This window comes from Myotis myotis, unplaced genomic scaffold, assembly GCF_014108235.1.
Source record: "Myotis myotis isolate mMyoMyo1 unplaced genomic scaffold, mMyoMyo1.p scaffold_m19_p_3, whole genome shotgun sequence".
Taxonomy (NCBI): Eukaryota; Metazoa; Chordata; class Mammalia; order Chiroptera; family Vespertilionidae; genus Myotis; species Myotis myotis.
Window position 1 is genome coordinate 25,199,622 of NW_023416335.1, and position 480,580 is coordinate 25,680,201.

A 480,580-nucleotide genomic window follows, 5' to 3' on the forward strand; every position below is an offset into this window, starting at 1 on the left:
GGGGGCGTTTCCCAGTGCTGGCAACCTCGCGCGGGCAGGTTTCGGGAGCGGGAGCTGGAGCGGGCGCGCGGAGCTGGGCACCCCCAGGTGGCGGGCGGTCTCTGGGTGGCCCGCGCCTCTCGGTTCCCGGGACCAGGCTGGGAGGTTGTTTGAGAGGAAGAAGCAGAGGGCGGCCCGGACCGCGGGAAGGATCCCCGTGGTCCCGGCCGGGTTGAGGGCCCGGCCTCTGGGGCACTGCCCGGGAGTAGATGTAGGAGTAAAGTCCGGGGCCCAGGTACGGGGCTCGGTACAGCGGGGAGTGTGATGCCTCACGTTTGGTCTGGTGCCTTTTATCTTTTCTGAGTGCGTCTGTATTTTATTTATTTATTTGTTTTTTAAAAATATATTTTATTGACTTTTTACAGGGAGGAAGGGAGAGGGATAGAGAGTTAGAAACATCGATCAGCTGCCTCCTGCACACCTCCTACTGGGGATGTGCCTGCAACCCAGGTACATATCCTTGACCGGAATCGAACCTGGGACCCTTCAGTCTGCAGGCCGTCGCTCCATCCACTGAGCCAAACCGGTTAGGGCTGTATTTTATTGCTGCGCCTTTATTCGCTGGTTTTCCCAACAGACATTTATTTACTGAGCAGTTGCAGTAATTGGTCCTTAGAAAGTGCTTTGCAGTACGTCCTGAGGGAGCTACGAAGGTGATTGTCCCTGTCCCAGCAAGGGATTTTTTTTTTTAACTGTAGTGTCAAGACTTAGTTGGAACTAAGTCCTATTTTCATATATATATATATATATATATATATTTTTTTTTTTTTTTATTGATTTTTTACAGGGAGGAAGGGAGAGGGACAGAGAGTTAGAAACATCGATCAGCTGCCTCCTGCACACCTCCAACTGGGGATGTGCCGGCAACCAAGGTACATGCCCTTGACCGGAATGGAACCTGGGACCTTTCAGCTCACAGGCCGATGCTCTATCCACTGAGCCAAACCCGTTAGGGCTCCAGCAAGGGATTTACATTGTTATGGAGGTGTGACCTACAGAAAAATGTTGTTTTAAGTATCTTCTCCAACTAGAATTAATGTCATTTTTACAAAAACTTAAGATTTGTTTAGCATTGGAGGGAAGGAGAACAAAATAATTTCTGTTCTCTTGGAAAGGAGGCCGCACTTAAGGCCAGAGGAAGCAATATTTGCCCAATAGGAAGAATGTACCAAAATGTGGGTTCTGATTAATCATTCGATTTTTCAATCTAAGTTGTGTAGAAAAAAATTTTAGCAAATTCTATTACCACTGATAACTTCCATTTAAAACCAAGGGATTAAGGATTCAAAATTGACTTGTGTGTGTTTTTTTAAAGAAGTTACTGTGTACTTATATAAACATAAAAATAGTAAATATTCTAAATAAATATAAATAAATACCATTACTATTTATGGTTATACGTAAAGTATAATATATACTTACTAATTATAATGCTTTATAAATAAACAATCTTAAAAATTAGTGGTGGCGCCCTGGCTGGTTTGGCTCACTGGATAGAGCGTCGGCCTGGGGGCTGAAGGGTCCCAGGTTCGATTCCGGTAAAGGGCATGTACCTTGGTTGCGGGCACATCCCCAGTAGGGGCTGTGCAGGAGGCAGCTAATCGATGCTTCTCTATCATCGATGTTTCTAACTCTCTGCCCCTCTCCCTCCTCTCTGTAAAAAATCAATAAAATATATTTTTAAAAAAATTAGTGGTGGGTTATTTATTTATGTTTGTGTGCTAGTTTTGGAGATAAGTGACAAATAGGGCAGGCACAAAGGAACGCAACGTGAAGTGCCAATGCTATCACATCATTAATGTCTGAGCTCTTTCATTAGTTTATTTTGCTTATTACCCCATTCCAAAAATGGCAATGTTAAGTATCTTCCCCTTTCCTCAAAACTTTTTAAAATTTGATTTTGTTTAATTGGTACCCTCAATGGTATCTCCTGGTAGGACTCACTGCATTTACCTCAGTCATTCTGTGATGTAGCGAGGAAGCATTATGGTCCCAAAGGTGCTATTTAATGTCTTCTGATTATGCACAGGAACAGCCTAATTTTTCGATTCTTTTGTAGGCGAGGAAGCTGTGATAAAAATGTTTTGGCTTTGTAGGAAAGAAGGCAGACAACTGAACAGATCAGAATAACTTTTACCTGATAAAGGGTAGGTCATAAAAACAGATTGCTGTCTTAAATATTTTTCATTATTAGCCTGGCTGGCATGGCTCAGTGGTTGAGTGTCAACCTATGACCCAGGAGGTCACGGTTCCATTCCCTGTCAGGGCTCTTTTATTAAAACATATTTTTATTGATTTCAGAGCAGAAGGGAGAGGGAGAGAAACATCAATGATGAGTGAGAATCATTGATCGGCTGCCTCCTGCACACCCCCCACTAGGGATCACAGCTGCATCTCAGGCATGTGCCCTGACCAGGAACTGAACCGTGATCTCTTGGTTCATAGGTCAACACTCAACTACTGAGCAATACTGGCTGGGCATTTTTATTGATTTTAATGTACAAAGTTTGTGTAGAGACTTTCAAATGGCAAAACGGTCATTAATCTTTAAGTTTGGAATTACCAAAACAAAAAACAAAACTGTACACTTGTTCCTGAATCTTTAGTTCTCTAGTGTTCTATTAGATAACAATTAGAAATTAAACTTAATTATAGGGGATAAATAAGGGAACTCTGGATGTATTTTAGATGCCAATCAATTGAAATTGCCTCCTTTTGCCAGAATACAACATAAGATTTGTGGCTATTTTCTATCCAACTTTGTTTTTTCAAGTCAGCATCAGTTTTATTTTTAATAAATATATTTGATTGATTTTAGAGAGGAAGGGAGAGGGAGATACAAATAAAAACAATGATGAGAGAGAATCATTGATTGGCTGCCTCCTGCGTGTCTCACACCAGGGATGGGGGATCGAGCCCTCAACCCAGGTATGTGCCCTGACCCAGAATGAAACTGTGACCTCCTGGTTCATAGGTGGACGCTCAACCACTGAGCCACACCAGCTGCATCAGTTTTTATTTGCCATTTCTTTCCAGCAGAGAAGGCTGCTGTAGATATACCAAAGCACTCCTGCCTCCAGGAGTGGTCATATAAACATGAATTTGTCAGTACAACTTCTTCCTCAAGGCCTTTGATACTGTGAAGAAGTTGGCTCTTGTCTCTGACTTAGAAGTTGTCATCTGGAGAACATGAGCCAGGTGCTCAGATTCTCAGTGAAGATTCAAAATCACGGCAAGGAGGCCAAGAGATGTACATGCACTTGGCCTAGTACCTTCCTTGTGTACTTGAGATGCCTGCAAGACACTCTCAAGGAGAAACGTTTAGCTGGGGACCTTTCCTCAATCTGGCGCATGTTCTCCACGACAACTTCTAAGTCATGTAAGATGCTCAGCATCCAGCCTCAAGTTCCTTGAACTCAGTTCAGTGATTTGTATTAAACACTATGTTGCTTTGTATCTTCAGCTGCAAAATACTAAAACCCACAAGTACAACCTCTGAACTTGCACTGACACAGCCTCTTTCCTGCCCTCAACTCCCTGTTTAGCTCTTTTTAATGGTTTCTTCATTTCTCTTCTCCCTGACTTTGGCTTCGCAGACCTCTATTCCCTTGACATCTACAGTTTTCTCCTAATGTATCTGCCTTCCCCTGGGCTTACTCTGCTTCCTGCTCACACTAAAAAGCCTGGGCTGGGACACTCAGCATGTTCAGTGTCTTTGCCTCTTTATCCCATCACTGTATCTGCTCTTCAAATGACCAACCCTGTGTCCCATCCTATGGTGCATCTTCCTGGATGTGTGCCTGGCTTGAAATAGGTGCGATGAATGAATATCCAGGAGGCTGAGTTCTGCTGTGCAGATTGATGCTACAGCTAATTCCAGGTTTTAGTATCAGTCTGGGCTCTTGACCACTCCACGTCCCATTCTTTCACCAACTTACAGTTAACTCTTAAACAGTTGAAAAATTAGCCTATAACTTTTTAAAAAATTGATTTTAGAGAGGGAGAGGGAGAGATAGAAACATCGATGAGAAACATAGATTGACTGCCTCCTGCACGTCCCCTACTGGGGATTGAGCCCTCAACCCAGGCATGTGCCCTGACCGGGAATTGAACCAGTGACCTCTTGGTGCACTGGTCAATGCTCAATGACTGGGCCACACTGGCCAGGCATCAGCATATAACTTTTGACTCCTCCAAAACTTAACTACAGTTAGCCCATTGCATCCACAGATTCAACCAACTGCAGATGGAAAACAGTATCTTTGATCTGTGGTTGGGAATGTGAAAATACTGCTTTTAATTTGTACTTGGTTGAATCTGCAGATGCAAAGAGCTGACTGTATTTATTGGGGAAAAAATTCGCCTATAAGTGGACCCAGGCAGTTCAAACTCATGTTGTTCAAGAGTCAACTGTATTTCAAGCCTTTGTCATTTTTCTCAAGTGCTTATCTTTACTGTGAGCAGATGACTTTAGCTTTTACTTAGAAGACTGCAGCCATCAAGCCTTAAACTCCTTCAGTTTGGGGCATCATGGCCCTATTTACATTTCAAGATCAAACACCTGATCATGTAAGTATTCTTAAAACCCTTTTATGGTTTCCAATTGTGCTGATGTCGGATGTGTAGCTACTGCTCTGCCTTTGCAACCACCCCTGACCCAGAACTTCTTTCAGTTCTTCCATGTGGTACATTGTCATCTCCACACATTCTCGTGTACTGTCACTTTTGCTTTGCTTAGAACAGTCACCATGGCCAATGTCCAGGGGGTAATTCTTTGCTTGTTAGATAACACTTCCTCAGGGAAACTCCCTGGCTTCACCCCCTCCTCTGTTCCATGGTCCCTATACTGTTGTATATCTGATGAATTACCTGACATTAAGCTCTTGTATACTGTCTTTTAAAATATTACTTTCCCAGCCACTAAGATATGCTAGACATCTATATATATAAAACCCTAATATGCAAATAGACTGACCAGCAGAAAAACTGAACAACTGGTCGCAATGACACGTGCTGACCACCAGTGGGCGCGTGTGCAGAACATGGTGGGCGTTGGCCACCATGGGATGGTTGAGCAGGTGAGCTGGGGCGCCAGACCAAGGCGAGGCGCCGGTCACTGTCATTGGGGTGAGCCTCTGGTGGTTACTGAAAATTCTTTGCTCCTGTGTGCCGCAGTCCCGCCCGGCGCTTACACCTGCTGCCTGCGCCAGCCCTGCTCGCCCCTCAGGGCTTCTCCATCCCCCCAGCTCCTGAGACGGGGCTGGCAGCCATGTCTTGCACCTGCTGCTGGCGCCGGAGCTGCCGCTTGCACCCGTTGCTGGTGCCTGGCACTGGTCCCAATTGCTCGGCACCATCAGCAGGTGTCGGCGGCTGCCGGGCCTGATCACCCCTGAGGGCTTCTCCACCTCCCCCTGCTCCCGAGGGGCAATCGGGGCAGCAGCTGCTGCTCGCACCCAGTGCTGGTGCCAGTCCCAATCGCTCCACGCTGTCAGCGGGTGCGAGTGGGGCCGGCGCTGTCAGCATGTGGCAGCACGTGGGAGCGGTGGCAATGGAGTGGGGCTGCCAGCAGACTGGGGATTGGGAGCCGCAGGGGAGGGGCCGGGCGGGGGCGTGGAGGATGGGCCGAGACCCGCCCCTGTGCCCACCGCAGCCTCACGGCCCACAGTTCCTTTCAAGGTGCACGAATTTGTGCGCTGGGCCCCTAGTGTATTAATAATAGGCTATCAATAAAATGTAGGTGAATTTTTAATTTCTTCACCCTTTGCTTACAAATTTTCATAAAACCTCTAATTTTACACAAATTTCATTCCCTCTAGTTTCAGAGGATAAAGGGTCTCATTTGTTCAAGGCCAAATCTTCATCTGTGCTGAGAATCCCATAGCCTTGGCTTCCTCAGAGAATTTGTCTTATCAGTTATCCCCATATTTATAGTTTCAATCTGTTTCTACTGGTTCCCTCCAGAAGAGGACATGTTCCTATTGGGTTGCTATAGTCTCCCATAGATTCTAATAGCTGCTGTGTGCCCTGTGCAAATTCCCTCTACCAGGCATCATGCCTGTCCCCTACTGCTGTGAGTACTGGTGGCTAACCCTTCACAGCTGCCGCCTCCTCTAGAAAAATGCCTTCAGCTTCATTGAGAAGTTAACAACTCCCAAAGGAGTGATTAGGTACAAAAAGTTAGTGCCCTTGTCTCAAGGGGCCAAATCTATGGCATAATTTATGTGCTAAAGCAGATTTGGCTGAGACCACATCCGTGCTCAGCCCTGTTCCTTCCTTATCCTGTTTCCTTCCCTCATGGGGTTTTCTTGAAGGCTCCTCCCTCAGTAAAGCATGTGCCTCAGGCACTACTGGGTAACTCAACCCAAGACAATAATTACTACTGGAATGGGAGTAATAAGAGGTGCCTCATGAGTTCTCTGGATTTCGTAGTCTCTCTGTACCATTTGCGTAGCAGTGACTATTTTCCCTCGGTAATTAGGATCAGTCATTGGCTCATAAAGTAACCCCCTTTCTTTTTTGCCTATTGGGTCAGTAGTATAAGGAGTCCCAATCTTGCTTTCAATTCAATGGGAACATGAGTATGTTCCCTGGTGGAAGCCCGTTTCCCTTGGGAACAGGCACTTTCAAATTCTCAGAGCACAAGATTGAGGGGACAGTTATGAAGAATTCCATTAGTGGATTATTCAGCATAATTTGAGGGGTGACTCACTCCTCCCACCCTTGGTTGGTTTAAAGCATATAATGTGTCTATAGGATAATATCCATCTCAACCTCATAGGATGTGGTTTAGCTGAACCCCAAGCCTCCAGTAGATTATATTCCACCGTTCTGTCAGGCCACTTACTTCTGGGTGATGAGAACAGGGTAGACCCAGTGAATACCTTGGGCCTGTTCACTACCATAAAATGAGTTCTTGGGTCTGAAGTGATATTGTGTGGGATACAATGGTAATGAATAAAATGTTTTGTAAGTGTATCAGGAAGATCTGAATCTATAATAGTATGAATTCCCATGCGGACAAATCAGTCCCTTCTCCGTGATAGGAAAAGATCCCATGTAACCTACTTTCCACCAGGTAGCTGACTGGTTCCCCTGGAGAGTGGTGCACATTTGGGGACTTGTTTTGGCTTCTGCCATTAGTCCTCTGGGCACTCAGTGGTAGCTCTAGTCACATCCTTGGTGAGGACAAGTTCCTGTTGAATCCACACAAAGCATCCCTCGTGCCATGGATCCAGTGAGCAAACACCAGATGGTTGGGGAAAGAGACTGACATCCGCAGAGTGAGTCCTCTTATTTCCGGCAGGTTAGTGAGAGTCTTCTTCGCTGTGGATGTCCTCTGGGGAGCATTTACATAGAACACAACTGCCTTGACACTTTGCACCCATTCTGAGAGTCCACCTACTTCTTTCTTAGACCTCTTTGTCACCTATCTTCCAATTGTGTTCTTTCCAAGTCCCTGACCTGTCAGACAGTCTATTGGTAGAGATTCACACCTTAGGCTGTCTTTCCAGAGTGGGCCATCAGATGAACTGCCCTAAGTTCTACCTACTGGAGAGATTTTCCTCATTGTGTTTTAGGGCTACTCCCGAGTACAGCTGTCATTTGGTGGTCACCCAATTCCCTGTGCCAACATACCATGCACACCCTTCTGTATACGCTCTGTATTCCCATGAGGCCACAGGTGTGAGTTCAGGGAGGGGTGGTGAGGCAGTAGGTGTAGCTCCTTGGGACTCTAAGCCATGCTCTTGAAAACTCCTCGTGCCTTTCAGACCTGCTCAAGCTCTCTCTTATCTATTTCATTTCCGTTAAATGGTAGAATGCTTGTATACACTCCCAACTTCATTAGGGGAATAAAATAGCCATCGTTTCTTTAAATCCCATGAAAGTTGCTTCCTTGGAGGAGCATGAAATGATGGTGGGGAAAGTTGCAACAATGATTGGCTGCTCTGTGTCTGCACCTCCATGATTAGAAGCAGTGATTTGTGATCAGAGCAAGATCCCTGGTATTTGGAGGACAACGTCCTTACTGCTTGCCATTCTGGCTCCTGCAAACACTCTAGGAACACTGGTACAGCTGCCTTCCATGGGGGTGGTAGTGGGGAGGATGAGTAGCCACTACTGCAGGAGGCTGAAGTTGATAAAAATTAACCACAATTTACCAGACACTTCTTCCCCTGGAAGCTACAAGCCTTTGCATACATAGGCTATAGAATTCTAAAATAATTACATTAGGACAAATTTTGCTAATATGTTGTCCAGACGAAGAGACAAACTCCTGGCCCTTCCTACATTGCCATCTTTACTGACATACAGGCTTATTTAGTTTTACACCCTGGAGTAGTTCATTTTAAATTCTCAGTGTCAAAATTCTAATTTAACTGTTATAAAAACTGACTAAAGAGTGCTGAGTGGAACTTAGAATTATTGAGAGTGATAGCTGGAAATTAAAGTTTTAGTAACATTTCAAGGCCTTCTCTAAGATATTTCAGATTATGCAAGGTCATCCCTGGTACTTTGGCCAAAAGAAAGCACATTTTTGTGTCTGCGTAAGATGTAGAGTATAGCAAAACAGTAAAGAAAGGATTGGGATCCTGGGGAGTCACAGCTTAGAGACCATCTTAAAACTATTTGATCTGCCACTATGGTAACAATAAGAGGGTAGCATCCATTTAGATAAAAAGTTTTATATTGTTGTGTGATAGCATCTACTGTGGGACACAGTTCTCAGTCCCAATAACGAGAAAAGAATAGTTACCCAAGGTTTATGTTCCTCTAGTATTAGGCAGTCTCTTAAGGCTTCATCCTACGTTATAAAATCTGTTTTCCTTGACTCCCTACATAATTTATACATTATTATGCATTTTCCTTAAGCGCTCACTTCATTTCTCCAATTATATGGCATTTGAGGTCAAGCATCATGTTGTAATTCTTTTTTATCCTACACAGTTGTTATTCAATTAATATTTGATAATTAAAATTTCAGAGTATGAGAAATTTAAGACCTTTTAACTTATGACTTGACAGGATGCAAATACTTTACAAGCTGCTATAGCAGTGATGGCGAACCTATGACACGTGTGTCAGAGGTGACACGCGAACTCATTTTTTTGGTTGATTTTTCTTTGTTAAATGGCATTTAAATATATAAAATAAATATCAAAAATATAAGTCTTTGTTTTACTATGGTTGCAAATATAAAAAAATTTCTATATGTGACACGGCACCAGAGTTAAGTTAGGGTTTTTCAAAATGCTGGCACGCTGAGCTCAAAAGGTTCGCCATCACTGTGCTATATTAATAGGAATTCTGATGGGAGTGAAAGAAGAAAGTCTTCATAAGATAGGAATATGTTGTCCTAATTATGGCCCAAACTTCTTCCATAACTTTTATTCTGCTGGATCCTATTTGGCATATTAATAATTCATTGTTGTGTATATAGTTTGATAACTTGATGTATTAAATCTGGTTGTAAGACATTAAACAAAATAAATGAAACCATTGCAAAGTGGAAAAGGGTACTATTATTCAATTTTAGCTATAAAACACCTTTGAATAGTTTGAGAATGATTACCATAAATCATCTAAACATCTCATAAATTTAACAGTTAAGCATTCAAACTTTATTCCCTAGATAGTATCTTTTGCAAAAAAAAACAACCCATTTTTTTTATTCATTAAAATTGTGCAATACTTAATGTCCTGAAAATAATACATAATCATTATAAGAAATTAGAAAAGTGCAGAAAAGCATAAGGAAGAAAATATAAATCACACATAATTCCATCACTCAGAAATAACTATTATTACCATGATGGAATATCTATGCAGTCATTTTTTAAAAATTTCTTTTCTACTTCTAGAAAGAGATAATTCAATAGGAAAAAAACAGGCAAGAGATTAGAACAGCCATTTAATTAAAGACTATGTCTAAGAGGCCAATAAAACCATTAGAAATAAGGAAAATGCAAATTAAAATTACAAGATAATGCTCATATGGTTATTAAAATGTAGGAAGACTGACAACCAGTATTGTTAAGGAAGTATAACCATGGAAACTTTCACACTGATGATGAAAATGTCAACTGGTTACAGCCAATTTAGAAAACCCACATTATCTACTAGACTGAAGATCCACATGTCATTTCACTAAGCAATCTCACTCCTAAATGTTTACTCTACAAAATGTGTGTTCCTATGCAAAAAAAAAAGGACATATAGAAGAATGTTCAGAGTAACCTTATTCATAATAGCCCCAAATGTCCTCTCAGGGCAGAATCTATATATATAAAAGGCTAACATGCAAAGTGTCCCCTTGGGAGTTCGACCAGGAGACCAGGAGTTCGACTGCTTGCTATGACGTGCGCTGACCACCAGGGGTTGGCCCAGAACATGGTAGTTGACCAGAGGTGGCAGGGCACTGAGGGAATTGCACAGTGGTGGCCCGGGAGTGGGGGGAGATGGGGAGGCGGGGAACCTGATCGGTCCTGATGGCAGGCCAGGCCTAGGGATATAGTCATACAGCTATTTAGAAAGGCATTCCCTATTCCAATGTACAAAAATGAGAAATGACTACTATGTGAAACATCAGGGGGTGGAAGAGGCCAGAACCAAAGTGCACATACCATATAATCCCATTTACATAAAGTTTAAAAATAGACAAAACCAAGCTATAGTATTTACTGATATAAACACAAAGTGGTGAAACTAGAGAGAAAAGTGAGGAAATGATTATAATCGTCTGGAGTGTGGCTTATTTGGGGAAAAGAAAGGAAGCAAAGCTTGGGAGGTTGCAGGAGGACACTTCAGGGAATGGTTCTATCTCTGGACCTGGATGGGGGTTACAAGATACTCACTTTGTGCTGAATCAGTGATACCTGTTTGTTTTGTATACTACTATTTATGTACGTTATATTAAACAACAAAAAATGTTAGCATGACCAGTTTGGCTCAGTGGATGGAGCGTCGGCCTGCGGATTCAAGGGTCCCAGGTTCGATTCCGGTCAAAGGCATGTACCTTGGTTGTGGGCACATCCCCAGTAGGGAGTGTGCAGGAGGCAGCTGATCGATGTTTCTCTCTCGATGTTTCTAACTCTCTATCCCTCTCCTTCCTCTCTGTGAAAAATCAATGAAATATATTTAGAAAAAACATTAAAAAGGAAACAAAAGTATTGTACTAGACAGCGCTTTTAAAGTTGCTTTTTGCAAAACTACATCTTGGAAACATTTTCATTGTGTTCTACCTCTTATGGCCTCATTATAGTTCCTTGAATTGATTATTTAACATATTCATTTTATTGGAGAGTTGCTTCTAGATTTTTTTAAATATAAATAATGGTTTGCTAAACATCTTTGTAAATATATCTTTTCAAATGTTCATGATAGTTTCTTTTGGCAAAATCATAGAAGTGAAGCTATTTAAATAAAGTGTATACATTTTAAAGATTTTTTTTAAAGGTCAAATGTTGCCAAATTGTTTTCCAAAAACATGATGACAAACTATATTCTCATCAGCATTGTAGGAGAATGCTGATATTCTCCATCCTCAGTGTTAGGTATTGTTATTTTGTTAACCTTTTCCAATGTGATCAATCTCCCATCACCTCTGCTTCCTCACCCCCTTGCAGATGCCCTTCTCACCCTGCCCAGACTCCAACTCCCTGGGAGGGGCCTCTGTGCATCACCAGGCTGTCATTCATGCTGCCGCCCTCCTCACCCACTTGGCTTCTGACATTTAACATGGGACTGCCAATGTCGCTCCCCATGCCCCCATCTCCTCCTCACCCTGTCAGACTGATATCCTGTATGCTGGGTGGACCTACTCCAACCCCACCCCTCACAGTCGCCCACACTCAGACCTGCCTTGCTCAGCCCAACTTCATGATCTAATGATCCATAGACCAAATTGTTCACTAGGGAAAGGAGAAGGAGAAAAATGCAAAGAGATATTTTGTACATTTTAAGTGAAAAAACTTTATAAATAATATGCTTCAGGGGAATTTGTATATGCGCAGAAAAGCATTTGGACATGCAATGCCAAGATGGTCCACAGTGGCTGTTGCTGGGAGATTGGACCTTTTGTTCCTTTTCTTGCTTGTCTCAATTTTGGGTTGTTTTTTTTGCCCTCTTCCTCTTCCTCCATGTCTTCTTCCTCCTCTTTAGGAGGGGAGGCCAATGAGCATAATTTACTTTGGTAATGAGAAAAATTACTGGAAACTTTATTTTTAAATATAAAAAAGGCCTATAAGTAAGCTCCAAGTTTTTTCTTCCGGGTAGAGGGTAACTAAAAAAGTATATTCTGCCCGGCCGGTGTGGCTCAGTGGTTGAGTGTCAACCCATGAACCAGGAGGTCAGGGGACATGCCCGGGTTGTGGGCTTGATCCCCAGTTAGGGGATGCAGGAGTCAGTCAATCAATGATCCTCTCTCATTGATATTTCTCTCCCTCTATCCTTCTCCTTTCCTCTCTCTGAAATCAATTCAAAAACCTAAAAATCAAACAAACAAAAAGACCATATAGAACAAAAGGTCTGGTTTTTAGGATGACCTGATTTATTTTTATTTTTTTTTTTACTTAAAACAATTTCTTTCAAGCTAGTAACAAGAGAACAAATTTGAGATACCCTAAGTTAAATTACAGTGATCCGGAGAATGGGAGAGAGACGGGGAGATTAATCAGTTAACACAGAAAACCAACAAAAAGATTGCTCTCATTCTTAAATTATGTTGACACCCTGAATTAACGTCCAGGGAGCTAGTTCAGCCCTTATCTAGAAGAATAGCCATCACCAGGTGCAACAGCATCCTTCTTACACTGAACTTTCGGGCCTATTTGCCCACAACCAATGCAGAAGCAGTAAACACTCCTTCCTGAAGGACTATGCACCTATCCCAGAACTTTCTCTGCTTCACCTCCTCCTGCCCCTTTATCTAGAGCCAATGTAAATTCATTCAAATCAACTTACATCTTTCTTCTCCAAACTCATGGTATAAGAGAGCCTGTCAATCCTGAGCCAGTGGCCATGTTTGCCTTCTGCGTCGAGCCCTGCTGCTGCTGCTGCTGCTGGGCGAGACTGCACGCCCCACGACCTGGTCCTTTTTCTGGCCAGCATATGGCTCAATACACCCTCTCTTTCAGGAAAAAAAAACACAAAAAAAACATTTGGCCTGGGAGATTTTTGTTGAACACTAGTAGCATATGCAGATAATAATGCTGCTCATTTCATCTGTTAATTGCTTGAATCTGAGGATAACTGACCTCTGACATTTTCCCAGCTGGTGTATTGATTCACTAAGAGAGAAATCATTCCTCTGTGCTGGGCAGTGTGGAGAGGGAAAGAAAAGTAAGGAACACATTTCCTGATCTTATTTTACACTCTCAGGTGAGTGAAAAGTTGCTAACATTTTCAGCTGCTTCAGGTTCCACTGACTTGAAACTAGCCCCAAATTGAACCCAGCTAAGAGCAATCTATCTCTGTTTACATTTGCACTTGGACGCTGGCGGGATCTGTGTGGTTGATGGTAACTGACCTGTTGTAGGAATCTACACACGTGTAAGGGCTTTGTGATGTGTCCTTGTACCACTGCAGCTCTGTCATGTTAGTTGCATACAGAGGTTTTTCTTGACCCAGTTACTTCTGGTAGTATTAATTTCTCATTTTGCACATGGCTGTTGAAAACAGACTCCATTTATACGGATTTATCCCATGAAGTCATACTTTTTCCTCTTTGAAGCCTTTACCAGTGGAAGTTTTATTTCGTTGTATTAGTGATTTTGGCCCCAGGAAGCTTTTTCCCACTCTGACTGGTTTCTGAGTAAGCCTGCTTGGGCCTCCTTGGAGTACAGCTGTGGAGATTATTGGCCGGTCGCAAAATTTTTCTTATTACTGTATAAAGGGAACCAAATGTGTAACCCTCTTCGGCTTTCGGCTCATATTTGTTCTAGTTCTTTTGTTTGGTTTCATTTTTATCCTTATGTCCACTGACATTATTTTAATGGGCCATTTTCAGGGAGATTAATTATACCCTTGGCACATCTGCTTTCCCATTTGAAAATTTCTTCTGTGACAGGATTGGAAAATAATAGAAAATAGTTCAGCCAGCTGCCTTAGTTACCAGGACAACAAAGTGAAGAAATAACTGGCTACTTGGCTTTTCTCTCTTTCTCTGCCTACCTTCCAAATACAGTAATCGCCATCCTAAAATTTATCATCTGTTTGAGATCACTAGTTGAGTAGTTACTGAATTTTTTAGCAAGAGTATTATGTGCTCTCATTATAATCTGAGAACAAAGAGATGTTTGTTTTCAAGTTTTCCTTTATTTTAAAAAGTACACAGGCAATAATATATTTATACATGTTCAGTATAAGAACGTAAAATGTTACAGAAATATATAGTGTAAGAAGTGTTTCTCTTTCCAGAACACTTATCTTGACCAATATCAACATATTGTAGTGAATATGATTCAGTAAATTGGCTCAGAGTGAATTTAAGGACAGCAATGTATTCAGATAGTAAAACTCACACGTTAAAAATATGCGTTAAAAATTTTTAAAAACTTAAACCCCTTATATGAGCAATATGTGTTTCTTGTATGAAATTCAGTAAAAAACAAACAAGCAAAAATGAATACATAAATTACCCACAATTCCACATTCACCACCACTAATACTTAGTTTAATTTTAAGAGCAATAATAATCGCTAGCCTTTATTTAACACTCCTTTTGTGCCAGCCCTATGGTAAGAGCTTACATGCTTGAGCACACAACCATTTTTTGGGTAACATTTGGAATATTCATTTCTGATGCTTTCTTTCCTCCTGTGTATAGACATTTAGAAAAAATATGTAGTTATAATTGTAGTATATAATTATTTAGGAATTCAGAATTTAAAAAAATTGTTTTTATTGATTTCAAAGAGGAAGGGAGAGGGAGAAAGGGATAGAAACATCAATGATGAGAGAGAATCATTGATCGGTTGTCTTTTGCATGCCCTCTACTGGGGATCAAGCTCATGACCCTGACATGTGCCCTGACAGGGAATCAAACTGTGACCTCCTGGTTCATAGGTTGCCGCTCAACCACTGAGCCACGCCTGCTGGGCAAAAATTTTTCTGTGATGCTATATATTATTTAATGTCTTTAAAAAGTATCCTCCTACTGGTTGTCTAATATTTCATTGAATGCATGCATGTATATAATTCATTTAGCCATATCCATATTATTGCACTTTTATCACTTCTACTTTTTCCTATTAAGTTTTTTATGTATTATTTTTTAGTTGGATTATTTCTTAGAATGGATCTATCAGAAATGAAATTATTGGCTCAGGATAATGAATAATTTTAGAGCTCTGGAGTATATTTTCAAATTGCTTTACCAAAGAGTTGTGCCAATTCCTATTGCTATAAATCATTATATAATAACACTGGGAATTATGTTTCCTACTGTCTTATAATTTGATAGAAGCAGAGTGATAGTGTATATTTAACTTGTTTCTCTTTAATAATGACAGGGTTTAATAATTTACTTCTGTTTAGTATTATTTCCTTTTTAAGTAAATTGTTTATCTGTTGTGATGCATTTTATCTTAAAAATGTATGTTTTTAAAATTAAGGATAACATATGCTTATTATAAAATTAAAACTGTTCAATTCACATAAAAATAGAATCTTCTCTCTTTTACTATAGCTCCTTAATATCATTCCCCAAGGACTGGTTTAGTATGTACATCTCCAGACCTTCCTGTAAAATTTAGGAGTTAAGCTTTCTTTCTTTTTTTTTTTTGTGTGTGTGGAAATGAGTTTGATAGGAGTTCTTTATGAAGCAAAGATATTCACTTTGTCTTTTGTACTGTTTGTTAGCTTTTAACTGTGCTTTTGTTGCTGTTGCAGTCACATTTGCTGATCTTTTCCTTTATGCTTAAACAAATTATGTTCATTTTTAAAAGGCTACTTTATTTAAAAGGCTCAATAAATGCTAAGTTCTTTTTTTCTGCTGGTTTTCAGTATGGTTTTTATTTTGGTATATATTGTAAAGTGTTTGTACTTTGCCAGTACCCCACTCTTTTGATTGCTGAAATTTTGTAATAAATTTTTAAAATATGTTTTATTGATTTTTAGATAGAGAGTAAGGTAAAGGGATAGAGAGATGATGGAAACATCGATGGGAGAGAAACATCATCAATCGGCGGCCTGTTACACACCTCCTACTGGTGACTGAGCCTACAACCTGGGCATGTGCCCTGACCAGGAATTGAACCGGTGACCTCTGGGTTCCTGGGTTGACACTCAATCACTGAGCAACACTGGCTGGAGTGTAGTAAGTTTTGAAATGAAGTGTGAGAACTTCCAACTTTGTTCTTTTCCTAAAGAGTAATTTGGTTATTTGGGGTCCCTTGAGATTCCATATGAATTTTAAGTTGGATTTTTCTATTCCTGCAAAAAACATCATTGAGATTTTGATAGGGATTACATTGAATCATAGATCATTTTGGATAGTATTGTCATCTTAACCTTAACAATATTAAAATTTCCATTCCTGTAATACAAGATGTCTTTCTGTTTATTTATTATGTTTTCTTTAATTTCTTTCAGGACTGATTTATAATTTGGTGCACAAGTCTTTTGCCTCCTTGGTTAAATTTATTTCAAAGTGTTTATTCTGTTTGATGCTATTGTAAATGGAATTATTTTCTTAATTTCCTTTTTAGATTGTCCATTGATCATGTATAAAAATTGAACTGATTTTTGTGTGTTGATTTTATATTCTGAAACTTTGTTCTAACAGGTTTTTGTGTGGATGGACTCTTTCAAGTTTTCTACATAGAAGATCATGTCATCTTCAAAAAGGTAATTTTATTTCTTCTTTTCCAATGTGGATGCTTTTCCCCTGCCTAACTGCTCTGAGAGAATTTCCAGTACTATGTTGAATAGAAGTGGCAAGAGTGGGCATGCTTGTCTTGTTCCTGATTTGGGGGTAAACTTTCAACCTTTCATTATTGAGTGTGACGTTATCTGTCAGTTTTATGTATATTGCCTTTATCGTGTTGAAGAAATTTTCTTCTGGAAATTGGAAAGCATTCCAAAGAATTGAGAAAGCCAATATCTTCAAGGTGGTTGGAAAAAGTCTTATTGTTTTAGTAGCGTTATCTACTAAGTGGTATTATTTCAAACCAGAGATGGTGCTGGTATGAACTGGTACAACCCTTTGGTAAAGGCAGTACATTCAAGAGCTCTAAAACTATTCATAAGCTTGAGCCAATAATTTCATTTCTGGTAAATCCATTTTAGGAAATGGATTTATTGTAAATATACAAGGAGCTTTATGTAAAAGAGTAGAAAGAAAAGATTCTGCATGTATTTTACAGTCTCATGCCATAATTGGAAAAATTTAAGTACTAGTAAAAGCATGGCTTTGTCTGTAACTGTAGAAAATTAAAGTTTAAGCTTTGTTACCAGGACAACACAGAGAAACTCAGGTGATTTTCTTCACTCTACATCCACACCCGTTTGTGAAGTAAAACATTAAAAAAATCAAATTCAGTTATTACAAGTGTTTGAATGTGATACTGTGGTCAGCATTGTTTTGGTAGCTCACTAAGGTTCTATATTAAGGAGCAAAACGGATTTATTTGGCAAGAAATGAAAGTGAAGTAGATATGAAAAAAATTAATTCCAGTGTGGGGTATCTAAGTGTTATTCGCATCAGGAATGCTCTGGAACAGTGGTTCTAAAATAGGGTGGTTTCTGTCCCTAGGGACATTTGACAATGCCTGGAGACATTTTTTTATTGTCATGCCTGGGGGTTGGGGTAGGGGTGTGCTACTGACATCTAGTGGTAGAGGCCAGCAATGCTGCTAAACATCCTGCACTGGCACAGGACAGTTTTCCATTGCAAAGAATTATGTGCCCAAATTGTCAATAGTGCTGAGGCTGAGAAACCAGCTCTAAAAAAAGTAATCAGTATATGTAATTATACTATCACAATCATTAACTTACAAGGATGAGGAGATGAAAAGAAATAGATTCTGACTATGCTATCACTATGCATGGGATAAAGTCACAAATGTATTAAATTTGAACTGCACAAAAAGAGAAGAGTCTGATATGTGGATAATCTTGTAGCAGAGACACATTCTATTATCTACAAAGAGTTCTTATAATTCTACACCCTCCACTAAATTATTCTAAGAATATAACAAAAAAACTAGGACTACTGCAAAATAATAAAAATGAATTAGCATCCATTTCCAAATAGATTTGCATGAAATATGTTATCATAAGAGGGGTTTTTAATACCTAATGTTATTAGATAATATTTGATAAATACTAAATAATATATAAAAATAATTATATACATTCATATTTTATATATATGAATATTATGAATATGATGATAGAAGTATATATAAGTAATGATTTATTAAATGCTCACCACCCAATTTATGAATTAGAACATGATCAATACTGTGGGCTATTCCTGAATTCCATTCCTCTGCTTCTCTCCAAGAAGAATTCAAAAATTAACTATATTGAATTTTATACTATTTATCATTCCTTTGTCTTTTTTAAAAAATATATATTTTATTGATTTTTTACAGAGAGAAAGGGAGAGGGACAGAGAGTCAGAAACATCGATGAGAGAGAAACATCGATCAGCTGCCTCCTGCACACCCCCCACTGGGGATGTGCCCACAACCAAGGCACATGCCCCCAACCAGACCCGAACCTGGGACCTTTCAGTCCACAGGCCGATGCTCTATCCACTGACCCAAACCAGTTAGGGCTCCTTTGTCTTTTAAAAATAGTGATAACATGTGTACACATCCCTAAATTATATCCTTTTAGTTTTGTTATTTTCTTATGTAAGAACTAGAGGCCAGGAGCACAAAAATTTGTGCACTCAGGGGGATGAGGGGGTCCCTCAGCCCAGCCTGTGCCCTCTCGCAGTCTGGGACCCCTCGGGAGATAACGACCTGCTGGTTTAGGCCTGCTCCTGGGTGGCAGAGGGCAGGCCCAATCCCTAGGTGCAGCCCCTGGTGGGGCTCAGAGCAGGGCCGATTGGGGAGTTGGGGCGCCGCCCCCTGTCATGCACAGAGCAGGGCGATCGGGGAGGTTGTGATGCCACCCTCAGTCATGCTCAGGGTAGGGCCGATTGGGGGGTTAGGGCACCGTCCCCTGTCACACTCAAGGCAGGGTCGATGAGGGGGTTGAGGCGCCACCTCCTGTCACGCACAGAGCAGGGCCAATCAGGGCGTTGGGGCACTGCCCCCTGTCACTCACAGAGCAGGGCCCATCAGGGGGGTTGGGGCTCTGTACCTTGTCACGCAAGGAGCAGGGCCAATCAGGGGGTTGGGGCGTGGCCACTCTCACACTCAGGGCAGGGCCGATGGGGAGGTTATGGCTCTATCCCGTCACACACAGAGCAGGGCCCGTGGGGGGGGGGGGCGGGTTGGGGCGCCACACCCTGTCACACACAGAGCAGGACCGATCAGGGGGTTGGGGAGCTCCCCCCTATCAGGCACAGAGCAGGGCTGATCAGGGGGTTGGGGCGCCTTCCCCTGTCACGAACAGAGCAGGACAGATAGGGAGGTTGTGGCCCCGCCCCCTGTCACACACAGAGCCGCAGGGCGATCAGAGGGTTTGGGCGCTGGCCCCTGTCACGCTGATCCTGGTGCTGGGAGGCCTCGCGTCTCCGCTGATCCCGGTGCTGGGAGGCATATTACCCTTTTACTATATAGGGTAGAGGCCTGGTGCACGGGTGGGTGCCGGCTGGTTTGCCCTGAAGGGTGTCCTGGATCAGGGTGGGGGTCCCCACTGGGGTGCCTGGCCAGCCTGGGTGAGGGGATGATGGCTGTTTGCAGCTGGTCACACACTCTTCAGGGTGGGGGTCCCCACTGGGGTGCCTGGCCAGTCTGGGTGAGGGGCTGAGGGCTGTTTTCAGGCTGGGGGTGACTGAAGCTCCCAACCGCTCCTTTTTTTCTTTTTTTTAATTCTGGGCCAGTTTTAGCTTTGAGGCTTGGCTCTAGCTCTTAGGCCTCTGCTGCTGAAAGTAGGTTTCTGGCCTTTGCTTACAATGTTGCGATCCTGCTGGCTGAAGCCCGGTGGACTAAAGCAGGTTTCTGGGGTTTTGTTTAGCTTCTATATTTGTTACATAGTTGGTTAGAGTTGCAGCTCAGAGGCCTGCAGCGGCAGGCGGGGAACGTTGGAGTCCTCAGTTACTGAAGCAAGCAAGCCTCATGTTAGTTTCAAGCTGCCTGGCTGCCGGCCGCTATCTTGGCTGGCAGTTAATTTGCATATTGCCCTGATTAGCCAATGGGAAGGGTAGCGGTCCTATGCCAATTACCATGTTTCTCTTTTATTAAATAGGATGGTATAATGAAATTAGTCTTTTATGACTTGCCTTTTCCAATCAACATTATCCATCTTATCACATGTAGTTGTTATCATTCGTGTTACTGCTGTGTAATATTTCTTTGAGTAATTATTCCAAACTTCATCTTTCTTTTCTTTTCTTTTTTTGTAGGGGAGAGTGCGAACGCAGTCCCCCACTACCACAAATTATGCAGTTGAGTTTCCCACATTTGGGGAAATCGCAGGGGTCAGCACATCCGAAGTTCAATGGATAAGCCTCGTCCTGGGAAAACCACCTTCGTGATCATGGTGTCTCCCCTGCCAGGTAAGTATTCCAAACTGTATTCTGCAATTGCTATACATTTGGGTTTGATATGGTTGAATTGTATTCTCCCAGATTCGTAGTTGAAGTCCTAACCGCCAGCACCTTGGAATGTGACCAGATTTGGAGACATAATCTTTTTTTAAATATCACAAATAGGGTTTTTTATTTGTCACCACTGGAAGTCTGAATTTTGAACAGATTCTTGGATTGGGGGCTCATATCTATCCACTGGTTCTACTTTAACGCTGTCTTCCAGTAGCTTTTCCAGAATTGTGACCATCCTTCACCATGAAGCTCCATGAGTTCTCCCATTTCAAACTTGGGCTTCTTCAGCATTTTGACTTTTCTAACAAAGACAAAAAGAGCAGATACTAGATTGGGAAGCCTTTTCTATGTCTCTTCCAATGCGACCTGGAATCAATGTATTGACCACTTCTTTCAAGTCATTTGTCTACACCTCTTGGGTCATGATTTCCATCATGGCACATTCTTTATTTCCTTGTCTCTCTGCAGCAACCTGTGCTGTCTGTTCTAACCTATCCGTAAGTTTGCCAATTCTCTTTGCAGCTACATCTGTTCTGCCATTTTACCCATCCATTGAAGCTTTTCAGTTAATGATTATATGTTAAAGATCTAATTGATTATTTTAAAAAGATTATTGGCTCATTTCTATGCTTTGTTGTGCTCTCATTGCTCATTTTGTACTTCAGTTTTCCCTCTTCATACAAATTAATTTAGTATTCTGTGTCTGATAATTCCAGTACTAAAGTTCTTGGAGTTCTAAGTTTATTGTTTTTGAGCTTTTGTTCATGGTGCCTAATTTCCCTATGTGTTTGGTGATCTTGCACTGTGAGCTCAGATTTATTTTATTTTATTTATTTATTTACTTATTTATTTATAGAGAATGGAAGGAAGTGGGAGAGACACACAAAGAGAAACATCAATGTGAAAGAGACACTTCGATTAGTTGCTTCCTGCATGCGCCCCGAACAGGGCCAGGGCTTGAGTCTCTGCAACCGAGGTACGTGCCCTTGGCTGGAATTAAGCCCGGGACCCTTCAGTCTACTGGATGGCACTCTATCCACTGAGCCAAACTGGCTGGGGTAGATTTTGTTGATTTTAATCACTTGGAATTTTGAGGGCCTAAATAAAGGATGCTTTCTTAAGAAAGAATTTTCACCTTCTGTTGTGTATCAGAAGGTGCTACTAAAGGGAGACGACTTTAGCTCCCTTCTGAAGACCCAGCTTTATGTGAGACGCCGAGATTTAGCTGCCAGACCGTGTGAGCTTAAGGATTGTGGAATTTTCTATTTCACCTTTCAGTTCTATCAGTTTTTTTTACTTCATGTATTTTAAACCTCTGTTATACAGTGCATACATGTAGGATTGTTTTGTCTTCTTGGCAACTGACCCCTTTATCATTATGTAATGCCCCTCTGTATCCTGGGCAATACTCCTTGTTCTGAAGTCTACTTTGATATTAATATAGCCACTCCTACTATCTTTCCGTTAGAGTTTGCATAGTGCATTTTCAAGTTGTTTTTTATAATTAGCATATAATTGGGTCTTGCTTCCTTTTTTATTATTCTAATCTAATAATTTGTCTTTTAATAGATGCTTCTAGAGTTAATTTTATTGTATGGGATTTATACAAGAGGGACCTAAAATTCCTAAACTATAAATTTTCAGTAGCCTTATTAATATAATAATTTTTTAATAATTAGAATGAATCAAAAATTACTAAATTAATCCACAATGTAAAAGTTCTAAATGTTGCGTAGAATTATTTAGCTCCAATGGCTGCATGGGTTTCGGACTCTGGTGGCTCAGCCATTGATTTGCTCTGTGACTTCCAAGCAGATTAGATTCCTAAGCATTAAATCCCTAGTAGATGCTAATTTCTGACCCCAACCCCTGTCACATTAAACAATTTAGAAACCCAAGAATGATGTGAAACATTAAAATTTTTTTTTGCTTTCTTAGTTTACTACTAGATCAACAAATGCAATTTTCACACATTTACTATCAGAGTCATGTATTTTTAAATCCTTCTACATCCTTCAAATATTGGGCCTTTGCAATTTGGATACTCTAGAAAATAAAATAGAAAGTTAACAAAAATGTCTCAGTATTCCCAATTTGCATACATATTATTTAATTGATGTGAAACATATTTTTAAAGATAGAAAATTATTAGTGACTTTCCAAGACATTTTTTTTTTCTACAGGGATCTCTCGCTCTCTCTCTCTCTCTCTCTCTCTCTCTCTGTTTTAATAAGTCATCCCTGCATCTTTTCCTTGGATGACGTTTAAGAGAGTCAGGGCCTCGCTCGTACAAGAGTTAGTGGCAGCTTTGAATCACTTTCCAAAATGCCTTTTAAAAATTAAATATTTTATTCAAACATTACATGTATTTAAAAAGTGAACCTATCAAATGTATAGCTCATTTTTTTGTATAAACTGGACACACATATAACCAACACTCAGGTAAAGACACCAAATGTTACTAGCCCCCCTGGAAGTGAATATTACATGGACTCTGTCCTAATATGTTAGTTTTTATACTCTGGTTTCTCTTCAGATCGCATAAATCTTTCGCCTTTTACTAATATGTTAGTTTTGCCTGTTTTAGAACTTTATATAGATGACTGAATTGTATAGTATTTACTATTTTGTGTTGGAAGTTTTTCATCTTTTTACTTTCATTCTGTGTGTGTCTTTTATTCTAGGCAGGTCAGTTGTAGACAGCATATATATAGGTCTTGTTTTCTTTCTTTTTTTTTTATTGAAGACATTTTTATTATAGAAAATTTTAAACATACTCGAGTAGAGAGAATAGTGTAATAAATCCTCATGTTCTCATCACAAAGACAGTTTGCCAATCTTATTTTATCTATCTCTTACAGTTTTTTTCTTTCTTTATTTCCTGAAGCATTTTAAAGCAAATCATAGATAGCAGATCATTAAACTCATAAATCCTTCAGTATGTAAGTAAATCTTTTAAAAATTACATCTAATAATCCTTTCTTAGTCCCATTCCCTCCTTATTAGATTAGGAAACTAAGAGGGTTAGTGATTTGCCCAAGGCCATATAATTAGTGGCATAACTGGAGTGAGAACCCTAGTGCTCTAATGCCTAATCCTGTACTCTTTCCCTGTAACATGTTGCCTCTGAAGATTACCTACTTATTAGCTAAATAGAAAAAAAAATATTAGATTTTTTTGCTGGCATCTTACATCAGACCATCTTGGGAGATATTAAATGTGCAAATTCCTGGGTCCCCGTCTCAGAGGATCTAATTTCTTAGTGCTGAGGTGGCGCCAGTGGTTTTCTGGAGCCACCTTATACTGGCTCTTGAGAGCCAACTATTAAATTTTAAGAAATTTTATGAACCAATTACTAAAAGTCATTAAAAATTAAATTATAAAGCTTACCATTAAATAAATTATATTCAAAACAAAGGTAAAAATACTCCAAACTCATTACTTCCTTTGGACTTTACTACACTTTATTATTATCTATGTTCTTAAGGTCATGTTCATTGTATTTGTGTGGTAGAAATCCCACATAATAGTGTGCTACTGTGCATCTTGTCCCTCATTGAAAAATGTTCATTGTATTTGTGTGGTAGAAATCCCACATAATAGTGTGCTACTGTGCATCTTGTCCCCCATTGAAAAAATTGGCTATGTGGTATAAAAAGCATTTACACCATGGAAATTGGCAAATACAAACCAGGTTTGATTTATTTTTTATTTATTGTCCAGACTTAAGAAAGTGATAGAGAAAACCTTAATAATGCAGATGTACAGTGTCACATCTTCACACATAGTGAGTAGTACAAAATGAGGAAAGGTTCTTCCAATATTCAAAAGCTATTATACAATGTAGCAAAGAAATCTCTCACGTCATTAATAAATGAGGGTTCACTTTTGTTTTACTCATTAATGTCAATGAAAAAATCCAACCAACAGTCATGTTGAAACTATACTTCATCACCTGAAATCATAGGTTGGCTATAGATAGAGTTTGGCAAAAATACCAAAGCATTCTCTAAGAGTGAATTAACTTTATGAAATTTACAAAAACAAATAAAAAACATATTGAATGTTGTAAATTTCTCAGCAAAAAATAATATATTTATGTATATATGGAATAAGGCATTTTTTGGTCCTTTTTTTCACCCCTGGGTGAAACACAGGAATCTAGATTCAAATGAGCCTCTCAGGCAGGGGTCCTCAAACTTTTTAAACAGGGGGCCAGTTCACTGTCCCTCAGACCGTTGGAGGGCCGGACTATAAAAAAAACTATGAACAAATTCCTATGCACACTGCACATATCTTATTTTGAAGTAAAAAAAACAAAACGGGAACAAATACACTATTTGTATTTGCATGTGGCCCGCAGGCCGTAGTTTGAGGACCCCTGCTCTCAGGTATTCTGTCCCCACTAATTTTGGAGAACCAATGTTTTAGCCATTGAACAAAAAGATCAGGATCATTTAGTTAGTCTCCAAAGGTTCTTCCTGATTCTTACTGGAAACAAGAAGCAGAATGTGTTCTTTCAAGTGCAGAGGCCTATTTTTTTAATTTTAAAGTTAATTTAAAAATAGTTTTAGAAAGGTATAGTTAATATACAATAAATAGCACATATTTGGAATGTATAATTGGCTAAGTTTTGACAAAACTATGTTTTGACAAGCCCATCATGACAATCAAGAATGTGAACACATATCCAGCACCCTAAAAAATGTTCTTATGTCCTTTTAAAAAAATCTCTGTATATAGAAGCCTAAGCGACTGAACAACCGAATGACTGGTCGACTGGTTGCTATGACGCACACTGACCACCAGAGGGAAGATGGTCAATGCAGGAGCTCCCCTGGTGATCAGTGTGCTCCCACAGCCAACCTCCCGCAGCCCCTCCCCCTGGCTGGCCAACCTCCTACAACCCCTCCCCCAGGCCAACCTCCCATGGGCCCTCCCTCTGGCCAACCTCCCACAGCCCTGATTGGCCTTGATTGCCAGCCATGCCGAGGACCCCACCTGTGCACAAATTCATGCACCAGGCCTCTAGTGTGTATCTTACCTAATAATAGACAAACATGTAAATTGACTGTACCTTCGCTACACTAACTAGCCAACCAGGAGAGTATGCAAATTAACCTAACAAAGAAGGTGGTTAATTTGCATACGTAGGCTTCAAGTGGTGGAGCGAAGCCTGACGGCCCGGGGGCGGGCAGAGCAGCAAAAGCCTCACGGCCCTGGGGCCGGCTCCAGCCAGAGCCTGGCCAGAGCAAAGGCCTGGGTGCCAGGTGCTGGAGGAAAATCGGTGCCAGCAGCCAGGGGAAAGGAAGGCCTATTGCATGAATCTCTTCGTGCAACAGGCCTCTAGTATGTATATATATATATTATTGATTTCAGAGAGGAAGGGAGATGGGTAGAGAGATAGAAACATCAATGATGAGAGAGAATCATTGATTAGCTGCCTCCTGCATACCCCACACTGGGGGTCCAGCCCACAATCCAGGCATGTGCCTTGACCAGGAATTGAACCTTGACCTCCTGGTTCATAGGTCAACGCTCAACCACTGAGCCATGCCAGCTGGGCTCTCATGCCCTTTTGTAAGTCCTCCTTTCTACCCCTTCCTACCCACCCCATACCCAAGCAATCACTGATCTTTCTGTCCCTATGGGTTAATTTGCATTTTCTAGAATTTTATGTAAGCGAAAGCATACAATATGTAGTGTTTTGGTTTGGCTTCTTTCATTCAGCATGATTGCTCTGCTCTTCATCCATGTTGTTAAGTGTCTAAATAGTTCAATCTTTCTTATTCTGAGTAGTATTTCAATGTATGGATAGACCACAAGTTCTTTATTCATTAAACTGTTGATGGACATATGGGTTGTTTCCAGCTTTTCCCCATTACAGGTCACACTGCTGTGAACATTTGTGTACAGATATTTTCTTGGCATATATTTCCTTCTCCTTAGGGTAAGCATCTAGGAGCGAAATGGCTGGATCATGTGGTTGTTATGTGTGTAACTTTAAAAGAAACTGCCAAACTGTTTTCCATTTTTTTTTCTGTCTTTCTTTTTTGGTAGTGAAAAAGTATAAGTGGTTCTGACATTGGCTTAAGATGTTCATATGTGCAGTCCAAGCAAGCTAGTAATGCAACACCACTCAAATTACATTCTTCAAATCATCACATAGCCTTTATTTAGTGGGAGTGGGAAGAAACTAATTTATAGTAATGAACATGGGATGGAGTTAGAACCACTTATTTAACTTCATTTGCTGATGATAAATTTGTTTAAATTTACTTTCCATTTTTCTGCAATTCTTTTTTGCATTTCCATTTCCTTTTTTAATTTTCTGAAACTGACAACATTTTAGGAGGTATGCGAGAAGGTTTAAAATGTCATTCGCATCAGTAAACATTATGCCACACATTATTTCAGAATTTCTGCTAAAGGCAACTAATTACTATTTGGCACTTATACACTAACAAAATACTCAACAGAAGTAGGTGTGTGTGTGTGTGTGTGTGTGTGTGTGTGTGTGTGTGTGTGTATGTGTGTGTGTGTGTGTGTATGTGTGTGGTGTTGGTTTTCCCACTCCAGAATGTCATCTATTTCAAGAGTAGTGAGGCCAGTTACATTTTACTCAGGCTAACTGGGGCTATGATTCTGATTTATTTTAGTGAAATGTTAGTCTCTTCTTATAGACTGTTACTCTAAGAAGCTGCCTGCCTGGCCTTTCAATTTCTCTGGCTCTGAGTGGTCCCTCTGAAGGAAGATATCTAAAAACAAAGATTAGGTAGGCTTTTATTATCATATAAATAGACTTTGCAACCCCCAGCCCCAAACTAAAAGGGTAGAGCCATAGTTAATCTCCAGTTAATTGTACCTCAAAATTCAGAGCTGCACCAGGGCTTCTGCAAGAAGACGAGCAGAGACGCCCTGGCTAGGACACGTCTTCCTGTGCCAGTGTGACAGCTTCTTAATCACTTCCAAATGTGATGTTATTTCCCCGTTTTTCTCAGAGTGGGTTGCTTGGTGGCAGGATTGGAAGAGGGGATGAGCCTGCCCTAGCCAATGCTGACACTGGTTGAATTTTCTGGAGACTTCCTAGGAAGCATGGGCCCCAGCAGCCTCTTCCTTCCCTGGGGAAAGGGGCAACATGTACAAATTACCCAGAAGTTTAAGGATGAATGCCCAAATCCCTTTTGGTGAAATTCAACTGCAATGTGGTATTGTGAAGTTATTTATCTCTAATCAGCATAATACTCTAAAAAAACAAAAAAAGAACTGTACACTATTCCCTTCTCCCCCCACCCCGTTTTCTGGGCATTATTCTCTAGCGCATAACAGACATTATGTAATAAGTCTTCAAAAGGCTCTTTATCAGCGAGGGAGTCATCTACCTTTCCCTGCCCAACAATATAAAAGCTCTATCTGGAGGGAAGTTCTGTTTATAGGTCCGGGGACTGGTAGTCTTCCAAGATGCTGGTTAAAAAAAAATTAGGAACAAGAAGTATCTGTTCTGTGTGAAGAAAAAGAAACAAAAAAAGCTTTGCTATTTGGTTAGGTAAACACAGTATGATTCTAGTTGTTGGCTTAATAAATGGAGAATGCATAACTGATGTTGATTATCACCTCAGTTAGAGTACAAAACATAATGTCATGTGACTAAAGAAAAAAGGAGATGATGATGCAGATGCATTAACATCTAGTTTAGCGTTCCATTCTAATACTTTGCTGCACTTCCTGAAAACAATTGTATTTAGACGGTTAGAAGAACACATGGCACAGGAGAGGAGCACTGATTTGTGAGTCAGGTGAGCTAGAGCAGAATTCTGGATTTTTATTATTTTTGCCCTGTGGACATCATTTTTTGAAAGATTTCATTAGTTATCTGAACTCCTTTATCTCAGGCAAAGACATAGGAACCCTAGGGGTGTGTCTAAAGCAGTGGTTCTCAACCTTCCTAATGCTTCAACCCTTTAATACAGTTCCTCATGTTGTGGTGACCCCAATTTCATTGTTACAAATTGAACATAATTAAAGCATAGTGATTAATCACAAAAACAATATGTAATTATATATGTGTTTTCCGATGGTCTTAGGCGACCCCTGTGAAAGGGTGGTTCGACCCCCAAAGGGGTCGCGACCCACAGGTTGAGAACCGCTGGTCTAAAGGGAAAGAAAGCTGGTCTCAGTGTTAATCCTGGCCCCATGGCCTACTAGCTATAAGACCTTGGGAAAGTTATATAACTAACCTCTCTAAGCCCCATTTAGCAGTGCCTAGAACATAGCAGAAGCCAAAATCTTAATAATAATAATAAGTAATAATAATAATAATAATAAGCATTATCATTATTTGAACTAACCAGATGGAAGAGTTGGCCCTTCTGAGAGCTGACTGGCAGCCCCTCCCCCCGCACACTTCCCAGAGGGATACAACCAACTTTGGTCGGAGTTGTTGTTGTACCTTTAAGGGAGTGTGGGAGTGGGCAACAGGAATTTGAGTGCGAAGACAGTACTATTTTTCAGGTGCAGAGATCTAAGCTAAGTTTGCTTGTGTTGTCAAGGTCGGAGCAGGATTCAGTTAGAGAGAAGTATGGCAGGTGGAGGAACTGGAACTGGGAAACAAAACAAGAGGAGATCAGGGCTCAGGTCAGAAACACAGGCTTCAAAGCAGAGGCTGTTCGTTCTCAGAGGAAGGCTTGTTTCTCCAGAAAACCAAGCCTCATCCTTAAAACTGCCTGAAAAAGCAGATGCTAAGGGGAGAAGGTGTAGCTGCTGGCAGGCAGATGCTCTTTAGTGGATACAGATTGAGGGCAGCAGGACCAATGGCACCCCCTGGACTGTGGATCAGATCAGATGACCATATTTGTTTAGGACAAACTCAGGGCTCAAACACAGCTGGGTCTGCAATTTAAAGGTCTTGAGGTCCTATAACGAAAATGACTGGGGGTGAGGGGGGGAAGGAGTGAAGAGAAAGGGGATAGTTTCTGGGGGAAAAAGTGAACATCTATTATACTTTCAACAATACAGATAAAAAACAAAAACGACTGTTTCCATTTGTAGTTACATTATTTTTCTAATTCATCTCTGATTCGACTCGCCATTATCAAAGGGACATAATGCATTTACCTTATTGCTTGAATTTCTGACATGGTTGTGATGCTAAGAAACAGTCAGGATTAGTGAATATACAGACCCTGGGCCCAGTTCACAGCTCCTGGCTGCTTCATTCTGGCTGTTGTCTTCTAGGCCAAGATCGATGACGTGCTGAATATTCTATGCATAGTGACAGAGTCACCATTCACATCCTAGAAAGTCCTATGATATCGTCAACAGCAAATCAGCATGGACCCGTTGTGAAATGTCAGTGTAACCAATTTTATATGATTCCAGTAAAAACCAGCGAAACTTTTTATATTTAGTTAGCAGATGCAGTGTCATTGTGAATAAATATGCCTTTTCTGTTCGGTTTCTGAAATGTTGATAATGGCTTATCTTTAGCTAAAGTAACTTCTTGACAAAACGCATGGGTGCTACAGGATTTTATATTTGTAACCATGACCCACCTCTTGAAGCTCTCTGGCTCCTAAGACACATCTCTGGTTTTCCTGTCTTTCTTTTTTTTTTTTTTTTTTAATATATTTTTTATTGATTAAGATATTACATATGTGTCCTTGTCCCCACGTTACCCTCTACCCCCCCCCCCCCCCGCTCATGCCCTCACCCCCCCGTTGTCCATGTCCATTGATTAGGCCTATATGCTTGCATATAAGTCCTTTGGTTGATCTTTCCCCCTTACCCCCACCCTCCCCTACCTTCCCTCCAAGTCCCGACAGTCATCAGCTTATGTTGTTCATTATATTCCACAAATGAGTGAGATCATGTGGTATTTATCCGCTCTCCAGTTCCATCCATGCTGTGGCAAATGGTCAGAGTTCCTTTTTCTTCTTCCTCTTCTTAAAGAATACCTTTCAGCATTTCATATAATGCTGGTTTGGTGGTGATGAACTCCTTTAGCTTTTTCTTATCCGTGAAGCTCTTTATCTGACCTTCTATTCTGAATGATAGCTTTGCTGGATAAAGTAATCTTGGTTGCAGGTTCTTGCTATTCATCACTTTGAATATTTCTTGCCATTCTCTTCTGGCCTGCATGGTTTCTGTTGAGAAATCAGCTGACAGTCGTATGGGTACGCCCTTGTAGGTAACTGACTGTCTTTCTCTTGCTGCTTTTAAGATTCTCTCTTTATCTTTTGCTCTTGGCATTTTAATTATGATGTGTCTTGGTGTGGTCCTCTTTGGATTCCTTTTGTTTGGGGTTCTCTGCGCTTCCTGGACTTGTAAGTTCATTTCTTTCACCAGGTATGGGAAGTTTTCTGTCATTATTTCTTCAAAAAGGTTTTCAATATCTTGCCCTCTCTCTCCTTCTGGTACCCCTATAATTCTGATGTTGGTACGCTTGAAGTTGTCCCAGAGGTTCCTTACACTATCTTCATATTTTTGGAATCTCTTTTCTTTTTTCTTTTTCGGTTGGGTATTTTTTGTTTCTTTGAATTTCAAATCTTTGACTTGATTCTTGGGATCCTCTTGTCTGCTGCTGGATCTCTGTAAATTATTCTTTATTTCAGTCAGTGTATGCTTAATTTCTAGTTGGTCCTTTTTCATGTCCTCCATGGTCTCACTATACTTATTGAGGGATTCATTAAATTTATCGGCGGTTTCCATAAAATTCTTGAAAAACCTTATAAACGTGGCCTTGAACTCTATATCCAATCGTTTGCTTTCCTCCATTTCTGCCATTTGTGACCTGTTTCTTTGTCTCCGCATTTTGGCAGCTTCCCTGTGTTGATAGAGTGGCCCTGCGCGCCAGGTGTCCTGTAGGGCCCAGTAGCTCAGCCTCCCCAGTTACCTGGGGTGGACACTCTTGGTGCACTCTTGGTGCCTTGGTTGTTGTAGAATCACTGGGAGGAATTGACCTCCAGGCCAATTGGCTGTGAGAATCAGCTGTGTCTAAAGTGGGAGAACTTCTGTGCTGAAGACACCCTTCTGGGGCAAGACTTGCTTCAGTGGGGCTTTGGTGCTCACTGAGTCTGCTCCCTGAGTGTGTCCCTTATGGATCTGAGGAGTTGCAATCTGGATGGTCCAGTGGCTCATGGATCTAAGGAGGTGCTAATTCCGCCTCTGCCTGAGGCCACACAGCAGGAGCCACGCAGAGGCTCAGCTGTGAAGCAATGCAAGCCGCTGCGGGGCCTTGGGCCTTCTCTTGGAAGTTCCGGTCTGCCTGGCTGGGCTGCAGTTAGGTACATTCACATGCAAAAGCCTCTGCCGCAGCCTGGGTGGGGCGGGGTCTCAGGGAATCAAAGGGCGGATCAGGGAGCTATGGCCGATTCTCCGCCCGGAGTCGCGGGTCTCAGTGTCCCGGTAACGGCTGCAAGCACCTCTGAGAGAAAGCCGCCTTCAAGTTCGCCCGCTGCCGGACAGACCAGCTTCTCCCCGTATGAGACCTGGGTCCCCGGAGACTTCCCGGAACCGGAGTTCAGAGCAGTCGGGAGTTTGTGATTCAAAAAGACAGCCGCGTCCTCAGGCGCCACCCCCTTTCCTTGCGCGCGCGAGCCGCCGTACCTCTGCACTTCACCTCCGCAGCGCCTCTGGCTCTCAGCGTGCTTCTCTTTCCTTCTAGTTGTAGAATTTACACTCAGCCAGCCTTTCTGTTGTTCTGGATGATGTTTGCTCAGTCCTTTGCGGTAATTTTCAATTGTTGTGGGAGGCGACAATTTCCCGGTGTTTACCTATGCCGCCATCTTAGTTTCTCCCTCTTTCCTGTCTTTCTTACTATTTCTTCCCAATTTCCTTTGTAGAATTCACTTTTCTGTCTTGTTAATTTTAATGTTCCCTAAATTGTGCTCTCAGCCACCTTCTTTCACATGAGATATTTTCACTAGTTGATCTTTTCATTATTTAAGTGATTACATTTTTTTCATTTGGGGGACTCCCCATTCTCTCTATATCTCTGGCTGTGACTTATCTAGATCTCTATTTCTAATTGATTCCAGACCTCTCTAAAGTAGCCCATAGATGTGATAGCTCAGCCATTTTTCACATTGATTTTCATGTTGGCTTAAACCAGGGGTTGGGAACCTTTTTTCTGTCAAGGGCCATTTGGTTATTTATGATATCACTAGAGGCCTGGTGCATGAATTCGTGCATGGGTGGGGTCCCTCAGCCTGGCCAGCGATCTCAGGACAGATCAGAGCTGGCTGGGGGGAGGGACCGCAGGAGGTTGGCTGTGGGAGCGCACTGACCACCAGGGGCAGCTCCTGCATTGAGCGTCTGCCCCCTGGTGGTCAGTGCGCATCATAGCTACCATCCGGTTGTCAGGTCATCTGGTCGTAGCAGTCGCTTAGGCTTTTATATATATAGATTCTCAGGCCATACAAAGTTATCAACTTAAAAATTAGCCTGCTATATTTGGTCAAACATTTAATTAACTCACCTCTAATACCTTGGCAGGGCCAGACCAAATGATTTTGCCGGCCCTATATGGCCCTCGGGCTGGACATTCTCCACCCCTGGCTTAAATCAACCATGATTCATCCCCACATCCTACCCAGAGTGGGGGCTAGTTTACTGCCCTTTCAGGGCCTTATGGAGGACCTCTCAGAGACGGGTTCTTCAGCAAGCAAGATAAGCTGTTGATTGGACAGCTCACATACACACATTCCCACCTGCTAAAATTAATAGAACAAGTTCCTTATCTGGCATTCAAAGTCCCTCATAATCTAGGCTCAGGCTACTTTTTAGATGCTTACTTTTCTCCCTAAACGTCCCCTATGTTCTGGCCACTGTGGGTCACCATTTTCAGGACATGCCCAGCACTTACCCATCTCAGTTTCACTGGTCAGGCCTTTGTTCTTGGGTACCACCCTCCTATTTTCTCTGCCCATCAAAATCCCACTCATTTTTCAAGATCTCTCTGAAAAGCCACTTCTAACATGAAGCCATCCATGCACACCCAGGGATCTCTCTTTTTATTTTTCCCTTTGAATTTGTGTAATATTGTGTTTGGCTTTTCCTACTAGATGTTAGGTTCCTTGAGTTAAAGACTGTGCAGTTATTTTTATAGTTCCCACCGTGCCTGGCACACACTCACTGCCTAGCTTACTGTTGTTGGATGAATAATAACTTGACTCAAACATCTCCTGGTTATTTACAAAAAGCCACATCTGTCTCAGCAAGGGAAGCAATACTGGCATCATCTGCTTGGAAGACAGAGTCCCCCTCAGATGCACATGTGTGTGGTTATACACAATGACCCCCTTGCCTGCACAGGCTTTAGGTACTTAGGGAAAAAGGAAAGGAAATACCCTTCCTTGAAATCGGTAAAGTTTGTTTTCCTTATCAGCATCATCTTTGCCTTTCTATGTCTATTTTTTTCAGTGGGTATCTCACTTGTTGCGTCTCCTTTAGGCATTTCTTATGTTTGGATCTATTGATTTTTAACTATACTTTCCCTTCCTATCCCCAGGCCATTTTCCCTGTTCAGTGTTAATATTTTATACAGTAGCACTCCTGTTCTAATACCCTTGAGTACACCTTCAACCATCCCATTTCTACTGCTGGCAATGAAGATTCTTACAATAATGTGTGCTGTTGAAGCATGTTCTCTTATTAATGGAGATCTTATCATAGTGTATATTTATAGCAGTGGCAGGACACTGAGTGGGGCCTGAATGTGGAGAGGACTTTGCAGATATCGTCTTAAATGATAAATCAGCTATTTTTTAAAATAAAGATGCTATTGCTTGGAAAGAAACAATGATAATCATTTAAAATAGTCTATCCATCAGAGTTAAAAATAATTAAAGCTGACGTGAAAGTTAGAGGACCTTTTCTCTGTAAACCAAAGAGACCTGAGTATCCAAGGGAAAGGTTTGAGAACCAGTATTCCTGGTTTGCAGAATGAAAGGCCGTGTGAGCTACGGCACAGATGGGGCAATGAGTGCAACGACTATAGAAGTAAAAGACAGCGTTTTAAGCTGATCTGTATGGAGCTCTCTGGAATTTATCTCGGGCAGATCCAGGCCACATGTGGATTAGTCTCTTGTGCTTCCCGGCACTTATTTTTTTGTAGTTCCCACTGAAACCCTTTTGTTTTCTTCTTTAAACAAGGGGGTGGCGAAGTTCAGTGCACAGAAGTAGAATGGAAAGGCGAGCTGTGAAGCACCTGGTGTACCTGGTGGCTTTGATGCGAAACCTCAGTTTCACTGTTGACAGCATAGAGCTGCTCCAGTCTCCTGGCATGCCCTCCTCCTGGACTGACCTGGAGAGGAGCAGCATGAATAATGCAGAGCGTCAGATCGAAAACATTATGAACCAACTCATTGATTTAATGTGCATCCTTAAAGATGTCAATGTACAACATTCAAGTTAAAAGCATCCCTTATTCGGTCAACACATATTAATTAAACCTGACTATGTTTGAGTTACAGTGCTTATGGAATGAGGTCTTGAACCCATTTGATTTTTTTTTCCCCCTAGAAAAACAAAGTTGCCTTTTTGGGTCTAACATTATTTATTTTACTCATTTTAAATGAAAACCTATTTGGGACTACATTGCACATTTCCAAGATTTCTGAAGGAGATTATATGGAACATAATTAGATCCTATCTCAATGACTCACCACTCATCACTCACAGTAGTGCCGCCTGGCAAGTCTCCATGCGTTAGTACAACAGACCTCTCCCATCTAATGAGCTACCTCTGACTACACAGCACATTTGCTGTGATCCAAAAACCCAGATAACACCGATTATCAAAGCTATGTAAAGAGTCAACACAACTCGTGCTGAGTGCCTCTCTTAGAAAGTAGAGTAGTTGTGTTTTAATGACTGAGCTTCCCAGCTGCTCTTTCAGCTCCTGGATCTCTGGCTCAAGGTTCTCCAGGATCCTGGTGAGGCTGAGAAGTCTGACTTGGAACGCTGTGAAATATTTCTGTACTTAAAGTTTAACGCCTATGCAGTATAATTTAAAAGAAGTTATTAAACAAATTACATCTTATAATGTACATATTTTGCATTTTATGAGTGTAAAAGTTTGATACCGTATGTACTGTTTTACAGTATATTTTTATATGGGCTAACTTTCCTGCCTCAAGGGGATAAAATCATTGGCATTAGAATCTTACCTATTTCCAGAACTTTCTATTTCTTCTTCTTTTTTTTCAATCCTCACCCAAGGATATTTTCCCATTGATTTTTAGAGAGAGTGGGAGGGGGAGAGACAGAAAGAAACATCGATGTGAGAGAGATAGAGAGACACATTGATTGGTTGCCTCCTGCAGGCGCCCGCCATGTGCCCTTGACCAGAATTGAATCCGGGACCTTTCAGTCCGCAGGCTGATGCTCTATCTGCTGAGCCAAACTAGTGTCTAAGGCTCTATTTACTCTTTACTGTTACCACATTACCAGCCCTATATAATGTGCTTGAAAATTCAAATAACATATTCTGATTCCTAAATCATTATGGTTATGAAAAATGTTTAACTACATAATGACACTATCTAAAAGCTAAAATTTATGTAGAAAACTTTTTTTATTGTAAGCCTTGAAAATTGTTGTTGTTTTTTTTTAATGTCTGGATTTGGTATTCAACCCAGTTTCTCTAATCCTTTGGTCTTTGAAGTGTAAAGGAACCCTATCTTTTACAGGTTTCACTGTCACTATTCTGCTAGGCATTGTTTTGGAAGGGGACCTGCAGAGTTAAGCTGGTTGGTCTTGTCCCCTCACACGTTGCTGTTTCTGTTAATGATGTAACCTAAGGGTGGCTGACACTGCTTCATAATGAGGGCCCCAGAAGATAATCCAAATAATATCTACTGTGTTCATAGTTTTATCATCTTTTCAACTGCCTTATTTTTTCATGTAATATTTATTGTTAAGATGTACCTAGAGCTGTGGTTCTCAACCTTCTGGCCCTTTAAATACAGTTCCTCATGTTGTGACCCAACCATAAAATTATTTTCGTTGCTTCTTCATAACTGTAATGTTGCTACTGTTATGAATCGTAATGTAAATATCTGATGCAGCATGGTCTTGGCGACCCCTGTGAAAGGGTCATTTGACCGCCAAAGGGGTCGCGACCCACAGGTTGAGAACCAGTGACTTAGAGGCACCAAGCCCTTTAGCTAGCACTGGCTTTAGGACTCGATATATATTGTTGTATACTGATATGCCACATATTGATATTGCTGTGCTGATATATTAGTATCCTAACTGAAAAGTTTGTTACAAGCCCCTAAAGGAAATATTAATTAACCTTGAGATGATCTCCCTTCCTTTTTCTTCTAGATGACAGCAATGGAGACACTGCAACCTCCTTCACCTTCCCACATGAACCTAGAATCTGAGTTTACCTATGTGCCCCTGCTCAAGTCCCTGGCCTGCCTTTCATACCAGATTCCCCGCTAAAACCCTATTATGTAGAAATTATGGAGACATCACTGAACAGTGATGGGAGATACCTCAGGAGAGGAAAGAAAACCAATGCTTTACCAATCCACCTATCCATACATGGAGGAGTGGGAATGTTTGGTGACAGGTGGAAATAGTTGAAGGGGTTACTTGTGTACCCAGAGAGTGCTCGATTGTGTAGGCTTGAACCTTTACACAGCTCATCACTAACCCCAACCTCCATGTGGCTCTTCCAACTGCACAATAGGGATTGTTACATGATTTGCCCCACCCGGCTGCTGTCAGATAATGCATGGAGGAAGCGTGGCCAATGACTTGTTCTTACATACATGTGGATGCTGGATTAATTATTTATTTATGACCCCCACTACCATGAAACATTTTGGGGGTAGTAACAGAACAGATGTATTTTTCATTCACTTGGTAAACACCAGCTTCTTCCCTCTTCCCCAAAATTCCAATTGAGTTGCTGTGAGGATTTCATGGCACAAGACTGGTTAACTAACTCATCCAGGTGTGTGGGGTGGGGATAGGGCCACCGGAGGTCCCAGGGCAGCCTGGTTTGGAAGGGGGGTGAGCCCAGGTGGGCTGGGGAGTTGGTAGGAAGCAAGGATTTCCCGCAGGTAAGTAACGGCTTACTGGCTGCTTCAGGACTGCCTATTGCAGTGGTTCTCAACCTGTGGATCGCGACCCCTTTGGGGTCGAACGACCCTTTCACAGGGGTCGCCTAAGACCATCGGAAAAACACATATATAATTACATACTGTGTTTGTGATTGATCACTATGCTTTAATTATGTTCAATTTGTAACAATGAAAATACGTCCTGCATATCAGATATTTACATTATGATTCATAACAGTAGCAAAATGACAGTGATGAAGTAGCAACAAAAATAATTTTATGGTTGGGGGTCACCACAACATGAGGAACTGTATTAAAGGGTCGCGGCATTAGGAAGGTTGAGAACCACTGGCCTATTGCCTCAGGACTCCTACCACGTGCCCGCCTCAAGTCTGGTGCCAGACGGGGACTTGGAGCACTTCGGTGGCCAGGCAGTAGAAGGAGTCCTGCACCAGGCATCACAGGACTGGTTTCCATCTCTGGTTCTGCTACGGCTCCGCCCAGGAGCCTCTGCCAGTTGCTTCTGCAGAGGCGGAGAGCTGACCTCTTCCATCTGACACTGATTCCTCCAGGGTCCCCTTCATGATACTGAGAATCCGGGATGGTGACACTTCCAAACTCCCTCAGAGGGGTGCTGGAGGACTTACAGATAAAGGCCCTGGAGGCCCCGCGGGTCTGTGCCTGAGCCTGAGCCTGAGCCTGTGCCTGAGCCTGTGCCTGAGCCTGAGCCTGAGCCTGAGCCTGTGCCTGAGCCTGAGCCTGAGCCTGTGCCTGTTCCTGTGCCTGTGCCTGTGCCTGAGCCTGAGCCTGCGCCTGCGCCTGAGCCTGACTGAGCCTGTGCCTGTGCCTGTGCCTGTGCCTGTGCCTGAGCCTGTGCCTGTGCCTGTGCCTGTGCCTGAGCCTGACTGAGCCTGTGCCTGAGCCTGACTGAGCCTGTGCCTGTGCCTGAGCCTGAGCCTGAGCCTGTGCCTGTTCCTGTGCCTGTGCCTGAGCCTGAGCCTGTGCCTGTGCCTGTGCCTGCGCCTGCGCCTGTGCCTGAGCCTGACTGAGCCTGTGCCTGTGCCTGTGCCTGTGCCTGCACCTGCGCCTGTGCCTGAGCCTGACTGAGCCTGTGCCTGTGCCTGTGCCTGAGCCTGAGCCTGTGCCTGTGCCTGAGCCTGAGCCTGTGCCTGTGCCTGTGCCTGTGCCTGTGCCTGAGCCTGACTGAGCCTGTGCCTGAGCCTGACTGAGCCTGTGCCTGTGCCTGAGCCTGTGCCTGTGCCTGAGCCTGAGCCTGTACCTGTGCCTGAGCCTGAGCCTGTGCCTGTGGGTGGCTTTTATTACTCAACACCCCACTTGCTAGTTTTCCATCCTTCCCCCGTTTCCTCTCCTGGGCCTCCCAGTGGCCGTCCAGGATCCCTGCAGACATCACTTCCCCACGGCGATGGGTCTTAGGGCGACGGGTTCTGACCTTCCCTGTAAATAAAAGCTCTGCAGGGAAGGCGTTGTGACTGACTACAGAATCCGTTCTCCAAGGTACAATGTGCAAAGTTTCCGTGAGTAAGTGGGTCCGTGGAGGCGAGGGCAGGGCAGCCCAGTGCGGTTTAGGAAACGGGCTGGAGAGGGGAGGGGGGCGGGGAGCCGGGGGAACTCGGTCCCGAAAGAGGAAGGACCACCTACTAGTGGAATAGACCCTGGGCCCCCTCTCCTGGGCCGATGGCCGCGCACCGGTGTCTTAGCCGCGTCCCCAACTTTTCGGGATCTCAGTAAGCAGTCACGTGCAAAGCCGCCCACCTGCAGGGGACCCCGGGCTCCGCGCCGCCGTCAGAGGGCGGACAGACTCCGCCGGGCGCCCCGCTCCGACCGGGCAGAGGGACGCACCGCAGCCGGGCGCTGGGGGAGCGGGTGGGCGCAGCCCCGTGGCCTCTCCCGGCGCGAGCGCTGGGGCTCGGCCGCGGTTCAGCCCGCCCGCCGCCGCCGCTCCCCGCCCCCCGGGTCCCCGGAGGCTCCGCGGCAGCCGGAGCGGGAGGTGGAGCCGAGCCCGCGGCGGCGGCGCAGGAGGGAAAGTTGGCGGCGCGGGAGCAGCAGGAGCGGCGGGGCAGCGCGGGGAGCCTCGGTGAGTGGGGTCCGCTCCCCGGCCGGCCGGGTGTGGCACGCGTGGGGGCGGTGGGGCGGCGGCCTGGCGCTCTCCGCCCGCGACCTCGGGGAGGCTGTGCAGCCCGGAGGGTGGCGCGGCGCCCGGCCTCCCGCCGTCCTGCCCGCCGGGCTGCGGGCTCAGGCCGGCGGAGGGGACTCGGCGCCCCGGGCTCGGGCGGCTCGCCGGGGAGGGCGCTACGCCTTCGGGGCCGGGCGGCGATGCGCGAGGGAGGCTCCCGGGGCGGGGCCGGGCTGTGGCCCGCCGAGGGTCACTTGGCGTCACCAGCCTTGCTGGTGGCCTTTCGCTGCTTGATGACTCTCTCCTCCACCCACGAAAAAGTAGCCTTGGCACGTGCCCGCGGGGCTGCTCGGCGGGCATGGGGTGCTGTTTCTGCTGCGATGGAGAGGGTGGAGGGGGCGTGCGGGTGGCGGGTGGGCAGCGCGCGCTGGCCCAGGACCCGGACCCAGTCTCCGCGACCGAGGGTGCCCCGAGGAAGTGTTGCTGTGAGGTCAGCCGCTGGAAGCTGTTGCAGGGCGTGGGTTGGGGGTACCCGGGTTTGCAGGGCGGGAAGGAGGAGGGAAGCTGTGCAAACAGAAGGCAAAGTTGTTGTTTCCACGACACTTCCTGCACCTGCACCACCGTCAGTGATTTCGAAGTTATCTTTTCATCGATGAGCAAGGGAAGAGTGATGGGAGAGGAAAAGATCTTAACAGGACTGTGCATGCTCGAGCAGTGAACACTAATAAGCGAGAGAACGGTTATTTCGCAAACTCCACGTTTGTTCTGATTTCAGAGCCTCAGAGTATTTTTACGTAAATGTCATTGGATGGGTCTAGATGATAAAAATAACCTCTTTTTTACTAGACATTTAAGTGTAATTCTACCAGACTTCTTGGATTTTGCTAACAGTGTTCGTACAAGAAAGTCATCATTATCAATCCTGTTACTTGTAGCAACGAACCTTAGTAAGTCCTGTGCAGTGTTGTCATGTTGCTAATTGGAAGGAGAAAAGTCTCCCAATTGGAATTAGAAGCATAAAGCAAACATGAAAGCCTTCCTCACAACAAGGGACCCGAAAGCGAATCAGTGCAGACTAGGCAATGGGATTGTGGGTTGTGCACCCGCAGAACGGCAGTCCCTGGAAAGTAAGGGAAGGGCCATCCTGGTTGTAGGAGCCCAGGGCCTATTTCATACTTTCTCTGTATTGAACTACCATGCGATATGTGCCCCAAATCACGCAGTATTGTTCATCCCTGCGTCCAAATCTCACACGTCTGCTTGCAAACTGGATTGCTGGGGTTCAAAGCAAAGTGCCAGACATTTGGATGCACTGAAGCGAGCGTTTGCCTTGCCATCCCAGATCCCTGAGTGCAAGTGGCCGCTGCCATCTATTAGCTGCATGACCAAGGGCGAGTCACTTACCCTCTCCCAGCCTTGTTTCCTCCGTGGTGAAGTGCCAGCACTATTCCTCCCCGTATGGAGATCTGTGCAGAATGAAAGAACACTAGGAACTTAGCCCAGTGTGCGGAGCACAGTAAGAGCTACGTCAATGCCGCCTCTTGCCTTTTGTCTTCCTCTACTTTTCCGAAGCCCCAATTCTGGCCTATTTCAACTTTTTTTTTTTTTAATTAAAAATTCCTTTTTCTTTGCAATCTTACTTTTCATTCATCCATTCAATTTCCATTTGTTGGAAAACCTCAGATGCTGCCCTCTATAGGTGTTTGACAATGAGGAGCTGACACTCTGAGGTTGGTGTGGGGGATCCTTCAGGTTTTTACTGCTGGTGAGACTCCGTCACGGGGTCATAGGATGAGGAATCGGACTTCCCAGGCTTCATATTGTCCTCGCTCTGTCCCTAATGTGATGTTATTACACCGAAACAGAAATACTAGGACGCTCTGTGAGGGTGCTCCTCGCTCCTGTTTACCCCATCTCCTTGCCCAGCTCAGTGCCTGGCAGGGCGGCAGGGCTTAATAAATATTTGTTGACTTGAAATATAGAATGTAATGGAGTTATTCTGCAGGTCACAGCTTTTTATTTTTTTTATTTTTATTTTTATTCTGGATGAAAGGACCTTGGGATTCTAAATGATAGCCCTACTATATTTTAGGGCTAATAGAGGTTATTAGAGAAGCAAAGCTCAGGTAGACTTTATTACCTATTGATTTTGCCCTGTGATGAAGCAGTCTTGTAAAACGGATAAGGCCAGGCTGCAGCGGTGGCTTCACCACTAGGGGCCTCCTCTGCCTCGTGTATCACCCCAGGCTGGCAGTTATGGCCATTATTCTGTTCTGTGAGGTAGCAAAGGACTTTAACTTCTTGGCTTCTTGACATGGAATACTTTATTAGAAAAGAGCAACCTTGTGTGAAAAGCATTACCAAAGGCCTAAAACGAAATGAAAGCAGTCTTAAATGACAGATTCGGTGCCCTTTGGAATAACTTTAGATGTAAAGGCTTAAAGGAGATTGGAGAATTGGGCTTTTTACTTTGCACACCCTTATATTCAAATACATGATTTAAAAATACTTTCTAAAAATCAAATATAGGATTTTGATATAATATTTTCAAGGTTTTTTTTTTGGGGGGGGGGTGGGAATGTCTTTGGTGGAGCTTATTTTAATCTTTTAAAATGGCTTTATTTCCTAGCAACAACAATAATAGAGCTTCGTTGTAGGTAAAAAGGAATCTTATCTGGTCAGTGGAAGTTCCTGGAGCATTTTATTTTTTATGAGGGGACCACATTAAACTCTACCTTTAAAAAAGATGTTTTATTATATTCCAAGATGCGTCATTGAGAAGCATGTTTCTTCTGTGAGTTTTTGAAATAAAACCTCTTATTTCTAAAGTCTGAGTTGAATGAAGTTAAGCTTGAGACCATGGAACAGCTTTAAGGTGTGTTGGTGCTTTTATTTATCAGCTACAACTGGCTATTTGGTAGGAAAAGTACTAACAGTGTAGGCAAGCGAACATTACTACCGAAAATACTGCCGTATTGTTTGCCAGTGAGTAAGGGAATACTCTATTTTCAGTGAAATTTAGTTACAGCGGCAAACTGAGCACCATTCATCTCTAACGTAAACTTAACAGTCCGAGAAGAGTTCAGCACGTGGCAGGCCCAGACTCTTATCAAGAGGTTTCTTCTCTTAGCCGAACGCCTCTGAGTTCAGAGGGTTATCAGGCTTCCAGTTCTGATTTTCACATGATAGGTTCTTGTAAAACAAGGCGATCTGATTTTTGCTGTTTTTCCATCCCGGTCCAGACCAGTATGCTTTAGGGAACCAGGTAAGAGAAATAACGTGTGTGTGAAGGTCCCAGATCATTTTTATTATCACTTCCCTCTGATTAAGCTAATGTTTTTGGATTATTTTCAGGATTCTGAGCATATTAAAAGTGACACAGATCCCGTTTGCACAAAGTAATGCTTCTGTAGAACGGGAAGAATATTGCTTTCACCCTCAAACCTCTGGCTAGTGAAGGCAATGGCGCCTCCCTGCTTCTCTCTTCTTCCCAGAATGAAGCTGAGTCTAAGCCAAAATGTATAAAGCTGTATGCAGAACAAGGCGTTTCAGTTTGGACAAGAGCCCTTGAGCTGACCAAGATTATGGATGTGCTAGGTGGTTGGAAATGAACGAGTCTTTATACACGGGAGTCATTTTTAGGAACCTGTACTTGGGAGGTGCCTCTTGGACGGGTGTTCACTAGAATTTGCAATGAAATGTTGAACTTCTCACTTAGTGAAATACGACGTTGCCTCACAGGTAATTTTTGTTGTTGTTTTTAGATAATGCGAAACATAACCTCTGGTTATCCGGGGTCATGTCTGGTACTTTGTTTCATTTTTGCACACAGGGACCTTTGAGTTAATGGAGGAAAAGGGAAGCAGGAAGCAGGGTAGACGGGAATTGCCTATTTATACTGAACACTGGGTTCCCTGCCTATTTTTGGGGTCCCAAGACACTTAGGTATACACTGTAGTAGCTTAGTAATAGGTGGTGTTCACTGGTGATTTGGGGGTATACTCATCCACTCTGTTAATGAAATTACAGTCACGTGACACATAGCAATGTTTTGATCAACAACAGACCAAATATATGATGGTGGTCTCATCCTATATAATAAGAGAGAAATATGCAAATTAGGCCAGGACATCACGACCAGCTCAGAGCAACCCCCAGCCTCAGCGGACACGCACCACACACCAGGGCTGGGGGTGGGCTCCAAATGGCCACGGTGCAGCTCAGAGCCCGCCCCCAGCCCCAGTGCTGCCCACCTCCGAGGCCACTCCCTCCGGGGGTTCGGGGGCAGGCACGCTGCGCCACCTGCCTGGGAGCAAGGCCCCCAGCGGACCCATGGACCCGCCCAGGGGGGCGTGCTCTGAGCCACCACAGCCAGACTATGGCTTAGGCCCGCTCCCGGTAGTAGTAGGCGATCCACCTAGGTTTGTGTGATGTTTGCAGGACAAACATCTCCCAATGAAAACTTCTCAGACCGTCTCCCCGTTGTTAAGGGGCGCGTGACTCTACTAAAACGATGTTCTTCCACTTAGGTCCTGGGTTCTCTCAAAAGTGACTTTCTACTTCTGTCTCCCATTGGTTAGAAACTTGCTAAAGTTAATGCAGCAGGTAACACGCAGACAAGGCTGCTGCTAGCCCACACATTGCCCCTGGTGGTGGACTGTCTGGGTCAGGACGTATGGTGTGGTGAGCAGAGAGTGGCCTGGACTTAAGCCCCGCTCCCCTCCCGCTGGGCACTCTTGTGTGGCACCAGACATCTGCACAACTTGCCTGTGAAAGTGGTTAGGAAAGTGCTTGGCACAGAGTCAATGAGAAATATGTTACTGCTGGTTATTGTCATTGTTATTGGTGGCATTGCTTTCAGGGTAGATCTTTCTAATAATCACAGTAATCTAGAACAGAGGATCTAGGTGAACTTAGTGCTTATAGTAACGTTTGCAAAAGCAAGCGATTCATTTCGGGTTTCTCCTTGCACTTGCATCCCGGTTCTCTTCACGTGATAAAAATGGCTAACACCTACGGAGCACTTAACACCACGCAGCGGGCCCGCTGAGCGGGGGCCGGAGCTATTCATTTAATCCGCAGTCAGTTTAAGAAGCGGCACTGCTATTATCTGCACGTCCCAGAGGAGGGAACCAAGGTTTAGAGAGGTAAGTTGCTTGCCAAGGTCAGCTCCTACGTGGTGGACCTGGGCTTTGAGTCCCTGTCTGCCTGGATCCAGGACCTCTGTGCTGTTTTTCAGCACAAATACTCATTGAATTGGCAGCCTAGAGCAGGGGTCCTCAAACTTTTTAAAGACGGGGCCAGTTCACTGTCCCTCAGACCGTTGGAGGGCCGGACTATAGTTTAAAAAAAAACTATGAACAAATTCCTATGCACACTGCACATATCTTATTTTGAAGTAAAAAAACAAAATGGGAACAAATGCAATATTTGTATTTGCATGTGGCCCGCGGGTCGTAGTTTGAGGACCCCTGGCCTAGAGTCTGCTGTAGAGTTGAGGGTTAACAAAAACGTGAAAACATCGATTTTCCTTAGAATATTATATTTGTATCCATTTCTGGACATGATGGTGCAAGATGACAAATGGATTTTCATCAGTGGGTCTGCTTCAGCACTTTTTATTTATAGATTTTTATATGTAGCTTTTTCTAGTAGCTCAAAATACCATACAACGTAGTACAACTTATTTCCATACAACATTTAACTTCTTATCAAGGCACATTGCAGGCATGTTATAAGCAGAATATATGAGTAAAATCAGGTGTGTGGGTTTCAGAATATTAAGGTATGAAGGCTGGAATCAACCATTCATGCATTCATTTAACAAATACAGAATGGGGCAAAAGAAGGTTTACAGTTGTTTGTATGGAAAATAATCCTATATAATAAAAGCAAATTGTCCCCTCAACTGGGAGTTCTTCCGGGAGTTCGACCAGGGGTCGGGGCCAGCGAAGGAAAGGAGGGAAGCCCTGTTGGCAGGTGGCTGGGGGAAGGGAGGGAGGCCCTGGCTGGTGGCCGGCAGCCTCTAGGGACCCTACCAGTGCCCAAATTTTGTGCACTGGGCCTCTAGTACAATAATAATGTAAGAACATACTCTGTATTTGGGGTACTCACAACTGGAAATGTGCTTTTGCCCCACCCTGTATTTATTTTTCACTCCATATTTTAAGGCACTCTGCTAGGCTCTCCAGACATTGCAGACATGTGCAAGACTGCAGTAGATAGGCCAGCATTTGTGCCTTTGGAGCTGGGCAATCCTGGGGTTAAATCCCAACTCTACCACTTACTGACTGAGAGTCCTGGCCCCATCATTGAACATCTTGAGGCTTAGTTTCCTTGTGCACACAGTGGGGATAGTAATACCTTACGGCTGTTGTAAGAACAGAATGAGGTGTATAGGGAACTCAGCTTAATCCCTACCCACTCATTTCTCTGAGGTCACCTCCTCCTGCAGGAAGCATGCTCATGGAGGGGGAACCAGGAAAAGGAGAGTACTTCCCACCTGAAATCTTTCAGAGAGCCTCTCGCTGCACTTCACCCAGAATCTGCCACTTGTCCCCATTCAGGGGGAGTCATACACATGACTGTCCTGTTCTGAGCAGCCCCAGGTGCAAGGCATGGGATACAAGACAGTTCTTAGTGGCCACAACTGAGAGAAGTTTGTTTCCTTTTCTGATCTGCAAAGAAGTTCTTGGCTGGAGGGGGAGAGAATGAGTGCAGAGGCGGGGCAGAGGTGGAGGTGGTGGTGGTGGGGGGTCTTTGGAGGGGACTGAGGCCTGAGGGGAGAGTGAGGGGGGCAGCAAATGCAAGGCCAGAAGCTGGATTGGAGAGGCAGGTTCTTCCACAGTTGCAACCAAGGCCTCTGCCCCATCTCCGTTCACTTTCTAGTGTGGAAATAAAATATCAGTGATGTAAAGCCCCAGGACTTCCCCCACCTCCCTGGGATCTGCTTCAGGGAGAGGCTTTTTGTCCAAAGGTGAAGCTACGTATTTGCTGATGACACGGCTGGCCAGCAGCTCTGGAACCCCCTTCCCTCTAACTGGCAGCAGCTGGACCCTGAGTGTCAGGTGAGCCTCAGGTGTGCAGAGAAGACTGGGCTTGTCCTCCATTCACAGCTGACACAGGCTTCATGCCCCTGCGCACCAGCGAGCTGCTGATTGGGGGCACTTTAGTTTCCAGCTGCCAAGAGGGGGCCCAGCACCTTCCTCTGTTGCCCTCTGCTGGGCTGCCTGACCCCTACACCCCACCCAACGGCAGACCTTTTTTCCCTCCTCAAACTTTTAAAATTTATCGAGACTTGTTTTATGTTCTAACATGTGGTCTATCCTAGAAAATGTTCCGTGTGCACTTGAAAAGAATGTATATTCTCCTGCTTTGGGGTGGAATGCTCTGTAGATATCAATTAAGTCCATCTGATCTAGTGCGTTATTTAAGGCTGCTGGTTCCTTGTTGAGTTTATGTCTGGAAGTTCTATCCACTGATGGCAATGGGGTGTTAAAATCTCCTGCTATGACTCCAAACCACAGACTTTGCCCGGCTGCCCTCCACGTCTCCCAGCCTCCAGAATGGCCACTGGGCACGCCTGGGCCCCACGCATCGAACTTGACCCGCATGGCCTGTGAGCTGGGACAGGACCCCTAGACTCCAGGCACTGGGGGCGCCTCTGAGGCCTGAGGTGAGGTCTGGGCCTTTTCTGCAACACCCCGTTGTGCGCTTCAGCAGATCAGGACGTTCCCCCCTACCCCCACCCAGTGTTGGCATATGCACGGGTCAGAGCTGGGCCAGAAGAGGGGACTCCGGAGGGGGCGGGGGTCACGTGTGTAGCGAACCCAGGGGAAGCAGGAGGCCAGACTGAGCGGGCAGCGTTCAGTGCCATATTGAGAGGTGAGCGGTTGGGTTCCGGCCCTGTTCTTCCTTATCTGTCTTTTCTCACCTGTTCCCCAACCTCTCCCCTCCCCACCCCTCTCACACTTATGGGGGTGATAGAGCTAAAGATATATAAAATCCAAGGTAGACTGTGATGAATTCATTGAAAACATTACTTTCTAATTCTCCCTCTTGGGGCTGTGATAGACCTGGTGCTGGGTGACATGTGAGCTCGCGCCAGTGTGATGGGTCCCCAGGCTGGCACCCAGGCTGGCCAGGAGCAGAGGAATTCCAGGAGGCCATGGCATCTGGCAGCCCAGGACAGGTGCCTGCGGTGAAGAATAAGGTTTGGGTCTAAAGGGTGAAGGTGAGGCTTTTTTGGGGGAGTAGCCAAGAACTCAGGTCTCATGGAAATTGGAATGAGCCAGGAACAAAGGTTAAGGTGGGTGAAATGGAAAGGGTTTGGGATCTAGGTGGAGAGCAAGGTGAGACTATCAGCAGCTTGTTCTTGAAGGGCATGGGGTGAGGTCAGGTGGCTCAGATGTGCAGCCTGAGGCAGAGTGGGCTTTGCTGAAAGTTAGGAAGAGGTCTGCAGCACCCCCCCCCCCCCCCACCCCGCAGCCCCTTTTGGTGCCTGCTTTGTGCTTCTAGCTCCTGGTCTCCTGTGGCGGGGTGTTCCCCAAAGCAGTGCATCCTCAGCAAGGAGCCAAGTCACAATGATCATTGGTTGTTGCCAGTTCTGACTCTGGGTCTTCAAGGCTTAACCCGTATCAGGAAAATAGGCCTTTTTAACTTCTTTTCAGTTGGAGATTTGGTTAAATACACCCAGATCTGTTTCACAGTAAGGCAGAGAGCCAGGTTCAAGGGGCCCCCTGCATGGGGCCCTGCTGGCATTTCTGTAGAGTGGGCTGGGTTGTGAGATCAGAGAATGTTTTTAGAGAGATGTTCCTAGTGGTTTTATGATAATGAGCCACCTTGTTTGGTGTCCAGGGTAGATGCTGTGGGTGGTAGGGAGGGAATGCGGGTTTTACAGAACCATTACAGTTCAGGACTGTCTCCCTCAGCCGGGGAGCAGGAGACCTTGACTCATTGTTTATTATGCCTCAGCACATAGGCACAAACCAGCCCTTCTGTGAGTAAGCAAACAGAACCTGCCCAGGTGCAAGAGAAGCTTGATTCAGGGTTTTTTAAAAAAAAAATGTAAAAAATTTAAAAACAGCCTTGAATCAGGAACAGTTTAAAGCAAGTTACTGTAATTTTCAACAGCTCATTTTATAGGCTTAATAGAGTGTATTAAAAAGAAACGAGCAAGCAAACAACACAAGGATAGCTTTGTAGGAAGAGGACTAGCCCTTGAAATGAAGTTCAGGTTAGTTGATATGGAGATGAGCAGAATGAATGTATGCTGAGCCCGCTGAGTGGGAAAACAGGGGACACGAGGAATCGGGTGGGGAAGCAGTGCCTGGTGAGTGGGCGTGGGAGTTCGCGTCAGTTCACCAGCTTCACAACTTCAATCTTTAACTGTGATCTCGGGCAAGTTACCTCGTTGTTGAGATCCCAGTTTTCTCATCTGTAAAATGAGGGTAATAGGACCTATCGTATTGGGTGGCTTGCAGATGGATTTAGATAATGTACATAAACTGCTTAGCACTGGTCAGTACTCGATACATGCCAGCTGGTGTTGTGACGGAGGCGCCCAGGAAGGAAGCCTGGAAGAGGACCCAGCGTGTTGGGAAAACTAGGAGGAGCAGCCCGTGTTTGCTCTGGACCTTGAGTCTTCTCATTCTACCCCTGGATAGCTTTCTAATGTCTTAAATTCCAGATGCTTATAATCAGATGGGTCTTAACACCCACTGTGTACATGCCACTCTGATAAGGCCCTTCAGTGTAGAAACGAATCCCAGAAAACCACTCCTGGTACCTTCTGTAGCTGACTGCCTTAGACTGAGGGGAGTGAGATAGTGAGTGGATTTGATATTAAAGAATGAATTCCTGATGTGCCTGGCTGCTCTAATTAGCTATCCCAAGGATAGTAGCTCTTTTTTCTTTTCTTTTTTTTTTTTTTAATTTCTCATCCACTCTGTATACAGATGGAGAGGAAATAAGTATTTCTTCTTGGGCTTCCATAGACATAAGTAACTCAAAATACCCAAGATTCTCTTGGATATCTTATTTGTATAGAAGTAGGATTTACTTAAGTACGTTTGTGGCTACATAATGGGGACCAAGGGAGGAGACCTGTCTTTTAGGCGGATGTTGCTTTGGATGTACCTATGACTTGCAAGCTCTGGCTGCTATTGAAATGATGTTCTCTAAACTCATGGCCCTTAGATTTCTGGGTCCCATAGATTTCTGGGCCCGAATAACAGGAGAGAGCTGAGTGTGAGGATTTTAAAATTTTAATCTCTCCTCCAGATGGAGGTATAGACAAATTGCTATAGAGGGAGACTAGGTGGGTAGAGAGGGGATTCCAAAGCTGACTCACTCTGTGGCCTTAAGCAAGTTCTTCATCCTCAAAGTAGGAATTTAATCATTTAGACTCAAGGGCCATTCGAATGCAAAGAAATGAAATTTATGGACTGCGAATAGATTCATCAGTCCAAATGGTGGCTGAAGCGAGATTCTGAGCATAAAACTCGTTACTTTGTTGGATCTGACACATCTTGGGTTGTCTCAAAAATGGTTTTTCTTTATAGAGAGTGTTTTATTCACTTAAGTAATTAAAAATCCTGAGGACTTTTTTCCATGAATACTCTTGGATACTCAAGAGAATCTATCCAGCTTTACTGGAATTACCTTTTTGTCTTCCTCGGAGAATGAGCCTGGACCAGAATGCATCGGGACTGTTATTAGTGTGGATAACAGAGACCATGAGAACACCTCCTGAGACCCTTTATGCAGAAAGGGTGACTTCATGTTCATGTTCTGATGGAAATGAGATAGGAGGAGATGCAGGAATTATAGCCTCTTCCATTCAAGACAGTGGCCTCAGAAACCAACTGTAGAAAAGATCTGCTCAATGATGACCGGACTGCAATTTCTTTCCCGTCCTCACAAAATGGTGAATTTTATTGGTGACCACCACATGACCAGAAGGTGTTAGAACTTTTCACCAGGGAGGGGCAGGTGGGAGGTGGGAGTCGGTCCTTTGCCTGAAAGCCTGGGGAGGTGCTTATTCTGCTTGTGATGGTCCAGCCTGAGGTGAAGGCGCCAGGGGGGCACCAGCTCCTTTAACCCCCTTTCCAGGTCTCCACAAGTGACTGTTTGATGATTTGAGGGGAAGGGGCAAATGTCATGCAGGTGTGAAATAGACAAGCATTACTGCTGCTGTTAATCTCTGAGGAATGAGGGTCAGAGAATGAATGGAGAAGCTTTGAATAAAGCTGGCCAGGTTCGCTTATTTTACCTACATAAATTAGAAATCTTTGAAATGGCAAAATTGTGCATTTGACAGGGACACGTCGGTTCTGTAGGATTTGTAGGCCTTATTTAATAGTCTTGACAGTGACTTGTTGAAGTAATGGGAGGACCATTGGTCAGCAAGATTACATCAACAGAGATAATATCTTTGAGATCATTTGGTCTAGCATTAGTCTTTTGCAGAAATAAGAGCATGTTTGAGATCACTTCAGTTATCTTCATATTTTGCAAATGAACGGAAAGAACCCCAGAGAGGTGAAGTGACTTAAGAAAGATGACCCAGCTACTTAGTGCAATGCCATTGTTAGGAACAGAACCCCAGTCCCTTTTGTTTCATGCTGCTCTTGATGGGCCACGCAACATCCTTAGGTACCATAGCCCCTGGAAGGCTATTTCAGGTTCCCCTGCAATGATGCCACCTATGCAACTGTCTGCTCTCAGAATCCGTTGAGAATGTGCTTACGAAGCTCCTACCATGTGCCTAGCATTTTGCTCAGGGCTAGAGGTACATAGATGGGAAGATGGAGTTTCTGATCTCAAGGAGCTCACAGAAGAATGAAGTACAAAGTAGGGAATATATTATCAAGTTATGTCTTAATGACATGTGGAACTTCTTCCCTGGGGATGGAAGCTTTCGGTACCTACTTCAAAGCCACGGGGGGATTGGTTTTTATTTCCTGTTGATTTTATAACATCAGAGTGGAAACGATGGCGATAAGCTTCATGAATCAAATCGACTCTGAACGATCTCAGTTTCATCTGTAAACATCCAGCTAGTAAATGAAAACGTGAAATCCTTTGTTCTCTGCACTTCAGATCCACGATCTTTCTGGGAACACTTGGTAAGAATAGTTCTGGAGGAGTTTGGTTAGGGACACAAGTCACAGATGGGATTGTTTGTGCCGAAGGAGAGGTAAGATCTACATCTTATCTGGGTATCATTATCTGGATATGGTTATCATTGCAGCCGTGTCAGTGGTTGAATAGGTAGTTTTTCAATGAAAATGAGGCTCATTTTTCTCCTGGGAATACAGAAATGGCAGAAAGTTAGGAAGAAATCTGCCATGTGCTATGCACTAATTGAAGCACTTTACTTGTGGAATATTTTTTAAAAACCCATACACAAACAATGTGAAGAAGTGACATTCAGATAGACGGAGTGCCTTCACTATGGCAGGTAGAGCCAGCATTTCAAAATAGGTCTGTTTGCCATTAAAGCTTCTACTCCCAAGACTGCCTGGTACCTCCATGGGCACCAGATGTAACCAAGCCTTACATGGCGATGGACATTGTAGTTGCTTTTATGTCATGCTTGGACAAGACTGTGGACTCCTGTAGCATAGGGACCTTAGTTTACAATTTTTTTTGATGCATTCCACGGAGTAGAGCACAGTGCGTAGGCACAGTAGGTTCTCAAAAGCTATGTGTGGAGTGAATGAATGCAGCAACTTAATAATCAACAGGGTCAGTAAGAAGCTGTTCACGAATATGCAGATTGCCTTCCAGGATCCTTGCATTTGAGTGTCATTCTGACTTTGGAGAACTGAAGAGATAACCCACCCTTAGAAATCTCTTGTGCTATAAATTTTAGGTCAGAAGCATGCCTGTTTATAACTATATTCATGAATACTGTCTTCTTACTTTGTGTTTTCTTAAGAGCTACCTGTAAACAAATTATGTATTCATAATCTTGTGGCAGGCCGTTGGATTTAATAGACTCAGGAAGGCTTCCAACACGTTAAGTGCTCTTGAAGGGCAATAAACAGGAGGACTAATTATCTAACTGAAATGATTACAAGAGATGTTGGACATCTTGACTCTCTGGGATTTTGACAGCAGTCAAAGTGGTTAGGAAAAGACAGCTTTGAGAAACAGCAAAGTTGATCTATGGGAACCCAGTTATTTTGTTAAGTCTATGGTGTGGGTGTATCTATAGCCTGCTGAGCAGGAGGACGGGACTAAATCATGCATGGAGTGTCTGGTTGGAGAGGCAATTTGAAAGTACGTGGCTGGTGTTCACAGTTGGAGCCTGTGAGATTTCACATTTAATGACTATACCTTTCCTGTAGCCATCTGTCTCTCTCTTTAATAAGCAGTATTCCTTATCAGGCCTGATTTGTGTACATTTATTATACCATTATACTTATTAAATATTAAAGCATTTCTCCCCCTTGTGTGAAGTCTAATTAGGCAAAGTGTGCCATGCAAGCCTGGCATGATCATTCAGAGTAATAGCCTGGTCATTACCTATAACATACCTCAGCCTCCTGGATCATTTGTCTCCCCCCCGCCCCCCCATAAGGGTCCATTGTACCAAATACAGTGCATGAAAGTTTGATGAAGGGTTCAGCACTGTTGGGCCATTAAGAAGGGTCAGGTCTCAAAGATGATGAAACCTTTTAAAAATGAGGGTAAACATTTGTTATTTATAGTTTGCATTTTTTCATGAATCAGGTTTCTGAGTAGATATAGCTGCTGAAGTTAATTTTACTAAATTAAAGAATCTCAAAATGGCTTTAAAGGATAAAACTGCAAGTTGCAATGATGCTTGGGAAGAAGTGCAAACCAGTCAGTAAGTAGTGGCATTTTATACCTGCTCCTGGTAGAAAGAATGATTTTAGATATCAAACCTTTATCACTGAAAAGTCCATGTGGTGGTTCATTCTCACCTTTTCCACTTGGTCTGTGCAGTCTAATTCAAAAATATATCTGCATCAATGACTTAACAGCATAATTTTGTTTGCACAGGGCCAAAAAATGAGATCATGAATCACTCTAGTATCTTTGAGAAGTTATCTAGCATCACTGTGAGACAACCACTGTAATGAATGTTGTCCTTTTTTTTGGAGTGTTCACAGTACTTTCTCATTTATTATTTACATTTCTAAAAAAGTCTGTAGTCTGCCATGAGCGTACACAGACCCACAGGCATGCGCTTGCTCACATATTGATTGGCATGAGTCAGATTAGGAATAGGCCCAGTTTATTGTGTGCTATTCTCAGGGAGAAAAGCTTTTAAGTCATACGTTTCATGTAACATATGATTATCAGGCCAATAGGATTTTTCCTCTTGGTGGTCCCAGCAGCTCACGTTGGGGTTTTTGAAAGAGCCTTTGTCCCTTCACAACTGCAAATAGCAACAGCATTGCTTTCCATGTGTGCACTGCAGACAGCAGTGCATCTCCTTGGCGTGAGCATTTACTCGGAGTTGTTTTTGAATATGGGCAAATCAAAATGAGAGTTGGCTTTGAATTAAAACATGGATATAAAAATCAAAGAATGGGAGAGAACTTACAGATCATCCCGTCTAATTTTTCTGCTCCTCGAGCAGGAAAGCTGAAGCTCAGAGAGCCCAGTGGCTCAGCCAGTCCACAGGGTGTTAGTTAGCAGGAGAAATGGCGCTGAGGCTCCGCTCCTCCTGCACGTTTTCTTCAGGATGGTGGGCCCTTCGTAGAGGGTGATGTTTGGATCAACTTTCCCGGGCCCTTCACAGGTGGAGTGGCATTTAGCTGAAGACAGTGGATGTAATCCGAATCTATCTGGGTTACAGAAGAATTCATGTTTTATATTTGCTAATTGGCCTATTGCTAGAAAATGAGAACTCAGAGGCAGGGGCCTGTCTTGAGAATCTCCGAGTTCAGGCAGGATAGCAGACCTCTGTCCTGGGATTACTCAAGGTAAGGTTGGTTGTCGCCGGGCCAGAGCAGGACTCAGCTGGGGAGAGTCGGGTCTCTGTGTTGAAGGCCCAGAGTCTGGCCTGCAATGGCCACCATCAGGCCTTGAATAAGCCATTGAATCGACATGCCCTGAGGCAGTGATGGCGAACCTTTGGACCTCAGCCTGTCAGCATTTTGAAAAACCCTAACTTAACTCTGGTGCCGTGTCACATATAGAAATTTTTTGATATTTGCAACCATAGTAAAACAAAGATTTATATTTTTGATATTTATTTTATATATTTAAATGCCATTTAACAAAGAAAAATCAACCAAAAAAATGAGTTCGCGTGTCACCTCTGACACGCTTGTCATAGGTTCGCCATCACTGCCCTAAGGCCAAGGAGGACCCACAGGGCACAGGTGTTAACTTACCCTGACAAGTAACTGTCAAGGTGATTAATAATAGCACAGTGGTTAAGCACATGGGGTTTTGAAGCCTAACATACTTGGGTTAGACTAGCTTTCATGTACTCGCTATGGAATTTAGTCAGGTTACTTTAATGCTCTGAATAAAATGGGAATAATAGCAAACATTTATCTTGTACTCACCACGTGACAGCTGCTGCCTCAGTGCTTTAGGAATAGTAACTCATTTAATCTTCACCACAACCCTATGCGGTAGGTATAACCATTCTTCCATCTTCCTGCTGGGGAAACTGAGGCCCAAAGCCTGCGTAATGCATTGCTCAAGGCTATACAGCTATTGAGGGTTCGAGCCAGGGTCAGAATCCCGGCAGTCTGTGGCTCTTTATCACTTTCCCATGCAGGCTTTCAGTAGGATTAAGAATGTTGTGAGGATCAAGTGGGGGAAGCACAAAGGAAATATGAGCTGTCATTGTTCATGATAATAAAGCTAACATTGCCTTTGTAACAACAATACAACCTACACAATCAGCAGCTTCTTTCCCGCCGACAAGCTCCAAGGACCCAGAGCATACTCAGAAAGCTGGCTTGGCAATTGCAGAAGTAACGCCGAGAGAATTCAGAAAACTTTATAAATAATGTCCCTACTGCTCAGACGGCCTTGGAGAGCCACGGTGGAGTTGGCAGCAGGGTCAGCTCCTTGGAGGTTTGGGCCAAGACTCCTTTTCAGCGCTGAGCATTTGCAGACCTTTTTCTACCGCAGACGGTTCTGAGGTGCCAGTGGTCTTCTCTGCAGTGTTTCCCCCTAATCTGTCATCCAGACGATGAAGCAGATTAGAGGTGCTGAGGGCCTTGTCTCTGCCACAGAACTGACCACCACACACACGTCCCTAAGAGCAGCACCCATCTTTTGAGGAAACCCTTCAGCCACTTGTAAAAAAGTCATTTTTCTTGACCAGTCCCTCCATTTTTTTAAAAAAATATATTTTTATTGATTTTTTACAGAGAGGAAGGGAGAGGGATAGAGAGTTAGAAACACCGACCAGCTGCCTCCTGCACACCTCCCACTGGGGATGTGCCCACAACCAAGGTATATGCCCTTGACTGGAATCGAACCTGCAACCCTTGAGTCCACAGGCCGACACTCTATCCACCAAGCCAAACTGGTTTTGGCAACCAGTCTCTCCATTTTGCATTGAGTTCATAGGCTGATTCTCAGATTGCAGTCTTATTTCCAAATTGTTTTGCTCTGGAGTTTAGATGTTATCTTCCGACTCTTCTTTTGTTTACATTTAAATTCATAAGTTATGAATAAATATACGTTTATGAAACGTGTGTACATTTTACCATTATAATAATAAATAATAAAGTGAATAACTATCCAGATAAGCATCTAGAACATTCCCTTTGAAGCCCCTCTCATGTGCTTACTGGTCATATTTCCTTCCTTCCTCCCACCCCCACCCCCACCCCAGGGTAGCTGCTTTTCCAAATATTATGTTAATGGTTTCCTTGCTTTGCTTTATAGTTTTACCACGAATGTGCATTCCCACATAATTTGTTATTTTTGTGGCAGGCTGTTGAATTGGAAAATTTGACTAACACCTCAAGATACACTTGATAGCAGCTACTAAAATAAGTTGTGAGAAAGACCGAAATGGGGATTTTCAAAGGAAATCGCTGAACACCAGGTTCACAGCTCTTGACATCCTCCTCACTCTGAGGGTGTAAGAAGCATTGACACAGGATTTGTAAGGGGATTTATCTGGAGAAGCCTCTGCTGGGAGCCTGCATCAGACCCTCTTCCTGGAGGAAATGTGAGGTGGGGGTGCGGCCCCCTCACCCCAAGCCCAGAGAGAGGCTGCCTGGAGCACATGCTCTGTGTCCCCTCATGCTGGGAGCGTGGTGGGCTGGCTGGGACTCAGGTGAGACGTTTTGGTGGCCTGGCCGAGTGGGAGCAGCTGTAAGTTTGCTGGAGCGATTGTGCGTGCTCCCCGGGACCGGATGTGCCTGTGCAGGGATGGAGAGCCAGCCTGGGACTGGGTGACCTCTGCCCAAGAGGCATAGCAGCAGAACTCGTCGGGGGAATTTGAGGCATTGGGTGGTGGTGGGAGTGACAAACAGAGGACTTGAATGCATCACCCATATCGGGAGAACCCACAGAAGTGCCCATGAGAGACGGAGAGTTGGGTTTAAGTATCAGCTGGTCCAGAGAATGTGAAATTATCTGTACTGGGGAGGGGTGAGTTTGCCTGCACATGAACGAAAGAACAATGGTAACACAAAATAGAAGTTTATTTCTTTCTTACATAGAATAACTCAGGAAGTGGGCAATACAGGGGTGAGATGGTGGCTCTACACAGTTATCAGGCACAAGCCTCCAAGGTCACCCCCACGGCCCATGAATGTGGTCTCCATGCTCATGGTTAGAGAGAGCTGCTGAAACTCCAGGCAGCAGGAGGACAGGGAGGGCAGAGGAAGGGTCTGCTCCCTCCTTTTAAAGGGTACTTTCTGGATACTGCACCCAATAGTTTAATTAACTAGAGTTCGGTCATAGAGTCACACCCAGCTCTAAGAGAGGCTAGGAAATGGAACCTTGTTGCCAGATAGCAAGGGGCCCAGCTTACAATTGGGAATCCTATATAATAAAAGCGTAGTATGCAAATTGTCCCCTCAAGGGGGCGGTCATCTGGGAGTTTGACCAGGGGGCGCGGGCCAGCAGGGGGAAGGGAGGGAGTACCTGGCCAGCAACCGTTAGGGACCCTACCAGTGCACAAATTTCATGGACTGGGCCTCTAGTTCTAAAATAACACCCACGAAACTTACCTTCGCAGGGTGCAGTAATGCAAGGTAATGTAGATAGCAATTCATATAGCAAGGTGGTGTATTTGGAAATGGCATAATTTATAAAGATCCACATATGTAACTCTTTGCAACTTGATCTATTGCCCAAAGTAAGGTCTATATCTGACTACTTCTTACTTTTGGTATATGTTGTAAACCCTTGAACCGTGATATTTTCCTTGTTTATTCTCGCATATGTTCACTGACCCCCTGCTCCCTGCCATGTGCCTGGCCATTGTGCTGGTGCCCGGGAGAAGTCCCATGAAGATACAGCTGCTTCTTACTCTAATTTCATGATTGAGGAAATTTAATATCTAAGTGAAAGGTCAAGTGCTGTGAGTCAGAATTTGTTTTCATGTTCTGGTTTTCAAGAGCTTGTCCTTGAGTACAGCAACTAATTCTGGTACATGTTTTATGGCAGCTGATAAATAGAGTTAACCACAATCGATATTTATTGATCTGAAATTGGTGTATCTTGTGGTAGAAATACAGTTAAAAACTCTTTAACTTTTGCATTTCAGGAAATTAAAAATAGTATTTTTGAGTGCAGATTTCTCATGTTAGTTAATATCCATCAAAAACAGTGGGAGGAATCCAATTTTGTTAATTTACTTGAAAACATGCCATTTTTTGCACTCTAATTTCTAGAAAAAGGGGAGATGTGATTAAAGCCAGATTGATCCAGATTGCAGTATTACCTAATTCTATTAACATGACAGATTTAGAATTGGTGGCAAGAAAGGCTTTGGCAAATGACACTTCTTAAAGAAACGGTCTTGTTTTCTGTATGCTACCAATGCATATGGACATCAAAACCAAAGATAGAATTGCGGTATGGCCTGACAACTTGGTTGTCATCTGATTCAAATTTCTCAGTCTGTAGGTTGTAAGATCATGTGTCACAAACCACCCATCTTGCGAGGGCTCCTCATTTCCTTTATTATGGGAGTCCTACTTTCCCACACTCCCAATGGGGACCCCTGTCAAGGTTAGTACTCCGTGATGCTTTGATGAGTTCCCCCACCCTTTTACTAGGGACATCTGTTCAAAGACCTTGGTGGCATAAAGAATGCAGTTGTCCTGAGCTCGGTGCATGAGATCTGGTTTCAGGCGGCCTGGGAACCACGCTTCTGGGTTAGTGAGGAAGTTCTGGCCAGTGGCGGTTGGAGTCTCGTTTGCAAGATTGTTAGAATGATGGGACACAAGAATCATTTCAGTGTTAGTGACAAGCGCCAGTGACCTAAAGGACACACTACTCTGGGAATACAGTCAGGGGGATGAGCAGGGATCATTTGAACGGTCTGTGACCTCTGGGCTGTCGTTCCTACTCTGGAGCCCCAGCTCCACTAGCCACTCCATGGAGCTGGGAGGGACAGCTGCCAGGTGGACCCAGGTCCTCAGCTCTGCACACAAGGACAGACAGTAATCAGCTCAGAGCAGTGACCTACTTATTCCCTCCTGTGGGTTCACTGTATGGATTTTACTTTTTGCTCTCTCTCTCCCCTCTCTTTATTTGGACGAAGTCCACCCAGAATAGCAGTCTACTCAAGCATTGTCATTCCGACTTCAGCATGCACGTAGCACGGGTTTAACTAGGCAGAGCATTTTTAGTCAGCTAGCATAATCAGTTTCTCTGTTTCATTGGAAGTCCTCCACTATGCAAATTCTCTTAGTGACTGCATTTAAACCTCCCCACAGCCAGCCCAGCTGGGAGCTGTGCCCGGAGCCCACGTGCCACATTTCCCAGAGCTTGTTCCATCTCTGCCTTCATACGCCTTTGGTGGGAGCATTGGGACATGGGAGTGGTGCTATTGAGAGTCTCAAGAAGGGAGTGTGATGACTTTTAATGCGATTTTGGCTTTGCACTTCTCAAGGAATGAGCTTTCTCCTTTTTTATGCCCCAAGCAGAAGAGAGTTGTGATGGTAGATTGAGGGTCACTAAATATTCCATGAGAGCCATCAGAATGATTTTTAAAAATTATTATTATTTTTTTCAGCTTTATTTTATTTTATTTTTTAATATATTTTTTATTGATTAAGATATTACATATGTGTCCTTGTCCCCACGATACCCTCTACCCCCCACCCCATGCCCTCACCCCCCCGTTGTCCGTGTCCATTGGTTAGGCCTATATGCTTGCATATAAGTCCTTTGGTTGATCTTTCCCCCTTACCCCTCCCCTCCCCTACCTTCCCTCCAAGGCCCGACAGTCCAATCAATGCCTCTCCATCTCTGGATCAGTCCTTGTTCATCAGTTTATGTTGTTCATTATATTCCACAAATGAGTGAGATCCTGTGGTATTTATCTGCTCTCCAGTTCCATCCATGCTGTGGCAAATGGTAAGAGTTCCTTTTTCTTCTTCCTCTTCTTAAAGAATACCTTTCAGCATTTCATATAATGCTGGTTTGGTGGTGATGAACTCCTTTAGCTTTTTCTTATCCGTGAAGCTCTTTATCTGACCTTCTATTCTGAATGATAGCTTTGCTGGATAAAGTAATCTTGGTTGCAGGTTCTTGCTATTCATCACTTTGAATATTTCTTGCCACTCTCTTCTGGCCTGCATGGTTTCTGTTGAGAAATCAGCTGACAGTCGTATGGGGACTCCCTTGTAGGTAACTGACTGTCTTTCTCTTGCTGCTTTTAAGATTCTCTCTTTATCTTTTGCTCTTGGCATTTTAATTATGATGTATCTTGGTGTGGTCCTCTTTGGATTCCTTTTGTTTGGGGTTCTCTGCGCTTCCTGGACTTGTAAGTCCATTTCTTTCACCAGGTAGGGGAAGTTTTCTGTCATTATTTCTTCAAAAAGGTTTTCAATATCTTGCCCTCTCTCTCCTTCTGGTACCCCTATAATTCTGATGTTGGTACGCTTGAAGTTGTCCCAGAGGTTCCTTACACTATCTTCATATTTTTGGAATCTCTTTTCTTTTTTCTTTTTCGTTTGGGTATTTTTTGTTTCTTTGTATTTCAAATCTTTGACTTGATTCTTGGGATCCTCTTGTCTGCTGCTGGATCTCTGTAAATTATTCTTTATTTCAGTCAGTGTATGCTTAATTTCTAGTTGGTCCTTTTTCATGTCCTCCATGGTCTCACTATACTTATTGAGGGATTCATTAAATTTATCGGCGGTTTCCATAAAATTCTTGAAAAACCTTATAAACGTGGCCTTGAACTCTATATCCAGTCATTTGCTTTCCTCCATTTCTGCCATTTGTGACCTGTTTCTTTGTCTCCGCATTTTGGCTGCTTCCCTGTGTTGATAGAGTGGCCCTGCGCGCCAGGTGTCCTGTAGGGCCCAGTGGCTCAGCCTCCCCAGTTACCTGCGGTGGACACTCTTGGTGCACTCTTGGTGCCTTGGTTGTTGTAGGATCACTGGGAGGAATTGACCTCCAGGCCAATTGGCTGTGAGAATCAGCTGTGTCTGAAGTGGGAGAACTTCTGTGCTGAAGACACCCTTCTGGGGCAAGACTTGCTTCAGTGGGGCTTTGGTGCTCACTGAGTCTGCTCCCTGAGTGTGTCCCTTATGGATCTGAGGAGTTGCAATCTGGATGGTCCCCCTCTGACCACTGGGTACAGTGGCTCCTGGATCTAAGGAGGTGCTAATTCCGCCTCTGCCTGAGGCCACACAGCAGGAGCCATGAAGAGGCTCAGCTGTGAAGCAATGCAAGCCGCTGCGGGGCCTTGGGCCTTCTCTTGGAAGTTCCGGTCTGCCTGGCTCGGCTGCAGTTAGGTACATTCACATGCAAAAGCCTCTGCCGCAGCCTGGGTGGGGCGGGGTCTTAGGGAGTCAAAGGGCGGAGAAAGCAGCTATGGCTGATTCTCCTAAGGAGTCGCGCGTCTCAGTGACCCGATAATTGCTGCAAGCACCTCTGAGGGAAAGCCGCCCTCAAGCTCGCCCGCTGCCCGACAGTCCAGCCTCTCCCCGCATGAGTCCTGGGTCCCCAGAGACTTCCCAGAACCAGAGTTCAGAGCAGTCGGGAGCTTGTGATTCAAAAAAAACAGCCGCGTCCTCAGGTGCCACCCCCTTTCTGTGCGCGCACGAGCCGCCGTACCTCTGCACTTCACCTCCGCAGCTCCTCTGGCTCTCAGTGTGCTTTTCTTTCCTTCTAGTTGTAGAATTTACACTCAGCCAGCTTTCCTGTTGTTCTGGGTGATGTCCACTCTGTCCTTTGCGGTATTTTTCAATTGTTGTGGGAGCGGCAATTTCCCGGTGTTTATCTATGCCGCCATCTTAGTTTCTCCTTAAAAATTATTTTATTTTTCTATTACACTTTGCAGTCAACACTATTTCGTATTAGTTTCAGGTGTCCAGCACAGTGGATAGACACTCATATAGGTTACTAAGTGTTCCCTCCAATAATTCAAGTACCTACCTGGCATCATTGATGATTATTACAATACTAGAGGCCCGGTGCACAGAAATTTGTGCACTCGGGGGGGAGGGAGGTCCCTCAGCCCGGCCTGTGCCCTCTCGCAGTCTGGGACCCCTCGGGAGATAACAACCTGCTGGCTTAGGCCTGCTCCCGGGTGGCAGAGGGCAGGCCCAATCCCTAGGTGCAGCCCCTGGTCGGGCTCAGAGCAGGGCCGATTGGGGAGTTGGGGCGCCGCCCCCTGTCATGCACAGAGCAGGGCGATCGGGAGGTTGTGATGCCACCCTCAGTCACGCTTAGGGTAGGGCCGATTGGGGGGTTGGGGCACCGTCCCCTGTCACACTCAAGGCAGGGTCGATGGGGAGGTTGCAGCGCCACCCCCTGTCACGCACAGAGCAGGGCCAATCAGGGGGTTGGGGCACTGCTCCCTGTCACTCACAGAGCAGGGCCCATCAGGGGGGTTGGGGCTCTGTACCCTGTCATGCACAAGCAGGGCCGATCAGGGGGTTGGGGCGCTGCCACTCTCACACTCAGGGCAGGGCCAATGGGGAGGTTATGGCTCTACCCCGTCACACACAGAGCAGGGCCCATGGGGGGCGGGGGGGGGGGCGCCGCACCCTGTCACACACAGAGCCGCAGGGCGATCATGGGGTTGGGGAGCTCCCCCCTATCAGGCACAGAGCAGGGCTGATCAGGGGGTTGGGGCGCCTTCCCCTGTCATGAACAGAGCAGGGTGGATAGGGAGGTTGTGGCCCTGCCCCCTGTCACACACAGAGCCGCAGGGCGATCAGGGGGTTTGGGTGTTGCCCCCTGTCACGCTGATCCCGGTGCCGGGAGGCCTCTCGGCTCCGCTGATCCCGGTGCTGGGAGGCCTCGGGGCTCCGCTGATCCCGGTGCTGGGAGGCATATTACCCCTTTACTATATAGGGTAGAGGCCTGGTGCATGGGTGCGGCTGGCTGGTTTACCCTGAAGGGTGTCCTGGATCAGGGTGGGGGTCCCCACTGGGGTGCCTGGCCAGCCTGGGTGAGGGGATGATGGCTGTTTGCAGCTGGTCACACATCCTTCAGGGTGGGGGTCCCACTGGGGTGCCTGGCCAGCCTGGGTGAGGGGATGATGGCTGTTTGCAGCTGGTCACACACCCTTCAGGGTGGGGGTCCCCACTGGGGTGCCTGGCCAGTCTGGGTGAGGGGCTGAGGGCTGTTTTCAGGCTGGGGGTGACTGAAGCTCCCAACCACTCCTTTTTTTTCTTTTTTTTTTTTTTTATTCTGGGCCAGCTTTAGCTTTGAGGCTTGGCTCCAGCTCTTAGGCCTCTGCTGCTGAAAGTAGGTTTCTGGCCTTTGCTTACAATGTTGGCTGAAGCCCGGCGGACTAAAGCAGGTTTCTGGGGTTTTGTTTAGCTTCTATATTTGTTACATAGTTGCTTAGAGTTGCAGCTCAGAGGCCTGCAGCGGCAGGCGGGGAACATTGGAGTCCTCCGTCACTGAAGTAAGCAAGCCTCATGTTAGTTTCAAGCTGCCTGGCTGCCGGCTGCCATCTTGACTGGCAGTTAATTTGCATATCACCCTGATTAGCCAATGGGAAGGGTAGCAGTCGTACGCCAATTACCATGTTTCTCTTTTATTAGATAGGATTGTTGACTATCTTCCCTATGTTTTATTTTATACCCCATGACTATTTTGTAACTACCCATTAGTATTTCTTTTTAAAAATATATATATATTTTATTGATTTTTTTACAGAGAGGAAGGGAAAGGGATAGAGAATTAGAAACATCGATCAGCTGCCTCCTGCACACCCCCAACTGAGGATGTGCCTGCAACCAAGGTACATGCCCTTGACCGGAATCAAACCCAGGACCTTTTAGTCCGTAGGCCGATGCTCTATCCACTGAGCCAAACCAGTTAGGGCCCATAAGTACTTCTCAATCCCATCATTCTTCAGAAAGATTTGGAGGGATTTACCTTGGAGATCTCCAGTCTGGGGGCTCCCCTGGCACCCCCAGTTTGAGGTTTCCCCCTCTGCACACAGTGGATGGCAGGTGACAGCAGCCCTGTGGCCTGATTTCGCCTCCTAAGAGCTTGCTGAGCTCCCTCCAGAGCTGAAGGTGTTAGGAGATGAAAAATGATGTGTGCCTTAATTTTCAAAGGATGTTACTTTCCTTCCTTGCCACAGTGATGCATTTCAATGCACACGTAGTCGAATCTGGCAAGTCTCTGGTTTATACTGTTATGGGAATATCCACGGGATATTTCAGGGGAAGAAATAAGAGGAAATTTGTGTTAAAATGGTCTTGGGAAAATATATTCAGCTTGAAAGAGTTAAAAGTCTTCCCTCAGTAAACTCGTTTAGTGACATCACATTTGTAGCCCATACACTGCTCCTTAGAAAGCTGGCTGCTTGCCTGAAGAACAATTTTACTTTAATTCTTTATTTCATCTTCTCGAAAGTTTCAGGCTTCATGTTAGTTAAATCTCCTGGAAAGGGTTAACTTTTTTTCCACAGTGCAGTAACACACACCTAAAACCATCCCAGAATTTGGGGGAGAAATTGTAAGAAAGTATTAAAACTGGAGAAATGAATTAACAAGCTACCTTTTTATGAGGCAGCAACATGCCTCTTCATTGAATGAATAGCACTTTATTCCACAACGGCATAAATCGGGGGGCTGAAATGAGGGAGCATGTGGCCTCTAAGTCAGAGTGTGTGTGTGTGTGTGTGCGCGCGCGTGCTCAGATTAGAACAAGTGTGTGCAAACAAGATTAAAAGCCTGACCTAAACTCACAGAAGTCTGAAACAGAGGAATTTAGAATAAAAGTCTATCTTCAGCTCACACCCATGAGTTTAAGGTTTCTCAAACAGTTCATTCTTAGTACAGCATTACTGATTCCTGCTGCAGAAGCAAAGAATGCTCAGCATGACATTTAGCCTTCACCCCTGCTCACTCTTTACTTTTAGGGCTGACGTCTAGATGTTAATTTTTTTCCAGGTCAAATAGCTGAAAGATGACTGTAACATTGTGAAGACCTTTCTTAAAATAATGTAGAAATTATAGTAGTGATTCCTTTGTGCAAGTCACTTGTACGTTTTACATAGACTGATTCCCTTACTCTTCACAACAACCCTATGAGACAGGTACTGTCATTAGCTCCATTTTACAGATGAGGAAACTGAGGCACAGAATGGCTACATACCTTGCCCAGGCTATGTCTCTAGTAAGTGTCGAAGCCCAGGTTTAAGCCCTGGCATCTGCTTCTGAGTGTGGATTTCTAACCCACCACTTGACACAGCTGCTCAGTGCATACATAGCTCAAAACTACTGTCACCCTTGTAATGTCTTCTTGCTTCTGTTGTATTAATTAGGGTAAGGCCAGATGGTTGCAATAGTTTCAACAATAGTTTTAGTGGCTTAAGGAAATACAGGTTTTGGGCACATTCCTGAAGCTGTACCTGGAAGCCTTGAGCCTTAGACTCACTTACTTACAAGCTTGGCTTCCCAACTTTCAATGCCCTGAGCTCCCAGTATTGTAATAAAACCTCTTTTGTTCAAGTTACTCAGAATTGGTCCCTGTTCTTTGCAACTAAATATCACCAACGGATGCACTTGCTATCCAGAGGAAATTTTTGCCAACACTTGATGTATTTTCCTTCTATTGTCTCTTAATATATTTTCACATAGTTGGTATTATATTCTCACAATTTTATACCCATTCTAAAAATAAGTGCTTTTTTCTGTTTCACAAAAGTAGTGGTATAATATTAGATTGGATGGATGTTTCATATTTATTAAGGTACCTAACAATTTTTTGTGTCTCAAATAAACATCTTTTAAAAAAATTATGCACCATTTTAGGACCATAGGGCTATTTCATTTATTAAAGGCCCTAAATATTGTTGTATTAAAATTTAGTTTTCACTTATCTTAAAGTTTGTAACTTTTTACAATACCTTTAAAATATAAAGATGTGGAGCTTATGTGGTTTCTAATATAAAGGCAGTTCGGCCTGAATTACCTGTATTTTGTTAGGAAATTCGAGGCCCCACGACTTTCTCTAGGTAATGTGGCCACAGAGTTTTTGCAGAAGTTCAGGGTTCTCATTGCATTATCTTGGGCTGTAGCTTATTTATTGAGCTGCCTTCTAGAGCCACGCTGGATACTCCCCAGTGTTTGGGCAGCCGGCAGGTAATGATTCTGATAGCCGCGCATTCCAGAACTCTCCCAGCTCTTTAGTTAGTATGGAGGGTAGGCCACACTCTCAAGATGCTTGCTGAAGATTAGAATTCTCCACCCATCTGAAAGTGGCCAGTTACACTTGCAGAGGAAGATTCTGCTTATTTCTGATCTGATGTAGCTTACTGGGTAAAGATGAAACCAGGGCCAAGGTAAACAGCAGCCGTCATGGGTAGATGGAGGCCTGGGCAGAAGCAAAGTTGGAGCCTGCCAGACCACCACTGTGGAGCCCCATCAGAGGCAGCAGGGGTCAGGACAGGCTCCGCACACTCGGGCCTGGAGAGCTTTACATCGCCAGCTGAAGAAGGGAATGTGGGGGCACCAAGTGCACGTGGTGCCCTCTCCCTCCCACCTGACCCCCCTCCCATGCCAGCCCTCTCACCTCCCTGAGAGGTCATGACACAAGGGCATGACATACAGAGCACGTACCATGTCTACATGTGCAGCCCTTAAGGCCCTGGAACCTTGTATATCCAAGCAGAATACTTCCATTTGTGCCTTTTAAAAATAATGTATATTTTTATTGATTCAGAGAGGAAGGGAGAGGGAGAGAGATAGAAACATCAATGATGAGAGAGAATCATTGATCGGCTGCCTCCTGCACGCCCCACACTGGGGATCGAGCCTGCAACCTGGGCATGACTGAGAATTGAACTGTGACCTCCTGGTTCATAGGTCGATGCTCAGCCACTGAGCCACGCTGGGTGGGCTTGTGCCTTGTTTTGAACTCTCTGCAGCTTCACTGCTTTTTGTCGATCCTTATTTATTAGTCGAGAATGTGTGGTAGACCAAACAATGGCCTCCCAAAGATGGCCACATCCGAATCTCTGCAATCTGTGAGTTTGGAAAGAGGGCTTTGCAGATGTGGTTAGCATTAATGCCTGAGATGGGGAGATTTTTCTGGATTATCTGGGTGGGTCAATGTAATCGCAAATCTTAAAGGAGTCAAGAAGGAGATGTGATGAAGGAAACGGAGGACCAGACTGATGCATGTGAGCACACTTCAGCCAGCCACTGCTGGCCCCGAAGATGGAGGAAGGCGTCACCACCAAAGGAAGAAGGCGACTTCTGGGAACTGGGAAAGGTGAAGAAGTGGATCCCGCTGAAGATTCTCCCCTGCTCTCCTGAAGGAACGCCTTCCTGCTCACACCTTGATTTAATCCGGCGAGAACCACTTTGGCCTTCAGACCTCCATAACTGTAAGAGAATGCTAGCAAACGTGTGGTGGGGATTGTCACGGCAGCCGCAGGAATGAATGCGAGCATGCTGCTGGATGGGTCTTGCTTCCCCGGCTAAGCCTTGCTCAGGTGATTGGAAATGGGGAAGCCGGTAGGGAGGTTTTATGCAGAAACCCCACTTTATGAGGGGAATTTATGGGCACAAATATACCCAAGAGCCAGAAAATTCTATGGTTTTAGAAATGGGATATTTGAAGCCCCCTTCCTAAAAATAAATGGTAACATATTACTGCTCCCACTGATAGAAAAAGCCTCCGACCCTTTACAGATAGACTCTTAGGGTAGAAGGAGAAGGATAGGTGAGAGCTCTATTTCAAGCCAGCTGTTTTTATTTTCATTTGGATTTGGGACTAGGACTGTTTATAGACCATAATGTAGCCACTTGAATTTTCCAAAGTGTTTATAGAATTTTCTCAAGTACAGTACCAGTAAGTGGTGGAGGTATATCATTAAGCTTAATTACGAGCTTCTCAAAGGAGGCACTTTTTCCAAAAAGAAAGTCACACAGTGTGGGAGGAGCTAACCGTGGTCTCTGTGCCCTTGAACTAGAAAATAAACCTGTTGACTTACCTTCCTCTCCCTGCTGTGATCTTCTCTTTTTATCCCAGCAACATCTACTTGCTAGTGATTAGTTTTAGAAATTCCATTTCCTTTTTTTTTCTTTTTTAACTCTTGGTAACCTGAGAACTAACAAAGTCATCAACCCTTGAGGTTTGATATAAACATTTATTCTTTTTTTCAGAATAGTGCCTAGTATTTGGAAAGCATGAAAACAATGTGATATTTTCACTGTTACTAGTATAATGCTAATATATATATATAGTGCTAGCATACAATGCTAATATGTAATCCTAATGGTCAGATTTTGTTGTTATTGGCACACTTGTCTTTTATTAGCATGTTAAAATATTAAACTCACAACATGTGTAAGTCCTCCCAAATATAAGACCTTGAAAGTAAGGGAAGTAGGAATTGCCCTTAAATTTTGATATTAATTTGTTGGGTCTGTAGGTCAGCAGGTCTTGTCTCTAAAGAAGTGAAGGAAGAGTTCCCAGGACTTCAGCCTGACTGTACCTGACTGAGTGAATTAGCATATGTAAACAGAGGAGGCAGAGACATTGAACATGGGAAATCTTGCAACAGACATTGGAATTGCCTCTACATTTTGTTCCCAGAACAGAGATTGGTGGCAGGTAGTGATGGCCAATGAAACCCAAATAGTTACTCTGAAAAGACTTGTGAAATGGTGCACCCACCCTTGTGCTGGGTTCCCCAGCTGCATTCTGATGACTGCTGGGTTTCCCCTGTCCCGGATCTTGCTACTCCTAGAGAAATGCTGGTCCCTGTGATGTTATTTTCCATCACAGAGGAGTTGGTGCTCCAATCACGTCCAGCACTGTGCGCTTGGTTAATCTGAGTCCGTTAGAGTGATGACTGCATTTGCTGGTTAAATCAAGTTTCTGGATGTGCAAGACCAGTGGTCCACCACCACTCAGGACTGAGGTCAATCTCCAGGGCTGTGAGGAGTCCTGCAGGGTGTCTGACCAGGTTGTGTCTGGTGGTCACATGCTCCTATCTGCACACTTTCCGGTAACCACCCATGAGCCCTGGGACAGAGAAATGGTGTGCAGGAGGTGGTGGGAGTTTTGTGAGTAACCTCAAGGCCTGATTCCTTTTGTTTAATGTTAATCCTTACCAGAGGACATTGTTTCCATTGATTTTTTTAAGGGAGGGAGGGAGAGAGAGAGAGAAACATCAATGTGAGAAAGACATGCCGATTGGCCGGGTATCGAACCTGCAACCCAGGTACGTATCCTTGGCTGGAAATAGAACATGCAACCCTTTGGCCCGAGGGCCACTGCTCTAACCACTGGGGACACCGATCAGGGTTTTATTCTATTCCTTTTGCTGCCTTGTTGGTTTTTATGCTTTTTTCCCTCATATAATTAGAAAATAAATAAATAAAAAGCCAAATAAGTATATATACTTATTTCACACTATTTGAAATGTAGCATTTCAGGATAACATGCGGTAAAACACACTGCCTATCAGAGAGCATGTGCTAAGTGCAGAAAGAAAGGTGAACATGCATGGCTCTGGAGCAGGGAGGGAGGGGAGCTGACTTATGGAGAGAAGTGAGGAGTGCTTTTGCTGCATTTGTAATATCTGAGGTGGACTTTGGTATTTGGAGTTAAGCAGGAAAGTCATTCTTGGTGGAGGGAATAGGATGAAAATGCAAAGAGGCATTTCAGTTTCTGGTTGGAAATGCAGGAAGATAGGAAGACCTGGGATCGCTTCACTCTCAACCTGACAAGGAGTAAAAGCTGGACAAACAGCTAGTTAACAACTGTTCTCGAACCATGGGAGTGCTGAGGGTACAAGGCCAGAACGTAAGCAGAGACAGGCCTCTGCAGAGAGAGGCACAAGCAGGAACTTACCTGGGGGAGAAGCTGCTGGACACTGGTAAGAAGAGTTCAGCGGGGGGTAGGGGGGCGGGAGCATTGGCGGGGGCTGGTGGAGAGTGTACTTGTGAAAATGAGTGAGCCCCTGGGGGATGCAAAAAATGGGAAGGAGATCTTCACCTGCTTGCAAGTTTTTTTCTCCATGAATCCCATCAGTAGTCACTCATAGACAAGATTGGTAAGGTCTACCTTGATGGGTAGAAGTGGGGGAGAAACCAGAAGCTGCTGTGGAAAGGGCAAGAGAATTTGCCTGAACTCTTCTTCCTTGTCTCCCCTACAGAACTGAAGCTTTACTTTGGGAGAGGCGTTACAAACACTGTCCTCTCTAGGGTGCTGGGGAAAGCTCACTGTAGCTGGGAGAGAAAACAGGAAAGACAATCTCAACCTCTGGGAGAGGGGCAAGCTGATTCAGGACTAGGGGTTCACGAAAGGACGGGATCACTGAATAGGCCATCTCTCCCAGGGCCAGCTTAAAGGAAGGGGCATGCGTGAGAGAGCCTTTGGATGCAGAGAGGAGGATGCTGAGTAAGCTCATTCTAAGTAAAGTGAGTCCAGGAGGGCACAGATCTGCAAGTTAGAAGAAGGCATTTCTGAACATGTTCTGTGGTTTCCTTTCATCACATCTTATTTTCCCTCTTTCTTCTAATCCCCCACTGTATTAGTTTTTTATGGCTGCCATTACAAAGTACCACGCACTGGGTGGCTTAACAAAAACAAATGTATTTTCTCAGTTCTGGAGACTAGAAGTTCAAAATCAAGGCGTGGACAGCGCCGTGCTCCCTCTGAGACCTGTAGGGGAGAATCCTTCCTTACCTCTTCCCAGTCTCTGGTGGTTTGCCAGCACCCCTTGGTGTCCCTCAGTTTATAGTGATAGCCATTCAATCTCTGACTGTTGTCAGATGGCATTCTCCCAGTGTGTGTGTGTCTTCACATGGTTGTCGTCTTATAAGGGCACCATTCATATTGAACCGAGGGCCCACCCTACTCTAGGATGACCTCATTTTAACTAATTTCTTCTGCAAAGATGCTTTTCCCAAATACGAATACCTTCTGAGGTTCTGTGGGTTAGGGCTTCAATAAGTCTTTTCTTGAGTTCAACTCATAGCCATACTAAATCTTTGTCCTTCTTTACAAAATTTTATTCTGGGGAAATTTAACTCAGTATCTAGGGCTCACCGAAATGTTACCTCTTACTTGGAGCCTTTCATGAACTTCCTTCCCTGCTGCTCTCCTTTTCGTGCTCCCCAGATAAATTATATCTCTTATGTGGCTCATTATCCATTTCTGTTCAGTGTGGCTCACCTTCCTGAGAGCAGAAATCACCCAACTGCTCTCTGTACTGACACATAGTCCAGGGTCACTTCTTCGTGAAATAGCTTAGGATCGCATAAGCCAGCACAAATCATTTTTGGGGAACCTATATATATAAAAGCCTAAGTGACTGTCTGACTGGTACCTATGATGCACACTGACCACCAGGGGGCAAACGCATAATGCAGGAGCTGCCGAGCTGCGGTGACTTGGCAGCTGCAGTTCTTGGGTGATGCACCTGGAACCAGAGAGGAGGGAGCCTGATTCTGGGGTTTGTCACCAGAGAACTGCCCTCTTGCAATCTGGGACCCCGTGGGGGATGTCGGAGATCCAGTTTTGGCCAGCTCCCTACAGGCCAGGCCTAGGGACCTCACCAGTGCATGAATCCATGCACTGGGCCTCTAGTTTAGTGATAAAGGAGACTTTAGGAATTCAGGATAAAGGAGCTACAGAGTGGATGGAAACCAATCAGGTGAGCTTTCCTGAAAGAGGTGGAATGGTGCGTTGGGAGATTGTAAGAAAAGAGAAGATTCCAGGCTGTAAGACAGAGGCAGGGTTTGGTCAGAGCAGTGAATCACAGAGTCATCCTCCTTGGTGAATGTGGAGACTGTCTTATTAATCCTTCTTTCTGCAGTATTTTTAGGAAAAGTGTCAGAGAGATGCTTAAGGCAGTGATTCATTCAGTTGAATAAAAGAGGAGAATGCGAAATAGACAATCTACAAAGTATTTGATAGCACTCTCCTTAGCCCTCATGTATAAATATAGCAGAAGCACACATGCTAATGATGAGTTCAGGAGCATTGCCTCTGAAGCTGGCAAACAGTAATGGTGAGAAATAATTACAGGGTTTCAGCCCAATTTAACACATTATGCACGACGTGTTAAATGAAGAATTTTTACTCTTCAAACACACTCGCCTTTTTTTCCCCCCCACACAGAAAAGTGCAGAGAGGAAATAAGCAGCACTCATGGGTCACTCCCTAGAATTAATAAATATTAACATTGTGCCATGTTTGCTTCTGATTTTTTAAAAATGAGAGAAAGAAAATATTTCTGATAAATGCACTCTGTTCTCCTTTCTCATGATGGCAAACTTGGTGTGATTCCGGTCACCAGGCATGTAATTGTTAAGGCGATCGACTTCTTTTGCAGGAACCATCCTTGTTGCAGATGATTTTACCGCTTCCTGGTATGTGCCCTAAAATAAAGGAGGAGAGCACAGCACCCCGCCAATGGACTCTCAGCTGGTCATTATGTCATTATAAACCAGACTCACTCCTCATATATAGCCAGGCTGTATTAATTTTTTATTTTGCATTTTATGGAATGACAGACACAATTACAATTAACTTATGCCTTTTTTTGATGGGTATTTTTTAACACTTTAAGTCAGAAGTTGCAGGTCATTTCCAGGAATGTGGATTAAGCTGATTTAGTTGCAAAGCTTTCTTAGAAGTATTCTTTGAGGAGGACAGATCTGGCCTCCAGGGAGTAAATATCTCACACACGGTCTTGCCTCCTTCCAGGCTGTGAGGTGGAAATAGTAAGTCTTCATTTATACCTACTGTGGACATGCCCTCTGATCTGGCCTCACTCCAGGCTTGGTGTAGGTGCTAACCAGAGGGAAAGTTCTGAGCCCAAGTTCTTAAAAGAGGAAGGCCTCAGTTTCCGAGGGCCCAGGGCTCTGTCCTGAGCCTGCTCACGTGTTGTGGTCCTCAACTTGGGCAGTGCTTCAGAGACACCTGGGGAACCTGGTGGATGCCCTGTGCCCAGGCTCACCCAGATAATCACATGGGAACTGGGGAGGGGGGCGGATTCCCTTGTCAGTGGCCTCCAAGGCTCTCTTGGGGATTCCATCACTTCCCTGCTGAGAAGCATTTGGCCAACTGGGCCTTCTTCTAGGCTCTTGAACTTGCCATGAGTTTCCTAGTCCCAGGAGCACTTGCTGGTCCCTCTATCAGAACTCTTCTCTTAGTTCAAATTGTACCTCTTCAGGCTGGCTTTCCTTGACCAGGCTATCGAACACAGTCCCCCTACCCCTCACCAGCCGGACTGAAGTCTTGCACACTGTTTATTTCCTTCCTAGCACCAGAGTCATCTGAAATTATCTTTTAGTTTGTCACCTGCCTGGTGTCTCCCCTCTTCCCACTAGAATATCAGCCCCTCGAAGGCAGCATCTTGCTTTCTTGTTTATCACTGGTGTCCAGCACAGTGCCTGGCATAATACATACATAGAAAATAATTGTCAAGAGAGAATGAATTCTAACATCAAAATGCATTGAAAGGCCACTTAGCATATGTCTAAGTCTTTTTTTCTACTCTGAAGAAGGGTTCACTTCTCTCCTGAAGAGAGATCTCTGCCTCTTTGTAAGTATTTCATCAGAATGTAGGGCAACATTTCCTTGAACCCATCCCTGGCCCTGTCTCCTGACATGGCCCTCAGCATCTCCTAATAAATCATAATATTGAAAACACAAATACAGACACACACATGTACACAATAATATCAGATTTAAGGAGCATTCACATACTTTCTCTGCTTTGTTCCTTTCCGTGGGGTACGTATGATCATGCACGGACGATGGAGCAGGCTGTGAGCAGTTAAACAATGTGTCCAAGACCACTGTGTGGTGAGCATTGACCTGGACCCCAGGAGATGGAGGAGAGAGGGCGTCAGGCTTCTCCAGGATTAGGGGGCGCTCACTGCCCCTCCATTCAGTGCTGACCTCTACTCTCTTGACCCCTGACCTTCTGTGTTCACTTAGTTTAAATACTCGCAGGGAGTGGACAGGAGGGTGAGTGGAAATGGAGAAAGGGTGGAGAGGTGAGGAGGGGAAGTCGCTGTCTCCTCTCCCCTTTCATGTGGCACCTGCCTTTGGATGCAGCGCTGAATCTCTGCTGAGTTCCTTTAATGCAGCGATTTTCAACCTTTTTCATCTCATGGCACACAAGCAAATTACTAAAATCCTGTGGCACACCAACAAATGTATTTTTTGCCAATCTGACAAAAACATAAGCATAATTCTGATTCATTCACACCGGACCGCTGTTGTTGTGTTGGCTGCTGTCATTTTTTAATTTGACAATCTAAGGGAAGAGAGGTCAGTGCTCCTGACCAAATAGTCAGGCATTGCATGTTTTAAAAAACACCAGTTGAAAATTGCTGCTTTAAAGGAATGGTTCATGCACACCTTGCGGATGTGACCATCCTAACTAGCTGTGAGCGCTGGGCAGCAGGACTTTTTAGACGAGGAGCTGGAACCACGTGGCTTCCTTCCACTGGGTTGGCTTGTGAGGGCAGCCGTCCCTCCTCAGTGCACTGCTGGGCGTGCCGTAATCACGGTAGACCGGGAGTTTCAGGAGAATATCCTAAAATCTGGAGTTGTTAACCAGTGGATCGGTTTCAAAGTGCCTGACTACTAGAGATTAAAATACAGGCTTTCCATGTGACGGGATGGGATGGGTGCTGCTGAGTTCTTAGATGCATGGTGGGCTTATTGATGCTGAATTTACTAGTATGCTTCATAGCTTAGATGTGTGCACTGATGCATTCCTTTGCATGTAGGAAATAGTGCATCGCTCAACCATCTATATATGTAAAAGCCTAAGCAACCGAACAACCAGTTGCTATGATGCACACTGACCACCGGGGGCAGACACTCAACACAGGAGCTGCCCCCTGGTGGTCAGTGCGCTCCCACAGCCAACCTCTTGTGGCCAGCCAACCTCCCGTGGTCCCTCCCCCCAGCCAGCCCCAATGGGCCCCGATCTCGCCGGCCAGGCCAAGGGACCCCACCTGTGCACAAATTCGTGCACCAAGCCTCTAGTTAAAGCATAAGAACTAAAACAGGATCATGTGATTGGTTACGTTGACCTCAGGATGAAAATAACTGCTTCCCTCCGGTTCCACCTCCCTCCCCTTCCTCAGTACTTACCTCTGTTCCTGCCTCTGCTTAGCAATCTATCTTTTCTCAGCATGGATCTCTAGTGGATTTTTGTTGTTTATATTTAATATAGTTTTAAGGGTATATTGGGGTGGATTTTAAAATCCTGTTAAACATTATTGATTTATTTACGTGCTCTCCGTTATTGATTGATTTTCATGTGGCCCCTGAGCAGGGTGACTTTACACCCTGGTGCCTTTGAAGGTCCCCAGTTGTGTCTGTTGTCCAGTGCAATTACTAATAGGGACACCTTTGCTATTAGGAGTGTTATGGTTTGAATGATAAACTACAGAGGTCACCTATTCCAGCATGATCTTTCCCCACTGATCCTCTATGTTCTCTTAGTTTAAATACTCGCAGGGAGTGGATAAATTTGGGATCAATGACACTCTATGGTCCCCATCTTTGATACTGTATTACTTATATGCAGGCTTATAGGGGTATCATTCTTGGGACCGCTGACCAATCCCACACGATGCCATTATCTTACATTAAGCAGCTTTAAAGGAAATAATCCATAAATTGGTGACTGTTGTGTTATTCGGTCCCTTAGTTCACAGAGCTGTTAATTGGGATTTAAACCTTGTCATGGGCCAGGCTTAATTATACAGTGCTTTTGGGCACAGAAATCCTCGATCTGTCAACAAACCTAGAATTTCCTGGCTTCCGTACCAGTATTTCCGTCCACGCTGTTGCTGTTCTCAGATCCTGTTTTACCTCATGGTGCTTTCCTCTTGAGCTCCTGTCTGGATTTTTCTGCCTTGGGTGATTTTGGTCAGTAGATCAGAGAGACATTGGCTTCCCCTTGGCTGGACCCTTCGTGCTGGTAAGAGCTTCCATAGGTCTCCCTTTTCTTCATTCTCACACATCCTTACGTTTCTTTGTTGTGAAGTATTTTAACTTGAGGACTGTTCGTGTTGTTGATTTCACTCAGATAAGATGTGGAGGGAAGAGAAGGCCCACTACGCAAGGCCTGTGCTTGGCATCACACTCAGAGGCAGAGAGGCGGGGAGGAGGGGGGACCCGGACCCTGACCTCTGGATGCCCTGGGTTGCAGCTGCTGCAGAGATTTATTATCGCTTTTTATTCTTCACCCATTAAAAGTATTCCTCTTCTTCCCTTGTGGTAGGAGGCTGAGATCTGGGTGTTTTGTGGACACGAGGCTAGGAATAGGCACTCCTCTGAACCTGATTCAGTGCATTCCAGCATCTGATTTTCGTTCTTGCATTTTTCACGTTCTTGGTGGCCTGTGTCACAGCGGCTGGTTGGCTCACAGAGGTGACGATCAGCCTCCCTGGCAGTTTTCCTTTTAGGAAGTAACATTTCCTTAGAGGATGTGGAGGAAATTCTGTTCCCGACAACACAGATGCGGATTGAGCTGGGCTTTGGTTCACACACCACAGGGACAATGACCTTCTGCCCTCCTGTGAACCTTTAGAGCTGGGGAAAGAATTATCCCAACTTAAATGAATTAAATATTAAATTGGGGGTGGATGGGCTCACTGACAGACAAAAAAAGAGGGGTATACATAGGTCTCCTCCATGCTGTGGTTTACTTTATAAGGGCTGTGTATGATGGGGGAGGGGGGGTGTTGGGGAGAAATTAGAAATCTATTTTTATTTTATTTTATTTATTTATTTTAAAAATCTTTATTATTGAGGGTATTACAGTTGTCCCCTTTTCCCCCCCCATTGCCTCCTCCCTCCAACCAGTTCCCACCCCGCCCCAGGACTTTACTATTTTGAGTCTGTGTCCATACGTAATGCATCTAGGCGTATAAGTGCTTTGGTTAATCTCTTCCCGTTCCCCCCTCCCCGCTTCCCTCTGAGATTTGTCAGTCTGTTCCATGTTTCCATGCCTCTGGTTCTATTTTATTCATCAGTTTATTTTGTTCATTAGATTCCTTGTTCATTTATTTTGATTTTTAGATTCAATTGTTGATAGATATGTATTTATCGCCATTTTATTGTTCATATTTTTTATTTTTTTCTCCTCTTCCTCCTCTTCCTCCTCCTAACTGACTTTCTCTTGCTGCTTTTAAGAATATTTCTTTGTCTTTAACCCTTGGCATGTTAATTATGATGTGTTTTGGTATGGGCCTTTTTGGGTTCCTGTTGTTTGGGACTCTCTGGGCTTCCTGGATGTATAAGTCTATTTCTTTCACCAGGTAGGGGAAGTTTCCTGTCATTATGTCTTCAAATAGGTTTTCAATATCTTGCTCTCTCTTCTCCTTCTGGCACCCCCATAATGTGAATGTTGGTACACTTAAAATTGTCCCAGAGGCTCCTTATACTTTCTTCATATTTTTGGCTTCTTTTTTCTTTTCTGATTGGGTGTTTTTTGCTACCTCATATTCCAAATAGTTGATTTGATTTTCAGAATCCTCTACTTTACTGTTGAATCCCTGTAAATGATTCTTTATTTTAGTTATTGTATGCTTAATTTCTGACTTATCTTTTTTCAGGTCTTTGATTTGCTTACTAAGGTTATTGAAATTCTCACTGAGATCCTTGAAAGTCTCATTAAGAACCTTGAAGCTCTCATTAAAATCCTTGAGCAACCTTATAACCATTGTTTTGAACTCTATAGCTAGTAGTTTACTTGCTTCCATTTCATTTAGTTCTTTTTCTGGAGATTTCTTCTGTTCTTTCATTTGTGACATGTTTCTGTGTCTCTGCATTTTGGCTGCTTCCCTGTGTTTGAGAAATCTATTTTTAAATTAAAAAACACAAAACGGTCTTAGTGGTGCTTTGGAAAAATTCACTTAACCCCCAGTTAAACAGGGGTCCAGAAGGGTGTGTGACTCAAATATCCTGGTACTTTTCTTTTCTCCTCTTTGGAAGCACATTCATTTATGCTTTGTTTTCTCAGGGGTTGGAGGGGGTGAGAGGAGAGGAAAGAGGGAGAGAACAGAGGGAGAATGACCAACTGACTTGCCCAATTAACCAATAAAGTTGGAGTATCCTTGTGCTTCCATTCATCCAAAATTTTAAATAACTCTGTCACGTGCAGCATCACGTGTTAGTCTTACTGGCGGCTAGAAGAACATATCAGAATCTATAATAATAAAAGTATAATATGCGAATTAGACCAGACATCCTTCCAGACGTCCTTCCAGACGATCTTCTGACAAAGCCGGGGCTGCAAGGGAAGCTCGGGTCCTGGGTGCCTGCTGGTGGCTGGAGGGAAGCTGGTGCTGGTAGCCGGGGGAAGGAAGGCCTACTCTTGCATGAATTTCGTGCATGGGGCCTCTAGTAAGCAAATAAAAAAAGAGCAAATCAAAATAATCATCAACTGATAGCTGGGGAGATGGAATGGCCAGATATCCACACACTGTATCTGAGGCTTCTGACTGTGAGGTGAGGTAAGAAAAGCAAGTCTCATCCTGTAAATGGGCATTTTCCTAGTGAATACAGTTCACTGTAATTCATCTTGAGGAGAACAGGCATTAGTCATACCTAAGAGTTCCACGTGTGGACATTGTGCATGACGTGGTTTAGAACATGTTGTTTTAAGTAAATGAATCTGATAACTTTGTAGGAATCAGTGAGACTCACAAAACCACAAGAGGACTCTGTATTATTTAGTTAAACTTTTTCCCCCTGTGCACAAGGTTGTGTGGTCCAAAGTAGTCAGTTCTCAGTTACCTGAGGGTCTTAGGAGAAGCAAGCCCCTTCTTATGACCTAACAACCTTGAGTGAGCTACTTCGTGGATTTCCCTGCCTTTCATGATTTTGGTTATAGATTAGAAAGGTCTCATGTTGGCTGGACCCCTCAGTACTGGGGAGAGCTTTCCATGGCCTCCTTCTTTCTACTTTCTCACACATCCTTAGGGCTACAAGTTTCTCTCTTGTGAAGTATTTTTAGCTTGAAGATTGTCCATGGTGTTGATTTTGTTCAGGTAAAATATGGAGGAGGTGCACCAGGAGGGAGGCTGAGGAAGTGAGTAGCGGAGGAGAGGGATCCAGTGCTTGGCCCTGGTCTAAGTGGGAAATGCTGCATGGCTGGGTAGCACTTACCCTCTGTAGGGGAGATCCTGAAACTTAGGGCTTTTCCTCCTAAAGTAGATCCAGGGCAGCTCAGCCCTGTCTGGGAGGAGCTGCTGGTGTGGCACATGAGGCATTTGACTTAGGTTTTGAGGATGGGGGTCTGGTGCAGACACATGGAGTTGGGGAAGGGATGGGAGGGGATGTGCATCCTGATAGACTGGGCAGTATGAACCAAGGTCCGAGATAGAAAATTCCAGTTGAATATATGCCACATCAGTGGCTTCGTTTGGCTGGCGGGTTTGGAGGTGAAGGGGAGTGGTAGGAAGGTGGGAAAGAGGTTGGAGAAGATGCAGGCTAAAGAGTTCAGACTTTATCCAGGCAACAGGGATCCACTGAAGACTTCCGTGAAGGACTAATACGTGGTCAAAGCTCCATTTTCAGGAGATTTATCTTGCATTGGCGGATAGTGGGAAGGAAGAACTTCTATTAAGAGACTGCGGTAATGGTCCAAGCAGTATTTAATGTAACATGCAGAGCAATTATGAAACCAGTCAAATGCGTTGCCAGACCTACACTAAATAGTTTCTCAAACAGAAGAGCAATTTAGGGCTACCATGTAACAAGAATTTCCTTTACTGAATCAATGGAACTTTTTTTAAGATTAGCATATCTGCGGAGATTAGCTTGTGCAGTGTTTATTAGTTTGTTGTGTTTGATATTATTGTCTTATAGTTAAAAGCATGGAGTCTGGAGCCAGACTGCCTGGATTCAAAGCCCAGCCTCACCACTTACCAGCCATGAGACCTTCGGTAAATTACTTAACCTTTCTGTGCCTCAGTGCCTGCCGCTTAGGACGTGTTAACGTCATTGTCATAATCATCATCATCCAGTAACACTTCATTATAGCAAATTAAGTGTCTTACTTCACAGATATACCGGATCTTTTCAGTATTCTAAGTATACACACTTGGGAAATGCATTTGGCTGACAGTAACAGATGTTGCCCCCACTCCACCCCAATGCATGGTCTTAAACTCCTACGGGTTTATTTCCTTAACAGAACAAGAAGACTGGAGGTGGATACTTGCTGGCATAGCTTTGGTGTCTTAAGGATGTGAGGGTAACTGAGATTCTTTTACTTGATCTCTTTCCTTCATGGGCTCAAGATGGCTGCTGCAGATCCAGCCATCATGCCTGGCTCATTGAAAAGAATGAAGGGATGGGAGGTCAGAAGGGTACCTGCGAGTTGATGGATAAACTCCCTTTAAAATTCCCTCCTAGAAGCTCTACCTAAGGACTTCTGGTATCTATTGACCATCTCTATCTTCCAGGGATATTGGGAAAGGTAATTTTCTCTGGGCATTTTTCCCGCCTCAAAAATACAGATGATCCTTTAATTGGGTTGTTTGTCTTCTTGGTGTTGAGTTGTCTAAGTTCTTTATGTAGTTTGAAAATTAACCCCTTAGCAGATGTATCACGGGCGAATATATTCTCCCATGCAGTGATTTGCCTTTTCATTTTGTCGATGGTTTGTTTCGCTGTGCAAAAAGCTTTTTAGTTGGATGAAGTCCCATTTGTTTATTTTTTTCTTTGTTTTCCTTGCCCAAGGAAATATATCGGCAAAAATATTGCTAGCGGAGATGTCTAAGATTTTACTTATCTATGTTTTCTTCTAGGATTTTTTATGATTTCACGACTTACTTGTAAGTCTTTTATCCATTTTGAATTTATTCTTGTGAATGGACCTGGAAATGATTATGCTAAGTGAAACAAGCTAGTCAGAAGAAAGACAAATACCATATGATCTCCCTTATATGTGGAATCTAATCAACAAAATAATTTAACAAACAAAATAAAAGCAGAAGCATAGATACATAGAACAGGCTGATAGCTTTCAGAGGGAGAAGGTTTGGGGGGATGGGTGAAAGAGGTGAAGGGATTAAGCAAAAAATATGTATATGATACATAGACACAGACAACAGTATAGTGGTAGCCAGAGGGAAAGGGGGTGGGGGAGGTGGAAATGGTAAAGAGGGTTTAAATGGGGATGGAAAGAGACTTGACTTCAGGTGGTGAGTGTATGATGCAGTGTGCAGATGATGTTTTATTGAGTTGTACACTTGAAACCTGTATGGTTTTATTAACCAACTAGAGGCCCAGTGCATGAAATTCTTGCACTTGTGTGTGTGTGTATGGGGGGTGTGTCCTCAGCCTGGCCTGCACCCTCTCGCAGTCCGGAAGCCCTCGGTGATGTTTGACTGATGGCTTAGGCCCGCTCCCCATGGAGAGCGGGCCTAAGCCAGCAGTTGGACATCCTTAGCGCTGCTGCAGAGGTGGGAGAGGCTCCTGCCACTGCCGCTGTGCACGCCAGCCATGGGCAGGGTCAGGGCTTCTGGCTGAGTGGTGTCCCCCCTGTGGGAGTGCACTGACCACCAGAGGGCAGTTCCTGTGATGAGCGTCTGCCTCCTAGTGGTCAGTGCATGCCATAGCAACTGGTTGTTCTGCCATTCAGTCGATTTGCATATTAGCCTTTTATTATACAGGGTATCACCCCAATAAATTCAATAAAAATACAGATAACCTGTTATTTAGAAAAAAGGGAAAGATGGTTTTTTGGTTTTTTTTTTATTATTAGTTAAGGTATTACAAATGTGTCCTCATCCCCCCCCATTAACCCCCAACCTCCCCCCCCCCCCACACAAACTCATGCTCCCATCCCCCTGTTGTCCATGTCCATTGGTTTGGCTTATATACATGTATACAAGTCCTTCGGTTGATCTCTTCCCCTTACCCCCGCCCTCCCCTACGGAAAGATGGGTTTTATATGGGCAGCTAGCAGTCTCTGCCACAGTGGGACCTCACTTCAAGAAAGCCACCTCAAGGGCTTCAAGGAATTTTTGTCTGTTTCCAAGTTAGCAATTGATTGCCTTCTCCAGACTGACAGCTTCTAATAGTCCAATCATTGATGCTTTTTATCATATATTAAGTTTTTGCCTTTAAGAAGTTTGTTCAAGAAAGAAAAGACAATTGCCTGGCTGGTGTGACTCAGTGGTTGAGCATCAACCTATGAACCAGGAGGTCAGGGCACATACATGGGTTTTGGCTCGATCCCCAGAGTGGGGTGTGCAGGAGGCAACTGAGCAATGATTGTCTCTCATCATTGATATTTCTATTGTTCCCTTCCTCTCTGAAATCAGTAAAAATATATTAAAAACAAACAAACAAACAAACAAACAAACAAAGAAAAGACAATTGCAGGAAGAGATGGGAACATAGGATGTTTTAAGCTTACCTAATTGTTAGTATAGGTATAGGAGGGGTCCTTAGTTCATGGTTAAAGGTACACTATGTGCGTCACGTAATAGGTGCTCCCTGATTAATGGCAAGGAAAGCTTTGTCGTATGGTCCAAATCCTGTCTATTACATTTCCGGGCACGGACAGGTTGGCAGTAATATAAAAACCACTATCGATATCATCATGAACGGTAGAGACGGAAGGAAATTAGCCTGATTCTGTAGATAAGAACGATTTTCAGGCAAGGTTTATACATAAGGAAGAACCATGGCAACAAGTTATGAAGACTTGTTTAGCCCCAACTTACGAGTCAAAGTTGAAAGCAAACCCATGAGCACTATCTAATAGATCAGACACTTCTGCCCGGCCCTGCGATTTTGTGTCTTGTTATCTTGCAGGGGGTATGGCCAGACGTTCCCAGTGCTAATCCGGCTCACTGTTCTGTCTGGACCTGCTCCGTGTTCATTACTGTTCCTCTGGATTCCCATCATGGAGATCAGTCCACCATTCATCTTTTGCCAAGGCCAGAGATCTGGGTGTCATTCCCGACTCCTCCTCATTTCTTTTCCCTGTGACCCACAGCTAAGGGTCTCTATGACTGTGAAACTGCTTCTGCCTGGCTTCCAAGTCCTCATCTCCTCTGCATCTTCACCTTTTTTTTAAGAGGCTGTGGTCATCTCTTCTTAGAGCCCTTATCTAGTCTTTTGTGTCCTCATCTTTGCCTCCTCCTTGCCATCCTTCCCTGTGTTGCTAGATCATATGATGCTGATGCTCTCAGCTGCTTAACACTTGGGAGTCCCCTTGTTCATGGTATCAAGGAGCAATTCCTATGAATGGCATACATGAGCCCTCTGCGATCTGTTATCATCTTTATCTCCTCCCCTTCACTTTCGAGCTGCACCAGACCAATCAGGGTTGCTTTTCATGCCTATAATCATTTGCATGTGCTGGTTTCTGCCTGGAAGGTTCCTTTTCCAACTACAGTGGGGCCTTGACTTAGGAGTGTCCTGACTAACGAGTTTTTTGAGATACCAGCTGTCTCTTGGCTGATTTTTTGCATTGAGTTGACAGAGTAATTTGAGTTAACAGGCTCATTAACAAGCTCGGTCTCAGAACGAATTAAACTCGTAAGTCAAGGCCCCACTGTATTTTCCTTGGAAATTCCCACTCACCATTGAAGAGTCACTTTGGTCAGAACGCTCTCTGTCACAGTGAGAGCAGCTGACACCTGCACATGCTTCCTGTGCGCCAGTCACTGTTCCAGTGCTGCACACGAATTCATTTGCTGAGTGCTCACAACCCTCTTGTGGTACCTGTAGGGTAGGCACCATTACTATCACTCTCATTTTACAGTTGGGAATCGGAGGCACAGAGAGGTGAAATGTCTTGCTCAGTAGTCACACAGCTGGCAAGTGGCACATGGGCTGTGTCAGACACAGGTGGCCACTTCCTCCTTGTGCTGCCCGCCCTCACCTGAGTCATATCCATCTCGCTCACAGCATTTAGTGGACGTGCTTCCAAGTACACAGCCCCTTGGGGGCAGGGCTGTCTGTAGTCATACTGTATCCCTTGTGCAGGGACCTGGCTTGGCCCTTTCTGTATCCCCATAGTCTAGTGAAGTGCCTGGCACACGGTTCATACTCATCAAATGTTTTTTTGAAAAAAATAACTGAAAGTATATTATCAATATTATTAGTTGGAGAAATGATTAGTGAAAACATTTTGTAAGGTGTCAAGCAGAGGTCAGCCAGCTTTGGCCGATGTACCCGGTTGCCCGTTTTCGCACTGCCCGCGAGGTAAGAACGGTTTCTACAGATGGGTGTTTGCAGCCCGTCTGATGATAGGGAACACTGACACTAAACCCCGATGAAGTGAAATGTTACCGCTCCCCAGAGAATTCGCTTCTTCCTCATTAGTTGACCTGTGTTATATTCAGTTATGTCACTAACTTTTGATTTTTGTCCATAACAAATTTGAGGAAATTTGTGTGTTCTCTGGTTAAAGACATACTTTCATAATATCCACAATTTTTTCTCTTGTCCTGAAAACCATAAAATATTTACTCTTTGGCCTCTTATTAGAAAGGTTTGCTGCTCACCCCCTTTCCCCCCCCTCAAAGTGTTATTTAAATAATAGTGTTACTTTAGTTTTGATTGTTATATTATTTTTATGTCTAAAGTATTCAATAAAACATTAAAAATAATTTAATCCTAAAACAACTGTTATTGTTATCATGTATTATAATGGGGGGATATTGGAAACTGTAAAATGTTTAGGGCATATTAGTTTGATTAAATAGGATAAAGTTTGTGAAGCATTGGGCAGCAAGAACTACACAGGTGTTATTTTTTTCTCTTTCCTGTTCCTAGATCTAATTTAGGGTAATGCATAATTGGTTGTCTTGAGGGTAGGTGACAAAAAATACGGCACACAACACCTTGCTTCACTGGTTATACTGGGGGTTAGTAGTGTTTAGGACAGATTGTATAAAATTGAAGTCAGAGACAGGATCTTTTCCACATTGTTATGATTCCTGATGACAGTGACCTGGGCTGCAGGATGTCTGATTACTCACGACGCCTTGGAAACAGGCAAAACTCAGCAGGAGCCAGAAGCAATACTTTGTACACATTTGAAAGAAGAGTATTTATAGGCTTATGTATTCATATATAAATTTTTTTGCTACTGGTCTTGGGTCTTTAAAAATTTATAGTCGGAGTGTTTTTCTGATCATTTTTTATTTTATTAAGAAGAAACTATAAATAAAACTGAACAATGCCATCATTTTTCATTAGCTGTAATGGCTTTGTGACGGGATGAAAGCTCATGTAGTGTAATGTTTGATTTTTTTCTTCTTCAAATGCTGTTGAGCTAGATCATTTAGAAATATTACAAAATCTTCTGTACTGAAGGAAAAACGTTTTGACTCCAAGTTTTTTTTTTTTTTTTTTTTTTTTTTTTAAGTCTGTGATCATGATTTATTATTTTTTTTTTTTAATTTTAATTAAATCTTTATTGTTCAGATTATCCCATTTGTTCCTCTTTTTTCCCCCCATAAGTCCCCTCCTCCCGGTTCCCACCCCACTCTCCGCCCTCACTCCCCACCCACTGTCCTCATCCATAGGTGCACGATTTTTGTCCAGTCTCTTCCCGCATCTCCCACACCCCTTTCCCCCCCCAAGAATAGTCTGTCCATTCCCTTTCTATGTCCCTGATTCTATTATGATCACCAGTTCATTCTGTTCATCAGATTATTTATTCACTTGATTCTTAGATTCACTTGTTGATAGATGCATATTTGTTGTTCATAATTTGTATCTTTACCTTTTTCTTCCTCTTCCTCTTCTTAAAGGGTACCTTTCAGCATTTCATATAATCCTGGTTTGGTGGTGATGAACTCCTTTAGCTTTTCCTTATCTGTGAAGCTCTTTATCTGACCTTCAATTCTGAATGATAGCTTTGCTGGATAAAGTAATCTTGGTTGTAGGTTCTTGGTATTCATCACTTTGAATATTTCTTGCCATTCCCTTCTGGCCTGCAAAGTTTCTGTTGAGAAATCAGCTGACAGTCGTATGGGTATTCCCTTGTAGGTAACTGAGTTTCTTTCTCTTGCTGTTTTTAAGAGTCTCTCTTTATCTTTTGCTCTTGGCATTTTAATTATGATGTGTCTTGGTGTGGTCCTCTTTGGATTCCTTTTGTTTGGGGTTCTCCGCGCTTCTTGGACCTGTAAGTCCATTTCTTTCACCAGGTGGGGGAAGTTTTCTGTCATTATTTCTTCAAATAGGTTTCCAATATCTTGCTCTCTCTCATCTTCTGGCACCCCTATAATTCTGATGTTGGTACGCTTGAAGCTGTCCCAGAGGCTCCTTACACTATCCTTGCATTTTTGGATTCTTTTTTCATTTTGCTTTTCCGGTTGGGTGTTTTTTGCTTCCTCGCATTTCAAATCATTGACTTGATTCTTGCGCTCCTCTGGTCTGCTGTCGGGAGTCTGTATAATATTCTTTATTTCAGTCAGTGTATGCTTAATTTCTAGTTGGTTCTTTATCACAACATCGAGGGTCTCATTAGATTTCTTGAGGATCTCACTACATTTATCGGCGGCTTCTAGACAGTTCTTGAGAGACCTTAAAAGTGTGGTTCTGAACTCAATATCCTCCATTGACAGTTTTGTCCTGTTTCTTTGTCTCCGCATTTTGTTATGCTTCCTTGGTGCACCCCCTAGTGGTCTTTGTGCGAAGTCTTATAGTTAAACCTTGTTGTAGCTAATACCAGGGAGGGTTTGACCTCCAGGCCAATTGGCTATGAGAATCAGCTGTGTCAGCAGTGAGAGAACTTCTGTCCTCTAGGGAGGTGCTAATCTAGCCTTTGCCTGAGGCTATCCGGCAAATGCCTGTGTGCAGGGCTTGGGCGGGGCGGGTCGCACAGGATCAACAGGGTGGGCCGGAGAGAGCAGTTATGGCGGCTCTCAGTCCTGTCCCCAGGGGCTCTGCCTCTCTGAGTCCCAGCACCCGCTGCAAAGCTCGGAGAGAAAGCTGCACTCGCTCTGACCGAAGCCAGACAGTCCCGCTTCTCCTGTTTGAGTCAGGGTCCCTAGAGACTCGCCCGTATCTGGAGCTCAGAGTCTGCGACTCCCTCCCGATTGAAAACGCCAACCGCGCCCTCCGCCGCCAGCCCGCTCTGCGCACTCCGCACCTCAGAATTTGACTTCAGCACTGCGCCTCCTCTGAGTGTCCGTATGCGTTTCTCTTTCCTCCTAGTTGTGGGACTTCCACTCAGCCAGCGTTCCTGTGGTTCTTGGTGATGTCCGTTCTGTCTTTTAGTTTCACTTTTGAAGTAGTTGTTCAAAGCAGCAAACTCCGGCGTTAACCTATGCCGCCATCTTGGTTCTCCTCCCAAGTTTTTTTTTAAAAAAAGCACATGCATTATATTATCTGAACCCTAGTATCATTTGGAAGCTATTCTAAATCTTTGTCTTTACATTGTTGTTTCTCTTATATTCACAATCTCTGCCCAAGCTGGAATGTGGCTTCCAAAATAATTTTATCCGGCTTCATATTTACCTTGAATTAAAATCTCATGTTTTAGGTTATTATTCTGGAGCCAATTGTACAGTCATTTAATTTATTTTTGGTGTTTTTATTGAGGTAGCATTGGTTTATAATATTATGTTTCACGTGTGGAACATTAGAATTTGACATCTGTGTCTACGTCAGCGTGTGCACCACCAAAGATCTAGCTTCCATTTGTCATCACACAACTGACACCTTTTACCCTTCTCCTCTGGTAACCATTGACCTGTTGTCTGCCTCTGTGAGTTCTTTTTTGTTTTTTTATATTCTACATATGAGTGAATTTGTATTATGGTATTCTTTTTTGTCCTGACTTATTTTACTTAGCACAGTACCCTCAAGGTTCATCTATATTGTTACAGATGGAAGGATTTCACTTTTTTATTTAGTAGTATTCCTTTGTGTGTGTGTGTGTATGTGTGTGTGTGTACATATATATACATATATCTATACTAATAAAAGGGTAATATGCTAATTAGACCAGGAGACCTTCCTGGAGACCTTCTGGATGTCCTTCCGGACAAAGCCATGGTTGTGGGGCCGAGGCAGAGGCGGTTAGGGACGATCAGGCCAGGAGGGGAGGGCAGTTGGGGGTGATCAGGTTGGCAGGGGGGGAAGTTGGGGGTGATCAGGCCGGCGGGGGGGGGCAGTTGGGGGCGATCAGGCTGGCAAGGGGAGTCAGTTGGGGGCGAGAAGGCCAGGGATCGGGCTTAAACTGGCAGTCGGACATCCCTTTTGCAATCCGGAATCGCTGGCTCCTAACCGCTCACCTGCCTGCCTGCCTGATCACCCCTAACTGCCCTCCCCTGCCAACTTGATCGCCCCAGAGCACCTCTGCCTCAGCCCTGCCACTGTGGCTTTGTCCAGAAGGAAGGCAGGACGACTGGAAGATGCCCGGTTGACCCAGTCTAATTAGCATATTACCCTTTTATTAGTATGTGTGTGTGTGTGTGTATATATATATATATATATATATATATATATATATATACTTCACATCTTCTTTACCCATTCATCCATTGACAGACACTTTGTTTCCATATCTCGGCTATTGTAAATAATGCTGCAATGAACATAGGCATGCATATCTTTTCGAAGTAATAGAACAATCATTTTAATTGGAACATTTTAGGTCTGAAATGGGCCAACCACCTGTTTACAAGGAAGAAAGTGAGTCCAGGAGAGAGATTATGAAATACACTCATGGTCATGCAACAAGATAGTGGCAGAGCAAAGATGAGAACCAGGTGAAACCCCTATACTAACATTTCCTAGTTGAAATTTTTTCCCTTTTGCAAATTTTCAGGTATGAAATCATCCAGAAACTTCAGTGGAAAAAAATAATAGAAGTTCAAATTCTTATTTTTGAAATTAAGTTATTATGATTTAAATTGTTTACAACTCTGTAGAAACTTGAAATGAAGTCGGTGGTTTTAGGAAAAAAGTAACAATATACTTTGAAAATGCAATGAATCAATGTTTCTATAGAGAGATTTTCTTGAGACCTTATGCCATTGTCCACGGTGTTAGGTGATGTTAAAATACTAGACTCTAGGACAGCCGTGGGCAAACTACGGCCCGCGGGCCGGATCCGGCCCGTTTGAAATGAATAAAACTAAAAAAAAAAAGACCGTACCCTTTTATGTAATGATGTTTACTTTGAATTTATATTAGTTCACACAAACACTCCATCCATGCTTTTGTTCCGGCCCTCTGGTCCAGTTTAAGAACCCATTGTGGCCCTCGAGTCAAAAAGTTTGCCCACCCCTGCTCTAGGACTTGGTGTGTGGTCTCCGGGGCTTGTCAAAAGGGAGGGGCTTTGGCTGTTTGCAGACCTGTGCCTCTGCGTGCCATCTTTGCTGCACAGACATCATGGCACAGACTCTTGGGGACGTTGTGGGTTTGTGCAATGGATCATTTTAGAATCTGACCTGAAAATCTGTGCCTGTTTCTTTTCTTTATTCTTTTTTATTAATGTGCTTTTAAAAAGACTGTTGCCTGCATTTGCTTTAGAGCAAACTGGGAATAGCTGACTAACTGCAGAAGGGCTCAGAAGTGTGAATTAAGGTAGTGATCACTTCTAGCAGTTTATTTAACATTTAAGGAAACTCATCCTCTTTTGCATTTTCTTTTGTTATTATTTTTTAATTCTTTTTTTTTTTTTTTCAGAGAGGAAGGGAGAGTAAGATAGAGAGATAGAAACATCCATGATGAGAGAGAATCATGGATTGGCTGCCTTCTGCACACCCCCTACTGGGGATCGAGCCCAGGACCCAGACATGTGCCCTGACCGAGAATCGAACCGTGACCTTCAGCTTCACAGGTTGATGCTCAACCACTGAGCCTTGCTGGCTGGGCCCTTTGTGCATTGCAATAAGTCTCATGGACACTGTTTCCGAAAGCTGTGGTTCAGTATGCAACATCCTATGTAATAAAAGCCTGGGTGGCATCACGCATCGTGCAACATCATCACAAGATGGCCATGCACACAGCGGAGGCAGGCCCAATGGCCACTCTGCATGGTGAGGCCTGGGGGTCCCACAGCTCTGCGCGGCACAGAGGAGGCCGGTCCCAGCATCTCCGCCACCTAACGCGGAGGAGGCGGGTCATGGCAAGGGAGGGCAGTTGTGGGCAATTAGGCCGGCAGGGGAGGGCAGTTGGGGCCCATCAGACCAGCAGGGGAGCGGTTAGGCGTCAATTAGGCCAGCAGGGGAGTGGTTAGGGGGTGATCAGGCTAGCAGGCAGGAGTGTTTAGGAACCAGTGGTCCCAGATTGTGAGAGGGATGTTCGGCTGCCCCCGAGGGGTCCCAGATTGGAGAGGGTGCAGGCTGGGTTGAGGGCCCCCCCCCCCCTGCACAAATTTCGTGCACCAGGCCTCTAGTGTATAAATATAGTGCTTGTCTGCCCAGGAAAGTCACTGTGTTTGCCAGTCCTGGCTCCCATCCCAAGTCATCAGCACCACATCTTTGTTACAGGCAGTTATCTCTATTTTGGCTTTTTAACCTTTTGAAAAATTAAGGGAGTTCAACTTTCTATGGTTGGTCATTAAAGATAATTCAGTGATTTCTTTTGGAAATCAAGACTTGAAATGGGGCAGCTCTCTTTGCAAAACAAGAAGCATCAAACAAGGATAGTCATTAATACTGTATTTACTGCACTTATGTGGGTAGTTGCCAAGAGCATCATCATTTTTCTGGAACACTGTGTTCTGACTCTAGTTTGTTCATTTGTTGTATCTTTCTAGCCAAAAGGAAGTGGAATGTTGTGAGAGTGTCAGGTGAATTTGGGGCCAGTTAGATAGTTATATCAAATCACACAATTAGCCCTGCTGGTTTGGCTCAGTGGATAGAGATTTAGCTTATAGACTGAAGGGTCTCGGGTTTAATCTCAGTCAAGGGCACATACCTCAGCTGCAGGCTTGATCTCTGGCTCAGGTAGGGGCCCATGAGAGAGGCAACCAGTTGATGTGTCTCTCTCTCACATCGATGTTTCTCTCTCTCTGTCTCTCTCCCTCCTTTCCACTGTCTAAAAATCACTGGAAACATATCCTAGGTTGAGGATGAACAAACAACAACAAAAAACTACAAATCACAAATTTACTTTTGCTTGATTCACTTACTCATAATGGTGTGTGGTTGCTCCTGGAAAAAGTTTACAGTGTAAAATATTTATTGAAACCTCAATGTGCTTGTTAACTTAGTTGCTGATTTCAAGGAGGGACAGGTGGCAAATGCCAATAGAGACTGGCCAGTCCTCAATAGAGCTGGAGTTAGATGGGTACCAAGTCTGGGTGATCAGGGCTGGGCTGGCCTCAAGGGCACAGTTGCATGGGCTCATATCAAAACTGGTGATCACAGACAGGTAAGCACTGAAGACCTAGAAGATAGAAGAAGATAGCCCCAAGGAAAGTGCTGGGTACAGAACTGAGTCAGTTGGGCAAGCATCAGGTAAGGCATGATCAAGGCTGAAGATGTGAGAGGGGGCTGCCTTAGTCATGGAGTCATGGCCCACACAGTCAATAAAAACCCTTTCATGCGAAGATGTAGTTACAAAAGTCTTTGGAAGATCTGAAAGCCAAATAGGATGATGAGGTCACCCAGAGATTAATAATAGCAGGAAACCACTAACACCTCTGAGGCTGGTGGAAAAAAGAGAAGGGAGGGGCCTCTACTAGAGGCCGAGAACTGGACCTACATGGAAGCTCCCAGAAGCAGCTGGGACCATGGAGGGAAGGCCTGTCTGGGGGAATGGAGCCATGTTGGAGACAGAGCCACTACTGGAGATACCTTCCAACGCAGAGCGAGCAAAGGGAAGAGGTACTCTGGCTTCTTTCTCCCTTCTCTCCTTCAGTCTTCCGCCTAAACCTAGCTGGAGCCAGCTGGCAAGAGAGTCTGGAAAGGTAGTTTGCAGGGGGAGGGTGGAGCCAGGGAATGGATCAAATTACAAGTAGGCAACCCACCCACACACAGGCAGGGGTCTGGGGCAGGGGTTGGAGGGAGACTAAGGGGCAGGCTTTCTGACAGGAAGCCAAAGCCTAATGGATTCTACTGGAGCAGCAGAGCAAGACTTGCACGGAGGGTTACAGAGCCTGGAACGTTGGACTAAGCTGATTTTCCAAAGCTTGTGCCCGGGAGCCCTTCTTGTGTCAGGTGATTGTTCTCTGGCCTGCTGGAAACTCGGCCACATTTTGGGGGCAGTTTAGATTCTTTGTTAGATTCCTACCCCTGTGAAGGCTCAGCAGCTGGCCTTTGACCAGGACTCCCAGAAGCCTCCCTGTAAGTCAGGGGTGGGGAATGTCCGGCCCTCGGGCCATATAAGGCACACAAAATCGTTTGGTCTGGCCGTGCCAACACATTAGGGGTGAGTTAATCAACTGTTTGACCAAATATAGCAGGCTAATTTTTAAATAAGTTTGAATGGCCCGAGAATGATATTATAAATATCCAAATGGTCTTTGGCAGAAAAAAGGTTCCCCACCCGTGCAGTGGTTGAAACTCTGGGTGAATGATGAAGAATTCCATGACAGTGAGCACTAAAATAAAGGAAAGTTCTGTATAGAAAGGGTCCTTTCTTGCCTTTATGTCCTGAGTGGCTACAGAAGCAACACTTTTCTGACTTAGCCATATAAATTCTCAGCCATGAATTAGAGCATCTTCTGGTCTCTGTCCCCTTCCATACAGTCACTCTCTGTAGAACAATTGCCATTTTAATCATCCCTATCATCTTCATGACCATCTCCATTGTCATCATCACAGACATTGAATAATTATCTGCCTTGCGGAGAAGGGGGCAGGTAAGCTGAGTTCAGCTATTTACATCCAAGATAACGATCATTCCTGGAACCACTAACATATACCAGACTCTGCGCTCTAAGAATAGCCATGCAGTGGTTCTCAAACCTTGGTGTGACTCAGAGTCACCTATGGGGCTTCTAAAATGCAGATAGCTTCTCCCACGTGTGGCCTCCCACTCTGTTTCTGATTCAGCAGGTCTGAGGCGGGGGCCGATCATTGGCATTTCTCACTAGTTTCCAGCTTGTGCTGGTGCTGCTGGTCCCGGGACACCCTCTGGGAACCTCTGCATCAGTGCCTTGGCTCTTCCCAAAGGCAGGTGCTGTTGTCTCCACCCTCCAGCAGAGGAACGGAGGCTCAGAGAGCTCACAGAACTAGTGACAGGCACATGGCTGAGAAGTGGTAATGGGAGGTCCCTGGGTCAGAGGTTGGTGTCCCCACCCTCCAGGGCTTTGCTCTGGCAGGACCAGTGGCTGCCGTCTCCGTGGGCCAAGCGATTGGCCGCCTGTGGACTTCGTCGTTTGCTCTTACAGCCCTAGTGAATTTCTTTCTTACATTTTATTCGGTGCCGAAAGTAAATCGGTGGGTTACATTAAAAAAAAAAAATTGGGTCCTGTTTGGACTGGTTAATGGACTCTCACTTTTTGGTACAAATGCCCCTGGTGGCGAAGGCTGGTGGCTTGTCTGAGGCAGTGAGACCTGGCAGCCCTACTCTGCGCTGAGGGAGGGACCCTCTGCAGGAGCAGCTGGCCTCTGTGCTGGGGTTTTAGTGCGACACCTGGGGCCCAGCACCTGCCACCATGCTCAGACCTCTCTCCTACCTCCGCGTGTGTGGCCTGTTGCCTGGCATTTTGTTTCACAATTAACCAAGGATATTTTAAATAAAACCAGTCTCCCAAGTTGATACCCACTGCAGCCTTCCCCAGTGACCTTTACAGGGCCATGAATTCCCCGGCCCTACGCTCAGACCCCTCACCAACAAACTCCGCCTGATTCCCAAATCACTGATTGCACACAGCAGCCCATGGGAAGACTCAGGGCTTGCAGGATAAATAGGGCGAGATAGTATGCATAACACATCACTCCTTCCCTACTGGATTTCAATCACATATTAATTATTAATTCAGAGTATCTTTATTTTTCCATCTGCAAGCTGCAAATGTGAACTCCGGCCATGTATTTTTAAACAGCTCCATTATGATCAAGCAAATTTGAATATCTCATGTAGTTTATGACATGTGGGCTTTGCTTATAAAGGAAAAAGCTGTTGTATAGATGGTTTCTATTTTTTCAGTTTGGTAAACTGCAGCCAAAATCTGAGGAGAAATGTGAGCTACTTGCCATTGAATCGTTCTATAGATCACACTTGCAGTAGCTTCCATTATGTTCCTTTGCAGAAATAGCGAGGACCCAAAGTAGAGAAATCGATGTCCTGGAACCTGGGTTAGATTAGAAAAATTGATGAATTGATAATGATATAGGTAATCTGGATAATTAAGATTTAAAAACAGCTTTACTTGGCTATAAATGCAGTCAATGCTGCCATCTGGAAAGAAAAAAAATGCAAAATTAAATTTTCTGGTACTTTAGAAATGGATTCCAAAGAGTATTCATGTATTAATTACCCAATCGATATTAGGAAATCTGTTAGAAAATAACTGCTTGTAACTTTTATTTTTGAAACTCAGTTTTTGGATTCTGGTAAATTTATACCTGTAGTTTTCCAGTTAACTTTAAAATGTAGTTTTGTATTTTATATAATGGGTTTAATACAAAGAAAATTCTCACCATATATCTTCTAGAATTCTTACATAGAAGCCAGAGTCTTCTGTAGTCTTGTTTATCAGTTGTTTATTGCTGCATAGCAAACCTTCCCCAAACACAATGGCACAAAACAACAGTCATTTATTGAATTCACAAATGGGAAATTTGGGCAGAGGTTGGCATGGGAGACTTGCACATTGTGCACATCAACTGGGGTGGTTCAACAGAAGGAGGGAGGGCCAGGGGCTGGGAGGGCAGGGGGAGGAGGAGATAGAGAATCCTCTTCCCAGAAGGCCACTCACACGGCTGCTGAGTTGGCTGGGAACTCAACTGGGGCCTTGGTTCCTCTTCATGGAGGACACTCCATGAGGTGTCTGGGCTTTCTTATACCACGGTAGCTAGTCTCTAGAGTGCTCATCCCAAGAGAGCCAGGTTGCAAGCTGTGATGTGGTCTTCACGACAGTCTTGGAGTCTCATGGCATTATTTTTGCTGTGCTTCATTGGCGGGCCAGTGTTGAAGGGCTGGTGACTGTAGACACTACCTGTTGATGAGAGAAGTATCAAGGAATTTGACCACATGTTTTAGAACTGCTGAACCCTATTAGGAGCCTCTGATGAACATTGAACTGTGGCTTCTTCTAAATGAAAGACTCAATCACTTGTTTGATCAGGTGAGGCTGCACTGCTATCCCTAAATTACATGGCCCATTGGAATCTGTCTTGGCCCATTCATTAGGTACACACTGAATTGAACAGTGTTCTTCAGGTCTGCACTGGGCCCAGGTGAGCTGGGCGAGGGCAGTCTTGTTGGAGGGCTAGGGATGGAATCCGACTGCAGGGCTACCAGGAAAAATTTGATGATGTTGATGAGGTGGAGGCAATAGGTATGGACAGTGCTTTCAAAATGCTTAGCTGAGGCATGAAGAGAGAAAGGGCAATAACAAGAGGGTGGTGATACCCAGCCAGATAGCGTTCATTTTCTTTTATTTTTTTTTCTATTTTTTTTTCAAACGTGGGAGAATTTGTAGGGTGAAGAAAAGGAGCCAATATAAAATGTAAGGTGGTATTTTCTTCATTCACTGATGTGACTTAATGTTTCTTCTAGAAGTTCTTAAGTGCATGGTTCATGGCCCAGTTCTGTACACAGTGGGCATGATAAACATTTGCAGCAGAACAAAGGAATTCCACCTGTAGAAAAAGGTTGTATGGGATTGCTCACCTCCTGTGGTAGCCTGTTTCCTTCCCCTTCAGGGTGTGGTCTTTGCCTGTCATTTTGCTTCACAATAAACCACCATGAAGATTTTAAATAAAAATCCATCTCCCCCATTGAGGGATGCTGCGGCCAATTCCCAGTGACCTTCACTGGAATTCCAATGAGTTCTTCTCTTCCCTGACCTCAAACCCTCACCAACAAACTCTATTTTTCCAAGTCACTCATTGAAGTACAACAACCCATAGGAAGACCCAGGGCTGGTGTGGCTCAGTAGTTGAGCGTAGACCTATGAACCAGGAGGTCAGAGTTTGATCCTGAGTCAGGGCTCATGCTCGGGTTGTGGGCTCAGTCCCTAGTGTGGGGCGTGCAGGAGGCAGCCAATCAGTGATTGTCATCATTGAAGTTTCTGTCTCTTTTTCTCCCTCCCTTTCTCTCTGAAATCAATAAAAATATGTTAAAACAAAAGAAGCTCCAGGGACCAAATACTGATCTAGTCAGAGAATCATTTTCTCTCTGAGTGTCAACTGGCCCTCTGTGAAATGGAGTACGAACACCTGCTTCAGAGGGGTGTTGTGAGGGAGGTGAGAATGTGGCTCACAATGGTATAAGCGCTTTTTAAACTAAGAATTGTAAACGGCAGAGTCTATTCAAATGTAAGGAACTGATTATTTGTATTCCCGTAGGCCAGTGTGGGTGTTCGCATTTTATTAGAAACCTGACTTCTCCTCCGAGGGTCATATATAGTATCTGCTTCAGTCACTTTTCTCTTTTTTGACTTATAAAAGAAATTGGCCTAGAAATGCCAGCAATTGAGAAATGGCAGTGGTTTTTTGCTTCATGATCTACAGTTGTAATAGACACAGCAATAACAGTATTCTCTATGTGTAGTCTCTTTCTTTTTTTCTAAGGAGTAAAAACCACTGGCTGGAGTAAGTAATGGGAGAGTGGAGTTTCATCTGTGGCACCGCATGTCTTTGGAAGCCAAATTTTCTCTGACACATGAGAAATGGTTGAAGACATTTCAGAAATTATTCCTATTGGTAATGGTCCGAGGCACACACTGTGTAGGGAGTAATATAATCCAGTTTGTAATTTGTGCTAATTAACTGCTAGATGAAAAGAATTTCAGCTTTATTAATTTCATTTTTCAATAATTTGCACATCTGGACAGCACTGTACATTTGGATTGTGATGTGAAAATATATAATATTTTCAGTACGGCATCTCTTTCAGGTCAACTACACTCTAAACCAAAACTTCTAATGGGGACAGAGGATGAGACACGAGTCGTGCATTTATATCCTAAGTTTTCCTGCTCAGCACAGGAAGCATGTGGGTTGAAACGGTCATACACAGAGATTGATGCGGAAATCTTTGGCTCAGGACTTTGTTGTTTCTGATGCCAACTAGTGGAAAGCATATTGGTGGATTGAGGCCTTCGTGATGCCTCCTTCATTCTGGTAGGGTGACAGTCACAAAAAGTCACACTGTGCACATTGCCTCTACTTCATTCTGCTAGAGTGACAGTCACAAATACAGTCATATTTCTTTACTTCATTCTGGCAGAGTGGCAGTTACAAATACAGTCATACTGTGTACGTTTCTACCTCATTCTGCTAGAGTGACAGTCACAAATACACTCATGCTGTGCACATCTCTACTTCATTCTGATAGAGTGACGTCACAAATACGGCCATACTGTGCACATTTCTACTTCATTCTGATAGAGTGACAGTCACAAATACACTCATGCTGTGCACATTTTTGCAGTTCTTAATGCAAACAGAGACCCTGAGTCCAAGAATATATCTAAACCGCTTAGTAAACACTTAAATAGCAGAGAGGGCATTTGAAAAACCTATCTTTGGTGTTTGCATTTTCTAGTGTGAGTGCTTCTGTGTTCCACAGGGTTTTGTCCCTGACAGAAATTTCTGTGCCAAGCGTGAGAGGTAGAGACATGTGACTGAGCTGGAAGTGGAGTCAGAGAAGGGAGGGACGTGACTGACCACGGACCCCATGTCTCGTCCCGCAATCACCATGACTCCCGGGTCGACACTGTCCCTCTTGGGCACTGCTGCCTTCCCGAAGGTTCTTGCCCTGGCCAGCTTGCCCTCTTCTGTACTAACAGGGGGAGGAGGGGTTGTGAACAAGCCCAGGCTGGGGAGGAGTTCTGTGTGGCCCATGTTTCCACGTGAACCGAAGGTGGCATTCAGACCAGAGTGCACATTTGTTTGGGCTTTTGCTGTCTTTTCCATTTCTGGGACGTCCCTTCTGGGTGTAGTCTTGGTGGGAAGCAGGCATCGCCCTGGGTGCTCACAGGCACACCTCCTAGCACAGCTAACTGGACGCTCCTCCCTGAACTTTGAATCTTGAGTGAGGAGAAGACCCACAAGAATGCCCCCAAAAAGGAAGGCCAAAAAGAGAGAGTGGAAGTCCTGAGCCAAACATTTCAGCACCTTCAGAGAGGAAGGATGGTTGGATCTGTCTGTGGCCGTGGTGGCAGCACTCCTGTGAGCACCTTCTGTGGACAAAGCCAGAGTGAGCTCTTGCTCGCCTTCTGATGCTTTCCCCAAACTGGCAAGTGTTAGTTTCAGCCCTGCTATCCAGAGTCCAGACTGACATAGAGACCCCCTCCCACACGGGTGGCCCCAAGTTGCCATTGGTTCCACACTCTCTTTTCGGCCTTCCATTTTGGGGGCATTCTTGTGGGTCTTCTGCCGCAGGTGGAGCATGGAACAGAATGCTGACCTTTCCACCCTCCATTAGCCAAGGTCGGTTTACTTGAGGGAAAGAACCAGTGTCCTCTTGCCTTGTGTATGGCTAACGGGTGTCATCATGTTGTTTGTACCACCGTGGGACACCTCACCGTTCACGAGAGCACGTATGTACCTGATCCTTTGGATGTCTGAGTATAGACACTACTGTCTAAGTTGTACAGGTGAGCAAGCAGCTTCAGTGAAGGTGACTCTCCCGAGGTCATAGGGCTTTTAACTGGCAGAAATAGGACGTGAACTCAGGCCTCCTGACTCCCAAACCACCCTTTCTTGCTCATTCTGACACATCAAAGTTAGCCTTGTAATGAAATATCCTTCATTGAAAGACCACTCCTACCAGATTCAGAAGTCTCAGCGACTGAGAATTGAGGATGAGGAGCATTTGAGTAAGAACAGTTCCCAGCTGGTGTGGTCACCTCAAGCAGTCTTGTTCTGAGTTCCCTGGGGCCATGTGGCTCATGTTAGGTTGTTAGGTCCCATTACCTGGCAAGATCAGGGGCCGGTAGACTGATCACCCTCTGTCTCCCTTCTCTATTTGAGACACTATGTGGCTCTGCAATGGTGATGGTCAAACACCGCCTACACCTGGGTCCTCCCCTCTAGTCCCAACCCGTCAGCAGCTTGTTCAGCCCACAGGACAGCACGGCAGGCCAGCTCCCAAGTCTGGGTGGTTTACTTTGAAACTGCTCTTTTTTACCGAGCTATTTAACACGAAGAACTGGTTAATACTGATTAGGATCATCCCCAAACAACATTTTTTCCTCTCAAATAGTATGTGCTCATTGCCGATAGATTAGGACATACAAATAAGCAAAAAGAAGTAAAGAAAAATTAGGAAATACACATGAACAAAAGGAAATCAGGAAAAACTCTCATCTTGCCACCCAGAAATAGCCACTTTAAACATACAGTTTTCCAGACCTTCTTGCTGTTAAATTTTTATTCCCCTGTATTAGGTACTACTATAAGCATTTTTACATACCTTATCTCACCAAGTCTCCCCAACTTGCAAGATGTTATTATCCACATCTTATAGAAAAGGGAACTGTGGCTTAAAGGGGTCTGCCTAATTTCAAAGGTTGTACTCTTAACCATAATTATAAATATACATGTTATAACTGTATAGGTATTAAATGGATACTTATTGAGCACCTCCCCCAAAGTCCGTTCATGTTGCAGCAAGGTAGGTTGTGTAAAATGTGTGAGTGGTTGGCTGCAGCAGAAAGTATGTGAGCAGGGATGGGTCCAGGTTTTGCGGGGCCTGATGCTTATGCAATTTTGGTTTTCATTTTAAGAGAAAAATATAAAATTTTGAATACAGAATTAGATACAAAGTGAATATCCTATATAATAAAAGCCCAGTGACCGAAATGGTGGCATGACCAGAACAACCAGAGACCAGGACGAAGAGGCAGGCAGGCGAGTGGTTAGGGGTGATGAGGCAGGCAGGCGAGCAGTTAGGAGCCAGTGGTCCCAGATTGCAAGAGGGATGTCCGACTGCCGGTTTAGGCCCGATCCATGGGATTGGGCCTAAACCGGCAGTCAGATATCCCCCCAAAAGGTCCTAGATTGCAAGAGCGTGCAGGCCAGGCTGAGGGCCCCCTCCCCCATGCATAAATTTCATGCACTGGGCCTCTAGTTTACTTATAACGAGAAAAGGAATCACAAGAAACCCCTGAAGCTTTGGAGCTTCAAGTTCCCTTTTTCTTTCTGCCCTCTCCTTAGGCAGTTGACCAGAAAAGCTTCCACAGTAAGTGTGGACGAAAAGGGCCACATGTAACCTGCGTGGCGGCCTTGCAAACCCAGAGACCTAAAGTAATCACAAAGGGTGGTTTGAAGTTAAGACGTTTTAAACTAAAGAGCTCTTTATGGTGGGTAGTCATGTCCCAGGCTGGCATCTTCCTTGACAAAGGTCAATCTTTACCTTGACTGAGCTTATTGTCTTTTTGCATCGATGATAACTTATCGTAGGAATGTCAAAGCAATTTTCCTTTCCCTGGAAGCCTCAAAGCACAGGCACCGCTCTGCAGAGACCACAAATCCCCTCGTTGTTATTGAGTTAATTTGTGACTGTTAACTATCCTGCACCCACCTAAGTAAGAGACGTGTCTATCCTTTTACGCTTTATCCAATCCCAGAGGTTTCCCTGCTTTGCTTTCTCCCACCTTCCTAATCTATCACCAGTGGATTTCATGTAACCCACTTACGTCTCCTCTCTTGATTGTAACGTATAAAACAAGATGCAAAACTGCCATTCTCCAGAGCATTATCTCAATCTGTTGAGATTCTGTTTCCCAGCAATTGTAGACACTTTGGCTCAAATAAACTCACAGAAATTCTTCACAGGTTTGAATGTTTCTTATGTTGACAGTAAGGCTTCCTGATGGGAATCTGGCTTTTCCTCCTGCCCAGAAAGCTCCACCCTCCCAGGGCTGGTGTCAGGCAGGGGCCTGCTGCTTAAGCTTCTCTGTGTTTCCAGGCTTAGTGGGGGGCAGTGTGCAGGGGAGACTCTGGGTCCCAGGGGGGTGGCGAGGGGAGGAGGCACCGCTTCGGAGCCGAGAGCTGTGGGGTTGGGAGCGGCATTCCCGCAAGAGTGACACAGAATTCTTTTCCCATTTCAAGATGCTGTAAATATTGGCTGGCATCTTCTTCTCCTATAGTTTTATGGTTTCATGTTTTGTCTTTGTTAGATCTAGAGTTTCATTTGGTGGATGTTTTGGAGTAGGAACCTAATTTATTATTATTTTCCCCAAAATCTTAACCAGTTGCTTCAATACCATTTATTGGCAAAATTGTAAATGTTCAGTTCTAGGCAGTTATTTTTATTTTTGTTATGAAAGAGATCTTATATCCTCACCCCTAATTTTTCTAACGGGCTGTTGTTGGTATGTAGAAAGATTAAAAAAAAAAGAATTTGACCCATTAGCAAATTCTTAGTAATTCTGATAGTTTTCCCATTGTCAGGCCTTTTTTTATCTTGTTTCTACTTTTTGAAACCTATTTTTGGAGTGGTGTCTGATTAATAAAATGCTAGGATGACTGGCCCATAGGCTGTGGGAAGTGGCCAGGGCATGGTGACCTGATCATTGTGACCTGACCAGGCAGGATTACTGATCATAATAATTATGATTGAACAAAGTAGGGTAAAGGTCAGGATACCAAGAACTTGGGGAATTTATCGCAAATCATAGGAAGTCTGACCCAGTGTGAATCACACCACAGATCAGATCACATATCCTGACCTGACATTTAACTTGGCCACAGCCCTGCCCTGGTACCCGGCTGTCTGTTACCCCGCCCGCTCTGCCTGACATGGCAAATTGCTTACCCAGGGTTGTTTAAAGGGATGTTGTGCCCAGGGTGAACTTGTTCTGCCTGCACTTCCCTGAATAAGGGACTGAACTCGCCAGAGATCAGCACAGCTTTTAGGGATTTCCCGAACGTTTGCGTGTGCTGCAGCACCCTGCCTTCAGATGCACAGCAGGTCTGAGTTGTCCCGGTCTGTGCCCGCCAGAAAGGCTGCGTAGACCCAGATCTCCAGCGTGGGCAGGCAGGCCTGGCCCAGAGCGGCAGTTTGCTCAGGCTGTGCAGTGCCATGGTCCTGGCTCGCGCAGAGGTGAGTAACCTGAGACCTGCATCTGTGACTTACGTGTGGTTTAGACCCATTTTTCTTGAACATTGTTTCACACTGAAGCAACATACTTTGTGGGCTTTACACCCTGTGCGCACTCGTGAGTGCTCCCTTTCCCAGGAACTAGAAGGGGGAAGACCGCAAGGGTCATGGCAGTGATCTTACAGGTGCAGGTGTGTGGCAGAGGGAAGTGTCCCCAGTGGGAGGGAAATTTGGGGAACCTTCTATTCGGGCGGCGGGGGGTGGGGGGGGTGCTGGGAGCCATTGTATTTCTAATGAAAAAGAGCCCCTAGGAAGGGAAGTAAGTTAGCTTGCCAGCTCATTAGCAAACTTTCTGATCTGTTCCAGGCCCAAAGAAGGGAGAGGAGAGACAGCCTCCTCTAGCAGCTGCTGGGCCCGGGGCAAGGAGACCAATGGAGGCTTCCATTCCATGTTTCTAAATAAATATTTCATTAAAATTTTGTTTCAATTACAGTTAACTTTCAGTATTATCCCGTATTAGTTCCAGATGTACAGCATTATGGTTAGACAGTCATGTACTTCACAGAGTAGTCCCCCTGATATTATAAGTACCCACCTGGCCCCATACTTAGTTATTACAATACTAGAGGCCCAGTGCACAAAAATTTGTGCACTCGGGGGGGAGGGGGGGTCCCTCAGCCCGGCCTGTGCCCTCTTGCAGTCTGGGACCCCTCAGGGGATGACCACCTGCTGGCTTAGGCCTGCTCCCCAGGGGGATTGGGCCTAAGATGGCAATCAGACATTCCTCTGGCAGCCCGGGAGCCCTCAGGGGATGTCCACTTGCCAGCGGGGAGCAGGCCTAAACTGCAGTCGGACATCCTTAGCACTGCTGAGGAGGCAGGAGAGGCTCCCACCACCACCGCTGTACTGGCAGCCGTCAGCCTGGCTTGTGGCTGAGCAGAGCTCCTCCCATGTGAGAGCACCCTGACCACCAGAGGACAGCTCCTGCATTGAACATCTGCCCCCTGGTGGTCAGTGTGTGTCATAGTGACCAGTCATTCCCAGTCATTCTGCTGTTAGTCAGTTTGCATATTACCCTTTTACTATATAGGACAGAGGCCTGGTGCACAGGTGGGGGCCGGCTGGTTTGCCCTGAAGGGTGATCCGGATCAGGGTGGGGTCCCTCTTGGGTGCCTGGCCAACCTGGATGACGGGCTGATGGCTCTTTGCAGCAGGTCACACCCCCTTCAGGGTGGGGGTCCCCACTGGGGTGCCTGGCCAGCCTGGGTGAGGGGCTGAGGGCCGTTTTCAGGCTGTCGGGCAACTGAAGCTCCCAGCCTCTCCTTTTTTTTTTTATTTTTTATTATTATTCTCCTGGGATTTATTTACCTTCTATAGCTGTCACTGGAGCTGAGAGCCGGCTCCAGCTCTGAGGCCCGGCTCCAGCTCTGAGGCTGCGACTGGCTGAAAGGAGCTATCTGGGTTTGTTTACCTTCTATAATTGAAACACTGTTGCCATCACTGCTGCTCTAAGATCTAAGGCCAAAGCTGGCTGAAAGCAGGTTTCTGGAGCTTGTTTAGCTTCTATAATTGCAACATTGTTACTTAGAGTGGAGCTGAGAGGCCGGCAGCAGCAGGCGGGGAACGTTGGCTTCCTCCATCACTGGAGCAAGCAAGCCTCCTGTTCGCTTCAGTTGCCTGTCTGCCGGCCGCCATCTTGGTTGGCAGTTAATTTGCATATCGCCCTGACTAGCCAATGGGAAGGGTAGCGAAGTTATGGTTAATTACCATGTTTGTCTATTATTAGATAGGATTATTGACTATGCTCCATATGCTGGACTTTACAACCTCATGACTATTCTGAAACTACCAACTTGTACTTCTTAATCCCTTTACCCTTTCACCCAACCCCCCATCCTTCTCCTCTCTGTCAGCTATCAGTCTGTTCTCTGTATCTATGAGTCTGTTATTATTTTGTTTGTTAGTTTATATTTTTCTTTAGATTCCACGTATAAATGAAATCATATGGTATTGTCTTTCTCTGTCTGGCTAATTTCAACAAAATGAAATAAATATCTCAAAGTTACCTTTTGCATAAATCCAGTTCTATCCTCCTCTCTTGATAAATATACCTTCATAGCATCCTGGGCAGCCAGATTCAGATTTAGAATTCTCAGACTCAAGTTCCTTGTCCAGAATCTCCCTGCGGTACATGTTGACATCCCTGGCCACAGGTCCCAAGTCTGTCTGCACCCTCTGCTAACAGCCTCCCTTGTACAAAATGAAGGAAGGGTACCACCTTTGAGAGCTTGGACCAGACAGGTACTGAAGCAGGTCCCAGGGACCTGTGGTATGGTCTAGAACAGTGGTCGGCAAACTGCACCTTGCGAGCCACATGCGGCTCTTTGGCCCCTTGAGTGTGGCCACGAAGTTTCAATCGCACTGTACGTGCGCGCCCGCACGTGGTATTTTGTGGAAAAGCCACACTCAAGGGGCCACAGTTTGCCGACCACTGGTCTAGAAGATGGGGCGGGGTCTGGGTAGGCACATCCCTGGGGCTCTGTGAGCTCCTGGCTCCATGGACATGGCATGGCTGGAAGAAGTGTGAGCAGGACCCTCTAAGCATGGTGTCCAGGGCATAGGTTCAACCTCTTGCCCAGCCTAAGATAGATAGGGTTGGGAATGAACATGGGAGGAGTGGATGGAGCACATGGGAGCTTCGAACCCCATCCTGAGCAGGTGAGGTGCTGAAAGGGGTGAGATCAGGCACCCCAGGCACAAGGGCCCTGGGAAGAGCCAGATTGTATTATTAGAAATGCCCTTTCCCCTTCTGGATTGTGGGTAATTCATGTTCAGAATTACCCCTCATCTGACGTAGACCTAGTGCACGTGTCCTGCCCCTGTTGCAGACCCCTCTCCTTTCCAACGCCTGGGTCTTCCTCATGATATGGCTTTGGCATTGGTGGAAATGGGTCTGATGCGATGAAAGGAGCCAGTAGTGGGGTTGGAGGCGAATAGAGGACAAATGGCTTCTCTCTCTGCTGCCCGCCCCTCACTCTGCTCTCACAGATCTGCTGGGCTGGTCCTCATTCTTTGCCCCAACTCTCCACACCCACCCAATACCTGTCTTTCCATTTCATTTCTTTCCTCATTTTCTGTTTCTCTTTTTTGCCTGAGAATTTCTTTGTTCCTGATGGTCGGTGGGGTGGGGGTGGGGGGGCGTTGGCAGGGACAGTGGGGGCTGCACAGGAGGTGGGAGACATGCCCCTTGCAGCCCAGTGAGCTGTGATATCACTGTTGTAGAACTACATATATTCAGGCATGTTACAAGTTAAACAGGCTTTTGTGGGTTGACATGGAAACCCAACCATCTCTAATAACATTATTTCTGGGGAGAAGCACCTTCCCAGTTTCAAAGAACTGATGTGCAAATGAACTTCCAGAACAAAACGTGCTTGTCATTGTGGCTGTTATTTTTAGAAGTTTGGATCTGAAAGGGGCTCTGTGTACATCAGTAAATGAATTGAATTAAATTCCTTCCAGTTCCAAAGTGTCTTCGATTTTTGTCCACCTCCCTCATTTTAATAGGCCAGGAAACTGCTCTCAGAGACTGTGAATTGATTTATGCAAAACGAAACACAAAGCTGTGAGTGGGACCAGGCCTGGGATCCCCCTTGCTTCCATCTTCTGTTACTATCAGGACGCAGGGGTGCCATTCTGGTCATCGGAGGACCAAGCCCCAGCATCCGTTTGGGGGTAGGTGGCTCAGGAGGACATGCAGGGGAGCATGGTGGCCTTGAACCCCGGTGGATGCTGTCGGCATCCACCTGTGTGCTCAGGAACCGCAGTACCAGTTGCACATGTTAGATTTCATACTCGTGACCATGTTAACATGAGACCGTATTTGAAGAGAAGGAGCAAGAATCATAGCTTTTTAGAGTTTAAAAGTGGCCACAGACGTTATTTGCTCAACATTCTCAAACAGTGTCCTCCTCTGCGTTAAAATGAGATGGATCTGTATGTGGAATAAATTATTGGATTTTTTTATGGCTTTGTAGCATTCTTGAATTTCCTTACCTTTAAGAGTTCTAGTGCAAAGAATAGTAACTACTGTGTTTTAGAACCTGACGGCATTTATATTCTATGGTACCGACTGCATAGCACCCACGAGGCTGTTTGCCACCTGTGATACAGGCATCGCGGCACATCAGGGTGATGGAAATGGAAGCACCCGGCCAGGGCCTGCCTGAACCAATTGTACTAACTGTGTGGTTTCCGTTCTTGCTGTCGCTGTTGTCGCTGTAGACAGGGATTCTCTGTCAGACGGCAGTCTCTTCCTATCTGGTTTCCCGTGCTTCCTGGTGCCTCCTCCTTGATTTGGGGTGTTTTCTGTCCTCCAGAGGAATCTGTTTCCTGTTCTGAAGAGCTCTTTCATGGGGTCAAGAGGTGCAGAATTCCTTCTTTTTGTAAATGTTTTTAAGATTTTTGGTTTGGTACATTCCAGGAATCACTTTTCATTCCTCTCTGTACCTTGGAGTCCTTTCAGTTATGGCTTCCCCACCTTCATCCCCTCCCCCCACCCCCACCCCCCCGCGCCTTTTCCTGTACACCATTAGTCTTGGGTTTCCTTTCTTAATAAGCTGGCGACATAGGAGTATCCCTTAAGCTTATTTACCTTCTCTGTTGGGAGCCTGATTTGCATTTATGTTAGGTATCATTAGTGATTGCTCAGCTATGAGGACAACATAAGACAAGACCTTGTCAGGCTGAGCTGCCCTGTTCCCCGGGCTTCTCTGGGAACAGTCTGTGTTCTGTCGCTGGTTATCTGAAGAGTGACCGGTCTGGAGTCTCCCTCTCCCTCTCCTGACCTTTGTCTGTTGGCTAGGTTTCAGTGTTTCACACTAATTCTCACCGTCCGATCTCCTTTAGGCCACTAAGCGAATACAGAGGCCTCTGTCTGCTTCCTGTCCATGCCCCCGAGTGCTGGGTGTGAAGATTAAAGCGATTGTCTAATATTTGGGATTAGTCCCTGAGGAAATGACTTAGGAAATGTGTGTATGATGCAGCTGAGCAGTGGGGTATAATGTTTTTCAGACAATTTGAAAATGTCAGTCATCTGTGACTGAACATTTCCCACAGAGGAATTCTCCCTACCTACCTGCTGACTTCTGTACCCCATTTCCCCCATCCACATACTCTCTCTTCAAAGCGACTTTTCACACCTGTTCTTTTCTCCTCAGTCCTCCAGCATCTCCTCATCCTTCCTTAATATCACCTGGTGACCTTGTTTCTCATTTCACTGATGAAGTAAGAACACTTTGAAGATAGCGACTCTGCCCTTTCGGTGCTAACACTGCAGACCCATCCCACCGTCCTTCTCGATTTCAGACTTATTTCCTCCTAAACCAACAGACTCACCCCTGTCCAAGGCCTGCCCTTCTTGCTCTGGATTCCATCTATTCTCACTTACTTAAGGGTATTCCTCTAAAGTGGATCTTTTCTTCCCTGCATCATTAATTCTTCCTCTTTCCTGGGTCAGCCCCATCAGCACGGGCTGATAGAAATATCTTCTCTCTTAAAAAATGTGCTCTTGGACATATGAAAACATGCTCAAAGTCACTAATCATCCGAGAGATGCAAATCAAAACAACAATGAGGTACCATCTCACACCTGTCAGACTGGCTATCATCAACAAATCAACAAACGACAAGTGCTGGAGAGGATGTGGAGAAAAAGGAACACTTGTGCACTGCTGGTGGGAATGCAGACTGGTGCAGCCACTATGGAAGACAGTATGGAGTTTCCTTAAAAAACTGAAAATGGAACTCCCATTTGACCCTGTGATCCCACTTCTAGGAATATATCCCAAGAAACCAGAAACACCAATCAGAAAGGATATATGCACCCCTATGTTCATAGCAGCACAATTCACCATAGCTAAGATCTGGAAACAGCCTAAGTGCCCATCAGTAGATGAATGGATTAGAAAACTGTGGTACATCTACACGATGGAATACTATGCTGCTCTAAAAAGGAAGGAACTCTTACCATTTGCAACGTCATGGATGGAACTGGAGAGCATTATGCTAAGTGAAATAAGCCAGTCAATGAAGGAAAAATACCACATGATCTCACTCATTCATGGATAATAGAGACCATTATAAACTTTTGAACAATAATAGATACAGAGGCAGAGCTGCCTCAAACAGATTGTCAAACTGCAGCAGGAAGGCTGGGGAGGGTTGCGGGGCAGGAGGTAGGGGGGTAAGAGATCAACTAAAGGACTTGTATGCATGCATATAAGCATAACCAGTGGACATAAGACATTGGGGGGTAGGGGAGGCTAGGGGACTGTCTAGGGCGGGGGGATAAAATGGACACATATGTAATACCCTTTGTAATACTTTAAGCAATAAAAAAAAAAAATAAAAATAAAAATAAAAAAAAAAATAAAATAAAATTTGTACTTATTAAATCTATATGATACTGTAAAAAAAAAAATGTGCTCTTGAACTCACTTGTGTCTGTAGCTACCACTCTTTTCTCCTCCCTTTTATTGTAGATCTTTCAAAAGAATAATTCCCTTCCTCCCTCCCTCCCTCCGTTCCTCCCTCCCTCCCTTCCTTATTTGTTCCAGCTTTTGTCCCCACCACTTTACCAAACAGGTCTTAACCAGGTCACTAATAACTCTTACGTTGTCAGATCTAATGGTCAGTTCTCAGTCCTTATCATACTTGGTTCATCCTCAGCATTTGGCACTATCCTTTTCTCCTTAATTCTTGATTTTCTTCCCCGATTTCAGTACCCAGCCTCTCAGTTCTCATCCTGTCTGTTGATGGTTTCTCTTCCTCTTGCCAATGTCTCAACACTGGACATCCCTGGCTCAGTTGCTGAGTCCTTCTTTTCTCTTTTCACTTACTTTACAAATGTTCTTACCTAGTTCCATCCTTCTGTGTCTTCAAATATATACTTTTGGTCTTAATTTCATTACCTGCTCCTTTTTATACAACAACGCTACCTATTAGATTTTTCCTATTGTTCCACAGTTTCTTGAGGATGTAATTTTTATTATTTTTTATAATGTTCTCTCTGTTCTTCAGATTGGGTAATTTCTATTGATCTTCAACTTTTCTGGCTTTTCCTCTTTAATCTCCATTCTGCTTTTGAAATGATCCTATGAGTTTTTGATGATAGATATTCTGGTTTTCAGTTCTATAATTTTCATTTGGTTCTTATTTATAGTTTCTGTTTCTCTGCTGGGAACACCTAGTTGTCCATTGATTTTGAGAGCATTTACCTCATGGAACATAACTATAATAGCTGCTTTAAAGCCTTTGCTTGAAAATTCTATCATCTTGGTCATATTGAGTTGGCATCTATTGATTATTCTTTCCCTTGGGAACTGGTCACATTTCCCTGGTTCTTTCTGCATCGAGTAATTTTACATTGTCCTGAATGTTGTGAATATTATGTTGTATAAACTCTGGGTCTTTTTGTATTCCTCGAGAATGTTGGTGTTTTTTGTTTTGTTTGCTTTTTATTTTGATGTAGGCCGCTCTCTCTCACCCTCTTTGAATGGAGGTTCCAACATAGCTGAATTTTCCAAAGGCTCTGCTTTCTGTTCCAGGTCTGTCCTGACATGTGCCCCTCAAGGTTGACCTTGAGACTTGGGTGGGTCCAAGTACAGAAGTGGAGAATCCCCTTCCCTAGCTCTCTCCTCTCTGGTTCACTCACACTTTTTGGCTCATAGGAGAGAGAGAGATGGGTTTTCTGTCTGAGATCTATCTGACTGTGGACCTCTGTGAATGGGGCTCACCCTTGGGGCAGAGCCAAGGGAGAAGGAGAAGAGAGGGAGAGGAGAGGGAGAAAGGAATTAACCATTTGCAGGTTACTTTCCCAACTTTGCCCCCTTTCTACACTCTGCTTTTTTCCCCCAATGTTTTTTTTATTGCTGTAAAATACGCATAACATAAAATTTACCAACTTAACCATTTTAAGAATGTAATTCAGTAGTATTAAACACATTAATAATGTTCTGCAGCCATCACCACCATCCATCTCCATAGCTCTCTTCATCTTGCAAAACTAGACTCTTTTTATCTTATAAAACTAGAACCCTATACCATTAGACAATGACTCTGCATTTCCTCTTCTTCCCCCAGGCCCTGGAAACCACCATTCTGCTTTCTGGTTCTATGATTTTAACTATTCTAAGTATCTCATATAAGTGGAATCATACAGTAGTTGTCTTTTTTAGTGACTGGCTTATTTCACTTAGGATAATGTTTTCAAGGTTCATCCACATGTCAGAATAGCCTTCCTTTAAAGGCTAAGTAATATTTTATTATATGTATAGGCCACATTTTGTATAACGATTCATCTATCGGTGGACACTTGTGTTGCTTCTACATTTTGGGTACTCTGAATAATGCTTCTATGAATATGGGTGTACAAATACCTCTTTGAGACCCTGATTTCGATTTTTATGTATACATTAATAAATGCTGGATCATATGGTAATGCTAATTTTGTATTTTTAACTTTCTGAGGAACCAACATACTCTTCTTTTTTTTTAAATCCTCACCCAAAGATATTGATTTTTAAAGAGAGAGGAAGGCAGAGGTAGAGAGAGAGAGAGAGAGAGAGTGAGAGAGAGAGAGAGACATAAACATTAATTGATTGCCTCTTATACACACCCCAATTGGGTAATGAACCTGAAACCTGGGTATGTGCCCTGACCAGGAATTGAACCAGCAACCTTCCAGTGTTCGGGACGATGCTCCAGCCAGCTGAGCCACACCGGCTAGGCCAACATACTCTTTTCCAGCTGTACCATTTTATGTTCCTCTAACAGTACATAAGGGTTCCAATTTCTCCACATCCTCACCAACACTTATTATTTTCTGTTTCTTTATTTTTTTTTTGATAGGAGCCATCCTAATGGATGTGAGGTGGTATCTCATTATAGTTTTGATTTATATTTCGCTAATGATCAGTAATATTGAGCATCTTTTCATGAGCTTATTGGCCATTTGTACATCTTCTTTAGAGAAACATTTGTTCAAGCCCTTTGCCTATTTTTGGATCAGATTTTGTTGTTGCATTTTCAGAGTTTTCTATATATTCTAATTATTAATTCCTTATCAGATATATGATTTGCAAGTACTTTCTCCCGTTCAGTAGGTGCCCTTTACTTCTGTTGATATTGTTTTTGGTGCACAAAATTTTAGTTTTTTATGAAGTCCAATTTGTCTATATTTTCTTTCATTGCCTCTGCCTTTGGTGTCATATCCAAAAAAATCATTGCCATATCTAATGTCATGAAGCTTTTGTCCTGTGTTTTCTAAGAGTTTTATAGTTTTAGGTCTTTGATCCATTTTTTGAGTTAATTTTTGTATATGGTGTTAGGTAAGGGTACAACTTCATTCTTCTGTATGTGACTCTCCAGTTTTCCCTGCACCATTCATTGAAAACACGGCCTTTTTCCTCATTGAATGGTTTTGGCATCCTTGTCAAAAATCATTAGACCGTACCTGTGAGGGTTTATTTCCGGGCCCTTGATTTTATTCCGTTGGTTTATATATCTGTCCTTACACAGCTTTCATACTGTTTTAACTACTGTAGGCACCATCTGCCTGCTTTTGTTTCCTTTTCAGAGTTCTCAGCTTTTTGTAGTTTTTCCAGAGTTTCTAGTTGTAGTCAGAGGGAGGATGATTGTCACAGGCATTCACCAGTAAGATAGTTCTATGATTTGAAATGCCTTATTGGCAGCACCCAGATTCATATCTCTTGCCTGAACTCAACTTCTTTTCAACAGTTATTGGCTGCAGCCAGCATCCTCACCTTCTCTATTTCCAGCATCTCTGAAGCATAGCCAGGTTGGTTGTGAAGATCCAGGAATTATGTGGCTCAAATACTTAAACTCAGAAACCCAGTGAAGACTCTGAATTCCATTTCACCCTTGTTCTTTGCGTCCACGTCTGTAGTGCCGTGAATGCGTGGCCATGTGCATTATTCACAGAAAGGGCAGTTGTCATCGCAGGGTGTGTGTCCTCACTGCTAGTAGACGTGTTTTCTGCATGGTCTCTGTGCGCTACTGGCATTGTCTTTAGGTAGTTCCTAGGAGTCTTTAGCTGTCCAGGTCTTAGGGCCGTTTCCAGCATCCTAAAGGCATAAGGGGAACACTTACAGCCTGTTGGGAAGATGCTGACTGTATCTGAGATATGACTCAGCAGGAAGAAGAATGTTTGCTGCTTGTTCTTTCTAAGGCTACATTGTAAATTAGGAAATCTTTTGAGATGGCCTCTGGATTTACTTCTCACTTCTGATTTTTGAGGATGTTATTCTAACAGTTAAATACAGTGCTGACAACCCAGTCTCCCACTGCCCCAGAGGAAAACTGTTATTGCTCAGTGGCATCGTCCCATAATGAACCAGCTTAAGTGGTAAATAGCTGATGTAGCCTGTTCTCTTTTTGCTTTTCTGAGTGCAGTAGTTTCTTGTCAAGTTTTATATGTGTTAAGGCTTTTTCCTTCTTCTTTATGTGACAGTGTGTTTTTATTTTATTTTTATGAGAGTAGTAATTTAATACCGCGTGCTTGGAATTTAGGATGAATAGTGGATTATGAACTATTAAGAGATATACTTTTATGTTTTGGACGTAAGCAATCATGTAATTGTCACCTTTAAGTAACTAGAAAGAGGGAAAATTGTAGAAGTATTTTCTTCATAGTCTCTTTGCGCTAGCTGGCATTTTCTTTAGGCAGTTCCTAGGAGTCTTTGGCTGTCCAGGTCATAGGGCCGTTTCCAGCATCCTAAAGGCATAAGGGGAACACTTGGCAGCTGTGTTGGGACGAGGCCGACTGTGTCTGAGATATGACTCAGAAGGAGGAAGGATATGATTCTCTTGGTGGAAGGAAGCCTCGGGGAGGGGTGATTTTTAAGCATCGCTGCAGCTGTAGGAAAGCCAGAGTGTCTTCTGAGTACTCACATTCACTTTTTGGTTCATTTATTAATCCAGTGTTTATTGCATGTCCTGCTCTATACAGGTCACTGTGCTAGGTGGGCATCTAGGAAAGAGTTCCTCTCTGACATACAGAGTTGCTGCTGGTGGGGAGATGGGGAAGCCAGAGCACCTCTGTGAGTCTGATGAAAAGACGGTCAGGTGTGGGTGGCAGGAACCTTGACAGGAAGAGAGGAAGAAGAGTGTGAGTATGCAGCTTTAAGATACTGCTGTCCTGTGCAGTTAGAGTGTACACCATGAACCTTAACACTGTTTATATTCAATTCTTTGCATTTCTTTTGAGGAAATAGAAGCAATATTTATAATAGTTTAAGAAGGGAGAAAGTCTAATTGCCCCACAGATCAGAATGATGAAATTAATCATGGTACCTTCTTGAGATAGGGTTCTCTGCAGTCATTGAAGATCATATTGCAGCCCGACTGGCATGGCTCAGTGGTGGAGCATTGACCTATGAACCAGGAGGTCATGGTTCAATTCCTGGTCAGGGCACATGCCTGCGATCCCTAGTGGTGGGTGTGCAGGAGGCAGCCAATCAATGATTCTCATCATTGATATTTCTCTTTCTCTCTTCCTCTCTGAAATCAATAAAAATATGTTAAACAATCATATTGCATAACAATATTTAATGGGAAATGCCATCTAATGAGTGTGTGTGGGGGGAAGCCTATAAAGCAGTATGATTTCAATTTGGTAATGCTACGTTCTCCATCCAGACCAGCGGGGCTGCCCTCCTGAAATTGTAGCCATTCCTACCCCCGACCCACAGGCACTTCCAATGGCCTTACCCTGCTCCGCCACTTACCGCTCCATACTTACCACTTTCTAACACACTATACAATTTACTTGTTCATGTTATTGCTTATTGTTTTTCTTTCCTGATAGAATATAAGTTTCAGGAGGCCAGGCTTTTTTTGGTTTTTTTTTTTTTTTTTTTTTTTTTTTTTTTAAACCCGAAATGCTCTCTTGTATCCATTTTAAGAGTAGGATTGGTGCTTTCCGCTATTACCTGAGGCCTGATCTATCACCCCAGGGAGAGCTTGCCAATCCTGAACTTTCCCGGGGTGGAAAGGCTGCAGTGGGGTTAAGGATAAGGCTCCTTGGGCCTACCTCCTCCCATGCCTTTACATTTACCTTTCCTTCCTCAGAAAAGCATGGACATACTTCTTATATAAAACGTTCGGTCTGACTGGGAGTAACCTTAATTCCTCTGCTAGCAAGCATATGTGTTAAAAGATCAATATAGAGTCTTATTTCTTTAGACTCAGTATGGCACATCTTCTTAATCTAAAGATCAATACAGAGTCTTCTTTGGACTCTGTATTGCACATCTTCTCAATCTAAGTTCTGTACTATCCACCTTCTTACCCTACTTCTTCTTTTTTTTTTAAATTAAATCTTTATTGTTCAGATTATTACATTTGTTCCTCTTTTTTTTCCCCCCATAACTCCCCTCCTCCCAGTTCCCGCCCCACCCTCCGCCCTCACTCCCCACCCACTGTCCTCATCCATAGGTGCACGATTTTTGTCCAGTCTCTTCCCGTATCTCCCACACCCCTTTCCCCCCCAGGAATAGTCAGTCCATTCCCTTTCTATGTCCCTGATTCTATTATAATCAAGAGTTCATTCTGCTCATCAGATTATTTATTCACTTGATTCTTAGATTCACTTGTTGATAGATGCATATTTGTTGTTCATAATTAGTATCTTTACCTTTTTCTTCCTCTTCCTCTTCCTCTTCCTCTTCTTAAAGGATACCTTTCAGCATTTCATATAATCCTGGTTTGGTGGTGATGAACTCCTTTAGCTTTTCCTTATCTGTGAAGCTCTTTATCTGACCTTCAATTCTGAATGATAGCTTTGCTGGATAAAGTAATCTTGGTTGCAAGTTCTTGGCATTCATCACTTTGAATATTTCTTGCCACTCCCTTCTGGCCTGCAAAGTTTCTGTTGAGAAATCAGCTGACAGTCGTATGGGTATTCCCTTGTAGGTAACTGAGTTTCTTTCTCTTGCTGTTTTTAAGATTCTCTCTTTATCTTTTGCTCTTGGCATTTTAATTATGATGTGTCTTGGTGTGGTCCTCTTTGGATTCCTTTTGTTTGGGGTTCTCCGCGCTTCCTGGACCTGTAAGTCCATTTCTTTCACCAGGTGGGGGAAGTTTTCTGTCATTATTTCTTCAAATAGGTTTTCAATATCTTGCTCTCTCTCATCTTCTGGCACCCCTATAATTCTGATGTTGGTTTTCTTGAAGCTGTCCCAGAGGCTCCTTACACTATCCTCGCATTTTTGGATTCTTTTTTCATTCCGCCCCTCCGGTTGGGTGTTTTTTGCTTCCTTGCATTTCAAATCATTGACTTGATTCTTGCGCTCCTCTGGTCTGCTGTCGGGAGTCTGTATAATATTCGTTATTTCAGTCGGTGTATGCTTAATTTCTAGTTGGTTCCCCAATATAAGATCGAGGGTCTCATTAGTTTTCTTATAGATCTCATTAAGTTTATCGGCGGCTTCTAAACAGTTCTTGAGAGACCTTAAAAGTGTGGTTCTGAACTCTATATCTTCCATTGACAATTTTGTCCTGTTTCTTTGTCTCCGCATTTTGTTATGCTTCCTTGGTGCACCCCCTAGTGGTCTTTGTTCGCAGTCTTATAGTTAAATCTTGATTGTTGTAGCTAATTCCAGGGAGGGTTTGATCTCCAGGCCAAGTGGCTATGAGAATCAGCTGTGTCAGCAGTGAGAGAACTTCTGTCCTCTAGGGAGGTGCTAATCTAGCCTTTGCCTGAGGCTATCCGGCAAATGCCTGTGTGCAGGGCTTGGGCGGGGCAGGTCGCACAGGATCAACAGGGTGGGCCGGAGAGAGCAGTTATGGCAGCTCTCAGTCCTGTCCCCAGGGGCTCTGCCTCTCTGAGTCCCAGCACCCGCTGCAAAGCTCAGAGAGAAAGCTGCATTCGCTCTGACCGAAGCCAGACAGTCCCGATTCTCCCGTTTGAGTCTGGGCCCCTAAAGACTCGCCTGGATCTGGAGCTCAGATTCTGCGACTCCCTCCCGATTGAAAACGCCAACCGCGCCCTCCGCCGCCAGCCCGCTCCGCGCACTCCGCACCTCAGAATTTGACTTCAGCACTGCGCCTCCTCTGAGTGTCCGTATGCGTTTCTCTTTCCTCCTAGTTGTAGGACTTCCACTCAGCCAGCGTTCCTGTGGTTCTGGGTGATGTCCCTTCCGTTTTTTGGTTTCACTTTTGAAGTAGTTGTTCAAAGCAGCAAACTCTGGCGTTAACCTATGCCGCCATCTTGGTTCTCCCGCTACTTATTCTTTATAGGGGGGTCTGTAGCACCCTGGTGGAGTCCTATCCATCCCGAATGTGGGGGTTCTCAATGGGGGGGGCTTACCTATGGGAATCCTGTTCCAGGGGTTCCCAAAGGTGTGGGCAGAGTCGGTGAAGACTATCCACCCTCTTCCTACAGTGGAGTCCTATCCGTTCCGAGAGTGGGGCTTACCTAGGGGTCCCTGTTCGGGCGCCAGATGCCAGGATCCAACCCCAGCAGGTCCAGGGGTCCCCAAAGTTGTGGACGGCGTCGGCGAAGAAGGAAGGACACGGAGACAGTCTTCAGTTGATCAGCAGCCTAGCCAGGATCTCCAGCCAGGATCTCCAGCCAAGTTCTGGTCTGGATCTCCAGAGAAGTTCTGGTTAGGATCTCCAGCCAGATTCTGTAGCCAAGTTCCCTCGCTAGGTTCTCCAAGTTCTGGTCTGGATCTCCAGCGAAGTTCTGCTCTGGTTTTTTTTTTTTTGTCTATTTTTCTCACCGATGTATCCAGAAAGCCTAGAAAAGTACCTGGTCTGGCACATGGTAGATCCTAATTAATACTGCAATTGTTGAATAAATGTTGAAGGAAATGTGGTTGGATTATAATATAGGTGGTTGTTAATTTTTTTTCTTTTTCCTTTTCTGAATTTTAAGTATTTTTTAAATAGTAAACACAGATTGCCTCTATAATGAGAGGGGAAAAAATCTTTAAAAAGATATTGTTACATAGACTGATGAAAAGGGACAGACCCAAAGACTGAGAAACAGCAATCAGGCTATCAATCCCCAGAAGGAAAGTAGGGGAGGGCGGGGGTAAGGGGAAGAGATCAACCGAAGGACTTGTATACATGTATATAAGCCAAACCAATGGACATGGACAACAGGGGGATGGGAGCATGAGTGTGCGGGGTGGGGGGGGGGGAGGTTGGGGTTAATGGGGGGGGATGAGGACACATTTGTAATACCTTAACTAATAATAATAATAATAAAAAAGAAATATACTTAAAAACTAAAAAAAAAAAAAAAGATATTGTTACATATGAATTCCTCTAATAGCCCTGACTAGTTTACCTGGGGAAATGGCTGAAGGGACGATTGGAGGGGGCAGAACCAAAGATTCCCGTTGTGTGCAGAGAATGTGTCCAGCAGATCTGGGACCTGGGTTCTGCTCTGCCCGGGGCTGTCCGCTGGGCTTTGTGCCATTTCTCCTGCTGCGCCCCATGCTCGTGGCCACCTGCGTGTCTTGCTCCTGCATCCTCCTTCCTGTTTTTCCACTATTTCCCGTTTTGTGTTTTCTTCCACTGCCAGCTTGAGTCATGCTTTGTTTCTGTGGCCTCTGTGACTCCTCTGGCCACATTGTCCTTGGGGTGCCCACTTACAGGTAGAGTGTGCCCCACACACCGGGCTCCAGGAGGCCCCACCTGGCATTGCTAGTTCCAGCTCTCACAGCGGGCCTCAGGGGAGCCACGTTTGCAATGGACATTACCCAAAGGGGCTAAAGCTACCTTTGCTGGGAGCCAAGTGGAATCTATTTTAAGACAGAAACCATAGAAATACTTGAAGCACATATGCTCCACTTGCCTCACGTGTTATCTTTTCTCTGCAAGTCAATGACAAGCTGCTTGAGAATAAGGCTTCTCTTTTCCCCTTTTCCCGTCTTCAGCAGCACATAAACACTTCTGGTCTCCAAGTTGATGTCATGTACTTGATGGTTGGCCCTTGGTTTCCCATATATGAGATAAATGTTTCTGATGGCGTAGAATAATACAGGGGCAGGGATTCGAGCATCTTAGAAGGCATTATCTATGTATGCACGTAAATATTTAATGACATTTTGGTATTAATAATTTAAAAAGCTAATAAACTAAAGTGAAATATTCAGGATATAACTTGGCAACAGTAACCTTTCGCTGTCCAAATTGTACAATTTCTATTCAGGGACTACAGATTGAATTTTTGGAAGCAATTAGACAACAGATTATTCGATTAGGTAAATGTTGATTGCGATTCTGCTACTTACAAGGTACTGCAGTAGGCACTGAAGGGACTGGGGAGGTCAGGGAGAGATTACATGTGATCTGGGGCAGGTGGACGTGCATGTGTGGGGCACACTGTGATGAGCCCAGAATGATGAATTTTGTCAGCTGGGAGGTTGTAGACATGGGGAAATAAAGGATTCCAGGGGGAGGTAACAAAATCAAAGGGGTAGGGGGAGAATATTTGGAAGAGTAGCCAGTAATTCCTGGGCAGGACCATGGGGAATATGCAGGTGAGGGGCGTGGGAGAGGAAGGCAGCAGGTGGATTTGGGCAGCGTGGAAACCTTCGTGCTGCAGTGAGAAGCTCTGTTATCAGCCCCAAGCCTTTGGTTATTTTACACTAGAAATGGGTTTTGAGAGAAAAGACTTACAGTTTTTACATGGTTTGATAAACAGAAGAGTGACCATATGGTATGATGGTGCCTTTCATCTCATACTGAAATTAATTAAGCGAGGACACATAAAATCAAAGAGAAAATTGTTTGCTTCCAGAAACAGGTTTTTTTTTTTGTTCTCTTTTTCCTCCTCTCTGTGGTTGCATAGCTACTGGATTGGACTAGAGCTTACATTGGCAAATTGATTCAAACTACTGTTGGGGAAATGGAGGTAAATTTCACATACTTAAATTATTTTCTCAAAGCCATGTAGCAAATTATTGAAATACTTTTGAATCGGATCCATGTGTCTGGGCTCTAAGAAGCCTGCTAAGAAACCTTGTGATTTCCAGGATGTTATCAGTGGGACTGATGCCGTGTACATGCAGGGAGCGCTCTGACACAGTGCTGGCTCTGTCTTCCGCTTTGTGCAGAATGTGTTTCAGTCAGTAGTTATCTAGAGCACATTTTAAAAAATGTGTTTTGGGGAGGACTCCAAACCAAGATTGCTGGAAATTCATAAATTATTTTTCAGAGAATTTCAAAAGGTCTCACAAGTACGTTTTCCTAATCCTATGTGATTTATACCATTTTCTTATTTAAAATAGATGAGCAGTTTAGAAGTATATAACTGAAAATCTTTAGGCTTAAGTTTACTCACAAAGTAATTGATCAGTGACTTAATTTATTTTATGACTAAAAAATTCAACTTGTTTCTTGTTTAGTTTTTAAATTCTGAAATATATTCAAAGAAAGCCAGCTCACTCAGAAGTGGAAAGTTTGTCTATTTTTGTAAAATGTTGTGTGTATATGTATGTATATGTGTGAGTATATGTGTGTATGTGTGTGGTGTGTGTATATATATGTGTGTGTATGGTGTGTGTACATGATGTGTGTGTGTGTGAGAGTGTATTGTGTATGTGTGTATATGGTGTGTGTATGTAAATGTATGTGTGAGTGTATTTGTGTATGAATGTATGAATATGTGTGTATGCATATGTATCTGTTTGTATCGAAGCGTATGCGTGTTTTTATGTAAATGTATGTGTGAATGTGTATGTGTGTGTATGTTGTGTATATGTAAATGTGTGTGTATAAGTGTATGTGTGATTGTATGTGTGTATGCATTTATGGATGTGTGAATGTATATGTGTGTATGGTGTGTGTGTACTAATATGTGTGTATTGTGTGTATGTGTGTATGTATGTATAAATGTATGTGTGAGTGAATGTGTGTATGTGTGTGTGAATGCATGTGTGTGTAAGCATGTGTGAGTATATGTGTGTATGTGTGTAAGTGTGTGTGTATGCATGTGTGTGTGAGAGAGAGAGAGAGAGAGAGAGAGGGAAAGAGAAAGAGAGAGGGCTGGGACGCTGTTAGTGGAGAAACAAGCTGAGGAGCATCTGTTCCTACACTGTGTCCCTGAGTGGCTGCCAGGATGAGGTGGGATTACAGGAATGGAGGAAGGGACAGTCATGATTACTTTACATAATTTAAGAAGAAATGGTGAGAGGCTGTGCGATTTTACCTTTCCATTTTGCATTTTTGAAAGCAAAGTAGAAAACATACTTATCAAAACTATTTTTCATAATGTAGATTCTTACTATGTTTTTCTTTTTGGAGCCAATTTTTCTTTGCCCCCCAGGGAGTTAAAGGCCACACTATGTGCTGCTGGTTTTCACTTTCTTAATTCATTTCCAGCTTCTCTTAATATCTGAATTTTTACAGTTTTGTTCAACTTTACTATCATCATTTTCAGAGGAGTTATAACCTGTACTTCAATTATGTTTCCTTTTAAAATATTAAAGTTCAAGAAAATTCCAAGATCATTCATGGCATGTAATACTTTTTTCATATGCTTTATCAAATTTTTGAATTCTTACCAATATTTACTACTTTTATAATGAAAATGTATGGATGGTATAATCTTACACTCCAGTCTCTGTGGTGTAATTTATAGTGATTTATGGCCTACGATTTTCACATTCTCCCTCACAGAGCAGCAAATGACCTTGGCGTTTTTGAAAGTGCCCCTCATTTGAGGGAGAGATGTTAGGTTTTGAATTGCAAATACCGTTTCCTCACTGTCATTGTGTGGTCATGTTTGGTTTATGATCTTGACCTGTCCATATGCCAGTTGTGCTTTGTTCAAAGGGGGTGCCATGGTACGGACCCATCTCTTTCATTGTTATATGGAGTAATACTTAAGTCACTTCACACTAAGTGCTCATGCAGAGTAGAAATTATGTCTTTTAAGAAAAAAAATAGAAATTATGTCTTTTGAGGAGAAGATGTTAATAAACGACGTGAAGTAGAATAGAAAGAAGTAAGAGATGGGGTTTTCTTCATAGGGTCTGGGGCCAGCTACTGGGTTTCTCTGGGCCTCCGTTCACTCAGCTGTAAAGTGAGGGCAGCGGACTGGATGCTTTTCACTTCCCTACGTCACTGGCACTTTGTGTCTGACTGCAGAAGGCCAGGACGTGGGCTTTGGCGCCACGGGAAGAACACTGGTGGAATATCTGTTCCTTTTTCTCCAGCACGTGAATCGAGGCTCTGAGCGTTAGCGGAGCGTACAGCACCCCCCTTTTACTTAACATTTCACACACTGAAAGGGAAGGGTCTTGAAAGTTACCTGGACTCAATCTCAACAGGCAATTGGGAATGATTTCAAAAGGATGGAAATGACCTAAACCTGAACTGCCAAGTGAAGGTTGTCATGAAGAAAATGTAAAAAATGAGGACAGTCTGACTGGAAAGATGAAAGATGAAGCTAAATCTGGAACATAATCAATGCTGGTGAGAGGAATGGGGGCCCTTGACTCCATCCCGGGAGATGAGACCAAGAGGTTACCTCTTGGCAGTTGAAATCATTTTAAGTGAGTAGAGGATATACTCTTTTTTTTTATATGTAATATATGAAGTTTTAATTTAACATTTTAGGAATCTTGATATGTTTATGAGAAATATAATATCTAATACATTCTTCAGTTGGTTAGTTGAACATATATATTTCCATTTAATATAAGATATAGTACATAAATGCTTAGTTCACATTTGTTTTTTATCACATCTCACATCCCATGCTTTACTAAACCTCTCTCTTTTTTAAAAAATTTGTTTTATTGCTTAAAGTATTACAAAGAGTATTACATATGTCTCTTTTTTCCCCCCTTGACCTTCCCTTGCCCCCCTACCCCCCAGTGTCTTGTGTCCATTGGTTATGCTTCTATGCATGCATACAAGTCCTTTGGTTGATCTCTTAACCCCCCCCCCCCAACCCCCGCCCTCAACCCTCCCAGCCTTCCTGCTGTAGTTTGACAGTCTGTTTGATGCTGCTCTGCCTCTGTATCTATTTTTGTTCATCAGTTTATAATGGTCTTTATTATCCATAAATGAGTGAGATCATGTAGTATTTTTCTTTCATTGACTGGTTTATTTCACTTAGCATAATGCTGAGGATATACTCTTTTATCAAGAGGATAATACATTTTTAGTTATTCATTATCCCAAATGTAACTAACCCCCACCCTTGCATAGTGTGTGAAGTATGGGGGAAGCTGATGTCCTTTGGGAGGTGAACAGGAGAGAGGACCACGCTGTCCGATGCTGCCAGTCCACTTTGGTTCTGATGGCAGAACCAAACCCTGTGCTTGGTGGACTGTGGCTCTGCTCCGTGGTTGCGGTTGCGTCAGCGATGGCGGTGGTGAGGCCCATGGCATCCCAGGCTGGATGTCGGGAAGAGGTGTGGTGAGTCATCACCATGCAGGGAGATTTCAACACAGGCTGTGAATGAGAGCATTTATTCCATCAAAAGTCCACTCACAGCCAGAGTGGCTTTGAGACAGCTGCCTTTTTCTTGATCCTTCCTTCTGAGTTCTGGCTCCTAGGTCTTATCTTAGGAGGCCAGCTAACGAATTTGAAACGATTTTAAACACGACGTTCACAGCCTGCAAGAACCATGGTATTTAACACAGTTCGGTAGCGAATACTTTCACAAACAAGTTTGTATTTTATATTCAGAAATGCCAAATGTATCAGTGAGGGTAGTTTGGAGCTGGGTAGAAAGGCCATTTCTTTACCCAGCCATCCGATGAAACCAGTAATGATGTCATTCTTCTCCTAGATTTACAGCTTTGAAAATGTTGTCAGCACAAATCTGAGGAGCGTTGGGAAGGATATCTCAGTACGGAGAGGTAATGAGGGCAAACCTGCTTTATTCCCAGGGGCCTATCCTGAGCCATTGCCGGGGCACCTCCGAGGCGATGGGAGGGGCCTGGGTGTGGGCATGCTCTCCCCAGCCGGGAGTCCCTTTGCTGGTAATTGGAAGTCTTTGCTATGATGGGAGTGTCATTTTGGTTTTGTATAGAAAGTGACATTTGTCTATTGTTTTGAAATTGCCAGAGTCTCATCAAAGCCAGATCTGAAAGCAATTTCAGGGTCATACCAAACCCCAAGGAGAGAGAACTGTAGCCCTCTGTTGGGGGGGGGGGGGGTGGCGGGGGGGGGGGGAGGGGGTGGCGGGGCGGGGGAGGGCTGGGTTATCTCCTTGGCTCTTCTCAGCTGTCATTCCTAAGATTCCTTCCAGTATCACCCCTCCTGCACTTTGGGGCTACCGCTAAGTAACATAAGCAGGACTTGAACACCAGCACTGTGATAACACGACAGTGGATCTGATCACCTAGGCGGCTACCGAGTCACCAGTGGGTGGGGAGCATACACAGTGTGGACTTGGTGGACAAAGGGATGATGATGTCCCAGGACAGAGCGAGCACTGGTCATGCTACTCAGAAAGGCATGCCATTTAAAAGTTATGACTTGTCCGTTTCTGGAGTTTCTCACTTAACATGTTCAGACTGCAGTTGACTATGGGTACCTGAAACTGTAGGAAGTAAAACCTCGGCTAACGGGATCTACCGTCCACCAGTTCTTCCAGGTCTGTAACACTGGCTGTTCCCATTCTCCCTTTGTTGTTGCAGATGTGCCTGGCACTGTAGGCAGGGAATGCCCAGGTTTCGACCTTTCCGCTTGTCCCCGGGGCGGAGAGCTGGAGGCAGAGGCATGCTCTGTCGGGAGAGGCTGAGGGCGCAGGGCGGCTGGCTGCGCAGGCAGCCTCCTGAGTGGGGGGAGAGGGCAATGCTGCTCATGCTGCAGCAGATGGTCCTGCCGTCTCCCATCACTCACAGGGGGCGGTAGTGACGGACCCAGTGAAGTGTCCACCAGCATTGGCCGCTGTGACCAGCGGGGTGACGCCCAGCACATGTCTCTTTCCGATGTGCCTCCTGCACACAGGCGTGCGTGGGGCCAGCTGCTGTGTTTTGCTTCAGGACAGAAAGGTTTCCGACGGGGAAAGAGGAAATGATCGAATAATAGGAGGCTTTTCCACGGAGAGGAAATACCGTTTCCTAGCAAATACACAGAGGTTCACTATTTAGATTGCATACAATTATTGGGTGAGAGAAACCTTTTTAACCAAAACATCACCTTAGCGTGTTTTTCCCCCTGAATTGAAAATGTTTTATTTTGTTTTATGTACAAAGAGCTAGCATTGTTTCTGTGATAAGGTAGATGTCTTGAATGACCCATTCATGGAAGCTCACTTACTCCAACGTAATGACGCCTGTGTCCTTTGTGTACTGATGGAAACAGTTGGCCGCACATATTGAGGTCATATTTCCGGACCAGACCAAGCCGATTGAGCAGATGTGGCAAGCACAAGAACCCTGGCCGAATTTCCTCCCCGTCTCCAGGGGAGCTGCTGGTGGCCCATCTTCCTTGCTTGGGTGCAACGAGGCAAAAGATTTAGGAAACAAGTCCATATTCCATTTTAACGTTGATTTTTAAAAAAATCAGCCCAGCCAGTATGGCTCAGTGGTTAAGTGTTGACCTCTGGAGCAGGAGGTCACAGTTCGATTCCCAGTCAGGGCACATGCCCGGATTGTGGGCTCGATCCCCAGTGTGGGGCGTGTAGGAGGCCGCGGATCAATGATTCTCTCTCATCACTGATGCTTCTCTCTCCTTCTCCCTTCCTCTCGAAATCAATAAAAATATATTTTGAAAACATCAGAGTGTCGGGAGCACCAATGTATGTTGTACTTGCTTTAGTTACCGAGTTTCAATAAAGAGCGGGAGAAAGTGCAGAGAGGGACAACTTTATATGATAGGCGGGAGAGGAGCTGCTGCCGGAAGGGAGAACTTAAAACTATCCTCTTTATCAGAGAAAAGTGAAAATTAGGAAGGGAAATAGTGGGTGTGGAATATAGGCTTGTTTACGAAATCTTGAAATATTGGTATGCAAGGGCGCTCTTTGGTCAAAGTAAGTTTAAGAGGAGACACTGTTCTGAGAAGAAATGGACTACTGAGGAGCTGGCGAGGCAGGACATACCCACGGCCTGACGTGCTGGTGGTGGCTCCACGAGGACGTCTATTAGGAGTAGAGTTGGACCCGAACTTCAAGGCCCCCGCAGAGGGATGACCACATCCTCCCACAACAACAGAACATTCTGGGCGTCGGTCGCATTTATTTTTATAGGGGACGTAACCCAGAGGATCGTTAAATAGATCAGGAATGAAGGTCCTTATGATAATCCAGACTACATGTTACCTGTGTTACTTTAAAAAAATCTGTAGTGCCATAGTGGTTAGATTATTAAATGAATTACCGCCTAGAAAGCTCTTAGAACACAGTCGAGCATACAATCAGCATTCAATAAGTGTGAGCCATTATTATTTTGGCCATAATTGGCTGCCATCTCTTCAGGCACGAGAAAAGGTGGGCACCTGTGCAGGTGCCTTGCTGGAGGGTTATGTGCTCTGGTGGTCAGGGTCTGGGCTGACAGCGCTGTAGCAACAGATGAGGCAAAATTGGATGATCTGCTAGTCTTCAGCAGCAACCCAGGCGGCGATGAGCAGGGTGTGTGTTCTGTACTCATATTACAGGACGTTTGAAAAGTCTCAAAGAATTAGCTGTGATGCCAGATCCCTCACACAGACACTGCTGGTTTGGTGCATTCCTTAGATTCTAGGGAGTTTTTTCACTTCAAATGTTTTACCTTCATTTTATAAACAACGGTACGTGGTATTGCCGCGTGACTGCAGCATTCCACCGGGGCCGCGTGCTGGGTGATGATCGTATGAGGTACTTTCTGCTACGTGACTCATCTTCACATGCTCTGACCGGAGCCTTTGCCGTTTCCAGGAATGAGGCCTGAGGCTCCCAGCACCCTGCAGCTCTGGGGTGGGAGGATCGGAAGGCCTCTCCTGTTAGGATGAGGCCGCTCCAGGAGGTTTCGGGGATGCACATCCTCCTTAAGAATGTGGTGTTTGGCTCTGCGTGAGAGGGAGTGTGTTCTGAGCAGAGCAGGCACTGGCTCCTGGTGCCGGCGTTCTCATCTTCGATGCTCTCGCCTTTGATGCAGGGGATGGGATGGGGGTGGCTCTGAGAACACTCCTTGTGCCAGTGGAGCTGTTGGTGAGGAAGCGGGTGGCCTTCTTTGTTATCCGGTATGTCTTGTGTGATGGCACTCAGAACCCCAGACTTTTTCGACGTAATGGGGCAGGAGGTTCTGGTTGGAGGTACAGTTGCCTCCAAGCCAGCTGGCAGCAGGGAAGCGCTGGGATTTCCCACTATTTTGCAAGATTATAATCTTCTGGAGGATGTGGCACCATCGTGTTATGGAAAGATTATGGGGTTGAATCTGACTTCTGCCACTCATCAGCAGCGATAGAAGGTGTAATTATCCCCAATTTACAGATGAGGAAATTGAGGCTTAGGGAGATTAAGTAATTTGCCTGAGGTTGCATAGTTAAGTTAAAAGAGCCGGGATGATCGCTCAGGCCTGTCTGGCTCCCGGACTGCACTCTTAAATCTCTCATCTCTCTCTCTCTTTTTCTTTCTTTCTTGTTTTAAAATTGTGGAGCAGACATTTTTATCCTCTTTGGTCCCATGGCTAGGACAGTACGGTAGCCCCTTTATAGTCACATGTATGAAATCGTAATGAAGAATGTGAACTTCAGAGCCCCACAGATGGACCTGGTTTAAATCAGGGCCTGGCTACATCCTAGCTGTGAGACTGGGCAAGTCACTTCACTTCTCTGGGCCTCAGTTTCCTCATCCATAGGCCAAGGACAACGACAGTACCTGCCTTGTGGTTATTAGAATATTCAATGAATTACTGCCTAGAAACCACTTAGAACAGAGTCTAGCATACGATCAGCATTCAATAAGTGTGAGTCATAATTGGCTGCCATCTCTTCAGGCACGAGATAAGGTGGGCACCTTGTGGTGAGCAGGAAGCACAGCTGTGTCCCCTGTGCAGGTGCCTTGCTGGAGGGTTATGCGCTCTGATGGTCAGGGTCTGGGCTGACAGCGTTGTAGGTTACAGATGAAGCAAAATTGGATGATCTGCTAGCTTTCAGCCAACAAGCTAGGCAGCGACGAATAGGGGGTGTTCTGTGCTCTTAGGATGAAAAAAAAAAGAAAATAAGAATTTAAGCTGGTATCCAATTTTGGGGAAAAACACTTTTATGGTAATTTATGAGATCTGGGCAGATTCAGTTTGAATACTTTTAGAGCCAGTACCGAGAGGCACATTCTGAGGGATGCCTATGACGAATTGTCTACTCCTGAGAAACGTTTTGTTTTGTGGGAAACACACAATTACTTGCAGAAGGCTTTGTGGAAGTGTTTGAATTGGTGATGAAAATTAATGTTTTGGGTTGAAGCCGAATATGGAGGGCATCTAGGACTAGGAGAAGAGCCCTAGTAAAGGATTGTGATATAGTTGAGGCAAAGAAAGGGTTGCTTAGAGTTGAGAGTGATAGATGGGAAATGATGGAAGACATAGGCAAATTGGGACTGGATGATAGTATTCTGTTTTTCGGTATAAATTTAACACAATGAGCAGAGAAATATCGTACATCCTTCTTCTGGGAGAAACCTTGATAAACTTGCCCAGAATGTATATTCCCATAAAGGAGAATTGGACATTGAAATGACAAAGCCATCCTGCAGAAAATGTTCATGGTAAAGAGAGGTAAAAAAATAACCTTTGCGCTATCAGTGAGAATTGAACAAGTGATTCCATTACCTAGATTAATAGAAAAACCATTTATGAAGCTAGTTACTCACAGCTTCCCATCAAATGTAACTAGCCATCAGATATTGGCTTTTGTGCATCACACCTCAAGGACCTATTTAACACACGGTTTGTAGATGAGAAGGTAAATACTATGTATTACTTTTTAGCCCCCCAATTGCCTTAGAGGAGTTGAAGCCAGCTAAAATACCATGGCTGATAAAACTCTGGTGGCGTGTGGGGTGGGTACAGTGTTTTGGCCAGGTTCAAGCCTCGGACTAATGAACGGACAGGGTCCTCTCATTGCCACGTGCAAGTCCCAGCTGGAAGGGCAGGGCCCTCCCAGCACAATCATAGCCAACGGCTGTGGTTGTGAGCTTGAACCTATGGTCGAACACGTAGCCCCACGTGCCTTGTGATAGAGTTCGGGTGCATGTAGTTAAGTGAGGTTGAAACTCATGAGACTGCTGTAAACAACTTGATCACACCCCTACTTTGCCTCGTGGCATCTGCTATAAAATAAAGACATGGCTTTTGGGCGCTGGCGCTGTCTCCTCATCAGGGAGCAGCATCCCACCGAGACCCAGCTTTCATTCTCTTGTCTGTCTTTTCTCAATCCTTTCACCCCCCCACTCAGGGTCACTGAACCAGGCTGAGATGGCATGGCACATAAGGCGCCCTGGGGCTGAGTATGCCATGGCCGTGCCGGCTCCCCACAGTGGAGCATAGAACTTGCTTGGATTTTGGAATTCCTCATGACTTTTCTTGGTGGTTACTATCTTGATATATACCTTAATAAAGTATGGTTGGTTGAATAATAATTAGCCTTCATTTTTCTATCATTGTTTTGCCTGAGTGAGCTCTCAAGGTTGAAACCAAAGAACTTATATACTTACTAGAGGCCCGATGCATGAAATTCATGCAAGAGTAGGCCTTCCTTCCCCCAGCTGCTGGCACCGGTTTCCCTCTGGCACCGGGACCCGGGCTTCCCTTGCAGCCCCGGCTTCGTCCAGAAGGTTGTCTGGAAGGATGTCTGGTCTAATTAGCATATTGTGCTTTTATTATTATAGATATGCATAGCTCATGGACAAGGGCAATAGGGTAGTGAAGACCTGGTGCGGGGGTAGGGACAGGGAGCGGGGAGATAAGGGGAGAAAATGAGAGATATTGCAATACTATCAACAACAAAAAATATATTAAAAAAAAGAAGAAAAGTGTCTTAAAGACAGCTTGTATCTGAAGACTATAAAGCTGATGCCTGAGACTTCTCCACCTCAGGTGTCTAACTGATGATGTCTAGACACTCAGCACCATGGGGCTCAGCCAGTGTGCCTTATTGGACCCTCCTCTGACCTCCACTGTGGAGAAGTTCAGGTTCTTAAAATTGGCTTTAAAGGCCCATGTAGTCTGCCCCATGGTACTCCTCTGCCCTCGTCCCCTGGCTCTCCTCACTGACTCTGCCTCTGTCATGCAGTCCTTTCCCAAACATCCCAAGCATGGGCTCATCTCCAGATATTTGTACTTTCTGTTCCCCTGTCTAAAACACTCTTTCCATGATTGCCGGGAGCCGGTCCATCCTTGCTGTTTCAAGGTACCTGGCATATATGGCATACTGTTCTTAATATGTTTGCTCACCTTCTTGGCACTATGTGTTTTAACCAAGGTCTCCTCTCTGAGAAAGGTTGTTTCCCCAGGTAGGGATTTTCCCCTGAAGTTAGGGAGGGAATAAAATCCCTCAACTAAGTGCCAGGCGGTAATTAATCACTTTAACTACGAACAATCATGCTTAAGCTACATAATCTTTACTCCCTGGAATGGAGATAAGAAACGCCCTAACCTTTGTAATAGAGATTGATAGGATTGAATCAACTGGTATAAATACAGATGTAACAAGACAGCAGGAGACAGAACTTAGAAGACAGAATCTACACAGAACCTAGAGACAGAAGAACTTCGCTGGAGAGAACATGGCAAAAGATCCTGGACTGAACCTGACTATAGAACATGGCAAGAGAACCTGACTAGAACCTGGTGACTGAACCTGGCTGGAGAACCTGGACAGAACCTGGCTGGAGATCCTAACCAGAACTTCGCAGGAGATCCAGACCAGAACTTGGCTGGAGATCCTGGCTAGAGATCCTGGCTAGGCTGCTGATCAACTGAACGCTATCTCCGTGTCATTCCTTCTTCGCCAACTCCGTCCACACCTTTGGGGACCCCTGGACCTGCTGGGGTTGGACCCCAGCACATGATGTATTTGTTACTCCCTTGTTATTTTTTTCTTAAGTTTTTATTTATTGGAGAGAGAGAGAGAGAGAGAAACATCAAGTTGTTGTTCCACTTATTTATGCATTCATAGATTGCTTCTCGTATGTGCCCTCATCAGAAATTGACCCCACAACCTTAGTGTATTGGGATGATGCTCTAACCAACTGAGCTACTAGGCCAGGGCTGCCCTTGTTATTGCTTCCCTAGCCTGTATTAATGCTAGATTGACCTTTATTTTTCTCTCATCACATGAAAAGTATTATGTCACTATTTTTTGATTTTCATTGTAGCTCTTGAGAAATCAGCTCCTTGTTGCTCCTTTGAAGGTAATCTGTCTTTTCATTCTGGCTGCTTTTAAGATCCCTTTGTCTTTGGTGTTCTGTATTAGGTGTGGAGGTCTTTTAATGAATCTGTTCTGGAATTATTGGCTCTTCTGGGTCTCTGGATAGGTGTTTTTTTCAGTTCTAGAAAACACCCAGCTATTTATTTCTTCATATGTTGCCTCTGATACATTATCTTTCTTTTCTCATGGAAATCTAACTGGATCTGATAGACACCGCCAACATTCTCCTGTCTTTTAACTCTCACTTAATATGCCAGTTATGTCCTTCTCTGCTTTATTCTCAATAATTTAATTCAGCTTTATCTTAAGGCTCACACAGTGTCTCTTCCTCCGTGTCTAGTCGGAAACATATCCTTTGTGTTTTATTTTTATTTATTTATTTTTTATCTTTAATTTCTTTATTGGTTAGGGTATTACAAATGTGTCCCCAACCTCCCCACCCCCCCACTCATGCTCTCATCCCCCTGTTGTCCGTGTCCATTGGTTTGGCTTATATGCATGCATACACGTCCTTTAGTTGATCTCTCCTCCTTACCCCCACCCCATATCCTTTGTGTTTTAAATGTCACTGATCTTACATGCTTTTATTGCTAAAAGTTTCATTCAGTTATTTTAAAAATCAGCTTATTTTAATTGTGTCTTGCTTCATACTCAATTATCAATTGCTACTTTCACTACTTTAAACATAATTGTTTTATGTTTTGTATTTGATAATTCCAATATCTGAAATCTTTGCTGATTTTTGGGGGTGGGTGTTGCAGCTCATCCTTGCTCCTGTATATTTGTGACTTTTACGTGTAAGTTCAGTTTTTTTAAAAAAAACATAAGATGTCCTTTTTAAAAAAAATATATTTTATTGATTTTTTACAGAGAGGAAGGGAGAGAGTTAGAAACATCAATGAGAGAGGAGCATTCATCAGCTGCCTCCTGCACACATTCTACTGGGGATGTGCCCGCAACCAAGGTACGTGCCCTTGACTGGAATCGAACCTGGGACCTTTCAGTCTGGTGGCCGATGCTCTATCCACTGAGCCAAACCAGTTAGGGCAAGTTCAGTTTTTTTTGTGTGTATATTTATCTGTGGGGCTTCTTGGAGGTCTAGACTGAAGGTGGGTTCCTCTAGAAATTTATGTTTGTTGCTGCCAGATTTATTGGGTTTCTACCAACCAGGGACCACCTTACAACAAATTTTTGGCTTGAGGTTTTCCAGGCCACCCAGGCACTATGAATTTGGACTGGAGGTCCTATGTGAGGGCTAGTGTTTGATGACAGATTTTTAGGGGAGTTTTATTTTCTTCTTCATATATTTATAGGGTTTGAGATAGTCAAATTTTCTTGCAGTCCTTGGGAGGCAGCCATAATAATTGTTGATATCATGACATAAATTAGAAAAAGCCACTGGTTCATAGGTCAACGTTCAACCACTAAGCCAAACCGGCCAGGGCAAGTTGCCCTCACTGCTGCTTGAAATGTACCACCACCCCATTCTGCCCAAGTCCTGCATAATCTTCAATGCCTTACTCAAATCTTCCATTCCCTGAACAAAGATCCCTAATGTCCCCTCTCTCATCCGAATGGCATCTTCTCTTCTGAATGACCAGAGTAGCATGGGTGCATTTATCATAAACTTACTAATTTTTGTCGCTTACTCTTTTTCAATCTTATCTCCATTTCCAGACTGCGAGCTGCATGTTTTATGCGTCTTTCTGAGTTCCAGAGTACTCAGTGGAAAGCCTTAAACAGATAGTTAGAATATTTTTGTTCAATAATTAAAGGAAAGAATTTAATTAAATAACAGGATGCAAACCTGCTAAACAAAGGATTACAAACGGCTAGCAATTTGGATGGCGCATAAAGATTCTTGAAATCTCACATGCATAGTTCAGAAAGGCTGTCAGAGTGGGCGAAAGTCTTCTCAGGAATGGCATCCATGTGATAAAGAGCTTAGACTTTTTTTTTTGCATTGTCTCAATGTTTGAGGTTTAGAGTGGTTTGGCAAAACTTCTGTCTGCTCATAATGGAGCAGAGGTCTGTCACAGGAAAAATCTAGGTTCTCTTTCAGGGAAAAGGAAAATGATTTTTGCCAGTCATTGTTTTTTGTTGTTGTTGTTTTGTTTTGTTTTGTTTTTTCGAAGAGAGATTAGGCCACATTGTTCTACAAAAATTACTGCCCTAAAATTTATTTGATTATTACTCCATTTGTTAAGTGAGTGAAGGCATGTCTCAATTTCTCTTCCTTTTCAATGATTTTCCATTATGAGGTGATTTTTGAACTTTTAAGAAATTACATTTTAGTGGTAATGGAAAATGCTTTCTTTTAAATCTTGAGTTTGCTTTATCTCGGCGATTTTCAATGGGTGTGCTGCAAGAATCTTTAAAACATGCCATTCCTGACTATTTAGTCAGGGGCACTGACTTCTTTTCTCTTAGACTGTCAAATTTTAAGAAGTGACAACAGCTAATACAACAATGTGAATGACTAAAAATTATGCCCTTTTTGGGGGGGTTAGATCACTGTAAAGTATACCATACTTTCAGGTGTGCTGCAGAATTTTAGTAATTAGTTTATGTGTGCCATGAGATGAAAAAGGTTGAAAATCGTTACTTTATCTGATACTTCTGGAAAATATACTTTGTACTGGGCATTTTTTATAAATGACCTGATCTAAATCTTTAAAGATTCCCACAAGATTTTCATTTTAAAGATGGGGAAACTGAGTCAAAAATAACGTGTTCTGATGATGCAATCATAGGGCGTGGGGCTGTTACGATTTGGGCCCAGGTTCCCCCGACTACAGGCTCTGCTCCTCCAGTATGTCACACAGTCACAGAATTAGCTTCGCAGCGTGATTCGTTCAGATTTTAAATGTTAAACATTGAACGTGTTTAAAGCTCATTATGATATTAACAGGATATGACCTGGTAGGAAAGTGATTGAGTATTTCTAGTTCTTGTTTATTTCGTATTTGGAGGAACAGCTGGAAAATATTATGTTCCACGGCTGTGACTGCCTCGATGACTCATGTTTGCACCCTCATGTGGAGGTTCCCAGGCGCTCTAAATGTAGTCAGTAGGTGTGTTTTCAGTGACTGTGGAACAAGGCACTTCTGTGCACCGGGCCTGCGGAGAGGGTGCAGGGCTCTGACTGGGCCCTGCTTTTGGTGGCACACCACCTAGGATGGCTTCCTCACAAGGAAGATGAGTTCCATTACAGAGGAGAGCGGGAGGGGTGTGTGGAGGCGTGCCGGGCAGTCAGAAACCTACAGCCACCGTGCACTTTAGGATAACTAAGCAGATGTGTGGGTGAGTAGCTGGGTGTAGGGGCCCGATTGATGCTCAGGAGAAACGTACGGTTAAAGATTCGGGTTGAGCACCAGAGGCATGCAGATAGATGGGGCTTAAAGCCCTGGGGTTGGACTAGGGGGAGGGTCCTGAGGCAGACAGCAGGCCATGAAAAGGAGCCTCCGATGGTAGTGATAGCCAGTGCCCGAGAAGCGGGAGTGGGAGACCTCTGCAGTCAGAGAGGCAGGGTTGCCATCTGTCGGAGCATCAACAGGGTCACCACTGCCCAGAGCTAAGCTCCTAGTCACATGGAGAAGTCTTCATGGGAGTCACTTGGCAACATGTGAGAACTGTGAGAAATTAAAACTGACAGAAGATGACCACCAGTTGGAAATGTGGGTTGAAGAAGCAGAGAAACAGAAATGTTGTGAGTTGGGTAACTAGGAGGATGTTGGCCAGTGAACCTGGGAGGGTGGAGCAGGTCTGAAGAGAGGGGTTAAGATTCAGTTTTCATCCGTTCAGAATTCACTTCTAAGGCTTTAATTAAAATAACGAATTTATGACTCTCAAACCTATATTCCATAAATTATTACATAGACAGAGAGGAGTTCAAAGCAGGGACCAGGTGAATGGAAACACTTGAAGGAGGAGGAGGAGTAGCATGTGAAGAAGGCTGAAAGCCAGAGAGGCCACCAGCAACAGAAGCTGGTGTCGTCTCTTAAGCCAAGGTGGGACTGTGGTGGGGGGAGAGTTTGAAGGAAGGGGTGACTGTCAGTAGTTTCCATTGCTAGAAAGGGATCAAGTGAGTTAACGACTGAGAAGTGCCCATTGATTTTGGGGAAGTCTCTTACAGAAAAAGTAGTGGGGTCAAAATCCCATTCGTACAGGGATTTTAAGTGGATATGCTGAGAAGTGGGGAAAGCCGGTACAGTTTGCTGTTTCCTGAGGTTGGCTGTGAACGGAGTGGCAGATATAAACGGACACAGTTAAAGAAGTGGGGGTTATTATTTTGGGGAGCGGAATACATTTGTGCTGTTTGTATACTGATGGAGAGAGGCAATAGAGAGAGGAAGGTTGAAGGTTCTAGACAGGAGAAATTTAAGGAGTGAGGCCCCAGAGGAGGAAGGTGGAGAGGAGACGCTTCCCCCCGTGAATTAGGAGGGATGGAGGTAACGATGACAGGGAGCAAATGCATCTGGATGTACATAGACGTTATAGTCAATGAATATTTGAATCGATGTCAGTGTCACTCATCAGTTATATCAACTTCCCCTCCTGATCTTGATCCAGAAATACTTAATATTAGGAAAGTTATTATCTTCCCCATTTTACAATTCAGGGCATTAGAAAATCCATCTTACCTGCTGCCCATTCTGTAAAATAAAGTTTTATTGCAACATGGCCATGTTCCTAGTCACTCATTTACATATCGCCTAGGGCTGTTTTGGCATGCAACAGCAAAGTCTAAAATTAATTTACTGCCTGGCCCTTTTTAGGAAAGTTTGCTGACCTCTGTACAGTTGACAAAACCGAGGCCCAGAGAGAATGATGACTTTGAGGACTGGTCCCTCCTGTCCGACGGCTTTTTCTTCTTTGTTACCCGGTTTTCTCTGGACGCTTTGTACTTGTAGAATTATCTGGTGACTCCGGAGTCAGGGACTTTCCAGTTACCATTGTAAATGAGGTCAAATTGAAACCTCTCCTGGCCTCACCCTGGGAACACAACGTTGTCTCGGCTCTTCATACAGGGGTCTGTGCTAGACAGGGGTGCGCCCCTGGCTCTGCCTGGGCCCCGTTCTGACTGTGACCTGGGTGTGCTGCTCTCTTCTGCTTTCCTTGGGTTGCCTTCCTTCACCTTGTCTAAGAGGCTGACTCACTTCCTCCCTCAAATCATCACCAAAACCCACTCCATATGTTTTCCTTACCCCAGGGGTTTTGTTTCTTTGCTTTGAATGTCTTCAGCAATTAGGTGTATTGTTTGCACCCCTCCCACACATTTTCTATAGCACCTGTCTCCTGTGAGGGACCCTCCTGTGATTCGGGCAGCTGTTCTGTTTCCCTATGTAATCTGCTGGGGGACAGGGACCATATTGCTCTTGTCATCAGCACCTGAGAGTTATTGGTGCTCATATGATGAATTGTCATTAAGCTGAAAACATGTAAGTGCTTGGAAATTGCCCACTTATGTAAACAAGGGTGTGCTAATTACCAGCCCTTCTCAACCACTCCTGGAGCCAGATCCTCTCCTGATTCTTTTGAAATCCACTTTGAATTGCTGACCAAATTTGAAAGCAGCATATTTGCAGGTACATCTTCCCTCTTCATGGCACACTGCTCAGTTTTCAAGAGGAAATACAAATCTATTCAAATCTATTTCTTGGCTGAATTTTCAAAAGCTTCAGAAGGGGCTGAGATTTTAATAGCTGCAATTTAGTTCTAAAACTTAATCTATCAAATTATAGTTGTTTTACACATATTGTCTAGCACCTTGCTACTCAAAATACAGTGTGCCCACCACAGTACAGGCATTGTTTGGGAGCTCATTAGGAATGTGGAGTTTTGGGTCCAACCCCAGACTCTCTAAACCAGCATCTGCATATCACAAGGCCTCTGTGATATGTACCCACATTCAGGTTTGAGGAGCACTGCTCTGGGTATTGACCTTATAGTTCAGATAAACACACAAAACACAGGGTCCTACCTCACATTTTATACCTTTTATATGTTACTAGTGACCCAGTGCACGAAATTCATGCATGAGGGGGGTGTCCTTCTGTTTGGCCTGCACCCTCTCCAATCTGGGACCTCTCAGGGGATGTCCAACTGTGGGATCAGGCCTAAACCGGCAGTTGGACATCCCTCTCGCAATCCAGGACCGCTGGCTCCTAACCGTTCACCTGCCTGCCTGCCTGATTGCCCCTAACCACTCGCCTGCTCACCCCTAACTGCCCCCCCCCCCCCACCGGCCTGCTCACCCTCTACTGCCCCCCAACCCCCGCCAGCCTGCTTGGCCCCAACTGACCACCCCTGCTGGCCTGCTCACCTGCAACTGCTCCCCATTGCCAGCCTGCTTGCCCCCAATTGCCACCCCCTGCCTGCTTGCTCCTAACCATCTCTGCCTCAGCCCTGCCACCATAGCTTTGTATGCAAGGACATCTGGAAGGTCTCCTGGTCTAATTAGCATATTACCCTTTTATTAGTATAGACGATGGTATGGTTTCATATTTTATGATGAATGTTTTCTCTGTCAGAAAAAAATGGCTGTGTTTCTCTGTTATTGTTAGAGCAAGGTCATAATTAAGAGATAGATCAAGTATGCGTTTGTTCTTTTCTGCTACCTGGAATGCATTTAATTGGTCTCTTTATGTAGAAATAACAAAGTCTAAAAACTTATGTCTTTGATGCGCGTCTGGGATAATCTGTTGTAAGTGAAGAGCCTCAGACCTCACCTGTAGCAATAGACTTCATGCTATTTTTTGGTATGCGTATTTTATTATTCCCCTTTATTATCTTAAAAATTGTTTATATACATAATTGTGAATTCTGTACTGGGTGAAGTTTTATTACCATTTTTTTAAGTCCTTAAAAACAAGTAAATATATGAATAAAACTATATTTATTCAAAAATATATATTTTGTTCATAACAATAATTCATATTGTCCTTGCCAATTAATTCAAGCAGGTAGAATAAAAATTTTTTACACATGTTTATTTATTTTTGGAAAGGTCACACACATGTACAGAGTTCAGAAGGTTCAGTGAAAAGTTAACCTCCTTCCCATCTCCAACCTCTAGCCAGGCAGTTCCCTTCTTGGGGACTATTCTTCATACCAGTTTTTTAAAAAAACATAAGTATTTTTTTATTTCAGAGAGGGAGGGAGAGGGAGAGAGAGAGATGGAAATATCAATGATGAAAGAGAATCATTGATTGGCTGCCTCCTGCACCACCCCTCTCCCTCCCCAACTGGGGATTGAGCCAGCAACCCAGGCTTGTGCCCTCCTGGTTCATAGGTCGATGCTCAACCACTGAGCCACCTCAGCTGGCCCTTACCAGGTTTTTTATGAACACTTTCAGAGATAATATATGAACAAGAAAGTGCAAATAGTTGTGACTAAGGGGGTGAGCTCTGGGGCCAGACAGAGTTTGAACCTTGGCCACTAACTTCGTGACCTTAACTGCACTGTGCCATAGCTTTCTCATCTGTGAAATGGGTATATTAATAGTATATCTCTCAAAAAATAGTATATCTCAGAGTTGCTGAGAAGAACTAATGAGATAATTCATATAAAACACTAAGAGCAATTTTTGGCATGCAGAATACCTTCAATAAATATTAACTGCTAATATTATATGTGAGCATTTCTTTGTCTTTATCATTTCTATACACATAAACAGTAGCATATTCTATATACTTCCACACCTTGCTGTAAAAAAACACACAAAAAAACCCCTTAACAATGTGAGATTTCCATGTGGTTATTGGTTCAGTTTATTATGTATACAACTGCCTTATTCTTTTTGGTGACTCTACATTATTCTGTTTTATGGATATAATTGATTTATCCAGTTCCCAGTTGGTGGGCATTTAGGTTTTTCCATTCTTACAGTACTGTAAGAAGCTTTGGTGAAATAGCATGTGTACATGTGATAGTGTGTCTGCAGGGTAAATTTATAGAAATGGAATCTAGAAATGGTCAAAGTATAGGTTTTAGTCTTGCTACGTTGCCCTCCAATAAGTGATACATTCCTGCCAACAAAGTATTCTCATACTTGTTTTCACAGTCAGATTTTAACTTTAATTTTTAAAAATACAATTTTATTCATGAATATGTTAAGAACCCATACATATTTGGACATTTGATTAAGATTGCTTGATGCTTTGCAACAGGCTCCTGGGTAGGAGAAGGAAGAGAGTACTTTGTTCTTATATTGTGGAATAATGAGCTGTTTTCAAAGAGGAACTGTGTAATATGCAACAAGCTGTCATTATATTCACTTACTTCTAAAGTATTTTTGAGATACTGAAACAAAACAAAGCGTTTGGCAAACCCCTGAAAAACATGTATTTCTTTTTTTTTTTAAATATATTTTTATTGATTAAGATATTACATATGTGTCCTTGTCCCCACGTTACCCTCTACCCCCCCACCCCCCGCTCATGCCCTCACCCCCCCCCCCCCCATTGTCCGTGTCCATTGGTTAGGCCTATATGCCTGCATGTAAGTCCTTTGGTTGATCTTTCCCCCATACCCCCACCCTCCCCTACCCTCCCTCCAAAGCCCGACAGTCCAATCAATGCCTCTCCGTCTCTGGATCAGTCCTTGTTCATCAGTTTATGTTGTTCATTATATTCCACAAATGAGTGAGATCCTGTGGTATTTATCCGCTCTCCAGTTCCATCCATGCTGTGGCAAATGGTAAGAGTTCCTTTTTCTTCTTCCTCTTCTTAAAGAATACCTTTCAGCATTTCATATAATGCTGGTTTGGTGGTGATGAACTCCTTTAGCTTTTTCTTATCCGTGAAGCTCTTTCTCTGACCTTCTATTCTGAATGATAGTTTTGCTGGATCAAGTAATCTTGGTTGCAGGTTCATGCTATTCATCACTTTGAATATTTCTTGCCACTCCCTTCTGGCCTGCATGGTTTCTGTTGAGAAATCAGCTGACAGTCGTATGGGTACTCCCTTGTAGGTAACTGACTGTCTTTCTCTTGCTGCTTTTAAGATTCTCTCTTTGTCTTTTGCTCTTGGCATTTTAATGATGATGTGTCTTGGTGTGGTCCTCTTTGGATTCCTTTTGTTTGGGGTTCTCTGCGCTTCCTGGACCTGGAAGTCTATTTCTTTCACCAGGTGGGGGAAATTTTCTGTCATTATTTCTTCAAAAAGGTTTTCAATATCTTGCCCTCTCTCTTCTTCTGGTACCCCTATAATTCTGATGTTGGTACGCTTGAAGTTGTCCCAGAGGCTCCTTACACTATCTTCATATTTTTGGAATCTCTTTTCTTTTTTCTTTTTCGTTTGGGTATTTTTTGTTTCTTTGTATTTCAAATCTTTGACTTGATTTTTGGGATCCTCTTGTATGCTGTTGGATCTCCGTAGATTATTCTTTATTTCAGTCAGTGTATGCTTAATTTCTAGTTGGTCCTTTTTCATGTCCTCCATGGTCTCACTATACTTATTGAGGGACTTATTAAATTTATCGGCGGTTTCCATAAAATTCTTGAAAAACCTTATAAACGTGGCCTTGAACTCTATATCCAGTCATTTGCTTTCCTCCATTTCTGCCATTTGTGACCTGTTTCTTTGTCTCCGCATTTTGGCTGCTTCCCTGTGTTGATAGAGTGGCCCTGCGCGCCAGGTGTCCTGTAGGGCCCAGTAGCTCAGCCTCCCCAGTTACCTGGGGTGGACACTCTTGGTGCACTCTTGGTGCCTCGGTTGTTGTAGGATCACTGGGAGGAATTGACCTCCAGGGCAATTGGCAGCGAGAATCAGCTGTGTCTGCAGTGGGAGAACTTCTGTGCTGGAGACACCCTTCTGGGGCAAGACTTGCTTCAGTGGGGCTTTGGTGCTCACTGAGACTGCACCCTGAGTGTGTCCCTTATGGATCTGAGGAGTTGCAATCTGGATGGTCCCCCTCTGACCACTGGGTACAGTGGCTCTTGGATCTAAGGAGGTGCTAATTTAGCCTCTGCCTGAGGTTACACAGCAGGAACTACGAAGAGAACTGCAGATTCCCCTTCCTTTTTTTTGGAGTTTGGAAGTGCCCTGATGATGCTCAGCTGTGTAGCAATGCAAGCCGCTGTGGGGCCTTGGGCCTTCTCTTGGAAGCTCTGGGTCTATCTGGCCCAGCTGCGGTTAGGTAATTACAGGTTGCAAATGGCCGGGGCATTCATATGCAAAAGCCTCTGCTGCAGCCTGGGCGGGGCGGGGTCTCAAGGAATCAAAGGGCAGAGAAAGCAGCTATGGCGGAGCCTCAGCCCCGCCCTAAGGAGTCGCGAGTCCCAGTGTCCCGGCAACGGCTGCAAGCACCTCTGAGGGAAAGCCGCTCTCATGCTCGCCCGCTGCCAGACAGTCCAGTTTCTCCCTGTATGAGTCCTGGGTCCCCAGAGACTTCCCGGAACTGGATTTCAGAGCCGTCGGGAGCTTGTGTCTCCCTCCGGATTCAAAAAGACAGCCGCGTCCTCAGGTGCCAGACCCTTTCCGCGCGCGAGCCCCTGTACCTCTGCACTCCACCTCTGCAGCTCCTCCTGCTCGCAGTGTGCTTTTCTTTCCTTCTAGTTGTAGAATTTACACTCAGCCAGCCCTCCTGTAGTTCTGGATGATGTCCACCTTGTGTTTTTGATGCATTTATCGATTGTTGTGGGAAGCAGCAATTTCCCGGTGTTTATCTATGCCGCCATCTTAGTTTCTCCGAAAAACATGTATTTCATGTTTCAGTTTGCATCGGTGCCTGGCCTCTCGAAGGCTCCTTGAAGTGTCTGGGCTGAGCAGCGCTGTCTATTGCGTTTGTTTTCCGAGATGGGCACAACATAGAGAGCCTCTTTCTTTTACTCAACCGTCTCATTATACAAATTCTTGCTGCCCACCGAGCTGACCATACAGTTTTTATTTAGGGTGTAGGCAAAACAGTTTCTCCTAAAGGCTTTTAAATATTAATATACTTTCTAAAGTAAATTGGACCAGATTCTAGTATCCTATAACATGTGACCTTCACTTAGTAATTTCGAGCAATCCAAAATATTTGCAGTCCTCTTCTCTGTTTTACATTTGGCAAACAATCCAGCCATTGACTTTTACAGAGTGCATAATCTGCTCTCCTGAAACACAGCTCGAGACTGTGGTGAGAATTATGATTAGCGCTGAGATACACATTTTTAATTCATTTAGCAGACGATCACTAGGTTCTCTTTCTAAATATTCAGATGAGCTGGGGAAATGAAAGAGAAGCAAACATAACTTTATATCCCAAGAGGCACATGGCCATTTTTAGTCACTGGCGTTGATCAGAAAATACTCGTTTCTTATCGAGTGCGTTGAACGTGGCGCCGGGCCAAGGTGATACACGGCAAGAGGCCACTCAGCTGACCCCTCCCAACCTGGTAGGAATGTCCTTGTTGCTGTGGGATTCCTGGAAATGACCTTCAGGGTGGCCTGTAATGCCCAAGGTTGGCTGCTGTGCGTCTGTGAGGCCTACTGTGGGGGATGCTATGGGGGCCACAGAAGGTTGGCTCTTATTTTGGGGATAGTAGACAGGTTCCCGGATGCTGAGTGGTGGGCTCAGTCACTGAGCCATGTAGTTCTAACCTTGTTGCTAGGACAGAGGAGGTAAGGCATGTATTCTCTGAGGAGCTGAGCACCAGACACCAGACTGTTTATCAATGTGGCTGTCATTCTTTCCTCTTAGCAACTTGACAAGGTCTTGACATTGGGGAAGTGTGTCTTTTCCCTCCTCCTTAAAACATAGCTCCACGCAATAGATGTTCTTCATCTTCACAATAGGTACCGTTTATATGGCTCTTACTGTATGCTAGGTCTTCCTGTCAAGTATTTGTGACACACCAATGAGACAGATGAGAAATTCAGGCTTAGAGCGTTTAACTAACATGTGCAAACTAGTAAGGGGACAGAACTGAGATTCGCAACCAGGTCTTTCTCACACAGGATGGTGCTTCTTTATCCATTATGGTGGTTCCCAACCTTGGCTGCACATTAGAATCACCTGGGAATCTTTTTAAAATCCTGATTTCTGGGCCTCATCCTCCGGAAATTCTGTTTCTTTGTTACTAATGTTGCGGCCCCACCCCATAACAAAGAAACAGAATTTCCAGAGGATGAGGCCCAGAAATCAGGATTTTATTTTATTTTTTTATTTTTTTTATTTTTTTTTTTATTGCTTAAAGTATTACAAAGGGTATTACATATGTGTCCATTTTATCCCCCCGCCCTAGACAGTCCCCTAGCCTCCCCTATCCCCCAATGTCTTATGTCCACTGGTTATGCTTATATGCATGCATACAAGTCCTTTAGTTGATCTCTTACCCCCCTACCTCCTGCCCCGCAACCCTCCCCGGCCTTCCTGCTGCAGTTTGACAATCTGTTTGAGGCAGCTCTGCCTCTGTATCTATTATTGTTCAAAAGTTTATAATGGTCTCTATTATCCATGAATGAGTGAGATCATGTGGTATTTTTCCTTCATTGACTGGCTTATTTCACTTAAAAAGATTCCCAAGTGATTCTAATGTGCAGCCAAGGTTGAGAACCACTGCATTATGCTCTCCTGCCAGCTAAAAAGGAAAGTGCCTGTAACAAAGTAAGGAGCTGTCACATCTGTCTGACATAATTGTTTTTATTTTCTAAATAAGGGCTCATTATTACATTATTTCACTAGCCATAATGTAATTACAGTCCATTTTAATGTTGCTAATGATTTTCAGTATCTCCTTAAATTATATTACTTCTCTGAAAACTGAGGCCTTAATCCATTGACAAGTTGTTAGAATTGCCCTTTAACTTTTCAATTATCAGCCATTCCACCTGGGATCTTTCATCAGCTTCTGGTGATGGCTGGAGCTTTGCAAGTGCCCCCCCTCCCCCGCCCCCCGCCCCAAGGTCATTGTCTAATTCTCTTAGGGTCCTGATTGTACTCCAGGCAGCATTCTTATATTACCCATGCTTACTGTGTATTTCTAGTATTTTTCTCTTGGCTTTCTACTGAGTTATATTGATTTTTGTCTTCATTAATTCCTCCCATCACTGCCAATTTTCATCCTTTGTTCAACATCTTTTTGAAAGTGTTATTCAATAGGCTTATTCTAGAGTTGTTGGTTTCTCATTCCTAATTTACTTCTTGTTATTTTTTTTCTTGTAATTATAAGGCTTATTGTATTTTCTCTAATTTTCATCTTCCCTCCCTCACCTTCTGTAGTTATTTTGTTCCTTCTCTGAGGATTATTTTTCTGTTTTTTTCCATCTCGTTGTCCTCAGTTCTGTCCCAGGCTGTTAGGGATCTGGGTTGAGGTACGGTGGAGCAGAGCCCGGGCCAGCTGCCCGGGGAACCCACAGAGCCTGGGTTTATATAATTACTCAGGGTTACTGCCGATTTATTCTCTTCCTACCTGTCTCAGCCCCCCTGCCAGCTCCAAGCAAGGCTTTTCCCCAGTGCCTGCAAGTCGGCCAGGAAAGGGACAAGCAGTGTCCACAGCATCAGGGATGCATGGTTGGCCTCCGTGGCCCCTGGTTTCATAAAAGAGTAATGGGCTCCATTCATTGTTAGACATACTGGGCCTTTAACCAGGCATCCAGTAGTTATTGCCTCGGACCTTACACCCACCCTGCAAGGTGAATGATGATTTATGTTTGATGGCCGACGAGGAAACTGATGCTCCGAGAGATTAGGAGTCGGGCTAAAGAGCACACAGTTTGTATGTGGGTGCGGTGGGGATTTCACCCCCTGTGAGTGTGGCTGCACAATCTGTAGTTTCTACCCCAGCATTTCCTCTCTGCCAAAATGAACTTGATACTTGAGCATTTGGATTAGATCCTTCCTGTCCTCATTAGAGGGTGTCTTAGGTACTGTTGCATCATGCTCCCCAGTGTTACTCATTTCTCCCTATTTGATTCATTAATAATCCCACAACATTGTTTCCTTTGTTCATTGTATTCGAATCAAGTAACTGGCGAGTCTTGTTCCCAGCTGCCTGTCACAGTGAGAGCAGGCCTACATGAAGGTGTTACTCTGATCTAATATAAAATCAAGGTTATTGATTATTTTCCTTGTAATGAATTCAGCTTTGCTGCTTACAGGGTTTTTACATGGATCCTTTCCTTTTATTGATACTGGTGTTTTTATTCTTAGACCTGTGTCTTGCCTATACGGAGTGTTCTGTTATTAATATAGGGCTGGTTGCAGGTTGGAATGAGACCTTGATAGATTTAGGATATGTCTTAGTTTTATAAAATAGTCATAATGGTTTTTAATCTGCAATACAAGCTCTTAGATTAGATGCCTGAGGTTGTTTTACTTGTGTAATTATAGTTTAGGATAAGTTTTGGCTTTATGAGTATCAGAGGGGTTGTGGCCTGTCTTCAAGGTATATTTTTTCTGACTATGAAATGAAAATATATTAATTGTGGAAAATGTAGAAATATACAAAGAATAAAATAACAACCTGTAATCCCAATTTCTAGTGATGAATGCTGTTGGCCATTTTGGCATTTTTTTTTAAAAATATATTTTATTGATTTTTTTACAGAGAGGAAGGGAGAGAGATAGAGAGTTAGAAACATCGATCAGCTGCCTCCTGCACATCTCCCACTGGGATATGCCCGCAACCAAGGTACATGCCCTTGACCGGAACCGAACCCGGGACCCTTCAGTCCGCAGGCCGACGCTCTATCCACTGAGCCAAACCGGTTTCGGCTTGGCATTTTTTTTTTTTTTATTAGTGTATGTGTGTGTCTGTTTGTATGTGCATGTTATCATACCTTACATCCCAACACATACAGTTTTGTATTCTCCTTTCTCATTTAATGTAGATCATAATAAATTCTCCATCATGAAAAAGTTTTCATGAGCCTAATTTTAAAGGCAATACAATATTTCATAGTATGTGCATGCTATAACTTACTAATCATTCCCCAGTGTTAGGACTTTAAATTGTCTCCAGCTTTATGTGTATATCTTTTAAAAATATATATTTTTTGCCGAAACCGGTTTGGCTCAGTGGATAGAGCGTTGGCCTGCGGACTGAAAGGTCCCAGGTTCGATTCCGGTCAAGGGCATGTGCCTGGGTTGCGGACACTTCCCCAGTGGGGGGTGTGCAGGAGGCAGCTGATCGATGTTTCTCTCTCATCGATGTTTCTAACTCTCTATCTCTCTCCCTTCCTCTCTGTAAAAAAATCAATAAAATATATTTAAAAATATATATATATATATATTTTAATTGATTTCAGAGAGGAAGGGAGAGGGAGAGAGTGATAGAAACATCAATGATGAGAGAGAATCATTGATCAGCTTCCTCCTGCATGGCCCCAACTGGGGATCCAACACTCAACCTGGGCATGTTCCCTGACCGGGAATCGAACCGTGACCTCCTGGTTCATAGGTCGATGGTCAACCATTGCGCCACACAGACTGGGTAATAATTACTCTTCATAAACAGGAAGCAGCTAAGTCTGGCACATAGGAAACAAGTATTTGCAAAGTGAAGTTTCATAGGTCAGCGCTCAACCACCTGAGCCTTGCTGGCTAGACTATGTGGGTATCTTAGTGCATCCATCTTTGTCCAGATTTATGATTATTTCATTTAGACTGATCCTCTAAGTGAAATTAATAGGTTAAAAAGTTTGGCCACTTTAAAGATACATGATACATAATGCTTGCCAAATTATTTACCAGAGTGAATTTCCATTCCAGCCAGCTGTAGGTGGGAAGCTGGGACTCATTACTCCCAACTGGCATTGTGTGTTTGCGTGGCTAATTTGATAACCAAAAACTAATGATGCTGTTTCAATTTGCATTTCTTTTATTACCAGTGAGGTTGAAAATTTAAAATCTGTATATTAATATTTTTACTCCTTAAAAAGCCCTTCTTCTTTTCATCGATTAAAGTCTAGTATATTTTTTACAGTTTATAAGGGCTCTTTGTATGTTAAGGATATTGATGCTTTCTCCAATATATTTGTTGAAAATGTTTTCCTAATTAGTAGTTGGCTTTTATTTTTTAATAAATTTTTGATGTTTACATGTGTTTAATTTACTAAATTTATTTGTCATTTTAATTTACTAAATAACATATTATAATATACAATTTATTATGTAAAAATAAATTTATTAATTTAATATACTGCTTTTAATTGTTAAGTTTTTCATTATATCTTTCGTGTGTGTGCATGATTTCTGCCATAGGTTGAGAACGTCTTTCTCCATAAAGAAAGAAGAGAAATATATTTAACTGCATATTTTTCTAACTCCTCTAATATAATTTTAAAATTTTACCTTTGTGATTTATTTGGAATTTATTTTAGAGTATATTTTGAGATTAAAAATATCTAATTTGATTTCCCCCTCTAGATAATCAGTTGACTCAGCAATAGTTTTGTTGAATAAGCCACCATAAACTTTTGTCATTACTTCATCATGTATTCATGTTTTATATATCTTAGAGTCTGTCATAGGTTATTTTTTGAGAGGTTGTATTTCTTCTTACAGGTATTATCTAGAACAGGGGTGGGCAAACTTTTTGACTCGAGGGCCACATGGATTCTTAAACTGGACCGGAGGGCCGGAACAAAAGCATGGATGGAGTGTTTGTGTGAACTAATATAAATTCAAAGTAAACATCATTACATAAAAGGGTATGGTCTTTTTTTTCCATAGTTTTATTCATTTCAAACGGGCCGGATGCGGCCCGCGGGCCATAGTTTGCCGACGGCTGGCCTAGAACTTACCTAATTTAGCCTTTTAATTTTTAAAGTATAAATTATGGAATCATTTTGCCAAATTCTTTTTCCTCTATCTCTCCTAAGCTCTGCCCTCCTTCCCTAAAGCAAAACCAACAAAACAAAAACCCAAAAGGAAGCACAGACAGCTCTGATAGAGCGATTGGAATTGTGTGAAACCAATAAAATGGTTTAGGCAGAACTGTACTCTTTTAGCACCTTTTTTAAAAAAGCACTTTCCTTTTAAGCAAAAGCTTCTTAATGTTCTGTATTTGCTTAATCAGTAATTTTGTCTGTTCAGAGGTGGTTGCCATGCATCGACGTTTAAGCATCAAAGATGTTCCAAGGCAGACTGTGTGATGATAGCCTGCAAATGGCCAATGTGGCCAAATGCTGCTCTATAATGGCTCTCGAGCTAGAATGTTTTTTTACGCCTTTAAAGGGTTGTAAAATAAACCCAATAAGAATATGTGATGGAAACCTATGTGACCCACAAAGCTTAAAATATTTACTATCTGGTTCTTTACAGATAAAGTTTTCTGGGGGCACCACACAGCAAAACACTGGCAAGCAAACAGGAGACACGCAGACTTCACATGGTAATTGTGAGTCATAGCTTTCACTCATGTACCACCTCTTCAGCACATTGACTGGGGAAGGGTTGTTTTTTTGTTTGTTTGTTTTGTTTTTAATGCATTTAAGATAACCTTATGTGAGAATATGAGTGAATGCTTATAGGTATTGTTTCTTTCTTCCCTTGTTTTTGCCTTATATTTTTTAAATTTATCTTTATTGTTGAAAGTATTACAGATGTTCACCCTTTTGTTTTCCCATTGGCCCCCTCCACACCACCCCTGCTCCTCCCAGGCCTTCACTACAATATTGTCTGTGTCCATGGGCTCTGCATTTATGCATATAAGTTCCCCGGTTAATCTCTCCCAACCCCACCCACCCTCGCCTTCCCTGAGATTCTTCAGTCTATTCCATGCTTCTATGTCTCTGGATCTATTTTGTTTATCAGTTTATTTTGTTCATTAGGTTCCACATATGAGTGAGATTATGTGATACTTACTTTCTCTGACTGGCTTATTTCACTTAGCATAATGCTCTCCAGTCCCTCCATACTGCCTCAAAGGGTATGAGATTCTTCGTTTTTACAGTTGCATAGTAAGTGGTGAAAGAGGACATCCCTGTCTTGTTCCTATTCCTAGGGGATTTTAGTTTTTGCCCATTGAGTATGATGTTGGCCTTTATTATGTTGAGGTATGATTCTTCTATTCCCACTTTGCTGGCTTTTTATAAAAAAATGGGTATTGGGTTTTGTCAAAGGTTTTTTCTCTGTCAATTGATAGGATCATGCGATTTTTGTTTTCCAATTTGTTGATTTTCGGATATTGTACCTGCCTTGCATCCCTGGAATAAATCCCACTTGGTCATGGTGTATGATCTTTTTAATGTATTGCTGGCTCTGATTTGCTAATATTTTGCTGAGGATTTTAGCATCTATGTTCATCAGGGATATTGGCCTGTAATTCCCTTTCTTTGTAGTGTCTTTATCTGGTTTTGGAATTAGGCTAATGCTGGCCTCATAAAAAGAGCTTGGAGGTGTTCCTTCCTCTTGGATTTTTTGGAATAGTTTGAGGAGTATGGGTGTTAGTTCTTCTTTGAATGTTTGGTAAAACTCTCCTGTGAAGCCAGCTGGGCTTTTGTTTACTGGGAGTTTTTTTAATTGCTACTTCAGTTTCATCAGTTGTTATCTGCCTATTCAGGTTTTCTTATTCTTCCTGATTTAGTTTTGGAAGGTTGTATTTTTCTAGGAATATGTCCATTTTGTCCAGGTTGCCCAGCTTGTTGGAATATAGTTGTTCATAGTATTTTTTTCTGATTCGTTGTGTTTCTGTGGGGTCAGTTGTTACCTCACCTCTTTTGTTTCTGATTTTGTTAATTTAGGCCCTCTCTCTTTGTTTTTAATGAGTCTGGCTAAAGGTTCATTAATCTTATTTGTCTTTTCAAAGAACCAGCTCTTGGTTTCATTTATGATATATATATATATATATATATATATATATATATATATATATATATATATATTAATCTCTATGTCATTTATTTTCTCTCTAATGTTTCTTATTTCCTTCCTGCTACTTTGGGCTTTTCTTGTTGCTGTCTTTCTAGTTCTTTTAGTTGTAGAGTTAGATAGTTTATTCAAAGTTTTTCTTGTTTTTTGAGGCCTATAATGCTATGAATGTCCCTCTCAGGACTGCTTTCACTGTGTTCCACTGATTTTGGGTTGTTGTGTGTTCATTTTCATTTGTTTCCAGGAAGTTTTTTTATTTCTTCCTTGATCTCTTTGGTAATCTATTCATTATTTAGTAACATGCTATTTAGCGTCCATGTGTTTGGATGTGTTTGAGTGTTTTTACTGTAGTTGATCTCTAATTTCATGCCCTCGGCTGGGCAGAGATCCTTGTGTGCAGTCCAATGGGATCAGCTGGGAAGCTGGAGTTTCTATCAGCTCTCCCATGTGGGGAAAGCCCCAGTCAGGTTCCTGGGATAGTGGGAGGGATGGCTCCATCCCCATTCCAGTCACTGTCACTTCCTGAAACTGTTCTAACCCATAGGCTTGGGCTCTGCTGATGTCTCCTCTGATGAGGTCAAATACAGGGTGTGGCAGGCAGGCTCCTGAGGGTGGGGCAGGCTGTATCACCCAGGGCGGGTTTTTTTCCTTTTCTCTGAGCTGTGGCTTCTGGGAGTGGTGACCTCCTCTCAGAAAAAATGGCCATTTTGGTTTGGGAGGATACCATCAAATGTAGGACTCCTGACTGTTGCTTTTCCATGTCTCCCCGCAATGCTTCCCATTCAGCCTCTCCTTAGGCACCTCAAGTCTGCATCGCCCTCCCTGCACCAAAGCCTCAGGTGAGTAGCTGCAAATTAAACTCCTGTGCCCTGGGTTACACACACACACACACACACACACACACACTCTCTCTCTCTCTCTCTCTCTCTCTCTCTCTCTCTCTCTCTCTCTTTCACACACACACTCTCTCTCTCTCTCTCTCTCTCTCTCTCTCTCTCTCTCTCTCTCTTTCACACACACACACACACACACACACACACACACACACACACAGGCGTGTGCGCGCGCGCTCCCACTCTCACACACAAACTGAGGCTTTCTCTCTGACCAGTTCCAGTCTATTGGTGCCAGACTCCCTAGTGGCCAGCTGCCACCTTTGGCAGCTGGATGTTACGTGGTCTGCGGGCCTTGGGACTCGTTCCGGACCTCAGCCTGGGTTCCAGACCTCGACCTTCTAAGGGAACAGTCACTCCTGTAGCTGAGAGATCCCTCCTCACTCTCCACCTGCCACCCCTGGAAGCTGGGTCAGCTCCTCTCGAGACCTCGCCCTGCCTATCGGTCTCCAGTTTTTTTCTTCCTTCCTCGCTATGTCTCCAGCTCAGCTGAGCCTCAGTTGATAATTCTGGGTGTATGTTCCCCACTTCAGTTTTATTCCCAGTCTAGGTCTGGGAGAGGGTGCAAGAAAGATCTGCCTATTTGGCTGCCATTTTCTCCCATCGTCTATTTATACATTTTAAAAAATGCCTTGAGCATGTGTTGTGAAACTAAAAACAAACAGACCATGTACTTATTTTTGAAAGGTCTGCTTGTGGGAACATCTCATTTTAATGGCCTATCCCCTGAGGTGGGGCTGGTGTGGACAGAACTGTCCATGCAGGAATACTTGAAGGACTCCAAGTGGAGTCCCAGGCTGGCCCCAGTGCTCCAAACCTTAGCAGCCGTACTGTTTTGTAGACATCTTCTTAACAGATTAAGGCATTTTGTTAATCTGCAGTGGTTGGGTTTACTATCTGATTAACTCCTGTTAACCTAAAAATAAAAAGCCAAAATCAGAGGCAATAAGTACTTACCTGATAAAAATAAATTGCAGTTCTGGAAACACCGATTCAGACCGAAACCCAAATGGTGTCCTGAATACAGGGTGAAGGCAAGGAGTTTATGAGAACAGGAAGGGAAATGATGACACGAGTAGAAGAAATTTCTGTTGGTGCTAACAAGTTGAATTATTCTGTAGCTAAACATGGCTGATGACTGACTCTGTCTTCAGAAAGAATCCATAATCATCAGTCCTTGTGGTCAGAATATCTGCTTTCCTGTTAGCTTTGCAAACAGCTGTTTAAAGACAGTGTTGCTTTGGTCCAGGCCAAAGGTTTTTTGCCCAGTTAAAACATTCCAAAGGTTCAAGGAATTCCTCTGGAATGGCTGCTCTGGTTCCATTTAAAAATGGCTCCACTTATGTCATTCTTCACACTCCCATCTACTATCACTGGCGAAACCCCAGACTCCCCTGGGGTGGGTCATGGAGTGTGTCTAGCAGGCTGACTTCAGGAAGCAGCACGGCGGGGGCATTTGGGTTTTCTGAAGGAGCTTGAAGACATTTGCAAGGTCTTGGGAGGAGATGTGAGGAAGGGAATAATGGTTGGAAAAAGAGCCGTGCAGGACCTACAGGTCACTGTTACTGGTGAGCCAGGTAAATTCTGAAAGGAGACAGGAAAACCTTGAGGAAGGAGAGACTTCAGATAGATGAGCCAGAAAAATGACACTGATTCTGCCTCTGTTCCAGATGTTCCCATCGTTGCTGAAGAAAGGGCAGGAGAGGATCAGGCGGGAGACCTGGTGTCATATTTACGCAGACTGAGTCTGTCAGGGTGGGTGCAAGCTTAATGGGTTTCATTAGGGTTTCTTTCTTATTTCTTGGAAAATATAATTGTTTAAGCATTGAATCCAGCTTTTTGGATAATCTGAAGGGGTACACAACCAAAGTTTAAGTCTTAAACTTATAAGTTTACTTTCTGAAATAACTAAGGTGTTTGCTAGAGTTTTCCTATCTTCCCCTCCCACCCCTAAGTGTAGAATTATTCAAGAATAGCATAAGGCCCTGCAGAGTTCGGTTAATAGAATTTACAGCAGGCAAGTCAGACAAAGACCAAATTTCATGGAAAAACTTCTGAAGCAAAGTTGTTGGAAATTTAAATTAGATTTGAGTGTGACAGATCGACTACTGAGCAATGCTATATAGTGCCTCACTGTTAAATCCTACAGGAATTGGTCTAGAATTTATAGTGTTGTTTTTTTCTGTTGCAGTGGGGTACTGATTTTGCGTTTTGAGTCCAAGTATATACATCTTCCAGATGTAATCATTTTACCCAAGTAAATGAAAATATGGCTGTATCAAGGACTCAAAGCTATTACATTGAGAACATGTCTAGCAGCAGTTTGGTGTTCTGTCAAGAATATTCTAGCAGCTGTATTCTAGGAGTCTTTGGAGAAACTCCTGCTTCAGAAAAGGATAGTTTTAAGAATCAAGGAGAAAGCACTAAGATTAAAATATTGGGAGATTGCCCTAGCTGGTTTGGCTCAGTGGATAGGGAAGGGTCCCGGGTTCCATTCTGGTCAAGGGCATGTACCTCAGTTGCAGGCTTGATCCCTGGCCCTGCTTGGGGCCCATGTGGGAGGCAATCAATCAATGTGCCTCTCTCACATCGATGTTTCTGTCTCTCCCCCTTTCTTCCACTCACTCTAAAAATAAAAAAAATCAGTAGAAAAATATCCTCAGGTGAGAATTAGCAAAAAAATAATCATAACAAAATATTAGGAGATTTAGATGTGTATTTATATTTATAAATACAAATACAGTATATATATATATATATATATATATATATATATATATATACATATATATTTCATAAAGTGAGCTGGATATACAAATATTTTTTATTACAGTGATGCCATGCCTGGCATGTGTTATAGGATGTGATGTGAGATGTTAATGCTAATAAGATACAGGGTGGGGCAAAAGTAGGTTTACAGGTGTTTGTATGGAAAATAATACCATAATTAATAAATCTATATATATAAAAGGCTAAGCGACCAGCCAGTAGATGTGATGCACACTGACCACCAAGGGGCAGACACTCAATGCAGGAACTGCAGAGTGACAGCAACTTTGCAGAGTGCCCTCTGGCACTCCAGGACCCCTTGGGGGATGTCAGACTGCAGGTTTCGGCCCAATCCCCACAGGCCAGGTGAGGGACCCCACCTGCTAGAAGGACCCCATTCACTCCACAGATGCCCTTCGAGCCCCAGCACCACCCCAGGTGCAGGCGTCTGGAGAGGGACCATGAGAGGTTGGTTCCAGGGGGTGTCCGGCCCTTCTTGCCCAGTCCCACCCAGCCACCACCTTCTAATTATTTCACTTTCAATGTGCACGAATCTGTGCACCAGGCCTCTAGTAATAATATAAGAACAAATTCTGTGTTTTGTGTATTCACTACTGTAGACCTACTTTGCCCCACCCTGTATTTGTTCACTATATGATCTCTGATGGGAATCAGAAATCTTTCACTGGGTATCTGTCATTTCCACCAGCTGCATTGGACATTTAGAGCTCTCATCAGCAGCCAGGATGGTTAGTGAGTCCTGTGTGCAGGCCAAGTTGAGGCCTTGGGAGCTTCTTAAATGGGTGCTATTGTACATCAGATCCTTGCCAGGGCAGGCCTTCAGTCCTTTCCAAGTCACTGGGATATACCCATACATATTTATGGAGAATTGGATAACCTCCCTCAGAAAGGGGGCTCTAGATAATGTTTAAAGACTTATTGTTTCCTTGGGGCTGTATGAACTACAGTGTCTTTCTTGTTCAACACTATATATTCACCTCTGTCCATAATGCCTTGCCCATTGTAGATACTCAGTAAATATTTGGTGAGGGAATAAATGGACTACAAATTAGGCATCTTGAGATTACGGTTCTGGTTCTCACATTTTGCCACTGTACAATTTTAACAATGGAGTTGACTTTTATTAATTGGTGATTGTACAGGCACTGTATCAAGAACTTCCTCTAAATTTCATTTGATCTTCCCCACAAACTATAAAGAATGCATTAATAGCCATATGTTAGGTAATTCTGTGGTCACAACCCCACAGTTTTAGTGGTTTCAGTCAACAGGCTTCAGCACTCTATGAGGTGACTCAGTGATCCAGGCTGCTTTAATCTCAGTATGACTCTGCCATCTCAGCCTAAGGCCGGGCAAGAGAAAGGCTGCAGCATCATTCATTGTTCAAACCTGGAGGTGACATGCCATCCATCTGTTCACATTTCATTAGTCAGAACTAGTCACATGGCACCATCTACCTGCAGGGGGGTGAGAACTGCAGAGTATGCTGGGAAGGGAAGGAAAACCAGAAATTCATGTATAATGATAATGGCTATTGTAGGTCCATTATACAGTTATCCCCGTGTTCCAGGTGATAAAACTGAGGCCAGAGTGGATAAATTACTTGTCTAAAGTTAACAGCTGATCCGTGGCAGAACAAGGCCTGGAACTTAGATTTGTTAGTTTTCCTAGCCTATACTCCACCACCATGCAATACTACCTTTATTAAGGAAATTAATTTTTGCCCTTAATGAGGGAGAGAATAATAAAAACGTCAGATTTAGGGTTTAGGAACCTGGTTTTATGGGATGGATTCCATCACTGACTCTCTTTTACAGGTAGCTAAGCCACTTCCCTGGGCTGATTTCTTCACACGGAATAATGATTACTTTAACAATAATATAAAGTAATGCATAAAACAGCACCTGGAGAGGCATAACGTGCTGTATAAAGGTATGATGGTGTTTCTACGGGCACCTGCTTTCTTTATGCATTGGTCTTATGCAGGTTTTTCCACATGTAACAAACTACAAGATTCTTACAAGAAAACAAATCCTTTATATAATCTTGGTATATTTAGTTGGTTTCCTTACACAAGAATATACTCTATGTTACAATATAAAGCTTAACTTCATTGGCCTAATTTTGTCAGCATTTGATGAGACTGAAGTGATGTTCAGTTTAAATTGATTAAAATTCTACCTTCTAATCACCCTCCCCCCCATCTTTTTATTGTATGTTTTCTAAAAACTATTCTTTTAAAAGTGAGTATTTCCAAAGAACATTTCTAGATAAGGTAAATGGATATGTCACTGTAAATTCAGGAACTCTTTTGATACTTTGCCATCTGTTTATGGCGACGTGGAGCGGGTAAGAGCAGTTACACTTTGTCTGTGGCCTAATTGAGAAAAGCAGCTCTGCCCTGGCCGGGTATTTCAGTTGGTTAGTGTCCTGCTGCACCAAGGTTGCAGGCTCCACCCCTGGTCAGGGCACACAGATGGAACAACCAGTGAATGCATAAATAAGTGGAACAACACATTGATGTTTCCCTCCCTCTCTTTCGCTTTCCCTGCTTCACTTTCTCTCTCCCTCCCTTCTACTCTCTCTAAATCAATGAAGAAAAAACAAAAGCAGCGCAGATGGTGTGACTCAGTGGTTGAGTGTCAACCCATGAACCTGAAGGTTGCTGGTTTGGTTCCTGGTCAGGGCACATGCCCAGGTTGTCAATCGATCCCTGGTAGGGGGCATGTAGGAGGCAGCAGATCAATGATGTTTCTCTCTCATCGATGTTTCTATCTCTCTGTCCATCCCCCTTCCTCTCTCTCTAAAAATCAATAAATACATATTAAAAACCAAAAGCAGCCCTCTTCCTTTGCAGGTGTGGGAAGAGAGGGAAACTTTTTTGTCAAAATGTGTTAAATTACTTGACCCGGTTTCCTGTCTCCCAAAACTTGGGGTAATGTTGTAGTTCTCAGTATTGCCTCCTGTTGTGAGTAGCTCCCAAGCTTGGTGTTTTCTGTTTTTTTTTATGCATCTCTCCTGGCATGGCCAACTATGCCAGGCCATGTAGGCACTGGGGAGACCCTGATTTTACGTCGGGCCTGCCCCACATTGCTTCAGATGGGATTAATAGGGTTTTGCAGCTCTTTGACTTCTTCCTGGCAGTGGTTCATAGTGCAGTGAGTAATCAGATTAGAAAAGAAAAAGGTTTCTGTGGAAATTTGGGGGCAAAATTTCCATTAATTAAAAAGAAAAAATAGCCAGCATATTTTTCTCAGACCCCATCTTATGGCCATGTTTATCCCTCATTGTTTAAATATAACCCTTCTTAACCTAGGGGCAAGCATGCTATGCCTTTCTCCTCCTCTCCCGTCTGGACATAAAGCCTGTTATTGTTGACTGTTCTGCAGTTGGATCACTTGGAAATGAGATTTCATTTGAGTAGAATGTTTTCCTTTCAGGATAACGGGCCTCTTTAATTTTGTACTCGTAGAGGGCCTAGCAAAACATTTACATTTACTCCTGATTTTCCCTCTTCAGAGTCCTTAAGAGACAGGGAGGATTCATTAGCAAATAGATCATCGTGACACATCCAGTTATTGGTGAGCCATAAACGATCAGAAAAAGAACACAGAAGGTAGACGTTTAGAGCATTAAAAGCCTTTGGCAAATGATATATGTGGTGGTTTTAACCGACCTTGGAAGTTATGTAAGCCTTGGTGTGTGCTTTTATATCAGAATGTGGTCTATGAAAACGACGATCATCTGTTGAATTTACAAAATATCTCCGTAGAGGCCGAGTTCAGCTGGTCCAAGGTGGTGAGCAGTGAATTGAGGCTGGATTTCTTAGCTTTGGGAAGTGACCGCTCAGTGGCCTGCCTTCCTATTCCTGTTCTTTCAGCCCTTTTACATAATTACTTCTTGCAAAAACCTCCTGAAAGTGTTTAAAATTCCAGGTGAGTCAGTCTTTTGTGTATCTCGGTTTCATTCAATTATAATACATTTCAAGTACCTCTTTCCCCTTTCTCCTTTGTTTTTCCTATTGTTCCCTTTCCAGTTCCTCCAGTTTCTTTTACTTTGGGACAACCTTTTTGATGCTGCTGAGAACCTACTTAATTAGACAGAGCCCAGTGAGATTAAAAGTCTTACAGGGCAGAAAGAAGAAGGGTGGTCCAGGGTTAGGTTGAGCCCAAAGACCAGTAGGCATTGACAGGGTGTGGCTCTCACTCCAGGCAGTTTCGTGTCCACTTCTTCCCTGAAGGTTGTCCTTGCCTGTTCCTCATGGTCTGCACTGCCTTCTGTGGCAGCAAACACAGTTGGGGCAGGGGCTGGTCAAACTCGGCCTCTCTTAGGAGCTGTCATTGGAGCTGAGACCTGAAAGGCAGAAAGGGAATTGCAGGCCTGGCGCATGTTCCAGCGTATGCTAGGGGCTGGGACACCGGAGATAAATCTTACTTAGTGCTTGGTCTCAGGGAACTGACAGTTTGGTTGTCAAGCCACTAAGCTTGATCCACTGCCAACTTCCTGCCCCCCCTGAAACTGACAGTTCCTGTAACCCATCCTCTGACTTCAGTTAAGGGAGTTATCTCTCTCAACCTGCAAGTTGGCTCCAGATAACCTCACAGGGAGCTGTTTCACCAATTCCTGCAGCCAGTTTCCGCGACTGTCTTTAAGAGGCACCTGTTCTCGTTTGTTAAAAAGTACCAACAAAAAACTGGTCAGGTGAATTTGGAGTAAACTCTCACAACATGGGTCTAATGCTTAGGCTGCAGTTTTCTCTGTCAGATGAAAACGACACTCAGAAGTCAGTTCTACAACAGCAGTGACACACTGCTTCCCGGTTATGTGCCCTCCCTGTCTTTATTACCTTTTAAAAACTCCTTAGTTTTACAATCGGATCAGCCCCGAAGGGAAGCTGCTTCCTACATGTGCTGCATGGGACTTAATTTGCATGGAATAATATTACCAGTATCTGTAGGCTTATTTTCCCATAAATGCATGTGACCACAAAATCGTTCCGCTAACATTAAGTTTTAAATGCTTTCATTTTAAAAATCAGCCTTTGGGGGGAATAATCAAGACCTAACAGAAGGTAAAATTAGGCTTATGACATTATCATACCAAAAAAATAAAATAAAAAAAGCAGCATATTACTCTAAAGCAGAAAGAAAAACAGTAAAATAAAAATCCTACCAACTGCATATGGTAAATAAAAAAGAATGATTGCTGCTATTAAGTCTAAATACGAAAATCCCAACTCTAACTTGAGAAAACAAAGGTTTTTCTTGGAAAAGAACAGGGTGGTTTGGTTGCATATCAACTAGGAGAGAGAGAGCCTTTAAAGGCAGAACAATTTTCTTAAGACATTTAAATGAAAATAGATGACACAACGTAAGTCATTGCTTTCTTGACTGAATGATGCATTTGAAACCATTGTCCCAAGGATTCTGATTGCCTTAGGAAAGCATCCATATTCAAATGGTATAAAATGATGCATTACATAATTAGTTTTAAAAACTTTATAAAACCTATGAGGAGAGAGACATGTGCTATTTATGTTGGATAGAAAATTCTAGAAGGATGTTATGACGATCACTCTAAAGTTGTGTAAAGCACTACTGGTTGAGTATGTGGCCCCTGTGAACCTTGATGGCTGTGAATGCTGATTTTGGCCAGATGAGTTGTGTTGTTCAGGTGCATAAAACACACACACACACACACACACACACACACACACACACGCACACACACACAAAAGCCAGTTGTTTCTCTAGGGGACATATCCATACTTTTCCGAGACAAACATAGACGATAAACAAAAGTCAGCCCTTCTCTATGAAGGAACCCCAACTCTGCAAAAGTGGTGCTGATTTCAGAAGTATTTTTTTTTCTGGGATTCTGGCTTCTCTTATATACCGTTTCCAGGAACACTACCATGAAATTGGAGAAATTGTGTGAGAAGCTTTCTAAAAGGCTTGAAAGGCTGAGCAGGAAGGTGAAGAGATGAAGAGGAAAGTGGGAAGCCTTCCTAAATGCCCCACTCTGGATGCCTCTCATCTGTCCCCTTCTTCCCATCCCTTCATGAATGACCCCAGCCAACCCAGGGTGTAGAGTGAGAGATGCGCGGGGGCGGTGCTGGGAGGAGCCGGAGACAGGGGGATGCTATAGACAAGGAGTAAGCATCAGGGAGGCTGGGCTGCGCAGCAGCTTGGATTTGCCCAGGCCCTTGGCTCGAACATGCATGGCCTTGCGCAGTCCTCGCTGACCGTGGCAGGTGGCCAGCCGCAGGCCAGGCATTTTTAAACACTGTGTGCTCAGGAGAGTCCTCTTCTCCCTCTCCCTCCTTCCAGCAGCCAACCTCAGGGCACAGGGCAGTGCTGTGCAACATGAAATAAAACATATCTTATTTCCTATTGAACACAAAGGAATGCAGAAACTTAAACACAATCATGTAGACATTTCTGGTACTTAAAGTGCCTGTAATGTCCAAAGAAGGGGTTCTTACCCCGTTGCTATCTGATGACCACTACTGAGTGTCCGAGGTGTTTTCATCATTTTGTTAAATTGTGTTCTCACTTACATGACAACTGTCTTAGTCAACACATGCTACCGGAACAAATACCGTAGACTGGGAGGCTTAAACCACAGAGCAAAAACTGATTGCTTTGGCTGGGACGTCGTACTATGGTGAACAGAAGTGGTGAGAGGGGGCACCCTTTTCGTGTTCCTGATCTTGAAGGAAAAGCTTTCTACCTTCCACCATTGAGTATGGTGTTGGTTGTGTGTTTCTCATATATGACCTTTATTATGTTGAGGTATATTCCTTCTATACCCAATCTGTTGGGCATTTTTATCGTGAAAATATGTTGTATTTTGTCAAATGTTTTTTCTGCACCTTTTGAGATGAGCATGTGGTTTTCGTCTTTCATTGTATTAGTGTGGTGTATCACCTCGATTGTTTTGTGTATGTTGAACGACCCTTGCATCTCAGGGACAAAACCCACTTGGTCATGGTGTGTATTAGTTTCCCAAGGCTGCTACAACAAATGACCACAAACTGAGTGACTTAAAACCACAGTAATGTATTGTCTCACAAACCTGGAGGTTAGAAATCTGAAATCTGTAAGCCTGAAAGGTGTCAGCAGGGCAGTGCTCCCTCTGACACCTGTAGAGGGAAGCTCTTCCTTCCCCCTCCCAGATGCTGGTGGTGGCTGTTGAATCTTGGCCGTTCTTGGCTTGTAGCTGTGTCTCCCAATCTCTGTCTCTGTATGCACGTTCTCTCCCTGGGTCTTCATGTCATCTATATATATAAAAGCCCAGTGGCCAGAACAGCGGAACGACTAGAACAACTGGAACGACGGGTGGCTATGATGTGCACTGCGGCAGCCAACCAGCCTGATCCGGGCCCCGATTAGTCCCCCCTCCCCTGACTGGTCCGGCCCCTGATCGGCCCCCAACACCCTGATTGGGGGCAGGACTGGCCGGCCAACCACTCGTGGCCCCTCCCCCCCTGGACTGGCCCGATGGGCTTCCATTGGGGCGGGCCAGCGAGACCCCACTCCTGCACGAATTTGTGCACTGGGCCTCTAGCCTTCTTATAAGGACTCCAGCCATATTGGATTAGAGACCCACCTTACTCCAGTGTGACCTCATTGCATCTTCAAAATTACTATTTCCAGATAAGATCAGATACTTAGGTCCTGGGGGTTTGGACTTCAACATACCTTTTAGGGGGTGGGGAGAACACATTTCTACCCATGAAAGTATACTAGAGAAATTTCCATCTTTGGTGTGGATGGGAGTGGTATGTTTATCAAGCTGTAGGGTGAAAAAGGAAAGAAATGGATTACAAAAACCTTCCAGCTATTTGTACTGTATTAAACATCTACAACTCTCCTGTCTGGGAGACTTCACAACGCAATTAGTAGGGATATATAGCTGACCTGGTGAAGGTACCTTCAGTTCAGCAATGAAAATCAAATATTCTCTGGGCCAGAAGTGCCGCACTGGAAATTTTTAAGAAGTTATGCTGTTTTATTTTTACTGGCCCCAAAACTACCTTGAAAAAAGCTCTCAGCAGAATGCCGAGTCACTCTGCTCAGGTTGACAGCAAAATAATGGGGAGACTTCTTAGCTCTACTGAAGTGTGGGTGTTTGAGCTTTTTATTTGAAGTTTTGTAGCCTAGAGGATGTTGCCATATAAGATATGGGGACTCCTAGCACCAATTCTTTATGTAGCCAGTGGTTAAGAACAGAAGTATTTGAATGTACCCTCTAAAATGCAGCGATAAGAACACAAAGAAACGGTATTACAAATGTTATGCTTATTCCTGGCAAATGCTTTTTTTTGGATGCTTCTCTTAAATGCTTGGCCATTTGGTTTGCAGACGTTTTCAGGCATCTTTGCCACCTAATTATGGCCTATTTCCAAGGCTTTTGAAAGCTTCCATAAACAGCAGGTCCATGGTTAGGAGAAAGCACCTGTTTTATCTGGTTATAGCGTGCCTGTCAGGAATGGGACCATAAAACAGGCCGTTTCAACCTTTAAGATGCTTGCCAATAATTTTCAAGGGAGATGTGTTATATGACTTTTGATTATGTTAAGTTTCATAATCATAAAGTCATAACGATGCCAAGTTCACTTGTTCACAATAAATATGAAATGGAATGATTTCTCTTTGTTCAAGAGGTTTTTTTTGCACTTCGTTACCTGACTCTTTGTGGAGATAATGAGCATGCGGGAGTGAAATGCTGCTTTGAAAGAAATATAGTAAGAAAATAACTTCCACTATCTGAAAATTCAGGCCATAACAGGTGTGGTAATATACAGCAAAAACTTTCCTGCCATTCTTCTGTTGCTCCAGTTTCCATAAAAAGTATGAGAGAACATCTGGATAAGCTATAGAAGAAGGAAAAACCTCTCTCCCTTAACCTCTCCACCACCTTTAGTGTCAGAAATAGTACAAAGCAATTTAGGAGTGCACAGTGTTTGTTTAAATCTGAGAAGAAATTTGTTAAACAAAGCCAAATCCAGTAATATAAAAGAAAATGGCTTATATGGCTAGTGATCAACAGAAGACAATTTTTTCTCTTTATACTTTAGGTGTCCTCATGCCTTTGAAAGTTTATTCTGGTATATTAGTGATGAAGGGACAGTTTTTGCTTTGGCATTTTTCAGCTCGGTATATTTCAGGTGCCAAGTAATAGCAGCCCTGTCTTCAGCAATAGGAATTATTTGAAAGATTTTTTTTTCTCTCAAAAAAGCCTTCTTGTTGGTTGGAATTTCTGAGAATCACAATTATGGGCTGAATTCTGGCAGTTTATTATGCAGTTTATGCTGACTTGCTTTTTCATTTTAGAGAACTGAGCAGTGTGCTTTAAAAAGTATACACCTGGGTTGAAACAACGAGATACCACTGCACACCTGTTAGAATGGCTGAAATCTAAAACACGGACAACACCAAATGTTGGCAGGGATGTGGAGCAGCAGGAACGCTGATGCATCGCTGGTGGCAATGCAAAATGGTGCAGCCACTTCGAGAGACTTTACAGTTTCTTACAAAACTAAACATATTCTCACCATATGACCCAGCAGTGTGCTCCTAGGTGTTTAGTTAAATGAATTGTAAGCTATTTTTACACAAAAACATGTGCTAAGTATTTATGGCATTTTTATTCATAATTGCCCCAAATTGGAAACAATCAAAGTATTCTTCCGTAGTTAATAGATAAATAAACTATGGTACATCCAAATTATGAAATATTACTCAGTGCTAAAATGAAATGAGCTAATGATGGGTACCTGTCATTATGTATCTGTGAAAACTCAGTGAACCCTAATGTTAATGTGTGAACTTTAGTTAACAATAATATATCAATATTGGTTCAATTGTATAACAAATGTGTCACACCAATACAGGCTGTAAAGATTAGGGGAAACTGTATATGTGTGAGAGGCAGTTTGTGGGAACTCTATGTACTTTCTGATTCATTTGTCAATAAACCTAATACTGGTCTAGAAAAAAAGTTTCTATCAAGCCACAAAAAGACATGGAGGAACTTCAGTGCATATTGCTAAGTGAAAGAAGCCAGTCTGAAAAGGCTACATACTCTACGATTCCACATATGACATTCTGGAGAAAGTAAAACTACGGAGACAGTAAAAAGACCAGTGTTGCCAGGGGTGGGGAGGGCTGAGCAGGCAAAACATACCGATTTTTAGGTATTTTTAAAAGAATAATGAAATTATTCTGTATGATACTGTAATGGTGGGTCCATGTCATTATGCATTTGGCAGAACCCATAAAACTGTCTTTAGTTCTTAACAGCGATTTTCAAATGGTGTGCTGCAAGAATTTTTAAAACATGCAATACCTGACTACTTAGTCAGTGGCACTGACCTCATTTCCCTTAGGCTATCAAATAAAAAACTGACGACAGCCAACATAATAGCTATCAGGTATGAATGAATCAAAATTATACCTATTTCTTTGTTGTTGGCAAAAAATATATTTTTTTTGGTGTGCTACAGAATTTTAGTAATTAGTTTATGTGTGTCATGAGATGAAAAAGGTTGAAAATTGCTGGTGTATAATAATATATGCATATTGGTTTCAGCACTTGTAATGAATGAACGACTCTAATGTAAGATGTTAATAATAGGGGAAGTTGAGGAGGGTGGTTGGGAATATATGGGAACTCTGCACTTTTCAATTTTTTCGTAAACTAAAACTTTTCTGAAACATAGTCTTTAATTTTTAAAAAGTTAGCAAAAAATTATAGGGAATTCAAATTTCAGTCTCCATAAATAAAGTTTTATTAGAACACACACACATAGACACACACACACGGGCAACTTTGGTGGCATACATTTTTTGACAACCATGGCCAGTGTCATTGACTGCCCCGGGCCCCTGTTGGCTGGATGAGACGAGTCCTTGCAGCTGGGCCTTTGCTCTGGGGTGGCTTCTATTTTGAAATCTTCAGGAGATTGTACTCCCCAGCCCCCAAGTCTCCTTCCATCCGTACACAATTTTGATTCTATGCCTGACTCACTGGGCAGCTCAGTTTCTTGTCTGTAAAACAGGAGTCATTGTGCTTACTCTTTCTCTTTAGTTTCTCCTAATTCAATTTGTCATGCCGCACGGGGATGTGGTGAGGAGAATGCTAATTAGAAACATAGGTTAACTTACCGGACAAAACTGAGTTCCCAGAAGAGGAGCTGGATAGAGATGGAGCTGATGGGAAATCAGGCTAGTCGCATTTTGAGGGATAGATAATTTTGCAGCTGGAAGGGACCATCACTGATTATTTGATTCAGTTTTATGCTAGCAGCCAGGGGCTCCCCAAGTCCTTAAGTCTCCAAGCTTGCAGTGTGTGTGGACAGGTCTGGGCTATGAAGGCAAAGAAACCGGGGTTGAACCTCACATGTTCCTCCCTGGACAGCTGGAGGGCCTCTCTGAAGCTCAGTTTCCTTATCTATAAAGTGGGAATGAATGGCCACACCTACTTTATAATCAGCGGATTAAAACAGGTCATTAGTATGATGTGCCCTCTATGGGGCCTGCACCAGGCAGCCTGCACCGTCCATGCAGGTTTAATTTTCTGTAGAATGAACTGTCAGTTTCATTTTTCTCCTTGAAGGTCCCAGAAAAGTCAACTGCCCTCTTATCTGTTTTAGCGTTATCCCTCCTCAGATGGTCAGGAAAAGATTTTTTTAATGTCAAACTAACCCCCCCCCCCCTTTTTTTCCCCTTCCAATTTAAGTCTCCTTCCATTTGCCCTGTATCCTCTGGACACTCTCAGAAGCCTTTGTAATTGGTCATTCAGCCACTTCTTGATTTCCTCTAGATTGAATAACCCCAGTGGCTCTGACCTATTCTAATTTCCTTTGAAAATGCTCCTTGCCTTCTGCAGCTTCTCCTCGGTCTTTTAGAAATCCACTGACCAACACGGACGGTGCGCTTTCGTAAGGATCACTCCGGGCCTTTGCATGCCCTGTGCGTTTTACTGTGTGTTTTGTGTTCTTGTTCTTATTACTTTTCAACCAGGTCCTTGCCCAAATTCCTTAACTTTTCTGAAACTGTTTCCTCATCTGTAAAATATGATGAATGCAGTATCTACCGCAAAGATTTAAGCATTTAATAGGCTGTGATATACATATATAGTTCTCATAACAACATGGCTACATAGAGAGTCCTCAACAAATAGTAGCTATTTTTTACTTTTTATTTAGAAATCATTTAGATTCACAGGAAGTTGAAAACGTAGTGCAGAAAGTTCCCATTGCCCTTCTGCCAGCTGCCTCCAATGAAAACATCTTCCATCATTAAAATACTTTTTCAAAAACAGGAAATTAATGTTGGTACTACACTATTAGCTGGACTATAGAGCTTGTCCAGATCTCACCAGTTTGTTATGCTTGACTATAGAGCTTGTCCAGATCTCACCAGTTTGTTATGCTTTCTTTTGTATGTTCATGTGTATGTGTGTCTAGTTCTATAAATTTTATTACATGCCCGGATCTGTGTAACCACCGCCACCACAGTTAGGATACAGAATTGGTCCATTTTTACAGAGACTGTTCCTTTATAGTTGCACCCTCCCTCCATCCCTAGCAACCACGGGTCTGTTCATCACATTTTGAGAATGTCCCACCATTGGAATCACACCTTTTTAGATTGGTCTTTTTCACTCAGTGCAGTGACCTTGAGATCCATCCATCCTGTTCATGCATCAGTAGTTTTTTTCTTTTTTTTATTACTGGTTACTATTCCATTGTATGGGTTTAACCACAGCTTCTTAATCCACTTACTCCCTGAAAGACCTCTGGGTTGCTGTCAGTTTTTTGGACCTTACAAATAAACTGCTCTGAAAATTCATGGGCATTTTGTGTGAGCATGTTTTTACTTCTCAAGTGTAAATACATAAAAATTGTGATTGCTGAGTCGTATGTTAAAGTGTATACTTAACTTTTTAAAGAACTATCAAACTGTTTTTCTCTGGTGGCTGTACCACTTTACATTTCCACCAGGAACGGATGAGAGAGCGCTTTCTCTACATCCTTGCCAGAATTTGGTGTTATCACTGTCCTAATAGATGTGAAGTGGCCCCCTATTCTACTGTGGCTTTAATTTGTATTTCCCTGATGGCTAGTGATATTGCACATCTCTTCATGTTCTTACTGGCAATCCATATATTCTCTTTGGTGAAGGTCTGTTAGCGCCTTTTGCCCATGTTAAAAATTGGATTCTTTGTGTTCTTACAGTTGAGTTGAGAATGTTCTGTACATGTTCAGAATACAAGTCCTTTGTCAGATATGTCATTTGCACATATTTTCTCCCTTCTTGCGGCTTTGTCTTTTCATCTTTTTCACATGATCTTTTGCAGAGGAAAGAATTTTAATTTATTTTTTCTCTTATTGATCATGATTTTGGTGTTACGTTTCCTGTTTTTCCCTAAAAGATTTATATTTTAGCATTTTAAATTGAGATGTACAAATGGGTCCATTTTGACTTAGTATTTGTTTAAGGTGTAGGGTTGAGATTAATTTCTTTTTGCATAAAGAAAGCATATAGATAATTCCAACACCATTTGTTAGAAACCCTATCCTTCCATTCAGCTGTTTTTGTAATTTTCTGCTAGCCATATTTATGTAGAGCTGTTTCTGGGGTCTTAAATATGTTCTGTTGAGCTGTGTGTCTATTCCTCTGCCAATAGCACATGGTCTTGATTACTATAGTTATACAGTAAGTCTTAAAATTGTGTATTGTGATTCCTCTAATTGTATTCTTCTTTCTCAAAATTGTTTCAGCTACTTTAGGTCTTTTGCCTTTCCACATATGTTTTAGAAGAAGCTTGTCTATACCTGCAAAAACCTTGTTGGGATTAGCTATTATTTTAAACCAGAGTCCTGGTGCACGAATTCGTGCACCTGTGGGGTCCCTCAGCTTGGCCTGTGGAGATCAGGCCAAAATCGGCTCTCTGACATCCCCTGAGGGATCCCAGGTTGCAAGAGGGTGCAGGCCAGGCCAAGGAACCCCACCGGTGCACAATCAGGGTCAGGGAGGGATCACGGGAGGGATCCAGGGCATATCCGGCCCATCTCACCCAGTCCCGGTCAGCCGGACCCCAGCAGCAAGCTAACCTACTGGTCGGAGCCTCTGCCCCCTGGTGGTCAGTGCGTGTCATAGTGACTGGTCGAACAGTCAGGTACTTAGCATATTAGGCTTTTATTAGATAGGATGTTACCATTGCTTCTTCCTTCATTCTATATTTGTTTTATTACTTCTCTTTACAAGTCTCACCTTATCTAGAGCCGAAGGGGATTTAGAGATCATTTCACCTGATGCTAACATCTTCCAGTGGAAAAAATGTCATCTTCCTGTGAAACAGATTCAGGGAGGGTCAGCGACGCCCTGAGGTCACGAGGAGGTTAATGACCTAGGACCAATGTCCACACCTTCTAACTCCTTGGTCTGAGGATTTTCAGTCTGCCACAAGGACCCTCTCTTAAATAGACTGAATCTATCTGTTTTTCATACATTTTTTTCTTCTTTCTCGAAAGGAATAATTTAGAATTTCACTGGCATAGTCCAGAGAGAGCAGGATCAAGTATAGTAGAAAATCCCCTAGGAAAATCCCCTTTTAGTGGCTACCTTAGAAAGTGTACAACACTCATGTTTGACTTCTTAATGACTAATACAAATTGGTACTTTTATCATTCCCTGGACAATACAAGGACTTTAGAATACTTCAGTCCTTTTTACACCCTTCCCACACTTGTATATGCTGCTGTTTTCATGTATTTAGAATAACTTCAAGAACATAGATAATAGTAAATAAAAGACAGTAAATTCAAGAGGAAGTGATGAATCTTGAATATTTAATATTTTTGTTTTCCACTTTTAAATATAACTTAATTATACCATTATATAATTTACTTTTAACACCCAGGGTTTCTATGCCCTGGACATTCTTATTCAGTACGTGTGGTGTGGGAGCCACGGTTTGAAGAGGCAGTTCGAGCGGGCTATTGGCCACGCTCGGAGCAAGCTGAGACAGTTACGAAAAGAAACGCAGGCCTTGGAGTCAGATGAACCTGGGTTCAACTCCTTAGGTACTGGTTTAATGATTCTATGCTTCAGTTTCTTCATTTGCAAAATGGGGATCATGGCATCTGGTTCTTAAGTTTTCTTTCTGTTTAAACAGTGTGTGCTAAGTTCTTAGCATTGAGCTTGGTATCCCAAATCAGTGAATGCTGCTTCCTTTCCTTCCTCCTTAACAGACTATGAGGTTTGATCTCTTTTTGAGGTGGAGACAGTGTTATGTGTTAAACAAACCATTTCACTTTCCTCCTGATCACTGGGAAGATCATACTTGTCAGACCCTTTGCAGGTAGGTAGGGTCACATGACTGGTTCTGGCCAATGAAATGTGAGCATAACAGATGTGTGTCACTTCCAGGCTGAGAGGTTAAGGATCTGCTCTGACTTCCCTGTGTGCTCCTCTTCTGTTGCTAGCCAGGTGATACCAGATGGCACTGAAGCAAGAAAGTGGTAGTTGCCTGGTTCCCTGAGTCACTGTTTGGAGGAGAGTACCCCCCATTAACCATATTAGATGGTGATTCAAAAGAGAACTCAACCTTTGTTGAGATTTGGGGGGATGCCCTATAGCCTTTAGTGTTAATTACTCCAATTAATATACTGTTGGATGTTTAAAAACTTTAAATTGTGTTTTGAATATTATATTTGTTATAATATTCTAAACACTTTATGATTTATATGGGCTACAGGAAATACATTATAAAGCATGCAAGGAATTCAGTAGGAAACTATAGCATGAGGAGATATTCATTTGTAGCGAATAAGAAATTTTTTTTCAAGCCAGAATATTTCGGTGGCTTTTGTGCATTTGTGTTTTTTATGTATGATTTGGGTGTAGGTGTAATTCCCAACATCACAAGGCAGATCCCTTTTCAAGATAACAGTTCCTGCAGCGGTTCTCAACCTGTGGGTCGTGACCCCTTTGGCGGTCGAACGACCCTTTCACAGGGGTCGCCTAAGACCATCCTGCATATCAGATATTTACATTACGATTCATAACGGTAGCAACATTACAGTTATGAAGTAGCAACGAAAATAATTTTATGGTTGGGTCACAACATGAGGAACTGTATTTAAAGGGCCAGAAGGTTGAGAACCCTGCTTTAGGGTAAGGGTCATAGGAACCAGAGTGGCATCTACAGAACATCAATACTGTTGAGTGGGTGGTTCAAATAGTCTAGATGGGGGTGGCCAATCTACCAATGGGAGAGTAATGCTAGGCACTGGAAGGAAGGATGAGGGGTCTTCAGCACATAATTAGCTACATCATCTCTCACTGTAAAATAGAAGGTTCTGTGTTCCATGGGGGTGGCTGTACAGGGTCCAGATGCAAGGTATTTATCTATTTGCCTCAAATGACCTCTTAGATCTAGGATGGGGTGGAGGCCCCTTTTTAGGCATAGGCTCAATATATGTACACTAGAGGCCCAGTGCACGAAATTCATGCACGGGTAGGCTCCCTAGGCCTGGTCGGCAATCAGGGTCGATCGGCCTTCCTTCCCCTGGCTGCTGGCTGCTGGCCGGGGCCTTCCTTCCTTCCTTCGTTCCACACCACCCCCTGGTGGTCGCCACACATCATACTGAGCGGTCAAACTCCTGGTCAATCAAACTCCTGGTCAGTTGAACTCTCAAAGGGGACAATTTGCATATTAGCCTTTTATTATGTAGGATTAGTAAAAATGGCAGATACCTCTGGCCAGCATAGCCTTGAAGGGGAGCAGATACCCATCACTTTCAGTGGATGGATCAAAAGACCCTTCTTGCCTTAGAGGTTTTCCCCTGGAAGGATTTATATTTTCATTATCATTTAGTTCTAAGTAGAGTTTTTTATTCATGAATTATTTAAAAGTTTATTGGTTCATATCCAAACACCTGGGGATTTTCCAGTTCTTTCTGTTACTGATTTCTGGTTACTGTGATTAGTGAATCCACTCAATGTAATTTCAATCTTTATAGGTTTGTTGAGACATGCTTTCTGGCACAGCATGTAGTAGTCAATTGCTATAAACAGTCTATTTACTCCAGAAAATGACGCATATTCTACAGTTGTTGGGGATAGTGTTTAAGAGTGTTAATAGTGGTGTTCAATTAAAAAATGTGTCACACCAACATTATGCTGTTTATAATGGACTAAATTAAGGCTATAAAGAGGTTAAAATTAAAAGGATAGGAAAATGATTTTTTTCTTCTGTTTATTCTATTAACTCCCAAGAGAAGTATGTTAAAATCTCATTATGATTATGGATTTTTGCTTATGGTTATTTCTCTCTTTCATTCCTTCACTTTTTGATTTATAGATTTTGAGGCTATTTTATTATATTAGTTGGTGAAATAGTTTTTCTCTTAAAGTCTACTTTGATTAACATAGCTCTTACAGCTGTTAGTTTTTGCACAGTATATCTTTTTTTAAAAAAAATCCCATTAGTGTCAACATTCTGTATCCTTGTATTTAAATTACGTCTCTTAGGAGCAGGCAGTATAGTTACATTTTAATGTGTATTTACTTTGTCAGTCTTTGGCTTTTAATTGGATCATTTAGTGTGTTTGCCTTTAATGAAATCTATTTGGGTTTCAATCTACCATCTTACTGTTTGATTTCTCTTTGTCCCACCTGTTCTTGTACATTTTTCTCTCCTTTCTTGCCTTATTTTTAATTAAGTATTTTAAAACTTTCCTTTTTTTTTTCTATTGCATTCTTTAATTACACATTCTTTTAGTGGCTACCTTAGAAAGCGTACAACACTCTTGTTTGACTTCTTACAGACTAATACAAATTGATACTTTTATCATTCCCTGGACAATACAAGGACTTTAGAATACTTCAGTTCTTTTTACATCCCTCCCACACTGATATATGCTACTAATTTCATGTATTTAGAATAACTTCAAAAACATAGGTAATCTATAATAATAAAAGCACAATATACTAATTAGACCGGACGTCCTTCTAGATGACCTTCTGAACGAAGCCGTGGAGGTGGGGGCCAAGCCCCTTGCACGAATTTCATGCATTGGACCTCTAGTAGTAAATAAAGGACAGTAAAATCAAGAGGAAGTGATGAATCTTGAATATTTAATATTTTTGTTTTTCACTTTTAAATATAATTTAATTATACCATTATATAATTTACTTTTAGCATCCAGCTTGCAAACTTCCTAAACATTTAATAATTATCTCTTGTGAGTCAATAGGAGCTGGCTCAAGTACACCACTGAGTGAGGTCATGTCTTAGAATGGTAGCCAAGTATAATAAAGATAATCCTTGGAATTCCAAACATCTCAGCATGGATATATGTGATTCCCAAATAGTAAAACAACCATCATGTTTTATGAAGTCCACCAAAAAGGGGCACATTTTTACTAATGACCTGGATGAAGAAATTGAGAAAGCGTTAGTGCATGTGCAACAATGAGGTACAATGGTAGAAGTACTAGATGACAGTGTTACAGTATGCTACTGCGTATTTCTTCAGTGGTCGTCATGTTGTAGCTTGAAATTGGGCACGTTGGGACTATGTACTTCATGGGAGTATTGACTATATGTCAGGATATGATTTATTGTTTTGTTTTCTAGATCTAAGAAAATGAAGACAGTTGCCGATTGAATTTAGTGGTGTCCTGTCTGTAGCATTACAACATGAATAGCACAAAAAGCTGTGGAGATATTCTTCTAATATTCAAAAACAATTATCTGACTCAGTAAAAAAAAAATTCACTGCTGCCATTGATAAGCGAGTGATGTGTTGTCTTACTCTTAATGTAAAATAAAACATCAAGCATTTGTGTTGGAACTACACTCATTGGTCAACCATAGGTTTTCTACAGATGCAAGAATTTGGCAAAAATTAATGAATGAATCATCAGCTATATTGAAGTTAGAATAAAGAACAGTGTGTATTTTATTTTTATTTTAAAAGTTGTGTAGTAATATTTTATATTAATAAAACTTACAAGGAACTGTGCACAAGATATAGATAGATATACATGCAATGTTTTCCTGGGAGAGCTAGTTGTTAAACATTTGCCAAAATACCACTGGCCTCCTTCTTCCAAAACTGCAGTAAAAAGTGTTATTATTGTTCCTACTGACTTCCCTAGGAAATCCTAGGATGAAAGTTACACATGTTACTGGCTTAACTAAAGCAATGGCTTCTTTATACATTTCTTTATACTACCAGGGTTTTCCTAGAATCTGGACTAGTTGTCCCCTTATCACCTCTGTCAAAAGTACCAAGGCCTCAAGGTTTTCAGAATATTTTTACAACTTTTTTTTCCCATAGTATTGAGTTTCTCTGCTTATCAATTCAAAATATAGAATAGATAATTCCTCTCCTTTTACCTAAAAGATTTTTGTTACTGTGTCATCGTCATTTAAGCTCTAATTCCCAGACTTCTTCTGATAGATTTTGGATGTGGGGGCATCTCACAGCCCCCAGGTGAGGACCTCTGCTCCTTCTGATGACCCTGCTTGAAACTGTTATAAAGACAGTGAGCCCCAGAACCGGGGGTCCTGGTAAAGGAGCCAGACTGCAAGGCAAATATCTTTACTTCTGCAGAAAGGTGCACAGCCAACAAAAGGTCTGGTAAGCAAGCACACTGAAATGGAAGTCCATTTGGATTTTATCTCTGAAGCTGTCTGCCCCTCACTCTGATTTGATTGGTCAGAGCTTGGGTTCATATTCTAGCGTAATTGGTTAATTCATAGGATGGGGAGGGATTGACATTTGAGGTTTGGCAAAATGAAACCTCAGCTTCTAGAAAACCGAAACTTAAGATAGTGGTCTCCTGGGGAACTGCAAGTCATGCAAGTCAAAATGGCAGGACTTAAGATAAGAAACTCCTTTCTTTGACTGAAAAGGTTACTTGTTGATTCTCACAAAACTGAGAAGGAGCATCTGACAATAGCTTTAGAACAACTGCTACCTACCAGGGTGTTGAGGCTCTCTTTTTCCCAATACCTAGAACCTGGGATATCTTAACAATAAAAGCTAATATTTTAAATTAAAAGCTTATTATTTTCAAAGCCATAAGAACTCCTCTGTCTATATAATACTAGAGGCCTGATGCACAAAATTCATGCAGGGGCGGGGGGTGGTTCCCTCCGCCTGGCCTGCACCCTCTCCAATTCAGGACTTCTCAGGGGGTGTCCAACTGCAGGTTTGGACATCCCTCTCGCAATCCAGGACTGCTAGCTCCTAAACACTCACCTGCCTGCCTGCCTAATCGCCCCTAACCCCTCTGCCTGCCTGCCTGATGCTCCTAACTGCTCCCCTGCTGGCCTAATTGCCCCTAACCGCTCTCCCCTGCCTGCCTGATCTTCCCTAACTGCCTCTGCCTCGGCCCCGCCACTGTGGCTTTGTCCGGTCTATTCAGTCTAATTAGCATATTACCCTTTTATTAGTATAGATCAGTGATGGCGAACCTATGACACTCGTGTCAGGTGACACGCGAACTCATTGTTTTGGTTGATTTTTCCTTCTTAAATGGCATTTAAATATATAAAATAAATATCAAACATATAAATCTTTGTTTTACTATAGTTGCAAAGATAAAAAAATTTCTATATGTGACACGGCACCAGAGTTAATTAGGGTTTTTCAAAATGCTGACACGCCCAGCTCAAAAGGTTTGCCATCACTGGTATAGATGATAATTTAATGAGTGCTCATTGTATTAGGTGCTGCATTTTGCACTTTCAATTTCCTGATTCACCTCCTTAGGTAGGTCTCATCATTATCCTCATTTTAGAAATGAGGAAACTGAGATTTATAAAGGATAACTTGTCAGGGTTTCAAGTGGCCAGGCTGAGATTTGAACCCAAGTTCATCTGGCCTCATAACTACTGTATTATTCTGTGACTTGTCAACAGGTCTGTTCTGTTCTTCTTAGTTTCTCATGCAACTCATTGCCTCCGCTTCCCTTTTCATTGTCAGAATTTAGTATTTCTTGAAATTTAAAGTCTGAGGACAGGGCCATTTTGTTATTGTGACATGAGTGTGTAACTGATTCAAAATGTTTTTTGAAAAAGAAGAAACTTGAAACTTTGAATAGATTCCTCCCCTTCCCTCACCCCATGTGGAAATGATCACCAAGTCTGGATTCCATGTCTAGATATTTCTTAAAGCTGTCCCTCGTCTAGCACCAGCCCCCAGTTCTCAGCTGGGGAACTTCTGGAGCCTTCTGGTTTGTTCCACATCTGGGTTTTCACCTTTCCCCCCCAACAATGAGCAATTAAATCAGAAATATGATCATTTTAGTTTCTCGCCGAAATTCCTTTAGTGGTTTTGTTGCCGTTAGGACATGATTCTTTCACTCAGTGGAGGTCCCCAGCCTTCTCCAGCACCTTCCACTTTCCCATGGCATCTGGAATCCAGCCATGGTTGAGCTCCTTGCAGGTCCCAAACTTTGTCATACTTTCACATGTCTGTGCTTTTTCCCTCCTAGAATGCTACTTTCCTATCTCCCATTTATTCCCTCATCTGCATGCCTACCTGTATTTCCGGTGTGAGTCTGATTAGCCTAATCTGATTAGATGCTTTTTCCCTCTGTGCTCACAGAACTCTGCACATGCCTCCTCATAACCCATAGCTGTCCAAATTGTGGATGGTTGGGGAACAGGTAATCTGTGAGCTCCCTGAGGGCAGGGATTGTAGCCCCATCATAGAACTCGACACTTTGGAGGCACGCAGGCTGTTTCTGTTAGATGAATGAGAGTTGAAAGGGTTTCCTGTTCCATCATCTGTCCTCCACTCCATTAGAAATCTCTCTTTCTTTTCTCCTTTGAGGTAAAAAGTTCATTGTGGAAGAAAATGGATGGTGGTGAAAACGACATTATGTAGATCCAGCAGGAAGGCAAAATTCAGAAGAGACCAGAGATGCAGCTGTGCTAGGAAAAAGTGCTAGTTAAAAACTTGGGCCAATCACTTCCCTTCTTTGTATTGTGGCTTCTAGGAGGATGGGAAATTGGACATCATGATTGCTGAGGTTCTTTTAGGTCTATGAATACTAACCTACTCACACCTGTTATCTCTTTGTATTATAGCTTTTGGGGTATATATTGTGCAAGGATAGCGAACTTCCCAAAAGATCTAGGACCTATAATTTCCTAATCATGATAGCTAGTACAAATCTCATTTTAAGTATGTAGGATTATCATGTCTTTTGAGACTCTCTTTTAAAAGCTTATCTATTCTTTCTTCAAATTGTTAAACAAATGACATGTTAACATAAGTAGTAGAACTTTAAGATACCCTACCATGTCAAACTATATACATCAAAATGGATGCAAACTAATTCAATGAAGATACTTTGGGAGGCTATTTCCATGAGACTGCCTTTGCTTATAATATGTTTGGAACTTGTTCAGAATTATCCTCGAGCACTTGCACATTCATTTCTTTAACATTGGTAAATCTGTGTCTTCATAGGACAGATTTGTGAACAAAGAGGGTGATTGAACTGTTACTGTTTTATTTATTTATTAGTTTACTTACTCTGCTTAAGAAAGTAGTATATGTTCATTTAGATGTGGGAGCATAGACTAAAAATGAAAGTTCACGGTAGCCCAGTGAAACATTAGTCAGTCCTTGGAAGAAAACACTAAAAATCATGGGGTTTTAGAGCTTGAAGGTGATAAGAGGTTCAGAATTCTCATCCAATACAAAAATGTTTTTTCTCACTCCCTTGCCAGTGCCCTGGGATGGAGTTTATATGTCAGGAAGTGTGATGTCTGAGTTCATTTAAGTAAACAAAGCCCCCTCATGCTATCTTTTCATTTATCTTGGAAGTAACTAAAGAGCTCCCCTTATTTCACTGGAGTGTTACTTTGGTATATTTTTTCTAATTTTAAAAATATCTCACATGTATATCATACGTAAGATTGAGGTCCTACTGTATATGCCTTGCATGTAGCCTTTTTTACTTAGTATTGTATGATGAGTACATTGCCATTCATTAAGTATATTTTAAAACATGATTTATTTTTATTTTTTAAATATATTTTTATTGTTTTCAGAGAGAGAGAGAGAGAGAGAGAGAGAGAGAGAGAGAGAGAGAGAGAGAGAAACATCCATTTGTTGTTCCACTTATTTATGCATTCATTGGTTGATTTTGGTTGACTCTTGTAGGTGCCCTGACTGGGGATGGAACCCGCAACCTTGGTGTATTAGAATGATACTCTAACCAACTGAGCTACCCAACCAGGGCTCTATTGTCTTCTTAACAGTAGTGTCTGTTTGTGACTATTTTGATATATGTTTAATGATGAAAATATAATTAAAACATATTTGTCAGTTTGATAAGTTAAACTGTTCTTTCATTGTGGAATTTTTAGTGAGGTTGAAAATTTTCACATATTCTTCACCTTAAATGTTGTTCTTTTGCCTCAGATTCTGCTTTGTTTGATATAAATATTGCCATCCAAAATTTCTTTTCCTTTATGTTTTCTAGGTACGTCTTATCCTTCCTTTAATTTAGATTTCTGAGTCATTTGGTTTTAGATCTGTCCTTTTTATTTTTTAATAAATATATTTTTATTGATTTCAGAGAGGAAGGGAGAGGGAGAGAGAGATAGAAATATCAATGATCTGAGAAAAACATTGATCGGTTGCCTCCTGCACGCCCCACACTGGGGATCAAGCCTGCAACTTGGGCATAAGCCCTGACCGGGAATCGAACCATGACCTCCTGGTTCATAGGTCAAAGTTCAACCTCTAAGCCACACAGGCCGGGGTAGGCCTGTCTTGTAAACAGCATATATTCGAATGTTGAGAATCTTTGTCTTTGTTGTGGAGGTTTCACCCATTCACATTTATTGCCATATTTGATAGGTTCTGTAAATCGAAATCACATTCTCTATGATATTGTTATATGGATAGCTATTGTTTTTTTCCCTAGTGATTTAAAAGGCACACATAGTTGTTTTTTTTTAATTAAATCTTTATTGTTCAGATTATTACATTTGTTCCTCTTTTTTCACCCCATAACTCCTCTCCTCCCAGTTCCCACCCCACCCTCCGCCCTCACTCCCCACCCACTGTCCTCATCCATAGGTGCACGAGTTTTGTCCAGTCTCTTCCCGCATCTCCCACACCCCTTCCCCCCCCCCAAGAATTGTCAGTCCATTCCCTTTCTATGTCCCTGATTCTATTATAATCACCAGTTCATTCTGTTCATCAGATTATTTATTCACTTGTTGATAGATGCATATTTGTTGTTCATAATTTGTATCTTTACCTTTCTCTTCTTCTTCCTCTTCTTAAAGGATACCCTTCAGCATTTCATATAATACTGGTTTGGTGGTGATGAACTCCTTTAGCTTTTCCTTATCTGTGAAGCTCTTTATCTGACCTTCAATTCTGAATAATAGCTTTGCTGGATAAAGTAATCTTGGTTGTAGGTTCTTGGTATTCATCACTTTGACTATTTCTTGCCACTCCCTTCTGGCCTGCAAAGTTTCTGTTGAGAAAGCAGCTGACAGTCGTATGGGTACTCCCTTGTAGGTAACTGAGTTTCTTTCTCTTGCTGCTTTTAAGATTCTCTCTTTGTCTTTTGCTCTTGGCATTTTAATGATGATGTGTCTTGGTGTGGTCCTCTTTGGATTCCTTTTGTTTGGGGTTCTCTGTGCTTCTTGGACCTGTAAGTCTATTTCTTTCACCAGGTGGGGGAAGTTTTCTGTCATTATTTCTTCAAATAGGTTTTCAATGTCTTGCTCTCTCTCATCTTCTGGCACCCCTATAATTCTGATGTTGGTAAGCTTGAAGCTGTCCTAGAGGCTCCTTACACTATCTTCATATTTTCTTCGGATTCTTTTTTCATTTTGCTTTTCCAGTTGGGTGTTTTTTGCTTCTTCGCATTTCAAATCTTTGACTTGATTCTTGCGCTCCTCTGGTCTGCTGTTGGGAGTCTGTATAATATTCTTTATTTCAGTCAGTGTATGCTTAATTTCTAGTTGGTTCTTTATCACAACATTGAGGGTCTCATTAGATTTCTTGAGGATCTCACTACATTTATCGGCAGTTTTTAGAAAATTATTGAAAGACCTTAAAAGTGTGGTTTTGAGGTCTATATCTTCCATTTCTGACATTTGCGTCCTGTTTCTTTGTCTCTGCATTTTTTATGCTTTCTTGGTGCACCCCCTAGTGGTCTTTGTGCGCAGTCTTGTTGTAGTTAAGCCTTGATTGTTGTAGGTAATACTAGAGGGGATTTGACCTCCAGGCCAAGTGGCTGTGAGAATCAGCTGTGTCTGCAGTGAGAGAACTTCTGTCCTCTCGGGAGGTGCTAATCTAGCCTTTGCCTGAGGCTATCCGGCAAATGGCTCTGTGCAGGGCTTGGGTGTGTGTCCCAGGGGATCAACAGGGCGGGCTGAGCGAGCAGTTATGGCTGCTCTCAGTCCCGTCCCCAGAGGCTCTGCCTCTCAGTGTCCCAACAACCGCTGCAAACCTCGGAGAGAAAGCTGCCCTCGAGTTCCGACTGAAGCCAGACAGTCCCGCTTCTCCCGTTTGAGTCTGGGTCCCTAGAGACTCACCCGGATCTGGAGCTCAGAATCTGAGACTCCCTCCCGATTGAAACAGACAACCGCGCCCTCAGCTGCCAGCCCACTCTGCGCACCTCTGCACCTTTGTATTTTCCGCAATGCGCCTCCTCTGAGTCTCGGTATGTTATTTTCTTTCCTCCTAGTTGTAGAACTTCCACTCAGCCAGCCTTCCTGTGGTTCTGGATGATGTCCGTTCTGTCTTTTAGTTGTATTTTTGAAGTGGTTGCTCGAGGCAGCAAACTCCGGCATGAACCTATGCCGCCATCTTGGTTCTCCCTGCACACATAGTTTTTATTCTGTTGTTGCTAATTTTGTAGTTTATGAAAGTAAAATTGGTTTATTTGTTTCATTCAAATTAGCTCTGAAAGTTTATTTAAAAGGAGACATTCCAAAGGAGTCACAAGCAATGGTGCATCATTGGAATAAGTGTCCCGCTCATAAGTAGACTATACTGAAGGACAAACTTATTTTATTGCAAGTGTGATACTTCTAGGTTAAAAAATAGTGTTTTATAGTCAGGTCAGTTTAAAGAGCCTCTCTCCATCAGTCTGACCTTTTGGGTACTTCAAGACTAATTTAAAATAAAGATAACGATAACAATTTAAAAATCTTCATCTAAGCCCTCTTTCTCTGCTGCGTACCTGCCTTCTTTGTCACCACTCACTGTGTCTTTACTGTAAGGAGTGGAGAGCAACCAGCCATTGGAAGTGAGAGCAGTATGGTTTGGCAGAAAAAGCTCTGAATTGTTAGAACCTGGATAGGTCACTTTCCTTCTGGCTTCAGTTTCCACATCTGGAGGAAGTTTAAGAGGTGGGAACACATAATATCTGAGGTCACTTCTAATTTTGACCTTCAACAATTAAACATAGTTTATTAAGGACCTACTTGCGTAGCTTCAGTACTAGGTTCTATATAGAATGAGAAGCACAAAGCCAATCTATGTATTAAAAGAAAAGGAAAAAAGAAAAGATCCTAAGCTGATAAAAGATTCTGTACCTTGATCTGTGTGGTGCTTACATTGTTAATAGTATGTAAAAATTCACTGGGCTGTATGTGCCTTTAAGATACGGGTACTTTACTCACTTTAGTGTATTTTATACTTCAATAAATAGGAAAACTAAACAAAAAGAAAAGAAAAAGGAAGGAAGGAAGGGAGGAAGGAAGGAAGGAAGGAAAGGCAAACTATTAAGATGTTTAAGAAGAAAAGAAAAACTAGCCAGATGTTTAAAGGTTGTGATTTTGAGGCAGGATGATGTAATGGAGACCCGCAGGAAGTAGATAGTGAGGTTGAACCCTGACAGCATCAAATAGTAGCCTTGAAATCTTGTGCGCATTATTTAACCTTTTGAGACTCAGTTTCCTTAGTAAAAATAACATTTGTAGTTTCTACTTTATGAGACAGCCAGGGATAGTGAATGAATTATATAAGGCACATTAAGCACCTGGCAGGTAGCAGGTGATCAATACATATTTTTCAAAAGATGTAGTAAGAGGGTATTAAACAAACATATGACAGATTCAAAGAACTATAGGATTTTACATCATTCTTTTGAAATTACCCCCAAATAAATAGAATCCAGAAAGCCCGGTGTTAACTATGAAGAAAAGCTAGGCTCATATTTTTTCTGGTGACATTACAAATTTGTAATCTCGCCCTTGGAGACCCACCTGGCAATTTATAATAAAAATCACCTAGCTGAATATGGTCTTTAAAATGTTAATCCCATTTTTCAGATCATAACCTAAGAAAATAGCTCAAAAAGGAAAACCAAAATTTATGTATTTAAAAATGCTTTGTGACAGCATGGATGGACCTGGAGAGCATTATATTAAGTGAAATAAGCCAGTCAGAGAAAGACAAATACCATATGATTTCACTCATATGTGGAATCTAATGAACAAAATAAGCTAACAAACAAAATAAAAACAGACTCATAGATAGAGAACAGACTGGCAGCTGTCGGAAGGAGTGGTGCAGGGCTGGGTGAAAAGGTAAAGGGATTAAGCAACAATATACAATTCATGGGCACAGACAACAGTATGGTGAGTATCAGAGGGAAAGAGGAGTGGGGAAGGTAGAAGAGGGTATGGGGGATAAATGGTGACTGAAGAAAAAAAAATGGTGATGGAAGGAGACTTGATTGGGGTAGTGGACACATAATACAATATACAGATGCGGTATTATAGAATTGTACACCTGAAACCTATATAATTTTATTAACCAGTGTCACCTCAATAAATTCAATAAAAAAGAGAGAAAATGCTTGACTAGGTTATAATGCGTGGAAACAGCTATCTGCAAGATGACTAGTTAAACCATTTAGCAAAACAGTGGAATATTGCTGCATTTAAAAGGACAGGTATATGGATTAAGTAGATATATGGAGAATTCGAGCGAAAAATTAGAAAATTGTGCTCATAGTGAACACAAACACATAAAACCTATGTCTGTGCAATGACAAAGGTTGGAATGAGTTTAGAAAATCTCTGGCTATACGTGGGTGATCTATATGTTAATTTTTGGTTTATTATATAGTCCGTCCCTCCTTATTCACAGGAAATACTTTCCAAGACCCCCAGTGGATGCCTAAAACCATGAGTAATACAGAACCCTATATATGCTATGTTTTTCCTATACATACATACCTATGAAAAAGTTGAATTTATAAGTTAGGCGCAGTAAGAGATTAACAACAATAGCAACATTCATGATAAAAATAGAGCTCTTATGACAGTATACTGTAATAAAAGTTATGTGGGCCAAAACCGGTTTGGCTCAGTGGATAGAGCGTCGGCCTGCGGACTGAAGGGTCCCAGGTTCGATTCCGGTCAAGGGCATGTATCTGGGTTGCGGGCACATCCCCAGTAGGAGATGTGCAGGAGGCAGCTGATCGATGTTTCTCTCATCATCGATGTTTCTGACTCTCTATCTCTCTCCCTTCCTCTCTGTAAAAAATCAATAAAATATATTTAAAAAAAAAAAAGTTATGTGAATGGCTTTGGAGCCATTATGTAGTAAGAAAAGGGATCCTTGAACCTAAGCCTGCAATACCACAGCTGTCAATCTGATAACCAAGATGGCTTTATTTCTTGGACATATTTTTGGAAGTTTGCCTCCCCAATGCATTTTGGAAAGTAGTTTTTTAAAAAATGTATCTTTATTGTTGAAAGTATTACAGATGTCTCCTATTATTCCCCATTGACCCCCACCCCCCACCCCACCCTGCACCTCATCAGGCCTTCACCACACTATTGTCTGTGTCCATGGGTTATGCATAGATGCATATAAGTTTTTTGGTTAAGCTCTCCCTTCCCACTCCCCCACTCTCGCCTTCTGTCGTACTTGAGAAATGCTTATCCCAGAAATAATTGTCAGCTAAAACCAGAAATAATTGTCAGCTAAATACGGAGACAAAAATCCATGAGAGAAATTATTCTTTTTTTTAATTAAAAAATTATTTATTGAATGTATTGGGGTGACATTGGTTAATAAGGTTATATAGGTTACAGGTGTACAATTCTATAATACATCACCTGTATATTATATTGTGTGCTCTCTGCCCGAAGGCAGTCTCCTTCTATCACCATTTACCCTCTTCTGCCCCGCCCCCTCCCTCCTTTCCCTTTGGTAAACACAATACTGTTGTCTGTGTCTGAGATTTTTTTTTTTTTTTGCAAAAAGTGAAGGGGAGAAGTTGTTCTTAAAGTTTTCAAGTCCCCTGTTGGCTCCATTTCTTCCTCTCCCCCCCTCCCCCCAAGCTGGCATTGTTTCTTTTGTGATAAAGAAGGTTTTATGGATTTTGAAATGGTTTACAATTGCCTTATTTAGTTGCTCTTATTTCTTATGTCTCCCCAGAGGGTCACAAAATCTATCATTTAAAAGGAGGCAATGATGTGTTTTTAGTGCAAGGAGAGAATAGCCACTTTAGAGAGCTAACAGGGATGGAATGAATGGAGTCTGGCACCTATAGCCATGACATCCTAAGTCCTTTGGATCATCTCAGATGTCAGAAGCTTCACAGGGAAAATAGAATGAGCTGCTGCGCGGTGGGGTGCCTCCTTTTCACCACCTGAAAGTCCAAATCAACTCTTCAGTGGTGCTGAAGTGAGAAGACTGTCCGAGTGCACGGGAGAACATGGCGGCCCTGGCTGAGAAACCTTCCTCCTCTCCTTGGCCTTCCCTTCGGGCTGGCTCTTGGGAAGAGAATATCTTAGGGAAACAATGAAGGAATTTGCTAGGTGTGGAGGGGGCATCCAGGTGTTTGAGGGGTTGTAGGAAGCTTTGTGTCTGATGTATGTTTGTTGTCAAGGAAAAAATGTTTTAAAAATTATATTTTATTGATCTCAGAGGGAAAAGGAGAGGGAAAGAGCAATAGAAACATCAGTGATGAAGGAGAATCATTAATTGGCTGCCTCCTGCATGCCCCCCTCTGGGGATCAAACCCACAACCAGGGCATGTGCCCTGACCAGAAATCCAACTGGGACCTCCTGGTTCCTAGCTCAACACTCAACTGCTGAGCCACACTGGCTGGGATATCATGGAAAATTTTTGATCCCAGTTACAAAATATAAGGAGTGCTCCCCAAAAGTGGCCTGGCAGAATCACAGAGTTGGAAGGAGTCTTAGAATTTGACTAGTCCAAACCCTTAATTTTACCAAAGAGGAAACAGATTTAAGGAGAAATGGCTTGCCCAAGTTTACAGTCACGGGCAAAATCAAGTCTGTTGATGTGTGGCCATTTCTGTTCTTGCTCTACCTGGCTGTAATCCCCCACCTTCCACCATCACTTCATTAACGACCTTCTCTGCTGCTTCCAAGCAAAAGATCAGCCTTCAGACTAGTAAATGCAGTTGTTTGATGCAGAGTTTTTTTAAAGTCATCAGAGGTCTGAGTCAGCAAATAATGATCTATAGCATCAATCCCATCATCCCCTGTGTCTAGCAGAGGGAGAGAAGTTTACTTTCAAGAGCTCAAACTAGGTTTATATCCTAGGCCCACCCCTGAGATGGTGGATGACACTAAGCAAGTATTTAACCTCTTTGAACTTCAATATCATCGTTTTAAAAATGGAGGATCATAATCGTACCCATCTCTTGGGTTCCTTAGGTGAAGATTGAATCAGCTAGTCAGTTAGATTGGGGTCTGGTGTATAGTAAGTCCTCAATAAATGCTAGCTATTGTTATTACTACTATGAGGGTAGTTAGAACTATTTCTGTCAAAAATTGTAAGGAAATAAGAAAAATATTTTTTAAGGGAGAGATTGGTGCTCAGAAACACTTTCCTGGGATTGGAAAACCTGAACTTCCAGCAATCAGAAATCTTTTATGGGACTATTGTAGCTTTTTTCCCTGTAGCTTTACATCCAATGGCTATCTTAATTACCCCCAAATTTCAACTGTTGCTTATTTAAAAATTTTTTTCCTGATTTTAGTCTCTCTACTCAGTAATTTTTATAGCTTTGTTGAGGTATAATTGATATACAATAAACTCAGTATACAAAACAATTTGATTAGTTTTGATATACACATGAAACCATCACCAAAATCAAGACAATGAACACATGTATCACCAGGAAAATTTCATGTCCCTTTTGGGAATCTTGCCATCCTACCCCTTCTGGTCCCTCCTGGTCCCTCCCAACCCTCCACTCCTATTCATAGGCAAAACTGATTTGCTAGAATTTATATAAATGAAGTCATACAGTATGCTTGCTATTTGTCTGTCTTCTTTCACTTAGCATAATTACCATCCATGTTGACCAGTGTACAAATAGTTCATTTCTTTTTATTGCTCAGTACTCCCAAACTGGCCATAGTATGGAGTGAAAATAATTTTTAAATAATTAAAAATATTTATTGATTAAATATCTGTTTCCTGTTCTTCCCCCTCCCCCTATTTCATTGTTAATCCATATACATAGTAAAGAATATACAGCAATTGTAGGTCCCCTGAGAATAACACCCACTTATATTTCATATGCATATTTTTAAAATGGTGTCTATAAGCAATATTACTATTTATTTGAATGTCGAGATTAAATTTTTTCTGTCTTGTTGGCTCTCAGTATAAAGAAAGCATCCTTCCATTGGCCTCATCCAATGAATTGACTCAAATTCAATTGCATAAATATTTATACATAGTTTTCATTTTCATGGTGAAATATTTATTCTGCTCAGTCCTTTTTTGAAATTGTAGACAGTGTGTTCCCAATTCCCTCTCAGCTGGAGCATAACATGAAATAAACTAAAAAATTGATACAGCAAAAGTAATACATTTGCAAGATAATGAGAGATCATTTGGGAGGCAAGTCCATTTTTGTAATGATTTTTTTGCCAACATCATAGTATCTTTCAACTATTGACATTCCTGCATCTGGGAAGAAAGAGGATAAAAGTTCCCATTCAAAATGCCTGTTCAAGTTTGGTGTAAGATTTAATTTCTTCATCTATCACCATGTCACCAGCCCTATGAATACTATAGATCATGCCTCAGTGCCAGAAGTACGGAGACTTGGCAGTGTAGAGGGTAGCATTTAGCCAGAGGGAATCATAAAGAAGACCGAGAAAACAAACATTACCCATTCTGCATCTCAAACTTGTGTCCTGGGCAATTGTCCTGAGTGCACTCTACCCAAGAAGCCTGGGAGTGCAGGAGTTGAAAAATAGCCCGTAATGGAGATGTATATACTGACCTTAAAGATGCTGCAAGGATTCTAGTGGCAATAGATTTTATGGAGAACAATAAAAAGTAAGTGCAGTTTCTGTATTGGAAGATAACTTGGAGATTATTTGGTCCACACTTTTATGTTGCAGGTGACTTGCCCAAGGTCAAACAATAACTCACTGGCAGTACTGGGACTCGATCTGGTATTTATGAACCACACACTTGTGCCCTTCCTTGTTGCTACTTCTGTTCTGTTGGGGCTTGGCTGTTGGTGTGTAGGGTGTTGGAATACATGATTTGTTCTTGTTGGGCACCCCATGTAAAGGCCCCTTTTGCCTGGGACATTGTATCCTTGATGAGCTGTTCTTGAGATTATGTCTTCTTTGGGGTGAGTTTACTTTGCTGAATGGAAAGTTGTGCATGCTTGATTCTACCAGCCAGCTATGTGTCAGAAAGACCATGACAAGATGTAACACTTGTTTAATGGAGAAACTCATGGTTTTGATTGTCAAATGATTCCTATCATCAAGCAGTCTGGTAAAATCTTTCTACTTAGAAAAGACATAATTTTAATTCTTATAAGAGCTTGTACTATTTTTAAGCTCCCCTTTCCAAGTCTTAACGTCTAAGTCTAAATGCTGTAACATAGCCCATCTGTAACATATCTTCTCACACACAGGGATTCTCAGTGGGGGTGGGAAGACAACGGATAAAGATATCTTCTTTTACTGAAATCACTGATTTAGTCCAACGCCTTTATTTTTCAGATCTGGAAGTGGAAACGCAGAAGTTATAGACTTGTCTAAAGTCTTATAGTAAAGCATTTACGATGATGTCTTAGTCAGTTTGGGCTGCTATAACAAAACACCATAAACTGGGTAGTAGCACAAATTTATTTCTCACAGTTCTGGAGACTGGAAATCCAAGATGATGGTGTGAGCATGGCCGGGTTCTGGTGAGAGCCCTCTTCTGGGTTGCAGACAGCTGACATGTCTTTGTATCCTCACATGGAGAAAAAAGAATTAGCTAGCCCTCTGGCCTCTTCTTCTAAGGACACTAATTCCAGTCATGGGGCCTCCATCCTCATGACAGAATTAGATCCCAAAGACCCTACCCTCCAAATATCATCACATTGGGTCTAGAATTTCAACATATGAGTTTGGAGGGGACACAGTCAGTCCACAACAGATGAACACCCAATATCTTGTTCTGCACAGGATTATCTGTAGCAAATCTCTCTGAAACACTGTTCATGCCTCATTAGCATCTGTGATGATACCTAGCATGTGTCAAGCAGCTGCAATATCTAATAGGAGCAGGGCTGGCCAGAAGAATTTATTGGGAGAGGGTATCTCATAAACTGAACAATTGCATGTGAGTGTAACTGTGACACTGCAGACTGTACTGGGAAACAGCTTTCTTTTATGGAGGTGCATCAATTGTCTGTATCTTAACTGGTTTAGGAGAACAATTGGGTTATTGGTCTCACGACCAATGGCAAACAGAGCAATTTAGTTTCTCTTCAAGAGACTATTGCTTTGTTCCTCTCCAATCCAAATCAGACTGTCTTTCTTTATGCTCTAACAGCATGTAATTTGTATCTCTATTTAGCAGGTGAGTCATTTCCTCCTTCATCATGTTAGTGGTTCCCATGTTGATAATGTGGAGATGATTCAAAGAGGAAACTCACAGGAACACCCCCCCCCCCCCCAATGCCTAGCTTGGGAGGCACTGGATAAATCTTTGGAGTATAAGGGAAAATTATTTGATACCCTTAAAGGTAATAAACCCATACATTTTAAAAGAGACCTCATATAATTTAGTAGTAAGATAATTTTGTTCATAGTCTTGATAGTTCTGCTAATAGTATCTGAGATTATCCCCATTGACCAGAGTAAGAAATTGAAGGGAAGAAGTATTAATAGTTACCTGCACTGGAAGGATTAGGAATGAGAAACAGATATCTTCTCGTTTGGTCTGCTTCTGTTCACATGAGACCAGGACACAGAGACCCTGTTTTTCATTTCACAGAATAACAGAGAACAACATTTTGGGGGAAGAACGCATGGCTTTTAAAGTTAGTTGTGCCCTAAAACCTACTATTTTCAGTAACATTATTTAATGTGGAAGGAACGTGGTCAAGAATATAGTAACGTGTGATTTGTAATGTGTAGCATCGGAGAGCACTTTCTTTTCGGAAACATATTCTTGAGAAAGATAATTTTGGAAGTTGGCTACACATTTTCTGACCCCAATCCTGCTCTGTCTTCCAGTGCCATAACAAAGAGGACGCCATTGATTTATACAAATAAAAAAACATTACTATCAAGATTTAAAAGCACACATGTTATTATCTACATGTGCACAAAGAAAATCTCACGAGGCAGCTTCAGTTGGCAGACACTTATCTAGTCTCTTAGTGCTTTTCATTTATTCTTTGAGGCACACCGATGATGAAAGGCTTTTTAGTCTTCCCTCCTTATTTTTCACATTTCAGGAATCAGTGTGTCTCACATATGGTTTAGATTAAGCCTTGGAACTTACAAGGCACCTGGATGGGTATTGTCGCACCATTGGGCCAATTGAGTTTTTGAAGTTCCTTGGAGATGAAAATGCTGGGAACCTTCCCTTATTAATTGCACATTGAGTAGAACCGGTTCCTAGACTGTTCAACTGTTCTTGATCTCAGTGTCCTCATTTTCAGCTGCTCTTTTCAATAGTTGACTTTGGTAGTCCTCTTTTAGCATGATGACAGCTGACTTATTCATGGAGTGCTGCTAATAGATGTATGACAAACTCTGTTACTGTGGGGTGGATGCCGCAGACTTCCTGACCTTTAGAATCCCAACTGGAACTTTTCCAAAACCCAAGTATGTGATTTTCCATGGACATTCTCCAAGTCACTCTCATGCACATCTTGCTTTCTCTCGCCACTATAACTCGTAGTTTTACTATAACTAAAACTCAGAAGGTCCTCTATCATCCGCACTCTCTGTGCCAGTCTCTCGAGAACACATTGGGCATCAGATGACAGGAGAGGGGACCTCAGACCTGGATACAAGTATTTAGACTGAGGGAATGTTACTGAGAACTATTTTTTTTGAATTGGACAAAGCAAGGTACTATATCTACTCTGTGTACCATCCGTTGCTTTGCTGGATTTAGTTTGCATTTTTAGCACATTCTTATTGTCTATTTCTTTGATACTCAGGAAGACTTGACCAAGAGTGTGCTTTTGTCACTGTGATTTCTTTTCTTTTTTTTTTTTTAATATATTTTATTGATTTTTTACAGAGAGGAAGGGAGAGAGATAGAGAGCCAGAAACATCGATGAGAGAGAAACATCGATCAGCTGCCTCCTGCACACCTCCTACTGGAGATGTGCCCGCAACCCAGGCACATGCCCTTGACCGGAATCGAACCTGGGACCTTTCAGTCTGCAGGCCGACGCTCCATCCACCGAGCCAAACCGGTTTCGGTGTCACTGTGATTTCTTATGAAGAATGAGGGATTCAGGAGATTGGGGAGGGTCTGTGTTCCCACGGCCTCAGTGGCAGTCTCTGCCAAGTTACCACGTTAATGAAGCGAGCACCTACCTCTGTTAGGGAATCACTCATGAGGACTAGCACCTGTAGATAAGGCAGTGTTGCATAATAGAGAAAGTAAAGGCTTGTTTTCCTTTTTCTTTTTAGAGTTTAGGTTTATGTATTTACTAGAGGCCTGGTGCATGGATTTGTGCACTGGTGGGGTCCCTCAGCCTGGCCTGTGCCCTCTCACAATCTAGGACTCCTCAGGGGATGTTAGACTGCCAGTTTTGGCCCAATCCCCAGAGGCCTGCAGGAATCAGCCAAAACCCGCAGTCTGACATCCCCTGAGGGATGTAGTAGTGGGCCAAGCAGCAGGCAGCCAGGGGGGAGCCCAAGCCCTGGAACTGCACTGCTCCTGCTCATCCCGCCCCCCTGCGCCTCCTGCCACCACTGGATCAAACTTTTAATAAGTTCTTTAGTAGGAAAAGAGGGAGGAGCTGAGCCATCCTGTGGCTCTTCACCTGCAGTTCGGCATTCCTAGGACCAGACTCTTGGAGGCTGGATGAATGTAAACGACAGTGTGTAGATGAAAAACTAAACCTTTCTCTTCAAGTTTTTGGTGTGAGAAGAACAAATTAGATTATTAATAATCATGTGGAGGTATGAGCTGAAAGTCTACTTAGCTTCATTATTAAAACAAGAGTGGTTTGGACAAGCAGCTTTTTGGCTTCTTCTCGAATCTCTGTCTGGTTCATCCTTCTCGCCTCCACTCCAGCCTCCACCAGGTCCACAAGGGCGACCCAGAAGACCTACAAGGTGTCCACCTCTGGACCCCGGGCCTTCAGCAGCCGCTCATACTCCAGTGCACCGGGCACTCGCATCAGCTCCTCGTCCGTCCTTTTCCCTTGTGGGCAGTAGCTACTGAGGTGGCCTGGGCACCAGCATGAGTCTGGCCGGGGGTTACAGTGGGGCTGGGGGTATGGGGAGCATCACAGCTGTCCAAGTGAACCAGAGCCTGCTAAGCCCCCTGAAGCTGGAGGTGGACCCCAACATCCAGGCCATGCACAACCAGGAGAAGGAGCAGATCGAGACCATCAACAACAAGTTTGCTTCCTTCATCGATAAGGTGCAGAGCCTGGAGCAGCAGAATAAGATTCTGGAGACCAAATGGAACCTCCTGCAGCAGCAGAGGACGACTCTCAGTAACATGGACAACATGTTTGAGAGCTACATCAACAACCTTCGGCGGCAGCTGGACACGCTGGGTCAGGAGAAACTGAGGCTGGAAGCAGAATTTGGCAACATGCAGGGACTGGTGGAGGACTTGGAGAATAAGTACGAGGAGGAGATCAGCAAGCGCGCAGAGATGGAGAATGAATTTGTCCTCATCAAGAAGGATGTGGATGAAGCTTACATGAACAAGGTAGACCTGGAGTCCCGCCTGGAAGGGCTGACTAATGAGATCAACTTCTACAGGCAGCTGTATGGAGAGGAGATTCGTGAACTGCAGTCCCAGATCTCCGACACATCTCTGGTTCTGTCCATGGACAACAACCACTCTCTGGACCTCAATGGCATCATCGCTGAGGTCAAGGACCAGTACGAGGACATCGTCAACCGCAGCCAGGCTGAGGCTGAGACCATGTACCAGATCAAGTATGAGGAGCTGCAGACGTTGGCTGGAAAGCACAGGGATGACCTGCATCGCACGAAGACTGAGATTTCTGAGATGAACTGGAACATAAGCCAACTCCAGGCTGAGATCGAGGGCCTCAAAGGCGAGAGGGCTTCCCTGGAGGCTGCCATCGCTGATGCCAAGCAGCGTGGGGAGCTGGCCATCAAGGATGCTCAGTCCAAGGTGGCTGAGCTGGAGGCCGCTCTGAGAAACGCCAAGCGGTACATGGCCCGGCAGCTGCGCGAGTACCAGGAGCTCATGAATGTCAAGCTACCTACCGCAAGCTGCTGGAGGGCAAGGAGAACCCGCTGGAATCAGGGATGCAGAACGTGAGTCTCCACACCAGGACCACCAGCGGTTACTCGGGGGGGCTGAGGACCCCATCTATGGGAACCTCAACTATGGCCTGGGCTTCCAGGCCAACTTGGGCTCTGGCGGGAGCTCTGGCTGCTTCAGCTGCACCAGCTCCTCCAAGACGGTGGTTGTGAAGAAGATTGAGACCCGCGATGGGAAGCTGGTGCCTGAGTCATCTGATGTCCTTCCCAAGTGAATGATGACTGCGGGCCCTCCTGTCCTCCAAGCCTTGGGAAAGGAGCTGTGCCCGGAAGCTGCGGGCCCAGGAAGCCCGCCTGAGGCTCAGCCCCAGTCCTCGGCTCACCCTTGGGGTGGGGGAGTTTACCGCCTGGGGGACTGCCTCTTTCCCGTGCCCCCAGCTAAGAGCCAAATGAAGTGTTGTTTATTTCTCCCCAAAATAAAGTCTCAAATGGCTCTGCCAACTCTAGAAAGAAAGAAAGAAAGAAAGGAAAAATGAAAGAAAGAAAGAAAGAAAGAAAGAACAAACAAAAAACAAGAGTGGTTTGGAATAATGGGGATTTCACCCCGCTTTTATTTAGACGGCAAAGAAAATTTATTAAGGATGTCAAGGAAGACCATGCTGGCGATTTAGCCTCCAAAGCTACCCCCTGCATGCTAAAAGACGGACAAGAAAATTTAAGTGGCTGAGCATAAGACGAGGAGATGGAAAGCCAAGTTATAAACTCATTTCAACCCGTGGCCTGCAGGCTCTGGGGTAACATTTGTTGTCAAGGATGGAAAACAACTCAGATGCAGGTCCATGTGATTATTCTACTTTGGCATTGCTGCCTTTCTGCCAACTACAATTCCATTTAGACATAGATTAATTAGCCAGGCGGGAGGGAAGTGCGCTCTGGGAGATCAAAGCCAGAAGGGGCAGGGCTGCAGCTGCAGCCTGTAGAGGGCGCTGCCAGGGGGCTGGAGAGAACCCACTGGGCCGACCCACTGGAACAGGAAACCCACAGGATCCTGGGGGCAGTGTGTGGATACCCGTGGACTCCAAACCTCTATAGCGATGCACCTCATTCTCCTGCTGACCTTGTTAATGGCAGTGCCTCAGAGAAAACCTCCAAACTGAGGTGAAGGAAGACACAAAAATGTGACAGGTCAGCTTCAGCCTCCAGGAGGTTGTCCCCATGAAGAAAGGGCTAGTGGCTGCAGGCCTGAGTGGGTTCAGTCTCTCCCTTTGGCCGTGTGTCAACATGCTGCACCTTTTTAAATTCTTGCAGTAAAACGGGCACAGTAGTTCTTTTTTTTCGCTATTACTCGAAGTAGAAAGACAGGTGAGATTAAAATCTGAAAACTCTTGGGAAAGACGGGCTCTGCGGTAATTAACTGAAGATAGCATGATTAACACATTGAACAGGAGGGCGCAATCCCTTTTCCAGGATATTTCCCTTGCTGTTGCTTCCAGAGTGCCTCGCTTGTTATCTCTTTTCCATCTGTTTTTTATCTTCCTTGACACATCTATGTCCTCCAGTGGAATTCCTTCGAGGCCGGGCTGCTGTGGGGGCACGTGGTGTGGCCGAATCTCTCCTGCCTCATTCTGCTGGGAAGACAGGAGGGCGTTGGGCCCGGGGCGGGCGGGCGGGGTTGGGGCTGCTGTCCGCTGCCCCGCGGGCCGGCGTGCACGCCCACCCAGCCCGGAGCCGAGCGGAGCGGAGCTGAGCTGAGCTCCGCAGCAGCAGCGGCGGGGCAGCGGTGGCTGCGCGGGGCCGGGGCGGAGCGGCCGCGCTGCGGGCTGGTCCTGGGAATCTGGCTCTCCTGTCCGCCTCCGGATTCTTTCGGGACGTGCGCTCCCTTTCCTTCCCCCGTGGAAAACTTCCAGGAGGGCTTGCTGTTTTTTTAAATCATTGCATAGAACCATCAGACGAAACCCTGGTGCGCCGAGCGCGGTCCTTTCAGAGGGGGCAGCACTTCAGCTCCTGCCCCACCTGGCAGCCGGGGCCCCAGTGCCGCTCCAGCCGCGGAGCCCAGCGGCCGGAGTTGGGTAGGACGCAGCGCGCGGGCGGCGGGCACGATTCTTTCTTGCGAGGTTTGCTCTTTCCCTCTCCTATTTTTTTTTTTAATATTCTTTATCAAGTAAATATGAGTCCTCCGCTTTGCTTTTACACACACTTCTTCATGGCTTTCACTATTTATTAAACCTTGATTCTGTGAGTTTTTCTTTCTTTCTTTCTTTCTTTCTTTTTTTTTTTAAACAAGTGCTTTTTATTTTACCCGTTAAGATAGGGAAGGGAGAAATACCACTCTAATTTTGGGGCAATACTTTATGCGTTGTATTTTAAATCCTAAGTGATTTAAAATGTTACCACCTACATTTAAGACATGGAAATTCACAGGGGCTACCTCCCATTTCTTTTCTTTATTTTATTTTGTATTTTTTTGTATTTTAGAGTCCTTTCCATTTCAAGCAGAGAAGCCGAAGTATTTTTACCCAGTAGAGGAATGATGTAGTTCCACCCATAACCTTCTTTTCTTATATGCTTCCAGGTAAGTGAGTCTGTTAATCATACATTACTTAAGAAATGAGCTTTGCATGGTTTGATTGAACTCAGTATTCTGGCTATGTTTGAAATATGTTAATTTCATTTCTCTCTCAATAGTTTGATGAATAGCAAATTATTTTAAGATATGAGTACTTTTTCAAAGTAATGAAATTACTTGGCTGCTTTGAATCCTTTTATTCATTTTGTAAAGCCATGTAATCTACATTTGACTTTACCAACTTCTTCAGAATTTCTCTCTTCCCAAAGTGGCAAATGACTTAAACCAGTCATGTACTTAGAAGAACAACATGATTCTTTAAAAAATCTGTTCACTTGAATAGGAACATTTGTTCTCCTTTTGGAAGTTGTGACAGAATATTAAGTTTTCTCAAATATTTAGCCCATCATTTTTGACCATGCCACACAATAATAATTTAAATAAAATGGCTTAGGAAATTGAAGAATGATCATCCTTTCTAATATAACATCAGAGGGGTATACTTTCTAGAACTCTGGGAGACTCGTCCCCTAATGGATTACATGGTTGGTTTTAGTGTGGGGACCAGTGTGAATCTCTGGAACGTTGCTTTAGTTCTGCTCTTGTAACCAGTAATTTTGTGTTTCTCTGCAATAAGATATTTTATTACATTTGGCAAAACTAAACTTTTAAAAAAAGGAACCTTGGGGACATCATAGATGTTGAAATGCAGCAGCATGAATTGGGAAGTTATAAATATGGTTCTTATTTTCAGCAGAGCAAACCTTTCTTGGTTTTCTTCAGAAATTAGTCAGTAGACATCATAATGAAAATAGGTAAGCTGTGCTCAGCATATGCTTATCACCAAGAAAACTCCCTTCGCTCTTCCTCTTCATTTAACAAGCTTCAGTGGAGGTTTTGTTCATGATTTTGTATTTCTTGTTTTCACTTGTTACACTGGTTATGATTAAAACATGGAAGTCAAAACATTTGATTTTGTATTAATGAAGTGCTTTGTACTAAAACAATAGAGTATGAGGAGTTTAAAAGGGCTTGCGTCTGAGTTGCTAATAATAGAAAAATAAAAACAACCTTGGCCAGAGGTTAATAATACACGCAAAAATAACCAAAGAATAATTTTTCACAAATTCTTTTCTGAGTAGAAGGTCAGGAGGTTAAGAAGACTGAGTGATGCAGGGCCAACCTGTGGGGCATATGGAAGTGCTCTAATTTTAGGTTTTGTGATCTTTAATGTTTTTATAAATGACTTGGATGATGTAGAAGAGAACAATGTCATTAGAATACAATGTAGACTATAATTATTAAAACCTTGAGATAACTGTATGAAAGAACCAAAGTAAACTATTGAGGTCTACTTCGGCCAATGCAACGTTAAAGGATGTTTGTGCTCTAATATGAAGCTATTAGAGTAGCAAGACAGGAAACGCTTGTGGGGGCCGGGTGGGAAGTAAAAGGGCAGGGCTGGACATCACAAGGTGGGTTTTAGTGATGGTCACAGTGCTGTGGATCCCCTGGCGGAGACACAGGATGTTACAGACAGAGAGCCGAGTCTCCACCAGGGCAGTGTTAGCTTGGGAAAGTCCGTTTTCCAGGAGTTGCTCCTATTGACTGAGTCTTTTATAGACTCAGAGTGTGGACCTTCAGCAGACCTGCAAGCAATAAACGATAAATTGGGAAAAGTGTCAGGCTTGTTTCTCCCTCTGGTGGGCAGAAAATCCATACCAGTGTATGGTGGTCATGGAATGCAATCAAGGACAGGTTTGATTGTGAAATGGAATTTTTGGACTGGAACCTGGTTTCTGTGTCTGCCGGAATCGAAGAATGAGTCCACGGACAGAAAGTGGTATACAAAGGTGGAGATTTATTGAAGGACAAGTACAGACTCCCACATGGGGAGAGGGAAAGAGTCCCACAGAACGGACTCCCACGTGAGGAGGGGAAAGGGTCTCACTGAGTTCCTTTTTCCTATGGCTTATAAAGGCTGCAGATCGTGGTCCCTGGATATTCCCTCTGATTGGTCACTATTCCCTTAGACTGGTTACTATAGTAACTCCTGGGCTCAAAGGTCAAACCTCACATGTCCCATGTGAGGTTCTCTCTGCCTCCTTCCTTATGGTTTTCCTATTCCCTTTGGGCTTTCTTCTTCTCCTTCTGGATGAAGGGCTTCCTTGTCTTTATTTTGTAAATATAGACCTTTTGCTGTTCCCAGCTCCCTCATTCTATGGAAATGTACTTGTTGCAGCTTTTCAGCTTTCCTTTCTATGGAAATATACCTTCTGCTGCTCTGCAGCCCTGTGCTTCCTCCATGGTCCCCTTAATTTCCGAAATTTCTAAAACTGCCCCATTTTACCCCTAAAATTCCTGTTTCAATTGTTTGATCCAAATATTTAATAACAGGCCATAAAAGGTTTGCAATACGTACAGCAAGCATGTCAAACTTGCAGCCCAAAACGAATATTTTTGTGGCCCAGCCAATATAACAGTATGTAAGAAACTTTTGAATAAAAATTTCGTAACTTATTTTTTACAATATCCTGTTATACATAATTATTAATAACGAACTACAATAATCATGTTGCATTCATTTCCCTTACGCACCTTAATGTGCAGGCGCACCATTTCTCTCCACTAATACTAGCAGCGAATATTTTAGCAGCGATTGCCACGTCATTAGTTTTGGACTGACTTGTTTGGTGTGGACAACAGGAAATATTTCACTTTTGGAGAATAAGAAAAATAGGTTTATTTGTGTTACGCTATTAATTTGTGCAATTATTCAGTGTCTGGTAAGTTAATGTTCAAGAAAAAAATATTATTTTTTATTAAAATGTCCTATTCTATGTTAACGATTATTCATTTATCTCAGCCCTTTATATTCAGCATGTCTCTATCAAAATAAACTTACGTTTCTATGAAAATTGAAGCTTTTGTTTTCTTGCGGCCCACATAAACTTAAACCTTGTTTATTTGACCCGTGTTAGCCTTTGATTTTGACATGCTTGACGTACATCCTTGTGTCCTGCACACGTCCTTCACAGAGACTGTTCAACCATGGTTTCTTCTCAGTGAATTGCTACTCATCATGTTTTTACCCCATCTTGTTGGTATTTCTTTTTTTTTTTTAAAGTATATTTTTATTGATTTTAGAGAGGAAGAGAAAGAGACAGAGAGATAGAAACATCAATGGTGAGAGAGAATCATTAATTGGCTGCCTCCTACACACCCCCTACCAGGGATCGAGCATGCAACTTGGGCATGGAACCGTGACCTCCTTGTTCATAGGTCGACGCTCACCATTGAGCCACACCGGTGGGGCATGTTGGCGTTTTGTTTCTCTCTATCCCAGTGGTTCTCAACCTTCCTAATGCCGCGACCCTTTAATACAGTTCCTCATGTTGTGGTGACCCCCAATTTCATTTTTACAAATTGAACATAATTAAAGCATAGTAATCAATCACAAAAACAGTATGTAATTATATATATGTTTTCCAATGGTCTTAGGTGACCCCTATGAAAGGGTCGTTTGACCCCCAAAGGGGCCGTGACCCACAGGTTGAGAACCACTGCTCTATCCTAAAATGCATCCACATTTCCACACATCCTTAATCCTGGTCCTCTTGTCAAGGGAAAGGTATACTGTTGTGTTGCAACCTGTGCTCCTGGTCACACCCTGTCAAGTCTCCCACCTTCCATCTCTCTCTCTCTTGCCTGTCCCTCCCCCACTCATTGTGACTGCTAGAAGCTGTGTTGGTCGCCAAACTCTTTTTTTCTACCTGGAATACTTTCTTCCTTCCCATCCTCCCACCCCCAACCCAAGGAACTTTTACTCATCCTTCAGCAGCCATCTGTGGAGCATTCCTGTACAGGTATCTCAACACATAGAACAGCGGTCGCCAACTGGTGGTCCTCGGACCACTGGTGGTCCGTGAGGTCCGAAAGGTTGGCGACCACTGACTTAGAAAAAGCTCCTGGCGCCTATGAGACACTGAAGAAAGGAATGAATGGGTGACAGGGTGAGTGAGTGAGTGGAAAAGTGAACAAAGGTATGTCCTGGACCTGAACGTGCCTCTTTTTATTCCCTTAACCCCTTCCATACTCTTCTATACTGGCACGTGTCATTGCATTATCATTACTGTTTGCACGATGGTCTCTCGGACTCAGACTTGAGCAGGGCACAGATCTCGGTCTTCTCATTTTCATGGTCTGGTTAGTTCCTGTGTAGTTCCTGGGGAATAGAAACTCTGCAGACAGTAACCTTATAGGTCTTTGCAGTTCTGTGAGCCCCTGTGATAGACTACCAGATAAAATAAAACAGTAGTAGATTCAATATTTTTTGGAAAGAAGCAGGTATTGTAAGTAAATACTAATACAAAACTATAATGTAGTAACTTGGCAAGTTGCTCATATTTGAAAAAGCAGAGACTTGAGTAGATCACTGTTTGATAAATGGCCTTCTTTTGGTTGTGCTGTAGGCTTTGAAAGTATTTCCATATAATGGAATGAGGTGTGACATCAGGTCTGTGGGCTTTTAATGAGTTTCAGCATTTGCTGCTAGGCTTTTAGTGCGTACCTCAGCCATAATTTGCTTTTAGCTACTCCGGCCAAGGGCCAGGAGATTCATATTGGCACCAGAATGGGTATCCAGTGATGCCTGACTTCCGGTGGGTTTTCATTTCTTCTTTTGATTGACACTTAATTAGGACTTGTGTTATTTTCTTTTCTGTTCCTTTGAGGCTCTGCATATTGAGATTCCCTCTTCATCGAGTTGGTATCTCGCCTCTGAGGCTGTGCTTCACCCTCTCATGTCCACGTCTCGTTCTGCTGTCCCCTCTTGGCAGTGCCTCTCCTTCCTCTGTGTCCTCCTGACTGTTCCTTCTCTAGGACTCAGCTCTGAGAAGCCTTTCTAGAGCAGGGGTGGGCAAACTTTTTGACTCGAGGGCCACAATGGGTTCCCACAAAGGGTTCTTAAACTGGACTGGAGGGCTGGAACAAAAGCGTGGATGGAGTGTTTGTGTGAACTAATGTAAATTCAAAGTAAACATCATTACATAAAAGGGTACGGGTCTTTTTTTTCAATAGTTTTATTCATTTCAAAGGGCCGGATCCCGGCGTAGTTTGCCCATGGCTGTTCTAGAGCCTTGGCCTCAGGTGGGGCTGGGCCATTGTGTCCCTCTCGCGCCTTATTTTCCCTGTTGCTTACAGTTGTTTACCTGTTAGATATCTGTCCTTTGGCCACCGTCACCCTCCAAGGAGGCACTATCTCTGCATGGTCAGCATGTAGCATACGTTTATTCATATTCATACTGGAAAACAAATGTTTGAATGAACTTCCGGTATCTGAAAACCCTCATCAGAGCCTTGCAGTGTCAGTATTTTAACTTGCTGAGTGCTTCACAGTGTACCCATCTTTCCTCTACTTTCTTTTTTTTTTATTTTATTTTAGTAAATCTTTATTGTTCAGATTATTACATTTGTTCCTCTTTTTTTCCCCCCATAGCTCCCCTCCACTTAGTTCCCACCCCACCCTCTGCCCTTACCCCCCCCCCCCCCCCACTGTCCTCATCCCTAGGTGCACAATTTTTGTCCAGTCTCCTCCCGCATCTCCCACATCCCTTTCCCCACCAAGAATAGTGAGTCCATTCCCTTTCTATGTCCCTGATTCTATTATAATCACCAGTTCATTCTGTTCATCAGATTATTTATTCACTTGATTCTTAGATTCACTTGTTGATAGATGCATATTTGTTGTTCATAATTTGTATCTTTACCTTTTTCTTCTTCTTCCTCTTCTTAAAGGATACCTTTCAGCATTTCATATAATACTGGTTTGGTGGTGATGAACTCCTTTAGCTTTTCCTTATCTGTGAAGCTCTTTATCTGACCTTCAATTCTGAACGATAGCTTTGCTGGATAAAGTAATCTTGGTTGTAGGTTCTTGGTATTCATCACTTTGAATATTTCTTGCCACTCCCTTCTGGCCTGCAAAGTTTCTGTTGAGAAAGCAGCTGACAGTCGTATGGGTACTCCCTTGTAGGTAATTGAGTTTCTTTCTCTTGCTGCTTTTAAGATTCTCTCTTTGTCTTTTGCTCTTGGCATTTTAATGATGATGTGTCTTGGTGTGGTCCTCTTTGGATTCCTTTTGTTTGGGATTCTCTGCGCTTCCTGGACTTGTAAGTCTATTTCTTTCACCAGGTGGGGGAAGTTTTCTGTCATTATTTCTTCAAATAGGTTTTTAATATCTTGGTCTCTCTCATCTTCTGGCACCCCTATAATTCTGATGTTGGTACGTTTGAAGCTGTCCCCGAGGCTCCTTACACTATCTTCGTATTTTCGGATTCTTTTTTCATTTTGCTTTTCCGGTTGGGTGTTTTTTGCTTCTTCGCATTTCAAATCTTTGCCTTGATTCTTGTGCTCCTCTGGTCTGCTGTTGGGAGTCTGTATAATATTCGTTATTTCAGTCCGTGTATGCTTAATTTCTAGTTGGTTCTTTATCATAACATCGAGGGTCTCATTAGATTTCTTGAGGATCTCAGTAACTTTATCGGCGGCTTCTAGACAGTTCTTGAGAGACCTTAAAAGTGTTGTTCTGAACTGAATATCCTCCATTGACAGTTTTGTCCTGTTTCTTTGTCTCCGCATTTTTTATGCTTTCTTGGTGCACCCCCTAGTGGTCTTTGTGCGCAGTCTTGTTGTAGTTAAGCCTTGATTGTTGTAGTTAATACTGGGGGGATTTGACCTCCAGGCCAACTGGCTGTGAGAGTCAGCTGTGTCTGCAGTGGGAAAACTTCTGTCCTCTAGGGAGGTGCTAATCTAGCCTTTGCCTGAGGCTATCCGGCAAATGGCTCTGCGCAGGGCTTGGACGGGGCGGGTCGCCCGGGATCAAACAGGGCAGGCGGGCGGAGGGAGCAGTTATGGCTGCTCTCAGTCCCATCCCCAGAGGCTCTGCCTCTCAGAGTCCCAGCAACCGCTACAAACCTTGGAGAGAAAGCTGCCCTTGCGTTCCGACCAATGCTAGACAGCCCCGCTTCTCCCGTTTGAGTCTGGGTCCCTAGAGACTTGCCCAGAACTGGAGCTCAGAATCTGAGACTCCCTCCCGATTGAAACAGACAACCGCGCCCTCACTTACCAGCCTGCTCCGTGCGTACCTCCGCACCTTTGTATTTTCCGCACTGCGCCTCCTCTGAGTCTCGTATGCTGTTCTCTTTCCTTCTAGTTGAAGAATTTCCCCTCAGCCAGCTTTCCCGTGGTTCTGGGTGATGTCCGTTCCGTCTTTTACTTGTATTTGTGAAGTGGTTGTTCGAGGCAGCTAACTCCGGTGTTTACCTATGCCGCCATCTTGGTTTTCTCTCTCTCTACTTTTTTCTTTTTAACATTTGTATTTTCTGTGCTACCATGGGGGGGAGGGAGTTGAACCCAGGTGGTCTGGCTCCAGCCCCAGTGCCTGCTTAGTTAAATAAGTTGTTTAAAAAGTAAGTCAAAGAAGGTTGGAAGCAAACCAAATTTCCATCGATAAATGAGTGGATAACGAAATGTGGTGTGTGCGTACAATGAAATAGTATTCCACCTTAAACAGAAAGGGTATTCTGACACATGCCACAACAGAGATGAATCTTGAGGACATTATGCCAAGTGAAAGAAGCCAGCCACAAAAGGACTTGATTCCACTTATATGAGGTGGTAGTCAGATTCTTAAGGACAGAGTAGAATGGTGGTTGCCAGAGGCTGAGGGGAGGATGGAGTGTTATTTAGTTGGCAAAGGGTTTCAGTTTTGCAAGATGAAAACTTCTGGAGATTGGTGGCACAACAGTGTGAATGTACTTAACACTATTGAACTGTATATTTAAAAATTGTTGAGATGGTAAATCTTACGTTGTGTGTCTTTTACCATAGTTAAAAATAACAAAAAGTAAGTTAAAGACATTACTTTAAAAAAAATATAATGAATCTTTTTGTCAGCTAATGATTATTGGAGTCAATTCACCACCAGCAGGTATCCCCAATTGGGGATGCAGTGAAGAAGAAAACTTTATTTGGTGCAAACAGCTCAATTGTGATACAGCTTGGCTGTGAGGCAGCCCTGGGGCTAGGCGGCCAGGGCCAGGCCCCTCTCTGGTTAAATTGCTCTTCTCTGTGCTAGTCTGCTCTGGTCTGCTCTGCTGAGACAGTCCCCAGTTTTTTTAGCTCAGCCAGGGAGACAAAGTCTTCAGTCTTAGGTGGGAAGGGAAAGTGTGCTCTCAGAGCCAGAAGGGAACTGGCTTATATGGACAGAAGTCCTTATCCCTGGTCCCTTATTGGTCTGTCCTCATGCAAACAAGGACTCCAAATCCCCACAACTTGATTGGTCCAAAAGGCACTGTCCTGATTGTTCATAATAGATTTGTTCTGGTTGGTCGAGCTGAGCAGTTCTGATTGGATGCGAAAAGTGTCAGTCCTATTGGTTGACATATGATCCCAGGAACTCCTTTATATGTTTGAAATAGGATCCTAGGAACAGTGTGGGCAGGCAGTTAAGTGCAGAGGCAGGTAGGTCAGTGCAGCCTTCTCCATGAAGTGCAGTCTGCATGAGAGGCCCCTGTGTAGAAATGGCTATGGGGCTCTTTAAAAAAAAAAAAAAAATTTGAGCCTAAGTAGCCACCAGGAGCCCTTCTATGTAGGTGTCTTTTTTCCCAAGGTTCACACTTAAAATAAATAAATTAAAAAAAAAATCAAAAGGGATTTATTTTATTTGGAGACTTTTCTTTCCCTGAGCTTTATTTGTCATTTGCTCAAATTTTTAAATCACTTTTTATTTTAAAGTATATTATGTAATAAAACAAACTGTATTTACGTTGATAAGATCTTTGAAATTTAATTTTAGACCTTGTTATTTCTTTTCTTAATTTGCTTATATTTGCAGTTAAAATCAGCTTCAAAATTACCCACTTCCTCACTTGTTTTTCTTCAACAAATAGGATCTTATTGCTCATCCAGAAATGCTTGTAGGACACTTAAAAATTTATTTTTATGACTAAGAGCAGAAATGTTTGGTCTGACACAGCTAGAGGGCATGACAAACTCCAGGCTTTGATTTGACTGTTCTAAAGAGCCAGCTACTTGTCTTTTTTTTTTTTTTTTCATCACACTAATGGACCTTTCATGTGGAAAATCATGACTCTAAAACTGTAAATTAAACTGGGGTGCCTGAAAGAGCACCATTTCAAAATGTTTAGCTGACACTTAGGAAGCAGTTGTCTCTTCACTCAGAGGCCCTGACCCGCTATGTAATAGCTTTCCTGAAGAAGTGAAAGCGAACCTTGAATCCGGTCAGCCTAGGTTTATGGAGAAGGGAAGGCAAGGAGCTGATGGGGCTGTGTGTGAGGGTTGGGGGGCACATAGGGATGAAAATCAGAGATGGAGGGTGGACAAACGAAATAATTTTAACCTTTTGGAAACTTGCAGCCCAATTGTGACTTAGATTTTTATAGCATTACAAACATGATCATATGGTCAAGGTCACCAGAAGAAATAAAGTTCAATCCAAGTTGATGTTTTAATTTTTTCCTGAAGTTCTTTAAAAATATATGTTAAAGGTAAGTATTTTAGTAAAGAGCTGCATATTTTCACCCGTCTGGAGTGGCTCTGTTGGCTGTGTATTGTCAGGTGCACCAAAAGGTTGCAGGTTTGATTCCAGTCAGGGCACATACCTAGGTTACAGGTTTGATCCCCATTCAGGGTGCGAATGGAAGGCAACCAATTGATATTTCTCTCTCACATCTCTCCCTCTTCTCTCTTTTCCTCTCTCTAAGCATGTCCTTGGGTGAGGATTTAAAATGAAAAAAGAGTTGCATATTTTCAATTCAAGAAACATATATTGAGACTTACTACGCGTTAGGGTTTGAATGCACTTTGTGGTTACCGCGTGCATTGGAATTGGATTGGAATCCAGTCTCTGGTGAAGGTGTCAGTCATCTGCAGAGAAAGGAGAAAAATACAGTGACGTTTTCAAGGAGGTAATATTCACTTTAAAGGAATAACCTTTACTTTGAAGTTCTGGTCTTTTTTCTTATGTATTAAAATTTGAAATATCTATTTTTGAAAGAATATAATGGTATTTAATATTTAAAGTTCTATTTGTTGGAAAATTAAAGTGTTGGATATAATTTAATAGGATTCTTGGTTCTAAGAAACAGAAATCAACTAGACTAACTTAAACAGGAAGGCAATCTATTGGGAGAATTTCCCAGAGAATTGATAGGAGAACCAGAATCTCATACACAGTATAAGAAACACTGGCAGCCAGGGCCGCTTGTACCTTTAAATATGTTTTCTAAGTTTATAATATGTGCCAAAACCCCCCTTGTCCCAAGCCTGTGAGACATATGCCAAGAAATGGAGGTCTTGATAAGGGGAGAAAAGGGATTAAATGAAATTAGATTAAGGACCATCGCACAATTTATTACATGTGACTTTTATGATAATTTATTGCAACAAAGCGAAATAAAACACTTACCTATACCTTGTCCTTTCTGACCTAAAGTTGGAGTGAGAACTGTACTTGGGTGTAGATTAGCTGATTACGTATGGGCTGGTTGAATGGAACCTCCTGATGTTTTGATAAGGAAGGTGATAAAATGGCAAAGGATTTAAGTCTTCAGTTCCTTTCAAACAGTATTTTCCTTCTAACCTCTTTTCTTAGTCTATACCTTCCCCCTCAAGGAAGGTCTCTAAATTTTCCCTGAGTAAAATCAGGGAGAAAGTTGAGACAAAAAAGTAGATGAATGAAAGAAGATAACTAAATTTTTTTAAAAATATGTTTCTATTGTTTTCAGAGAGGAAGGGAGAGTGATAGAGAGATAGAAACATCAGTGATGAGAGAGAATCATTGATTGGCTGCCTCCTACATGCTCCCTACTTGTGGGGGAGGTGGGGTGGAGAATCGAACCCACAACACAGGCATGTGCCCTTGGTCGGAATCAAACCTGGGGCTCTTTAGTCCATAGGCTGACACTCTATCCACTGAGCCAAACCGGCTAGGGGCAAGAAGATAACTAAATTTGAGGAAGAGTCAAAAGTGCATCAGAGAAGTAGCTTCTTGGTTACCCTATTTGCTACACTTCTAATTTCCAGTTATCTACTGACTCATTTCGGTTTGGGGAACAAAAGTGCGTAGCCATCAACGTGATACTTGTATTCAACGTGGTAGGTGTATTCAGGTAGTCTTCTTCCCTTTGAAGCAGAATGAAGGTGGTATCTAGACATTCCCTTTCTACTGAATTTCTTCTTTAAGTTGGGGGTGCACATGGCTGTTGAGCAGCGTGGTGTTGGCGTCATTCTCGAGTGTTTCTGGAGGAGAGGCAGTGTAGCGTCACAGGGCTCTAGACTCGGGATTGGAACCTCAGTGCTACTCCTCATTAGCAGCCTGAGTCAGTACAAATTACTGGTCCCCTCTGCCCTTCACTTTCTGCATCTGGAAAATGCAATGAATGGCATTTTTAGAGTTGTTTTAAGGATTGAGATGAATGTTTGTGAAGTACGTGGCACATAGTAGGTATGAAATAAATTCTTATCAACATTAACATTCTATACATTTTTACATTCTGAAAGGGAAAAACATCTCTGTTCATTGGTCCCTCCCTTTTCCTTTCCCTGCTTACATAATTGAGATAATTCAGTTTGTTGGTTCATTGATTAGTTAATTGGATATCAACCGTGAGTCAGCCATTGCAAGTTGGTGCGGGAGATTCCGGGAGGAGCGGGACATCCTTGCCCTCACGGAGCCCATAGTGTGGTCCATGAGCCGCTGCAGCTGAGTGTTCTGGGATGCAGATCCCTCCGTATTTGAACCTCCAGAAAGGTGGCAGCGACCAACACGACGTGGGGAGCTGGGACCTGGTGGTCCTGGCCCTTCCACAGGGCCACGGTGGTTGCTGCTGCCACTGTGACTGCTCAGAGAGGTGGCCCAGGAGCTGATCTCTTTTCCCAAATAGCTGCTCTTTGAAAAAGAAACTTCCCTATTTCCACCATATTTTGGAGCTTGACCAAAATGTTTAGGTCAGAGGTTTAACTTTCTCAGTTCATGATGCCATTAGTGTCTCATTAATTTTTCCAACGCCCTTGACTAAAAGAAATGGCTAACCATGGTTTTTGTTTTTTTTTATTAGTTAGGTTCACTAGTTTATGCGTGTGTCCTAACAACTTATAGCTGTTTGGAAAAAAAATACAATAAATTGAAAGAAAAATAGTTTGATCTCATTCCTAAGCCCAGTTACTTAATAATGGAATGTGTGCATCTCTTGGGCACTGCACAGCTTCTAAACGTTGGAATCAGATTACAAACTGCCACTTCATTTTGTGCAGCAGTTGTTTTTTATCACAGTAACTGCTGAAATGTAGTTTCGCAAAGCGGTGATATCATCAGAAGGAATGTAGCTCAATCTAATGTTGAAATGTGAACTACCTTGAGCTAGGAGTTTGCATGATGTCCAACAGGTGTCTAGTAACACAGTGCTTTGCTTGGAAACTTACAATATTCTGAAACACAGTGTGAACTCTCTTTGGTGCCCTGGGGTGCCTCAGTGCACAGTTTGAGAACCATCAATTTAGGAACCAGGATCTGTCTGGGGATGTTTTGTAATCCTTCTGTAGCCATCAGCCTCCCAAATAGATGCATTAAGGGCAGGTTAGAGGTTAAATAACTGTAAGGAGCCAGGTTTTAATTTCACCACACGGACAGGAGGCAGAGGTGACATTTCAACCTAATTGGCAAAAAATGAAAATTCCTCCTTTCATTTATGATACGTAGCAGGGAAAGGTCTGATTTTTACCTCGCAGCCAGTCAGCATTGCACCCTCTTTCCAGAGAATCAAAAGATTAGCTGTTTAACTACATTGCTTATTTGATAAGATGTTTTTACTTAAGGTTTTTGCTTGGCTCACTTATTATTCTCCCACAGCGGCTTATATTCCATGGAGTGAGAATTTGCTTGTAAATTATTTTAGCATTATCCCTTTCAGGCTTTGGGAGAGAACCAGGGTTATAATAAGGCTTATATCTTTGTGTAACAAGATACAATAGCCGTGCAAATTAGCTAGATCCTAGTAGAGATTAGATCTAGGTGACACAATAATTTTAATTTTTATGAGCTTCAGCTATGAAAAGACTTTCCTGATAGAAATTAGGAGATGTTTTAAAAATTGAGGCAGTTTTGGAACAATAACTAGAGGTGACCTGCTCTACCCAGTCTGAGGATTTCAGAGTAGAGGATCTTGGCAGACAGCTTTCCCATCAAAGGCACCTTCACTGTCTTACCTGCCCTATTTTCAAATGAATGGAAATCAGGGAGCAAGTCACTCTAGATCAGCGGTTCTCAACCTGTGGGTCGCGACCCCTTTGACGGTCGAACGACCCTTTCATAGGGATCTTCTAAGACCATCCTGCATTTCAGATATTTACATTATGATTCATAACAATAGCAACATTACAGTTATGAAGTAGCAATGAAAATAATTTTATGGTTGGGTCACAACATGAGGAACTGTATTTAAAGGGCCAGAAGGTTCCTGACCGGTTTGGCTCAGGGGATAGAGCGTCAGCCTGCGGACTCAAGGGTCCCAGGTTCGATTCCGGTCAAGGGCATGTACCTTGGTTGCGGGCACATCCCCAGTAGGGAGTGTGCAGGAGGCAGCTGATCGATGTTTCTCTCTCATCGATGTTTCTAACTCTCTAGCCCTCTCCCTTCCTCTCTGTAAAAAATCAATAAAATATATATATATATATATATTTGTAAAAAAATAAAGGGCCAGAAGGTTGAGAACCACTGCTCTAGATAATCCTTAAAAGGATGGACTGGCATGGTGCCCTGAAAAGGGCCCCAAACTGGGTGTAGCAGATTGTGGTCTTGCTCCCAGCTCAGCTCTCACAAGCCCGGTGACCTGGGCAAGGCTTGTCCTGTGACGTGCAGGATGCTCAGCATTCCTGGGCCTACTCAGCCATCACGTCAGCCAGAAAGTTGGGCCCCCCACCCCCAATATATTTCCAAACACCCTAGCCCAGTGATGGTGAACCTTTTGAGCTCGGCATGTCAGCATTTTGAAAAACCCTAACTTAACTCTGGTGCTGTGTCACGTATAGAAATTTTTTGATATTTGCAACCATAGTAAAACAAAGACTATATTTTTGATATTTATTTTATATATTTAAATGCCATTTAACAAAGAAAAATCAACCAAAAAAATGAGTTCGCGTGTTACCTCTGACACGCGTGTCATAGGTTCGCCATCACTGCCCTGGACTACTGTGCTTGAGTTAGACTTGATTCCAGTCCTTATTTAACAAATGAAGGAAGTAAGGCTCAGATTAGTAAAGGGACCATCTACGGTCAGACATACAAGCACAGCTAGGATCCAGGTCCCCTGCCTGCCTGGAACTCATGCCATGCACAGAGCTGCTGAAGACATTTCTTTCAGTTCTAACAATTCAGAATTTGGGGGAATCAAAGGGAGATTGGAGTTACAATCATGAATAAACCTTGAAAGAAAATGGAAATGACAAAAATCCAGTTAACTTGCTAAAAATTTAGATTCCTAGATCTAGAATAAAAGCTGCACGATGGCAGCTTTTTAATCTCTTGTTCACTGCTGTCTCCAACTCCTAGAATACTGCCAGATGCAGAGGAGACACTCAGCAAATTTGTTGATTGCCTGGGTGCACTCTAATTTATGGGTAATATTTACACTTAGGGGATCAGTATTCTGGAAGGATATAAGTTACTGGATTCTTCTGAAGTTTGCTTAGCTGAACTTCATTTCATGTTGCTCAGAACCAAATAACGATCTACAGAAAAAATAGTGTCTGTGATGAATTCTCACTGGCTAGAATATGATATTGGGGGTGGTATTACGATATTAAATATCTTTGTCATCACCCTGCATGTGGCTTTTTTGTTGTTGTTATGCATTTGAAATGCTGATCACAAAAGAGACTATGTAATTGAGCATAGCCGGACGTCTACATTTCTGATTCCCAAGGTGGGGAAATCAGAAGAAAGCCATGCCTTGGATAACTGCGGCCTTACCTTATCCGAAGTGGGAAGGCATCTCTCTCTTAAGGATCCCTCAGGCAGTGCAGAGGCATGTGTGCCCTTAGCACCAGCTCCTGTGATCACAGCATATGGGGCTTCTATTGCATCATCTTTACAGAAGGAGGTTTACTGAAAGGTGAATGCACTTGGCAACTTTATTCCAAGAAATTGGGTGATGTGTACACAGTCTCCTTTTCACTCACAACTTTGTAGATTTTATTTTTCCTGGTGTTCACACCAAGCTAGAGAAGGATTGAGTTGTTCAGAGTAGCATCCCAGGTGGGGAGAAGTGGGAAACAGGAACCTCACCACCCGATTCCAAACTCATCTCCAAGGGGAGTCAGTTTTCAACCATTGCACCTCCTTGCACTCCAGCCCTGAGGGTGGGAAGGCAAACGTGGTTTGAAATGAATATTTTCAATACATTGTCCTTTCAGGAAACCTCTAGAGACGGTTAATGGAGAACAAGTGCTTCCGACAAGTGGTCCCCAAAGTGTTTTCCAGAAATGATGAGTGCTATGGATGCTTTTCAAAGGGAGGTTTTGGCGATCAGACACATTTGCAAAAGGTACTCTACCTTGTAGGGTCCAAGGCACCTTGGCCTTAGTAAAGGTCTGGAAGTTCTAAAGTAAAGACACATTCTGGTTTAACCTCCCAGCGCCCAGCTTTCTTCCTCGAAGGCTCCTTTTCCAGCGTGCCATGTCTTAGCCCCTTTAAGAGCAGCGTGCCACCAACCGGCCTTTGAAAATACTTCCCAGAATTTAAAACCTGATTCCGAGTTTGCTTTGCACCTGCCCGTGGTCCTAGGCTAAGCCAGCGTTTCTCAACCCTTGATTTGGAGCTTTCAGAAAGTGCACATTCCCCAGCCCAGCCCCAGAGTGTCTGATGCTGTGTGTCTGGGCTGGTGCCAAGTTGTCTACATTTTTGAGGAGCCCTGTAAGTGGTCTTTCTGTTTCTAGAGGTTGAAAACCACTCTCCTTGGAAAAGGTTTCGAAGTTCCACTTCTTTTCTCTGAGGCTGCAGGAGGTGTGTCCACTTCATAATTCTTTTTGACGTTGAGCATGCTTCCTAAAGGGACTCGGTTTCACAGTGAAGGAGCACTGATGTGATGTGATGGCTCAGCCTCTGGGCCTCTCCCGCGGGGCATGCCTGGGCCGGGCACCGCTCCTTGGCAGGTGTGGTCCCGGTCGTGGCCTGAAGGGCGTAAATGGTAAGGAGGAGGACCGCTGTCAGGGTCCTGTTCCTGCGCGCCCCGCGTGGGTGCTGCTGACGGGGAACCCTGCTCGGTCAGTAAGTGAGGATGTGGTAATGTGGCATTGACCTGGTGTTCCCTTGGAGAAATGCTCTCTGTTACGGTTCTTCCCGTCTTGTATCTCATGGCCTAACGTCTTCTGGAATCTCTGCTCCTCCCCATCACACCGTGAGAAACCAGGCAGGAAATAGCTGAGTAAGATTAGTGGTTTTAGAGTAACCACTCGGGGAATTAACACGGGGGTAGGGAGGCGGCGTGGTGCGGCCACAGGCTGGCTGCTCGGCTGGATTTCCCTAAGAAAGGGCCCAGGTGAGCCCGGAGGGCACTGAAAGTAAGTCAGAGTCCACCCGATGTACCTACGCCGCCAAGGCTGTGTGACAGCTGGTGGGAAGGGCCCCAGTGGCTGCATGTTTCATCAGAAGCAGGAAAATCAAGCTTGTCTGCATGTGGTTGATGAGGTGCCTTGATGAGGATCATTTTTGCTTTTCCTTCTTCATTTATGTGTGGTCGTTAGTCTTGCCGCAAAAATTGCACCACTGGTTACTCTAAAGGAAGGCAGCCCCTTCCTGTTCATTTAGGGTTGGAGGAGCGACCAGTGACTGGCCTGCATTCTCTCTGGGGTGCTCTGAGTGATTCGCCTAAGTGTGGGCCAGAGGAAAACAACTGGGAACCAATTTCTGCAGAGTGTTCCAAGCACAGTATAATTTATTTTACATAAATAATTCCTTTATTTATTTCCTAGAACAGCCTCTGGAACTATTCATTATTAGTTTTTTATTTATTTTTTAAAATATATTTTATTGATTTCTTTTACAGAGAGGAAGGGAGAGGGATAGAGTTAGAAACATTGATGAGAGAGAAACATTGCTCAGCTGCCTCCTGCACATCTCCTACTGGGGATGTGCCCACAACCAAGGTACATGCCCTTGGCCGGAATTGAACCTGGGACCCTTCAGTCCGCGGACCGACCCTCTATCCACTGAGCCAAACCGGTTAGGGCTCATTATTAGTTTTTTAAATAAAGATGAGACATGGCGGCTCGGAGTGAGAAGGTGTACACAGATAGAGAGTGATGGGGCCGGAATTCAAATTTAAATCCATTCAAGTCTGAAGTCCACTCTGATGTTCCCCCGGCCCATCGTGCTGTCTGTTGCTGGCACACATGGCAGTGGTGCCATCACTCTTGCATCTGAGTATCATCTTTGCAGTTGAGCAGGATAACAAGCTCCTAATAAAAAATAAAGAGATGGCTTACAATGCTTTATTGCTTACTCTCTAGTGCTACAGTCATGAACCGAAAATGCTTTCTGTTACCAGTCATTCTGGGACAGACTCTGAAAGAAAAGAATATGGTTGCAGAGGATCGATTCATTTTTCTCTGTTGAGTCTAGTTAGGTTACATGTCGTTGGATTTTATAAATAAGCATTTGGTTTTTGAATAAGCAGTTAATCGCGTTCACTAGCAGTGGGTCTCACGTCTAGAATTTAGTGGCATTAGCTAGAACTTTATAATGGCATAAACATTTTCCTGGAGGAAATAGAATATCACCATGTGATATAAAGCTAACATTAGGAAAATAAACATTAATCCGAGGTTGACTGTTAGCTTAAGCTTTCTCTTAATTCAAAATCCACGCTAAGCCTTACTCTGTAAAAAAAAAAAAACCCACTCCCAAAACTCTATTACCACTCATTTTGAAATTCTAATGGGAAAATCACCATAGACTCGCAAAAATGCAGTATGAGTAATATTAACTGTCTCCATAATTTAATTACAGAATTCCAAATACTATTGCCCGGGAGGCACATGACTGTAAGCTTCCAGGTTGAAGGGCCACAGATTTCTCACATATTAGCTCTGGCTGGTGATCATTTAGTTTGACTCTTATGTTCTACAGGTGATTAAAGGATAGAGGTCGAGTGACCTTTCCAAAGCCCCCAGGCCGGTCTCGCCATAGATAGTGTTGCCTTTAACTGGAGTATTTTTAAGAAACGCTTCAGCCAAGGCTATTAATGTAGCAGACTATTAGGCTTGGCCCACTTTGTGCTTCTAATGTGTCATTTAATCATAACCGAGCCACATGAACACATCCCAAAGCTGCAGACTGCGTAGAGTGACAGTTGTCAGTGTTCAGGCTCATTGAGTTGTGTCTGTCAAACCCAGAGTAAAAGCAGGTGGCCAACAGAATTTGTAAACCTTTGGAATTTTATTCCAGTTGCTCAGTTACTGCAGAGCCATCACTGGGTTTTTGTTGGCAGCTTCCACCTAAATATGGAGGCTGAGTGGCTTGTCTAGTGCAAGGTAGCGGGAAGGGGACCGGAGAATGTAAATAAGCTGAAACCGAAAGCCTGCAATGAGCGCACTCCAAAGCAAGGCCTATAATTGAAGTAATTGGATTTGTAATGGTTGACAATTTTAATGGAAATTGAATGTAGTTCTCTGCTGTTATGTTGTACTGAATACTTGCTTCTTACTTAACAGAATGGACTGAGACGTTCTTAGCCTGGTAAGTTTTGAGAAAAGGTCACTTAGGATGAGATCAAATGACCTTACGTTTATTGTAATGTTAGAGGCTGGTTTGATATTATATATACTTCATAGGTTTGCATTGGGGTCAGTGCAGCTTAGAATGTTTTTTTCTCTCCAAAGTATGTGTGTCCTTGTCAGTGTCTGCCCTCTGTGGTCTAATTTGGCTATTGGGCCACTCCATTCACCAAGACTTCCAGCTGAAAAGCTTTGGAGGCATCTCACCACGGTACCTGTTAAAATGTCTGTCTTTCTTCAGAGTTAGGATGTTAGTAAAAACTATTTCTGCTACAAGATATAAACAACCCAGTTCATAATGGCTCAAGCAAAAAAGGGAATATATTGGTTCAAAAAAACATCCAGGGGTGCAACTGGATTCTGGGATTCCTTGGTTCAGGGACTCAGAGCTTTTGGCTCTACTCTTTATGTTGGCTTCATTTTAGGTAATAGCAAAAGTTACAGCATCTCTAGATCTAAGTATAGCTGAAGGGTGAGCATGCTTCTTAACGTTTGAGCAGATCCCAAGAATGACTCTCATTGGCTTTGATTGGGTTATGTTTCCATCTCTAAGCCAATCACTAGGCCTTGGGCGGGGGTAGAAGGGGAGTACTCAGTTGGCCAGGTCTTGGTCAGGTATATCACTCTTGAAGCTGGATGACTTCCTTCAACGTGAGCTAGAGAAAATGTTGGTTTTAGTAGATGCTCTCAAGATCTTTAAATTAAAATATCAGGACTTTAAGGGGAAATGTATAACAGGGTTTCTTTTCCTCAGCCTGCACACTATGGTGTCATTAATGTGCATTATAGGTTTTGAATGGTCTAAGGAGTCATATTCTTCTATTTTGCTCTCATTTACCAGGACAATCTCTAAAAATCTCAGTCACTGGGGACACATAGTCAGCTGTAGTGCCTAGTAGCAGTGATGGGCTTCTTGAGGAAGGGCTAAGTGACAGGACACGTGTGTTTTCAAGCCTCATTATTTTGTCCCAGCATTTCCAGGACTCATTTGGGTAAGTTACATCACTCATACAGAATCTGGGCTGGCATATTATTATCATAAAATTGTCTTGAAGCTTTTGCATCTGATTTTTCCTGTTAACTAAGATGAATAATTTTCCAAGTTGTTGGAAAATCAGAATAAATTTCTGAATCTTCTGAAATTATGATGAGCTTGCCACTCTTAAATATCAACAATAGCAGCTCTCTGTCTACATGTTAAAAGATCAATCTCACCACACCAGAATAATAACTCATTTTTATTCTCTACTTAATGGGCCTTGATTTTCTAGAAAGTCAAATTATGAGAATATATTGGTATACTGATGATACTCAGTAGTTGATGTATTTTTATATTCACTTGAGGACTTAGAGAAGCATCAGACTTCAAATCTTTTTATCTTTATAAAGTATACTAGAGGCCCAGTGCATGAAATTCATGCATGGGTAGGGTCCCTAGGCCTGGCCGGCAATTAGGGCCGATCTGTAGGGTGACTGGCGGGGCGATCAGGGGGCCCCTGCTGGCACCCACCTTGGCTGGCCTGGGGCCTGATAGCTCCTGTGTTGAGTGTCTTCCCCCTGGTGGTCAGTGCACATCATAGCGACCAGTCGTTCCACTGATCATTCTGTCGTTCGGTCGATTTGCATATTAGGCTTTTATTATATAGGATGACAGGTTTTAAAACTAAAAAACAGCTTGCCAGTGTGGTTTAGTTGGCTAGGCATCATCCCATGCACCAAAAGGTTGCTGGTTCCATTCCCTGTCAGGGCACTTGCCCAGGTTGTGGGCTTGGTCCCCAATGGGGAATTGGGGGGGGGGGGGGTGTAGGGCTGCAAGAGGCAGCTAATCAATGTTCCGCTCACATCAATGTTTCTCTCTCTTTCTCCCTCTCTCCTTCCCTTTCTCTTGCTCTAAAAAATCAATTTAAAAAAATCTTTAAAAAAAACTAAAAAGACAGAAATAAAATAATTTATATGCTATAGTTGATATCTTACAGAATTTTGCTAACTAATAAAAAAAGTTAACATTGAGATTTTAAGAGGGCATGATCTGACCTTTTATCCTTAGTTTCACTTAAGGGGAAGTGAGTGAAAGGGGTTATCAACAGTTCATAATTGAGCATGAAACGATGAGCAGGCCTAAATATGCTTTTTTTTGTCTGCTATTCCTACCTCTCCACACTCCCCCCAATCCTGGATGCTTCTACGACTTTCTGTTTGTAATTGGCTTTTAGAAGTTTTGCTGTGATGGGCTTTCAGTGTGTTTTCTTTACATTTCCCTTAATTGTAGTTCAGGGAGCTTTTTGTACCTGTGGCTCAGTATCTTTAATCAGTTTTGGAAAACTCTTGGTGATTGTTTCTACAGCTATTGCTTTTTTCTCCTTTCGCCTTTTGAGATTCCACTTATATGTATGTTAGTTCTTTGATCCATATCTCATGTGCTACTTGAACCGTTTCTGTATTTTGAATTTTTTTCTTTCTGTGCTTCTGTTTAGATGTTTTCTGCTGATATACCTTTTCCACTTTAGAAAACCCCTCTGGACTATTTCTAATCTGCTGTTAAACTCAACTATTGGATTTTTATTTCAATTATTATATTTCTGTTTGATTCTTTCTCATAGATTCCAGATATCTAATAAAATTCTCCATCTATAATCTATTTTCTTAAACATATTTCTATTAAAATGCTTTTTGTAATTGCAATGTCTAGATTACCTAGATATTACATCTGGAGTCTGTATATTATCCATTTTTTCTCCTCTTAGTTTTTGACATTGTTTTTCTTTCTTGTCATGCTTTGTAATTTTTTTTTAAGTACTTGACATTGTATAGAAAAATTTGCAGTATCTCTGAATGCTGTTATCTTTCTCTGTAGAAAATTTAATGTTTCTGGTGGGTAGCAGAATACAGCTATTTGTTTAGATACGGTCAACACATAGAGATTCAAGTGGAGTTTCAAGCTGGTGTATTTTTGTTAACCTGACTGCTAAGGCATTGGACAGTCAAGGCGTTGGAAGTGAAATTGGTGGTGACTTCAGGAAGAATAGCTTGAGTGGAATGGTGGAGGTAGAAGCCAGACTGAGGAACTGAGAGATGAGAAAATGGAGACAACTAGGGCTGACACTGTTTTGAGAACTTGGCTGTGCCGGGCTAGAGGAGGATGTGTAACACAGTTTTAAGTCAATATCTCTCGCTGTCTAAAGCTCTCTCTCTTCCTCTCTCTCTCTCTCTCTCTCTCTCTCTCTCTCTCTCAAAGTTTATAAGTAATACAGAGGTAATATGGTCTGCAGTTCTGTAGAACTGAAAGTCTTCATTTTGCTTATGTCTTAGAGTATGGGCTAAGCTACCCCCAAATACAGTGACTTAAATAAAAGCTAATTTGTTTTTACTTAAAGTCCAGCCGTGGGCAAACTACGGCCCGCGGGCCGGATCCGGCCCATTTGAAATGAATAAAACCAGAAAAAAAGAGACCGTACCCTTTTATGTGATGATGTTTACTTTGAATTTATATTAGTTTACACAAACACTCCATCCATGCTTTTGTTCCGGCCCTCCGGTCCAGTTTAAGAACCCATTGTGGCCCTCGAGTCAAAAAGTTTGCCCACCCCTGCTTAAAGTCGGAGGTAATGTTTCACCCTAAATGCAAGAGAGGCTGAGAAAATAAATGCCTTCTTCTTTGGTGCAAGAGGTTCATAGGCAATTGATTCCTAAGTACAGGAAGGGTGCGCACAAAGTCTCAGAGCATGACAAATGCCCACTGCAATAGCTTATCCCAAAGGCCTTTCAGCTGGTTGTGTGCTGGCCTAGCGTACATAAACGGCTTGGCTTTTGAGAGAGATAATGTTAGAAATTATGATAAATAATTATTCTAAATACCATGGCAGAGTGACTAGCTGGAGGAATAGAATTTAAGGTCAGTATCTGCAGTCTGCATGCTTATGCCTCAGGGATGGCCAGTGCACACCACCTGCTCCTGAACCAGGAGCTGTGGCTGATGTGGACCTGCGCCAGCTGGTCATGGAATAATTTTGTCTACTGCTCCATTCAGTGCACAACAGGACCCACTTACCTTGCAGGGCAGCTAGCTCTTTATTTCACTGTCAAATGAACCATGCTAGAAGTTGGGACTCATGTTGTCAGTAGTTTTGTTCATCGTTAGTTGAGAGTACTCCAGGATCTGGGAGTCATCTCAGCCACCTCTCATTTTCTGGTTACAGATACAAAGTCTTAACCTAACAGCAGCTCCAGTTTCTTAAGTCAGACATCTGAGAAGTGGCAGGTTCTGTATCCAAATTCCTTCAAGGAGTTTGCATGAACTTAAATATATTTTTAATAATATATTTAAGTTCTGTATCCAAATTCCTTCAAGGCCAGTGGAAATGTGTCTTCTTTGCCTTCATATTTTCATTGCCTGGCATAGTAACCTGATACCTAATAGATGCAGCAGAGGAGTGGGAGGTGCTACTTGAGATCTTTTATGCCACTTCCCCCAGCCCCAACAGTAGAGCTCGTATCCTGTTGAGAACAAAATTATAAGTTCTTCAAGGCCCGATACAACCCCCAATCCAATTATAAGTGCAAGGGGCACTAACTTGTAGAACTTACACTGTACAGTAATAAGCGGAGATGTAGGATAGAGAGGGAGGGGTGTTTCTGAGTACAACCTTTGTGAATAACAGTCACCCCTCTCTCATTCCCAAAGGAGGGCAGAGAGGCTAAGGGGATTTGGAAGTTACCATGCTTCTGAGCTGAGGTGGAGGAGGGGGCAAGAGGATTGCTCAAAAAATTCTTGGGGTCTCCAAGAAGTGAAGACTGTGTGTTCTCTTATTGGTTCTCACAGGACTTGCAGACCTGCCCCAGTGCTAATAGAGTGTGGTGAGTGTTGGTGAAAGAAGGTGTGATGGTATAACCAGTTGCAGAAGAAGCAAGACAACCTCCTCAAACGTATGGTCTCAGAGATGTGCAAGTAGGATTCCGCTCATGAGCAGGCCCAAGTATTGGCCTTAGCCTGCAGAGGGAAGACTGCCTTGAGCTATCACAGGTGGCGTAAAAAGGATCTCATATCAGTGCAAGGTGGCATGAGGCTGCCAGCTGGGGGTCAGCTGGAGGATGCAATCAGATCTGACAAGGGACCGTCAGTGCCCAGAGTTGCTGTTCAGAATTGAAATCCCTGCCAGCAGGGTTTTTGGGTCCTCCATCTCTCCATCTCTGTCAAGCCGCAATAGGTGTCAGTCATGTAAAAGAGTAGGGTTCCAACAAAGGAAATGACAGCTGATTGCTGAGATAGAGGTCTCCCCAGTGTTGGTGAGAGAAGGTGTGATGGTATTCCCAGTTTCTCTGTTTTGTTGTCAGGTGAGTGAGCACAGGGAAGAGAGAGGTGCAGAGCAGACAGCACCCCTACCTTTGCCTCTACCCACCTACCTCTTCTCTTCTGAGCCAGTAGAACCACCAGCGTGGCCTGCTCTGCAGAGAGGAGGGGGTCGTAGCATTGAACATGAGTTTGAAATGTTGCATGAACTTAAATATATTTTTAATAATGAAAATCTTCAAATATACACAAAAGTAGACTATAATGAATTCCCATGCACTCATCACCCAGCCTCAACAATGATCAATAATTTGCCAGTCTTATTTCATCTATCCTTCTCCAACTTTTATTTTATTAAACTTTTTATGGGAACACTTTAAAGCAAATCCTAACCATTATGCCATTTTACATGTAAAATGACAGATAAGGACTTTCATTTTTTTTTGTAAAAACCAGTATGCCATTATTGTTTCGGAAAAAATTCATATTAATTAATATCATTATAGCACCTAATTCACATTCAGATTCCCCTACTTGTTTCAAAGGTATCTTTTTACAGTTTCTTTTTAAATTTGTATGTAATCCAAGCACACATTGTGCATTTGGTTACTATGTTCTGTCTCTTTTATTATGTAGTTGTTGCCTATTTCACTCACTTTTTTTCTTCATGACATTGATTTGGTGGAGAAGCATCCATTTGTCCTAAAGGAAGTTTCACCCCTTACTGGTTGCTTCTTACTGGTGACATTTAACTTGTTTCACTGTTCCTGGTCTTATCTGTAAGGTAGATTTAGAAACTTGATTAGGTTCAGATTCAATTATTTTTAGACAACAATACTTCATAGTTAATGCTGTATATACTAGACTATTTTAATAACCAAAAGTGCCTAAAACGTTTTGGGATGGACTGAGAGTACAAACCACTCAACTTTCCAAGGGGAAAGGCAACACACAGTATGCAGCTAATGGTAGCAGTTATTGGAAAAAATAAAACCACTGGCTTTATTACTCAATACGTTGAGCCTCTTTGGCCACTCTGATTATAATGGAGACGTGTAATGGAATTTTAAAATTGCATTTTTCACTAGGGATCCAAATTCAATAGACGCGTGAGTTGGCAGGCAAGGCAGTTTTGAAAACCAGCCTCACAGCTCTAAACGGTCAGACTGTGGAGAGGAGAGAGGATTTTAGCTACAGCCTGGCCTTGTACTCCCACCTTGTGGGAGGGGGCAGGGCTCCTTGGAGCAGCAGTTCTGTGGCCCGACAGCTGGCAGGTACTATGCCGTGGGGCTCCTAAACCTCAGGTGCCAGGAATGGGCTGGCTGTGACTTTGGCCTTTGGCATTTCGACCGCCTGCCACAGCAGCCCAGCAGCATTACTGGAGCCAAGAGAAGCTAATTGATTGTTGTCTGTGGACCAGAGGTAAGACAGACACACACACACACACACACACACACACACACACACACACACACAAGCGGTGTGACTGCTTGGGTTCTCTCTGATAAGGTGGGTCATGAAGAGGGCCCCCAGGAGCAAGAGGCTGGAAATACATGCTATATTCCAAGGCTTGTGGAGGTGGACAGCCCTGAGATATGCTTGTCCGGGTCAGGGGACCTGGAGGAGAGAGGTTTCTGGCAATGACATACCTTAAGGACCCACTCAAGCAGCCACAGGGAAGGATGCGCTTTTGGGATTTGACAGGCCCAGAGAATGGGATGCCAGCTTATGATGGAATCAGGCCTGTGAGAACTTTCTTATTTCTTTGCCCTTCTCTGTCCTTTTGTCCCTGGTCCTGAGGGGGTCTGTAAGGAGGAAAGCCTGTAAGCTGTAAGGAGGAAAGCCTGACCCACCTTCTCCCTGAGACTATGGGTCTGAAACCAGCCTGGTCCTGGAAGGGAGGCTGGAACTCAAAAACAGATCTGAAGTGTTGATTATGAAAAGGGACTGGGAAGTTATCTCCAAATTAAGATTGTTTTATGACTTTAAGTGACTCTCGGCTACCTAAGAGTGAACGGAAAGGACCTGGCACCTGCCCAAGTTTTCATCTGGAGCCAGGGAAGGCCACCTCCCACTGACAGATTTGTGAAAGGGCAGAGGGAGATTGTGTTTTGATCATATTCTCTAGTTGTGTTTGTTCAACATGCTGATTGCTCAGTCAGTGTTTGAGTGAAGGAATGGTGGGTACGGGGTAACTTGCTGGGTGTGGCTAGGTGAGGAGAGGATGAACCAAACTGACTTCATTTTTTTTTTTAATGTTCTGAAATAAAAGTTAAACCTCGGATTGCTACAGCTGTGGGGGTGTATCCTTTTAAATTATTTTTTGGTGGGAGATGCAAACCCACTCTTTATTCATTCCATCCTTTGTCCTCTGTGTATTTCTCATTTAGTGTCATTTCCACGTGTTGTAACAAGTACAGTTTTGAAACTAAATCCCTTGTATTGCCTTCTTGCTTTCTAAATATGATTTTTCGGATCATGGTAGTTTTCTAGAGAAAGTACCCAGCAATTATATCTCATTCCAGGTTATTTATCTTAACTGGGACAGAATGAAAAATAATATCTTTTGTCTTTTATGGACTAGCATGAAAAACTTGAGTATGGATTGTCATAAGTGGCCCCAAATAATAAAACATTAAGTTTTATAAACATTTAATAGTCCTTATAAAATGCCATTTTTAGAATTGCTATACAGTTTCATCCCTTTTGCACAGGATGTATGCCTTGCAACATTATCCACCAAAGGGTAAAATTATTTGTAGTTGATAAATAGAATTAGCTTGAACTACTAGAATGTTTTAGTATATTGCTGAATTAAAACTTTTTCTTTGTGAGTGATATATACTCATAGAGGACTTTGTCCATTTATTGGTATTCGGGCCTTTATATCAGTAAGGCTAGCTTCCCAGAAGGGACTCTTTTTTCTTTTCCAATATTATTTTATATTAGTTTCAGGTGTACAGCACAGTGGTTAGACAATTATATAATTTACAAAGTGATTCTCCCCACCCTAGAGGGACTCTTGAATCCTGTTGCTTTTTGCTCTCTTGACTGTGTTAACCTGTTCTAAAAATTACTGTGATTTTTCTCATAGAGTTAGTGTTAACCCTGAGATACTACTATTCTTTTGCTGCATCATAGTCATAAAGAATGACCAGGAAGGGGGAAAATTAATGGCGTGAATTTGAAAGTTTTCATCCCCTTTATCAGAGGAGATGAATTTTATTTTTTATGTTTATTTATTTTTTAATATATTTTTATTGGTTTCAGAGAGTAAGGGAAAGGGAGGAAGAGATAGAAACATCAATGATGAGAAAAAAATCATTGATTGGCTGCCTCCTGCACACCCCCCACTGGGGATTGAGCCCGAAACCTGGGCATGTGCCCTGACCGAGAATTGAGCCGTGACCTCCTGGTTCAACCATTGAGCCACACCATCTGAGCCAGAGGAGATGAGTTTTATATATAAACATTTACGTCTTCTGGGGAAATGGCTCCTCGATGCTATGGGGATGGGGAGATGGAGCTCTAAAATTAAAAGAACATGGAAACAATTGTTATTTTAAGGGGAAATGTTCACATTTCTTTGTTGTTGCTGAGGTTTTTCTAGTTGACTGGCAGATATTACTATATTTTTTTGTTTTTTTTTAATCCTCACCTGAGGATATTTTCCCAATGATTTTTAGAGACAGTGGAAGGAAGAGGGAGAGACAGAGAGAGAAACATCGATGTAAGAGAGACACATCACACGCTGAAGATCCAGCCTGCAACTGAGGTATCGAACCCAGGATCCTTCAGTCTGAGGGCTGACGCTCTATCCACTGAGCAAAACCGGCTAGGGCACAGTTTTCAACCTGAGAACAACACTTGTTGGTGGATGGTTTTATCTAGTCATTTAAAATACAAAACTGTTATGTGACCTGTGATGAGTTTCATTCACGTGGGAAGTCAGCTACAGGGGAAAATAATATAATCACTTGTTTGTTGGTGAAAATGAGACACACAGGTTGAATTGAAAGATTTTCAGCTAAATCTAACCTATCTAAGCCCCACAGAAAATGTACAGTACTTTCTTCTAAGAATTTCACTGTCTGGTAGCAAAAAGGGCAAAAGGTTTCTGTTCCCATCTTGCTGATGGACTGTAGGTTGCTTTAAAGTTCTCTGAAAAGCCAGTGGCTGAAATGGCTGACGCTGTTTTCCATGAGCTTTGGCTGTGAGAGCTGAAGTTAATGCCCTGCTCTGTGGCTTTTCAATAGAATTGTTTCAAATATTGGTAATTTTCACCTGGAGTTAATTTCAAAAATCTCTTCTCTGTCTTAAGCATTAAGTTAAAATACGGTTAGCGTCTTTTTAGTGCAAATGCCATATTGGCCATATTAGTCAGCAGGGAAGGAGGTGGCAACTCTTTCCCTGGCTGTGATTTCTGTCTGTTTCCAGTTGCCTTTTGTACTTCCAGACTATGTCAGTAATAATTTGCGGGTGCCTCCTGCTCTAGGTTTCTATGACTTCCTGACTGACAGGTCTCTAGCTAGGGAAGGGCTCATATAGGAGAGAGGGTTTAGCGGATGGGTGTTTCATGCGTGTCAGATGGAGAGCTTCCAGAATCAGAGACATCTCTGGACCTGTCTTACTAAGTTAGTAGGACCCTCAGGGACAGCATGAGCTGCTTCCTGCCTTTAGCCCTGTGGGGGCCCTTCGATCATGAAGCTGAGGGACTGCTCATTTCTGTGCCGTCCTCATTACCTCTTACTCTCTGTTTATGTCTGGATTTTGATTAGGGCTGTTTTTTATGTTCATGAAGAGAAAACTATTGAGACTGAACAGCTTATATATCTGCGTAGGCAAGAAAGTACTATTCTTTATTTCATTGGCTAAAAGGTCCTATCCAGTGTTCAGACACTCAAATTGTAGCCTACAGCAAAAATAGATTTTAAAAAATTGGCTTCTCAGAATTAAGGTGATTAAAACATATGTTACACATTGGAAAATAGCAAACATTTTTTCTTATTTACCTTTTTAATGAGGGGTAATTTATGTAAAGCACACAAATCTTAAATGTACAGCTCAGTGAAGTTTTACAGATGAATATACCTGTGTGATCTCCACAGACATCAAGTTCTACAACGTATCTAGCCACAGAAAAGGCTCTCGGGTCCATGCTTTCGCTTTCAGTCTGTGTAAGTCCTTTGTTCTGAGGTGGGTCTCTTGTAGACAGCATATATATCTGGGCCATGTTTTCTTATCCATTCAGCTACCCTATGTCTTTTGATTGGAGCATTTAATCCATTTACATTTAAGGTTATTATTGATAGGGACTTGTTTTATGCCTGTGTTCCTTCTCCCCTTTCTATTTCTTCTTTTTACAGCAGTCCCTTTAGCATTTCTTGCATTGCTTGGTGGTAATATATTCCCTTAGCCTAGGAATATATCCCTGGAAATCAGAAACACCAATCAGAGAGAATACATGCACCCCTATGTTCATAGCAGCACAATTTACAATAGCTAAGATATGAAACAGCCTAAGTGCCCATGAGCAGATGAGTGGATTAAAAAACTGTGGTACATCTACACAATGGAATACTATGCTGCTATAAAAAAGAAAGGATGCTTATCATCCGCAACATCGTGGATGGACCTAGAGAGCATTATGCTAAGCGAAATAAGCCAGTTGGAGAAAGTGAGATCACATGATCTCACTCATTTGTGGAATATAATGAACAACATAAACTGATGAACAAAAATAGATCCAGAGACATAGAAGTATCGGACAGACCATCAAACCTCAGAGGGAAGGCAGGGGAGGGTGTGTTTGGGGGGGCGGGGAGGTAAGAGAGCAACCAAAAGACTTGTATGCATGCTTATAAGCATAACCAATGGACACAGACAGTCGGGGGGTGAGCACCTGTGCTGAGAGGTAGGAGCGGCCTGGGAGAGGTCAATGGGGGAAAAGGAGACATTTGTAATATTTTCAACAATAAAGAATTTTAAAAAAAGGTTCTCTATTCACCCCCTCTCACACTTAATATTCCCTCTCCCAAAGATAACCATTATTCTGACCTCTGATCTAACACATCTCAGATTGGTTTTGCCTATTTTTGAACTTCATGTAAATGGCATCGTATGATATGTATTCCTTGGTGTCTGGCTTCTTTCGCTGTGTGTGAGGGATTGATCGATGTTGCTGCATATAGCAGTAGTTTTTTCTTTTTGTTGCTGTGTAATATTCCATTGTGTGAATATTCTAAAATGTATATATCCATTCTATTGCTGATGGACAATTTGTGTTTTCTGGTTTTTGGCTATTACACATAAAGCTGCTCTGAATATTCTTGTACATGTTTTCTGGTGGACATATGTGTTCTTGATTTTCTGGGTCACAGAGTAGATCTATGTTTATCTTTAGAACACACTAATAAACAATTTACAAATTGATTGTGTCAATTTAGACTTCTACCAGCAATGGTTGAAGGTTCCAGTTGTTCCACCTCTTTGTCAACACTTGTCAACAACCAGCCTTTTAACGTTAAAGAAAAATGTTAGCTCTAATTAAAAAATACACATTTTATATCACCAGAACTTATTTTTAAATGAATTTTTAATCCATCAAGTAGAATTATTGAGTAGGTACTGGGTTCAAAGTGCTTTATTGTGCTGTGGCATCTATAAAAGAATAAAGCAACCCTTGCTTCATGGTTTTACCATGTTCCACTAGGGTGCTATAGAGAATAGGCCATCAGCAGTGCCAGTCAGGATATGATTAAGTGCCATAATCAAAAATCTCTCAAACACATCTTGACAGCAGGACTGCTTCCTCAGCTGAACTGTCAAGTGCATTATGCTTGTCTCTAGCCTCTTTCCACTTTTCCGTTAGCACTGTAATGTCATTAACTTGGTGCTTTCCAGGATACCTCCCTGTGCCAACCCGTCTGCCTAATGCTAGCACCAGGTACTCCAGATCTGACCCTAAAAGTGCTCTGCTTTTTTTTTTCTACACTGTCAGAGTTGATTCCCCAGAATTTTGCTTCTGAGTTGGGTAAATTAAATTTGGTATTAAAATTGGATAGTGACTCATTACTGTTACCTCCTCCAAGGAGTATTTTTCTTTTAAAAATGGATTTCAGGCGCCATGGCGTCTTAGCTCAAAGGAATTAGCCATTGATGCTTGGATGTCTGATGTTTTTAGGCTAATGGATAATTTTGAGAAGGTTATTTTATAAATATCACATTAAGGGAAGCTGTTCATCCCACCTATATTTGAAGGTGGTCTCAACAGGGAAATGACTAAAACATAAGGCAGAAATTTCAAGTATTTCCCATGCAAGGATGAATTGACCCAAATGTATATCCATTGTTTAAGGCCACTTATTCTAAGTAGATTCACCGAGTAGAATCTCAGATGTGTTAAAGTTTAATATATATCCACAAAATTCCCCTTTAGATATTCTATTCCAACAAACTTAAAAAAACACATTATAAAATTAAAGGACTTAAAGTCTTTTTGTTTTTTTACAATTAATATAATACCTAATGTGGAAACTCAAATACTTTTTCAATGTTTAGTTAAAATATAGAATAATAATAAGAATTCTGGTCTACCATAGAACATACATTGCGCCTGTCTGATCAGAATTCTTATAAAACACATCAAGAAACCTTTAGGTTTCAAAAACCAATGTTTGAATGAGAAGCTATGATGATAGTTACATTAAATTTATTTTTTTTTCATTTGTTGTCACTAAAACCTATGCACACACCTAAGTTGCTTTAAGGGAACTCAGTAAAGTTGTACAATTTTCCTAGTATAGGTTTTGCAAATCTTTTGTTAAATTCATTTGTAGGTACTTTATATTTTTAATGATATAGTTGGTGGTATCTTTTAAAAATATTTCCTAACTCTGTGTGCTGATATATTGAAATACAGTTGATATCATATAGCATTTGTTTATTTCTGTCTGGCATATTTCACTCAGCACAACAGCCTCTAGGCCAGCGTTTCTCAACCTGTGGGTCGCGACCCCTTTGGGGGTCGAACGACCCTTTCACAGGGGTCGCCTAAATATATCCTGCATATCAGATATTTACATTACGATTCATCACAGTAGCAAAATTACAGTTATGAAGTAGCAACGAAAAAAATTTTATGGTTGGGGGGTCACCACAACATGAAGAACTGTATTAAAGGGTCATGGCATTAGGAAGGTTGAGAACCACTGTTTTGGTCCATCCATGTTGTTGTCGATTTTATTCTTTTTCATGGCTGAGTTATATTCCATTGTATATGTGTACCACTTCTTTATTCATTCACCTATTGATGGACACTTCGGTGGCGTCCGTATCTTGGCTATTGTAAATAATGCCGCAATAAACATATGGATGCATATGTCTTTTGAAGGGAAAACTTTTAACATTTCATCAATAAGTATGATGCCTGTTGTGGGGTTTGTGTAAATATTCTTCATCAGATTAAGAAAGTTGCCTCCTAGTCCCAGTTATTAAAAATTTTTACCCTGATTAGATGATAAACTTTATCACACGCTTTGCCTTTATGTATCACACTGGCTCTTTAATGGGAAGATGGCAATATTGACCCTTATTCCCTAAGATGTGGTCTTTTAGATGGTTTGTTATTACCTGAGATGGGTTCCACACAGATCAGTTCACTCATTCTTGGCTGATTGATGCTTCTTTTGCTCTTGGCATTTTAATTATGATGTGTCTTGGTGTGGTCCTCTTTGGATTCCTTTTGTTTGGGGTTCTCTGCGCTTCCTGGACTTGTAAGTCCATTTCTTTCACCAGATAGGGGAAGTTTTCTGTCATTATTTCTTCAAAAAGGTTTTCAATATCTTGCCCTCTCTCTCCTTCTGGTACCCCTATAATTCTGATGTTGGTACGCTTGAAGTTGTCCCAGAGGTTCCTTACACTATCTTCATATTTTTGGAATCTCTTTTCTTTTTTCTTTTTCGGTTGAGTATTTTTTGTTTCTTTGTATTTCAAATCTTTGACTTGATTCTTGGGATCCTCTTGTCTGCTGCTGGATCTCTGTAAATTATTCTTTATTTCAGTCAGTGTATGCTTAATTTCTAGTTGGTCCTTTTTCATGTCCTCCATGGTCTCACTATACTTATTGAGGGATTCATTAAATTTATCGGCGGTTTCCATAAAATTCTTGAAAAACCTTATAAACGTGGCCTTGAACTCTATATCCAATTGTTTGCTTTCCTCCATTTCTGCCATTTGTGACCTGTTTCTTTGTCTCCGCATTTTGGCAGCCTCCCTGTGTTGATAGAGTGGCCCTGCGCGCCAGGTGTCCTGTAGGGCCCAGTAGCTCAGCCTCCCCAGTTACCTGGGGTGGACACTCTTGGTGCACTCTTGGTGCCTTGGTTGTTGTAGAATCACTGGGAGGAATTGACCTCCAGGCCAATTGGCTGTGAGAATCAGCTGTGTCTAAAGTGGGAGAACTTCTGTGCTGAAGACACCCTTCTGGGGCAAGACTTGCTTCAGTGGGGCTTTGGTGCTCACTGAGTCTGCTCCCTGAGTGTGTCCCTTATGGATCTGAGGAGTTGCAGTCTGGATGGTCCCCCTCTGACCACTGGGTACAGTGGCTCCTGGATCTAAGGAGGTGCTAATTCAGCCTCTGCCTGAGGCCACACAGCAGGAGCCACGAAGAGGCTCAGCTGTGAAGCAATGCAAGCCGCTGCGGGGCCTTGGGCCTTCTCTTGGAAGTTCCGGGTCTGCCTGGCTCGGCTGCAGTTAGGTACATTCACATGCAAAAGCCTCTGCCGCAGCCTGGGTGGGGCGGGGTCTCAGGGAATCAAAGGGCGGATCAAGGAGCTATGGCTGATTCTCCACCCGGAGTCGCAGGTCTCAGTGACCCGCTAATTGCTGCAAGCACCTCTGAGGGAAAGCCGCCTTCAAGTTCGCCCGCTGCCGGACAGACCAGCTTCTCCCCGTATGAGTCCTGGGTCCCCAGAGACTTCCCGGAACCGGAGTTCAGAGCAGTTGGGAGCTTGTGATTCAAAAAGACAGCCACGTCCTCAGGTGCCACCCCCTTTCCTCGCGCGCGCGAGCCGGCCGTACCTCTGCACTTGTACCTCTGCACTTCACCTCTGCAGCTCCTCTGGCTCTCAGCGTGCTTTTCTTTCCTTCTAGTTGTAGAATTTACACTCAGCCAGCCTTTCTGTTGTTCTGGATGATGTTTGCTCTGTCCTTTGCGGTAATTTTCAATTGTTGTGTGAGGCGACAATTTCCCGGTGTTTTTCTATGCCGCCATCTTAGTTTCTCCTGGAAGAATTGGTATTTACAGTTGCCTAAGGCTTCCTTTTTGGGCTGCTGGAATTTGGTTCTGAGCAAGGACCGGCTCATTATCATCGCAGTACATTTTAGGGTTTGGTTTTGTCATTTTTGTCTTCTATCAAACCTAGGCTTGCGTCTTTTCAGTTGAAACAATCTGTATCCCAACCCCACATGTTGCCATTATCCCTAAAGGTGACCAGGTATTTGCATGGAATCAGAGAAAACTCACCCCTGTTACTGGAGGAAGAAAGCAGAGTGTGGTTGAGTTGGGACTATCATCCTCATGCTTCCAGAGGCAGCACATTGCTGTGCAAAGGGCTCTGAGCCGGAATCCAGATACCTGGCGTCTCGCTGACTCTCTCATGGCAAAGACCTCACCCTTGTGAGCCTTTGTGTTCCTTTCCCTAGAATGAGGATTAGCGTTCAATACTCTTCAAGGGATATTTTAGCTCCAAGACTCCGTGATTCTTTGAGGGGTAGCCGTTATCATCCTTTTCCACATTATCCCTACAACCCTGAGGGAGTCAAGGATTTTAATCTTATGTTTTCAGAAGGGACATTACCTTACAGAGACTCCAAGTGTGTGGCTTCAAATCATAAAGCGAACAGAGCACTATATTCTAGATCTGTCCTTTGAAATGGAAATTGAAAATGTTTAATTTGTACTTATTTAAAATGTAAAAGTTAAGGAAATGTATTTACTTTGGAACAAAACCTTTCTTTATACCTGTCTGATTTCTTGTATCATGCTTTTCATAATGTCTAGTACATATTAATGATCAAGTAAGTATGTACTAGTTTCCTATGGTGGTAGTAACACATGACCACAAACTGGGAGACTTAAAACAAAATAAATGTATTCTCTCCCCGTCCTGGAGGCTAGAGTCTAAAACAGCCGTGGGCAAACTACGGCCCGTGGGCCGAATCCGGCCCATTTGAAATGAATAAAACTATTGAAAAAAAAGACCCTACCCTTTTATGTAATGATGTTTACCTTGAATTTATATTAGTTCGCACAAACACTCCATCCATGCTTTTGTTCCGGCCCTCCGGTCCAGTTTAAGAACCCATTGTGGCCCTCGAGTCAAAAAGTTTGCCCACCCCTGGTCTAAAATCAAGGAGTTGGCAGGGCTGTGTTCCCTCAAGGCTCTAGGGGAGGATCCCTTTGTTGCATGTTGTAGCATCAGGAAATGCCAGGCATTTGTTGGCTCTGAGCCACATGGCTTCGGTCTCTGCTTCCATGATCACATTGCCTTCTCCTCTGTGTCAGAACCTCTGTGCCCCTCTCTTCTAAGGATACATGGGTTGCTTTTGGGCCCCCGCGGATAATCCTCCTCCCAAGAATATTAAGTAATCACATCTTTTGCCATATAATGTAACAATCACTCTTTTGCCCTATGAAAGAATATCCACAGGTTTTAGGGATCAGGATGTAGATGGATCTTTTTGAAGACCACCATTCAGCCCACTAAAAAGTAGAAGCTATTTTTTGATTGGAAACTCAAAATGATGTTGATTTTCTCAATGTATCTAGAAATGGGCACTTAAAAACTAGATCAGCCATGAATTTTTTTTACTTATGAACAGAGGTGCCTCTGCTTTTGGTACCCAGCTAGAGAATGTAATATTTGAATCTCTCTCTCATTTAACCATGAACTTCCTGTTTTATTTTCACTAAAATTGATTATTAGAGGACCTTGAGTTTGAAAGATCCTAACAATCTGATTATATATATGAATGAATGTTGTAAATATAGGTTGAAAGATTTAATTGAAAAGATTTACATGATGTTGAAGAATGTAGTACAGCCTGGTGAGTAAGCAGCCATGCTCACTGCCTAGAGAGGTGACAGTCATGCCAGGGGAAGTGGGAGAGGTACTTTACATTTGATCACTCTGGGAGTCAGATAGACTGTAATTTTCTGTATGAAGTTTATTAATTTTAGAACTTTTCTGAAAGTTGAATTTTAGTCTTTATTTTTATATTTTTAAATATTTTTTTCAATTACAGTTTATAGTCAATATTATTTTGTATTAGTTTCAAGTGTAAGCATAATGGTTAGGCAATCATATGCTTGGATTTTAGTGTTTAAAGTAACGCTGAATTATATTCTCTATACAGGATAGAAAAGGATATTTTTCAGCAAAGATGACAGTAACCTTTAACATTTGGTCAAATTTATAACATAATGGTTATTTTCAGTTTCTGAAATGGAATGCACTCTGAGGCCCTTCTATGTGCAAGGCATGTTGTGGCAATAGAGGTGACCTGGATTGTTCACTTATCACTCATTTATCCAACTAATGTTTACGAGATCCCTGCTGTGTTCCAGGCACTGTTCTAGCAGCTGGGAAAGCTACGACAAACAACACAGATACCGGCTTTGCTTTCATGGGAGTTTGTGTTCTAGTGGGGAGAACAGACAATAAGCAAAGAAGAAAAATATTAAGGAATAAGTGCTATGTAGGAAATTAAAACAAGGTAAGCTGCAGAGTCACTGCGGCTTCTTTTGATTGGTAATCCACGAAGTCCCCTTGAAGTGCATGATGGGCAGGTAGATAAAGTACAGAACATATAAGGCAAGGAGAGCAACTCTTGCAAAAGCCCTGAGGCCAGAATGAGCTTGACCTTTTTGAGGAACCCACAAAGGATAGTGGGTGAGGGGTCCGTGGGGGTTAATGAGGCTGGAGAGGGTGTTAGGGCCAGTCACCTGGTTCTGTGGTTCTCAGCCTAGGGTTCACATTAGAAACATCTGCAGGAACTTAAAAAACTTACCTGGATCTTACCCCAGACAAATTACATTTAATCTCTGAGGCGTCCATTTTTGATACTGCTGTTTACATATTTTATTTATTTATATATTTGAGTGTATTATAGATGCCCCTCCATTTGCCTCACCCCACATTGCCCTCCTTCACCTGCATTGGCTCTACCCTAGGCCTTCACCACACTATTGCCTGTGTCCATGGGTTCTGCATATATGCATATAAGTTCTTCGGTTAAGCTCTTCCTGCTCCCCTCCCACCTTCCCTCTGATATTTGTGAGTCTGGTATTTTCTACCTCTGTGATATATCACATATCATTATGAGTCTAAGTCTCTTTCTGAGCATTCAGTTTGTTCTATTGGTCTATTCTATGCCTAGACCACACTGGTTTAATTATTAAATAAGTCGATATCTGAGAAGGCATTTTTTAAAAAGTATATATATGTGTATGTTTGATTCCCTGTCAGGGCGCGCACGTGTGTGTGTGTGTGTGTGTGTGTGTGTGTGTGTGTGTGTGTGTAGTTGATTTCAGAAAGAAGAGAGGGATAGAGAGATAGAAACATCTATGAGAGAGAAACATCATCGATTGGTTGCTTCCTGAACACTCCCTACTGGGGATTGAGCCCACAACCTGGGCATGTGTCCTGACAGAGAATCAAACTGTAACCTCCTTGTTCATAGGTTGACACTCAACCATTGAGCCACACCAGCTGGGCTGAGAAGGCATTCTTGCTCTTAAAGAGAGTCTTGACTTGTCTTGGCCCCTAACATTTCCATATACAATTTCAGAATCAAATTGTTTAAGTTCTACACCCCTCATAAAGTTTTGGGATTTAGAGTAGGATTTCATTGCATCTATGAATTAATTTGAGGAAAACTGATATCTTTACAATATTGAGTCTTCCTCTATTTGTCTTTTGAAATGGTTTAATATATTCTTCCCTCAGAAGTCTTACATATCTTTTGTTAGATTTATTGTTAGGCACTTCATATTTTGTAGGATTTAATTTTCTGTTTGCTGTTATATAGAAATTGAATGGGCTTTTCTACATTGCTAATTGATTTTCTACATTGCTAACCTCTCTTATTCTATCAGCTTATCTGTAAGTACCTTTGAATATTCTACAAATATAATCATTTGTGAATAATGATAGCTTTGTTTCTTCTTTTCTAGTCTTTACACCATGTACTTATGCCTACTAAACTGGTTCGGCCCCCAGTTCACTGTTGTCTATACGATCTGTTGGTGGGCTTCCTTTTCCTCCAGAAATTTTCTGCATTTAAGCATCAAGTATCTGTTTGCTATAGCTTTTTGGGTTTTTTTGAGAGAGAGAGAGAGAGAGAGAGAGAGAGAGAGAGAGGACAATTTAATAAAGAAGATGTGACCTTCTATTCCTACCTTTTTAAGGGGTTTTAAATAATGAATTTTGCATTTTATTAGATATATTTTCTGCATTTATTGAGATTATATAATTTTTCTGCTTTAGACTGTTAATGTGAGAAATTATATTCATGATTTCAACACATTAAACCAACTTAGTACCTGGGATAAAATCAGCTTGATATTTTATATATTACTGGATTCAGTTTGCTAAAATTTTGAGTGGGGTGTTTTGGATCTATGTTCATGAGAGATACTAGTTTTCCTTTCTTGTACCATCTTTATTGTTAAAATAAGACATTGAACTATTTCATTTCACTCTGAAGTTCCCTGAGGAATAAGAGTTAAGTTTTTTGATGTGAAAGGCACGGTTTCATTGAAATAGAACTATTTATCCAAGCATGTAGTTCAGGGAATATCAAATATTTGGAAACCGGTCTCCCTTCACATCGTGCTCAGAATGTTTCACTTTGGCTGATGATGAGAAAATTCCTTCATACACATTGTTTCATGGATTTATCCTTTGAGAAAACATTTTTTAAAAAGACAATTAGATTTAAAATTTGTTCATTATTCCATTTCAGTTTCTAAATTGTCAGTGAGGAAAGAATTTTTTTTTTATTTTGGATAACTCATGACACTAATGATTTGAGTATTGAGTCAACACTTGAGTAGTGTATATTCTAAAACTAGTTTTCATTTCTGGAAGCAAAAGACAAGTGTTGTAAGTTTAAAACGTAAAATCTAGACAAAAGCATTATGATGTAAAATATATGACATAGTTTTGATTGATGTTAATTAACTTTCCAGATCATCTATATTTATTTTTCTGTATTAACATATTATTTTTCAAGCATATTCACAAATTACCTGAAAATCCTGATGGTATAATGTGGTCAGGTATAGGGACCCTGGGATTCCCAATTATTAAAAAAATAATAATTCTGAGATTGTGTTGGGAAGAACAAAGAGCCAAGTTGCCAGTAGTCTGAGGGAAGGGTCCCTATCTCACAGAAGTGGCTCTGGAGTTGTGTGTGTGTGTGTGTACGCAATATATATAAAGACACTACTGACAGTAGAAACATTGGATCTGTTAAAGAACCATGAAACCATAAAAAAGTTAAGTGTGCTAAGAGGTAGTTTTAATGAACACTTGAGTTATTAATATTTACAGCAGCCCTAGTTGGTTTGGCTCAATGGATGGAATGTCAGCCTGTGGACTCAGGGGTCCTAGGTTTGATTCCAGTCAAGAGCACATGCCCAGGTTTCAGGCTCAATCCCCAGTAGGGGGTGTGCAGGAGGCAGCTGATCAATGATTCTCTTTCATTGATGTTTCTATCTCTCTCTTCTTCCTTCCTCTCTCTGAAAACAATAAAAATATTAAAATATTTACAGCAAACCTGATATATAATTATCAAATGGTAACTTCCACTGTTTTGTGGGGGTGATAAACTGATTAAGGAAATTTGGGAGTTTTAGAACACACATTAGACATTAGCACCCATGCAGTCTAATTTCCTTATCCCAGAGATAAGACCAGTGATTTGCCTAAAATCAGAAAGGTATTTCTTATTATAGTTGGGACTAAATTTGTTTCTTTCTTCATTCCTCTACTCAGCACAAATTTATCGAGAACTATTATTGTGAGAAATTATTCTATATACCGAGGATATATGGTGAACAAGCAAAGTTTTATTTCCCTCATGGGGTTTATATTCCAAAATAGGAGACTCATGGTAAACAAAGAGCTAGGTAATAAAATGATGGGCATTGAGAAGCGGCAAGAGGGGAACAAAGCCAGGGAGGGAAACAGGTGGCAGGGAATACTGTTTTGGGTGGGATGTTCTCTCAGAAAGTCTCACTGAGGAGATGACCTTCGAGGAAAACCTGGATGATAATCTTGGGGAAGAATGTTCTAGGCCAGTGGTTGGCAAACTCATTAGTCAACAGAGCCAAATATCAACAGTACAACGATTGAAAATTCTTTTGAGAGTCAAATTTTTTAAACTTAAACTATATAGGTAGGTACATTGTTATTAACTTAATTAGAGTACCCCTATGGCTTAGGAAGAGCCACACTCAAGGGTCCAAAGAGCCGCATGTGGCTCTCGAGCCGCAGTTTGCCTACCAAGGTTATAGGCAAAGAGAACAGAAAGTGCAAATGCTTAGTGTGTTTCTAGAACATCAAGGAGATCAGTGTGTGTTGGGGAGCACACAAGACTTGGTTGGAAAGTTGTAAGAAGGACATTCTGAGAAAAGGGAAGTGTGTGGAAGGCCGCCTGCCCTGTTTATCGGAATTCTGACTTAGGGGAGACAGGGGAGTGCCTAAGGCGGTGCCCCTAATTATTCCTTGACCTTTCAAACAAGTCTGTGCATGTGCAGACCCCAGTGTTTACTGGAATCCTTTATCTTAATCTTTGGGTGTCCTTGCTTAAAGGACATTACAAACACATGTGTCCTCCCAAGATTACTTCCCTTATTAATTGTATCTTGAAGATAAACTTTATCAAACTGCTATTACAATAAAAGGCTAACAGGCAGACAATTGAGGCTACCTGGTCCCTTTGGCCAGGCCGTCCCTTAGCCTTTCTTTCACAGCAAACGTTGTGTCAGAGTAATCCATTCATCTGTCACTCAGGGGCTGCTGGTCAGTGGGCTCAAGCAGGTCAGCAAGTGGGGTGCGAGTGGTGGGCCATGCGCTGGGAGATGAGGCTTGGCGGTCATGGTAAGTACAGTCAACCTTTAACAACACAGTTTGAACTGAGTGGATCCAGTCATATGTAGATCTTTTCAATAAATACATATAGTATTGTAAATGTATTTTCTCTTCTTTATGGTTTTTAAATAATATTTTCCTTTCCTTTAAATAATATTCTTACTTTATTATAAGAATACAGAACATAATACATATGTTATGTAAAAACATTCAAACCTATAAAGAATTTTTGTGTGTTTATTTGATCCAAACTGTCGACAATTGCCAGGAAGCAGAATCTCAACAGATTGGGATAATGTTCCAGACAATGGCAGTTTTTCACCTATTTTTATACATTAGAATCAAAGGAGGAGATGTTGGTTGGTTACATGAAATCCACTGGTGATAGATTAGAGAGGTGGGAGAAAGCAAAGGGGTGGGGGACCTCTAGGATTGGAGAAAGAGTGAAATGACAGACACATACTTCTTTTACTTAGGTGGGTACAGAACAGTCAACAACTAACATGATGGTAATAACAATGAAGGAATGTGTGGTATCTGTCTTGGCGCCCAGGGCATTCGGTTGTGCCCTGAGGGGTCGGAAAAAAGGGAAGTTACAAGTTACTGTGACATTTCAATGATATGTTATCATAGATGCAAAAAGACAATAAGCTCAGTTAAGGTAAAGGTTGACCTTGTCAGGGAAGATACCAGCCTAGGAGGTGACTACCCACCATAACTGCTTTTAGTTAAAGTTTAATTTCAGACCATCCTTTGTGGTTACCTTAGGTCTTTGCGTTAGCAAGACCGCCATGCAGGCCTTCCTCGAGCTTGTCAGGTTAGCATGTGGCCCCTTTCGTTCACACATAGAGCAAACAAAATATGTGTTGTTTGACTTTTATGTCATTGGTAAGACTTCCGGTCAACAGTAAGCTATTAGTAGTTTGGGGGAGTCAAAAATTATACGCTATTTTTCAACTGCTTGGCGGCCGGCTCCCCAACCCCCATGCTGTTTAAGAGTCAAGTGTACTTTGGGATTTATTGTAAGTGTGCAGGGCAGACATTGGAGAGTTTGGGTGGGGAAATCACAGTCTGACTTCAGTTTTGAAAGGGACACTCTGGCTTCTGTAGAACAGTCTGCAGAGAGACAAGGAGGGAAGCGACATGGAGGTGAGCAGGCTACTGCAGCTTTATGGTGAGAGGCCAAGAAGATGGGAATTGGGAGCAGGGAGTGAGATAGTGACAGCTTGGTGACTTCTTGTTATATTTTAAAGGGAGAGCAACAAGCTGTGCAGAAGAATTGAATGTGGGATATAAAGGATATCCAGGCTCCTCAACTGTTTTGCCTGTTCCCTTCCACCTGACTAGGCCTTATTACAATGCTTTTCCAGGATTTAATTTTGCTCTTCTTTTCTGAAGGATGTTCAGGTCAAGGCTTAAGACTGTTTGCCGGGTGGATGACCCTTCACATCTGCAGGGGTATAAGATTTGTTTGCAGCACATCTGCCTACAGGTGCCAGTGACTTTGTATCTGATTTACATGGTTGTCTTCACCTGGTTCAATTTTTAGTTTACATTTGGAAACCCCATAATATTCTACTTTAATTTCTGCACTGACCTAAAAATTGCTAAGACTTGTGGTGAGATTTGCTTCAAGATAGATAGAGCATTAATATGATCACTGTAGCTCTGCGTATTGGCACTAAAGAAATTACCCTGGGGGAAAAAGAGAATCTATTAGTTTCTGCCTGTTTGCAGCAGATACAAGCTTGCATACAGAACAGCCCCAAAACGCAGAGTTCCGATGGTGCCAGCTCATTAGCTGGACTAGAGAGCAGCACTGCTGGGGAGCAGGCTCCTTTGCTGCGGTGCAGGGACAGGACCTTGACGCTGAATTGATGCCAGAGGCAGATCATTGGATTGGTGAATACTGATCGCCGTCTGTATTTTCTCCCTTCCAGAACAAAAGGAACACAGGTTATATCAGGCTTTCATCCGCTAATAAAATACTTTTCATGTAGTGTGTTAATGCGAATGTTGCACGTGTTTGTCATCACAACGTTCGGGGTTATTGTTCTTTTCTTTGAGGGAAAAATACACACACTCCAGATGGATTTCATATGCTTTACAGTGGGGCTCCGGAGGCAAAATGAAGATGAGCATTTTACTTCTTCCGTGTCTGTGACTCTCCCCCATGGCTGAGTTACCAAGGGGAGGAGTGTGTGCCGTGGGTGTGTTTCCCCAAAGTTGCATTGTCAGTAGTTTACACAGCAGGTTGAATATTTCCCACAAAGCAGATACACCATAATTTTAGGCAGAGGTTATAAGGGTGACAGTAAATTCCATTTCTTAAGGAAATATGAGTGGAAATGGGTCTCTTTATTCCCCTGGAACCTAACCATCTGGAACACGCCAAGTGAAGTCGACAAGTGTGTAGTTTGGAGCACCACACAGCGCCTTAACTATGGAGATGCGTTTGAACGCTTGCAGATGTTTCCAGTTGAGCCAGTGTCAGGTCTTGCTTTAGTTCCTTATTAGTTGTGTGGGAATTGTGCTTCAGTCCATTGGACAGACTTCAAATACTTAGGTCAGAGAGGACCAATGGGAAGCATATGAAATCTTGAAAAGTTTGGGAGTTATGGCTCTCTAAAGTGGACCTCTCTATTGCATCTGATAGTTCGTTACTTTTCTTCTTCCAGCTCCAGCCCTTTGGCTTCCATATACCAAACATTCCTGGTTCTCTTTTGCGGGCTTCTCCCTCCATGTGACATTGATGTTCTCTAGGGCTTCACCCTTGGCCCACTCCATGAATCCCACCACACGTTCTTCCTGGATAGGCTCACTCACACTCTTGACTTTCACTAGCCTGTAGACAGGCTACTGTCAAACTGTCATCTCCAGCTGAAACCTCTCCCTGAGCCTTTGATCTGCACATCCAAGTCTAGTTAGTCATTTCTTTCTGGGTGTGCCAGAGGCACCTCAACTATAGCTTCTCAACCAGACTCTTCATTTTGCCCCATAGTCTCGCCTTCTGTCCGAGCGCTGTCTTTGTTGGTGGCCCCACCATCTATTCCTTAGTCACTCACAGCTTCCCTTGCAACATCAGATCGATAACCGAGTTACAAATATGTCTTCTACTAATGCTTCATTTGAATTTTTTATCAAAGTAACTCATGCCCGTGGTTAAAAAGTCAAATAGTGCAGAATGGCTTAGAATAAAAAAACAATGGTTTCTTTGCCTCACTTCCTTCCCACCCCCATTTCTTCTTGCCAAAAGGGACCACTTTTAACTCCTGTGACTGCTTTTTATGATAGTTATTGTTATATATCTAAGTACTGCGCTTACACGGTTATTTCCTCATTTGTCAATTTAGACAGTGTCTACTGGTTTCTTGCCACACTGTTCTATCTCACCTCCCTCCTTTACCCAGCAGAGTGGTATCACAGTTTTTAGTTCCTCTATTTAAGTAATTTCAGTAATATTTTCTATCTTGCTCATCACCTTTAGAGGGGATCACTTGGTCCCTGACTTATCTGGTGAGGATCTTGCACCTCCACCCGTCCCTTTAGCTCCTCTCTTTCCTATTTCCCATCCCCTCCTTTCATGGGCACTGACTTTCCGGTTATCAAAATTGATACTGTGTATTTGATAAATTAATAAATGGATTTTCTGAGAGCTTCGAGATATTGCTCCCTTTTGATATCCAATGTTGCTGATAAGTCTTAGACCAATCTGATTGCAAGTGATCTATGCTTTCTCTTTGGAAAAATTTAGGATATTTTCTTTTACTTTGGGTTTCTGAAATTTATCCATTTGTGTTCCATTCAGTTTCTAATTTTCTCTTACTAGTTTTCTCCCGCTTTTTCTGTTCACGTTTTCTAGGATTCCTATTAGATGATGCACAATTGGACAAACTGGAAATTATTTTTTAGATGCCTATACTTCCTTCTTTTGCTGTATTCTGAAAAGTTTTCTCTGATTTTCTGTATCATCCTGCACTTATTTTATGAATGCAATATTTTATCAGCTCTTTGAGAATAATAATTATACTTTTAAAACTTCTTTTAAAGGTTCAGACATTTCCCAGATACCCTCTGTTGCCACACATGCATAGCCTCCTCCATTATCAACATTCCCTATCCAAGTATACGGTATAATGGATGAACCTACATTGGCACATCATCATCACCCAAAGTCCATAGTTTATATTAGGATTCACTCTTTGTGCTGTACAGTCTATGGGTTTGGGCATATGCATAATGACATGTGTCCATTTTTATAGTATCGTCTATTCTAGAGTATTTTCACATGGGACAGTTCTCCATTTAATTTATTTCTTCTATGATTTTGTTAATTTGAGTTTTGTAATTTTCCTCATATAGATATTTTACATATTTTTTTAAGTTTATACCCAAGAATGTCATGTTTTGTGGCACTAAAGTAAGTGGTATTGTGTTTTTGATTTCAAGTTCTATTTATTTATAGGAAAGTGATTGACTTTTGTATACTAACTTCCTCTCCTGAGACCTTGCTATAATTGTCTATAAGTTCTAAGAGTCTCAGTGAAATTTTGATTGCCTCTTATGAGAAGGAGGTATAGTGACATCTCCCTGTAAACCTCCTGCAGTGAAATAGGTGTTGCATTATTCCATTTTGGATTTCTCAGTAGTTTTTTTAGTTATAAAAAAAGCATGCAGGCACATCTGGAAGGATACACACCAAATGGTTAACAGTAGTTACTTTGTTAGTATGAGGTAAGGAGCCAGAGTACAGTAGGTCCTCAGGTTACATCGGAGATCTGTTCCTATGGCGCAATTTTCGCTGTAAGTCGGTACCCACCTACATAAGCACCTACATCACTCACATGGAGCACATACACAGCAGTAATTAAGTGCAACAGTAAAAAAATTTAAAAGAAAGATAACAATTCCTGACCTTTACTTGTGGTAAATAAATAATAAAAAACATAAATAGAAATGACGGAACTTTTTTTTATATAAATAAATGGGAGATGGCTGCGTAACCACGAAACGACATGCGTTGCCTAAGACCATCGGAAAACACATATATAATTACATATTGTTTTTGTGATTAATCACTATGCTTTAATTATGTTCAATTTGTAACAATGAAAATACATCCTGCCCTACCCCCCAGTGTCTTATGTCCATTAGTTATGCTTATATGCATGCATACAAGTCCTGGGGGGTAGGGGAGGCCAGGGGATTGTCAAGGGCGGGAAAAAAAGGAGACATATGTAATACTCTTTGTAATACTTTAAGCAATAAAACAATTAAAAAAACAAACAAAAAATAAAAAAGAAAATACATCCTGCATATCAGATATTTACATTACGATTCATAACAGTACCAAAATTACAGTTATGAAGTAGCAACAAAAATAATTTTATGGTTGGGGGTCACCACAACATGAGGAACTGTATTAAAGGATCGCGGCATTAGGAAGGTTGAAAACCACTGCTTTAGGGTATCTGTTAATAAACAGTTTTTTAATTTTATTGTGGTCCAATTGATCAGTATTTGTGGTTAGTACTTTTTGTCTCTTACTTAAGAAATCTTTTCCTAATCAGAGGTCACAAAGGCAGTAATTGGATATTTTTTCCCCTTAAAGCTTTGTTTTGTCTCTCTGTATTGTCTCTCACAGTTAGGTCTTCAGCCTACCTGGAATAGATTTTTGAGTGGCATGAGGCCCGGCCCAGAGTTCTGTACTAAAAGCAAATAGACACAAACCTATGTTTCTTTAACAGCAACATAAACATCAAGCATGTGATAGAGGCTGGGCTTCATGTGGTTGGGCCTTTGTGTGTCCTCAAGATATGCCTTCCATCCATCTATCCTAAGTACATCTTCTGCTGCCCCTGTGCCTCCTGGTGACCCCTTAGTAGCCATTGTCCTGCTCTTGGTCAGTGCATTCTTAAAGGCGAATGGGAAGGAGAAATACTTTACCTTCTGATCTTGTAAGCATTCTATTTAACTGTACTTTGAATTTATTTTCATTACTCGTTTTACACAGGAAACTAATATTTTTTTAAAAGTGCAACTTATTGCAAAGCAAAATCTAAAACTTGAACGATAATGCTCAGCCGGCATGGCCCAGTGATTGAGCGTCTACCTATGAACCAGGAGGTCAGGGTTCGACTCCTGGTCAGGGCACATGCCTGAGTTGTGGACTCGATCCCCAGTGTGGGGAATGTAGGAGGCAGCCCATCAATGCTTCTCTCTCATCATTGATGTTTCTATCTCTCTATCACTCTCCCTTCCTCTCTGAAATTGTATATATATATATATATATATATATATATATATATATATATATATATATCAATATATATCAAGTATATGTATAAATACTTGAGCGATGCTAATTTTTGTCTCAATATTGAAATGCTACCCACATTTTGAGTGTAGTCATGTTTTTAACATGTAGATCTTTACTTTTGCTAAAAATTATTGGAACTTGGCAGTGTGAATCTTAAAATCGAACTGAACTTGCTTTAGAAATAATCTTTCTTATTCTCATAAAGGAGTGTTTCTATTAGAGAAAAAAGAAGCTTGGACTAGCAGTGATTATTTTCTACACACAGGTCTATTGGAAAGAAAGGAAACATACAGCTGGAAGGAATTTAAATGTCATCTAGTGCAGGGTTTTACCTTGAAGGAGTGGACTCTTCTCGCTTTTAATATAATCCAGAAAAGAAAATTCCACTCTCTCTCCTGCTAATATTTAATATATTTTCACTGTCAGATAATTTTCCTTACACTATGTCTTAAGTCTGTTTTCTTAATTCTGTTTTAAATGGAAACAGAGAAATGGGGCCAACCATCTGTGTCTATAACAATTCTTCATCTACTTGATGGTCATTACTAAATCCATCAGCTTCCTCTGTATAGCATAATCTAATGTTTGTTTAGCTCTTTCTTTTAAGCCAGTTTCGGAATCATCTATTTAATGTTTTTGTTCCATCCGAATTCTTCCCATGTCATCTATAAATCATGATTTATTGAATCAAAAATTGAACACAGTACTTTTGCCAATGTATGGCCAAATGCTAGTAAACCAATAGGGATGATATTCTTTTTAGAGAGTCTTCTAAGACTTCTAACCTGAATTTTCTTTTTATGACAAAAAGATTTTTGGACTTATGGCTGTACATGGCCGTTTGAACATACTTATTTATCTCTGCTTCCTGAGACTACCCAAAATGATTGGTAACAAATAAAAAAGGCATAAATCCACATGAACAAAGAAAATGGGAGGTGAGGCTTGGTGGATAAGGGATGCCAACACATTTTTGGCAGAGAGAAAACAAATGGATAAATGGGAATTGAATTAGCAGAGGGTAGAAAATTAAAAGCCAGTTGTCACCAAGAGGGAAGTCAATTGGAAGGGATGGGTTTGTGGTAAGGACACGAAAATCTCCGCACTTGGAACCACAGGCTCTGCTAGAAAGACAGGTTTGAAGGGTGAAGTTGATGTTAGTTAGACCCCTTCCTATTCCAGGTGGCTGGACAGATACCCCTGGTAAGTATATTTTCTAGAGAAATTAGGCTTTGGACTTGGAAACAAGATACAGATGAGACACCTTTTGGGCACCCAAAACTCTGACAACCAGGCTTATATTTCTCTATCCCTGGATTAGAGAATGAGAAGATCCTTGTCTGGGAAACTGACCAATTGCATAAAAAAGATATTTGGAGGTCTCCCATAAAATAGCTGGGCCCCCCACCCAATCATACCACAGAAGTTCAACTTTTTAGGTCTCACAGTGCACTGCCAAAGATCATCACATATTTAAGGATCATGAATGAATGTGATCAAAACAATCAGGAAAGGAGGCTCAGAGGAAACAGGGCAAATCAGGGAGGAAAACCCTCCAAAAATTATAATTGCTATTCTTTGAGAGATTAGAGAAGATATTGCACTCATGAAACAGGGTTTGGAAATTAAAATGTAATAACAGAAATTAAAAATTCAGCAAAGAGTGGGAATGTGGATGGCACTGTCCAGAAATTGAATGAAAAGGCAGAGAGGCAAATATGAGAGAAAAGAGGAAATAAGAAGCTCCATTTAGGGAGTTCAAAATCTGATTAATAATAGAGTTTTAGAAAGGAAATAAATGCAGGGGAAAAAGTGATAGATGAATTATATAGAATACTTTTCCAAAATCGAAGGACATTCATTTTCATATGGAAAGGGTACATTGTGTTCCAAGAACAACACATTTTTTTAAAAAGCCAATTCTAAGACACATCTGATAAAGTCTGTGAATAAGATAAATTTTTCCTAAAAGTTTTAACAGAGAAAAAAAGTAGGTTACATACAAAGACTCAGGAAGCAGGCTGGTGTCTGACTTTTCAACTGCAATGGTGAAATCTTGAAGAAATAGAGCTATGCCTTCCAAATCAGAGGGAAAATAATTTCCAACTTGGGATCTTGTATCTGGCCAAACTGTCAACCAAATGCAAGGGCACAGGAAGGCTGTTTCCAGACAGACATGAAAGGTTTCAAAAATTAGCCTCCCATGCACTCTTTCTTGGGTAGTTCTTAGAGGAAGTGCTCTACCAACATGAGCGAATAAGTCAAAAATTTTGCAGCAAGTAGGGCAAAGTGAAGGAAGATCATTGATGGGAAGTGAAGGGAAGGTCCAGGTGACACGAGGGTATCTTCACCTGTGTCAGGGCTGGAGAACAGCCCTTCCAGATCAGATCAGAGGCTAGAGAGGCCAGGGAATAAGGAAACAAACAAATCAGAAAGGTCACCTAATATGTTTATCTTTGGTGAGACGAATCTTCTAGTTCTCTGCTAGAGTATGTGGAAAATTAACATTCAATACAGAAGAAAATAAAGCAAATGGAAAATTGAGGTAACTGTTCACATTAGGCAAAACAAAAGATTGTACAAGAAAAGAAATATAATCATAGTATACTATAGGGCTCAGTTATGAACAGTATTTAAACAGACATAATAATGTAATGCAAGTACTAAATATTACTGTAACCAAAATTGTGATATAGTTACATTGGGAGGATTTTGGTGAGGTGCAGGGAAGTATGTGTACAAGATAAGAGAGCTAAATTTTCATCTGCCACAGCAGGAAGCCAATAAACATTAAAAATGAATAAGAAATAACAGTTGAAGAAGATTTGTTAAAATATGCATGTACATTCTAAAAGAAACAGCTAAAAAAGCTGAAAGTGATTGTCTTTGGTCCCTGGGTCTCAAGAATATACAAATTGGGTGAAAATACTAGTTACCTTACTGAATTTATGTACAGACATCTATTTGTGTAATTGAATTAAATATGTAAAACATATTGAACCTTTCCTTGTAAAAATTATTTTTCCCTGGTGATAAAAAATGAAAAGTACTATAGTCATTTGATTCAATACTATGGCAACCACACATGTCCTGAATTTTTCTGGGTTATTTGGATTTCAAACTTGATCATACCTAAAACTACAGTTGCAATTTACAAACTATGTGCTTTGTTTATTTGTTTATTTCGGTGTTATGTTTGGTAGTTTTAGAAAAACGGGCTTGCCGTAGCGGTTCCTCATGAGCTCCCCTCAGAATCTTCCATCTTTGGCTGCCTGGAGACTTTGGGAGGAAAAGCATATTGTGGTTTTGCCTGATACTTTAACTCATTTACTTCTTCAAAGTTTTTTCTTTCCTATTTTTTTTAACTACCTATGTCTTTAATATCCTAATTCCATTCATCCAGAAACATTTATTGACTGCCTATTATGTTTGAAACCCTGCTCGAGGCAGTAGGAAGGAGTAACACAAGGCAGAGTCCTTGCTGTCAGCAAACCCGCCATCCACCAATTCATCTGACAAAATCAATGATGGCATTTCATATTTTCCCAGCATTAGTTATTAATTAAAAAAAAAGTCAGAGGCAAAAGGATGCTTTTCCAGGATAAGTCTGTGAGAAAACTCTCAAAATCTTGTTCTTCATGAAAGTCTTATGTATGAATTCAAACCTTCAATTAAATGTTACTTGTTCTGTAGAAAAATCTTTTTTCTTCTAAATATATTTTTATTGATTTCAAAGAGGAAGGGAGAAGGAGAGAGAGGTAGATACATCAGTGATGAGAGAGAATCATTGATTGTCTGCCTCCTGCCTCCTGCCTCTTTCCCCCTACTGGGGATCAAGTCCACAACCTGGGCATGTGCCCTGAAATTGAACTGTCATCTCCTAGTTCATAGGTCGATGCTCAACCACTGAATCACACTGGCCGGCTAGAGAAAAATCTTTATTGGAGAATTTAATTTGTTTCACCTCTGCTCAACCAAGAGGCTATCCTACATCCTGTGACACAGAGGAAATGCCAAACATGGCAGCTGTTTCACTGCTGTGAACGGGCCTTCCTCACAGGTGAGATTTGGCCTTTAGTCCGTCAAGTCCAGAAATAGGACTTCAGTAGGTTCATTGGAGAGCAGTGTATTTCTAGCCTGAGGAATGAGATGGGGATGGCCTTGCTGTGTTTCAGTCCAACGCCCGAGAATCTCTGGGCACCTGTGGTTTTACCCGAGTCCTAGGAGCTGAGTTTTTGAAAATGGAAAGTGTCTGAAAGAATGGGCTGGCTTCTTTCACGGTTTTCACTCTTTGTCTCTTAAAAGCTCCTCTTTTTAAAAGGAACGAGGCCTAACGTCTTTTCTGTAAACTATAGTTTGTTTATTGTCTCCTCAGAGGCCTTTTCTTGTTTCTTAGATGAGAGTACAAGGTTATGTGTCCATAGTTTTCCAGCAGGACGGCTGAAGATCAACCCTACTCTATAGTCAAAACTCTGTGCAAGAATTGTTTCAGCTTTTAGCCGACAGAGTTTGTTAATCTACCCCTGGCCGTCTCCCTGCCTAGCTATGGGGCCATATTCCATATTTCTCTGGAAATATAATGAGATAGTTGGGTAAACCAGTTTTAGAATCTCTCTAGGATTTTTAACATCAGAGTATTTTTTAAAAAAAGATCATTCAAACCGGTGTATATTTATTTGCGGTCAGCGTTGGTTCACTTTTGTGTATTTCTAAAGGAGTGAAAACCAGATTTTCCTTCTTTCAGAGTGATCAGGAAGCTCTCTACCTAGTTTCTTTCTTCACCACTGCAGAAAAAATGTGAAGTCGCGTGTTCTTATTTTAAACATCTGCGTTTCATGTTTATCATGTTCACTATTTCAGTAATAAGAGTTACTCAGAGATGATTTGTAACCAATAGCTCTTTAACTGTGTATTTAAAGGGTAGTGGAGAGGAGTCCTATTAAAATAGAATTTTCGTGAGATTGAATTAGAGGCATAAAGCCCGAGTCTGCATGGTGGTAGCACATATTCCAGCCATCCGCCCTGCTTTACATGTTGCCTCTGGCAAGGAGCAGGTTTATTATTGGGGCTCTGGCTAACTCTAGAGTTTGACAGTCATGCATGTCCTTGCGGTCAATAAACTGCTCTTTTCCTGTAAACTAAATAGCAGCAAACAACCTATGAAAAGTTAAGTCATGTCTCCATAGTAGAAACCTGTTACATTAGCAGCATGAGGTTGTAATGTAGGCCGGATTTAATGATGGCATCATTTTCCCCATTAGAAAAATTAACAAACACACAGTATTTACACAGGAAAAGCTAATGTTTTGTTTTAAGCCATGTTTTTGAGGGCCCTCCAAACCATCCACACACTTGGTGATTTTCTAGAAGGACTCACAGGGTCAGCATGTAGCCAGACTGTGGTTCGGATGGATTACAATGACGCAGCAAGGATGCACAGCCAGGTGTAAGGGGAAAGACACAGGGGCATCTGGAGGAATCCACGTGCAGTCTTCCCCTGCGTGCTGTGTGAAAGGTCCCACAGAGTGCACGCTCCCCAGGAGTGAAGATGCAGCTCACGGTTTCTGCTCAGAGAAGCCCATTTGAGACTGAGTTTAGTGCTGTTATCGGGGTTACATAGGCATTTTCTTCCTAGCAACCCCGACTAGAATTCCATGCTCTCAGAATGAAAGCAGGTGTTGACCATAAATTACTTTGTTTATACCAACAGCCGAGGCACAGCAAACCACCTTATCAGTTAGGGAACTCTCTGTATTGGCATAGGGAACTTTCTACAAGCAGAGTTCTCTGACTCCAGTCAGGGGCCAACCTTGTAGGCAGGCCTTTCCAGGGACAGCAGCCGCGGGCCTGCGGTGTTTACAAAAATACTCTGAATTAGGTGATAGTGATGGCGAAAGGCAATGTGTTTGTTTCTCTGAACTGTCATCAGGATCAGACTTTGCCTTTGATAAGCGTATCTGGAGCCAAAGATGAGAAAATGTGAGGATTCTTTGTATAATATACTTCTATTTTTAGAATTCTTATGAGCCTAATATTTTATTTCTTGTTGGTTTGAGAGAGAAAGGCAGAGAGAGAGAGAGAGAGAGAGAGAGAGAGAGAGAGAGAGACATCAATTTGTTGTTCCACTTATTTATGTATTTATTAGTTGATTCTTGTATGTGCCCTGACCTGACATGAAACCCACAACCTTGGCGTATCGGGATGATGCTCCAACCAAGTGAGCTACCTGGCCAGGCCAAGCCTAATATTTTAAAATGACAATTCAGTCATAATCTGGGTTATAATTTGCATGTGCAGGTGATGTCTTCTCAAACTCTTGGACTTGGACGTCAGTTTAAATTGTATTTCGTGCCGGTAGCTTTGTTTAGACCACACTCTCTGCCACTGAACAATGACACCAGTGGGTGAATAGTCTAGGAAGAGCTCTCACCTCTTTGGTATTTCATTATTGATGTATGAAAACTAAATCGCATTTGTCAGGAAACAGAATTGGAATCTAGGGAAGGGCTTCGTAAGGTCTTAAAATGTTATTTTTATAAAATGCACCCAATAGTTTTAGTAACATTTAGGCAATTAAAACAACTAAGAAATTGTCTTCTTTTTTGATTTTGTTTTGAATAGCAACTATCCTAAAGAAAAAAAATGATTGGAGAGGCTTTGAGGTAGGCAAATAAATGTAGATGATGGGGTGGCGAAGAAACGGCTGGCAGCAGAGGCTGCCTGTGTGTCTTTATGCTGAAGCCGGGAAGGTGTTTTGCTCCTCCACCCACACAGATTCTTCAAACTCCCCCATACAAATTAATCATCATCTCTTGTCTCTGTAACTCCATTAGGATTTCACCAGGTGTCATTCAGAACCTGAGGAGGTTGGTAAGTGGGAGGGCAGAAAGCACTTGTGGAGGAAAGGAGAAAAATAAGTTGAGAGATCTGGGACTTGGGAGACTGTCGTAAGGAACCATACCATTGAACCTGCTGTTTAAAATATTTAACGATCCCTTTGCCACTAACACAGTTTCAATCTTCTGTGAAGTGAGCATTCTTCCCTTCTTGTTATGACTTACATGACACAGCTCTGGTTTGACTGACAGTGTTTTCTTTATGGGGAATTGAAATGGCTTTCCTTTGGGCTTGACTAATAGACTTCAGTGAGTAATGAGAGAGAGAGAGAGAGAGAGAGAGAGAGAGAGAGAGCGAGAGAGAGAGAGAGGCTGGCTCCCTGCTCTTTCACTGTTCTTTCTTGGGTACATTTAGAGAATGATTCCTTTTCATTTAAATACTTTTATCTCCATGAAACACTAGATAATCTCCTTGGACTGGAAATATTTTCCATAATAAAATCTACCCATGCCTGAGTTTCCTCTTCTTTTTTTCTAAACATGTCTTGTCTCCATTCCAGTATTTGTTGATAACCGAAGACCTTTTCTGTCAAATGCTATGAGATTCAAATGAGAACTGCCAAGAGCAATGTTTGACATGAGCCGAAAGGGACTTCATTTAAAAGTGGCCCTTCATTCTGCCACTTCAGAAACTCATTTCAAGGAATGGGAAAATGGAAACACTCAAGAATTATATTTATTTTCTACCTACAAAACACATTTTTATGAAAATAAATATTGAGAACCTATAAGGACCAAACCAACAACAGTAAAAATTCTTTATTGCCCTACTACCCAGAGAAAATAGCTATGATTGCTTCATAGATACTGATATAAGCATGACTTACAGTGGAAGCACCAGTGAAGAAGTCACGGGGATGGGTGGGTGGAGAGGGCTGAGTGAACAGGCAACTACAGCACAATGTGAGGTGTGCTGTTTTAGGTGAGCGCATGGGGTCATGAGAGGCTTTCTGGATGCTGAAGGGTGCGTGGGGATCATTCAGGCAAAGGTGGTGGAGGGAGAGGAAGACTTCCCAGGTAAAGGGAACAAGAAGAAACAAAGCTCTACAAGTGAGGAGAAAGTGTGGCACATTGAGCAATCTGTGGCATCAGTCTGTGTGGCTGAAGCATGGAGTCTATGAAGTGAGGGCTGAGAGTTGGGACTGGCTCACAAAGAACCTGGCTCACCATGTGTAAGAAGTTTGGAAATGATCATTTTGGTGTTTTTCCTTCCAGTCTCTTATGCATAACAGTGTTTCTCTAGTTATAATCACAATGCAAACATTTATTCATTTACAGAGATTTCTAAGCATTTACTATGTGCCAGAAACTTGAACTCAAATTTAGTCACTTTTGTATCGCCACTGTGGTGTGAAGCCAGGGGGGACAGGGGTGAGAGGAAGATCTACTTTATATTCCTGACACAGGTGACACGATAGCATCACTATTTTCTCTCAGCCCTTTTAACAATCATTTAAAGCATCCATATAATAATCCAGCAGATGGAAGGACCATAATTAATTGGATAGGACATGATTTTCTGGCTGCATATGTAGGTTGTTAAACTATATTGGTAGCAAGGAACAAACTCCTAAATAATGCATGAAACTAAGAAATTGTCAAGAAACACACGAGGGAGATAGGAATCTCATGGAAACCAGGAATGTTCATTTTTTTCAGAACCTGGGACCATTGTAGAGATGTTGTCTTACCGTTTAGTATCAGGAATTTATGACCTTTAATCTAGTGTTTTGTGGCTCTGCTACTCTTCCTGTGACTCTAACTTCCACCAACCAGTTGACCAATTCTGTCCATATTTCTTCATTTCAGAGGAAGGGGTCTAATGGGCCCAGCTACTCACCACCAGTTTGAGTCAGACCTTTCTTCCAGTTGACCTCATACCCCCTTCTCTCCCTCCTCCTAAGGCAGGGGTGGGCAAACTTTTTGACTCGAGGGCCACAATGGGTTCTTAAACTGGACCGGAGGGCCGGAACAAAAGCATGGATGGAGTGTTTGTGTGAACTAATATAAATTCAAAGTAAACATCATTACATAAAAGGGTACGGTCTTTTTTTTTTTTAGTTTTATTCATTTCAAACGGGCCGGATCCGGCCCGCGGGCCGTAGTTTGCCCACGGCTGTCCTAAGGTCATCTCACTGGCCACCTGGGTTCAGTAGCCTAAGACCATCCTCAGTAGGGGGTGCAGGAGGTGCATCATGTTTATAGAATGGGTCAGGGAGAAGCACAGTCACCATGACTAATATTTTCAGTATCAGTCATGCTGATTTTCTTTTCTCAAGGGCAATATTGCTGTGTTGTCCCTCACTATGCATATTCCCCATATGGTCTGGTTAGTTCAGTATTTAGTGGGACAACTACCTCCTTTGATCTGGAAAGCACGTATTTATCAGACAGTCTTGTTTGTAATATATTGCTTGGCACTTTTTAAGAGACGATTTTTCTACTTAACAGTCCTTCTGATATATAAGATTTATAGAAAACTCGGTCTAAATTCCCTCCCTTCCTCACTTTCAGTCAAAAAGTGCTTATTCGGTGCCTTCTATAGCCACGTCCTCTTGTAGACACTAAGATTATGGCAGAGAATAAGACACCAAAGATCCCTAGTCTAATGGGCTTAAATTTCTTGGGGAGAAGGCAAACAATAAGTAAGAAAATTAATAATGATATAATTTCTGCCATGGCCAGTTAGCTCAGTTGATTAGAGCATCGTCCCGATACGCCAAGATTTTGGGTTCGATCCCTGGTCAGGGCAGGTCATATACAAGAATCAACCAATGAATGCCTAAATAAATGGAACAAGAAATTGATGTCTCTCTCTCTCTCTCTCTCAAATTAAAAAATAAAAAAAATGATAATGACAATTTGATAGCTGCTTCTGTGAAGAAAATTAAACAAAATGTGATAGAGAGTGATTGGAAATCAAGCACTACTTTCTGGTATATGATCAGCCTGGGGCCTTCAGGAAAAAATCTCTCAGCTGAGACCTGACAGACGAGAAGGAGCCCTTAGGCAAAGGTCTCCGGAAGAATGTTCCAGGCAGAGAGGAGATGTTTATGAGCACAGGGGCAAGTGTGAGCTTGGTGGGTTCAGAGAAGAGACAGCAAATCATTGTGGGGCATTGTAAGAGCAGTTGGAGAGGGTCGAAGACCTACTTTATAACCTAAACCCAGAGTACAGAGAGAACGATATCAAACCTGCCATTTCCACGCTTCTCATAGTCATCTTCAACTTGCCTTGCTCAAAGCACAACTGGTTGTTTTTTTCTCCTAGCCTGAACCGTTTCTAGTCTCCTTTACTTCAGGAAATGAAACCCTCCAAAGGCTCATGTTATCCATAACACCTCCCTTTTCTCATTTTCCAATCCAAATTTGCCAGTCCTTCAATTCTACATCCAATAGAGAGCTCAAGTTCTTTCACTTCTGCTCATGTCCATTGCTCTTATCCTCATTCAAACCGTTGTTATCTTTTGCTAGGATCATTGCCTTAGCCTCCTGGCTTATTTCCACCATTGCAAAATGTCTGTTTATGCCATTTTGCCCTTTTTGTAATTGGATTATTTGTGTTTTTCACTGTTGAATTTTGAGAATTCTTTATATATTCTAGATACTAGTCCTTTCTTAAATCTGTATTTAGCAAATATTTCCTCCCAATCTGTAGCTTGTCTTTTCATTCTTTCAACAAAGCTTTTTTCCAGAGCAAATGTTTTTAATTTTGATGAAGTCCAATTGACCAGTTTTTCCTTTTACTCATTACTAGAGGCCCGATGCATGAAATTTGTGCAAGGGTAGGCCTTCACAGCCCCAGCCGCCTCGGCAGCTGCCTTGCAGCCCTGGCCACCTCGGCTGCCTCTTAGCCCTCACAGCCCTGGCTTCATCCAGAAGGTCGTCCAGAAGGTTGTCCGGATGGTCATTTTGCTGTTCAGCCGTTTGGTCGATTTACATATTACGCTTTTATTATTATAGATACTTTTGGTGCTAAATCAAAGAACATCTTTATCTAGCCTTAAGTCCCAACGATTTTGTCCCATGCGGCTTTTTTTTCCTTTTCTGAAAGCTCCATAGTTTAACATCATATGTTTGAATCTGTGATCCATTTTGAGTTAATTTTTGTGTAAGGTGTGATATCTGGGTTCAGGTTGTTTTGGTGAGGTAGGGGGCTATAGATGGTTAATTTGATTTGTTGAAAAGGCTATTCGTCCTCCATTGAATTACTTTTGCACTTGTACAGAAAATTAGTTGGGCACATCACTTGGGTCTATTTCAGTTTTTCTATTTCCTTTCATTGGTCTGTGTGTCTGTCCCTCTGACAGTATCACATACTTAATCACTGTAGCTATATAATCATTCTTGAAATGGGTGGACTAATTACTCTAATTTTATTCTCCTTTTTAAAATTGTTTTAGCTATTCTATTCCTTTACCTTCTCATATAAATTTTAGAATAATCTTATCTGTATGTATACTAGTAAATTGATTTTGCTGAGCTTTTTATCAGGGTTGCATTAAATTTGTATGCCAATTTGGGGAGAATTTGTATCTTTCCTACATTGAATCTTCCAATCCATGAATATGTTTTTTGATCCCTGAATTCATTTATTTAGACCTTTGAATTCTTATCACTGTTTTGTAGTTTTCGGGACTTAGATCATATACGTTTTCTTAGATTTATACCTAAGTATTCTAATTTTTTGAGTGATTGTAAACATTATTTTTTAATTCTAGTGTCTGCATGTTCGTTGATAGTATGTGGAAATACAATTGACTTTTGTATTTACTGCATAGATAATCATGTCATTTGCAATTAAGGGCATTTTACTTCTCCACATCCAATCTATATGCCTTTTATTTTCTTGACTCTTGCACAAGCTAGAAATCTCAGTACTATATCTAATAAAAGTTGTGAGAGGACTTCCTTGCTTTGTTCCAAAATCAGTATTTTACCAGTAAGTATAATTTTAATTATAGGCATTTTTGTTGTCGTTGTTTTTTGGTAGATACATTTGATCAAGTTAAGGAAGTTCCCTCTAGTCTTAGTTGTCTGAGAGTTTTTATTATGAATGGATGTTGAATTTTGTCAAGTGCTTTTTGTACCAACTTGATAAGATCATGCGATTTTTCTCCTACACTATGTTAATATTGTGTATTACATTAGCTTAAGTGCATGGTTCAAGCCACCGTCTTGCAATTGGAATCATGTTTGGTTTTTAAATTTTCAGAAATTGAATTGGAGCATGATGTTCAGCTCAGTTATAAGAAACAAAATCTTAATTTTCAGTTGTTAATCTGGGGCTATTAGTCATTGTTTAATGATTGTACATGTTTAAAATGTTATTGCTGTTATTATTAATGGACGTTTAATTGAACTGGTGATTTTGAGATTGAGTATATTTTTTCCCCTAAACCTTTTAATCAGGAGAGTTCAGTTGATGAATCACCCATTACAAGGGGATCTATTTTACATAGCAATCATCTTTATCTCTCTCTCTCTCTCTTCTTTTTTTTTTTTTTTTTTTTACCACTGTCATTGGAACAGAAGTTGTAAATTACGAAGTTATCTTAGACCATCAGTTTAGAGAGCAGCTTAGACGATGAATTCTTTAAGGGATGATGAACTCTTAAAATTTTTAACAGGCCTGTAGAGAGCTGTAAAGCTTCACTAATTATTCCATAAAATTAAACGTGAGAGACTGTTTCTTATTTATTGTGTGATGTCAGCTATTTTCGGATAATAGTCACGGGGTTTATAATTTGGAAATAGGTTTAACGTTTTAAAATCTATTAGAAACCCATCTCTTGGTACAGTCTTTCCCTTGTCACGGATGGTTTTAAGACTTCACTGTTCTTTGCAAACACTCTTCTGGTCCCCACGGCTACCTTTGTACCCTTACCCACTTTAACCAGCGGCAACGTTGGCTGTGTCAGTCACCATGGCTATGTGGGCAGCTTTCTGGGGTTTGAAGCTTCTCCTGGAAGGAACTATGGTGAAGTACAATGGATATACACAACGTATCCTCTATAATAAAGAGCTACTATTCAAATGGTCCTCACGCCCTCACGCCCTTGCACTGGGGCCTGGCAACTGGAGGCCAGGCTGGGGGACCTGAGGCCGTGCCCCCTCCTTGCGGGGCTTGATGGGGGTGGGGCTGGCCAGGTCTGGGTCTCTCAAGATTTTGAGGTGCGTGTGGGTGGGTGGGGACTTGACTCTGGGTCCCACGGTGCGCCCCAGACTCTGACAGGAGGGAGATTTTCATATACATTTTACTAATTTTCTTTCATCTCTGACACTTCCATTATAGAGAAAGGGAAAATAGCAATATTAAAATATTTCCTCTAATTAATTATTCCCTTTTAATGTGCACGAATTTTGTACACCGGGCTACTAGTATTGTTAAAATCAGCACAACAGTGTGGATTTCAGTCATCACTTGACTTGAAAAGGAAAAAAATCTTGTCACATGCAAGGTTAGTTCTAATAAAATGTCTGTTAGTATTATTTGATTTCTTCCAGGCAGTTTTTATGCCTCTTTAAACTGTCATTCCCTGTGCATTTTAAATACACCTGAGTGAGTTTGGGTCACTTGGGGCTTTTCCACTTCTGATTCAGTTTTCTAGTCCTTTTGCCTTTAGTTCTGCCAAGAAATAGTTCTTGGTGGATTTCATTTCATCTTTTCTGGCCCCTGGCTTAATGGCTTCTTCAGGGTGGTGATCGGTGTTCTGTCCTGTTTACATACCACCATCCCCAGCAGAGCGAGGGATGGGCATTTGATTTCCCTGCAGTGTTCTTCTTCATTATATAACCACTCTTATGCAGCTGAATATTATATCCAGATATGAGATTTCTAGTATCAAGTGGGTTTTTTCCTAACTTTATTCTATTTTTCACATATCACTGGACAGGATATCATTTCCTTATTATACTTATTTTAAATTTGGACCTTTAGGAAAGAAGACCAAATGTTGGATCTTAATACCCCAAAACAATTGATCTGGTGTTGGAAGAGGGCAAGGGAGACTTGCCAGAAAGATTTACCTAATACTAAAAATTCTTTTTTGCCTGCCCTGGTGGTTTTAGGCATCTTATTATGCTGGCATCCTTAAGAAGTTCTATTTAAGCTTGTTTTTCATATCTCTAATTTTTTGCTCCTCAATTAGACTGCACATTCTTGAAGAAAGGAATCTTTACAAATTTATCCTATATTCCCACAGCAAGAGGCATTAAAAATATATATGTCCCATGAATTGAAACAGTATGTTATTCTATGCTCTCTATACTGTTGGTTTATAAAATGGGTTTAGTCTTTGTTTTCAGAGAGCTTAAATCTGTTAGGAGGATGTGAGGTATAAAAATATATTATCAGAGACAGATTATGATATGAGCCACAAGAAATATGCGATCAAAATGTTTGAATCAAGCCGGATAGACTATATAACAGTTGTCAACTGATGGTCATTGGCACCAATTTGACACCAATAGGAATTTTCAATTTGGAGTGCAGTGAAGAAGGAAACTTTATTCACTGAAAAACAGCTCAATTGTGGTACAGCACTTCTGTGAAACAGCCCTGGGCAGGTGGCCCTCGGGCGAGATACCTCTCTGGCTAGACAGCTCTGCTCCTCAGTGCTCTGTGCTGGTGTGCTTTGTGCTGCCCTCATGTGCTCTGCTCTGCTGTGCTGAGACTTCCGTGTGTCAGCTCGGCTAGGGAGACATAGTCTTCAGTCTTTGGTGGAAAGGGAAAGTGCGCTCTCAGAGTCAGAGGGGAGCTGGTTTATATAAACAAAGTCTCTGGCCCCTTATCCCTGATTGGTCTGTCCCCATGCAGATGAGGACTCCAAGTCCTCACAGTTTGATTGGTCCAAAAGGCATTGTCCTGATTGGCCAGAATAGAGCTTCTCTGGTTGGTTGGTGCTGCATAACTCTGATTGGATGGGGAAAGCCTCAGTCCTATTGGTTGAAATAGGACTCCAGAAACTCCTTTATAAGGCCTGGCTCAGATGGCAGAATCACAGTGCAGGCAGGCAGTTCAGTGCAGAGGCAGGTGGCTCAGTGCAGCCTTCCCTGTGAAGTGCAGTTTGCATGAGAGGCCCCTGTGTAGAAATGGCTGCTTAGGCTCTGTTTATTTATTGAGAGAGAGAGAGAGAGAGAACACTCCTTGGCTTATTGGAACAATGCTCTAACCAACTGAGCTTTCCAGCCAGGCTAGAGTCTATTTTTCCTCAGGGTTTATGCAGTAAAGAAAAGCTTCATGAACAATTAGGCTTTTAAGGATATACTCAAAGAAGGAGTATGATTTGGAAAGGGGTAAATTAAAAGTAGGAAATGAAAAAGAGAAGACTGTTACAAAGATGAAAATGAACGAAGGTATGACAGTGGGAAAGTACTGAGTATGATTGACAAGCAGCTTGTTTTCTGTAGTACAGAGAGATGGGGGTATGTGCAAACATTGTTCTCAGGGCTAGATGGTTCCCAAACTAGGCATGTCAGCCGATACCCAGCTCTCTATGCCATCTCTGCCAAGGGGATGATCAGCCTGAACACGCACTTCCATGGAGCTGGGGAGCTCACTACCTCTTCAAGCACCATCGATCATCTGAGCACTCGTACCATTAGGTTATGGTAGAAGGCAGGGCTGGAAATTGGGAGGCAGTTCAAATGAGAGGGACTTGGAAGATCAGTTATTTATTTTTTAAAATCATGATTGAAGTTGTGAGTTTAGGAAAACTCTTATGGCAGCTGTGGAGGATGTGCAGTGGGAAGATGGTTAGGGAGCTCCTTTGTAGTGTTCAGGACCTAACGTAGAGAGAGGTTTCAGGGAATCAAAAAGAGAAGACATATACAAAAGGCTTTGTAACATGGGTAATGGTTTTGAAAACACCAAGCCAACCTGCTCTTGTTCCCAGGAATCCCTAATTATTCCTCATTGCCCTGCAGCTTTCCTTCCGCTGAAATTAGGGTCTTCATTGTTTCTGGAGGAGGTGGATGCCGCCTGGATAAAGGAGCCATGGCTGGGCTTCCAGGATCCAAAGGAGAGTTTGTTCTAAGGTCCATGGTGAGACAATAATCTGAAAGCAAGCAGTTTCTGTTCCCAAAAGCTAGGCTTTGTTGGGAGAGAGAAAGAAGGAAACAATGCAACAACCAAAAAGGATCTGTGCTTTCTGTAAGTCAAAGCTGACAGTCTAAGCGTAGAATTTACAGTAACCATAGATTGATGCAGGATATGACATCAAGACTGTTTTTCTTGAGAAAGGAAAAGAAAAACTCAGGCAGCCGGCAGGAGGTCGAGAGAGTCCAAGGGGACAGGCTCTCCCACTCCCTCCCAGGAGCCTGTGCATCCAGGGAAAAGGCAGCAGAAGCCTGGGCTCTATCTCCTGGAAAGTGGTTGAGCTTCGGACTGATGCGGTAACACTTGAATCCAACAGGAAGGAATCCCTGCATTGCAGTGAGTACACCAAAACGGGGTAGCAGAGGCAGTCTGCTCAGTGCCGTGTAGGGATGTGAAGCAAAGTCGAATTCAGTTGTAGAAAATAAAGTTCTTTTCTTCCACAGAAGTCATAGTTGACATAAAATTTTACCCTGGCTACCCTCTGAGGAACTGAGACATTCAGATCTGCTGCTTAGAGATGGGTAAATTTCTACCTCCCTTTTATACTTGAGAAGCTTGGACCCAGAGGAGGTCAGTGATTGGCCAAGGTTATTTGGTTGGTAAGAGGTAGAGAGATGCCATTGAATCATACCTTTTTGATTGGGAGCCAAAGGGACATCAGAACTGATCTAGTCCAACTCTAGAATGTTCCTCAAATAAGGGAACTTCAGTAAATGAAGTGATTCACTCAAAGTCGTATATTGAGTTAGGGCTGAGTTGGGCATTCTGGAGTTTCTTCACCAGTCCAGTATGCGTCTGATTAACATGGCAAAATTAGTATCTATTTTATTTGACCTCCATTTTCTTTCTTAATTATGTGTAGATATGAATGAACATTCAGGCAGGATGATTAATTATTTTACATTCATCTAGGAAGATGGTGCTTTTGGGATGTAAGTTTTTCCATGTTTTAAAAAAAGATAGATACATGATCCCTCAGTAGCATGTCATGAGGATTTAGGACATCATCTTTTTATTTTTTTATTTTATTGATTTTTCACAGAGAGGAAGGGAGAGTGATAGAGAGTTAGAAACATCAATGAGAAACATCGATCAGCTGCCTTCTGCACACCCCCTACTGGGGATGTGCCTGCAACCAAGGTACATGCCCTTGACTGGAATCGAACCCAGGACCCTTCAATCCACAGGCCGCCGCTGTATCCACTGAGCCAAACTGGTTAGGGCTAGGACATCCTCTTATCTATGAAGAGGTTCCAGCCCCCTGGAATCAATCTGGAGTTTTTAATTTATCATCATCATGTTTGCATTTCCTAGGAAATGGCAGCTTTACCAAGTAACCACTGACTCTCGGGTTCTTAGAACCCAGGGCACAGCTAAAGTTCCAGGCTTGAACTTGAGCCCAGCCAGCCTCAGTTGGGCGAAGCGAGCTGCTGTGGAGAGTGGCAGGGCTGTGGCTGCAGCCTCAGTCCAGCTGTGCTGGGAGGTGCCACATTGCAGGGAAATGTTCGCGTTGAAAGTAACCGCACCCATAGCTCATTTGTGTGACTTCTTCTCACCAATCCCTTTCTCATTAGAATATCTATGAGGTGAGATGGTGAGTCTCGCAAACTTTGTGGACAATCACCTTTTTCTGCTTCACTGTTTCCCCAGTTTTTTGGAAGCCGAGTATAGTAGCTGGATTATAGTAAAGTTTACATATTGCGATGATTATAATTTGTAAAAATAGAGACTAAACTCTAAATGCAAAGTCTATTACTTATGTGTGTTCATTAAGGAAAGAGTTGCAGATGTTATGAGTTTGGGTCTGGGTTTGTAGTACACAAGTACCATTTTCCTTTACCATCTTTCCACTGGTTCCTATTCTTGATACTTGGTAGTCAGTGATGGGGAAGGGCGGTTGCAGTGGTGATCAGTTAAATGTTACTCAGAGCCCAGATCCCAAGGTCAAATGCAACAGCAGGATACAGGGTCCTCTTCTTGATTTATCTCCCAGCCACTTGTCACCTGTCTAGAGCTGAAGCCCATACGTCTCACCACTTCTGAGGAGGTCATGGGCTTCTCTCCTATTGCGTACCTTTCCAACTAGTACTCTCTCACTCTTCTCCTTGCAACTAAACTTTTTGAAATACGTTTTCTGTTGTCTCAGTACCCCCCTCTCCCACACTTTAATCCACTCTAGTCTGCCATTTACACCCATCAATCCACTAAGAGTTATTCTCTAAGTTACCAATGACCTCCATGTTCAACTCAGTGGTGTTTTCTCAGTTCTTAGCTAAGTTGATTTCTCAGCGGCATCTGCTGTTATTGTTTATTTTGCATCCTTCTTCTTAAAGGTATATTGTTAAAAAAATTTCAGACTTAACCATTTTATTAAAAATGTGACAACCCCATATGTTGGAGAAACAACATCTTAACAATGTTATCACCTATTTCCTTAGAGTTTCCAAAAACTCTGTACCCCTCCCATCACACTCAACTTCTCCCCTCTAACAAACAGGTAACTACCATCCTGACCTTGATGTTTGTGGGGCTGCAGGGGTTCAATATATTTATCTTCTACAGCTGAGTTCTGTCACTTCCCTCTAACCAGAAGCCACCAGGAGCACAGTATTTGGACATGCTGGGTTTATTCCTCATTGCTGTGAGGCAGAACACACACCGTGGCGAATCACGGGTGTCCCAGTGAGGATGTTAGAGAGAACCTGTTATTCGGATTTGGGTTTTAGTTGGATGATATGCAGGAGGGTCTTAGGAAGGGGAGATTTGCTCTAGATCAGATGCTGTCAGAAAGCAGGGTCAATTCTCTGACTAGGTTGTCAGTATATCTTATGTATGGGGGAGGGCTAGAATGAGGATAACGTTATAACTGGGAAAGAGGTAACAGTCATTCGTTTTGGCCAAGAAAGGAGGTGTTTGTTATTTTGGGGGTGACACACTGATGTTGTTTTTGTGTTGATTAAATAAAATTATGACATGCCCTTACTTTTTCCCTTTTTAGCGTGGTCTCAGAATAACCTTGTTGGAGGTTGGTATTCTTTCAGATAGTTATAATGTCTAATAGAATGTATGTCTTTGCTGTGATGTCACAGCAGCTTCTGAATGTCAAGGGGTTGCCTTCTTTTTTTCTTTCTTTATAGTTCTGAACAAGATTGAGGAACTGTATTCAGGCAGAGGAGACCAAAATATCAGCTTTGTGACCAGATTAGTTTGGAGAATACAGTTTGGGTACCTACTCAGTCTTGGATAGTGCTGGGAGTGCTTACGTTGAAACCACTGAGGGTCTTTGTCTCCAAGTTCATAACAGTATAGTGAATTTGGAACTCTGAAAGTTCCTTCTCCGCCTCCTTTGCAGGCTCATCTCCATTTCCTGGCCATTCAGTGCTGGGAGTTCCTACAGATGCAGAACCAGAATTTCTTCTCTCTTTATACTCTCCCTCAGTTGTCATATTCTGTCCAGTGGTGTGATTACCATCGATAGGCTGATGACCTTGAATTTTTATTTCTAGGCTGGACTTCCTCTCTGAATGCTTGTTCACCACCTCCACCTGAATGTTTCAGAGGCACTTCATCTTGATGCATGTCCAAGGTCAGCATTCCTAATCTGCCCCCTAAATTCCACGTCCCAGGTTCTCCGCAGTCTAATGCTCCAGCCACCACGTCTGCCTGCACGGTGCGGCTGCGCGCTTCTAAGCCCTCCCATTTGGTGATTCCTTTCTCTCCCTTTCCAAACGCCTTCAAGACCTAACTCAGGTGTCACCTCCTGCTGAAACCCTTTTCTGAACCCTTGAGGTTGGGTTGAATGCCCTCCCTCTGTGTCAGCCTCTTGTTACCTTTTGCTCCTCCGTCATAGCAATTGACTCATTGATTTCTCTATTTATGTGTCTGTCTCCTTCACAATGCTTTGAATTCCTTGACGGCAGGAGTTCTAATGCATCTTTACATCTTGGGGTATAGCTAGGTCTATATATCTATACTTAGTCTATACTTCTATCTATATGTATATCTAAGTATGGTCATACAGATATAAATCCATATCTACACCCAGATAGATACAGATATCTAATACCTCGAGTAGACTTGGCACTTCATGACTATTCAGTAGATGTCTGTTGAACTGCTTGTCGTCTAAAGACTGCTAGCATTTTGTCTAGTCCTAGAGTGACCACTAAGCTTTGATCATTTTAATGTGGAAAAGAGTAATCCAAGTATTTTTAAAATCTGGTTATATTTTACTTTACTCAAGATATACTTCAGACAAGTAGTATCTAGATGGAAGTTTATAAAGTACAGTCTTTTTTTCCCTATTAAATTCCAAGATATTTTCAGAAATGGTTTTTATTTCTGATCGACTGCCACTGAGTTTAAGTACTATCCATCAAATAAGTATATTTTGCTTTTTCTATAATTTTAATCTATATATCTCAAATTATCTGCAAGCTTAAAGTTAAGAGTCCTTAAATAATGGCTGTCCTACCTCCCAGTTAAGGGATACAAGACTCTGGGAGGAACCGGGCTGCTGCCTCCCAGGGCCCTGTTGGGAACCCATTGGATTTGGGGGCCAGAAGATGGGTGGGAGGTGGGATTGGACAGTGAGCAGCACTGGTGGGCCCTGACGGGAGCCCCTCCAGGGGCGGGGGAGAGGAGACGCTCTGGCCTCACCCGTCTGGCCTGACAGGCGCTCAGGCTGTGGACCTGTGGCTCTGGGCCGTCCTGTGACTCAGCCGCTCCCAGGGCTGGCCCCGCCCCCACTTGGCATCTTCCCCCTGGGCCAGTCACTGCACCTTCGTGAGCGAGGCTTAGAGGGGCCTCTGCTCACCTGTGGGCCCGACCACACACACACTGAGCAGCCTCTGCCAGCTGCCTGCCCTGGCTCTGAGGGAAGGCTGAGTACTGCTGCCTGGGCAGGGCTCTAGGGGAAGGCCTCAGAACACACCTGGCGTCAGGTAGGGATGGGCAGTGTGTGTGTGGGGGCGTGGGGGGGGGGGAGGTTAGGGGGGGAGGGGGAGGAGGCGCTGCCATGAGGGAGCCAGCAGGAGAAAGCTGGAAGGGAGAGGCAGGTGTCCATGGTCTGAGACCAGCTTCAGGCTTGAACTGCAATTCCTTTGTAAACAAGGATTTATTTTTCTTGATTCTCACTTCCTAATTTGGTTACCTCAAGTGATATCCCTTGGAAATGTCTGCAGGTTCTTCATGCCAGTGGTAATGAAGATAAAAGCAGTGATAATACCGCCCCCTCCGGCGACCCCCTCCTCCTCCCCATTGTGAATGTTGTAGTTTTTACTCTGCAAAGCATTTATTTTCACACTTGTTTAAAGAAAATTGACGTAACTTTTTGGTCAGCTCTGCAACTGAGACTGTGTGCCCTGGAAGGAGACCTTGGCCTGGCAAGGAAGTGAGGCAAACAGCATAAACGGAAGGGCCTTGCCTGCTTTTCTGACTTCCTAGAGCAGTGGTTCTCAACCTTCCTAATGCCGCGACCCTTTAATACAGTTCCTCATGTTGTGGTGACCCCAGCCATAAAGTTATTTTCGTTGCTACTTCATAACTGTAATGTTGCTACTGTTATGAATCGTAATGTAAATATCTGATATGCAGGATGTATTTTCATTGTTACAAATTGAACATAATTAAAGCATAGTGATTAACCACAAAAACAATATGTAATTATATATGTGTTTTCCGATGGTCTTAGGCGACCCCTGTGAAAGGGTCGTTCGACCCACAGGTTGAGAACCGCTGTGCTAGAGAAAAAGAGGCAATGAGGCACTACATTACACGCGATGCTGAGGCCCGAAGGTGCGGTCCCTTTGTGTTTCCCACGGTTTCTAGATTCCCTTGGTCACTTCTCAGCCGGTGTGCTGGTTTATAAGTGACTGCGGTGGAAATGGACTCCTTTTTTTCTTTTCAGCATCGTTGGTCTGATTCTTCAGCTGAGATTGTGGAATGCTTGACAAAGGTATTATCCTTTGCGCTGTTTTGTTATGTTTTTGCTTATGTCAGTCCTATCACTGAGCCAGAAAGTTGGCAGTAAACATCTGCTAAGGGTTGGCAAGCAACAGTATCAGCCCTCTGTAGCGAAGGCAACTCCTTAAAAATCTTATCTCATTATAGGCTTTTAATAGAGATAAAGCAAAGCTCATTACAGGCTGAGCCCCCCTTAGATGCGCTACTCTAAGGATAATTGCATTTACATCAATTTTGAGACCATTAGCTTGATTTCAAGAAAAAAAAAAACCCACACAAAACTCCAACTCTTCTTTCTAGCGTATAGAGGGAGCTAATATTAAAATAATTAATAAGGACTGTGACAAGGTCTGTTGCATCTTCACCCTGCCCTGGGACATGAGAAAGAGGTTTGCATACTAACCGACACAGACCAGAAACATATTTAGAGAAAGAAAGTAGACACTGTCAATACAATAGTGAATTTTTAGAGTTCTCTATTTCCCCCCCTTTTTTAGTTAGACAATATGCATCCTTCGTAGTGGAATTGGAGTTGGAGTGGAAAACCTTAATGAGATCTGTTGCATATTTTATATCCATTATCACTTAGGGCTTCGTCTAAGTGTCCCCATCTCTACCTAATAAAGAAGACCCACCTTGAAAGGTTCACCTGAAACTCCTGGAGTCCTTCCAACCGGAACACTCATTTTCTCCTCTGAACTACAGTAGCATTTTGTTTATATTCCTAACTAGAGTCCCATTGCACGAGATTCGTGCACTGGTGGGGGGGGGCGTGGCCTGCAGGGATTGGCCTGCTGTGGGAGCACCGCCGGTCAGCCGAGAGGCTGTGGACGCACCCTCTGAGTGGCTGCTCCCGCTGCGGAGTGCAATGACCACCAGGGAGCAGCTCCTGCACTGAGCGCCTGCCCCCTGGTGGTCAGTGCGCGTCATAGCAACTGGTCGACTGGTCATTCTGGTCGTTCCACCATTCGGTCACTGGGCTTTTATTATATAGGATGATTGATCACGTTCCCCTGGCATCATAGTTACTTTTATACCTGTCCCTCCCACTACCCGCTACCTTTGTGAGGACAGGGACTTTGTCCCTTCTCTTTATCCCCTACTGAAACTGACAGGGTCCCTTTCACATAATAGTCATTCAGTACATATTTGGTGGCTGGGTGGATAAAAGTCATGTTCACTGTAATATCGTTGCTGCATTTCAGAAAGGTTATTTCCTGTGTTCATGCTACTATGGAGTACGTGCTTCTCAGGGGAGTCCGCCCCATATGCCACCTTGGCCGTGAACAGAGGGGGTGGTGTCGAACCCCTGCTCGTCTCCCACAGGGGCTGCTGCAGTGGGGGCCTCGTCCTTGTGGCGTGGGATGGAAGCTGTGTTTGTTTTGTTCCTTGCAGATTGTCTAGTACAGTGGTTCTCAACCTTCTGGCCCTTTAACTACAGTTCCTCATGTTGTGACCCAGCCATAAAATTATTTTCATTGCTACTTCATAACTGTAATGTTGCTACTGTTAGGAATCATAATGTAAATATCTGATATGCAGGATGGTCTTAGGCGACCCCTGTGAAAGGGTCATTTGACCTCCAAAGGGGTCGCAACCCACAGGTTGAGAACTGCTGGCCTAGTACAATTGCAGTAACTTGAGCAATGATTGCAGATTCAATTTGGAGCACCCCACAGGATGCTATTCCAATTTATCTTCCAGGAAGAGGCATCTTATGCCCGTCCCGGCAGCTTTGAACCGAGAGCTGCCCTGTATCAGGATAATGAGGCGCAGGCAGAAGAGGAGCTGAAGGAACGCCTCTTACCAGAGACATCTCCAAGCCTTATTTTGGGAAGCAGCTTTCTGGTTGTTTTAACTTTCTTTTGTGCCCCGGGAATATGTCTAGTGCTGGCAGCTGAAATGAGAACGCCGTGTTCTGGGAAACGCATTTCAAAAAGACCTTAGGAGGTTCTGAGGTTTCTCCCTAATAGTATCTGCCGTGCTTTTCATGGTGACTTGGCAGGGCCTGCGGGGTCAGAGGTCTGGTCACAAAAGTTTGCTTACTGCTTGCAGTCTCACGGCTACAGCTGTGAAATACAGCATCCCGAGACCCACATGGTGTCGAGAACACATACAGAAAGCCACCCCTGTCCCCTTCCACTGTTTGGGGGGCACTAAGTGGAGCCTTTTACATGCAGTTGTCTTTTATTTATTTACTTAAAATATTTTTTTATTGATTTCAGAGAGGAAGGGAGAGGGAAAGAGAGATGGAAACATCAATGATAAGCGAGAATCATTGAATGGCTACCTCCTGCACGCCCCCCTACTGGGGATCAAGCCCAAAACTTGGGCATGTGTCCTTGACCAGAATCGAACCTGGGGCACTTCAGTGCGCAGGCCGACGCTCTATCCACTGAGCCAAACTGGCTAGGACCGTGCAGTTGTCTTTTAAAGATCTCCCGGCAACCCCTGTGAGATCGGTCCCTCTTTGTTTAAAGGGCAGCGTGGGGAGAACTTTCCACTACACGACTGTTTTCTTTTCAGAAATAAACTGGGCTTTGTGGGATGATAAGGATATGTGAGAGTTACTTTGGTTTAAAACTAGAGGCAAGAGCCTGGGAGTGTAGAGTTGTGGGTTCTGGTTCTGACTGCGCTCTAAACCAGCTTCGTAACTTCATTTGCGCACCAGCTATTTCTCCGTGGTTAATTTTTCTCATCAGTGAAACAACATGAATGCCAGGCTTGTCTCTCGGATACGGTTTTGGCTCACGTTGGTTGCATATCACCTTTGTGGCGGACGCTGTGCTGAGCACCTCACACGCTGTCTCATTTACTGGTCACAGGGACCCTATGAGATAGGCCTCCGTGCTCCCTGTGTTCGGGACACAAGAGAAGTCACATAACTGCAGGAATCAAATGGGCTGCACCCCAGAACCTGTGCTCTCAGCCACTGAACTATGAATATCTCAGTAGGACAATAGGAGATACCAGTCAGGAAAGCCCCACAGAGAGTCAGAGCAGATTGAATGTGAAGTGTTACCAGGTGCAGGCACTGCAGAGCCAGCGCTTGCTATGCAGATGTGAAGACAGAGCCTTCCTTCCCAAGTCCTCCCCCCACCGGCCATTCCCACAGGCAGCGCCAAGTTGGCGTGTCTGAAACCAAACTCGTCTTTCTGCTAAACCTTCTCCTGTGTGTGTTCCTTTTCAGTGGTAGCTCTTCCTCTGAGTCACACAAGCTAAACCCGCGGCCTCTTTCTCAGTGGATGCTCTCTTTCTCCCCCTCATCTGAATGGTCTCCAAGTCCAGAAAGAGTCCCTGAATGCACCCCTCCACTTGGCACTGTGGCCTCTGTGTCCCTAACTTAGAGCATGGAGGTCGCGTAGTGGCCTCTTGCCTGGCTCCCTGCTGTTGGTCTTTCCCTCCCCAGTCCATCCCAGCACTGCCCATTCATTAATTCCTGGCTAACATTCATTCTTGGTCCTGTGACTCTCTTGTTTCAAAACTGGATAGCCATTACCTAGAGAATAAAAGTTAAGTTCCCTGCCATGATGTAAGGGCCTGTCGTAGTCAGCACAGGCTGCTAGCATAAAGTGACATCGACTGGTGGCTTACGTAACAAACATTTATTTCTCATGGTTCTGGAAGCTGGAAGTCTGAGATCGGTGCCAGCATTGGTTGGGTTCTGGTGAGAGCTCTCCTCCCTACAGGGCCCTTTGCTCTAAAATCTGTCCCAGCTCCCCTCCTGCCCTGACACTCTGACCTGTGCATTCCCAGGTCAACCTTCCCTATCTCTGTGCTTTCCCTTTACAACGACCACACCTCTGTCAAAGCTCATAGAAAATGACAGAGAAACAGGGTGGCGTAGTGATCAAGAGCACAGACAACAGAGACACTGCCTGGATTAGAAACCCAGTGTTGTCGATTCGTTGCTGGGTGACTTGGGCAGGTGACTAGTATCTGCCTAAATGTCCTTATCTGCACTTGGGTGTGGTATTACTAGAACCTGCCTCATAAGAGACACCAGAGAAGTAGGAGGAAGATGCAGGTAGAGTAGGGTCATAGACAGGAAGGTGAAAAGTTACAGAACATGGGATATTTTAAGAGTGATGCGAAGTGAACATGTTAGTGGACTGTTAAATGGCATTAAACTATACAACAAACTTGGATTAAATAAGTACTCGGTGTCATCTATCTTGAGTAGAAATAGGACAATGTCTACTGCAGATACATTTTTTTAAATCCTCACCCAAGGATATGTTTATTGATTTTTAGGAAGAGAGAGAGAGAGAGAGAGAGAGAGAGAGAGAGAGAGAGAGAGAGAAACATCAATCCATTGCCTCCTGTGCACACCCCGACCAGAAATCTAAACTACAATATAGGTATGTGCCCTGACGGGGAATCGAACCCACAAGGTTTTGGTGTAGGGGACGATGCTCCAATCAACTGGGCCACCTGGCCAGGGCTGCAGATAAATTTCTTTAGAGGACTAATATCTTAAAATGTTTTTAGTGAATCCTTTCATAATCAGTTAACCGCCTAGAAGGGATAGCTGACTACAGGCAGGCTTGGCCCAGGTGCTGGAAGTGCGGACCTGAGGAAAGGGTAGGGAACACTGGGGAGGGGCTGGAGGCATGGTGAGCCGGAACCAGAGCCTTCACGATATGGCCTGCAATCAGCTTTAGTTTTTTGTGAAAAAATAATAATTATGTAATTTTTATTTACATAACGGGGGGGGGCATCTTGCATGTATGTAACAGTGGGCATCCCCCTGTTCATATTTTTCTGCGTTACTGGTTCCGTTTCCACGCTCAGAGAGACGGCACAGAGAGAGAAGGCCTCGCCGCTCCAGCTTCGTGGGGTTTCTAAAATAACCTGCATGACCCGTGTTTTCCCTAGGCCGGTTGTCTAACAACCACTTTCTAAAGAAAGCCCATTTGTGTGCTGATGTCTTCCTTGTAGATGGGGAAGGAAAAGGGGAGTGAGAGCAGCTCTGTCGTGTATTTTGTCTGGACTCAAAGGAGCAGTTTCCTTCTTAGCCCTTCTCACTTCAAACACGCCAGCAAAACACACAACGGCTCACGAGCGAGGGCGTCACCACCTCTCGCGTCCAGATGTTTCCAGGGATTGGTCCTTTGGCCTCGCGGCCGGGGCTGGAGACTCCGCTGTGCTCACGCTCTTCTTTCATGAAGTCTGGGGCAGGACAACTCATGCAGCGTGCTGACTGATGCTCAGGGTTGGGGTGACGGGGCTAGAGTGACACTCCTGGGAGAGGGCAGCACAGGCCAGCCTGAGGTGGCCACAGTGCGGGAGATAATAGCTTTGCCCAGCTCCGTGAGTCATAAAGCAGAGTCTCACCCGGGCCACGATGGAGAGGGCGAGAGTGCTGGACGCACACCCCAACTCCCGCCTGCAAGCCGGAGCCCCTTTTGCACTTTTTTAAAAGACTGGTGTCTGCGATCTGCTTCTCTACAGAGGCTGTTGTCCGTTTTCGGAGGCTTTCCCTGCTGCGTGTCTTCTCAGCTGTCCTGCTCTTTTCCGGTGGCTCTGCTTGTGGGCGCTGCCTCCCTGGTTGGAATTGTGTTCATGGTGTGTGGCTCTGTCTGCCCTCTGAAATGTCAGGTTGATCGAGTAGATGACTGCAGTCGTGTTTGGGGCTGTGGAGGGCTGCTGCCTGTGTGGGTAGGTCACCTGGCCTCCCCAAACCCTAGTGTCCTCGTCTTGGAGGATAGGGATCAACCACTCACAGGAGGTTTAGGTGCCACAGCAGATAATGCATGAGGTCTAGGGATTCCCTGAGGATCCTCGGTAGACCCCCTCTTTTGGGTGATCTGTCCGAAAGGACACCAGGTGACCGACTGACTTTGACCCCAGGTGAGCATTGTAACCTTTAGCTGTGACTGAATGAGGCTTTCCATAATGCTTTGTTCTGGGAGTTCTGTGTTTAGAGATGTTTTAAAGCCATTGCTTGGTACATGGTAGACACATGTGGTAAACGTTCTTTCTCTCTTCCTCTCCCCCTCTGTTTGCTAATAAGGGGAATGGATCATCCCGTGAGGAAGGAGGGGGCTCCGTTAGTCCTCCCTGTGCTGCCTTCACTACAGTGAAGTTGAGGCCCTGTCACCTGGAGCCGCCTCAGCCTTCACGGCACAGTGTGCTGTGATTCATTCATCCGTCTGCCCTCACCTCAGAGCTGGTACCACTCAGCACTCCACCTGGCCTCTGCCCAGGGCCCCGTGCTTATTGCTTAGCCAGAAGGCGCTTGGCTGCAGAGCATTGCTCCCTTTTAATTAGTCCCCTCCTTGTTAATTAACAGTGTGCATTTCCCTAGAAGCTGCATTGGGCTGCGTGACCTGGGACCTGCTCTCCCTGGGGGCGCGCCTCCCCGTGTCGGCTTGGTGTCAGGGCTGAGCTGCCTGCACTTGAGTGTGGTGTGTGAGTTGACATGTGGTACCAGCCAGTGCACGGGCATCTCATTGGTCACGCTCTGGAGGAAAGAGCGAGGACTCCGTGTTTGGCAAGAGAATTCGTGGTGATGCCAGCCAGCATCTTAACCGACCTAGAGATGTTCTCTTTTTTCCTGTCAAAGAAGACCATCTCTCCGTGGGTTAAAGACTTCATTTGCCAGGATGCTTCTTAGTTGCGCTGTCTTCAACCTGAGATGTGGGGATAAACTGGCAACTGCTCAGAAGCCTTTGACTGCAGAGAGGAGCCCTGTCCCCGCCCCACCGTGGGGCCACAGCAAGGCTTGCCCTGGGCACAGCGGGATCAGCGTTCTTTCCAGGAACAGCGGGAGCGTGCACAGTGGTGAGGGGTGTGGGAATGCAGAGCCCAGCTCGCTGGGGAGGGAAAAGTTATAGAGAGAGAAACAGTGCTTACTGCCACATCTAAGGGGCGGGCAGGACTCATGGTGAGTTCAGAAGCAAGAAAAAGTGGACACGGTGGGTGCGGAATGACACGTCAGCTTTTACCAGGATCATTAAGGGTGATGAACAGTATAGCCCCGTGGGTAAGAGCAGGGCTTTAGCATCAGACTGAGCTGGATTTAAACACAGGTTTGGCTACTTGCCAGCTGTGAGCCGTGGGCAAATTACTTCACTGCTCTAAGCCTCAGTTTCCTTATCTCTAATGGGGATAATGAGACTAAGCCTATGGGATTGTTTGGGGGATTAAATGAGATAATGTTTATAAGTGCTGACTATGATGGCTGGCCTAAAGTAAATGCTCACTAAGTGGGTGTAATTGTGAGCAATAGGAGGGTGTTGGAAGGCTGGTTTCGAGGGGTTCTCATGCAGGATGGCTCCCCAGCCACAGAGCCAGAGCCCTGCGGGACCGAGCCCCGGTCTCTCTGTGGACTTTGGGCAGCTGACTCAGCCCCGCGTTGTGCCTGAGACACCTTCCTGCCTGGAAAGGGCTCATGATGCTCCATATTCTAAGTTGATTTTTTGGGGGTTAGTCCTCACTCAAGGATATTTTTCCATTAATTTTTAGGGAGAGTGGAAGAGAGAGGGAAAGACAGAGAGAAACACATCGATTGGTTACCTCCTGCTGTGCCCTGACCAGGGCCGGGCCGGGGAGGAGCCTGCAGCTGAGGTATGTACCCTTGACCAAAACTGAACCCGGGGCCCTTTAGTTGGCAGGCCGACACGCTATCCACTGAGCCAAACTGGCTAGGACCTATGTCACTTTAAGTGCCTTCTCTTTTCACTCCACCTGCAGGCCCGCCTCCTATGCCGACTGCCTGCCTGAGATCGTCCCTGAAACAAGGTTGGAGGTGGCAGAGGAGAGGGGGTGCAGGGGTAGGGGGTTGTGGGTGGGTGTGGGAAATCTATGCATATTCAGGAAGACCCTCCCTATCAAGTCTTCCCTACAGAAGTTTGCCAACAATTAACAACCAAAATAAAAAAAAAGGAGGGTTTGGCGCTGTTTCCTGCCTTTTGGGCATGTGGGGTTGTGATTCATTTCTGTGTCTTCACGCTCTGAGGAGCGGACCCCCTTTGCTTTTTGTCACATTTCCCTTTCCTGCTGCAAAGTAAAGAGACAGGAATCAGAATGATTCCTTCAGGAGGCCAGTGTGGAACGGAGGGGAGTGGAGAGGCCCACCTCTCACCCAGGGCATTTCCGACAGAGAAGTGATCAGGCCGGTTTTGGGGGGTTGCTCCATGCTGGTCCCTGGAGCTCAGAGCCCAGTTAGAGGGAGGACCTCTCAGAGAAGTCCCTCGAGGGCCGTTTTGAAAGCCACATCGAAGTCCTTCGGGTTAGGAAGGGAGGGAAGCGTGTTCCTGCAGGGGCCTGGCAGTGGTCTGGACATGTGGCCTGGCCACAGGTGTTGGGGACCCTGGCATGGAGTCAGAGGGGTCCAGAGGCAGGAAGGTCACCCTGAGGAGCAGGCAGCGAGGCAGGAGCCTGGGGCTGGGGCTCTGGAATCGCTGTGGCTGCGTCTGGAGCACAGTCAGGGAAGTCGTGTTAGTGGGAGCCTGGGGCAGGGTCCCTGGGGTGCCCAGGACGGTCCTCAGGGTGAGAAAACCTGTACAGAATTTACCTGTCATTATTATAGGGTATTGTTCTGTGACTACGTAATACAGCCATACTGTAAAACTTGTGTGTAACTTGTAAATGAATAAATTCCATATAGGGACTTGTTCAGAAGCTAGTTAGTGCCTCGCATGTGCTGTTTATGTTGAACATATTTGATCTTGATTGCCAAGGCCAGAGGAGGGGAGCAGCAAAACTGCTGGGCTGTCCTTGGCTGCACCCCACCCACGCGGATCCCTTTCTGTGTGTGGCTGAGCCTCGGGTCGGGCCAGATAATCTGGTGTCAGCGCTGGGGGTGGCCGGGGACGCTTCAGGCTTGCCCAGCCAATCCGACACGCTGGTCGTTTGCTGACTTTGTATGACAGCCCTGTCCCTTCTGTGGGGTGTGGCTTAAGCACCTCTTATGTGTCGACAGTAACATGGGTCTGCTAACCTTGCTTCAGCTTTGCAGTTGCTACCAGGACACAGCTGAGGATGAGGCACGCGGCACACGAGTACATGCTGACTGAAGACTCCGTGGGGAAAGGAAATCTGACGATAGAGAATATAGATATCATATTGTAATACGATATAGTATGATTAACCAGTGTTCCCCTGGTCGATTTAACAAAATAATAATGATAAGAAGAAAGAAACCTGAGCTCCAGGAAGAGCTGTGATAGCTGGGAAACCCTGTTCTAAAGCTCCCTGGTGGATGTGGCGTAGGGAGATGGAGAGCTCTTGGCATACTCATTCTCCGACTATTTTTACTTCTTTGCAAGTCCTCAGCCCTGAACTACTAACGTGTGTCCAGGAGGCGGATTATTGCGGACTCCACAAAGCCGTGGCAGGAGTGGGTTGTATATACTCACTTCCTTTAAGAGAAGGCAGATGGAAAAGAAAAGTCTGTACACATAATGTGTGCTGGGAGCAGGGCCGAGAAGTTCAGGATCTTTACGCGCTTACAGTGGCTTTGGTCTGCCTTCTGTTACACTGTGCAGCGTTTTCTCCCACTTCTGCCATATGATGTTGGTCATTCCCGTCAACCCTCGGCCCCTCCCTCCCCGCACCTTGGACAGTGTGGGAGGCAAACGCACGGTGTTGTGAAGACTAGGAGGCGGGGATCCTTGAGGGCCCTCTCGGAAGCTGGCTACCACCCCCCACTACCACACCCTGCACCCAGGAGTTAAACTGCGGTGCAGGGAATTCTAAATGAAGCCGTGTGTTTGAGTCAAGAGTACAATGTTAGCTTTGTGTACATTTTTGAGAGCATTTAAAAACTCTCTGAGTAAGAATCCTTGCATGATGCCTTCTCCACACACATTCAGGATGGTATATTTATTCAGGAGATATGACCCCGGTTTACGTTCTGTTGGTACAGTTAGTACAGCTCACCCTTTGAGTGAAGGTGAGCTTGTGCCCTTGTCATCAAAGGGCCGATTGTGTGGGGCAGGCTCCCGCGGCCGCGCTGCGCTTTGGTCTACCACGTCCTGGCCCAGTGGACACTGCCTGGCTCTTTTCCCCATCAACCCTTTGGCTGGGCCTGCACACCAGGGGGAGGTGTCTTGTAGATTTTATTGCCACTCCTTGAATCGTCTTCTTTATCACTCACAAGGCCTGTCCTTGTAGTATGTGCTGCTGCCTGACCTGGTCTCGCCCTGAGACCACCATCCCTCCTGCCTGCTGCTACCCTGCCTGCATTTCCTCAGCGGGGCTTGTCCTGGGGTCCTTCAGATCTCTGAGCATCTCGTGGACATGAATAGATATGCCCGGCGCTCTCCATTACAGTATGCAGCTCTCGTGATCTAAATGTTCACCAGGACCTGTAGAATGAAATGCATACACTCATGCTACTGGCTGCTTCTGTTCTGACCACAGAAATTCTAATTTCCACCATCCCCGTCTGGGGTAAATGCTAGACTCCAGACCAAACTTGGAGCGTCTTAGTGTCTTAGTTTCACACTCTGAAGAGCTTCCACTCTAAGATGAAATAATACACAGGACCTATAGCCACTTGCCTATCTTATTTTAACACATGGTGCTGATGCCTAACATTCATCTTAAGCTTATGTCACTTTAAAATGTATTTTTTATAGCCTCAACCCTCTTCCTCCCTCAGCACACATACATTTAGTAGGGAGGAGCGCTGGCATTAACACTTTGTATCTATTTTAATGGCATTTGTCTCTCCGGGATCATAGTTATTGGTGAAGCCTTCATTCCTCAATAAGCTTATAAACTTGCTGATGTTGGAATTTGTTTCTGGTTCATCTTTTTGTCTCTTGTACTTTCCTATGCATCGCATAGAACATAGTCGGAGCTAATAAGGATGAGTAACGGCAGTGTCCTAGCTGGAGCAGACTGTGGTGTGACCCGTTGTTGAGTCAGTGCTGTGCGGTGTGGAGAGCTGGGGGACGCCCGGGACACTTCCTGGCCTGGGCAGGATGTCAGGGCCAGCAGGCGACTCCCACCTGGAGTCTGAGAAGCCCGCTCCGTTGCTGGACCCTAGATGTAGGCCCACTTGTCTCGGAGACTCTGCCTTAAAGCGTCACAAAGTGCTGTGAGCTCCTTAGGCAACCCCTGGCCTGGATTGTAAGAATGGCAGCAGCAGCATCGTGATCGGAGGTTCCCTTTAGTTCTCAATGAATCCAGGGTATTGGACAGGGTGCGTCACAGAACCATCCTCAGGGATTTGGCCAGGACAGGAAGTGGGAAAGCAATGAGTAAGGAAGGGCATTTAAAAAGGCAAGTGGCAAGGAACCTGAGCAGCACAAAGGATTTTCTATATATATATATATTTTTTTAAAAAGGAACATGCATCTCTCTTCTCCCAAAGGCCCTAAAATTGTTTATTGACAGGGGATCCTTCTTGCTCGCCATTCCTTCCCTGTCCCCGGCCACCCCAAAGACTGAGCTATAATCTGGGTACCTTTGTAAAGTTTTAAAAATAGTAGCACAATGCTGCTGTGGCCCCATAAAGCTCTATTTTCACTGTCTTCTCTAGCTTGTAACAGTGCTCGGTAATTGCATGGTGCCTTCTCTCTGCAGGTCTGTAAACACATTAGAAATGTTAACTCTAATTCTCCCGACACCTCTGCGGAGAGAGGGAGCGGTTGCCCCGTGTCTTTGGGGCTGAGCTGTTCGTTTGGTCCCGTTGCATCTCATCGAGGTGTTCCTTCCTCAACGTGGTACAGCTGGTGAAGTACCGTCTGCTCTTAAGAATGTCGTCCTCTGCTGCCACTTGACATTTCCGTAGAAGGGAGGATCAGCCAAAGGATAAGTCTTCTGACCTCAGCACACAGATACTCCCAGTCTCTATAGGTTGGCCAGTTGTTACTATTTTGATTACCGATTAGATTGCTAGACACATGGAAAAACATTTTATCTGTTAAAGGATGCAGAACTTTGTTTCTGACATACAGTTTCTGCTCCTGACATGTAAAAGGAGAAATTCATTCCTGCCTCTTTGGTAGTAATTTATGTGGGTTTTTATTGTTCATTTAAAAAAGGCAGCCCTGGCCAGCTTGGCTCAGTGGATAAAGCATCGACCTGCCAACTGAAGGGTCGCGGGTTCAGTTCCGGTCAAGGGCATATGCCTGGGTTGCGGGCTTGGTCTCCAGTGGGAGGCGTGTAGGAGGCAGCTGATCAGTGATTCTCTCTCATCATTGATGTATCTATCTCTCTCTTCCTCTCCCTTCCTCTCTGAAATCAATAAAAATATATTTTTTAAAAAATTAAAAAAATAAGTCATTTCTTTCTAAGTCTGTTTTTTCTCCTTTTGCATCCTGAAGAATGGACTCTATCTATCTATCTATCTATCTATCTATCTATCTATCTATCTATCTATCTATCTATAAAAGGCTAATATGCTAAGTGCCTGACCGTCCGACTGGTTACTATGATGCGCACTGACCACCAGGGAGCAGACTCTCAACGCAGGAGCTTCCCAGCTGCAGTGACTTGGCAGCGGTGGTTTTAGGGTGATGCATCCCGAAACCAAAGAAGAGGGAGCCCAATTCCTTGTGGGGCCATGTGATTCCACCTCAGCTGTGGGTTATGTTGTTGCTGGGCACTATGGGCCCTGAATCTGGCTTACTGCACACTTGTGTTCGCGTTCCACACTCTATATGACAGAAACTTCGTAGAGTGCCCTCTCCACTCTGGGAACCCTTGGGGGATGTTGGAGAGCCTATTTTGGCCCGATCCCCGCAGGCCAGGCTGAGGGACCCCACCTGCTGGAGGGACCCCGCTCGCTCCTCAGACGCCAGGGAGGTTGGCTCCAGGACATGTCCACCCACTCTCACCCAGTCCCGCCCTACCAGCCACCTTCTAATTAATTTCCTTTCAATGTGCACAAATCTGTGCACCGGGTCACTAGTATTAAATAACTTTGAAAAGTATACTAGTGGATTTCAAAAGCCAGACTAGATGTTAAAAGAGCCTTGTGGAACAGAACAAAATAATTATTGTGCAGTTTTAAGTTTCTTTAGTTTTAATACATTGCTTTAGTTAACCAACGTGATTTCAATTTATTATGCAAATGTGACAATTATTCCATTTAAAAAATCTGTTGGAAAGATTGTGTTTCTGCCACACAATAAATTGTGTTGAGTATTTCATTTTTGTTTTTTGATTTGCTTATTTTGTTTTAATGACAACTCATTTAAAGTAAAAGTCTTTAAAGTGGCAGAATAATGTCTTCACTAGTAATTTAATACTTGGATATAATGAGTTCATCTGAGAGATTTCATTAAAATCAGCAAGGTGCCTGAATACCAAAGCTGAGATGTTTTTAATCACAGAGTTATAGTAATTATATGAATCCCAAGATTTTCATCAGCTAGAAAAGGCTTCCAGGGCTAAAATACACTTTAAACTTAGCACTAATAACTGCATATTCTCAGTTATACAAAAGAGAATTCGCAGGCCAAGGGAAATATTGGAGAGAATATTATGTGTTGAATTTTTAAGGAAAATTAAGAAATAAACTATTTTGATAACATAATAATATCTGTAAGGGTTGCATCACCAGGGTAACAAAAGGGGAATTCTCGTGTGTGGCCATGGTATATAGCAGGTGCATACTTGCCAAGGAGCCTTAATTGTTTACTATATTGTCAGCATAGAGAGAATGCTAGAAGGAACATCGCTGTCTTCTCCCAGAGGTCCTGACGTTCCTAATTCACTGGAGCCCTTCTTCCAGTAAATGTGACAGACTGCCAGTAAATGAGATGATTATTGGCCCCAAACCTGGATTTCTGGGTTGGGTGAAAACTATGTAAAGAATAATTTACTTATTGCCTGGGCAGCGTGGCTCAGCGGTTGAACGTTGACCTATGAACCAGGAAGTCACAGTTCGATTCCCTAACAGGACACATGCCCAGGTTGCCGGCTTGATCCCCAGCAGGGGCTGTGCAAGACACAGCCGATCAATAATTCTCTCTCTTTATTGATGTTTCTATCTCTCGCTCCCTCTCCCTTCCTCTCTGAAATCAATAATATATATTTTTAAAAGAATAATTTATATTTTCTTTTGTGGCTTATTGAAAATGTCAAATTTTTATAAAAAGGGCAAGAGATGGTACCCCCAAGGGAGCTTGTTTTTTAAGAGAAGTGACCAAAAAAGATGCATCTAGGAAGATCTTATAAAAATCTCTCTAAACAGTAAATTTTATTTGACCTATTTTCCATTTATCATTCTTTATTTTTTTTCTGGCTCAGATAGGTACTGAGGAAGGGAGAACGCAGAAGAAGCAGTGTTGTACTGATGACCATGACGGGTGGAGGGATGCCTGGGGAAATGGGAACGGCAAGTCAGGCTGATTCACATGTTACAGGCATTTGGAGTTGAGGGGCAGAGCATGTAGTCACATGGAAGGCCCCACGATCCGTTTGGCTATTTCTGATGAGAGTCAGGACACAGAATTCCTCCTGGAGGCTGGAGTGGAAACATGCCTGGGATTTGAGTCCTGATAAGACAGTATATCTGGTCTCTGTTCTTCTCCCAACCCCATCCTTTTCTATGGTAAACTCACCATCTCCTGTCCACAAGCAGAATTGGAGAGTTAGCTGGAACAACTGTCCCCTGACTCCTCCTGAATATATTATCATCCACATTGATTATTTGCATATTTGAACCTCCAGTTGCTTCCCTATCTCCTGATCATAAGCTTGAAGACCCTTTGAGCCAGCTTGGAGCCCTGCCCTGAATGAGTGCACCCTGGCGAGCCCATGTATGTCTTACCTTTTGTAGCCTGGGAAGACCTGGCCAGAGAAGTCCCTTCCTTCAATTTTAAATGTCAATTAAAGTTTGCTTTTTCCCTTTTAACCATCAAAATAATAAGTGCCACTGTGGAAAACTTATAAGATACAGAAAAATGTAGAGAAACAGAAAAATCACCATTAATACTTCCATCCAGAGAGATTTCAATTTTTGCCATATTTCCTTCCAATCTTTTTTTCTGTATCCTCTGTTATTTATATGCATTGCTCTGCAAATGCATCTTTGCATTATGATTTCCAAACATCTAACAATATTTAATCACCTGTCACAAGCATTTTCCTGTAAACCTATTGAACATTGATTGGCATCGTGAACATAAGAGTGTTATTATCTTGATTAAGTGTTTTGTCATTTGGTCTCTTCCTAGGTCCCCTGTTGTCACCTGCTGCACATTTGGAAGCTAGGATGGGTCTGAGTGTGGACATTTGGAAGTTTCAGCTAACTCGTTGCTTCTGCCTGGAAGACCATCCTGTAGAAGTAGAAAAAGTGTTCCACATGGTGCTTGACTTCGAGAGACAAGACGTGTTGTAGAAAGAAATGGATGAAGGCAGCTCAGGGGGCCCCAAACACATGCTTTCCGTGGTCTAGTCTGGGGCAAGCCCTCCCGTGGGGCCCTGAGGTTCTGGGATGTCGCCAGTTCTGGACGCATGGCTGATTCCTGAATGACGATGGTTCGCCGGGGGCTGCTTGCGTGGATCTCTCGGGTGGTGGTTTTGCTTGTGCTGCTCTGCTGTGCCATCTCCGTCCTCTACATGTTGGCCTGCACTCCCAAAGGCAACGAGGAGCAGCTGGGGCTGCCCAGGGCCAACGGCCCCACAGGGAAGGAAGGGTACCAGGCCGCCCTGCAGGAGTGGGAGGAGCAGCACCGCAACTATATCAGCAGCCTCAAGAGGCAGATCGCACAGCTTAAGGAGGAGCTGCAGGAGAGGAGCGAGCAGCTCAGGAACGCACAGTATCACGCCAGCGATGCCGCCGGCCTGGGCCCTGAGCCGGGCGCTCCCGAGAAGACCCAGGCCGACCTGCTGGCCTTCCTGCACGCGCAGGTGGACAAGGCGGAGGTGCACGCTGGCGTCAAGCTGGCCACCGAGTACGCCGCAGTGCCTTTCGACAGTTTCACCCTGCAGAAGGTGTACCAGTTGGAGACGGGCCTGACCCGCCACCCTGAGGAGAAACCCGTGAGGAAAGACAAGCGGGATGAGTTGGTGGAAGCCATCGAATCAGCCTTGGAGACCCTCAACAGCCCTGCAGAGAACAGCCCAAACCAGCATCCGTACACGGCCTCGGATTTCATCGAAGGTTGGCAAGTTTGTGGATTGGGGTAGAAAGTAGAGGAAGAGGTGTCTGGGCCCAGGCACCCAGGGGCGTCACAGCTGCGGGGGGCTGGCAGCTGGCTCTGGGGATGGCTGGTGGAAAGTTTTATGTGAGCGACACCAGTGCTATATAGTATGGTTTTTATTTTTCAGAAACATCTGTTTCCACTTACTTTCTCATGGAAACCACAGTCATTGAGTGGATAGATTCATTGTTCTTTGGCAGAAGAAAGTAGAACTTCTTGCTTTCATTAAAAAAAGAAGAAGAAGAAGAGAAATACGTAAAGCAAAACGTAAACATAAAACTTTGAAACCCCAGAGGAGTATGATAGGCAGTTTTAATTGATCCCTTCTCACGGGCACTTCTCTCCTGGAGATGGGGCCTGGCTGTGAGGCCCGCGAACAGAAGGGCAGTAACGTGTCATACAGCACTTACATTGGCCAGACACTATTCCAGGGACTTCTTACTTATTAATTCACCTTTTCCTCATAAAGACCCCACTAGTGAATAAGGGAATAGAGGTTCAAATGAAGTAAATTCCCTAAGGTTGCTCAGTGAGCAGGTGACAGAGCCAGGATTTGAATCTGGCAAGTCTTGCTGAGCCATGCCCTTAACCATCAGGTTATATTGTATAGATGGGCCCTAAGGGACACATGGAATATAGTGAGATGAGTGAATGAGCTTTTTCTTCTTTCAATAGGCAAAGAACAATCTAGTATTAATTTGTGGTTGATTGTATCCAACTCCGGAAGAAAGCAGCTTGTCTAGTTTCTTGGAAGACTCGTTAGTATCATCTTCCTTGTCAGTTTTCCCATTGTCAGTGGTTCAACATCAACTAATAATTTGGGAGAGGAAGTGCCTTCAAGGGCATCCAGCTCTTTCCCCTGTTTCGTGAGAGAGTTCATTCCAGCTTCCCAGACATGTCGCTGGGTCCACATTACTCCACTCCCTGCTGGGTTGTGAGCCACCATCTCAGCCTGCATGGCAAGGTGGACTGTTCAGTTGTAGCAAAAACCCTCCCACTGTTATTTATGCCTGTTTTCTTTGGACATTTTCCTGTCTTAGGATTTTTTTTCAACTTTATATGTAAACCATAAATTCATGCAATTTTGCCATAGTATCATTTTTCATATACCTAGAGCCAGGTAAAGAAATCTTTTACAAGACCAAGCTTTTGGTGTCAGGGTTGAGTTGTTTTTTTTTACTCACTTATATATGGTGTTAAAAATGCTTAGCACATTCAGCAGCAAGTATAAGCTCATGGTGAACACTCAGAGTTAGAAATATCATGGTGATGCAGCATCAGATTTTATGGTTTTAGAGTTTATGAAATATTTCCACATATATTATCTTGCTAGCTGATCCCTGGGGAAATCATTAAATATCCTTAAAAAGTGAATCCTGGTTGCCACTGGAGTATGCTACAGAAGCTGCCCACATACAAAGCAATTTCAAAAGAACTTGATTACACATCAGTGCCTATAATTTGGAAGGTTTGCCCTTCTGATCTTTAATCTGCATTCATATTTGAAATCTCCGTCTGCTTTTCTGATACGACAGCTTCATACACAAGGACTCTTGTTCTTGATCAGTAGTGACGCAGGCCTCTGTCCCTGAGTTTATTTGCCCTGAGATATGGCTGACTTTCTCTCAGAGGCACTGGAATCATAGCTGCGCAATGGTGGTTTCACATGCAGCACACAGCCTGCGTTTCAAAGCAGATCAATCCACGTTTGGTGAAAGTCTAGTCAGCTGTTTTCATAGGATGAGAAAATTGGCACAGCACTTTAAATATACAGGGGTGGGTACTCGTAGGTCTGCAGTTGTGAGTATGTGAAACACAGAGTTCATTCTTGTATTACTATTAATTAATTTTATTGTGTTGTTTTCCATATGAACATCTGTAACCTGCTTTTGCCCACCCCTGTATTGATACATGTTTGACTATCATAAGAAGCAGTTTATTTCATTTTTCAACTCTTGACACAGAAGATTGTGGAGGCCATCTTTTATGTTCTCAGCAAACGGGGTCTTGTGAAAGATGCCGCTAGTCAGAGGAAGTTGATAAGTTCAGCGAAGGAGTGCTTTTCAAATAGTGATGTTTTAGAACAAAGTAGGACTCCTGGGACCACAGTGTTAACAGATGGCTCCATGGCAGGTGGGTATAACTCATGATTCCCACCTCAGAGAGGCAGTTGGACTGACTTATGTTTTATGTTCGAGGACCTTTTTAATCCTGAATCACACTTCTCTGATCTACACCTAGTCACAGAGAAGGAAGGGAATGGAAAGGTCTGATATGAAATCTGTTTTCTGCAACGAGTTAGAGCAAGTGATAGGACCTTATAAAGGTGAAGTATATCTTCAATGTAACTTATTTGGGTTTCTAAACATAACCTCAGAGAAATTGAGTTTGTGTTTGGGGAGTTGTTAATAGTCCAAAAGTTGGAGCAATTTATAAGTCCATGGGAAAATTTCAGGTTAACAGCAGGATGTTCCAAGACTCTCAGAGCTTTAAATGAAGGCCACAGATTTGCTGACCCTGAACTAATACAATGAACATGGGGATTGTTTGTGTTTAAAGAAATAATAATAAAAGCCCCTGGAATGCTTCCAGACGATAATAGTCACATAAAACCTAAAGCCAACCGTGAGGCAGGTGGCATGATGACATGAGCGTGGGAAACTGTGTGACTTTGACCAACACCCTTACGCTCCTTGAGACTTGGTTTCCTCATCTGGACTTGGGTGTCTTCCAAGGCCCTACCCACCCCCAGCCTTCTGCAAAACACAGAGCACTGCTTTAACTTCCCTTCTCCTTAGCTTGGCCGAGGTGCCAACCCTGAGGGTGCTCTGCCGCCCACTCTGCTGGTTGACTGAGGGCACCCCACCTACCCTGTGGGATCTTCCTCCATAAAAGGAGGAATTCAAATAGACGATTTATAGTCCCATCTGACTGTGACCACCTTCTATAATTCTGTGAAGCTTACAGCAGGAGAATACCACCTTGGTGACTATCTAATTTATTATGTATACTAGAGGCCCGGTGCACGACATCTGTGCACTGGGTGTGTGTGGGGGGGGAGGGGGCGGGGGGGTGTCCCCTCAGCCCAACCTAAGCCCTGCAGGGAGCAGGCCTAAGCCAGCAGTTGGACATCCCCTGAGGGGTCCTTAGCTTGCCTCAGAGGCAGGAGTGGCTCTTGCCACCGCTGCTGCACTCACCAGCGTGAGCCTGGCTTCTGGGATGAGCGGCACTCCCCCTGTGGGAGCGCACTAACCACCAGGGGGCAGCTCCTGCGTTGAGTGTCTGCCCCTGGTGGTCAGTGTGCATCATAGCGACCGGTCGTTCACCGTTCGGTCGATTTGCATGTTAGCCTTTTATTATATAGGGTTGCTTTAATTCTTATGGGTCTCTAAAACAAATAGGGAACAGCATTTGCCTCCTTTTTCCTTTCCCCAGATGTTCTGTTGGCACTGATTTTCATGTTGGATTCTCGCATGAATTTTGTTTTTTTGCAACCATCTGGGAAACGAAGTTAACAGAAAAACGTGATCAGGTCCTGTGCCCTAGGAGCCTGACTGTTTATCTCCTCCAGTTAACAGAAACTCCTTCTCCATGCTTGTGGTTTCGTTATTCCTTCAGTGTGGGATACACAGACTCTGCATGGCACGACTTTTGGCTTTCATTTTATATTTTTAAACATACATTTGATGTCATCCCATAAAACAGTTTAGCTTTCTACATTATTCCTCTTTTATAATCCAAACATCTGGTAATGTGAATCCTGTGTGAGGCATTTGTAATGTCTGTCTCCACGGGGTTGCTCCTCTGTCACCAGCCTCTGCAGCTCACCCTCCTGCAGTTTTTTCAGGGTTAGTTGTGGCAAGAGAGGGGCAGACACTAGAGGACTTGATTTGGGGGTGAGATGGAGCCAAGCCATGATCCATAAGAAGTTGAAGGTTTTGAGGGCACCCTATGATGTGTTGTTCAAACCAAGGGGATATAGAAATAGCTGTAAAACCTTAGTAGCCGTCTGCACAGTAGTCCCGACCTCCTGTGCTCTATAACCAGGCCTTCGTGCTTCCTGGGGAACGAAGGCAAGGTGTGAAGATACTGAGTCTTTGACTCCCATTGTTTGAGTCTCATCATAACCTCGAAGGAACACCCCGTGACCACTTGGCTACATTTTTTTTTAGACAAGTCAAATTCATTTCCAGGTCCTGGGTGCTTGGAGAACAAGGTACTTGGACTCTGTGCACAAGGAATAGGTCCTTTTCTCAGTGTCCCTTTCTGTGATGCACTTCTTTGTCAGCAACTTTGTGACTTGAGGTAGGAAATGGTTAGGCAGACATTCAAGTGCATTTCTGGGCCCCTGGGGATCTCGGTGCAGAAATACAGGAGTGCAGGATTCTGCATGGTGGGTGGGGCTAGCCTGTGTGTGGAAGAGAACATGGTGCGGGGAGGCTAGCTGACAGGCAGGACGGCCAGAGGACTTCAGGTCCCTCAGTTCTCAGCCAGAGTCTCCACGGAAGTGAGGGCGTTAGAACTCAGCACGCCCTGCCCTTCTGAGCACCCTCACGTCTGTGCACTGGGCCCACCACGTGGGTTCACTGCTAAGTTTTGAACAGGTCTGCCTGCTACTCAGCTCCTCTATCACTTCTCCCTGCCCCTCTATTCCACCTCACCCTGTCCCCTCTATTCTGCTTCCTCCCACACATCTCATTTGTTTCTAATGCTTTGAGTTCCTTTAAGGAGAGAGAAATGCTTGTTATTCTGAAATCAGAGATAAGAGCAGTGGTTCTCAACCTTCTGGCCCTTTAAATACAGTTCCTCATGTTGTGACCCAACCATAAAATTATTTTCGTTGCTACTTCATAACTGTAATGTTGCTACTGTTATGAATTGTAATGTAAATATCTGATATGCAGGATGGTCTTAAGTGACCCCTGTGAAAGTGTCGTTCGACCGCCAAAGGGGTCGCGACCCACAGGTTGAGAACCCCTGGTTAAGAGGCTTACATGCATATAAATGGTTTAATGCTACACTTTGTCCAGTGAATTCATCCTGTGGTGATGGTGAGAAAGAGAGTTTCCCAGCCTTGGATTTCTGCCAGTGGGCAGGATTCCAGCCCTCCATCCATGAGCAGAAGAAATTCTCCATAATTTTTAGACAAGGGACCCTACCTTTTCATTTTGCACTGAGCCCTGCTATCTAGGTCCTACCTCCCAGGTTGAGAGGACATGAGGGAGAGGGAAAGAAAGAGGAGATAGAATTAGGTTCACATGTGGTGCTGACGCCTAGGTTGAGCATCAGTTTTGCCCACCTTCCCTGGGCTGGGACGAATGGAACCTGTATTTGATGTACATCCTGTGTGTACAGAGTGTTTAACGGCAAGAGCTGGCAAGTCAGACTTTGTCTTAGGATGATTTTGTTGTTAGTACTTTCATTGTACTCATTCAATGCAATTTTGTTCCCAGGGGAGTCTTTTTAAAAATTTGAGGACTCACTGATCTTCATGCCTTTGGGTTCTGTTAAGAATGTGCTGCAAGAGGGCGCTTGTGCTGCTGCAGGTTGTCCAAGACGGAGGAGCTTGGCTTTAGCGGGAGCGGGGAGCAAAGGCTCAATGGAGAGAGCCTGCACTGGGGCTCACACACACTGACTTGGGGCTCACTCCCACACGTAGCAGTGGGTGGGGTGGGGGAAGACTGGCAGGCAAGGCCACCTTCGCATGAACGGTGCTGCCCTTCAGCCTGTGGGTAGGAAGTGGTGTTTACAGAAAGGATCCATGGTTTTTAACCAGACCCCTCCTTTGTCCTCTGCTGGGATCCCAGGTGAGGTCCTGCACCAAGGCCTAATCAGCATGTGTGGACAGGGCATCTGCTGTGTGTGCAGAACCTCCCCCGCTGGCTGGGGGCTGGGAAAGGAGGGTAAAGCCAGGCCTCACCCCTGAAGGACCTGATTACCTTCACAGGGAGACAGAATGCTGAGTGACTGCGGGTTCAGTTGGGGAACTGACTCTTGGTGCCTGGGCTTCAGAATTGGTGGCTGGATGCAAGCAGGTGGTCAGAGAAGACATTGGGGGAGGTGGGACCTGAGCCAGTCTCCAAGGGTGGGAAGGGGTTTCTGGAGAGGGAGTGAGGTGGGGAACAGATTGGCAGCAGGGATGTGGTGCCAGAAAGCCAGCTGACTCAGGAATAGGGTGGTGGTGTGGGGTTAGGGCAGAGACCACCTTAGTCAGCGAGCAGGACCTGAGAGTCACTAGGAATGCAGCTCACACGGAACCTGAGCTGGATAAGAGCTCAGCCCACAGGGATTGTCTGCATCTGGAGGTGGCAGGTCCTTTCTCCTTTGAAGGCAGTGAGCTCAGCTCTTGAGTCCCAAATAGCCCTCCTCCTCCCCTCTCATGTGCTGTGGTTCCCAGGCGCTCAGACAATTGCAGCATCTTGGAGGCCCCAGTGATCAGAGACCGGGGCGGCCGTTGTTTTTCTCGCTGACCTCCTGTCTGTACCAGGCACTATTTCTGACATTTCACAAACACCAGTTTACTGACCCCACCTTCCACAGTGAGGTAGACACTCTCATTATCTTCGTTTTGCCAGTGTGGAATCCGAAACACAACGAGGTTAACGTCCTCAGGGTCAGCCAGCGGGAGAGCGACAGGGCCAGGATGCTAGAACTCCAGATCTTAGCTCCTCACTGTGTGCCCCCCCCCCTTGCCCCCGCCCTCAGGGTCTCTGACCCAACACACATGCTGCTCTAGTCCCGGATGACGCGGGAAACCCTTTTAAAAACACATCCAGATGTGTAAACACCTTTGGGAGAAGACCTGCCCTGGTGAGTTGTATACATTTTCTTGGGAAGAGGTTTGATAGGAAGAGAAGGAAAAACACAGGATCCTGGGGGAGACAAGCAGAAAGAGACAGGAAGAAGCCGCAGAAACAAGTGGTGGTTCCCGCATGGAGGGAAGGGTGCGGGTCCAGGAGCCTTTCCCACGGAAAGCTGTAAACTGCTTAGAGGAGTTTCTTCTCACCGTAATGGATGGGAAGGGGCAGGGAGTTGAAAGAGGAGAGAATATTGAATTCAAACCCGCTAGTTGAGACCCCTGAGGGAGCTGGTTGGTGAGCTTGTCTGTTCCTTAAGAGAGGAAGCAAGGTTTACATTTCTGTTATGTTCTCCAAAATAGACTACTTTCCTAGATTGGGATTTTATATAAATCCATGGCGTAGGCAGTCCTGGAGGGCTTCCACCATCTGATCCCAGCTTATCTTTTCAGCTTCATTTCCTACAGCTCCTTCCTGCCCTCCCCCTGCTGCCACTGAATGCTTACTTGTTGGTGTGCCCTGACATTCCTGCTGCCCTGTGCAGTTCCTTCGCTGGAAAAGCTAGGGCTCCCAAGCTCCCCAGTGTTGGACCTTCTGTAAGACCTCCCTCTCAGAAATCTGTTCTCATTCTTCCTCCCGCAGGAAGTTCTCTCATTCTTCTTAAAGTAGTATGTTGTACTCGAGGGCACTTCTCACTCCCCCATCTAGGTTTATGGCTCTTCATTTACCTTCTGTCAGCCTCTACGGACAACTTCCAGCAGTAGTAATCGGCACACAGTAGGTTTTTTAATTCATTAACTGCACAGCTTTCATAGCAATCTTTCCCAATTGGTGTCATCTCATCTCTGATTAATTCTCGGAACTAAAAAGACACCATGTCCCTGGGTCTTGGGGTGTCTCCCAGTAATAAGGCTTTTTTACTTCCCCTTCCCCCCAACTCCAATGAGTTTTCACCAGTTCCCTGAGGGTGACAAAGTTTGTTGCCCTTTCCCCACCAATAAAGTTTTTTGTTCCCTAGAGGGAGAGAGTACAGAAGGGCGTGGTAGGAGTCTCTTGCCTCCTCCCGCATGGCTGCTGTGCCCCTCAACCGGGGCTGACGCTGCATGGACACTAATTTTTCTGCAGGTACCCAGCGAGGTTTCTGGCGGAAGAGCCTGCAACAGAGTCCAGATTTCTCTACTGTTTGGAACCCCAGGGGCTTCCTGTCCTGCCAGCCAGCACGCGGCCTTCATCGTTTGGTTTATCTCTTCTTACCAGCGTCCAGTGCATCTGCCCCAGGGAGCAAGTATTCATGCCTCTTCGCTCCCTACAGGCTCTTGTTGTGCTCAGATTTAGGGACAGCTGTTTCTTCTGTGACCTCGGCTCTCCATTAAGTTCAAAAAAGTCTTGCATTTGAAAATAATCTGGCTCTTTTCTGTTGTAAGTGATGCGTCTTCAAGCTCATTATCTCCCGGAGTGGACGCAAAAGTGTGCAACCACTTTTTAAAGTAATAATTTGAAACCTATTGATCACTTTGTCTCCTTCCATTTCTCTAAAAATCAATAATCTCTTCTCACAATCCAGTTTCAAGCATCACGCACAATCCAGTAGTTTAAAAGAACTCACTTGCATTGATTTTACCCGTGAATGGGAATGCTGTGGCAACGCCCTAAATCTGGAAGTACATTATTAAAGTTACTTTGAATGAAACCCCAAACCCAATGACCTCTTTTCTGTAGCCATGAATCAAAGAAATGACATTGTTGCCTAAAACCCCACCTTGTAACCCTATCTCTATTGATCATTTGAGCTTTAATGTTGAAGTGTTGGGCACTTGGATTTATTCTCTCAAATGCCATATTACCCTACAAGTAAAGTTAATTTACAAGCAAACTCCTGCACACACAGGGCGTTGAGCCATCTCCTTTCTCGTTGCCAGAATTTTAGGTTGTTATTTTCCATCCCGTTCTTCTTTCCACTTTGGTCTACGGAGAATCCCCATTCCCCTCCTGCCAGTGTTGATACAAGTCCTACCATAGCTAGATTAGGGGGATGAAAAGGATAGGAGAGGGAAGGGAAAAGGTATGATCTTGTTCCCACCTCAGGTATCCACCTTTCCTGTATTTCCCCTCCCCCTGCAGGCCTGGAGACACATTGGTGGCTGAAGTGTCAACACCTGCTGCCCATCTCTCTATCCCCACCCTACAGAAACCCTTGGTTAGGAAATAAAGCCAAGACTTACAACCCCAGGGGGCTGTACACTCCCTTACAATCCTGCTATGCTCCTTCCTCTGGGGCCCTGTCCCTGGCAGTCACCTCTGCTTTCTTCCTCCCCTGCGCCCATCCCTCTAGTCTGGAGCCTGTGTCCTAAGGAGCCAATGACTTAGAGTTCCCTAGTCCCTAGTCTGCCACCTGTCCTGTGGGGGAGGGGTTGTCCCTGTCTAACTTTTGAAGTTATAACTGAATGGATTTCCCAGCTAGGCTTGGGTTGATGTATAGAGTACAATAAATGCTGTACCACAGGCACAAAGTGGGCATAAGGGGTTTCTGTGGGCTGGGCTGGATGTCCCCACACAGATCTATTGCTTCTGTGTCTTCTGAGTGACTTACAGATAAACGTTTGAACACAACCCATCTGTAAATAGATGATGACCCACCCTCATTTTCTTTTCATTGTAAATGTGTCTGTAGAGCAGACAGCCTTTCTCTGATTTACCCAGGGAAGGGAGCAGATGGATGGCGGCGCTGAGATTATCTTGACTGTAAGCAATAGACAGGGCCTGTCAGGCGTCTTTCCTCTCTCCATCTGTTTCCATAAAGGCTGCTGATCAGAAGTCTCCATCCACAGAGCGATACGGGCTTGTTCTTCAGAGGAAAAGGTCTGCTGAGCCTTTTGGCCAGATGACTTGATGCTCATTGTAGGACCTCCAGGAGCTGAGGTGGGAGGGGGATAAACACCAGCAAGAGTGACTCCATCATGGAAATGCTTACCTGAATCCCACCTGGCTCTCCTTCCGTCCCCAGCCCCTGGGTGTTACTGTGGGCGGGAAGGGAGGGAATAGACCCCTCCAACCTTGCAGAGTTCTCTTTGGAATGTGAGATATGATTCTGAGAGGTGACCTCATCTGGAGGGTTTTGTAGGGGGAATACTGATGGCAGAGAACAGAGCCAAGAGGAAATTAAATTGCAGGAGGAGGTAATTAGGTTAAGCACTACTTGAAACTTCATAGCTTGTTAAATGTAGGAATAGATGGGCAATGGGAGACAGTGAGACTTATGGTTTGAGATTTTTAAAGACTTGAATATTAAGTGGTCTATTCATTCATTGGACATGCCCTATGTAACAGGCATTGTCAGAGCTGGGAATGGACAAAGTTATACGCAGTCCCGACCCCTCACAAGCCCCACAGTCCAGTGGGAGGGATGCTCATGTACACAGGCAATGAAAGCACAGAGTCATACCTTAAACAAGTGGCACAAGGGAGAAAGAATTAGCCGTAAGGTTGCATGGTCAGAAATGATCTAAGGGTTTCTAGTTTATCCTGTAGGGCAAAATGTTAAACATAGAGTTAGTATGTGACCCAACAGCTCTACTCAAGAGAAATGAGGACATATATTCACACAAAAACTTGTACACAAATGTGTATAGTAGCATTGTTCATAATAGCCCAATGGTGGCAACATTCCAAAAGTTGACCAGTGGATGGATTAATAAAATGTGACATATCCATACAATAGAAAACTATTTACCATAGAAAGAAATGATACACATTCCAACATAGATGTTTCTTGAAAACATTATGTTGAATGAAAGAATCCAGATATAAAAGATGACATATTATAGGACTCCATTTATATGAAATGCCCAGAACAGGCAAATCTATAGAGGTAGAAAGTAGATTATTGGTTGCCTGGAACTCCAGGTGGGTGGATGGAGCTGAAGAGTGACTGCTAATAGGTACAGGGTTTCATTTTTAGGGAGATGAATGGTCTAAAATTAGATTGTGGTTGCACAGTTACGTGGATATAGTAAAAAAATGACTTTGTGTACTTTAAATGGTAAATTGTTTGGTTTGTGGATTCTATCTCAATAGAGCCACTTATACATACATAAAAATAAATATGACACGATCTCTGTCCTAAAAAAAAAGAGTGAATGCTGGGAGACTAATGAAAAGACTTTAAAAGTAGGTGATGAAGACTCCTGAATTGAGGCTGCCAGTGGGGTAGGAGGAGAGGGGGGATGCTAAATTTGTTCAGGAGATGGTAATTCTTTAGGTCTAACCATGGATTCCTAGGGTTTTCCATAGAAATTTCTCAAGAGTGTTTAATGAATACACTACTATGAACATATTTATTTATATCATAGCTTTTTCCAAAAAGAATTTAAGGCTTTATGGTATTTATTGATGTCAAATCTCTTCTCACTTATGTAAGTGCTAAATCATATCCTTCTTATTATATACAATATAGGCAGACACTGAGCAGGGGGCTGGGGCAGAGGCTGAACGAAGGAAGAGCTCAATCTTGTTTTTACTCTAAGATTAATTCAACAGACAGAAATAGGAAACGTCTCTGTTTATATGTTTCTGACCATGGAGTCAACTGATCGCCTTAAAAATGAACTTCCAATTTGGAACTAATTTTCCAAGCACGCTATCATTAGTTTGAAGCTAAACATTCAGGCATAATAACTGAAAGCATGTATGCCTTGCTGGGCGGGTAGCTGTCAGAGCAGGGGTGGGGAGGAGACAGACGCTGGGCTGGCAGATAGAACAGCGACAGAGACCCAAACACAGCTGGGCCTGCAGCTGCTGTTGAAGTGGAATATGCCATTAGCATGAAAGCCTTGAGGACAAAACCAAGTGAGATGAAGGGCATCAGGCTCAACATAGGCAAGACTTGGCTGGCACCAGTTGGCAGGGTGGCTCAGGCAGATGGCACAGAGTTCAAGGGGCTGGACAAGGATAGAGGTTTGGAGTTCACCTAGACACCAAGAAACAAGCAAGAGATGAGATCTGAATCCGGAGGTCAGGAGAAGTGTGCTGGAATCTGAAGAGGCCAGTGAATTTACTACCCAAACAGTTATTGCATGTTTACTGTATGTCAGGCACAGCTCACGGTGTGTTGGTTGATCTCAGGATAGGGCTGTGTGCTTCTCTGAAAAGGAGCCTTCATGATTCTCATGCACTTAATATTTTGTTACTTAAATCCTATGAATTTCTAGATATTTTCTAAAGGATTCTCAGAAGTTGCCAATGTTCCTGTCTATAAGGCTGTAGTTTATAAATGTGATTCATTTTCAGGTTCACGGCCGAACCTCTCTGAGTTATGAATATGTTTATGGTCAACAAGTAACTAGAGTTTATTAATAGTACGGAGTGTACTTTGGCCTTTCCTCCATGTTTAATGAAATCGTTAATCTCTGTAACCTCTGCCCACAACCTGAAATTGCACTGGAATTCATGAAAAAAAGCAGACTATAGCCTCTTGTAAAGTGTGTGGATGTAAAAGTATGTCTTGGTACCCTTCAATTAGGTACCAAAGTTATTCCGAATCAGTCATGTCCTTTGCAGCTCTCAACAGAGAGGCACACATGAAAAACTAAGGGCGAAATCTAAAAAGACCTCTATTTGGTTAAAGATACACATGAGCATGGTACAAGTTCTGGCTTTAACTTAAATCCAGACAAACATCATGAAAGACAAATTGGGCAAAAGATACGAACAGATCACAAAAGAAGAGACACGAGTATCTGATATACGTATGAAAAAGTGAGAAATCGATCAAAGTTAAAATGAAAGTAGAATAGTAAATTGCCATCATTTAAAAAATGACAATACATAGCATTGGTGAGGGTGAGGTGAAATGTATACTGAGTAATGAGAGTATAAATTGGCTCAACCATTGTGTAAGGTAATTTGTATCAAGAGCCTTTAAAATGTGTATACCTTTCCCCAGTATTTTCATCTCTGAAAGCTTCGCAGAAATGCATATGAATATTTATATCAAGAACATTTATCATAGAAGTATTTATAATCTAGATAGATATAAGCCTAAGTGACCGTCCAACCATTCGACTGGTAGCTATGGTGTGCACTGACCACCAGGGGGCAGACACCCAATTCACAGGCATGGAAACATGGAACAGACTGATGAATCTCAGAGGGAAAGGGGCAGGGCAGAGAGAGATTAGCCAAAGATCTTATATGCATACGAGAGGCCTGGTGCAACGATTTGTGCACCAGTGGGGTCCCTTGGCCTAGCTGAAATCGGCAGTCCAACATCCCTTGAGGTGTCCCAGATTGCGAGAGGGCCTCTAGTAGTGAATAAGTAGAAACAACCCAGATGTCTGACAGTAGGAGGCTGGTAAAATCATGTGGCATCTCTATAGTGGAATATTGTGTAGCAATTAAAAATCATTTATTCAGTAACTATTAAGTAAAATGGGGCAAAGCCTATGCCATGAAAATAACTATAATTTTAATTGTGAAAATAATTGTGAAATTTACATCTATCTGTGTAAAGAAAAAGATTTGTAGGATGAAAATACTATCAAAGCGTTTATAGTTTTATTCCTCAGTGGTGAAATTATAGGCGATGCTCTATTTTTTGAGATATTCTACTTTGAAAATTTGTAAAAAGATATATAACAATGTTTGAATCTTGTTGATTTGATTGAAGAAACTATGTTTGACCTCCTCCTAGTGACAAATTCTGGGGGTTGAAACACACACAGAATTCCTGGTGGTGGTATTAGTGCATTTCCTTCCTGCTTCCTGGTCCATCTGGAGAATCAAGAAGGGAAAAAAAAAAAATTACAGGTCACTTTCTTAGTCTTGACCAATCTTTACCCTAAATACCAGGACTGGAGGAGGCAGTCAGCCTGCAAAGGTGAGGGTTGTTTTTAGGAAGGTGATTATTGTCATCGGAAGCCCCAGTTTGGGGTGTGGTAAAGAAGGAAACTTTATTTAGTGCAAACAGTTTGACCATAATAAGCCAGAGGGGAGCTGGTTTATATAGACAGAAGTCCTCACCCCTCGTCCCTGATTGGTCAGAACTGGGCTGCTTTGATTGGTCAAAGCTCCGACTGGATGGGGAAAGCCTCAGTCCTACTGGTTGTAATCGGACTTCGGGAGCACCTTTGTAAGGGTGCTCAGATGGCAGGAGCACAGTGCAGGCAGGTGGTGGCATAGAGGCCGGCAGTTTAGCGCGGAGGCTTCTCTGTGAAGCGCGGTTTGCACGAGAGGCCCCTGAGCAGAAATGGCTGCTAGGCTCTGCTTTTTTTGTTTGTTTTTAATTCGGTCCCAGGTCCTTGTTAGTCCTTAAGATTCCCATTATCAGCCCCGTGGGAGAAGTCTGAACACAGCTTTTGTGTGCCCTAAGTTCCATTTCTGCCTTCATCGTGATCGATTGCAGGTATCCAAGCTGAGGGAACAACTCAACATAAAGCTCCAAGTGGATGCAGGGTTACCCTCAACAATTCGCTCTGCAGGACGATGGCCTTCAGTTCTCATGACCCCAAACCACAGTTCGACTGACATTGCCAGCGGCTCTGGTGCTCTCTGCGTCTCTTTCCTTCTGGCATCTTACACTGCTTTGTAACTTTTTTTTTTTTTTTAGCCTCAGTATTCCTAGGAGAGGGATAGGAGTTTTAAATGTCAAAAAGAAAGAAGAAAATACCTCTTCTCCCTTCTCTTAAAAAAAGAACCTACTGTCAACAGTGCCTTTTCTTTTTTAACCTGCCTCTTCCTTTTCCCTTCTTTCCCAAAAAAATGTTTTCCAGTCAATTTGTGAGAATTGGTGTGAGCTGCAACAGCCTCTCATAGGTGGCCTGCCATCTGCAGCTTGGTTGTATTGTGCGCCATATATTTAGAATGCCTAAATTAGTATGCTTCATGTGCTATTTCCAGAGGAGCTGGAAAGTTGGCTGGAGGAACAAGGCTATTGATCAGGATTGGCTTGTGAATGGTGTTGGCTCTTATGCTGGAAACCCTGAAGTTAGAGATATTTGGGGGATATTTTGAGAACAGATAATCTGTGAAGGCAGCTGGTCCATGTGGTAATTAGTCCATAGAGGCAATCAGTCATTTTCTGAGCTTGGAGCAAAATTTCGCTTCTGTTTATGCCATTCAAGTTGTGGACAGAGGCTTCGGTTAGAATTCGGAGGGTAAAAAATGTGTGTAAATGAATCATCACAGCTGATAGATAGCAGCTCAGCTTGGCTTCCTGAGAAAAAGCTTCTTAGCAAAAAGATGGAAGGATTTAAGGCAAGGTGTTTCTTTTTAATTTAAAATTGGAGATACTTACTCAACTCTGTTCTATAAGACAAAGGAAAGATGTTATTGTCAAGAGAGCCAGTGAAAATACAAGACGGGACCGTTGGTGCACACCCCACTCACTTCCATAGCATTTGTGTCCTGTGATTGCTAAGTTTCCTGTGCCCCCCTCACTAGACTGAGATAAAGAAACATTTCTCATACCACTGAATATCCCTAATGTTAAGCTGTAACACATAGACACTGACAAATATCTGTTGACTGAATGAACTCACAGAGGGTGTAGGAGCAAGAACACAGTAGAAGGGTTGGCCTTGAACAAGAGGAAGTAGATCACTTCCTTTGGTAGCTCTGCAGTGTGATGAATTAGTTTTTGCTTATTTGATTTTTCCTCTGAGACAGAGACTAAGAATTTGAGGACTAAACACATAAAAGTAACCACTGTACTATTCAGTAAATGTTTAACAGTGATGATATCATATGATCCTTTTATTTCTCCATAGCTCTGTGTGTTTTCATATGAATCTTTAAAACAGAAAGCTAATTTGTGCATTTGGTGTTCTAATAAGCATTCTGGTTCTTTCACTTAGCTCATCTTTCATCTCTTCCAAGGATACCCTTTCCCCACTGTGATTCACACCACTCTCTTTCCTATAAGCCATCTTAGGTACCCCATCTCTCATCTCCATATTGGACCTGTAGGAGATACATCTTCTACCCTTCACATGGGGGCTATTGTTTCTTCTTGGCCATATTTACACACAATTATAATTGCATATAATTATTTTTCAGTAATCTTGGCTCTATGTAAAGTGAAATCCTTTCAATCCTACTGTGACTCATGGGCAGATAAAAGGATTCTACGCCCAATTCCAATGTGTATGTATGTTGCAGGGGTCAGGGGGAGGGGATCCCACACACAGCCAGCAAGCAATTCTCTTACACCAGCTGGGCGTCATACAATTCAACTCAATTCCAACACTGTCTACCTGGGAGTCCACAGGTTAAGGGTTCAGTCCCACAAGATCTTCCATGCTCCTAACAACCACTTTGGATGCCATTTATTATCAGTGCTTCTGACCAATTAACTACCAACAACCCAGCTCCTTGGGTTTGATTAATTTGCTACTGCAGCTCCCAGAACTCAGAAAAACATTTTACTTACTAGATTACTAGTTTATTATGAAAGAATGTGATAAAGGATACAGATGACCATCCAGATGGAGGAGATGCCTAGGGCAGAGTATGTGGGAAGGGGTGCAGAGCTTCTTCGCCCTCTTTAGGCACACCACTTTCCTGCACATATCTGTCCATCAACCTGGAAGCTCCCTGAACCCCATATGTTTGGGATTTTATGGAGCTTTCATCATGCAGACATGATCATTAATTCCATTTTCAATCCTTGTCCCTTCTCTAGAGAATTGGGGATGGGGCTGAAAATTCCAAGCTTCTAATCATGACTTGGTCTTTCTGTTGACCACCCTTCATCCAGAAGTCACCCAGCAGCCCACTCAGACTCACCTCATGGAAACAAAAGACAGTCCTATCGCCCAAGAAGATTAGAAGGGTTTCAGGAACGCTATGTGAAGAGCTGGGTTCAAAGACCAAATATTAGAACAAAAGATGTTAAAGATGTTCCTTAGTGTTCTTATCACTTAGGAAAGAGTTTTAGGAGCTCTTTTGTCTGTTATCTCACAGTGGGGAATATTTACTAGACATTCCCATCCCTGTACTGTCTTCTTTCATAAGTCTGGCTTTAGAGTCAGGCTGCATGGATTTAAATCTCATTGAACCATGTAGCTAATTGTGTCATGTGGGCAGGGTGCTTAACCCCTCTGTTTCTCAATTTGTTTATTTGTAAAATAAAAGCCTCATGGGCTTTTGCAAGGAATATATGGGTTATTACACAGAATGCTTTGATAGCAGTGCCTGGCATAACAGTGTTAATAATTATTACTACTATTTTTACTACTTGTTGGTAGGCCTGGGGAAAGCATTTTTATAGTCCCAGAAACTTTTTAGATTCCTTCCCTGGCTCCTCATACCCTCTGGACTTATAGTTGAACTTCTCTAAGACACCATTGAGATAGTGGTGGGTTTATTTCCCTTTCTTGACTCATCTCCAAAATATTTAACATAAGCAAAATGACAAGTTTCTCAATGAAGAAGGTTTGAGAAGATCATGAAGTTGGAATTGTGATGTAACCCAATGCTAATAGGGTTATCTGTGGTCATATTTCAAATGTCTGCAGTATATTAATCAGTTTTTGTACATACAGTAGCTCTTGAAGTGGGAGGGTATCTCTTGGGAACTGTATGGTGTGAGGAATTTTGGATCTAGGATGAATATCACTATTCACTCACATTTATTCCAGCATACCTTGGAAGGTGAGTTTTCGTTCTTCTTCATTTCCTTCTTTGGGCTGCTGTGTTCCATTCCGAAGCCCTCTGGCTAGAGAGTGCCATGATTTCGTGATCCCCGCAATGTTTTCCTAATTAGAATCCTAATAGGAGGTGGATGGCATAGGCAGGATAGCGCAGTGGGCGCATGAAGAGACTCTCTGGGCCGAGAAGCACTGTGAACAGCAGACGTGCACCAGGCCCCTTAGCTGAAGCTGCAGACAAGTTTGTCAGGGCTGTGGCTTCTCCCTTGTTGGAGCTTATGAACAGTTGAGTCTTTCAAAGCTTGACCATTATTCTTGTCTGGAATTTTACCCATCATTCTTATCGGCTTTCTATTCATCATGTTAATTGCTATTAGATTCTAGTTTCTCTGGCCCAGGGCTCATTTGTTCTGCCCTCTGTGCTCAGTGCAGACTCTGCTGCAGTCCTGACATGCGGTGGCCCCTTCCTCCAGGGTGGGCTGTGTCTGGGGCCTCCCTGACCTGGAGACGGGCCCCCAGTGCTCTTTGGCTCTGGCACCTGTCTGGCTAAGCAAGCGCAGCAGAAAAAGAAACTCTCCTTTCTTGTCCAGACACCACAGTGGCTGCTGGGAGGTGAACTGGTGTCCTTTTTTGGGTGTTGGTTGTCTTTTGTGAAATCATCTTTTTAAAGCAAGACTGTGTGTTAGGGCCTAGTTCATAGTGCTTTTGAAATGTTAACATGATAGATGAGTCTCTGGGGCGGAACATGAGTAAGTGGTAAAGCACCAGCTCTCGGGGACAAAATATAAGCTCTGTAGAGTTGTCAGCTTGAGAAAAAATGAAGGTAATTCTTCAGGAGAGAAGCAGCACGTGTAAGTGTGAGTTGGCATCTGAATGTAGGTTAACTTTCTTCCCTAAAAATAATGGCTAAAGGATTTCTCCTCGCCTTGGTTTCCTCGGAGGACATGCACTGACACGGGCGTTAAATAGTAGATGGTCTTTTCAGTTCCTAGTTACTCAACAGCATTATCGAGCGCCCGCCCACTCAGGCACTGTCACAGGCATTGGGGACCCAGAAGGCAAACCTAGACAGAAAGCCCAGCTGTAATTAATTTCTAATTGCGGAAGAGAATAAACCTAAGTAAGCACATTATATAGCAGTGATGGCGAACCTTTTGAGCTCGGCGTGTCAGCATTTTGAAAAACCCTAACTTAACTGGTGCCGTGTCACATATAGAAATTTTTTGATATTTGCCACCATAGTAAAACAAAGACTTATATTTTTGATATTTATTTTATATATTTAAATGCCATTTAACAAAGAAAAATCAACCAAAAAAATGAGTTCGCGTGTCACCTCTGACACGCATGTCATAGGTTCGCCATCACTGTTATATAGTAAGAGAAGAGGCGATTCCCTTTAGAGGGGAAAAATAAAGGAGGGGGCACTGCCGTGGAGAAGGCTGCAGCCTTACACTGCGGTCTTACATAAGGCGGGCAGACTAGGCCTTGCTGAGAAGGTGCCATCTGAAGAGGAACTTAAGGAGGCGAGGGAGCAGGTCATGCATACCTCTGGAGGGAGAGGGTTCCAGAGAGAACAGCTGGTGCCCTGGCTTTGGACAGGAGCCTGCCTGGCATGCGGATCAGAGTGAGTGAGAGAGAGAGGAGGGGTGGAGAGGGAGACCCATGTGGACCATTGTGGGGAACTCAGCTTTTACCTTCAGTGAAATGGGAAGACCTTGGCTAGTTTTAAGCAGAAGGGTAACATGATCTGACTTACACTTTCAAAGGATTATTTGGGGTGTGGTGGGGTGGGTCTTGAGAGTAAATTGTGGGTAGAAATGGGAGGCCATTGGTGGCAATTGCAGTGGCAGTGGTTAGGTGGCAAACAGACAGCAGGCAGTGGCAACAGAGGAGGTGGTTAGCAGTGGTCGGATTCTGAGCACATTTTGAGGATAGAACCAGCATGGTTTGCTAATGAATTGATGATAGAAAGAGAGGAGTCAGAGATGACTGGGGATTTTAGTCTGAGTAACTAAAAGGGTCCTTTGTTCTTAAAGGAGATGGGAAGACTGTGTGTGTGTGTGTGTGTGTGTGTGTGTGTGTGTGTAAAAACATGGGTGTCTTTTGCAAGTTGTAGGTGTCTTTCAGATGTCTAAACTGCATGAAGCTTGTTTTTTTGAGCAAATTGTTAGAAACAAAATCTGATAATAGATACACACACACACACACACACACACACACACACACTATTTGTTCTTGGAAGGTAGACCCCTGTGTAACTAATGGTGGTCATCATTGGTTGGTGGGTTGGTGAGAACATTGTTAGTGCGATGGCAGGGCAGGAATAAGGTTGCAGTGGGTTGAGGAAGGGAAGGAGAGGAAGTGGAGTCCTCGGGTATAGATGACATGGTCCAGTACTCCTCTGTCCAGCGTGGCTGTTTAAAATTAAAATTAATTTAAATTACATAAAATGAAAACTTTAGTTCCTCACTTCCACTAAGCACATTTCAAGTGCCCAGTAGCCATTTGAAAAATGCAGATTAAGAACATTTCCATCATGACAGGTGGTTGTTTTTGACAGTGCTGGTCTAGAGGCAGAGCAGTGAGGGAGAGGAAAGAAATAGTGGTAACTATTCTGAGGCGTGTGTGTGTGTGTGTGTGTGTGTGTGTGTGTGTGTCAGGAAGAGGAAATGTTGTTTTATCCCTGTCTCTCCGCAGTTTTTCACTTTGCACATAAAAGGGGTTGATACATATTTGTTGATTCAAACGGAATTGCTGTTGGGCATCAATGTGTTAGTGATGTAATACCTGCATAATCACGCAGCAAAGCTGTGCTGAATCTGTGCTCCGACTGCTGTGCTGCTTGTTGAGGATGTAGAAATGGCTTCTGACTATAAGGACGTATTCGTGTCCACAGTGTCACACTCTCTTCCCCCAGGGCACTTCTAAAGTCCATTTAGCTAGAGGCCTGGGGCCTTAGCTGCCCAACTACATTGCATCCCCTCAGGTCACACCTGTCCACATGTGTTTACTGAGCTTCTGCTAAATGCCTACCCATCTGGAGGTCTTAAAGAGTGCAGCAGAGATTTTAAAATAAGATAAAACCCCTACTCTAGTTGGGAATAAGAGACATTGTAAACGCATGAAGATAAATCAGGATGGAGATTAGGAAGGTGTGGACAGGGAGTGAGGGTGGAGGGGAGGGCAGACATCCAGGGCACGTGGGGGCCAGCGCCTGGAGCAGTGGTCAGCCAGGCTGCCTAGGAGTGAGATGTAACTTTACAAGCCACAAACAAGAGTCTGCCACATCAAAGGCTGGTGTCTGATTAAGGTTAAGGACAGCCTTTAAAACTTGGAAAAGAATTTTAGCTTTATTTCCAGCTGCAGAGAGCATCGCAGGTGCTTGTGCAGGGAAATAGCCTGACGCGAGGCGAACTCGCTAAGTGCATGGACCGAGCGACCTTCACTAACATGTCAGCCCGGAGTCGCACAGAGCAGGGGTGGAGTGCATTGCTCTGCCTGTGCCTGCCACTGTGAAAACTTCAGTGTCACTATTTAAGAACAAAGATTCCTCCTCTCTTTTCCCAGTGTTGTCAGTGTTGCTTCTGATCTCACAGATAAGTCACTGCTGGGTAAGCTTGCTGGAGATGTGAGACATCCTCCAAAGAAACCAGCCCCTCTATGAACTTACATTTCACTCCTCAGCACTAGTCACTCCTGATCACCAAATTACTCAGAGCCAGGGATTCCCGGTGATGCTTCAGCATCTGTGTGCTTCACTAGATTTGCATAAAATACACTGCTGGTTTCCTAATTTGAATTTCAGAGGGAGGCACCTGAAATGGGCATTGCTGTAGGCATCTATAATTTAAACTGAAAATAAGCCTATCCACCACATTGAGAAATATTCTCTGCTGTATGGAGGCATCTGTCATCCCACTGCTTACCCCACACCTGGTCCTTTCATAGTCCAGGTGTGCAGGGAAAGGTTCTCTCCTGAAGATGGGTGTTGGTGTGATTCATGGACAGGAATCCCTTTTACCTAAGTCAGGAAATGTGGCTCTCCCTCAGGTCCTCGATGAATCTCATAGCTTCTAAAGGCACTTAATGGAAATATTGACAGTCTGTACCTGTTGTATGAATGTCCCTAATTCTGGATAGGTGCCTGGTTATAACAGCACTTCTTACACCTTTGGACTGTGTTCCTTTTCTGTAGCACCAGATTTCTTCATCAGCCCCACGGCTACAGTTAAGATGCCAGAAGCTTATGAAGGAGAATTAGTGAGAAAACTAAAGGGTGGAGTAGCCAGATTTTACCTGCAATAATAATGGGAGAAAAAGAAATCCGGATGGATCAGATTATTAACATGGATAAAACCAAAGGCCCGTCTGCAGGGCACTTGGCCCACGGGCCCACAAATGATGCTGTGAGAACCCTGGCTCTCACTGTGGTCTTCCAGTCCCCGGAGACCCTCCCGCCCAGTGTACTTGGAAAATAGACCATCATACAAAGGAGGACGGAGTCTGGAGTCCTTTTCTTTGTGGCTGTGGCCTTTGAGTTGTCCTATTCTGTGTCAGTGACAGCTGATGACTGCCTTCTTCACTGGAATAAATGGGCCCTGAACTCAGAAGACAACCTTGACAAAGGTTTTACAGATGGGTCCCTGTCGCGAAGTGTAATATTTCCTCATGTCTCTTCCCGATTCCATCTCTTCACATCATAACAACCCACATCTCATAACCACAGTCATTCACAAGGCCATTTACCATTGGGGGTTTCCTATCTGTATTCCCCGTCCAAAACGCCACCCAATAAGCCAGCCACCAGGCACTCACGTCTCCGTGTTCTTATAGAAATGTCCACCATCCAGACACTAACTTCCAGTGGGTTTTTTATACCAAGGTCACTGCTGTTACATGCTTGACAAAGATGCACAATGTACTTTCAGGTCCTTTTAAAGAGAGTAAGAAGCGCAGAGGGCTGGCAGCTCTTCTGATTTCAGTGTTGTTCACTCTAGTCGTATTTATTAGGCCTTCCACGGATAAACACTTCTATTGCATTAGGCCCCTGCAACATTAACGCTCCTTTATACCAATGTAATTCAGTCGTGGAGCAGTTCAGTGGTGGAGAAAGGGAAGGCATTACTTTGGCCATTACTTAACTTCCCAGAATCACACAGAAGAGTCCCAGTGTGCTCCTTGACTGCCTGTGAATGGCTGTGCCTCTATTTGGGAATCGCTACATTGTGGAGGCATTGAAATTACGTTCCCTAAGGCAGTGCTTTCTAACCTTGGCTGCACATTGCAATCTCTTGGGGATGGTCCAGGCCCGCGCTACAGACTAATTGAATCAGAATCTCTGGAAGTGGGAGCAGGGCATCAATCTTTTTAAAGCTCCCTGTGTGAGTCCAGTGTGCAGGCACGGTCGTCAGCCATTGCTTTATAGGAATCACAAAGATCTAGAGCTGGAATGGCTTTGTAGGTGGTTGTTCTCAAGCCTGTGCCTGTTTAGGGGGCTGGTCCCTGGAAATTGTGATACTCTTTGTGAAAACCAGTGAAATATGTTTGCCCTTTCTCTCTTTAACGAGTACATAATCTTCTTTGTGGGGGAACTGAAAAATTTCTCCCCAGACCCCCAAGTAATATGCTAGCTAACACCTACTGAGTGCTTAAAATACCTTGTGTATGGAGTGCTACATATGTACTTCAGTCCTCATGATGATCTTATGACATAGGTCTTTTATTATGTTCAATCTTATTTTCTGACTGTGGCCACAGAGGCAAAGATTCAGTCGCTTGCCCAAGATTACACAGCTGGAACTTGAACCCATGCACCCTGGCTCTAGGTTCTGTACTCGTATCTACTGCCTTGAAGGCCACACAGAGAGAAAGTTAAACATTGATTCATTCAACAAATATGTATTTACTGAGCACCTATAATGTGCCAGGCACTGCTCTAGAGTGTTTGGTCACACTTACTTATACTTTTATTGTTACGAATAGCTTAACAGATAATAGACCTATGTTACGCTGTCAGAAAAATGACTTAAAATCAATGGGTTCAATATAATTATTCCTGGTTAGATGTCCTAGAATATCAGTTCTTCTGCATCTAACAGCTGTATACAGCATGGTAACTATTTAATTGAATGTATTTTTAAAAATTTTTTGAGACTCCCTCTTTGACCCATGGATTATTTAGAAGTGTGTTTAATTTCCATGTGCTTAGAGACTTTCTTGATATTATTGATTTCTACTTTGAATCATTATGATGCGAGAGTACACTCAGTCTAGTTTCGGTTCTTTTAAAATTTTCAGTTTGTGTTATGGCCCCCAAAATAGTCTTATCTTGCTGAATGTTCCATAGATGCTCGAAAAATATTTGTCGTATGCTACTGTTGGGTGGAGTATCCTATATATGTCGACTCGATCCTGTTTGTTGATTGTGTTGTTCACATCTTATCTGTCCTTCATGATTTTATGTCTAGTAGTTCTATCAGTAGCTGACAAGGGGATTGAAGTCCCTAACTATGATTATGGCATTGTCTGTTTCTCCTTTCAGCTTTTTCAGTTTTCTGCGTACTTAGAGGCTCTGTTGTTTGGTGCATAACTGTTTAGGATCATTATATCTTCCTGGGGGATCGATTCTTTTATCATTTTATAATGTACCTCTTTATTTCAAGTCATTTTCTTTGTTCTAAAATCTATTTTATCTTACATAGCCATTTTTTTTTTTTACTAATGTTTGCATGGTATATCTTTCTCTATCCTTTTTCTTTCAACATAACTATGACACTCAATGAATTTGAAGTGAGTTTTTTTTGTGTGTGAACAGCCTATAGTTGTGTTGTATGTGTGTGTTTTTAATCTATTCCGCTAACATCTTCCTTTTAATTGGTGTATTTAGACCACTTAGGCTTAAGGTAATTATTGATATGTTAGAGTTTTTGTCTTCCAAGTTAACTATTTACATAACCAGGGTACATTTTTATTTTAGAGAGTTCATCAAGAGACTAAATTAAAATAGCTACTCATGGGTACTTGGCCAAGGGGTCTTTGTTTATTTGTGTGATTTTATCGCCAAAGTAAGAGTTTGATATCATCCACTTGGAAAGTTTTCTAGGCTAAATTTATTGCAGCCATGCTCATTGTGTGGGGTTTAGGGCCTTAGCTGCCCATTTGCCCATGAGTTTAGTAGGACCAGAACTTTTCCTTAGGAAAATTATAGTCCTATTTGGGGAATTCTCTTAGTCCAGCTCCATGCACAGGTGGGGTGGCTTATGCTCTGGCACGTGTCTAGAGTATGTCACAAGAGGATGCCAATAACGCCACAAGAACAGGAGCTGATAGTGAGTGTTTGTATCTACTCTTACTGAGCAGCATACATGTCATCATCAGTTACTTGTGTCCTGTTATTATTGCTGCATTACAAATGATCCCAGAATTTGGTGGCTTGAGATCACCATTTGTATATGCTGATGGCCAGGAATTCAGAAAGAGCCCAGTGGGGATGGCTTGTCCCTGTTCTGGCACACCTGAGGCCTCGTCTGGGAATGTTGGAAGGTTGGGGGTGACTGGACAGCTGGGGTCTAGAATCACCTGAAAGCTCATTCACTCACAGACCTGGCAGCTGGGCTGTGGTGACACGAGGATCAGGACTGCCAATGGGAGTGCCTGCGCATGGACTGTCCCTGGAGTGTGGCTTCTTCGTGGCAAGCTCGGGGCAGCTGAACCTCTTACGTGTCATTCTGGGATCCCAGAGAAAATGTGCCAGCAAACAAAGGGGCAGCTGCATCACTTCGCTATCCTCTGTGAGGCCAACCAGTCACAAGCCCACTCAGATTCAAGGGAAGGGGACATAGGCCTCCCCTTGATGGGAACATTGTCAAATAGTTTGGTGGCCATGACTTACTTGAAAAAATATGTAGGGAGTTACTACCTCATGGGTTAAATAGTACCTATTGTTATAATTCTGTAGTTAAAAAAATCCATATATAAACTATCATCTGAAAACTGCATGTCTGACGGACCACATGGGTTTGATACCACATTGTCTTGATATCCTGTGGAATTGGTTTTACATTTTAGCTGTACAGCTTCAGTCTTATGATATGTTACTGAAGCTACTGAAAGAGTTTTGTGGAGGCAGTGACTCTCATAGTCCTAAGATTTAGGATTATGCATTCAGCTGTCGAGTCACCCCCAGCCTTCCAACATTCCCAGACGAGGCCCCAGACATGCTGGAACAGGGACAAGCCATCCCCACTGTGTCCTTTCTGAATTCCTGGCCATCAGCATATAAAAATGGTGATCTGAAGCCACTTAGATTACAATTGTGTTTCTCCTGGTTTATTGTTATTTCATGGACAGAGTGAGTCATGCATTGTTTAGTGCCCACGTTGTACAGCTGGAGAAACTGAAACTTTGACAGTTGACTTTGTCCAAAGTCATAGTGAGTTAATGATTGAATTGAGTGAAAATTTAGATCTCTCTTTCTCCTGGGCCAGAATGTTTCTCTAAGAACTTTCCTTGGCTGTCTGGCCAGTTTGGCTCAGTGGTCGAACTTCAGCCCATGAACCAAGAGGTCACCAGTTTGATTCCTGGTCAGGGCACATGCCCAGGTTGTGGGCTCAATGCCCAGGTTGCAGGCTCGATGCCCAGTCGGGGGCATGCAGGAGGCAGCCGGTAGATGATGTTTCTCTCTCATGGATGTTTTTATCTTTCTAGCCTTCTCCCTTCTTCTCTCTCCAAAAATCAATAAAACATTAAAAAAAAAAAAGAACTTTCCTTGGCTTTGTAACCCAAGATGTCATTTTATGAGTTGCCACCTCTCAGGGTTTTACCATGTCCCAGACATAGCTTAGTGTTCTGAGCAGATTATTGTATTAGTGTTCTTTTGGCTTGAAAAACTTAATAGTTCCCGATAGAAAGTAGTTTTTTCTAGTGTGTTTTCACCCAAAAGTAAAAATGCTTCTTACACTCTCATTATGTGTTGTGTTTTCCCTTGGTGATCAAGTTGAAGTGTGTGTCCATGTCCGAGTCTTTGTTTCTAAGGACCTGGAGGAAAGTATAACATAGGATTCATTCTTCCACTTGAAAGCTGATCTCCAGGGTTTTGTGTTGTTTTTTGTTTTTTTTAAAAACCTTATAGTGGTTAGAACATACTTCTGTATAAAGATTCATATTGTTATATTTTAGCTGTTGTGGTTGCCCCCAAAATAAAAGAAAATCCACAAACCAATATCGCAACAAAACCAAAAACCTACATGGTGGCACATGGTCAGCCTCCTTTGGGTGATTCATAAGGCCTTTCGTGATGTGGAACCTGTCTGACCCTTCAGCCTCATGTCTTGCCGTGTTCTTCACCTGGCCCCTCTCCCAGCTTTCCAGAACTTATGTCGTTTTGTATAGAATATGTTCCATATTCTTCCTCCATTCTGTTGTACCTTATTATAGACTAGCTGCCCGTTGCACGAAGATTCGCGCAATAGGCCTTCCTTCCTCTGGCTGCCGGCACTGGTTTTCCTCCGGCACCCGGGACCTAGGCCTTTGGTCCAGCCACAGCAGCGAGGCTTGGCTTCTCTGCTCCGGCTGCTCCCAGCCCCTCCTTTTTTATTTTTTCCAGCTCCTCCAGTGGAGCCCAGGGCGTGGCTAGGCAACCCAGGCCCCCAGCCACACCTTGAGCAGAGTACAGGGCCGGCGGGAAGCTTGGCTTCCTCCATCTCCAGGAGCAACCCAAGCCTCCTGCTCACTCCAGCTCCGTGGCCACCACCATCTTCAGTCATCATCAGTTTTCGCTCAGTGCCGGAAGCCGGTCCATCCTTGCTGCTTGACACAGTCGCTGCAGGAAAGAAACATCTGCACAGCATATGTTTCAAGGGACCTGGCGTATATAGCATACTGTTCTTAATATGTTTGCTCCCCTTAGCACTGTGTGTTTTAACCAAGGTCACCTCTCCGAGAAAGGTTGTTTCCCCAGGTAGGAATTTTTCCCTGAAGTCAGGGAGGGGATGCCTCTCCTAGAAAGGTTGTTTCCCCAGGTAGGAATTTTTCCCTGAAGTCAGGGAGGGGATGAAACTCCTTAACTAAGTGCCAGGCGGGTAGTTAATCACTACAAACAATCATGCTTAAGCTACATAATCTTTACTCCCTGGAATGGAGATAAGAAACACCCTAACCTTAATAGAAATTGACAGGATTAAAATCAACTGGTATAAATACGGATGTAACAAGACAATAAACAGCAGAACTTCGCTGGAGATCCAGACCAGAACTTGGCTGGAGATCCTGGCTAGAGATCCTGGCTAGGCTGCTGATCAACTGAACACTGTCTCCGTGTCATTCTTCCTTCTTCGCCGACTCCGTCCACACCTTTGGGGACCCCTGGACCTGCTGGGGTTGGACTCCGGCAGCTCAGCACCTGCATATGCAAATTAACTGCCATCTTTGTTGGGTTAATTTGCATAGTTGCTCTGATTGGCTGGTGGGTGGAGTGGAGTGGTGGAGTGACAGAGTGATGGTTAATTTGCATGTTTCTCTTTTATTAGTATAGATGGTGGTCAAGCTGCCTGCAGAGTCTTCTCCTGCCCCGTGTTAGCTTTATCTGCTACTCAGCTCCTCCTCCTATCTTATTGCAGATGTGCCTCTCTTGGGTGGCTGTCCCTAAGTATTCCAAACAGAGTTAGGGGTTTCTCAGAAGCACCCCAGGCCTGACAACAGTGCTATGGCTGCTCATTTCTGTTCATGTGCCTTCTGGGACAGGCATGCTTTACTTATCTTTACGGACTCTGGTTAAGCACCAGTAATGGAAGGTGCTTATTAAGGTTTGTTGAGTGGATGAGAGACTGGATTAGTGAGTTAACAGAAGCATCTATAATATCTATAATAATAAAGGCACAATATGCAAATTGACCAAATGGCCCAACACCTGAATGAACGACTGTCCAGATGACCCAAGGCAGGTGGGGTGCGAGGGCCTACCCTTGGATGAATTTTGTGCATCAGGCCTCTAGTACCCCATAATTTGCAATCATCTTGCTTTTACCTTCTGTCCTTGTGGCCCTAGAATGTTTGCAAGAAATGATATATTATTCAGATTTCATTTAAAATACTATCAAAGTTTGGACCATGGCCCCAAACTCTCTAATATTATGACATCGGTGTTAAAATTAAAAGAGGATTGGGGTCTACAAGTTTGCTTTCACTTTGATCTTCTAGGATGGTGTGGGAATCAGTTCCTCTCCCTTTTTGTGACTGTTATAGAAGCAACAGGGATAGCAGGTCCAGCCCTATCACAGTGCATGTTTAGCGGGCATTTGGTCATAGCTTGTCTCTCATCAGAAACTCAACAGACTTGGACTATTATTACTTATTAGAGGCCTGGTGCACAAAATTTATGCATGGGGGGCAGTGTCCTTTAGCCCAGCCTGCACCCTCTCGAAATCTGGGACCGCTCGGGGGATGTCCGACTGCCGGTTTAGGCCTGATCCATGAACTGGCAGTCGGACATCCCTCTCGCAATCCGGGACCGCAAACTCCTTGCCCCTAACTGCTTGCCTGCCTGCCTGAGTACCCCTAACCACTTGCCAATCGCCCCTAACCACTCTGCCTGTTTGCCCCTAACCACTCGCCTGCCTGCCTGATCACCCCTAACCACTCTGCCTGCCTGTCATATTGCCCGTAACCACTCTGCATGCCTGATTGCCCCTACCCCCTCTGCCTGCCTGATCACCCTTACCCCCTCTGCCTGCCTGCCTGATCACCCCTAACCCCTCTGCCTGCCTCCTTGATTGCCCCTAACTTCTCACTTGCCTGCCTGATCGCCCCTAACTGTTTGCTGGGGGGCGGCTGGCAGGGGTGAGAGGCCGTGGTCATTCTGGTCTCTGGTCATGCTAGTTGTTCGCTGTTTCATTCTCTGAGCTTTTTTTATATAGGATTACGATGACTAGTTTTCCATTTTTACTACATTTGTACAACTTTGGGGTAAAGACGTGATTTTCCAAAAGCTAGCCCTAAGACCCAACTTAATAGGTCTGGGGTAAGGTTCATAAATCTATTTTTTCTAAAGCTTGGCAGTTTCCATTGGCATAAATACAGGTCAACTAGTATCTGTTATGGTAGAAAATTGTGACCTATATTCTAGGCCTTCAGATTTCTTTCTTTCTTTCTTTCTTTTTTTTTTTCTTTTTTCCCCCCCATAACTCCCCTCCTCCCAGTTCCCGCCCCACCCTCCGCCCTCACTCCCCACCCACTGTCCTCATCTATAGGTGCACGATTTTTGTCCAGTCTCTTCCCGCATCTCCCACACCCCTTTCCCCCCCAGGAATAGTCAGTCCATTCCCTTTCTATGTCCCTGATTCTATTATAATCACCAGTTCATTCTGTTCATCAGATTATTTATTCACTTGATTCTTAGATTCACTTGTTGATAGATGCATATTTGTTGTTCATAATTTGTATCTTTACCTTTTTCTTCCTCTTCCTCTTCTTAAAGGATACCTTTCAGCATTTCATATAATCCTGGTTTGGTGGTGATGAACTCCTTTAGCTTTTCCTTATCTGTGAAGCTCTTTATCTGACCTTCAATTCTGAATGATAGCTTTGCTGGATAAAGTAATCTTGGTTGTAGGTTCTTGGTATTCATCACTTTGAATATTTCTTGCCACTCCCTTCTGGCCTGCAAAGTTTCTGTTGAGAAATCAGCTGACAGTCGTATGGGTATTCCCTTGTAGGTAACTGAGTTTCTTTCTCTTGCTGTTTTTAAGATTCTCTCTTTATCTTTTGCTCTTGGCAAAAGATAAATTATGATGTGTCTTGGTGTGGTCCTCTTTGGATTCCTTTTGTTTGGGGTTCTCCACGCTTCTTGGACCTGTAAGTCCATTTCTTTCACCAGGTGGGGGAAGTTTTCTGTCATTATTTCTTCAAATAGGTTTTCAATGTCTTGCTCTCTCTCATCTTCTGGCACCCCTATAATTCTGATGTTGGTACGCTTGAAGCTGTCCCAGAGGCTCCTTACACTATCCTCGCATTTTTGGATTCTTTTTTCATTTTGCTTTTCCGGTTGGGTGTTTTTTGCTTCCTCGCATTTCAAATCATTGACTTGATTCTTGCGCTCCTCTGGTCTGCTGTCGGGAGTCTGTATAATATTCGTTATTTCAGTCCGTGTATGCTTAATTTCTAGTTGGTTCCCCAATATAAGATCGAGGGTCTCATTAGTTTTCTTGTAGATCTCATTAAGTTTATCGGCGGCTTCTAAACAGTTCTTGAGAGACCTTAAAAGTGTGGTTCTGAACTCTATATCTTCCATTGACAATTTTGTCCTGTTTCTTTGTCTCCGCATTTTGTTATGCTTCCTTGGTGCACCCCCTAGTGGTCTTTGTTCGCAGTCTTATAGTTAAATCTTGATTGTTGTAGCTAATTCCAGGGAGGGTTTGACCTCCAGGCCAAGTGGCTATGAGAATCAGCTGTGTCAGCAGTGAGAGAACTTCTGTCCTCTAGGGAGGTGCTAATCTAGCCTTTGCCTGAGGCTATCCGGCAAAAGCCTCTGTGCAGGGCTTGGGCGGGGCGGGTCGCACAGGATCAACAGGGTGGGCCGGAGAGAGCAGTTATGGCGGCTCTCAGTCCTGTCCCCAGGTGCTCTGCCTCTCTGAGTCCCAGCACCCGCTGCAAAGCTCGGAGAGAAAGCTGCACTCGCTCTGACCAAAGCCAGACAGTCCCACTTCTCCCGTTTGAGTCTGGGTCCCTAAAGACTCGCCCGGATCTGGAGCTCAGAGTCTGTGACTCCCTCCCGATTGAAAACGCCAACCGCGCCCTCCGCCGCCAGCCCGCTCTCGCACTCCGCACCTCAGAATTTGACTTCAGCACTGCGCCTCCTCTGAGTGTCCGTATGCGTTTCTCTTTCCTCCTAGTTGTAGGACTTCCACTCAGCCAGCGTTCCTGTGGTTCTGGGTGATGTCCCTTCCGTTTTTTGGTTTCACTTTTGAAGTGGTTGTTCAAAGCAGCAAACTCCGGCGTTAACCTATGCCGCCATCTTGGTTCTCTAAGAAAAAAACCAGATTTCTTTCTTGCTCTTCAGTTTGATGTGGCTTCTGTAATTCAGAAGTCCCACAAAAATACACATATTTCCCCCCAAATATCCAGTGAGTCAGTCTTACAGCCTGTTTGTTAAAGTTAAAAAGAATTCTTTGAAAAAAATTTTTAAATTGCAGTTGGCCTTCAATATTATTTTATATTAGTTTCAGTTATATAGCAAAGTGGTTAGACATTTATATAATTTACAAAATGATCCTCCTTATAAATCTAGTACCCACCTGACACCATACAGTTTTTACAATATTATTGACTGTGCTGTACTTTACATCCCCATGATTTTGTAACTACCAATTTATACTTCTTGATCCCTTCAACTTTTTCACACAAACCCCCAATTCCACTCCCCTGTGGCAACCATCAGTTTGTTCTCTGTACCTGAGTCTGTTTCTGTTTTGTATGCTTGTTTATTTTGTTCTTTATATTTCACATATAAGTGAAATCATATGGTATTTGTCTTTGTCTCACTTACTAAAATGAATTCTTACCACTGACTAATTAGATGACTTAGGCAAATAAAATAAATGCCTATAAGAGATGCAACTTACTATTTTCCTTGAAGCACAAAGCACTTTGTGCTTTCAACATACACTGTGACTTGATTTTTAAGACTGGGTTGTAGGAACCCAGAGTCATTAAATATCTTGTTCAAGGTGGTACAAAGTCAATGGCAAAGTCAGGGTTAGATCTGAGCCTCTGGCACAGGTGTTGGCCAAGCAACAGAGGCCCAGGAGATTGGGAGTGTCAGGCATTGGGAAGGAGGCTGTTCCAACTATATTAATGATTGGGGGTGGGAGGTTGTAGATGTGATACGGTGGAGTTGTGCTAACCAGTATGAGAAGGTAGTATAGTGAGATAAAAGGTCATGATATCTGATAAAGGGCTATTAGTTTGAGTCAACAATTTGAAAAATCCCATTGATATTACACATTAAAAATGAGTTTCTTTTGGGTATATTCCCAGAAGTGGAATTGCTGAGTCATAAGGCAGTTCCATTTTTTATTTTTTGATGTAACTCCATACTGCTTTCCACAGTGGCTGCACCAGTCTGCATTTCCACCAGCAGTGTGCTAGGGTTCCCTTTTCTCCACATCTTTCCCAAAACTTGTTCGTTGATTTATTGATGATAGCCATGCTGACTGTTATGAGGGAATAGCTCATTGCGGTTTTAACTTGCATTTCTCTGATGATTAGTGACGTTGAGCATCTTTTCATATGTCTATTTGTCATCTGAATGTCCTCTTTGGAGAAGTGTCTGTTCAGGTCCTTGATCCATTTTTTAATTGGATTGCTTATCTTTTTGGTGTTGAGTTTTATAAGTTCCCTATAAATGTTGTATATCAAGCCCTTATCAGATGTATTGGCGAATATGTAAGAATATATGCACACTATGTTCATTGCAGCATTATTTACAATAGCCAAGATTTGGAAGCAGCCCAAATGCCCATCAGTAGATGAGTGGATTAAAAAAGCTCTGGTACATTTACACAAAAGAATACTACTCAGCTGTAAAAAAGAAGGAAATCTTACCTTTTGTAACAGCATGGATATACCTAGAAAGTATTAAGCTAAGTGAAATAAGCCAGTCAGAGAAAGACAAGTACCACATGATTTCACTTATATGTGAAAACTAATGAACAAAATAAACTAACAAGCAAAATAGAGACAGACTCATAGGTACAGAGAACAGACTGACAGTTGTCAGAGGGAAGGGTGGTTGGGGCTGTGTAAAAAAGGTGAAGGGATTAAGCAAAGAAAAAAGACTCATAGACACAGACAACAACAGTATGTTGATTACAAGAGGGAAAGGGGGCTGGGGGGCGGTGGGAGAGAGTAAAGGGGGATAAATGGTGATGGAAGGAGACTTGACTTGGAGCGGTGAACACATAATGTAATATACAGATGATGTATTATAGAATTGTAAGCCTGAAACCTATATAATTTTATTAACCAATATCCCTCCAATAAATTTAATTTTAAAACATGGAATGAATCCTGCCTACACCTTGTCTTGGACTCCTGGCCTCTAGAATGGAGATAATATATTCCTGTTGTTTTCAGCTGAAAAAAGGGGTAATGGCATTTCTCAAACAACAGCTAAAAATATATCATTGCAATGTTACTAAAAAATTACCGAGACTCAAATATTATATACTAGAGGCCCAATGCATGAAATTTGTGCAAGGGGCTCGGCCCTTGTAGCAGCGGCTTGCCTCAGCCCTCACAGCCATGGTGGCTTGCCTCGGCCCTCACAGGCCCTCACAGCCCTGGCTTCATCTGCAAAGTCATCCAGAAGGACTTCCGGAAGGTCGTTCAGCTGTCCGGTCTAATTAGCATATTATGCTTTTATTATTATAGATGCTCAGTTGTATATTACCAGGCTCTTTACCAGAATATCAAGAATCCTCCCACCTCTGGATCCAGTTATGACAGCTTAAAAAAAAAAATAAGTGACTGGATTCAGCTTCCAAGCATATTTAATGTCAGTGATAACACAGCAAGAGGGGCCTTGTCCCTGAGCTGTGACCTGTCTGACCGAGAGCACCACTACATTAAATGGCTAATGAAGCAAAATGGGATGACAACATAATAACAGTGTTGACAGTTGTTATCATTATTGCTATTGCTGACGTCACTAAGCACCTCCCATGTTCTAGGCTTGCATGTTTACATGTATGAATTTATTTAATCTTCTCAGCAGCCCTGTGAAGAAATATGTATTACTATTAGTCCCACTTTTTAAAGATGAGGAAATTTATGTCAGTGACTCAATCGATAATGTATTCTCTTAATCTTCAAAGGCAAGTTTTAAGACTGACTTTTCTGGTATACCTTAGAAAGTTGGTTAGCTTTCTGTAGTATCTTTATTGATGTTTTCCTATTTTTCAAAAGCCAGTTTCAAAAAGAAAAGAACAGAAAGGAGAGTTATAAATATTCTTTTGATTGTAAAGTTAATTTACCTTTAAAGAGCTGTACCATGGCATGCTCTTAAATTCAGTCATTATGCCCATCAGTCTGTGAGCACATCATTTGTAACCTTGAACAAGTTACTTATTCAACTTTTGTAAAGGCTCCAATTCACCCATCTGTAAAAGGAAGCGGGTAGGTAGATGGCTTACCTCTTTGGAAGATTTTTTAGAATTAAGATGATATTTGTGAACATGGTTTGAGAAACAGACATGAGTCGCAGTAATGTAAATACAGTTAGGCTGTTTTGTCCTCTATTTTGGCGGTAAGTTGTTTAAGTAGTTGTGCATGGATAAGCTCAATGGTTAGCCAAAGACAATGGTGTGGACACACATTCCTTGATCTCTGACCTCGCTCATTCCTGCTGCCTCTATCTTAAATTTTCTGCTTTTCAACAACATCCTGGATATACTGTCTTGCCGTGTTTTGAGAGGAAGTTCTGCAGCTGTTCGGAAACGTACCCTGACAATGGCCGCTCTGACTTCCCTCCCTCGGATGTTTGTTCTGGAATCCCTGCAGGACTCTGCTATCTTAGTCCCCACTACTCGGTCTAGCCCCTTAAACTCGTCAGTCCACGTAGACGTCTAGTCTGTGTACATTTCCACCGCTGGTTTCTTGAACTCAGCTTATGGAAAGAGATGGAGCCGCCATTTCTTGATAAGAAGCCACCAATCCTTGAATAGAAACTGGCGGTGAAAAAAGGTCTGTGTAGCTGGGGTCTCGAGCAGCACATCGTCTGGTCTGACCAACGTGAGTGCCTTGAGGGGAGGAAGTGCAGAGGCCTGATTTCCAGGGCAGCCCCATCCTGGGCCTGGAAGAGCCCCACTTTCTCATTAAACTTAAACATCCTCAGAAATCCATTCTTTCCCATGGCTTCTGTGATCACTCCGGACTTCATTGTTTATTCTCACTTTGACCCCTTTCGCGTCCTTTGATCCTGCCTTTAGGCTTTACTCCTCCCTCTGCTGGACCCCATATTATTCTCCCTCAGCACTGTCTTCCCAGAGCCTGACTTCCTGGCCCACCAGCAGCGCCCAGTCCTGGCCCAGTCCTGCAGCGCCCAGTCCTGAATCAGTGACCCCCCATCTCCTGTCACCATCCCAGCCCTTTATGACTCCTCTCCAAGTCTGAGTTGCTTTCTCCTGCTCCACTGAGAAATGATCGACATCCGTTCTCAATGAGTTCCTTTGGCTCCTTGCCCCACACCTGCAACCCTGCTCTGGTCCTTAGGTCCTGCTTTGGGAAACAGGTGACCTTTCTCTGTCCAAGACCAAGTCCTTTCTTGGCTTATAGATTCCACCCACCTCAATTTTCTCATTCCAGCCTGTATTCTCAGGATAGATTTCTCTTTGTTCCTTCCTCTTGGCATATGGATTTGTTCCTCCCTGCCTCCCTTAAAAAAACCAAAACACTGTTAACTCTGGCTACTACTCTATTGCATTCCTTCCCCATCCAAGCACCTTCTTCCCTCCCTTGTCCTTCCTTCTGTTCTGTGCAGCAGGTATTCATTTTGCAGAAACAGATTTCTGGTTTTCATGTAGTTTATCTTTTAGTGAAGAGAACAGTAATAAATAGGTGGGTAAGTAAGCACCTTCAGCTCATGTGCAATAAAAACAGGGTAACAGAGAGTGACTGGGGGGAAAGGGCGGGCTTCAAGAGAGTGAGACTAGGGAAGGCCTCTTTGAGGAGGTGGCATTAGTTGAGACCTAAAAGGGAAGAAGGATCAGTCATGCTAGGAGCCTGGGGAGAAAGCATCCCAGGCAGAGGGGACAGGATAGGCAAAGCAAAGGTCCTGAGGCAGGAATGAACTTGTTTCAAGGAAAACAACAGAAAAGTACTTATTCAACTTACTCTGGCCACTTCATCTCTCATTATTTGTCAAATCGGGCTTCATTCCTGTCAATAACCTGAAACCATTATTGGTCAGGTCACCAGTGATCCGCTTGGCCAGTGGTCCGTTTTGTTCTCATTGTTCTTAATCTTGACGTGACAACTGCACTGCTGAGCAGCCCCTCCTCACTCGTGGGTGGCCTCCCTGAGGCTCTGTCCTGCCTCTCTCTGTGCTTCTCTCAATGCCATGGACCTGGCTGTCTCCTCTCTTTGTGGACCTGCGCACTCTGCACCTGCTTGTTGGGCTACCACAGGCCTGCATCCTGGACCCCCAGACTTCCTGGGTGATCTGACCCCCACCCTCAGCGTCATCTTATGTAATGGGGACACCTAACTCTGTTTAAAAAAGCCTGTCTGCTGAGCTTCAGAGCTCCTCATGGAGCTCCTCAAATCGGCATATCCAAAGCTTAACACATATTCCTTTTCTCACCTGTAACTGGAGTCACACCACCTTTCTCCCCGTCCCTCCCCTGCCATCCCATTTCTAACCAACTTCTCCCAAGGTGTGCCCACCTCTCAGCATCTCTGCTGCCATTTCTTTTCTTGCTGAATCGTTGGGATTCTTTCCTCATTGCTCTCTGATCTCATTCCCTGCCGTCCATTCACATGTCACACTGCTGTGAGGTGATAATCCTGAAATGACCTTGTCCCATTCCTGTGAAAGACCGAGCGTGCTCCCCTGAGCTCCATGCCTGTGAGGATGACCTCGTGGGCGGGCGAGCGAGCACCACCTGACCTGCCGGCCTCCTCTCCCACCTTCTCCCACACCTGCCTTTTGCGCCCCAGCTTTGTGGAAGTTTGCCAGACATAACAAGTTGGGTTTTGTGGGTTTTGTTTACTTGGTATCTTTGCTTATGCCGTTATCTTCCATAGAATGCCCTTCTGGTTTTGCCGCCTTGGCAAACACCCATTAAGTCTTCAGTTCTGCTGACATATCTTTGAGATCAAACTGTCCATACCCTCCGGCAGGTGGAGACACCCTCCTTTCTCTTCCCTTACACATTGGGCAGGCTCTCCTAGGTGCTTTGCATATTATTTATGCCTGTTTTGTTTACCTGCTTGCCTTCCTCTCTAGGATGTGAATTCTGAAAGCACAGTGATTTTTACCATGTTCATCTTAATGTCTCTAATAGAGAACACAATCCACAGTAAGTAATAGCCATAAGAAAAATCCATAAGGATTAAAAAATAGCCATGTCAAGTGAACATGAATCATGGGAGGCTGGCGGGTCACCTGATGAGGAGCCCAGCCCATTGCTGCACAGGTATCATGCACTCATTTGCTTCCGACTTATTGTCAAATACCTCTGACTTTCATGGAGTGGTAGGTAGGCTGCAGTTTTGTGTGTGGGGTGGGGGGCGGGAAATGGCTCTCAAATAAAAGTCAACCGCTAGTACTAGTGATGAAGTAAGGAGGAGCTTCTAAGTAAGGGAAGCTGTTAGAAATTTCTGATCAAGAACCAAGTGTTAAATTTATCTGCCTTAATCTGTGACATGAATATACACACCAAATGCAATAAATGGAAATAAGAAAAGAGCTTCATGAATTATTTCAGTAGGGATGCCAGTCAGTGCACTGCTTAGCAAATGAAAGAAGCATTTAGTGACTGTTGAAGATGGTGATAAACTTGGATCAGGACCTGTCCAGAAGCTGCTGTGCCCAGATGCACTGTGATGCCCGAGAAAGCAAGGTATGGACAGACATGTCTATAACCCTGCAGGTGAGAGAAAGCTTGGAAATGGTTACTTTTTTTTTTTTAATGGGGAGAAATTATTTACATTATAGTGTCTGAGCATTTGGAAGGCCTAGAACATCTCTTTTCACAAGTGTTGAATGTCAGCTACTTTCTCTAAGAAAATAGAGCTGACAACAGATGGCACTGTAATTATGTCTCATTTATCTTGTGTGATCTGGGAATGAGATATTCCACTTAAGAATTTTCTAGATAACTGAAGCATTCTTGTGGAGTAAGATCTTTCTCAAGTATTTCCATGTTTCCCTTCTTGAACTGGGTAAGGATGATGTGCTCTTGCAGAAACACAGTAAGTAGGTATATGCTCTTTGTGATATTTCAGAGGCAGTTTACACGAGTGGAGTGATTTACTTTGTATTAAATTATCTCAGACATTTAAATTTCTCTTTGATGATGATCTACCTCCTCCCCTGCTGTCAGGAGGTGACCTGCCACTATTTACTACTGTCTGCATTTCTGCCTGTTATAGATTTTCTTTTCCGACATACTTATTTTTTTCTTATAAGCAGTGTATTTTTTCACGAAAGCAGCTCCTTTCAGAATGTGCTACTTTGAATGTGTTATAGACTATGAATTCAGATGATTGTTGTTTAGCAACTGTTACTATTGTGTGTTAAAATAAAAGAAAAGCCCTAAGCGAGGATGTGAAGATTATCTGTGGGTAAATGAAGTAAGACTTTATTGCAGACATTCTGTTGTTTATTCTGACTTCTGTTTCTTCTGTCCCTGCTTTTCTACACTCTGAGTTATTGATGTTGCATATGAAAGTGATATCTAAGGAGTAAACTGCACATAGGAGTATGCTCTAGTCAGTCATTAGCACATCTGGTGAATGCAGGCAAACCACACTTTCTCTGGGTCTCAGTTTGCTCATCTGTTAAATGGGAAGGCTGGATTAGGTGCTATCCTTTAATGTTGTCATGTGCCAAAACCGTAGATCACACAGAAGAGTTTGAAAGCCCTTACACTAAAGTATCTGGAGACTGAATGACCACTTTGGATTGAGGGCGTCATGGAATCTTCCCAGAGGAGGAGGGCAGATTTAGGAGGGTAGAAGTAGAAAGGCTGACTGGTGAGGAAGTGTGTCTTGAGAAAGTTCAAGGCCTTTTCATAGGAGAGTAGTTATTGTGGTAAAATACACATAACATTTACCATTATAACCTTTTTTTAAGTGTGCAATTTCATGGCATTAAGTATATTCACACTAGGGGCCCAGTGCACGAATTCATGCGCCTTGAAAGGAACTGTGGGCCAGGAGGCTGTGGTGGGCACAGGGGCGGGTCTAGGCCCATCCTCTGTGCTCCTGCCTGACCCCTCTCGCTGCAGCCCCCGCTCCCATCTGCCGGCAGCCCTGCTCCTTGTGCCGCTTCCAACGCACTGACAGCGCCAGCCCTGCTTGCACCCGCTGACGGCGCCGAGTGATTAGGACTGGTGCTGGGTACTGGCAGCGGGTATGAGCAGCAGCTCCGGTGCTGGCAGCAGGTGCAAGAGGGGCCGGCGCCAACCGCGGGTGCGAGTGCCGGGCGGGACCGCGGCATGTGAGAGCAAAGAATTTTCAGTAACCACCAGAGGCTCACCCTGATGACAGCGACCAGCACCCCGCCTTGGTCTGGCACCCCCCTCTCATCTGCTCCACCACCCTGCCATGGCTGACACCTGCCATGTTCCACGTTCTGCCGCTTGCTGCCGACGCCCGCCATGTTCCGCGTGCGCCCCCTGGTGGTCAGCACACGTTATAGCGACCAGTTGTTTGGTTCTACCGTTCAGTCTATTTGCATATTAGGGTTTTATATATATAGATTGTTGTGTAACCTTCACCAGTACCATTTCTAGAACTTTTCATCATGTCCAATAGGAACGCTTTGTCTGTTAAACACTAATTCCACATTCCCTGCTCCCCCAGCCCCTGGTAACCACCAATCTACTTTCTGTCTCTATGAGGTTGACTATTCTAAATACCTCATGTACGTGGAATCCTACAATACCCTATAGTATTTATCCTTTTGTGACTGGTTTAGTTCACTTAGCACATACTTTCAAGGTTCATCATGTTATAGCATGTATTAGAATTTCATTCTTTTTTATCTTTATTGTTGAAAATATTACAGATGTCCCATTCCCTCCCTTCCCCCTCTCTTGACCCACTTCACCCTGCTCCTGCCCCCTCCTCAGGCCTTCCCCACACTATTGTTTGTTCATGGGCTGTGCATATATGTATATAAGTTCTTTGGTTAATCTCCTTTTTGAGGCTAATATTCCATTGTGTGTATAATCCCCATTTTGTTTATCCACTCATCTGTTGGTGAGGTTTGGGTTGTTTCCACCACTTGGGTACTGTGAAGAATGCTGCCACGAACATGTGTGTGCAAGTATCTGTTCGAGTCTCTGTGTTCATTTCTTTTGGGTACATACCCAGAAGTGGAATTGCTGGATCTTATGATAATTCTGTGTTTAACTTTTTGAGGAACCGCCAGATGTTTTCCACAGAAGCCGCACCATTTTATATTCCCGCCAGCATTGCAAGAGGGTTCCACTTTCTCCTGGGGGAGGAGTAGTTGTCTGTGCTCAGTATAAACCAGCTTGACTGGGGCCCAGATTTTACATGAGGCTGGGTTAAGGAAGATCTTAAAAGTTGGCCATGGGATTGGTCCTTTATTCTGTGGGCTTTGGGATGCTGGTGAGGGCTCCTGAGCTCAGGGGAAAGCAGGATGATAGTGGTACTCCAGGAGGCTAAGGATCAAAGGATACGTGCAGGATGTGTTGGGCCCACGAAGTGGAACATGGTCCTCAGAAGATGGCAGTGATCCAGCTGGGAGACCTAGGCTCCATGTAGGAAGGCGGGAAAGGCAGGGATGAAAGTGGAGACACTTTTGGGCTCAGCGGTGCAGCATTGGCCACAACCTGTGCACCCTCATGTGGAGAGAGGACAAGGATATAAGGGTAAGCAGTGGTACCTCCTTGACCTCATGATTTCTGAGGTCCTACCTTGAAGATAGGATGTTTAGAGGGGACCTGCATCTAGTTCGCTCCCTGTTTACTGAAGGCATAGACATTTGCAGCAGACCATGGAGCTGTACCTTGGATACGAGGAAGTATCCTCACCTAGTTGGCCCCCCTGAGTAGGGTAGGACCAGCGATGCTTGTAGAGGGAACAGAAACACCAAACTCCAAGTAAGATGGAGGGAAAGAAGGGAAAAGAAGGTGCCAGTTAGTGTGTCTAAACCAAAATGTGAGCTAGTTCCAAAGTTCTCATTTTGATCTCCCGTTTGCATAGTGTATAAAAATGATACAATCCCACAGAATATTACAGGGAAGGTGTTTGTGTGGCCAGTTTGCTTTGCATTTGCCATTGTGCATGCCAGCTTCTCCGTGGGAAAGCATTCCTGCTTCAGAATGCTTCTGCCCCTTTCTCTCGGTCCCTTTGTGCTTCCACCACTGACGATTTCTAGAAGGTGCAAGGGTCCAGTTAGGGGCTGTCCTTTGTATTACAGGAAGACTGAGTGCTATTTGTGTCCAGGTGTGGGATCGTGAGCCCGTGGGTGGAGTGAGCAGATGGCTGGATGTGGGTTTTAGTGGAGATAGGTTGCAAGAGAGTTTTAAATAACTTATTTAAAATAGATAAAATAAAGGGATCTACAATCAGATTTCTACACCATGATTAACTTAATTAGGCAGAGTGTGGGGAAATATGCTAAAAAGTTGATGTAATAACTGTTTCAGGGCATAGGATGTGGAAGACAATGAGACAGCAGCTGAAATGTGGCTGCAAGATTAGGCTGGGCGTGCTGGCCTGCCTGATAGCGGAGTGCCCCGCCCGGAAACCAGAACAAAGGCCGCCCGCCACACAGTTATCGGCGGGCACACAGGCTCGCCAGAGGCAGCCCTCCCGACAGGGTTATAAGAATCACCATTAATAAGAACTATTACAATTCCCTGGGTTCTTTATAAATAGATGTCCTCTTTTGACACGGGTTTGTGTATATTTCTACCTGTTTTCAGATCTGGGGACTTAGATTTTTTTAAATGAATGATTCTTATCCTGGTGCTGAGAAAGAAAATGACTCCGTTAAAAAAAAAATCGCAGGCTAGTGTACACTTTTATCTGCACGTTAAACTGTCAGCAGCCTTCCCCCGCTTATTGCTGTGTGGAGAGGGTACACTTGCTGACACGAGTAACAGACGTTTGATGAGACGCAGCCGCCGACCCCGCAGGCCTGTTCCGGTTGTGCAGATGCTGTTACCAAACTCGAATCCTCTCTGACTCAGCCAACCTGGTTTGGACCCTGGGAGCCACTGGTTTGCCCAGCTGTGTAGACACCTTAGCGGTGGGGGACGAGCCTGTTTCCTCAATGAGCACTAGTTGCCCCAGAGACTCCACAGGCTTGGAAGGGGACCACTCCCATGTTCACCGAGGCCCTTGGAGCTTCCTAAGAAACGAACTTCCTGCTTTCCTCCGTGAGGGGCCCCTGCAGGGACTCTGAAATCTGTTCTAGCAGGAGCGCAGCAGAACTTCTCTCAGGCCCCTGACTGGAGGGCTGCTGAGCAGCCTGCCTGGCACCCGGGGGAAGCCAGGAGGGCTTCAGAGAGGACTCCCTCCTTGTGGCTGCGCCAGGCCCTCGGTCACCACGCTCACTGCCGGCGATTGCACGTTTTGCATCTCCAAACAGGCCGTGGGGAGCTGTGAGAAAGGACACTGAAAATGTGCAATGCCAAAGCCCTCTCTGTCGCACCTGAAGGAGATCCAAGCTCTGGACAGGATCAAAGAGGCTATAAACCCGGGGTGTAGGATGAAAGCTCCTATGAGGCAGAGAACAGAGAGCAGAACTTGGCCGTGTTTCTAAAGACCTGTAGTTCCCACCAAAGGAAAGAGGAGGGAGGGAGCAAAGAGGAGTGGTTTGGGAGAGGCCTTGAAAACTGGAGCTGACCCTAGGGCTGAACTTTTCCCTGGAAGCTTGCTTTTGTAGCTGCTCAAAGACTGGGAGGTGCTTTCTAGCTAATGTGGGGATTAAGAGGAAGGAAGGGACATGGAAAAAAAAACCATGGCAAATCACAGATAAGAAATGAGGAAGCTTATCTGGTGATTTGTTGAATTTGACTTTTTTTTTTTTTAAACTATAGGAAAAACGCCATAATACCGGCGATATTGGGAAGGCCGTGGAGCGTAGGCGCCCCGGGAGCCTGTGTGCACTAGATAGGAGAGTTCTGGTGGGCCAGGCCTGAGGGAGGCTCACCCTGAAAGTTGAGCTGAGATGGATGCTGGGTCACATCTTCAACCAGACAAGTGAGACTGTGGAGTTCCAGGAACAGTGACATGGGGTGGAGCACAGTTTTGGGGTGGGGGGGGGTCCATAAGTAGACTTGCTCTGGAGCACTGACCTATGATGCTTCTCAGGGGTAGGAAGGACGATGTGAAATGAAGATGTGTGCCTGCCATGGTGCTGGGTATTTTGTTTTCTGCTTTAACGCTTCCAGAAGCGTCCAGAGGGCCAGGTGACCCATAGCAGCGCCCCAAGCCCCTCCCAGTTACCTTGAAGAGATCACTCTGGTCAGTTCATCTGAAATGGCTATGATTTTTAAGAGATAATATTAACAGTATTTAAATTAAATATAATAATTATATTTACCAAATCATATTGCAGAAAACGAACATAGTAGTAGCAGAAAAGAAAAAGCACATAATCCCACTCTGCATCATAGCCAGTTTTATTTAGACATATTGCTTTATAGTCCTTTCTTTAATGCGTCTAAAATATAGTTTCATTTCCAACATTACAAACTCCCCCCCCCCCCGTGTTTTTATGAAGTCTTCATAACTGTGATTTTTAAATTAATGGCATTTTGATTTCTTTGGGGATATTTGAAAGTGGCAGCATTTTGAGTTTTCTCATATTAGAGGTTTAATTGTAATTTAATTTGTGTGCGTGTATGTGTTTAAAAGGCATTTTATGCTAGATCTCAGCTATTAAAAAAAACAACTGTCTTTTCTCGTGTTTCTGTTAACAGGGATCTACCGCACAGAAAAGGATAAAGGCACTTTGTATGAGCTCACATTCAAAGGGGACCACAAGCACGAATTCAGACGCCTTGTCCTGTTTCGACCGTTTGGCCCTATCATGAAAGTAAAAAAAGAAAAACTCAACATGGCCAACACGCTCATCAACATTATCGTGCCGCTGGCAAGGAGGGTGGACAAGTTCCGACAGTTCATGCAGAATTTCAGGTTTGTGTGTGTGCACCTGTTTGTCTTCCCCCATGTGGTGCGTGTTAAGTGCTGATATCGTTTCCCTTCATCTCCCTCATTTCCCCGCCGAGGACAAAGGTGCCTTTCTCTTCTTGTTCAACTCTGTTTTCTTCACATCACCTTTATCATTTGTGTTTGCCTTTCCCTAAAGCAATTAGAGAACTGCCAGATAAGCAGCTGTACCTTCGGAAGGGAACCTGGGAAGGACTGGGTTTTCCTCGGGATCTACAGAGAAGGCCTCTGCCTGTAGCGTTCAGCTGTAACTTGAGTTTGGGCTCAGGTCTGGGGCCAACAGGGGCCATGCTATCGCACCAGTAGAGTGGGCCCTCTCCCAGGCTCTCAGAGGCCGGCGCCGCGGCCGTGGACTTGTGCTGGAAGCTGGCTTCATTTGCTGCCCTGCTCTAGCAGTGGCTGGAGTGGATTGAATCAGAATCTATTTTTTATTCTAATCTATGTCTCCCGAGATTAAGTTTAGAATTGTGCCAAGAAATTTCCACGCACTCACTTCTGTAGCTACTCAAGGAGACTAAGGGGGTTTTATTTTCAGATACAGGAATGCTGTTTTACTTATGTGTCTTTAAAGCCTTGTGCAGTGTTGGAGCTTATAAGCTGTTATGGCTACATTCACTCATTGGTCGAGGTTAATCAGCTAACTTACTTAGCCAACTTGTTTTAAAGATAGCAAGTCACACACACACACACACACACACACACACACACACACGATAGCAAGTCATAGGTGTCTAATTATAAATCCTGGAAGATCAGACTTATTTTTATAATCTTTTATCATTAAATTCACATTATTCAAAGCCAGTAATGCTTCATATAAAGGTATGGTTGATACTTCTCAAAATTCTGGATAGTGAATGTACTGTTTTTTTAAATTTTTACATTTGAAGAGGAACCCTTTTCTAATTAAATTTTAAGGTCAGAATTCAGTAGTCTTAGAAGAGACTTTTGAGGGTCTTTTGGTCTAATCCTCCCTTAGTTCAGAATCCTTGAGAGCACTCCTGACATACGCTTTTTCTATGCAATGTGCGTGTATGCCAGGTAACTACCTACTTAAAGGTAGGCTGTCTTTATGTTGACCAGCTGTAGATAGAAAGCTCACTTTTATCAGGACCTTAAGTCCACCTTCCTGTAATTTCTACACAGTGGGTCTGAAGAAAGGACTGAACAAATTCATTTTCTATTAAACGTCATAGCCTTTCAGATATTTGCAGAAAGCCATGATAACTCCCTTTGTCTTTTCTGTGGTATCATTCGGAGTAGGGTGCACCAATCTTTCTGTCCATCTCCAGTTTGTAGAGTACCCCTGTGGGCACCATCATTTGACTGTTGACCACATTCTTCTGGCTTTAGTACTGAAGTGACTATGGTGTTGGCTTTGTCTCCCTTTGGTGTTTCTAAGTTCTCTTAGAAGGACTGAACCTGTGGCTGGCACTAGGCATTAAGCCAAATCATTACTCCCAGAAGCAGGTGTGCCCATGTCTAGGACTAGCTCATAGTAAATTCCTTTAGCCAGGAAGCTGCCTAGCACTTGCCAGATTAAGGGCCCTGAGATTTGCTTCACTGCACATAGGCTAGTCTCTGAGTGTGCTGGGCTTGGTAAGGTAGTGCTTGTGCTAAAGGAATGTCTGCTCAGTGAAGGGTCAAGTCCTCAGCCTAGGATCCCAAGGGCCTGGAAGCCTTGAATAGTAAGATATGTATGACTACCATATATAGCACAATATATGTAAGATATATATTGCCTTAGTGTCATGAGTATTACAAGGAATTAACCTAGAAGGGAAATATTGTTGGAAAAAAGTAAATAAATTAGCTCATAAGACACCACAATTGAGAGGGTAAAATAAAATGTAGTTCTAGTCAATGTTTTAAAAACAGACAAAAATGCTAGGGTCTTTTTCTTTGACTATCACTCTTAAGATGCCTATTGTTGCCTGTAGGCGGAAGGGGGGCGGGCTGTTACGTGGGGGTGGGGTGCATATTTAGGCAGCCTGTGTGTGTGCCCGACACTCCGCCAAACGCAGGGCTGAGAAGAGGAGATGGAGATGTAGTGCCCGCCTTCGTGGAGAGGAGATCTACTCATAGGAAGTTAGAAGCTACAGCAGAAATAGACACAAGGGACAGTGGGACCCAGAAAGGCAGCCTAGGACAGAGGACACTTGAGCAGAAGCCTGAGTAGGGAGTTAGCTCTGTAGCCCAGGTTCTGAGTGTACTGAGGTCTCTGAAGAAATGAGGTGAGAGATGGCACTCAAACCTGAGGCTGTTTAATTCTGTGAGAACTCAGTAAAGGTGGTGTTTCAAGCCAGTCAGCAGAGGATGAACTGTCCAGTGCATGGCTATATCATGGTTAATTACATATGATTCTTCACACCAAAACTCAGAGTAAATTCCAGTCAATTAAATATTTAAATGCAGGTAATATGACCATAAAAAGTATTGGGAGAAAATGTAAGGGGCTGTTTATTAAGTATTTGATGTTGTCTGTATGAAGTCCCTTCCATCCCAAGACTGAAAATTATTAGCTGTGGTCGGCACTGACTCCTGTTGGATTCTCTCTGTCTTATAAATAGTTACCATATATTTTGTTTAAAAATTCAGTGACAGGTTTTGGGTTGTTCTTTGCTTTTGTAATTTAAACATGACTTTTTAGTTTGTAAAAGTGATACATGGCTATTATAAGACCTTGAAACAATATAGGACACAACAAGGATTAAATTATTTACAAATTCACTCCTGACTCTGCCTCCCCAAATTCATCATTTTTAATATTAATTGAATATTGTTCTAGGTGCCTTTCTTTGTATATTTGCAGATGAAAAAATAACTTGCTGCTCTAGCTGGTTTGGCTCAGTGGATAGAGCATCAGCCTGTGGACTGAAGGGTCCTGGGTTTAATTCCGATCAAGGGCACATACCTTGGTTGTAGGCTCTTCGCCAGCCCAGGCCTGGTCGGAAGTTGTGCAGGAGACAACCAACCAATGTGTCTCTCTCTCATCGATATTTCTCTCTGTCTTTCCCTCTCTCTTCCACTCTCTCTAAAAATCAATGGGAAAATATCCTTGGGTGAAGGTTTAAAAAAAAGAAAAAAAGAATAACTTGCTAGCTGGGAATAATTTAATACAACATGAGATATACTGTATGTTCTATTTTTAATTAAATAATTAAATTTTACCTTACTTAAATTTATGGAAGAGAATCTGAAGTACCATAGAAGAAATTGCTGATCTTTAAGAAAGGGTTTCTCAACTATAAGAGATCCCTCTAAAGTTGCAAAAGTGATTTTTCAAAACAAAGAAGATTGGAATTATTATGTAATTTTTACTACATAATACTTTTAATTTTAGACTGGATTGGTTGCAGTTCCAACAAGAAGAGAAAATCAGCACAGTGATGCTTCCTTCCTCTCCTGTGTCCCATTTTCCAATTTTTTCAGCTTTGTATTACTTTTACCTTCTCAGGGTTTGCAGCATTTACATTCCGTTTTATAACTACAATTCCAGTATTTACATGGATTCAGTGTTTTCATTAGCAGTTCTCCAACAATAGCTTCTTCAATTCTGAGGCCTTGGTTGACTGTATTTCATGGTCAAGAGATTCTTTCAAGAAGGATCATACGTTCTTCGGACTAGAATGTCTGCTTATTATCTTGATGCTTTAAGTGTCACCTGGCCGAACTTAAAATTCTTGGGGGACACTTTCTTTCCTCAGGACTTTGTAGATATTCTTTTGGCATCTAATGGTACCATGAAGAAGTGTTAGGACAATTTTAGTCTCTTCTGAAAATGACTTACTTTTGCCTGAATGTCCAAAGAATTCCTTCTTTAGTCTTGAATCATAATAGTTTAGTTAGGATATGTCTCTGGTCAATGTCTATTGTGTTCTCTCAGATTTCTGTATAATTCAGTTTCCTATTTTGTTGTGTAAATTCTTCTGTTTCAGGGAACTTTTTTTGCTGCTCTAATTTTGAGTACTTGTCCCGCTTCATTTGTTTGGATTCTCTGTTTTGCAGACACAATTGTATATTCTCGGGTGTTCTCAGTTTTTTTACTTGTTTCTCATTTTTTAATGCCTTTGTATTTTATCTGTTTTCACATAAGCCTTTTCTTTATGAGGAATTTGATTTTCAGATATGTCTATTCTGTACCTTGGTATTTTTAATTGTTCTGTTCAGTTTTTTGTCCATTTATCAATGTGTTTTCTGAGCATAGAATATGCCTAGGAACTGTTGTTTTTGTCATATCCTCTTTGAACTTTAAAAAATGGAATTCACATTTTTATTAAGAAAGTGTGAAACATTCATAAGACATTTTCTTCTGTTTGAGTTATCTCTTCTTTTAGATTTGGTTTTTCATTGGCTTTTTGAATGCTATTTCACCCTTAATTCTCTTTCTCTTTCTTCCTTTAATTTTGTTGTTATTCTTGAAATGTGGTAGGTGTGATGTTTGTTTTCATCCCTCTTCTGCATGGCACACTCCGGGCCATCCAGCCTCTTTGCTCTGATGTCAGAGTGGATTCTTCTTGGCTACTTTCACGTCTTGACTGAGAACTGTTTGTGTCCCGCTCCCAGTGATATTCTGCGGACAGGGCATTTATTGTTCTATTTGCTTCATTTGTAGTCTGAAAGAACATGTAGCAGAGAGAAAGAACTCAGCTGGGGTTTTGTGCAGCCTTTGTTGGAGGATCCCACTTCCTGTGGCTCTTCTGAGTCCTGGGATGGATCTGGGAGTTGCACCAGGCTCACTCGACCCAACTGTGAATGGATCTTTTCCCTGAGGGGTAGATTATTTGTCTCTCAGAATGGGCCCTTGGTCAAGGATTGAGGCCTAGAACATCAGAGAGAATCAGCCCCATTTGTTTACTGCTCTTAACTCATTTATGTGTTGTCTTCAGCAGCTCTTTCCACAACTCCCATAAGTCCAAAAGAAGAGAAAAGATAAAGCTTTGTTCCTATATTTAAAGGTGTGTGTATGTCAGGGGAAGACATGTATAAGATATGTCATCTGCCTATCGGCATCTCTTATCTCTTCTCCTTTTTCCGTTCTTATGGTGGATCTTGACAATGTGATGGTCTTTCGTCCTTTGGTTCTGCCAAGTACACCCTTTTTGGAAGGGTTACTTCACAAAGAACAATTAGGTTAGTTCCATCTTTCTTCTCTACTTTCCACCTGATGTGGAGAGACCAAATATTCCACTGTGGCTCTACTCGTGCTGAGATCCTGAAGTGAAACTTGGAGATCCTGCCTCTCCCCAGCGCAGCCATCCCTCTGGGCTGCCTTCCCCCGACCCCGGCTGCTTCTCCAGCTCCTCTTTCTGAGGCAGTTGCTGGAGCTGGAAGCCACATGAAGCTAAAATCAAATTGTCTGTTTCTTCCCTTGGCCTCCTGTTTGTGATGTTTAAGACATAGGTGTGTGTCCCTTTCATTGGTCATTTAGTGGTAGCAAGACCTTAGCCATTTTCCACATTTTGGTAAATGGCTTGCAGTTGTCATTGTTTGAAGTTAATTTACTTAAAGCATTATCTATTTAAAGCATTATCTTTTAAAAGGTAAACGCCCTGTAGACTACTCAACTGTTACTGCGTCATTCCATCCTGCCTTGTACTGTAGCTCTTCAGCAGTCCGTTTCTTCCAATGCACTGTGAAAAGGCAGGTGGGGTGACCAGTTGTCCCAGTCACTTGGGGCTGAGGAGTTTTCCTGCGATGTGGACTTTCAGCGCTAAAACATGGAGAATCCCAGGGAAACTGGATAGTTGGTTCCCCAACAGGGCCATACATGATTGTTCTTCTTACTGTGACACAATGAGAATAATGCATTGCACAACCAAATTGGCTCGTGGGATCCAGGCAGGCTGTGTCCAGGTACAAATTATTACAGCAAAACACAGACAGCTTCATGTACAGTCATCCACACACACACTCTTTCTCATTCACATCGTGGGGATGGAGTCTAATGAGAATTCTTTGAAAAATACAAATGTTACAAGACCATTCAGACAGACAGTGATGTTTCCATAGCACTCTGCTCCTTCTCTCATCAAGCATTTGTTGCATTACAGACAATTTCAGTCATGAACAAGAGGAGCACTTCTCAAGGGCAGGAATGTCTGGCTCATTTTTAAGCTCCCCTGGTAGAGTATCTGGCACACAGCCTGTTGTTTGTTTGGTTATTGTTTGTTGAATGGAGGAAGGAATAAATGAATAAATGGCAGGGAACCCCAGAGTGGACCTCTGAACAAATTCTGCTTTGCCTTCTCGGGAAGCCTCAGCTGGTGAATGGACAGTAAAGGTCCAAAGTGTCTGTTCTATTCCTTGAAAACAGGAAGTGTTTTGAATGGATTTTAAAATGCCAGTAACATGTCCCTAGGGGGGAAAACACACACATGAGATGCTTCTTTATTCAGGCTCAGCGCCTGACCCTCTATGATTCTGGGATGGACTTCTTCCAACTGCAGACACTTTAAAGAACAGACTTTTGGGTGCTTGGCGCTGTGTGCGCGCTTTCATTCTACCTGGCGAGTGTGCAGGAGGGATCATTTACCTACAGAGAATTTTATTGTCGGGAGGTGATGATTCAGTCTGCAAGGGACTGGGGCTCCGAGGGAGCTCTGCGTATTAAAGCTGCCACATCCGGGGCCTCTGTGTTTGGTCCCGTGTCTGCTTCTAGGAGCTCTGCCATCAGTCTGGGTTTCAGAGGCAACTCTTACCTTTCTTCCACAGGAAATGAACAGAATTCTCAGAACCACGCCTGTGAGCAGGCAGAACCCTGTGTGCCTCTTGCCCAGGGTCAATATACTAGTCACCGTGCCTTAGATTTCTCCCACCTGGAATTCTCTTCTTCCTCTCTACCTTTTTAAGCCCCGTCCATATTTCAAGGCCCCAGCCCAACAGAATTTCCCGTGCTTTCTGAATTTGCTACATTTTTTTATCAATGCCATGAGGTGTCCTTATTTTATTTGAGCTTATTTTATTTCTTATGTAAGTTTTTTGAGGTGAGGAACTGTATCTTCTATTTCTTTGGATTTCTCCCAGCCACCCGAGCTAGACAATCACTCCTTTTTGAAGTCATTATAAAATGCATCGAATAAATTGGCCTCTGCAATTAGAGCACACAGATTTCCAGAACGCTATGATATGGATTGTTGTTTGGGGGTTAAGGAAAGTAGCTAACACAGAGACAAAAGGAATAAAATGGAAGGACATGCAAAATACCAAGATATCACAAAAGGTCGTCTTGCCAGTAGATTCTGTCTATTAACATGCTTCCAGAAAACACCTGTAAAATTATGCACACACACACATGTCTGTATACACAGACATGTATACCTAAACACATATTTACACATATACTTTGACCTACACACATCTGCACATACATGCACACACACTAAACATATAGATGAAGTGAGTGCTCAGCAGAGGATTATACTATGGTAGCTACACAGAAACTAGGTGTTACCATTGAGAGAGCAGGACATGGGCAGCAGGTGTAGACAAGTCCAGAGCCGGAGGCCCGGCACTGAGAGGGCTGCCGGGACCCTGGAGTATGAGGTGCCTGGTGCCTGGGACAGAGTCACAGAGAGGAGAAAAGGGGATGTAGTGAAGGTAAGTGTATCTGCTTGGGAAGGGTGACAGACTGCAGCTGTGCTTATGCCTTATCGTCCCCTTGGACAGTCACGCCACTGGGTGTTCCCAAGAGTTTCTAGAGTCCCAAATGGAAAAATGTTTTTACCTTTACACGTTCAGTCTTTAAGACTGTTTGGCACACTAGAGCAAAGTCAGAGACAAGGATTCTGGTTTTAACCTCTCTGGGCTTTAGCTTGCTCACCTGTACAATGGAATTTGCGTGTTCTTTAATTCATAGACTTCTGATGGCAAAGAAGGGTTGGATCAGTGCCCTTCCCATGGCACTGGGTGTCCCAATGGTCTAGGCCTATGGTAGATTGGACCCGTAGCCTTTAAGTTTCCATTGACCAGAACTGTACATTTAAATTTCATTGTTTCTTGGTAAAAATCAATACAAATACAGGTCATTGTGATGGTCAAGCTTATTTTAAGACCCTTTTGCACTTTACAAAATAGGTCATTTGCTTGGGCCTTTCCTGTTACTGTGGAAACAGGTCCAGACATACACATGTTTTATTTTCTAGGGAGACATGCATCCAACAGGATGGGAGAATACATCTCACCGTTGTTTACTTTGGGAAAGAAGAAATGAATGAGGTCAAGGGAATACTTGAAAACACTTCTAGGTAAGTACGACGTGGAGCCATAATCAGGAATTATGGTCACTGAGCTCATACACATCCAAGGCTGAAACTTCGATTTTTGTCTTATCATCCTCATTAACTGCGAGGTTGGTTGGTTGCTGGCCGTGTGCAGGGGGAATTCTGCCTGACACTGGTGCTCATTGTGCAGGGTGTCGTTGATTTTGACTTTGAGATAAACTGCTGTGAACAGCCAGGGTGGGGAGCATGGGCTTCTTTGGGCTTCCGCATGATTGGATGTCTTCACGTTCAGCACTGCAAGTTTGAGGTCTTTATGTCACAGAGTGGGAATTGGGGAGGGCACGGCCGTGCAGTCAGCGCCATCTCAGCCACAGCTTGTAAGTCTAAGAGTGTTATCCATGCTTGGATGGCATTCACTTGGCCAATGGTCTCACCCTCCTGATTTTCATTCATTATAGATATTGAGAGAGTAGAGGGAAGCAGGAAGTGATGACTGGGCAAGATCCTTAATTAAATCTATTCGGTTGAACAGAAATTATTTAACTAAAAACTTTAGACTTAGGATTTATATTTATACCCCATTGATCAGTTGTTAGGAAAATAAATATGTTTAATGACAGCAGAGATGGATTTTTTCCCCTACAAATATTTAGTGAATAAATAAGCATCTATGGCATTTTCTACTAGTGAGGAAGCTGGAATGGCACCGCCATGCTCCCTTGTGGTTTGTTTTGGGTGTTTGCAGGGTTTCAGTTGAGTAATCGGAGGGCGTGGGAGGGTAGTTTCTCCATAAGTGAAGCTTAGAGGGTGGTAGTGGCAGAAATAGTCTGAATAGGTCCAAATTGTTAGAAATGCTCTTAAACGGTGTCATGGGAATGAGACAAACACTCGAAAATGGCTTGGTGCTTAGCCAATCAAAAAGTTGATGGGCCCTAACTGGTTTGGCTCAGTGGATAGAGTGTCAGCCTGCAGACTGAAGGGTCCCAGGTTCGATTCCGGTCAAGGGCATGTACCTTGGTTGCGGGCACATCCCCAGTGGGGGATGTGCAGAAGGCAGCTGATCGATGTTTCTCTCTCATCGATGTTTCTAACTCTTTATCCCTCCCTCTTCCTCTCTGTAAAAAAATCAATAAAATATATTAAAAAAAAAAAAAAAGTTGATGGGCAGACACACCGATCAGGAAGTCCATTCTCCTTTTATCCCTGACTCTTTGCTGCACCGTGCTCTGATTGGCTTAAGAACGTGGCTTCAGGTTCTGGCTCGAATGACTAATTCAAATGGGGTGGTGCAAAGGGGGTGGGGTAGTTCTAGGACCTAGAACAGCGGTTCTCATCCTGTGGGTCGTGACCCCTTTGGGGGTCAAACAACCTTTTCACAGGGGTTGCCTAAGACCATTGGAAAACACATATATAATTACATATTGTTTTTGTGATTAATCACTATGCTTTAATTATGTTCAATTTGTAACAATGAAAATACATCCTGCATATCAGATATTTACATTACGATTCATAACAGTAGCAACATTACAGTGATGAAGTAGCAACGAAAATAATTTTATGGTTGGGGGTCACCACAATGTGAGGAACTGTATTAAAGGGTCGTGGCATTAGGAAGGTTGAGAACCACTGTTCTAGGTTAAGCTACAAAATGGAGTTTTATACAAAAAGGAAATGGAGTCAGTATCTAAACTATACCTTTGACAGAAAAGACTTTTTGATTCTCAAAGTATGGCCTAAATATAAAAAGAGCCTCTGTTTTGAATTTCTGGTAAATGGTAATCGGATGACAGTCAAAGGATAAGATTCCAAGATTGGGTGCACTCTGTATTTATTTTCATGCTTTGTTACTAATTTTGTATTAATGGGCACAAGAACAGAATGCTAATTATACTTATTCAACCATCCTGAGGCAGTCCCCTAGCCAAATGTTGCCCACCACTTCTTTCTGTAAGTTTTGTTGGAATGCAGGCATGCTCATTTGTTTACATACTATTTATGGTTGCTTTTGTGGTACAGCTGCAGAATTGAATAGTTGTGACAGAGAATGTATGACTCGCCAAGCGTAAACTCTCTCCTCTCTTGTCCTCTCCAGAAAAAGTTTGCTGAATTCTGTTTTAAATCAATTGCGAGTTAAGAGTTTAAAACCAGTAATAGCTTAAATCTACAGCCTCTGTTGAAGGGAGATCAAAGAGAATAAAATAGTTGAATATCCTAAATGTGAAATAGAAATATCTCTACTGCAATGGGCTGCAATATCCTTTTCACCTCTGCTTAGGAATGGGGAGTATGAATTATTAGAATTCGTGTCCTCTGCACTGTGGATAGGTTTTAATGTCTCTGGAATTATCCATCCCTGGGAGTTGATCTTTTTAAAGTTTCCCAGATGATTCTAACACACAGCCAGGATTGAGAGCTTTTGTCTGAGAAAGTGGCGGTCCACGCCAGGGGCTGTCCAGGAGAGGCCTTGATGGCAGCCTGCTGCCCATTCCGAGGTGTTTGTAAATAGCTCTCCAGGTGACCCTCAGTCCTGTTAGGTCTGGCACCTTCCCAGGACATCAAAGGATGACCAGATATTTGCTGATAGATACATATAACCAAATTTATCCAAAGTCTGATGGATGATATATATGAAAACTTATATGAGAATCTTTTAAAATCATTTTTATCATTCTTTGAAGATGGTATGACTCTTATTCACATGCATCTTATCTTTGAATAATAATCATTATTATTATTTACGTGGATGATTTCTACTGTTCTCAGCAATGTCATGAGATAGATGCTATCAGCCCCATTTCAAAAACTGAGGCTTAGCGAGGTTGTTTAGACATTGTTATGGGAAATACCTTTTCAAATGACTAGAATGCTTACGGACGCTTATTATGAAAGGCATTTTCACCATATCAAATTACCTGACAAGCTGAATTCTCAATCAGCAGGTTGCTTGGTGAGCAAAGAATGAAGAGAATCTGATCAAGAAAAGTAACATCATTTAAGTGGTAGGGATCCTTTACTTAAAATGTTGAAAAATTTCTAGGGGTTAATCTACCCATAGCAGAGAACTTCGTGCTAGAGACTGAATTGACCAGTGCTTTAAAGAAAGAGGTGCTACAGAAATCTTGGCAACATTTATTGGAACCCCATTTTTCTCTGTGGATGTCCTCATTCCTTTAACTGGTGATATCTGTGGTATTGATGTCACTGATGCCTTGGGGCCTGTCCTACGCCCTCCATTGTGTTGCTTCGATCAGACCATCTCTTCTAGGGATGCCCCACTCTCTGCAGCCAGCCTGAGTCCATAGTAATCCAGTTGAAAACTTAAATAAGAAGCTTTTAAAGTCATCTTTATCATTCTTTTAAGAAGGTATAACTCTTGTTCACATGCATCTTACCTTTGAATAATAATAATTATAATTATTTACATGGAGGATCTTATTTAATATTCACAGCAACTTTACAAGATACTAGTAGATGCTGTTAGCTGCATTTTAAAAACTGAGGCTTAGTGAGATTGTTACTCAGGCTGCCACCTGACACCTGGGAGAGCCAGGATCTGAAGCTTGTCTGTGAACTTCCAGGACTCACGCCTTAAAATCTTCACTCCAGTGTACTCCATCCTAAAATCCATAATTGTTAGTTGAAAGTAATGAGATATTAAATCAGTCTAAATGAAATTTATTTCATTTGGGTATCAGTATTGTGATTAAACTGCTCTAAATGCAGCTAAGTGTATAGTTAAGAATATCTTTTAAAAATCTACTTTGATGACTGTGCAATGTTTTACTCACTCAGTTTATGCTCACTCAGTTGAGCTTTACTTTTCAGTTGATTGCTATAAATCAGTGCTTTGCAAACTGAAGTTTGTGATTCATTAGAAAGTTGTGAAATACATTTATGCTCAGTATTACAAAATAATTGAAATAGAGTGGATAGAAGCTATAAGTAGTAAGGATAAATATTATTTCATTAAATTTTAATTTCTCTGCGTGTGTGTGATAATATATAATACTAGAAGCCCATTGCATGAAGATTCACGCAATAGGCCTTCCTTCCCCTGGCTGCCGGCACTGGTTTTCCTCTGGCATCCGGGACCCATGCCTTTGGTCCGGCTGCAGCGGAGAAGCCAAGCCTCAAGGTTTGGCTTCTCCACTGTGGCCGCAGTGAGGCTTGGCTTCTCCTCCAAGCCTCTTCAGTCTTCAGTCTTCACTCCGTGCCTGCATATGCAAATTAACTGCCATCTTTGTTGGCTTAATTTGCATAGTCGCTCTGATTGGCTGATGGGCGTAGTGGAGTGACATCAATTTGCATGTTTCTTTTTATTAGTGTAGATACTCTTTTATAAGCTCTTTGGTAAAAATATTTACCAAAGAAAGCAGTATAAATCAGTTCTCAATATCTGATTCTTATTCCACAGAGTTTTCCATATTAAGCTTTTGTTAATCACAGGTTACAGCCTCTCACTCAGTGGTTCTCAAATATAAGTGTGCTTGGTATAATCTGGGATGCTTTTAAAAATGCACATTCCTGGGACCCAACCCCAGGAATTCTGAGTCAATAGGCCTGAGATTAAGCTTGAGAATCAACATTTAGAATGAGTTCCATATGTTGATGCAGGTGGTCCATGGCTCCTACTTTGAGAAATGCTGGCTGAGCTAGACATGTGCTTGGAGCTACACACAGTAAGTCCTCAATGTCATCAAGAGGATCTGTGACTTTAAGTGAAACAATGTATAAGAAAACTAATTGTACCATAGGCTAATTGATATAAATAAGAGTTAAGTTCCTATGACATATCATCAATCTATAATAATAAAAGCATAATATGCTAATTAGACCGGACGTCCTTCCAGATGTCATTCTGTGGAAGCCAGGGCTGTGAGGGAAGCCTGGGTCTTGGGTGCCTGCCGGAGGCCTGAGGGAAGCCAGTACTGGCAGCTGGGGGAAGGAAGGCCTACTCTTGCATGAATTTCGTGCTTCGGGCCTCTAGTATTATAATAAAACAATGTTGGCCAAAACAATGTTATTTGAGGACTCTTTAATATTTTGGAAGAGTTTTGAGAAGGATTGGTGGAATTCACTAGTGAAGCCATCTGGTCCTGGGCTTTCATTTGTTGGGAGATTTTTGACTACTGATTGAATCTGCTTGCTCATTATTGATTTGTCCAATAATGTGTTACCAATTGCAATGTCTCCTCTTTTGTTTATAATTTTTATTAATTTGAGTTCTCATTTTCTTTGGTAGTCTAGCCAATGACTTATCAATTGTTTATCTTTTCAAAAGGAACTTGCTAAAACAGAGCCTTGTATAAGCTCAGAATCTAGAAAATTCTAAATTAATTGTTCAAATTGCCTATTTTAAATCCTTTACTGTATTCAAATGTCTTCAGTAAGTAGAATTCATAGGCGATTTTAATATTTAGGGCTCTTAGATTTAAAACTGTAAATTATACATTGAATATAATACTAGTTCCTATGTAAATTTTTAAGTGCTTTTTTAAAATGAAGGGTTGTTGTGGGAAGTGTCACGTTAAGAGAATTTCCTTGCAGTGGTGGGAAGAAGTATGTATTAGAGTAAATCATATTAGACAGCAAGATCTTCCATCATTTTTTAATCCAGCAGTTCTGGGAAATGCAAGTCAATTAGAGAAATTAAATCTCCAGCAGAAACCCTAGCTTTCTCAGGTCATTATAACCTCTATCAGAATGATTATGTATAACTTGGAGGAGTCGCCGTATGCCAGACTTATTATATAAAAGAAGGGAATTCAATGAGAAACTCAAGAGTTCATCAGCCAATAATACAAGTCAAGAAGAAAAGAAGAAATAATTATGAGTAATCATGTGCCCTTTTGAAACTGCAGACTCTGATGCATAATAGGAAATCACCAAGTATAGAATGTAGTGCTCTTGTTCTACCATGAAAAATGTCCATGCCTTATGAGACGAGCTGCAAAATATTACATTTCTTTGCATGGGTGAATTAAATATTTCAGACCAGATTGCATCTTATTTTCCTCAGCTCTCTTTTGTTCTGTTATTTATCTACTTAGGTTTGTGTCTGTTTTTTGGAATCCGTTGATCAAGACTCTCTCTGATGTGGGAGGTGGACTTATGTGCAGGGGCTTCTCCCGTGCCCACCTGAGGGAAGAAGGTGGCATTTTGGGGCAGCGCCGTCCCACAATGACAGATTTGAGATGCGCCTCAGTGTTGCCCATTGATTTGGCTCTTGATTAACCTAGTGTTTATTGGTCATCTACTGTGTCCCTGTGACTACCACTTCCTGCATGGTGTCAGATCACCTCTGAAGATAGAAACATAAAGTAAGGCATCCCTGGCCTCCAAGGTTTAGAGCCTGCGAGGTCATCTTGTGCGTGTCTACACAAAGCAAAGGCACAAGGAGGCACTGGGCACAGGAGGACAGAGGCAGGACTGGGCAAAACGCCTGGGAGCCCAGAGAAGGGCTTTAGTTTGCAGCAAAGCATGAGAGAGGCAGTGACGCTTGACATGGGCCATGAAGATTAAGTGGGACTTTCACTGGAGTGGATGGAGGAAACATATCCCAGGAGGGACCACTGAGCAGAGGCAGGAGGCCCCAGCCATGTCCATGCCATCAGCGGCCATCTCCTGTCTGGTCACTGTGGGGCAGAGGGGACAGACGGAGGACAAAACAGGGTCCCTGTCTGTGCACCTTGATGGTCTGCATTTTGGGGTTGCAGCTTTGTGGCCAGGTTGTGCGCATTTTTAAACCCACAACGACCAGACCACGTTGGGACAAATCAGTGCTCTGCATTGGAATGTCCTTGCTTTTCATGGCTTGGCTGCCTCTTACTATACACTGTTTCAAATACTACTGAGCAAGGGGTGCTAGTATGCGAATCTTCTGCCCCACGAGCAGTGTTTCTGAGTGAAAATATGGGATGTGTTGAGGGAAGAGGCCTGACTGTCTTGCGGAAGCTGGTTTCTCTTTGTCCTGTTGCATCCTGTGTTCTGGTGCTGGTGCCGATGAGCTTGAGATGAGAGGAGGGCATCCCACTTCCAGGTTCTTCTTTTTCTGGTGTTTCCAGCTCAGCCCTCTTCCTTTGTAGAGGACACTTGTTAATGACCAGAGCTCCTTCCGATGGCAGGAGAGGAGAAGGCGCGGTTCCCCAGATAACGGTTAATTATAAGAAGTGCCAGGGTTGAGTGATTAGGAGGAAGGATAGTACCATTATCCATCTGCAGATGGACTCCGAGCTGAGCACGGTGACCTGGCAACCACTCTGGGAACCACAGGTGGATGACAACTTAAAGTTAGCCCTGGGCCTTCTCCAGTGCCCATGACAGCAGATGTGCTACCCAGGCCATCGATGACTCTGTCCCCACCATGCCTCTGTGTGCACTGATGTCCAGCTCCCTAGTTAGGCCTTCAACATAAGGCCATCACATGTGTGTGCCAACAGGCCTGCAGTAATGATGCATGTCTCCTGATGGTCAGCATTGGTCAGGGTGGGTGGGGAGACCAAGCAAAGCCGGGCCAGGCAGGGTTGTGCATAGAGGAAGGAGTGGGTTTGGAGGGAAGTAGAGGCTGCTGGTGCCAGATGGGCACTGGCCCCGTGGGGTGAGAGGTGTCTGTGTGGGCAGTGATCAGACAGGGATGGGCACTGTGTCCTGGGGCTTTCTGTATGGCCTGCAGGCATACTGGAGAGGAGGTTTCAAATGCATATTCAGATTGGGTAGTGCCACAGATGTAACATGGATGATCTCATCCTGTAAAGAGATTGGATGAAGAGAAAGGAATGAGATGGCATAGAGGATAATGTTTTAAGATTTTTTTTTTTTTTAAAAAAAGTTCTTCCAAATTAAGGTTATCTCAAACACTGGGAACAATGTTCTCCTTATCCCTTTTCCCAGTGACTTTGATTGACTGGCAAGCCCATTCCCCTCCCCACCCCCTGCTGCAGCAGAGCAGAGAAGAGCAGCCCAGGCCAGGGTTTGGAGAATTTTTGGAAAGAACAACCTAGATTAACTTGTGTATTGGGTGAGTCTGTATACATAATGGCCACGCTCCCCTCTAAATGTGTAGCACTCAGCATGCACTCAAAGGTTGATCATCTCCAGGCTTGTCCTACCTCTAATGCTGTTACCTCAGTTTCTGATGCTGCCTGTGTTCTTATTTAAGTATTCAACATGACGTTTGTAAATGTTTGCTCTATCTATACAAATGGACTGTAAGGCTGTTAAGGAGAGAAATTGGCAGCTCCTTTAACACAGTGTTAGGAAACTGTTTTCCTCTCCCTTGGCAAAGCTTGCTTGCTGTTGTTTAAACATAAAGCATTTTTGTATTTGAGCTCTTGAATGATAGATACTGGAAGACCTCTTGGAGGAGGACCCTGAATTATGAGTCAGATACAACCTGAGTGAGGACAGCCTTGCCGCTTCTCTGTGTTTGGGCATGTCAGTCTTCTCAGCCCTGGAAAGTAGCTACAGCTCACCCCGCAGTCTGGGAGTGTCTCAAAGAGCAGGAACCTTGAGACAAGCAAAGCAAGAGACCTGCTCCTGGCGTTAAGAGAAAGATGGGTCTCAGGATGGCAGATGAGTCATGGGAGACCTGGAGACTCCCTTAGATGAACAGGCAAAAGACCAGGCAATGCCCAAGGCTAACACTTTCCAGAAAACTGAGCAAATAGGGCAGGAGAAGTGAGTTGAGCCTGACTTATCGGAGCTGGGCTTTGGAAACCACCAGGGAGACAAAGATGACTGCACCTAACAGTTTGGGAGACAGGGAGGTACCTATCCTTCACTAGGGCCAATCGAGGACTGAAGAGGCTGTGGAGCACAACCATAGTTCTACTCACAGGAAAGATGAACTCGGCCCCCGGCTGGAGAAAAGAGTCAAGGTCCAGTCCTGAAGGAGAGGAGAGTGCCTCTAAATGTGGAGCAGTGCTGAACAGGATGCAGAATGTACAGAAATAGAATTTTAGAGTGAAAGGGCCTTGGTGCAGTGAGGAGACGGAGGCCAGTGGAATGAAGCGATTCGCCCCCGATACATTAGAGGCAGAGCTAGCATTAGAATAATTCATCTATTTACATCTGCACTCATGGGGGCGCAGTACTAGGTCTTGGATCCAGGTTTCCTGACTCATCCACCAGTGCCCTTCCCATCACCAGGCCTCCTGCCTTGATCTAAATCTGAAAAGCATGTCTGGCATCGGACTCAGACAGGTTGGGCCCACAGATTCCCAAGATAAAAACCCAAGCTCACTCCCAGATCTGAAAGAAGATGAGAAGTCTAGGAAGGGGTAGCAGAACTTGTTCCACTGATTAAATTACAAGATATCAGTACAACTTAGCATTTGAAAAGTTTATGACTCTATATTTATGTTGACCTTTACCCAAGTGGAAGACATACTTTTAAAAATGGAAATGGGTTTTTGAACGTGTTTTCACTACATCAGGATTAGAGAGAAGTTGAGGGACAGGGATAGGCCAGGTTCAGGGTGGACTCAGATATGAAAAGAAGGGTGATGTGAGCAGGAATAGGGGGATTTGCCAAGTGCCAGGCATCTGTGAAGGTGGAATTAGGAGCTAGAATAGGACTATAAGTGGTTCTCTAGTTCTTCCTGGTAGAAGACAGTCTCCATCCCACTAGGTCCTGAATGAATTCCTGGAACTTGTGCGGAGATATGTCCTATTTCAGAAGGTACTGCTGTGCCTGGGAAAGAACAGCCGCAGGAAGAAACGTCTTGGCTTCACTGCCCTGGGCCTGGGAATCCTCGCCTGTGCCAGCGACAGCAGTAGCTGATGCTGACATAGTGCTTTCTACGCTTGGCCGTGTTTACCTAACTAATAACTTTGTGAGGCGGTTAAGGAAGGTGTTATTATTCCTGTTTAGCAGATGAGGCAACTGAGGTTCTGGGAGGTTACTGCCTAGATCACAGAGTTAATCTATGGAGAGCCAGGTCTGAGGCAGTTCTGGTCTTCTGAACCTAAGTCTGTCATTTTCCTTGTCTGGCTCTTCTGCATTTCCTGAGCATGGGGAAGGAACCCAGGTTTACATCTGTTTGGGGATAAGCATATATCAAGACTATCAGGTCTGGCTCCTGGAGTTGAATACAGATGAGAGGATGCGAGGTGGAGCCATTCTAATGGGATTTCATTTCCTTGGTCCAGTGGTTTCATTGGCTCAGAGGGTATGGAGATTTTCCTGGGTTTCATTGGCTCAGAAGGTATGGACATTTTCCTGGGTTTTGTTGATCTAGTCTTCACTGGTTCAAGTTTTCTCCATCACACACACATAAAAGTATTTATTAATCATGACCATACAGTTTTCAATTTGGGAAAAATACTGAGAAGCAAGAAATAAACTGGTGTTAAAACTTTGCTAGGTGTTTGTTCTTGGTGCCTTTAATCCCAATGTATTTCTGAAGAGTCTGGGTCATCCTGTAACTGCCTGGTAGTCTCATTGCCCTCAGAGTTACAAAAGAAACATGTCCAGATGTGGATGACCCTTGGTCGTGTATTTTCCAGGGGACTCTTTTGACCTGGGAAGCCTGAGGGACTGTGTCTTTCTTCCCCTTTAGAGCTGCCAACTTCAGGAACTTTACCTTCATCCAACTGAATGGAGAATTTTCCCGAGGAAAGGGACTTGATGTAGGAGCCCGCTTCTGGAAGGGAAGCAACGTCCTTCTCTTTTTCTGTGACGTTGACATCCACTTCACCTCTGAGTTCCTCAACACGTGCAGGCTGAACACACAGCCAGGTAAGGGTGTATGGAGTCCGCTCTTCTCTTTCTCTCCCTCAGGTGGCATTTGGCTCCGACACTCAGGCATCATTCTCTTCATAATTCACTCTGCTGTCCTGCTTCTCAATCAGCCTTATTTCCCCCCAGTGACAAAGGAAAGGTTGGATTTCTCCTTGGTGCCACAGTGTGGGCTTGTCAGCCACCATAATTCTGGGACTCCTTGTCCCAAGCTAATTTTTATAACTTCTTTTCCATTTTCACCTGGGGCATCGTCTTTCATGAACATTCACAGGAGAAAATGAGGACATGATCTGGAGAAACTTCCTGAAACCAAAGGGAAGGGCGTAGCTGTGGGTAGTTACCAAGGGAAGAAGTAAGCTGAGCAGAAATAACTCACAATATAAAAATTATTTTCCTGGAGTTTGACTTATAGGCACAACTGGTATTCAGCTGATAGCTACTGGAATGGGCATGCCAGTTGTTAAAATATTGAAACTCTTCAGATAAATTGATAAAGAGTAACTGCCCTAGGCTCCCCATGTCTATGCCTGCTGCACAAAGTCACCCCAGCCTCTGGCAACCCTTCAGACTTCCCCACAAGCCAGCAATTAAAGGGTTAATGTCTGGTAGAGCAGAGGGCATTAGGACTGTCTTTCACACCCACTCTCATTGGTTGATATCACTATTTTGAATATCACTCCTGGGCTAAGAGGCTAGAAATATTTGAGAGTCTGTTCATCTGGTCTACCTGGTGCAGAACTTCTAAGATCTGTGTTAGACTTGAGTGAAGGGAAAAGGAAAAGCGGATGCAAATATCTGGGATGTTTCAGTGGGTTGAATATAGATGAACAAACCTAATAGTTTCGTCTGTTGCTTTCAGCGAATGTTTTCTTTCTGGTCTGCAGGGAAGAAAGTATTTTATCCAGTCCTTTTCAGCCAGTACAATCCTGGCATCATCTACGGCCATCACGATGCTGTCCCTCCCTTAGAACAGCAGCTGGTGAGTAATTACTCGCAGGTGCCTCTGTGGGACTCTGTTTCATGTCTTTCATTACTAGGGCACCTGACCATGAGTTCAGGTGAGTAAAAATCTGCGGATTGAGTCCTGTATTCATTTTAAAGTTTGGCAGACGTTCTGGCCTTTGCTCCCAGTGCCTTGTTGATTAAAAGTGCTTGCAATATTTAAAAGTGGAAAATAAATAGGAACAGTACCTTACAGAAAGGTAATTTCACACCTTCCTAGTTTTCTTCTATGGTTTTTGGAAACTAGTGTTGTTGCATTATGGATGGAGCACATTTTCTCTTTATTATTAAACAAACCTGCAAGGTAAGAAAGGTGAGGTTGTGTTCCCATTTGGCAAATGGAAACCGGAAGTCAGAAAGGGGTGACTCACCCCAGTACGCAGTGAGTGAGTCAGTGGGGAAGCTCCCATCATGCTATCATTCCCACATATCACGGTGACTTGGGGTGGACATTAGCATCAGCAGTGTCACAGGCAGGGTGGCTTCTCTGCTATGATCTTAGCTGCACAGGCAATGGAGGTGGAGCCACAAAGCCAACAAGGATCTCTGTAGCTGACTTGTCTCCGTTGGTGGTGGAGTCAGTCCACTTAGCAGAGAAGCAGGGCAGCAACAGGAAGATGAGACAAGCCAGAAGAGGGTCTCTGTGCCACACAGAGGCATGCCCCTTGGAGAATCAATTTCCCGTTCTTGTCAAGTTGGGCAGTGATCTCTTCCTGCAGAGATCAGCTGGGCGTGTCAAGGCGGTGTTCTGGCTCAGGCTGGGTCTCAGGAGCATCTGACCTGGGGGCCCTTTGTTCGTTGCCTTGGTTAGCTCTGTCTCCTGTTTGAGACAAAGCCATGTTTCCTCCCACTGAGCACCTCAGAGGCTGGGGGGGGGGGGGGGGGGCGGCAATCTGCTGTGTGAGAATGGACATGCTTCTGTGCAGTGGGAGAGGAAACTGATTTTCATGGAAAATACATGTTGTTGTTGTTGTTTTTAAAAACTATATTTTTATTGATTTCGGAGAGGAAGGGAGAGGGAGAGAGAGAGAAAAACATCAATGATGAGAGAGAATCACTGATTGGCTGCCTCCTGCACAGCCCCTGCTGGGGACTGAGCTGCAACCCAGTCATGCGCCCTTGACTAGAATCAAACTCAGAACCCTTCAGTATGCAGGCCGATGCTCGATCCACTGAGCCAAAGCAGCTAGGGCAAAAATACATGTTTTATGAAATTCTTTTGTAGGATGGATTCTGTGTTCAAGCTGCCAGAAGTAGCAAAACCTGTTTTCTCCAGCCGTATCCTGTGCCCCACTCCAGTTAACCTCTGGCAGCAGATGTTCCAGAAAGTCAGTTCAGGTTCTTTCAGGTTGGACAAGGTCATGTCCTAGCACGGTTCCCCTTAGGACACAAGCCACACAGGACAGTAATAATACAGTTTTCCCTTCCCCCAATGAGATTCTAATACCCCGGATCTGGTGAATGTCTGTTTAAGTACTATATGTACATATGTGCTTTGTACATAAACACGGTAAGAGGTTTCACTCCCCCAAAACCAATTTTTATCCACCCTCATTGAGACAGGAAAGCTTCTTTTTTTTTTTTTTTTTTAATATATTTTATTGAGTTTTTACAGAGAGGAAAGGAGAGAGATAGAGAGTTAGAAACATCGATGAGAGAGAATCATCGACCAGCTGCCTCCTGCACACTCCCCACTGGGGATGTGCCCGCAACCAAGGTACATGCCCTTGACCGGAATCGAACCTGGGACCCTTCAGTCCACAGGCCGACGCTCTATCCGCTGAGCCAAACCGGTTTTGGCGACAGGAAAGCTTCTTATTTCCATTCTGTAAGAGTTCTGAGCTTCTAATAGGGCTTGAGGGGGAAATGGGAAACAGGATTTATTTTCCTTCAACCAATCCAAATAAAAGTCCCTTTGATTTTAAATAAAGTACCACATTACATTTGACATCAAATGAGATTAAGGTTTTTACTTTAAACTCCTAAAGACCTTATTTGCTTGCAAGGAATTCTTGTCATTTTACAGGTTAAAAGGTTTATCCTGTTATTGCCATTCCTGCAGGGAAGCAGGTGTAAGGGGAAGCCAGAGGTATGGCGTGGGGAAGCCAGTTTCTCAGATTCTCAGAATTAGTGGTCAAGCCAGATTGCCGTGTCCACAGCTGGAACCTCTAAGTTACCCTGCAACCTTTAACATTCCCTAGACCACATAAGTTTGCTCTTCCGGGGTCCAGTATTTGTGACTGTTTAGTCCAGAGAAACACAGCAGTTGTCTGTCAGATGCAGGGGTCTCCATCCAAAAAAGAAAAGTATTGATTTTGTTCTTTACTGGGTGAGCCATTTTTCGAGCACTTGCTTCCTACATTGAATTAGTTTAGGTGTTAGTCAGGGAGGCAGAGAACTGAAACAGTTTCGTGTACTCAGAAGTGATTGCGAGATAATTTCAACTACTCCCTCCCTGTCTATAGACTCTTACTGAAGACCACACAGACAGCTGGTAGCCGAGCACAGGCCCAAACTAGGATTTCCTTACTCTAGTGCAGCGGGAATTGATTCACTTAGGGTCTAGATGAGAGCTGAAATATAAAGGAAATGACCTGACAAACATCCCAAAGGAGAACATCAAACTACAGACATTAACATAGAGATGGAATGTGTAGGAGCTAAGGAGTTATAAAATAAAAAGGAATGATAAGCCCTAGCCAGGTTGGCTCAGTGGATAGAGCGTCAGCCCTGGGACTGAGGGGTCCCAGGTTCGATTCCAGTAGGGGCATGTACCTCAGTTGCAGGCTTGATCCCCGGCCACGTGAAGGCGCACGTGGAAGGCAACCAATCGATGTGTCTCTCTCACATTGATGTTTCTCTCTGTCTCTCCCTCTCCCTTTCATTCTCTCTAAAAATCAAGGGAAAAATATCCTTGGGTGAGGATTTTAAAAAAGGAATGATAAGAGAGGGATAAATTAGGAAAGATTTCCTACCAAGGGTTCATTTTGACTCGGTCTAGAAGTATATAATGCATATATATTAATGCATTCTTGATAGCCTTCCTGGAATACATCAGTGTCCAAAGGGAGAACATCACTGTAACAAAAGTTATTTATTGCCAACAAAAGGCAGCTTTTCCAGCAGCCCTGCAGATATGACCTTATCGCCAAGGTTCTGGTCATTACTTCTCCTGGCTACCAGTATTGCCACTGTCATTTGATAACATGTTGTCTGCGGATGCAAGCAAGAAACCAAACTTAGGGTATCTGCGTGTGTGTTTAGACTACTTGTTTCTCTACGTTTGAATACAGACCATTAGTAATAAGTAGTAAGTGAAATCATGGGATTTTATACGAATATTTAATTTCTTGAGTTTTACACCTGAGATGAAACTTGCTGATGCTTTAATGTAGAAACAGCTCTTTGAGGAAGGAATGGCTGTAATTTCAGTAATTATTAACATTTCACTTTCCTGGCTCAAGCTTTGTTAGTTCTTGCTGGGGCCGTGGCGGGAGCCTCTTACCACTTCTGTCTTTAGGCTCCTTCCCTCTTCTGTACTTAGTCTTTCCTTCATCCTCTGCCAGAGATACATTTTCAAAATGAAGATTAATTCCATTAAAAATTTTTTTCATGGCATAAAGCCAGTGGTGTGCTAGTAAATGTTGAACAACCCACTCTCCGAAAGGGGGCGGGGGGAGCCCAGATTCATAGCGTTGGCCATTTCCCGTGATGTCAGGTTCCCCACCGAGGCCTGTTCCAGGCTACCGATGTGATGTCACTCAACACAGACTTGGGAAGAAACTTGCACAACCCTGGCTGCTCTAGCCTATCCCCAATTCCTTGTTGGGATTAACTTTCCTCTATAAACTGACTCTAAAACTGATTGCGGAGAAAATGTTTGCAAACCCCAGCACCTGGCACAGGGTACCAGCTTGGTAGATACCCAAGCCAGCCGCTCTGCCAGGTGAGCACGCTGCTTAATGTCTCCTCATCTTCCAGCTCAGGGCCATCTCCTCACCTTTTCTACTGTCCACAGTGCCCGACATCAGAGTCTGCCATGCAGCCCACCCATCATTTAAATCTGATGACTGTGTCACTCTGTTCGTTGTGTCATGGTATATCCTCACCCTCTCTCTGATTAAACCCTTACCTCTCTACCCGCCTCCAAAAGTATTTACCACTGAACAATAATAGATACAGAGGCAGAGCTGCCTCAAACAGATTGTCAAACTGCAGCGGGAAGGCCGGGGAGGGTTGGGGGGCAGGAGGTAGGGGGGTAAGAGATCAACTAAAGGACTTGTATGCATGCATATAAGCATAACCAATGGACATAAGACACTGGGGGATAGGGGAGGCTAGGGGACTGTCTAGGGCGGGGGGATAAAATGGACACATATGTAATACCCTTTGTAATACTTTAAGCAATAAAAATAAAAATAAAAAAAAAACAAAAACAAAAGTATTTACCACTACACGGCATTTCAGTTTAAATTATTAAAGATTGCTGACCAGGCATAGTCTTTTTATTTATCTGGGGAGCAGATACTCACTGAGCACCAAGAGTAACATTAACAGAGCAATCCATGCAGTGGTGTGTAAGCCAGCACTGTGCCCGCGTCATCTCGTGTCATGCTCAGTGGTACTGCATGCGAAGAGATATCGTTATGCTCATTTCACAGACGAGAACCTTGAAACTCAGAGGCAGAAGTCACTTGCCCAGACTGCTAAGTGGCAGGAGCAAGAGTGCACGTGCCACCTGTGTGATGGAGACAGGGCTGAGGATGCCGAGGGGACTTATTCTTTGGCCTTAGTGTGCTTCCAGGAGAGCACAGAGTCTAACCTTTGGTTACAGATCCCCAAACAGGAAACCTGCACCATTCCTTGTCTAGCTTGCTATCCTTCAGAAGACACTTCATGTATTTAATGCAGATACTGATAAAAGATGTCTTGTTGAAAGTGTGCGTTAGTACAGATCTAGAAGGGGGTGGCATTTGAATCTGTTCTTAAGCCAATTCTTTGAAAGCTTTGGCGCCAGAATACTTTATCTTTCAAGAAATAGAAACTGTCACGGCACCGTGCCTTACCATGGGCACATGGGTACCATTTGCAGCCCCTGGAATCCTGCACAGGATGCTCGCCCAGCCCTCGGGCACATGCACACCACATGCGGGCCCTTGGAATCTCGCACAGTGTGCTCATCAGCCTTCGGTACCAGAGAATGGGGACTGCCTAGTGTGGGGGCAGGAGGCACCCAACCGAGCCATAGAGGACCCTGAAGTTCAAGGTGTCTGCTGCTCATGGGCAGGGCTGGCTACTCACCCTGCATGGCCCAGTGCACAATGAAAGCCCAGGGCCCTTGTTTAAAACTCATTAAGAATTTCAAGATGGCAACAGCAGGGCACTAAACCAGGCCTGAAGCCTCCTTATGTGGGGCCTGTGGACCGCACACTGCCTGCCTGCCTGCCTGCCTGCCTGCCTGCCTGCCTGCCTGCCTGCCTTCAGTGAGGTCAGAAATTAGGTTAATGAACACCATTCAGTGTTTCTGGTGAACGTGAGGCTGCTCAGACACAACCTCAGGTCTCAGGAGACTCTCTTGTCTTTAGAGGAAATACGCCACCTGAGTATATGTGACTTGTTTTATTTTAGGGCCCAGATTGCGTCATGGGCAGTTGTCCAAGTCAGTGCCATGAAAGCAGACAGGCGCTGCCTGCCACTCCAGGCCACCCCCACCTTTCCCCTGCACCTGCAGGGTGGCCGCCTTCCCTGTCTTTGGAGGGAGGTGCTGATTTATGCCTTGTGTTTTGGACCTAATAGAAAATAATCACCCCGATCATATGAATCACCCACAGAGCGGAAGGTCTGGCCACTTCCTATGGGCTCGAACTGTCTTTCCTGGTGTGTTCCTGCCCTGCGGTGCTCCGATGGGATCCTAGGTGGGAGAGAAAGGTGGTTCAGAGAGCTAAGAAGAGGCCGGCCCTGGATAGAAATTGTTAAAAGTAAGGATAGCACTTGAGAACAGGTCGGGAAATTCAGGACAGAAGGAGGAGATGTTTCTCTTTTAAAGTCTAATCTCTATCTTAGGGCTTCTTCTTCCTCTAGACATCACTGGTGTGTATCTGTTCAACGCTTGACCAGAACAGTGGCGCTCCTTATGTCTCGGGCAAAGGTGCTAAGAAGTTAAGCCCTCTGCTTAGACCCCAGGAAGGTGAAATGTTTTTGTCTGTTGGTCCAGAATGACACAATTCTGAGGGTTTTCCCACTGGAATTTCTAGGCCTTCGCTGGTCCACTCCCTGACAAGATTCTGGGCTTGGACCATGTATATTTCCACTGGCTTGATGTTGTCTCTGCTCCTCATTTGTTCATTGGAGAAGTATAGCAGATCCTCAGATAACTTCCTTTTGTTCAGGGTTGGTTCATTATAATATTAATGAGATGCCTGAGTAGGAACTCAACTCCTGCTAATATCAATTAGCATATGGTAAAATTGGTTTTGATGTACATAATTTGGCTTGAAGTCACAGAACCCATCAATGATGTTAACTGATGACTTAGCGTATTTATTGAGTTTCGCTATGTGGGAGACAGTGATCTGGGTGCTGGAGACCAAGCTTGCGCTCACCAGAGGTGGTAGGTGAAGACAGACGGCTAACAGAGAAACAAATACAACAGGGTGATTTCAGAGAGCCTGGTTTATAGAGAAAATGAGCCACGTGTAGAGTGTGACATGGCTGGAAAGGGTTGACAGTGGCTGGAAGGGCCTGGATGAGTGACTCTGAGCAATGACATTGGAGCAGAGCCCAGGGGTGAGCAGGGAAAGGGTGAACCTGGGAGGCAGCTCTGCAGGTATCCAGCTGTGGAGACCTGTCATCCTGGCGCGTTCAGGAGGCAGAATATAAGGGACACGTGAGCTGGGCAAGGCAGGCAGGGGCCAGATTCCGTGGGGCCTTTGCAGGCTGGAGGTTTCCGCATGGATTTCATTCTAATTGCATTAGAGAGCATGCAATTAAAACCACGGCAGGGCTTTAAATGGGAGCGTGCTGTGATCTGATGTACACTGGAGAGCGCTCACTCCCGGCTCGGCTGCTGGTCCAGGGCACCACTCCAGTTAGCGGCTCAGCACAGCTGGGGTGGTGGAGCCTTAATAAGTGAACTCTAATAAGTGCACTCCATCTTGCCCTGACAGTATATGCTGTGGGCACGATCGGTTCCCACCAAGGGCTACGATTCAATGAGCTCTTCAGACAGTGCTTTTCGTGGCTTGCCAACTTTAAAGCCAATGTTAATAAGTATTTATGTAGCTCATTCCCAGCTCACACATCCATTTGTTTCTGTCACGCTGTCTGCAGCTGAGGGTCATTCTTCACTGTGTGCAGGTTTACCAGGTACTGTGTCCACTCACCCCAGCCCTGGAGTGGCTGCTTCTTGCAACCCCCACCCCTTTGTCTTTCTTTCCAAGCCCTGACCCGTTGTTCTCCCCATTTGGACCTTTCTCATTTGCACTCATATCTACCTCAGCCCAGTATTTGAAGTTTGGATACTGGCACTCCTCTTCGACTCCACTTATATCCAGAAGCTTAGAAGACTTGTCTGCATCCTGGGAAAAAAAGGATATTAAGCCAGTAGCTGCATCAGGAACAGTGTACCTGGTATAACAGGGATGAAGCAGAAACCAGTTTTAAAAATGACTCAGTGGAGACTTTTTTTAGACTTTCCTGCCCTGTAAAACCTTTCCGGTCGATACTAATGACATTGTCTTGTCACTTGGGAGGTTTGTGTTACAGGCCTTTGTTCTGAAGAGGGATTGGAGAGCCCGTGCTGGGAACCACAGTAGCCAACGAAGCCGCTTGTGGTCTTGGTTTCCCTTAGCAGTCCTGCTGCACGCTGGCAGCAGTGCAAGCGGCATCCCCGTGGAGGTGGTAGTGAAAATAAGGTTGCTTCCCAGGTCACGGAGTAAAAGAGTTTTCAAGTTCATCAGCCCTTCTGCAAGCCATCTGTCCAGTACAGTGTAGCCTGTGGCATAGATAAAGGGAAACTTCAGGGAGGAGAAATAGTAGTAATCGGACAAATGTTTGGCTCTTAGAGCTGGAAGAGACCTTAGGGGTGGTTTAGCTCAACCTCCTCAATTATTGGAAAGGAAATAGGGGCTCGAAGAAGTGCGGGGCCTACCCGAGGCGGAGAAGCCAGCCAGTGGTCAAGATGGGACAAGACGCACACTGTGTCTCATTGGCTGAGAACAGAACCAGGCGTCCCCGACAGGAAAGGCACAGTGCGTGTGGATGGGGACCTGGTGCAGCCTCCCCTCAACCCATCCCCCAGGGGACTTCCTTTCATCGAAGCACCGATGTTAACTCAAAAGTGAATCATGAAAAATAACGATTAAAATAGGTCCCCAAACCATTCCCAGAATTACCTCAGCCAGAAATATAGAAGCAGCTTCTTCAACATCTTGCTGCTTCAGCCAGAACATTGGAAATTTACTTGCAAAGTAAGAGGTTGGGCAGGGCCAGGTCTGGCTTTTTGAAGACAGTCACCGCTTGGATGGCCTCTCGGCACCCTGGCCGCCTGGCAACGACTGGCAGAGGCTTTTTGGAGCAGTTTGGCTTGAAAGTAAAGATGAATGGACAGAGTCTTTCTTCATAACCTGGACGCGCCGTGCCCTTTTCCTCAACAAGCAGGAGCGGAGCCGGAGTCACACGCCGAGGCCGCGGGTTTTCCTTCCATTGCCCGAGGGAGCCCCGTGTGTGCACGGTGCCAGGGCAGCTGAATCCCGAGTTGTTCTCTATCCCTTCTCTCAACTTCCTGAGCCCTTTGCTGGCTCCCGGCCCGGCCCTGTGCGAGGGGCCGAGGCCTCCAACTCTCGCTGGCACTGGTGTTGGGCCAGACACGTAGGTGGCTTTTCCATGGCGCCGCTCAAAAACTTGCTCTCCGGTTTGTTTTTGAGCGTGTGTGTGTGTGTGTGTGTGTGTGTGTGTGTGTGTGTGTTTCCATGCCTTGTACCCTAGAAACATTCCAACCAGAGGTGCCAAAAATCACAAGGCCCTTTTTTGGGACTGGTGAGCTGACTGTATTCCTAACCGTCCAGAAGGACTCAAATCCATCTGCGTTTCCCCCACAGGGTTGCGGCTGTTTATCAGTGCTGGGATGGACTCTCCTTTTAACGTTGCTTACGTGACTAACCTCCGTTTCTTGTTATCCACTCTGTCCTTCCCTCTCAAATGATGGTGCTTTCCCTGCAGGTCATAAAGAAGGAAACTGGATTTTGGAGAGACTTCGGATTTGGGATGACATGCCAGTATCGGTCAGACTTCATCAACATAGGTAAGACAAATCCACTGGCAAGAAGTCTGCATCTCTACTGCCACCTAGAGGCCAGGGAAGGGCTGTGAGGGAACCTGGCCAGTCAGCTTCCAAGGAGCCTGGTGGCAAAGGAGGTGCCACTTCTTAAGAAAAGGTGGCTCAAGTTCATTCCTCTTGTCATGGGCTTGGAGCTGGACCAATAGGTGGCCTGGGAGTGTGTGGCACTTTAACCCTATAATCTCCACCAGCACCTCTCAGTCACCCCAAATAAGGCTCCCATCTGCAGATTGAGGCAGCTCATTGTGTAAAGGCAGCTTCCAAGGGGTCCCCCCAGTGCTGACTTCCAACCTGTCTGGCTCCTGTGCCCCATCATGTAGACCAGCGGTTCTCAACCTGTGGATCGCGACCCCTTTGGGGGTCGAATGACCCTTTCACAGGGGTTGCCTAAGACCATTGGAAAACACATATATAATTACATATTGTTTTTGTGATTAATCACTATGCTTTAATTATGTTCAATTTGTAACAATGAAAATACATCCTGCATATCAGATATTTACATTAGGATTCATAACAGTAGCAAAATTACAGTGATGAAGTAGCAACGAAAATAATTTTATGGTTGGGGGTCACCACAACATGAGGAACTGTATTAAAGGGTCGTGGCATTAGGAAGGTTGAGAACCACTGATGTAGACCATCCTGGGCCTCCCCAGTAGGGGGAATCCATTAAAAAATAGGGTGACATGGGGAATTTGAGAAAATCACACACCAGGAAATTTTGGAAAAACTGCTGTACCTTCAAAAATTCCAGATGTCACCTGAAGCCCTGAGTGTACAGTCACTGTGTACACACACACAGACACACAGGTTCCCAGAGCACAGACAGGGCAGGCCCTTCGGTTGCAGTTGAGGAGACCAAGGTTCTCAGAGGCAAAGTGAGGGACACAGTCAGGATGAGAACAGGGTGTCTGTTGTCCCCCTTGGGAATTCCACACTCTTTCCCCACGGCAGTTCTAACTCATGTGCCTCTGAAGGGAGTAGAATTGTGGATTATATGTGACTTGGGAGTGAATGAGCAGGTCAGAAACCTTGATCATAGGCTCTGGCTCTAGCAGGACAGAGTCTGGAAGTCCTGTCCTCACAAGGTGTGGAGATGCCCACCCCCACCGCCTCCCTGTGGCCTCCCAGAGACCGCTCCCCTGCTCTCTCCTGTCTACTCCACCTCCCGCCCAAGGCCTACAGCTTCTCTTTTTAAGGTCAGCGAGTCTATCTGAGCAGCCCAAGTTTTGGTCAGAGGTAGAGGTGGTCTGCAGGGCCTGCAGAATGCTCACAGGAATCACCAGTTAAAAATAAAAATGAAACCCAAACGGCTTGCAGTCAGGTCCCGTGAGCAGCTGCAGAGCACCCAGGATGCCAGTCTCCGAGTGGCAGGAGTCCCAGGATAACCAGCGGCGAACCACAGGTGTGCTTTGATTTGTTTAAGAAATAAGCCTAAATGATTTTGTGCAAATCAATTTCCATAAATGACATATGTTGTTTTTTATTTCTAAAGGAGATTTCCATTTTAAGAAGCTGTTTCCTTGCTCTCTATACAGGGAGAGAGTATTTTGTGATGATCTATATTTATCAAATTTGGGGTAATACATTTTTTCCCTAAAGACTGGGCATTGATATACTAGAAAAACATGAGAATGGCAGGCTGGGCCAGTGCTCTTTCTCAGTCGGCCGTTGCTATGAGCTCAGAATGAATCTTTGGGCTACATCTGTCCCCCATTATTCTTTGCAATGTTGCATTAATTTGCAAGCATCATATGCTCGCATAAGTTTTACTTAATAAGTTGTAATGATACCAATGGGAATAATAAACCAGCTACAGCTAACGAAGCACTGCCCCTTACATTACTGTCTCGTTCGGTTATAACACCTACTTCATCTCAGGGTAAAGAAACCAGAGCTCACGAGAGGTAAAGTGGGAGCTTGGATGAGAACCAAGACTCAGATTCCAGATCCTTGACTCAGAATGGTCTCTGCCTGCCTGTATTGGGGGGAGTACAGAGCCCTCGTAGACATGGACCAGGGGTGGGTGCAGTGTGGTTTCTCTATGTTTGGGGAGCCCCTTTCCGGGATCCAGCAATAGCCTTGATCAGAGCAGCATGGTTTGGGGACAAAGGGCTCTTTGATAATGGAGAAAAGATGTTCAGAATCACCTCACTATGTCTTGTAAGAGTTGGAGAAATCTCCCAGGTGAGACGAGGAACAATGACAAAAAGAGGCCAATTTTTCTTTGGTTCTACTTGAGGCACCTTGGACTTTAGGTTAAGAAACAACCTGGGGCATCTCAACCTTGGGTGAGAGTGTAGGGGACCAGTATTCTCCTTGTCCATTCCTACGTGAAACAAGATTATTGGAGTGGAACCCCAGAACCGACTTGGGCTGGTCCCTTCAACACGGGTCGTTTCACCAGCTTTTGGGAAACACTTTAGTCTCCAAAAGGAAGAGTGCTTTTGTGGGGTGTGATTTTTTTTCACACTGAGATCCTGTTTTACTATTTCACACTGCACACCTCTGGTTTATTCCATATGAAGTGGCAGGAGGAGGAGGTCACATTCAAATAGAAACACGGGGATTTTCATCAGGAGGTCTCAGGTTGAAGTTGGGGCGCTTCTGCAGCTCTCAGTTGGAGTCGGGGGTTCATCATTAGCACTGCTGACAGCTCTCGGGGGCGGGCAAATGCTGGGATTCTGTTTGCAGTCTTGTCACCTCTGGGAGTTGGTACTGGCTTCCATGAAAGTCCTCTGTGTTCGAGAATTCTGAGTTCTCTGACACGGATGGACACTCATCATTCGGAGGGGCGGCGAAACACATCTCCCCTAACGGCTTCTTGTCTTCATGCCGTTCTGTGCTTGTGCAGCGCAGGGAAGCGGGAGGTGTGGGCCCGGCATGACTCAGCAGTGTCTTCTCTCCTGACAGGTGGGTTTGACTTGGACATCAAAGGCTGGGGCGGAGAGGATGTGCACCTGTACCGCAAGTACCTCCACAGCAACCTCATAGTGGTGCGGACGCCCGTGCGGGGCCTCTTCCACCTCTGGCACGAGAAGCGCTGTGTGGACGAGCTGACCCCCGAGCAGTACAAGATGTGCATGCAGTCCAAGGCCATGAACGAGGCCTCCCACGGGCAGCTGGGCATGCTGGTCTTCCGGCACGAGATTGAGGCTCACCTTCGCAAGCAGAAGCAGAAGTCAAGCAGCAAAAAAACATGAACTCCCAGGGACACATTGGGGGAGATGTTTTTTTGTTTTTTCCTTTTGCAATTATCCTGACAAGTGGCTGCAACAAGGAAGCGATGTCCATAAAGGGCAAGCTGACTGATTCCTAAGCGACAAAGGGAGCACGCCTCCAATTTCTGCCTGTGCGGTTTTACGCAGCAGGAATTCAAATCTCCCACTTCGCCTGCAGAAGTAGCCCCAACAGAGGAAGGATCCCCTGCAGCGTCTGACGAAGGAGAATGGGTGTGAGGTTGTACGCTTGGCAGTGTGGAGGCCTGTTGCTTTCTGTGCTCATTGCCATATTCATGAGTGAAGACCAGTTTTGTACAAAGTTCATTAGAATGAAAGGCAAACATTTCTCCCCAGCAGAATGATTGTATCAGTAGGACTCTCGCGTCTAGGAACTCTGTGTCTAAAACAAGGCAGGCGAGGAGACTGTAAACTCAGAGATACCCTCATGATGATCCTTGTGAGTATATTAAGCAAAACCAAATGGACTAAAAAAAGAAAAGAAAGAATAACTGTTGCCATTTTCCCCCAAATTATTCAAAAATAATCTCATCTTTTTGGTTGTAGTTTTAACCATCTCCATTTGTTTATTTTATTTAAAAATGCACTTTTCTTTTGCTTAAGAGTTATATTTTGCTTATTTAATGACCCGTTTGTAAGCCTTACTAAAGAGAGCACAAGCTAGCATACACTTTTGCATTTTTTAAGAAGATACTTTTAGATGCATTAGGAGAACTTCCCATTCAGAGCACCAGGTGGATACCCCCATCCGAGGACCTGCGGATGCCGGGCCTGCCAGGCACCGCGTCAGACCTTCAGCACGGGGGAGGCGTGGCGTGGGGCTGCTGAGGACCCAGACATAACCCGACTGTATCTGGAGAGTATTTCCGAAGAGGAGCATCTGAACACTGGAGGGAATTAAAAATATCCTTTTTTTTTTTTTTTTTTTAGCCTCAACAGAAAAGGAAACTCATTCAGACTGGCGGTATCTTGATTTATTTAAAAGTCAGAAAACACATGTTTTTGCAAGGGAGAACTGGGGACTACTTTCTTACCTGTTTAAATAAACCAAAGTACACTGTGTGAACCAAACGCTGTTTCCCAAGCGGGGTGCTCTTCCTGGCTGCCGGCTTCCATGAGAAGAGCTGCGGGGACATGTCTTTTGTGCAAGATCACTCCATCTGCCCGAGTCTCCTGGGATGGGAGGTTTTGCTACATGTTCACCCACCCCCGTCTAGGGGGGAGTAACTTCATTCTTTTTTAAATGAAGCTGTTCTACTCCATCACCAAGACGCTTCTGAAAATTGCATTTTATTACAGTTTCCAACTATTTAAAGAAAATAAATACCGTTAACACTGCGTGGTTTCTACATTCATGTGAAAATTATTTATTTAATAGCCAGCACCAGATGCATGAGCTAATTATCTCTGATTCCTTGTCTTCTGTTTGCCCACAGTCAAGTCATTGTTTAAAAGCTTCAAGAACATTCAAGCTGTTGGTGTGTGGGGGGGAAAAAAAAGAAAAGCATTGTATTGATTTGTACGGGTAGTTCATAACATTTAATTAAAACACAGGGCATGAGTGGAAGGTGGCATTGGACAGCTAATAAAATATGACTTGTGGATATGATTTCTTCTTGGAATAAGAATGCCATGTCTTTAGGTTTTGGAAAAGTTTTTTATGCAGAGACCAGGGTCTCTCAGCTGTGGTGCTGTGGGTAATTGGGTCTAGGCCTCTGTTTGTTGTGGGGCTGTCCTGTGCACTGTGGGGTATTTGGCAGCACCCCTGGCCTCTGCCCACCAGATGTCAGGAGGGTCTCTCACCCAGTCATTGCCAAATGTCCCTGGAGGACAGAGCCACCCCTGGGGGAGAACCACTGGTCTGGGGGTGGGGGAGAGAACCATAATGACAAACCAGGCCCTTAATACAATTTACTTGTCCTTTTTATTAGAAGAAAATGAGAAATGGTTTCCAAGGTGCCTTTAAACTCTGATTGTATTTTATATTTTTACATGTAATGGTGATGCTAGAAATTCGGGGCCCTCTCCCCAGTGGTCTGTAGGGCTTTGTGGGACTGACCTGCACACTCCTACCCGTGTCCTCCCAGGGTCAGGGGATGGGTTTCCAACCAGGCTAGTGGCAGGGAGCAAATGTCTGACCCCAGGGTCAGGCAGGCCTCACCGCCCCTCAGGGAGCAGTCCCAGGCTGCCCCGGGGCTCACCCTCACCGGTTTAAATTGAGTTGTCACAGGTGCCTGAGACAGTGGCTAAGAACTGGGTTTTCAAGTTGCTGATGGTAGCAGAAAAGAAGAGGAAGTCACATAATGTTAAACTATTTTTCTCTTTTTAAATAAAACATTCTCCGGTAAGATAGTTTTATCAAAAGGTAGGAGCCCTCTTGAAGCACATGCAAGCGGGAATCTGTCTGAGTTGGGCTGCTTTACCAAAAATAGCGTAGACTGGCTTGTATAGCAGGTGCTGATTGCTCACGGTTTGGAGGCTGGGAAATCCAAGATCAAGGCACCAGCAGATACGGTGTCAGTGTCTGTGTCTGTGTCCTCGCAGGGCTGAGAGCTCTCCTCTTATAAAGGACATGGGTCCCATCATGGGGGCTCCACCCTCACGACCTAATTGCCTTCCAAAGGCCCCGCCTCCTAATACCATCACATTGGAGAGTCTACGTATACGTTTTGTGGGGGCACATGCAGGCCATAGCAGGACCTCTCTCCAGCCCCTTCCCAGAAGAACTAGCAAAGGCCCCACTAAAACACTGTAATTAGGGGCTTGGACTATAATCTTAGACAGCAAAGGGAGGCAGTAATGAACTTGTGGCTTGAAGGATCCAGTCACAGTACGTCTTCTGAAGGAAGGATGCTGCCAAGGAGGCACTGAGTCTTGGGCTTGTGTTAGTTCCCTTCCCACCCTCTGCATCCTCCCTCTGTTCTTACTAAGCTGCCTAGTAACTCGCCCCAGTCATCTCACTGGAGCTGGGGTCTCTAATATAAACCTCAGGTCTCCTCCAACCAGCAGCCTCATGAGAGCCAATTGTTCGTACCTCTTCCCACTCCTCACTCAGTAATGGCAGGTCGGGAGCTTAAAGTCAACGGTAGTGAGAGCATTTACACCATGGAAATCAGCAAAGGCTACATACACATCAGGCTCCCCCCAGAACCCCACCCTTCACCCCCATCCCCAGCCAGTTCATTGTTTATCAGCACACCACAGATTAAAGGAGTTAGTATGTCTGACGTCCTTAGGACACATCAGGCACGTGGCAGGCATTCTCGCTCAGCTGTTACTATTCAATATCAACTCGGATGCCCAGTGCCTCTCGGTGTAATCAGAGGGCCACTGCGGGCCACACATTGCAGACCATGGACCCCTCGTGTGTGCATTGTTGTCCTTTATTTCTGTCATTCTGAAAACAGTTTCCGTCTGTCAGAAGAAGGGTTGTGAGGAGTATAAGAGACAATGGATAATTCCTCCCTTAAACCCCATGCTCAGTGTTTGGAGTTCATGACCCCCTGGCCAGTGGTCGGCAAACTCACTAGTCAACAGAGCCCAATATCAACAGTACAACGATTGAAATTTCTTTTGAGAGCCAAATTTTTTAAACTATATAGGTAGGTACATAGTTATTAACTTAATTAGGGTACTCCTGAGGCTTAGGAAGGGCCACACTCAAGGGGCCAAAGAGCCGCATGTGGCTCGAGAGCTGCAGTTTGCCGACCATGGCCCTAGGCAGTTGAGAGGCATTCGAGGTTTTTGAAGTAAGGAGCATAGCCAGGCATTTTATGTGCATAATGCCAACCCTCTAAGGTAGGTGACATCATTACTTCCATTCTACAGGTGCAGAAAACCAAGGCTCAGAAATGGCAAAGCACTCACTTAGGGGCCCAGACAGTGGCTGGCTGCAGGCTCACACCATCATCTCAGCTCAGAGGGCCTGAAGGTCTTGGGGAAGGGGGTGGGGGAAGCTTTGGCCTGGCCTGAGTCCTAAGCCTGGCCTCTTGTGCCTGGGTTCCCCACTGTTTCCCTGCTCTCCAGTCCCACCTGCAGAATCCCGTCAATGAAGGAAAGCTTGTTAACAGCCACCCAGGAACACTAGGCAAGCTGGCCCCGCCCCCTCCAGCTGCTGTGTATTAACCCGGTCAGGGCCCTGACGCATTGGAAGCAGGCTTTCCAGCAGGATCCGAAGGCACAAGACTTAAAGACTGTCTTGAGAGCAGGTAGGAAAATTTGCTTTTGGAAAAAGGTTTGACACTGTTGCCAAGAGCGGATAAAGCCTTTGGGCGGTCCCTCAGATGGGTGGGTGTGTCTTACTGCCACACCCATCGAATTTGTGTGATCCCTATCCTGATTAGTTGAATTCAAAGCTGTTTCTACTGGCAGGACTCAGTGCTTTGCTGTTGCTGCCAAAATCTGTGGGGACTGTGCCATTTGGTTGGGGGCTTTGGGTGGTGGTTTCAACACAGCAAATACTCTGTCAGCAGAGGTGCCTTTCAAAGTCTGCATTGCCGTTCCTGCGTGCAGGCCTCTGGAGTGGTCCACCCCGTGCCCCTGGGCTGTGTCTGCCTGTCTGCTTTTCTTAGGGAGGGGGCGCAGGTGGCAGCCTGGGAGGCAGCCAGTGCTGTCTCAGGGCCATCGTGGCCACAGTCAACCCAAGGTTCAGGGAGGGACAGGCCACTTGGTGCGGCCTCTGCCCAGGACTCACCAAATGTCCCTCTGCCTGGCTGGTGGCTGGCTGAGTAGGTAGCCTGTGGCTACAGGCAGTCCCCAGGTGGGATGCATGGCGACTAGACTGACTCTTCATCCACCCGAGAGGGACACCGTAGCTTGATACAGGAGACTACAGTACTACCAGAAGCTTCCTCCACCTCCGCCGCCAATCCCCATTTCCAGCCCCACCACCAGCCCACGACCAAACCACCCTCCAGCTCATGTTTTAAGAACGAGAACAGTAAGTAGCACCTGGCCTGCTAGGATGTTAAACCCCAATGGCAAAGGTTAAGAAAAAAAATTTTTTAGTTTAAAAATAAATTCAAAACAAATAGTAACACCCTCAGATTCAATTCAAAGGAAGGCTGAAGGAAAAGGGTACCTAACTGCTTGTTCTAATTATTAGCCTCAAACGGAGCCACGTGAAAACCACACCTGTAGCCTGAGAGGCTGTCCCAAAGGGTGGGGACTGGCCTGAGTGGGAAGCCTTTCCCAGAGCCCCTCGCGCCATCGACAGCACCCCAAAGATAAGGCGCTGGCCCTGGCCTTTGGTTGTTGAGGATGGTGCAGAGGGGCTCTGGTATAAATGCCCTTGCGTTAGTTTTAGTAGCCTGTCCATGTCCCTTTTCACTTTTTCTCCTTTGTCTTGATCCCTTTTCTTAAATACCCCTGTGTTTTTCCTCTTCTTGGTGTAAGGTTTGAACCTACTCACCCTTCTTGACATTGCTTAGCACTTCTGGTGACGCTGAGGGACAAGGACCTTTCCGTGCATCTTACTGTGGTAGGTAGGGCAGGTGACCAGACCAGGAGCCTCACAGATAGTTGCGGGGGGGGGGGGTCTGCAATGGGGAGATAGCAGCGGGAGCATGTGAATGGCTATAAGGGGAGATGCCGGAATCCAGTTGAGGGAGAGGAGAATCCACACGGTCAGGGAGGAGCATCTGCCACGGTCCCAAGAGGCAGGCAGGCTGGGGTACCTGGGATTGGGGCACATGACAAAACCTGAGGGGAACATCCCAGACCAAGAAACCTTGGGCAGGTAGGTCAGTGCTGGGCTTCTTTTTTAAAAAATATATATATTTTATTGATTTTTTTACAGAGAGGAAAGGAGAGGGATAGAGAGTTAGAAACATCAATGAGAGAGAAATATCGACCAGCTGCCTCCTCCACACCTCCTACTGGGGATGTGCCCGCAACCAAGGTACATGCCCTTGACTGGAATCGAACCTGGGACCTTTCAGTCCGCAGGCCGACGCTCTATCCACTGAGCCAAACCGGTTACAGCTGTTTTTACTGATTTTAGAGAAGTGCTGGGCTTCTTGAGTCAACAGATGGAGGGGACCAGGGCCAGGGTTTGGACGGCGTCACCTTAGGCCATAACTAGGGTCAGACACAGGGAGGCTGGGTCTTACCAGCTGAGCTGGGATGAGCATTCAGGCCTCCTCAACCCATTTAGTTGTAATCAGTTTCTGAATTCTGTAAACCCTTCTCTTTCCCTAAGAATTTCAGGTGCTAGTCCTCACCACCATATCATCAAACACTGGACAGCTTATTCCTTTGAGAGTCAGTAACCAACAGGGTAAAATAGTGCAGAACTCCAATCTGCTTCTCCTTGTAACGGTAGTTTCACCCAGTCATTTCCCGTGTTCTAAGTCTTCCCCCAGTAAGAAGTCACTTGGTGTAGTTATATCTGGACATGACTGTACTTATTTCCTCCAAAAGGATTCTAGGCAGAGGGTGATGCTGGAATCTTATATGTCTTCATAATTATTAGTGACTGTAGGGTACGTTTCTATTCATTCAAGAACCTAAAGATCTCAGAGCTGAATGAACATCATAAAGATCATCTAGTTAAAATCCCTTGTTTTATTTCATTAGAAGTGAAAGGTGAGGTTCAGAGAGGTAAGGGGACCTATCCCGACCACAGAGCTCATGGTGGGAAGAGGCGGGAACAGACGTTCCTGGCTTCCAGCCCGGCATCATCTCTGCAATTCTCTCACGTCATGGTCGCTGAGTCACAGAGAGGAAGCGGAGAGACGCTCTTGACACTAATTGACAGTTGTCTCTCAGACAATAGAAAACACATGCAGCATTTCAAGAAACACATAGCAACTCTCTGTGTTTAAACACTTCCTCATTAAAGTACACATCTCCACCCATGCACACTCGCACATATATATGCATAGACAGGCACATATATATGTGCGAGTGTGCATGGGTGGAGATGTGAAACACATAGCAACTCTCTGTGTTTAAACACTTCCTCATTAAAGTACACATCTCCACCCATGCACACTCGCACATATATATGCACAGACAGGCACATATATATGTGCGAGTGTGCATGGGTGGAGATGTGAACCATGAGCTACTGGTTTTTAAAGAACACCTTCATTCCTAAAAGGCTCCAATTTCTTCTTTGTTCACTTTGTCTTATATACATCATGGAGGGTGTATCCTTCATGTTAGGCAGTTGCTGAAATGGGGGATCTCCCTTCACGTTCGGAAGAGGGAGCCCTCTTTACGGGTTGCATTTTACACTGCCAGCGAGCGCTTTATACAACCAACCACCTCAGGAACAAATGGCCACCACCGTCTGCTTCCTTTAAAACAACGCTGATGCGGGGAGCCGGGCCTGAAGTCTGAGTAGATCTCCATCTACCCAGAGAATGATCTCGGTGACTCCGAGCCTCCTCGGTCAGGCCTCCCCCCTGATGGAGGCTGGGGGTGGGGTGGGGTGCAGTGGGGCAGAAGATTCCTGACTGAGCAATTCTTCGTCCTGAGCTAAGCAGAGCCAATGGGAGGTTCTTCTCATCTCCTGTTTTCCCTTCATTAGGAGGAGGGCGGGGTGCCTGTCTGCAGTTGTACATCTCCCATTTGTATGGTACATAATGCACATCCGGTTCCGTAATTACATAAATGTCTGTATTGGTTTTCTAGGGGTGCCATAAAAACTACCATAAACTCAGTGGCTTAAGACAACAGAAATTTGTTCTGTCATAGTTCTGGAGGATAGAAGTCTGAAATCAAGGTGTCGGCGGGGCGACGTCCCCTTCTAAGGCCTGTCCATGCTGCTCTCCTAGCTCCTGGTGGTTGCCAGTGGTCCTTGGCATCCCTGGGTTGTAACTGCATCACTCCCGTCTCTGCTGTCATCTCGGGGCCTTCTCTCTGCATGCCTCTGTTCCCAGATCCCTCTCTCTTTATAAAGATGCCTGGCATTGATTATGGGGCCCATCCTAGTCCAGGATGACCTCAACTGGCTTACCTCTGCAAAGACCCCATGTCCACATAAGGTCACATTCACAGATATGGAGGGGCTAGGACTTCAAAATATCTTTTGGGGGACACAGTTCAACCCACAAGAAGTAGCATTCACACAGCTCACTATTGTGTTCATGTCAGTCACCACTAACACGTAGGACCTCACGTGTGCACAGACTCCATCGCTGGTGCACTCTGGGTAGAGCCAAGGTAGACGGGCACCGTGTCCTGGCTCTCTGGGATGAGGACACTCACAGACACCAGCTCGCTCTCCTAGTCCACGGTGTTTTTGTCCCTGTTAAGCCCCTCACCCTATACTTTAAACATATTCAACTTACATGCCCGACTTTGTTTTCCTATGTCTCTTACATCCTGGCTCCAATGTGCACAATAAGTGAAGTGTGTTTGGAGAGTCATCTCAGCTGTCAATAAAGCCAGCATGTCACTTCATATAAACAGGCCCTGAGGCTTTTTGAGATGATGCAAAAGGAGAGTGTGGAGATCATGAAAGAGTTCCCATGAGCTACTGGTTTTTAAAGAACACTTTCATTCCTAAAAGGCTCCAATTTCTTCTTTGTTCACTTTGTCTTATATACATCATGGAGGGTGTATCCTTCATGTTAGGCAGTTGCTGAAATGGGGGATCTCCCTTCACGTTCGGAGTGCATACGGTGCAGAGGTGATCTCCTCTAACATCAAACTCCGGCGTTCGTGCAGAAGAGGGATTTCTGTAGGACCCCAAGGGTACTGTTGGCTGGTCAGTACTGGCTCTGCGGCAGGGTCATTTTGGCTTCACGCACAGACGTCCATTTCAGCCGTGTCTGTCCACAGGAAAGCCCAGCCGGGGGCTGCAGGATGACACGTGGGGGCTGTCACTCAAAGAGCTCCAGGTAGTCGGGAGGCTGGTCCCGCTGACCGCAGGGGTACAGGAGGCGCTCCTGCCCCAGGGAGGTTATGGGTTCCTCCTGTGAATCAGAAGGCACAGGTCAGGCTGGGCAGGTTAAGAGAGTAAATAATGATGCCGTGCCACTCCTACCTCTTGAGAACACAGAACTTCCTGCCTACCCTTGATTTACACAAAGCTTTATAGTCTACAATTTCAAAACAGATTTTTCTCATGTGCAAACCTGCACCGAGTTCTAACTGGAGAGTGTTCTCAGATGTGGTCAGTGTAGGCATAGAGATTTTAGCGTCTCCTATATTCTCTGCCCGGTGGGGTCTCCCTGAGTATTTGAGGAGGAACTAGGCTCAGTGATAAAGGAAATGCAATTAAGAATCCTGATGATGGGGAGGAATTATCAAAGACTAATCCCCCATTACTTGTCTCAATCATTTTTCTCATAATTGCCTTCCAGAGCTCGAGCTGCTGCAGGACAGGAATTCACAGAGCAGGTCAAGTCTGTGCATCGTCTCACCCTGTGATACTCCACCAGCTCTGCCAGGGTGGCGTGCTGCAGCTGGTCCGCGCCCAGGAAGCTGTAGGAGTCGGTGGAGGCATCAATGAGGAAGTGTTTGCAGCCGTCCTCAGACAGGTAGGACAGGGCATAGCCCTTGATCCTTTCACTGACTCGGATCAGGAAGCTGCCCGGCACGCATGTGCTCAGTAGTTCATTTGCTCTCGTTAGTGTGAGAATTCCTGTGGGTGAGAAAAGCAGGTGTTTCAGCCAAATCATTTCCAAACCTCTCCTCTGTTACACACAGCTGTGTGGCTCAAGTTCAGTGAACATAAGTATGACTTTAAGTCTGTTTTCGGCATCTAAGAAGAGTCATTCATCTTCTGGTCTTTGGGAACTGGGCAGGGTAGGTTACATAAGCAAATGGATAGTATAAAGGAGAGCGTTTAACCTTCAGAAGAACAAATTTCCACTTATATACCCAGTTATAGCAACATGGGGGTCAGATGGCTTCTGGATCTGGCCAGATCCTTGACAGTCACCCTGGGAGTGTGAGATCTGGAAGGGGCCTTGGAAGTGCTCTCCTCAGTCTACTGATGGATATTGTATGTCCTAGGAACAATCCCATTTGGTCTAGAACAATGGTTCCCAACCAGGGCAGTGCCTGGAACTTGTTGAGAGACATTTGTGGTGGTCATGGGCAGGGAGGGGTGTGGGGCTGTCTTGGCATCCAGTACATAGAGGTGAGGCATACCGCTAAACATCGTACGGTGCCCAGGAGAGCTTCACAGCACAAATAATCAGCCAACTCAACATGTCAATAGTACTGAAGCTGAGAAACCCTGGTCTAGAAGTCAGCAAGTTAGTGACGGATCCAGGACGGATGCAGGTCTACAAAGCCCTCTGCTGTAGCTACTCCTAAATGATGCTCATTGGCATGAAGGAATAAGGGCATACACACACAAACGCACACACATATCTGTCTTCATATATACTCAAAGGAATGAAACTCTTCATATATATGAATACACACACATACACACACAGGGACTACCCATTTGTATGTGTGCTTGTGTATTTATCTTCATATGTAAATAGCTGCATATATATCTTCATATTTTTTTCATATATCTATACTTTAGATGCCTCATGAATTCACACTAACTCAAACCAGACTTTTCCCAAAGGCTCAAACTCATGAGGTTTGACTCATATTCAAGATTTCCTTTTATTCCTATTGTAATTCTTCAGTTGAATCAATGTTAAAGTATATAGAAAGTGCACAAACACATCTTGGGGAGATGGTGAGGTGGAGGAAAGGGCAGCATTCTCCTCGTGTTCTGTTTTTTAGCAGACTTATGCTCTTGCCTTCTCCCATTCCACACTGATACTCAGCATCTCATCATTAGGAAAATAAAAGCACACCTCCTGGTGAAAAGGAAGTGGATTATCACAGCCCTTTAGTCTTGTTGGTAAAGTTAATTGAGACTTGAATCCTAATTATCCAGAGAAAAACATAAAATAAAAACATTTCTATTATTTTTTTTGTAAGTAGACCTTTAATAAAGGGAGGATTTAAGAAATTGCCTGTTGGATGATTATTAGTATTTGCGGTGTGAAGCTCACCCAGCCAACACCAACCAGCCAGCCTTTCTTGTGCCTTCTCTTCTGCCATGCACCACTCCCAACACCCAGCCTGTACCTTATAATGTGTTCATGAGATTCAACCCCAGTGAGATGCTGGGGTAAGAACTGGGGGTGGTAAAAAGCCTGGCAGCACCCCTCCCCCCTCCCACCCCACCCCCAGGTAGGAAATGTCCCTGGAACAGAAGATTCAAGGCCTCCCTTCCAGGGCCCCCAGCCCCACTGCACTCATGCCCGGCAGGGCTGGTGATGCCTGTGCCTGGTCCCCATCACGTCTGATCACCTCTCCACCCTTTCCCTGCTAAGACCGAGCCACTGGAAACTGTAGGTACTACAGATACTGAGTGAGCCTCTTGGGTCAGCTCCTGCACTGTCCACGTTGGGTGCTCAAATGATACCTGTCTAAGCTCCCACAGATATGGGCTGCTGCTTCTGTTGGCCAGTTTTACCTTCCTGAACACACCCAGTCTCGCTGATAAATTACAGATGACGACGATAAGCTGAAACAAGGCAAGAGGTAACCAGCCAGCCCAGGGATCGCACATGACGACTCTGGACTTGACTGCCTCTGAAACCAGGGATCTGTCACTGACACTGAAAACTCCCCTCAGAGCTGATAAATCGGAGTGAAGGAGAAGCAGCATTCTGGAAAAAGATTTCTCTCCCTTCCCCGACTTCCTGACTCACTCTGAAATCCCAAGCGGCTTCAACAGATGGCGCAGATGTTATACTTTATAACATGATGTTCTACAGATGGATTCGGATTCCTAAACCTGGGTTAAGGTCAAACTGCTCCTAAACTCAGGTCATACAGTAGCTGTAAATCAAACTGCCCGAAGTCCCTGCATCTGTAATTATTGCCCATTATGCACAGATCTTGGCACCATCTAATCTCCAGAGACACCAGAACACAATACAACGATTCTCTGGCAAAGGACAGGTCATAACCGAGACTCCTTGCACACAGGGGAACTGATGGCAGGTCCAGAAGGGAAGTGCTATTGAAACAAGGCTTCGTCCTCTTCGCTTTAAGCAGGATTCTTATTCCTGAAAAGCACAGCCTCTTGGTGCATCGGATGATAAAAGCTGATAGCCAGTTTGTCATAATTCCATCGGGGCATTGGGTGCACCCAGGGAGGCCGGGCTGTGGTTACTGCCAAGCAGTGAGCTCTGTGTGCCCACAAAGGGAGCTCTTGAAGGCAAAGCCAAAATCCAGTGTCAGATATTAATCACCAGGGACTCGAGCAATCTCCTCAGTATTTTTCATCCCATGATTTGCCTGGGTACGACTGAGAGTCCAGACGCAGCGGTCTCCCTCCAGCCATCGAGGCCGAGACCTGCAGGCCACCTCCCCCTGACCAGCTCTCTCCTCGCATCTTACAAAACCAGAACCTAACGGAGGTCACAGGAGGATTTCTGTGCTGGTGAAAAGGGGGCAATTTAAAAAGCTTTCTTTTGCTTCACCAGTTTTTGAAATGACCCAGCTCTCCCAGCAGCAGTCTATTTAGAGCTGAATCCAGGCGGGGTGTGGCAGAACTGCAGCGTCCAGAAGAAAGCAGGTGTCTCCATGGGGAGCTTACTGACAGCTCCTGGCTTTCAAGAGCCTGGGGCAGGAGCTAACACTCCTGGAAGCCTGGTCGTAACAGGGAGGGTTGAGAGGGAGCAGAGAGAAATGCCCACTCCTCTCTGCATGAGGCCCAGGTACTCTCTAGGACAGTACTACCCAACAGGATTTTCTGTGATGATGGAATCGTGTCTGTGCTGTCCATGGGTAGCCACTAGCCACGTGTGGCCATGGAGCCCCTGAAATGTGGCCAGTGTGACTAAGGGACTTAACTTTTCATTTTATTTAATTTTAATTCATTTTGATGTAAAGAGCTACATAGGGCTAATGGCTACCATATTGAACAGCACAGCTCTAAAGCCCTTGGGAGTGAAGGTGGGCTCCATAACAGGCCCAGGAGAATTACTTTTTGCACAGAAAAGGTTAAATAGACCCGAGAGACCTGAAATAACTCGGACATGCTGTGGCTTTGAAGTTAAATAGATCTGGACCTGACTATTGACTTTGCCACAACTAGTGGTAGAAGCCTGGAGAAGAACTCAATATCTTCTTACTCTATAAAATGGGAATAAAAATTATCTCCTTTAGCCCAGCCTGTGTGGCTTGATTCCTGGTCAAGGCACATGCCCAGGTTGTAGGCTTGATCCCCAGTAGGGAGCATGCAGGAGGCAGGCAAACAATGATTCTCATCAATGATGTTTCATCTCTCTGTCCTCTCCCTTCCTCTTTGAAATCAATAAAAATATATTCTAAAAAAATTACCTCCTTTAAAAGCGTTCAATATAATGCTTGGCACACATTAGGATCTCAAAAAAATTATAGCTCCAACAAAATCTCTGGCAGACAATTAGAATCACTAAGTATTACTGGATTCAAGCTAAATATATAAAAACATAATTTCCTTACACCTACAACTACCAATTATGTGGTTTTAAAAATCCCATTCAAAATAGAAATAATTACAAATACACAGCACTAAATCTAGCTTGCTTTTTTGTAAAAGATACTTGTTCTGCATGGGGAATTTACTTAACAATTTTAAATAAATATAAGGAGAGATTTACCATGTTCTTGGATGAAAAGAATACATAACATAAGATGGCAATTATCTCTTTAAATTAATGTACACATTCAATGTAATTCCACTCAAAATTTCAACAAAGGTTTGAAAACTTGACATATTTCACTAAAAGCCGTGTGAGTAAATAAAGGGGTCATTAAGACAATTTCAGAGAAGCAGGACATAGAGACTTATTAGTAATCCCCACATACAGTATCTTGGCATACAACAGAGATCGCATTGTAACTCAGTGGAGAAAAGAAGGGCTATTTAATGAATGATGTTGGGACAACTGGCCACTTTCTATGCAAAGGAATAAATTAGGATTCTACACCAAATATCATATACAAAATAAATTACAGGTGGATTGTGTATTATGCCACAAGTAAAAGCCATAAAGGAAAAACAGCTAAACTCAACCTCACTGAAGTATAAAACTTCGATGCTTCAAAATGTGCCCAAAAGTTAAAAGACAAATCACAGACTAGGAGATGAATGAGCAAGAAGGAAATCTGCCAGTGGTCAGCCTTTGGCCTCAAGCTGCCAGTCTTCCCCGAGTCTCCAGCCTGCTTGCCTATCCAGCAGATTTGGGACCCAGTGAGCCTCCACAGTCATATGAGCCAGTTTCTTAAGAAGTGGCCCTGAGAAGAGCAACTACAAAGGCCCTTAGGAAGGGACAAGTGTGGTGTGTCAGCCTCAGAAGTGACACATATGGTGCAGAGCAGTGAGCAAGGTAGGAGAAGCAATTTGAGATGAGTCTGAAATAGTTGTCGGGGGCAGAACAGGTAGGCTCTTGTGGTCCATAAGGAGGAGCTTGGGTTTCACTGTAATTGAAGTTTGACTACGTGGAGGATTGGGGGGCCGCAGAAGAAAGATGGAGACTGGTTAGGAGGCTGATATAAGAGGCCAGATGAGGGACTGACATAGATAATCCTTGTTATTCACATGATAAAGTTCAGAACTCTTTGCCTTTGAAGGATCTGGGCAAGATACACCGCAGTATTCCCAGCAGTCCTCCTAAATGACTATGAGTACAAGATGTCCAAATTAACTAACATTAATTTGTAGAATATATTTTTTTAAAAATCAGAAAAATACCAGCTACAAAATTCCTTCACAAGGCCTTCTGCCCAAACTGCTGGGGCTTCCATGTGTTCTTCAGGATCCTGTGCTTGCACATTGTAGTGAGCTGGGCTATGAATCTGCAGGGAGGACCTTCCCCTGAGGCAGGTGGAAAAAGTGTCCAGGGAAGGAATGAGTGCATCTGACCTGGAATTAGGTCCCTGGTCTCCAACACACTCCCTGAAGCAGCCAAGAGATGGCCAGCAGGTTTCTGCATTATTCCATCTGGGTCCCAACACCCAACTGATCCACGTGAGAGTTAGAAACTGCTGTAAGGAAAACTAACAAAATACGAAAAAGAACTTGAGAATCTTTCCCATGTGTTCTGCCCCACGTGCCACATCACCAGTGGGACCAGAAGTCCAGTGAAACGTGGGATCAATGGTCTGTAAAAAAAAAAAACTTTAGTTTTTGCTGAGGGAGACGTAGATGGGGGGAGTCTTTGCATATTCCAGGATCTCGCTTGATCATGGGATTTTTCATCAAGATCCTACATCTAGGAGTTCAGAGGCAATGCCCATTTCACCAACTACAAAACTGGCATCACAGCACAGAGTATGCACCCATGGCAGGATATTGCCAAGCCGTACACCATTTTGCTTCATTATGACCCCCAAGTAGCAAAGGAGAAGTGAGACAGAGATCTGTGCTCTCTGCTCTTCTCTTCCACTGCACTGGATGTTAGGGCTCCTTGGGATTTTGTCCTGGGTCTTCTATCATTATTCTCAACTCAACTGCTGGAAACATCTCATCCCTCGTGCTTTTAGTTATGTGCTGTCCACTCCAATCTGTTATCTCTAGCACTGATCCATTAATCTGCCAAATGGATATTTTCACGTCTGTCCCAAAGACATTTCAAACTCATTTTATCCCAAATGAGCTCATTATCTTCCCTCTTCTCCCCTTCCCTACGTTTCCTCAGACTCCTATGTCCCTTCTCTCATTTGACAGCAAGCCCCCTTCCACTCAGCCCCACAAGCCAGTGACCCAGTATCCTCATTTCCCTTGTCCTCTCTGACCCATGCCTACCCTTACCTAAAGCTACTTAAGAGAAAAGGGTGAAAGCATGAACTTCTATGGGGTGAAAAGTTAGGTGACTGAAGCAATAACTTGGGAAGGGTAACTTATGACAATGAAAGGAAGATGGTAAGCCAATAAAGGAGAGTTTCTATTCCAATATTTCCAAACAGGGTTCCTTATAAATAATCATACTTCAAAAAGATAAGCCATGATCCATCTTTATCACAGAAATATGTGAAATTTGTCTTCCTGAAACTGAAGACAATGACTTATAGTGACTACATGGTTTTGTATTTATTATACTTACACATATTTTATTGTATATTTTATTTATTTTGCTTATGCCATGATAAATATTTGTATGAATGAAAATAAGTCAATAACAAAGCAACTAATAAGTTTTTATCCTTAGTTTCCATTGTTCTAGGAGATGTCTTGGTAAACATACTGCTTTGAGTTATGTCTGATATTTTGCTGCCTATGGGTTCTTCTAAGATTTTTATGGTTTCCTGTCTTACATTTAAGTCTTCTATCCATTTGAGTTTACTTTTGTGTATAGTGTAAGTTGGTGGTCTAGTTTCATTTTTTTGCATGTATCTGTCCAATTTTCCCAATGCCATTTATTGAAGAGACTATCTTGACTCTATTGCATGCTCTTGCCTCCTTTGTCAAATATTAATTGAGCATAATGGCTTGGGTCAATTTCTGGGTTCTCTGTTCTGTTCCATTAGTCTACATATCTGTTCTTGTGCCAGTACAAGGCCATTTAGAGAACAGTGGCATTGTAATATGGTTTGATATCTGGTATTGTGATCCCTCTGCCTTTTTCTTTTTTCTCAAGATTTACCTGGATATTTGGTGTGTGTTTTTTTCATTCCATATACATTTTTGGAGAATTCTAGGTCTGTGAAATATGCCATTGATATTTTAATAGGGATTGCATCGAATCTGTAGATTGCTTTGGGTAGTATGGACATTTTAAGGATGTTGATTCTACCAATCCATGAACATGGTATGTTCTTCCATCTGTTTATATCTACCTCTATCTCTTTTTTCAATGTCTTGTAGTTTTCTGAGTACAGGTCTTTTACCTCCTTAGTTAAGTTTATTCCTAGGTATCTTAACATCATACTCAATGGGCCAAAGCTAAAACCATATCCCCTAAGAAGAGGAACAAGACAGGGATGCCCACTTTCACCACTCCTATTTGACATAGTATTGGAAGTGCCAGCCATAGCAATCAGACAAGTAGAAGAAATAAAAGGTATCCAAATTGGAAAAGAAGAAGTAATACTGTCATTATTCGCAGATGAGATGATATTGTGCAACTAATAAGTTTTCATGTGTAAAACTCAAGAGTCTTATTTTTAAACCAAAGTTCTAGCTGGATTTTTAGTCCAACTGTGTCCCAGGTTTTAGCAAATAGTTTTAAATAGAGCTGCCTGTTAAAGTACCAGGATTTTTCATAACATCAACCGACATTTTCATTTTCTCACTCCCTGCTGTTAAACCACCACCCTTATCGTTGGGGATAAGGGCATCTTCTTCCCAGTGACATAGAAACTACATAGTGGCTGATTTCCTCAGTTCTTATCTTAAAAAGGAAAATTAAAAAATGCAATTTGAGACAAGTGGTGATAGCCAGGACAAATAGGTAACTGACCCGTGTTTTATCTATCTTTTGATGCTATCTTTCTCCCAATTTCTTTAAGAAAAATGGGAAGGAAGGAGGTTTACGACCTGGTCCTGGGAGGGAGGGGAGCTCATTTGGGAAGGGACACTTCCGAAAGCCTGAATCGCCAAGAACAAGTGTTTTCCAGGTTACAGCCAGCTCTGCTGTAATGTTCTAACTGCAAAAGCAGCACTTCAGCAGAAAGCCTACCACAAACAATTGTGTTTTTTTTGGAAGAGTTTGCCTGTTATATATTTGGGAGCTTAGTTTGTAGACATATTTATGTGTGAGATGATGCTACTTAAAAGAGAGAGGCATTAACATCATTCCAACCAAGATTGCCTTCAGGACAAACCTGCTCTGTGAGAGCACTTTGTTTTTGTTTAAAGTATTTTTATTGTAGATAGAGCCACTTGGTCCAGTTTAACCACAGACTTATGAGGCCAAACGAGGCAAACAACAACAACAACAACAACAAAACACAACCAACAGAAACAACAACAAAAAGAAACAAAAACAACACTTCCTTTCTTTGAAGTCCAAGAAACTGAGAGGTCAGTGAAATGTGAGCTGTGTAGACAGGGACTTGAATTAATCAAGTTTCTTGGGTCAAATAAAGAAATAGTTTATTAGCCAATATCTGCTCAGGTTCCAACGAACCCACTGTGCAACCTTCACTACGTATGACTGGAAACAAAGATCAAAAGCACAGAATTTTTAAGTTAAAGATCACAATTCCTTCATGTAACAGAAGAGGAAAATGAGGCTCAGATAAGCTGATTTGCTGTGGAGAAGGAAGACAGTTTGCTCAAGGTCACTCAACTAGTTATTGGACCGCTGACTTTCTTGGTGCCCCACCCATGTCCTGCCCACCATGCCCAAGGACCAGCTCAGACTCCCTCCGTGGACGGAAGGCGGTGCCCTTTGATGGGAATTACAGTCAAGAGCCCTGGCACTGCTCTCTCCACCCACCTGGAGGAGTTTTATCTGTGGTGATGAATTAACCTACGGTGCGTGCAGCGACCACCACTGCTTTCCTGCTTTTTCTAAATAGCCATGAGAATGTCGCTCACTGAGAAACTTTTGAAAAAACTGCCTTGAGAAGATAACTTCAAAGACTTCTTGGGCAGCCCAAACAAAAGGAAGCCTGTACTCTTCTTGCCTTGCCGGCGGGTCAGCACTTCTATCCACCCTCAGAGGAGGTGCCGCCGAAGGGCCTTCCGCACTCACCGTGGAACCAGGGGGCTATGGTGTCGGAGGTCTTCTCGTAGCCAGCTCGCAGGGGCAGCTGCTCCTCCTTAAACCATCGGATGATGTCCTCCTGGGCAGCGCTGGGTGCTGTCCTTGTCACTGCCTGATTTCTGTTATTTATAGAACCATTTATCAAGTTAGACTTATCTACTTTAAAAATAATGCCTTCAAAAACGTATATACAGAGCGGGACAAAAGTAGGTTTACAGTTGTAAGTATGCAAAAGAGAGTATATTCTTATATTCTTATTTATTAATTAATTGTATTATTTTCCAATGAACAACTGTTAACTTTTGCTTGGGGTGGGGGGAGAAAGAGAGAGACAGGAGAATTATAGACATTTAAAGATATAATCACATGGGCTGAGCTAATGGGAGGTTGGACACCTGCACACCGTGCCAAACTCCTCAAGAACAGAAAATAAGTCTGTCTCGTGTCCTTCTAGCTCCACAGGGCTAGTCTTGGGTATGCACTACTGCTGTGTTAACACATGGATTTTAATTTATTTTTAGTATGAATTAGAAGCTCCATTAACTCCTGATTAAAACTTGAGAAAATAAACATTAAAAAGTAAAATGCAGCCCAGCACTGTTTTCCTAGAGAGCATGCTCTTGCAAACACAATAAAGCAAATGCAATAAAACAAGCTTCTTTCCTAACATTTTCATTATTCGATTTTCTCTTCTTTCTCTATCCACTCACCTCCCCTACTTGGTTTCTCCTCAAACACACTTGGAAGAGTTTTAGTTCTGTTAAAAGACAGCCTGAGAAATACAAAGTTAAAGGGAGAAGAGTGTTTTGAGATTGGGAAGAGAAAGTCGAAGCCTTTGGAAATCAATTGGGTAATAGCAGAACCGAAGTTCCATTACAAAAGTACCATTGCAATGTAATCCACATATTCCAAGTGCCACACAACAGCCCACTATTTGAACAGATTTCCATGTAAAAACAACAACAACTAGTTTGGACGAACTACTGGAATGTCCTTTCATGGTAAATTAACGTTATGGCTCTTTATACTTTTATGGTAACATATGCTACCATGAGTTATATGTGACATATATATCAGATGGACATACATGCATATACATATGCATCTATATACATACAGAACATTTAGAAGAGCCTATAATATTTGACTTTCCTGGAAGCAGACACTGTGTCACTTGAAAATACATAAATTTTCTTACTAGCTTTCAAATTAGTTTTATTTTCCTTGAGGAATCTTTGAAGATCAAGGGAAAACTCCAAGGATAGCCGACCTCCGTGATGATTTCCTGGGCTGGCTCCTAGGTGACCTCCGTCACCACTGTTTAAAGTGCCAGCCCTAAAACCATCCAGTCTGGCTGCCGTACAGGAAGCGTTTCATACAAGTGTCTTAAGTTGGAAAGAATGAGCTAAATGAGCACAGCTTAAGACAAGAATTGCCCCTCAGTAAAGGCCACCTTCGTGGCTGTCAATCACACACACTGTGCTCTAAAAATATTGCGGGCGAGGGCACAGGTATTTCTCCCGCCTGGGTAAAGCCTGGAGAACAGAGGCGGGTACTCGCCTCCCGCCGGGGTCCGTGGCCAATGCTCCCAGACCAGCTCAGGTGCTGGCCCGGGCCCCGCAGGAGCTCACGTCTGTGTAACTTGGTCACAAAACTGCCGGGAGACCTGCTTCCTGATTACCTTCCTGGCTTTGTTGCCCATAAGAAAAAAGTCGTTCCCCAAACTGTCACTTTGTAGAAGATGGTCATTTAGTCCCAAAATGGCCCTTCCCCATTGAGTGAGCAGAAATAATTATATAGGAAAAGGTCCACCTCATGTTACCCCTGAGGTCACACCTTACCAGGGAAAAACCTTGCCGAAAACTACTGACTCCAAGCGAAGGGAAACTTTGTTTTTTTATTTTTCCACCCTCACAACTGAGGAGCATTTTCAGTTTTTATTTCCGAAGGCAAGGCTTTATAGAAAGTCCTGTTTCATTCAGTCAATATTTGGTTTCTCCTGGTTATTTTGCATGCCATCTTTCTATATATTAGAATATAAAACAAACATGTATCAGTAACCAGGAGAAAATAATTTTATAATTGGTTTCTGCTGTGATTTTGATGGCACTTTTTCTTTAGGAATTGTTTTGCCTCACCCAGGAGGCAAAAGTACCATCGTCAGCAATCAAAGAGTTCATTCGAAGAGTTCATCCAAGCCCTAGTCGGCTTGGATCAGTGGATAGAGCATCAGCCTGCAGACTGAAGGGTCCCAGGTTCAATTCCGGCCAAGGGCACATGCCTGGGTTGCAGGCTCGAACCCCAGTAGGGGGTGTGCAGGAGGCGGCCGATCAATGATTCTCTCTCATTATTGATGTTTCTATCTCTCTCTCCTTCTCCCTTCCTCTCTGAAATCAATAAAGAAATATATATTTTTTTTAAAGTTGGGTATCAAAGAGTTCATCCAAATTCTTAACATGTGAGGCTACCTACGTACTCCAGAGTGAGAATTACCACCAAACCTTGATCCTGAGCAATGAAAATGGCTCTACCGACAACATGCAAGTTAGCAAGCCCTTAGGTCCCTACTCTGATGTTCTTTTGCTACTAAGAGCGATATTGGCAATCGATGGAACTGTAGTTGTCTCCTCCTGTCCCTTCACTGGCTCACTCGCTGCCACCAGGTGGGGATGGCTGGTGGCACAGGAAGTTAGCGAATTCGAGGTGCATCTTCACCAAGTTACTGGGTATGTTAGTTATGACAACTGTGGATGTTTTAGAGATAAGAAGGGGAGGAGTGCCAGACCAGGCATCTCAGGAAGACAGGCTTAGAGGAGAGGAGAGGCTGAACTGGGTTACTCAGCTCATTTCCACCCTTATCCTTAAAGCCATCGGCGTGGCCTCTCACCTGAAAGGCTTGGGAGGGTATTCCGCTGGGTTCAGGAATTTTGGCTTGGGTGGAAGGGGGGGTCTCTTTGGTTTCAGAGGGACACTGGAGGGGCTCTGCAGTCCCTCACTGCTCCTTCCGTTCTGGGATAACCTCTTGTAGTCTTCCCGTGCCTGCTTAGCCAAGGAGCGTCTCTTCTCATCAGCTGCTTTGGATTTTCGCACTAGAAAGACAAAAGGTCTGAGAAAGCCCCTCGCCAACCCCCAGAGAAGGTTGGAAGAATCAGCATCACAGCTGGAGAGCAGATTCTGGCGTCTGCGGATAACAATGAGCAATCATGACCACCGCCTATTATCCAGACAGTCGGGGCTTGCGCATTCACCACTGCCTGGTGCTCAGTGCAGAATTCCTCTTTATGTGGGAGTTCGGGGACTTTCTGAGAGAGAGAAAGAGAAGGAAGAGGAGGAGGAAGGGACAAGACAGAAATGTGGAACCCTTGGTTGGAGAATTTCCTGCAGGTGGCAAGCCTGTGATGAGTCACAGCCCGAGTGAGAATTCCAGTTGGCAGAGGGTCTTTGAATAATAAGAGGCGATAAACCCTTCACACAAATAAGAGTTCGGGATGTCACACGTGCTCTGAGTCCTGAGCAAAAATCAAGCTGTCAGGAAGTCGTCAGTGGCTCAGGCTGTGCTGAGGGTGGTCGGGCAGGGCGGTTCACCACCAGCCACAGGCGGAGCCCACAGTGAGCTGAGCCTGTCAGCCCATAAAGTAAAGTGATTCTGACCACAGACCATCATAAAGTGGGTTGGTACACATAAAAGCACCCCAAGGCTGCCTCTCCCTATTGCTCTGTAAATAGAGGGTTTATTGTTTTACTTTGCTTTTGTTTAGCAACATAGTATTACAGGACTGTAATGCAGGATATAACAATAATTTTTCTTGAGTATATTTACATTTCAGGCATCAGTAGTCAAATCCTGTTATGTTTGACTTCAAAGAGATGCCCAAGATGTTCCATTAGGCTAGGATTTCACCACACACAAGTGATTGGCTCTTGCAAATGTTTTCATTTCACGAAAATTGTCCTTTGAAGGGTGTTCCTTGTAATGGAACTGAAGATCGATTCAGGATTCTCAGCCTCTTGCAAACACTGCCACCCTCTTCCTCCAGCTGCCACAGGGCCGCTCTGGCAGTTCAGGCTTCTGTGTGAGTCCAGTGGAAACCCTAGTCCCATTTCAAACCTGAATTCGCCAGGCATCCTCCGCACCTCTGCTCTGCCCTCACCTGCTCTGACTTCTTCCCGGGGGGTGAGGGTGTGGGGGTGTGGGGGGGTTACCTCTGGCCGTGCTAATTCAAAAAGGTGTCAGGGTCAGTCATAGGCTTGGGAAGGATGCTAAGACATCCAGCCTGTTTCTCCTGTGCACTTCTGATTACAAAGTTAAGATGTATTCACTGTGGAAAATTTAGAAAATCACAGAATAACAACAAGAAGAATTCAAGTAAGTAATCTTGGAGCCCACCTCTCAAATGTTAACACGTTAAAGAGCCTTCCAGTTCTTTTCCTTTAGATACTTAGACATCTGAAAATAGAGGTATCTTGCATACTATTCTATAATGCTTTTTTCTTCTCCAAGCTAAAAATATATAAACATATTCCAAGGTCATAAAATGCTTTTTGGAAACCTGTTTATTTTCTTTTCATAGCTACACAGCATCCTATCAGGTAGACAGGTCATCATTTTGATGGCCCAAAGATGAATCGAGCACCTTTTTGCCATTCGACAATGGCTCGTAAGCCTTTCAGTAATAATTTTAAAACGTCTCTCAGTGACCTCTTTCAGTGCTTTGCAGATTGGTCATTTCATTTCGTGAACCAATCGGCTTTGAGAGGCCTCTGGGTACTCACAAGATGCCTGCCACTCCGAATCTTCCTTCCAGCTCTTATAAATCTGCTTGGTTCTTTCTTCATCTACTTGTTTTATTTCTTCATCTTGTGTTTTCTTCGTGGATTCTTTCTTCTGATTAAAAAAAACCAGAAACAAGCACTAGTGAGTAAGTGTGGCAGTTTCCCTCTAAGAGGAGGCCTCTAGGCCCCTGACTCCTGTCTAATGCCCCTGGCCCCAGGAGGCCATGGAGCACTGCGGGGAGAGCAGGTGCCCGCCGCACCTGGAGCCGGCTCCTGCCATCTGATTGCACATCTCCACTGCTGGGTACCAAACCTCTCTCAGGCTGGTTTCCCCAGAGACAAATTAGCAAATTCAGAATATTTCCTAGGGTTTTAGTGAGGGGTAAATAATTTTTTTAAAAGTGCCTAACTCAGTGTGTAACGGATAGTAAGAATTCCATAAATATTCCTTTTTCTGAGACATAGCACTTATCTGCTTTAAATGGAGTCCCCTGAAGTAGAGTGCAAATAGCATTTTATGGCCGCAGGTTAAACATTACGATTGCTGATGGCTCCACGGAATAATGGCACCTTCCTACAGCCGTCTCAGCTGTTCTCCACGGGCCCTCGAACCTTGTGTCTGAAAACATGCTGCTTGCACATGGTTTAGGTGACTCAAAGGGGATGTTTTTTTGTTCTAAAAAAATGAGTCAGATATTTTTAAAAAAACATCCTCTTTGAGAATGGGAAATATAAAATAAGAAACATGGAAAATATAGGAAAGAAACACAAGTCTTCCCTTAAAAAGGAATTCGGGTTTTTTTGTGGTAAAATATATGTAAGATAAAGTTTACCATCTTAACCACTTTTAAGTGTACAGGTCTGTAGCATTAGGAACATTCAAGGGAATTAGTTTTTAACTAAAGAGAGACTAGCACATCAAATCACTGAGGCCTAACTGTACTGTGTTCATTTGGATCCAGCCTCTGAGGACTCCTAAGAAAACTGGATTTACAACTTGGCGCACTAAAGGAAAGCCATGGTTCGCTAAGGAAGGACACGAACTGAGAGGGAAGGGGAGGTTGTTTCATTCTCCATCGCAAAAATGACAGCGGTGTTTTTCCTCTGTGTTTTCCTATAGAAAGGTAAAGGCTTTCTTGCTATGAAATTATTTCACTGGAATTAAAACCGAAACCTTGATGTTGTGAAACCTGTTTTTAATTATTGTGAGAAGTCATAAATCACAGTTGATGTAAAAGTTGATAATTCATAAATTGTACTTCACCTCAAATATAACTAAACTTTTGTTTATTTACTGTTTTCATTTTTTTCTTATACTCTTTTCCTGCCTTGAGCTAAGTTCCCTGATTTACCAATATTATAAAAGCCAGAGAACAGCTTTTGGTATTTAAAATGACGGCATAACTTTGAGATCCCCTTACTGAAGCTGTTTACAAGCCTGCAACACAAATACAGTGCTGCTAGCAATGTCTAAGCTTAAAAAGAAAAAAGAAAACATACCCTGAAACATAAAGTGGAGCTTTATAGTGAATAATATTGTAATTACTATCTGTGGTGCCAAGTAGGTACTTGAAATATCAGGGGAACACTTTGTAAAGTCTATGATTGTCTAACTCTTATGCTGTTCACCTCAAACTAAACCAATATAATATTGAATGTAAACTGTAATTGAAAAGTAAAATTTTTAAAAAGTGGAGCTTTGCTTTTATTTTTAAAAATTTTATTTATTTTTTAATATATTTTTATTGATTTCAGAGAGGAAGGAGGAGAGAGAGACTGAGAGAAAGAGAGAGAGAGAGAGAGAGAGAGAGAGAGAGAGAGAGAGAGAGAGAGAAAGAGAGAGAAACATCAATGATGAGAGATAATCATTGATTGGCTGCCTCCTGCACGCCCCTTACTGGGGATCGAGCCCACAACCTGGGCATGTGCCCTTAACCAGAATCGAACCTGGGGCCCTTCAGTCCCCAGGCCGACGCTCTATCCACTGAGTCAAACTGGCTAGGGCTCCACATGTATATTTTTGAATTATTTAAAATTAGCCCTAGCCAGTTTTGCTCAGTGGATAGAGCATCAGCCTGGAACTGAAGGGTCCCAGGTTTGATTCCTGTCAAGGGTTCATGACCGGGTTGTGGGTTCAATCCCCAGTAGGGGGCATGCAGGAGGCAGTCCATCAATGATTCTCGCTCATTATTGTTTCTTTCTCTCCCTCTTCCTTCCTGTCTGAAATCAATAAAAATATATTTTAAAAATAAATAAATCATTTAAAATTACTAGAAAAAATGTAGTTATAACATTAGACTATGACATCATAAATATTATTGCTTAGAAGAAGCAAGAAATTTACCAAATGAGTCTACCTAAGGGTAATATTAAGTTAATAATGCAGATGATACTACAGTGTTTGAGCATGCTATACTTAGAAAGTCATACTCCTTTTCAGTCTACAGTGTAATTGTGTATGGGCACCGTGGGAAGGAGACAAAATTAACGAGTTTCTCAGAGTGACGGCAGATGAGACCTGGCCTTGACCACTGTACTCACTCACAGCAGCCAGAAAACTTAACAACTTGTCCGGAGTGTCTCTAAGAATTCCTTCAGAAAACTTTTAGCAAATCTTTACAGGTTGATCTTTACTTCCTCTATTTAGACAGCTCTCATTTCCTCTTTAGAAGTATTTTATTGGGAGCATGTAGGCCCCGGATGGGGGCTGTGAGCCAGGCCTGGGGGAGTCAGGGTGAAGGCCCAGGACGGGGGCTGTGAGGCAGGCCTGGGGGAGTCAGGGTAAAGGCCCAGGACGGGGGCTGTGAGCCAGGCCTGGGGGAGTCAGGGTGAAGGCCCAGGATGGGGGCTGTGAGCCAGGCCTGGGGGAGTCAGGGTGAAGGCCCAGGATGGGGGCTGTGAGCCAGGCCTGGGGGAGTCAGGGTGAAGGCACAGGATGGGGGCTGTGAGGCAGGCCTGGGGGAGTCAGGGTGAAGGCACAGGACGGGGGCTGTGAGCCAGGCCTGGGGGAGTCAGGGTGAAGGCCCAGGATGGGGGCTGTGAGCCAGGCCTGGGGGAGTCAGGGTGAAGGCACAGGACGGGGGCTGTGAGCCAGGCCTGGGGGAGTCAGGGTGAAGGCCCAGGATTGGGGCTGTGAGCCAGGCCTGGGGGAGTCAGGGTGAAGGCCCCGGATGGGGGCTGTGAGCCAGGCCTGGGGAGTCAGGGTGAAGGCACAGGATGGGGGCTATGAGCCAGGCCTGGGGGAGTCAGGGTGAAGGCACAGGACGGGGGCTGTGAGCCAGGCCTGGGGAGTCAGGGTGAAGGCCCAGGATGAGGGCTGTGAGGCAGGCCTGAGGAGTCAGGGTGAAGGCCCAGGACGGGGGCTGTGAGCCAGGCCTGGGGGAGTCAGGGTGAAGGCCCAGGACGGGGGCTGTGAGCCAGGCCTGGGGGAGTCAGGGTGAAGGCACAGGACGGGGGCTGTGAGCCAGGCCTGGGGAGTCAGGGTGAAGGTGGGGAGTGCAGAGGCAGCCATGCTGAGGCTGGACGCTGGGCCAGGTTCCTGGCCGAGGTGTGGAGACAGACAGGGGGCAGATCCAGCTACTAAGGCATCTCCTTCAGAAGGCCTCTCGTCCTGGCCTGCGGGCCAGTTCCTCATAAGACCCTCTCCGGACCCCTGCAGTAGGGAGGCTCTGTTTTATTACCTTTGTTCTACAGAGAAGCTTGGTACGTGACCTGCTCAGTCATTCTCTTGAATTCTGATGTAATTTCTTAAGTGAGAGAAGGAATGAAATGGCACACGTCCTGGGCATTCTCGTGAGAAGATGTGAGCACTGTGAGAGCCTGGCTGTCTCAGACCTAAAAGTGTTTGGGCACCACTGATCCAGTCCACCATCCTTATTTTAGAGACAGGAAACCTCAGGCGCAGTCTAAACACCGATGGGCCTCCAGCCTCAGACCACTTCTCTTTTCCATCTAAACTCACTTTCCAGATGATCTCATCTATCATCAGGGCTTGAAATATTACCCATACACAAAATTCCTTATATGAGGGGTCTCTGTGATTCTCAGCCCTTATCTCTCTTCTCACTTACTGAGCTCTCTGCCATTCCTTGACCATGTCAAGTGAGCCTCTGTGCCTTCATACTTGCTGTTCCCTCTGCTGGGAACATACTTTCCCCCCATCCATCCACGTAACTCCCTCCCTTCATTTCTTCAGGTCTCTACTCCAACATCCCCTTCTCAGAGTGGCCTTCTCTGGCCATGTGTCTAAGAAACCAATTCCCACCTTCCCAGCATTCCTCTGCTCCCTTATCCTGCCTTGTTTTCCTCCACACCACTGATGACCAGCTGACTTCGTAGAAATGTTTATTGTCTGTATCCCCCTACTGGAATACAAGCTTCCCGAGGCAGGGCTTTTATCTGTTTTGCTCACTGTGTCTCCAATGCCCTTAACAGTGCCTAGCATTTGGGGGAAACTCAACAAATGATGGAGAATGGACACAGCTCCTTTGTCTTTCTCACCTGTGCTCATTTAAAATGATTTAATGTACCTCAGGCAGCATTACTGAATAATACTCTATTGCTGCTGTTTTGGAAAGAGGTACGTATTATACCTAGAGGACCATAGCTCCAAAACTTCACCATGATTTCTTGAAGTCTCGTTTGTGCGAATTATCCAACTTCATGTATGTCCCTACCGAGAAATCAGGGAATCGATCTCACTGTCCACTGGAACACAGCCCAGGGGCCTGCCTCCACCACAGCCCCCATCTCAGGCCTGTGGTCACTCGGAACCTTCTCTGTACAGCCTCATATCTGACCCTGCTTTTCCAGACTCTCTGCGGGTCAAATCCTACCACAGTTTGCAAGCACCAGCCTATGCTCATTGATTGTGAGCAGTGGATGATGCAGTTCCAGTCTAGCACAATGAGGCAGTGGGCCCGGCCTGTAGGATCACGTCTGGCCAGAAGGAGAGAGCTCTGAGTGCCCGGAGGGCCTCTGGCACAGTGGACACAGATGGTACAAGAGGCTGGTCGCCGTAAAGGGACAGGCTCATAGAAACAATGAACACATAAGGAACTTAGTCTGAAGTCACTATTTCTGCCAAGTCTGTGCCTCGTTTATCTCTCGCTGAAGTCAGTCTTCCCACAGTGTTTGCAGCAGCCCAGGCTACCACCTCGTGTTAGACCTTCGTCAGGAGTCTAGCGGCTGTCTTGGCATCTGTTCTTTCCATGACACTCAAGACACCTTCAACTCCAGATAAAGCAGCAAAGATGAATAGCGAGGCTCACACGCTTTTAAAGACAGAGTTCACCTCCTCTGCTTAAATTCATTCCTGCATGCGACTAATATAGCAATTTGTGAAACATTAGTGAAATGGCAATGCATTTAGCCCCCTGAAGATGGAACGTAAATTCCTTTACCTGGTGAAATCCATATGCCTTCATACGATTGATAGAATCTGCCAACATTTGTTGAATATTTCTTGAGGAACTGGAAGGTGACTAAAAATTAAATGAAACATATTTTTATACCGTTTAGAGCTGCAATGCAGTTTCAGAAAAGAATCTGTTAATGTTTCCCTCCTTCCCATTAGGGTGCCCTAATGCCACCCCCACCCTCACAGCTGGACCCACCAGAGTCCCACCAACACCTGAGTTCCTGAGCCAATTCGGACGGAGGCAGTGGGGATGTGCAGCTTCAGCCCCCAGCTCAGTGGGGCTTAGCAATCAGTTGTTACCCAGAGCCAGGAGTTGGTGGTTTGCTCATGACAAGCAGGTTTGTGTGGCTTGCTCCCAGTGGGCACTGGGGTCCCTGGGATGACTTCTAGATGTCAACATTACTGCTTTTTAAAAATATTTATATATATATATATATATATATATATATATATATATATATATATATAAAAGACTAATATACTAAGTTTCCATCCAGGTAATGACAACATGTAGCAATGCCCAGCTTTCTCTCCCTAGCACCTAGCCTCCTTGGAGTTTCTTTAGCCCAGGAACCTGACTTGCTTTATAACTAGGTGGAAACATTTTACACTGTAACCAAATGTCTGTGAAGCATTTTCCCATGCCTCATCTCATTTGATCCTCACAGAAGTCCTGGAGTAGGTAGATAGGAGACTTGGTGGAATCCTATTTTCTTTGCATTAGCCAGAAAATGGAGATTTAGAAAGCTTAGAAACTTGACCTGACTGAAAAGAAGTAAGAAATGGTGGACCTTGAAAATGACTTCAGGTTTTGTCACTGTGCAGAATATATTCAAACACTGCTGCAGTTAAATATTTCACCCTTTGTTCTCCCTGCGTGATCTACAATAATAATCTGCTTTGTATTGATATTTACTGCTGTGTTGCTGACAATTACCTGAAAGAGAAGTTGGGGTGCTTCAGTGGGCTGGGAAAAGTTTAGCTAAATCAGAAAGCAGGTCTAATTAAGCAAGCTTATTCTATATATCTATATCTATATCTATCTATCTATCTATATAAATAAAAGGCTAAGTTGACTGGCACATGCATGATACATATAAAGCTCTTGATGGTGCCAGTCACACGCGTGTATTTTGATCTGTCATTGTTGATCATGAATTTGGTTGACACTTCTATTATAGAGAAAAGGTGAATAGCAATATTAAAATATTTCTTCTAATTAATTTCCTTTCAATGTGCATGAATTCATGTACCAGGCCACTAGTATATATTTTTTTATTGATTTCAGAGAGGAAAAGAGAGATAGAAACACCAATGATGAGAATCATTGATCGGCTGCCTCCTGCACGCCCCACACTGGGGATCAAACCCACAACCCGCGCCCTGACTGGGAATCAAACCGTGACCTCCTGGTTCATAGGTTGATGCTCAACCACTGAGCCACGCTGGCCTGGCTCAACATTACTTTTTAATCTAAACTCTCTTCTTTCTCTTAATCCCTGCTCTACCCATGCCCTGCTTTAGGTCAGACGAGGGAAATGCTTAGTCTCTGCCATTTAACTGCATATGCCTTGCTCCCTATCTAAGACTGGAGGCATGCCTGGAATACCAGTCTGGTGCCTGGGCATCCTGCCCACTTTCCCTGCCTTATCACATTCCTCCCTCCCTTTCTCCTGACCCTGTTACCCATCCCGGTATCTGGGTTTCTGCTAATCTAGATGGCTTTCCCAAGAGGCAATTCCTGCTAGTAGGGCTCCCAGATCCACTGTCTGGATTCCCTGATGTTATTCCTACCAGCCACGTGCCAACCTCTCTGGCATTGTGACTAAGCTGGCATCTGGCACCAGGTGCCTCTTAAAACCAGGTCAGGTACACAGGCCCCTGTCACCCAGTCCCTGGCTTGAGTGCAAAGTCTGGGTCAAGTCCAAGATGGGACTATAGAGCCCAATATAGCCACCCACACCCCATATTACCATGACATTGTGCCTTGTGCCTGAGGACTCATGGCTAAATTTCGGGATAGATCAGAAATTGCATATTGTCAGCAAAAGGTTGGTACCAAGAAGCAGCATGGAGCACAGAGTGTACTTTAGGTACTTATGCTATGTAATACACCTTACGGCTACCTCAATTTCACCCCTTTTTTCGCAGTAGCTGGCATGTGTGCTCAGGCACAGGCAGCCAGCCCGGTGCGCCCATGTGAGTAAGGTATCTCCAATACAGTGAAGGTGTAACTGGTATTTTCCACTTCAGTTGGGGTCCTAGGACCTCCTTCACACACGTACCCAGGCCCCTCCTCCTTCCTTTGGGCTGGAATCGAGATGGCAGTCACACTAGTACTAACGACAAGCAGAGCCACCAAAAGCCTGAGTCCCTGGGTGATGAGCCCTTCTGAACCAGAACCCCATCCTGGATGTTTTAAGGGAGAAAGAGTCATTCTATTGTGTTTTAACCATTGCCTTTCTGGTCGATTTGTGAGACAAGTTTAGTCTGTATTAGCTGATAAAGCTGGTACAACTGCTGGTGGCACACTTGTCAAGCTCTCGGCTGAGAGATTTTATGAATCATGGGCAGTGCTATTGATGCTAATTCCACTAGTGGCTACTGGTCACTGGAGGCCTGCTATGACCAGGCACCGTGTTAGTGACGTAGTATTACTTTTACTTCTGGCAACATCTCTGACGGATGGGCAGCATCATGCCCAATCTTCAGATGACGAAAGTGAATCTCAGAGGAGCTGAGTAGCTGACTAAGCTCACACCGCTGGCTGGTGCCAGAGTCTATGCTTTTTCCACTATGTCAACATTTTCCCACTATGACAGGAAAATAAGTTGCAGGTTAGAGATTTCTTATGCTTATTAGTTGGCAAAGTAATGAATCCTATAGGTTTCACAATGGCTACTTACATGCTGTCTCACTTTTTATTATTTTAATATTATAAAAAGTACATAGCTGCTCTGTATCTAAAACAGAAGAGTACAGTATCCAGTTCCTCTATTTTGAACAGGTTAGAACTGTTCTGCCAGGTTTTGTGTAAGTCCGTCTGTTCACAAGTCCAGGGTAGCTTTGGAGGGCTCATTCTTGCAGTCCCTGGATACATCTCCATTATAAGGAATGTGAGCTTTAGAAACAGGCTCACCCTCCCTTTCCTCAATGACATAGGGCTTGTGGGACACTGCCATTTTGCAAAAAGGATCAGTTTCTTTTATGTTGAAAATCTTCCTCAAGAACCGTAATAATGCCCTGACCACACTAGCTGCACTCAGAGCCTCTCCATCGTTTGGTTCAGAAGGATTTGGGCCTGTGCAACTAGTAGAACTTGGGACCAAGGTTTGGTCAGCCGCACCTCCACCAGGCTCAGCCTTTCCATGGCTGAGCAAACTGTGAGCTGTTTCCTGAATTAGCATCAGGCTACTAGGCATCTGGCACTGCTTTTCTAACCCATTTTTCCAAAGTGTTGTCTATTTCAGTTCTTCCCCATCACTTGGCAGTTACAGCCATCGGCATGGGTACAACACTTTAAACCTATTGTATGAGTTATTCTTTGTCCCTTGGAATTATCCCTTCAACATTGTTTTCTTACTACTTGCTTTTTCCTTATTATCTTAGTTTTCTCTTTTGTTTCATATTCCTTTTCTTACTAGCACTTCCAATATACTCTTTGCTTTTACACCTATCAGGTGTGATGGGCTATGAATATTCTTAAAATAACAAAAAGTAAGCACAGACACATGAACCAGACGATGGAAAGGATGCGGTGTTGTGGTGCCAGGGACCAAGGGGACCACCGTGACCGTCAGCACCATCTACTGGTGGCAGTCAGAGTTGGCATCCTTTCTTTGAAGTTTTAGGTTTTGGTTTTAGTTACCAAAGCTGGTTCTTGGGTAGAAGAGTTTTAGCCTAAATAATTGATTAGTTTAACAACCAGACCAGAGATCGATATTTCTATTCAAAGGCATCCATATGACTAAAACATATTGTAAATTCTGAAACTATTCACACATGCTTAGAACCCAATTTATAAAAACACTAATTTTCAAGGTGAAAGAAGAACTGCCATTATTTTAAAGTGTTCAAATAATATGATGAACTTAATCAGGACTTGTGTAGAGCAGGTTCATTCAGGTACACTTACATGTGTTACAAATCCCTGCAATACACCAAGTACAATGAAATAGGCTGAAAATCGTGTAATAGAAAAGAGATTTCCTGTATTAAAAAGCAGCCAGAGTAGTGGCTCACAAGTGATCATTTATGACACCAGTACCGAAGGGAGACAACCTCAGGAGTACCGCGGCCTCTCTGAGCGTCCCCAGAGGAGGGATGAAGAGGCTTCTTGGAGAAGGTGCCATGCTGCCTCTGAAGCTTCCACAGGAAGCTGTATTCCAGGGAACATGCTCTTCAGTTGTTCCTATTTAGAACACAAGAAAGGGAGGCAAACTACCCATCTACCTATATCATTTTTGCTTACAAAGTACTTTCAAGCCCAATACGTCATTGGACCTTCATATCAACCCATAAAGGTGTCAAACATATATTTTCCCTTTACCAAAAAGGCAGAGTGACATAATAGGTAGAAAAGCAGAGACTGAACCCCATGTCCTCCCCATGTCTACAGCTTGCTCCTTCGGCAGGGTGTCCCAGAGAACATATGTCTGCCTTCATGCATGCAGGCCACTGCAGTCACCTCCCATCTGCCACATTACAGAGACTTCTGCAACTGCTGAAACTCTATGGGCAGAGTTAAAGCAATCTTATCTGCTTCATATTTGCTTTATTTAAAGATAAAAACTATATTGCTGCAATGAACATGGGCATTATTCGCAATAGCCAAGACATGGAAGTAACCTAAGTGTCCTTTGATGGATGATTAAAGACTATGTGATATATATATTAGAATACTACTCAGCCATAAAAAAATGAAATATTGCCACCTGTGACAACATGGATGGATCGTGAAAATTACGCTAAGTGAAATAAGTCAGATGGAAAAGGACAGGAAATGTATGATTCATTCACATGTGGGATATAAAACAAAACAATACACAAAAAACCAAACTCATAGATACAGACAACAGGATGGCAGTTACCAGAGGGGAAGAAAGAGGATGAAGAGGGGGAAGGGGATCAAATATATGGTGATGGAAGGAGATTAAACTTAGGATGGTGAGCACACAGTAGAGCACACACAGATGTCATATGATAAAGTTGTACACCTGAAATTTATATAATGTTATTAACCAATTAATTTAATAAATTAAAAACTTCCACATAATATTTGTGCAAAAACTCCAAAAAATAAAGAGAAAACTTGAAAGCCAATGGCATCAGGGACACCGAGTCAGAACATGGCCCCTCTAATCAGTGCAGACCCAACTAAATCTGGGAGTAGAGCCCATCCATATTGGCCAAAGGATGGATGTGTGTGTGTGTGTGTGTGTGTGTGTGTGTGTGTGTGTGTATATATTTACCTTAAACTTAGAAGTATGGCAAATTGAATTGACATAAACAGTTGGGTTATCAGAAGATGCTGCTAGCAACATTGATAGCTGGCAACATCAATATTAAATGGTTATAAATTATATTCCCCATAGAAAATCTGTGCAGTATGAGGATTTATTCTAATTACACTTTTAAAACTGGTTTGAAAAAATAGTTCATTCTGGTCACTAAATTAATGTTTACTCTATTTAAAAGTAGGGCTATGCAATCAGACCAATGCCAAGCACCTTTAACCCCAAGTAAACCAGAAAGTTCCCATAAATAGAACATTATTAACACTCAGTGTTTACTGTGAAGATGAAAAAGTAAAATCAAGAGTTTACTTTTGCCAACAAATGACTAGGATAAGTATTTACTCACTCTGTCCTTAAAAACCTCTTAAATCCATGGTGTTCCTTAATAGGCTGATGGTTCCTTAATAACCTCCCGGGCAAAGACCTTGTTGGCTTCATTCACTGACATCTCAAGTCTCCGCAAACACAGCAGGGACTGGCAGTTAGTAAAGCCTCAGTAAGTATTTGTTGAATGGGTGAACACATTATAGATTCGTGAAGCACTTTCTCAATCACTAAAAGAAATCCCAGTCTAGTTTTAATACTAATCAAGATAGACTGAATTCAAATTTACCTGAAAATCGATGGCTTATAGCTCACCCATTCTGCTAACCAGGTCACTGGACCAATCAGATCATTCTATTCCCTGCCATCATAAATGAAAGAGGAAATTCCCAGTGATGACCATGATATTCAGCTTTTGAACATACCGGGAGTTAGCTTTTTTTCTTTATAAAATAATGGGAGCATCAGAATAATGGAACTGCGCTTTGATAGTTACAAAGAATAATAATGGAGACAGAGTGGAGGTATTTTCCTAAGGCCAACTAGACTAACAAGATGAAAAACGGGACAATCGGTTCTACTGCTGAAAACACAGCACATAGTCCCTGTGGGATGCTTTTGCTGAAACACGAGTTAGGACAACAGAGACCCTAGGGAGTCTTCTCCCTGTTTCTCTAGCAAAATCTCTGCACAGAGACTACTGGATCGCCTGACTTAAAAGTACAGCCGACTCTAATACGATGTGTACTCTGATGGCACACCTTTAAATAATACACTATTTGAGCTTATTTTGAGCAGATTAAAGCACAGAATGGCCACACTAGATGAACAGCCATCCACTTTCATCACACCTTCCCCCTACAGCCCCTCAAAGCAATGTGCCCACTGCAGAACTGGGCAGTACATCCCCAGAAAATGCAATAATGCAGAACTGATAAAGGCTGTTCAGGCAAAGCCTTTCAGATAGAGGAGAGTTTCAAAGGCTACTCTTACATTCTCACCAGGGAGATCCCTGATGTATGATCCATGAAAAAGAAGAAGAGCAAGGGAAAGAAAGTAATTATTAGATATAAAGTATTAGTATAAATAAAGGACTGTTAAGAGAATAGACAAGGAGTCTTAAACACATGATTGATTTTGGAAGTTTTGACACAATGGAAAATAGGAACCTAACTATAAATAATGATAGAAAAAACATATCAGACATAATACTTTACATAACAATTTTATGTATATTATTTCATTTCATTCTTACATTCAAACCAGTGATATGTAGCCACTGTAACCTCCATTTTTTTTAGAGATCAAATGGCTGGCTCCTAGTGGTCAACAGGACTCCATGTCTCCTAACTCAGGAATCCATCTGTTTTTCCCAGAACACTACCTCTAGTGAGCTGGATAAGTGAATTATTGCAAATATCACTTGCAGTCATACAAAATGAAGTGTGTCATCAACTTCATAATGTACAACTCTCAAGACTAGAAATGTTTTCCTCTTCTGTAATTTATGTTAAGCTTTTCATGCAACATCCTGTTTATAAAAACACAACCATTTAAATGACTTTTAAGGCCCAGGATTTAAAAATATATCTTGTGTAAAATTTTATCTTACAAACTACCACAAAATTCTATTACAGTTACACAGAACTGCATGGTAATTGTGTTACTCTCTGGTTATGGCTGTCCTCTTGAATTAACAAAATGAGCACAATTAATTCTTCATCTCTTTTTACCCAGTATAGGCAATACTTTGTCTCTCACAAAAATAATATTGGCGTACTTCCTGCATGTATAGTGGAAGGGAATATACAAACGGGAAACAGTTACTGGTTTGGGATTATTCCTTTTTTCTCATATTCAACTCAAAATTCTAGTTTGCATTTCAGGAACACATTTCTCATCCTGCTTACAGTGGGCTTCCTTACTTTAAGTGTGAGCCCAAATCCCTTTCAGGGAATGGCAGTATGGCTCTCTACAGATGAGAGCCAGGCTACCCCAGGGTGTTCCTCCAGGCCAGACAAGGGCATCTATCTGGGGTGGTGCAGGCTTCTCCACCTTACCTACTCACCGTGGTTTCATATGCACTTCTTTTTAAAAAAAAATATTTATTTCAGAGAGGAAGGAAGAGGGAGAGAGAGAGAGAAACATCAATGATGAGCCGAAACCGGTTTGGCTCAGTGGATAGAGCGTCGGCCTGCGGACTGAAGGGTCCCAGGTTCGATTCCGGTCAGGGGAATGTACCTGGGTTGCGGGCACGTCCCCAGTAGGGGATGTGCAGGAGGCAGCTGGTCGATGTTTCTCTCTCATCGATGTTTCTAACTCTCTATCTCTCTCCCTTCCTCTCTGTGGAAAATCAATAAAATATATTTTAAAAAAAGAAACATCAATGATGAGAGAGAATCATTGATCGGTTGCCTCCTGCACACCCCCTACTGGGGATTGAGCCCGAAACCTGGGCATATGCCCTTGACCAGAATCAAACCCGGGACCCTTCAGTCCACAGGCTGACGCTCTATCCACTGAGCCAAACTGGCTAGGGCCATACTCACTTCTAATTAAATCACCTAAGGGTCTGGGCTCTAATACTGCTTTTCATCCTTTACAGAAAGTGCAAGTCACATCAACCCCCAAACTTTGGTTGCTATGCAAGAGCACCTGGAGATGAATAAGGGTCCAAACAGACAATTCAGCATATTCTTTTCTTTTCTTTCAGAGAAGTGGTCTGATCTTAGTATCTGGTTTCTGAGTCTCTCCTTTATGAAGGCAGAAACCCCAAACCTGCTTTTAGGGAACTGTCGGTGTCTGAGTAGACAGCAAGCTAAGCTGTGGTCTCAAGGGCAAGCTGAGTGGAAGTGTCTCATTATGGCTGAAAATCATTTGATGGGTTGCTCCTTCACTGCTACCTACGAATGGGAACAGAATGCTATGAATTAGAATAACACAAGTATATTTGAAAACCACCATGGTTTCAATGTCAAGTTTACAAGCAAAATGTACATTTTAGTGGCGAGATTTTGTTATCAGTTATAGTGAAATGACAGGCTTAAAAGCTGGTGTAAGGACCTTGTGGCAGTGTGTGCAGTGTGTGTGTGTGTGTGTGTGTGTGTGTGTGTGTGTGGCCTGTGCAATGTGTGTGTCTGTGTGCACACGGTAGGGGTGAGAAAGGCTCACCTCCAACTCCATTTGGTTAAAGAGGATATGAAGGGGAAGGATCTTGCTCAAGGATTTTAAATCTGCTATCTTCAAGGTCTTACTATTTTTTGAATGCTTTGCATCCTGGATGTTTGTGGTCTATTTTTTTTTAATCTCCTGTTTTTCAGTGTGGTCCACTCTGAAGGCCATTTCTGTAAAAATAGTAATTCTCTGGAAATAAAATCTACAAATGAGCAGATACAGTTTTATTCAAGGTCCCCTTTAGGGCAAGGATAGTCAGGCAACTGATTAATGAGTTCCCAGTCTACAAATTTCATATAACAGAGAAACACAAAGGAGCTTATCTCTGAATCAGCATCTCTGCCATTCTCCCAGCCACACTCAGAACTGTTCTGTTCTCTCCCAAATTCTCTTGCAGGAGGGGGTTGGGGGAGGCACTGGCTGCATTTGGAGGGCTGTCCACACTGGGGTCCCTAAGGATATGACACCCTGCCCCTCAGCCTTGAGTGCCGAGTTCTTACCCCAGCTCCCTCCCGGGCTGGGGGCAGGGTGTCTGCTCACACACTGCACAGCCCGTCATCTTCTCTGGCTCCTATTAACTCCTCATCAGACTCATCTTTGCCTGCAGTGGCATCTGCTTCCCAACCTACACGTCTCAGGACCTGGCTGAGTGACAGCTAAATCCCTTTCAGAATAGAAATCTGATCAGGTCAGGCCCTCGCTCCACAATCACTGACAATTTCCAATTGTTCTTGATAAAAAAAGGGTCAAAATGCTTAAGTTGTCCCCAAGACCCTATCCTGCCTGGCCTTGCCCACCCCACCCCCTCACTCAATCATAATAACCTCTTCTCCTTCCCATCTACACTCCAGTCAAAGCCCCCCTTGCTCCCCCGCCGGCCACAGTCGTCCTGTCTCGCCATCTCCAGCTGCTTGTCCCCTGCAAAGCCGCCCTGCCATCCCTGCACGGCTCCTGTTCTAGCGTAATGGGCGCAGGGAACACGTCCTTTCCCTGGAGCAGGTACCATCGGAAATGATGTGCTGCGTGCAGTCCCTCCCTGCTTGCTCCACCAGAGGTCAGGGCGGCAGGGACTCTGCTTTCACCCCTAAGTTGTCATCTCAATGCCTCGCACAGGATGGGCACTTTTTAAATGAATGAGTAAACCAGTCCATCTTCGACCTTCTCACTGTCTATATATATATATATATTTTTTTCTAAGACCTTGAAGCATTTTCTCTGACGCAAAGAAAGATGAAAAGCAGGAACAGAAAAAAACTTCTACCCGCTTTTTCCATAGGCCTGTACCTACAGATTTCCTGGTCCCCTGCCCCAGTCTCTCTCCATAGGACAGTTTGGCAAACACCTAAGGAACGGGAGAGTGCCACTCTCCCTCTAATATGTATGACGTAGGAAAAGAAGAGTAACCAGGATATCTAATTTGCATTTTAATCTTTTTGTCTTCCTCGTGAAATTTGTTTTCTAGGCAAGTATTGCAATTCAAGGAGAAGCGTGCATACTTAATGCTCCGGACTGAAGTGTTTTGTTGTCGCTGTTGTTCCTCACTTTTGGGGTGTTGGAAAGCGGGCTGGCTGTCGGAGGCAGTTTGGTATTAAAGGTGTTGAGAGCAAAGCAGGCCTAGGAAAACCTGGGTGCCTCACTGAAAGTACCCAGGGCTGACCCTGGGGTGTAAGCCAAACTTTAGAATTTTCTGGCCCTAAATATTTGGAGCCTCCTATGTACAGCCCTTTGTAAAGCGCCTTCACATTCCTCAGATGAATAAGGCGACCGAGGACAATAGTTACAGAGTGACCTAGGTAGGGCTCTTGCAGACCTAGTTTTGAATCCTGGTTCAGTGTTTTATCAACTAGAAGGCCTTGGGCAGATGGCGTAAGCACACCTGACCACAGCTCCCTCGCCTGTATAATGGACAAACACAGATCCCCCCCGGTCATAACTGCGCTGAGAATTAGAGGAGACACTCAGCAGTGTGCTTGCCGTGGCTGAGCCTGTGAAGTAGGCAAGACAGATAACCGAACCCCTTTCCCACGGCCTCCGGAGGGTGAGATACGCAACCTGTGTGGCGGAGCCGAGGACCCGAGCAGAAGCCACCGTGCCAATCCCCCACTAATTCTCAGTGTCATGAAATTCCTCGCAGCAGGAGGTACTTGACAATATAGTATCATTGTTCTTCCACATGATCCTCCAAGCAGCAAATTATGTTTGAGCTTTTTAAACACCTGAAGCAGAAGAGAACCCCTGCCAGTTCTGAGTATAAAACTCTGCTGTGTTGAGGAAACAGCTGTCCCCACAATCGTGGGCAGAACCTACAAAACCAAAGAGGCACTGATATTTGTCCTCAACTAAAAGGGGAGACTCAAGAGAACAAAACGTAGATCACAAGTGGGCCGGCGTTACGGGACAGGGGCCAGCAGACTGCAGCCTGCAGATGACCCGGCCCTCTGCCCGCCTGGTAGATAAGGTTTCTCTGGAACCGCCGTGCCCATTCAGCTGAGACAAAGACCCTCGGGCCCACACCCTCGGTGTGGACTATCTGGCCCTTCCCAGCAAAAGCTGCGGACCCCAGATTAGAAGACATAAAATGGGAAAATAAACCCCGAAAACAGCTTAACATGCAACATTTTATTCCTAGACTTCTTTTTTCACACTTTCAGTCCCATGAAGAAGAGGTGCTTTACAGGTGAACCAAATCCCCCAACTGCAATGAACAGTAGGACCTTCAAGTTAAGAAGACTCCCCCCCCCCCCCCCCCCCCCGCAAAAAAAAGCCAGTTTAAGAATGTGTTGCCCAGCTCATTTGTCTCAGTGGTCCCAATACCTTTGTCTCCCCAGGGATGAAATTCTGCACGTTTGCAGATAGGAAAGACTCACTGGGGTTTTCTCTTCTTTAAGGGTCGGTGCTGGTCTCGAGCCTGGGTCCGATTCCTCCTGTCCTGCCACTTTCTTACAGATGTTCGGAGACTCCCAGGTACCTGGTGTTTGCAGATCACAGTCGTGTGATTTTGTGGTCAAGCTACTGGTGAAATGTTTGGACTGAGCTTTGCTGAAGAGAAACAAATGTGGAATTACCAAAGGCATTCCTGAACACGGACAGCTTTTCCAAAGCAGATGCCCACATTCGGATTATGTGAAAACCAGAAACAGATACCACTGGCTGCGTGTTTATAATCCGCTGAGCTCTTGGCTCGGTATTTTAAAGAGATTAACTTAATCCTCAGAACAATCCTGTGAGGAAGGCACTATTACCTTTGCTTTTTAAAAATATATATATTTTTTTTATTGATTTCAGAGAGGAAAGGAGAGGGAGAGAGATAGAAATATCAATGATGGCAGAGAATCATCGATTGGCTGCCTCCTGCATGCCCCCTACTGGGGATCAAGTCCACAACCCAGGCATGTACCCTGACTGGGAATCGAACCATGACCTCCTGGTTCAACCACTGAGCCTAGCCAACCAGGCACCTTTGCTTTATATAAGAGACTCAAAATAACTATATAATTTACCCAAGGCCACATAGCAGATAGCCAGGATTTGAACCCTGGTCTGCCCATCTCCTGGTTCAGATGTTAAACTGCCAGGGCATACCACCTTCCTATGATCAGCAGAAGGTAATTCCTTTCGCTCTGTATGTCCACATGTAGTTCTAAGTTACAGAAGGTGGAAGGCAGCGTCACCAGCCCTGGGGATCTGAACCGAAGTCTATGTGTCTGTTTTTATGTCACCAGCTCAGATAGGTCTGCAACACTCTAGGAAGAACCGGCTTCACAGAGGTCACCCTGGCCACCACACAGAGGGGATCCATCCCCTACTCACTATTCCCACCCTAGTCACCTCTCAGTTGATCCTGTCACTTCCTTATTCAAAAACCTCTTCCTGTCCACAGAATGCTGTCCAAACTCCTAAACCTGGCCTTTAGAACATGGCCCCATCTCCTACTGTGTGGGGGCCCATGTGTACCCCAAATACTCAGAACTCAACATTGCCCACAGGCTCCGTCTATGCTCTGTTTAGAACTTAATCGTAGCACATATCACAGTCTGTATTGGCTGCGGGGAGTTGCCTGTTTCTCCTGCCAGACTGAAGCTCCTGGTTCATCTTTGACTTCCCAGTGCCCAGCACAGGGGGAAGCACCTAACGGGCCTGCTTATCAGCTGCCCACAGCTAGGCAATCTTCTTTGAGGGCCGGAAGCTTGAACGGTCACTTATATTCCTGATGTCCACCTGTATCGGCCTGCGTTGCTCTAGCATGATTCCAGGGAAAGCAGTGATCACTGGGAAAACCACATCCACATCAAAATGGAATGACAAGTGGGAAAAGGAAACAGCTAGTTCGATGGTGGGAAGGACAGGAATCACCAGGAGTCTACAGGGACCCTCCAGAGGGATCTAAGTCACTTTTGTGACCCTTGAAATCCCACCAGATCCTGTGAGCAAGAGGCTCTCATGGGTTTGCAGATTGCATACCTGAGCTCTTCCGCTTCCTGCTGTGCTTTGGGCTGGGTGCTCTCAGCAACGACTTCATTACAGGGCACATTGTAGGGTTTGTCTAGATGGTGTTCGCCCATCACCCACACCCAGACTTCCTTATCGGCTCCCAGTTTCCAATGAACAGATTTGCTGTTCTCTGCAAGCAAAACAAAATTCGGATTGAACAGTATCTGTAGTCAAGGGTTACTATGTTTTCCATCATTGAAGTATTTAGGGTCTTTGAGGAGGGGAGGTGGATATTAGAGGAGGCGAAGCACTTCCAACCTGCCCAGGAACAAGCAGATTTTCTACAGAACAATGGACATGGCAGTGATGTTTGTTTTGAATATTTTTTTTAATTTTTTTAATTGATTTTTAGAGGGAATAATGGAGAGAGAAAAAAACATTGATATGAGAAAGATGCATCAATCGGTTTCAGGGGATCTCCCTGACCAGGATTTGAACCCACACCTTTTGGTGTATGGCACAATGCTCCAACCAACTGAGCCACACCAGCCAGGACAATGAATATGGTTTTTGAACGTGCCCATTTTATAAATGAAGGAGGCGAGACGGGATGGAAGCATGCACTGTGTGCATCAACCTTTCGGGTAACGGAGCTAACATCAGATACCAGAACCCCTAAAGTCTAAGCATCTCCCTGTACCCCAGAATTAACAGACCACCCAGGGTTTGGTGTTTTCACTATCTTTATAGGCTGCGTTGCTGGGCAAAAAGCTTGCATTTGAGAGTTAGACTGGCTTTAGTTAAAATCCTAGCCCTGCTGTTTACTAGCTGTGTGACTTGGACAAATTACTTAATCTCTCTAAGCCTCAGTTTCCTCCTCTGCAGCATGGACTACTGATAGCTATACACAGGACTGCTGCAAGAGTAGGCAGGCTAGGTGTATAGGCATGTCCCCTCGTGCCTGCCACATACGAGGAGTTCAAGGGAGGTTAACTGCTATCATCACTCTCCTATTCTTTACTTATATGGCTGCTCAGAGATTCACACCAGCTGTGAGAAGATAATACTACTGGTAGGCAGTGTGATACTTGGTGAAGCTACTTAAATAACCCTTGTTTACAACTGGTCACAAGGGTTGGGTTACATTCTAGTGCCCTACTGCTGACATGTGGCCACAAAGGTCATGCTCCTGAACCCTGGGGAAGGTGAAGATACCTGGGAGAGGCCAAGAGGCACAGTCCCTAAATCTGTAGGTCTCAGGGCAGGCCTACCCAGGGCCTTCATGGTCCACAGTTGGATCTGGGCCCTGAGGATCTCAAGCCAGCCAGTGGTGTTGGGTACGTGAAAAGGGCTCCCACCTGGAACACAGGCAGCCATGCTTATAGGTTAGAAATCCACACTGGGATTGTCTTGTCTCCTTACAGTAAGTAGAGGAAGGTTTTCAATGAAAGTGTCTCCATGCACTGTATTGTTGACTACTTCCTCTTGCTGCCTGAGGATACATTAAAAGAGCAGGCTGCTCACAGTCAGATTTGATCTCTATGTGGGGCGTTCCACTCTGCCCAATGCAGTGGAGACTTTCGGCAGGACGATAACGTTCTCACTAGGATACGGGGCAGCGGGATTGAGTCATAGTCTTCACTACAAAAGGAGTCAAATACCTCCTTCCGAAGGAAGCTGACCTCACGCAGTTTCACCAGGGGAGAGGCAGGGGAAGGGACACCAGGCGCGAAGGGAAGATCAGTCCTGAATGTGCCCTCCTGGGGACAAGCCCTGCCCAGCTGGGGCTTTTGTTTGGGGAAATGCCAACTGGCTCATTAACTTTAGAAAGTTGTCATACCTCACACAATTCCCTTGATCACTCTCTCAGGGCAATGAATAATATGTTTTACTATGTCCATCGCTCAACCTTCACCTAAGTCAGTGGTTCTCAACCTTCCTAATGCCGCGACCCTTTAATACAGTTCCTCATGTTGTGGTGATCCCCAACCATAAAATTATTTTCGTTGCTACTTCAAAACTGTAATTTTGCTACTGTTATGAATCGTAATGTAAATATCTGATATGCAGGATGTATTTTCATTGTTACAAATTGAACATACTTAAAGTATAGTGAGTAATCACAAAAACAATATGTAATTATATATGTGTTTTCCAATGGTCTTAGGCGACCCCTGTGAAAGGGTCGTTCAACCCCCAAAGGGGGTCACGACCCACAGGTTGAGAACCGCTGACCTAAGTGATCCTCTACAGATATTTCTGACAGCAGGAGGGAGATGCCATGAGAGGAGACTGCAGAGTGCCAGGTGGGCAGAGGGGGGACCCAGGGATCCCAGCAGCTCTGCTCAGTAGTGTGGCACACGCTCCCCCAAAACCGTCTCCAAAGAGTCCCATGAACTGCAGGCAGGAGCAGAAGGCGTTGCTCTGCAGGGTGAGAGAGAGAAATCCTGGGCTGCCTGTGAACAGCGAAAGGTGCTTAGAAACTTGAGATGAGAACCAAAGGAGAGTCGTGAAGTTTTCAAAGGAGGCGGGTGGTGAGACTACGGTGACGTTCAAGAAATCGCGGTTTTGGGACAAAAAGAAAGAGAACTAGATGTGAAATGTCAGATTTAGCCAGTTGCCATAACGGACTCTCGACAGAGAGGCACTGCTGACATCTGCTCTGACTGTTCCTCGCCTGCAGGAGCTCTTAAAGGGGCCTGAAAGCAGAGACGGGAGAGGCTCTAAGTGGCTCCACACAGCGCCATGAAGCCTTAGGGGAGGCGGGAAGTCATTCTAGTAAAATGAGGGTTGGCTCTGACCCCCTCAGCGTCTGGCCAACATGAGGGAAGATTAGTAAGGCCTCTGTTTAGCTCATTCCACAAAAACGTAAGAGTTTCTAACTCTGAGCACGATGCAGAGCTCGATGCTACTGGGGATGTGTGGATAGGATGTGGCCATTTCCGGCAGGTCCCCTAGAGTCTGTGAGAGAAAAGGAGGCACTAGGTTACTTCTTTAATGAATTTTATTGTGTATCTACACGCACTGAGGTAGGTGCATGTAAACACTTATGTACAAGAAAAGCCACTGTCTGCTCTCAGGGAACTTGCATTCTAGTTGGAGGAAGCAGGCATTGAATTGGGAAGGGTGGTGTTAAAGGGACCATGGGAATGCTTAAAAAGATGAACTAACCAGTTTGAAGGGCCACCTTATATAACCACCTTAGATGTTTAAGTCCAGTGAGAAACCAAAGGATAGAAAAGAAATAAGAAGTTCTTTGTGTGGAGTTTTGGTGGATAGAAATGGAACTTAGAGCAGGAAAGGGTTTGGTGCCCAACACGAAGAACAGCACGATCAAAGCTCGGAGAAGGGAATCAGTGAGGGGCTATGGGGAAGCAGGGTCTCACCCAGAGCTGAAGAGGGTTTAGAAGTCACCTGACCATGGGGTGAGGACTTTGCTAGGGAGCAGAGACCCCCAAGGCACAGGTCCTAGACACATGGGTGAAGGATTTAAACTTAGGCCCTGTACTGCATAAAGCCAGAAAGTGGTATTAAAATCCCAGAGTTTCCACCAACATGTCACTTTACTGCTCTGAGCCTGAGTTCCTGCTTTGATAAGAGAGAGGTAATAAATCTGACCTCACAGGCCTGTCACATGATAAATGTCCAGAAAGTATTAGCTCCATGTTCTTGACCAACTGACCAACATAGAGTCCATGACCGTCTGTCCAGGTGGTACCAGGGTCAGAGAAGTGACTTAGGAAGCACTAGGGCACACCAGCATGTAGGTGTATCAGGGCAGTAGGAGGTGTGTGTTTGGTGGCCGAGTGGGAAGAGAATGGGGAGAGCAGAGGGGCGAAAAGACCAGAAGGGAGGTAACTGGTAGCTGCAGCCTGGATGAGGGAAAGAACAGTGTTAAACGGGACAGTAAAATCCAGGCGGCTGAATCAAGGACGGACTCAAAGATGATGCCAGCATTTTGAGACTTAGTAATTGGGATAGCAGAAACAGTGACATTAAGAAAAGACATTTGTGTGCGGCCAGTGTGACTCAGTGGTTGAGCATTGACCTATGAACCAGGAGGTCACAATTTGATTCCCGGTCAGGGCACATGCCTGGGTTCCCAGTAGGGGAGTGCAAGAGGCAAAGGATTGATGATTCTCATCATTGATGTTTTTATCTCACACTCTCCCTCTCTGAAGTCAATAAAATCCTATATAATAAAAGCCTAATATATAAGTGTCTGGTTGACTGGTTGGCTGTTCAACCAATCAAAGCATAATATGCTAATGATAGACTAAGGCTGCTCAACCACTCACTATGGCATGCACTGACCACCAGGGGGCAGACAGTCAACCAGTCAACCAGTCAAATCAAATGCATCACTTACCAGACGCTCCGACTGGTAAGTTAGCTTGCTGCTGTGGTCCGGCAGATTAGGACTGGGTGAGATGGGCCGGACACACCCTGTAGCCCTCCCGTGGTCCCTCCCTGGCTGGCCAACCTCCCTCGTCCCTCCCTGGCCCCATTCGTGCACTGGTAGGGTCCCTTGGCCTGGCCTGCTCCCTCTGGCAATCTGGGACCCTTCGGGGGATGTCGGACAGCCGGTTTCGGCCCAATCCTCACAGGCCAGGCTGAGGGACCCCCCCACCAGTGCACGAATCCGTGCACCGGGCCTCTAGTATATATATTTTTAAATAGAAGTACAAATTAGCAGTTATAAAACAGTCTTGGGGATGTAAAGTACAACATCGGGGATATAACCAATAATGTTTTAATAACTATGTATGGTGCCAGGTGGGTACTAGACTTATGGGGGGATCACTTTCTAAGTTACAGAAATGTCTAACCACTATGTTTTATACCTGAGACTAATGTTGAATGTTAACTGTAATTAAATAATGGTTTTAAAGTAAAAATAAATAAGTCTTTATTCTAAGTTAAAATAACATAAAATTAGCTTATGTATATACACGTTGCTATCGAGGCATTCTGGATTTCCTGCCAACTTCACCTTGAAACTACGTTCATTCTGTAATGTGAGGACATGAGAGAGGGAAGTTTATGTAGCACTTCCCCTTAGTTATAAATTTTTCTCCCAGTGAGTAAAGGGAATGGGAAGTAAACATTGCAAGTGGCACAAACCAATGGCTTGATCATTGTTTCATGAAAAAGAGGAGGCTCTGCATATAAGAAGTTGCCCATTTGATGACAATGAAAATCCAGCAAATGAAGTTTTAGGACTCCAAGTCCATTTCAAGGGCACACACGCAGTGACCAGATGCCAGCCTGTTGCACTAGGTTTCCGTCAACTTTAGAGAGACCCAAGGAAACAGGTGCTAGGCAGTCCTCTACTAAGTAAAGGCCTCCTCTGGTTGTGGTACCAGAAGAAAAAACCATACAGAATAAGGCTCCAGGGCAGGGCCTCAATGCAAGCATATGGTTCCGATGTGCTAAAGGCACCTGCACACAACAGTGACTGTTATTAAGCTCCAGGTAAGCTCGACGTGTAGCATATCTATCCACAGCACCAGCTTTGGGAGAGTCAGACTCAAGGTCCTCTTCAGCTCTTTCACTTACTTACTAGTTGTTGCCTTGGAGAAGTTAGTTAATGTCCATTAGCCTCAAAAGTGTGAACATTAATTGAGCTTCAGGCTTGGTGGTGATTATTAATGGGATGATATATTTAAGCAATGAGCTCAGGGTTCGATACACCATCAGTTCAATAAACACTGGCTGGTGCTGCTTTTATGGTCTAAGCAGCAGTCGCCAACCAGTGGTCCGTGGACCATTTGTGGTCAGTGAGGTCTGAAAGGTTGGCGACCACTGGTCTAGAGTATCGCTGTCTAAATGAGTGACACCTATAACTTCATTTTCTAGTAGCTCCATCACAAAATCAAAACAACAGGTGAAATGAATTTTAATATGTTTTATTTTACCCAAGATATCCAAAATATGATGCCAATATAGAATGACTATAAAATTATTATTTTCTTCTTACCAAGTCTTTGAAATCAGTAATTGACACTTCTAGCACACCTCAATCCGTACTAGCCTCATTTCATGTGCTCAATAGCCACACGTGGCTAGTGGCTGCCATATTGGACCATACAGCTCTAGACCTCAGCGGGGGGAGGAGGTCCATACTTCTCTCTCTCTCTTAGAATCACATTGTCCCACCACGTTTTGGAAATGAATTTCTGATCTAGAAAGAATTAAATCCATACTTCCAATTGTTTTTCAGCCCCTCCTACTTTAGCCTTAGGATTACTAAAAAGTGGACGGGTATCTGGCATGCACAATATCAAATGTTTAGTCATGCTCCTTCAAAACTCACCACAGTGAACCATATAGAGATAAAAATGACCAGGTGACAATGTAAACATGGCTGAGTGATGAGCTGGAATGGTGTAAAGGAGTCAGGGGTGGGCATAAGATATACTTATTTAAATTTTTAAAATTAAATTTAAATTTAATTAAATAAAATTAAAATTAAATTTAAAAATTTTAAATTTAAAATTAAATTTATTGGGGTAACAAACTCACAAAACAAAACAAGCTCAAAGATGCATTTAAAGAGCCAAGAAAAGGCCAGTCTCCAAAGCCACAGCTTGCCTAAGAAAAAGCAGTACTCAAGTCATCTGGGTGCAAGCAGGATGGTGGGGGGATGGGGGTGGGGAAGGCACGGGGGAGTCAGAGGAGACAGGGGAGGCAGGGAGCTTAGGTCTGAAAAGAGCAGAAGCCCACAATGAGCCGTCTGACAAACAGAGACAGGGGCTAGCACAAACACACCTCTGGAAACCACCTGCCCTGATAATACTGCCTTTATCTGTGGCTTTAACTTCGGAGGCAGAACAATGGGAAAGAGGGAACTGTTGTCTTTTTGGGGGGAAGTAGGGAAAGAATCTCAAAGCCTCCCTTTTCCTGTATTCAGAAGAGGAACTAGGTAATGGAAAATATTTCTCCGAGTATTAAATTTAAGGGAGGAATAAACTTCTCCCATGAAATACTGATGGAACTTTCACTGTATGTATATATTTTCATGATCACTTAGCTAACGTAGTCATACAGGTTTTCTGAGAGGCAGATTCAAAACTCTGCACAGGAAGAATATAAGCAAATAAATGGAAATTGTTTCTTAAGTCACCACGAGGAGATCAATTCATCAAACAGCAGAAGCCCAATGTCTAACAGAGTCTGGGCCACTGACTCTGGGGCCAGAACCTTTCCGCTCTCACTAGTCCCCAAAGTCAGCCACCACATCAATATGTTATGTCCACAATGACCATGGTGCCCAAAGAGGCCCAGGTATATCTGATGAGCTCTGACTAAAGTATGCACAGAGAGGCATAAACCAGTTCAGAAAGACAAAAGGGTTATGCTTTGGCCTGGACCAAGTTGCTTGCTGAAGGAAAAAGTCTATTTTGGACAGTGTAGGGTACTGTGAAACCCAACAGAACAGGCACCTACTGCCGGTGTGACCTTGCATATCTTACTTCTCTGATTCTAGTTCATTCATCTGTAAAATAGGAATATTAATACTGACTTTTGCAGAAGTTGTGAGGGTGAGATATGTGTGTAAATGGCTTTGCCCAGTGTCTGACAAAACAAGTATTTAACAAATAGTTGTTATTGATAATAACAATAATAAATGAGATACTCATTTATTTCTATGTCATTATAAAGCTGAATTGGGAAAAGTTATTAGTAAAAAGCAGAATGAGGCAAATGTCACTAAAGTGACTTCCTTTTGAGTCTGCACATACAGCATTCAAGTAAGACTCGTTTTCTCAATCTTTGAAACCCTGAATGGTTTTATCAAATCTTATTTTCCCTAGCTTAATAAAAAAATGAGGAGAGACTGGTCTTGAATGCCTGTGTAAGTGACCTTGAAACTGTGTTTTTAAAAAAACAACTTAGTTATTCATCCATAACAGAATTTGACAGGGGGAGTTGGAGGGGAGGGAGGGTGGCTGGTTGGGGGAAGGGTTAACGTGTGCTTTTCTAGGACTGTATGTGTTTATATTTTAAGTCTTGATGTACAAAGTATTCCTCCCCCATGGTCTCAAAGGCCCTCTCAGGCTACCAAGGGATTCCTTGGGTCAGGACGAAATACATCTGAAAAGTTAACTCACACTAAAAGAAAATTATAATACTAAAAAGTATTATGACCTTTTTCCTTATAGCAGTATTTGTATTTTAAGAGGGATTTTCCCTAAAAAAGATAAAGAAAAATCTCTTCAAGTCTAAAACATGCAAACACAATTGCCATAGAGATGCGATGCAAGCACTTGGTATGCTGGTAACTAGAGCACTAGGCATCGATGACAATAGGGGGACAGAAACCTCCCTTAAAACCCCTCACATCAGACTCCTGGGGGCTTGTTACTTCAGCTGAAGGTCTGTCTGGTTTCAGGCAAGCAATCTGCTCACACAACTCCAGGGTAATTGCTGTGTGTGTGTGTGTCTGTGTGTGTGTGTGCCCGAGTATAGACTTCAAGTTGATAAATTACACTATTAGAATAACATTTAGGGTCCATCTACCAAACAGGAACGCAAACCTGGCTTGCTTCTGACTGGTGCGAAATGTTCAAACAAGCCAGGAGCCATTCTCCTAACACGTCCACAGCCGGCACGGAGCTAAGCTTACCTTTCTTTGGTCTGGATTTCACTGGCAGGGACTCCTTTTTTTCCATCGCTGCTTCTCTTTCTTTCCATCGGCGGATCTGTTCCTCTCTCATCTTGAAGAACAGGATCTGTTTCTGTTCTTCGCTGAGCTCTGCCAGCAGATCAGGATCTATGTACATCTCCGACAGTATCTGTTTCAGCATCTTCTCAGGCCTGGAGTCTTTTACACCTGTGGCAAAGGTTCTTGAAAATGGCTTCCAGGTGTGCCTCCACCTGGGCTGGCAGTTGGAGGGACCTTTCCCAGAGACTCACAGCAACCCCCGAAAGGTTGGGACGATTAATTCAGCTCACTGGCTCTTGGTTCCTGGCACCAAACTTACTGCCCACAATGCCGTTCATGAACCTGCAAAGAGCAACAGCCAGAGCAGGCGGTATTAAAATGTGTAGGCGCTGGGTATGGACAGCTTATGAATAAAGCTTAGAGGAAATACAGCATCGCTTTTTTGTTTCTGGGGCAGAGGAAAGAATAGCTGAGGCACGCTTTGTTAACAGTTTGTGTAACCTCTATCCTGTAATTTCCAAAGATACTTTATCAAAACAAACCAAACCCTAACTTTTTACGGGTCAATCTCAGGGAAACAAAAAAATTAACAGAACTTTGGCCTTGTCCCAACCAAGCAAACATATTATTACCTCAGAGCCTAACAAACCAACTGTATGGCTGAGAAAAGAATTTTTTAAAAAAGGCATAGGAGGAAATGAAAAGGCTCTTTCCAAACAACTTATTTCAAAACAAAATACTGTTTTCTGTGACTTCACGGAATTACCCACCTCAACCGAACCAAAACAGAACCATGTTCAAGGAAGAAAAAGAAGAAATAAATATTAGACCATCATGCTCTTTTCCCATTCCCCTTTAAAAGCAGCACTGAATAAACGCAATTACGTACTCTCATCTTCGCAGAAGGACAATGCCATGTCCAGACAGCCCACTAGAACCGTGAAAACAGTGCAGGTGCGGGAGAGAACCCTTCCGTACGTTCTGGAAGGTCACCAGGTTTTAGGTGTACCTCCTCCAGATAACCTAATTTAAAAAAATCTAAATTTACAGGTCAGATAAACTGGGGGGATGGAGAGCTGACTAGGTTCGTTACAAGGGATCCTTGCTGTATGAAAGAGTTGATTAGAGGCTCCTTTAAAAAGGCTGTGAAAGCCAGCATTTGGAGTCATGGAAGGGGCCAGGAGAAGGGCAGTTCTGGGAATGTTAAGGAGTCATTCACTTTGATTTCTTACCAAAGTGTAGCCTGGACGAGTGCAGTCACAAGTGGCTTCACAGTGGAAGGGGGCTGACAATCCCCCTTGAGGTTTCATTCTACCTTATACATTTCTGTTTGGTTGTGTGTGTGTGTGTGTGTGTGTGTGTGTGTGTGTGTGTGTTTTAAATAGCAAACCTTCATACTTTTGTAGTCAGAAGGAAATTATGTATACAATTCCATTCTGGAAAAACAAGACTTTTCACGTGTTTCGATATGATAAGATCACCCAAATTCTAAGGAACTGATTAATAATTTGGTGCTTATAATGCCTCGATAATCTCACCATGTAGCCCTGCTCTCTCAAATGTCATTTCTCCAAACTAAGTTCAAATGCTCTTAAACTTGAGACTAGTCACTTCGCCCCCTGGTTCCTTCACCTGCTGTCATCCACACATCCAGATTGTGTTGCTCTTCCCACCCTCTGGGAGTGTCCTTGCGGTTCCTCTCTTCCTCCTCTTCCTTGCAAACTGTTTCTCCACCCACACCAGTCTTTTGAGACAAGTGTGGTTTGCATACATTCACTAACTGTTCGCTATGTAGCAAAGACCTTTACTGGGACTACAACTACTGCATCCTATACTCCATCTCCCATCGCATTCATCTACCTGAATGCAAATGGAACACTGTATTAAGAGAAAATTAAAATAGAATTAAAAGCAGTGTCTGACTCCAAATTCAGCCAGGCCTGCCTATCTCAGGTTCTATCTTTGTATTTTGCTTTGAGGTGACCCTCAAAAAATCTAACAGCCAGAGAACCGATGTCTGATAATGCTTTTTGACTTTGGGGTTCTAACAGCTTCCTGAGGGGGGAGGGGGCTCACTAAATTCACACTAAGGGAGGTGTCCTGAGGCTGACAGGAACCAGAGGAAGAATTTGGTTCCTCGGAACCCTTGACTCCTGCTCTGAGATGAAGGGATAAGGAACCAAAATGAATGGTAACTCGTTAACATCCCAGTAAATGTCCTCTGTTGGCCCTTCCATGGCTCCAATCGCTGACGTCCATGGACATAAAATTGGTGGAAAATGAGGAGCCCACTAAAGCCTGAGGCTTCTGCTCTGTTCCCCATTTTGAATGGGGTGAAGCCTAGCAACAATAACAGTGTGAGTAAACCCTAAAATCGAACCTCCTGAACGGGCCACGTCCACATTCCTCCCCTCTCCCCCGCTCAGAGTGCGCCTGGTGGTAAGAGCTTACACTCGCTGTGCCAGCCACTACCTTCAGCACTGTACATGCATTCACTCATTTAATGGGCACAGCAGCCCTGGAGTTCAGCCCTCCCTCGCCCGGTACCACAGATGGAGAAGATGGAAATGGCAGAGCTGGGCAGCATGACTCCGAGTTGGCTCTACCGTCCTCCAGCAGTACAGTGGAGCATCTATGCAAACATCAGCGGCTGTGGCTCTGCCTGTGAACTTGCCGAATGAAGACCAGCCAATCCTCGCAGCCATGGAAATGCTGAACTGAAGGTGTGTGGCCGAGTGCCTCTGGGCAGAAGCCTCACCCTGGCCATTGCAGATTAGCTTAGGGAGGGCAGGTGTTGAAAAACCCCACCCAGGTCATGCTGGCCCAGGTGTGGATGTTGTCTGCTCACCGTTTCCTCCTCAGTTTCCCCTCTCACACAACCACGAGGCATAGCACAAATGGTGCAGATGCGCCCAGTGCGAAGGGTCCCACGGCACCTCCGCGAGGAGATGCTCAGGCTCTTTCGCGGGTTTAGCTTTTCCTTCTGCCTGTCGGAGTCAACATGGACTGTTGGCACTGAAGTGAACCAGTGGGTCTTGAAGGAAAGACACTGGCTTCCTTGTGTGCTCGGAGGATCCCTGGGGACTGACGGACAGCTGTCCTGTGGCCAGGCTGCTAAATAATACGCATGCCATTCTAAGACTGTCGATTCCTGCTGGCGTGAATGAACTCTTTCCTCCCCCTGCTTCCAGATGGAAAAGTCAGCCCAGCACAGGGTGCTCAGAGGACAGCCAGCAACGGGCCCCAGTCCGGACTCCCAGCTCTGCCTCTCATGAGCTGTGTGACTTTCGGCTGTGACTTCCACTTCTCTGGACTCGGCTTCCTCGCCTGTGAAATGAAGGCCTGCCCTGGGAATCTCTGTAATTTGAGGACGATGCCAGGAAATCTATGTGAAGCTACAGGGGCAAATGGAGTCAGCCCGGGTGGAGGAAATAGAAACGAGGAAATTAATTCACTAGGGTTTTTCCCGCTTTCACTGACTGACAGGACAATTGTTGCTGATACTGAATCAAACTCGAATGATTTTCCCCCTAACATACTGAGTGCAGCAAACTTCCAGTTATTCAAGATCCAGTAAAAAGAAAAGGCTTAGCTAACTCAGTTTTCTTTAATGACAGCACTTTTCTTAAAAGACAGTAATGACAAGCCACAAGCCCACATCTGCTATTTATTCCAAAAATAAATTTCCAAGGGTCACAGGATCAGTTGTTTTCCAGGACACCCATAGATTAACTCGGGGGACATCCTCTACAGCCCTGTCCTACAAAACGAAAATGGTTGCCAACAACTCTGAGACAAAACAAAAACAAAACAGCCTGAGATACAGCCTAAATCATAAAAATACTATAGTACCGACAGTATGACTTTCATGTTATGAATAGAGTTTGGATTTTAATTATTGTAAAACAGCCAGCTGTTTTCAGATTTTCAGTTCTCTTAATGCAACTTTACCTTATTAATCTTTCTGCAAAAGGCCATTTTTGAGGATAAAATGAACTATCAGAGGTGACAGCAATTTGTTAAGGTTTGTAAATATATGCCATTCTTTAGGAATTTGAAATTACTGTACACATGGACTTATCTAGAAAATACCATTTGCATGCCAGATCTATGCCCACATATGCCTAAGGCTTATTCACTTAAAAAATATTGGTATCTAAGTCTTCCTATGAAATAGACAATCAAGTAAAAAACGCCTTTTAGGAGGTGAGGAGACTCAGTTCAGAGAAAGCTGCCTCCCTTGCCTATTCCCTTTGACCCTGAGGAGGGAAAGACACCTCTGAGAACCCGGGCAAGTTGTGACTTCTCACTGTCGCTGTCCCCGCGCCCATCCACCTCGGCCCGCAGGAACCCCGAGGGCAGGACGGGGCAGGGCTGCCCACTTGGTGGAGGAAGGTGTTCGCCCCATCACCCCCCATCCCCCGCAACTGACGGGGCCACTGTCCGGCCGGCCCTCCGCACCCCAACCGCAGAGGGTACCCTGTTTCTGACTCTCCTGGAAGGTCTGGGGCGGAGGAGGTCCCCACGGCTCTACCCACGTGGGTGGGCGTGCTGGTCCGCGGCGCAGTCAGCGCGGGGCGCCGTCGGGGCCCGCGGGAGGCCGGGCGGCGGGGGAGACTGGGCGCCAGGGCCCGTCTACTGAGTCCAGAAACCTTAGAGCCGCCGCGACACCCCCACGCGGCCACCACCCCGCCCCCAGCTCCCTGGCGGGCGAACCGGACGGACGCGCGCGCGCACACGCCCCTCGGGGACTCGGAGCCCCGCCCGCCGCCCAGAACTGCCCGAGGCTCCCCCACGTGCCGCCCGCCGCCCCCTCGGGGGACCCCTGGCCGCCACCACTAGCCCCCCGCCCTCGGGCTCACCCGCCCGCGACTCCAGACACCGGACACCGGACACCGGACACCCGGTGGCGAGGCCGAGATCGCCGCCCAGCCCGGCACCTGAGCCCACCCGGACGCGGCGCTGCCGTGGGAGGGCGTGGGCCGTGGGACCCAGACTGAGCCCCGGGTCATCCCCAGCCCTGCGCCCCCCACGATCCGGGGACCCCCACCCCCGCCCCTGGTCCTCTCCCAATCCCCCCCTTCCCGGCCCCTCCCCACCCCGCACCCACCTGCAGGGCCCAGGGCTCACCTGCGCCCCCACGATCCCGTCCGGGAACCCCCACCCGCGCACCCGCCAAGTCCAGTGGGGGCGGCGGAAGCTGTCGGGGCGGGAGGGAGAGACAGGGGCACCCGCGAGCGGCACCGGCTGGCTGGACAAACACTCGGTGAGATGTTGGCAAACAGCGTCCTCAGCCCGGCCCGCCCGCGCCGCCCCACCCACGGCCCACATGCCCGGGTGACTGGCTGCGCGCTCGGGGCCCCACCCAGGCTCCTGGCCGCGCTCCAGGCCGGTGGCCTACAGCCCAAGCCCGCTGTCCAGGCGGCGCACGGCCCCCAGCGGTGGGTGGTCTGGCCCGGGGCCACCCCCTCCACCTGCACCCTGCGAGGACTGGCCCGCCATCCGCCATCCGGGCGGCGTAGCTTATTAATACCAGCGGCCCAGCCCCTTCCCGCCCCCAGCTCCGCGCTCCCTACAAGGTGGGGCTGGCGGAGGCGGCCGTCCCTTCTCAGTTACACGGAGTGGCGCCGGCCAAGTGGGCTCATCTGTCAGGTTCTGCTCCCGCGTCTCGTACAACTTACTTTCCTTTTTCTTTTGTTGCCATTAAATACATGGTCAAACTCTCGGGCGCTCGCGGGACAGGTGTGGCTTTGTGGGACAGTATCGAAGAGGAGAAAGGCTGGGAAGGTGGGGATGGAAAACAACAGCGACGGGGCGGGCAAAGAAAGGAAATCTGGAGGAAAGGTGAAGAAGTCAAGAATCTTGTGATTTTCGGCAAGAACAGGTTAGGGCGGTGCCGAAGGGAGGAGCTGGCTGAGTCCGGGAACAGGAAAGCTTGCAGGGAATCGGAGCAGAAGCAGCGATTGTGCGCCACTGAAGAAGAGCATACAGGGTGTGTGGTGGGCGGGGGGGGAGGGTTGACGTGGTCAAGCCCAGACCTACGTGTTGGGGAAAGAAAGGGTGAAACAGTTTGCATTGCCCAATCCGGTTTGGCGCAGTGGATAGAGCGCATCAGCCTGCGGACTGAAGGGTCCCGGGCTGATTCCAGCCAAGGGCATGTACCTTGGTCGCGGGCACATCCCCTGTAGGGGGTGTGCAAGAGGCAGCTGATCGATGTTTCTCTTTCATCGATGTTTCTCTCAACTCTCTATCCTTCTCCCTCATCTCTGTAAAATATATTTAAAACAACAACAAAACAGTTTGCATCATGAACAACATAAACCGATGAACAAAAACAGATCCAGAGACAGAGAAGCATCAATCAGAACATCAAACCTCAGGGGGAAGGTAGGGGAGGGTGGAGGTAAGGGGGAGAGATGAACCAAAGGACTTATATGCAAGCATATAGGCCTAACCAATGGACACAGACAACAGGGGGTGAGGGCATGAGTGTGTGTGGGGGGCGGGGGGGGGGGGGGATAAGGACACATATGTAATCAATAAAAAACCCAAACAAACAGAAAACAATGAGCATCAGCCCCCCATCTCCACAGCCTGTCTAGTAAATCCAGAGCCTGACTTGTTCTGGTCAAATATTAAACTTGCTCATTCCCAGCCTCTCCAAACTGCAGAAGGTCAAGGTTAGACAGAGAACTAGCAATTGGGGTCATTTTAGGGACCCTAACAAGGGCGAATTGCTGGCCTAGGTTCGGTTCCCATTGCTGACTAAATGAGTGGCCTGTGGCTTGTTCTTTGGCTAGAGTATGCTTTCCCCTGGTTAGCTGCTCTGGCCAGCTCAAAATGAATCCCAACCCTTGGTGAATTGAGCAGCTGATGAACCATGAAGGGTGGTTCATTAGCCAGTAAAAATTCTCTAGGACACTTGTAACAGCCCATTACCTTCTTCTACACTCCATCTCTTTCCACGTCCTGACAAGTCTTTCTTTGTAACAGGGCTCCCACGCGGCTACTGACCCCTCTGCCCTCCGGTTCCCCCTCCGGATAATAGCAGTGCCTCCCTACTTCATGGAGTTGTTTCCAGGCTTAAGTGAGATAATACATGTAAAATGCTTTACCTTACTTCCTGGAAGTGATAAGTGTTCAAACACATTAGCTCATATTATTTCACATCACCTGCTATCATTTCAAGTGACCACTTCACACCCAGGTCATGGATTTTGCCTCCTATGGCACCTAGACTACAAGTTAGCCTCAGTGGCCCCGCCTCCTAGTACAGTCGTCCTTTCCTTTCCACTGAGGGATACATTCCAAGATCACCAGTGGATGGCTAAAACCTCAGATAGTTCCCAACCCCATGTGTACTATGCTTCTTCCTATATATGCATACCTATGATAAAGTTTAATTGATAAATGAGGCCCAGTAAGAGGTTAATAACAATAACTAATGATAAAATAGGAGAATTATAACAATATACTATAATAAAAGTTATGTGAATGGCTTTGGGTCATTATTAAATAACATAAGGGTTACCTGAGCACAAGTACTGCATACTGTGACAGCTGATCTAATAATCGAGAGGGCAACTATGTGACTAAGGGACGGGCAGCATAGGCAGTGCGGATATGCCCGACAAAAGGATGCTTTACGTCTAGGGGGAGGCAGAGCAGGAGAGATTTCATTAGAATGGCACACAATTTAAAACTTATGAGTTTCGTTGTTTTTTTTTTCTGGAATTTGCCATTTAATATTAGCACCGAGGACCAACAACATATAAAGAAGGACTACTTTATGTCACTTCTGAGATTAAACTATCAAAGACCTTATAGCTTGTCTTCGTGTATGTGTGTCTCCCTCTCTTGTATCATTTACTCTTAGGAAAGCCAACTGCTATGTCATGACCAATCCTATGGAGAGTCCCAGGTGGAGAGGGACTGAGGATTCCTGCCAATACTAGTAGCCACAGGATGAGCTTGGATGTGGATTCTACAGCCCCGGTCAAACCTTCAGCTGACTGCAGCATTGGCATCTAGCTTCAGTGCAAATTCATGAGACCACCCGATTAAGCCACTCTTGAATTCCTGAACTAGAACATTGAGATAGTAAACTTGTGTTGTATTAAGCCACTAAACTTGGGGAAATTTGTTACACAGCAATAGATAACTAATACACCTCCTCACTGGTTTTGTTTCTAAGCCAGTTTTAGCTAGCTTTCATGTATAGGAGATTTCAGGCACTGGGTAGCCTATTTAAACACAGACCTGGGACCTCACCCCAGAGCTAAGAAATATAATATCTGTACGGCCCAGACATCTGTGTTTTGAACAAGCACTCCTAGTGATTGGATCAAAGATGGGATTACAGATCATGCTGTCAGAAACTCTGCTTCAGGTCAGACATTTCTGAATGCCGTTGTCAAATTCATCTTTTTAAACATTAATTTGAATCCTTCATTTGATTGCTAATGCCCACCCCTCCTTTTTGTCCAAAGTAAGACACAATCTCTTACCAGCTTTCAAGGACCAGAACAACCTAACATTAGCAGCTTTCAGCTTTATCATCTTCCTAATACAAACCCTGCCTTTATATACCCTGTCATTTTCGGGCCCTAAACTGACATAGGCTCTGCAGCTTCACACAGTGACCTTCGTCTAAAATGTCTCGCCCCACAACTTGACCTATAAAAACCCCACCTATCCTTCAAACATCCATCTTTAGGAAACCTTTCTTGCCTTACCTCCCCCCAGCCAGAAACAGGCCGTGCCTCTTCCATGTTTATATATTTGTATCACAAGTTAGCGTTTAACACTTCCAAGGATCATCTAATGAACACCTGCTAGGTGCCAGGGCCTGGCTGCCCTCTTCGCTGCAGCTCTGCCTACTATGGTAGCTGTTGGATATGTTTATGTACCTTTGAAATCATAAATGTTATGATAGCAAGAACTAGCCTATGCAAGTTTGAATCCTACCCAGCACCCAGGCACACAATAGGTATGCAGTGCATGCTAGTTGAATGGATGTTAACAGCCCAAATGAATGCAAGCTATACAGACATAGTACAATCATTCACTCAACTTGGATCCCAGTATCTCTTTCCTTTTCTCTCCTTATCTCCTTCCCATCCTTCTTGCCATGTATCTCTTTCCTGCATTTGTAAATATTTCCCTTCTCCCCCTCCTCTTATTTCTGTAGTTCTTTCTCCATCCTCTTCACTTTGTCCCCCCCTCTCCTCTACCAACTTCCCTTTTTGGTCCTTCTCTCCCATCTCCTGGCTTTTCCTCTTTCAATTGGCATAATCTGGAACCCCCCAAAAGATTTTTTTTCTTAATTTTAAAAGTGAACAAAATGTTTTCTATCGCTTTAAAAAACATCAAGCAGCTGTTACTTATTTATGAAGCCCTCAATTACTCTTTCCCTCCCTTTGGGTCAGGGTTCTGCGTAGGAAACATTTCCCCACTCCATGACGGAGGGCAGATTGTGGGAAGGATCGCTGCCTGCACCTGCCAGCAACACTCCTGATCGAATGTGAGGTCAGGTCAACCAGGCTGAGCATCAACGGCTGGCTGGCCACCAGCGAGTTGGAGACGTGCAGTGGGTGTCACCAGTACCTATGTCAGGAGTGCCCCAGTGCCCCCCAGGCCCGTGTTCCAAGGGGAAGGCTAGATACCCATTTACTATATACTGATTTTTAAAGTAGGTCCTTTAATTCCAGTAATGGACAATAAGGAACAAATACTCTGCATTTTAACCGACATGTTCCCTGGCATTCCTTCCGGAAGGTTGCGTAAGAACTCTGCTGCCCAAGGCTGTCACGTACAGCCACCTGGATAGCACTGTCCCACGGGCGAGGTGCCAAGCAGAGAGGACAAGGCATAAAAGTGCCCTCGCAGCTGTGCAGCCCAGCAGCCTCGTGCTGCCAGAAAGGCTGGAGAAGCCACTTTTACAGTCATAGGTCGATTTGTATGTAAGTTCTACAGGAAAAGAAAGTGGCCTTCAGATTTTTTTCTTTATGGAAGAAAATAGGACGAACAATAATCCTTTATCTGTCATATTTTATCATCAGCATCAGAAAATCCAACCACTTTTTAAAATTTTTTTAAAGAAGTAAGTTATACATTTGTCCCACAGTGACTATGAAGTATATGTAAAAGAAAAAGACTAAGCATTTCAACTTTTAATAAATCAATTTTTAATAAAATTGATCAAATCATAACACACATCCCAGATAAGCCATCAGTCATTTAAACAAAATGTTATGGGAGGTCTTCTGCTAGCTTCCTGCTAGCAGTTGGATTTGACTTGGAACTATTTTCATTGCTTTATGACTCTATGTGGGCTTTGATATTTTTCATCTTTGTAAATATTAAGATAAATGGTTGGTCTTTTTATTCATCTTTTATTTAATTAGATTACACTAATTGTTAATGTTTTTCCCCGAATTGCCTCTATGGAGTTGTTTCTGAGAAGACGTTCCTCCTTTTTTGTGTCCCTATAAGGCAGTGGTAAGCAGCCTGTGTCCCAGAGGAACTGCTGCCTGAGGCTTTTGGGTGGAGTCGGATAACTTCTACCCCCAGTGACCTGGGGCATCTGTGAAGACCCTGAAGTAAGCAATGCCCTTGACCTCAAAGCCGGAAAAAGGAGCAGAAGCAAGCTCATGCTAGTGTCCTGGCATTCCTTGGATCTTCCCAGGCAGCTTTGCGTAAGTCTCCTAATGCTAATCAAACCAAAGTCCCATCTCTTCCTTGGACCAGATTCAGAATCAGGTTTTGATTTCCTACCTTCTCTCCGATGTGCAATCTTTGCAAAAAGTACACAAATTTGTTTTAGTTTTACAAAGACTTACTGCCGGTGAGCATAGAAGAAGCTCTCAGGCATATTAACATAACCCTGGCCAGTGTGGCTTGGTTGGTTGGGTATCGTCCTGTGCACTGAAAGTTTGCGGGTTTGATTCCCGGTCAGGGCACATGCCTGCGTTTCGGGCTTGATCCCAGGTAGGGGGCAGGCAGGAGGCAGCTGATCAATATTTCTCTCTCTCCGTCTAAAAAAAATCAATAAAAATATTTAAAAAATAACCTAGATACATTTAATGTTTACCCGCTTTGTCTCCTGCCTTAAAAGGGTTCTTATTTGATTGGGGTAGGAGGGAGCACAGACATTGCCATTTTTTCAAACTATCCTAGGAAGTTCTAATGTGTGGCCAAGGTCGAGAAACACTAAACTATGTAGAAACAAAGTTAATTGATTATGGAAGATTTTGAAGGTGTAGGAATGGCAGCCCCTAGACCAACCGTGGGCAAACTACGGCCCGCGGGCCGGATCCGGCCTGTTTGAAATGAATAAAACTAAAAAAAAAAAAAAAAGACTGTACCCTTTATGTAATGATGTTTACTTTGAATTTATATTAGTTCACACAAACACTCCATCCATGCTTTTGTTCCGGCCCTCCGGTCCAGTTTAAGAACCCATTGTGGCCCTCGAGTCAAAAAGTTTGCCCACCCCTGCCCTAGACTTTACTAAAATAGAAATGAAACTAGATGTCCATTTTCTTGGTCTTGAAGTAAATACAATAACCTTGTCTGGGAATGGATGGTCCACCAAACCTAGCCTATCATTTAATAAGGTGGAAATTCACTAGGCTGGCTCATTGTGCTGCCCAATATATGTAAGACTTGCTAATTTCCTTCCTTTTACTGTTACCTGGTTATAAAACCCACATGTTCCCTCTGGCGTTTCGGTTGAGGAAAAGCACTTCCTTCCCTGGCCCAAAGACTCCCGCACACACTCCATGGCTCAGGGGTTCCCAGTCACTTCCTTGTCTTTCCTGGAGGTGACTTCAGCTCTGCTCCCTAGAACTCCTGTTCCCCCAACTGAGCCATTTCCCTCAGCTGTTCTCTGTTTGCCTGAAGACTGTTCTCTAACTGGAAGCTGACGTTCATTCTACCCTTGCGTAAAGTAAGACAGTTTGCCTTTTCCTCCAAGTGTATGTTTAAGAGCCAACTTATGACCTCAACAGTACATGCCATTGTTTAAGTTTGAGACAGAGAGTTGGTTTATTGGCATTTTAATGACAGAGAAATTTGTACAGCATCCAAAATAGAGTGAAAGTTATGGCCAGTAAATGACAGATCACGCTCTACAAATAGAAGAATATGAAAGAGGGTAGACTCCCTTTGGAGAAAGAAGTGTATAGCCATTTAGAATTTATTTAACCTCACTTGCCCCGCATTGGGAGTGAGTGCTGCATTTTTATAAGTCCTCATTAAAATATACTAAATCATACAATATTTAGGGCTAGAGGGAATCTGGACATTATTTGGACTTCACTTGCAGCTGAAAAAAAGGGAGGAGGGAGGAGCAAGGTTAACCGTTACAGAGCTAGTTAGTGGTATATCCAGGATTAAAACAAAGAGTTTCTGACACATAATCTTCACAGTTACTACACTACATTAAGTGAACTAGCTTACCTATGAACTAGAGCAGGGGTGGGCAAACTTTTTGACTCGAGGGCCACAATGGGTTCTTAAACTGGACCGGAGGGCCGGAACAAAAGCATGGATGGAGTGTTTGTGTGAACGAATATAAATTCAAAGTAAACATCATTACATAAAAGGGTACGGTCTTTTTTTTTTTTTAGTTTTATTCATTTCAAACTGGCCGGATCCAGCCCGCGGGCCGTAGTTTGCCCACGGCTGAACTAGAGTCTTACAGGGATTATATTATTATTTGAATTCAGGAGAAAAGTGAAGGGAACCGGTGTTGCTCTCCTAACATAAAGCCCCTCTGTCTTGATGAAGAGGCAGACAGGAGCTGCCTTTAGGGCTGGGATGGTTCAGGGCCAGCTGTGGGCTGTGACTCCACTCCAGTCTGCTGGGCTCACAGAAGACCTGCAGGGACCACAGTAAGCTTTCAAGCCCTCCCTGGAGAGAAAGCTAGGGGTATGGTCCTCTTGGGTATAATAAGCAGGTATTGGTAGAATAATCCATCAGTTCCGAGTGTTTTCTTAGGTCAAATTCTGACCAAAGGCAGAGCATAAAGAGAAGAAAGCGGAAAGTGAGGGGCGGGGGCGGGGGGGGGGGGGGGGGGGGGCACGGGCGCGCAGAAGGAACAGAAGGATCAACACCAGAAGAATAATGAGACTGGAGGTGATTTTTCAAATGAATACATAACCCAGTTGCTTTCTTAAGTAGCTTTCCTTTCCTTTGAAGCCTCAAACTCACTATCCTTATAGGGGAGTGGTTCACACCAGAGAGGCAGCCGGCTTCCAGAAGTGATTTTGAATTGGAAGAGGAGGAATTTCTCTGGTCAATAATTGGCTTAAAAGCATGAATTTTATTGTTAGTGTTGCTACATGGTGCGCAGTCCTCCTAAATGGGTGAATAAAAAGTCTAATTAAATGCCCAGGAACAAAAGACTCAAATCGTACTGTTTTTCAAAATACTCTTTCCTAGTTAGACTCCATGAAAGTACTGTATGTCATTGAAGAGGTGACACTTTATGGTCAGATGGAAATCGTTTCTAGTCCTCTGAGTGTGCTGGAAGTGATAATGACATCATAAATCTCTACAGATTTGCATTTCAGAGCACTTTAAGCTATTATTTCATTCAGTCCTCACAACATGTTTGGTGAGATAGGCCTGTGGATCTTAACTGACAAGTGAAGACACTTAATTGCAGGCCAGCTCAATGGTTTGCCTAGTTTATACCGTCTTAGGTAGTATTGGGACCAGGGCTGGGGACTGGTGAGTTCTAAGGCTCTTCCCCCTACACCCTACTGCCTCTGGCACTCTGAAATTTAACCCTGCCGGCATAGGGAGTCTGGAACGTTGCCTCATTATGTTCGTATCCCCAGGTTCTAGCCCAGTGCCTGATACAGAGTAGGCACTTAAAGCATGTTTGTTGAAGAAATGAATTGATCTAAATTTGGGCTTGCCCAGAAAGAATCAGTGCCTTCCTGAATTATGGAAATTAAGGTTAAGTAGCTTTGAACCAAAGAAATTATCAACATGTTTTTTGGAAATATCTTAACTTCAGGAATGGCTCATATAGCTTGAATGTTCTGAAATGAGATCCTATTCTGCATGAAAAGAGGGGACAGTCTCATGGGGATTATATTATTGATCTTGCCACAGAATCATATGCCTTTATTTTTATTTTCCCTTGAAGTTTTATTATTTTTCAAATTAGCATTCATTATATGCAATGACATAAATCTTTTATGAATAGAATATGAATGACACACACTGGGGAACTATTGTTTGGAAATACGTAGTGTTTCTAGGACTCTGACACAGAAGGATTATTATTCACATGATTGGTCTTGTGATTTTAGTAATGTACCATCTTGAATTATTACTCAGCGGTTTCATTGTTCTTGGTTCTCCAATTAGATTATAAATTCCTTCAGATTGACTTGTGCATTTTATTTATTTTATACCCCCCTCATGGCTAATAACTGCACAAAGATGGATATATGATACACAAATCAAGGCAAAGAATGTAGTATTCCCTTGATGGCTCTTACTGTGGTCACGAGAATATTAGTTTTTTAAATTTTCATCTTGATCCAACTTTGTAGTTGGAATTAAACTCCTGTTTTATTAAACTCCTTCTAGTATTTTGTAAGAGTTATATGCTTATTGTAAAATATTTCGTTGGTAGGGCAAAAAAATATAGACAGAATTGAGGGAGCTACTTCTAGGATATTTGAGTTAAGAAGAGAAGTCACATGTTACTCTCCTTTCTATTCCTGCTTTTCCTTCTCTTTCTATTCAAGTAACATGTTTAAAATCTACAGCTGTGGTTTCCATTGCTAAAGTGAAAGGAAAATGAATGATTGCTTCTGCTTGATTATCAAACCTGCAGTAAATGCCTGTATTGCTGGGGGAAAAGGTAACGAAAAGAAACAGTCCTGACGGCACTAAGTTTAATATCTAAAAGGGGGAAACTTCATAAATAAAAACAATTGTAATCATTTTAATAAAGGGGTAAAAAGTATAAATACCACCAAGGCCACAGTGACAAAGCTGAGATCTTTTAGGAGAAGACACATTACATTGACTTACATGGCAAGCTCCAATGATTATGATAAAATGTACCTCACATTCCCTCCTTCTTCCTATAGCTTATTGGTAAGGAAATGGTGGAAATTTATGGGTCATTCACAGAGGCAGTTGGGGTTGTCAGTGAGGCTGGACACATAGTAGGATTTTAAGGCTCTAGGATTTTAGGAACATTTTCTTTTTTAAAAAAAAAAATCTATTATTGAAAGTATTATAGATGTTCCTCCTTTCCCCCCCAATTGCCCTCTAGCATCTGGTTCCTACCCCACCCTAGGCCTTCACCACCATATTGTCTGTGTCCATAGGTAATGCATATTGCATACAAGTTATTTGGTTAATCTCTTCCCGCAACCCCCTCCCCTCTTCCCTTTGAGATTTGTCAGTCTGTTCCATGTTTTCATGACTTTAGTTCTATTTTATTCATCAGCTTATTTTATTCATTAGATTCCTTGTTCATTTATTTTGATTTTTAGATTCAATTGTTGCTAGGCATATATTTATTGCCATTTTATTGTTCATATTTTGATCTGTTTTTTCCCTTCTTTTTCTTTCTCTTCTTAAAGCATATCTTTCAACATTTCGTGTAATGAACTCTTTTAGCTTTTTTCTTGTCTGTGAAGCTCTTTATCTGACCTCCAATTCTAAATGATAATTTTGCTGGGTAGAGTAATCTTGGTTGTAGTTCCTCACTTTTAATATTTCTTGCCACTCCCTTCTGGCCTGCAAAGTTTCTGTTGAGAAATCATCTGACAGTCCTTTGGGTGCTCCCTTGTAGGTAACTATCTGCTTTCCTCTTGCTGCTTTTAAGATTCTCTCTTTGTCTTTAACTCTTGGCATTTTAATTATGATGAGTCTTGGTGTGGGCCTCTTTGGGTTCCACTTGTTTGGGACTTTCTGAACTTCCTGGACTTGTAAGTCTATTTCTTTCATCAGGTAGGGGAAGTGTTTTGTCATTATTTCTTCAAATAGATTTTCAATATCTTGCTCTCTCTCTTCTCCTTCTGGCACCTCCATAATGTGAATGTTGGTTCGCTTAAAGTTGTCCCAGAGGCTTCTTACACTATCTTCATATTTTGGGATTCTTTTTTCTTTTTTGCTCTTCTGATTGGATGTTTTTTGCTTCTTCATATTCCAAATCATTGATTTGATTTTTTGAATCCTGTACTCTACTCTTGAATCCCTGGACATTATTCTTTATTTAAGTTAGTGTATGCTGAATTTCTTTTTCATGTTTTTTATGTTCTCACTAAGGTTCTTGAAATTCTCAGTAAGATCCTTGAAAGTCTCAATAAGAACCTTGGAACTAGGATCCTTGAGCAATCTTATAACCATTGTTTTGAAATCTGTATCTAGTAATTTGCTTCTTCCCATTTAATTTAGTTCTTTTTCTGGAGATTTCTTCTGATCTTTCATTTGTGACATGTTTCTGTGTCTCCACATTTTGGCGGCTTCCCTGTGTCCTTATGTATTAGGTAGAGCTGATATGTCTCTTGGAATTGGTAGAGTGGTCTGTGTAGTAGGTGTCCTGTAGGGCCCAGTGGCTCAGCCTTCCTAGTTACCTGATCTTGGTACTCTAGGTGCACCCCTGTGTGGGCTGTGTGCACAGTCTTATTGTAATTGAGCCTTGATTGCTGTTGGTGCCACTAGGAGGAATTGACCTCCAGGCCAATTGGCTGTGAGGACCAGCTGTAACTACAATGGAAAAACTGCTGTGCAAGAGACACCCCTGTGGAGCAGAACTTGCTTCCGTGGGACTTTGGTGCTCATTGAGTCTGCCCCTTGAGTATGTCACTTGCGGAGGTGTAGGGTTGTAATCTGGTATGGTCTGAAGCTGTCCACCGGGTGTACTGCCTCTGGGCCTTTCGAGAGGTGCAAAATAAGCCACTGCCTGGGGCCACTCTGCAGGAGCTACAGAGAGATCTGCAGATGGCTGCTACTTGTGTTGGGTGGGGAAGTGCCCAGCTGTGAGGCAAGGCTGGCTGATGCTAGTGCCAGGTCTTGGGCTTCTTATTGATAGGTATGGGGCACACTGATACCAACTGCTGCTTGTCTGAGAGATTTTAGGAAAGTCCGAAGTCTAAGCCAGGACAGGCCATTCATACAGAAAAGCTACTGCAAACAGCTTGGATGGGGCTGCAAATTGGATGGGGCAGGGTCTCAGAAATCACCAGGACAGGGCAAACAGTGTGAGCCAGGCTGATGGAAACTCAGATATGGCTGCCAGTCAGCTCTGTAAAGTGGGTGGTCCTAGCACAGGAACAATGACCCTTGTGAGCTCCTCTATCTGGGAGAAAGCTGCACCAGAGTTCCTGCCCCAATGCCAGACAATCCAGTTCATCCATATGTCCCTGGATCTCCCCAAGCTGCCACCCCAGCACTAGAGCCCAGAGGGAGTGAGTCTAAGTAAGTTCATGTGCCAGCCCTTTAAGAGGAACTGCTTGAGTCTCCAGCAGTCTCTGACACTTTGCCACAATCCCTGCTGATTTTTACAGCCCAAAGTTACAGGGACTTCTTTTCCCAATTCTGGAACCCTGAGCTGGGGGCTGGCGTGGGGCTGGGACCCCTTGGTCCTCAGCAAAGATATCCCTCCTACCAGTCTCAATGTGTTTTCTTCTTTACTTCTCTAGTTGCTAGGGCTTCCATTCAGCCAGATTTCAGGAATTTCTGAATGATGGTCACTCTGTATTTTAGTTGTAATTTTGGTGTGGTTGTGGGAGGCAGCGAGTACCAGTGTTTACCTATGCCACCATCTTGGTTCCAGGAATATTTTTTTAATTAGAAATGTTTAGTCCTCTGGTCTAATCTTTCTAGCTTGTATCAGTTCTATTTTGATACATAACAAACACCCCCAAAACTTAGAGACATTAAATAAGAACACTTCAATATTTTTCATGGATGGTTCTGTGGGTCGGCTGGATGGTCATTCTGCTGGTCTTGCCTGGGCTCACTCCTGTGGAACTCTTTCCCCTATGTTTGACCTTAACTGGAACCTGGGAAGGCTGGAACAGCTGGGATTCTCCCTGCATGTGGCCTGTTACTCCCAAGGATTCCAGACCAATTTTTTCACATGGCAGCAGCAGCATTTCAAGAGGACAAGTCCCAATGTGCTTCGGCACATGTGCCAAGTCAAGAGTCAAAATAGTGAGGCAGGATAGTAAGAAGAGGAAAATTCCTTGGCAAGTGGAATGGGAAACTGAGACAGATAGCTGAGCAAACTGGCCAAGCAGTTTACAGCCAGAGATAGAAGGTCACCTCCCTAGGGATAAGATCTAGGCCTCAGCTGTATTTCAGCTCCAGGGCTAGAAAAGCAGCAAAACCGGGTGGGTGAAGCCAGAACCAGCTGCAATGACTAATGAGCCCCTGCCCTGGCGCTGACCAATCAGCGGAGACCATGATCCTGAAAGGGCACACCTGGAAAAGCTGCTGAATATTCTATTGAGACCTCCCCTCAACTCCCTGCCTGAAAACTCTCAAAACAAAGGACCCAGTGCACACAGTCTCCCCCAGGAGCAGGCCTGCACCTTCCCTCACAGGTCTGCATCGCCTAAACTCTAAGGGTCCCCATGAGACTTGCAACCAGGGGAGCAATGGGCAGTGGCAGCTTGTCCTGGGCTAACCCCCTGAGCCTGTCTCCAAGGCTTCCTTTTCTCTGACTTCCCAGTGAGCCGAAGCCTCAGTTCTCTCCTGTTGCTTCTTCTATCCTAGGCCCTCCCTTGTTCCACTTTAATAAACAAACTCTCAAAATCATTTGGACTCAGTGTGAAATCTTCCCTGCATGAAGTCGAGACCCTACACACTACCTGGCAGATCCACTCAGAGCCAGGTCTCCTTTCCAATAACAGTAGGAGGGACAACACATTGGCATGGATACTGGAACGTGTGACTCACTGGGAACCATTAGTGTAACAAACTACCACACAGTCTAATACAGAACTCTCTAGATTATGAACAGTGTGCCCAGGGAAGCTCAGAGTTGTATGGAATTTATTCTCTTGTGTCTTGGGATGGCTTGTTTCTGCAGATGTCTGATGTGGAGTATCTGGACAACTCAAAAACTAGAATAAACCACTGTGGTACTTCTTAAAAGGATCCTTCCTTCCTTCCTTCCTTCCTTCCTTCCTTCCTTCCTTCCTTCCTTCCTTCCTCCCTCCTCCCCTCCCCCCTTCCTTCCTTCCACGAGGGACAATGGCTTGCCCATATTAACTTAGAGAGCATTAAAGACTAGAATTCAGATCTCAATCTAATGATCTTTGCACAAACTGTCTCTCTCTCCATCCCCTGTGGATATATTTTAAACTCTACATTTGAGGGATTCTCAGCTAAGACTTTATGTGATGTTTAATGTTTATAATTAGCTTATTTAATATTTCCTTTACTTTTCAATGCCATAAATGACCCCCCATATTTTATCATTTCTCATTGATTTTCTTTTCACTATGTTTGACATGAACTAATAGAGACACTAAAGAGGAATGGCCCCAACCCAGATCTTACAGCACTGAACCTTACATTCCCAAAACTATGTTCCCTCTTGGTTATTATTAACGTTGCTTTGCTTTGTTTTAACTGGTATTCTGTGAGACTAAGGTCTGATATATGATAACTTGGGTTGTTTTTTAGAAAAGAGGTGATGATTCCACATCAAACAAACCTCAACTTGTAACTGAGTTCAAAGTATATTTTTAATAGATTTTATTTTCCGTTGAGCCTAAGGGTATAATTTCGCAAACAATAGAGTGCTGAACAGGAGCAGGATGTTGAGTACATCTTTCTGTTGTGCTTTTTGCATGAATCAGAGTTTCCCAGTCCGTAAGTTATTATGTGGAGATAAGTTGGGCATCTCATGGAAGCCACAAAAAGTGTTCTCAGCTTGCCTGACCTGACTTAAACCAGGAAGTAACTTGGGCATTAGGATAACAGGTCCCTGAGCAAGTCACACATTCCTTGTTTTATATATAAAGTTCAGGTTAAATAAATAAACAAGCCAAACAAAAACTGAATATTCATGATCTATCTCATGAGTGCTTATGCAAATTCTGTCACCCATCCATTGCTCTGAACTTCTTCATCATCATCATCATCATCATCATCATCATCATCATCATCATCATTCGTGCTGTTCTCATTTGTCATCAGTGAGCAAATTGTCATTCAGGCATAAGTACATTTGAAGAGAATGGAGAGGATAAGGGGGACATCACAGGAAATAAAGTCAGGATCTTTTTTTCTCGGTGGCAGTAGTGGTGGGGGCGGGGCGGGGGGGGGGAGGAGGAGGGGAGTGGTGTCCATGAAGCAATTTCGGTCTGTAGGAAGGAAAGCTGACATAGTTCTACCATATTCTCCTTCATTCAAATTTTTGTTTGATTCTGAGTGTCATGTTTTAAGATGACATCAATCAAAACCAAGTGCAGTCTTTCCAGAGAAGACTGAATAAGTGAAGGATAGTTAAAGGAATTGGGGATGGTAAGGCTTGAGGGTATGTGGGAACATCTTCGAATGTCTGAAGGATTTCATGTGCTCACAGGTGTGGCTTAGTTAGTGCTGGTCCTAGAAATACCTTGGACAAAATTAGGACATTTGAAATCAGTTATTACTCACCATACATCTCATCTCTTCTGGTAATATCATTTACTAAATGAAGGACAACCAGAATCTTATCACCACCTTCGCACTTTCCTGTTCCATGTCTTTATTTATTGCAACAGTGGGTTTTGTTAACCTAAAAGTAAAAAGCCAAGTGAGAGGCAACTGATATTTATTTGAGATCACAGAATTGCAATTCAGGGGCACAGATTCAGGCAGAAACCCAAGTTGTGTCCCAATTACAGGGTAAAAGCAAGGGTTTTTTATCAGAAAGGAAAGGGAAACGATTACCTGAATAGGAGAAGTAAATTTCTATTAGTGCTAACAAGTTGAATTATTCTTTAGCTATACAAGGCTGATTACTGATTCTATCTTCAGAAGGCGTGTCCATAATCAACAGTCTCTATGGTCAGAATGTCTTCTTTCCTGTTTGTTTTACTGACGATTGTTTGTAAGACATTGTTACTTTGTTGCTTTGGCCCAGTCCAAAGGTTATTTTGCCCAGTTCAAACATTCCAAAGGTTCAGGGAGCGAGACATACAAGCACTTCCTCTGGAATAGCTGCTCTGATTCCATTTTAAAATAGCTCCACTTATGTCAACTTTTCAGTGTCATAATCCTTAGTTCTGGCTGTGTCTCCTTTCTACTAGTAAATATTTCCACCCATCATTACTCTTTCCAGTCTATTACGTTTCTAGTATTAAAGCTCATTCTCATGCTGCAGAAATAACCCGCAGGTCTGGCTGCCTACTGTCACAAAAGCCAAGCTAGTGAGACAGGTACTGGTGAGAAGGAAAGTGGTTTACTTAAGTTGCCAGTGACTTGAGAAGATCAGGGAATTTCTGTCCTCAAAAAACCCATCTTAACATCTCTTGTCGAGACAGTAATTCTTATAAGGAATTGATGGGAACTTGGAAGGAGGAAAATTCCTAGGGGGAGTGTGGACATGCAGTTTATTTTGGGAGTAAGGGGAAAGGTGAATAAAGGGGAGTTGAAAAGCTCCTTCTCGAGCTCACTTCCTTGGTTCTGGTATTACTAGTATCTTTCCTCAAAAGGGCATCTGTGGATTTATAGAGGACACTTGCAGTTTTATGGCTGGTGCCAGTGCTCCTCTCCCCCAGAATAGGCTGCTGTAAGTGGTAATGAGAGCTGGAAAGCATAGGATTGATTTATACACGTTAAGAAAACACAGGGTTGATTATACATCTTGAGAAAATACAGAATACATAACTTTGATCACTTAATTGGTAATGTTAAAATGTTAAGGCATGGCTACAATTCCACAGTTTTAGACTCTCACCTTAAGCTACACCGTTTCATCCCTTTCATCAGTGTCACCTACTCAGCCTCTAAGCACTACCCCTCACTCATAGGACTTTGAGACCTGATATAAAGCTTTTGTCTCTACTCCAAATCTCGCCATTATCTGTCTATGACCTGGCTCTTCTCTGTCTCTAAATATTTGAACATTGCAACTTCTGGCCACAACCTGCTATTCTCCCAGTATTCTCATAAACTCAATCTATACTGCTCTTTTAACTCAAATGAACTTTGATTCCCTTAATTCCCTCAATTTCCTTGATTTATCAGCTACCCTCTCCCCTTTCCATATTCTCTCCCCACACTTATCCTTCTTGATTGATTTCTGATCACCGTGTTCAATTTACTCTCTCCCCTAACTTCATCTGGGCCCTCAGGCTTCCCATCAGTTCCTCTGCTAGTCTTGGATCAGCTTCTTCTCCAGGTGTTTTCATCAACTACTCTAAGCCATTAGCACACTCTTCAAGTCCTTAGCTCTCAATTTCAGCAAATGACCTTTCCTCCTCTCTTGAGAAAATTGATGCTTTTAGGCATGCTGGGTGTCTTAGTCAAGGTTCTTTGTTACAAACAACAGAATCCAATCTACTGGTTGAATGCCATGTTTGTTAAAAGTTATTTTGTAATTCAGAGAATCTCCAGAAGGACCAGAAAGCCAGCTTAGAAGACACCTGGCTCCAATCATGCCATGGGGACTGTTATAAGAAACACCACTACCAGAATCTAAACTTTAGCTTGCACCAGGCGCTGATGATGCTCAGGACTGAATGTCAGAATCTCTGTTCCTATTACATTTGACTTCACTTGCCAAAATATGGAGTCTGCATGGACCCACCTCTTCACATTGCTCCTTCCAAGTCAATATCTCAGGCAGAAACATCTGACTTGGTGGAAGCTAGATCACATACCCGCCACAAGGAATGCCAGGAGCATGGGGTCTGGTTTCTACCCTGAGGAGGCAGGATTCATATGTAGAAAATTCATGACATGATCAAAAGACACTACGCACATGCTAAACATCTCTTATAATCTCTTTCAGTTTCTCATCCCCTTACCTAAAATTGTATCTACCTCTATACCCATTCATGCCTTCTTTCTTCCAATCACTACTACCTTTGAAGGTCATTATCCTTATTTCTGTACTTGATTCCACTACTTTCTGCTTCTTCCATGTTCTCTATTATAGCCTCTCCTTTCTATATTCTGAGTCTTTCTCTCTTTTGACAATTTTCTTCAGTCAATGAATATATTCAAGTATCTCCCACCCTAAAAATATTTTCATAGACTCCCTTCATTTGCTCTCTCCTGCTTCTCAAGCCATCTTCTTGAAATAATAAAGTAAGTTAATCATTTCCATTACTTCATCCACTATTCACCCCCAACCTATTGCTATCACTCTCTGGCCTACTCCTCAATGCTCACAACCCTGCTCTTACTCTGTCACTGAAACTGCTCTTATTATATCAAGTGAATGTCCATCAATTTATCAAACCCAATGGACACATATTAATACCTAACTCACAGTGTCTTGCTGCTGCTTTTGTCCCTGAAGATGTCTTCTCCTTCTTGAAACTTGCTACTCCTTTATTGTCTGTGAATGCCCACTCTCCTGGTCTTCCTTACCCTTCTAATCTGCTCCTTTATGGGCTATTCACCTTACACTTTCTCTTTCAATGTTGGGGTTCCTATGTCCATGACTCCTCTAATTCTAACAACTCTGAAGAAGTTCTTCATTCTCATTAAACATCTGACTTGGTGTGGGTCTCTACATGAAATCCTCCTATTGGTAGAATCTGTGCTCTCAGAGCAAATGTGCCAGGTAAAAATACTTTTACTCTTTACTTAATAAACTGTCCCCTTATATAGGCTACAGCCTGTAAATATTACAATACATGTATAATGAATATGACAAATATGTATTATAGCACAGTAATATAAAGATTTTGGGAAACAAAATTTATCTTGGAATTGCAAGCATATAATTAATCAGCTTTTACTAAGGTAACTTGAAAGAATTGGTGGGTTATTTATATCTTTGAGCTGTGTAGCTCATGCTTAACTGGCCACTCTCATTCATGTGTCAAATAAACATTGACCAATGATGGCAGTTTGCTGGAGCCTCACTAAGAACAAGGGTCTAGGAGGATATAAAGGCCCTTTTGGTGTTTCTCATCATGATGCATCTAGATGAATCTCAAAACTACTCTGCCATCTTCCAAAGCTCAAAGGACGTCAGACCCAAGTCGCGTCACACAATGGTGATTAGTGAGAGGCTGGTGATGTATGAGGCTTTGGAAAATAAAGTGCTTGGTGGGTTTCCAACACTTGGATAGCCTTCCAAAACAATTGCACATTCCCCAGCTTGTCCCCCAACACTTCTCAAGGGAGTGGTACAAATGCATGGGCACCCATGTGAAACTGAAGTATTTGAATTATTCTTAGTTACAAGTTTCCAGGATCTGATCTAGCTTTCAAAAGGATATTCAAAATAGACTCCCTTAATTTTAGTATGTTCTCATCTCAGTAGTAGGTACAGGAGTATGTAAAAAAGCAAGATAGACAAAGTTTCTTCAGGTTGATGTAGCAAAGATTTCAAGTAGATTTCTACTAGGTTCCTATGATGGGAGACCAGGATTATTTGGGCAAAAAGATCACTCAAACTTTAAATGTGCCCAGAAGTCCCATTAGCCACAGAAATGTCACAGGGTTGATTTAAGTACTCAAAACACTGATGAGGTAGCATCTTTCCTCATCTGTCTTTCCTCATCACTACGGCTTCTATGACCCTCTTTTCTCCTTGCCTGGCTCTAGTTTTGCCCTCTGCTTACCATCTACTTTGAAATAGAAAAAAACCCCAAAACCTGACTAAATAACTGTAGTTGATCACCTTCATCCTGGAGGCCATCTACCTTGAGAGTTGTGTGGTTATAGACAGTCAATCAAAGGGGCAGGCTCCATGGGGGCTGTGCAGAGGACACAGGTGCACCAGGACCCGGGCATGCCCCGCACCTCTATGCTGCCCCAGGGCACCCGTCCCTCCGACTGACCATCTGTGCTAACGTACAGAGGATGCAGCAAATAGTCACATGGGCTTTGTCATTTCCCACCTTTCCTTTTTTCTAGCTGATTTCTGCAATGGGATATAGTACTGAGGAAAGGGGGCCAGATCCTACTGCCCAGTGTGGACTGTTGTCTCCTTTAAGAAACAATTCAAATAGGCTTCAGTGAAAAAATAGCTTACATCGATTGCTTACTGTGTGCCAGGCACTACATGCCTTACATGTTTCATTTATTTAACCATCATAGTAAACCTTTTGTTATTCCCATATTTTAGGTTAGGAAACTGAGGCAGAGACGTTACTTGCTCGAGATCCCATAGCTAAAGAGTGGCAGAGCCAGGATACCACCCAGGCCAACAGACTCCCAAGTTTGTGTCCTTAACCATTACACATTTTGCCATCCTGGAGTGAAACGTAGATTGGGAATCTCCTTTGTCACATTTCACATTCCTCTTCAGTTTGTGTCAAGTGAGTTGCAATCCCAAAGTATGCTCAGCATCCACAGATGCTAATCGATCAGCGGTGCTGGCCTTCCGTGCTATGAAACAGCAGCATACCGTGAGTCACTCATGACATGAGCGTGTGGCTGGAGCTTACACCTTCTGAGCCAGTTTGCCCGCCTGGAAGCGAAGCTGTCCAACTGGCTTTTCAACTGACTTTATACTGGGAAATAATTTTTTTAAGACATCTCTGTACTTTTCTAATTTCCTTGGATAATGGTCTTATTTAAGTGGTTGTGAAATGTGGCTTGAAAAGTATTTTTTTATTTAAAGAACTTAAAGATATAATTAATTTACAAATCAAAACCACAGTGAGATATCACCGCACAGCTGTGAGAAGGGTTGTTATAAAAAATTCAATGAACAACGAGTGTTGGCAAGGATGTGGAGAAAAGGGAACCCTCATACGCTGTTGGGGGGATTGTAAATTAGTACAACCACTATGGAAACATATGAGGATTTCTAAAAAATTAAAAAGGAAACTACCATAAGACTCAGCAATTCTACTTCTGGGGTATTTATTCAAAGAAATCCAAAACACAAATTTGGAAAGATATATACTCCCCTGTGTTATTGCCACATTATTTACAATAGCCAAGATAAAGAGGCAACCTAGGTGCCCATCAATAGATGAATGGATAAAGAAGATGTAATACATATATACCATGGAATATTATTCAACCATAAGAATGAAATGTTGCCATTTGCAACAACAGGGTATTATGCTAAATGAAATAAGTCAGGCAGAGAAAGACAAGTACCCTATGATTTCACTTATATGTGGAATCTAAAAAACAAAATAAGCCAACAAACTTGTAGATACAGAGAACAAACTGATGGTTGCCAGATGGGAGGGATTTGAGTGATGGACAAAAAAAAGTAAAAGGGATTAAAAAATACAAATTGCCAGTTACAAAAATAGTTAAGCAGATGTAAAGTACAGCATAGGGAATATAGTTAATAATATTGAAATGTATGGTGCCAGGTAGGTACTGGACTTACCAAGGTGATCACTTTGTAAGGACTGTGTCTAATCACTATGTTGAACACCTAAAACTAATATAATATTGTATGTCAGATGTAATTGAAAAATAAATTTAAAAAATTAAAGAGGTAAGGGAATAAAAGACCTGCCAATTAACAGAAATTAAGCCCCACACCAAAGATATGGTTAATGAAGCATGTCAGTTGTTAGAGTCATTGCATAATGTCTTGCCTCATTAAGTGTGCTTTATAGTTTGAATTGTTGAATGGTCAACCAATATACTGCTTTTGAAAGGGAAACCATTCTCTGAAAAATCACAAGCATTTATATAATCATCTGTTTCCTAATCTCCATGGGACGTAAATCTCTTGTGCCTTAGGTTATTTAATTGTTTCATATGTATAAGTCTTGCCTCTACTCTAGAATTCAAACTCCTTAAGGAAACATCAAGACATCTGGGGCCCTTACCAGTTTGGCTCAGTGGATGGAGCATTGGCCTGAGGATGGAAGGGTCCCAGGCTCAATCTGGCCAGGGGAACATGCCCTGGTTGTGGGCTTGATCCCCAGTAGGGGAGATGCAGGAGGCAGCTGATCAATGATTTTCTCTCATCATTGATGTTTCTATCTCCCTCTCCTTTCCTCTCTGAAATAAAAAATAAAATAAAATTAAAAGACAACTGGGGACACAGTAAATACAATATCTAATAAATATTATTGCAAAATTGAACAGAAAATAGACAGGTACTAAATTATCATTATGTACTAAAAATTGGGCCTTAAATGATCAACAAAACTTCAGAATTACTTTTGAAAAGAAATATTTCCCTATACTCCCCAAGTGATCACAAGTCTTCCTTTTCATTTCTGTTTTAAAATTAGAATCAAATGGCCCATCTTTGTGAATATAATGGAGTAGTTTTTATAAAAAAGGTATCTTTTTAAAAAGTCAAAGAATAATGTGAATTTCTGAAGAAATTAAATTCCATAAATAAATATATGAGCTTTTCTTGCAGCAGAATTAAAATACATAAATTAGGATTTTCATTTTATCTTATTACTTTTATAAAGAGGACAGTTTCTATTCCTATCCATGAGAGCTCAGTGACCATCCTAATATCTTTCAGTTCTACCTAAAGTTCTACTTAAACAACCATAGCTCACAAGAATGTTTATACCAACAGGTAAAATAAATGCTCTAATGCTACAATTGAAGCTAGGTAAGGATGACCGGGAAGGAGTTCCCAGAGGTGAGGAGGTTTAATTGAATGGGGATTTAAAAGGAACGTGGTTTGGTGAGGCACTGCCCATTTCGGATAGTGAGAAACGCATGCACAGAGGCTCGGAGACAAGAGGAAACAAGTCATGTTTAGGGGAAAGGAATTGCTTTGCTTGACTAGTCCAAAAAATTAAAGTCAGCCCTAGCTAGTTTGGCTTAGTGGATAGAGTATCCACACTCAGACTGAAGAGCATGTACTTCAGTTGCAGGCTAGATCCCTGGCCCCACTCAGGACACATACAGGAGGCAACTGGTCGATGTGTCTCTCTCACATCGATGTTTCTCTCTCTGTGTCTCTCCCTCTCCCTTCCATTTTCTTTGAAAATCAATGGAGAAAATATTCTAGGGTGAGGACTAACCAAAATATATTTATATATATGTTAAAGTCAGAGATTAAAGAGCATTAAAGTAAATTAAGTCAAAGGTGAGATCATACGTCAAGAGCCTGGATTTGGGAGGCAGTTTGGAGGAAAGGAAGACAACATGTTGTCACGGAAAGAATGTCGGAGCCAGGGAGTTCCTCCTTGGGTAATCGAGTTCCCTTGGCCTTAGTGTATTCACCTGGAAAAGAAGTCTCTGACTCTACCACTGGCAATTGTGTTTTATTTATTCATTCAAAAAGTATTTATTGAGCAACTCCTAAGTGCCAGGCAAAAGCTAAGTGTTGACGATTCAGCAATGAACAAAACAGGGTGTTCCTTTGTGGAGTTACATGCCTAATCGATAAAATAACAAGCAAAACAGTGTTGGGTTCAGACACATGGTGATGCGAAGTCTTGCCTTGTCTTCCTGCCCCTGCGTTTCCTGTGCACACTTTCTCTCACGGAGCTCCTCTCGGGGCTGTGCTCTGCCTTTGCTAGCTCTCCCTGCCACATTGGACGGTTATAACCATCACAGCACATTGACCAGACTCTGAAATTGGAGTGTTTGAAGCACCTCAGTAATAACCACTCTTTCTCTCCCAAGTTCTGAACCACTTAGGAAAAAAGACAAGAGTAAGATAGATGGGAGACCTAAATGACTCCTCAATTATTGGTAAATGCAGGGCACAGTTTATGTCTGCTATGAAGGAGGCTTTCTGACACTGATCTCCAGCGTTGGTCCCACATGCTCATTGGGTCAGGCCAGGCCCTCCATCAGGCGTCCTGCTTCATGTGATTTCCCCATGGCAAGTTGTCTAACACTTTAAATAGTATTGTTGTAAGTCCTGGGGGCTATGGTGAGTTTTCCACCCAAAACCTGGAGATTAGGAAGATTGCTACCATACAGTATGAGACACAGATATGTCATTTGAAGGACAAATAACTAACTACCAGACCAGCTGTTATTGACTAGTGGCTAAACCTGTGCTGTCCAATGTGGTGGTCACATAAGGCTATTTAAATTTAAATTAATTAAAATTAAATTAAATTTAGTTTCCCACTAGTCACATTTCAAGAGCTCATCAGACAATGTGGCTAGTGGCTATTATGTTGGACAGTGTAAATTTAGGGCATTTCCATCATCACAGAAAGCTCTACCGGACGGTGCTGATCTGGAAAAGCTCCCTTTCACTGGTAGAAGAGTTGGTCAGTTGATTAACCTCTGACGTTCACACAAGTCAAACCTTGACAGTGAGCATCAGTCTGGGTCCTGGGAGGAAACAGATGGCACACTTGGAGGGTTAATTGAAGGTAATTTAATAAACAGACTATTTATAAAGTGTGGATAGGGCTAAGTGACTGACAAGAGATGGTGAAGCATCTGGAGACTGCTCAGTGGGGAGCTATCACCACCTGGGGATGGAAGGCCCGAGGGAGGAATGCCATCCTTGACTTAAGAGTCACTGTCAAATTGAAGGGCGTTCAGTGGTCAACTCCAGGAAATAACCCTGGCTCGTTCTCTTCCGGACCTCCAGTTGTCTTGCTGGTGTCTCCCACAGGCATCCGACTGGAAGCAGGAGGGCAGGAATCTGGGGATTCAGGCTGCCCAATGGGGCAAAAGAAAGGGATGAGCCCTCCCCCAGGTGCCGTCCAGGCAGAGGGAGATTTGACCTGGCCGAGAGGGTGGGACTTCAGGTGGGACTGCAGGTGGGACTTCAGGTGGGCAGTCCCAATGTAGAGACAGATGCAGGAGGGATGTAGCTATGGGCAGATGGTTTGGTTATCATGTGGTCTGGCTACAGAGGAAAGGCTTTCATCATGTGTGGTGTTCATGGCTGTTCGGTGGCAGTTTTCTCTCTCACTGTAAATGACTCTACTAGCAGTTTGGGAACTTGGTCCAGTGTTTCTGAGCCAAAGGCCTTAGACCAGAGTGAATTTCCCACTGCCCTGGGAAGCCTTTGGGAGGGACTCCCCATTGCCGTGGGCTTAAGGACGAGCATTTCGATTCCTCCAAGTAACATCTGCCTCCTGGCGCTGCTGAGGGGCTTTCAATATTGACATGTAAGGCATGTAGCACAGAGCAGGGAACACCGGGCCATTTGCTCATTCATTTGATGACTACTTGATAAATGTTTAGGAATACCTGGCATGTGTTGGACATGTTTTAGGTTCTGGGGATGTAGCAGTAATAAAACAGACAAAATCTCCTGCCCTCACAGAGCTTACATTTTAGTGGGGGAGAAAGATCATAAACAATCTAAATAAAGACACCATATATTATGTTAGATGATAGTAAGTGCTGAGGACAAAAACAAAGCAGGGAATGCAAATGTAGATAGGATGGCTGGGAATGCCTTCCTCAGAGCATGAAATGTGGGGAAAAGCCTAAAGAATATGAAGGAGAAAGAGCATTCAGAGGGTGGAGAGGGCCCTGACATAATGGGGAGAACAGGATGGCGGCCAGAATGATAGGGGCAGAGGGAGGGAAAGGGAGAACTGGGCAGAGTACACGGTGGGAATTGGGTGGGAAATCATGTGGGCCTTGCAATCAATGTGTTAGTGACTTTCACTGTTATTGAACTCTTGTTTTTATTTGTCGTTCTCTCCGATCTTTCTAGGATGCTCAATCTGAGCCTTCTGGAAGCTGGGCTTCTGTTATACAGAACTAACAAATTTAACTTGCCTTGTCCAGCACAGTTCCTTGCATCAAGTTGGTGCCCAAGGGATGTTGACTGACTGATGCAGAAATTCCCACATGGTCTTCAAAAAATTCCCTGATGTCCCTGTCCTAGTGTCTCTGTCTTGGGGAAGAGAGCAGAGCTTTTCAATTGGACAGCAGAATGAAGTAACCGTATCTTATCTGCATGGTAATAAAAACCCAGGCCACATCCTTCAGGAATGATATCTTAGTTCATCATTCAAGCAATAAAACAACAGAATAATTTTAGTGACTGTTTAAGCTGTCAAGTAATCTTTTGGCCGGGACTAAAGCCATATTCGGCAACCTAAAATAGAGGCCGAATGTGCCAGCCAGAGCAAAGATGGATGGGCTCCCACACTGGCAGGGCGGCCACAGAGCTCAGCACACTGCAGGCCTGAGTCAGCCACATCCATCCATCACCTGCCTCTCACAGAAATGACAACCTGAGTGCTGCGCTGTGCACTGAGACGTGATTGAAATTTCTGACACAGCAAAATGAAAAAGGATGTGTTTGCACTTGATCAAAATGGAGTTTCCTAGTACCTCAAATAGAAAGCAGGAACACGAAGCCAAACCCAGACACCATTTATTTTATAATGGTACTATTGTATCTTGCACATTCTATGGTCCATAGGTAGCCTGCCCTCACAAGAATGTCTTTTTTTATGTTAGTATCTCTCCCAGCCCTACAGTTCCCTGTCCCTTCTCTTCTCTTACATTTTCTTCTCCTTTATCTAGTAGAACTTTGATCTTCATTTGTTCGTCTCTGGGTTTACCATCATGTCCCCATTCTTGTACCCCCTCCTCACTGCCCCGTCTTCCGTACCCGATGTCAGGCCCCTGTGAAGACAGGCACCTTGCCTAAGAGTCCTGCCACCCAGCCCCCACCAGACTGTCTTTGATAGTTGCTGGCATAGAGTAAATTCTTATTTTTAAAATCTAGATGTTTTATTCACATAGATAATCATCTTATTCTTCGAGGAATTTGAGATGGCTTCTGGAAATACACACAGTTCAGTGTGATATCTTTGATGATGAGGACATGGTAGTGAGATTAAACAGCGGCCTCTATCCCTTTGATTCTCCTTTGGGTCCTTCCCATATCCCTAGTGAACAAGGAAGCTCAGATCCCATGAGACAGTGCCCTGGCCCGAATCCACCGCAGGTCCGGGGCAGCACAGCTCTGTGGATTGACTTGGTAGGAGTGGGTGTGCGGCCTGGCCTGCTCGGTGAAGTGGCCACTTGGAGATAGAATGTTTTTATTTAAACATTTAATAAGTTTGGTTTTCAAGACATTCAAAATGTGTTTTCTTCTTTGACACCGTGTCTGTAATGAAGGAAAAAACAACAACTAACAAGTGAATAGCGATGCCTGGCTGGCCGATACTTGTTGCCTTTCATGTGGAAGTGGTTAGTTGAATCACAAAGAACAAAGCACACTTTTCTAACTCGATTATGCTCTAATTTTACTTACATTATATTATAGTAGAAGAAAATTACAGAACATTTAGCAAGGAGAAAGTCATCTACTCTCTTAACTCATAAAGTGTAATTTTTAAACATCAGCTTCTAAGCTTTCTTTCTAGTTGTAACAATAGAGCCTTGCATTGTGGTGCAGTAATTTTAATATCTGCATAATATTCCTTCTATGGTGTACAATCATCATTCTCTATTAGTTAGCATTTAAATTGCTTCCAATTTTTCACTATAAGTACTGCAGTGAACATCTATGAGCATATGGTTTTCCTTATAGTTTGGATTATTTCCTTAGGACACATTCCCAGAGGTAGAATTATGGGCCAAAGTGCTTTAATATTGGTATGATTCTTTATACATATTGCCAAATTGCTTTCCAAAGGATTGTACAGCTTCCAAAGCCACCATTGATATAAGGATATAGGAGGCCGAGAGCTTCATAGCATCCTGCCAGTTCCAGAAAGTAGGCACTTAATCTGTAAGTTAACCAGGGGAGAAAAAATATTAAACTCCGTGCTGTAATTAAGAAGTCTATCTATTGCTATATTTGTTATCGTGCATTCATTTCCATACAGAGTTGACCTTTGAACAGCACAGTTTTGAACTTATACGCAGATTTTTTTCAATAAATACCTGCTCTGTTTTTGATTGGCGGATGGGAATCTGCAGATGCCACTGTATGCACTGAATTATACCCATTTATAGAGGACTGGAGCATCGAGGATGTTGGTATCCACAGGGGTCCTGGAACCAATCCCATGCAGATACCGAGGGACAAATGCATTTTAGGAAACAAAAGTTATCTGTGATATTCGACAAGGGTCACTGTATATATACACATATGTGGAATATTTATGCTACACTCATCTGGCATCAGGGGAATTAACTGGTCTGTTTTGGACTCAGGCAGTGAAGTATGTACCCCACAAGTTCCCTCCCTGTGGTCCAGTCTGTCACTACGTTTGCCCGGACCTTGGACCTTTAGGCCTGTGTGAATGGGGACTGCCCCAGGCCTGCAGGCTGTCTTCCTGGAGCTAGGGGCTCCCGGCTCTGCACTCTGATGGAGAGTGGGGAAGGTCATTTGAATCAGGCCCCCATGGACCTGTGGAGGAGGAACTGGGTCTTCGTGGGGTTTGGCCTCCAGGTGTCTCTCATCAGCGGACTTCCGGGCATGCTAGGCAGTGGTAAGGAGTTCTGCTGACCTTTGGCTTCAGGGGAGCAGGGGATTGCTTTGGAACTGGGGTGGACCTTGGCATCGCCGTGAGTCTCCCAGATGTCCTTGCCATCCGGTCCATCCCCTCAGGTGCCAAACCAGGGGACTGGTCCCAGGGCACCTGGAGGCTGTCACAAAGGGTTCCCCTGCAGTTTGCTCCTGCACACCTGCCCCCAGGCATCAGGCCCTCTTGGCCTTTGGGATAGTGCCTGCCCTCACCCACCATATCTTCTTTTTGAAGCAACCGGAGGAAGTGTTGAAGAAACAAAATGGATTCACCACTTGGCTATGGATTCACCAAAACCAACCTAACAAAATTACTTAAATCAGAATGGGCAGAAACACGAGGCATAGATTTTATTTTACGTTGGCTAGCCTGAGGACTTAATCTTCTGAATTTCAGTTATGCATTGCCTGGCAAGAGAGAGAGAGAAAGAGAGAGAGAGAGAGAGAGAGAGAGAGAGAGAGAGAGAGAGAGAGAGACCCCCTATAGACAATCCACTGAAGAACTTAGGAAAGAATGTGCATGTGAAGAACTTAAGAATGCTCTTGTGTCCAGACCATCTGACAACCATTATCCAGGCCGCCTGGCATCTGGAAGATCCCCATCAACAAGGCAGGACCGATTCTTCTCAAGAAGGTGCCTTTTGACTGTAAGAACGCTCAACTTTTCTCCTTCTTTCAAAACGTCTGGGTGTGAAAAGCTATGGAGAGAATAGGGGCTTCACAGAAATCTCAGTCTTGGCAGAAATTTGAAATAGCCCCCGAAAGACTTTAGACTTTCCTGGGTGCATTAAAGAGCCAACATTCTTTTTAAGAGAGTTCTGACACTCCCCCCCCCGCTCCCCCAAATCCACTCTGTTCTCAATGGCATTATGGGACTTGTTTTAGCAGTAACGTTGTTATTGTTGCACTTAGGAAATGGATGCTATCAAAAAGAATAAACAGAGTGAGGACTTCACTAGATGGGCAACTAGGAAGGAAAACATTTTCGCTTTTCAAAGCCAGGTTTTACATTCCTATACTTAAACCCAGACACAGCAGCCTCCTTGTCAAAAAAAAAAAAAAAAAAAAAAAAAAATCCCTGCTGTGGTGACAATGGTGGCCGTGATGCCACCCCACACTAGGGGCTGCAGGGGCTATTGACAGCCACAGAACTGAAAAATCCAGATTAAAATCCCCAGGATCTTTACTTGTGCCTTATTTTAAAACATAAGTTTCTGGCTTATCCCAAGGTTAAAATTTTCCGAGGTGCAAAATAGCTGTTCTCATTGCTTGCCGGATGCCTCCTCTTGAAATAGTTTCTTTCCTTTTCCCTCCTGATAACCTGTCAGAGCCCATCATTTTGCTTCTAGCGAGGTCCTAGGGCTGTATAACGTCCTTGTAGTTATTTAGAGTAAGACTTATTGAGCAGAGAGCTGTTTTGATTGGCTTAGAACCTCTTGTTGGCATAAAATGTAGTGTTTATTGATTGTGGAGCAGGTCCATGGGTTCTCATATCTCGCTTTTCCTGTTTTTGTTTAGTGGGTGTATGTTTTCTGTATAATATTGGTTCTGCTACTCCTGGGCATCTCATAAAGCTGTCTGGCTGTGCACTATCTTCTGAGATAGCATGTGTAGGATAGCTAACATAGTGACTGCCCAACGGAAGTGCCGTAATACACGTGCCTTCCTTCCTACCGCCCTCTCTCCACCCCTCTCATCCTTCTCTCCTTTTGGTGGAATTTCCCTTTAGTTTAGAGACTGGCCTTCTGTTTGCCTATCCGAATGGGATTGGACGACTGCTTTTGTATTTTTTTCCGGGTTAACCACATTCAATTTACTAAAATTGCACGAAATAAAATGTTCTCCCAGCAGGCGGCACTGTAGGCTTACAGAGGCTCTGGACGGGGCTGGCTTGGGGACCAGGTGCATATCCTGTAGTGTACAGTCCAAAGAGAAACCTTACTTGCTGGGTTTGATTGGGGACAGAGTTGCATGCCCAGGATGTCATCCTGGAATCCAACAGCATGGTCATGCGACCTTTTTACAGACGAGGCAATCAATAGAGGCCGCGTGGGACATCAGTGCATACAGCCTTCCTAGCTCTGCAATCCTGAAGAAAGGAAGGGTAAATTGGCCAAAGTAAGCTTTGAGAATAATCCTGGTGAAGCACCAAAATGTTGGCTTCAGATATGCTGTGTTAACAGAACTGGATTGACTTAAAGGGAGAAACAAACAAACAAAGTAAACCAAAAACGTAAGTATAAATAAAGAGTATGATAGTGCAATGGTTCTTAATCAAAGGTACTCATCAGACTCACCCTTAGAGTTTGAAACAAAAAAAAATTCCTTGATTGTACCCCTCAATGCTCTGAGTGATCAGTCTGGGTGGGGTCTGGGCACATGTGTTTTCTTAAGTTCCACAGATGATTTGAATGCATACTCCTAGCATCTAGCATAACACTCCAAAGGCCATTGTATTAGTTTTGACCCTACAGTTACTGTTGTATAATGGGAGGAAAAGGTCACATCTAGGGAGCTTTCATTTTTCTGCATCAGTTTGCTCATCAGTAAAATGGGCCAATTCTCAGAGATGGACTAGTTTCTTAAATTCAGAGTCCAGGCTTTAGTTATGATCCGGTGCCCAGACCCCCTCCCACCCACCCCCCTCCAAAAAAAAAAAACAAAAACAAGACAAAACAAAAAAAAACAAGCAGTGGGGTCATGCTGAATGGAGAGACATCACTGTTGAGATCCGTGCCTTCCTCCACAGTCAATGATAGTGCTGACATTAACAGGATTAACTTGGCCTTTTCCTTAAGGCTGGTCGGTATTTGGAAAGGGAGTCTTTTTCATTTTCTAGTCTAAGAAATAGCAAATGAGTCTTAAAACAGTGCTCATCCAGGTCACTAATTATTTAATGGTTTGGAACTCAGAGACTCATCAAAGGAATAATAAAATCTGTTCACAGCAGGAGGAGAGTAATACAGATGCTCTTCAACTTTTGAGTGGGTTATAGCCAGATGAATTCATTGTAAGTGAAAATGTATTTAATACACTTAACCTGCAGTACGTCATAGCCTAGCGTAGCCTGCCTGAAACATACTGAGTGCAGGGACTGCGACTCATTCAAAGTAGAGTGAATTAATTAATGATGCAAGATGAATAGACAAGTAGGATTTTCATTATCTATAGGAAACATGGGTGGTCATTTAAGGGATACATCTGAAATAAAGAGAAGCATACCCCCAATCTTTCAGTATCCTATATGTTAGCTGAGCAAGTATTTAACTTTACATTGCCCATGTCTAAGGACCTCTTTGAAAATATAAACATCCCTAGGAAGGACAGACCACCCATTGGAATAAGTGTGATAGCCAAATCTTTTCCTCTCAGGCCAGAGGACGGGTTCAGGTTGCAGGCTCAATCCCCACTGTGGGACATGCAGGAGACACCTGATCAATGATTCTCTTTCATCATTGGTGTTTCTATCTCTCTCTCCCTCTCCCATCCTCTCTGAAATCAATAAAAATATTGTAAAAACAGAAGGAGGAGGAAGAAGAGGAGGAGGAGAAGAGGAGAAGGAGAAGGGAGAGGAGAAGGAGGAGGAGGAGGAGGAGGAGGAGGAGGAGGAGGAGGAGGAGGAGGAGGAGGAGGAGGAGGAGGAAGGGAAGTGCTCAGGTGCTAAGAATGAAAGGGGTGCTGATATCCAGGGTGGCTTTGCTTGGTGCCACGTGGCCCTGGGGACACAGGACATGAAGTGTTTGCCCCACAGCCTGCAGAAGTGTGAGTGAGTCCCTTCCATGAGCCAGGCTGGGAGGGCTGAGCCCACACAGGAAGAGAACGAGGAAATGCTGCTGGGACTGCCGAGGATCAGGGGAGGAAGTGTCCCTGAGAACCTGCAGCTTGGGATTGGTTGAAGTAGAAATTGTAGTTCATTCAGTAAAATTAGAAATGAATGGCAAAGTTATAACTTAAGTCTTACATTTGGAGATTAACTGTTAGCCTGAGTTTAAGAGGAAGTAAAAACTTTAATAAATGCTTCTAATTAAAGGATAACAAAAACACTACATGTTAAAATGTGTGGAAAAGCTGAAAAAGTACTTTTGGTAAAATTATAATCTTAAATGTTTAACAGGAACTAAAAGAGGTTAAAAACCACCAGCTAACTGCTCAACTGAAGAGTTCGGAAGAAGAGCAATGGAACCAACACAAGCAAACATCAGAAAAGGAAACAAAAATAAGGACAGAGATTAATGAGATGGGAGAAGAACACTAGCAGTAGAGATGAACAGAGCCAGCAGCTGGTTTGTGAAAGAAGATGAGTCAGAAAGGTGCTCGAAGGGGAAAAGTGAGAAGCAGCAAATACGTATTATACACAATGAAAAGGGAAAATAACTGCAAACACAAAAACATTTTAAAGGTTGTTATGACTAAATCCATACTATTGAATGTGACCCATAAAAGGAATAGCCGTCATTACAGAGAGCATTGCCGAGGTGAGGGCTATGCCTGTGATCAAGAGCATGGAGTGTAATACTTTAAGCAATAAAAAAAATGTATGGTCAAAAAAAAAAAAAAAAAAAGCATGGAGTCCCTCGCATCAAGGCTGATGTAGGTGCCACGGCCGCCGAAAGCCTGCACACCAGTTCCTTGTTCCATATGCTTGTACCACAGTGCACACAGCATGCAGTTTCATCCGTCAAGGAGATTAACCAGCCATTTGATGGCATTCACTATCTGAATTTTCAGTTGCTTCAAACAGCAAGCACGCGGGCTTTCTCTGGGTGCTGGAGCATATTTGATCTGCATGAGGTTAAGTCTAACTGTGGGATGAATTTATGCCTGTTGGGATCGACCCTGAACCAATGACTGATGGAGTTAGTGGATACATGAATATAAAGAGTTTGTCATCAAGAATGCAAGTGAGGGTAGCCATTCGCAAACCGCACTTGCCTTCGTTAGGGTGACTGCGTCTTATAGAATCCACTAGTCTTTGGCTTTAGCGATGTCTGAGCCACATTTGGCTTTTACGCTCAGGCTGTTTTGTCCTCTCTGGTCCTATGAGAATCTGTTTTAGCACAGTCCTTGTTCTCAGTTTCACAAGTCAGCAAAGACACAATGAGGCCCACTTGCCAGTTAAGGCCAATGTAGTCATCGGTCACCCAGGACCCAGGAAGACGAATGGGGGTGCTGGGCAGCGCCTTCTTCACCATCTCTGACTGCCAGGTGAGGGCGCTGTCATCCATTTTCAGGTGGCGCCAGAGGATCCACAGCTCCTCCCCTGGAGCAGAGCCCTAGGGGATTTCACCATGTCACCTATCATGAGGTCCACCGTGGGGGTCTCCTTAACTGGAGACTGTGGATGAGCTTCTCCTGGCCACTGAGCCACTCCTCTTGCTCCAGTTGCTGAAGCTGTCATCCATCGGCAGTTGTGTGGCCACCTCTACAATGACAAGCCGGCATTCCAGCTCCAGGATGGGGGTGGGCTTGGACAGTGGGGTCTCCCCGTGGGAACAGCATGCACCTGCGGCTGGGGTCCCACACTCCCTGCGAGGCCTCCTTGCTGCGCAGCCACACCACCACCGCCGCCACCACCTGCGGTGCACCCCTCTCCCTGCTCGGGTCCGCACTGGCCCACTCCTGGGCTCATGTCATCTCCTTCCCCTTTTCTACAGTGGCTCCCAGACCACGGCCAGAGGAATCACCTGTGCCTTTTACCTGCACCCCCAGCTACTCCCATGGAACTAGAAAGTGCCCCCTTCCATTTCCAGATCCCACCTCCCCAGCCCCATCCCTGGAATGCAGAATCCTCCTTCCATTCCAGGCAGCAGAATGTTTCAAAGACACCCAGGGTGAAAATCCACGAAGACACCCAAATGAGAAGAAGCAGAGGCTATTTATTGAGCACTTACTGTGGCACAGGGGTCAGCCAACATCTCTTGTGTTGGACAGAGACCCCAAGGTAGGCCGCGAATGGGAAAGTGTGCGCTGAAAAACTGGGAAGAAGGGGTCAGGTAGGCCCCTTCTGGAGGCTGTTGACCTGGGGAGACTGGAGGCGAGCAACCTGTGTGATGGATTTGGAAGACTATTGGGCTATCTCTGGTTGGTCCTGAGCTGGAAAGTGCTCCCTTCCAATTCCATGGAAGCATGGTGCGTGGCAGGGCAAACATTAAGGAAGCTTGCATTTGTTGATCAAATTTTGGCTGTTTTGGACTGGTGGCTGCAGATTGTGGGGCAGAGTTCTGTTTCTATGTGTGGTCTGGCCGTGATCCCACTGTCCCTACCACGCATCCCCTTCTGCTTCCTCTGACCACATGCACTTTCCAGGTGAAAGCTGTCATTGGGAGTTCTCAATAGGATCTAACCTTTCAGTGTGCTGGGGCTTAGCATTTTTCCCTGAGAGCAAAAGCTTTAAGTGCTCGCATTTGGCACAGGCAGCCTGTGACCATGGCTATGGCTCTTAGGCCTTCAGCTCTATAAGGCAGATGGGCAGCTGAGCTCTTCGGTTTTAAAATTGTGATCCCCCCACTCACTGCTGAATTCTGTTGCAGTGCAATGGTTACCAAAAACCCATATATTACCTATATTTTCATCACATTCTCACGAATAACAACTAAAAACTGAGTGTACACCATGTACAAAGCTCTACATTACACACATGGACAAAGTCGGGTGTGGTGGACATTCTGTGGCCACAAATTTAGTATTAAGCCAGTTTCTGTATTCATAGAGCCTCCCAAATTCATTTCCATTATGGCCTTTTTCTGTGCCTGAAATTTCACCACAGTGTAGGGAAATATGCAATGCTCTGATACCCAGAGCTTTCGAGCATCTTGCAAAATATTCCACCAGTGAAGCATGATGTTTGTCTCCATCTTTACTCCCTCCCTGTATCTAGTTAGCTGCAATGAATGGTCAACGGGTGATTCATTGGATGCTATTTAGTTTGTTCTGTCAGCTGTTTATTAATCTGAAACTTCCTGTTAAGAAGCAGGGTGTGCTTTTTAAGGAAACCTTACACAGCATAAGTTTTATTTTGGGACTGGATGTACTAATATATAAAGAGGGATCTGTGAAAGTCACTTAGTCCTGTACATAACCTTTTTTTGTTTTTCAGCAAAATTTTGTGGCCACTCACTCTGTGTTAGGCACTGTTCAGTGCACCGGTGGTATGGGAATGAATGAGATAGTCTCAACATCTAGAAGTTTGCCATCTACTCCAGGGAGACAAGTGTAATAAAGTGTGGTAAGTACAACCATAGTTGTACAAGGTACAGTGGGATGCAAAGGAGGAACTGGAAAATTCCAGGGGAAAGAGGAGTGAGAAAGTTTTCACAGAAGAGGCTCTAGAGGGGAATTTAGGAAATATTTTCAGCGGGTGGATGACACGACAGAGTTGTCACAGTTTGGTGACAATGGAGGGGGGCATATTGGATAAGGAAAAAATGATGAAAGTAGGAAAATTATTTGAAAGTTACTTAAGAGGTTGTTGCAATGTTTTAGGCAAGAGATCATAAGGGCCTAATTGAAGACAGAGGTGGGATACGGAGGAGATTTGATAGAACTTTTACTGGTACAATAGGATGAGACAGTGGGAGGTGAGGAAAAAAATGAGTTGAGTGAAGGTTTTTGTTTTGGAGCACCCGGTAAAGTATGTCACCACTAGATAGAAGGGAACGTCATTGCCTATGAAGATAGTGGGTTCACTGTTGGACCTGTTGAAATTCAAGGGCTGCATGGGGACATCATTCATTCATTGGAAATCCAAGTTGGTAGTTTGAGAAAGAGGCCTGGGCTGGAAATACAGATGTGAGCGATACCTAACAATTTGGAAGTATGATCCCATTAAAACAGATTGTGTTTTCTGTTTATGGTGCTTGACAAAGGATGAGTGCTTGCTTCCAAAGTCTATAGTGTTGTTTTCAGGTAAAATGTAAGTGGATCCCAGATCACGGTGTTTTTCTTTAACGGTGTCAGCTTTTAGGTTGAGGGTTGGGCATATCAGGAAAGGGAAGAAAGTAGCACAAAGTAAAAATAACCTACAAATTAAACTTTAGGATGTTCACATCAACATTGAAAGTGTTACTTGCCTTTTCAGGATTAGAGATTTAAAAGACATTCTGATAAACTATGGGAAACTGTATAGTTGTATTTAATCTTGGATGCTGTAAAATGAAGGTTCTTTCCCAAGAGTGCTTTACTGGTCCCTGGGAAGTTGGTAAAAATGTGAAAGGCCTGTCATCTTTTACTATGCAAAGTGGAATTTACAAGAATATATTTTTTGAAATATTTATTTTTAAATAAAATTGTTATTTGTGCCCAGAAATCTAACGTAAACCTAAATCTAAGTGTAATACTAATACTAATTCTACTATAAATCTATATCTACACACCCAAATCTATACCCAATTTTAAGCTGAACTTTAACTTTAACATTAACCACAAACCTAATTGAAACCCTAACTTGAAACCTACATGTAGCACTAACCCTAACTCTATCTAGCCTTAACCCTATTTTCTTGTCACTAACCCTAACCTTAACCCTAGAACTGGCTTTTTTAATGGTATACCTTTTAGGGGGGAGATATTCTTTAGGTCTGTAGTAACTAGATAAACAAAACTGAGAAAAGAATTTCAGATTGAGAAACTTAGACGAGATTAGCAGATCATCTTTAATGACATATCATGATTAGGTAGCCTGAGCTTTCTGATAAAGATATCCAAGGTCTGGGTATTATTCCTGGATGTCTACAGGACATCTTGCTTCTGTTCTCTGATTTTAGAAAGTGGACCTAATAAGTGTTACTGTGAAAATACAGTGAATGTCTCTGAGAGGCAAGATCCAAACTGAGGGTACATTTTCACAAAGGTATGTGCTAACCTTGATCCCAGACTCCCCAAAGGATAAGATATTCCTGCTCCAAAGACACACAGTAGGCTGGGACTCTCCTATTAATTTCTAAATCCCAATGTGACCCAAGGATGGCAATCCATATATGAAACAATGAGAGAATATGATAGGACAGAACAAAATTCAGTGCTACATTATGTGGTATAGACAGGGATAGTGAACTAGTTCTAAGTGTGGAAAGTATTTTCTCTAGCACTAGCAGCTTACCAAAACTATGTAACATTCATTTAATCCTTTGTGGGACCTTGGGAGGTAGATATAGGACATTTATAAATGCATATGCAGAAATAGGCGAGAGGAGTTAACTATTTCTCCCCAACTCCCCCAGCAAAAGCAGAAAAGCAGAGTTTTGAACTCAAGTTGGCCAACTTCAAATGCAATGGGAAGCTCACTCTATTTCATGGAGTAAATGAGACTTGAATTGGGCCTTACAGGACTGAGCAAAATTTAAAGAGATGAAGTGAAACGGAAGAGTATTTTGAATGGGGTAAATACTATAAAAAGAAGTCAGGAAGCCAGGAATAGGATTAGTGAGCAGACAGAAAGGGGAGTGGATGAGGTAAGATGGGATGGGGGAAAATGGGGCTTTGAGAGCCAGGCAAAAGTGTTTATATTTCATGTAGGCTTTCACTAAGAAGTTAGTGAAGTTTTTAAGCAGGATAGTGGCTTAAAGGAAGGTCCATCTGATAGTGGTGGGCAGGAAGGAATCCACCAAGGAGGTCCCAGAGGCAGGAAGACCATCTAGGTGGCTTCAGGGTGAGGCTACCAGCAAGGGCCTGGAATGGGTGGCAATAGTATAAAACAGATATAAATGGTTTTGTAAAAAAAGGCAATTCAAATAGATCATCTCAAGTGTTTGATTAAGCATGAGAGATGGAGAAAGAAAAAAAAATCAAAGAATTCCAAATTTCAAATACAGTCATAACGATGGGGATACATTCTGAAAAATTTGTCATTAGGTGATGTCGCCATTGTGGGAACATATCATAGAGCGCACTTACAGAAACCGAGATGGCATAGGCTGCCTCCGTTTTTGTATGTGCTGTGCTTTTGCATGACTGGCAGCGCAGTAGGCTTGTTTGCACCAGCGTCACGACTAACATGTGAGTATTGCACTAAGGATGTTACAAGCTATGGCATGATTTACGACAGCTACGCGTCTCTGTGAGATAGGAGTTTTTCAGCTACATTATAATCTTATGGGCCCACCTTCCTATGTGCGGGCCATCATTGACCAAAATGTCATTGTGGGACACATGGCCGTAACTAGTTATGTGGCCTTAGGCAAGTCGTAGAATCTCCCTGGGCCCCTCGTGTGAAGAAACTGTGATGGCAACCCTCACCTCACAGGTGACTGACACTTGTTAGGTACGCATGTTGTTTTAATGAAGAGAGGCAATTTAAAAAATGTCTAGAAAGATATTCTAAGTAACATTATTTTAAATACGAAACATTGGTAAATATCTAAATGCTCTACCAAGGGGGGAAGGAGTAAATAAATTATGAAAATTTTGTAGAAATTAAAATCACATTTGAAGGACATTGGGACTTAAATATTCAAAATATAAAGGTAGGTGGGTAGGTGGAGAAAACAGGACACAGTGCTATCTGAATATTTAAAATAAGTACATGGATTGGAAAAGGGACTGGGAAAAATGTTAGGAGTGATTATCTCTGGCTAATGGTATGTGACTGATTTGTATTATCACTTTTATACTTTGTGTTTTTCTAGAATTTCCAAATTTTTTACAAATGAACCTTTATTATTTTCACAAGGAGAAAAAATATTTAGGAAAAAAAGAAATAGAATCAACTACTACTGTTTAAAATCTTTAGATGTGTTCTTGTCCCTTGTAACTGTTTCAAAATAAAATAGTACTAAATAATAGGTAGAGAGCCAGTGCCCTTCTCTATCTGACTTAGAAAATACAAGTGGAGTGGAACAGAGTCTGAGATCTGGCAGAGAGGGAGAGAGGACACGCATAGGAGAAAGGGAATAGAGCCGAAGAAGATAAAACACTGCACGCACAGAGCAGCGATATGTGCCTCAACGGAAAGGAAATCAGAGTGCCTCTCTGGAAGGTACTCTGGAAGGACCTTTGGGAGCTATTTACAGCTCAGATAAGTACAAAAGCAACTCAGGAAGTAGATAAGAATGCAGTTATGTCACAATTGCAAACAATGCTTCGTTGTACAATGTATTTCATTACGTTTGCTAGCCTCAAGGAGACCTTTGCCACAATTCCTCTTGGCTTGCCAGTAGGACTGCAAAATGTTTTCAATGAATGTGCATTCAGGAATAATGAAGATTGACCATGCAGTGACATTATGAAGCATTTACATGTTTAGAATTTTTTTATGAATTTATATATAACTAAATAGAATATTTCTAGGAAATAAGACCACAGTGTGCCCTTGAAGAAAATAATAATTGAAAACTAATAGAATAATGTATCTTAGAATCTTGGTACTGATCCATGATAATTCCTGGCTTTGTGCTTAATAAACAAATACTATGACATGCCAGGGCTTCTTGTTTGAGGCAATCTAGAGTGGTAAAATGCTCTGACTCCACGTTTTCTGCTAAATATGTCACTTCACAGGACCTTGTGCTATCACTTAAGTTTAACACCATGGGCATTATCGTTAACAGACAGACAAGTTTCTGACCGATGGAGCCCTCCTTTTGGTTTCTCTTTGAATTCATGTCATTTTTACCTGTGTGTTGTTGTTTTCCACCAAATACATGCAACTCAAAGTTCAGGGAACTCTCTTCAAATATTTTTTCTTCTCCCAGAGCAAATTCATTGGCCTTGCTCATGTTTACCATCACTGTCTGTTTTGGAAGTCACTCCACCTAATCACAAGTGAAACACTAGGAACTGCCTGGCGAAGGTTCAGGGTTCTCTAAATACAGAGTCCCCCAAACCCCAGGAAATAACAAATCTGAATAGCGTCAGGGTGCAGTCTCTCTGTCTGGTTTCCTTTAAAATCAGCTTGTTATTAGGAAGACCCACATGTGCTAATTTTCTTGGCTGTGCTTACATTAGTAAAAATGGCATAAAAGAAAATGATGACTTTCTCGCTACCTCTCACCACCCCCCTCCCCCCTGCCGGTGTTTGTGATTCTTGCCTATATTGCATAGCCAAGTGGGCAAAACCGCTCTGTATAGAAATAGGAGATTTCCCCCAGTTGTAAGGTATTTTTCAATATCTTAGGATGTCAAAGGAAACACAGTAAGATTGTTTGCTTATGATATTCCCATAGAGAATGACAGTAACATTAGGAAACCCAAAATTCACAGGTTGATACTAATATTTTAAAAGTTGAACCTCATTAGAGTCTGTTGGCATTTTTACAATGTGTGGAGGAGGAGGGTAAACACTGCTGGGAGAAGGGGTAGAGAATAATAACAGAATGGGAGCTTTAGTGTGTGACTTATGCAAATGAAATAATTCGGCCTAGCATGGCTTTTCTATTGTAGCTCTCTCATCCTGTATTTTTGCTTGAATGAGAGTCAGAATAGACTACAAGCTACGGCAGGGCACCGTGTGTAATCAAGTGTGACATCTGGGACTCCATAAGAGGCCACTGTTTCCCTAGCTTTAGCTAACCAGTGCACTTCCTGTAGCAAGCTTTGGATGAATGATCAGAGCCAAAGGGTCCGATTACCCTCGGCTGGTTGTAGAATCACCCTCCCTTTCACTCTCACACTCGGCTGTAGAGGTGTCCCTTGCTGCACTTAGATCATTCCAGCACTGAAAAAAAAACGCACCCTTTTGTGACAAATACAAGCAGAGAGCTCACGGGGTTAGCTACAACTATTTGAAGAAACGTTTACATCATTTTGCAATGAATGATTCCTAATTTGCTTGATACATGTACATTTTACACGAGTCAACCAAGATTGTGTGGTTTCTCTGAGGTGTAGAAGAGAATGAGGAAGAAAATAACTTGAAGATTTCACAGAAAGAAGAGATTGGGATTTTCTCTCTGTTGTGGAGTCTTGGACTCCACCACAGCAGCATTTAACACAGCATTTAACACCAGGCAGCTTAACTGAATCATTTTATTTTTCAAGTTTCAGACACAACCTCAAAGCAAAGAGGAACCTCTCCAAGAACTTGATCAGATCAGATGCAAGCCTGGTAAGTCACTGCCTAACTTCGGAACTTACATCTGAAGAAAAACTCTAACAAGAATATATTTTAGGGAGAAATGTTTGGTCTGAAAAAAATACTATTCTTTCTATAACCGTGACCAAGTAAAAATAAGAATTCTCATGTGGTAGGAGAAATGATTCGGGGTATTTTGTTGGGCTAAGAAAAGTATTCTTGTTTTACCATCTAAATCTACTCTAGCATAAAATCATATGGTCAGTGGCTTGGTATTTGAGGATCTAGGCAGGTTGATGACCTATGAATTATGCTTTTCTTTCAATATATTCTGAAATATTGACTGGTTGGATATGTAGAATTTTCATAAACATAACTGAGGGATGAGTTTATTGGAAAACTCAATTCTATCCTGAGTTAAGGAGATATAGTTCCATTTTAAAGAAAATATTGCTTTGTGCCCTTTATTTAATATAAAACTAAAGCATTGAGTTGATGACAAATATATTATAAAGGAAACCTGTGAACAATAACAATATTAGAATAATATTTCATGTATTTACAAAGAAAAGCTGAACATTTAAACTTAAAAAAAAGAGGTAGAAAAGACAACTTTTGACTTTCTGCTTATCTGTAGAAATTGCCCTTATTTTTGTAATCGGGCCCACTAAGTTGGCCTTTATGTGGTACTTTGCCCTCATCATGCAAGTGGGGAAATACACACATGTGAAATCATTGCAGTTTATTAAATGTCAGAGAGAAACTAGCGAAGCAGAAATACCAGACAACCAGTTGCCATGCAAAGCAGCTCCTAACCACCGGAAATGTCAGAATTCCCTTTAAAGACAAATGATGACTACACAGAATGCATAGTCTATAAATCATAAGAAAACTGTGAGAAAGCATGCCACTTGTGTTATGCTATATGTTTCTAAGAAGAGTAAATATTATAATTAATCAATAACAGTGATGAACTGTCAGTGTTAGAAACTGTAAAAGTAGACTGAATTTCAGCCTAATTGCATAATCTCAATTAGATAGATGAGCAGGATATAAGCATAGGAGTGAGATTTCAGGGACAAGTGTTGGTGGCAGGGAGGGCCATCCTGGGATGTGCTTTTGTGATGTGAACTGAAGAGATAAGTTTCTCAGGAAGAACTCTTTAGTCATAAGATGTGACTCCCTACCCCCGCCCCACCCCGAACCCCACCCCACCCCCATCCTGGGAAATTCACTTTCCTGAGATGAGGGAAGAAAAGGAGCCTCCTCAGTCACTTTTCTGGATGCTCTCTTTTTGTCTTTGAAAAGGAGGAAATGAAGTTTTCAGAAAGGGATCCTGACCAAGTTAGAGAAACCCTGAAGGGATCTATGGGATTCTGGATGGTTCATCCTTCGGTGGACCTAAAAATCCCTGACCATTGTATGCAGAATTGCTGTGCATGGAAAGAGAAAGAGCGAGGAGGAGAAGCTTCCTGCTCTTTGTAAACGGAGACAGGTCAGCCAGTGAAATGTAAGAATGCCTATAGTCCATGCCGCCTGGTGATGTTTGGTTAGTGATGGATCACATGTAGGATAGTGGCCCCAAGATTCTAATGGGGCTGAAAAGTCCCTACTGCCTGGGCCATCACAGCCATCATAGCATCCAAGTGCCGTGCACTGCTCACATGTATGAGTGTAGCAGTACAGTTATGTACCGTACTTTCTAATGACAATAATCAGCTATGCTACTGACTTACGTATTTACTCTACGTTCTCTTATTATTTTAGAGTGTATTCTTTCTACTTAAACAAAAACGTTTTCTGTAAAACAGTGTGCTGTTATGCCAGCAGCATCCTCAGACATCTCATATTTATGTCTCCTGATTGCATAATTTCTCTGGTGCTTGATTTAACTAGGATTGTTCTCTAAATGTAGTGTAGCCTACGTGTTTACAGAGTCTACAGTAGTGAACACCAATGTCCCAAGGCCTTCATATACATTCACCACTCACTCAGTGACTCCCCCAGAGCAACTGCCAGTCCTGCAAGTTCTCTTCATAGTATATGCCCTATGTGTACGGTGCAGCTTTTCTTATCTCTTATCATGCATTTTTACCGTACATATTCTATGTTTAGATATGTTTAAATACACAAACACTTGCCTTTGTGTAACAGTTGCATACAGTGTTTAGTACAATAACATGCTGGACAGGTTTGTAGCGTAGGAGCAATAGGCTATGTCACGTAGCCAGAGGGCGTAGCAGGCTCTGCCATCGAGGTTTGTGTATGTGTACGTGCACGCTGTGATGTTCACACTATGATGAAAGCATCCAACGATGCATTTCTCAAAACATATCCCCATCATTAGATGGCATATCACTTTAATTAGGTTAGTCTTGCCCAAGCAGAAGTAGAGTCTTGGCCATGAGAGAAACTGAGGCTTGCTGAGGTGGCTCTGAATTTGACCCAGGAGGGGTGAGATGAAGACTCATGTGGAGAATCAAAATAACTAGAGCCTCAAAGTCATAGCAAGGAAGAGAGGTATGTGGATCTGAGGATCAAGGCAAGAAGAAAAGCTGGAATCTAGAAGTAAAGCTGGTAATGAGTTAACAGCAGAATAGGGCAGGTTGAAAGGAAGGAATCATGAATGATTCTGAATTAATTCTGCTAACAAAGAGCGCACATCGATGTGCTGGCTGAGCTGGACATGGACGGCCATGGTGCCTAAAGGTGCTGCAACAGATCGGGCACACTGTTTTCCAAATACTGTGGCTAGGCCAGCTCTGGCTAAACTCTTATATTTTAGACTAACAGTTACCTTGAGACATCTTTTGTAGCAAACTCAGTTTCTTTCCAGAAGCTTGCAGACTCTCAGGTGGATCCCATAGCTTTTCCAGGCCATCTTAGCTTTTGAGAACAAAGCACCCTCTGTCGCCATTAGTTACAAGAAGAGTCTCAAGTCTGTATTTAAATGTCCAATCTGGTGAAATAATCAAATGTCAAGCCTCATTCAAAGGAGAGGCTTCTCCCTCCCCGAGGCCCGGCTGATGCAAGGAAGCCTGCAGTGGGGGTGCTTCCTGTTTATAGAGGCCGGGAATTTTGTTTTACTCAGGTATGGTGGGACACGCAGATGGAGAAATGACGGTGGTGAAGGGAGAAGAGTTTATTCATTTCCTAGAAGAGGTGTGGCTTGGCGCACAGAGCCCGTGGGGAAGCAGCAGGGTAGGTTCAAGGTAGAGGGAGGGAGGAGAAATTAGTCAAGCGCCCTTGTTGTGGTTTCCATGGGAACGGGCAAGGCAGGGAAATTGAGTTAGGATTGGTTTGAGTAAGTTGAGCAGGCTCTGTCTCTGGTTTTCTGGTACTTGGTCCTGGGGTGATTAGGGTGAAGTGGGGTGTTGGGGGGATAATGGCTCAGAGTGATGGGGTCTGGGCTCTGGATTGGTTGGTTTGCATATGAAAGGTACTCGCCCAGGCAAGTCTCTGGGAATTATCTAGTTGTGGGTGGGCCAGTGTCTCCAGGGTCAGCAAGGTCTCAGATGTCAAAGCAGGAGGAAGGCAGAAATAAAAAGGCATCATTAACGCCATTGGCCCTCTGCTCCCATCTCACTCTCCTGATTTCTACCTGGACCACCACCTGTAGACAGCTAGTCTGACCTGCCCAGGAAGAGCGATAAGGTAGGTGGAAGCTCTTGAAGTCCAGCTCCACACTAATATGCCATGAGTGCTCCCTGAGTGTGGTGGGTTCCCACAGCTGATTCATTTTCTGGGGGATGAGGGAGCTTTCATGAGCTTTTAAAGAACCCCTTTGGGTATCTCTGACTGGATTTCAGTGAGGTGGATCTTGACTTGCCTGCCTGGTCATTATCAACTTCTAATGCCCAGCCCTTGACTAAGGCTTGCGTTCAGTTTCATTCTGCTGTAGTGAGGTAGGCTTTCCCCCTTCTCCCCCACCCCCTCAGAAGGCCTTGGGGAAACACCCCCTTTTGTAAATGACCCTGTCTGCCTCTCATCTCTGGGCTGCCCCACTGACCCAAGGGGAGAAATGTGCACCTGTGTCCAGCAACTCATTGGTGGAGGGCGGTGTACTCCGAATGCAGCTCTTTCTCAGACTCATCTAGCAGCACATCTCAGACCCCTTTATGCGTATGCCAAGCTCCCCATGGGGTTCTGCTGAGGCTCCTCTCCCACTTGGCGTATGTTTGGGGAAAAGCCTCCTCGCCTCCTCCCTGGTGACAGGTGAGGATGCTGGAGGAAGCACGGGGTACCACAACTTGATCTGCAGAAATCTCTCTTCTTCTTCACATCCATTCTCTTTACAGCTTGAGTCAGGTGATGGGTTACGCTTTATAAAAGCAGTGTTCAGCTCTTACACGCCTTGTATAGGTGGTCTTTGAAATTTGGCAGTACCTGGAACCTATGATTTTTCCATCTTTGGGGAAAAAACTGAAACAAAGCAAGCTCTATCCCAATCTCCTGTTAAAATTAATAATAGAAACTACCAATGGGGAAGAGGCAGCACACACTGAATATGATGAAAGGTGCTGAGACTCCAAAAGCTTTCAGGAGAAAACCACATTAACCATTTAAAAAGTCAGTCAAACACTCATTTTTTTTATGATCAACTTACAGCATCGGCGACACCTGTTGCCTCAGAAATTTAATGCCATTCCCATGCTCACAAGTCAGCTCAGATATTTCTTTTGTATCAAAATTATAGAAACCAATATTTTTGTCGTTGCTTATTACATTAGTAAAGACAAGAGTTTGGTGCTATTTTTTAATGTGATGGAATAAAATTATTGGCAATTATATGCAGTGGCTATGTTTGGGCCCTTGGCAATATCAAATGATGAAATTAGTGTTTTCAAAACTATCAAGTCCCAACTTTCTTTATGTTTTTAATATTTCTTTATTGTTGAAAATATTACATATGACCCCTTCCCCCCAACTCCCGCCCACTAACTCCCTCCAGCCTGTCCCCACCCCCACCCCAGCCTATTGTCTGTGTCCCTGGGTTATGCATATATGCATACAAAGTCGGGTTATGCATATATGCATACAAAGTCTTTGGTTGATTACCTCCCACCCACCCACCCACCCTCCCGCACCTTCCCTCCGAGATCCCGCACTCTGTCCCATGCTTCCACGTCTCCGGATCCACGCTGTTCATCAGTTTATTTTGTTCCAACTTTCTTTAGCTAAATTTGATTGTCCAGTTATGCTTAAAAGGGATATTTTGACTCAGAGAATACTTTCTACCAACTGGCTTCTTTAACATTTCCATCCAGAGCAAAGTTTGTAAGTGCTGGAGATCTGAGAACAGTATTTCCAGTTCTATTCCTAACATATGTTTGCTTTCAGGGACAATGTTCTTATTATTTATTATCCTAATTTGTGCTGACCAAATTTTATTAAAACCTGGCTTAATTCTGTGGAAACAGCTAAAATCTCATACCAATTAAATAAATGTTGGCTACGAAATTCAGGCATTAGGTCTCATTGAGTGTAAGGCACTCAGATGACTAAATTACAGATGATATGTATGAAATTAACCAACATCTCTTACATTTCAGAATGAATTTCTAAACCTTGAGCTGGTTTTCATACACCATTCCTGACTTTCTTTTTAAGTTTAAATTCAATACAGAATTGGAATTATCTTATTTTGTGAACAAGGATCAATATCCATTTGAGTTATCTAGTGCTGTGTAACAAATAACCCCAAAACTTAATGTCTTAAAATAACGTCTTATGTAGTATTTCTCTTGAAATGATTTTTAAGAGCTCAGAGGGGAGAATCTTATGATTTTTGTGGGTCAGGAGTTTGGGAGTGGCTCAGCTGAGTAGTTCTGGCAAACAGTGTCTAGTGTGGAGCAGTCTAATGGTGGCTGCTGTGGGATCAGTAGATGCTGGAGCATCTGGGGACTAGCCAGGCATCTCTCTCTACAGGTGATATCTCCTCATGACTAGTTTGTGCTTCCTTATAGCACAGCAGCCTCAGACTTCTTACATGGTGGTTGAGGGCTCTAAAGGTAGTGGAGAGAGGGAGAGAGAGAGAGAGAGAGAATATGAATGAATTGTATTCCTTATAATGACCTTGCCTTGGAAGTCATTTGTGTCACCTCTGCCATATTCTGTAGAGACAGTCATCAAATCAAGTTCTTTGGAAGGAAACATAGACTCTGTCACTTGATGAGAGAATTAAAACATTCTCAAGAGAGTGTGTGGGGCCCTGCCAGTGTGGCTCAGTTGGTTGGAGTATCATCCTATATACACAAAGGTTGTGGGTTTCATTACCAGTCAGGGCACATACCTGGGTTGCAAGTTCCATCCCCGGTTGGGGCATGTGGGAGGCAACCGATCAGTGTTTACCACATCAATATTTCTGTTTCTCTCTCTATCTCTCCCTTCCCCTCTCCCTAAAATCAATAAACATATCCTTGGGTGAGGATTAAAAAGAGAGAACCAGAGAGTGAGAGAGAGAAAATGTGGGGTCAGGAATGTTGTCCATTTTTAGAAATACAATATTCTACAGTTTGCACTCTGGCTGCAATAACCCACATCCAACCACAGCAAAATGCATTCATCCCCTCTTGTAAGACTCCAAAATATCATGCATTAAGGCACTAGGCTTAGGCGTAAGTTTCAAGATCAAGTCATCTAAATCAAGCATAGGTACATCTGAGGCCTCATAAGTATACAGTGGGGCCTTGACTTACGAGTGTCCCGACTAACGAGTTTTTCGAGATACGAGCCGTCTCTCGGCCGATTTTTTGCTTCGAGTTGCGAGCTAAAATTTGGGTTACAAGCCAGCTTCAGATACCCCACCGCTAGTTGGCGCAGCGACGTCACAGTGAATGCCACATCATCAGCCCAGCATTACGTGTCTCACTCGTTCACTTCTTGATTTGACATACGAGTAATTTGAGTTACGAGCTCCGTCATGGAACGAATTAAACTCGTAAGTCAAGGCCCCACTGTAGTTTTTCTTTTTTTTTTTTATATGCAGCTCCTTGAATAACATTCCTCTTAATCTAAAGACTTGAAAAGTAAAGAGGCAACCTATCTGGCCTCTACATATGCAACCTACCACACTGGGACAGCGTAGAATAACTGCTATAGAGGCTCCAATTCAAAAAGGGCGGCCGGGGGGGGGGGGGGGGGGGGGCGGGCGGGGAGGGGGGAGGAGAATAGGAAGAACACAGCAATTCCAAAAACCCATCAGGCACCTATTGCGAGGTTACTGATTAGGGCTCAGGCCTACTACTCTGGGAATGATTCTCTACAGTTATTGATTCTCCCCTCTGAGCTCTTCATCTCTCCCTTTGAATAAAATGTAGCCTATGTTTGTAGCTGAGTATTTTTCCTATTCTGCTTTCTGCCTGTAGAAGTTTTGGGGTCCGAAGTTCTTTTTCTTTTATAATGTTTTTATCCTCTCCTGTGCCAGTTGATGCTCTTCCTGCTAAGACAGTTCTCCTAAAAACCGTGTGGCCCTCCTAAAAATCATACTGCCGTTTATTCAGTAGAAAAATGGCAAAATATTTTAACAGAAAATCACAAAAATGCAAATGGGTCTTAAACATATGAAAAGAAGCTTCTCCAAGTCAGAGAAATGTAAATCAAAATTCACTAAGAGAACTCAAGGGGGCTTCCAGAGTGCTAGGAATTTTCTCTTTCTTCACCAGTTTGCTGGTCACATGGGGTATTTTCAGTTTGTGAAAATTCACTGTCTGTGTTCTTGTGATATATGCACTCCCTATATGTATATTATACTTAACTAAGACGTTAAAAAGCAAACTACACCAAGATACCACATCTCATGTATCAGACAGGTAAACATCCCAAAGCTAGACCATATATTCTCCAGAGAAGGCAGTGGGAAACAGGCCCTTTTATATAACGCTGGTCTGTCTGCAAACTGGTAAAACCCCCACAGAGGAGCATTTGTAATATCTAGCAAAATCTTTTTCTTTTTCATTAATGTATAAGGAGTTCTTTCCATTGTTCTCCTGTATCACTCTGTCTCTGTTACAACTTTTCCGAAGTTTGTCTCTGCCTTTTTATGAGAAATATGTGTTCCTCTACGTCTTCTCTTTTCTTTTCCTGCTCTTTTCCTGGTCCTCTCCCTTCTGTCTCCTTTCTCTTCTCTGCCTTTCTGAATATAATTGAGATTATTGCTGTTTTTAGGTTAGGGTTCTACATCATCTTTTCTTAATTAGAAAAGTGATTAAATTATTTAATATTATTCTCTCAAAAATTGAATTGCTTTGAATTTACATGAGGCCTTTATTTATTTATTTTTTAAACACTGAGTATAGTCAGTAGACCTTCATAGGAAAAAAATATATAATCCCCCACCATTAAAGTGACAGACCACATACTTGGGCTTCTGTTTGGTTTCTTTCTCTATATGCCTCTGGAAATAGCTTGTAGTTTGAAACATGTTCTTTCACACTATGCAATCCCCAATTATGAAAGGTCATTCCTCACTCTCCACATCCTGAAGACTAAATAATCTAGCACAGTATGGTAAAATGCTGCAATATTTTACAATTTTTGCAAAATTTCATATTTTGCAGTAGTTACAAAAGAGCAGACTATGACTCACACAGTTTTCCTGGAGTCATACTTCAGGAAAATTCACAAATTATATGACCTCAACAGTATTTTGTTGGATGAAGCATCAGCAGAAGCTGATAATTTAGAGTTTGAGAGATCTGTTTAGGGAATGATAGCAACATAAACTTCCTCTGTAGTTTACATCTTGTGTTTAGCCTTGAGGTTTGTTCTATTCCATATGTACATCTATGTCTGAAGTTTTAATAGGAAATTTTTGGTTAACCACAATTCCTGCTTACTTTTAGAAAGAGAGTTTAATATCTTCAAAAATTTGACTTTCAAGTGATATCTTAAAAAATACACAAAACCTTATTGGTTTCTTAGGCAGAAAATACAGGCCAATTATCAGAATAGATAATCAATATTTTCTTAATCCTGAAATGATAATAGCAGCTAACATATTTTTAAAATTTGTTTACTTTCCTAAGTGTTTTACATTATGTAATTAATTTACATTAATCATAATTTTTTAACTACCTCATGAGGTAGGGACTTTAATGATTGGAGATAAATGCAATATTGCCTCAATACAAAAATAAATTTAGAGATAAACAAATTTTTCCAGCCAGTGTTGCTCAGTGGTTGAGTGTCGACCTATGAACCAGGAGGTCATGGTTAGATTCCTGGTCAGGGCACATACCTAGGTTGTAGGTTCGGTCCCCAGTAGGGGACATCTCTCATCATTGATGTTTCTGAATAAACTAGAATTCTCCCTCTCTCCTTTCTGAAATCAAAAAAATATATTAAAAAAAATAAATTTGCCTTAATATACTCATGTGTAAAATGGGTATATTCAACAAATCTGATGGTAGGAAAATAATGGAAAATGTAATAAAATGGTTTAAATTATTTTTTTCTAAACAGATATTTTAAGAAACTACTGAATAGTTTGGCTAAAAACAGTTTTTTGGGTGTGGTTTCATCTTAAAATGTTTAGGAAAAAAAAGGTTTAACCCACTAGGAAGTCTCTTAATCGCTTCGTGATGTATTTAAGTCAAAGCACTATGCTGCTGCACCTTAAACTTGTACGAAATTGTGTGTCAATTATATCTCAATAAAACTGGAAAAGAAGAAAACAAATCTCTTAGGACTAACAGTCTCAAGCAAAGAAATTACTCAATGTAACATTAAATTTAAAAATAAAGAAGGGAGGCATTCAAAGGAAGTTAGTAACTTAATTTCCAGGGAACTCTTATGAGAGAACAAGAGGAAGACTCAGGAAAATATAGTATACTAGAGGCCCAGTGCATGAAATTTGTGCATGGCGAGGTCCCTCAGCCCGGCCTGCACTCTCTCCAATTCGTGACCCCTCAGGGAATGTCTGTCTGCTGGTTTAGGCCTAGTATCCTGCCTAAACCGGCACTCAGACATTCCTCTCGCAATCTGGGACTGCTGGCTCCTAACCACTCACCTGCCTGCCTGCCTGATCACCCCTAATCACTCTGCCTGCCTGCCTGATCGCCCCTAACTGCCTCTGCCTGCCTGTCTGATTGCTCCTAACCACCTCTGCCTGCTGACCTGATCGCCTCTAACCCCTCTGCCTGCCAGTCTGATTGCCCCAACTGCCCTCCCCTGCCAGCCTGATCATTCCTAACCACCTGTGCCTCGGCCCCCACCACCATGGCTTTGTCTGGAAGGAGGACCGGACGACCGGAAGATGTCTGGTTGACCCGGTCTAATTAGCATATTATCCTTTTATTAGTATAGATGCCATGAGTTGTTTTTCTTTTCTTTCTTCTGCTGGAACAGGGGTGGGAATGCCCGACCCACAGGCATATAAAGCTCATAAAATCATTTGATCTGGCCCTGCCAAGGCAACCGCAGGTGGGACTCATAATTTAATAAGTCTAGGAGCTTTTCCCTAGCAGAATAATTTACATAAATTATATTAAGTGAATGATGTTATAAATATTCAAATGGCCCTTGGCAGAGAAAAGGTTGCCACCCATGTACTAGAAGAAGGAAGAGAACACTCCAGGTTTTGGAGCAGAGAGGAAGTAACTTTCTCTTAGAAAAGGAGATTCAGGGAATTTGGATTTCTGGAATAATTAGGAGGTAGACACTGATGAAGTCCTAGTAATTAGAATAAGGAAGCAATTAAAGGCCTATTAGCTAAAGCAATATGCTTTCTTGTCAAGGGAGATTGTTCTGTATATATAACATATAAGTCTTAGGTAATTTCTGATCTTAAGAAAAGGCTCAGTGAGTCTTGAAGTCAGAGTATTAAACTTGAATTTTAGTGTATTCAGTACCAAAATATACACGAGTGTTTGTTTCTTTAAATCTTGCTCTGTATCAGCTTATGTGAGTTATGTAAGCTAGTAAATATTTTTCCTCTCTTAATATAGTTTTAGAAAAGAATAATTGGCCGAAACCGGTTTGGCTCAGTGGATAGAGCGTCGGCCTGCGGACTGAAAGGTCCCAGGTTCGATTCCGGTCAAGGGCATGTGCCAGGGTTGCAGGCACATCCCCAGTGGGAGATGTGCAGGAGGCAGCTGATTGATGTTTCTCTCTCATTGATGTTTCTAACTCTCTATCTCTCTCCCTTCCTTTCTGTAAAAAATCAATAAAATATATTTAAAAAAAAAAAAGAAAAGAATAATTGGATGAATTAAGACTAAGTGTATTGCTTCTTCACTAGAAAGTAGACACAGCTCACCTGTGTATCCAAACTTCAAAACACCACTCTTTACCTGGTGGCAGCTTATCTACCAGAAACATAACCAGTGTTCTGGGCTAGTATTTGTCTACTCAAACGTTTTGTGATAGCACACATTTTAGGTTTATGTTTTATAAGGCTTATCTATCTAATAAAAAGGTAATATGCTAATTAGACTGGGAAACCTTCCGGACATCCTTCCAGACAAAGCCATGGTGGTGGGGCCGAGGCAGAAGTGGTAAGGGGTGATCAGGCCATGAGGGGAGGGCAGCTGGGGGTGATTAGGCTGGCCGGGGGGGGGGCAGTTCCGGGCCAGCGGGCCAGCAGAGGGGCAGTTGGGGGCGATCAGGCTAGCGGGGGGGACAGTTGGGGAGATCAGGCCAGTGCCGGGGGGGTGGGGGGGAAGGTGGTGGTGATCAGGCTGGCAAGGGAAAGCAGTTGGGGGCGAGCAGGCCAGCAGGTAGCGTGGTTAAGGGCCATTAGGCAGGCAGGCAGGTGAGCGGTTAGGAGCCAGTGGTCCCAGATTGTGAGAGGGATATCCGACTGCCGGTTTAGGCCCCATCCCACAGGGGTTCCAGATTGGAGAGGGTGCCGGCCAGACTAAGGGACACCCCCCCACCCCGCGCTCCATGCATGAATTTCATGCACTGGGCCACTAGTTATACATATTAGCTCAGTGTCTATATCAGCCGTGGGCAAACTATGGCCCGCGGGCCGGATCCGGCCCGTTTGAAATGAATAAAACGAAAAAAAAAAAAAAGTCTGTACCCTTTTATGTAATGATGTTTACTTTGAATTTATATTAGTTCACACAAACACTCCATCCATGCTTTTGTTCTGGCCCTCCAGTCCAGTTTAAGAACCCATTGTGGCCCTCGAGTCAAAAAGTTTGCCCACCTCTGGTCTATATAGTAAGCTGAACTTTTTCCCATCTATATATAAACCCTAATGTGCAAATAGACCAAATGGCAGAACAACTAAACAGCCAGTCGCTATGACATGCGCTGACCACCAGGGGGCATGTGTGGAATGTGGCGGGTGTCAGCAGCAGGTGGCAGAGTGCAGAACATGGCAGGATGGTGGAACAGGTGAGCAGGGCACCAGACCAAGGCAGGGTGCCGGTCACTGTCCTCGGGGCAAGCCTCTGGTAGTTACTGAAAATTCTTTGCTCCTATGTGCCATGGTCCCACTGGGCGCTCGCTGCCCCGCTTGTACCCGTTGCCATCCCTGGAGCCACTGCGTGCACCCGTTACCAGTGCCTGGCACCAGTCCCAATTGCTCAGCACTGCCAGTGGTTGCAAGCGGCGGCTGCCAGCTCCGATTGCCCCTGAGGGCTTCTCCACCTCCCCCTGCTCCTGAGGGGTGATCAGGGTAGCAGCCACTGCTCGCACCCGCTGCTGGTGCTGTCAGCTGGTGCAAGCAGGGCTGATGCCATTAGCACATGGGAGCGGCAGCGGGGCTGCTGGCAGACAGGACACTGGGGGCTGATGCAGGAGCGGCTGTGTGGGGACGCAGAGGATAGGCCGAGACCCACCGTTGCCTCGTGGCCCACACTTCCTTTCAAGGTGCATAAATTTGTGTACTGGGCCCATAGTTTCTAATAAAACCCTTGCTTCTTAGAGTGTACTGTTTTCTGAGCAATGTAGAAAGCTGTGTCTGCTACCTGGTGCTCTGCTGAGACTGCTCTTGCCTCCAAGCTGAGTTTGGCATTGTGTTCCTCTTGCCTTGGCAGAAGCTGGAAATTAGAACCTTGAAGGGGATATAAATGCAGTACTTGGGGTTGCACTCTGCTTCCCCGCTTCGAGCCAACCACACAGGCCAGGGACACCTGAAGTGAGCTTATGGCAAGGTTTTGCAACAGTGATGGCTGAAAGACTCTAAGAGTGAAGGCAACCATCACTTTGTATTGGGTTAATGTTATTTTTGTCCCCTGGGAGAGCAAGTGAAACAAGCATGTTCCATTCAGGTCTGAGGTCCCAGTCAACTGTGGTTTCTCTTTCAGGCAAAAGTGGTGCCAATTAATGTTACTTCTACTCCTGCCTCCTCATCACTTTGAACCCCACTTTTCTCCTCATTTTAGTGTCATTTTACGAGAAAAATGTAGTGATTGGAGAAAAGAAGCTTTAAATAAATGTTTATTTTTCCTTTTCCAAGTTTAGAGACGAGTGTCTATATCTCTACATAAACTCAACTTACTCCTATTCCCATCTCTCAACAGAAAGCCTGGCTTTCAAGGTTATTCAGAAAAGAAGCGAGGAGGCGTCTTCATGCCTCAGTTTCCCTATTGTCCTCTACCAAAGTTACCCATCTTATGCTCCCTCCTATCTTACAGAGAAAAAAGTCCTTCATTACTTTCTAAAACTAATGTTTCATTTTTGCTAATGATCTTTCTATTTTCCACTGTCTCTGGGGATTTATTTAATTAGCTTTCCTACGCTAGTTCTCTCTTCTATATATTTCTTTGACTTTGCCTAAGTGATTTCTTTCCGAAATGTCACACTGTTTCATCCAGTTACTTCCCTCTCCCTCTCCTTGGTTTCACTGCCAAACTTCTTGGTAATGTTTTATACAGTCACTGGTTTTCTCTTCTCCCATGTACTTCTCAGTCCCTTGAAACCTGGTTCCTGTCCTCACCGCTCGACTGAAATTGACATAGCAAAGGTCATCCATGACCTCAAATTCAGTGTCCTTTTGAGTGGTAGTATTTTATTTTATTTTATGTTTTTCATCACCATTTACCCTCTCTATGCCCTCTTCCACCTCCACCCCCCCAACCCTTGCAATCACCACACTGTTGTCCATGTCCATGAGTTCTATCATTTATTATCTATCTATCTATCTATCTATCTATCTATCTATCTATCTATCTATCTATCTATCTATCATCTATCTATCTATCTATCTATCTATCAATCTATCATCTATATCTACCTATTTATCTTTTAATCTTTTGCTCAATCCCTTCCCCCAGCACCCTGAGTGGTCATCTTACTGGACCTCACTGCAACCTCCCTTCTGAAAACTCCTCCCTTGGGTCTCTGAAGCTCTCTTTTCCTCCCTCTCCACCTAATTTCACCCTTAAATGTCACCTATGGTTCTTTCCTGGCTTCACTTTAACTGGGGCTGAGGAGATGGACTTGGCAAGGGCTCCTATTGTGCTCTCTAGTGACACTTCTAGGCATGGATCATCCCATAGTTTCCATTTTCACTTCTCCCCTAGAGTATTCTAGAAATTAGAATGCTTCAAAATATCTGGCAATCAAATCCAGAAGTTGACATTTTTGTTTCCCTTGTTGCCCGGCCCTAATAAAGGAAGGAAGTGACTTTTGGTGACAAAGGCCTTGGTCGTTCTTTTGCCATGAGCTGGCTATTGAAAAGATCAGAACAAAAGAGGGTTTTATGAGGATATGTAAAACCTTGGGGCAGTTCTTGCCCCTGGGCCCTTTTGATGAACTCAAAGTGCATATTGGCACGACATTTTGCTCCATTGAGCCTAAGAGCCCCGCGAGTCCCGCTTCTCGGTAGAAGATGTGGCTGCACATTCCATTCCAAGTGAAGAGTCATTGCACAGAATATTTTTGAGGCACAAGTACTGTATCTTTTACTTAGAAAACAGCAGTTCTTATTACAAGCTGCCTACTACCTCTTTACGGCAGCACTGAGAAACACCCAGGGAGTCACCCAGGGGAGCCTTCCCGTAGTCTCTGGGTATCTTCCCTTAGAGTCTTCTCCAAAGCTGAGTCACTCATTTATGCTTCAGATTCATGTGAAAAGACTGCAGTTACTTGCCTACTTCTCGTTTTAAGTCGTCCTTCCTCTTCCACTTTGTTTTTTTTTTCTTCTCTGCCCTTCCTTCCTTTTTGCTCATGGGACTACTTTGCTGGAAACCATTAATAACCCCAGAAAAATTGCACTTCCGAGTTTCCTCTAAATAACAGAAGACGCAGATGACAGAAGTTGTGCAAATGCTAAACTGAAAGGGGGAAAAATTCTTGAAAAGTAGCAAGAAGCCTGAAACAATATGTAAGACTTGTGGACATCTCATGACCCTGAGGGAGGGCAGCAGAGAACCTGTCACAGAAGCTCCAGGAGCCCCAGCGGCCCTTCCTGCCCCCATGGTATCAGGAAAGAAGGAAACAGAATCACCCAGAGTGGTAGCTGAGTTTTAGACTCAAAATTCAGTTCATGTTGCATTCGTTCATGCCTTAGTAAAGTTGACTTCCAATACTCATTAAAAGCCTTTTTTAAGGAAGTAAAGATACTAATCCTATCAGGCTCAAATGATCCCTTGGTTTTCTTTCTTTTAGATTTAATTTTTAGAGGAATGTGAATACTCTGAATATTTTCCAAGAAGCATTTATTTAGCCCCTCTTTTAGGCTGTAAAGATTTATCAGACGACCCTTCTTTTTTACTCTACTTTCTACTTTTGTATATTCTAGATCAGCAGTTCTCAATTCTGGGTCTCGACCCTTTGGGAGTCGAATGACCCTTTCACAGGGGTCGCCTAAGACCATCGGAAAACACATATATAATTACATATTGTTTTTGTGATTAGTCACTATGCTTTAATTATGTTCAATTTGTAACAACGAAATTGGGAGTCACCACAACATGACATTAAAGGGTCACGGCATTAGGAAGGTTGAGAACCACTGTTCTAGATAGTTGCAAGGGTCTGCACAGGGATAAAACAGTTTTAATTTAAAATGGAAGTGACTTGGGTGGGAAGGAGTTGATCATGCTAATGATATTATATAGTGTTTGTCCTTTCCTTCAGTCTCCCAAATATTTCCATCCACTTATATCCAAACCAAAAGTTGTTTATTCCTTTGTGTTTAGTTTTGTATCACAGTTCTTTTTCAAGTCCGATTGCTCACTAATTACTCTGGGAGTTTAAGTTGCCGGGTCTAATCAGATGCCAGCCAGAATCTGAAACTAGGCAGCAGTGTCCATCCTTTAGAATAATCTGCAACGTCAGCAACTCAGCTGCAAAGTTCTTTTCATGACCTGATGCTTCTTCCAAGGTTGAATGGCAAACAGCGGGGAAGCTATCCTTTCAGAACTTGCTTTTCAGTGGAGTTAGTCTAAGATTTATGTTTTATTTATTTATTTTTTTAAATATATTTTATTGATTTTTTACAGAGAGAAAGGGAGAGAGATAGTTAGAAACATCGATGAGAGAGAAACATCGATCAGCTGCCTCCTGCACACCTCCTACTGGGTATGTGCCCGCAACCCAGGTACATGCCCTTGACCGGAATCGAACCTGGGACCCTTCAGTCTGCAGGCCGACGCTCTATCCACTGAGCAAAACCGGCTTCGGCTAGGATTTATGTTTTAGATATCAGAGAAATAGCAACTTCAAAATTACCCATCTTGCTCCATAGCAGATGTGAGAACAGACCAAGAAGTGTGCTCTTCCGTGGTTCCCTTTTGCCTACTTTATAACAATGGGTCCCTGTAATCAGTTAAGAACGTTGCCTTGTATCAGAATTGGCGGGAGGGCTTGCTACACACAGATTGCTGAGGCTCAGTGCCCGAGTTTTAGATCCAGTGGTCTGGGGAGGCCTGAGAACTTGCATTCCCAGCACGTTCCTAGGTGATGCGATGCTGCCAGTACAGAGACTGCACTTTGCGAACTGCTGCTCCGTTTATAATATCACAGCGTGGTCATTATGTAGCGGACTTAAATCAGTTTCTACTTTCACTCTTTGCATATGGAAGAGAAACTGGGAAATTAATGTGGGAGTTTTTGATAAAGAACACATTGACAAAAAATTATATATTTAAAAACCTACTATCTCCTATGACCTCAAAAGCGTAACATGATGCATAAAGTTACCTGAGATGAAGAAGCCAAATCATCTTTTTCTCAGAGAAGTTCTGCTACGGTTTGCCTCTCTCTGGTTTTGCTTTTGCAAATGGACCATACGATTTGGTATCAGATGGATATTGTTGATGCTGGATCCATTTATATGCAAAACCTATCCAATCAGCAGTCCAGTTGCATCTTTAATCTGGCTGGTCTATTTGACAGCACAGTGCTCAATTATCTATCAGCCACCCAGCTGACAGGATTGAATCAGGGCATGCGCCTACAGCCAAGTCATAGGTCACTCAGTGTCTTTCTCTGGAAAGTTTACCTTTGGAATTCAAACACAGTCAGAGTCCCTGTGTCACTGTTCAAAGAAATGATGCAAGAGTATCTCAGAACATGTTTTTCATGGTTTGGACTCACTCAATTAATTAATTAAGTAAGTAAGTAATTTTTATTGATTACAGAGAGTAAGGGAGAGGGCGAGAGAGATAGAAACATCAATGCTGAGAGAATCATTGCTTAGCTTCTTCCTGCATGCCCTCTGCTGGGGATCGAGCCTGCAACCTGGGCATGTGCCCTGACCGGGAATGGAACTGTGATCTTCTGATGTGAAGGGTGATGCTCAACCACTGAGCCACACCTACTGAACTCACTTTATTTATTTTTTTAAGTTTGAGGTGTTTATCGCTTTTGAAGCACCTATAGAGCACTAGTCTTCTCTTATATTCTCCTCATGATATTTCAATTTTTTAAAAAGCTCCTATGTCAAAAGAGATAAGAGGTCGAGGAGCTGTCTCAAGCTCAAGCTCAAACACTATAAAAAAGTGAGCAAAGACAGCGCTGTCATACTTGAGCTGGGTGTGGCTATGGTCATCCAGCCCCCAGAGCCTCACAGACTAATGCTGAGGGTCGGGTGGGGGGTTGGGGGGTGGGGAGGTCCTGGCCATGGGGATTGTGCCGTATGGGACTGGCACTTGCTGGGCAGGGGCTGGTGAAGAATACTGAAACTGGTTGAGCCTTAAACACACATGGCAGCAGAAGTGCCTAAATATCTTTTTGTTTTAGCATTTGGCGTCCTGAGTCTCATAGAACTGTGCGATCCCTATTGTTTAGACCTGGGTCTATGTTAACAAAGTAATCTTACCCTAGCCAGTTTGGCTCAGTGGATAGAGCGTCGGCCTGCGGACTGAAAGGTCCCAGGTTCGATTCCAGTCAAGGGCATGTACCTTGGTTGCGGGCACATACCCAGTAGGAGGTGTGCAGGAGGCAGCTGATCGATGTTTCTCTCTCATCGATGTTTCTAACTCTCTATCCCTCTCCACTCCTCTCTGTAAAAAATCAATAAAATATATTTAAAACAAACAAAAAAAACCCCAAAAAACAAAGTAATCTTAGAGAAAAGTTGGGGCAACAAATCAGCACTATTACATGGGGTTAGTTGTCAAGCATGTTCTTTCCTTGACCGGCCTCATCTGATTGCTTTCTTTCACTTTTCAAGTGGGAATTGAAAGCAAAGGTAACAGTTGCCACCAGAGTTCTTCTAGCCTTTGCTTCTTCCCTTCTCCTCACTTTTGGTCTCTGGTTCTACTTCCTAATTCTCCTTTTCACCACCACCTTTCTCTTCTAATGTAAAATCACTGTAAAGTCATGTACTGATTATTCAAACTGCACAGGAGAAACAATCCCTTTATATTTATCGCTATGACTAGAATAGACCTATTCTCAATGACATTTGCCAGGTTATCCAGTCTCACCCCCCCTCCCCCACCCTCATTATTTTCTTTATTATTATTTTTTTTCAGTTTCACACTGAAGTCTTCTCTGGTTTCCCAACAAAGTCTCTGCTGATTTTCATAGCTGGATGCTAGTGGGGCCCTCTCACTGGCTCTGGTCCTCTGGGGTTTGAAGCCTGGTGTTGGGCTGACATAGCTCCTCAGAATGGACCTTTGCAGCTGAAATACTCCTCCCAATTTTCAACCATAGCGTGTGGGTACAGGGCCAGCCCTTTTTGTGTCACTGCCCTTCCTGCTAGTCAATGTGGCTTATGAAAATCTTTGATTATAATATCTCAGTCGTCAGTTGGTTATTAGGTTCATTGTTCTGGTTTGGTCCTGGGAGGAGGTGAGTGTAACTTCCACCTATTCTGCCATCCTCTCGCCATGCTTAGGTACTAATTTGTTGATTGCCTATCATCTGTCCTACTAGTTTAATGATGCAAAAAGTGAATGATTGTGAGTGTATTTGTATGATTGTTCTCAAACAATGGCTTATTTAGTAACATTATAACAAAATTTCTTAAGCTTGACCAAGGCTAAATTATTTTTCTTTACAAGCTCCTAGGGCTATAGTTTTACAGTAATTTGAAAACAATGTCTTTTGAGGGTGCTATGACTGAATACCAGTAAACAAATCAACTTGAAAAAAAAATAACATGGATTCCCTCTACTAATCAGCTATTATTGAGTAGTTAATAGCCACCATACTCATATATGTGGGCCTGAGGTTAAAAAGGCAAGGCAAGCAATTCTCTCCTTCTTAAGCATTCCTATCTGGAACCACATAAACATCTCACAACAGGTTCAACGTGTCTCCACACAATTTATGGCCTTGTTCTGGCTCGACATCATGCCCCATCAGTGACTTTGAAGAAGTAATTGTTCAGGAAGGAGACCGGCAGTGACGTCCGATCCTGTTCCGAAAGTGAACCTGAGCAAACCCCGAGGAACAGAACGTCCCTCCTGACACTCATGGTAGAGCCGTGTGGAGCCCCCTCGGGGCCCATGTAGGCCCATGTCACACACTCCCCACTTCGGAAGGCCATTACTTTCACTTTTGTGGAAGAGGGGCTCTGATTGAGGCAGAGAGATTCAGACCAAGACTCGTTGGGGAAAATCCCATAAATCTTGAGAGTTCTCAGAGGTGAGGGGGCAATGTCAGAATAGGCTGGGATTCTATCGAAGAAATATTTTGAGAATTGGCTTCAGGTGAGGACGCAGGGACCTGCTGGCTTAACTTGGAAGATGTTGCCTTGTTATGCCAGCCTTTTGGCATGGTGGCCTGTGATCGTTATAGCTTTAACCATGACTTGTTAGAATGAGATAGAATGGTGGTAATACATATGTATTGATACATGTTTTCCAATAGAAAGAAAAATGATATCAGCATGAGATCTTGAGTACTTTTTCTTGGAGGGGTATGGAAATTTAAAGATACTCAACAGCTACTTATTGATTGATTTAAATGTACCTTTTCAATCCAGATAAAATTCTGGTGTTCACTGGTTTGATGGCCACTCTGAAAAGAAAAATGAAAAGGTCTATTGTTTTTTCTCTGGTCTCAAGGATAGGAAGAGACTATGGGGTAGACCGATGGTATTGGAGCAGGGAAGAGATGAGGAAAGCTTAAGCCTTTGAAACATTTTCATTCTAGTTTTATTTACTGAAGATGCAGATTATGATACTGAGAAATATTGAGAGTGTAAGGGAAAGCATGCTTTATATAATTATTATTAGAGAATGCCATAAGTGCAGGAGCTATGATGCCTGATTTGCAAAGGAATGCAACAGAGGATGTAGAGTCTAGGGTGAGGCAAGGGAGGCACTCATCTTGGGTGCACACTTCAAGGGGGTACCAGAAACCTGAGTCATCAATATGCTTATTTTGATGACTCTGGTTTTTGACACCCCCTTAAATTTTGTGACCTAGCCACGTGCATCACTCCCCTTGTCCTAGTCCCGTTGGTGAGCTCTCTAAGGAACTGGATTAAACTGCTGTGAACAGGGTTATAGAAAGCAGAGTTCTCAGGCCAGGGGTCAGGGAGGCTGTCTCAGTTGGTTTTTGATGTATAATGGGGACTTCTGGGATATAATTATGTCAAGTATAAGTGACTCAATGGAATCTTTAAAAATGTAATGCAGAAATCCCGTACTTTCAGAAATGTAGTTAGAAAATGTAAGCTTAACTTCAATATGTGTAGTAGGTTGAATGATGGTCCTCAAAAAGACCTGTCCATGTCCTAATTCCTGGAACCTGTGACTGTGACCTTATTTGAAAACAAACAAACAAACAAAAAAACCTTTGTAGTTATAATTAAGGTAAGGATTTTGAGATGAAGAGATCATCTTGTATTATATTGGCGGGACCTAAATCCAAAGACAAGTGTCCTTATAAAGGTTAAACAGAGGTGCTAGTAGATTTCACAGACAGAAGAGGAGAAGGCTCTGACAAGAAGAGGCAGAGATTGGAGTGATGTGGCTATAGGCCAGGGAACACCAAGGAACGGCAACAGCCAACAGAAGCTGGAAGGTTTTCCCCGAGAGCCTTAGGAGTATAGATTGAGTTGCCCCTTGATATTGGACTTCTAGTCTCTAAACTGTGAGCAAATAAATTTCTTCTGTGTAAAGCCACCAAGTTTGTGGTAATTTGTTACAGAAGCCGCAGGGGACTAATCCAATACTGGCAACGACCTGACAAATAATAGCACAGATACTGAGATTTTAATGTTACTAAGGGGGCTATTTGAGAAGTGTTATCCTCTATATACTAAAAAGTCTTGAAGTTTAAACTGAGAATGGGCCTTAAATAGTGTGATCATATCATTTATTGATAAAATCAGAACACGTTTTAGGAAAGGCAGGCATACTACCAGTGGTTACACCTGGACAACTGGCCTAAATCCTGAACCAATTGACCTGTGTGATTATGGCTCAAACTATTAATTTCCTGCAAATTAGTGGCCACTGGTGAGTCCGTTACTGGAGCCGCAGTCTCAGTGTATTCATTATAGATGTTCAAGGAATTTGGGTGTATGATGTAAACACTGCAGGGCATTTTGTTAAGTAGATCAATTAGAGAAATGAGTACTGTGTGGCCTTTGAAGCAAGTATTTTATGTTGCAGAAGTCACCAAGCAGACATTTATAAAAAGCAGCGACTCTGACTGCTTTGGAAACCTGGCGGAGCAGCCGGGCCTGCTCGGAACGTTGGCAGGCACTGCAGAGCTCCCGGGCCAGCTCCCCAGTTTCTTCAAAGGTGGTGTAACTGATACATTTGTGTGTGTTTATCATTAACGGCAGCATTGGCCATTCTGTCTAAGCCTCATGGTGTTTTAATTACTACATAGCCGGAGGAGCTTCCGCATTTGGGCAAGAAAAGTAGAACAAAAAATATATTTTCTAATATCGAGGTGTATACAAGATCCTTGTCTCAATCCATTTACTAGTAGTAGGAAAGAATTATAACTTTTTAATCATACAATACCACATACTTTGGCTGTGACATTGTTAAGTGGAATAATTAGTTTTATGTTTTGGTTTAGAAATCAGAGTTCATCATGACAACATAGCACTTAAAATTTTTGTTTATATTTCTCCGGTTTAAACTGTGCTAAATGTGCTATAGCAATGTTTTGTATATTTCTAGGGTATATCAATGAGGAAGATCTAAGACTCAGCAAGTCAATTAAAAATATTTCTGTGCGCCGACTATTGCTGGGCACTCTGTTAAGTGCTGGGGCTACGAACATGTGAGCACATTCTGCATCCGTCTCACTTTCTGCCCTCTTCTCCCTGCTCTGTGCATTGGGAGTCTGCCTTCCACCCACGACTCCCTTGCCTTCCCGCTTCCCGTTAGGGTCAGCTGCACTTGCTAAGACTGCCAGCACTTCTGTTCATGTGGCTTTCTCTGATTCCAGAAGGGTGTCAGTCATTGGTCAGGTCAGAGGTGATAAGTAGGTGGTGCTGGTGGGGAGTGAGAGAGGAGAGGGAGGATCCTGTAGGATTTCATTCGTTTTCCTAAACTCTGCTCACATCCTTGTAAATAGTTCCTTTGTTACTAATTTGAGGGGCTGGAACCCTAATACATGAATAGACTCACCATCAAGGCACCCATGTTTTAGCTAGAAAGACAGATACATACACAGCTTACTGTAACATAAAGGCCTGTGCAGAGGGATGTCGGAGCACTGAGGAAAGATGATGACGTCTTCCCTGGAAAGGCACAGGTGCAGGGACAGGGTAGTCTTCACCCAGAGGGAGCTTTGGGCTTCTGGGATTTGGAGGTGCGGGATTTCCTTGCATCTGTAGAGACCTCAAGACCTCAGAGACCTTGGGCTGTTTAGGTGAAGATGGTGGCACAGGCTCAGGAAGAAAGAGGAAACTCCTAGAGACCCTTATGACTTTAGAATAACATTATGTGGTAAAATGAGCAATGAACCCAAGTCAGAAAGCCATTTGAGTCTTAATTTCTAAAACTGTCACTAACTAACTGTGTGGAAATAGGCAAGTCCCCTAACCTCTCTCAGTCTCAACTACCTCATCTACCTAGTAGAGAGGATAATCCCTACCTTTTCTCTTGGAGGATTTCTGTGAGGCTGAAAATGAAATAGTGTTTGTAAAAAATGTTATAGGACAACAACACTATACCCATGGGGAGCATGTAGGTGTACTTAAATATGGAATGAGATTAGTCATGGGTTGATAATAATTGAAGCTAGATGGTAGGTGCATGGGACTTCATCACACTGTTTGCTCTACTTGGGTATGTGTTTATGTGAGCACTCAAAATGTTTTATTTTGAAATTCACTTACAGAAAATTTGCAAAGAAAATTCCTATACACCCTTTACTCAGACCCCCAATTGTTGAAAACACCCCTCTGCCTTATGCTTTTCTGTATATGTAAATATATGGATGCATTTGTGTGTGTGTGTGTGTGTGTGTGTGTGTATTGTCTCTCTACTGAACAATTGAGAATGTTGTAGACATGATGTCCTTTACCTCTATGAGTAGATATTTCTTACAAACAAATTCATTCTCTTACATACCTATAGTACAATGATCAAATTCAGGAAATGAACACTGATACAGTACTATTCTCTAATCTACATTTCCCACTCATATGTCACCCAGTGTCTCACTAATATCCTTTATCCCTAAAGAAAAGTAATTTTCTTTCTGCTCCAGAATCCAATCCAGATTGCAATGAGTTGTTGTTTGATCTCTGTAGTCTCCTTAAAGCTGGAACAATTCCTAAGTCTTTCCTCATCTTTCATGACCTCACCTTAAAAAAATACACAGGCCATTTATTTTGTTAAATGTCCCTCAATTTAAGTTTGTCCAATGTTTCCTTATGATTAGAGTCAGATTATACAGTTTTGGCAGGAATATCATAGAAGTTGTGTTCTCAGTGTATCATATCATGAGTCACACCATGCATGTTTGTCCCATTATTGGTGATTAACTTTACTTGGTTAAGGTTATTTATGCCAGAAATGTAACATTTACTCTTTGTCATTAAGACACATATTACTTTCATATATCTTTTACATTTTTATAATAAAAACAAGAAAGACAGGGGACTCAAGCATTGAGTTTTAGGTAAGTTAAATTTGGGATAGCACATAGGCATGCAGATATACTGAGTGGCCAGATTATTATGACCACCCCATCAGTACTTCATTGACACTTCCAAAAATACTGAATATTGAAAACTTCCTAAGCAAATACTCTCAAGGTTTTATTATTATTATTATTATTATTATTATTATTATTTGCATAACTAATTCACTTCATTGTACTGATGGGGTGGTCATAATAATCTGGCTGGTCATATTAATCTGGCCACTCAGTGTATATGAAGCTCTGAGAGGTGTTCTGAGATAGTGAGTGTTGTACAATATAGATAATAGATGGAGTTGATTGGAGAGAAAGTAGTAGGTAAGCAAGTCAAGAGCCTTTGTAGAAATCTTTTATAAATTTTGGTGTGAGAAAGAGCAAAGCAATAGGTTTGGTAGCTGACAGAGAATATCAGGTCAAGAAAGGATATTTTTTAATGTTGGGGAATATAAGAACATTATTATATGCAGGTGGGCATGATGCAGCCCTAAGGGGTTAACACAAGCTGGGAAATCTCTGAGGAGCGCTGCACTCTAGTCAGGAAGCGTGGGTCCCAGCTCTGCCCCCCACCAGCTGTGCGACTTTGCAAAGTAAATCAAACTCTTCGTACCTCAGCTAACTCATCTGAAAAACAGGATTGTTATGAAGATTAAGTAGGATGACATTTATAAACAACATAGTACAGTGCCTGTCCAGTAAATGCCATGTGCATGTAAAGTTGTATATGATGTTAAACTCGCTGTCATTTAATATCATAGAATTGTTCTGGGGAAACCAAGATGGCGGCATAGGTTAACTCCGGAGATTGCTGCCTCGAACAACCAATTCAAGGGTACACCTAAAAGACGGAACAGTCATCATCCAGAACCACAGGAAGGCTGGCTGAGTGGAAATTCTACAACTAGGAGGAAAGAGAATATCATACCCAGACTCAGAGGAGGCGCAGTGCTGAAGTGAAATACTCAGGTGCGGAGTGCGTGCGCGGAGCGGGCTGGCCGCAGAGGGCGCGGTTGTTGTTTTCAATCGGGAGGGAGTTTCAGACTCTGAGCTCCAGAGCTGGGCGAGTCTCTAGTGACCCAGACTCAAACGGGAGAAGCGGGACTGTCTGGCTTCAGTCGGAACTCAAAGGCAGCTTTCTCTCCGAGGTTTGCAGCGGTTGCTGGGACTCTGTGAGGCAGAGCCCCTAGGGACGGAACTGAGAGCAGCCATAACTGCTCGCTCCGCCGGCCCTGTTTGATCCCGTGCAACCCGCCCTGCCCAAGCCCTGCACAGAGCCATTTGCCAGATAGCCTCAGGCAAAGGCTAGATTAGCACCTCCCCAGAGGACAGAAGTTTTCCCACTGCAGACACAGCTGACTCTCACAGCCAGTTGGCCTGGAGGTCAAATCCCCCCAGTATTAACTACAATAATCAAGGCTTAACTACAACAAGACTGCGCACAAAAACCACTAGGGGGTGCACCAAGAAAGCATAAAAAAAAATGCGGAGACAAAGAAACAGGACAAAATTGTCAATGGAAGATATAGAGTTCAGAACCACACTTTTAAGGTCTCTCAAGAACTGTCTAGAAGCTGCCGATAAACTAAGTAAGGCCCTCGAAAAGACTGGTGAGACTGCCGATAAATGTAGTGAGATCCTCAAGAAATCTAATGAGACCCTCGATACTGTGATAAAGAACCAACTAGAAATTAAGCATACACTGACTGAAATAAAGAATATTGTACAGAGGAGTGCAAGAATCAAGGCAAAGATTCGAAATGCGAAGAAGCAAAAAACACCCAACTGGAAAAGCAAAATGAAAAAAGAATCCGAAAATACGAAGATAGTGTAAGGAGCCTCTGGGACAGCTTCAAGCGTTCCAACATCAGAATTATAGGGGTGCCAGAAGATGAGAGAGAGCAAGATATTGAAAACCTATTTGAAGAAATAATGACAGAAAACTTCCCCCACCTGGTGAAAGAAATAGACTTACAGGTCCAGGAAGCGCAGAGAACCCCAAACAAAAGGAATCCAAAGAGGACCACACC

The 480,580-nt window shown here is 43.6% G+C and overlaps 2 protein-coding genes, 1 non-coding gene and 1 pseudogene across 23 annotated transcripts; 2 read left to right on the top strand and 2 right to left on the bottom strand.

The window, feature by feature from the left end:
• Nucleotides 1–20,557: 20,557 nt before the first annotated feature.
• On the bottom strand, nt 20,558–20,721 carry LOC118652307. Its single transcript, XR_004966558.1, has one exon. It is a non-coding gene; the product is annotated as a U1 spliceosomal RNA (small nuclear RNA).
• An 18,982-nt stretch (nt 20,722–39,703) lies between these two features.
• Nucleotides 39,704–358,166, top strand: CSGALNACT1 (chondroitin sulfate N-acetylgalactosaminyltransferase 1). 15 transcript variants are annotated; one of them, XM_036300295.1, is made up of 15 exons: nt 121,860–122,337; nt 123,585–123,654; nt 148,398–148,473; nt 150,732–150,784; nt 152,509–152,593; nt 155,446–155,560; nt 193,863–193,959; nt 261,072–261,151; nt 278,673–279,601; nt 323,766–323,982; nt 332,160–332,261; nt 342,800–342,978; nt 343,866–343,960; nt 353,203–353,284; nt 356,237–358,166. In XM_036300295.1, exons 9-15 carry the CDS (start codon nt 278,968–278,970, stop codon nt 356,524–356,526), a joined length of 1,599 nt encoding a protein of 532 aa, XP_036156188.1. In that variant the 5' UTR covers nt 121,860–122,337; nt 123,585–123,654; nt 148,398–148,473; nt 150,732–150,784; nt 152,509–152,593; nt 155,446–155,560; nt 193,863–193,959; nt 261,072–261,151; nt 278,673–278,967; the 3' UTR covers nt 356,527–358,166. The 15 variants fall into 15 exon arrangements, with proteins under 15 accessions (XP_036156198.1, XP_036156192.1, XP_036156195.1 ...); XM_036300299.1 differs by lacking the exons at nt 121,860–122,337; nt 150,732–150,784; nt 152,509–152,593; nt 155,446–155,560 and adding an exon at nt 92,258–92,406; XM_036300293.1 differs by lacking the exons at nt 150,732–150,784; nt 152,509–152,593; nt 155,446–155,560 and having other exon boundaries at nt 121,869–122,337; nt 148,398–148,467.
• On the top strand, nt 188,695–192,698 carry LOC118649833 (annotated as a pseudogene).
• Nucleotides 358,167–363,106: 4,940 nt separating the features above from the next.
• SH2D4A (SH2 domain containing 4A) lies at nt 363,107–413,359 on the bottom strand. Of its 7 annotated transcripts, none has more exons than XM_036300309.1 (10): nt 413,226–413,359; nt 407,506–407,886; nt 398,907–399,066; nt 397,313–397,484; nt 385,415–385,495; nt 380,013–380,124; nt 378,127–378,328; nt 375,228–375,358; nt 365,937–366,157; nt 363,107–365,486 (listed from the first exon to the last, which is right to left on the bottom strand). In XM_036300309.1, exons 2-10 carry the CDS (start codon nt 407,684–407,686, stop codon nt 365,394–365,396), a joined length of 1,353 nt encoding a protein of 450 aa, XP_036156202.1. In that variant the 5' UTR covers nt 407,687–407,886; nt 413,226–413,359; the 3' UTR covers nt 363,107–365,393. The 7 variants fall into 7 exon arrangements, with proteins under 7 accessions (XP_036156202.1, XP_036156201.1, XP_036156203.1 ...); XM_036300308.1 differs by lacking the exon at nt 413,226–413,359 and adding an exon at nt 412,675–412,830; XM_036300310.1 differs by lacking the exon at nt 413,226–413,359 and adding an exon at nt 412,655–412,827.
• Between the last annotated feature and the right edge of the window lie 67,221 nt (nt 413,360–480,580).

Bases quoted from the DNA above. Each gene is read 5' to 3' on its own strand.
- CSGALNACT1 (XM_036300305.1), top strand. From the start codon at position 278,968: ATGACGATGGTTCGCCGGGGGCTGCTTGCGTGGATCTCTCGGGTGGTG. The intron at 332,262-342,799 runs GTAAGTACGACG...CTTCCCCTTTAG, and splicing joins ATACTTGAAAACACTTCTAG to AGCTGCCAACTTCAGGAACT. The intron at 342,979-343,865 runs GTAAGGGTGTAT...TCTGGTCTGCAG, and splicing joins CAGGCTGAACACACAGCCAG to GGAAGAAAGTATTTTATCCA.
- SH2D4A (XM_036300309.1), bottom strand. From the start codon at position 407,686: ATGCTGAAACAGATACTGTCGGAGATGTACATAGATCCTGATCTGCTG. The intron at 399,067-407,505 runs GTAAGCTTAGCT...TTTTGCTTGCAG, and splicing joins GAAATCCAGACCAAAGAAAG to AGAACAGCAAATCTGTTCAT. The intron at 375,359-378,126 runs GTGAGAGGCCAC...TATAAATAACAG, and splicing joins TACCCTCCCAAGCCTTTCAG to AAATCAGGCAGTGACAAGGA.